General features: G+C 39.2%; 2 protein-coding genes and 1 non-coding gene across 5 annotated transcripts; 1 reads left to right on the plus strand and 2 right to left on the minus strand.

Annotated features, from left to right (window-relative positions):
• Positions 1 to 43,528: 43,528 nt before the first annotated feature.
• AQP4 (aquaporin 4) lies at positions 43,529 to 52,401 on the minus strand. Of its 2 annotated transcripts, XM_062200247.1 has the most exons (5): positions 52,361 to 52,401; positions 48,836 to 49,250; positions 47,807 to 47,971; positions 47,448 to 47,528; positions 43,529 to 43,807 (listed from the first exon to the last, which is right to left on the minus strand). In XM_062200247.1, exons 1-5 carry the CDS (start codon positions 52,390 to 52,392, stop codon positions 43,529 to 43,531), a joined length of 972 nt encoding a protein of 323 aa, XP_062056231.1. In that variant the 5' UTR covers positions 52,393 to 52,401. The 2 variants fall into 2 exon arrangements, with proteins under 2 accessions (XP_062056231.1, XP_062056230.1); XM_062200246.1 differs by lacking the exon at positions 47,448 to 47,528 and having other exon boundaries at positions 52,361 to 52,392.
• Positions 52,402 to 120,033: 67,632 nt separating this feature from the next.
• Positions 120,034 to 370,581, minus strand: CHST9 (carbohydrate sulfotransferase 9). 2 transcript variants are annotated; one of them, XM_062200249.1, is made up of 5 exons: positions 370,461 to 370,581; positions 276,644 to 276,682; positions 239,590 to 239,631; positions 148,368 to 148,405; positions 120,034 to 121,122 (listed from the first exon to the last, which is right to left on the minus strand). In XM_062200249.1, exons 1-5 carry the CDS (start codon positions 370,579 to 370,581, stop codon positions 120,034 to 120,036), a joined length of 1,329 nt encoding a protein of 442 aa, XP_062056233.1. The 2 variants fall into 2 exon arrangements, with proteins under 2 accessions (XP_062056233.1, XP_062056232.1); XM_062200248.1 differs by having other exon boundaries at positions 120,034 to 121,125.
• A 129,782-nt stretch (positions 370,582 to 500,363) lies between these two features.
• Positions 500,364 to 500,492, plus strand: LOC133767377 (small nucleolar RNA SNORA18). The gene has a single exon (XR_009866861.1). It is a non-coding gene; the product is annotated as a small nucleolar RNA SNORA18 (small nucleolar RNA).
• Positions 500,493 to 576,716: the final 76,224 nt, after the last annotated feature.

Consider the following 576,716-nt stretch of genomic DNA (forward strand, 5'->3'; position numbering starts at 1 on the left):
TTGGAATGGACATTAAGGGAACATGGCTTAAGTGGGACCTGACTTTAGGATTAGGAGTTTCCATGAGGATGTGATATTGGAGTTATATTTGTGCAAACTGATCGGAGACTGCAAATTCAAGGAACAAAGTTAAGGCCAGGTCATCACCAAGTTGAAATTATGGTTCATTTTTTCCATCTTTCATTTGTAGAGAGATGACCCACCAGCACTTCCAGATCTTCTCGTATTCTGTGATTACAGCCACCTCTGGTGGGAAATAGAGAGGTTGACATAGAGAGAACATAACAAGCAAATGCATACTGCTCTTAGTGTCCTTTTCTCTTAGTTCATCTTTTTAGTCTCTTTTTACCACTATGTGAATAAGCTGTGAGAGATTGAAGTATTTGGAATCAGGGCCATTAGTCCCTATGTTCACATCAGAGATAAGATTAATTGCTAGAATCAGAAATCAGAGTGGGATACCACCTCTCGTGGACTTATCCAAGAAAGTAGGAGAGTATATGGTTAAGGATGGGATGTATAAATTGCTATTTCTCTCAGGAGGCTATGTCAGAGTCCAGCAGACAAATATCAGGTTTCAGAACATGCTAAGTCAGGGGTTGGGAACAAGCAGATGATAGGGGGTTCTCCTCTTTGTCTCAATACACCTTGAACCTTCAGTTCTGTTCATATCCATTCTCTCAGTGGCCACTAGTCTTCATGAAATAATATTCTGCGGCGGTTCAGAAACCAGCACTGGACAATTTAAAAGTTTATTTTATTTTATTTGTGCTGCCTTGATGATCCTCTGATGGGGTAATCCTTCATGTGACTGCTGATGCTATTGACTTGCTGTCTGTAGAAGGCACCTTGAGTTGTATTTATTGTAGTGATGATGAATTAGCTTGGATTAGTGAAACTCTCTCACCAGTCTCCCCTGTGAATATGGCTTTGAATTTGTGGAAAAATCATAAGAGTTTCTTGGAAGTCTTTTTATTTATTGGAGGAGGGAGATGAGATCAAGATGGACCATGAATAGGATGCCAACTTCTCTTCATGCAAAGCAAACTGTTTCTTTTCTTTTTCTTTTTAAAATCAGGTCTAAAGCCTAGCCATTCTTCATTAACACCATTACATGCTCATTTTGCTTATAGACAAAATATTTTGCTACCAGTTCAGCTACCACTGGACTGAGTATATGGGGATTATACAGATGAGTTAGAGTCCAAAATCTGGGGCTCAATATCCACAGGAGAGATAAATAGGAATGATTTTACCACTTTTATGAAATCCATTCATACTTTTAAGGAAAACAAAGAAGAGGAGGTTACTTGCAACTAGGAAGATGTTTAGGGGAAGAAGGAACTTGAATCAGGTCTTGGAAGAGATGTAGAATCAAAATGGGCACAGATCAATGGAAGGGCATTTCAGGATGTGGGAATGGTCTCTGCATACTGAGACTGAAGGGTGCAGATGCTGCTCCAGGGCAAGGAATAGTCTACTGAGGCTGAAGTCAGGTGAGATGAGCTGGGTGAAGGTAACTTTGGAGATGGAGATTCAGGTTTGATCCTGAATGGCCATAACTGCCAGAGTAAAGGATAGTGGGAGGCCAATCAATGTTTTTTTGGGGAAAAAGGAATTTATGTAAATTTAAGGTTTTAGAAGGATAATTCTTGGGCTAGACAGAGAATGGGTAGCATGAGGGAGGCTGTGGGCAAGGCAGACTGGAGCTGCAGTATCTATTTCAGAAGCTTCTGCAATCATTCAGATGAGAGCTGAGAAGATCACAGCCTGGGAAAGTGACATCAGGAAGAAAGAGGATACCACGGAGTCGGGCATGCTAGAGCTCCTGGGAAAGGAGAAACAAATGACTGATGCCAAAGGAAATTGAGAACCTAAAAGATTTGAGGAAGGAGAATAAGGTGTTTTTTTTTTTAAATAAGGAAACAAAGATCTTTTTCTGAGTGTGTTAAATTTTCCATGTGTACATGGTCATGGGGTGAGCTGAACTTGTTCCTTGAGGACTAGGATATGTCTCATTTACCTGTGTAGCCTGAGCACACAGAAAAGTGTTTATTTAGTTATTTGTCTATGTATTTACTAATTCAACCAATATTGATGAAGTGTTCACTTTGTAACCAGGTACAGGACCTGGTATAAGATGGGAACTCAATTCTTGTTGTTTAAAATAAACTAAGTGCTATGGTCTAGATATAGTTTGAGTGTCCCCCCACAGTTTCCTATGTTGAAACTTAGTCCCCATTGTGAGGAGTGAAGAAGGTAGAAACTTCATCAGACTGTGGTGTTTAAAGGTGGGGTTTCTGAGTGGTGATTACTTTTAGATAAAGCCATCAGAGAGGAGACACTGCAGTTGAGTTCTGGTGGCTTTATAAGAAGAGAGACCAGATGGATGCACACACACACACACACACAGAGTCTCTTGCCATATGATGCTCTATATCACTTTGAGACTCGGCCAATAAGGAAGTGGCCCCTTGACTTTGGGCTTCCAGAAACTATGATCCAAAAATAAATTTACTTTGTTTATAAACTCTGCCTCAAGTTTCTTTTCTTTTTTGTTATAGCAACAACAACAAAAAAGGACTAATACACTAACTTATGGGTTCCCACCTAGTTAAATTGTCATAATATTGAGAACTTCTGATTGGTATATTTCAGTAAGACCACTATTAGTTTATGGGGAAGAGCTGACGGTGTGGTGACATAATAAGAACTGTTCCCTGGAAGGGAAGCTAATAATTGTCTGCAAGGATCAACTCATGGAGGGTACAATGGGGATCCACTCTGCCTTCTGCCATGTTCCTCAGCATGTAAGTGGACAATGAACATGGAAGCCTTGGAAACCTTACATAGGACAATATTCAGAAGCATAAACCAGGAGAATGGAACTCACTATGATTCTTCCATGTGAATGAAAAGGATCCAAGTACTTGGATCATCACCTGCTGCCTCACAGGGTGTGTACCATCAGGAAGCTGGAATCAGAAGCAGAGGCAGCACCTGAACCCAGGCCCTCATGATATGAGATGTGAGTGTCCCAAATCATGTCCTAACTACTGTGCTTGCATTGTTCTTTTCTGCAGCCCATGTTCTAGGTACCTGGTTACCTTGGAGGTAATGCAAAGGCAAAGGAAGTAGGGAGAGTAGGGAGAATGAATGTGGAAGTAGGAAGAGAATAAGGCGGAAATGTGTTCCTGAAAGCCAATATAGGAAGGAGTTTCATGAGGATGGCAACAGGGCTGCATACTGAGGAGAGATACAAGAAGGGAGATCCAAGGTCATTGACTTTGATACTTAGGAGTATATTGGTGCCTTAGGGAGCCCTAATACCATTGGGTAGTGGCAAAGAAATCTGATAATCAGTGATTAGAGGGTTAAAGACATGTAAGGATGTGATGATAGTGAGTTACAATTACTCTTCCTGGAAGTCTGGCAAAGAAGTGGAGCAGCTTGAGGATTTATCTTGATGACAAAAGGGGCTCAAGGGAAGAGTTGCATTTTTAAACCAATGAAGGAAGATGCCAAGGAGAGGGAGAGATGATGGAAGTGGAGAGAGACAAGAGTCCATAGATAGACTAAGTACCTGAGGGCCAACAGGTTAGCTTTAGAGGACACTGATGGTTGAATGTGGATACAAGGGGGAAACAATGAGAAATAGGGAATTTTGATGCTTAAGGGAGGGTCATTGAGGAAGTTTCATTTGAAGCAATCTATCCTCTCAGTGAGGTAATTACCCAGGCAATCTGGGCTTTAGATTTATAAGGATTTGAGAAAGAACAGAATTGGAAGAGCTATAAAGGGAAACTCAATAGAAGTCATTAGAGGCAATGATCAAGATTTCTCAGTAGAGTGAGAGGAGGTGGAATTATATGTCTAGGGTCTGTTGCAGATTCAATCAACACAGGCAAGTGACTCCAATCCCCCCCTCCCCATTCCATAATGCTCAGCATTCAAAATGGGGATAAAAATCAAAATGACTGCTTGCAATAATATGAGGTTAAATTACAAATTGCAAGAGAGGGTGTGGAGGTGGCTAAATGGGTTCTACAAAACCAAGAGCCTGATGAAAGCATGGTTGAGAAAATGAACTAGCATAGCAGGAGTTCAGTGAGAAGGTAGAGATCAAGGGATTGAAATGCTTGAAGACAAGGACCAGATACAGCAGCAGTGAGAGGATGGGCGAGGAGGAAAGTTAGGTGTGTTTGTCTGTACTGGTCATTTTTTTTAAACAATGTGGAAATAATGAAGTTGGAAGTTTATAGATTAACCCAATAGATAGCACTCATTTTACATTTTTTTGGCATACAGGATCCATGTTTGTGGTGGCCATTGCGGGGTGAACCAACGGAAAAGGAAGATCTTTCTCTCTCTCCCTCTCACACTGTCCACTCTGCCTGTCAAAAAATTTATTTATTTTAAATATACAATTACACAGAGAGAGGAGGAGTGGAGGGGAGAGAGAGAGAGAGAGAGAGAGAGAGAGAGAGAGAGTATCTTCCATCTGTTGGTTCACTCCCAAGATGGCCACACTGACCAGGTTTTAGCCAAGCTGAAGCCAGGAGCCAGAAGCTTCATGTGGGTGTCCCATGGGTGCAGGGGCACAAACACTTGGGCAATCTTCTGTTGCTTTCCCAGGCCATTAGTAGGGAGCTGGATTAGAAGTGGAGCAGCTGGGACATGATCTGGTGCCCATGTAGGGTGCTGGCATTGCAAGTGGCAGCTTTACTGATTATGTTATAATGCTGGCCCCAATAAATAAATCTTGTTTAGAGGAGAGAGAGCTGAAGAAAGCATTTCCCTCACATCTGTGCTTAACAATGAAAAAGAAGAGACACCATCACTCATCTCAACCATCACATTCTTTGAAGTTAATCTTCGGAAAGGGAATCTCAGCCTGAATTTCACTCAAAGTTCTTCTTTAGACATGTGCTAAGTTAAGGCAAGGTGCATTCTAAGAAGTTCTATTTCCTCTTTCCTTGACTGCAACAAAATTAACAGAGATACCTTTGGTAGAGCAGAAGATTCTGGCTTCTCAATTGCGGTGCCCTGAAGCTATTAGCTTTGGGTAGTTGAAGTCGTTACCATTAATTCTAAATTAGCCTTACATTGTCCAGTCACATTGGTATCAGCATTTAAGGATGTGGTGCAGGTAATGTGCCTCTTTTGAGCCTGATAAGAAATAATAGTGCCATTGTCTATTCTGCCTCTGTATCTAATACTCATTTATGAAAAAGGGAAATAACAGCCCACACTTTCAAGGTCAGAGATACAGGTTTTGTCCAGCAGCCATTAGGTGGTGCTGCCTAACCAACATTCCCTCATCTGTTAGGCCACCTAGAGTCCTGTAGCCTTTAATTTGGGTGCAGTGCAAACTATTATATGATCTTCATATAAAAGATCAAAGTGGCTAAGATTTCTCTATCACCTCTGTGAAACTTACCTGATTCTTTTCTTGCTCAGAAACTGCTGCAAGGAGGCAGTAGACTGGGAAATGGCTGCTGAGACTGGAAAAGCCACTGATATTTGAATAGTACTTTGCACCTTACACAGAATTTTCATATGTCAGGGTTTCTGGACTGTGTTAGGGAAGCTACCAACATTTTTTGATTGAATAAATGAAGTATTGTATGTAGAGAAAATTTCATATTAACTAGATAATGTAGAAATTACATCAAAGTTAGTTTATGAAAAAAGATCACTATCTCTGTAAGACAACATTCACAGCTATTGGTAGGTATGATACATAATCACATTCATTGTACTCATCCTTATTGTCCTGCAGGGACATTATTGAAATTAGTTTATTAGCAGAAAATTGCAAAACAACTCCAAGAAGTTTTTATTAAGAACATATCCTCAAAATCTTTTGTTTCTAAATGACCCCTTCATTGATGATTGAAGAATTTGTTCTCCATTCTCTATTGCTAATAAAGTATGCAAGTGTTCCCCTTTCTCCACATCCTCAATGACACTTGTTGCCTTTAGCCTTTTTGAGATAATAGCCATTCTAACAGGTAGGTAGGTGGTTATATCTCATTGAGCTTTTCGTTTGCATTTCCCTGATAACTAGTTGAGTACTTTCTCATATACTTGTTGGCCATTGGTAAATGTCTGATTTGCAAATAATTTCTCCTATTGTGTAGGCTGTTTTTCACTCTGTTTTTAAAAAATGACTTTTTTTTAAAAAAAAGATTTTATTTATTTATTTGAAAAGCAGAGAGAGAGAGAGAGAGAGAGAGAGAGAGAGAGAGAAAGAGAGAGAGAGAATGAATCTGGTGATTCACTTCCCAAATAGCTGCAATTGCTGGGACTGGTCCAGGACAAAGCCAGGATCCCAGAGCTTCAAAAGGGACTCCTATGTGGGTAGCAGGGGTATGAGCTCTTGAACCATCTTCCTCTGTTTCCCCTGTTTACCCAGGTACATTAACAGGGAGCAGAATCATAAGTAGAGAAGCTGGGACTTGAACCACTGCTCCAGCATCACAGGTGGCAGCTTAGCCTGCTGTACCACAGCACCAGCCCCTCACTCTGTCTTTCTTTAGGTTGATTGTTTCCTTGACTAAGCAGAAACTTTTTTGCTTAATGTGGTATCATGTATCTGTTTTTACTTTTGGGAATAATATTTTTTAAAAAACCTGTTTTTCACAATGTTTTTTCCTAGTTGATTTTCAACTTCTGGTATTAAATTTGCCTTTAATCCATTTTGAACTGAATTTTGTATGGTGTGAGATAAGCATCCAATTTCATTCTTCCACATTTAGATATCCAGTTTTCCTAACACTATTATTAAAGACTGTACATTCCTCATTGTGTAATCTTGGTATTTTTGTTGAAAAATAGTTGACAATAAATATTTGGCTTTATTTCTAGGCTCTTATGTTATATCTATACATCTGTTTTAATGTCAGTGGTTGCTATAGCTTTGTGGTGTGTTTTGAAGTTAGGCAGTGTGATGTCTCTATATGTGTGATGTGTTTGTGGTGTGTTTTGAAGTTAGGCAGTGTGATGGCTCAATATTATTTGGCTATTTGTGGTTCCATATTAATTTTAGTATCATTTTTTCTATTTTTGTGAAAAATGTCATTGGAATTTTGATAGAATCTTAGATTGCTTTAGATTATATGAACATTTTAATAATATTAATTCTCTGAAAATGAATCTTGATGTGAATGGAAGGGGAGAGGCAGCGGGATAGGGGAAGGTTGCAGATGGGAGGGAAGTTATGAGGGGGGGAAGCCATTGTAATCCATAAACTATACTTTGGAAATTTATATTCATTAAATAAAAGTTAAAAAATAATATTAATTCTCTCAATCCATGAAAATGTGATAACTTTCAATTTATTTTTGTTGTCTTCATTTTTTATTGCTGTACAAATAAATTTATTACTAAGTAGTTTATTTTTTTGGTAGGTATTATAAATGAGACTATCTCCTTGATTTCTTTTACAGGTAGTATGTAGAAAATGATACTGATTTTTGTATGTTGATTTTGTATTTTGCACCTTTACTGAATTTGTTTATTAGTCTGTTTTGGTGAAGTCTTTAAGTTTCCTATATGTAAAATCAAGTCATCTGCAAAGCAATCTAAGTTCTTCCTTCCAACTTTGATGCCTTTTATTTCTTTCCTTTGTCCAATTTCTCTAGCTAGGATTTCTGGTACTAAATTGAAGAAAAGTGATAACAATAGGTGTTTTTGTTATGTTAGAGGAAAAGCTTTCAACTTTTTGCCATTTACTATGTTAGTAGTGGGTTTTTCCGTTATGAGCTTCAGGTGCACTCACAAATCCTTGTATCCCCTTGTGCTGAGGCTTATTGACTCTATAAATGGAATCCCTGTTGTGTCTTAGATTCTTCAAATTCCATCCTAAAAACCCTTAGAATGGCGGACATTGTGGTTCCTACCCAGCATACGCTTGTGAGTTATTTGACACAAATTATCTTTGGCATTTGAAAAAAAAATACTGAAGTATCACACACAAAAAAGTATACAATTCTATACATTCTATGTTCTTTTTTTTTTTAATTTTTTTTTTTTTGGACAGGCAGAGTGGACAGTGAGAGAGAGAGACAGAGAGAAAGGTCTTCCTTTTGCCGTTGGTTCACCCTCCAATGGCCGCCGCAGTAGCGCGCTGCGGCCGGCGCACCGCGGTGATCCGATGGCAGGAGCCAGGTGCTTCTCCTGGTCTCCCATGGGGTGCAGGGCCCAAGCACTTGGGCCATCCTCCACTGCACTCCCTGGCCACAGCAGAGAGCTGGCCTGGAAGAGGGGCAGCCGGGACAGGATCGGTGCCCCGACCGGGACTAGAACCCGGTGTGCTGGCGCCGCAAGGTTTTTTTTAAAATTTGACAGATAGAGTTAGACAGTGAGAGAGAGACAGAGAGAAAGGTCTTCCTTCCATTGGTTCACCCCCCAAATGGCCACTGCGGCCAGAGCTACGCCGATCTGAAGCCAGGAGCCAGATGCTTCTTCCTGGTCTCCCACGCGGATGCAGGCGCCCAAGCATTTGGGCCATCCTCCACTGCCTTCCCGGCCACAGCAGAGAGCTAGACTGGAAGAGGAGCAGCTGGAACTAGAACCCAGTGCCCATATGGGATGCTGGCACCACAGGTGGAGGATTAACCATGTGAGCCACAGAGCCAGCCCCTACATTCTATGTTCTACAAATAAAATGTAAAAAGCATTCCTCATCCATTCTCCTGATTTCATTCTGTATCAGAAGTATGGTATCACTTCCAATTCGGTGCTATATTACTACCATTTTCTAAGGTTCCATAAATCTCTGCTTCTTTTTCTTTGCAGATGTAGTGCACACACACAATTTGCTTTCTTCTTCTTCTTCTTCTTCTTCTTTTTTTTTTTTTTTTTGGACAGGCACAGTGGACAGTGAGAGAGAGAGACAGAGAGAAAGGTCTTCCTTGCCGTTGGTTCACCCTCCAACGGTCTCTGCGGCCAGCACACTGCGCTGATCTGAAGCCAGGAGCCAGGTGCTTCACCTGGTCTCCCATGGGGGTGCAGGGCCCAAGGACTTGGGCCATCCTCCACTGCACTCCTGGGCCACAGCAGAGAGCTGGCCTGGAAGAGGAGCAACCGGGACAGAATCCGATGCCCCGAGTGGGATTAGAACCTGGTGTGCTGGCGCCACAGGCGGAAGATTAGCCTATTGAGCTGCGGTGCCGGCCTGCTTTCTTTTCTAAAAAAAAAAAAATTAAAAAGGGTCATATAGTATTCCGTTGTATGGAAACATCACAATTTATTTCACTTGTTTTCTACTGATGATCATTTTTTCAATGTTCAATTTATATTTTGTCTAAGTTTTGCTGCAATTAACATCCAAATGCATTTATTTTTGCACTTTGGACTTTTGAGATTGGTGATGGTGTGTATGAGGAAGGTAGTGTGGGATAGTACTTAACATTTAAGCCTACCCGTCCTTTAAATATTTATCTATAAATGTGCCAGGGGATTCCAATACAATCCCATCAAGGTGGCATGTACCAATGCCATCTCACTAGTCCAAGTGATCAATTTCAGTTCACAATTGATCACACTGATAAGTCTAAGAGTCAAAGGGATCACACAAACAAGACTAGTGTCTGCTAATACTAACTGATAGAATCAAAAAGAGAGAGAACAATCCATCATGGGAAGTGGGATACACAGCAGACTCATAGAATGGCAGATGTCCTAAATAGCACTCTGGCCTCAGAATCAGCCCTTATGGTATTCGGATCTGGCTGAAGAGCCCATGAGAGTATTTTAGGCATGGAAAGCCAAGACACTCTGGAAAAAAAAAAAAGAAGACCTAAATGAAAGGTCTCTGCGAGTGAGATCCCAGTAAAAGAACGGGGCCATCAAAGAAGGAGGTACCTTTCTCTGAGGGAGGAGAGAACTTACACTTTGACTATGACCCTATTGGAATAAGATCAAAGTTGGCAAACCCTAAAGGCTTCCATAGCCTCAGAAACTCATGACTAGAGCCTAGGGAGATTACTGACGCCATAAACAAGAGTGTCAAATTGTTAAGTCAACAACAGGAGTCACTGTGTACTTACTTCTCATGTGGGATCTGTCCTTAATGGGTTGTCCAATGTGAAGTAATGCTATAACTAGTACTGAAAGAGTATTTTACACTTTGTGTTTCTGTGTGGGTGCAAACTGCTGAAATTTTTACTTAGTATATACTAAATCGATCTTCTGTATATAAAGATAATTGAAAATGAATCTTGATGTGAATGGAATGGGAGAGGGAGTGGGAGATGGGGGGGTGCGGGTGGGAGGGAAATTATGGGGGGGAAGCCATTGTAATCCATAAACTGTACTTTGGAAATTTATATTTACTAAATAAAAATAAATAAATAAATAAATAAATAAATAAATGATATCAGAAAGAAAATAAATATTTATCTATATTGCATTGTAAATCATCCAGTTGTTTTGAGCAGGTATTAGAGGATGACCAATGCTCTGGCCTAGGCTCTAGCTGAATATGTTCTAAAACCTTTTTAAAGTGCAACGTGGTGCATAGTCATGGATAGTCCATAACTCCTTGCTCTGTTGCATTCTTCTGCATCTCTCTCTCTCTTTTTTTTTTTAAAGACTAGGAAAAGCCTTCTGTTTTCAAGCATTTTTTTTCATTTGACAGGCAGAGTTAGACAGTAAGAGAGAGAGACAGAGAGAAAGGTCTTCCTTCTATTGGTTCACCCCGCAAATGGCTGCCATGGCCAGCGCACTGCACCAATCCAAAGCCAGGAGCCAGATGCTTCCTCCTGGTCTCCCATGGGGGTGCGGGGCCCAAGCACTTGGGCCATCCTCCACTGTACTCCTGAGCCACAGCGGAGAGCTGGACTGGAAGAGGAGCAACAGGGACTAGAACCCAGTGCCCATATGGGATGCCGGCACCACAGGTGGAGGATTAACCAAGTGAGCCATGGCGCTGGCCCCTCTTCTGCATCTCTTAAGAGTTTTTCTATATGAATGCTATGTAGTCATTATATCAAGAAAGCTATAGCAATTCTGACAGTATCTTTTCTTCATAGTTACCTTTAAAAGATAGTTAATTTCTTTATGGAAATGACAAATTCGCTTTTCTTCTGACTTACTTAGCTTCTCTCCTCCTTCCCTCCCCTCTTTTTTCCATTTCTTTTCCTTTCTTGCCTTCTTTATACATTGTGAAAGCACAACATCTTTTTAAATCAAACTTCCCATTTGGAATTCTTCCATTGGAATTATATTTTATTAACAAAACATCAAGTTTAAAATCTTAAGAAGTAAGTGGTGGCTGGCGCCGCAGCTCAATAGGCAATCCTCTGCCTGTGGCGCCGGCACACCAGGTTCTAGTCTTGGTTGGGGCGCTGGATTCTGTCCCGGTTGCCCCTCTTCCAGGCCAGCTCTCTGCTGTGGCCCAGGAGTGCAATGGAGGATGGCCCAAGTGCTTGGGCCCTGCACCCCATGGGAGACCAGGATAAGCACCTGGCTCCTGGCTTTGGATCAATGCGGTGCGTTGGCCGCAGCACGCCGGCCACAGCGGCCATTGGAGGGTGAACCAATGGAAAAGGAAGACCTTTCTCTCTGTCTCTCTCTCTCACTGTCCACTCTGCCTGTCAAAAAAAAAAAAGAATATATATATATAAATAATATATATAAATATAAATAATATATACAATATATATAATTTATATATTATATAATATATAATACATATTTATATATGTTTAAATATATATATGTTTTAATATATATATTTATATATATTATATATTATATATTTTTGTATATATAATATATACTTATATTTATATATATTATATATAATATATATTTATTTTAATTATATATTATACTATATGTATTATATTATATAATAAAATATAAATATATATAAATATAAAGTATATATATAAAGAATATATATATATATATAAAGAAGTAAGTGGCCAATATGCTATTTCTCTGACATCTCTATGATAGTATCAGTCAGGCTTCGTGGAGTCCAAGGGGGTTACCAGCTTTCATCAGTGAACCTTAGTACAACTACATTCTAAGATTTAACAGATTTTGAGACATACTACAGGGTAATTATAATCAGAACAGCCTGGTATTGGCAGGAAAATAGACATGTAGACCAATGGAACAGTTTAGAAACTCCAGAAATCAATCCACATGTCTACAACTAAGAAATCTTTGATGATGGAGCTAAAATCAGTCCCTAGAGAAAGGACAGTCTCTTCAATAAATGGTGCTGTGAAAATTGGATATCTGTGTGCAGATATATGAGATAAGACCATATACTTTTTTACAAAAATCAACTCAAAATGTATCAAGGATCTAACTCTATGACTTGATACCTTCAAATTACTAGAGAAGAATATTGAGGAAACTCTGCAAAATATTGGCATAAGGAAAGACTCCTTGAAGCATAGGCAGTAAAAGCAAAAATAGCCAAATGGGATTACATCAATATGAGAAGCTTCTGCATTGCAAAGGAAATACTCAGCAAAGTGAAGAGGCAACCAACAGAATGAGAGAAAATATTTGCATACTATGAAATTGATAGAGGCTTCATATAGCAACTATAAAGAGCTCAAGAAATTCAACAGCAACAAAGCAAACAATCAAGTTAAGAAATAGGCAATAGACTTGAACAGTTATTTTTCAAAAAAGCAAATTGAAAGAATGGCTAACAGACACATGAAAAAATTCTCAGGATCACTAGCCATCCAGGAAATGCAAATCAAAACCACAATGAGATTTCACTTCACCCCAATTAGAACAGCTTTCATACAGAAATCCACAAACAATAAATGCTGGTGAAGATGTTGGGGGAAAAGGTACTGTAATCCACTTTTGTTGGCAATGTAAACTAGTACAGCCATTGTGGAAGACAGTATGGAGATATCTCAGAAAGCTGAAATTAGATATACCATATGACCTAGCAATCCCACTCCTGGGAATTTACCCAAATGAAATTAAATCAGCATATAAGATTTACCTGTACTCCCATGTTTGTTGCAGCTCAATTCATAATAGCTAAGATATGGAATCAACCCAGATGTCCATCAATTGATGACTGTATAAAGAAATTATGGTATATATCTCTATCTATACATATACATTTTTAGATATAAATGCATAGCATATCTCTATATACATATGCATATATAGTATAGATATAGGTATATATGTATGTATATATACCTATATCTATAGTATATAAATATAGTAACGAATACTACTCAGCTATGAAAAAGAATGAAATTCCGTCTTTTGCAACAAAATAATGCAACTGGAAACTACTATACTTAGTGAAATAAGCCAGTCCCCTAAATACAAATACCATATGTTTTCTCTGATCTGTGGCAACTAAGAGAATATAAAAAATGTAATGTATAGGGGGAAATTAACAACTTAAGGTTCAATGATTGTTTACAGTCCTTAACTCTAGTGTTGAGGAACAGTGATTTTTTTCTTCTATTTGTTGAACTCTTTAATTAGTGTAGGGTTAGCCTTATGAGTATAAAGTTAACTGAAGGTAGATCATTGTAAAAATTAAGAGGTGGCATAGGAGAGGAAGGAGGAGGAAAGGTGGGAACATGAACAGGAGGGAGGGTAGGGTGTTAAATATCACCATGTTCCTAAATCTGTATATATGAATTACTAGAAATTTGTTTACCTTAAAAAAACTTTAAAAAAATAACCTCCACTAAGAGAAATATGATTGTGGCTGAGGGAGGAAGCCGTCTTCATGGGAATTACCATCCTAATGGTATTGTTTCAAGGTGGCTCACCCTCACCTCTCATTGTGGGTTACTTTAGAATTTAGAGTACAGTAAGTATTGCTTATTAAAAAGAACTAGAGGGATGATCAGTGAATAAGAAGGGATGAGTCGAGTTAAAGGCAAGAAAAAGTAAGGTTGTATTATAGAATTCTTATTTTGTCAGGTGTTTGCAAGGACATGGTTTAACTTAGATATTTCCTAATTTGGTTATATTAAGCCACATCATTACAGAATTTCATTATATTTATAGGAAAATTAAATTTAGAAAATTAATTAAATTAATTAATTTATGATTAACTACTTAACAAAATTTTGCTAATGTGTCACTAGCACATTTAACCTGACATTTATCTGACAAAGGCACATCTGAGTAAACTGATCAGATCCTATATGGCTATCCTGCTCTAGTTACCTTAACTATAAAGTTAAAAGATTTGGCTCAGTTGTTTAGTCATAAATTATGACCCACTAGGACTGGCTGCTTGTGGATCAATTTCTGGCCATTGTAACACCTAGGTCACAGAAGAACAATCACCCTAACACTGATGAACACAGAAAACGAAGCATGTTGTTGTGTTTCCTTTTCCAAAATCAAAGATCTAACAGATCACAGCAAAAGAATAATCAGTGTTTCTGATCCTGACTGTGATTTGCCTTCATTGTTCTCCAAGCAGAGACCCCATACATGCATAACCATGTGCTTTGTTGCTTCTGAGTTATGTTTCCTCTGGGGAACAGTTTCAGCTCCCATGCCTCAACATTTATTTTATTATGACTCCAATGTTAAAAGAGCATATTCTGTCTTATTTTAAAAATTATTTATTTATTTGAAAGGCTAAGAAATAGAGAGGGAAAGAGAAAGAAAGAGAGACATAGAGAGAGGAGAGGAGAGGAGAGCAGAGGAGAGGAGAGGAGAGCAGAGGAGAGGAGAGGAGAGCAGAGGAGAGGAGAGGAGAGCAGAGGAGAGGAGAGGAGAATCTTCATTCCAAGTTGGAAGCTGGGAACTCAATCTGGATGTCCTTTGTGGGTGACAGGAACACAGACACTTGAGCCATCACCTCCCAGGATGTGTGTTAGCAGGAAGCTGGAATCAGAAGCAGAGCTGGGGCTGGAACTCAGGCACTCTTTTATGGGATGTGGATATCCTAACTAGCATCTTAAATGCTTCATCAAATTCCCACTACTCCTTCTTATTTTTCTTTTGTCTTTTGGGGGATGTATGAAAACAACAATCCTTAGCCAGAAGGGAATTGTATGCTTTCTGACCTAGAAACAGATGCTAATGTCAACTGATGGGAAGACCACAAGGAAGGATGTACACTATGTTTCTGTATCTTTTAAAGTGAGAATGTCCCTGTTGATAACAGAAAGGAGAAATTACCTAATATAATCTCAAATGCCAATCTTATGTAATACATTCAAATTTCTCTTTTTTCATCAAAATAGAGCCCTTAGTTGATCTCTCAGTGATGGAAGTCCAAGTAGAGAATCATATAAAGAGCTTCTATAAGTCTTACAGATTACTTAAACCTGAAACTCATAATTAGACACTAAATTGCCAGCCTTGTGAAGTAGGTTAAGATCTTGTCCTTGAGTTTGGACCTGCTGATTAATGTTCGTCATTGGCTTTTTCACATAAGTGACACCTACACAGCATCATTTGCAATGTTCGGGTGCAGGTTATTAAGCAAAGGGAGAATTTTAGAAACTTACATAGTCATCTAAACAGTTTCCTCTAGATTTTGATGATTATTTCCTACATCAATCCTTTACAGTTGTTGTGCTCACTTAATATGACAATGTATTTTATTTTTTTTAGATTTATTTATTTATTTGAATGGCAGACTTACAGAAGCAGAGAGAAAGAGAGAGAGAGAGAGAGAGAGAGAGAGAGAGGTCTTCCATTCACTCTTTCACTCTTTCACAACAGCTGGAACTGGACTGATCCGAAGCCAGGAGCCTGGACTTCCTCCAGGTCTCCCACACTAGTGCAGGAACCCAAGGACTTAAATTTTCTACTGTTTTCCCAGGCCATAGGAGAGAGCTGGATCAGAAGTGGAGCAGCCAGGACTTAAACCAGTGCCCATATAGGATGCTGCAGGTGGTGGCTTTACCTGCTACGCCAACAGCACCAGTCCTGACAACATTTTTGAAAATGACCTGTCTTTTTAAACCATTTAAAATGCTTTTGATATGTTTTTATAGAGACAATAGATCTTTTGCTTTTTATATTCATATTTTTTTTTTACCAAAGAAACCTTTTATTTAAGGAATATAGACTTCATGCATTTCATAAGTACAACTTAATGAATATAGTGACTCTTCCCACTATATCCGCCCTCCCATCCACTCTCCCAGCTCTCCACCTCCTCCCTCTCCCATTCCCAGTCCCATTCTCCACTAATATCCATTTTTGATGAACTTTATACACAGAAGATCAACTCTATACTAAGTAAAAGAGTTCAACAATTTGCATGGTAAAAAAAAACCAAAAACCAAAAACCAAAACCAAACCAAACAAAAAAATCTGTTTCTCAATAGTCGACACAAAGATTGTTCAAAGTCATTGCATCTTGAAGTTAATTTCACTTTTTTTTTTTAGAAAATTAATTTTAACAAAGCATCCAAGAATGATATATCTTTTGTAAGCACTTAGATATAATTATAATGCAATTCTTTGAGGACAGAGGTCCGGCATGGGAAGTTAGTGCACAGTGACTCTTGTTGTTAATTAACAATTAACACTCTTAGGTATGACGTCAGTGATCACCTGAGACTCTTGACATGAGCTGCCAAGGCTATGGAAGCCTTTTGTATCCACAAACTCTGTCAGTATTTAGACAAGGCCATCAGCAAAATGAAAGTTCTCTCCTCCCTTCAGAAAAAAGTACTTCCTTTTTTGATGACCATTTCTTTCACTGGGGTCTCACCTGCTGAAGTCCTTCATGTAGGACTTTTTTTTTGCCACAGTACCTTGGCTTTGCGTGCTTGAAATGCTCTTGTGGACTTTTCAGCCACACCAGAATGCCTTAAGGGCTGATTCTGAGGTCAGAGTGCTATGTAAAGCAATTGTCATTCTATGAGTATGCTGTGTGGACTGCCCTCCTTTTTAATCCTATCTATTATTATTACTAGATCCTTAATTCTACCCTTATAGTCACTTTAGCACTTAAGATGGTATTTTTACCACCCAGCTTAAGGGAATTTGGGATCCCATGGCAAGTTTTTAAACTGTACCCTTTCTAGTAAGTCCGTAGGAACATATGCAGAACTATAGAGCTTTACAGTTATAAATATCATACACTTCATAATTACAACTTTAGGAACATTCTTCCCACCGTGCCTACTCTCCCACCCATACTCCCAATTCCTCTTTCTCCCCCTCTCTTATTCCCACTTCTATTTTTTACTGAAATCTATTTTCAGTTGACTTTATACACATATGTTTAACTCTATGTTAAGAGTTCAACAAATAGTATATTAAAAAAAAAACCCTGTTCCTTAACAGTCAAGACAAGCACTGTTCAAGTCGTTGCTTCTCAAACTGTCAATTTCACTTCTACAGGTTGCCTTTTAGGTGCTCTATTAGTTATCACAAGTCAGGGAGATAATTTGATGGTGTCGGGTAGTAGCTTTAGATCTTTAATCCATGCTGAGTGGATTTTTTGTAAGGTGTAAGGTAGGGGTTTTGCTTCATACTTCTGCATGTGGAAATCCAGTTTTCCCAGAACCATTTGCCAAAAAGACTGTCCTTGCTCAGGGATTGATTTTAGCTACTTTGTCAAATATAAGTTAGTTTTAGATGCTTGGATTGTTTTCTGGCATTTCTATTCTGTTCCAATGGTCTATATATCTGTTTTTTGTACCAGTACCATGCTGTTTTGATTATAACTGCCCTGTAATATGTTTTGAAATCTGTTATTGAGATGCCTTTGGCTTTGTTTTTGTTGTATAAGACTGCTTTAGCTATTCGGGGTCTCCTGTGTTTGTTTCCATATGAATTTCAACAGCATTTTTTCTATACTGAGGAGAATGTCCCTCTGATTTGCATGGTGTTTCCTCTGCCATTTTCTCCATAACTCTTCCCTGAGCCTGCAGTCTTTCCACTTTTTAAAAATTATCTTTTTCTAGTCTAGAGAAGTAAGGTCCTTCCCTATTCTGTCATCTTAATCCAATCTTGAATAATATTTAATGAAATTCTATAGTTATAGTAACAAGTGCAGCCAGCTGGCATCACTGGGTTTGGATAAAGTATCTCCTATCAGTTGTCAAGCACACAGGGCAGGGGCTAGAGCAGCATTTTATGGATGTCCTAGAGTGGCCTCAAGAAAAGAGAATTTGACAAGCATAAATATATGTTTTACGGAGGGCAGTGAGAACCCCAGTTAACCTTTCCTAGTTTAGTGGAGGTTGATTAAGTGAGAGTTGCTGAATCATAACCGTCAAATGGGCAGGCCTTTGGTAGGTCAATGAGTAATTCTTCCCTATTCCTTGATTGCATCAACATAGAATGGTGGTCCTTTGATAATGCCTCTTTTCTTTATCTTTTTAAAAGATGTATATATTTATTTGAAAGTCAGAGTTACACAAAGAGAGGAGAGGCAGAGAGAGAGAGAGAGGGAGAGAAGGAGAGAGAGAGAGAGAGAGAGAGAGAGAGAAAGAGGGAGAGAGAGGTCTTCCATCCGATGGTTCACTCCCCAGTTGGCCACAACAGCCTGAGCTGTGCCAATCCGAAGGCAGGAGCTTCCTCTGGGTCTCCCATGTGGATGCAGGGGCCCAAGGACTTGGGCCATCTTCTACTGCTTTTCCAGGCCATAGCAGAGAGCTGGGTTGGAACTGGAGCAGCTGGATCTAGAACTTGTACCCATATGAGATGCCAGCACTTCAGGCCAGGGCATTAACCTGCTGTGCCACAATGCCAGCCCCAATACCTCTTTTCTTTAAAACACAGGCAATTTAAAGTCCTTTATTAAAAAAAAAATTAAAAAGATCCATTTATTTGAAAGGCAGTTGGTGGGTGGTGGGGAATATCTGCCATCTGCTGGTTCACTCCTCAAATGGCCATAACGGTTACAAACACTGGGCTGGGCCAAGCTGGATCAGGAGTGGAGCAGCAGGGACTTAAATCAGCCCTCTGAATAAGGGATGCCAGCATTGCATGTGGCACTTTAACCCACTGTGCAACAACACTGGATGCGATTTAAAGTTCTTTAAGAGCTAGTCTTGTCTTAGTGATTCAACGAGTCTATTCGGGCAATAGAAATGTATAAATCAATGAAATCTTCTTATTAAAATACTTTAAAGTGCAAAATATTTCAAAGTAGTTAGTCTCTTCAAATTCTTCCCTTTCTTTTTTCCTAAAAGAGATATGCATTACAAAGCATTGGAAATATCTATATTCAACAACAATAGCAAAAATGCCCCCTGAGTGTAATTTAGTGTTGGGAATCAATGCTGTATGTCCCTGAGTGAATGGAGAAGTGGAATGAAGTCTTTTATTGCCTCAGGTGCGCTGGAGAGTGTTGGTGCTTGCAAGCCTGCAGTCAGTCAGTGACTATCCAGTCACTCTGTGTTTTTGTTGCTCCTAATATTTTACACCTTGAGGCTACTGCCTGTTCTGCCTAATGAAAGGGCCAACCTTGACCGGGAGCCCTCTGAACCTTCCCCAGGGGCCCCTCTGTGCTTGCTCACCCCTTGACATTAACCTTCAGGGTATACGAAAAAGAAATCTTAATGAAAGAATGGAGGGTTGAGATTTCACTTTGTGTTCAACTGGCTCCACTCCTAATATTTCATGATTATATTTGATTTTTAAGTCAGACTGAATGCTGTGTGCAGCTCTGCTCCCTTTTATCTTTCCTTGGCATCACAACCTTTTACTATAAAGCTTATTTCAAGGGAAAACCTCTTAGAATTCAAATCACTTGCTCCTGCTTCTTGCTAGCCTGCTTGTTTGGGATACCAGCTTATAAGTTGTCCTTCGAATGATTGCCTTTAGTAAAATCAAAGTGACTTGAGGACCAAAAGCTTTGATAACTAAGTATGTGTTTTATGGCACTTCAGGAGTTCCTTTTGTGACTGGATGGATAAGGGTGAAAATGGAATCATTAGAGATGAAGACTCAGGTCTTTGTTCTGCATTGTTTGCAGAATTCTAATTACCACCAGGAAGGTACTCAACAGAAGTGGCTGCTTTGTGGCCAGGTCAGTGACTGAAGAACGCTTCCAAATGGGGATCATGTCTGTTCTTCATTGTTGGTCTCAGATGCCTGAGGCTGCCATACATGAGAGTAGCTTCTGGTCATTAGAGAGTTTTATTTCTTACTTTTTGGCCAACTCTTTAAAATTTTTTAAAAATTATTTATTTATTTATTTGAAAGGCAAAGTTAAACAGAAAGAGGAAGAGATAGACAGAGATCTTCCATCCTTTGGTTCACTCCCCAAATGGTCAGGCTGAAGCCATGAGCCATGAGCCTCATCCAATTCTCCCATGTATGTGCAGGGGTCAAAGTACTTGGGCCGTCTTCCATTGCTTTTCCCAGGTGCGGTAGCAGGGAGCTGGATTGGAAGTGGAGCAGTTGGAACTCTATATAGGATACTGCCATCACCAGCGGTGGCTTAACCTGCTATCCACAATGCTGGTCCTGTTGACTCCTGAAGTAGGATGTCTTTTTAGGGATTTCCAGGGATTATTCTAGGAAGGATAGAAGATCTCTTCCCTCCATGTTTGGTTGGCTCTAGGGAGGTAACCTATTTTGTTCATCTGCAAATTCTGCAGAGCTGGTGTTCTGGCTTTCATGAAAATGACTCCTCTTGGTTAGGCCAGACTTTTCAGCATAGAGCTGTAGAATGATGTTGTCTTACTCTTATTTTTATTAGAGTAAACAAATGTCACACAATGGCTTACAGTAGCAAAATTTTCCAGGTATCCACTTGTCACCTATAATAAAACACTGAGCATTTAGAATAAACAAGGCATGGCACGTATTTGTATATGCTTTCCTTCAATTCTCCCTAGCTCTATTGCCTTGTCATCATCCCTACTCTGTGAAGGAGGGAAATGAGGTTTAGACAAAAAGTTTGCACAGCTGGTAACTGAAGGTGGAACTTAAACACAGTTCTGTCTGGCTTCACACTTTGTTTTTGCTTTTAAAATATTTTTGGGGAATTGGCGCCGTGGCTCGCTTGGTTAATCCTCTGCCTCCGGTGCTGGCATCCCATATGGACACCGGGTTATAGTCCTGGTTGCTCCTCTTCCAGTCCAGCTAGCTGCTGTGGCCCAGGAAGGCAGTGGAGGATGGCCCAGGTACTTGGGCCCCTGCATTTGCATGGGAGACCAGGAGGAAGCACCTGACTCCTGGCTTCGGATTGGTGCAGCGCGTTGGCCGTAACAGCCATTTGGGGAGTGAACCAATGGAAGGAAGACCTTTCTCTCTGTCTCTCTATCTCTCACTGTCTAACTCTGCCTGTCAAATTAAAAAAAAATCTTTTTGGGGACTGGCATTGAAGCATAGTGGATTAAGCTGCTGCCTGTAGCACCAGCATTTTATATGGGCACTTGTTTGAGAACTGGCTGCTCCACTTCCTATCCAACTCCCTGCTAGTGGCCTGCAAAAAGTAGTGGAGCATGGCCCGGGGAATTGAATCCCTGCACCTATGTGGGAAATCCAGAGGAAACTCTGTGTTCCTGGCTTTGCCATTTGGGGAGTGAATTAGAGGATGGAAGGTTCTCTCTCTATCTGCCTTTCAAATAAATAATAAATCAATCTTTAAAAAAAACTTTAAAAATTTATTTACTTATTTATTTGAAAGGTAGAAAAGAGAGAGAGAGAGAGAGAGAGAGAGAGAGAGAGAGAGAGAGATTAAGAAAGAAATATCTTCCAATCTCTGGTTCACACCCCAGATGGCCATAAATGCCAGGGCTAGGCTAAACTGAAGCCAGGAGCCAGGAATTTCATCCGAGTCTTCTGTTTGGGTTGTGGGAGCCCAAACACTTTGAGTCATCTTCCACTGCTGTTCCCAGGCAATTAGCAGGGAGCTGGATCAGAAGTGGAGCAGCTGGGACATGAACTGGTGCCCATATGGGATGCTGGCATCACAGGTGGCAGCTTTACCTGCTACACCACAATGCCAGCCCCATCCCTGTAAAATTTTTATTTATTTATTTTCAGTTTATTTGAAAGGTAGAGAGAGAGGGAGGAAAAGGAGGAGGGTGCATGGGTGGGGGAAAGAAAGAGGGAGAATTTTCTATCTTCTGGTTTACTCCCCAAATGTCCAAAATGAGCCAGGTCAGAACTAGGAGTCCAGAACCCAACCTGGATCTCCCACATGGTTAGGCAGGGACCCACGGACTTGATCAATCATCTTCTGTCTTCCAGGAGGTACATTAACAAGAAGCTAGATCAGAAGCAGAGGAGCTGGGGCTTGAACCATGCACTCTGATGTGGGATGTAGACAGCCCAAGTAGTATTTTAACCATTGCACCAAAAGCCTGTCTCCCAAACTGAAGAATCAGGAGATATCTATTAATAATATAGTAATATAGCATTATTCAGTATTACTTGCTTCGGGTTAGTGAAATGTAGGAACACAAGAGTCCTTTTAACTTCTTAACTTCCTAAGGAAAGGGAGAATGGAAAGACAGACCCTTAATTAGTTTATTATTAGCAGATTAGTTGGCATTCTTTTGAACAGATATCCGATCTCTATCATCTCAAAATAATTTGTTCAGAAAAAAGAAGAGAAATTAGCAGTTATTATCTCGCATATAGGAAGGAGAATGGAGAATACTCTGCAGTAACATGAAGTATAGCCTGTGAGAAGGGAACACTGTTCTTGTTTGTAAGGAAACTGCCAGCTCACTGGTTATTTCAGATGCCAATGTCTCGGTGCTTACAAGGAGCTGTGCTTGGTGGAGCTGGTCTAGCCAGTGGGGATGTTTTCTGGTCACTCTGGAAGTGGGCACCCTGGCTGGCACGCAATGGTACACCTTTGGTGGCCCAAAGTCTCCAGGGTTTGCTCTCTGCAGCAGTCTCACGGCCCACATTCAGCAAGGCTAGCCATTAGCGGATTTTTAAAGAAAATTTATTTACTTATTTATTTATAACTGAAAGGCAGAGTGACAAAGAGAAACAGTGAGTGTGGGGTAGGGGGAGGCCCATTATAGTGAAGGCTGGGCCAGGCCAAAGCCAGGAGCTACGAACTCCATTCTGGTCTCCCACATGGTGGCAGAGGACCAAGCACTTGAGCCATCATCTGCTGTCTTTCCAGGTGCAGTAGCAGGAAGCTGGATCAGAAGCAAAATAGCTGCTACTTGTACTGACATCCTGATATGGGATGCTGTTAGTAGCTTAACTTGCTGAATTCAAGTGATTTCTTTGTTTTTTTTTTTTTTTCCTCCCTCCCTCCCCCCATCTCTCTCTCTCTCTTTCTTTCTTCTTTTGCAAGTGTTTCCCACAGTGTAGCCTAATACAAAATATCATTTCATATTTAATTTTATAACACTATGATAAATGTTTTCAAATAAAAAGTACCCCCAGAGATAGAATTGCCAAGTTCAGAAGCGATCCAGATGGATTTTCTGACCTCTTTTAGCACCACCATTTGCCTTATGCTCTGGGGAAATTGTTGCAGAGATTTTTGTATTCATTCACATTTCAATCCCAGGATCTAGAAAGTTTCTATATTGTGCCTTAAAGAGCCAAGTGTGCCACTGTGAAACTTGAACTGCTCTGGACAGCTTTAAAATGTAAAAGAAAGACTCTTCTTGGAACATTTTCGTTTTGTTGTATGCATTCCTTACAGAACAGCTGGCTTGAATTCTCTCTAAAAAGATGTTAGACAGCTGTTTCTCTGAGGCAGAGCCTGAAGGCAGAATTCCTAACCCATCACCCCTGCACACGCTTTGTGATCCTGGCAAGCCCTTCTTTTGTCCTAAACTCTGTTGTGCATAACACAAAGAATTGCCATTTAGCGGACTCTTCTTTCCTAAGCAATGTAGGAGCTCATTTTCAGAAGTTCCAGGATCACAGAATTCCATTGCGAAAGGTTTTCTCTATCTCCCACCCTCCCTCATTTTCGCAGTTTCCATGGCAACATTTCGCTCTGATGGCACCTCCAGGATCGTCATTATCATCCAGTTATTTCTTCTGATTACTATTGTTGCTTATTGTCACCAACATCGTTTTGACTGCCAGTTAGTCCTCTCCTGATCCCAAATACCTGGCCTCTGGGGAGTGTCTTCTCAAAACAATTGAAAAGTAAAAAAAATTAGAAAGTGATTCTCAGGAGATTACCAGTGGTGCAGGGGTCCTGCAGCAGCTTTATTATTTTTCTCCTTCCCCTCTTTTCTTATTTTCTCACCAAGTTATTGTAATCTTTCAGAATGTAGGTGGATATATTTGTCATGATATCAAGATATATATGGTTGTTGCACTGTTGTTTTTTTTTTTAGAGAAGAAATTGTGTGTGTGTGTGTGTGTTGATGGGTCAGGAGGAGATTATAAGATTATATATTCAAAGCTTTCCAATACAGGCATTACTAGTAGAAGTTTTTTGTAAAAATTTGGAAACCAGCTGTTCAGACTGAGTTTCAGTAGAATCTACTGACTTTATCATACCTGCTGCCAACCCTGGGAGCCACATCAAGGCTGAAGGGTCTTAGGCTTCCTTTGGGGTGACATGGTAGTTTAGTTATTTTATTAGTAACAGATAAGTTTATGTTCTGCTGAACAGATATCCTGTCACTGCAAAATATGTATTCAGAAAAAAGAAGAGAAATTAGCAGTTATTGTCTCACATGTAGGAAAGAGAATGAAAGATACTTTGTAATGTTATAAAATATCAGCCTGTGAGAATGGAAGACTGTTCTTGTTTGCCAGCTTTCTGGTTATTCCAGATGTCAGTGTCCTAGTGGACATGCTGCTTAAACCTGGCTTGCAACAGCTCCTCCCAGGCCTCGGGAGTCCAGACATTTAGATCCCTGCATGTCCCCACAGCTGCCTTTATTTTATGTGTACCTTTCTATCTCCTGTGTTGATGCTGGCTGCTCCTCCTGGGTTTAGTTAATCCCTAAATGCAGAATTGGCCTCTTCAGCAATTTGTGAAAGAAGCTCTCTTACATCAAGCTACCCTGCCCTTTCACACTCCCTGCCTCTCTCACTCCTCATTTCCTCTTCCTTCCCTCCTTATCTCCTCCCTCCCTCCACTCTTCCCTCCCTTTCTCCCTCTTTTACTCTTGTCTTCCTTTCTCTTTTGCAGGAAACTGAAGATTTGGCCGATCACCAGGAGGAGAGGAGTCACGCCATCAGGGAAAACCTTGCTGTTACCAGTCAACTAATCCCACCCTTTCACTCCATTTTTTTTTTTTTAAACTTTCTTCCCATTTCTCTTCTTGGGACACTTTTAAGAATTCTTCTTGTCTTAAGGGGCAGCAATTCCTGAAAGTGATTCAGCTTTTTCCACTTGGGTTCCATGGGCACTTGTATTTGCAGCACTGAAAATCCATTGCAAAAATTCTCTCTCGTGGGAGATAAGGAAAAACTCAACATTAACTCTCCTTTCTGGTGACACCAGAATTTGCTGAAGGTCGTGGCTGAAGCCGTGCCTCAGTGCTTCATAGTCATGGGCAGCACAATCTCCAACGCCTCTGGGAACCAGGGGAGGGCCACATATGGGTCAAGGAGATCTGGTGGAAGAGCTAATGTGGAGTGGGGCACAGCGTTCATATCCAGAGACACCGTCATCCAAACGGAGCAGAAGCTACTTAGCTGTAGCCCAAGTCTGCTTGTGAGGATGGGGGTCTGATGTAGCTCAATCTCCCAATTTTTAAGGATTTAGAGATCCGAATTTTGATATGAAATTTCCCCAGATTTAAATGTCAGCAGCTATTATTCCCAAAAATAAACTTCTCTAGACGATGTTGTGTTGGTGAATGACGGGAGCAGGAGAGCCAGAGCTAGCCTGCAGCTCTTGGGTGGCCTCTTCCACCCTGGATGTTGGGCAGGAAGTTTCCTTTGCCAGTTCCTGTCCTTCCCTCCCAGGGGAGACGTCCTCCCCATTCAAGCCCAGCCAGGTGCGGGAGTCCTCTGCATTACAAGATGCTTCTGGGTGATTCTAACTCAGTGTCGTCAGGCTTTGAGGGCAAATCAAAAGCAGACATCCCCAGGCTAGAATTTCATTGGGTTCTCTCTACTCTTAGGACCAGGACCCACACGTTGCCAGCTCTGTCTACCAGTTGCTAGAAAACATTGTAGCCTTTGCTCCAGGTCTTGGTTAGTTGTGAAGAGAAAGAATAAAGTGTTTATTAGCGCTTTTTTCTCTGTTTAGATGACAGGGTAGCTCAACCTCCTGTATTTTTTAGGATGTGGATCTCCTTAAGCATAACGTTCATCACAAGTGCCTGTTGCTGCAAATTCCAAAATGTCTGCCCCAGATAGCGCTTATCCATTTCTTGCACCGACCCCTCCTGCAGTGCAGTCTGGGAAGAGCTGTGGATGGGGTGAGGGTGCAGCGCCTTCCCGCACAGGAGGTGTGTTGGTAGATACAGCCTGTGTGCCTTCACACCAGAGGCCTAGGAATGGGCAGACAATTCCTTTAAACATTGGAATCTTTTCTGGATGGGAAAAGGAAACTCATTGCCAATTTGTCTAGTGTGGTCAGATTCTCTGTCTGGCCCAGGTGAAGATAATGAATCCCATGAGTAAATAGTTCATGATTTTACATATATTTTCATTCACCAGTTCATAATTTAGTGAAGACCACTGTCTTCCAGGCATTGGGAAGACAGATCTGTAACCACAGCACTGCTGGTGTCCTTGAAGAAGGCAAGGTCTAGAATGGGAACAAATGTATCACCCAGCAAGGTTATGCAGCCTTCTGAAGGCTCAACATGACCCACAGAGTAGAGCCTCAAGGCATCTGCTTGGCTGGAGGTGGTGAAGAGACCACCCAGGTAAGGGCCACAAAGTCCTCACCAGGGCATGCAGGTGGGAAGGACCATGTTTGTTCAGGAAATATGGCTATGATTAGAGAGAAAGCTGCAGAGTATCCATCCAGAACCCTCAAAACCCTGGCTCTGCTGACATGTGACTCTCACCAGGAGGCTGCTGGGAGTGTGATTGAAATAGTGGAAATGCTGGGTGATATGGTTCTACTTTTAAATACATGTTTCTTTTTCAGATTTTAGTGCCAATGCATGCAGGCAAATGTGTGGATCTTTTCCAAACAGCCATGGAAAACCCAGAGCATGTACTTCAGGGGCTCTCCAAGATCTCAGTTTTGGGCTGATTGCCATTTAGCTCTTAAAGAGTATTTATTTTTATTTTTTATTTATTTGAGGGACAGAGTTACAGACAGAGCAAGGAAGAGACAGAGAGAAAGGTCTTTCATGGCTGGTTCACTTCCCAAATGGCCACAATGGCAGGAGCTGAGCTGATCAGAAGCCAGGAGCCGGGAAGCTTCTTTTAGTTCCCCCACAAGGGATCAGGGGCCCAAGCACTTGGGCCATCTTCCACTGCTTTCCCAGGTCATAAGCATAGAGATGGATAGGAAGAGGAGCAGCTGAGACTTGAACCAGCACCCATATGGGATTCTGGTGCTTTAGGAAGAGGTTTAGCCTACTCTACCTCAGAACTGGCCCCTCAAAGAGTATTTAAGAGAAACATTGTAATATAGGGTGTTGGAAGCCTTATAATATATGGTTAATAGCATGACTTGCATAGGACTGTCACTTTGATGTGAATCCAGGCTCTCTTCTAGTAGTTCTTGACACTTGGGCAGATGTGGGAATGTAGGTGTGAATCCACACACATGTAGGAATACAGAAAAGGGTGGGAATGGGTGGGATTGTGAGTATGAGTGTGTGAGGGTGTTTGTGATCTTGAGGGCAATTGAATGTGTGATAGTATGTGAATAAGTGTGTATGCAACTGAGTATAGCTCTGTGTGTGCATGTGTGTGTGTAGATTATATGGGTGTGTATACAAGTGGGTATTACTCTCTCTGGGTTTTCTCCTGCTTCCTCACACTCTGGAGTGTTTTCCCCATCCCCTTTAACCTATTTAACTCCTACACAACTCCTACACAACCTTGGAATCTCATGTCATATGCTCCTTCTGCAGGAAATCCTCCCAGGCTTGGTCCAGCCTCCTTGTAAATGATGTCATAACAGGTTCCATAATGCATTTTCTTTGGAGCATTAATATTTGTAGTGATGTGTTTATTTGTGGTTATTTATTTCATATATGCCTCCAGCACTACTCTGTTTTGTTCAACTTGATCCAATGTCTATAACAGTATTTGTCTCATAAGAGGGATGTGATCAGCATTTTTAATAGATAAATAAATGCTCCTTTTGTAAGACTGATCAAAGACTAATTATATCACGCATCTAAGTTACCTGGCACAGTTCCTGTTATACAGCAAGTATTCATATATATGTTGAGTTCTCAGCGAGTATGATCCCAGTGGAAAGAATGGGGCCATCAAGGTAGTAGGTACCTTTCTCTGAAGGGAGGAGAGAACTTCCACTTTGATTATGTCCCTGTTGGAATAAGATCGAAGTCGGCGAACCCTAAAGGCTTCCATAGCCTTGGCAACTCATGACTAGAGCCTAGGGAGATTGCTGACGCCATAAACAAGAGTGCTAAATTGTTAAATCAACATCAAGAGTCACTGTGTACTTACGTCCCATGTGGGATCTGTCCTTAATGGGTTGTCCAATGTGAAGTAATGATATAGCTAGTACTGAAACAGTATTTTTACACTTTGTGTTTCTGTGTGGGTGCAAACTGATGAAATCTTTACTTAGTATATACTGAATCGATCTTCTGTATATAAAGATAATTGAAAATGAAAAAAAAACTTGGTGTTAAATTGGAAATTACATAGAAAATTAATCAATTCTTAAAAAAATATCATGTAGGATCTCTGTCATTAATGTGCTGTACACTGTTATTTAATGCTATAACTAGTACTCCAACAGTATTTTTTCACTTTGTGTTGCTATGTGGGGGCAAACTGTTGAAATCTTTACTTAATATATACTAAACTGATCTTCTGTATATAAAGAGAATTGAAAATGAATCTTGATGGGAATGGAAGGGGAGAGGGAGCGGGAAAGGGGAGGGTTGCGGGTGGGAGGCAAGTTATGGGGGGGGAAGCCATTGTAATCCATAAGCTGTACTTTGGAAATTTATATTCATTAAATAAAAGATAAAAAAACAAATATATGTTGAGTTCTAATAATTATTTTTATTCCTGTAGGTTTGCTATTCTCTACTCCTATAGTGTGCTGAGTAATGTATAACTTGCGTGTCTTTAGCTGTGTCCTAGTAGTTCCATTAGCTAAGTTTTAATACTGGAAATGCTTTGATTAAATTCAATATTATGCTCTTGGCTTTGATTGAGTGCTGATTTAAGACACGGAGCCCTTCTAGGTCATCCGTGGAGCTGTCATTGAAGATTTTGAGCACAGTGGGGCAGTCAGAATCAGGGGTTGGAAGTAGACTGCCTGTGTCTAGATAGCTGCTTCTTTTTAGCTGTAACCACAGGCAACTTGTCTCCCAGTGCCTTTATTTTCAAACCTGTAGAGAAGGGATCATAATCTATCATTCAGTGCTGTTGTGGGGATTAAATTATTGATACAAATAAAGAGCTTAGGAGAGCGCCTGGCGTGTAATACACATTTAATATATGTTAGCTGTTATTGTATAAAGACTCAAGACAAATTATTCCTGGAATTTAGTGTAAAAACTAAAATAGTGACTCTTGAAAAGCTGGTATTTTTTCTTTATTTCACATCAGATTTAATATAGGCCATTACATTCCCTCCTTTGACTTGGTATCAGAAATTTAGAAGATAAATTTAGTGTTTAAGGCAGCAAGTACCTCATTCATTGCTGGCTCAATATGTACAATCCTTATTCTGTCTCTATCCTTTATTATTTCTTATGCTTGTCCTGGGTACCTGGATATAGTTTCAAAATTGAAATCTGCCTCAAATTCTTTTGAGTAGCAGGTGGGGATACACATGATAAATTCATGCATTCCATAACAGGTCAGAGAGAAAACACATTTTAGACAGATATTTACTTTAGGTAAATTGCATGTAACCCAAAGTCTTCTTCATAGCACATATAAACTGTTTTCCTCATTTTTGAATAACTAAAAGCAAATTCAGTACTACTGTGGGAATGATTCAGCATGAAAATTCTATTATAATATATTCCAGATGCTTATAAGTAGAAATTGCAAAATTATTGCTAGGAGTATTTGAAAAGTCCAAACTATTTTCTATTATACATATCACAGGATCATAGAACTTTAGAATAATGATATAATTTGTTTACTTTTCTTGTTACACTTGATCTGAACAACAAAAAGAGACCTGCCCAAATTTTTGTGTGTGTTAATGTAATTTCAATTCCTTAGAAATGAGACAAAGTCATTATATTTTCGTGGTGTTGGAATATAGCTCCAGTTGTATATTTCACCTAACTCCCTATCTAGGGCAACACTACTTAAAAGAGAAGGAAAAGGGGCCCACTGTATCAGTCTGGGTTTTCGTGTGTGTTACTGTAATGAAATACCTGAGGCTGGGCAACTTATAAACAAAAGAGGTTTATTTTGGCTCATGGCTCAGAGGTCCAAGGTTGAGGAGCTGCATGTGGCAATGGCCTTCTTTCTGGCAGAGTGAAAAATAATGGGAGCTCATGGAAAGAGAGAGAGAGATGGGGTGAGAGGCATAGAAGAGAATTGGAAGATAAATGGCTTCAGATTTCTCATCAACTAGAAGCCAAAGTCCTTCAAAATATTTATAATCAGAAAAACTACAATCAGTGGTTGGGATAAAGGAAAAAAAAGGAAGATGGCAAATACGAGAAATGCAAGACAGAAGTAAACAGAATGCCCCAGGTAATGGTGAGTAGGGATCCTAGAATGACAGGTGCCAGGTGAGGAGCTCTTCCAGAGTGGAGGAGGAGGGCAAGAAGAAAGAATGCTTTCTATTCCTAAACATATTAAGAGGACATGTAGACAACTGATGAAAAATTTGAAAGTTGAACTAGTAAGTATGCAAAGCATAAGGAAAACAAAAACTAATATTATTAACTTTAGAGAAAACAAAAGCTCATACAGAGAAAGCAAGAAATCACAGTTAAGTGCATGGCTTGGCATATATGTATATGTCTGTGTGTTGGAAATGGGAACGGAAAGATAATAAATCTTCCTTAATAGTGTCAAGTCAATAGATAAATGCCTAACACCAGGAGCTAACACAATTACCAAGTGGCACACAAATCTGTTATTTAGAAACATAGAGGTAATTACCAAAATGTTTAGTGAAAATAGGTAGAAGTGATTGCTTTTATGGCAGGAAGGGAAAATGGGTGGAGAAAGTTGGGTAAAGTTTGTTTTATTATTGGTGGGGCAAAGTTTGTAGAATATTAAAATAAAATACACATAAAATAGTCACATTCAAAAAAGGTGAAAATTGTGGTGAAATAGTTGTGGTTAATATCCTGAGCTCTGGACAGAAGGAATGGGGCATGTCAAGGCCCATGGTAGGGGTTGGGGAGGAAGAGAAGAGAAAGAAAGCATTGCTCACTTGAGAAACTGAAAGAAATCCAAGATGAGTGTGATGGCCAGAGGACTGGGAGGGATGGGGGTGGCAGCATTGAGATATAAATTTATAGGATGAGAAGGGAGCAGGTTATGAATGGGCTTTAATTTAATCCTAAGGATAAGGGGAATCCATTGAAGGACCATTTTATCTTGAGGTAAGAGAAAGCTCAAATAGGAATAGCTTAACCAATATGGAATTTTGCTATGCTTTGTCACATAAAGGGAAGTCTAGAGATGCAGTGGTTAATTCAGCAACTCAGTGATAGCATGAGAGGTCAGCCTTGCGGCTTCTTCCTGCTCTGTTCTCCTCTAGGCATGTTTTCCTTTTTTAAGGGTAGGGAACACTTTGTCAAATGACAGTCAGTAAATTATTATCAAGCCTTTCCTATATCAGGAGGGCAACGAAATGACAGTTGCCTTCTGTGTCCAGGGTTTCCACATCTGTGGATTCATCCAACCATTGGTCAAAAATATTAAAAAAAAGAAGTGGACATTCACAGACCTTCTTGCTTGTCATTATTTCCAAATCAATACAGAATTACAACTACTTATACTGTAGTAGGTATTATTAGTGATCTAGGGATGATTTTCAAATATATGGAGGGGGGCCTGCACTGTGGCAAGCGGGTAAAGCTGCCACCTCTGATGCTGGCATCCCATATGGGTGCTGGTTCAAGTCCTGTCTGCTCCAACTCCCATCCAACTTCCTGCTAATGGCCTGGGGAAGCAGTGGAAGATAGCTGAAGTTTTTGGGCCCCTGCACCCATGTGGGAGATCTTGAAGAAGTTTCTAGTTCCTGGCTTTGGCCTGGCCCAGCCCTGGCCACTGCGGAGATCTGGGGAGTGAATTAACAGATGTAAGATCTTTCTCTGTCTCTCTGTAACTCTTTTAAATAATTTTCTTAAAGATTTATTTATTATTTATTTGAAAGTCAGAGTTTCATAGGAGAGGCAGAGAGCTGGATCAGAAGTGGAGCAGCTGGGACATGAACTGGTGCCCATAGGGGATGCCAGCACTGTAGGCGGTGGCTTTACCCACTATGCCACAGTGCCGGCCCCTTAAATAATTTTTTAATTAAAATTTAATAATATATATTTAAAATACTGATTACAGATCCTGCGAACATGTACCCTGGGAGGCAGCAGGCAATGGCTCAGATAGTCGGGACCCTACCACCCAGGTGGGAGATTTGGATTGAGTTCTCAGATCCTAGCTTCAGCCTGGTCAAGCCCTTGCTGTTGCAATTGGGGGATTGCATCACCTGGGGAGTGAATCGGTTGATGGGAGATCTTTGTCTGTCATCTCTGCTTCTCTGCTTCTCAAATAAACAAAAGTTTAAACGATATATGGAGGGATGTGTATAGGTATATGGGCAAAGACTACACCATTTTCCACTAGGGACTTGAACATTCACAAATTTGGATATCTGCAAGGGTCCTGGAACCAATGACCCCAGGACAAGAAGAGATGACTGTACTCTTATGGGTGAGTCTAACAAAGGTTGACTCCCTGGAACTGAGTACCATGCTTCTCTGTAGCAAAATAGTTTTAGTTGCAAAGTATGAGCCTAGTGTTTAGATAGAAAAACAAACTACTTCCCAGATTTCACTAAAGGATGTGCTTCCATTTTAAAAGAGGTCTTGGGTGCAGTGTGGAGATGGATTAGAGGGAAGCAAGAATGAAGGTAGAGGCTGGCGCTGCGGCTCAATAGGCTAATCCTCCGCCTACAGTGCTGGCACCCCGGGTTCTAGTCCCGGTCGGGGCGCTGGATTCTGTTCCGGCTGCCCCTCTTCTGCCCCTCTTCCAGGCCAGCTCTCTGCTGTGGCCTAGGAGGGCAGTGGAGGATGGCCCAAGTGCTTGGGCCCTACACCCGCATGGGAGACCAGGACAAGCACCTGGCTCCTGCCTTCGGATCAGCGCGGTGCGCCGGTCGCAGCGCGCCAGCCGCGGCGGCCATTGGAGGGTGAACCAAAGGCAAAGGAAGACCTTTCTCTCTGTCTCTCTCTCTCTCATTGTCCACTCTGCCTGTAAAAAAAAAAAAAAAAAAAAAAAGAAGGTAGGTAGACTAGTGGGATCACAGCACTGCTGACTTTTTTCTAATTTTTGCTGACTTTTTTCTAATTTCTGACTAATTCTCTTTGTGGGGCAGGGGGGAACGCACAGGGCTGCCCTTTGCGTTGCAGAATGTTTAGAAATATCTTTGCCATTTACCCATTAGATGCCTGTTTACCCTTAGCTTTAACAAATGAAAATGACTCCAGACTTTACCAGATATCCCCTGGCAGGCACAGTCAGTTCTGCTTGACAGGCCAACACCATTACTGTTACATTGGCCTGAGCCAAGCTAGAGGAAGCAGGGAGGGGGGTGAGAAGAATGTAAGAGAACTTAAAGAGTTGGCAAATGATTAGATGGAAGACTGTTGGAGACTTACATACAATTCTGAATGTCAAGTCTGTCTGAAAAACAGAAGATCAGGGCTCACTTGACCCTAAGGCCTCGGGTGGCAAAGACCCACAGGGCTGAGTGTGCCCCAGTTTGCCCCAGTCTCCCATGCCTTCTTGACTCATTTCCTTTGTTTGCCTGCCCACCCTGTAAGGTTTTCAGTTTAAGACACATGCTTAGGGACCTTTCTGATCTTCACATTTGCTGGTGTCTCCTCTTGGTTATATATTTGTAGCAGACCTCTTAGGACTTTTCAAATATGCCATTCATTTCTCTCTCTTCTGATGCTGAAAGTAATGCATGTCCCTTTCGGAAAGCAAGAAAATAATCCACAATATTATTCCCAATCCTATCATCCTCTTGGATTTTGTTGCTAGCTTTCCATCTATCTTTGGAAGCAGTGATCAGTTCTCACTTGCCATCCTCAAGGAGCCTACACACTGTATCTCAACTCAGGTAAACTTGCCCCCACGTCTCAGTCCCAGTTCCAGGATGCTTCAGGACTGAAGCCTTTTCCCAGGATTTCAGTGGAAGAACATTGAGCAAGCTTCCATTTCCCTCTTTGCTTTTGTGCATTTAAATTCCATCATTTGGGAGGTTGCTTTCATTTTTTGAAACAGTCAAGATTTCAGGCAATTAAGTGGTTTTCCAACATCAAACAATTCAATAGTTAGAATTTATTACCACTTATGCCTCTCAGTGGTTCAAGAAAACAGTTTTCCATTCATATTAATTTGTTATCTCAAATGCTTTCTAAAATGAGCCTTAAGTGTCCTATTTGTAAGTAGGTGACAAAGTTCTTTTGAAACTGCTTGAATAATAGAAAAAATGGCATGCTTCTTAGAGAACAAAATGGACTATAATAAAGTGAGGGAGCATATGTAAAAATGGATGTAATGGTTAGAATTAAAATGACGTCTGGCAATTACTTTCAATTTGAACTGAGGTGAAGAGAATCAGAATTACAATACTCTTGTGATTAAACTTTGATGAGATGAAAATGTCATCATTGTTTGATGAGCATTTTTTATTAGAGTTCAAAGAATATGAATGATTTAACCACAATGTACCAACACCACAGGGCTGAATAATCTCTATCAGTATTTCTCGACTCTTCCTTACTGCAGGTCACTAGAGAAATCTCAGCTTTTCTCATGCTTCAGCTCTAGTTTCCATAACATCAACCTTTGGAACAACAAGATAAAACTCAAGTCCTCTGTGATAAGTTTTGACATTGAAATCCTCGAGTAGTTTAATATGGGGAGTTATTTTCCAGGAGCCATGTGCTAAGACCTAGGCCCCTAATTTCTCTCTTAAGGAATAAATTTTAGAAACTAGATTTCTTGAGAGAAAGGAGAAGATCTCGCTTTTATTCTGTACTCATTGCTGAAAATCAAGATTCGGGGGGGGGGGTCCTTTGATTTTACAGCAAGAATCTATTTCCCTTTAGCCTGACATTTTGACAGTTAAAATAATGATAAGTGCTTAAGTTTGTCAAAGATACTGCGTAGTCCGATTCTCTTAGGAGCACTAGTTATAACGTGGGATGACAGAAACACACACACTTAGCAGAGACTTTTCTCTGTGCAGGAGCATCTGCTGTCTTAATAGTTCCTGTACTGGGGGTGGGGGTGGGGCAGGAGTGCTGGGAGCCCTTCTCTACTTTGCTGCTGCTAAGGAATTAGTGCCCTTCCTCCCTTCTTCCCTCTTCCTCCCTTTTCCGTTCTTTCTCCTCTGGGAGCCACCAGATTTAAGCAATGTTTTCCATAATCATTGGCAGTGCCTTTCTGAAGATTGCTTTCATTTTCTTTTCTGAGATTTGGCACCAGGATTTTTTGATGATCCAGGCTACCATCCTGTAGTTTGAAAGCAAATTAGTAAAAGCTGTGTTTATTTGTTTTGTAAGTGCAAATCTTTCTTGTCTCTCTGAAGGAGAGAGACAGTTCTGATCATGGTCATTATATCCAATTATTTCCCAAGACTGCTGCCAGTGTGGCAACATTACAATTTGGACCATTCAAAAATACCTTTAGGGGTAAGATTTTGGCACAGGGATTAAGTCACTTCTTGGGATAACTACATCCCACATTAGAGTACCTGATTCAAGTCCTGACCACTCTGCTTTCAATCCAGCTTCCTGCTAACGTGCACCCTGATAGGCAGCAGATGATGGCTCAAGTACTTGAATCCCTCCCCAGATTGAGTTCTGAGCTTCTGGCTTTGGCCTGGACCAGTCCTGGCAGTTGTGGATGTTTGGGGAGTAAACCAGCCGCTAGAAGATCTGTCCCTGTCTATCTTTCTGTCTGTCTATATTTATTCCTTTAAAATAAAATGAAAATAAATAAATAAAAATTGGACAACCTTTATTTTGTCTTTTAAAAAGCAGTCTTTTAAACTCTCTAGGCTGATCTATATTAAGTGACCTGCTCATACACTATATCAGATTATTGTGAATACCATCCCACTGATTCCCTTACTGAAATTTTAGTTCAATAAGATCAACAGACACAAAGTAGATGCTCAAGTATATATGGATTGGATGATTAATAGGTAAATAAGAAATAAAATACTTACTGGCAATTAAAACCAAGATGAGAGCTTAAGCCTCAATGAAGAGTGAATAGAAATGGTCGAACCAGGCAAATTAAAGATCTGCTAGGAAATTTGAGCTGAAAAGTGAACAGTATATTGGACAAGAGGTTTCTGTAATACCTCTGTTCACTAAAGAGTTTTCTTGGACACTCAAAGTCCTTTTCAAAAATACTTTGTTGGTTTAGCTGATTTATCTTTGTGGCATTTGCACTTAAGTGTTTTAATCTTCCTTCAAAAATGGTTGAGGTGATAATCAGAGATAAAGTCAGGAACAACTGACTGGTTCCAATGCATTCCAATCTCTATTGATATGAAAAATCAAAGGCTTGGAAAAAGCAGATAGCGAAAGTTGGGAAATGATTGGAACCTAAAGCAGCATAGGCAAGAGGCAACACAGACTAGAAATGGAAAGCTGGGCACAAATTGCCTGGTTCAAATGCAGCTTCTATCCCTCAGTAGTTGTGTGACTTTGAACAAGGGACTTAGACTTGTTTCCTCACTGGTAAAATGGGAATAAAGGCAGTTCTGACCTCATAAGTGTGCTGTGGGTGAATTGTATAAAGCATATATGTGGTGCAGAGTAAGTGCTGAACAAGTGAAAGTTTTTGCTATTATTGTTATTGAAACATGGAAGACCTTACCAGAAACTTTGCAAATGCATCCTCAACTCTCTTTTCTGGGGCAATTAAAAAATGTTTTAAATAAGGGTACTGATTTTTTTCCCCATGGGGGAAAAAACAACTAAAATTTACTTACTCTAGTTTGATAGTACTCAATTTATTGCCCCTTGATGGTATGGTACATGAAGATCCCGCTAGTATGATAAGAGAATATCTTTTGTTTGATACTTAGAGGATACTGAGTGATGGGGGATTCAGTTAATTGCAATATGGGTAACAATTTTGCTTTACCAGTAGGCTTGATTTTGAGTAGTTTACTTAATCCCCTGGACACTTGGTTTCCTCATTTTTGGAAATGGAACAAGAGCAATGCTTACCCGATAATCATCCTTGAAGTTGAAATGATGAGAATAGTGTTTACAAATTCTAAAGCTCTGTATATTCTCAGAAAATTATTCTAGGCCATTAATTTCTCTTTTTTCCTTCTTATTATTGGCTAATGCTTTCATAAATCTGTAGCTATTATATGAAAAAAAAAAAAAAAAGGACCTTGAAAGGGAAGAAGGAAGACAAGCAGTGATATCCATTTGCTCACAGTTTAACTTATAGCCCCAGATTGGAGTATTCCATCCATCCATTTTGTATTTATTAGACACCAGCTATGTGCCATCATTGTAGTATAAAAAATGTTAAAATGTGAGTGGCATAGTTTCTCAGATTTATGAATATGTGGAATTTTAAAACTCATCTCAGCCTTTTAGGGGCTTCCACATGTTCCTAAACCTAAACAATGAAGAAGTGGAAAAACTAAACGATAGTGAGCATTAATTCAGGTGACATATTGTTTTGGACATTTTCCAAGTAGGATAATTATCTAAAACAGGCTGACATTTATATCTCTAGCTTTCCATGATTGTTAAAAAGACTTTTCCTGCTGAAATACTCGTGGAGCTAAATTTCATCTAACATCTGGCCATTGTATAAATATAGCAATGAAAACATGTCTTATTGCCTACACATTAGGTATAAATTTAAAAAATTTAATTAGTGTTTCATTCTTTGTGTGCACTTTTCTTTTTCTTTAGTCTTTTGAGCTAATTCCAGGTTCCTGCCTGGAACTAAAAGAATTCAAATATTTAGCACACATCTATGCAGCATAAAACTAACTAGATTAAAGAACAGCATTTCCAAATGATTTGTAAGGTACTAATTGATTTCTTTATCCATGCAAAAAATATTTATGGAGTAAAACGTCCAGCTAGTCTCAGTTCCTGGGGGAGGGAGAAGATACAGAATAAAGAAGACATAGTCTTAGCCCTTAAGTAGTTTAGAATCTTGTGGAGGAGGCAAAGACCTACACATAATTTCACTACAATGTGACAAATGTTATGAAAGGTACATACTCACCTGGCTCCTAAGGCAACTCACTGTTCATCTGATGGCTACATTCTACATAAATGATTGTCCTGAATCCTCCACTGAGGATCTATAACTTCTCAAAATTGAGAAGGTCCTCAAATAAAGAACACAAGGGGTCAAACCAGTACTCACTGAGCCTATATTATCCGTCTGGGTAGGCAGGATCTGCCAAACGTCCCAAGCATGGATCATCTATTTAGCAAGGCCAGTCATAGTGGTTTGATTCTTCAGTTTTAGATTGGCCATAATTATAGTTCGTATCCAGTGGTCTGTTTTGCATACATGTGAACATTTTGAATTAAACTTGTAAATATACAACTTTCACAGCTTATATCAAGACCTACTACAGTGTATACTCTGAAGGCTTTCGAAAGATTACATTTGGGGCTGGTGCCGTGGCTCACTTGGTTAATCCTCCGCCTGCAGTGCCGGCATCCCATTTGGGCGCCAGGTTCTAGTCCTGGTTGCTCCTCTTCCAGTCCAGCTCTCTGCTGTGGCCTGGGAAGGCAGTGGAGGATGGCCCAGGTGCTGGGCCCCTGCACCCGCTTGGGAGACCAGGAAGAAGCACCTGGCTCCTGGCTTTGGATCAGCGCAGCTCCGGCCATTGAGGCCATTTGGGGAGTGAACCAATGGAAGGAAGACCTTTCTCTCTGTCTCTCTCTCTCACTGTCTATAACTCTGCCTGTCAAATAATAAATAAATAAATAAATAAAAAGAAAGATTACATTTAATTTCATGAATTCTACCATCATTTATCTGGTATTGACTGTATTCAAGTATCTAAACCTCCTGGTCATTCTAAATGATTCTCATATGATCTAACTTGCAAAAAATCCAAATAAATTTTTGAATATCATCAAACGCAATGCTTATCTAGGAAGTTTATTTGCACAAGTTTGATAGTATGAGATACAACATTATTCATGGAAATCAACCACAATGCTAATACTTGAATAGGTTATCCCAAATATTAGACATTATAGTTTAAATCTTTTTAACATTAGCTCTAATGTTGAGATAACATTTCAGTTAATAAATAATTCTGAATAAAACCATATGTTCAGTTTATTCTCCCTAGTTGAACTACACTTTTCATGAACTACAATTTTACTGTGATTTGGGTCATAAAAGTAATAAATAATTGTTTATATGTTTTTATTAACTGAATTATATTTAATGAATCTTGAAGATAATCTAGAAATGCATTCCAATAGGTTAGATAAATTAAATGTAGTTTTTAGTGCTTTGATTTTCAACATGCATGGGTAACACAGTAATTGCTTTTAAATTTAGTGTCCATTGCATGTGTCATATAACATTTACTTGATTTTTCACAGACTATGGTAGTAGTTATGTGCAAATGTAAGTGCCTCAATTTTTGATCTCTGAATTAAACACCTTTTATTTATTTCAGAGAATTATGGGTTTCAAAAGTTCTGGCTGTTTTGGGTTGATCTGCAAAATACTAAGACACAAATGTGAACTCACAAGACTATAAGTAAAGAAACTGAATTTTGTTACACTGCACTTTCCAGTTATGAACTGCATCTTCCCAATCATTTTCAAGCCATAAACACATTAGGAAAGACAGCATTACTCTCAGGTATAAAATGTTTTGAATTCACACATCCCATACTGCTTATGCTGGGAATTTATACTGGCATTTGCATTTTTGATAATATGTCTACTCAGCTCCCGCTCTCATCTCCAGTTGTCACAAAGGCAATTTTTCTGTCAAATGTTCATAACGTGTGGGGTTGGCATCCATCTGCTACAACCAAGGGCCTCCTTGTTGCGATTTATTTTAGCCTTTGTATTTACTACTCTGTTTTGGAGTATTCCTGTCATTATCAAGTTTAAACCAGGGCATGTGTTCCATGGTTTCATGGCCTGCACAGAATATTTGGTCCTGTTTGGACTCAGATCCCCAATAAATAAGATAGCCAAATTCCATCTTATGTGTTCTCTCAGCATTCCTAATCTCTTTATCAAATCTTCAACTCTGAGCGGCAGCTCTAGCTATCTCCTGCGTGCATTAGGACAAGGCACAGATGATAGAAAGACAGTGAGCATTTCTGAAAAATGTCAAGCAGCAGAAATAAAATGTAGGCACCTTAAATTTAAACAAATATTTAGGTTCTGGAAAATACTTTCTTCCAGTGTAAAAAGTGAGGACTCTTAAGAAAATGTCACTTTCTATGATGGGAACATACATTCTAAATCTGTTCCTGAAGTTTTGAAGAAAGGCCTGAAAATTAAAAAAAATGATGCTTTCCCTTTTTCATTCTCGACAAACCATATGCACTTTGTGTAAGGACCACCTTATAATTTTGGGAGGCTTTTGGTATCCTTTCTTAGGGAAAAGACAGTTGGCATTGTTCCATGGCTGGGTATAATTCATTTATGTCTTCCCAGTTTTTCCTCTCTGATCTCTCCTCTGTGTATCTGTCAGCTGCAGCCTCTTGGGAGCAGCACTATGCACTTCATTAATAAGAAGGGATTAAAGGAAAAAGCCCGACTCTCCTAATACACTTGGATAATTTGGTGCCATCCATAAGGCGATAGACCCCTGCTGCATAGATGTCATTATAAAGGTACAATTTCATTACTTTTTACTGGCAGAGCCTTGAGTGAAATACAAAATATGTTGTCTCATATGCAGGGAAAAAAATGCTAAAGCTTTCTTCACTTCATGCCCCTAAACATAATAGAATGCAAAAATATATTTTATGCCTTTCACATTTATATTTCCTTCCTTTAGTAATCCTTAAAATCACATATATCCTTCCTTTAGTAATCCTTAAAATCACAAAATATTAAACACCAACAAAAATAAAGATTAAAACAAATATTATTTGTATTATTATATCTCAAGTGAAGTTTGCATATTTTATTAACTAGCACACTTAATTTGAATACCTACTGTGTACCAGGCATTCTGCTTGATGCTGAAAAACAAACTAGAAAACTGTATGTCATCTTTTTTGTAAAACCCTAACTTATTGAATGCTGTAATTGGAAATAAGTGCAAAAGTGATTGTACATGAAATAAACCATATGGCAGAACAAAAATGACTATAAGCTGGATATATTATAAGCATATTCAGAAAATCTGCTTAGTTCTTCCTTTCTAACTGAACTTATTTTTGAACTAACATGTCTGCTGATGGTTGATGTTGCTCTTTGAACTGAACCACCCCCTGACTCTAAGCCCTTATGGTGCAAACATTCGAAATGAGAGGCACAGATCATCCTTGGAGGATTTGCACCCTAGTTTCTGTAGGAGACGCCCAGCCAGGAAGTAGCCATGCATCAGTGGTGCAGGTGTAGTGTGTGGTGTGGACGTGCCCCTGGGACTTGGGCATCTGCTGTAAAAGGCTCCAGTGGTATTCCCCTGGCATGACACTGGTTGATGACTCTGGGAGCCACACATGTCACTCTTCCCCATCACTGAAGAGAATCACATTTAATAGTGGTCCATTATCTCACCACCACAGACACATTATTGCTATTAACACTCAAGAGAGGCACACCGTTGGGATAGTGCTTGGGAGAGGAAAGCCCCTGATTATAAGCTATTTACAAGCCAGTCCTTGTAGTTATAGATTTTGCTTTCCTACAACTGTCTTTGTTCGGTGAAATTGACATTTGCAGTTCTTTGTCTAAGATCAAGGCTAGACTAGATGGTTAAGATGATAGAAACCAGGGTTTCCAAAGAACATTAAACTGACAAAAGGTAAGCAGTGTAATAAAAGCAAAATAGTCTGACAAATGAATCAGTAATGAAAATACTTTAAGAACATGTTGGGTTATGCACAATAACTCTACACATGAAAGATTGGTCACCTAGTCAGTAAGACGACAGAATGTTCAAATGTTCTTACCTTTCTTTTCTGCAGCCTTGTTGATCCTGGTCTGTCATGCATGTTAATACACTCAAATCTCATTGAGTTGCAGTTCAGATTATCAATAGATGTTGTGAGAAATAAGGGAGCAACAGAGATTGGGACTCTGCAGGATCAGTTAAGACCTTCCACAATGAGCAGAGCTTAGTAATCAATAGAAAGTCCAGACTCAACTAGTTAAGTCCTTGTTATGAAAAATATGACTCAGCTAATGTTTAAATAAAGATAACAAAAGTCACAAAATCCCCAGTTTTGTTCATAAATTTAAAAAATAAGCAAAGTAGTTAAAAGCTTAAACTGTTAACTGTGTGTGGTGTGTTTGAAGATGTGCACTGAAAACAGATGAAACATTTGATTTATATTATGGATTCCCTTTTCCTTGTAATTTTTTTTTATATGAGGATAACTTTTTCTCCTCCCTCATAAGATTTTACAACTTCCACCTGTTCTGAATCTAGTAGTGTCACGATTTGATGTCATAAATATATGGGGTTTCTGAAAACTCTTTTCAAATTTCTAGGCTTTAGTCCATGTTACTTTCAGCTTTGAGGAGGAGGGAGGAACATTATGAATTGAAGTTGGGGTTGAAAGTAAGGTATTTGCAATATAAATGAAAGTAATAGATTAGCAATGACCCTTGTTAATATTCTTTTGCAGAAGTAGTATAAAAATACTAGATTGCAAATAAGATATCTTGTTATAGTTCCTCCCTTGAATCTGTGGCATACTGTATTTCGCCATTGTTAAACTCAACTTAACAGGGTAAAAAATATTCAAGCAAGAATTGACAATACCAATTTTCTGGTAGAAGGGGAATAAGCTGATAGGTGTGTCCATAAGTTCCATAAGAAAAGACTTAGCCAAATCTTGATACACATTTTAAATTGCTTACTAATAAACCAGATAAACTAGAAATATATTTACTTTGGGGATACTTTGGAAAGATTTCTCCCTTATATTTGAAATCCACAGTAGGTTTCTTCCCTTCCTCCTTGGTATATAATAAAATATTGTGCTTAGACAGTGTAAAATGACATGAAACAACAAACCTGTACATGCCTAATTTATAACAAATCTGTTTCCTTAATGGGTGGAAGGAAATCTGAGGACTCTTCTACAGGGTCTTGTCTGCCTTCAGTGCTTTCTTCTAGTCATACGGAAGACAACACCTCCCCAGATGGGTCTTTCCCCTTCTTCTCCTCTCCTCGGTCAATGTCAATCACATGCATCACTCCCGGTTTTAGAATCAGGTCTTCAGTCTCCACCTGACTCCTGTTGTCCTCCACCTCCATGTAGCTCCCTTTTGTTTGCTGGGCAGCTTTGCTGAAGGCTTCTTTAAAACGACGCTTGAGTTCAACATCTGGACAGAAGACGTACTCATAAAGGCCACCGGCCAGGACAGCGCCTATTATTGGTCCAACCCAATATATCTGGAGGAAAGATGAAAGAGGATAGAGTGAAAGTAGAGAAAAGCAATTCCACTGAACAACTCATGAATATAGAATTCAACTTGTTTAGGACAGCAATTGTGTCATGTATTAAAAAAAAAAAATCAGGGTAAATGAAAGGAAATAAGAAAATACACCAAATCCATTGAATAACATATGAGCAGAAAACAAGAAAAAATTACTTCTTTTTTCACTAATTTTACATTTTCTGATAATTCTTAAATTAAAGGTAGCTCTTATTTGGCAGTGCTAAAAATTAAGCAGACACTAGAAGTTCTTCAACCAAATTAAAAGAATTTCTGGAGAGTACTTCTCTTATCTATTGAATATTGCCATTTTACATTGGTTTTCTGTATGATCACAATCATAGCACACTTTCATCATTTCATCATCAAAGTTATTTCATCGATAACTTTAGTTATTCAGTGCAGAAAGATAAATGGAACCCCATCAATTAGCAATTTTGTGAGTGTTCACATCAGTTATTTTACTTTCTAAACCTTAATTTTCTCATCTGCACAGTGGGGATTATAGTGTTACATATTCCATGGAGTATAAAGATTAAATGAAATAATACCTGTAAGGTACTTAATAGTTCCTAGCTTATAGGAACTTGCTCCTTACTACACTTTCTAGACAATTCAAAAATGTATGTGATTAGGCTGGCTGTGAGTTACTATTTCCTTATGTCATATGCTTTTCCTCTCTAAAATTTGGTTTTTGATTTAGTCAGCTATCCTATGCCATTATTGGAAAGAGTTTTCATGTTTATTGGTCTTACAATGGAGGCTTTGTGGAAAGGCTGAATTTAAGTTGAAAAGTAGTGATTCTATGGGATTTCAACAAGTGGACGTTTTTATTATACCTCTTATGAACTAGAATAAACTAAGCTTTAAGCTTGAATGAAATGCAACATTTGCTTTAGAGCACTTGTGTGCTGCATAGCATTAGATGTTCATTTAGTAGAATCACTTGGGCAGCAGAAACCTTGCTTATAAAGTATCCTTTCTATGTCAATTGTACCTACAACTTTTCTTAAATTATGTCATCTAATTCTTAAAATTACCTTTGAAATAGATATTTTTATTGTCTTCAATATATGAATAAGAAAACTGATACTCTTCATAAGGTATAAAATCTATGGTTTCATGCTTAGTGATTTATGGGAGATTTTAGAACTAGGTGACTGCTACCTCTGTTTTAACCCACTATATTGTTTTCTACACTTTCCTTGCTTGCAAAAAAATACAATGAATTTCTTGCTCAAAACACCCTCTGGAAATTCATCAGTCATCTCATTTGGTATATCATTAGAAAACCTAAAGAAAATTCAAACTTCAATCTGAAGCTGAACACATATCCTGGATAGGAAAACTATGGGCAGAGTGGCTGGAAGAACCAAGTTGCTTATCTTGAACATGAAAGAAATCATGAGAGTTTATTTTCTCTATGCCCTTTTGAAGGAGAAGTGAGAGCGCTCCTCTAAATGCCTTTACCCTTTGTTCCTTTGGAAAGATCTCATTAGAAAGGTACTATTCCACAGGCTACAAGTCCTACAAGGAGAAAAAGCTGCTAATTACTGCTCTTCCCCCAAACACCTATGAAGATGATGTTTAACTTCACGTTCTCAAAAAATAAACAAATCTCAGCCTCAAGTTGCTGTTTCAAAGTGTACTTTAACTTTTAAAATTTTATAAAAGAGAATTTTTATTGATAAAAATATAAAAATACATGAAATTATGAAGAAAAAAATAAAAACATTAAACTATATAAAATCACAATGTTTTGGTATTATCTATCTATTTGCAAATATGTATGTTTTCAAAAAGTTTATTTTCATCTACCTGAAAGGCAGAATGACAGAAGGAGAGAGAGAGAGAGAAACAGAGAGAGGTCTTTTCATTTGTTTGTTGGCTTCCCAAATTCTCACAACCAGGGCTGGGTCAGGCTAAAGCAAGGACCCAAAACCCCATAGGAGGTAAGGGCTCAAGCACTTGAGCCATCAGCTGCTACCTCCCAGGATGCATTAGTAGGAACTTGATGGGAAGTGGAGTAGTGCGTTCTCAAATGAGCACTCTGATATGGGATGTGGGTGTTGTAAGCAGAAGCTTAACCACCTGTGCCACAATGCTTACTTGTGATTTACAAATGTATTTTAAATTAGCTCTTAATTTTCTACAACCATTGTTACAAAATGATCTTTCATGTGTAATAGGATTGTTCGTTATAAAACAAGGGAAAACATTTGAGTCAATCAACAAGCCAAGAATTTTTCTGCTATTTAAATTCAATTGTTTAACACAAGTAACAAGTAATTAACAAAACATATTTTCATCAACATTTTCAGATCCTCATAAATTAAACTAAAAGTTGTTAATTACAAATTAGTTTGAATTTAGTAAGTTGAATTAAAGTCATACTTTTGTCAAAGGATCTATATACTGCCCTTTAAAACTTTCCATTTCTGTGAATGCCGCAAATTTCTTGAGACATAAATGGAACTCTCAGTGGCACAAAGACCAATCTCATGTGTTGTATGATTGGGCAACCTTTGCATGGCTATATCTAAAATCTTGCTTTTGAACACTGGTGCTCATACTATTTAATAGTATAAGTTACTTGAAAAGACACAGCACACTTTTTTAGGAAGTGAACACATATAACAGTTGTGTAATTTCTTCTCATTTGCAGTATGAACCATAGTTAAGTGGGTGGGACTGGATCAATAACCACCATATGCTTAATATCAAAACACACTTGACATATTCTGTTTTAGTTACAATTTTAAAAAGTTGTGAAGTAACATTCACAATGTATAAATGACAATAAAAGTCTTGGTGGCTTACATACGTCTCATAATTTTATTATTTATTTTAGTGTGTAAATAGCCTTCACAACTACTGTATTGTTCATTTAAAAGACTTAAATTCCTTTGCTTTAGAAAACAATTGAAAGAAAATTGATTACGATATTTAAAAATGGATATCCCTATTTTCTGGAAGCACTGCCATGACATTAATAATTAGCTTAGGCTTGAGACTGAAAAGTGTGCCTTTTCTGAGAGTCATTTAATTTTTCAGCTATAGTTATGGTGAAGATAACAAATATTTACACCATTTATTCTATGTGTAATAGGATTTATTCTGTACCATCTACAGTTCAAATGCTTCTAATTAACATGCTATTAACTGGGTTATGCTTTTGTAAACAAAAACAGGTAAATACTTTTGAGTTGAGAAGTGCTTTTCAGCCTTTTTTAAAAAAATATCTTTGCAACTTAAAGTTATGGGAACAATTTCCTTTCAATTATTTAGACATGATATTCACTACACCATCCTGAATTTGACTTTCTCCACATAGACAATCTCCAAGCACAATGTACTCTAGTGCAATCTGTCAGATACATCGTCCAGGGAAGTGATTTAAAAGAAAAAAATGCTCATTACTAAAGACCCAGAACAAATATAAGATGTTTTATAATGGAACTGTTCTAATCTTCCCCTAATCTTTATGAAATATGTAACAAAGTGGGGCTCAATGTTGGGGGAATGTAAGAAAAATAAGCACTATGGGTAATTTTCTTCCACTGTAAGGAGATAGGAATTATTAACAAGATGGTTACCCAATGGTTTTCCCAATTTCCCATGATAACAGCAGGTCCAAAGGATCGAGCAGGATTCATGCTGGCACCAGTATAATTGATCTGTAAAAAAAAAGCAGTTTCAGACATTGCTGAATGGAGACTGACAGGTATCATTCATTACAAGTTGCTATTATATTTGTCAGGGCAGTTAGAGGAACCTCAAGATGTTAGCAGCCAAATCAACATTCTCATCACTTGGTTAGCAAAGCGATCATCTAAAATGGACAGGCATGCTAGATACTAAAGAGCTACAGCTGTAAAACATAACATCTTCAGGCCAGCTCCAGGGTGAGGATAAATGAGATAGATCAATTATTTAAATAGCCTGGGAAACTTACTGCAAATAAATGTCCAATTGCAACAGAAATTCCAATTGCTAGAGCTATTGAACCAGTGACATCAGTCCGTTTGGAATCACAGCTGGCAAAAATAGTGAACACCAACTGAAATGTGATTATCAACTCCACCAGGAGACCATGGCCAGCACTAAGATTTCCATGAACCTAAAATGAAAGAGAGAGAGAGAGAGAAACCTCCATTGGAATTGAAGCAGTACATTTTCTATGACAAATTTGTCATTGTGAAAGGCATATTTAATTCTTTTTTAAAAGTATGGTTGATTTGCATGTTCTACTCCACCTTCAGCTCAGAACTCTCTTCCCTCCTCCGCCTTTGAAAAAGAAAGAATAAATTTACACTTATTTTGGACTATTATTATGATCATCAGGCGTGACTCTGTATTGAAAGCCCTTTCCCACAAAGGAAGCAAAATATGCCACTACTGTGCTTAGCTTAGAGCTTCTTGAAAGTATTATAATTACATAAGGTAGTGATTCAATCTGTTAATTAGATTTAAGTTAATAAATATTCCAATTAAAATTTACACCATGTGTTTTCAATCAACCCTAGTGCTGAGCCAACAACTGATATTCATAATTGGTGAGGAACAAAACTAGGATCAACCATCACTCAATTTTTTTAAGTGTGACCCTTTCTGTAGATCATTTAAAAGCTCGTGAACATGACAAGAAGCACAACCATTTCTCCTGCTGGTGAACAGATAAACGTAATAAAAATGGCTTAAGCTAATATGTAGTCAGCATAGTAACTGGGATGGAGACAGAGAGGGGGAGAAACTAACATCATTTTTGTACCTAGGCTTAGCTGTTTTTAGAGTTACTCAAAAGCAAGCAATGATTTCAAACGGATACAGTGAATAATGGCAGAATCAATTTTCATCCCATCAAGAATCATCAAACACTCCCTGGCAATAAATTAGCAGTTTAGGAATGTCTCTCAGGCCACCAGGGGGCTATATAGCAAAGTCTGCAAGAAGCCTGGAGTCTTATTTTGAAAAGAAAGGCTACCGTGGTGACTCCCAGGCCTCCCACCACGCCGGGTGGTGTGACCAGGTAGAGAATCCCGGCTCCGATGATGGCCCCCAGGCACTGGGCTGCGATGTAGAAGACAGACTTGGCGATGCTGATCTTCCTGGTGCACACCATGGCCACAGTGACAGCAGGGTTGATGTGACCGCCGCTGATGTGGCCAAAGCACTGCACCATGGTGGCAATGCTGAGTCCGAAGCAAAGGGAGATGAGAACCATGTCCACTGGTAGGGGCTTTTCTGTTCCACCCCAGTTGATGGTGGATCCCAGGCCGAGGAGAACAAAAATAAGCATGGCCAGAAATTCTGCTGTGACTGCTTTCCAGAAAGCTTGAGTCCAGACTCCTTTGAAAGCCACCATGATGTCCTCTCTTCTACACAACGGTCCGCACTTACTGAAAAGACAAGAAATCGGCATCAGAGGCCACGCAACCTCCTTTTCAGCAGGAAAAGCTTAGGAATTTAGGTGAGGGAAGCCTGGACTGCAATCTTGCCAGCTCCTGTGGTGAGGGAGGGCCAAATGCTATTTGCAGACCAAGCAAAGCCACTTTGGAACACATCCTGAATTAATAGTCAAGAGATCATTATTCCAGTCTCCCTTGATTTAATATTCAACGATCATTCAGTTTCATTGGAAGCTTATCTCAGCTGTCCCTAGAAAGGAAAAGGCTGAAATCAAATTCCTCTAAGAGATGAAGCATAAACCATATTTACCTTGTGGTTAATTCCCTTATAGCTAGTTTTTAAGGTTTCAATTCACTTTGTATATATCATTTATATTTTGAACATACAGCACTTAAAAACGCAGGGATCTTTTTCAGTATTGTACTTTATTGCTTCCAAGTGGCATCCTGAAAGCGAATTTGGAGAGCAACACCCCCCGCCCCAGAAGAGACTCTGGATGAAGGGGTGGCCTGCCAGGAAGCCAGCACTCCGACGACGAGGCGGAGTGGGCAGCTCCCCGGGGACTGGCAATGCCGGTGGGAACTGGCAACAACGGCGGCGACAGAGTCCGAGCGGGGACGGCGACACTCTCACTGCCCTGGTTCCTGTGCCAGGAGGGAGCGCGCCGCCAGCAGGAGGAGCCCGGGATCCGAGCCCGCCCAGAGAACAGCGCGTGTTGTCCAGATCTGGGCGCGCGGCGGCGCGGGGACGCGTCGACCCCAGATCCCCGGGAGCCTGGAGCTGCTCGCCGAGGGCTGGCCAGCGGCCGTTCCCGGCAGCGGCCAGGTGAACAAGCAGAAGCCGCCGGTGCCCGTGCGTCCTCGGCGTCCTGACATCCTGGTGGCCGGGGCGGGGGATGCTTTTTGATGTTATAAGGGAGCAAGGACAGCCTGTTTTGGTGCCAGACCCTCTCTTAACCCTTGCCGGCCCTCCCTAGTTAACACTCTCCCCCGCGAAGGGATCCCGGAGGTTGGGGTGTACAAGCAGGGTCCCCGGTCTCCACCCCCCTCCCCAGCAGGCAGAGCTCGGCAGGGCGCGCTAGGAAAGGCGGGTGTGGCACCCGGAACTGGTCCTCAGATCGCTACTTTTCCGGAAAGCTGGTTTCCCCCTAGGGTCTTCTGGATGGCCTTGGCTCTAGGAGCAGAACGCCTCCTTTTGGGGAGTTTGGGAGTAGAGTGCTGGAAGGGGTCGGGGGCTAAGGGCTGGGGGCTGGTGGTGAGAAGCAAGGCAGCCATTGCCAGGGAAAACACTTTTCTCCCAACAATCCATTTCCCTCTTACTCTTTGGATCTGAGGAGTGGGGTTTGAGGAATTTTAGGGCTGGCTGTTCATTTGGCTAGGATTCTCTTTTGGGGGGCAGTTGCCCATTACCCCATTATCTAAGGTATTTGTCCTTGTCCTTTGTCTATGGTGGTCATGAACGCAGAGATGTTTGGAGAGCATTTAGCAGAAAATCTAATCACAAACGACTGTGTAAAGGGTTAGGTAAGAAAGCCAAGTCCTTTAAGAGATTAGAATTACTGCAGCGTCCTCTTCCACACACTGTGGGGCCCTGCTTTCCCCCACATCACGCGGGACCCAGGAGCTGTGTTCTGCATGGGCAGTGCAAAAATGCCTGTGCTCCAAAGGGCTGGGAGAAGACTCTCCCTTGACCTGTAGGATCCCTGCTCAGCCTTTGCTTTGATCTGGGGTTTGGCTTCAGAATGGGGAGGAGAAACCCATTTTCTGCCCAAGCTGGGGTGGCAGGAGAAAGGCAGAGCTGACTCCTGGGGGGGAACAGCCATGTCCCAAGCGTGCCCTACCCACTGACCTCCTCTAAGTGAATCGTGTAATTAGGAAAAACCCCAGCTGGGATTACAATGACATCATCTCCCTGGAGGAAGAGAACATAAAGAGACAAAAACAGCACATGGAACAGGGCAGGCAGGGCCCCCCCAGGGAGAGGCACTAAAATATTCCCAAGCGGGAGAAGGCTCAGAGAACTCAGGAACTGAAAAGGAAGTTATGAGAGTCACGGCTGAACTCACCAGCAGGTCAGGGCTGTAGCCGGGATGGCATAGGGGCAAGGTGCTATGACAGGTGTTGTCGTCTGCAGCCAGATTTAGTGGGGAAAATAAAGACAAAGCGGGAAGCCAAGAAAACTGGGTGTGCAGGAAGCAGTCTCCTTTCAGCAGTGCAGGAGAGCACCGGGAGAGGCGGACCGAGAAAGGGCCAGCCTCCCAAGCGGCACCCCTCACCCCTCGCTTCTGCCCGTCCCCAGCGCATTCTGTCATGCACCTGTCTACCTCTCCAGAGACCTAATCGAAGAAACTCAGTTGCTTTTCAGCTTCAACTTTTCATCAGCTAGAGAAACTCAAAACAAAGCACAGAACACCAAAATCAACCAAACAAATGTACTCAACAGTGCTTTTTTTTTTTTTTTTTTTTTTTTTTTCCTTCTTTCCCCCACTAAAGCCACAGGATAGGATCTCTTTCCAGGGTAGAGTGAGCAGTTGCACTGGGCTGTGAACCCCAAAGTGTGTTGGCAGCACGCTGCCTGGCTTTGCAAGGGCTCAGCCCAGAGTCACTCATAGCCCCCTTGTAGCACCCTCAGTGTTTCCTAAGTGTTCACATGCACTGGAAATGGATCAATGCAATTGGCTTGGCTTCCTTTGCCCCAGAGCAAAGAGGGGCTGTGGATGTGACCGAGTCGACCGAGAAGGCACGGGACGCGTTTCTTTCTAGCTGCACTCTCACTACCCTCCACTCCTCAACAGCTGAGGCTCCGGGCAAGCACCTTTTCTGATGAAAAACACTGCAGATAAATTTGCTTCCACAGGGTGATTTCCCCATGTCTTCCTAGAGGTCTCAACTACATGGAGAATGCTGCTGAAAAGTATCTTTTTACTGCTACCTTCTCCATGTCTCTCTTTATGAGCCCGGTACTCACACCTAAAACAACCATCCACCTGCCCGAGAGCTGCCTTTGAGATTCTGCTTGAGAAGTCACAGAAATCTGTAATAAAAGAGATAGAGTTCTGTTTGCCCTGAGCATTGTTCCCTTAAGGCAAAGAAGGACTTACCCCCACCGCCTTGCTGCGGGTCTGTCACTCATGCCTTCCCTGGCCAGAGTGCAGCTCTCATTGCCTGCCCTGCAGCTCCCAGTGTGCTGGGAGTCAGATTACGGCCACTTGTCTGATTGGGTTTTTGGAGTGTAGGGGTGGAAAGATTCTGCACCATGTGGCAATTGCTAGGTTATATTTGAACTTGAAATAACTTCTTTGTACCTGATCACTATAGACACAAGGCATTTCAGGAACACAGAATGTTTACTTGCTTTATGTTTCTCTAGCCAGCAATCTTTGAAAATGAAGATTTTCCCCGATCTTTTTTTGACTTCTTCCCACCTCAAAGAAGTGTTGAGAATTTGCTTTGCTTGGTTATGTGTTACAGTTGATATTGGGCAACTATTAGAAAACAGATTTTAATATCAAGCAGTTGGGATCTAGGCTTCAGTGCATTTGTTTTTGAGTGGGAAAAGAGCCAGTGAGTTCTATTTGAAGTCTCTGAACCAAGAAGACGCATTATGACCATGATATTTAACTGCAGCTACATTATAGCCTAAGAAGCACTGATTTGGACAATAAAAAGTAAAGGCAAATAGAGAATATGACAAATATGATTGCTTCATGGGCTGATTGGATTGTTATGTTAATCATAATTTTTGAGTAAGAAGTAGCAAATTAAAAAAAGTACTGATAGTGGAGTAAAAATTATTGGGAATAATAGGTAGATTTAATATCTGGAAAACCAACTATATAATTTGCCAGTACCAATGCCAACTCCTTACTAAAAAATTATTAAGGATTTCAAGATTGTGACAGCAGGCCATTAAGCAGAGTGGGGGTCTCCTCTAAACATAGGATTCTTACAGCTGCAGAGTTGCTGGTTTGTGAAGATGGAGACTTTGATGAAGAACCCTGGAGGGGCTAAGAACCAGCTGCCCACATCATCATCTCATTAAATATTTTTTTTCATTCAATTGACCTCAGGTGTATAGAATTGGAATAATCATAGTCCCTGGTTTATGATACCGCATCATCACTGGGGTGTATATACGGCCCTCTTATTTTTGAGTAGTTAACTACTGATCTTTTAATAACATAATAAACTTACATAAACATAATAGAACTTACCACCCAACCCAGCCTGAGGACCATGGTAATAACTCATTATCTGCCTATAGTCTACTCTCTCCACTCAGCATCTCATTTCACATTGGGTATGTTTTCAGAACGAAAGGTGGCAAGAAGGAAACACAGAATAAAGAAGATATATTTTTAAATCACAGATGCAACTTTTGTTGTCTCATTTGGGTATTTGAGACATGGGAACTGGTGGAAAGTTCTCAGAAGAAAGAGGAATTAAAGTTTTGAGTGTGAATTTCAGAGATGCACTGTTTCAAGCACTCTCAGATAACACAGATTGAATTTGCATTCTTAAGGATATGTTTGTGCACTGATTATTGTACATCAGTGATTTCACCCTTTGAAAATACTCCCCCAAAAAGTTGGAGATAAGAGGGGAAGGGGGATTAATGTGAATCCACAAAGAACATTTAGAATGACCCATACTGATTCTTTTTTTTTTTTTTAATATTTTATTTATTTGAAAGGCTGAGTTAAAGAGAGAGAGAGAATCTTCCATTTGCTGGTTCACTCCCCAGATGGCTACAGCAGTCAGGGCTGGGCCAGGCTGAAGCCAGGAGCCAGGAGCTTCCTCCAGGTCTCCCACATGGGTGCAGGGGTCCAAGAACTTGGGTCATTGTCTGCTGCTTTTACAGTCACATTAGCAGGGAGATGGATGGAAGTGGAGCAGTCGGACATAAACCGCTGTCCATATGCAAGGCTGGCATTGAAGCTGGAAGCTTAACTCGTTACAGCGCAACGTCAGCCCCTCCATACTGATTCTTCGATCTGCTTATCATTTTGAATCTAGATGAGATTAAAGAAAAGGCAGAAAATAATCTTATACAAAGTTGAGAGCTTTGACTTTTTTAGGCAAATGTGCCAGATGTGATTTCTTTGAACCCAAGACAAATGGAGTCAGAAGTGTTTGCGAGGTCTGTGAGTGCAGCAAACAACACTGCCCTGTTTAGGTGCTTCTAGGGGATGAAGCTTATAGTCAGCTTTGCAGGAATCCTCAAATAATGCTCATGGCTACTGGTCTGTGTGGGCCACTTTTCAGGTCCACCCTTTGCAAGTTGCCCTAAGCTCATTAGCATTCTCTGTGAGGCCTGGGCAGTTCCAGTCACCGTTTTACCCAGTGCCAGCAAAACTTGGTTACCACAGTTTCTCAGACTCTTTCTTTTTTTCTGGCAGGCTGATGTGTTGACAGTCTTGTCCCCAAGGGATGACTGTTCCCATCAAGAGAAGGGCCACCCTAATTGGCACCAACTCCTACACTTATTAGTAATCTCAGCAGAGTGGCTTAAAATTGATCAGAGATTAACTCTTTGTCTCCCGGAAATAGTCTTTTCTATGTGGAGTTGCTGATTATCATTTTTATACTTGAGATGACATAACTGGTTTATTAGCACTGGGCCACAATCAGCTACTTGCCTGGTTTTTCTCTGGACAAGGGACAGACATTTCCAGTTAGCTTGTCTATGGCAACGTAAGCAGAATATGGTGACAGAAGAAAGCAGTTACAATTTCTGTAGGAGAATATGAGGAATACCTTCTAAACTGAATTGTTTGGATCTGAACCTAGATCCAAAAGAGTGAAATATATTGTTTCTCTTGTTGGTAATCTTGAAAGAATTCAATTCGTTTTAAAATAGAGTAACTGTTTCTAAACGTGTAGCTCTGTGATCTATTGGGGAGGAGAGTAACCTGGCATATTGATTTACAATTAGTGCCCTACACCAGACAACCTTGCAAAATGTTAGTTGAAGAGTCTTGTGAAGTTCTTGTTCAGTAATACATGAAGAAGATGATAGGGGATTAAATGAAATTTACAGGGGCTGGTGCTATGGTGCAGCAGGTTAACGCCCTGGCCTGAAGCAATGGTTCAAGACCCGGCTGCTCCATTTCTGATTCAGCTCTCTGCTGTGGCCTGGGAAAGCAGTAGAAGATGGCCCAAGTCCTTGGGCCCCTGCACCCACGTGGGAGACCCGGAAGAGGTTCCTGGCTCCTGGCTTCGGATTGGAGCAGCTCTAGATGTTGCGGCCAACTGTGGAGTGAACCATTGGATGGAAGACCTCTCTCTCTCTTTCTGCCTCTCCTCCCTCTCTGACTTTCAAGTAAATAAATGAATCTTTTTATTTTTAAAAGAAGATTAAATTAAATTTACAAGAGTACCTTGTAAACACTAACTCATGAATATACTTTGCCTCTGAATTTTTTTAGAAGTAAATTTTCTGTGCCACTTTTTAAAAAGAATTATTTATTTGAAAGGCAGAGTGACAGAGACAGAGAGAGAGAAAAAGATCTGTCCCCTGGTTCATTCCCTCAAATGGCCATAACTGCTCGTCCTGGCCAGACTGAAACCAGGAACCCAGAACTCCATGTGGATCTCCCCTATGTACTTAGGCCATAGCTCTGCTTTCCTAAGGAGCATTAGAAGGGAGTTGGATCAGAAGTGGAGCTGCTGGGACTTGAAACAGCACTATGATATTGGATGCTGGTATCAAAAGCAGTAGCTTAACCTGTCATGCCACAACATTGGATCCACTTCAGGATTTTTCAAAATAAATAAATTCATTTATTTATATAAAGTGCACTTCTGGATTTTTAACCTATGATGTCATATTGCTTTCTCTTGGCGCTCATGTGTAGCTGTGGGGTTTGTGGACTTCTCTCTCCCACTCTTGTCCCCAGAACTTTTCATCTTTCTTCATGTGTTCAGAGATTGCCAACCAAAACAAAGCACTCAGAATGCCAACAACACAAAGTGTCTCCAGGCTGATACAGGCAGATTCAATCCCAACTTGTATTATTCTGCTCTTTATGAATCTCAGCATTATGGATTTCCCCCAGAGCACTTATCTATTACTGTGTTCACAAAAAACAGACAAACAGCACAACTCAACACAACACCAGCAGGGGCAGCAACCACAGCCACCACCACAATGGCTTCAGGCAGCTTCGCTCCACTGTGAACAAGGCATTACCTTATGGTGACCATTCAGGATGGGTTCTTGAACTATCCACCACCAGACAGTGACATAAAAACAATGATCAAACAACAGGGAGGAAACAAAATGTTTGATTTAATCTCCTGTTCCTTAGTGGGGTGAATTTGAGATCATCTGTTTTTCCAATGGATCTTGAATTTTTCACAAATAAATCTCTTGCCCACTCTCACGCTGCATGGATGCAGGTTTTTTTCCCAATTGGTAGAACAGGCACATTTTCCTTGACTCATATCCAGGTGGACTTGGAGTTGGCTGGCGAGTTGTACTCTTCTGACATTTAAGGCAGGAATTCCCTGGGAAAATAGTCAACAGATTCTTTCGGTGCTGCTGGCAGGATTCCAAATGGTTTAGGGTTCCCCTCTCTAGGCAAATAGGGAGAAAGAAAGGGAGGGGAGGAAAGAGAAACTGAAGGACGTTATTGAGTGACTGTATTTCATCTGAAGCTTGTACAAAACCCCAGAAATGTGGTGGATAACTGGATACTCTTCCTACCCCTTATCTCTTACCCAGCTAATATGACAGTTCAGAATTTGGCTGGGCAGTTTTAAAGGCAGCTCAGACAACCACAGCAGAAAATCAGATCTGTTGGAGGAAACGAACTTTGAGATCTAATGGGGTACACCAAAATGTGTGAAATGGCAATAATCTAAGTCCAGTCTGTAGCCGCAATTGTTACAAAATTGAAATTAAATGTGAACATTTTAAGAGCTAAACCAACATTTTGATGATCACTATCACCTTTTCTAACCACTACAGAGAGGCTCAGACTGTTCAGTTTTTAACTGAAAACAAAACATTCCCAACATCAAGACTAGAAAAAGGAGTTCAATTTTCTGTGTACAGCAGAAGTAAACCAAAATGTAAGCAGCTAAAAAAATGATTTTAGAATAATGCAGGAGGCCGGTGCCGCACGGCTCAATAGGCTAATCCTCCACCTGCTGTGCCGGCACCCCAGGTTCTAGTTCCAGTTGGGGTGCCAGATTCTGTCCTGGTTGCTCCTCTTCCAGTCCAGCTCTCTGCTGTGGCCTGGGAGTGCAGTGGAAGATGGCCCAAGTGCTTGGGCCCTGCACCCGCATGGGAGACCAGGAGAAGCACCTGGCTCCTGGCTTCGGATCAGCACAGTGTGCCGGCCGCAGAGTGCCGGCCACACTGGCCATTGGGGGTGAACCAACAGTGAAAAGGAAGACTTTTCTCTCTGTCTCTCTCTCTCACTCTCCACTCTGCCGGTCAAAAAAAAAAAAAAAAAAAAAAAAAGAATAATGCAGGAAACAGAACATGTTCTAAGGAGCAGAAGTCGCTATAATCAGTAATCACAAAAAAAAAATGACTGAAAAAAATCAAATTCTTCAAGAATGTGCTCAGATCATCCTTCTTATAATTCAGACAAAACTTTTTACTTTTTTTCCTAAATGATTATACAAAGGTACTTTGAAATGTTCATGGAAAATGGAATTAAGGGGGCCAGTGTTGTGGTCTGTGATGACAGCATCGCATATCAGAGCATCAGTTTGAGTCCCAACAGCTCTGCTTCAGATCCAGCTCCTTGTTAATGTGCCTGGGAAAGCAACAGATGATGGCTCAAGACCTTGGCCCTTACCACCCACATAGGAGGCTCCAGTGGAGTTCCTGGCTCCTGACTTTGGCTTGGCACAAACCTGGGCCATTGTGCTTATTTGGAGAGTGAAGCAGTGGATGGACGATCTCTTTCTCTGTCTCTCCCTCCCCGTCACCCTGCCTTTCAAATAAATTAAATAAATCTTTTAAAATGGAGTTAAAATGTTTATTTTCATGCAAAAATTTGAAATCTATGCATAGATTTTTTGTGATGCACATTTTTCCATGAGCTTTTAGAAATCTCATTTGCACACAGATTTCCAAAAGTTTTTGCACTAAAATAGCCTTATCTTCTAATTCTATTTTCCATGAACTTTTTTGAAGTAATCTCATATTCTCTTGAACTCCATATTTCCTCTTTTTATATGCATACAATAAAAAAGGCATATCTGAAGAAACTCACAGGGCTTTTGAGTGTCAAGTCTCATTATTATTGGTTTCACCTTACCTAAATGTCCTTATTTCCTGCTTCACTTTGGCTGTCTCTCTGCTATAGGGACCATAGTGTAGCCACTGCTTGTCACTTCTTGCCTTGGAGACAACAAAAGTGATCCTTTTATCTTCAATCACTTTCTCTTTTCTGTGTAACATGAGTCTCCAATTCTTTTTATTTTAATATTTATTTTATTTGAGAGGTAGAGTTACAAACAGAGAGAGGGAGAGACAGAGAGAGAGGTCTTCCATCCACTGGTTCACTCCCCAAATGATCGCAATGGCCATAGCCAGGCTGATCCAAAGCCAAAGAGCTTCTGGGTCTTCTACATAGGTGCAGGGGCCCAAACACTTGGGTCATCTTCTACTACTTTCCCAGGCCATCAGCAGGGAGCTGGATTGGAAGTGGAGCAGCTGGGACTTGAATTGGCTCCCAAATGGAATGCCAGTGCCTCAGGCAGATGCTTAACTTACTACTGCACAGCTTCTGTCCCTCTGATTTTTCTTTAAACATTTCTCAATGTTTATCTTCTGTGAATCCTGTTTATTGCAAGCTTGCTTGGCTCTTGTCACTTAAAAAAGCCATAATAAACTTTAAATGTAGAAGATACTGTACAGTTATGACTGGGTAATATGTTTGTGTCATTCACTGGCTGTTGATAGCTGTTTAATCTGGTTTTTTTTTAGATGTAAACTGAAGTATATATATCATCCTATTATATTTCTTACAGTGATGATGACGATGATGTGACAATAATGATTCTGGAGATGACACCATCTTACAGTGGAAAACAAAAGGTAAGAGTGCTATTCCATCATTTACCTATTGCTGGCTGCAGACCACTTGCTCCCTCTGAGCCCTGTTTTCTTCATCTGTGAAATGATGTAATTCTCCAATTATTTTGATTCCAAGATCTCTTCACAGAATTGTCCTCAGCATGCTAGAATCACTTGCTTACTTGTCTAACTCCATCACTAGTCTGTAATAATAATGAAAGCAGGGAAGACTCTTAGTAATCTAGCTAATGAATTAGTCTTATTAATTGCTGTATCCCCAACTCCTAGTATCGATCCAAGATACATTGTAAAGAGCAACAAGCATTGTGGAATAAATAAACAAGTGAATGTGGCTCAAGTAAGGTAATATTAGTAGATGTGCTTTGCAAACAGAATTAGTAAATATAAGAAATAATGATGCTAATGCTTGTGATAAAAGGGCATTTGATTGTAAGAAACCCATGCCAAACCTTAAGAAAACTAGGTATTCTTAATCTCATTCTCCCATTTACAGAAGGAAATGATTAATCTTTCCTATCTTAGGTGAGGACCTAGAAACAATAATTTGGTGATGTCTGTATAGTGCTTTGACAAAATAAGGAGCAAGTAATGTTAATAGTAATGCTAGTGGGCCGGCGCCATGGCTTAACAGGCTAATCCTCCACCTTGCGGCACCGGCACACCGAGTTCTAGTCCCGGTTGGGGTGCCGGATTCCATCCCGGTTGCCCCTCTTCCAGGCCAGCTCTCTGCTATGGCCCGGGAAGGCAGTGGAGGATGGCCCAAGTCCTTGGGCCCTACACCCGCATGGGAGACCAGGAGAAGCACCTGGCTCCTGGCTTCGGATCAGCGAGATGCGCCGGCCGCATTGGAGGGTGAACCAATGGCAAAAAGGAAGACCTTTCTCTCTGTCTCTCTCTCTCTCACTATCCACTCTGCCTGTCCAAAAAAAAAAAAAAAAATAGTAATGCTAGCGATAAAATCTTATACACTTCAAATGGATATAGATAATTCCAAGGTCACATTTCAAAGTTTAAGGCAGAAGTAATATTTTAAAAACTACTTTATGGTTAAGTAAAAAATGTCTGGTAGGGACAGGAGTTTGGCATAGTGGTTAAGTTAGTTGGGATGGCCCCATCTCATATTGGAGTGCTTGGGTTTGAATCTTGGAATCAGCTACTCCTGATTCCAGCTTCCTCATAATGCAAACCTAGGGAGGCAATGGTGATGGTCCTGCCATGCATGTGGAAGACCTGGATTGAGTTCCCACTCCTGACTTTTGCAGGCATTTGAGGAATGAGCCAGTAAATGGGAACTCTCTTTCAGTTTCTGTCTGCCTGCCTTTCTCTGGCTGTCTTTCTATCTCTCTCTGCCTCTCGATTAAAATTAATGAGTAAAAATGCAAAAAATCTTGCAAATTTTGTTTATGAATTATAAATAAATTATATGTTATCTCCTCATTGGTTCTAAACTATATGAGGGCTGGCACTGTGGCATAGCAGATAAGGCCACTGCCTGCAATGCTGGCATCTTATATGGGTGCTGGTCTGAGTCCTGGCTGCTCCACTTCCAATCCAGCTCTCTGCTGTGGCCTGGAAAAGCAATAGAAGATGGCCCAAGTCCTTGTGTCCTTGCACCTATGTGGGAGACTCGGAAGAAGCTCCTGGCTCCTGCCTCCTGGCTTCAGATCGGTACAGCTCTGGACGTTGTGGCCATCTGGGGAGTGAACCAGCGGATGGAAGACTTCTCTCTCTCTCTCTCTCTCTGTCTCTGCCTCTCTGTAACTCTGCCTTAAAAATAAATCTATTTTTTTAAACTTTTATTTAATGAATATAAATTTCCAAAGTACAGCTTATGGATTACAATGGCTTCCACCCTCCCATAACTTCCCTCCCACCCACAACCCTCCCCTTTCCCGCCCTCTCCCCTTCCATTCACATCAATATTCATTTTCAATTCTCTTTATATACAGAAGATCAGTTTAGTATATATTAAGTAAAGATTTCAACAGTTTGCCCTCACATAGCAACACCAAGTGAAAAATACTGTTGGAGTACTAGTTATAGCATTAAATCACAATGTACAGCACGTTAAAGACAGAGATCCTACATGATATTTTTTTAAAAATTAATTAATTTTCTATGCCATTTCCAATTTAACACCAGGTTTTTTTTTTCATTTTCAATTATCTTTATATACAGAAGATCGATTCAGTATATACTAAGTAAAGATTTCATCAGTTTGCACCCACACAGAAACACAAGGTGTAAAAATACTGTTTCAGTACTAGTTATAGCATTACTTCACATTGGACAACACATTAAGGACAGATCCCACATGAGAAGTAAGTACACAGTGACTCCTGTTGTTGATTTAACAATTTTACACTCTTGTTTATGGCGTCAGTAATCTTCCTAGGCTCTAGTCATGAGTTTCTGAGGCTATGGAAGCCTTTAGGGTTCGCCAACTTTGATCTTATTCCGATAGGGTCATAGTCAAAGTGGAAGTTCTCTCCTCCCTTCAGAGAAAGGTACCTCCTTCTTTGATGGCCCCGTTCTTTCCACTGGGATCTCACTCACAGAGATCTTTCATTTAGGTCTTTTTTTTTTTTTTTTCCATGGTATCTTGGCTTTCCATGCCTACAATACTCTCATGGGCTCTTCAGCCAGATCCGAATGCCTTAAGGGCTGATTCTGAGGCCAGAGTGCTATTTAGGACATCTGCCATTCTATGAGTCTGCTGTGTATCCCACTTCCCATGTTGGATCGTTCTCTCCCTGTTTGGTTCTATCAGTTAGTATTAGCAGACACTTGTCTTGTTTGTGTGATCCCTTTGACTCTTAGACCTATCAGAGTGATCAATTGTGAACTGAAATTGATCACTTGGACTAGTGAGATGGCATTGGTACATGCCACCTTGATGGGATTGTATTGGAATCCCCTGGCACGTTTCTAACTCCACCATTTGGGGAAGTCATGCCCCAAATTGTACATCTCCTCCCTCTCTTTTTCCCACTCTTATATTTAACAGGGATCACTTTTCAGTTAAAATTTAAACACCTAAGAATAATTGTGTGTTAATTACAGAGTTCAACCACTAGTACTAGAACAAAAAAAAAATACTAAAATGGATAACGATTTACATTGTACATCAACAGTCAGGACAAGAGTATTTTTTAAAAAATAAATTCTATGGATGATAATTAATGACATTTGACTGGCCCTTACGTTTCCATTCAAGTCACTGAGAACTGCTGGGAAAAATGGCACCATGAAATATCAATAGGTTTACTACCTTATTGTTTCTGAAGTAAACCTGCTTCTCAGTGTCGCCCAGCAACCCTGACAGGTCACAGTAATCCTTCAACCCCATCCTCCAGTCATGACTCTAGTGGGGACAGAAAATGACTCTCACTTCCCTAAGGAAAGGAGATGTTACTGAAAGGATACTGAAGATCGAAAAACTGAGGGGAGGCTGCAGAGCCGGTTTGCAAGCAGCCATACTCCAGGCAGCTCTGGAAGATGCAGACAGCACCTGCACCCCAGCTGCTGTGCCTTCTTCCTCCTCTGGCATCCTTGCCTCAAGATGTGCAGCCCCAGGAGGGAGCCTTGAACACTGGGTCAGGGAGAGATGGCTTCCAGAGTGGGAGATTCATCAGGAGTGATCTTCCTCTCAAGGTCACACTCTGAGAGTGTAGGCAAAAACAACAGCAGCTATATCTTTGGCATGACTTCATTGAATCCTTACAGCACTTTGATGGAAATAGCACATTGTCCCCATTTACAGGAAAGAAGATTGACACACAGAAAAATGATGGGCTCCGTCTGAAGTCACACTGTTAGTGTAGGGTACTGCCAGAGTCCAACCCTGACAGTCAGAGAAGAGTCCTTGCCTTCTTATCTATCATTCTTCTCCCTGTTTTCCCTTCATCCCCATTCAACACACAGCACATGCTTCATTCTTCACTGTGAAAACAGAGGCCCTCCATCAAACATTGTCTGCATTGCTCTCCCTTTTGTCTACAAACACGGTCTCTAAAATGTATATATTCACAATGAAATTTCCTATTTTTCCCCTCCAAATCATATGCCATCTCCATTCACCTAGCTGCCCATAACAGAAACTGGGAAGTCATCTCTGACTTCTTGCAATTCTGCAATCCCAATCAATCATGCAAATCTATCCCTCCAACTTTGTAATCAGCTCTTGCATCCATCTCATATATATATATATATATATATATATATTTTTTTTTTTTTTGCCTAATTTCCACCTACATAGAACCTCAATGATGAACTCCTGGATTATAAGCCTTGCAGAGAGTCTCTCTTCCCAGCTGCAGACCCCTTCAAACCACCGGTGCTCAGGAGTAAGCTTTCCAGTGCCCTCACCTGAAGCCCATCTGGTGACTAGCTGCAGATCCTTCAAATGCTCTGCTTGTTTTCCCAGTGGAATTCATACTACTGACCCTCATGGAGCCACTGTGATTGACAGCAAGGTCTCTCTGCAGGTTAGTGTCCCCTCTTGCCTAAAATCCACTTTTTTTCCAGTCACACAGGACTATACTAGACAGCTCATGCTACTAAAACAAAAAACTGCAGGCTGCATGACTTTGACAATAGAAATTCATTTTCTAATAGTTCTAGAAGCTGGAAGTCCAAGATGAAGGTACTGGTGATTTTGGTTTGTCCTGATACCTCTCTCCTTGCTTGTAGATGATGCCTTCTTGCCTGGTGTCTGTGTCCTCTTACTAACATTTGAGATGACACAAAAAATTCCATGCATGGCAGGGACCTTGCCAACAGAGGTTCTGGGGTACCTGGAACACTTTTTCTCCTATTATCTGCCTAGATAACACATACTTTGTCCTTTAAAGTTTAATTTAAATTTCACATTCTCCGTAAAACATTCCTTGTTTCTCTAATTGTATCTAGATACTATTTTTCCTTTTTCCTCCACTACATCCATTGAAAATAACTTCACACTTTTCCAATTTCTAAACATGTAAATATAAATCCCGTTATATTTTTTTCCCCAAAAGATATGGGTTGCTCCAATAAGGAGGAATGAGAGTCAAAAGCTTTTATAATCGGTAATTGACAACATAAGGAATTGCACATAGGGTTTCCAAATAGGATTGCATTGCTTATGATTGCTAACTTCCATAATTAATGGTTTATTTCTTTATCTCTAACTCATTCCTTAGGGCAGAGATTTTTCAGTTAGTTGTTAATGAAATCCTAGAAAAAGAAGATGAGTCAATACATTTGGGTTGGTTGAATGAATAAATGAAAGAATGAGGAATTTACAAGGTAGTTTCACATGTTTCTCCATATATGTATGACATAAGCGAAGTATTATTTTTCTGGTTTAGATCTGAGTTAATGGAGTACTTAAGTGACTTGGAAGGTCAGAGGTGAATCATACTTTGGTACTTGTATGTTTTCTGTGTACTATGCAATTTTTACTACTGCTTTATTTAAAAAAGATTTATTTATTTGAAAGACAAAGTTGCAGAGATAGATAAATAAATAGAGAGATGCTGCTGCCTTTTTAAGCACATTAATTCTTTCAGGGTATAAATGTACCTTTGCACATATTATCCCATTTATCTAAGAGACTCATAGAGGAAAGTTTTCATTTTGATCTTCTTTTGATAATAGACTGTAGGAAAACTGGCTAATTGCAGCATCCTTTGGTAAGGCCTTTTTTATTTTTTATTTTTTTATTTATTTGACAGATAAAGTTAGACAGTGAGAGAGAGAGAGAGAGAGAGAGAGAAAGGTCTTCCTGCCATTGGTTCACTCCCCAAAGGCCGCTACAGCCGGAGCTACGCCGATCCGAAGCCAGGAACCAGGTGCTTCTTCCTGGTCTTCTATGTGGGTGCAGGGCCCAAGCACTTGGGCCATCCTCCACTGCCCTCCCAGGCCATAGCAGAGAGCTGGACTGGAAGAGGAGCAACCGGGACAGAACCCAGGGCCTATACGGGATGCCAACGCTGCAGGTGGAGGATTGGCCAAGTGAGCCACGGCACTGGCCCTGGTAAGGCCTTTTAATAAACAATGAATCTTAAACTTATACTTGTTAACTGATTCAACTATAATTTAAAAAATGTGTGGTGTTTCCACTTTTAATGGAAGAAATTCTTTAAAAATAGTTTAGTGAGTCTGTATTGTACTGACATAATGAACTAAGATTTGAATGATAGCTGAGAGTATTTGATATAACGGAACATCATAGCAAGATCTAAACAGTTTTACAGATACGCAGTATATATTTTATGTTTTTGTTGTAATAAATTTTGCTTCATAAGTCTTTGTTCACACCAAATGGGGTTTAAGAAAATAAGTTTATAAACTTTCAGGAGCAAAATTTTTATCATTATTGCTAATAGTTATATTTTTAAAAAGATTTTATTTATTTATATGAAAGTCAGAAATACAGAGGAGAGAGAGATGAAAAAAAAAATTTCCATCCTCTGGTTTACTCCCCAAATGGCTACAACAGCCATGGCTGGGCCAGGCAGAAGCCAGGAGCCAGGAGATTGTCCCAGGTCTCCCATACTGGTGCAGGAGCCCAAGTACTTGGGCCATCTTCTGCTGCTTTCCCAGACACATTTGCAGGGAGCTAGATTAGAAGTGGAGCAGCTGGAACTTGAACCGGCAACAATATGGGATTTCAGCATGACAGGCAAAGGCTTAACCTTCCCTGCCACAGCACTGGCCCTCAGTAGTTCTATTTTTCAAATGAGGGATTATTATGTGGAATAAATGAAAGAACTCTATAGTGTGTTCATAATACCAACATTGCACCCTTTAATAACATATTACACTGCAGATCTCACAGAGATCACGTGACCCTTTTCATTTGTGCACAATGTTTTGATTAGAAATAGTGCTGCTTCAAGCGGTGTGTGGTTTGCGCGACGTTAAAAGGGCAGACAGAGGTTGAATCGGATCTCAGAAATGTCTCAAACCAAGGCTGCAGCCGAGATCAGCAGGCCCTGCTGCAATTCAGCTTGGGGCTACAGCTCCTCAGACACTTCCAAGTGCTGTGTCATCCTTGGGACCTTTAGTTTTAGTGAAAGGAGAACAAGTACTTCCATGACTGGCGAGGCTGAAGTTCTAATGATTAGTTATCTGGCAAAGTTGCACGGCAGGGGATGTGAACCAGTCCTGGAGTTTGGGTTCTGACGATTTAGCTTTAGCTGCTGGAATTTGTTCACATCAGAGAGGAAGCTGAACTTCAATTTTTTTTTTTTTCCAGCAACATTCTCTCACTGTGTAACTGTAATATGGACATTCAGTCAACAGTCCTTATTATATCCTTTAAAACAGAAAATGAAAACAAAATTATTTAACCATTTTCCCCAGTAAAATTATGGTCTGCTCTGTGAAGCTAAACTCAGATGATGACATTGTCATGTGTTCAATCTTATAGTTAGATTTCTAGTTCAACAGCTGAAGCAGGATTTAAAGACTGCATATTCATGAAATCAGAATATAAAGAATGCACTAAGTAACTAGTAAAGCAGTTTAGGATATTTTAGAGTATCCAGAAACAAATTAGTTTAAATGCTTAGTCTGTGTTACCTATGGTTAAGACATTAAAATTATTAAAAAGTTGGTAGTGGACAGACATATGTTGAAGATAGTCTATTTCTTTGTGACTGAAATGTTAAATAAATAATAAGTATTTTTTGAATGATATATTTTTCTTTCTTTTTTGAAATATTTATTTATTTATTTGAAAGTCAGAGTTACACAGAGAGAGAAGGAGAGGCAGAGAGAGAGAGAGAGAGAGAGAGAGAGAGGTCTTCCATCCGCTAATTCTCTCCCCAATTGTCTGCAATGGCTGGAGCTGTGCCGATCCAAAGCCAGGAGCCAGGAGCTTCTTCTGGGTCTCCCATGCAGGTGCAGGGGCCCAAGGACTTGGGGCCATATTCTACTGCTTTCCCAGTCACAGCAGAGAGCTTGATTGGAAGTGGAGCAGCCATGACTAGAACTGGATGCCGGAACTGCAGGCGGCAGCGTAACCCGCTACACCACAGCGCCAGCCCCATGATATATTTTCCAATGTTCTTGCTAAGCTGCATTGATAGGGTAATGAGCATAGGTTTACTCCTGGTTCAGCAATACAGTAGACTCCCCATATTCATGGTTTTGCTTTCCCTGGTCTCAGTTACCTGTGGTCCACCATGTTCTGAAAATATTAAGTGGAAAATTCCAGAAATAAACAATTCACAAGTTTTAAATTGTACATTGTTTTGAGTAGTGTGACGAATCCTGCACTATCCTGCTATGTCCCATCTGGAACATGAATCATCCATTTGTCCAGTGTATTGTTTGAGGACAAGCTTATATTCAATCACTGAGTGTCTGTCTTGGTTATCAGATAACTGTCTAGGAATTGCAGTACTTGTTCAAGTAACTTTTACATAGTAGCCTAACACTGCAACAAAATGCCTACCTCATTCACCTCACTTCATCTTTTCATGCTAGCATTGCATCGCTTCATATCATTACCAGAGAGAGAGTATGGAACAAGAAAATATTGAGAGAGAGAACTCTGGGTTCTGGGTCCCCACTCCCTGACTCTAATGCCATCTTCCAATCCAGTCATCTTCAGATCCTCACACTTCTGATCCCAGGAGTCCTTCACATTTGAAAGTTACTGGACACTCCAATGAGCTTTTTGTTTAGATTAACTGAATGCGTTGATACCAAACTAGGAGCTGAAATGAAGAACTTTAAAAAATAAATTCACTCAAAATAGCAATAATAAATCCAGTACATGGTAACTAAATTGCACTTTTAAAAATTTATTTGATAGAGAGAGAGAGAGAGAGAGAGAGAGAGAGAGAAAGGTCTTCCTTCTATTGGTTCACTCCCCAATTGGCCCCAATAGCCGGAGCTGTGCCCATCCGAAGCCAGGAGCCAGGAGCTTCTTCCTGGTCTCCCATGCGGGTGCAGAGGCCCAAGGACTTGGACCATCTTCCACTGCTTTCCTGGGCCACAGCAGAGAGCTGGACTGGAAGAAGAGCAACTGAGACTAGAACTGGCGCCCATATGGGATGCTGGTGCTGCAGGCGGAGGATTAGCCAAGTGAGCCATGGCGCCAGCCCAAAATTGCACTTTCTTGAAGAAGAAATATAGAGTCTGACATTGTGGCACAGTAGGTTAAGCCACCATCTCTGAAGCTGGCATCCTATATGGTGCCAGTTCAGGTCCCCGCTGCTCCACTTCTGATCCAGCTCCCTGCCAACGCACCCAGGAAAGTAGAGGAAGATGACTGAAGTTATTGGGTCCCTGTTACCCACAAGGGAGACTCAGATGAAGCCCTGGCTAATAGCTTTGGCCTAGCCCAGTTCCAGCCATTGTGGCCATTTGAAGAGTGAACCAGCAGATACAAGATCTCTCTCTCTCTCTCTCTCTGTGAGTGTGTTTGTGTGTGTCCTTTTCTCTGTGTAGCTCTGCCTTTCAATAAATAAATAAATAAATAAATAAATCTTAAAAAGGAAATATATCTTCCAAAACAAAAGCAATGAGTGGGAGTAGGCAGAGGGCCTTTTTTTTTTTTTTTTACAGTTTTGCAAATTTCTTTCAGTTTTGATTAACAGAAGACAGCTGGATTCTTGTATCTGCTTCTGCACACAATCTGCTGTGAAATGGGTATTTTCTGAGGTGTGGGAAGAAAATCCTGTCTCATACTCATATGTAGCTGGAAAAGGAAGAACTACTTTGACAATCTGTTTAGATAATTGCAGACATTTTTCCTTGATACAACATCAAAACTCAACAAGTGGTAGTTTCTTAAAGGCTAGCAGCAATGTGGAATCTGAAGGTGTATTAACAATGTTTTCATTTCTTCTTTACTACTCATTTATCTGTTTTGCACTTTGAACTAATCTTTTACTTTGACATTATTTAAAAAAAATACTTATTCATTTATTTGAATCAGGGAGAGAGAGAGAGAGAGACAGAGAGAGAAGGGAGAGATCTTCCATCTGCTAGTTCATGCCCTAGATGTCTGCAATGGCCATCACCGGTCCAGGCTGAAGCCAGGAGCCAGAATCTTCATCTGGATCTCTCATATGGGTGGCAGGAGCCCAAACATTTGGGCCATCTTCCACTGTTTTCCCAGGAATTAACAGGGAGATGGATTGGAAATGGAACAGCTGGGACATGAACTGGTGCCCAAATGGAATGCTGGCATCACAGGCAGCAGCTTTACCTGCTATACCACAATTCAGACCCATTGACATTATTTTTAACATATGTATAGTCAGTTGGAAAATATGCATTCACTGAGTTTTACAGATCTTCTGAATATTGAAACATTTTATAACTTCAAAATATCATACTCATTAATATCCTCATTAATCACAGAAGGAAAGCATTTAAGTATTGAGAGCTGCCAAAATCATGAAGGCAGATAGACTTTTCCAAAATTATAATTTTTGCTGAAAAGCTCAAATGTTATGATTGAAAACAAATGCTGTTAGTGTTTCTGGGGTGACAGGCTCATTTTGTTCATTTCCAAGAAGATGTCTCCACACATTCATTGTGAACAGACGTAGTTTGTCAACGATCTTTACAGTAACAATGGTGTTCCACGTAAAAGGGGGCAAGTTTGGTGCACAGTGTGATGTGAACAAAGCCGTAGCTCTTGGTACACAGCAGAAGTGCTTTATGTTATTTCTTGTTTTGCCACACAGAATATTAAAAAGACATGGATTAATGGGCCATGATTTAATAAAATCAATACTTTCTTTTGCTTCATCAAGGACTTTGCTAAGTGAAACTGGCATGGACGTTACAGTGTGTGATGGTGAAGGGAACAATGACTACTGTGACACTTTGGTGCCCCTGCCATGGTTCATGCAGAGGAATTTTATCCAACATTGTGTTTGCACTGACAATTCGTAATTTGTACAATGAAAAAGGGTAAGTTCCTGCTTATAATGATTAGGGAAATAGATCTGATCCCTTAGGCTGCCCCAAAAAGGTCTCAGGGACTTCCAGGGATGTACAGACCACACTTCGAGATCCATTGACCTGATTATCCCCTTGTATGTATCTTAATTCTCTACTTCATAAAAGGGATTTTTGCAAAGTTCGTAGAAAATGCATGTTATGGAAAAAATATACATGAATTTCAATGTTTTTTGCACCAAAAAAGGTACAGTTACAGATAAAGAGAGAGAGAGAGAGACAGAGAGAAAGGTCTTCTTTTTCCTGGTTAACTCCTCAAATGGCTGCAATGGCCAGAGCTGGGCTGATTCGAAGCCAGGAGCCAGGAACTCCCACGCGGGTGCAAGGGCCCAAGCACTTGGGCCATCTTTCACTGCTTTCCCAGGCCATTAGCTGAGAGCTGGATTAGAAGAGGAGCATCCAGGACTCGAACCGGCACTGATATGGATGCCAGCACTGCAGGTGGAGGCTTAACCCACCACACCACAACACTGGCCCCCAAAATAAAAATCTTTTAATTCCACTTTCCATTAACCTTCTGAAGTCCACTTGTGTTGTTTCTATTTGTTTTTAAGCATTAAGTAGCTTCCATGTTGAAGAAAAATCTTTAGCTCCATGTTATTCACAGAGATCACTAAATCTAGTTCCCTCTTTACAGCCAAATACCCTGAAGGATCACCTTCATTTATTATCTCTGCTGTCTCATGTTTTGTCATTTCTCACCCATTACAATCTTGTGTCTTTCCTCAACTCTTCCTGTAAATCACTCTTTGTAGGCTCCTGTTGTGTGACTCAGGGGCCACACCCCAGTCCTTACCTTTCTTTACTCTCTGCAACACCTGATCCCACTGGCCACTTTGTCCCTTATAATCTGTGCCAATGTTTGCTGTGCTGAAGGCTTTACATGAGATAGCTTATTTATCCCCATGGTAACCCAACAATGGGGCTCTGATTGTTATTACAGCTCATAATGTAGGAAACCAAGGAAACTGCCCAAGGTCATACAGCTCAGAAGAAGTGCAGTCTCAAAGTCAAGTTTCCATGACCCCAAAGCCAGAGATCTTAACCCTAATGTGCTCTCTTCTTGAAACACTTCCCTTTATTACATCATCCTTCTGGTTTGTGGTCTTACCTCCCTGTCTCCTTCCTCTCAAATTCTTCTTGTGTGAAAAAAAATACATGTCCCATTTTATTGCTTTGCTCACAATTCAAGGTCCTGGGAAAGATCATTTAATTGGACATGCCCAAGTCATGTGTCCCCCTACCCCCGGCTCTTCCATGCTGGAGGATGAGACTTGCATGCTTTTGTTTCTGGAAAGTACCCCCATGTCTGTACCCAAGAGGCTTTTTTAAGGCAGAGAGTGCTGATAAAAAGAGGGGATGGGTGCTAGTTCATCTAGGATTGATACATGATCAGTGTATCTTATACTTCTTTTACTTTCTTTCTTTACTGACTTCTACTCATATTTAGGACTCAAGTCAAATACTACTCCTTCCAGGAAACTTTTACCTCTCAAATCTGGATGGGCTGGGTCACTTATTACACTGAGAGCCCCATGGAATGATACATTGCTGCTGTTGTTTGTTTTTAGTGCTGTACCGTTGTTGCTGGTTTACACTTTTCAATTAAACTACAGGCTCTGGGAGGGTGAGACGATGCTTAGCTTTTGTATCCCCAGAATCTAGTACACTGGCTGGCACATGGCTGTCTCTTAATACATGAATATGCTGGATGGGAGGAAATAATGGAACATTCCTAAGGAGGTGTGTATCTGCAAGTGGTTCACGAGGAATGATATGCTGTTCACAGGAATGCTTTAAAGATTTTAGAGTCATTTTCACAGAAATAGTGTTCATAGTTACTGGAACAGATAGTACCAAGGACAGTGCCCTAGGGAATGGAGAAATAAGAGCCAGTGCAGAACACTCAGACAAACGAGTTGGAGTGCAATTACTGTAGCTGCAGTGCCATGGAGAAAGCAAAAGGGAGGATTTCATGAAATAAGGATACCCTGGGGTCCAACTGTTGTGGACATATTAAAGGGAAGAGAGATTAAGAAATGCCATGCAATTTTGCAATCATGAAGTCATTTGGTGGTTTTTTGAAAGAACTGTTGCAGTTGAATAATAAGGATAAAGATCAGAGATGGGGGTGGAAAAGTGATGGTAAAGAAATGGAGAGCACGGGTGAAGGCGGGATTACAGATCCATGGTTCTCCACCAGGGGTGCACATCAGCTTCACCTGCACAGACATAGAAACTCCAGCTAACTGGGTACCATCCTCAAAGTTTTCTGGTTTAGGGGATCTAGAGTGGGGTTTAGGTTCCATAATTGTAAAAAGTGTTATGAATTATATGCTTCCACTTGAAAATCATTAGTGTGCATCTAACACTTCAATGGTTTTGGCTGGTGCAGTAGTGAAGAAAATGATTAGAGATCCTACATAAAAAAAAATATTATGTAGGATCTCTGTCTTTAATGTGCTGTACACTCTTATTTAATGCTATAACTAGTACTCCAACAGTATTTTTTTTCACTTTGTGTTGCTATATGGGGGCAAACTGTTGAAATCGTTACCTAATATATACTAAACTGATCTTCTGTATATAAAGAGAATTGAAAATGAATCATGATGTGATTGGAAGGGGAGAGGGAGCGGGAAAGGGGAGGGTTGTGGGTGGGAGGGAAGTTATGGGAGGGGGAAGCCATTGTAACCCATAAGCTGTACTTTGGAAATTTATATTCATTAAATAAAAGTTTAATTAAAAAAAAGAAAATAAGATTAGGGTATTATGGACTAAATTTTGTACTTCCCCTCCTCAATTCATATGTTGAATCCTCAATAGGACTGTCTTTAGCGATATGACCTTTAAAGAGATAGCTAAGGTTAACTGATGTCATAAATGTGGGACCCAACCTGAAAAGGTTAGTGTCTATGAAAGAAGAGGAGACACTGAGGTTCCCCCACTTCTCCTCTCTCTTTCTCTCTTTCTCTCTCTCTCTCTGTCTCCATTCTCTCCTCTCTCTCTCTCTCTGTACTTGTTCAGAGGAAAGCCCATGTGAGGGCATAGTGAGAGGGCAGCTGTCTGCCGACCAAGAGGAGAAGCCTCACCAGAAACCACCCCTGCTGTCAACTTGATCTTGGGTTGTAGCCCCACAGAGTGGTGAGAAATAACTAAATAAATAAACTATAGCTTTTCTATGTATTTCTTAATTTGACATTCCTAGCACTTCTGTGAGATAGATGGATGAGAAAACTGATTTTATAGGGTGATAGGTGTGTACAGAAGTGGACGACCTAGCCTGTGATAGTTTGCAACGGCAGTCTACACTGACAAGAACAAGGTAGAGGACGTTATTTTTAAGATACTGGAATCTGACAGAGGAAGAGAATGAGCCAATAGCAGTGGGTGGGACAGAACAGTAATTGCTGGAAAGAAAGACAAAGCTGAGGAAGCTGGAACCTGGAAAATGTGAAGACTGAGATCACAGGGAGGAGCCAGGTTGCAGAGAGCCACATCATTGCTTTCCTATGTATTTCTCTATTTGACCTTCCTAATGCCACTGTGAGAGAGTGAAAACTGATTTTATAGGGCTTAGATTTGTACAGAAGTGGAAGACTTAACATGAGGAAAGCACAGCTTTTCCTAATGAGTGCTCCCATGCACAGCATTCTCAGATGTAATTTCTGAGCCACCATTGCCATTTTCATCAGTTCTATACTATTGTTTTACACACGCACACACACACAGAGACTTTATGGAAAATGGATTTCAAGGATATGCTTATCTTGATGCAAAAATTGTTTGAAACCTATGCATAGTTTTTTCATTATATATTTACCATGAAGTTTTTGGGTAGTTCCTGTGTGTATGTGTGTGTGTGTGTGTACATTCACACACATATATTTAACTCAGATTTTTTTTTTCTTTTTTTTTACAGGCAGACTGGACAGTAGAGGGAGACAGAGAGAAAGGTCTTCCTTTTTGCCGTTGGTTCACCCTCCAATGGCTGCTGCGGCCGGCGCATCGCACTGATCCGAAGCCAGGAGCCAGGTGCTTCTCCTGGTCTCCCATGGGGTACAGGGCCCAAGCACTTGGGCCATCCTCCACTGCACTCCCTGGCCACAGCAGAGAGCTGGCCTGGAAGAGGGGCAACCAGGACAGAATCTGGCTCCCCGACCGGGACTAGAACCTGGTGTGCCGGCGCCGCAAGGCGGAGGATTAGCCTACTGAGCCGCGGCACCGGCCTTTAACTCAGATTTTTATACTGCAACAGTATCATGGGTTTGATATGCTAGTTACATGTTTATAATGCATATTAAATTCAACATGTAACTTTCAGAAGCTCCATTCCATGCACCACCATAGCCAATCTGGCAGAGAATCAGTAGCCCCTGTGCTGCCTCCATGATGGGGAGAGGGGAAGAGAGTGAGAAGGTTCAGGAGGAAACGCTTTACATCAAGATGAAGATGAAGATGAGTGTGCACCTCATTTGAAGGTGGTTAAAGATGATTAGCCTCTCAGGCTAGCCAGATCAAGGGATATTTGTCAGGGCATCACAGGATTAGTTATTTTTGAGTCACAGTTTTGCACTTCTTTTTTTTTTTTTTGACAGGCAGAGTGGACAGTGAGAGAGAGAGACAGAGAGAAAGGTCTTCCTTTTTGCCATTGGTTCACCCTCCAATGGCCATCGCGGCCAGTGCGCTGCGGCCGGTGCACCACGCTGATCCGAAGGCAGGAGCCAGGTGCTTATCCTGGTCTCCCATGGGGTGCAGGGCCCAAGCACTTGGGCCATCCTCCACTGCACTCCCGGGCCACAGCAGAGAGCTGGACTGGAAGAGGGGCAACCCGGACAGAATCTGGCGCCCCAACCGGGACTAGAACCCGGTGTGCTTGCGCCGCAAGGTGGAGGATTAGCCTGTTGAGCCATGGCACCGGCCAAGTTTTGCACTTCTTATGTGAAGGTTTGGGCTCTGCTATTGATCTGGATAATACCCATGATACCCATCATGCAGTTCTTCATAGGATGACAGTAGCAGCAGTATTGCCCCTAGATCCAGAAAATGGAGGCTCCTGCCTTGGGTTATTACTTTAGAAAACTCTGCTCCTCTTCTGGTGCCTCTCTTTGTCCTTGGAGATACCCTTGAGATCACACTCCCTATAAGTGGGACTCTGGGGTCTGTGCTCTCAGGGCTTGGGCTTGCCTCTTTATTTTGAACCCTCTTCATCTGGACTACATTACTAATGTCTGAAACCTTAGGTCCTAGTAAGGACCAATGAACAGTTGTTAGCAGGTGTGTGTGTATGGACCTGGACTAAGGTGTCCACACACATGCATGCAAGGCTGCTGTGGTGCAGAGTGGAGAATTGAGTGGGAAGAAAAGGGATGTACCTTACTGTGCAAATGTTAGGAGTGACCTCGATTACCCAAGAATCAGCGAATAGGGGGAAAGAGAGAGAGGGAGGGAACAGGAGAAAAAGTTGAAGAAAGTATGCATTGCAAGTACCATTATCTGCATATATTTATCATTTCCTGATAGTAAGAGAATTAGCCAAAGCAAATCTGTAGCAAGAAGAACAAAGCTGGAAGCATCATACTATCTGACTTCAAAATATAACACAAATCTATAGTAATCAAAACAGCATGATACAGGCACAAAAATAGATGCACAGATCAGTGGAACTGAATTGAGAGCCCAGAAATAAATATACACATTTACAACCAATTTTTTTATGTCTAATACACATAATAGGGAAAGGATAGCTTCTTCAATAAATGATGTTGGAAAAAGTGGGTATCCACATACAGAAGAATGAAATTGGACCCTGAGATCATACACAAAAGCAATTCAAAATGGATTTAAAAATGTAAGACTTGACACAGTGAAACCCTGAGATGAAAATATGACAAAAAATTTCATGATACTGGTTTGGGCAATAAGTTTTGGATATGATCAAGACTGGCATTGGGCATAGTGGGTAAAGCTGCTGCCTGCAACAACAGCTTCCCATAAGGGCACCGGTTTGTGTCCCAGGCGCTCCACTTCTCACCCAGCTCCTTGTTAATGTGCCCAGGAAAGCAGCAGATGACAGCCCAAGTGATTGGGCCCCTGCACCCACTTGGGAGATGTGAAGGAAGCTCCCAGTTCCAGGCTTCAGCCTGGCCCAGCCCTGACTGTTGCAGCCATCTGGGGAGTGAACCAGCAGATGAAAGAGTCTTTCATTCTCTCTCTCTCTCTCTCTTTCTCTCTCTCTCTGTGTGTGTGTATGTGTGTGTGTTCTCTCTCTGTAACTCTGCATTTCAAATAAATAATTAAATATTAAAAAAAGTTTTGGATATGATCTGAAGAACACAGGCAACAAACGAAAATGGACAAATAGGATCGCATCAAATTTAAAAATCTTCTTCATAGCCCAGGAAATAATCAACAGAGTGATTATCCCTACAGAAGGGAAGAACATATTTGCAACTCATCTATCTGATAAGGGCTTATTAGCAACATATATAAGGAGTTAAAACAAAACATTAGCAGAAAATAAAATAAAATTAAAACAAAACAAAACAAAACAACAAAGGATCCAATGAAAGAATGGGCAAAGGAGCTGAATAGATATTTTTCTGAAAGAAGACAGACAAGTGGCCAACAAATATAGGAAAAAATGATCAACATTGCTAATCACCAGGGAAATGCAAGATTAAAACTATTATATTACTTCACATCTATTAGAATTGCTATTATCAAAATGATGAAAGATAATTATTGGTGAGAATGTGGAGAAAGGGAACCCTTGTATACTGTTTGAGGGAATTTAAATTAGTGGAAAACTGCATGGAGGCGCTTCAAACAATTAAAACTAGAACTACCCTATATATGCTCCAACAATCCACTACTGTGTATATACCCAAAGGCAATGGCATCAGAATGTTAAAGAAATAACTGCACTACCATGTTCATTTTAGTATCATTTACATAACTTTGAGACATGGAATCAACTCAGTGTCTATCAATGAATGAATGGACACAGAAAATGTAAATTCACAATGGAATACTATTTGTCCTTACAAAAAGAGGAAATTTTGTAATTTATGATAACATGGATGCATACCTGGAGGACATGAATTAAGTTAGGCACAGAAAGACAAATATCAAAGGATCTCATTTTTCTGTGCAATCTACAAAAGTTTAACTCATAGAAACAGAGTGATGGTTAACAGAAAGACTGGGGGCTGAGAGGATAGAGGGGATGTTGGTCAAAAGGCACAAAATTTCAGTTAGGAGAAATAGTTTCAAGAAATGTATTGTGTATCAAGGTGACTAAAGTAAATAATGTATTGTACATTTCAAAAATGCTGAGGGAATAGATTTTCCATGTTTCCAGCATAAAAATAATATACATATGTTAGGTAATGCCCGTATTAGTCATACATATATCAAAACATCATGCTGTAATCATAAAAGTCTATATTGTTATTTCACAAAAAAAAACCAAGTAAATTTTTTTTTGACAGGCAGAGTGGACAGTGAGAGAAAGAGAGACAGAGAGAAAGGTCTTACTTTTGCCGTTGGTTCACCCTCCAATGGCCGCTGCGGCTGGCACTCTGTGGCTGGCACACCGTGCTGATCTGAAGGCAGGAGCCAGGTGCTTCTTCCTGGTCTCCCATGGGGTGCAGGGCCCAAGCACTTGGGCCATCCTCCACTGCACTCCTGGGCCACAGCAGAGAGCTGGCCTGGAAGAGGGGCAACCGGGACAGAATCTGGCACGCCGACCGGGACTAGAACCCGGGGTGCTGGCGCCGCAAGGCGGAGGATTAGCCTATTGAGCTGTGGTGCCGGCCTAAATTTTAAAAAATCTAACAAAATATTTGATGATCCCAGGATAAAAAAACTGAGGTAGCATATAGAGATTTTTCTCAATGTCATTGCAAGTTATTGGGGTATTTTGACTGGGAGTATTTTAAATGTGTCTTTGTTTGGAAGCTGGATTATAAACAAGATAATCATCCAAAGTCCCATCCTCTCTTTAGCAATGTTAAATCATGTTTAAAATTTTGTTTGGTTTTGAGCTGAGATTCTACTCTTGGGGGAGGAGTAGAGACAGAGACAGAGAGAGAGAGAGAGAGAGAGAGGTCTCATTATTTAGAATAGAAAAGATGGACTTTTTCAAGCAAAATTATGTGTCTAACTGTACTTTGGGGAGGTGTTTACATGTGTCTGTGGCACAGTTTTGTTTATCAATGAAAAAAGATTCACCCAACCTGGGACAAACCTTCCATTTTGTTAAGATTTGGCAACGTGGCTATATGAAGGAAGCAACTTGCTATCATTTCCTGACGACCTGATTTGGCATTTATAATAACTAACTTTCAGACTTATTTTTAAAGGCATCTGGAAAAAGAAATGCAGACTTTAACCCACCTGCCTTGTTTGTGGGTGTAGAAAAATCTTAATTCAGATATCCTGGAAGTCAGTGGGCCATGTGGGCAGAATCTTTGGTGAAGCTGATTGTTCATGCACAGTGAAACCCTCTTTCAATTACTGAAATCAATTTTTTCCAATGCCTGAAAGCAGGGATCATTGTAAGGCCTTTGAAAGCAATTTTTCATTTTATTTCTTTGCAAACTGACACATTGCTATGTTTACTTTGTAACAGAAGAGCTGATTTAAAGCACTTTGCTGCTAAGCTAATTCTTGCCTCCCTTTCTCTCTCTGCTTCTTCTTCCTTGGATCCTGTGACCATAAACTAAAGCCCCAACATGGCTTTTAAAACAAAGAGTTGTGTGACAAAAATTGGGTGAACTTATTATTTGAGCAGGTTCTTGCCCTAATGTTGGTACTGAAGTAATTTTACTGATTTGTCAATGTGCTTGCTTGGACAGTTCCATGAATTAAGTGAATTGTTTTCAAAGAATCTACATATGTAAGTCAATGTCTTATCTCTCAGTTTAAATAATTTTCTAGCTGATATGTTATACTTCTCTCAGTAATCTTTCAACTGTAACAAAAATGCCTGTTTTTCTTCCAGTGATAAATATTAAATTCACTGCATTTTCAGAACAGAAACATTGATAATTGATAGCCTTTATGCATCTCTCCGGTCCTCCTGTCTGCATTATTAGTTTTGTATGGAAAGATTGTGTGTGGATGTATGTATAATAATAGGGAAGTCCATCCTGTTATTGTGGCTGGTGTCTAAATGAGTTTTGTCTTTGAATGGTTTTAAAGTATGTTGGATTCTTAATCTCATTATCATTTAAAATCCATATTAAGGAATATGGTGTAATACTAAAATTTAGTTATAGCCTCAAGCTTGAATCCAAATAAACCAATGTCCCAGTGCCTGGTAAAGCATATAAAAGATTCTGAGAAAATTAATTATTGGAGGTACCTTTCTCTGAAGGGAGGAGAGAACTTCCACTTTGACTATGACCTTGTCTAAATAAGATCGGAGTTGGTGAACTCAAAGGGCTTCCATAGCCTTGGCAGCTCATGACAAGAGCCTCAGGTGATTACTGACACCATAAATAAGAGTGTCAATTGTTAAATCAACAACAGGAATCACTGTGTACTTACTCCCCATGTAGGATCTCTGTTCTGAATGTGTTGTACATTGTGAATTAATGGTATAACTAGTACTCAAACAGTACTTTATACTTTGTGTTCTGTGTGGGTGCAAACTGTTGAAATATTTACTTAGTATATATTAAATTGATCTACTGTATATAAAGATAATTGAAAATGAATCTTGATGTGAATGGGATGGGAGAGGGAGCGGGAAAGGGGAGGGTTGTGGGTGGGAGGAAGGTTAAGGGGGGAAAAAGCCACTGTAATCCAAAAGCTGTACATTGGAAATTTATATTTATTAAATAAAAGTTTAAAAAAAGAAAATTAATTCTTGGCCAAACTTGGAATGGAATAGGTCATTGGGAGAAGAGATGTACGAGAGGGGACCTTGATCACAAGGGCAAAGTCAATGTGGCTCATATAGGTGATGTCATGGATTTCATCATTGCTATAGTACCCAACAATGTGCTTGCTGATAAGCAGTTTTCTTTCTTTCTTTTTTTTTTTTTAAGATTTATTTATTTGAAAGTCAGAGTTACACAGAGAGAGGAGAGGCAGAGAGGGAAAGAGGTCTTCCATCTGATGGTTCACTCCCCAACTGGCTGTAACAGCCGGAGCTGCGCCGATCCGAAGCCAGGAGCCAAGATCTTCCTCTGGGTCTCCCACTTGGGTGCAGAGGCCTAAGAACTTGCGCCATCTTCCACTGCTTTCCCAGGCCACAGCAGAAAGCTGGATCAGAAATGGAGCAGCCAGGTCTCAAACTGGCGCCCATATGGGATGCTGGTGCTTCAGGCCAGGGCATTAACCCACTGTGCCACAGTGCTGACTCGGATCAGCAGTTTTCTCAAACTGCTACCAAGGCTCTCAGGGAATGCTGTGAGATATATTCACACAACTCTGGAGTAAAATTCCTTAAATTATACTGTGTGCTCAGTGCTGTTCCTGAAACCTCATGGTGTCTAGGTGTGAACTGTAGATACAGACTAATGGCTCAAAGTTGTTATGTATTTTAACTTTTTCTGCTATTTTCTCAAAAGTTCATCTTTTCAGAAGTTCATTTTTTCAAAAGATCACTATTATCTGTATATGTAAATTTCATTTAAAGCATCAGTACAAATCTTTTGACTTTATTTTGAGTCATAGCTTTAGCTATAGCAATAATGAAATAGCACTGTGACTCAGTTGGTTAAAACCCCATGAATTTTCCTTCCAATACATTGGGAGCTGATAGATAAGTGTCTTCCTTAAGCCATAGTCATTAAATAAGTAGCCACTGAGCTTAATGTTTGAGCCACAAAAGAAAAACCAGATGAATCCTATCCATAAGATGACTGTATGTGAAACAGTGAGGAATACATGTTTATAATTACTCTTGTATGTGATGGAATCATCGGAGCAAGGTTATGTGTATAGACAATAAGAAAGGAAAACATACCTGATTTGATTCCATCTAAGATTAGAATCTATGTGTTAATTCAACACTTGGTGATTGCTTTCTTGTTTTGCCCATTCAGATTACTTAGTCCACTGAGGAAATAAAGCTAGAAAAAGCTGGTGGCTTCATTTTGCAGAAAGCATGGGCTATATGAAAAAATAACAAATGCAAATGGACAATCTTTAGACCTGTTAGGATTGCTACATTATGCAATTTAAGACAATGTCTGTCATTATCTTTTTTTTTTTTTTTTAATTTTACAGGTAGAGTTATAGACAGTGAGAGAGACAGAAAGGTCTTCCTTCCATTGGTTCACTCCCCAAATGGCCACAATGGCCAGCGCTGGGCCGATATGAAGCCAGGAGCCAGGTACTTCTCCTGGTCTCCCATGCGGGTGCTGGGGCCTAAGCACTTGGGCCATCCGCTACTGCCTTCCTGGGCCACAGCAGAGAGCTGGACTGGAAGAGGAGCAACCGGGAATAGAGCCCGGTGCCCATTTTGATGCCAGAGCCACAGGCGGAGGATTAACCAAGTGAGCCACGGTGCCACTCCCCCCCCCCCTTTTTTTTTTTAAGAGTTATCTATTTGAAAGGTAGAATTACACACAGAGAGAGACAGAGAGAGGGCGAGACAGAGATCTTCCATTCATTGGTTCATTCCCCAAATGGAAGCAATGGCTAGGGCTGGGCCAGTTGAAGCCAGGAGCCAAGAGCTTCATCCAGGTTTCCTGCCTGGGTGCAGGGCCCCAAGCACTTGGGATATCTGCTGCTGCTTTCCTAGGCCATTATCAGGGAGCTGGATTGAAAGTGGAACTGCCAGGACTCAAACCCGTGCCCACATGGGATGCCGGCATCAAAAACAGTAGCTTAATCCCCACAACAATGTCATTATCTTTATTTATTTATTCAAGAGAGCTTTGTTCAGGTGTGCATGTAGCTTGTCACCCCGTAAGCTGCTCATTCACTAACAGGGTCCAGAAGGGCATGCGTTAAAAAGTTAAATCACACTTAGAGAGAAGATAAAATAAAGGCATGGTTCAGAGGTTCACTGATCCCAGTTATATATTTGTACTGAAAAATTACTCTGTGGTTTAGCATTCACGCTGGGAGTTGGCCCTGCAAGAGACAGTCAACTGCTGACTCTACTTGAATGTACTTGGACAAGGGAAAACTTAAACTAGCCATGAACAGGAGAAGACTGCCAGGTTTCCTGGAAACATCACCAAAACCCAACAATTTCTCAGAATTTTCAGAGGCGCCAGAGGAGTGTTTGCATTTCAATGGATAAAGTTCTGAAAGCTCTGGAAACTATTCTCAGTTTTGCTTTCTCATTGAAAAGCAAAAACCATTGCTGTGAATAAGAGACTGAAGCACTGGCTATGGCTTTGTTAAGAGCTAAGAAAAGGGACCACTGGGAAATTTTAATTGTCCAGTCCTTTACCCCAGAGCCAAGACAGAGAGGGTCAGGTCATAGTGGCAAAGAGAAAATAAAAGTACTGTTAGCTCTAATACAACTCTACCCAATGTCTGGAGCCACTTTCCACAGGCCTGGTTTCGAAAGAATTTTCTAGGTTTAAAGACATTTAGTTGCAACAGTCTTGCAATAACATTATGATAGTTCTCATATACTCATCATAGATATTTAATCTTTTCACAAACTATAAATACTTTGTTAGGTGGCTTGGAGATAATGGTACTTTGGAGAGACAATCTTCAGGAAGAAGACTAAAACTCTTCCCATATGAAATTTGGAAAGATTTTGAGTAGATCTGTAGTAACAGTCCAAAGTAGAAAATCCTAGGTATAGGAAACAAAATTTTAGATCTAATTCTACCACAAGTTTGTAGGCATCATTGTTCAAGAGAAATATTGTTAGGTGTTAGGATTTTAGAGTTCAAAGAAAAAGAAGAGACGGCTAGTTAAAGTAGAGAAGACTTGACTTTAGAGGGGACAGAACGGGGGCGGGTAAAGAGAGAGTGGGCTTGAGCCTGCCTGGAGAGAGGGCAGGGGCTTAGAAACCAGGTTTGATTCCATTTGAGCAGCTGGCAGAGTACATTCTTAAGAGGAGCACATGGACACAGACACTGATGAGGTGGGTGGAGGATGTGAGACGGCTTCTTGAGGTTTGCAGTGCGTTTTCTTAGTAGTTTGGAATGTCCCACGTAGGGAGTTTCCAGAGCAATAAGTAATCTACTAGCCTTTCCAGTATCTATCTGCTCCCAGCAGGGAGAGAGGGGCAGGCTGGAGAAGGGGGGGAGAGGCAGTTGCTGTCTCTTCTGAGGGGCAAGGGGGTGGGGAGAAAAGCCCCTTGCTGACTCAAGAGGTTTATGTTCCTGGGCCTCTGAGGACAAGAACAGGAGAAGTGAGAGGGGGCTCCAGGCCTTTATTCTGCCTGAGGGGGACCTGGACCGAGGAAAGTTGGCCTTGGAGGAGAAAAAGGCATGGATGTACGGAACTTCTGAGCATCCGTCATTTCTCTGTGTGAAGTCATGAAGATCACAGAGAAGTTGGTCAAACGTGCCCGACTCTGGCTTCTTGGAATTACTGTCCAACGTACTCTGTGGCCAGACTTCAGTGCAAGCAAGATTAGTCATTCTGACTTTACCTTTCCTTTGAGGCCCAACCTGTGCATTTTTTTTTTTGACAGGCAGAGTGGACAGTGAGAGAGAGAGAGAGAGAGACAGAAAGGTCTTCCTTTGCCGTTGGTTCACCCTCCAATGGCCGCCACGGCCAGCTTGCTGTGGCTGGCGCACCGTGCTGATCTGAAGCCAGGAGCCAGGCACTTCTCCTGGTCTCCCATGGGGTGCAGGGCCCAAGGACTTGGGCCATCCTCCACTGCACTCCCGGGCCACAGCAGAGAGCTGGCCTGGAAGAAGGGCAACCGGGACAGAATCCAGCGCCCTGACTGGGACTAGAACCCGGGGTGCCGGCGCCACAGACGGAGGATTAGCCTATTGAGCCATGGCGCTGTCCTTTGTGCAGGTTTTTTAAGACAGACCAGAGGGGACTTAGGTGGCATCAAGAAATTTTGGAGCCCATAGCGCAGGTAGAATGGACCCAGACATTGGAGAGTCACTCACTTAGGGTGTCTCCCAAGGAACCTTATGCAACCAGTCTTTTCCAGGAAAAGTAAGAGCGGTCCTGGCTTAAAAACAAGCCTCTTTGCCCAAAACTGGGACAAGCCCCTCCCCACGTTCGACCTCTCTCCTCTTGTTCTTGGGACCAAAGTTTACCCTTGACCTCCCAGAGGCAGGGGACAATGGCCGGTCTGCCCCAGTGTGCTTTGGAGAGACAATTGCCATTCTCTTACCAATGATCTGATGGGATGAAAATCAGATCCCACGTTGCATGTAGAGGAGAGATCTGACAGAAAGTTTCTGTAAATTTGTAATTAAAATTTCTTATTTATTTTTTAAAAGATTTTGTTTATTGAAAGTCACAGTTAAAGAGAGCAGAGAGAGAGAGAGAGAGAGAGAAGAGAGAGAGAGTCTTCCATCTGCTGGTTCACTCCCTAGATGGCTGCAACGACCAGACCTGAGCTGACCCGAAGCCAGGAGCCATGAGCTTCCTCCGGGTCTCCCTTGTGGGTGCAGGGGCCCAAAATGGACTTGGGCCATCTTCTACTGCTTGCCCAGACCATAGAAGAGAGCTGGATTGGAAGTGGAGCAGCCAGGACTTGGATTGCGCACATATGGGATGCCGGCATTGCAGGAGGCAGCTTTACCTGTTAAATCATAGCGTTGGCCCCAATTAAAGTTTCATAGTTGCTGGATTAAAAAAGCAAAAACAAAGAAGTAAAATTAATTTTAATACTATTTTTATGTAATCCAGTATATCTAAAGTATTCATTTTAATATTAATCAATATAAATAGAAGTGAAACACTTCACTTTTTTTCTTATTGTCTGAAATTTGTATTTTATACTCTCCATTTGGAGAGTAAATTCTACTTGATTTTTATTCAGATGCCATAAAATTTTCAGTTTGGAAAAGTAAATTCACAAATGTGCTTAAAAATTTCTAATAACTGAACTGAGTAACAATTTAAAATTTTAAACTCATTAAAATTAAACAAAATTGCAAATTCAGTTTCTCAGTTTCATTAGCCCCATCTCAGGCACTCAACAGCCATAAATGGTTAAGTGATACTGTGCAGAATATTGCAGCCCCAAGAAATTGCTAAATATTTTTATTATGCTATAATTTTCTTGTTTCAAATATTAGCTACACAAGTGAGCCTTTGAAAGTGACTAATTACCTACTTTTTATGCAAAGATATTTTAAGAGGAATACAAATTGTGATATGAATTTTGACCAGTTCTTTTCCCCATTTAAGGTCAGGTGGGCATATCTTGTTAGAACTCCTTAAAATGCTAAGCAGTCTTGGCTTGAGGGTGCCAGAAACAGTGAGTCACTTGGAGGTGGGGTTCAAAGGGTAGGAGAACAAGATGAGGAGGTAAAGCAGGGTTAGAAGGAGCATTTCCCAGCAAGGCTCAGGAATGTGAACCCTACTTTTTCAGGTCATCTGACATCACTGCATATTTCTGATGATTAAAATGATTTGTAGGGTGGGCATTGTGGTGCAATGGGTTAAGCTGCATTTTGGGCCACCAACATCTTCTATGAGAGTATGAGTTCTAGTCCCAGCTACTCCACTTCTGATCTATCTCCGTACTGATGTGCTTGGGGCAATGATGTTCAAGTACTTGAGTTACTGCCACCCATGTGGGAGACCCAGATAGACTTCCTAGCTCTTGGTTTCAGCCTGCTGCTGACCCAGCTGTTGTAGCTTGTTTGGGTGTGAACCAGCAAATGGGACATTTTTCTCTGTCACTCACACTTACTCTACCTCTCAAAGAAATAAAATAAGTAAATTTTAAAAACTTGATTCTTTATTACAACAAATAAATGACATCCAGAAAATCCTGACAAGAATAATAGAAATCATCCATAATTTCAGCACCCAAAGATAATCACTGGTTACACTGAGTGTATTTTTGTTTTTTAACTCTTGTAAACTTACCCAGTGACTGCTTTCTATAGCACATGTTTTCTTTTTGGATTTTTTTTTTATATAGTAGATTCTGTTGTCCTTTAGGAGCTCCAGGCTGATGTCCAGTAGAGAACATTATCTCAGTCTTAAAAAATGCTTTCTGTTTCAATATTCAATCTTTTCAAAGTTAAACCCTCTATTGTGTCTGGTTTAAATAGCTTCTTTTGGATGATGCAGAATGTAGTTCAATGTTCAGTCTTTCAGATTTCTGTTTCTTTTAATGTCTTCTTTCCAAGACGACAACTGGGTGTCCAAAGCAAGGTATGTGCCCTCCTGTCAGCACTGACCTCTAGCCAGAGGGGTTGCTTCTGCCTGCTTCCTGAGCCAGGCTGCAAGATCTCTTGGTATATCCAGTCTTCTGAGGTTATGTATTGGTACCCTTTGGTGGAGTTCATTGTCCTTGTCATTTGCTTCTACCTTAGTCCATTTTCTATTTGCTATAACAGAATACTTGAGACTGGATAATGTGTAAGGAACAGAAGTTTATTCAGTTCATGGTTTTGGAGGCTGAGAGTCCAAGATCAAGTGTCTGCATTTTCTCAGCTTCTGATTAGGGCCATGTGCTGCTCTAAACATGCGGGCACACGGGAAAGACTGTGAGGGAACACAGGTGTTGCCTTGCTTTTTTTTTGACAGGCAGAGTTAGTGAGAGAGACAGAGAGAAAGGTCTTCCTTCCATTGGTTCACTCCCCAAATGGCTGTTATGGCCGGCGCGCTGCGCGGATCCGAAGCCAGGAGCCAGGAGCTTCCTCTTGATCTCCCATGCAGGTGCAGGGCCCAAGCACTTGGGCCATCCTCCACTAACAACGTATTTCTGTTTCATTTTAAAAAATTTGCAAAATATCTTTATGAAGTCTGTTAGAATATTAAAATCTCAGTGTCCTCCTGAAATTTGTTAAGTTTTCTTGACATAAGTGTTTTAAATTCTTCATCTGAGCATTTGACAATGTCAAATCCTAAATGGTTGGTTTTCGGTGCTTTAGTTTGTTCGTTTGCTGATGACATGCTTCCTGGAGAGTTTTTGACACTTGTTGGCATACAATATTGTTAGTGTATTGAAAGGTTAGTTATTTTTTCCAATCTTTGTAATCTGGCTTTTTTGTGGCTATTTTTCCTGAAACTCTAAATAAGCTGGTGGATGCCTCTGCCACTTCAGTACTAGGTGGCTCCCTATGTGGAGGTTTAATGCAAGTCTACTGCCAGTGTATTCTCATTGCCTCAGTGATTACCCTGAGCTGATTGGTCTCAAATTTGTATTTGGCTATGCTGCTCAGAAAGGATTAGAGAGGCATCTAAAAAGTGGGTAGTTTGTCTCCAGCGCCTTTCCCTGGGGCTAGAGTAGGCTCAGATATCCAGTACTGTGGCCACCAATGCCATAATGCTACATAGTCTATCCACACTAGCACAGTGCAGGGATAAGAACAAAGTCCACCCTGTTATGGTCTGTCTACTGCTGAGATGGACTCATAGCCCAAAGCTGCTGCAACAAGCCACAAATAACGCTAGTTGGAACGTAAGTCCAACCATCTGGGGCCAGGGGACGCCACTTGGCACCAGGGAAGGTCCAGAGGCTCTGGCTTGGATCTACCCAATGCTGGATTTTACCAGCCCAGCAAAGACAGTCCCAAGATGCAGTTCTGTGGTTCTGTCTTCCCAAAGAGAGGGGGAAGAGTGATGAAGGCAGCCTCTGGTCCCCCAGGCTGGCATTAAGCTGTGCTATACCCATGTCTCGCAGTCTCCAGTCACTTCATAGTCTTGGGGTGTGGGCTACACCCACTCCTGGCTGGTTGTGATACATGTTAAAACAAGTCTGTCCCTCCAGGGTACAGATGTCTGATACCAGGACAACTCTAGAGGTTTCTCTGCTCACTTTTACCTACATTTCCTTCTTGAATTCCTTCTTTCATGGAGACAAAAATTTGGACAAAGACTAGCCAAGCACCACCCAACAATGTGGTCACTGGCAATAATGAGGAACATAGAGCTTAGGACTGGCATTTCAGCTATTTATGATAGAATATCTCCAAAATTTTTCTCAATGACAACATTTCAGTAATCTGAAATTGACTTTAATTTTAAATATTTATTTTCCAGAAAAAATAATTTCAGATTAAAATATTTAAAAATGTGTTTTAAACTTTTAAGAGTATAATTATTTCATATGTAATTGACATAAGGATTATTAGTAGCACCTTTAGTTTACTATTATCAAAAGACAAAATTATAATTTAGCTTATGGATCTTATTTGACTTTTAAAAACAATTCTAGAGTCCAGCCACACTTCATTACATAAAACAGATTAAACATCCTGATGGTCTGAGCAGAGGAGGTTGGTTTTACAGAGTAAGGCTGAAAAGGGCAGAAGGGAAAAAACAAAAAACAAACTGGTCATTTTGAAGCTACTGTCCTTTGAAGATGGGGACAAGGAGACAGAGCAATAGAAAAAACCTGATTAGTTAACACCAAGTTATTTCAGATCACTTCTTCTGTGTAAGGATTAAAGCAGAGGGAACTTCATTATCAGGTCAATTGAGACTGTGTGGGTTGGGAAACTTGGCTGTAACCTCTCTAATCCTGATTTATCAGGCCAGATAAACAGCTTAATTTCAATTTGGAAATGTGGAACTCCAGCACGAGTGACTCCATTTTGATTTTTTAATCTGACCTGTTGAGAGTTTGTGCAGAAGCTTAGTCCAAACTAGTGGCCTCTTGTAATTTTTATTTCACACTATAAAAACCCAGTTGCTTAAAAAGTCAATTTATGAATTTATTGTTTCATGTATTCATTCATTCACACATTCATTCTTCAAATGTTCAATAATTTGATTTCTAAGTTATATTTAAGATTCTGGGGCTGGCATTGTGGTTTGGTGGGTTAAATTGCCAACCATGATGCTGTCATCCATTTTGGAGTGCCAGGTCAATTCCTGGCTGCTCAGCTTCCAATCCAGTTTCCTGCTAATGTGCCTGGGAAAGCAATGGAAAATGGCCAAATATTCAGGCCCTGCCACCATGTGGGAGACCCAGATGGAGTTCCAAGGCTCTTGGCTTTGGCCTGGCCCAATGCTGGCCATTGTAGCCATTTGTGGAATGAGCCAGTGGGTAGAAGATCTCTTTATGCCAATCTACCTTTCAAATAAATATTTAAAAAAAGACTCTGAACTAAACATTTACTATCCAAAAAAAAAATAGTATTTTCCCTTCATTCATGATTTCATTTAAATTGTACATTGATCCATATGGCATTGCCATTACAAGGCTTTAAATCATCGATTATCTTTATATCAATAAAGAATAAGAAAAAAAATTATTTTACTTTTGTTTTTTACTTCCCCAGCGCTCTCCCTATCTTTATAAACATCGAGGCTTCTGTCCATGTCACTTTCTTCGAGCCTGAGAGCTTCATTTAGCATTCTGGAGAGCAGTCTGCTGGTGCTAAGTTCCTCAGTTTCTGTTTGTTTGAGGAAGTCTTTCCTTCACTTTTGGAGAACAGAGAGTAATTTCACTGGATATAGAATTCTAGGTTGAAAGAGCTTTTTTCTTTTATCATCTGAAATACTCCATTTTCTTTTTGTTTGCAAGGTTTCCAATAAATCCACTGTAATTTTTTCTTTGATCCTTTTTATAGATATGATTTTTCCCCTCCTCTGATTTCTTTCAAAATTTTTCTTTATCTTGGTTTTATGCAGTTTGAGTATAATATGATATATCTAAGTGTAATTTTTTTTATTTAACCTGCATATGTACTCTGATCTTTCTGAATTTGTGGATTAGTGTCTGTCATTAATTTTGGAAGGATCTTGACCATTATCATTTCAAATACTTATTCTGATATATTCGTTCTTCTGGTATTCCAATTACAGGTATTTCATACCTTTAAAAATTCTACTTATTGTTTGTTCATTTAATTTAATGAGAAAGAGAGAGAGAGCTGGGCCAGACTGAAGCCAGGAATCTGGAACACCACCCAGGTCTCCCAGGTGGGTGACAGGGGCCAAACTTCTTGAGCCATCCTCTGCTGCCTCCCAGGATGCACATTAGCAGAAAACTGGAGTTGGAACTTGAACCCAGGCACTTTGATATGAGATGTGGGCATTCCAAATGCTGTCTTAATAATTACGCCAAATTCTCCCCCACTTACTCCTTTTGCAATTGTCTAACAGTTCTTGGTTATAATTATGTTCTGTTTTACTTTTTGTATTTCAGTTTGGGAAGTTTCTATGGACCTAGGCATGTAACTTGAAGATAGATTACACATTTTTTCCTTGGCTGTATTTGAGTCTACTATTGAATCCACCAGAGGCATTGTTCATTTTTGTTATAGTGTTGCAGTGTTTTTGATTTTGAGCACTTCCTGTTAATTCTTTGAGTTTTCATCTCTACGCTTTCCTGAGTCATCTGTTTCTGCATGTTGTCTATTTTTTCCATTAGGACCCTTAATGTATTAATCATGATTATTTTATATTCCTTATCTGATAATTCCAATACGTTTGTCATATCTGAGACTGATTTGATGGTTGCATTGTTTCTACAGAGCATAATTTTCCTCACCCTTTGGCATGCTTTTTAATTGTTTTTTAAAGCCAAGTACATTGTATCAAGCATTAGGAACTGCGTTCTCTCTCTCCTTCTTCACCTCTCTCCCTCTGTTAACTCTGCCTTTTAAATAAATAAATAGATCTTTTAAAAAGAATGATAATGAGACTGAAATTGTGGCATAGTGGGTTAAACCAATCCCTGTGATGCTGCTGGTTTCCCAGCTGCTCTACTTCCAATCCAGCTCCCTGATAATGTACCTGGAAAGGCACAGGATGATGCCCAAGTGACTGGGCCTCTGTCAGCCACGTGGGGGATCCAGATGGAGTTCCAGGCTCCTGGCTTCAGCCTGGCCCAGCCCTGGCCTTTGCGGTCATTTGGGGAGAGGACTAGCAGATGGAAGATCTTTCTTTCTCTTGCTCTCTCTCTGTAACTGCCTTTCAAATAGATAAATAAATCTTTCTAAAAAAGCAATAGGAACTGAGGTAACAGGTCTTTAGTGTGGGGATTTATGTTCACCTGGCTAGCAATTAGGCTGTGTTTAGTGTTTTCCATGGCTATAGGGCCAGAGGGTTCAAATTTCTCTAGTGTGCTTGTATTTGTCTCCGCTGTTAACTTTGGTCTTCACCAGAATTGTGTCCTGCAGCTCCTTCTACTGTCATCTGCTATTATTATAGGATGTGTGGTCATGTATGAGAGAGGGGAAGCATCAGTAACTAAATCTTGGGTTTCTAGTGGGCCTGCATTTGGGCTTATGACCTTCACTCGTGTTTTCTGGTGTAAATATTTCTTCTCACTCCATCTCTCTCCTGCTTCCTTCCCTGGTTGCAGCACATCCAGTCTAGGTCCTTGAAGCCCTGGCCCCTATTGTCTGTGTCCTCACCTTTTCTCCCCCCTTGGCTGGCACAGGAAGGTAAGAAGGAGCTGGATGGGAAGAATGAACCTCCTTAGTGGGGATAAGGGATCGGCAAAGACTTTTCTTCTCAAGGGTAGACGTTTGTCATGGAGAAGTCTTAGCGTAATTCATAACGAGTCCTCTTCTCCTCCTCCTGCCAGAGCCTCCAGTGCATCCTCTCCATGAAAGTTTAAGAGGTTCGTGGGGGTGAAGCTCACAAAAGGACAGAGTGCCCCGAAGTCTGTGGCCTCCAAGGAGTTCCTTGCACTCAGGTAGTCTGCTCTCAGCTTCCAGCAATTTGCAAACTTGCCATGTTACGGCTTTAGTGACTTCTGCTTCAGGTAACCAGAGCTGACAATCTGCATGTGGCTGTCTCCCCAGACTCCAGGCTTGCAGTCTACTCTGCCACCCCAGGTCCAACAGAGTTGTTGATTTTCCATGTGTGTAGCTCTTTCTTGTGGTAAGAGTAGGGAGTGACAACTTTCAAGCTCTTCATAGGTTGGAACTGAAACCCGAAATGTGGTCTATTTTCTTGAATATCTATTCTGCAATTGCATGGCATAGTGTTTCAGTAAATATCACTCAGGCCAAAGTGGGAGATAATATTGTTCAGATCCCCTATTTTTATTGACTTTGTCTGGATTAAGTGTTCTGAAAATTCCTGAGACAAGAGTGTTAAAAATTTCCAAATGTGATTGTGGAATTGGCTCCTTTTAATCATGCCAATTTTGCTTCAAGTCCCACCATTTACTGGTTATTTCACATGGGAAAAGCCCCCTTCATTTCCCGAGACTTGGCTTCCTCATTTGGAATACATGAATAATAATATTCACCCCTAGATTTTTTTACAGGTACCAGCAAATTTTAATATTGTCTCCAATTTTTCTGTGAGATTTATTCCATGAAATAAAATTACTTAAATAGTTACATGCAATAATACAATATAATTCTGTTTACCAATCATCCATTATAGAAAAGAAATATTGTATATAGAGTTCAAGGTTCTTTTATCCCTTTTTCTCCTCTATGCTGGTACACTTTTCTGAGTTCACATGAATTTTCTTATAAATATTCTTCTTTTTACATTGATCTTTAGACACTAATGATAATTTTACGTATGTGTTGTTTTTTATAAATAAATTTTTCTATTTTGCTACTTATAGATATTACCTTTTTTGGTATTCAGAATTTCCTGAATATTTATTGAATAAATTAACAGATGAGTAATACAGTTTTGAATAAAATTAGAGAAGTACAGAGATTGGGCACAAAACGAAAAGATATCATAAAACTTAACTCTGGAAAAGACTGTGAGATGAAGGGTTGAGTAAAAAAAGAACTTGCATTTTTTTTCTGCTTTATGTGCTTACTTCTTACAAAGTAATGTTCCTGTTGCATGGGAAATACAAGTGCATGATATGAGAATTACCGGAGCTGGGCTCTCATCCCACATCAGATTCCTAACTAACTGAACACCAAATAACCCACTTAGCTGGTCTCTGCCTCAATGTCCTCATCTGTAAAATCAAAGGACTGGCAAAACTAGGTGCCCTTTTCAGATGTTTACTGCTTTAAAATTAAACTATTTTACAGATGGAGCAAATTAATAAATTTCAGATATTGTCTTTTTACATTTGTTAATTGCTTGATGAATTTACTTCTGCAGATTCAATGTGATGTAGGCACCTATGTATTGTATTTATCTGTTTTGAGTTTTGCTATACCTCCCAAATTTATCATATTTACATTTATTTGAAAAAAAACTAACATTATATCTTGAACATTACCTCTCTCACATTCTTGTTTTTATAAATGACAGTAAAATTGTACAAATTTATTGGGTACCTTGTAATGTTTATATAGATATACATTGTGTATTATCCAAATCAATTTAAACATACCTATTTAAATATTTATCATTCTTTATGATGAAAACACTCAATATCATTACAGATTTGTTCATTTTTAAAATTTTAAAAGAATATTTATTCTTTGAAGGTCAGAGTTTCAGAGAGAGAGAGAGAGAGGAAGAGAGAGAGAGAGAGAGAGAGAGATGGCTTTCATCTGCTGGCTCTCTCCCAAGATGGCCACAACAGCCAGAGCTGGGCCTAGCCAAAGCCAGGAGCCAAGGGCTTCACCCAGGTCTCCCACCAAGGGTAGCAGGGGTCCAAGCACCCCTTCTATTTTTTTTCCCAGGCCATTAGCAGGGAGTTGGATCCAAACTGGAGAAGATGGAACATGAACTGGGGCCCATATAGGATATGGGTGTTGCAGGCAGTGGCTTAAGCTGCTATATCACAATGCTGGCCACCAGATATTTTAGAAAAATATACAGAACATTATTATTACCTCTAGTTACCCTCCTGTGTAATAGAGCTTACTCCTCTCTAACCATAATTTGATATCAATCAACTTTCTCCCACCTTCCTGCCCTCCCCGGCTTCTAGTAACCACCATTATACACCCTTAAGGAATCTTATTTATATCAACTTATAAAGGTAGTTTCAAAAGTTCAGGGAACAATGGAATAATAAAGTTAAATTTATTGTAATGCCAAAAAAATTGAAATCCACGCATAGTTTTTATAATACACATTTTCCATGACATTTTGGAAATATTTGCAAAGTCTTTCATGTAAATTAAATTTGTTTTTAAATTCTTTTCTAGCTCTACTTTTGTATGGTAGTAATTTTATGTTTCACCCTGACCATGCTGTTTTGAGTCCCAGATGTTTGGTCAAACACTTTAGGTATGTCTGTGTGGGTGGCTTTGGATGAAATTAATGTTTGAATTGTTAGACTGAGTAAAAACACACTGATCTCTCTATTGTGAGTGGGTCTTATACAATAAAATTGACGATCTGAATAGGACATAATTACTTGGTAAGAGGAAATTTCACCTGCGTGTGTGAGCTGGATGGGACACCTCTTGATCTTTTGACATGTCTGATTTCATTTTATTGAAGTCTTTTGAAAGCCCTTGATCAAAAGTAAATTCCAAGGAAAATATTAGGCACCATTATGAAGGAAGCAGGTTTTGGGGGTTATCTCAGCGACTTACATGATGCTTATTCAACAACATATATCATATGGATAGCATTTCCCCAAATCTCACCACCTGAGGGTGCAGGCCTCTCATTTAAAGCAGACCCACCTTGTAAAGTTCATCACCCTGTTAATTCATACACCTGCCTTCCCAGCCTAGGGCACAAACACAGAAGCAACATCGCACCACAGATTAGAGTCAATGAGAAGTACAGTGCCCAGATTTTGTTGAGCACTCCATCTGCCAATCAGCTGGCCTGAGCACTTTCTTCTTACTTTGTTTCTTGGCAATTCCAATGCTCTGTGCTGCATTTCTCTCCACTATCAGCTTTCTAGTTTCTAAAATAATAGATCAACCACTTACCACTACATTTCTTTGAATTCAAACAGTCCTTCCTTCTAGCAGTCCATAAAAGATTCCTATGCTAATGAAAACTAATCGAGGCTAATTTTTTCCCTTGCTTTCTGGATCATAATTTCCTTCTGCCTACTCTCGGAACTTACTCCAGCCATTACCTTTACCTCCTTGATTTTCCATCTCTTCATTATTGCTGGTTGTTTGTCCTTAACATATACATGTACTGAAGTGATTCCCATCCTACAATGAAACAAAACCTTTTCACTATCATCTTATGTTTTCTTCTTTATAACCAAAGTTCTTGAAAGAATATTCTACACTTTCTAAGTTCCTTAACTCTATTTTACTTCTTTTTTTAAAAAAAGATTTATTTGAAAGACAGAGTTATAGAGAGAGGTAGAGACAGAGAGAGAGGTCTTCCATCTGCTGGTTCACTCCCCAGATGACCACAATGGCCGGAGCTGCGTCGATCCAAAGCCAGGAGCCAGGAGCTTCTTCTGGGTCTCCCATGTAGGTGCAGTGGCCCAAGAGCTTGGGCCATCTTCTACTGCTTTCCCAGGCCGTAGCAGAGAGCTGGATGGGAAGAGGAGCAGCTGGGACTAGAACTGGCTCCCATGTGGGATGCCAGTACTGCAGGCCAGGGCTTTCACCCGCTGTGCCACAGCGTCATTTTACTTCTTTAAGGAACTCAGTGCAACTCCCACAAGCCACACAAAGCATACAAACATGGTACTTTCTGTAGTTTCTTTTCTTTCTTTTTTTTTAAAGAGAGGGAGGTATAAGGGAACACTTCCTCTAGATCATAGTCGTATGTATCCCAACCACCCCTTTATTTATTTTTAAAGATTTATTTATTTATTTGAAAGGCACAGTTACAGAGAGGCAGAGGCAGAGGCAGAGGCAGAGGCAGAGTGAGAGAGCTAGAGAGATGTCTTTCATCTCCTGGTCCACTCCCTAAATGGCTGCAATGGCTGGAGCTGGGCCGATCCAAAGCCAGGAACCAGAAGCTTTTTCTGGGACTCCAACACGGGTGCAGGGGCACAAGAACTTGGACCATCTTCTACTGCTTTCCCAGGCCATAGCAGAGAGCTGGATAGGAAGTGGAGCAGCCAGGACTTGAGCCGGTGTCCATATGGGATGCTGGCACTGTAGGCAGCAGTTGTACAGTGCCAGCCCCCTGTAAATTCTATAAGACATTTTAATTGCTTATCTATCAATTTAAGTCAATTTAGTCATTAAAAATTTTCTCAGTATTTCATAGGTAGTCTTGCAATAGGATTTGTCTTTTCTCACCTTCATTTCCAAGGTGACCTTGAACTTCTGGACAGCTTAAATAGCATCGTGACATCTGGAAGGAAGTGCCTGCTCCATTTTGACTCTGGTTGTTCTATCTTTATTCTGGCACCGTGAGATAACTTATCACATCACAAGGTCACAAGTTTAGAGTCGTTCTCTCTCCACTGCTCCCTTTGGGTCTGCTACCTGCTGTCTGTCTTTTCAAGGTGCTCTGGGGGACAGGCATCACAGGGAATTGCAGCAACTTGGCTGCCATTCCCCGGAGATTGAGAGCTATCTTGGGCTCTCTTTCTCAGATCTGTCTGCTTGTCTACATCTTGGCTTTTTTTATAACTCCAGAAAGTACCTAATAATTGTTCAAGACTGTAATTTGTAGATAAGGAGAGGCATTTTTGCTGCTAAACTTGCTTGCTAATTTCTTCAAGGAGATAACATGAGATTAATTTGGACTGCTATTTGATAAAAGACTTCCCATGTGATTACAGAATATTATAAGGAAATATACTCTTTTTAACCACATCTTCAATTTCACAATGGTAAAGTGAGTCACAGTTGGAAGATTCATTTATGTTAAGGTTTTGTTTTTTTGTAAAATCTCTTGCTTTTGGACTTTCTTTCCTTTTTAGAGGTGAGAGGGAATGATAGGAAAACAGCCCCCAAGATGGTTTCTTTCATAGGAGAAAACTGAGGTTTGGGGGTGGTGGGGAGTGACCTTGCTCAAAATAAGATATGACCAGGTCTCCCAACTCCCAGTCTATAACTTTTTCTAATTCCTATAGTCCTTCCTGGTTTCCAGTTCTTCAATTGATTTTGCATACCATTGTCCAAGGTCTTCCTGTGCTTGAATATGGTTTGAATATGTCACTTTCCTATTCCAATATCTCATTTCTGTATGTAGTGTCCCTATGGGCTACTAAATAAAGCACCAACACCTATGCCTAGCAATAAGTGCCCTAATCTATTCTCCCAACCTCCCTTCTCCTCTAAATCTTTCTCACAATCCAGCCAATTTGGAACATTCTCTATTATCAGAAGCTACTTTGTGCTTTTAAATATACTGTTGCCTAAATTGTTTTCTCCCTGTCTTTGAAGATTTTCTCTGCCTTCTCATCTGTTTTAGTAGGGACCCAATTCAAGCTTTAAGATGTAGCTTAAATGCCATTTCGTTAATAAATTATTCTTGGATTTCTCTACCCATAGATGTAATTCTTATTCCTTTAAAATAGTTTAAGATTTTCTTTCATGCTATTCTATAAAATTTATCACACTCTGCATTTTTCAATTTGTATTTTTCCTTCTAAATGATTTTTGATATAGGATTTTATTCATAGGCTTATTTTCTATAGGGTTTGCAGGAACAAAGGGGGAACCAAGTAAACCTTTTAAAATTAAATTAAATATAATGGAAAAATACAAAAAATTATCAGCATGCACAAAGGCAGAATAATGTATATCACACTTAAGAGAGTTCAGTAACTTTATTTCCTCTGTGTTTAGGTAACTAAATTATTCAGAGAAAGCATACTTCATTTTTGAGAAATATCTTAAATTAAATTTTAGCTTGCAAATTTAGAGAATGTGAAAAGGATTTCAATTCTAGCTATGAAAAATGAAAAGTAGATAGCTATCTTTTATAGGATAATTTTTGCTTAGTCTGGTTTATACAGAAGAAGACAGACCAGATTTTTTATAAGATTTATTTATTTATTTGAAAGGCAGAGTTAGAGAGAGGCAGAAGCAGAGAGAGAGAGAGAGAGGTCTTCCATTTGCTGGTTCACTCCCCAGGTGGCTGCAATGGCCAGAGTTGGGCTAACTGAAGCCAAGAGCTTCTGCCAGGTTTCCCACACAGGTGCAAGTGTCCAAGGACTTGGACCATCTTCTACTGCTTTCTCAGGCCATAGCAGAGAGCTGGATAGAAAGTGGAGTAGTCAGGACTTGAACCAGAGCCCATATGGGATGCTGGCATTGCAGGCAGTGGCTTTACCCACTATGCCACAGGGCCAGCCCCCAAGACCAGATGTCTTCTATCTCATCTGTCAGCTTCTCTGATTCCTGACCCAAGTATAACTCCAGGAGAAGGATCCTAGCTTCTCATGAGGTCAGTTATAATAGCAAAGTTGGAGGCTTGGAGGCAGTTGGAAATGGGTGCAAGCTGAACTTTGTTCTGGTCTTCTTCCATTTCACATCTATCTTTCTTTCCTGACTGCCTAACCTGCTTACTTCTGGACCATTCCAGACACAAAAGCAGGAGCTACATCATAGATGGTTTAAGGAACTCTCACAGTGGTGTATTGTCAAATTCCTTCAAGATATCTTTATTGTATTTCAGTCTCAATGATCTATTCCCTTATCAAGCCCTGACTGATGGTGTAAGTGTTGTGGGGCAGCAGGTTGAGTTGTTGCTTGGGATGCCCACATTCCAGACTGAAGTGCCCTTCTTTCTTTCTCTCTCTCTCTTTTTTTTTTGATAGGCAGAATGGACAGTGAGAGAGAGAGAGAGAGAGAGAGAGAGAGAGAAAGGTCTTCCTTTTCTGTTGGTTCACCCCCCAATGGCCGCTGTGGCCGACACGCTGTGGTCAGTGCATCGCACTGATCCGAAGCCAAGAGCCAGGTGCTTCCTCCTGGTCTCCCATGCGGGTGCAGGGCCCAAGGACTTGGGCCATCCTCCACTGCCTTCCTGGGCCAGAGCAGTGAGCTGGACTGGAAGAGGAGCAACTGGGACAGAATCCAGCGCCCCAACCGGGACTAGAACCCGGAGTGCCAGCGCCGCAGGTAGAGGATTAGCCTATTGAGCTGCGGCGCCGGCTGAAGTGCCTTTCTATCTCTGTTTCTGATCCAACTTCCTGTTAGTGCACACCCTCAGAGGCGGTATATGATGGTTCAATACTCAAGTAGATGATGACTCTCCCTTATGTGGAAGACTCAGATGGAGTTCCCAGCCCAGCCGTCCCTGTTTTGGGCATTTGGGGAGTAAACCAGTAGATGGAAGGTGTTCTCATTCTCTCTCTCTCTCTCTCTCTCTCTCTCTCTCTCTCTCTCTCTCTCTCTTTCTCTCTCTCTCCTTCCTCTGCCACTTTTCAATTAAAAAAGGAGATAAAAAATAGGAATGGAGAAACACAGGCATATTCTTAGGATATTGGGGATCTTGAATCTGTAAATTCTACTGAGGCACTTCTGTTTGTAGGTGCAGTCCTTCTATCTTGCCTGAGAGGTTATTTTTTTTCCCCAACTCATATCTCCAGACACCTGTGTAACATATATGGGAATAGACTCTAGAGTGTAGGATCAGAATGGAAGAATATGAACTTAGGTCAGACTGAGAAAGTTCAACAGTAGATGACTAGGCTCAGTCATGACAAGGTCACTGCCCCTTCCATAATTGGACTGATCCTGTGGAATCCAGTGGCAGGCAGAGGTTGCTGGGGAATGGCGATGGTGCCACATGGCAGCAGGGGTCAGGGTGGGAGTGAGGTGGGATGTTTCCTACTGTTTGCAGGTTCTGCATACAGAAGATATACCTTAGTGATCTTGAGACCATATATAATTTCTATCTCTGCCTCTGTGCCATTTTTCTCATAACCTCATTGAGCTAGCAGCCGGTTAGCAGCAACTCCAGTCTCCATAAAATGTTCTCTACCAGCCATGTCACTTCTGACTTTCACAGGTCATCTACATCATGGAAGTCAGAGACTTTACAGTGGCAATAGAAGCACACATGTGCCAGTTTATCCTGTGGTTATAACTGATTTGTCATTTCTCTCACCCATTTCATGCATACTTTTACTTTCCAATGGTCTACCCTGGCTAGCACCAGACACATAAGCAACAGCTATTCTTATGTTCTTTGAGCTTCAGTCTATTTTATGAAGCCTAATTCCTATAAAAATTCTTCATGTATTCCACTTTTAGAGGATCTTCTTTTTCAGATCAAACCCTACTTGATACAGTGCAGGGGATCCATCCAAAAGAGCAAGGGTGAGGGACAAGAAGAGTGAAATGGAAGCAGAGGGAGAGAGAAGACTTAGCTATTCATTATCTACCTGGCTGCCATGAAAGCAGCTTAATTGCCTGATACTAAGGAACCATCAGAGCAGTTGCAAAAAAACCTAACAGCATCTGAGGAAAAGGAAAAAACTGATCTGCCAGCCTCTGTTTTCTTATAACATTCCCACAAGCAGTTCACAAGGAAGCCCTGGGGAAATACCCAAATGGTATGCACTGCATGCATGCAGTAAGGTGCTTTCATGTAGTAATGTGTACAGGGCTAGCTGGAGCCTGTACAAAGTTGCTGCTGCAGTAGCAACTGAAAATAGGAGGCAGGTAAGGCTGAGAAGATCTGAAGTGGTGCCTGTAAGGTGTTTGATGCTGTCCACTCCTGGTAGTTCTCGGATCTACTTTTGCCCTTCACTATACTTGGTATCCTCCCATACAATGGGGCCTCTGTTTTTGAGAAAAATATGCATTTGATTTCTCTTCAAGGGGAAGTTATTAATTCAATCAATCACAGAGTCTTCTTCACAATTAAACTTTCTAAAAGAGTAAGACAAGAAATCTCACCTATGCTGCAGCTTGTTCCAAGGTTATAATAAATATTTACCATTTCCTTTCTCTGCCACCCATTCTAGATGTTCTGGTCTTCAGGCAACACTTCTGTTCATCTGGATTACTTGTCTGGTGCTGTGATACAGATTATTACCTTTCAAGGGGTTTGAGACATTTAGCTGTTTTGTGTGTTCTAGGTTGCGGCTGCTGTAATTGTTTATTTACTGTACTCACTGAGCATAAAAGTACCATCAGAGATCTGTGGAATTCTCTGGGTTGTAGACTTTCTCCTTCCTGTCCCTATTGGGCAGCATCTTTAGTTCTTTGTGATGATCAGAGTCAAATGTTTTTGTCAGTTGCCTTGGTCTGGGTTCCTCAGAGGAACTGGCTTATACAGTTATGGAGGTCAAGTTGCACAATCAGGTCTCTGCCATTTGGAGACCCAGGAAATGCAGTGATTGAGATTCAGTCTAAGTAGAAAGGTGGTCCAAATCTGAAGGCTTGAGAACCAGAGGGCCAAAGGTGTAAGTCTTGTCTTCATTCGAGGGCAGGAAAAGATGTTTCCCAGCTCAAGCAGTCAGGCAGAGTGAAGTCTCCCTTCCTTTTTTATTCTATTTAGTCCCTCAATGGATGGGGTGATGCTCACCCCCATTGGAGAAGTCAATCTGTTTTACTCAGTCTAATTATTAAAATGTGATTTTCTGGAAACATCCTCACATACATACCCACAAATAATGTTTAACTATGTATCTGGGTACTATGTAGACTGGTCTAGTTGATACACAAAATTAACCACATACAAGGTTAATAGCTCTTTTATTTGCCTTTCCTCCATGCCCTCTTCCCCCAGATTTGAGGAGTTCAAGGTGTCCAGAAATATACTGGGAATTTATAGTATCTCCTAGATAAACATTTCCTTTCCATGAACCAGGAAATCAAACAGCAGGCGCCGAGTTTTCAGGAGTGGAAAACACAAATTCTGCCAGTTATTCATTTTGAGTAATGAATACAGGGAAGAGGGCTTCTTCTGTCTAGAACCTTATGTTCCAGTTATTGGGGACACAAAGCAACCATTCAATGTATATACTAAATCTGAAGGATGGTGCCTCAAATGATAAAAGTGTTGTTCTTAAGCTAATGACTTACCTGAGTCTCTAATAGACCATTGCATCCTTTGTAAAGTGCTCTTGTATAAAGCAATAATCAGTCCAGAAGATTTCATGGTTATATGCACATTGTTAGAACTCATTTGCCAAACAATGACTCCCTGGATCAGAGTGCATGTTGAGTGGGACACATGATGGTAGGTCAGGCATTTTGATTTTCAGATAGTGGTACTGAATGTAGCATCAAAGGCAAACCTGGATTTGGAATGAATATAGATTCTTGTAGGACAAATTGCTACTCCTTCCAGAGTGATAAAAGTCCAATGCAATTGACTGATACCAAGTAGCTGTCTGGTCCTTGCTGCAAGCAGGTAGATTATTCACCAGTGGAAATAGGTGGACCTGTTCTGGTAAGAGGAGTTCAGGGTGTTAGACTTCTGCATTGCCTACATCTGTGCTGTCATGGCCTTTCTACTCATGGGTGCATTGCACTAGCACTTGGGAAGCAGAGCGCAGAGGAGAGGAGATTTGCCAGCCATCCTATTTGTGTGGTTGTTGAGCATTTCCCTTGAGGTGAACGCTCTTGAGCCATAAAGATATCCATCTTTTGTGGCCATTGCCATTGATCTATTCACAAACCACAGATCTTCTTTTTCTTGATCTTCCAACCTCATTTTTACAGGCCTTTTCTTGAACCAAGTCAAACCATTGGTTTCTGCCCAGTGTCCCTTGCACAGTCACTTCTTAGGCTACTTCTTCCTTGCAGTGGATGTCTAGACTTATTCTCTCCAGCTTTGAGTTGCAAGAAACTCTCTTTATCACTTTTCTTTATAGCTACTCCTGAGGGGCTCTAGTGAGACCACTGTATGTTTTTTATCTGAAACTAACAAATCACATTAACCCATCCGTGAACCAGGTCAGATTATTTTCTCCATCAGTTTTCCTACGGTGTGAGTTGATGGAGAGACATTTAAGCAGTTGACATAGGAATATGGATCATTTGTTAATTACCAATTCATATGAGTTACAAATTCTGGAATAGCCAAATCTGACTCTAAATACAACATTTTCATTGTGTGATGGACAGCTGTGGTACATGTCTGATCTCATGATTTGGTGAATCTGATAATATGCCATTCTTAAAGGAAAGCTTCACTGTCAGAGGTACTTTGTATCCTATAGTTAGAAATAATTTCTACTGGGTACACATAACTGCTTTTCAAATGGACAGTAGACCAATACTGTTGAAGGCATGGGTTTGCCTACAGAACTAGAGAAGCATGTACTGTATCTGTCCTATTGGGACTTGCCAGCAAATCTACTCAGTGTCTTTATCCATGAAAGACATCTGGTAACATCCGACATGCTAGGACAGATGACCAAATGACAAAGCAGCTTATACCCAATGTGGACTTGATGCTGAGCCCTCTCTTGGTCTGAGCTCCAAATGAACCAGTAATTAACATAGGTTAGACTACTACACCCAGGTATAGTATTTGCTCTCTCCAAAATTCAGAGAGGCTCTCAAAGAACTGAGTCTCTGTCTTGGCTGTGGAAAATGTGAGGTACCTCAACTTATTATTCACCATGAGGAGAACGTCACTTTTCTCCCAGATTGTGGATACCTAAAATCTTCACTGATGTGTCCATTTCCAAAATTTTGCTGAGGTTTATCTTACTCTGCTGCAAACATGTGTCTTCACAGGATATCTGGGGAATTTGTCATTTCCTACTTAACAGATCAATTTAACCTAATGCTATCGATATAATGAGCCATTATGATGACTTGCAGCATGTCAAGATGATCAAGGTTCCTTTGGGCCATACTACAGGAAAAGGTAACAGAATTTACATAGCCTCAGAGTAAAGCAGTGAATATTCTGTTTGTTCTCTGTGAAGGTGATCTGTGTTTGATCTTTCCTATTGAAAGAGAACAATGCTTTCATCATACCAATATCCATAAATCAGATATCAGAGACTGTGTTGATTTATTGTAGCCCGTTAATAGGAATGTGATGGGGGCAGGAGCATCATTAGTCTTTGAGCACTATCTAAAACTACTCCTGAGGTATGGTACTACTTCTGATGTAATGCCTTGGTCAGGAATGGAGACAATATCACAGGATTATACCTTTCTTTTCCTATCCTGATGGCCCTAATGTCACTGCTAAGGGCCAATGTGAAGAGTGCCACAGCTATGTTAACCTATCTCAACAAGCTCAGAGACAGAGGATTTTAAAACACAGGGTAGATCTGTTAGCCCATGGAGTCACTGAAAAAACAGATACAGGTGGGAACTTCTTATTTGTCACTAGGTCTCCATAAACTTCCATTCTAACTGGCAGATTATGATGGTGTTTTTTTGTGCCTAGATATAACTGTCAGTTCATATTCTATATATTATAGAAAAGGTTATTTCTCCAATGAGCAGTTATCTTAATGAACGATAGGAAGTCTCCACTTTGGAAGTATGGGCGAATAGTTACCTATACCAGTAGTTTTGCAAGATTCTTCCTCAAGAAGCTATGATTCTCTAACCCAGGGTCTTTTCTTATAAACCTACTCAAGTAAAGAACAATACAAAAACAACAACAAAAAAAGAAAGGTAGAAATGCCAGTGTGTGTCAGTATTGCTGCAAATATAGTTTTGTAAAACTTTGTTTTGTACTTTTGTCAAATTGATGATTAAGATTGTTATCCTAGTACAATTTTAATGAGCTGTGATTACTTTAAAATTTACTGTATACAGGTGAAATGGTCACTTTTCCATTAAATTATTGTTTATGGCTGTTATCTATATTCCCATTAAACAAGGGTCTTTTTTCTTTTTAATAGCTAAACTTCTTATTTGGTAAAGCATTAAGCCTCTTTAATATCATGTAAATTTAAAAGATGTTATCTCAAAAACTGAAAAAAAGGAAGAGAAGGAGAGGGAGGGAGGAGGAAGGAAAGAAGGAGAAAGGGAATATTATTATGTTCTTAGAATTGTATCTATGAAAAATATAGAATTATTATAAATTAATTAAAATTAAAATTTAAAAATTTAGAAAAAAACATTGCTATGTGAACACCCATGATTTTCCACTGAGGCAGATAGTGTCATCCACTATTATTTGCTCTCATCTTTCTGATGAACAAAAACAGTTGATGAGTTTATCTTATTAGTGGAAATGATCTTTAGCTATTGGCACAGACCTTTGCAGGTCAAGCCCCTTGATTACAACTCCAGCCTTTTTTCCTATTGTGGTAATCACATCCACCTTGTCAAGAAAGCCAAAGGTACATCTGGCTTCTGCCATTCCAGAATCATATAATCCCAGAAATATTATAGAGCCCTGTTAAGTTATAACATCTCTAGCTGTTAATCATGCCCTGTACGAAAATCTGTTGAGTTAAAAAAAATGCTGCTCTCTACTCATCAGTTATTCTACATTGCTTTAGAGAAAGGAGTATTCTGTGGAGCATCTTGGTTATCATGGTATGGTGTTAGGTTCAAGAGTTTTATAGAGTTAAATGCATTTTAACATTTGCACACACAGAGACTCTTGTGCTCTTCCTCAGGACTGCGTCAAAAATTCCAGCATCTCTATTTCTTTTCTTTCTTTTTTTTTTTGACAGGCAGAGTGGACAGTGAGAGAGAGAGACAGAGAGAAAGGTCTTCCTTTGCCATTGGTTCACCCTCCAATGGCTGTTGTGGTCGGCGCGCTGTGGCCGGCGTACCGCGCTGATCCAAAGCCAGGAGCCAGGTGCTTCTCCTGGTCTCCCATGTGGGTGCAGGGCCCAAGTCCTTGGGCCATCCTCCACTGCACTCCCGGGCCATAGCAGCGAGCTGGACTGGAAGAGAGGCAACCAGGACAGAATCCGGCGCCCCAGCCAGGACTAGAACCTGGGGTGCCGGGGCCGCAGGCGGAGGATTAGCCTATTGAGTCATGACGCTGGCCTCTATTTCATTTTTTTGCAGCCTGCCATTATATTCAAGATTCAAGGAACAATCCTAACCAAATACTAGGATTGCTTCAAGCATGGATAAATTTCATCATGTCAGTAGATTGTATCCAATCCTACTTCATATTTTATCTTAACCCCACTTATTGAACATCCTAAAAATTCTTCCTCACATATGTTCCACTGATACCTGCTGATACATCTTGGTGATATCCCACAGTGATATTGGCATGCATGCCATTTTATCCTAGAACCTCTCCTTTCAGGTTGTGCTAATCCTGGTTATCAATCTAGAGGTAATGAGAGAAAATACTGAGGAAACCATTGCCTTATAAAGTACCTGTATTAGCTATGTTTTTGTGTTGTCTCCATATACGGTGAGACTGTTCTTCTCTGATAAGAGGAATACAATTCCTTTTGCTAGGCTGAATTTTGAGATCCTCAGACATTTATATATAAAAGTCTTCATCCAAAGTCTCAATGTTCTACTTTCTTCTGACATGTTCTACCTTGACATACAGGAACTATTGAAACTGGGCATTCAGTTCTGCCATCCTTACAGTTGGATCCTGGGTCTCAAATATGGGAGAACAAATACACAATTTACTTTAGGAGTTGAGAGTTACTTGAAATCTGTTTTATAAGGCTTACTGACTTTAACCTTGACTTGGAAGTAGATCACTCTAGCCTAGGAAATGCAGCCTACAAATGTTCTTTGATGCAGAGCAAGGTAAAGTGAGAAATGAGCCTGAGAGCCAGCTGGCCAGGGAAAGGCACATGCATAACAGGACTAGGGAAGGTGCAGTATTGACGTCTGAGAATCTGTCCTTATTGTGGCCAAGATATCTTCATGCAATGGATGATGCACTGACTCTGCCTTTGTGTCTCTCTGGGCTGAGGGCTTCCTGACTAGCAGACAGATCCTTATGACCAATCTTCTTCATCTCTCAAAGCTTCCCTGAGCAGGGTACCTAGGGAAGGTCTAATTAAGAGACTGAATTGAGTGCATGCATCTGTGTGCATAGAAATACACAAATTAAATGGTAGTAGGTAATTATGTTTGGTAAGTAATAATTGGAAAGTAAGAAGGTAAAGGCTATGTTATAGACTTAATAAAATCACTTATATTTGTGCAGGAGAGTAGATTTGTTTATTGCCATGAATATGAAGTTTAGTTATATTGAGCCTCATCAAGTGTTGAAGGGAGCAGCATACTGAGGTTTGGCAGATTACATGGATAAAGATGAATGGGAAAGCCACTACAGATAAGAACTGCCTATACGGCTACCAAAAATGTGAATAATACCTGTTGTATGAACTCCACACCAGCAAAATACAGTTACGGATTCAGATGAACCACTGACCAACTGCATACATTGATAATGTTGTTCTTAGGTTCTTCCCTTTCCCATTCCAACTTTCGGAAAAGTCATGCAACCATGTCATTCCCAAGTTAAATTAAACCAGTTAGCACTTTGGGCCAACATAGAGGACACCTTTTAATTTTCTAGTCTTTTCTGTCATAGAATAAATCTGCAACTCTATCTTGGCTTCTGTTGCCTGTAATACCATCTGTAAGAATCTAGTCTTAAATTCTGTCAGGGAAATTCCTGTAAAATTCTCTTCAGTCTAGCATCTGCCAAAGTTTCATGAAAGAGGAAGACTGAAACTTAGATCTCCATTCAGTCAGTGCTAGTTTACTGATTGTCAAATACATGTTTGGTGCTGAGGACAAAATAAATAACATAGATTTTCCCTGACAAAAAGAGATCTAGATGCTTTCCACAGTGAGCAGTAACTTTGGGAAAGCAACTGTGAATGACTTAGAGTGGTCCAGGGATCAAAAAGATTTTTCTGAAGACAAATGAAGTATCAGATTGGCCAACAGAGTTTCAGGCTCAGGATCAAGGTTGTAAAAAGTCCCTGGGGCATGAAAAGGCATGATTTATTTGAGGAGATGAAAGTTCAGCCTGATGAGGACATAGAACTGATGGCAAGAAAGGAGCTGATGATGAACGAGGTAGTGTAATTTACTTACTTATATGTTTCTATGGTTATAGCATATGCAGTTTTAAGACATAATTTTATTTAAAAAAGAATCAACACGAGTCTCAACTTCAAAGAGATGTATGTTTATTAAGACATAGTTCCTGCCTTCAAGTAACTTAGAAGGTAACATAAAAGATAAGACACATTTTCACAATATTAAAATACAAGCCAGAATGAGTCAAAAGGGAAGGGTACAGTGCTATGTGAACACGGGGTAGATATGTGGTATTTGTTCCTGAATTCATTTTTTTTCAATAAGTATTAATAAGTGTCTTCTCTGGGGTTACAAGGAATAAGACATTTTGCTTTCAAGTAATTCAGTGTAGCAGGGGAGCAAGATACATACATACAGGCCATTATGGGATAATAACAATATTTATAATTTTTCAGCACTTATTAAAATCTTTACATGCATTTCCCATACATCTTTTATGAGGTAGATATTGCTAGCCTCACTTTGGTGATGAGAAAATTAGCACTCAGAAAAGTTAAATCGGTTGCAGAGGTGCCAAAGTTTGAAAGTTGAAGATATGGAATTCATGCACAGTTCTTACTGATGAGAAGACCCAGGCTCTTGATTGCCACAGGACGCTACTTCTCAGTAAGATGTGAATACACAGGGAAGGCCACCCTTTGAAGCAAGGAAAAGAGGAGGGATGCCTCCCTGTGTTGAGTTTAGGGGAAAAGAAGTTTTGGGGAGATAAAAAGGGCTATGTGTGTCCTCCAGTAGAGGGGATGGCATGAATAAGCCCAGGAGGCAGAGGTTCACCCACTGCCAGGCAATTTTGGCCATGTTCGTTACTGGAGAGTAAGCTGGGAGACAATTGGCAGGAAATATGCCTGGAGAAGGATTGAAATCATTCAGGATGCTGCATGTTTGTTCAGACATAGATTGGATAATGGGAGCCATGAAAGAGCTTCACATGAAGAAATGCTGGGCTCAGGCATGCATTTTAGTGTGGTTACAGTGGCAGCTGGGGTGCTGTTGAGAGGAGCATGAACATGAGAAATAGACATTATGATCATGTTGCAAGAGAGCAGGAGATGGTGAATCTGAGCTAGGGTATTAGCAGGATGGGAGGGAGGAGCAGACATGCTTGAGGAAAGCCTAGGTGATGAAGTTAGTCGGCCTTCCTAATTCTTTTATTGTGGGCAATCAGTTCAGGGGGAAGTCTGGATTGACTCCCAGCTTCCTCTTTGGGCAAAGTAATGGGGTAGTATTACCTTCAAATAAAGGGAGAAGACAGGTTTCAGGATGAGGTGATGAATTCAGCTTTGGTCACATAGAATTGAAAGTGCCAATGGGGCATTCAGGGGAAGCAAGCAACTGGATAGCTGAGTCAAAAACCACAACAGACACATGCTTTGGAAAGACAGATTTGGGAGCCATCTGCTGAAGGGTGGAGTTAAAGCAAGGAGAATGGAAGAGATTCTCCAAGTAGAATGGGTGAAGCAAGCTAAGGGAGGTCCCTGGGGGTGGGAGTTGCATCATATGGGAGGAGATAAGGGAAAAAGTTCATAAAGAGAGAGGGGAAATGGATGCTTCAGGCCATGCAAGTAGTATTCATAAAATAGAGGGAAAGGTAAGGAGTGTTTTCAGAGAACAGAACAATTCATCTGGGTATATAATAGTGGGTTTGATGCAGGTGCTGAATGAATAAGCTGGGAAGGGGTAATATGTTTGAACCTGTTAAGGCCAGACAATAAAAAGCTTTGCAGCAGGGCTATTGTGGAAGCTGAATGATGCTGTGGGATATTTCATTCCTTTCTTTTTTTTTTTAAAGATTTATTATTTATTTTAAAGGCAGAGTTAGAGAAAAGGAGAAATACACACACACACACACACAGAGAGAGAGAGAGAGAGAGAGAGAGAGAGAGATCTTCCATTTGCTGGTTCACTCTCTAAATGGCTGCCAGGACTGGAGCTGGGCTGATCCAAAGCCAGGAGCCAGGAGCCAGGAGCCAGGAGCTTCTTCTGAGTCTCCCACAAGAGTTCAGGGGCCCAAGCAGTTAGGCTATCCTCTGCCATTTTCCCAGGCCCATTAACAGGGAGCTGGATTGGAACTGGAGCAGCCAGGACTCAGGAACTGGCACCCATATGAGATGCTGGTGCTGCAGGTGGTGGCTTTATCCACTATGCGACAGTGCTGGCCCCAGGATGTTTACTTTTAAAATGTATAGAGTGGATTGAAGGGAGAGGTTATAGATCTAATGGAGTATTCTTCGGTCTTAGAAAAGAAAGAAATGCTGAGACATGCTGCAACACGGATGAACCTTGAGGATATTATGCTGAGTGAAATAAGCCAGCTGCAAACATGCTGTAGAATTCCAGTTAGATGAGGGACTTAGAGAACTCAAGTTCATAGAGCCTGAAAGTGGAATGGTGGTTGCTAGAGGCTTGGAAAGGGGAAAGAGTGGAGAGTTTCAGTTCAAGATGGAAAAATAATTCTGTGAATGGATGATGGTGATGGTTGCACAACAATGTGAATGTGCTCAATGTCACGGAACCGTGCATTTAAACATGATAAAATGGTAAATTCTATATTATGTGTAATGTTCTACAACTTAAAAAAAGAAAAGAAAACAAAAAAGAGATTTGAAACAGAAGAAAATGCAGGGCTTGTTTTCAGACTGTATTCAATAGTCCAGGTGAGAGCTAATGTGGTGATAATTGGGTGAGTAGCAATGGAACTATTAACAGAATCATAGGGCTGTGTTTTGCACGTCAGAGCTGGTCAAATGTTGGCAGTGTCATACAGTTCAACCTTCTAGAAAGGCAAAGGGAGACAAATTTTTTAATGAAGTCCAAGAAAATGTACATTCTTACCATTTAAGTTAAATTGCAAAATATTTCCTGGGGCACTTGCTCTCAGACTAATAACCCAAATAGCAAATATTTTCCATTTTCAATCATCTTAGGTCAATTTGAAAACAGCCTTTTATTTTTTATTGGTGAAATTCATATTGTCTTCACTTTGTTCAGTGTGAAGTTGACTTGCCAAAATTGCCTTCAATCCACATTTGCCTTTTGTGTTTCAAACAGGGGAAAGTTTCCATTTCCCCATCTTATCCTGAAAGCTTTCAAAAAGTTTGGGCAGTGCCCAGAGCTGTCCCCATAACTCACTTCATCATTTCAGCTCTAGTTCTTGCACTTGGCAGACTTCAGACGCCAACTTTCTGTTTCAACGCTGGGCAAAATCCCACAGAGGACTTTGGTACCAATACCCACTGAGAGTCTTTAACTTTTCAACAAAGTGGCAGAATAAAAAGAGCAAGCTTTATTTATCACCTATAATCCACCAGGATGTTATAAAAATCACACACATGTAAGTGATGCCTCGACTTTGATCTATATAAGAGGCACTCCAAGAGATCATTAAAAAGGACATTTCCAAGTGGATTTCACATAGATTTGGATTCAGTATATCTTTAATGGGATCCAGGAACTTTTTTTAAAAAATTAGGATAACTCTGCTATGGGGGGTCCAAGCAATAATTTTTGAGGAATTGAAGGTTAGAGCAGAGTTTATTATCTTTTTCCTAAGGATAGTTACAGTGATCTTAACAATACTGTCATTTAAAGCTAGTAGATCCTGTAGTGTTCTCATTACATTTCTGCTTATAGTATTTCTGAAGAACATTTTTCTCAACCATAGAAATATTTCAATAAATGAAATGAGGTAGTAAGTATTTTGACACAGGTTTTTCTGCAATTTGGGGGGCAAAAGTAATGTTTATCCCTTCCATGAGCTGTGTCTCTGTTTCTTTCTGTTCTCTAATGGTTTAAGTGGATGGAGCAGGAGGTTAGCACACTGTGAAGCAAAGACAGAGGAGTGTCACTGAAATGCTAAAGTCAGCTGGGTAACAGCAGTCATTGGAGAAAAGAGGAATATTATGAGCCAAATAGAAGAAAGCTCAGAAGCAGTGAATTTTCAGTTGAGGAGTGGTGGGGCCACCCTTGAAAAAGGGCAGACTTTTAAAGGAAGGTTTCAGAATAGCAGTCTAGAGGCAGCAGTGGGAGCCAGTGTCTGTCCCTCTACACTGAGGTTCCAAGGCCGTGGGAGAATGGCTCATCTCTGTTTACAATGGTGGGAAGAATGTCATTGCCAAGGGGAGCCAGTGGCTAGGACAGAATCATGCCAAAGAAACATACTGGATTTCTCCCAACATCTTGGTTGTTGGTCAAGAGATTTCCTCAAACAATGAAATATGGTGTGGAAATCCCACTGGATATAGGACAGAATGTCAAGCAGCTTCTTGAGTGAGGATAAAGAACCCTACAAATGAGACACCTGTGAGCCAAACCAAATATTATCTGTGGCCAGATCTGGCCTATGTGCAGCAAGTAAGTGGTCTCTGCATTGGAGCCAGAGAGACTTTTGGCTCAGTTCTGGTTCTGGAATTAGGCATTAAACCTCTCTGACCTTAAATTTTCTCATTCATAGGATGGTGGATTGAATAAGACCTAACTTTCATTTTCACAGAAAGGATTAGACATACTTTTCATGTCACTAAGTGAATATATGGAAAGCTATTTTTCCAGTGTCTGCTACCCGGTAGGTGTTCAGTAGAAGGCTCTTATATTGACTAGACTCATGCATTTAAAACATGTCTCTTCAAAGACTAAAGAAGCAAACACTTTGTCTCAGAAATGTACAAGACTACTTTGTCAACAATTATTCTGTTAGGTAAGGTGTGGCTTTTAGTGCAGAAGAGGCACTTGGCTTAGATCCCTATTCTCATGGTGCTTTCTCTTTAAGTCCTCTGGTCTTATAGATGCCTGAATGTTATAAGGCAGAAATGTACACTTTATACATGCAGAGAAGCTGTCAAAGACGTCTTAATCTACATACAATATCCAAAGCACTTGCTAAAGTAGCTCGTCCCCTTCAGAGTTTTGCTAGAAATTGTACAAAGTGACTTAAACAGTTTCTTTCCTCTTGGGAGAGCCAAGGTATATTTCAATGACAATAATGGAGATTTGTATCAATATAAAATGGAATGAATAACAGATGAAAAAATAGTGAATAGAATAAAAGTAAGGGAAGGAAAGCTCACATTGGCTGGTAGGAAAAGAAGAGTCTGAAGCATAATTCTGCTTCTTTCCACCGATCAGAGAGCTCAGGAAGAGATGAGATGTCAAAATTCCGTAATCTGGAGATTTCTTGGCGAGTTAACTCGAAATGAATGTCCCAATTCACAGAGAGGAGAGCGTTCCAAATACGGTGTGAGACTTGGGTAAAGGTCTAGAGATGCGAAAAGATGATTGCTCACATGGATTGGAATAAGTCTTCCTGGAAAGCTATGGCCTTGAAGAATTAAGATGGGGGTAAATAGACCATTCTAGGAACTGAGTGATGTGAGACAATATTCAGTTGGTCTCTAGACCTGGCCTGCCATGGACAGGCCTAGGGTAATTCTGCTATCTTCCAGTTGAGTGCTTATTTATCTGGACCTGTTTTCAGCTGATTTAAGGTCATTTGTTCCTCTATTCTTTTTAAAAATATTTATTTTACTTATTTGAAAGGCAAAGTGAGAGAGAGGGAGGAAGAGAGAGAGGGAGAGAGAGAGAGAGAGAGAGAGAGAGAGAGAGAGACCTTCCATTTATTAATTTACTCTCAATGGCCACAATGGCTGGGACTGGGCCAGGCCAGTCTGGGTGCTACTTGTGGTTGGCAGGGACCCAAGTACTTGAGCTATCTTCTGCTGCTTTTCCAGGTGCATGAGCAGGCAGCTGGCTCAGAACTGGAGCAGCCAGGACAGAATTGGCACACTGATATGAAATACTGGTTGTTGCAGGGGGTGGCATAACCCAGCATATCACAAAGGACAGCCCTTCCTCTATTCTTTATTTAAAGTAATCTATTTATTTTAATTTTGAGACACACCCACATAGACACCCACACCCACACCCACACCCACATACACATACACACACACACACACAGAGGAGAAAGAGAGAGAGAGATTTTGCATCTACTAGTTACTCCCCAGCATCCGAAACAGTCAGGGCTTGGCCAAGCTGAAGCCAGGAGCTGGGAACTCAATCTAGGTCTCCCACATGGGCAGCAGGGATCCAAGTAGATGAGGCATCACCTGCTGCCTCCCAGGGTATGCATTAGCAGGAGGCTGGAATTCGGAGTGGAGCCAGGACTCATACTCAGGCACTCCAATATGGGATAGCAGTGTCCCAAGCTGTGTCTTAACAGATATGCCAAATGCCTACCTCTCCTTCATTGTTTTCTATAATCTTCTGGGGTCAGGTTAGTGTTACTTGGCTATTAAATTGGTCCTGGAAAAGAAAAATCAAGAAAGAAGGCAAAGCACATTTCTAAGTCTATCAAGAGGCATAGATGCTTGGTTGTGACTCAGTTGATGAGCTGTGACCACCTTCAGTAGCTGTTGAGGGCTAACATGTGGAAAGTTGACCCGCACTTACTTTCTTCCTCCTTGATTATATTACTCTTGACCTTGACTATGCTTGAAGTTGTCCAGAATTCCTTGTCAAAATGATATTTTGGTTTTTGTTAGGCTAAATTTGTTCCAGGAACTCTCTCTCTCTCTCTCTCTCTCTCTCTCTCTCTCTCTCTTTGACAGGAAGAGTGGATAGTGAGAGAGAGAGAGAGACAGAGAGAAAGGTCTTCCTTTTTGCTGTTGGTTCACCCTCCAATGGCTGCTGCGGCCGGCGCGCTGCAGCCGGCGCATTGCGCTGATCTGAAGCCAGGAGCCAGGTGCTTCTCCTGGTCTCCAATGCGGGTGCAGGGCCCAAGGACTTGGGCCATCCTCCACTGCCTTCCCGGGCCATAGCAGAGAGCTGGCCTGGAAGAGGGGCAACCGGGATAGAATCCAGCGCCCCGACCGGGACTAGAACCCTGTGTGCTTGCGCCACAAGGTGGAGGATTAGCCTGTTGAGCCACGGCGCCGGCCCTTTTTATCTCTTTTTAAAAATATTGTATTTCATAATAAATTAGGCAGAGGGTCTTGGTTTCTTCCAAAATGTTTAAAACTATCAGTTTAACTCAGCAGGAATAAAGCAATAAGCTGATATGAAATGCACTAATTAATAAGCTAAATAGACAAATACACATCCATATATAAATCTAAAATATTTTAAGATTCACATATATTTAATCTTTAGCTATTTCGAATATGGAAATGAGAAAGAAAGGAATACGTTTATAATATTCTAAGAAAAAGATTTAATAGTGGTGTTTGAAACTTGGGTTCATTCTGACTCCATGTCTATTTGCCAGTTGTGTCTGTTTCAGAAAGTTGCTCAACCATATTCTGCAATAGTTTCCTTTAATATATATGGGTAAGAAAGAAGTGACTTATATTAGCATCTAAGTCAGATTGGTTAAGAAGGTTAAACAAGTTAATGTATGTAAAATACTTAAAGAGTTCCTAATACACAGTGAGTATTGGAGACATGTTACCTTTTGATTTGTATGAATGTAATAATAATTACAATTGCAAGTATGATCCTAACAGTAGGATTAGACCAAGTTATCCTTGGTCTATAGGTCTCATGAGGTTGAGCTACCACTAAACACCTCTGGCCAACCTTTCTTCAAATACTAGAACACATTGGTGATGTTAGCCATGAGCAAGTTTTGCTTCTCCATGCCTCTTAAAGGCCTAGAGGCAGAAGATGCCCCAAGAGGCCAAAGGAAAACTCAGAGCAGGGAGATGTTTCCTACAGCTCAAGCCTACTAACTGAAAGTTCTGCTAATTTAGCAAGCAATCTTTTCAAAGGGAACTCCCATATCCCAAATTCTCTGAATCTGCTTACATATTTCTCTCTGTTAAACACTACAATTTTTAGCAGATAACAGCTTTTAGAAAAATAATTTTTCATGCATAAGATGCAAAAGTCTTTTCTTTCTATTTATAATTGGCATCCAAGCAGGTTTTGAATTGCTAGAGGATATTTTATAGACCAGGAAACTAAAGACTTGAGCAAGTATTCTCACATTTTCATTGGCTTAATGGATATTTCCAAACACATTTGAAGAACTCAGAAAATCGGGTGTTCTGTACAAATGTATCAGCTGAAATTTGTGAAACTTCTAGGTACCATCACATGCATGTCTATAGGTAGTTCAACAGGTTAGGTAACTGTGGTTTTGGACTTAATTGCAAACTTGATACTTTAATAGTAATTCCAGGCAGAGGAATCACAGTGTGAAGGGACTGCCCATGATGTTACCGCTGCCTATAAAAAACAAATAGGATCCTTAGGGTTTAATTAGAGGACTTACAATTACACCTAAAGTATGCTAGTGTTAAAATGGAATCACTGGACATCTGGAGGATAAGTCTGGATTTGGTCTCTTGCCTTTAGGAAACTAAATTCACCAAATTGTTGGGTGTCCAAATGAACAGTGATGATCCCACCTGGATTTCTACAGTGGCAGAAATGACAAAGGTAAATGTGAGCTGACCTGCAAAGCAGGATAATTCAGGGCATATTTGAGGAGTAGGTATTTAAAATCACAAGGAATCTAGGATGAAGACTGCATTCTTTGGCACTAACTTGAAAATAAATCATCTAGGGGCCAGTGCTGTGGTGTAGTAGGCTAAGCCTCTGCCTGCAGCATTGGAATCCCATATGGGCACTGGTTCGAGTCCCAGCTGCTCCTGTTCCCATCCAGCTCTCTGCTTATGGCCTGAGAAAGCAGTGGAAGATTGCCCAATCACAGCATGTGTGTTACTTGAACACAATCACTGCAACACCATGACGGTTGATCTGATAACTGAAATTGTTAAGTGACTAATGGGTGGGTAGTGCATTAGGTTTGGATACATTGGACCAAGGGATGATTCAAATCCAGGTGGGATGGTATGGGACAGTGTCATATTTCATTTTTCTACTCAAAATAGTATGCAATTTAAAAACTGATACATTACTTATTTCTGGAACTTCCCAGTTAGTACTTTCAGCCTGTGGATAATCATGAGTGACTGAAATATGGAAAATTAAATTGAATAGTAAAAGTTAACAGAATAATTAACATAATAACTTTAAAACAATTTTTTAATTATTTGGGAGAGAGAGGATATAAAGGAGAGAGAGAGAGAGAGAGAGAGAGAGAGAGAGAGAGAACACAAAAGCTCTCATTTGCTGGATCACTCCTCAAATGTCTGCAATGATTGGAACTAGACCAGGCTGAAGTCAAGAGATAGGAACTTCATCCAAGTATTCCATGTGGGTGGTGGGAAACAAGTTACTTAAACCATCACCACTCTTCCCAGAGTCTGCATCGACAGGAAGCTGGAAACAGGCACCAGAACCAAGAACTGAACCCAGGCACTCTGACGTGGGTTACAAAAATCTTAACTAGTGTCTTAACTGCTAGGACAAAAACCTGCACCAGAATAAGTTGTTTTTTTTTTTTTTTTTGACAGGCAGAGTTAGACAGTGAGAAAGAGAGAGAGAGAGAGAGAGAGAGAGAGAGAGAGAGAGAGAGAGAAAGGTCTTCCTTTTCCATTGGTTCACTCCCCAAATGGCCGCTACAGCTGGCGCGCTGCGCTGATCCGAAGCCAGGAGCCAGGTGCATCCTCCTAGTCTCCCATGCGGGTGCAGGGCCCAAGGACCTGGGCCATCCTCCACTGCCTTCCTGGGCCACAGCAGAGAGCTGGACTGGAAGAGGAGCAACTGGGACAGAATCCAGCACCCCAACTGGTTCTAGAACTTGGGGTGCCAGCGCCACAGGCCGAGGATTAGTGCCGGCCCCAGAATAAGTTTTGAAGGAGAGCATTGTTTATCATTTTATTCCTCTCACTCATCCTCTTCATCATCAAAATCAAACCATCATATACATATATATATATGTATATATATATATATATATATAGAGAGAGAGAGAGTGATATACATATATACACACATATGCATATATATGTATATATATTCTATTTTCCCCAATGTATTAGAAATGCTAATAAGAGAGGCAGGATCCTTGTTTCTATTTTTTTCTTTCTAAAGCTATGAAAAGAGAAACATTTTTGTTTGTTCCTTATATGGCTTTAGAAATACCTTTGAGACAAAATTGTGTTTTTAGCAGATTCCATCTAAAACTAGTTTTTTTTTTTTTTTAGTTTAGGAATAAAATTTAAGGCTTCTTGGAATATTTTATATTCTCTCACTTCACAAAAGGATAATTTCAATGTGTCTAAGTTACTAAGAATCCATTCTACATGGTATAGCAAAAGTTTAAATTATGTAATTTAAATTACTCTAGGATAAAACTCCTCAGAAACAGAGAGCACAGCTTCAGTATATGGTCTAGAGGCAAGAGTAAATGGAGTGGAAAGTAGTAAAAGGTTGGTTTAGAAGGTTTAATACTTAAGATCTCTCAGTCCGCTGCAGTTTACTCACTCCTTAGGAGACACAGATGGGACGGGGCAGGGGTGTGTAAAGACTGAAGCAATTCTTGAATACTCAGCCATGAAATGGAAAATCAAAATAAAATAAAATAACTGTAACTACCTTGGTCTATTAATATTCAAATACTAATACCTACTTTTCTTTCAGAGAAGTTTTACTGAACACTTACTGATAAAAAAATAGCTTAGGAAGAAGACTATGTTCAAGCAAAGCATTTAAACAGGGGTCGAATGGCATGTGGTTTGCTTAACAGAGGTTTGCTTAACAGAGTAATAGTCAATCAATAAAAAGAAGCTTCCCATCCAAATGCATCTTCTAACTTAGGCCTCCTTGGAAAAAATGCATTACAACTTTTCATAGGGGTGACACATGGTCCTATTTTCCAGAGACTTTGATTTAATATTTGAGTGCAATGGTATTTGACTTTGTTAGTATAGAATATTTAAACTTAAAAAGAAAATACCTTAATTTGCTTATACATAAGCCTATTAAAAACATTTCTAGAGGCTCTTATTATGTTTACCCTTTAGAACATAACCTATCTTTGAAGTTGTATATTAGTTTTTAAAAAGTCATTCCCAAGCTGAATAATTACACTAAAAACAAAAGCTATTCTTAGAGTGTGTTCCACATATAAACTGATGCACATGATGCTTTGATTCAAATAATATTCTTATAAAACTTTGTTATTGTTTGAGGTCTATATTCAGAATGGCAACTTTTGTTTTTGATGATTATTCCATCCTGAAACAATTTCCCACTGCCAAATTAAAGCAGAATTAGGAGCACATTTTTATCTGATGAGGTTTAAACTTCTCAACTGCCTGCTTCTGATGAAGCAGAAATGAAGACCTTTAGCAGTTGTGTTCATTTTGTCTCTGTGGAGGGCTCAAAATAAAACAGAATCAATTCCCTTAAGTGTTTTGGATGAGGATGGTTGCCTTTGCTGCTTTGATCTTGGTAGGTTGTACATTTTTTATTGGTTGTTGTTTTCTGCTATATTATCTTATTGTAAATCACATAATATCTTCCAACCTAAAGCAAACTGTCCAAGTCCAAAATATAATTTCAAAATGGATTTATCATTACAAGTGATAGAAAGATTTCCAAGTATAAGAAAAATTATGTAATCACTTGATTAATATACTACAGACTGCTAAAAAGTATATTCATGCACTTTAGAGAATGAATTCCAGGATATGGGTATACATTCGTGCTATTTTAGACCCCTTTTCCTATCATTGCAAGAGGTTGTTTTAGTTAATGTAATAGCTGGCTAAGTTATTGCTTCACCAATATAATCCATAATGCAAAAGCAGCTTTTCCCAAACATTTTAGAGCACTTCAAATTGTTCACATGTCTTTGTTAAGTGATTTTCCTATAGCTTTGTGCCAAGTGTTGTCATACTATTTGATAAAAATCTTCATTAAATCAAGAAAATTGTACTTAGTTAAGTTTCCTTCATACAGAGAAATATAGGAAAATTATAGTAGCTGTGGTGAGGCCATCATCATTAAGTAAATACAGGGTTTTAGAAATGGTAGCAAGCTATAAAAATGGAGTTGTATAATTAAACATCAAATAGTCCAAGTAATAAAAGTCATGGATTAACTGTCTCTCAGTTCTGGTTAGATCCTTTAAATATTGTCTCACAACTTGAGCATTGGTTCTTTCATCAGAAGAGTGCCTATCTTTAAAGTTTGGAAATTTCAGATCTTTTGGAGCACCAATCAATTGCAAAAAATAATTGGCATCTTCTTCCAAAGTTTCAAATTTTCCTACAAAATCATACTTGATCAAACATGGATAACAGAGTTTGCTGACCTTTTCCCAGTGAATGTCCATTCCCACTGGACGGTGGGAATCCAGTAAATAGTGGATGAACTCTATGAATTTGACTCCAGAGCCATTAATTAATGCTTCTTCACAAACATTTGGTCGGTATTTTTTTATAATTGCCTTTCCGAATACTGGATGGTAATAACTATTGGGATGTTCAAATTTGTCCCTAAACGCTGACACTAATCTTTCCATGGGATCACGAACAAAAACAGCTTTGGTGTAGGTATTTAGGCGAGTGTATATCCCTTTTAAGTCAAAACTATCTAGCTTTTTCAAGTGCTTCCCATAGTGAACAGCATCATGGGAGATGTTGTATGCAGAAGAGGCCAATCCATTTAGGACCATCATAATTCTTTTCCAGTTGGAACATCCAGCTTTTGGTACTTCACAGTACAAGATCTTGTGTTTGTCTTCTACATAGATCCTGGATACCATATGAAAAACATGTGATTGAGGATGACTCACTCCACCATATTTCTTGCAAAATTCCTGTAGGAAAGACCTGCGTTTTTCTTGGGTCACACCAGTTTTCTTCCATTTGTCATCTTTGACTAAACTTTTATTTAAAGGGCGGATATCCAAGGGCCAATTCAGCTCACTGAACTTCTTGAAAAGAGTCTTAGTTCCTTGATGTTTTTCAATCAACTTATTTGTTGGTGACTCCATGATTTTATTCAAAGTTTGATCTCCTCCCTGTGAGTGACTGGTCTTTGTTAAGACCCTAGCAAACCTTTCAGAATTGAGTAGCTTTTCCTTTTTCTCCTTCAGATTCTCAGGCATGTGGAACTCGGTTTTCTGCTAAAATAGAGAAGGAGAAATGTTGAAAACACATTCAGAAGTGTGGGTATATTAGATAAGGAATTTAACATATTTGTTTTAAAATACGATTGAGGAAAGCATATTTTATGTAAGCTGCCATAACAACTTGGCGAGGCATGCTAAATATACATTAAGTAAGCTTCTTCGCAGAAACTACCATGATGAGAAATGGGATTCACAGGATGGTGAGCAAAGGGATTTTTGTTCTGCCTGTAATGCAATGGAATATAACTTCAACACTTCGTGTGTCACTTATTCTTGAGTTATTTGGTATTTTCAAGTACTAATGAAGTTAATACATCTGAATCCAGACACAAAATGTAGCTGTATCTGCATAAAATATTTGAATTTTGGGGGTATACTCTGTAACGCACAGAAGAGTTCCAAGCCACAAATTTAGACCTAAAATTGAAATAATGCTAATTATAAAGTCCTGATGACTACTTTGGTTTCCTAAGCACTCGCAAAAAGTGACTTTTCCCCTGGCAATATTTTATTTTTCTAAATTCATTTATCACAATAGTTTAAGAACTATAATGATAATATTCATGTAGGAGGGCTTCCCTCTTTCCCAAGTGAGGAATGATTAAAGAATCCATAAAAATCCACTTGATATTCTGCTATATAAAATCATATCAAAAGTAGAATGAGATTTTAGTTCTCTTGCTTGAGGACTGAATCAGATCATTTACCATGTCCTCTTCATCTGACTACAGGCTTTCTACAACTCTTGCATTGGCTGGGTAAAAGAAGATGTGGAAGTTGGGATCTTCATGGTGGCATCCTCTGATAGGGACAAAACTTGTAGAATTTGGGCTTTTACTATGGGTTATCAGGGGGCCTTTAGGGGCCCTTGAACAGAGAAGTTACCTGATCTCATTTAAACTTTGTTTTTTAAGGGATTTTCTTTCTTTCTTTTTTTTAAAAAAGTTTACTTATTTATTTGAAAGGCAGAGGCACAGAGAGGCAGAGGCAGAGGCAGAGGCAGAGAGAGAGGTCTCCCATCCACTGGTTCACTCCCCAGGTGGTTGCAACAGGGGAGCTGTGCCAATCCGAAGTCAGGAACTAGGAGCTTCCTCCAGGTCTCCCATGCAGGCACAAGAGCCCAAGGACTTGGGCCATCTTCTACTGCTTTTCCAGGTCATAGCGGAGAACTGGATTGGAAGTGGAGTAACCAGGACTTGAATCACCATACATACGGGATGCTAGCACTGCAAACAGCAGCCTTACCTGCCATGCCACAGTGCCAGCCCCTCCTTTAAACTTGAAAAGAATGATTGTGGAGAAGATTGGAGATAAATTTACAGGACTGACAACATATTATTGGGTAAGTGAAAAATCAATCATACGGTGTGGGAGTGTCACAGTGCTAGAGGTGGAGGAATTGATGAGGGAAAGTTTCCTGTGTTTACCACCATGTCCCCTGTATCTAGAGAGCTCTAATACCTGTAGTAGTTGCAATCAAACACTTGTTGAATGAGTGATGGATTTAGGTCTTGAAGGATGATTATGAATTTTCTAGAAAATTGAACAAGAGAATAGAGGAATGAAGGAATGAAGCACTAGGTGGAGCCAACTCCAGGCACCACTGTGGTCCCTGCACCAGTTGAGTGTGAAGGAACCTTCTTTCTAATGCAAGGACTGACTGAATAACTCCCTGTTCTTCATATACCAACTTGAACAGTCTTGAAATAGCCAAAGCAAATTTTCCCTGTTATTCAGGTTTCAACTTCAAAACCATTTGTTGTCTTCTCCTGCCAGGATGACTTTGAAGCCCCATATACTTCTCTACTCTGATAAATGATTTGCAGCCAAGAAAGTTGTCACCAATAACAAAAACTGACTTTAGGTTTGCAAAATTACTGGGTTACTGGTAGACATACATGGTAAGAGAGGAGTTAGTATGAGCTTCAAATAAAACTAGTACTACATTTCCACAGCTTCTTTTGCTAATGCAACTAAAAACAATAACTTTGTTATTGTTGTTTGAGTAGTAGAAATAACAGTACTTTATTCCAGTGACCTAGAAAACTTCAAATATTCCCAATTGTACATTAATATTCAGAATGCAATTTGTGTCTCCACATATACTCTAATCAGTTCTCTCCTTTGCTCCACACACATAAAAAATCATAAATAAAATCAGCCTTCTACTGTGCCTTCTAGACCTTCTGCTCAGAGGTCACAAATTTGCCATTAGCCTCCAGGGTCTTTTGCAATGTTTTGTCCCATGTCTTTCTCTCAATGAAACTCAATGGCTCCCAAAGCTCTGCTTCCCTCGACTTTCTCAAGTAGATGAAACTTCACTTCCTGGAGCCATGTCACTCAGGCCAGAAACTAGGGGGCTACTTTCTTGCAGCTCATTCTGGCATCCAATAAACTCTCAGCTCCTTGATCATCCCATCATTCCATACTATTTTATTATTATTTTATTTATTTGAATTGGAGGAGAGAGACAGAGAGAGAGAGAGAGAGAGAGAGAGAGAGAGAGATGCTATCTACTGGTTCACTCTCCCCAAAGCCCACTTATGGTTAGAGGACTGAAGCCAGCACTTGTGATACAATCCAGATCCCTCACATGGTGGTGAGGAGCCCAGTTACCTGAGCCATCACCTTTCCTTCCCAGGGTCTGCATTAGCAGGAAGCTGGAGTCAGTAGTTGGAAATGAATATTGAACCCAGACACTCAGATATGGGATGTGGATATCCTAACCAGTATCTTAACTGCTAGACCATATGCCAAAAAACTTTGATCATCTATCTTTCAACAGAAGATTTCTCCATTTTACATAAACCCTGGCTACTACCATGACCTGTCCCACCTTCATCATTTCTCTAATCACCATCATCTAATCATCCAACTCACTATTTTGCAATTTCAATACTTTCACTATGGGATCCAGGCTCTTAGCAGCCAGCATGACTGGCTCTTTAGCTCTCGGTCAGAGGGCCCTATCTAAAGAGGCTTTCCTTGTACATCTTGTCTAAGCCATGTTTTCCCAAGGTTCTCTTCCACAGCACTGAACTTATTTTGTTAATAGAACTAAGCACAATGGGAAATAACTATTCATTTAGTTCTGTGTTGATTTTATTTTACCCACTGCACCTTCATTGCAGAACCGCAGAGGTTTTATCCTTCTTGTTTTATGTACCTGGCACATAGAAGATGGACAATTGTTGAATGAGTAAATGGGATTATAATTTAATGGGGACTTCCGCACAATTATTTTATGACTTTGTTGAAGAATAATAGTATTCACTGAAGGGTCAAGGTTAACTTAGATAAACAACTGACCAATTCTTGTTAAGGTGATGAAAATCTGTGTTTCACAAATTTTTGGCAGAGGAGAAAACAAACAAAATAGGCACATGTGGAGCTGCTCATGCTACAGTGAGTGTGTAGGCTTATAGCCTTCCTTGTCTGCCAAATCAGGTTGGTTCAAAGTAACTCAATGCTCTCTCAGTACCCCTGGAGGGCTTGCCAGCAATTCCCAAGCCTTACAATGACACTTGGAACCCCAGAGTTCATAGTGAGGCTCTGGACTCTCATTTATATCAGCTCACTGCCCCATGTGGGGACCAGAGAACTGGAATGCAACAAAGAAAATGAAAGCAAGACAAAACAAAGCAAAAAAAAAAAAAAAAAAAAAAAACTCTGAAGACTTCCTCCTATCCTCTCCAGAAGAGGAACCCAGAAAATATGGTGGATTTGAGTATTTCAGTAAGAAGAGTTAGAACTTGGATAAAGAGTGATGATGCATCAACCTTTGCAAACATCAGATGAAATGCCTTTCCTGTTTGTCCACTTCTCTTTGCTGGAAGACTATGTTCACAAAGCAAATTTCTAATGCATGGGGGCCAGGTTCATCACTCAGTATAAATTAGATGTTAGTCTCCTGTTATTCAGTGCTAAGCAGCTTCCTTTACTTTGATCATAATCGAGACATTGGAAAAAGGTTAATTCTCTAAAGTAATGACACTGACACCTAATAACCCCTCTTGGATGGTCACCAGACCTTCTCTTAGACCCCCTCCTCTTGCTGTTACTCATCTTATAAAAGCTGTTATTAGGAAATGGTTAACTCCTCCCCCCATACTTACTCTAATTCCACTTCCCTTCCAATCATGGAAAAGGTTTTCTAGGACTGACAGGTTTGGATTACTAAAATCAAATTTAATAACACTTTAAGTTTGAAGCTTGTACCTATGAATTTCCATCACCATAATCATAATGAGAAAAATAATAACTATAACATAATAGAAAGAATAAATCTTATGTTTACATTTTCCTTGGGGTCTATTCTGATTGTCTATAAAGCAAACACTTACAAAGCCCTCCATGAGTGGCTCCTCTTGAGCACTTTTTTTTTTTTATTTCTGAAATGGTCCATGACTTTCTGGTTACCCACTCTTAAAAATCAGAAAGTAAATTGGTTACTTTACATATCATAATGCTTCTTTATTTTATCTTTTAAGATGTATTATCTTCTAATTGGATATTCTTTCATATCCTCCTAATTAACCTCTCTGCAAATTATTATGAAATCAGTCTGCTCTAAATATTTTATTTTCCACCCCTTAACATTTTGGATTGGTTCCACTAGATAGCAACCAAGTTCTAGTTCCTTGACTGGCACTCAGCCTGGCGCTGCCATGCCCCTTCTCACTTTGTCCTCTGCCTATCTCTAGACACATATTCTGACCTTCACTTGCTGTCTGGGTGTCAACACCCTTACTCATATAACCTCTCCCCTTTCTTGGAACTTTCAAAATCTTCTAAGTCAATATAAAAATTAGACATTCTCCAAGAAAAACATCCATGTCTCTAGTACATGATTCTGCTCCTTTCAAACCAACTTCAGTACTTATTCTGTACCACCTGAGTGGCAAGTAATTTTACTCCAGTTTCCATTGTTATCTGATTTTCCTGTTGTGAAGCCCTTTTAACCACAGCTAAATTGAAAGCTATAGCAGAAAGCTATAGTTCTCCACAAATACCTTTAAAGAGAGGATATTCCACAGTTAGTTGAAAGAAATATAACTACAAATGAAAATAAAATGATGTTCAAAGCAGCCTAATGGAAAATATGTGGAGTATGCCTTAACTCTGCATTACATTTGAAAACCTCATTCTAGTATCAAATATTCCTCTTCCATAAAATCTTCTCTGATTCTTGACATGGAAATGAATTGCCTTTTCTTTCTCCATACAAGTCCTTGGGAGTTTGATGCATATCAGCTGAGTAATATGCCAGGGATGGTGTTGGAGAGAAGATAAGTGTGGTCCTCACTCACATGCCCTCATAATAAAAAGTGGAAAATGGAAATTAATGAAAAGTGGACAAATGGAATTAAAAGATAAATTTATTTTGGTGCAAAAATCAAAATACATGCAAAGATTTTTTTTCATAATATGCATTTTTCTATGAACTTTATGGAAGACCTCTCAAATGCATGGATTTCAAAATTATTTTGCACCAAAGTAAACTAATCTTTTAATTACATTTCCATGAACTTTTTGAAGTATCTTTGTATATTAATTAAATAATTGCACAATGAGTTACTCTATGACCAAAGTGGCAAAGACTCCAGAAGTGTGCTAGGAGAGCAGAAATGGGGCATAGGATGTAAAGATAAGACTAGCTCAGTTTGAGTGTTAAGCCCTCTGTTGAGCACTTTTTATGTTAACAGCTGTTGCTGTAGTTGTGTAGGTAACTGTCTCTCCAATTTATCCTAACTCTATTAAATATCACCATGAAGTTTTATAGATCTGTATTGCTCTCACTAGCATCAGAAACAGTATTTGGCATGAATAACATATATTTGAATGTGTTTGAAGTAAAGAATCAATATCATTGTGATACTGCTCATTAATCAGGCAACTAACACGTAATGGTTTTATGTTGTCGACTAGTGTTATACTTCTCTAAGACTTTATCTGCCAGTGTAGCAATGATGGAAACTATGACTTGAAGAGTTTGATCACTTATTCTTTCAACACACATATATTGAAATACTACTCTATGCTATGTTATGCCAACAAGGATGAAATATGTGTGAAAACAAGGATTTGACAGATATTTGTGGCCTCTTGAGGAAACCAAAGTTTAACTGGGTTGATAAATATAGACAGTTTTATGGAAAAAAAAACTCTGATGATTGTCATAAAGAATGGATGCATTGGGTATCTGGGGAACAAAGAAAAGAGCGCTTATTGTTCTGAAGAGATTATTGGGAACAAATTTCCTAAAGAGGTGAAGCCTGAGAAAATTATGGGAGAATGAATGGCCATCTGGGAGATAGGTGAGCCAGGCATTGAAAGGACTGTGTCTGCTGACATGTAGTGCACTGGGAGGCCAGATATAGACTAGTGGCAAAGGCAAGTAGGGCTAGGAGTCATTCTGGGAGGACCAGGACCCATGTAAGAGTCTGCATGTCACCTTTTGGAGGCAGATTCATGACACAGAATGAACATTCCAACAAACAGTGGAAGTTGATCTTTGGGGAAGGAGGATCACCTGGAAGACACTTGGGATTGTCCATCAGGAATTCTTAGAAGAGTAACAAAGACAAAGTGGTCAGAATGAAGCTGAAGGGAATTTCTTGAGACCAGCTTAGGACACTGATCAAATTGGAAGAGTGAGGATGAAGGAAAAATAAAGAATGGCTCCCCATTCTCAGAGATAAGAAATGGAGTAGCAGGTACAATGGGAGGTTGGGAGGCTATGGGAGTGGGTGTGAGTCCTCACTGTCTTCCATTTCAGACCTCTTGAGTTTGAAGTCCTTTGAGAGAGTTGGGGGTACACCTCAGCACTCAAAAGCTGGGTTTCCAGAGTTGGAAGCTGAGAGAAAGTGTGTGGGACTCAAAGGCACTACTTTAAGGCAACAGCAATGATGACGACAAATGCCTGCTGTTTACTGAGTGCCTGCTATGTGCTGAACACAGCACACACTGCCACCTACTGCCATGTTCATCTTCCATTTTCATTTACTGATGAAAAAACAAGAGTCTCAAAAATATTAAGTAACTGTTTAAGATACGCAACTTGAAAAAGGGACAATTCATGAGCTCAAAGTGTTGTTCTCTCATTTTACCGTATAGAGGAGAGGGGAATCCAGGCAGGAATTGGAGGACTGGGAGAATATTCACCACTGGAAGAATAAGAAAGCAGAGTAGGGGCCTGGGAAAGGGACCACAGATGCCTGGGTTGATGTGCAAATAAGTGTTCTCTTCTGAGTTCTTATTTTAAAATGTAATTTAATTTATTTTTTATTTCCTCAGGATTTTTATATATTTTTGATTAACATGTAATAACTATACATATTTATGGGGCACAGTGTGATATTTCAAGAATTTATATAGCACACACTGATTAAATCATGATTCTTTGCATTTCTATCTTACTGTTTCTTTATAATTGTAGGCAATTGTAAAGTTCTAGTTCTTCAAATATAGAATAGTTTATTGTGAACTTCAGTCACCCCGTTGTGCTGTGGGACACTAGAGCATACTCGTTCTCTTTAACTGTGTTTTGATATCCTTTCTGCCCCAACCCTGCCCAATCTCTAGCAATCACTATTATACTTTTAGAGCAACTTTTCTCTCATTAAGTTCCACACGTGAGAGAGAATGTGTGGTTATCTTTCTGTGCCTGATTTGTCCCACTTAACCTAATGATTTCCAGATCTAGCTCTGCCACTTCTGGGCATGTATCCAAAGGAAATGAAATCAGCCTATCAAAGAGATACCTGCACTCCCATGTTTACTGGAGCATATTTCACAATAGACAAGCTTTGGAATCAACCTAGGTGCCCACTGAAAGAAGAATATATAAAAAAATTGAGTATACATCCCACCCCACACATGCACACCCACACCCACACCCACACCCACACACAAAGGGTGCTTCAAAAGTTTGTGAAACAATGGAATTAATTTTAAAAATAGGGGACTGGCATTGTGGAGTTGCCAGTAAAGCCATGGTCTGCGACACCAGCATCTCATATGGGCGTTGGTTTGTGTTCCAGCTGCTCTACTTTTGATCCAGCTCCCTGCTAATGGCCTGGAAAAGCAGTGGCCTGGTCCAGCCCTGGCCATTGTTGCCATCTGCAGATTGAAACAGCAGATGGAAGATCTCTCTGTCTCTCTCTCTTTGTAACTCTGACTTTAAAATAAATACATAAATAAATATTTTAAAAAGTTTATTTGGTTCAAAAATTTTGAAATCCATTAATACAAGAAGTCATGAAGTATCCTTGTATTATTCAGTCATAAAGAAGAAGAAAATTCTGTTATTTGCAACCAAATGGGTGGGAAAGGAGGCCACTGTGGTTTGAATTCTTTAAAGGCTGAGCATTCTGTCTTTTTGCATGTACAGGACAAGTCAGGTGGTCCTATAATTCTACTCTGCCTCAGAGATACAATAGGAAAAATTATGGATAAGACCCAAAATCTCTGACTCAAAATCCAATGGTCATGAAAATGTGACAGCTCCACTAGCAGTTGGAGAGCTTGATGGGGATTTAAATTTGAGTTGTAAGAACAAGTTTAAATTTCTAGTTTCTCCTGAAAATGACAGATATTCTATGAAAAGCAGGGTGCAGCCCCTGGCATGTGACTGTGGGTAGATTTCTCAGCCTCACAGAGACTCAATTACTTTATCAGAAAAGTGGGGATAACAGTAATCAGTATCTCAAAATGGGTCAGATTAAATGAGTTAGCATAAGCAAAATACTTATCAAAGCATCTGGCACATAATAAGTGATGGGATTTTGATCAACTTTCAGGAGCACTTTATTTGCTTTCAGCTGGAAGAACCATTTGGTTTTACAAACTTGAAACCTGGTACTTGGGCAATTATGTGTGTTGTCTATGTGTCTTTCATGCTGACTACAGATTTGTGTTGATGGCATCTTTTCTGAGAGTGTCCTAAACATTGCAGAATGTATCTGTCCTAGAGGGCTATGGTGGGTAATTAACAAATTTGACAAGGATAGTATTAGCGATTAAATTGTGCTTTTCTTCCCTTCATATCTTTTAGTTTTGACATCTTGCTATTTAAATTTTATAACATTACTTTTAATAGTGTCTTTTGTGACTTATATTGAATTGAGACAAGAGTACCATCATGAAGACTAAACCTCTAGTAGTTAATAGGATTAATGGTGAATGTTGGTGGGATGCTGGTGACTCAATACTCTCTAGTACTATAAGTTAGTGCCTGGTCTGTCTAGGCCATGGCTATTCCTCTCACATCCTAATTCAAGGGCTTCAGAAGCTGACTGCAGAGTTATGGAGGGGCTCCATTCCCAACAGACACTGGGGACAATTGGGAAGCATATGAGTATAGACGCCTAATATCCCATGCCGTCTACCCCCATCTCTCTATATTCTCATCCTCTACTCTTCTACCTTCAGTTATTCATTGAACAAATGTTTCCTGAAGATTAACTGTGGGCCGGTGCAGCGGCTCACTAGGCTAATCCTCCGTCTTGCGGCGCCGGCACACGGGGTTCTAGTCCCGGTCGGGGCACCGATCCTGTCCCGGTTGTCCCTCTTCCAGGCCAGCTCTCTGCCTATGGCCTGGGAAAGCAGTGGAAGGTGACCCAAGTCCTTGGGCCCTGCACCCGCATGGGAGACCAGAAGAAGCACCTGGCTCCTGCCATCGGATCAGCGCGGTGCGCCGGCTGCAGTGCGCCTACCGCGGCGGCCATTGGAGGGTGAACCAACGGCAAAAAGGAAGACCTTTCTCTCTGTCTCTCTCTCACTGTCTACTCTGCCTGTCAAAAATAAATAAATAAATAGAAAGAAAGAAAGAAAGAAAGAAAGAAAGAAAGAAAGAAAGAAAAAGAAAAAAAAAAGAAAAAAAAGGTTAACTGTGTGCCAGGCACTGGGTTGATGTTGGAGGTGTAGGTAACAAGACAGACTAGGTCTCTTAGTCCCTTGGTCTCTGATCTTAGGAAGCAGACTCAAGTGTCAGGGGAGAGGAGGAAGAAACACACAAGAAAACCAAGTTTCACCACACTTACAGTAGGTGTTAGGACAGAAGAAGGATGAGATGCTAAGGGAGTGTAGAAGAGGGGTGTCTAATACTGGCTCAGAGGTGAAGGAGAAAGGGTGTGCCACACAAAATCAATTCCATTACCCTCCTCTGGGACTTATTTCCTCTCCCTTGAGTGTTCATGTTCATTTTATATGCCTAGATAAAAGGCTGGGGGCATAGAGCAAACTGATATAATCACCACATCAACCCAAACATGAGATAAAGATATGCTCATTTTATAGAAGAAAAGTCTCAAGGCCAGACAATTAAAATAATTTGCCCAAATTAACACCATTATTGCTAGAGCTGTGCTTAAAACCTCTGTCTCAGTTGTGGCTGGCTTATTTAGCTTCATTGTACATCAAGCAACCTGTTCCTTGCTTAATGCCCATTAAATGCACTGATGCAGAGAAAACACCAGGCTTATGCTTGTCACAAGAAAGAATGGTAGTCAATAATCTGGATTTTTTTAATAACCTGGATTTTTGAATCACAGAATTGGTGTTGTGCTCCTAGTCTACTAGACTTGATTAACTTATTTTGTTTTTCTAAGCTTTAATTTCCTTGTCTTTGCAATGGAGATAACAATAACATCTACCTCTTAGAGTGATTAAATTACAGGAGATGAATGTAGTGATTGCTTAACACAAAGTATGTTCTCAATAAATATTAGGTACTTTTATTGATTTAGTCAATGACTATTTACTGAGCAACTCCTATGTAACAAGAAATTTCTAGGTAAATATTAGTGTTTTTCCTCTGCTATTTTCATTTCTTCTTCCTCTTTCTTCTTTTGACACTTAGCAAGGAGTGTATTTAGAGTCCATGATAAATACTCAGTAGCAACAAAGATGAGCAGAAGAAGGAAGGATGAAGACAACAGAATCAGAAATGCAAAAGGAAAAAAAAAATCAACTCAAATGGAGGCAAAAGCAAAGAAAGAAATCAGAAGGCAGAACAATTACGGGTAGTGGAAAAGAATAGTGAACTCTATAGGGTAAAGAGAGAAACTAAAGAATTGTAGCCCTCTTCAAGCCATGACCTCTAAAATATTTAAACTGTTTAAACACAAAACAGTTGTTATGTAGTAAGGCTATTCAAGTGGTCTAGCAAGCTAATTTCTATGGTTACCTTAGAGGCAAGGATTGAAATTATGGTTTTATTTGCTAGTTCTTTCAATTTTGTATTTCATTTCATTCTTTTTTCTTGAAGCCAAACAAGCTTAAAATATGAGGGTTGGAGTTGTAACATATTATGAATATCAAGGGGAAATTTCTATTTAAAATAGTGCTGTTTTCCGATTTGGCAAGATCATCAGAAACTGAAAACAGACATAACTTTACTGTATATAAGCAGATAAAGTCTCTACCTAAGGGGTTCAATATGCTTTTAAAATTTTTCAATTTATTTTTATTTTGACAGAGTTATAGACAGTGAGAGAAAGACAGAGAGAAAGGTCTTCCTTCCGTTGGTTCTCTTCCCCAAATGGCCGCTATGGCTGGCTCTGCACCAGCCCGAAGCCAGGAGCCAGGTGCTTCTTCCTGGTCTCCCATGCGGGTGCAGGGGCCCAAGCACCCTGACCACCCTCCACTGTCCTCCTAGGCCACAGGAGAGAGCTGGACTGGAAGAGGAGCAACCTGGACTAGAACCTGGTGCCCATATGGGATGCCAGCACTGCAGGCAGAGGATTAGCCAAGTGAGCCATGGTGCCAGCCCCTCAATATGCTTTTAAAGATGCATCATTCAATCTTCTAAGTTTTATAGGAAAAGGAAAGCCATTCTTTCATTTTCAAATTTACAGATGAGGAGAGGGATCTGTGTTTTGATACAGTGGGTTAAACCACTACTTGCAATACTAGTATCCCATTTCAGATCACCGGTCTGAGTCCTAGCTGCTCTGCTTCTGATCCAACTTCCTGCTAATGTGCCTAGGAAGGCAGCTGATGATGGCCCAATTCCTTGGGCCCCTGTCACCCATATGGAAGACCCAGATGGAATCGCTAGCCCAGTTCTTGCTATTGTGGCCATTTGTGAAGTACACCATGGATGGAAGATCTCTCCCTCACTTTCTGTATCTCCATCTCTGATGCTCTGCCTTTCAAATAAATAGATAAATAAATCCTTTGAAAAACAAATTTAGGGAGGCTTGTGTAATGACTTGTCCAACTTTGCTCTATCAAGCCAATGGGAGAAGTCAGGAATATTGTCAATTTCTCAAACCTGACTCAGTAAATTTTATTTAGCAGAATATCTGGATTCTAAAAGAAACTCAAAACTTTAATGAGGAGCTGAAACTTGATAAATGAAATACATTTAAAATATTTAGTCCTGACTATTTTATCTCTTGTGTTGTGTCTGTATAGTTAAGCATACATAGGCAAAATCCAATCACTTACATTTGACATAAAGGAAGTAAATTAAATTAAGTTTGATTATGAGGATTTTAATGTTTCACTGGAATTTTAGATATCTAGTGGATTTGGGATATGATTCTTAATATCTCCAGTGTTTAGTTGTTTTTTTAAAGATTTATTTATTTATTTATTTGAAAGGCAGAGTTACAGAGAGGCAGAGTCAGAGAGAGAGAGAGAGGTCTTCCATCCACTGATTCACTCCCAATTGGCCACAGCAGCCAGAACTGTGCTGATCTGAAGCCAGAAGCCAGGAGCCAGGAGCTTCTTCCAGGTCTCCCACGTGGGTGCAAGGGCCCAAGCACTTGGACCATCTTCTACTGCTTTCCGAGGCATAGCAGAGAGTGGATGGGAAGTGGAGCAGCCAGGACTTGAACCGGCACCCATATGGGATGCCAGCACAGCCGGTGGCAGCTTTACCCACTATGACACAGCACCAGCTCCCAGTGTTTAGTTTTCTAAAATTAGTAATACTTGGCCAGTTTCTTCTCTCCTTGTGTTTAATATGTACACCAAAAATAATGTGCATATCTGAGTGGGTTCTGGACAGCAAGTGGAGGAGGCCCTTTTCTCTGACACTTTGTTCTATAGTGTATCTGTTAGACAAAGTTCCTGTTCTTGTTTTCAGGGGTATGGTAGGGAGGAAGAAATCTGTTTTCCTGAGTTGCAATGCCTAACTGTAAAGTTTTATTTTGGGGGGAAGAAGTGCTCACGGGGCATTGCTTTATCAAACACAAGCTTTTCATAGGCAAGGAGATTGAGACCCTGAGGTGACACTGCAATTGAGGGCTGACAAGAGTTCACATGGGCAAGAGACATGAATCAGCTCTGGGGGAAGGAGCTGGGGTGTTCCTAGGGGATGGAGAGTGGAAGTGCAAGAGAAAAGGAACTGTAAGGTCAGGTGGCTGGGCAGATTAGCAAAATATAAAAACAGTGAATTTAGGGCCAGATCAATGAGGTCCTATACCTATTAGTTGGGTGATTTTAGGACAGTGTCTTCATTTGTTTTTCCCTAGAAGCAGATCCCTAGTCAAGTGGTTTGAGTGTAAGTGGTTAATTTGGTGTTGAAGCCAGTAAACTCTGTAGGAGAGGAGGGGTGATAGAGAGGAAAGGGAAGGAAGAGACTAATAGGGTGAGTTATCAAGCAAGTTAGCATAATGGGAACAGGAGCTGAAACCTGTGGAGGAACTCTCAGTATCGACACAGTACACTTGCCCTAGAGGTACTTCAGTGAATCCCATCAGCTGCTGTTGAAATCTTCTGGGGAGAGATTCTAGCCTGCTCTGCAGGCAGGTTGGGTGGGCTTGTTAAGGCAGTCACAGGCTCAAGCAGTCAGCTGGATGTCTGGCCAGAGTGCAAGGAGATATTAGGAGATGAAGGCCTATGGGGAAGACAGAGCTGGTGCTATGCAGGAAATCAGTTCATATTACTGATTCATAGCTTTCTTATGTTTAACATGAGAGTTTTAATAAACATTCTGGTTAATGCTACTCTTAGGGTCATTGGTTACTATTCTCACCCTGTCTTTTATACTACAGTGTCTAAGTGTTTAAAGCAGGTTATAGTGCAACAAATGAAGGCCTTCAGCAACCAGGTGGTCAACCAAATGCTGCTATGGGAATATACTCCCCAACCAGAAGACAGCGGCTTGAGACATCGCCCCATGTCAGCAGGAAGTAGCTCTAAAGACAGATCATCGTCCCTCTACCCATCCTGGACTTTTGGAACTAATGTAATCCCATACAAACCCTGCTTTATAAAAAAAAAGGGGGGGTGGGAAATGTTAGGAAACTGGGGCAGTTTTAGCCAGGTGGCTGCATTGCCCAATCACCTGAGCCAGGCTCCACCCCATCCTAATAGGATTCGCTGCTCCTGCTTCCCTGCCCCACCCTCAGGCGAAGTTTTAAAAGGGCCTGTTTCTGAACACTTGCTCTCTTGGTTCTTCTCTCCTGTGCTCTCTCCTCTCTTGGCTCATCTCTCTATCTTCTCTCCTCTGTCTCTCTCTCTCTTATACTCTTTCTCTCTTTCCTTCGCTGCCCCTTCACTCGGGTCTGTAGGGTATTCCCCAATAAACCCTTTCCCTTAAAAAAAAAAAAAATTCTGGGACATGTTGGTATGGAAGCAATGACATTTGTTGAGATCTAAGATCTCAATCTATCTTACCCTGGTAAGAAATCCCAATTGAAAGTGTCCATGTTGGGTATCTATACACACAAAATAAGGTTGAGAAAAGGAATACCTTATAACCTTGTATAATCCTAGTCCTCTGAGCTGACCTAGCCTGTGTAGATTTATAAGAATTCTCTTGCTCAGAAAATGCAGTTCTGTGACCTAGCACTGACTTTGGACAGGAGGCCTCCAGACCATTTTACCAAGGGCTATGCTGAAATTTCCACCTTCCCATTCTGAAATTCTGATGGTAGCGCAGAGGAGTCTTTTTGAAAATTAATTAGATAAATAAAAGTATAAGTTTCTAGCACAATGCCTGATATATTGTGCCTGACATTTATGAGTAGTAGTTTTTTTTTTTCCCAAAATGTTGATATATGCTGTGTCTGTCTGTCTGCTCTGATTTTCTCTCAATACAGGTCTATCATCTGTAATGCTGCCTTTTCAACCACAGGGCAACAGGCACTGTGTACATAGTGATAGAGTGGATACTAATTCAATTAGGAGTGAACAACTGACCCAAAAGCAGCTTCTCCATAGGCAAGATGGTAAACTGGGAAGGTGCCTGGGGCAAGAGACACTACCCAAGTTGGTGGAGAGTAACTTATAATCAGTTAGTACATCTCTCCCATAGGATCTAGAGTGGGGAATATGGAGAGGCTTGGCCAGTTACTGAGAGCGAGAATGAGAGTGAGAGAGAGTGAAAAGCTTAGCAGAATAAATGTCCAAGAGAATATCTAAGTAAAGAATCATAGTGGAACTGGGATTTTAGCATGAGTAGGAACCCAGTCCCAGGGCTTGTTTTTTCCCCACCCATTGCCTACTAGACTAAAGCCACGTAAGCCCTATGAGCAGCAGTGCCAGGTATGAGAGCCACAGGACTCTGGCAGAAAGACACACCATTGCTCTCATTTGGTTAAGCCTTTGCTAGCCAGAGATCAGATTTGCCTGTGTCAGCACCTTTGAGTGACACACACACCCTTCTGGTTTATGTCGTCTGCATATTTGACAACTTAGCTTCAACCAAGGCAGCCTCCCCAGAGTCTGCCTAAACCCTCGGTCAAGAGCAAGCAGTCCACACTTTGGTATTTCCCTAGGATGCCTGGGCTGTAAGCCAGGAAGGAAAGTTTGCCTGTGACACTGGATCATGCTTTGGAGAGCCAAGGCTATGCTGAGAGGGGCTTCTTTACAGCATTTCTGTTTGAGGAATAACACAAAGGAAGAATAGGAGACATAGAGCAGCAGCAAAGCATGATAGAGGCTTCAGGGGCACAGAGTAGGTTGTGCCATGAAGGGTTAGGGTAAACAGAGCTCTAATGAAACAAAATGATGGGCAAATGGATATTTGCAAGGGCTTATCTATTCATACATTCAGATACATTTTCATAATTTTATTAGTATTCTTTCATTAATTCTAAATTTTTAAGATTTTGGAGGCTTCCAAAATGGGTTGTCTCTTCTGGAGACTTGTACTTGATTTGTCAGTGAAATGGCTACTAGAAGTAGCCATGGCCATGACCAGGGCCTCTGTTTTTGTTTCTTTTTTTCTTGCAAGGGCAGGAATGAGCTGCACTGATCCTGGCCTCGGTGGTGGTCGTGGTGGGGCCAAGGGGAACAGTGAAGAATCTTCAGTGTCTGGCCAATGTCATTCCCCAGAGTCCTTGTGGACAAGGGAGGATCACAGAGGGTGCCTGCCACCTGCAGCCCACAGCCAGTAAGTGCAATCCTGCAACTGCCAAAGAAGAGGGGAGCTTGGGGGCACTCTAGTCCTTTCTGTTACTTCCTTTAGCCAGAGCTCCTTAAACCCTAGGACAGCAATGCCAACTGTCAGAACTGCAAAAGATTGTCAGGGGTTTGTGTTGACATTCAACCTCAATGATTTGTATGTGTGTGTGTGTGTGTGTAAAGATTTATTTATTTATTTGAAAGTCAGAGTTACAGAGAGGAAGAGAGAAGCAGAGATGGAGATCTTCATCTGCTGGCTCATGCCCCAGATGGCTGCAAAAGCCAGGGGCTGAGCCAGGGTGAAACCAGGAACCAGGGGCTTCATCTGGGTGGCTGGTGCTGAAACACCTGGGCCATCTTTTCACTGCTTTCCCCAGGCCATTAGCAGGGAGGTGGATTAGAAGTGGACCATTCAGGACTCGAACCAGCATCCTTATGGGATGCTGGCATCACAGGCAGCAGCTTTCCCTGTGACACCACAATGCTGGCCCCTATCTTTTATATTGAGGCACTGATAGACAGGATTCCACCTGATCTGATTTTTACAGACACAGATATATAAAGAAGCAAGAATAATTCTCTTAAAGTCCAGAAAACACTGTATCATCACCTCCCTTTCTTGCTATAATTCTGTAATCTGCTTCTTGGAAGGAACAAACACATCTTGGCATTTCTTGATAAAAAGTCACATTACAGTTTATTAATCCACCTGGTCCTCATACAAGGGAAAATGGATGGTTCACAGCAGTGGGAGATAATAAGTAAACAAATGGATGAACAAGGAACATTTAGATGGTTCTGAGTGTGATGCCAACGTTATTAAACAAAGTGACATGGAAGAGTATAAGTGTCAGAGGACAAGTAGGGGAGGTACATTAAAAAGATGTCCATGGACAGGGATAGATCTTGCCTATCCATGGAGGAACTAATTAAGCTAAAGTCCAAATGCAAGAAGGAAACCAAGATCTGAGAGTGCAGCTTGTCAGGCATGGAGAAGGGGTGCAAAAGAGTCTTGCATGGCCATGAGCCTGGACAGGTAGAAGGACAGAGAACAGAAAAGGTTTGGTTGTTGCATGAGTGGGAAGGGCGGGGACACAAAATGAAGTCAAAGAGGAGGATAGGTTTACTTCCTAGGAATATCATGTCATGTTAAGAACTGTACATTTTATCAGAAATGTAATATAAACTCCTAGGGGTTTTAAACAGGAGGGTCACATGGTGTGACTTATATTTGATAAAACTCACTCTGCCAGCCAAGTGGAAAATGGACTCAATGCTGGTACGAATGGAAGCAGGAGAAAAATCAGAAGAGCCCCAAGAGACATTGAAAGCTGGCACCAGAGAAGGGGCAGCAAACAGGATCCCTTAGCTTCAAGAAAAATTCTGTGCTCATTTTCCAAACTTTTTTTGTGTTTTCATATTATATTTCTCGCTGACTCAAACTGGAATAGCATTGGTTTTCAAAGTCCTCCAGGATCCTTTTCTAGTTTTCATTGATTGTCAGCTTCTCCAAACTCCCACACTATCTGTAGTGTGTAGTTACTTAGTAAGCAAGGATTAACATGCTCCTTGTGATTCTGTGCACTGTGTCAGGTATGTCAGTCTTGTCTGTCAAGATTAAGCACCCTTTTGGCATAGGCATGGTGCTGGAGTTTTCTTCTGTATCCTCCACAGCACTTAGCACAGCTCTGAACATAGGAAACATGCTGAAATTGCTTATTGATTGATGCAAAGCATACAGCACTGGCATTTATCTCTTCACTGTTTCTCTTGCATGAAGAAGGGTGATTATCTGTCAATATTCATTGCATCATTGAACCAATAGCAATGCATTCATCATCTCTGAGATAACCAGATGAGACTTGATTGTAATCTCTTTCTATTTTGCTGAGATAATTTCACTTGCTTTGGAGTTTATGAGGCCGTAAGTGGCTTCCATCTGTTGATGAACATATTTCTAAGAATCATTTAGTTTCAAGTATAGAATACTTGAGGGGAAGTTAAATTGTAACTTTTATATTAAGTGTCATCATTGTAACAGAACCAAAATTGGAAGCATGTGTTTAATTTTGGTCTTTCATTTTCAAAGCTTTAAGTCAGGCAAAGAATTAATTTCATTTGTTTACAAAGTAGATTATGCCTAATAAAATCTATTTTGTTTATGGTCATATTTTAGTTAATCCATTGCCTTAGAAAATGAGGGAAATCTGATTGGCTAATCATTCAACATAGTAAATTGCATTATTCTGCATCCACAGAACATTGGCCTAATTGAATTACCCAGTAAAAGAATGATGGAAATATTCCCTTTTAATACATTTTGAGTACAGCACATACCAGTGATGAAACAGTGAAGAGTCCTGTTTATTCCATCCTCTTTTGAGGATCGACCCCAGAATGCAACATAACACTTCTGTGGATAATAACTTTTTCCACATTAAGGATAATAAAGACGAGGGAGCTTTCACTGGATTCTTACTGGTACTCCACATTTTCCCTATTTATATTTCTATTCCTCCCCATAAAATTGCTTTCTGATAAAGCTATTTTATTATTTTTAAAGATATATTTATTTATTTGAAAGGCAGAGTTAGAAGAGAGAGAGAGAGAGACAGAAATCTTCCATCTGGTGGTTCACTCCCCAAATGATCACAATGGCCAGAGTGGGCTGGTCTGAAGTCAGGAGCCAGGAGCTTCCTCCAGCTTTCCCACATGGGTCATTCCCCGCTGCTTTCCCAGGTGCATTAGCAGGGAGCTAGATCAGAAGTGGAGCAGCCGGGACTCAAACTGGCACCCATATGGGATTCTGCTGCTGCAGGTAGCAGTTTTACTCACTATGCCACAGTGCCAGACCCTGATAAAGCTACTTTAAAAAATAAAGTTTAAATAAAATTGATTTCAATTTATGCATAATGGAAGGGATAACTGTGATCACTTTTTCTTCTCTAGTGAGAGGTGGAAAACTCTCTGGGGGCATTTCCCCTAACTCTGTTAACTCTGTTTTTTTTTTTTTTTTTTTAGATTTATTTATTTATTTACTTGAAAGGCAGAGTGACAGAGCAAGAGAGAAAAAGGCAGAGAGAGAAAGAGGACTTTCATCTGCTGCTTCATTCCCCACATGCCTGGATGGACCCTGTGTGAATCTTCCCTGAGTCATATAACTGACCTAGTATTAATGATCATGACTTCTTAAAACACAATTAAAATATAAATAAGCAACTTTTATCCAAAATGATAGTCCCTCTTTCACACAATTCCAGAAAATACTGAATTTTCTCCTAAGTCTTTCATTCAGTATAATAGTTTAAAGGTATACAAAGTAAATGCTGTTTTTTAGAATGCATATTCAAACATGATGACAAATTGGTTCTAACCCCAAAATGTCTGTGGCTTTAACTAAATAAGTTTCCATATGGAGGTGTTACTTGAGTTGTTGAATGCTGAAGAATCTATTATGCTCTTGACTACTGAGATTCATTGCTATGTGTTAAGAGAAAAATCCCAAATGATGGCAGTAGTAAAACTTGCTAAGCTGAAAAACTTGAGCTACTGAGCTCATCTTCAGGGACAGATGCTAGCAAGGAGAGGGAAATATGATTAGAAAAACTCAAAAGAGAGTAAAAAATGAAGAGAAACAGATTGACTAGAAAATTATTCATAGAATAGAGTCCATCAGCCTACTGAATGACAGCATTTTACATAATGTGGTTCTTTTGTTTGATGGTAAATTAACTATTTAAAAAATCTTTTTAGTAAATGCTACATTTTCAGTTCAGAGTTTTAGTATTCCATATTTTCACACATGGGTACATATACAATGATACTATTATTACTAGCAATGAAGAATGTTTGAGAGGTTTCAGAAACGAGGTGCTTTTCTGGAAAACACAAGGAGAACAGGAGAACATTTTACAGTGGGTGAGAATAAGGGCTGTACTTCAATTCTCAGTTTATATCCATGATATTTCTGGCTGCGCTCTGCCGAGGAAAGTTGCCAACAGGCAATAGATGATCCTAATGTACATTTTCCTCCAGTTTCTAATCTCTTTTCAGGGGACATAGTTTCCTCTTAGATTACCTTCACTTTATTTTTCACTTATTTAATTAAAAAAAGTAATTTAATGCTCAACAGGGACCCCAGACTCCGATGTATGCTCATCTTGATTGTTAAAATGCTTTGGGAAAAAACAAGCTACACCATAAATACCTGTATTCTGGAGCTTCACAGCTGCTTCAGTGTTGGTATCAACATTGGGGTGCTGATGAGGGTGCTCATTTAATGAATGAAACAACTTCCAGAGAAAGCAGTACTGCAGCATAGTGGTGAGAGGACAGGATTTCAGAATGAGCCTCTCCTGGATTCAGATTTGAGCTCTGCCATCCAGAAGCTGTGTGCCTTTAAATAAAGTTACTTAAAGTCACCAAGAATAATGGCTGGTGCTCCCACTCTCTAGTTGATTGCCTGATCTTGGGCAACATATTTAACCTCTTGAATCCCTTATCCTGTACCTATTTCTCAGTGACACTGCTGCGGGGCTTAAATGAGACAACTTAATGTAAAATTTAGCCTAATGCCTATATCAGAAAGTTCATGAAGTGTATAATAATAATTTGGACTATTAATTACTATTATGAATTTAGTGCAAAGCATGGCAGAACCTGGAAAATTACTAAACCTCACTTTAATCCTAAGTTTTCACGGGTATAAGGTGTACTTTAAACTGCTAATCCTCTTAACGTTGCTGTGGCAAACAAACAAGATATAGAGAATTGAATGACTAGTGCAATTATTCAGAAGCATTCTGGGTGCCTGAGTGGGAACTATCTGAATATTCTATAGTGAATATTTTTTGCAGTGTTTACCGCACCCATTATTTTCTTCTTGCTGTTCATACATTTTAAACATCCAAGGACCATTTTCTCATTCTCGCTTTGTCCTGTCACTCTACATACCTTCCCACATATATCCTTACACAGTATTTTAGCTTTTGTGTCTTCCAGTTAAAGGCCCCAACCCTTTGACATTCATATCTAAGTATTTTCTAGGTATGAAGCCATTGGCCTTTAGGAAAGACCATCCTTTATGAAAATTTCTTGGTTCAGCACCATGAATGCCATCACTTTTTGATCCATTCTTGAACTTCAAGTATTTCTTATGAGCAAAACAAATTGGATAGCTTTTAAGAGGTGCAACTTCCAACTCTAGAATGTGGTCTTAGAAAAGAGAATGAGAGGAGTGGGATCTTTACTAGTTCCATTGGTGCTGAATTTGCAAAGTGAAATTATTTGTAAGTCAAAACAGTCTCCTCCAGTACGTGGCCATTTTGATAAGAATAGTGCATGGTAATGCAATCCCACTTCAAATTTAGAAGTTCTAAAGTTCACGCTACACTAAAAAAGCAACAGTGAATGGCATCATCTTGTTTACCATTGAGAAAAAAATCAAGTGTCCAACTCTTGGCTCAGCCAAAGTACTTAGCATTCTGCCGGCGATGTGGAATGTGAGCATAAAAGTAAAGCAAGGATCTGAATCTCCTTGCACTTTCTTTCTTTTTTTTAAAAGACTTATTTTTATTTAATTGAAACAAGGGAGGGAGGAAGAAAGAGAGAGTCTCCCATTTGCTGATTCATTTCCCAAATAGCCACAATGGCTAGGGCTGGACCAGGCCAAAGCCAGGAGCCAGGATTTTCTTCCAGGTCTTCCATGTGAGTGCAGGAGCCCAAGCACTTGGGTCATCCTCCACTGTATTCTCAGGTGCATTAGTAAGGAGTTGGACCAGAAATGGAGCAGCTGTGACTGGAACTGGTGCCCATATGGGATGCTGGCACTGCAGGCAGTGGCTTAACCCACTGCACTGCAACAATGACCCCTCTCCTTGAATGTTTATTCTTTCCTCCCTCTGACTGTGTGATCACTATTGCTATGACCACAAGCAGTCTTGACTTGTCCTTCTGCTTTTGGTTTGGATTCCTTACCTAGAATACAATACCAGGTAACTCTCTTACAAGAATCAATGACACATCAGGTTTGAACATTTCAGTGTACAGGAATGTGTAAAACTCTCAAATTTAGCAATCTCTCTAGCAGCTAGGATAATAATGCAGTAGGTTTAAGAGCTTACTTTTAACCAGCAATAAGTAGCGTTCTTATGACCTGCAAGGCCTAAGACTGGATACAAAGATGAACCAAATATAACATCACCCTTTTTATGATAGTCATAACTATATTCTAGTCATAACTATCATATCGGGATATAAATGATTAGATTATAGAGTAGAAAAAGTAAAAGTCTAAAGCAAAAGAGCAGACAAAATAGAACAAGATCATAGGAGAGGGAGAAATTATTTTTATCTGTGTGAAAGGAAAACATTGTGTAAATTTTGCACATGCAGAGAAGGAGGTTGGTATGTTGGTGGAATTGTTTCATAAAGGACACAGAAGTTTTATATAAAAGAGTAGAGTGGGAATTAAGTCTAGGATGGTGGGGAGTATCTTCACCAATGGAGCACAGAATCATGTGGCCTTGGATTTCATGATGTTAGGAATTTACTCTGTAGACAGCAGGCATGTCTTTGTTAAATCTTAAATCACTAGAATCATATATTGAGTTTTTAATGTTGTAGATGTCCAGTGGGATTGCCCCCAGTATTGGTGGGGCCTAGAACAGGAATATAAATGGATGTGCAAATACTTCAGTGTTAAAGGGGGCTATACCCAAGACTTGGTCCTTGTTCCCACCCAGGTCTGTGGCCTGCTTCATTGCTCTGAAAGGCCTCTCTTCTTGAAAGCCATTCTGCCAACTAGATTCCCTAGGTGGTCCCATATATCTTCAAGGAGAGGGCAGGGTGGAAGCTGGAACCAGGCTGGGGACTCCTGGGAAGTGACCATCCCTACCCCCATCAAGGCTGGGGAATGCCTCAATCAGGTCTCTGGGTGACTAGAGAGCGGGTTCTCTTATTTCATGCCTCAGTTTTCTGACTACAGATTGCCAGGAGGTTCTAAGCCCCACCCAGAACTATATATATCCATTCCACTCACCCCCCCCCCCCCAGCAGAAGCCTGGAGTACAACTTCCTGGGGAACACGATCTGTCCACCTATCCCCTCATTTTGGGAAGCCAGAGCAGCCTCTTTCTCTGGATCCGCCAAGCACAAGCTGTGCTTTTTATGTCCCAGTCCAATCCTACCCTGTCTAAACACAGGGCCCAATTCAGCAGCTATGTCTTTCTTCCAGATTTCCTGTGTGCTCAATTGGATATAAAACTATTAAACATGAGACCTAGAAGGAAAAAACATACTCACATCTCTGCATTGCTGGGTTTGTGATGTCTGGAGCCATGTAAAGAACATGACTGTCCTGGTCTGGTCTAATGGATGTGCTCTGTCTGGACCCAACTCTACAATTATCCATCTAGAACTGCTTGGGCTTGGAGTTGGGGCTGGGGTTTTGTGATCTATGCTTATAAATTTAAAATGAGATTGCATTGCACAAGCAAGGTTAATAACTGCTGTTAAACGTGGGGGAGATTTTTCTAATTTGTTTTCAATGGAGAAGGGATACAAGGTTGTTATTTAGAAAGCAAACCTCAGCAGAATGAAAGATGAACAGAAATGTGGTGAGACTGACAGGAGAGCCTTGGGCAGCCACTAAGCAACGGAAGTGGAACCTGGACTGAAGCAGGGGCCATGATGAGGAGCTGCTGGACTGGAGAGGTATGCAAATATCACACCAAAAGTGCTCAGTAGTCAAAAGGATGGATGGAGTGTAGATGTCTGAGGTTTCCGGTTTGTTATGGTTGAATTGTGTCCCCCAAACAAATGTGTTGAATTCTTAGTCCAATATCCATGAATGTAATCTTATTTGGAAATGGGGTCTTTATAGAGTCATCATGTTATGAGTGTGGGCCCTAAGCCAACATGGCTGGAGTCTGTCCAGGAAAAGGAGGGATATGCTGGGAGAGGGGGGCAGCCATGTGATGGCATAGGCAGAGATTGGAGTGATGAGGCTACAAGCCAAGGAATGCCAGGGATTTTTGGCAACCACCAGAAGCAAAGAAGAGGCAAGGAAGGATTCTTCCATAAAGGTTTCAGTAGGAACCTGGCCCTGGTGACAGCTTGATTGTGGACTTCTGGACTTGAGAACTGTGAGTCAATACTTTTTGTGGTTTTAAGCCACACAGTTTGATCGTTAGTTCTGATAGTCCTACAAAACAAACTTTTAGCTATATTGGCATGCTGGTGATGATAAGGTAATAAACAAAGACAAAGTTTTCTCAGAGTGGGCATTGAATTGTGAATATTCTCCACAATATGAACATGAAATAGCCCCACATATTTAGTGTTCCTCTTTGTCACCTAATTGCACAATCACCAGGCATTTTCTTCACTCTGAGTTTCAAGGATCTACTATAGGAAAAGACACAAACAGAAGGTATTAATTTACTCTAAGTTTCAATGGTTAACAAAGTAGTTTCCAAAAGTTAAATTAAAACTTTTTTACATTCAGTTTTCCCATTATCATGCTGACCATATTTTAATTTCATTGTGAAAGAATTTTTTGGTAGTGTTGTAAGGAATTATCTTTAATCTACCATTTCAAAAATTATTCCCCAAACCTAAAGATTTCATTGCTTACAAGGAACAATTTTTTTTCAGATAGAAAATTACTATAGCATTGACTTGCCAAAGAGACAGCTGAAAAAAAAAATGGGTCATGCATTCATCCCAGAATGGGACATGAGCTGCCACACAGTTCACTGCACGTTTTTGTCCTCTTCTTGTAAACAAGCTGCATTAACAAGTTACTTTTAAAAAGCATACTAATTTCCCCAGTGAATCACACAGGAAAGCATCCCAGCATTTCCTCCAGAGGGCTCAAATAGTTGTTCTCAGAGCTCAGGTGTGGCAAAATAGCTGTGGTCTAAAAACACACACTGGATATTGGCCAGCAGGCTAGAGCTTCCCCTCCACTCCAACCCTGGTTCTCACACTGGTGCACAGCTCATAGCCTGACTAATGGAAACAAAAGAAGGACTTGATTTTCAATTTCAGTGTAATTACACAGTCTCTGGTGCCTAGTGGGAAGGATTTAGAGGCAAGATTAGCACTCAGCAGTGCTCCATTTTACATTCTTTTCAGAGAAAGAATACCACATTGATTATCCAAAGTGAGTTTTTGAAAATGTTTTTCAAGAGCCAGATTGTTTTGGTGCCAGTGTTGTAAAAAAAGGCGATGACTCTTTGCAGAATTTAGAGAAGTTAAAGGTGTAAGATGCCTCTTTGAATTGTATTGCCAGTGCGGTCTTCAGTGTGGGAGTACCTTCTTACTTGGTAGAATGAATAGAAATTCCATTATAGGATTAGAAACATAAGCTGGCAGACAACGATTGTATAATATAACTATCTGTTCTGGAAATGACTGTATAAACAAAATATTAAGACTCTTTCCTCATATGTTAAAGTCCAAAGAATTTCACCTGGTTATTGGGAATGGAAACTATTATGCTTTTATCTGGCATCGAATCAATGTGTAAGATTTTCAGTACATATTTGCTGTTCTGTCTTGGTGTCTGTATGTTCTATTAGTTTAGCCAAATGCAAAAGGAAGGAAGACATGGAAACGAAAATTTGCCCATAAGAAGTAGTCTTAATATATTTTTGACCAACTGCTTTTACATGTTACATTAATGTGATAAATAGGTATTTTTATAAGGAAATATATCCCCTATGTGACTTAAATAAATAAAAATGACACCAATAAACTCAACTGCAGTTATGAAACCACCTTGAGTACATACCAGTACAAATAGTTGAAAACACAATGATAAAGAAACTAAATTCAGAAGGCAAATAAACTATTTGAAAGGCCAACTGATTTTGCTATTACACAATGATGACAATTTCAAGTATAAAAGTGGGTGTTCCTATAAGTAAACATTTACAATTAAATTCAAAAGCCAAATGATACCTGAGAGACTTCCAATTCTGCCCACTAAATCTGTGGTATATTATATTAGTCAAGTGAGTTAACCATGTTCAAAGCTTGATGATTTACAGGATATCTGGTAGAACCTAACCTAAACTTTGGGTGCATTAACAGAGGGATCTAGAATTATAAATTCTCTTGGAGTACACTAGAAAAATGAACCTTCGCTTGGGTAAAAGTAGATTTACCATTCTTCTCCTTGGCAAGGACGAGTTATAATTTATGCCAGAGGAGGAAGAAAACAGACATCCAGATTTGTATCTGTGAGTGAAATCTGAACATATTTTGCTCCAGGCCAGTGTCTGCATTCTTAGAATCTAGTGCACAGGCAGCATGTGCAGAAATAGCAGCTACAGTGGCCTATGGACAGAGAAGGTGGAATGGGGTAAGGCAGGCTTCCAGTGAAGGTCAATCTTGGTTTTTATGTGTGATCATGGGTCCAAGACTCTGTCTACCAGAAATATAAAAAGTAAGAAGGTAGTGAAGTAGACAGGAGGGTGTTGGCTAACTGTGAGTAGAAATGAAAGATGTCAATGGAAAGTCAACTGGGGGTACATTTCCACTGATAGGGGTTCAGTTTTTAGCTGTTTGGGAGCAAGCTGCAGAGTAGTCACAGATGGAAGTCTCTGTTTGCTGCCATGATAGTATCAATACAGAGGCAACAATATGATCAGGAGAACACAAGTTAGAATTGGAAGATTCTGTTTGTATATTTTTTTCCATTTTTTTGGGTAGATTGGGGTGGAGGGAGACAAAGAAAGTGTGTGTTCATCCACATGTGACTGGTTTATTCTCATATCCAATAATACCCTTTTGTTTTACATTTACAAATGTTTAATTAGTAAAAATTAAAACAAAAGTCTATATTACATTTTATGATAAGAAAATACCTGCTTGGTGGTATGTTCTTGGGTTTTTTCTGTAGTCACTGAAAGAGAAAGCAGAAAGAAAGTTTACATGAAAGCATGAAAATGAATAAAATGCTGAGCTGAGCCTGCTCTCTCCTTAGTCAAAACTCATAGGGATACAGTGGTTAAGTCACTTCTTGGAATACTTGCATTTCCTATCTGAGTGTCTGGTGCAAGTCCTGGCTCCTCTGCTTTGGATCCAGCTTCCTATTAATGTGCACACTGAGAAGCAGCAGATGATGGCTCAAATATGGGGGTATCTGCCACTCATGTGGGAGACACAGATTGTGTCTTGGCTCCTGGCTTTTGCCTGGTGCAGCCCTGGCTGCTGGAGGCTTTGGGAAGTGAACCAGATCTCTGGCTGTCTCTCTGCCTTTCAAATAAAGTGAAAATAAAATGAAATAAGCCTCCCATAGCAGGCATGTGTTCTCTGATCAGGGATTTACATCACAATGTAGACACTTAAAATTATTCCAGTAAATGGGAAAAAAATTCAAAACATAAACTGCATTAGGCAAAGATAACAAAAAATAAAGTGGGAATCCAATGAGGGTGATACCAGCAGAATGTATTAAACTTTGGCAGAGAAATGATGGCAAGATGAAAAGGACCAAAGATAAATTTGATCAACAGCCAATCATCAAAGGTTTCTGAACAATGGCCACTTGTTGAAGTACAATACTAACACTGAGCTCATGAACCTTGAGAACCAGACAAGGATATTTGAGGTGGCAGGGAGCAGAGTGCTACCTTTAAGAACTCTCCTTCTATGTGTGAAATGATGAAGATACTATTCTACTTTGTTGTTACAGAACTGCCAGAGATTGAAGTACAAACCAGTAGTTCTATAAGTGGTATCTTGGTCATGATAGAAAAAATTCAGAACTATGTATAAAAGGCCACAGAGGGACTTACAGAATAAGGATTCTAAAACAACAAATGGCACCAATTGTGAAAATAGCCTCAAAATGATCAATATCATGTCCATTAGAAGTAGAAGGAAATAAAATCCTTAGTAATAATAAATACAGGGGCTGGCGCTGTGGCATAGTGAGTAAAGCTGCCGCCTGTACCAATTCAAGTCCCGGCTGCCCCACTTCTGATCCAACTCTCTGCTATGGCCTGGGAAAGCAGTACAAGATGGCCCCTGCATCCACGTGGAAGACCCGCAAGAAGCTCCTGGCTCCCGGCTTCAGATTGGCACAGCTCCAGCCATTGCAGAACCAGTGGATGGAAGACCTCTCTCTCTGCCTCTGCCTCTCTGTAACTCTGACTTTCAAATAAATAAATAAATCTTTAAAAAAAAATACAGAAATAACAACAAAACCATCAGAGAAAAAAGGAAAGAAGAAATTTTGTGGCACCATAGGTATATGTGTTTGTGAACACCTCAGTGTGTTGCATATACTTTATTGAATGTGTCCATTTAAAAAAAACTTTAATTGACATAATTGTTGATAATATATAGTTGTAAGAAATACTACAGAGAGATTTCTCATATATTTTACACATCTTCCCCACTGGTAACATCTTAAAAATCTATAGCACAATATTATAACCAAGATATTGACATTGATACAGTCAAGGAAGGAGTATTGTAATTACCTCCCTGTTGTCCTTTTATTGCCACATCATCTCTTTCTCACCTCCATCCCCTCCTCAAGCTTCTGTTCTCCATTTCTGACATTTTATTATTTCAAAGATATTGTACATATGAAATCATATAGTATATATCAATGAAGTGGATATACCCCAGAGTATTTAGACATTTACTTGATAAAGGATATCTAGGTAGTTTCTAGATTTTAGCCATTATGAATAAAGCTGCCATAAACATTCTGTACAGGTTTTAGGTGAACATAAATTTCCAGTTCCCTGGAATAAATGCCTAGAAGTACAATTACTGGATTGAATGGTATCTGTACATTCAGTTGTGTAAGAAACTACCAACCTGTTTCCTAAAAAATATGCAATAAGTGAAACTTGTCCATCAATTAATCATCTGATAGTGAGTATACTTTAAAACTTTACTAAGGGGGCCACCATTGTTGTACAGTGGATTAAGTTGCATCCTGTGATGCCTGCATTCCATATGAGCACCAGCTTGAGTCCTGGCTGCTCCTCTTTCAGTCCAGCTCCCTGCTAGTGTGCCTGTGCCTGTGAAGCCAGCAGAAGATGGCCCTAGTACCTGGGCACCTGCCACCCTGATGATTGTGGTCATTTTGGGGGTGAACCAGTGGTGAAAGATCTCTGTCTCTCTGTCTCTCTCTCTCTCTCTGCCATTGAAATAAATAAAATGAATCTTTTAAACAAAAACTTTAGTAAGTTTGAGTGCCAAGCTAGGTGCCATACAGGATACAGCAGAAGTCTAAGGAATACAGGAAATGGGACAGCAGAATTAAGGGTGGGCTTTTGGAAAGAGTATTTGTGGGTTATCCATCTCCTATGGATAGCACTTTGGTCTTTCAAAACCACACACTCACTCATTATCCAGCCATTTCACCATATTTATTGAACTGAAGGTAGGAACGTAATAGAGTATTGTTTCATCCTAAAAAATACAATATGTTCACTATGTCAGATACCTCCTAAAAGCTGGGTATGCAAAGATAACTACAGCAGGAAACCTGCCTTCAAGAAGGTCAGGCTCAAGCATGAGTGAGGTAAGCAGAAAAAAACTGCAATTACTCCCTGAAGTGCTTTAATAGAGTTATCAGTGACCTGCTAAGGGCATACAGAGGAGGAACCACTGATGTGATTGGTCTTAGGGAACAAATAAGTTTCCAGGACATGTGCTGCCATTAGACACTTTCATACTCCCTTGAGCTTGTGCAGAAATATGTGAGGAACAACTCAGATTACATTTTAAATTGATTTATTATTAGCCTTTTACTTAAGGGATTTAAAGAACATCATTTGGATGTAGGCATGTATGAGCAAATGCTTAAAGAAATGATGAATACAAGAACTTTAAAATATAGTAGTCCTCTCTTTATCCACAGTTTTGCTTTCCGTGTTAAAAAAGATATATTTATTTATTTGAGAGGCAGAGTTATAGACAGAGGGAGAGACAGAGAGAGAGGCCTTACATCCTGCATCTTCTAAGCTTTCCCAGGTCATAAGCAGAGAGCTGGATTGGAAGAGGAGCAGCTGGGACACAAACTGGATGCCTGTGCTGCAGGTGGAGGCTTAATCTACTATACCACAGAGCTGGCCCCCAGTTTTTAGGTTTCAGTTACTTGTGGTCAACCATGCTCTGAAAATATTAAATGGAAAATTCTAAAAATAAACAGTTCACAAGTTTTAAATAACTTTTATTATAGCATGTTTTTGTATTTTATTATTGTATTTATTATTAATCTCTTATTGATCCTAACATATATTAAACCTTATCATAGTATGTATGTATAGGAGAAAAACATAGCATATATAGTTTTGGTACTATCCATGGTTTCAGGCATTGTCTGAGCGTCTTGGAACAACATATCCCTGTGTGAATGACGAGGGACTACTGCAAGTTTGGTTACAGGATCAATCCTTGGGATGTATGCATTAGAATCACGAGAAGGTAGAACATCAATCAGACCTTCAAAAATGTATAGAATGTGAAGAGAATCATGAAATGATTAGAGGAGAGGAGTGTAGTATCACACAGGCAGGTTTGGGAGATCTGAGAAGAAGCCACTTGCCTTATGTTTGCAGCAGTAGATAATTTGGGGGCAATAATGTTTTCTTCATCAAGGGCGTGATATGAAGGAGAATTAAACTGGTGAATACATGGGACAGAGTAGGCAGGGAAATTGGAGAAGCAGCAGGGGACTTTTGTGTGGTGGATAAACTAGGTGATGGATTGGCACCTAGACCAGCGAGGTAGAAATGAAGTGGGTTATAGAGGAAAAATAAACAGATTATGTTGAAGAAATATTATAAAGAAATAAGTAACCAATGGAGGCATGGAGGTAGGGAATAAAGATCAGAAAGAGTTGGCTTTGGCTATATTTATTCCCTTCCTCAACAAATACTATTTGATCAGCTACCATGTGTCATCTGTGGGTACTGAGCCCAGGGACTCAATGTGAACAAGACACTTCCTTCCAAACTGCTTGTTCCCTGCTCCCAAAGAGCTTGTTGGCTCTATTCCTACCTTTTCCATGGTAGTGTCTACTTCTGCACTATAGCCTGCTTTAGCTTTGAAGCACCTTTGAAGGTGCTGCATGTGAAGTGTTGGAATAGAAGAAGGGCAAGGAGGTGAGACTATGAACCTAGTCCTTTTTCCTGGGGTACAAATATGTTTATTATCCATCTGTACATGCAGAGTGATTTGATACTGTGCAACTGTGGAATTCTGTAATAATACATCCCCCACTTCCCCATCAAGAGTATTTAAAGAAAGAAGATGAGGATTTTGGGAAGTGGACAAATACAATGATCTGAAATGGGGCAGATCTGGTAATTTGGTGAACAGAGGCTTCATCATTGCCTTGCAAAGGAGCACACAGCTGCAGTCACTAGTTATGCAAAGGCACAGGGACCAGAAAACAGCTCAATAGCAGCCAATGACATTGTGTGTGTGTGTGGGGGGGGGCAGACAAGTCCATGGGCAAAAGAAATATACCTGCATCTTTAGAATATATCTACAATTCATGCTGTTCTGTCCAGAGCCGCTACCTTGTTCAGCACATCAATGCCTTGACCCTGAGTTGTGACTTTACCCTTCTAGGGTCTCCCTACTTCCACTTTGGCTCTTTCCACATTCCTTACTATATCTCACATGCCCTGTACTATTTGACTTGCTCACCTCTTCAGCCTCACCTTGTTTTCTTTTTTTACTTCATTTCTTTGAAATGCAGGGTTATACAGAAAGAAGGAGACAGAGAGACAGCAAGACGTGGAGAGAGAGAGAGAGAGAGAGAGAGAGAGAGAGAGAGAGAGAGAGAGAGAGAGAGAGAATCTTCCATCTGCTGGTTCACTCCCCAAAAGCCTTGGCCAGGTCAATGTTAGGAGCCAGGAGCTTCTTTTGGATTTTTCACGTGGAACCAGGGGCCCAAGGACTTGGGTCATCTGCTGCTTTCCCAGATGCATTAGCAGAGAGCCAGATCAGAAGTGGAGCAGCTGGGACACAAACCTGCACCCATATGGGATGCTGGTGCTGCAGGTGATGGCTTAACCTGCTAGGCCACAATACTGGCCCTCATACCTTGTTGTTTCGTTTTCCTTCCTATCCTCTAACAACTTTGGTCTCAAGTTTATTTCTGGTCCTTTGTACATGTTACTTCTCCAACTTAGGAGGGCTGGCTCTTTCATGTTTTTTAAAGAGTCAGTTTATTGTTAATAACCCAGGGATTCATCCCTGGTCATCCATTTTTTGGGATTCTTGACCTCAGTTCATTATTTGCTTCTTTCACAGCACTTACACAGCTTGCAACTATCTTATTTGTATATTTGCTTACTACTTGGCCATGTTTTATTCTATAATGTAAGCTCCTTCATTTCAAAGACTTGTTTATTGTTGTATCTCTAGGACATTGCTCAGCGCTGATACCCCTCCCCCCCCCCCCCAGGTTTTGAATACATATTTATGGAATCATTGACAAGAAGTTCAGTGGATGGATTACTTTTTAAAAAAATATTTTATTTATTTATTTGAGAGGTAGAATTACAGACAGTGAGAGGGAGAGACAGGGCCATTTTCTACTGCTTTCCCAGGCCATAGCAGAGAGCTGGATTGGAAGAGGGGCAGCCGGAACTCGAACCGGTGCCCATATGGGATGCTGACGCCACAGACGGAGGATTAACCTACTGCGCCACGCAGCCAGCCCAAAGATTCTTTTTTTTTAACAGTCTTTTAACAGTCTTTTTTTTTTTAAACAGTATTTATTTGAAAGACAGAGAGAGAGAGAGAGAAGGAGAGAGGGAGAGATTGATATTCCATGTGCTGGTTCACTCCCCAAATGCCTGCAATTGCCAGGGCTGGGCTAGGCAAAAGCCAGGAGCTTGAAACTCCATCTCAGTCTTCAAATGGGGAGCAGAATTCAAGTACTTGAGCCATAATCTACTGCTTCTCAGGATGTGCATTAGCAAGAAGCTGAATTGAGAACAGAGCAGGGACTCAAACCCAGGCACTTTTATTTGGCATAAGGGTGTCTTAATCCCTAAGCCAAACTCCTGCCTTGGGTGGAGTCTTGACTAGTTCCAACATGTTGAAGGCAGTTGCTCCTGTTCTTGGCTCCACTGTAAAATGAAAGGTTTATGAGTTAAAAATTATTAGATGGGGGGTGGGCTTTTGGAGCAGTGGTTAAGATGCTGCTTGGGAACCCACATCCCATATAAGAATGTTTTGGATTCCAGTTCTGGCTTCATTTCTAATTCCAGCTTCCTGCTAATGTGCACCCTAGGAGGCAGAAATGTGATGGCTCAACTAGTTGAGTTCCTGATACCCATGTGGGGGACTCAGATTTTGTTTCTGGCTCCTGGCTCTGGCCTGGTCCACGCTCAGGTGTTATGAGCATTTGGGGAGTGCCCAACAGACAGGAGATTCCTCTCTCTCTGTCTCTCTCACTCTCTGCCTCTACAACCATAAAATAAAATAAAATAAAATAAAATAAAATAAAATAAAATAAAATAATTAAATAAACTATATTGGGACCTGTAGTTGACTGCTGATAACTTCAGGACTATGCCAAATACTTTTTTTTTTGGTGATAGTGGCACTTTTTGTGTTAGTAACCAAGTGGTTTTCCAAGAATTTTTATATATCTTAATAACAGGAATCATGCCATATTTTATGTATCACCTAGAGTACTCTAGTTCTGCATGAGGCATACAATAACTGTTCCAAATTATGGAAATTAAAGGACTGAGTTAACTTTAGATTATTTAAAGATCATGATTTGTGGGCTGGCGCCCTGCCTCACTTGGCTAATCCTCCGCCTGCAGCGCTGGCACCCTGGGTTCTAGTCCCGGTTGGGGAGCCAGATTCTGTCCCCGGTTGTTCCTCTTCCATTCCAGCTCTCTGCTATGGCCCCGGAAGGCAGTGGAGGATGGTCTAAGTGCTTGGGTCCTGCACCCGCATGGGAGACTGGGAAGAAGTACCCGGCTCCTGGCTTCGGATTGGCACAGCGCACCAGCCGTAGCAGCCATTTGGGGGGTGAACCAATGGAAGGAAGACCTTTCTCTCTGTATCTCTCTCTCACTGTCTAACTCTGCCTGTCAAAAAAAAATTATTTGTAGTTTCCTGAAGATCAACAACATTATAATTGTCCTTTTAGTTGAGATTCACCCAACTCATATTTAGTAAAATGATGTTTATAGCACAGTTATAGCAAGTATGTAGGACTCTTTTTAATTGCATTGTGTAGTGTGTATCACTGGGTAGCCTCAGATGGTGAGAAGCTCATTAGCACCAACACAGGCTGAATCTGAATCTGGGCAGGAACCTAAGGAAAAAAAAACTGGGCTGTGTCTTGTGCTCTCAGGATAGGCTGGGTACAAGTTTCCTTGGCAACAGGTCAGAGTGAGCCTAGCATCCACAGCATCTGTACGCATACAGAAGTGGCAGGTGACTGCAGGTGATATAAGTGGCAGTAAATGCACCTATGCTTTAGAGGGACTTGGGTACCAGGTATGGTTCTACACAGACCACAAGGTAGGAACCCAGTTGCTGGCAGATGGAACAGTAAAGAAAGGGTTGATCTGGGAGGTAAGAATGCACCTTCCTTTAACTGAGGTCAGACAATTAAGGATTAAGGGGATATGAGAGCCAGATAGGTCATTTCTGTGAGTTGTAACTTTTTAAATATAAGAAAAATGATCTCTTCTTTCTGGCCATTAAAACTGTAATAAATTGGAATACACAATGATGTGATTATTTTGTGACCCTAGAGACTATGAGTGCCGCTAATGATAATGTTTTTCTCTTCTTGTGGATGGCTTCAGCCTGGTGGAGACATAAATGTTCTCTGGCTTATGCAAGAAACAAAGCAGGGAATCCCACTTAAGGGGAACCTAAGTCCTTCCCAAATTTATTCACATCATATTTGAAAAAGAGGAATGGAATTTAGGGGATACATCTTAACTGTATGAGCCTTTGCTAATAAAAGATTAAGGAGTGTGTGGTTTAGCATCTTTTAATTATTTTTCCTGGCATCTTGAATATACAATGTTTGAAATCTCTGGTTGGATCAACATTATTTTGCTCAGAGGTTTGTGGACTTTGCATACTGATTCTTTCCTGTTTCCAAGTGCATTTGCTTTTAGGCTATTTTTATTCGCTTTAAAGGAATTTTAATAACTTTCTGTTGACAGCATGGACAGCTGGTCTTGAGAATTAAAGAAAATTCACTTGCTGACTGAGGAAGGAAGTGACATCAATGAGCTTCTAAAGTCAGCCCAGAGGGGGAAATGGGCTTGTGAGAGAGTAGCCTTTCATTGCACTGTATTTATCGAGCGATGCCTTGAGATGCAAATTGCTGTATCAATCAAACCTATGGTGCCTACCTCCAACCAACTCAGTGCAAACTGAAGGAACAATGCCCTGAAACACTGAGAAGAAAAAGGATGAGGAGTGCAGGAAGCCAGGGGCAAAGTGAATTACGGGAGCTCAGGATGCCCTCCCGGTGATGATACTTCATTCCCTGTCAAGCCTCAGTTTCTTTGTCTAGAAAATGAGTTTGATGTAAACTGTTGGTGGAAGTCAGTCTGTTTCTGTGACAGATGGCCAAGAAGACCATGTACTAATATATATAGTGTAGACATGTTATCTCTCCACTTTTGTCCTAAAGAGAGCTATCAATTGCTTTTTATTCCCTACTGAGAGCTATCTAGAAAACAGGGTTTTTTTAGGTGTCATTTGTAGCTCCTGCCTTGATCTCTTATTTTTAAAATCTGTATTCATTGTTTGCAATTCTTCTGCAGAAAAAGCCAGCCACCAAATCTGGACTTTAAATGATAATGGAAATAGTAATAACAATGACCAACATCATAATAATGAATGACTTAATTCTCATCACCATCAGAGAATTTTGCTCTGAAGATGCAGTTATCCATTTTTCGAAGACAGCTGTGATGCAATTAGATTGTGTGTATGTGTGGATTGTGTTATGTGGTATGCATGTATGTGTGTAAATACGCACACATGTGTGAAAGAGAGGCAGTAAAGTTTCTTGGCACACTTTATGTCTGTGAGGTGAAAAAGTAAGTTGTTGATTATTATTCCTTATTTCATTGCAAAAAGTATGTGAAGTGGCTACAGTGATGGCTCAATAACCATAAATAGTTTCAGTTAATGATCTAGAATCACAGGAATTAATTCAGCCCAAGACAGATGCATTAATGCTGTCTTCTTTTCCTTGTCTATAAATATACTTGAGCATTCAATTCAATTTTGCATTTGTGAAGGATAATAAGTGACTCAAAGAGATTGAAGAGTAGTATCTTAGCACGTATATGATCGGCCAATATCATGGAGGCCTCCAAATACTTAAGGAAATATTTGCTCTTTCTGGGAAGGGAGTCCTTGATGACTTCTAAGCCAGGGGGTGATCCAGATGGTGTTTTAGGAGGAACTATCTAACAGTGGTGTGGCTTGAGTGAGGATGTGGGGCACTAGTAAGGAGATGGAAGATTATAGATGAATGTGAGACACATGGTATGACTAGAGTGGACTGGACTTCAGGTCAGGGGGATAGTGAAATGGGAATGAGAGGGGTCGAAGGCAACTGAGATTTGAAGCTTGGGTTCTTGGAAAAAGATGCTTTTAATGCAAAGGTGGAAGTAAGGTCAGTTAAAAGAAATGTTTGATGATTATGGAGAAGATGTAATTATAATCTCACTTTTGTATTTGTTTAGTTTCAAATACCGGGAAGACATCCTGGGGAAGCAAAGGTAGAGCTCAGAAAAGGTTAGAGGTCAAGATCAGGCAATCTTCCACAGAGTGGTAAAAGAGCCTACAGGATGGAAGACTCTCAAAATATAAAGAAAGAACTAAGTCCCAAGATGAGGATTTTGGAAAACAGTTGTGTTTTATTGATATTTGAACAATTAGGTGATGAATAGAAACTTTACATCATCCACAGTTAATAAGAAGAGACCCTTTCTCTATATTACCACAAGGATTTACTGTTGGGAACTAGAACTTTGATTTGGGAGTTTAAGTTCTTACTGACTGTGGAGCTAAAAGGAAATCATGTTAGCAGAAGAAAATTGGGCTGATTTTTCTATCTGTACACTGAGGCTGGTGAAAGTTTGGAACTGTCTCAGGAGCCCAACCATCATAGCAGCAGAACTGAATGTAGAACTCAGATTTCCATGAAGGTAAAGAATGGGAACCAGGTAACTCGATTGTCTGGGTTTGAATCCCAATTTCTGTATTCCGTGTCTGAACATCCTCATCCGTAAAATAAGACTAAAAGGGGTTAGCATTGTCTTATAGCAGGTTAAGCCCCTGCCTGTGAGGCCAGCATCTCATAGTAGAGCACCAGTCAGAGTCTTGGCTGCTCCACTTCAAGCCAGGTCCCTGCTACTGTGCCTGGGAAAGTAGTGGAAAATGGCCCAAGTAGCTCAACCCCTTTCACCCATGTGGGAGACTCAGATGGAGTTCCTGATTCCTGCCTTACCTCTGGCCCAGTCTGACCATTATGGTTGTTTGGGGAGTGGACCAGTAGGTGGAAGGTCTGTGTCTCTCCCTCTCTCTTTCTCACTCTCTCTTTCTGCCTGTCACTCTTTTTAGATAAATAAAATTATTAAAAAGGCTAGCAAATATCCTTACAGGATCATTTTTGATAATGTATAAAGCTTTACCTGGCATCAGTAATGACTCTTAGTTTAGTTCTCTTTCCCTCACATCACAGGGTGCCCCAGCTAAGGATGAAAAAACCACATTGTTTAAATCCAGATGGGAACTGTTTTTAAATGTGGTTAAGAAGAAGAAGAACAAATTTTAAGATAACAAATTATTGTATTCTGGAATGACCAAGGACCATGGGCAAGAATTAGAAATGATACATACACACACACCCACCCACCCACCCACACCCACACACACACACACTTTAATGTCAAAAATAATCAAAAATGAAAAAAATTTGTCAAATTTAAATAATTAGCAACTACCCAAGAACTTTAGCTTAGCCAAATAAATGCAACAAAGTTGCTCAGGAACCTGTATTTACTTTAAGCTATAGATGTGCAGACTTTAATCCAAATTCTACTCTTGGCCTCCATTCTGTAGACTGCCACCCTGCACAGGAGAAAGAAGCCTGCTGCTTTCAGTTCTGTGGGGAGGCTGGTTGCCACAGGCAGCAGGAACTTCAAGAGTACTGGGAGCTCTGGGGGGCTGGTGCCTCTCTAGGAGCCAGTTCTGACTGTCATGCAAAACATGCCTTGGGAAGGAACATGTGCACCTTTCTGATGTACCTTTTATGGTTCTTGGGGTGAATTTTAATCTGGCATCTAATATTTTAAAATCGAATTCATTTTCTTTCTTTTACATCCACTGATCTTTCTAAAACTACTGAACTTTACTAATTTCTTGCTAAATTTACAAATCCCAAGTGCTCTCAGTTTCTAAATCTCTCTGATGACCTCTCAATGCCTTAGAACTACCCAGCAAATGAAACGAAACCACATAAGCAATCAATGGTAGACATTGGGTCTCATGATCTCTTAGAGCAGAATCCATTTTCTTATTAAAAGTAAGTGTTCTCCTTCTGTTTCACTTTAGAAGTGTTGAGAAGTTCCAGTTTTTTTTTTTTTTAAGAAAAATCAAATTGATAGAAATGGGATGTCATTTTCTTTCTCTGTAAATTTAAGCAAGAATTTTTTTTTCCTAGAAAGCAAAATCAAACAACACTACCAAGAAATCAACATCTCCCCCTCCAGAAAAAGAAGAAAAAAATAAACCCCTCAAGCCAATATCCAAATGGGGCAGTTGATTTTTCTTCTATATTAACTTCACCCAGATGGGACAGCTTGTCTTTCTTCTCAGCTAGCTTTTAGAGTTCCAGGAACTATAGACAATAAATGTAGATTTTTCAGTGATCTGTTCTGTATATCAACAGTTACTTAAGGCTAGAACTATCTGGGAGGACTGTTCATTTTTGTGATTGTTAGTCAGTCTCTCAGTTCTTCTAACACAAGCATGACATTAATTTACCTCCAGAGAGTTTGTACGCTCAGATTCTATAGACAGAAATTGCAAGTTATGCCATTTTCAATGGCCTCTGTTTATGAGGATACTTCAAAAAGTTTATGGAAAAATTAAATTAAAGATACATTTTGCCACAAGTAGATTTTTGTGTAGATTTTTTTGCATAATATGCAGTTTCTATGAGTTTTTGAAGACCCCCTCATGTGATCAGTGAGTGACCCAATGGCATTGCAGAGATCACATATAAGGAGGTAGTTTGTTGGGCACAGGTTGTTGGGCCCTTGCACTCACGTGGGAGACCCAGAAGAAACTCTTGGCTCCTGACTTCAGATTGGCCCAGCCCTAACCATTGCATCCATTTGGGGAGTGAGCCAGCAGATGGAAGACTTTTCTGTCTCTCTGTCTCCACCTCTCTATATAACTCTATCTTTCCAATAAATAAAACAAATCTAAAAAAAAAAAAGAGGTAGCTGGTGGGTGGCATCATTTTCTGAGTAATAACCTACTAGATATTTTCCTGTATAATCCCAACAGTGGAGACTAGATCTATGGTTCTTATACTTTTGCATAATCTCCCTTTCTTTTTTGTATATTTTTTGGCATTTGGGCTCTTTTTCCATTTGTTTACTTGTTTTACATTTCAGAAGTCCCAATTCTAATTCTAATTCCCTTTGGAGATGGGTCTGCTTTTGGGGGGGTAGAATCATAAAATTGATTGAATGGTGGGAAACTATTAATTTTTCATCTCTTATTTTTTAAAACACCCAATAAAGAGTTTAAATGACAAAGTTGAATGTGATCCATGATTGTACCATAGAGAATTCTCTAATCAGATTCTTACTTATTTTACATCACTGAAATTTAATTGGGGGAATTATTTAATATTCACTAGAGTCAGAATTGAATCATAGCTTCTTGTTTTTTGTAAAAAAATGACTTGCTTTTTGAAGCTTGTGTGTGTGTGTTTTTAATTTAGCAGTAAATGTGTTGATTATTTTATTTCAGACTGATGACTGGATTATTTTCTTTTCTTCTACCTGGAAAACTTATACCCATATACCTCTGGTCAGATTTGATTGTTGCTATGCCAGTAATAACTTGAACAAGTAACTTAAACCCTAAGCCATTTTATACATGAGTTGCTATGTGATTTTCTATTTTAAAATATCCTGTTCTTTTTTTTTTCCTTCAAAAGAACAGAGAACATAAATCTTTCCAGTCTTCTTATGCAGGAAAACAATATTTACTTGTTATAGTGTTATAATGAATACCTACTTCCCTGTAGTTTTCCTTATATTTAAACATACACACAAGTGGTATAAATAAGAACTTAAGAAGGTAATTTATCTCCTCTCACTGTCTCATTCAATCCATCTTTTTCTGTTTATCAAGTTAGGGTCAATAATATTTCAATAGTTTGAACCTCTAATCACAAACTTATACAAGGAGAGAATCCTTTCTCTGTGACTTTGATTGAATTCACTGCTTACAGTTAGGAAATAGTTGCTATATAAAAAAACAATTAAGCTAGAGTGATGCTGGTTCTTGTTTAAATAGCCAGATATGTTATGCTGTCTTTGTCACAGTCCAGACCCCAGCAAGGGTCCATTTCAGAAGGCAGCCTGTGAACACCACTTCTCATTTCAAATTGCCACTTATGGTTTCTTTCACACACACCAGAGCTTGCATGAAATTTAGATCAATTTTATTGATAAGCTATTCAGTAGTGATTATAAACAGTAAATTCAATGCTCTTCACAGTAAGCAGTGTAGAACTTTGAAATCTCTACAGAAATCTCACTGTAGCTGTTGAATCGTGATGACTTCCAGAACAACTAGGGTGGAGGCAGAGGACAAGATAGAAGACCACTGAAGGAGAGGTGAGGAGGACCTAGAGAAGGCAAGGTGTCCAGATGCAGAAGAGGTACTCTTTCCAGAAATGTGCAGGAGGCAAAACTGGCAGCTTACTGGGTAAGAAAAAGGGAAAAACCTGGACAACTTGTGGGTTGGATGTTTGATGTCTGCTCAGATGGTGGTGCCATTTAAGGAGCAGTTTTAGAGGACCATGAAGTGAGTTCCACTTTGTCCATGGTTTCAATATCTACATCTAAAGACATATATGGAAATGTTGAGCAGGCTGATGAATATATGACCATACGTGAGTATTAATATGGAAAATATTATGAGTTCATGATGGATCTCTGAAGATCCAGGGAGCTGCGTGAACTACAAGTGTAGGTGTGGAAGTCATGAGAACATGAGTATTTATTGAGATGGACAGTGGACGACACTACTTAGGGAGGATGGATATGGTGAAACAAAATAGGGCTGAAGCGTGATCACAGGAAGAGGAGCTCAGAAAGACAAACAGTGGCCAGAAAGGTACAAGAAATTGAAGAAGGGTGTGGTTTCAATAGGGAGGGACTCACTCTTACATTGCACACACCTTAGGAAGATAATTTGTCAGTGTCTAATATGACAAAATATGAATTTTTCTATGGATTCCTATTGACTTATACTTCTATTTTACCCTGAAAATACATCTCCAAAAATATGAAAAAGGCACATGGTTATTCATTATAGCATTACATTAAGAGCAAAAGACTAGAAACAATTTATGAGAAATAAGCACCAGTACACTCATTCAATGGAGGACTACTTAGTTATTTTAAAAATATATAACATATACCTCTCTGAGCTAAGGATATATATATGTCTCTATGGTTGTACAGGTTGCATTTCCCTTTTTTTTTTTTTTTTTTGACAGGCAGAGTGGATAGTGAGAGAGAGACAGAGAGAAAGGTCTTCCTTTTTGCCGTTGGTTCACCCTCCAATGGCCGGTGCGGCCAGCGCATCTCGCTGATCCGAAGCCAGGAGCCAGGTGCTTCTCCTGGTCTCCCATGCGGGTGCAGGGCCCAAGCACTTGGGCCATCCTCCACTGCCTTCCTGGGCCATAGCAGAGAGCTGGCCTGGAAGAGGGGCAACCGGGATAGAATCCAGCTCCCCAACCGGGACTAGAACCCGGTGTGCCAGCGCCGCAAGGTGGAGGATTAGCCTGTTAAGCCACAGTGCCGGCGCATTTCCCTTTTTCAAAATGCTTGGGACCAGAAGTGTTTTTGAATTTTAGACTTTGGAGTAATTACATATACATAATGAGATATCTTGGATATGAACCCAATTGAAATATGAAATTCATTTAAGTTTCATATAGACTTTCTATGCACAGTCTGAAGTTAATTTTCTAAAATTTACTGACTTATTTATTTTAAAATAAGAAATCTATTTGAGAGACAGAGCTAGATAGATGGATAGATAGGTAGATAGATACAGTGAGTCAGCCTTATCTGCTGGTTCACTTCTCAGAGGCCTGTAATAGCTGAACTGGGCTGAGGCAAAAGCTGGGAATGAGGAGCTAGGAACACAATCCAGGTCTCCCAACTGGATGTTAGAAACTCAATCATGTGAATCATCACAGCTGCCTTTCAAGGTATGCATTAGCGAGAAGCCAGAGTGTGGAGCTAGAGCTTGAACTTGAAACCAGGGACGCCAATGTGAGACATAAACATCCTTTTTAAAAAAACAAAACATTTATTTATTTATTTGAAAGGGGGAGAGTGAGGGAGAGGAAGAGAGGGGGAGAAAAAGGAGGAGGACGAGAGAGAGAGAGAATCTTCAATTCCCCTGGTTCCCAACTGGCCACAATGGGCAGGGCTGGATCAGCCCAAAGCCAGGAGCTGGTAACTCCATCCAGGATTCTCACAGGGTTGCAGGGAGCCCTTCTGATGTCCTTCCAGGCACATCAGCAGGGAGCTAGATGGGAAACAGAACAGCCAGGACTCCAACCAGTACTCTGATATGGGATGTTTAACTTGCTATGCCACAATGCTGACCCCAGGGTATAGACATGTTAACCAACAGGCCAAACATCCACCTCGTTTTATACACTATTTTAAAAGAATTCTGTGCATAAAACAAAGCTTATGACATGGAATTTTCACTTGTGACGTGTTGGTGCTTTAAAAGCTTCAGATTTTGCAGCTTTGCAGAGTTCAGATTTTTGTATGAGGAATGCTCAGCCTAAGCTCACATTTGCAAACAGAAACAGAAAGAATGAGCCAGAGACTAATGAAATGATTCTATGGGGAAGGATATAAATGGACTAAGTAGACAGGATGCATTTTGGAGTGAGATGTCTTGGAGGATCTCTTTCTATAGAAATGCAACTTTTAAATCATGTAAATATTCACATATCTAAAATATATAAAAATTAAATGAAAAGGTAAACCCTAATATTGAACAGAAACAGAAACAAATGAATCTATCAAATTAATTTTTAAAAAAAGCATACAGAAAAAATGACTTAAAATCACTGTTATATTCCAAGAACAAAATATACCATAAAGGAATTGTATCACAGAATTAAAATTTTTAGTGTAAGAAAAAAAGAGAGGTGACCAAAATAGAGGGATTCTAAATTTCAGCTGGAAATAGTAGAAGTCAACACTTAGGAAAACAAATACCCAACTAGTAATGAGCATACCCAGCACTCAGATCTGATTCCTGAGGCTGAGATTTCCAAAGTCTAAAGTGAAGAATCTGCTGAAAATGGAAAGAATGAGGATTTAAAGAGGGCAGCAAAGGGTTGAATCACTCTTAATGGGAGCAGGACCATCAGAATACCAGGTGGTGTCTCAGCCCTATAATGGAGAACATGATCTCAAAATGGCATCCATCAGTGGTGGTGTAGTTTCTACATTTCCCTAGGCAGGTGATGTGAACATAGACACATGCAAGGGCCTCGGTGATCCTGGAGAAAGAGAGCCCCCCTGTTGGCCTGTAAATATCCAGGCCAGACTGAGAAGGGAGAAAATGCAGACATGGCTGGATAAAAGGCCCAGAGCCACCTATGAGGTCAAAGAATGGTTAGGTGGATGAGAAGTGCCTAGAGTATAATAACAGCAAGATGTGGGCAAAGCCAGGATCTAGGAGTTTCAGATTTTCAAAGCAGAGTAATTCCAGGTGCAAATCAAGTCATGGCTGAAATGGAGCAGAGGGCTTGTGGATGTGATATGTTTCCCCAGAACCACAAGTCTCTAGAATTATTTCATGAGCACAGCCTGAACTCAACTTCTATCAGAAGTTGGAAGACATTTCTATCAATGAAGGCTCCAATTTTGGTTTACTGCCATTTCCATTTTTAAAATTTGCCTTCTCAAATTTTAATTGACGTGGTCAATTTCTTTTCATCCATCTAAGAGGCTTGAGAAAGAGTCAAAAGTGAAACACGGATTGCCCTTTTAGGATTTATTCTCAGGAAACCTTGAGGGATGCATGCAAAGGTGGGCTGCATGTGGGCGCCAGGAAGGGAAAGTACAAGGTAGAGAATAAGTGAAGAGGCAACAGGGAGAGGAGCAATCAGAGAAGAAAAATCTCTTATGTAGCTTGTGGAAAATGATAATAGGGAACATAGTTAATGGAAAAAAATAAGTTATAAAACAGCATGTACATCAGGAACATATTTTTTACATTGCAGTTTTATTTTTAAATTTAAAATTTGAGGGACAGGGAGAGACAGAGAAAGAGAGAGACAGACACAAGGAGAGTTTCTAACCTTTGGTTCACTCCATGAATGTCTGCAATGTCTGGGGCAGGGCTGGAAGCGGGGAGAAAGATCCAAGTCTCCCATGTAGGTAGCAGGAACCCAACTAGTTGAGCCATCACCATTGTTTCCCAGGGTCTCTATTAGCAGGAAGCTGGAGTCAGAAACTAGAGCCAGAAATTGAACCCATGCACGTTGATATGGGACGCCAATGTCTTAACTGCTAGATTAAATGCCCACTCCACTGTATGTCATTTTAAGGAAAACAGGAATTTTTGAGTGATGAATTCATGGGTGATTTTTTTTCTTTTGTTTCTTGGAACATTATAATTTTCTACAGTGAGTTGGGCTACCTGTGTAATGGAGTTTTTCTTTTCTTTCTTTCTTTTTTTTTTTTTTTTGACAGGCAGAGTTAGACAGTGAGAGAGAGAGAGAGAGACAGAGAGAAAGGTCTTCCTTTTCCATTGGTTCACCCCTCCCCCCCCCCCCCCCAAATGGCTGCTACGGCCGCTGCGCTGCAGCTGGTGCACCGCGCTGATCCGAAGCCAGGAGCCAGGTGCTTCCTCCTGGTCTCCCATGCGGGTGCAGGGCCCAATCACTTGGGCCATCCTCCACTGCCTTCCTGGGCCACAGCAGAGAGCTGGACTGGAAGAGGAGCAACCGGGACAGAATCCAATGCCCCAACCGGGACTAGAACCTGGGATGCAGGCGGAGGATTAGCCTAGTGAGCCGCAGCGCCGGCCGTAATGGAGTTTTAATTTAAAAAAAAACTGGAAATGCAACATAAATGCACCCCTAGCACAGCTGTGTTAAAAATCTTTCTTACTTCTCATTATTAAATCAATGCTTATTAGTTGTGAAGGACAGAGAAATCACAGAAGAAAACAAAAACAACTGCCTGTGACCTAACTTTCACAGACAAGGCCTTTTGACATTAGTGGAGTACCTTTTTGGAGGTTTTACTTTCACTTTTCAAAAGTGGTATTATCTAACTCATGCAGCTTTTAACTCTTTTTTTCACAAGAATAATGATTATATGTCATTAAATATTCTTACTCCAGTTTTGAATGGCTAGTGAGTTTTAAAAATAAATATATATGAAAGTTTCTATAATTCCCTTTTAGAAATCTGTTACTGTACTTTTTGGGGGAGAAGGGAGCCCTATTATTTCATTTTCCCACACTTTTGGAAGGGCCTTGTATACCTTTAAGCATGTCCATAATTCTTCCCTGGCACGAATTCCTGAAAGTGGAATTGATAGACTATACAGTTGAGCTAAATGTTTGTTATGAATACCAAGAATATTACTAAATGCTTATTTTCCAACATATCTTTCAACATTGATTTTTTTTTAGAGTGTCAGTTTTTTGGGAAACATGTTTTTATGCAATTGTACTGTTTTGACTTTTTAAAAAAATTTTTTAGAGAGGTTAACATTTTTATATGTTCATAGCATATTGGTAATTTTCTCTTTGGATACCTGGCTCCTTTATATAATAGTGCTTTTTCCTTTCTCTCAGTAATGTTAATTTTAGCCTATCAAATATTTTATGAATGTTTTTCCTAATATTTTCATCATTGGCTTTTACTTGTTTATACAATTTATGTAAGAAAAGGATGAGATAATGGTAGCAAAGCAAGTAATTACTGAGCACTTACAACATACACGTGCCACACTAAGCCTCTCAAATACAAACTCTTGCAGTGCTTCCAACACTCTGATGAAGCCTGAGGTTAGTGAAGTTAGTGAAACACCTGAGATCACATGCTGGCAAGCAGAAAGCCCAGCTGCCCCACTTCTGAGCCCGCAACATTTATTTTCTGGTTTCTGCCTTCATTGTGGTGCTTGGAAAGCTCTAACTCTGGTAATTACTACAAATTCAAGGTCAGCTGTGTAGGTCATGCTATAGAACAATATCTGCATTGTGTTCTCAAAACTCCTATGTTTTAGAAATACATGTAATTATATGTAAATAAGTCAGAGGAGATACGCTTGAACATGTTGTTACATAAGTATGTAGGGCCTGATGAGTCGAGTGTGACTCACTTTTAATTTACGGACATCTGTGTTTTTAAAGATTTAAAAGGAATGATATTTTTATTTTGGATAAGAAGATGTAGACAGTGTGAAGTGGTGGGTTTGAATCCAGGCTGCTCTATTTTGAAGTCCACATCCCAAGTAATGTACCTGGGAGACAGCTGGTGATGTTTCAAGTACTTCAGTTCTTGCCACCCACATGTGAAACCCAGATGGCATTTCTCATTCCTGGCTTGGGCCTGGCCCATTCCTGGTTGTTTGCAGGCATTTGGGGAGTAAACCAGTGGATGGAAGATCTCTCTCTCTGTCTCTCTGCCTTCCAAATAAAACAAAAATAAATAAATATTTTTAAAGACCCAAAGAATTGTATACCACAGAGTAAATTTTACTACATACAAATTAAAATTTAAAAAAATGAATTCTTTAACCATCACTAGATTTAAGGTCACCTCTAAAATATAATTAACACAAAGGTGTGGATTTCTGTAATGTTCATCACAGCTGTTCTTGTTTTGATGGTAGTGGGATTAGGAAGAGATGTTAACGGAATGAGGAGGAAGCAGCTCCAAATATTTACCAGTACTTTAGTTTTGTTGAGGTTCCACATCAGGGCAACCTCTGCTCCAGCTGAACAGCAAGATGGAGTTGGACCAAGGATATGGGACACGTGATTTGGAATCCACTGAGGAGGCAGCATGATTGAAGCTTTGAATATGCCTTTTCCTCATTGCACGTTAGAACAGGCAAACATTCATCCATCCATCCATCCATCCGTCCATTTGTGGAACCATTCAAGATATATTGTTTGAAAGTCTACTTTGTGATGACCTTGGGCTGGATACCAGGAACACAAAGAGGAAAAGGCATAGTCAGTTCCTCCGTACAGTCTAGCAGGGACAGACAGAAAAACTCCAGTGGGGTAGGTGCCATAAGTAAAAGGCACAGGGCAGTAAGGTTACAGGGGCGGGAGGACCAGACATCAGGAAACACTTCTCGAAGGCACTAGTCTTTAGACTGAGATCTCCCTTTCCCCTTTCTGTAACTGCTCATACCCCTGTCTCTTCCAGCCTGGGGTGATGACAATTTTATTACTAACCCAGGGCTACCTGTTCTCCTGGTCTGCTCCCTTCACTCCTACTCCACTTTTGTGAAACAAATATTCCTTTTCTAAATTATCCCTTTTTAACTTATCTCAAACTCAGTATGGCCTAGGCTTACTTTTTATTGACAGATGGTGACTCTGGCTTGGGTGCAGCTGCAAAGCAGCAGGGCATGGACAGAATTCAAGGATGGTAGCATGACATGAGTTGGTTTCCATAGGCCTGGGTGTTGAGACCCAAAGCCACTCACTGCAGGAAACGTATCTACAGACACATGGTGTAAACAGGGAGAAAATGGTCAGATGAGTTCAGGAGAAAAGGGGCACTGAGTTCAGTAGTCAGGACCAACACTGAAGATTTCTAGAAATCATTCATGATACAATATGGCGCTAGAGAAACATAGTGGTTTATAAGAGGTTTTGTTTGTTAAAAACCCTAAAGCTGTTTCTGAGAAACACTCATTACTCACACTGGAAAAATTGAGGCTTCAATAGGTTTTTAATTTGACTATTAATTCATGGAATATTGAGGGTACACCACATACCAGGCACCATACCGGGAACAATGAGTAAATGAAAGAAGCAAAAGTTCCTTTGTGCCTTCATGGGATGAGATTGGAACCTGAGTTTGTCTGCCTCCAAATAAAGTGCTCTTTCCACTGTGTCAACCTGCCTCCCATTGAGTATTCTGTATAATCTCATCTTGTCAAAACAGCACTTGAAAGATTCTCACCTCTACCTCTTCCTGGGATGCCACAGAGCATGGACTACCTTTGAATCTTCCAGACACACACTTTTGCTTAAGCTCAGCACTCTCTCCAAACATCTGGAACTCTGTGTCCTGCTAAGTCGCCACCAGGACTAGTCACAGAAGCTAACACTGGTGCTTAGTATTGAGCGGTTGAGCCTATTTTTAAGAACACAGAGAATGAAAAGATTAGCTGCGTGCAAGCTCCCCCATCTGTTCGAATGAAAAACTTCACAGAGTCTTGTAATGCGGGACAGCCCAGAGTCAAGCTTAGATTCTTAAAGAGGATTAGAAAGTATGGAAGAATTCCTTACGTGTGTCTCCAAATGTGAACATCTACTGCAACTGAAAGCAGTAGAATGCAGTGATTTAGAGCACAGGCTGGATGTCAGACAGACAGGGGTTCCAGGATCAGCTCTTCTGTTGACTAGCCATGGGTTTCCAGGCTACTTACTTAGCATCTCTAACACATGAAGCCTTCCTCTAAAATGGTAATGATCAGAATAATCCCTACTCCATGAGGTTTTCATAAGAGCTAAATGAGGTAATGCAGGCATCATACTCAGCATGGTGACTGGCATATAGTAAGTCTTTAATAAATAGAGTCACTCTTATTACCCACAGTTATCTTACTTTCCATACCCTCAGGGAAGAAGGGAAAAGTGATTGTGTAACCTAAACATTTGGGCAGCAAAGTCCTAATTTTTAAAAAAGAACATTTTAGACAAACTTAGAAAGAAACCAAAACACTTCATCTAACCTAAGAAAGTGGAATCAAAACAGATTCTGATGTAGCCAACACAAGTTACATAATATTTACTGAAGTTATAAAGCTTTGTAAAAATTAGAGAACAAACCAAAATCCATATTATTCACTGTTCTCTACTGCTCACAGTTAACTTTACCACAAAGAAATAGTTTTGCAATCATTTATGGGTGTTTTCAGAAACAACTCTTCTTCTAAGTCACAACTGTATTAAGGTCTTGGTTACATAAATTGTACACTTGTTCTCAACCATCCATCTGAATATGGGACTGGTGCCCAGACAAGGACATACTGCTTCTGATTGAGTCTGTTTGCACCTGTGCCCCCTGAAATGTCTTTTCCTCATGCAGTATTTAATGCACATTTCCTATATGCCCTGCATTTGTACACGACTAGGTTAATTACAGTAGTAGAGACGATAATTTTCTCTATGCCACAGATTCTTGGGCAGTGGACTGGGCAGGAAGCAATGTGCAGTGCCTGTGGTGTTCCTAGTCTATGGTTCTCCCTATGGACTATGTCCTAGTTCATGGTTCTCCCACCTCTGCCACCTTGTCTGCCTCCTGTGTCAGCCACCCACACAAACACCAACATTTTCTATGTGTGCCATCATGTGGAAAACTGTGTTGGAGGAGAGGCTTTGAGCTGCGCTCTTTCAAAACAAGGCAATAGAAATGGGCAAGATGGATCCAGGGTTTCACAGCAGAGCGTTAGAAGGGTGTGCACAGTAGCTCAGATGAGAAAAGGGTGATACGACACAAACGCACAAGTGAGGGAGTCTGGGAGCCTCATTGACGAGTGGCCAGAAGGAAAGCCAGGCCAAGAGGGCAGGAGCCTGAGCCTAAAACATGAGATGCTTTCTTCTTTTCTTATGCTCAAATTGTCAGCTAACAGCTTCCTGCTATTGGGATCCTTGGAGGCAGCAGGTGATGGTTTAAGTGGCTGAGTCCCTGCCACTCAAGCAGGAGACCTGGATGGAGCTCCTGGTTCCTGGCTGCAGCCTGACCTGAGCGCTGTTGTGTGCTTGGAAGTTGTGTGTTGGGGAGTGAAGAACTGGATGAGATTCTCTTTCTCTCTCTCGCTCGCTCTCTCTCTCTCTCTCTTGCTTTGCCTTTCAAATAAATAAAAATAAACTAAATTTAAAAACTAAATTTAAAAAACAACAACAGCAGTGAACTATTGCTTTTCACCTTGGTCAGTTGTTTTTTGAGCTTAGGATTTTAGTTCACTGTGACTTCACGATGAACCTCAGGTGATTGCCACTTGGTTTCTGGGTCATGGCCTGACACTGCACTGTGTTACCGGCAGCACCTTTCACAAAAAATATTCACCTGAGGTGGCAGGTACTGGTGTTGCTGGTAGTTTTACTTCCTCTTACAGCAGCACTGGGGTAGAGTTAGCAAACCAATCAATTTACAACTACGTGAAAATTTATGTGGGGAAACCTGAGTGAATTGGCAACCTATTCTTCATTTACTCCAGTGATACCCTGTGCTTTTTATAGATTGGCACCCCCAGGCAGTGGGCCATCTGCTTGCCCTTTGGGTTGACCCTGGCCTGCAGCATGGGCTTGGGTATCCACAGTCCTGAGTTCAAGTTTGTGCTCTGCCATTCAACAGCTGTGAAACATTTAACATCTCTGAGCCACCGACTGCAAATTATAGATGTGGCTAATAATAGAAATTATTTCATGGTGTTGCTGTGAAGGTTAAATGAATAATGGGTCCCAAGTGCCTGGAGGAGCTTAGTACACATTTATGCTCCTCTATGCCGACAACAGAAGTAAAAGGTGAGATCTTATGCAGTCATGCAGGGGAAATTGGTTTCAGGACCCCTGCAGATATCCAAATCTGTGGATGCTCAAGTCTCTTACACAAAATGGCACTGTGTGTTTGCATATAACTATGCACATCTTCCTGCATATTTTAAATCATCTCTGAATTACTTATGGTAACACATACAACGTAAATGCTGTGTGAACAGTTATACCGTCTTGTTTAGGTAATGACAAGAAAAAATTCTGCATATATTTAATACAGGTACAATTTTTTGCTCTTCAAATATTTTCAGTTTATGGTTGGTTGAATCTAGGGATGCAGAGCCCATGGAATTGGATGGCCAACAAGTAATATATATGCCATCAGATGTGAACACAAACACAGGAATCAGAGAGTTCTGTGGTCACCTGATAGGCCCGGTGAGAGGCCCAGGAAGGAAACACTTCAAAGTAGGACAAGAAATTTTGAGAAAGTGCACATAGAGGAACAACCTGTCTGGAATCCTGATTACCATGCAGTGAGATAAGAATGGCAACTGAAGCAGAACAGACTTGTATATGGTCTACCTAAGTTCATATGCCTAAAATGATATGGTTTGGCAAAAATATATACCTTTTTCATAATCTTCTTTAATTATTTTTGCTTCTATCTAAAGTCTTGGGCATTCCCAATTGACAAATCCAATTCATCATATAGGATGGGAAGAGTAAGTATTGTTAATAATGGTCAATCATTTTAAAAGGTGGAACATTTTTATATTAAAACTATGATTTATATGGTAGCTTCTATAAAAACTCAAAGGAAAATTATAATTGATAGGACACTTTCAGTTTCCTAAAGAAATCTCTCCTAACTTCTTGGACAAAATCAGTCACAGCAAAAGTGATTCCTAGGGTTTGTGTTGTCTTAAGATTCTAAAGCAGAAATATATGTACATTTTAAATTTCAAGAACAGTAATCTAGTACTTTGGGGATTTTTAAAATTTCATATATTTTCCTTAAATTCTTTTGAAACAAGGCAGAAATATAAATAACTCATACAGTACTTTTTATTTCAACAAAATCCTTGGTGAAATGTAGACAGTGGTTCAGAATCTTGCATTCTCACCACATCCATGTTCAAGCATATCTGTACACGTGCTGGTGTGTCAGCTGATTGAAAGCATCAGGCCTCCAACGAATTAACCCTACCTCTTCCTGTCATGGCCCTCTCCTGTCAGTGGTCTTCAGTTTTCTAGTTCCCTTAACAATGTCTGGAAGAATCCCGAGTTGCTATCAACTGAGAAAGTAAAGGACAGTTGTCCATTTTGAGGTAAATGAATTATTTTAGCATTTCAGGTTGTCCCTGGCTAAGTTTTGATGATTATTGGCGATATGAAAACGAGACTTTAACTGTTCCTCTCCAGTAAAAGTTTGCAGAGGATCCTGTGCAGGTTCAGATGACTTTCTGAAGTTGCAGGTAGCGATGTCTGGGACTAGCCTGAGGACTTGTCATTTTAGCCTCAGGAATAATCAAGCAAATATCTTTTGGGTGATGGGTCAACTCTTGAGGGCTTTCTTCTCCCTTAATACAATTCTAAAGGAGTCATGTTTTGTGTAAAAAAATTTCCAATATTGAGAGTATAAAGTGAAAATCAAAAGGATTGCCTCACCCCCAGTCATACTCCCATGTGTCACCCCAGTGACTAGCTTTTTATATAGCATTCTGAAAGTTTCTGCTGTACATTGAAGGCTTTTGTATTTTTCCTTTGGGGACTATGCTGTTTATATGATCAGCTACTTCTTGCTTTTTCTTTTATTTGACAGTATATTATAAACAGCTCTCTATCAGTCCACTCTCTATCAATCCACATAGATCTATCTTATTATTTCAAATAATTGCATTGTATTCTAGAATGCATGTAATTTATTTGCAGGTAACTACGGTTTGTGTTTAGAAATTTCTTACTCCAAACAATTTATCAAAGAACTTTCTTGTATCCTTATGTACTCATATAAGTAGTTCTGTAGGTTAAATTCTCAGAACTTCAATTACTTGGCCAAAGGGCATGTAATTTTAAATGTTGATTGTTATTGCCAAATGAGCATAAAAAAAGTTATACAAATTTACACTCTCACTACCAATGTGTGAGACTATGTTGTTTTACCCACATGCCCTGGCCTTTAGTGTTCATTATCAAGCTTTGAAGTGGTTGCCACTGTTATCTCATGGTTTTAACTGGCTCTTAAATAATTTTGAGTGAAGGTATTTCTTTTATGTTTCCTAATCATTTGTGTTTATTTTTCTGCAAGTTGCTCATTTTTCATACATCTACATTCTAATAATTTTGTTAGATAAAAAAAATTAGAGATTAAAAAAATTAGAGATTAAAAAATTGTGTCAAATTAAAAAAAATTAGAGATTAAAAAATTGTGTCAAATTCTAGACAATTTTTCACTATTTTGACTTGGATCATGGAAAACTGTGTGTGTATGTGTGTGTGTGTGTGTGTGTTATGTGAGAGAGAGAAATTGCTTTTAATGTTTGTGAGGTCAAATGTAAAAGTTTATTTACTTATTTGAGATGCTGAAAGACAGAGGCAGAGAGAGAGAGAGAGAGAGAGAGAGAGCAAGCAAGCTCTCATCTGCTGGCTTAGTCTCTAAATTCCCATAATGGTGCTTGGTCAGGACTAGGCTAGGATCAAAGCTGAGAGCTGGGAACTCAATCCAGGTCTTCCATATGGGTTCCAGGAATCCAATTACTTGAGCTATCATTGCTGCCTCCCAGAGTCTGCATTAGCAAGAAGTTGGGAGACAGGAGCAGGAGCTGGTAATTGAACCCATGCACTCTGATAAGAGATGCCAGCATCTTAAACACTACCTTTGAGAGGTAAATTTACTAAATATTCTACTATGATGCATGTATTTTATGCCATTTACAGAAAAACTTTTCTGAATCCATGCTGCTTTCTAAAAATATGAGTTATTTTCTCCCAGGATTTTGATAAACTTTTAAAATTTTCCAATGATTTCTTATCTTCTGCACAAAAATTTGATGTGCTTACTTTGGTGGTAAGGCTTAAGAAAAGTGTTCTAGATATGTTTTCTTTCAGATGGCCAGCTTTTCTCATTGTTGATTGAAACATGAGGATGCTTCAAAAAATTGTGGAAAAATGAAATTAAAAGGTGAATTTATTTTGTTGCAAAAAAATTTAAAACCATAGTTTCTTTCATAATATGAATTTTTATGGACTTTAAAAAACTCTCATATGCATGGATTTTGACTATTTTTGTAGCAAAATAAGCTCAGTTAATTCTACTTTTTGTGAACTTTTTAAATATCTTGTATATCTTTACTGGTTGCCACCTTTACTTATACAAAATCCTCATATGGGTTCAAGTGTAGTATCAGCTCTGTTCCATTGATTCCTCTGTCTGTTCTAATTTGAATTTATGCAGCTCTGTGTTCTAACATGCTACAGAAACTAATATTCCTTCCTCTCCCCCCCTTTCCTTCCCTTCCTCCTCCTCTGCATCTTCCTCATCCTTCTTCTTCACCCTCTTCCCCTCCTTCTTCTCCTTCTTTTTTGTTAAGTCCTACTAAAAGGCTGGAAGTTCTTACATAGGATGAGGTAAACTTTGGCTGTTAGTATGACGTTTAGGTGGTAGTTATGCTCCCAGATACAAATGTATTTATTCCACAAAATAGTCCTTGAGAGCTGACAGGGCCAGGCACCATTCTGGGCTCTGAGGATATAGCAGTGAGTAAGAAAGAAAGGATCCCTGTTCTTTCTTTTTTTTTTTTTTGCTCTTTTTTTTGACAGGCAGAGTTAGACAGTGAGAGACAGAGAGAAAGGTCTTCCTTCCATTGGTTCACCCCCAAAATGGCTGCTAAGGCCGGTGCACTGCGCCAATCCAAAGCCAGGAGCCAGGTGCTTCCTCCTGGTCTCCCCTGAGGATGCAGGGCCCAAGCACTTGGGCCATCCTCTACTGCCTTCCTGGGCCACAGCAGAGAGCTGGATTCGAAGAGGAGCAACTGGGACAGAATCCGGTGCCCCAACCAGGGCTAGACACTTGGGGTGCTGGCGCTGCAGGTGGAGGATTAGCCTAGTGAGCTGCAGCGCCGGCCAGGATCCCTGTTATTACCGAACTTATGTCAGGAGTCAGGTGGAGGGGAACAAACAAACAAATACATACATCATACTGTGTCATGAAGTGGAAGGAAGAAGCTAAATTAAGGTGCTGGGGGGAGGTGGGAAGAATTTCAGATAAGCTGTTTGGGGCAGGTTTTCTGAGTGACATTTGAGCATTGCTGTTGAGTAATTAAGCTTCAGTGTATCATATCGAATTTCCTTCTCAATAGCTTGACCTTGATACTTCAGTGTCTAAAATAGAATTTATCATCTTTCCCTCTGGTCTTCACCATTTTGGTCAGTGTTATTGCTTATCTCTAAGTCATCTGTATAGATCCAGAAACTTCTGTGTCAATTTTGCTATTTTCTTTCTCAGGTGACCAGTGGGTGGGACAGGGGTACATTGTCTTGGATGTATCCATGTCCCTTCTTTGGCTATTATTGTGGTATGTCCTTAAAATTTCTCAAGTAAGATAAACACATCTGCCTAGAAACCAGCCGCTCTGCCTGCAAGGTCTCCTACTTTCAGCCCATACTCACTCTTCTCAGACATAGGTTTCTGATCAAAACCAATGAGCTGCCAGCAGAAAATATTTTTGCCTGTAGAATGAAACCATAGACTGCTTTAGATTCAAGATCTTGCAAAATCTGAGCTTTGCCCAATTCTCAACTCTGCAAATGAACATTTACTGTCTTTCAGGCACTATTCTAAATGTTGTATAATTCATTTAACTCTTACAACATGCCTTGAGTGGATACTATCATGATTGTCATTTATAAATGAGGAAAATTAGGTGCAGGGAAGTTAATCGGTTGTCTACAGTCACAGGACCAGCAGCTAGATAGGCGGCATTTCAGTTGAGGAAAGTCTAGTTTTGCAGTCTGGTCTTGAATCAGAGTGGCATAAATTTCTTTCTAGAAGTTTGAGGTCCATCCCATCTGGTGTGGAATTGAAGATTGTTTCTCTTGGCAGGAATGCTCTCTCCTTAGCTCCATTTCTGCTTAAATCCTTAAGGCCCAGCCCTAGGTTAGGTAGCCTCCAATGCCTTTCTCTAACCAATCTAGTCCTCACCCCTAGTTCCCACCTCTGAGCTCTCGGTCAGCTTTAGGATGTGTCTCTCACCGCTATACAGTGGTGCTTATGATTATATGTTTGTGTTCTTTCGCAACTTGTCTGAAAACTACTTTAATGTAGATATAGTAGCTTTTCTTCTGAGGCCCTAAGAAAGTCCCAGAAAGACCTAGTGGGTACTCAAAACTGATGACTGATTAGGTCAGTCATAGGACACTTAATAGAATAAAGTCTGTATCTGGATATTGGTGATGGCTTTTCTACATTTAAATTGAACTTGTCATAACATTTTTTAATAATAAAGAAAGAGAAATTCACTCCACAAACATATGTTGTACACCTGGCATTGTTATAAGTGCCTATGAAGCATCATTCCACAGATGAAACTTAGAATAAGCCAGGTTATGCTGCCATAATAAGCAATCACCAAGTCACAGTCAGTCACAGTGGAAGTTTATTCACTATATGCCCTTTGATGGCTGCTAGTAGCATTTTGCTCAAAATCATCACTCGGGCCTGAACTCAATCTCTATCTTGAAAGGTGCAGGATGCTGTGTCCACAGAAGGAGAGAATGTGGAAGAGTGACTTTGGCTGTGAAAGGCACTGCCTACAAAGACACTTACCCTCTCTGGTCACCTTGGCCAAAGAGTCATACAGCCTTGTTCAAATTCAAGAGTCAGAGAAACATACCCCACATCAGATCTTGAGGGATAGAGATCCAAAATGTGGACAGCTCTTATGACTCCCCAAAAGATTTCTGCTTTCTGAGGATTATTCCACACTCAAGAAGAAACACAGACAATAAGTAATAGATATATTAGGAAAATAAGTTATAGATTGTGTTAGGAGGTGATTTGTGCTATAGGAAAAGAAAAAGCAGAGCAGGCAAGGGGGGTGGCAGTGTCTGGGCTGTGATGTGGAAGGCATCAGGCATGCAGAGGAAACTGGGGTATTCATTGAGGTGACGGCATTGATGGAGGCCTTGAAGGAGGTGAAGGAGTTGGTCATGGGGCTGTCCTGGAGAAGAGGGGTCTAGGCAGAGAGGGCAGCAATGCAAAAGCCCTGGGGGGAGGGTACCTCTGTGTGTTTGAGGGCCAGCATGGAAGCTAGTGCGACAGCACAGATGGGGATGGGTGGGGTACTGGGAGCTGAGCCAGACCATATGGGGCCTTGGCAGGCTGTGGAAGGATCTGGCTTTAGCTCTCAATGACACAGGGAGCCATGGCAGGGCTTGGGGCAGAACAGTACATGATTTCACTCAACTTTAAAAAGAGTCTGTGCTGAGGGTGAACTTGCGGAGGTTAAAGATGGCAGCAGGGAGGCGGCAGGAGGGAGACTGCAGTCTTCCAGGTGAGGGCTGGTGGTGGCTCATGAGGGAAGATGGCACTTTCTTTGCCATGGGCTCTGATTTCAGATTTCCTTTCAACTGTGTGCGTGCATTCTAAAATAAGGTTTTAGTTTCAAACACTGCAGAGAACTGACACTGAAATCCAGCTTCTTCCCACGACCTCCACTATGGCCTCTGCCTTCCTCCAACCTCACCCTTTCACACACTGCTCCTTGTCCACTTGCACCACCAACCTGGGCCTCCTTTAGGTGACTTGATTACATTGAATTCTTCCCGGCCTTGTGGATATTTCCATTACCCAGAATATACTCTCTTTTTCCATGTCACAGCTCAAATGGCTCATTTTTTCACATCTTTTTTTTTTTTAATTTAAGAGAAAGAAATAGAAAGAGGGGGAGAGAAACAGGGAGAAACACACACACACACTCACATACACACACAGAGGCAGTAGGAGAGACCTCCCATTTACTTATTCACTCCCTAAATACCTAAAATAGCCTGGTTTGGGCTGGGTCCAGAGCTGGGAGCTGGGGACTCAACCTAGGTATGCCATATGGGTGGAAGGATCCCAGTTGCTTGAGCCACCACTGCTGCCTCCCAGGGTCTGTATCAGAAGGAAGACAGAATTAGGAGCCAGAGCTGGATATTGAGTCCAGACATTCTAATATGGGACATGGACATATGAACCAACATCCTAACCATTAGGCCAAATGCCTGCCCCTCAAATGTCTCATATATGAGCAACCTTCCCTGACCAGCTGGCAGAAACAGGCCCCTTGGTCACACTGCTTTGTGTATTTCCTTCATGGAAGTTACACTATTTGCAATTCCATCACTTTCTTAATTCCTTGCTAATTTTCCATTTTTTTTACCACTAGCATATAAACTCTACAACCAGACAGCTGGGTGTGAGTCTCTCTGGTTCTACATGGAGTTCTCAGTGCCTAGAACAGTACTTGGCAGAATTAGGTATATGGCAAACGTGTACATGAACAAGCTACAATACACCCCCTCATCCATGGTTTTTTTCCTGCAGTTTCAAGTATCTGCAGTCAACTGTGGTTTGAAAATATTAAATGGAAAATTCTAGAAATCAGTAAGTTTAAAATTGCATGCTATTCTAAGTAGCATGATGAAATCTTGTGCCATCCTGCTTTGCCCTGCCTAGAATGTAAATCATTCCTTTGTCCTGCTTATCCATGCTATATACACTGCCCACACTCACATGTTTGTATAGGCAGCATTTGGTCCTATGTGTGATTTCAGGCATCCTCTGGGGAATGTGGAATGTATCCCCTGCAGAAAATGGGGATGGCTGCAAAGAATCAGGAGTCCCAGAGGACAAGTAGGCATCAAAGAGGCAAACAGGCGAGTGTCTAGAAGTCCCCAGGGGAAGTTACAGAGATTTCCAGCGATCTCATAAATACTTCAGGGGTATTTATGAATTTGGTAAAATGTTTTTGAATGCAAGACTGGACACGATTGTTGTGAGGATGCCAGCACTTATTCTATTCTATTGTGATGATCTGTTTGTATATCTCTTTGCTCACCAGGGGTTATATGATATTATTCCTTTTATCCCTGATGCCTAAGTACTCGACAAATACTTATTATACCAAACTGTTCTCACTGTTCATGTCTTTGAACACTCATGCTGAGCTCTCTAATTAGATCCTTATTAAAAGTAAAATCTTATCATGAATCTTGTAAGGTTTACATGGAAAAAAATTCTGCATGCATGCTGTGGTCTTTCAGACACACTGAGATATTCCTGATCAAGTCACCATCTGGGCCACAGGTTCTAGTTCCTTTATTTGATTGTGTTCCAGCAGTTCAGGACAACCATGTGCAACCCAAAGTATAGGACTTGAACTGTCATCTCTGACAACTCAGGAAGATGGCTATCTCCTTTCCAAAGTTTTAAGACTCAATATAATCTGAAATGAAAGAAATATGAGACTAATAAAATTAGGAAGCAGAATTTGTGTTTGGGGAGTGGAAAGGCAAAGTCCTCTAGTTGGGTGTGAGTATGAGTAACTGAGATGAAGACACAAATGCAGCACTTTATCTACTTACTCTTGGAATACAGATGGACTATGTAAGAGAATAGGCTTTCAGAGGAAAGAAGTCTAAAGAATGTGGGGGAGAAAGTGGTGGGAAGAGAACAAGATGGCAAGTGTATTATCATTAAATTTTTATTTATTTTATTTCTCTGAAAAGCAGAGAAATTCATATATATGGATATAAATTCATCTATCTATCTATCTATCTATCTATCTATCTATCTATCTATAAAACCTCCCATATACTGGTTCACTCCCCCAATGCTCACAATAGTCAGTGTTGTTCAAGGCTGAAGCCAGGAGCCTGGAAGTCCACTAAGAGTGGTAGGGACTCCTCTACCTCAGTGTTCATCTGCTGCCTCCCAGGGTTCACATTAGCAGGAAGCTAGTATCAGAAGTGGACCTGGGCCTCAAATCCAGATACTTCAATGTGGGATACAGGCATCCCAACTGGCACCTTAACTGCTATGCCAAATGCCTGTCCCAATTTTCTGGATCTTATGACTGCTGTTGAGTAGGTGTCCTTTAAAAAAAAAACTATTAATGATTTTGGTTTTAGGTAAAAATTTTGTTTCTACTTAAAAATTAGCTTCTTTGTGTTTGTATGGTACATGCACTTTTCCAACACTTCCACCTTCCATGATCTTGTCTGATCCTCCCAACAACCATCAGTCTGCAAAGTGGGTGTAATCATTTTCATTTTACAGAGGAGGAAAGGGAGTCTCTGAGTTATGAGTCCTTGTTCCAGGCCATGGAGCTGCTAAAGTAGCTGAGCTGCAAACTTGGGTCTTTCAACAACATACCTTCTATGTCCTGTCTGTTAACTTTTGTTTGTTTGTTTTGTTTTAATCTGTTTAATTAGAAGCGGTTCTCCTGGCTGACTTTTCAGATATAAGTGATGTAAACAAGCACTTCCCAGGGAAGCCAGGAAGGGCCAGGGAAAGCCAGATAAGGGAGGGAAAAGAGCCCAGACTCAACCTGATTTTGAGGGAGAAGTCCCTGTAGAGAATCAGTTATGTTTCAGAATTTTATTCACCTTGAGGCAAAGGAGCTGGTCTTTGGTATTCCCACATGCTTTCATCACTATCCAGTCAGCAAAGGCTTGCCCCCTACCACCTACCACATTATACTAGCAAGGAGGACCCAGTGCCCCAGAGCAATCCTACAGATGGATGGTTGGATTGCCAGCTTGTTAGCAGCAAGTCATATCCGGAGGGGCTCCAGCAGGGTACCCTGAATCTATGCTAATCAGGAGGCCTAAATGAGATACTGGAGGTGGGATAAGTGAAAGCAACTTAGAATTTTTCAAATGCTGCATGAATATAAGAAATCATTTTATTGTGGTGCATTCTTAGGGCAGGTGGAGTCATGCAGGCACATTCTTTGAAATCAGAACCAGATAGAATTGCAGTAATCTGATTCTGTTCTCAAGGAAGCTGATCCCAAGACACTCATTTAGAAAGAGGGGTTGTGGTCAAGGCTGGACGTTGTTTCACTGGATATACAGAAGTTAATTCTATTCATTCATTTGGTTCAGACAAAAGATCAAGCCTAGAGGGCAAACGGATTAGTCCTAAGCCCTGTAACGTAAATAGCAGAACAAGATTTCTTGATCCTCAGTTCATGGTCCTTTCAGGTCCCCACATGCCACGCAGTAGGAAGCAACTTTGCTTTCAAGCTGGGCAAGGTTGACACATATATCCAAGAGGGGAGAGGTCAGGGTTGTGCTCCTTTCCTGACAACCAGCATTTCTAGGGCCCACTTAAATATATAGAGAGAGTGGACGTCTAGAAATCTTTGGAATTCCTTCTCTGCGATGGACTGAACAGGAAGAAGAGCACCCCTGCCACTCACTTATAGAGGCTGCATGGTGTGGCAAAGTTTGTGAATGTGGTAAGTTACCAGGCTACATGAAGGTAGGAAGCTGGCAATGATCCTGAGATAGCCATCCCAGGAGCAGTTGTGATCCGAAGGTCCTCACTGTTTAGGCAGGGGGGGAGATCCATCTCGTTGCATTCTCCTTCATGCAGCCATTTGGAATGTTTACACATAGCTGCCTGGGTTGAAGATCTTGTTTTGCTCTTTCCTTCCCCCTCTATAAGGAATGGTGCTATTTGGAAGGAAGAATGACTAGGAGATGGTGGTGCGGGGCAGCACAGGGTGCCTGGCCAGGCCTTTCAGGAACTGGGAACATTCCCAGGGTAAAAGTCACAGAAGCATCTTATGAGAAGCTCGGCATGCACACCCTGTTCTATTGTCTTACATTTCTCAGGAGAACGTGCATCTCACAAGGAAAAAAAAAATGTTACTTGCTAACAAATAAAGCCAGTTAATTTGTACTGAAGTTAAAAGAAGAAGTTTAAATAAAACCCAGATGGGAGCTGTCTAAATGCTTGGGTTAGAAAAAAGATTGGGTCAAATACAGTAGTGAGTCCTAAAGCAATAGCCTGCTACAGGGAGTACAAATCTATCCACATTTAGTCTAAATGTAGAGTGACCTTTCACTACCAGGCCCTGAGCTTAAAGTCGGCTGCAGTTATTGGAAATCATTTCCAAAGGTCATTTTTTTAAAAAAGGAATATGGATTTAAAGATACCTCTCCCTATGCAGAGCCAAGGATATCATGCCAGTCAAAAGTAATATGAAGAAATCATTGTTGCAGTGATGAGTTTTAGAAACAATCTAAAAGGTCTAAGGCCACACAGATATCAGTTTAATTTTCCTTTCTTATCCATTGGTAGAACTGTTCCCATGTGTTTTGCTAAGCTATTTACCAACCTCATATGAATAGCAGAAGCAAAGAATATGCACTATTACACGTAGGAGGGGGTTACTGAAAGCCATTTGCTTTCATTAGCTCAGGGATAATATTACACTGAAGCCAAGCAAAGAACATTCCCATGAGCAAAAATCTGACTCTTATTCCAAGTGGTGACATTTATATGCAGGGTGTCCAACATGTCATTAGAGATTTTTCAAAGAGCATATATAGCTGAAGTCACTAGGGCATGATTGTGTGTGCTACCTTAATAAGTTTAAAAAAAAACTTTACAGGTTCAGCAGGAGTACAGAAATATTCTTACATTCATCAGTGAATGCTAAATAAGTCTTCTTTTTAGATGCAGGCAGGAGAGCAGGTATGTGCACGTGTAAGAAATAAGACATGCTTGCTGGTTCTCAGAGACAATCTCCTTCTGTCCTTTTGTTCTCAGTATAAAATGAGGCTTAATATGGAAAACTGATTTTTCTCGAAATAAAACAGAAATTACTAATATTCTATTTTATGTAATTAATAATCTCTTTGTGTCAAAGAGCTTTTTCCTTCTTCCTAACTAACCTTTTTCCTCTTTTCTGATTTTTTTGCTAATATCATCATTATTCTCTTCAGAGCAGGTTCCTTTAGGACAATGATGGCATCTATTTAGATGAATTATTTAGGACCTGTATGTTGATAAAGTATTAAATCAGAGTATGAATAACCCTTTTGATCATTCCTTCAAAACATGGATGGAGCATCTATGGGGGTGCTAGGATTCTCCTAGGCAGTGGGGTGCCTATAGATGAAAAACAAGATGCTTCCTCTGCTCTCCCAAATGTTGGTGCGCTTTTTACAAGCCCAGGAGACAGGTGCCTACCATTTGGTATTTGTGATGCAGAGGAACAAACATTATGTTCAGAAAGAAATCTGGGTTCCAGTGTTGCTTCTAACACTCAACAGCCTTGTAACCAGAGGCAAGAAACTTCATCTAAGACTTAGTTTCTTCAACTGTAAAATGAGAAAAATAAAATTGCTTCTGCCTCTCTTACAGGGCTATGGAGAAAATCAAATAAAAATAAAAACTTTGTAAAAATGCTTCATAAATTTCAAAGTGCTATGCAAATTGAAGGAACTAATGCATTGAATGAATGAGCTTCAGAATCTGGCTCAGGCCTGGACAAAGTGGGTTCTCTATAAAGGGGTGGACTCATGACAGGGTCACAACCTGTCTTGAACAAGAATTTTCTAGGTGATTTACCTGACATGCCTGCTACCTGTGATTTTTGTTTTTTAAGGATTGGGACCATTATTTTGGGAAATGTCCTTGGGAATACCGCCTTATGCTATCGCCTCTTGGAACTGTGCCTCACCTCTTTTGTTATGAGAGTGTGGCCATGAGTAGTTCTCCTATAAGACATGTATACTTTGTGCCTCTGAGCTTCCTGCTGACTACCATTCGCATCTTTCTTTCTTTATAAAAGCAATACATGTTTGGAATATGAAGGTATCCCTAAGATACATGGAAAATGGAATTGAAAGATAAGTTTATCTTGGTGCAAAAGAACTTTGAAATTCCTGCATGACTTTTTCATAATACATAAACTCTTTAAAGACCCCTCATATGTGCGCATAGATTTCAATTTTTTTTGGTACCAAGATGAACTTATCTTTTAATTGCATTTTCCACAAACTTTTTGAAGTACCTTAGAATATTTAGGAAAAGTCACAAGGAAAAATGAGAAAAATATCACCTACAAGACCACCATTAAATGCTTTAGTTTACTTCTTTCTTCTTTTCAAAAATTTTCCTATGCATACTTATTATTATCAATGTTGTTATTTTGGTTGGCTGATTTTATACAGTTATGGTCAAACTATGTATTTAATGTTTTGGTCTGCTTTTACTTCTCACATGTTATAAAACAAGAAATTTTCTTCAATATTTCATTTTCTTTCTTATTTATTTATTTTTAACATACATTTTAAAATCTATGTATTTGAGAGGTAGAGAGATAAAAGGGAGGGAGAGAATGCCCATCCATTGGTTCACTCCCCAAAATCCCAAAATGGCCAGGGCTGGGACAGGCTAGAGACAGGAGCCAGGAACTCAATCCAGATCTCCTGCATGGATGGCAGGAATCCAGTCTCTACTACCTTGGAAGGTCTCATTAGCAGAAAACCGGAGTTAAAAGAAGCTGGAGCTGGGTGTTGAACCCTGTTACTCTGATATGAGACAAAGGCATCTTAATTGTTGTCATCTATTGGAGTGCCTGGATTCCATCCCTGGCTCTGGTTTCAGACTCCAGCTTCTGGCTAATGTAGATTCTGGGAAGCAGTGGTGATGGCTCAAATTATTGGGCTCTTGTTAACTCCATAAAAGGACTGAATTGAGGTCCTGGCTTCTGGTTCAGCCTGTGGTCCATGCTTGGTCACTGCAGGCTCTTGGAGGAGTGAACCAGTAGATGGGAATTCTCAGTCTCTCTGCTTTTTAAGTAAATAAGAAAAAATGCTTAATCAATGTCTTAGCCACTAGGCTAAATGCCTGCCCCTCCACACCATGTCATTAAAACTCAGATGCTGCTCCATTTCCTTTTGGTAGATCCACTTGCCTTGCTAATTTGATGTACAAGGTTCTTTCCCTGCAGCCTGCCCCCCATAGTCTAATGACATGTTCTTGTACCAGTGGAATCCATCTCTCCACCTCTTTTATGTTATTGGAATTATTTATATCACCCATTTCATCATAAGTCCCTTCAAGGAGGAACCATGTCTCTTTGAATTTGTGAATGCAAATCCTAGATCTGTGCCTGGCATGAATTGCTCAATAAATACTTGTAAAATGAACAACTGAATGCTGTGATAAATTCTTGGCAAGAATCATATTTGTCAGCCCTATACTCCATTGATTTGATAACTTGAAATCTCTGTATTCTTAGTTTTTGTATTGTTACTAAGAATAACTATGCAAATAACATTCTTAAAGAGTTTTTTTCTGTTTCAGATTTTTTTTTTTTTTTGACAGGCAGAGTGGACAGTGTGAGAGAGAGAGACAGAGAGAAAGGTCTTCCTTTTGCCGTTGGTTCACCCTCCAATGGCCGCCGCGGTAGGCGCGCTGCTGCCGGCGCACCGCGCTGATCCGATGGCAGGAGCCAGGTGCTTCTCCTGGTCTCCCATGGGGTGCAGGGCCCAAGAACTTGGGCCATCCTCCACTGCACTCCCTGGCCACCGCAGAGAGCTGGCCTGGAAGAGGGGCAAGCGGGACAGGATCGGTGCCCCGACCGGGACTAGAACCCGGTGTGCCAGCGCCGCAAGGCGGAGGATTAGCCTATTGAGCCGCGGCGCCGGCCCTGTTTCAGATTTTTTTATTGCTATTATTATTTTATTGTTCTAAAATTATTTTAATTTTTAGTTTTTAATGGATCCAATGTGATTTGTAAATACAATTCTTTATTTATTTATTTATTTGACAGGTAGATTTATAGACAGTGAGAGAGACAGAGAGAAAGGTTTTCCTTCTGCTGGTTCACCCCATAAATGGCTGCTACAGCCAGCACTGAGTCGATCCGAAGCCAGGAGCCAGGCGCCTCCTCCTGGTCTCCCATGCAGGTGCAGGGGCCCAAGCACTTGGGCCATCTTCCACTGCCTTCCCAGGCCACAGCAGAGAGCTGGATTCGAAGAGGAGCAACCAGGCTAGAACCCTGCGCCCATATGGGATACTGGTGCAGCAGGTGGAGGATTAACCAACTGAGCCACAGCGCCAGCCCTGTAAATACAGATTTAAGAACATGATTTTCCTTTCCTCCCTCCCCCTCTCACCCTCCTACCTTTCTTTCTGCTCCCTTTCTGTCTTTTTCTTTTTCAGTTTTTGAGATAACCTGTTTTAAATTTATATTATAGTAAAGAGGCTTAATACTTCACTGAATAAGAAGTTTAACAAGTAAAAAGCATTCAAAGAAGAAAATTGTAGGTCTCAACATTCTGTATGACTTTTGACATGTGTTGTCCAATTACCTTTAAAAATGTTGCATCTATTTTCACCACTTCCAGACTGAATCTCAGAATTCATCAAGACTGCTTTAGGATGCTTCTTCCTAAAGGACGCCTCCTCTTATTTCCTACCAGTCACTCAGGTGTGCCTCCTCTGTGCTTCTAAGGAACCCTTCACCAGAGGTTTCTGATGTATTATTAAAGTTATATATTTAATTGTCTTTATCCCAGACAAGCCTAAAAGCTCTTCTAGGACAAGACGGAAGTGTCTTTGAATTTTATATTTTGCAGTGCATAGAAATATAGGAGATTCCCAGTGGTACATTGTTGTTGACTGAAAGGAGCTAGTACTTGATCCAACAACAACACAAAAATTCTGACTTATGAATAAGGACAGTTATAACCATGCTTATTATGGACCAAATATAAGTTGGAGGTCACAGAGGTTGAGTACTGGTTTAGTGGAAATCTTGACAGAATTAAATGTTCAATACAAGTTATAATGTTCAAATATTCAGTAATTCACACTCTGGAGTCAACTAGTTCTGATGTGAGTAGGGAGGTAGGTGGGGCTGAGGACTGCCACTATTGTGCTGCAAACCTGTGGATACCATTCTGTGCAAACTGCAGCTGCTGGGGTTTTGGTGCTTAAGAGCTGGTGCTGCTGGCTATAAGCATCCAACATGGCAGCAGTCTCAGCACACTCACTTCCATCATGCACCACTGGCATGCCCACCCGCATCATGCAACAAATGCCATGATACTTCCTAGATTTCCAAGAAAGAGGCACAGAAGTGGGTGGCCCTCAAGACCTGCCTCCAACTCTGCCCCATTTTTTTTTAACTTTTACTTAATGAATATAAATTTCCAAAGTACAGCTTATGGATTACAATGGCTTCCCCCCCACCCATAACTTCCCTCCCACCCACAACCCTCCCCTTTCCCGCTCCCTCTCCCTTTCCATCCACATCAAGATTCATTTTCAATTCTCTTTATATACAGAAGATCAGTTTAGTATATGTTAAGTAAAGATTTCAACAGTTTGCCCCCACATAGCAACACACAGTGAAAAAATACTGTTGGAGTACTAGTTATAGCATTAAATAACAGTGTACAGCACATTAAAGACAGAGATCCTACATGATATTTTTTAAAAAATTAATTAATTTTCTAGGCAATTTCCAATTTAACACCAGGTTTTTTTTTTTTTCATTTTCAGTTCTTTATATACAGAAGATCGATTCAGTATATACTAAGTAAAGATTTCATCAGTTTGCACCCACACAGAAACACAAAGTGTAAAAATACTGTTTGAGTACTAGTTATAGCATCACTTCACATTGGACAACATTAAGGACAGATCCCACATGAGACATAAGTACACAGTGTCTCCTGTTGTTGACTTAACAATTTGACACTCTTGTTTATGGCGTCAGTAATCTCCCTAGGCTCTTGTCATGAGTTGCCAAGGCTATGGAAGCCTTTAGGGTTCGCCAACTTTGATCTTATTCCGATAGGGTCATAGTCAAAGTGGAAGTTCTCTCCTCCCTTCAGAGAAAGGTACCTCCTTCTTTCATGGCCCCGTTCTTTCCACTGGGATCTCACTCACAGAGATCTTTCATTTAGGTCTTCTTCTTTTTTTTTTTTTTTTCCAGAGTGTCTTGGCTTTCCATGCCTAAAATACTCTCATGTCTGCCCCATTTCAATATTCAATTAAGTGTCACCCCAGGCACCATCCCCATATATATTAAAGAATGACCCTGAACTTTGTTAGTTGTATAGTTGTAACTTTCCCTCATGAGGTTGTGGCACTTCTGACTGAGTGTGGTCTTGCCCTTTGCCTTTAAATCAATCTTGCTTTCCTATTATTAAAGTATATGTCTCTTCCTTGAATGCTTTCACTCCTGGAGACAAGAACCTGGACCAAGTGTAGCTGGGGGGATCCCCTGACAAGAGTTTCACAACCCTGACTTTTCCCATCCCCATCAGCTGGCCTTTACTTCATTTTCACATGGGGGTTTTTCCTCTAAAAATTTCTACAGTCTACTCCTTCAGCAAACAGATTCAATTACTGGGAGTGTTGCTTAAGGTGAACTGTCCTATCAGTGCTGAGCCTGCTTAAAACAAAATGTCCACACTTTTCCTGGGAAAAAAAGATTTTCTATTATAACAGTGAATGAGGAATATTTTACCAAGGGTAGAAAATGGGCTATGTGGTATGAAAGAAGCTATGGGGCTGTTCTGTTGCAACTTGCTCATCAAAACAGAAGCCTGAATATAGTGTGTCCTAAAAGGATACAAAAAAGAAGTGGCTTTAAAGAATGTATGTACTGCCTTTTACTTCCTTAGTCTTTCTTCAAAATGTTAACCAACAGTCATCTCACAGAAATGATCCTTCTCCCTATAAGTTTTAATGTTGATGGGGAGGGACTGAGCCCACAGGAATCTCCCTCTTTCTCATTTTTATCTAATTGGAGACTTGGAATATGGTACTTTTTTTCCTAGTTTTCCAAGTTTAGAAATAGACTGGGAAATTACAATTGGTTACAGATTGAATTTTATATGTTAAATAAAGGCTTAAAAACTCATAAATGTGGGTAAAAAGCAGCTAAATGTTCATTTTTACAGGGCCAAAAACACAAACGTGCATAAGCAGGCAAAGTTTTTCACACCTAAATAACAAGTTGTAAGAAAAATCTTTCTCATGACCTGTGCAGCCACGAGGCTTATTCTTCACAGAAACGTACTTATCTTCATTCCATTCACAAAACAAATAAAAATAGCCACTCATGTCTGGCATCAATCAGTGTGTGAATTCCTGACGTACTTAGCTGCAGCAAGTATTTGCTAAGTGGCATGTTTAGAATAGAGCAATATCAATCATTCAAGTGTTACTAATTTCCATTGTAATGAGCACTTGAGAATGAACAGTAAGCTCATTGTTCAAGAATACATGTGCAATCCTGCTGTTGATCACCAATAAACATGAACTCATTTTCAGACTCCCAGTACTTGCCTCTGGCACATGGACTTTGGAGGTATGATTTCTGTGGGTAATTATCCCACTGTGGATATGTACAGTGCTTTGTAGTTAACACAGACTTTCATTACATAACCTTACAGATTCAGTAGAAGTGGAGGCCTGACAATTTAATTATTACTATTAAATTTAAAGGCAACTCTAACCATTTCTGACAAGTTCCCTATCTTTGTCAGCAAGTTCTGTGGGTTCAGTCAACTCACTACATATCTGTTGACTCCATTTCCTGCCTCCTGCATCCTGTCAGAGTCCTGGTTCAGGTTCTTATCCACTCTGCTGATAAGTTTTAACATTTTCTTAACTGGTCTTCTCTGCTCTAGCCTCCGTCCTCCCCCTTCCCACTGCACAATCAATCCTCTACCCAGCAGTCAGGATGACCTTTACAAAAGAAATCTATTATGCTATTTTCTCTCCTTAACATCACTCAATGGCTTACAGCTGCCTTTAAGACAAAATACAAATCCCTACACAGAGTAAACAAGACCCACTGGCTCTTCACAACCTGGCCTTTGCTCAGGGGCAGGGTTCAGAGTCTCTAAACCTTGAAAAAATTATGGTGACCCACTTCCTAGTCCATTCACCCATGTGTAATTAAGCAAAAGATAGGAAGACACTGAAAAACAAAAATGTATATTGTAGTTAAAATAGTTACTTAAAATATGAGTATAAAATTATGGTTAAATTTGTCAGAGCTAGCCTTCTATCACTATTTCTTCTTTGGCTTCTGCTTTACAGGTGCCTCTAAGACTATGCATGCTAACTATGCCAACGGGGGTGATCTAGAACTGTAGTTGTTTCTCCAGGAAAAATTATCAAGCAATAAAACAGTAGCAACAAACAAGATCTATGTGTGCTGTTAAGTAAATTTTGATTGATTTCTTTCATGTATAGTAATTGATTGTGTGCCAGGCTCTTATTGGAGACCGGAGACACACATTGAATGGGATACTCTCACTGGTTTCAAGGAGCTCACAATTCAGAAAGAGATATGAGGAAGGGGCTACAGAGCCTTTGAAGATTCTGGTCTTTTCCCGAACATATCTTGTGACATATTTCAGTGATCCTTGACTCTTTGAAGTCTCTACTCATTGTCTTTTGTTCTATGATTCTTTTTCCACATAAGAACCCTTCGAGTGTTTATTCATTTACTCAATGTAATTCCCTTTCCACATGAGAGTCCTTCAAGAATTTCAAGAATAAAATGGAATAAAATTCACTTACTCAAAAAATTATATTGAGCACCTACTATTTGCCACACTCTCTTGCCTTAAGCTCCTTGTAGGCTAGTGACAGCAACAGAACAGTAAACAGACATTCACAAAGCAGTATGACAAGAAGTGTGACTAGAAGACCAAATCTAGATCTCTCTATGTGTGCATATATGCAGGGAGAGGCAGGAGCTGACCCCATGTTCAGGTATTAGCAGGACTAAGAACCATGATGAGAATGAAGGCAGAGTCACCATGGCAGATTACAGAAGCCCCTCTGTAGCAGGATACTACTAGGACAAGTCCAGGCCCTGGACTAGTGTGTTTCAAATTTTGTAGACCTTAGAATAACTTGCAGAACCTGTTACAACAGAATTTTCTACTACCATCTCCAGAATTTCTGATTTAGTTCATCTTTGGTGGAGCCCAATAATTTATATTTGTAACAAGTTCTCAGTGAGGTTGATGTTACTGATCAGGGCAAACACATTTTGAAAAACACTACCATTGACAGTCATTGCAAGGAATAGATCACAAAGGATTTTGTGTGTGTGTGTGTGTGTGTATATATATATATATATATACATATTCAACAAATGTCAATAGCAAGCTTTGTAGCTATTTGAAAATGGACATTTTTTGCAATTGAGCAAATCCTTACTGGATCTTGCTATGTGCAAAGCACTATCCAAGGTCCTGTTCTCTTCCGAGGTTAACTGATTCCTCACACTCCCAGTGATTTCCAACTTCTTCACCATCTTGGTTTTACTAGCAAATTTAATTACCTCTTTGATGACATTGACTTATGATTACCTTAGGTAAGTCTCTGGGGTGACGACCTGAGCTCAATCCTCAGAATTTTACCCCACTAGATATGAATACTTGGGAATTATAAATAACTCATATACTTGTAACTTCTCTCATTTATAGGATGAGGAAACACCTATCTTACAGAAATTTTGTCAGGATAAAATGAAGCATCAACTTGCCTAGTGCCTGGTGCATAATCAGTTCTCAAAAAGTGCTAGTTAATCTGGCCTCACAATCAGCCCCTAAGGCATTCGGATCTGGCTGAAGAGCCCATGAGAGCATTTTAGGCATGGAAAGCCAAGAAACTCTGGCAAAAAACAAACAAAAACAAACAAACAAACAAAAAGACCTATATGAAGGATCTCTGCGAGTGAGATCCCAGTGGAAAGAATGGGTCATCAAAGAAGGAGGTACCTTTCTCTGAAGGGAGGAAAGAACTTTCACTTTGACTATGACCTTGTCTAAATAAGATCAGAGTCGGCGAACTCAAAAGACTTCCATAGCCTTGGCAACTCATGACAAGAGCCTAGGGTGATTACTGATGCCATAAACAAGAGTGTCAATTTGTTAAGTCAACAACAGGAGTCACTGTGCACTTACTCCCATGTAGGATCTCTGTCCTTAAAGTGTTGTACATTGTGATTTAATGCTGTAACTAGTACTCAAACAGTACTTTACACTTTGTGTTTCTGTGTGGGTGCAAACTGTTAAAATCTTTACTTAATATATGCTAAATTGATCTTCTGTATATAAAGAGAATTGAAAATGAATCTTGATGTCAATGGAAGGGGAAAGGGAGCGGGAGATGGGAGGGTTGCAGGTGGGAGGGAAATTATGGGGGGGGGGGGGGAAGCCATTGTAATCCATAAGCTGTACTTTGGAAATTTATATTTATTAAATAAAAGTTTTTAAAAAGTGCTAGCTAGAATGGATGGTCTTTTTAATTAATCATAATATGGCAACTGATTATTCCTATCTTGACCTGCAATTCACACTCCAAACAGAAACTTTTTCTAGACAAGATGTAGAACTATCCAAAAAGGTAATCAGTAAAGCTTTTGGAAAAAGACACATAGGGCAGTATCTTTACAAAACTAGAGAGGCAACGCTTTCTTACATGGGGCACAAAGGGTCTGTCTGCTCTTTGCCTTTCAACTACAACATGTAAACAAATAAAAAATAAAAAGGAAAATCACAGAAATTGTATAGAATTTAAACTTTAAATTTTATTCTTTGGGGAAAATTCAGGACTTATAGGCCTAGAATGAAGGCAGACGTAGAATACTGCTAGTGAACCTATAAAGCATAATGAAAGAATCCAATCAATGTTCTTTATCTCTGAGTTTTTATTCTATCAGCACAGTACCAAGATTCCTATCAAGCCACAAATACTGCTACTGAGCCACTGCAAAGCAGTTTGATATTATCTTAGTAAAATGAAGCAAAGCAAAATGAGGAGGCACAATGATAAATGAAGAAAAGGAGAAACATTAAAGAGAAGTAGGAAGATAAAGACTAAATTCAATCTAATTGTGTTCTTCAAATATTGAAAACAATTCTGAAAACATTAGGCTTAGAACTGTGTCTAGAGGAAGTAAAACAAGGCAAAAGCAGAATATTTACTTTTTCTGTAAAGACAGCTTGGAAACTAGATTGAGAATGTACATGAAGACATTTCTGTTATAGTTAATTGCATTAATTTACTAGGGCTGGGGTTGGCGCTGTAGCATAGTGAGTTAAGCCTCTGCCTGTACCGCCAGCATCTCATAGGGCACCTATTAGTGTCCCAGCTGCTTCTTTTCTGATCCAGCTCTCTGCCTATGGCCTGGGAAAGCAGTGGAAGGTGACCCAAGTGCTTGGGCCTGGCACCCACATGGGAGTCCTGTAAGAAGCTCCTGGCTCCTGGCTTCAGAACAGCCCAGCTTTGGCCATTGAGGCTATTTGGGGTATGAACCAATGGATTGGATGGAAGACCTTTTTCTCTGTCTCATATGAGCTTCCATCCAATGGTTCACTCTCCAACTGGCCTCAACGGCTGGAGCTGCGCTGATCCAAAGCCAGGAGCCAGGAGCTTCCTCCAGGTCTCCCACATGGGCACAGAGGCCCAAGCACTCGGGCCATCCTCTACTGCCCTCCCAGGCCACAGCAGAGAGCTGGATTGGAAGTGGAGCAGTCGGGTCTCAAACCCAAATGGGATGCCGGTGCCTCAGGCCAGGGCATTAACCCACCGCATCACAGCGCCGGCCTCAATAAGTCTTTAAAAAAAATAAATTCATGGACAAAATATAATTAAAAGAAATGTGCATTTTCCACGAACTTTTTGAAGCCCCTTTGTGTAGTCTTAGATATAAAACCAGAATGTTCCCATGTTATCTATTATAAAGAACAGCAATTACAATTAATCAATTAAATACAAACCATCTGTGTTTGGTTACTTATTAGTATACAATCTTATTTAAATAGACTCTATGGCATGTATTTAGAGGGACCACTATATTATGGTGACATTGTTCTGCACAATGGAAGGTTTCCACCTAAGCTCCGTGGAAATAGATTGTCCTCTGGACTGGCATCATCGGATTTGAGCTGTGATTCCCTGGGAAAGAGTCTTGGCAAACTGAATTGGAAACTTTTCTTGAGGAAGCTGTATCCTAGAGCCTGCTGGCTATTCTAGTTTGCTAGTCATACCAATACCACTCAAAATTAATCTCTATGTGCTAATCACTTTCCCTTTATATTAGCACAGTACCACCTTACTATGCTGCTTACCAAGAAACTTCAGAAAATACCACTTTCGGCGCCAGTATTGTGTAATGAGTTAAGCTGCCCCCTGCAATGCCAATACCCCATATGGATCCTGGTTTGAGTCCTGGCTGCTCCACTTCTGATCCAGCTCCCTGCTAATGTGCCTGGGAAAGCTGCAGAAGATGGCCCAAGTCCTTGGACCCCTACACCCACATGGGAGACCTGGATAAAGCTCCTGGCTCCTGGCTTTGGTCTGGACCAACACCAGTCATTGCAACCATTTGGAGAGTGAATCGGCAGATAGAAGGTATCCCTCTGTCTTGTCTCGTCTCTATCTCTATCTCTGCCTTTCAAATAAATAAAATAAAATTTTTAAAAGAAAATATCACTCTCAGGTAGGTCAGTCATCATTTTTCTAGTCTAATACAAATTGTGTTGCAGGGCTTGCAAAGATCCACCTAGGTATCCTCTGGGCATTAATTTCCCTCACAGAGTGCACAATTCTTTATCATGGAATAGAAGCTTGAATTAGGAAAAAAACATTCCTTTTCTTTAAACTTTCCATTCTACATTGCTGACTCTTTTCTAACAGTCACAGGCAGCTAATGATCAAGGGCATAGTACCAGGTCAGAGCTGAGGGACAGCTTTTCATCCTCCAAGGGCAGGGTGGGTGATCTGCATGAAGCCCCTCCTCACTCGAAGCTGGACTCCCTCTCTCATTCTAGTGCCTTCAGGGCACCTTGCTCTTCTTTTAGGCTCTGACACCCCGAGTCTCACCTATAGGTTTGCCCCCTGATATCCTTATCTCTGCAACCTCAGGATCTGGCACAAAAGCATATTAAAAAATGTTTTATTACAATGCGTCGTGGTGAGGATCTCTTTTGGTCATGTTTATTAGGGGTTCTATAAGCTTCCTGTATTAAGATGCCTCTGTCCTTCTCCAAACCTGGGAAATTTTCTGCTAGTATCTCACTGAAAATGCCTTCTAATCCTTTCTCCCTCTCCATGCCTTCAGGAACTCCTAGAACCCGAATGTTAGGTTTTTTAATAGTATCCTGTAGATTCCCGACAATATTTTTTAGATTTCTAATTTCTTCTTCTTTTCTTTGGTTTGCCTGTTTCCTTTCCTGCTCTCTGTCTTCTAAGTCTGATATTCTCTCTTCTGCTTTGCCCATTCTGTTTTTAAGGCTCTCTAATATGTTTGTCATTTGATCTATTGAGTTCTTCATTTCATTGTGGTTTTTTGTGACTATCACAGTTTCATGTTCTACTAGTTGTTTCATTTCATTTTGATTCCTCCTTAATATCTCATTTTCACGAGAGAGATTTTCTATCTTGTCCATGAAGGATTTCTGTAGTTCAAGAATTTGTTTTTGAGAACTTCTTAATGTTCTTATCAATTTTTTGAGGTCTGCTTCTTGGATTTCTTCTATCTCATCATCTTCATAATCTTGAATTGGGGTGTCTTTTTCATTTGGGGGCGTCATAGTGTCTTCCTTGTTCTTGTTACCTCGGTTTTTGCGTTTGTTGTATGGCATGTTGGAGATATTTGACACATTGTAATCAAACTCACCACAGTGAAACATAAAGAAAAGATTCTAAAAGGTGCAAGAGAGAAACGTCAGATTACTCTCAGAGGATCTCCAATTAGACTCACAGCAGATTTCTCATCAGAAACCCTACAAGCTAGAAGGGAATGGCGAGATATAGCCCAGGTACTAAGAGAGAAAAACTGCCAGCCCAGAATATTATATCCTGCAAAGCTCTCATTTGTGAATGAAGGTGAAATTAAGACTTTTCATAGCAAACAGAAACTGAAAGAATTTGTTGCCACTCATCCTGCCCTGCAAAAGATGCTTAAAGAAGTGTTACACACAGAAACACAGAAACATGATCACCAATATGAAAGAAGGTAAAGGAAGGAAACCTCACAGCAAAAGATCACAGGAAGCTCAATTTCTCTTTGACATAGAATTAAACTCTGATGCTCTGTTAAAGCAATGTGTTAAAGTAATCTAAAAACAAAAAGCAATTCAAATCAATTGGCAATCTACAAAAAGAGTTAAAGATCTTAAAAGCTATTATTAAAATTGCTATATTGGTCTATTATGCTATGTTATATGTGTGTACATATTGTATGTCCACATAGGAAATTTTATTAAGAGTTTTATTTTAAATGGCTTATAGATAAGATTGTCCATAAATTTAAGCTGCTAAAATCAATCAAAGATACATTTTAATTTGTGTGACCTGAATCTGTGTATCATATGTTTTAAACTTGTTGGTAGAAAGAAACTAAAAACATTTTATATGGTTGTGCTTAAGTTTACTGGTTAACAAACTACACCATGTTAGATATTTAAGAGGTGTTTTCAAATACATGATTCTTAAAATTTATAGAAGGCATTGGACCTTCTGGTAAATGTTTTCTTAAGTTGTTATCTAATGGTTGAAACTGTTTGCTAAGTATTCATGTAAAATTGCTATTGTCAGCAAGCGATCTAGGACTTGCTCCCTCATTTCTCTATTCTAAGCCCAACTTGTTCTTTCATTTCTCTATTCTCTTCAAGGTAGGAAACTAATTCTATTATGAAGGAATCTGTAGGACGCACAATTTAATCTTTAGACCTTAGAAAAGAGATGGCTAACATTTTTCTGGAATAGCATAGCCAAAATAAGAACTTAAATAATAATCTCATAGCTAGATTCACTTCGCCATCAGCGAAGTATACAGTAAGTAGAAAAAAACCTCCCTTTCAGACCAAAGGGAAAGAAAGTTTTAAAGTGAGAATATAATTTTCCTCATGGGCATTGTCTACCTTAGAAAAACTACTACAGAACAAGCCTGTGACTATAGACTTGTAGTTCAGGCCACCGAAGATTAGAGATGGGACTTGGGCACTCCCTTGACTTGCATCCTCTGGTCTGCTTTAACACAAACCAGGAGGAAAAGAAAGCTAGGCATCAGAAGCAATGGGTGGCAGGCCTATTAATGGCTGATCTGTACAGTGATCTGCCCTCAAGGAGACCCAACAGGCCAGTCCACTGCAGTGGCTTTCAAAGTGGTAAGCCTGGGCTTCAGCAGAAGTCAGCTTGTGAAGAGCCCTGGCAGCTCTGCCAAGAGTTGGATCACTGGAAATGGACCTGCCCTGGAGTCGAAGGATGCCCAGGTCAGAGCCACAGATCTTATTGGCTCTAAGCTGAAAAGCCCTTCACTCAGCCCAACTTCCAAAGTGACCACTGCAGCTGAGGGTATGGTCAAGTAGGGTCAGCAACATTGCAGGCAGAACTGTAAATTGCTTGTTAGAGATGTCCCCTGCCTTTACCTGGCCAGCTCTCCTCCCAGGCCAGCCAAGTAATGAAAGTCAACAGAGTGCCTTCCCCTAGGAGGTTCACACCTCCCTTAGGATATACCCCATGTGAAGAGATAGATAGGTCTGGGCCTCTTAACTTACAAGGCCTAAAGCCCAACAGATTATTATCAAGCCCCTTCTATCAGGTTCTATTTGCCTCTCAATCAGAAAACTTAATTGTAGCTTAGACAGCACCTTTCTTAGCTCCTCTAATAATGACTCTGTCCTTTGTTCTAGACCCTGTCTAGCACACTTGGGCCTCATTCCTTTGTAATCATAACCTCTACTCTACCACCAATGGCTCTACTCCCAACCTGTGTGTACTGATGGTCCTCTTCCCCACTTAATGCTGTATAATTGTTCAAACCTGGTAAATGCCACTCTTAGGATCATTGGTTACTATCCTCACTCTATCTTTTATGACCTTGTCTAAATATGATCAGAGTCGGCAAACTTGGAAGGCTTCCATAGCCTTGGCAACTCATGACGAGAGCCTAGGGTGGTTACTGGCGCCATAAACTAGAGTGTCAATTTGTTGGGTCAACAACAGGAGCCACTGTGTACTTGCTCCTCATGTGGGATCTCTGTCCTTAATGTGCTGTACATTTTGATTTAATGCTATAACTAGTACTCAAACAGTATGTTTCACTTTGTGTTTCTATGTGGGTGCAAACTGTTGAAATCTTTATACTAAATTGATCTTCTGTATATAAAGAGAATTGAAAATGAATCTTGATGTGAATGGAAGGGGAGAGGGAGCGGGAGAGGGGAGGGTTGTGGGTGGGAGGGAAGTTATGGGAGGGGGAAGCCATTGTAATCCATAAGCTGTACACTGGAAATTTATATTCATTAAATAAAAGTTAAAAAAAAATGTTTTATGACTTGTGAATGGACAAGGAGAATAAATAAAATAAAAGATGCAAATAAAGAAATGAGTGTATACAGAATTTCAGAAAGACTGTCATGTCTCAGTCTTCTTTTTTTTTTCCCCACATCAAGCAGGAAAGGGTTTCCTATAATTGCTGGAAATCTGACTATCACATGAGAGTGTACCAGAAAGGCCTCTGAGGCCAGGTTCTTTCCTTAAAGGCACAATAAGGTACTCTGCCTACAGCGCCACTGGGTTTTTCCCTGGGTAGCTGGAGGTTCTTGCCGTTTCTTAGCTCCCCCATAAGTCATTCTGGTTGTCATTCCATTTGAAGGAATTGGAGCTACTTTTCACTTGGTAGAACATAATAAAAATCAGTTCTTCAGTGCTAAATTAGGATGGACAACCTTTCTCTTGGGAAGAAAAGCAATAACTGATCACAATAATGAGATTGTGCAGCAAGCTTTGAAAATGCTTATACCACATGTATACACAATAGTATTTGCTTACACTTCAGATATGGTTGTCGATTTATGGTTCAGAGCCAACGAGTAGGTAATAAATATGAATATAACAATTTACTGAAACCATTTTTATTACTTTTTCTTAAAATAAAAATATTATTTGCTGTTCAATTCATATCAAACTGTAGTATCCAAAATAATCAACTGTGGATTTTCAGAATCTCATAACACAATAATTCATTTTCCAAAGTAAAAACTGGCACTTATGCAGTATGTTCTAAAAACTTCTATTCCAAGTGATATTAGAAAATTAGAAAAGAGTTCACATCTTTCAAACTTTGTTTTCCAAAAATGCATTTCCAAAAGCAATTAATTGTTTTATAAGATCAAATTCAATATTTAATTTTAAGTTTGGATAGAGCAAACACAAATTTTAATGTTTTCATAGAGAAAACATTGGAAGTTGGAAAAATAAAAGGATTTCATTAAATCTTTTTGAGAGAACTGTATTTTTCTCTTTAACTTCCTAGATTGTAGCCAATAATATAAAAATTACCTACCTTTCAGGGATTTTAAAAGTTATAAAGTATAAACTATCACAGAATTAGTATGTAGTAAAATTACTGCTTTGCAAATTTTGGGTAAGTCTATTGATAAGATATATATAACTAATTCAGATAGATAACTGAATGTTGAGTGAGGACAGCATGTAGTGATACAAAGCTAATTATTTGGTGGCTGATTACAAAATGCAGTGGTTAAGATGGGAGAATAAAAACCTTAAATACAAGAGAAAACATAATGAAACAAATCAGGAAACAAGATTAATGATAGACTTACTTATTTAACTCAATCACAGTTTGGTGGCATGTGTAGACACCTAGGCTATCTGTTCATCTTTGGGGGCAAATTCAGAATGATGAATCTTTCAAGAAAAACAAGATGAGTTGAATAGCAGAGGTGTTCATTTGTGAAGGGCTTTTCAAAATTTTAGTCTAGAAGTTCTTTGTTTGCAGAGAACTCAAATGCAGAGAATTTAAAATAATCTATATTTTATTAAAAATGTTTATATGTTTATTTATTTGAAAGACAATAACAGAGATACAAAAGGAAAGAGAGAGAGAGAGACCTTCTATCCACTAGTTCTCTCCCCAAATGGCCACAACAACCAGGTCTAGGCCAGGCTGAAGCTAGGAGCCAAGAATTCGATCCTGATCTACCATGTTCTTCTGCCTTCTCATGCACATTAGCAGGAAGATGAACCAGAAATGGAACAGCCAGAACTCCATCTGATATGGGATGCAGGCCTCATAAGTGGTGGTTTAACATGATGTTCTATATTCTTTTAAAATTGATTTATTGGGTGAGTAATATTTGACCTGGTTATCCAGAGATGAAGTCTCCTAGCCTAGGAATCCACAGCCCAGAGAAACAATTTTGGGCTCTTGTTCATTGTGCAGCACTCAGTTCTCGCCAATATTTGTTTGTTTTGTCTACCTATCTGTATCTCCATCTAGCTATCATCTATTTATCTCTATCATCTTTCTTCCCTCCCTCCCCCTCCCTGTGTCCATCCATCCATCCATCCATCTATCTACCTACCTATTGTATACTACTGTGATAAGATATTTTGATTTCATACAACTTTCCTTCATCCCAAAATAGAGATTTAAAAAGATAGACGAGGGGCCAGACTATGGCACAGTGAGTTAAGTTGCCACCAGTAATGCTTTCATCCCATACTGTAGTGCCAGTCCTGGCTGCTTCAGTTCTGGTCCAGCTTACTGCTATTGTGCTTGGGAAGGCAGCAGAGGGTGGCCTAAGAAGAAAACTTTTTCTGTTTATATATAATTGGGCAACAATATTTAAAATTATTCATTTTATACACAAAGGATTTCTTTGACTTATACTGAGCAACATTTGTTACTGTCTTTTCCTGCATCTTCTGCTCATTTTTAAACTCCCATTGATTTTCAAAAGCTCTCACCTTTTTTCCATCAAATATGTTGGAAGTCCTATTTTTCCTTATTTATCATTTATTTTTATATGACTAAGGGATTACATAAGTTAGAGGAGTTTCGATAAGCCAGTTTTTATTTTTAACTTTTAAATCTGTGCATATGTGTGTGTGTGTTTATATTCTGTTTGGATTCACAGGAACAACAGCATGGATTGGAGAAGGGGTGGGAGAAGTATGGCTAGATTTTTTTTTTTTTTTAATTTTTGACAGGCAGAGTGGACAGTAGAGGGAGACAGAGAGAAAGGTCTTCCTTTGCTGTTGGTTCACCCTCCAATGGCCGACGCGGTTGGCGCACCGCGCTGATCCGATGGCAGGAGCCAGGTGCTTCTCCTGGTCTCCCATGGGGTGCAGGGCCCAAGCACTTGGGCCATCCTCCACTGTACTCCCTGGCCACAGCAGAGAGTTGGCCTGGAAGAGGGGCAACCGGGACAGGATCGGTGCCCTGACCGGGACTAGAACCCGGTGTGCCGGCGCCGCAAGGCGGAGGATTAGCCTAGTGAGCCGCGGCGCCGGCTCAGTATGGCTAGATTTTTTAGTATGTTTATTGATCTTCTTTGAGGGGAATACATGGATAAAAATCGTGATTGGGGGCCAGCGCCACGGCTCACTAGGCTAATCCTCTGCCATGCGGCGCCGGCACACCAGGTTCTAGTCCCGGTCAGGGCACCGATCCTGTCCCGGCTGCCCCTCTTCCAGGCCAGCTCTCTGCTGTGGCCCGGGAAGGCAGTGGAGGATGGCCCAAGTGCTTGGGCCCTGCACCCCATGGGAGACCAGGAGAAGCACCTGGCTCCTGCCATCGGATCAGCGCGGTGCGCCAACCGCGGCGGCCATTGGAGGGTGAACCAACGGCAAAGGAAGACCTTTCTCTATGTCTCTCTCTCACTATCCACTCTGCCTGTCAAAAAAAAAAAAAATTTAAAAAAAATCGTGATTGGTCTCAGAACTGGATCTTAGGCTTGATAAATTATGAGGAAGAAGAGGGAGAATTCTACTTCTGAGAGAAAGGAGTTCCTTGCTTGGCTGCTCACACTCCACACCCATGGAGAAGGAGGGCTCCAATCCTACAATGAGTCCAAGAATGGTGTTTGATAACAAGCAGGAAAGGTAGGAAGAAGTTTGCTTTGCAAATGATTTTCTTATTGCTTTCCTTGGAGAACTTTTACTTTCAGACTATTAAGGCAAGCTGAGGTTTGGACGCAGAACTAGTTGGGAGAGGAAAAAAGATTCCATGGTTTAATTGGGTTGGAAGCCAATTGGCCTGCCTCTAACTTTGGCTTGTAGAAAGTTTATGGGTTTGGCATAAAATTATTATAAAACTGAAGAATACTTTGACGATGCTGGCATTGTAGCATAAAGTGAGTAAAGCCTCCGCCTGCAACACCAGCATTCCATATGGGTGCTGGTTCGTGTTCCAGCTGCTCCACTTCTGATCCAGCTCTCTGATAATGGCCTGTGAAAAGCACTGGAAAATGGCCCAATTGCTTGGGCCCGGCCACCCATGTTGAAGACCCAGATGAAGATCCTGGTTCCTGGCTTTGGGTTGACCTAGCTTTGGTTGTTTCAGCCACCTAGGGAATGAACCAGTGGATGGAAGAGCTCCCTCTCTCAATCTCTGGCTCTCCTGGTCTCCTCCTTTAACTCTAACTTTCAAACAAATAAAATATTAAAAAAAAATAATACCTTTGCCTAAATCTGTTTGCTGTGCACACCCTGGAGGGAGGGTAGCAGAAGTGTTGGTAGCCTGGACAGGATGGAACTGGGTTAGGCAGACTCCCATTTCAGGCAAGCCCTTCTGGTGATTAAAGTTTGGATTGGGTAAAACATCAAGGCAAGGGGAGGATGGACTGGAATTCTCTCCTGCCAAGGTGGTAAATGGCATAAAATCAGCAACATCTGGGGAACAGGTAATCTTAAGGATCCTCTTGAAAGGCAAGAAAATCTTTGCCAGAAAAATAAGGGGGAAAGGTTGTTCCAGGCAGAGGGAACAGTGTAAGCAAAGGTATAGAATAATGACATAGTAAACCAGCCTTGGTCTCAGGGCCAACTATACACAAGAGCCTTCCTTTTGCAAATTGCAAAATAAATACTGCCCCTGTGGAAAGACAGAATTCTTAAAAAACAATATCCTCTCATAATTGACACAGTAAAGCAAAAGCACATGCTTTGGGAGGATGATTTACAAAAAGTTTTTCCTTTCTTTAGGCTAATTCAATCCTAGGCCAGTAGCCTAGAGTTTGGGAAACAGTGTAAGTGAGCTTTCAGCTCCCATTCACTGCTCAGTGCACAAACATCAGGGTCCCACTAAGAAGCCTGCAGCATATTTAATTTTGTTATAATCCATCCCTCACTTGGAAAACTCCAATAGTCTTGCTATTTTCTTATTTCCATCCATGTTCCTTGTAATCTACCTTCTTTGTGGCTGCTGGATGAAGTTTCTAAGTACAAATTTCATCGTATTTCCATTTCCCTGTTTCTTTTTTGACAATTGTTGACTATTATTTATCAATTAGATCCAACATACCCTTGTTACAACAAATGTTTGCAATCAGTTGTTTGTAAAAAGTGCAGCAATTGTTTCCTTTCCTGTACACACACACCATTGTAATGTGACTTTACAGCTCCTCCAAGAGATGGGGCTTACTTTCTATCCTTGGAATCAAAGAGACTGACTTGTTTTAACCAAAGGAACGAACGTGTGACTGTTATGAGTTTAGGCTTGCATGATTGAGATCCCTGCCTCTGCCAGGTGAACAAGCCTTAGTGAGCCTATTGAAGTATAAGAGGCACATGGGCCAGGGGTGAGTCAGCCTGGGTGTCTCAATGGAAGCCCTAGAGAATTGAGAAAGTCCAGTCACTATCAGACTGTACATCTGCACCTGTTTGCAAAATCATGAGAAATTCCAGCCTAATTCACCAACCCATAGAATTGTGAACAAAATAAATGAAGGTTATTTTAAATTAGAGATTTGAGGCTGTGTCTTACTCAGCAATGGTTAACATATACACCTATCTTGGCATGAAATACATAGCTGTTAAAATACATGGACAAATCATTTTACAAAGTCAATAAAATGTCCTAATTATAATAAGAGAGAATCAGACAACAATCACTTATGATATAAGAATATGAGCTAAGTTCTCAAGTACATCTAGCAAAAAGGTAGCATAAAATGGTAAGGAGACTGAACCTACACTAGAACACTATGAATATGAATCTATCAGCAGGAACAATTCAGATTGATATAAGATACTGGAGTGTCAAGCACCTAGATCAGCAGTGAGCCTTATAATTTTCAAGAGGAATAATTCTGGGCCATGTTTCCCTTGGTTTATGTAGTAATTACTTTACTGGAAACTTTAGTGTCTCTCTTTCTCTTTTTGTTTTTTTAAAGGTTTTATTTATTTACTTGAAAGAGTTACAGAGAGGCAAAGGCAGAGAAAGAGAGAGCAAGCAAGAAAGAGAGAGAGAGGTCTTCCATCCACTGGTTCACTCCCCAAATGGCCCAAACAGCTTGAACTGGGCCAATCCGAAGTCAGGAACCAGGAGCTCCCTCTGGGTTTCCCACGTGGGTGCAGGGGCCCAAGCACTTGGGCCATCTTCTACTGCTTTCCCAGGCCATAGCAGAGAGCTGGATCAGAAGTGGAGCAGCCAGGACTCGAACTGGCACCCATACGGGATGCTGGTACTGCAGGTGGTGGCTTTACCGGCTATGCCACTGCGCCAGCTCCAGTTTAGTGTCTCTTAGGATCACAATTTCTTTGTGTTTATATCTCAAATAGAGTAGGAGTTGAGGATCACCGAATTACAAACATCTTGTTTAGCTGCCAGAATTTTTGGATCCTAGAAAGCCATATGTAACCAGGTCAGTTTTTTGCTGAGAACTGCTCTGTGTGCATTGAAGGATGTCTGATCCTATTCGCTCACATCCAGTGAATGTCAGTGACTTCCAATTTCTGTGCCAACAAAAATCTTTCTTCACAAACTCTTTCAAAATCATTTAGCTCTGGATAAAAGTACTACTCAATTAAAGAAAGTGCTAGAACTTGCTGCTGTGGCTATACAGTAGCACTTGACAGTGCCCTGCCCTTAGGATGGTCTGTTCACAGACTCTTGCTACAAAAACTGAGCTCTTGGCATTCATGAGCCAGCCTGGTATTCCTAGAAGCCAGGAAGTGAATCCAATATGGAAATTCAGTACAAATGTTCATTGATTTACCATGGGGGTCACATCCTGATAAACTTACCATAAATTGAAATATCATAAGTCAAAAGTGCATTCAGTACATCTATCCTACCAAACATTGTAGCTCAGTCACACAGCACACTGTAGAGCATTAGCTGTGTACTTACAAAAACTTTTTTTCTCCTTAAAAATGTATTTACTTATTTTTTTTTTAAAGACAGAAAGACACACAGGTACTCTGACAAGGAGAAATCTCCTATAGTTAGTTCACTCCCCAAATGCTCACAACAGCCAGGGCTGGGCCAGGTTGAAGCCAGGAGCTAGGAATTCTACTCAAGACTTCCACGTGGTTGGTGAAGACTGAACAACTTGCGTCATCATGGGCTGCCTCTCAGAGTGTACATTTGCAGGAACCTGGAGCAGGAGCAGAGCCAGGACTTGAACTCGGGCACTCCAATTCAGGATGCAGGAATTCCTAGTGGTGTCCTACCTACATCCTACCTTCTATGTTAAATCCACTAAAGAAATCTGATTGCTTATTCTTGTGAGCATGTGGCTGACAGGAAGCTGTGTTCACTGCTGCTGCTCAGCGTTGTGTGAGAGAATCATATCATATATGCAAGACCGGAAAAAGATCAAGATTCAAAATTTTAGGTTTCTACTGAATGCATATGGCTTTTACAACATTGTAAAGCTAAAAAATTTCCAAGTAGAACTATTATAAGTTGAGGCCACTTGTATATTACAGTTCACAAGAAAAGTAAATATTCTACCTTTTTGGGAGAAGTATTAAGAAATTATATGATTATTAAAAATAATGCTTATGTAAGTAAATATAGAAATTGTAAAGTTGGGTCAATGGAATAGGTCCAACTGAGAGGAAAAGTCAATGGGAAAATGTGGAAAACAGAAAGATTTTTAATAAATAAAAACTGTCATTAAAATTAATCTATCCATTTATTATAATTGGACTATGTGGGCTAACAAACTGGAATGACACATTATGATTTGATTTAGCTTGAAATAAGTAAGGAAAAAAAGGAATAGTATCTAAAAGTCTTTTGTGAAAACTGGCATCCAAAGTAACATTTGTTATTTGTGTGAATAAAAAGTTTATGTAAAGGTTGAGGGCAGAGTAGGGTGCTAAGAATGGCTTATTGAAATCAAAGCTCTTGAGTAATCTGCATAATAATTATCCTAATCATTTTCCTACTAGAAAAACTGATGATGTGTAGACTTTCTCATGACCACATGGTGAGTCAAGGGAACAAGGAATCAAATTTATGATTCCCATTCCCAGACCACCACTTCATTATTCAAGAAGACCCAGATCTACCACTCATGGGAGGTTAGCCCAAAGCTCACAAACTAGGTCGCTGGGTGAAGTGCAGTGAAGCTTTCTTTGTTTCAATTTACAGGATGAAATGATGGGCATGGACCTGGTAAATTGTGCTTGCAATTATTTTCTTAATTATAACTGCAGGGTAATTTCCTCAGATAGGGTGCATAACACAGGAAGATTTTTTCCCCCTTCACATTAAGGAGTAGGGCAATTGAAGGTCTCCCATCTTTGATACGACATGTTGCTGAGATATCTGATCTCTTCTAAATATAGCACTTGGTGATTTTATGTCATTTGAAACTTCCTATGACAGCCAAAAGAAATGGTAGATTTGATGAAGAAAATCAATTAAACTGGTTGTTGAGTATCACATGGACAAAAACAACCTTTTTGGCTACACCTTCTACTTTCCAATCTGTGGTTTCAGTCTTGTTTACGTACCATGAAATGTTTTGCTGCTTGTTTGTCTCCTAGAAGAGGCTATAATGTAAGAATCTGCTATTTGCTCCCATTTTTCTCCCCACTTACTTGATCAGTGTGAGAAACTATTCCGCGCTGGCCTATGCTAACACGTTGCCTGTTACCATCGCATTTAGAGAAAACAGAGCCTGCAAACACTCTCCATTGATTTCTTATGGAAATAGGGATATGAGAGTCCAAAAAGGAAGGAAAACTCCGCAGGAAACAGGAATAAGAACCCAATCCAGAGCTCGTGCTTGCAGCTAAGAAAATCAAAGATCAATAAAGCAGGAGAACAAAATTAGGCACAACGGGGGGAGAGTGAAATGAAAGATTGGCTTGTAAAAACAGGACAGAATGACCATGAGTTACTGAATGGGAGGGGAGTGTGCAGACCGATGTCCTGGGGGAAGGTTAGGGAGGGACCAGGCCAGAGAGAGCAGGGCCAGGAGAAGGCAATGAAAGGACGAAAGGACGGGTGAGGGGAAGGCTTTTGTCTCACTGCTCTTCTCCCCCTTTTTTTTTTTTTTGAATTATGGTTTATGTTTCTTTCTTTCTGTTTCCCTGTATACACTTGGGTTTCCAATGGTAAAAGGAAGAAAGGAGAAGACAGGGCTTCTGACTACAAAATTGTGCCCACTTTAAATGACCCTCGTTTAACCAACTTGATACCTGAAAGAGTACATCAGGAGAAGCCTGGAATTTGTAGGCTAATAAATCAACATTGTTTTCTTCCCTTGAAAAGATACATGCCACTAATTGTTTTATTTCAGAAAGTTCTTTTGGCAATGCTGATTTTATATCCCCTAAGTGCCCCCTAGTGACAAGGTTCAATTTCAAAATTTCTTTCACAGTCATTTTGTTCTGTTTCCTTTTCCCTGTACCAATGTGGCTCTCAGGGATTGATTATAAATCATAATTAATATATTGTCATTAGGCAGACAGGAAAGTTTCTTGAGTACATTTAAGACGTCATCACTGTGAGTTACTTTTTTTTATTTACAAATGAATTTATAGCTAGAAAACATCTATAGTCCCCTATTATAAGAGCAGTATTCTCCTGTTACACTGTACAAAATAAATTCTTTGGGAATGTAATTATTCACGTCCCTTCATCTCCTCTGTTAAGCTGTATTAAGACTCAGATTCTGGACATCATTTATTCCCACTCATCTTGGGAAACAATCACATAGCACAGATATGAGGAATGCCTCGTTGCTCTACCACTCCTTTCCAGCTGTGATTTCTTCTGATCACTCTGATACACTACTGAACTTGGCATAGCAGCAGAGAGGAAAGACATTGCAATGACAAATACCTAGGCTTTAATTCTTACTGAGTAATTTGTGTGACAGGGCAACTGCTTCAACTGTTCAATGGAAATAATAATAAAAATAAAAAAAAGATTGTTATGAGGATTAAATAAGATATTACCGGTGAAGATTTTAGCAACCTATCTGTACTTTTAAGAGCTTAACAAATGATAGTAACTAAGACACACAGCTCAATAATTGGTATAGTATAATCTCATGTCTTTTCTTCTCTCTTTAAAAATGCTTCATAGAAACAATTTTAATACTGGGATGCACAGTCACACTGACCTTTAAATAGACTGTGGACCATGTTTACTTTTAAGTGATGCTATTTTTAGATTCTCTTTAGACTCTAAATGTTCAAGAGCCTAACTAGAATATTTCCCAATCCAATTCTGTTGTATTACTTTCAGTAAATTGTCCATGAATAAAAATGAAAATGGAAGTCACAGTGAATTGACTTCATATATCCTTGTAAAGATGAAAAGCTTCTTGAATGTATCATTCTCACTTACTGGTGAGGAAACTAAGGCACAGAGGGCTTAGATCAGTTGGTGGCGATGGGGAAAGGTTGGCCCTCTGCAGGGGGCGGGAGGAAGGCCCTTCTTCTAGATACACACCTCCACACTCCTCCAGGGGCAAGAAGCTTAAGAACCAACTATTTGTGCCCTTCAGCCCCAAGTCACTGATACTGATGAAAGTGTGTTGAATCCCATCCCTTAGCTGCTAGTGGGATGTAAACAGTCAGTGACCTTGAGTGAGAACCAAAGTCTAGGGCCAGAGCTATGGCACAGTGGGTTAACGCCCTAGCCTGAAGCCCCGGCATCTCCACTTCGAGACCCGACTGCTCCACTTCCGATCCAGCTCTCTGCTATGGCCTGGGATAGCAGTAGAAGATGGCCCAAGTCCTTGGGCCCCTGCACCCACCTGGGAGACCCGGAAGAAGCTCCTGGCTCCTGGCTTTGGATAGGCGCAGCTCCGGCCATTGTGGCCATCCGTGGAGTGAACTAGCAGATGGAAGACCTCCCTCTTTCTCTCTCTGCCTCTCCTTCTTTCTGTGTGTAACTCTGACTTTCAAGTAAATAAATCTTTAAAAAAAAAATCTGGTCTGTCCTCTTCTCCTCTTCTGTATAAACCAAACTAAGCTTTGGCTTCGGATCAGCACAGCTCTGGCCGTTGCGGCCAACTGGGGAGTGAACCATTGGGTGGAAGACCTCTCTCTCTCTGTCTCTCTACCTCTCCTCTCCCTGTGTAACTCTGACTTGCAAATAAATAAATAAATCTTTAAAACAAACAAACAAAAAAGAACCAAAGTTTATTATGTTTTCTTTTAGTTATATTTCTGTAGCTGCATAAGATGAATTGCCTCTATTTCCTTTTTCAGAATGTTTAGCTTCATAGTTCAAGTTTTCTTTATTTCCACTTCCATGCTTCAGTTGTCCTATTTCCATCACCCATATACAGACCTAGTTAACAGGAAAACTGATCAGCATGAAGTTTAAAGGATTAGTATGCAATTGGAATTTTCTCTCTGACATAATCAGAATTGAAAGATCCCAGCCAGGGTATCCTAGGAGACAGAGGTTTACTTATTTTTCTTATTTATTTATTTGGTTAGGATCAAATGCTCATTGATGAATCTATTTTCAGAGATCTTTAAAATTTATGCTCCTGGTGTTGGTGCTGTGGTGCAAGAGGGTTAAGCTGCTGCTTGTGACCCCAGCGTCTCGTATCAAAGTGCCAGGTCAAGTTCTGGCTGCTCTGCTTCTGATCCAGTTCCCTGCTAATGTGCCTGGGAAGGCGGTGGATGGCTCAAGTGCTTGGGCCGTGCCACCCAGGTGGGAGACATGGATGGCTTCAGACTGGACCAGCCCTGGTTATTGCTGCCATTTGGAGAGTGAACCAGCAGATGGAAGATTTCTCTCTCCCTCTCTCTCTCTCTCTCTTTCTCTCTGACTCTTCTCTTTGTACTTCTTCCTTTCAAATAAATAAATAAGTCTTAAAAATAAAAATTATAGGCCAGCGCCATGGCTTAACAGGCTAATCCTCCGCCTTGCGGTGCAAGCACACCGGGTTCTAGTCCCGGTCAGGGCGCCGGATTCTGTCCCGGTTGTCCCTCTTCCAGGCCAGCTCTCTGCTATGGCCCGGGAAGGCAGTGGAGGATGGCCCAAGTGCTTGGGTCCTGCACCCGCATGGGAGACCAGGAGAAGCACCTGGCTCCTGGCTTCGGATCAGCGAGATGCACTGGCCGCAGCGGCCATTGGAGGGTGAACCAATGCCAAAAAGGAAGACCTTTCTCTCTGTCTCTCTCTCTCACTGTCCACTCTGCCTGTCAAAATAAAAAAATTAATAAATAAAATAAAATTTTAAAAAATTAAAAATTAAAAAAATAAAAATTATACTCCAGGTATATTGAGTATATTTGATATTCATGTAAGTTCACCAATTTTGATGAACTTGATGCACGGAAGTACTTTCATTGTTCTGAAAACCTCTAGCAATGTGTAGGCCATGAAATGAGTTTACAACAGTTTCTCTGTCATATGAATTTTAGTTGTAATACTGCTTGGCCAGTTTAATTACTTTTCATTCGCTTAATGTCACGTGTGCTGGAGATCTCTGGGGATCTCTAGCTCTTATCCTCATAGCATCATGTGTGTCACATACATGGTTCTAGTTTTACTTCTAAAACCCATTTCCCACCTCTGGTTGTAGTTCTTTCTTTTGCCACCAAGTAAACACCAAGTGGTGTTTACCACCACCACTACCCCCATTCCAAGTTCAATTGATTGACGTGATCGGTTTTCAGTCTTCCTGAGATTGCTGCAATTGTCAGAGCTATCATTGCTCAGCCTGTAATGTAAAGACTACATAGAATGGTCTAATCTCACTTATCTGATTACATGAGAGCCAGCAAAGCCAAGTGGATGGGCAGGTCTGTTCTTGGAAACAGCACAGCATGGTGGTGAATGGGCAGAGCTGGTAACCTAGTCATGACAATATCAAGTATAATCCAGAAGTAGAAAGAGGGCACAGTGTTCTTTCTTTTTTTTTTTTTTTTACAAACAAATCAACAAACAAAAAAACCCACTGTTTATCTGCCTTTCATAAAAGAAAAATTATTTGAGATCAGATATAAGAAGCAAATCATTAAAAAAAAAATCCCCTCACAACAATCCTCTCAACCTCCCATGATGTAAATGCACATACTTTATCTCATTAAATCCTCAAAGCCTTCTGTGTTATGGATACTTAAAAAAGAACAGATTTCATATAGTTCATAGAAACAATTTTTGTTTTGTTTTGTTTTGTTTTTTGACAGGCAGAGTGGATAGTGAGAGAGAGAGAGAGAGACAGAGAGAAAGGTCTTCCTTTGCCATTGGTTCACCCTCCAATGGCCGCTGCGTCCGGCGCACTGCGTCCGGCGCATCGTGCTGATCCGAAGCCAGGAGCCAGGTGCTTCTCCTGGTCTCCCATGCGGGTGCAGGACCCAAGGACTTGGGCCATCCTCCACTGCCTTCCCGGGCCATAGCAGAGAGCTGGCCTGGAAGAGGGACAACCGGGATAGAATCCGGCACCCCGACCGGGACTAGAACCCGGTGTGCTGGCGCCGCAAGGCGGAGGATTAGCCTGTTAAGCCACGGCGCTGGCCATAGAAACAATTTTAAGAATATGATATTTCTTTTCCTCTCTCTCTTCTTCCTCCTTCCTTTCTTTCGTTTTTAGTTTTTGTGATAACATATGTTTAATTTACTTTATAACTGCAAGCTTAATGCTCCACCAAATAAAGAGTTCAACAAATCAAAAGTAGAAAGATGACTGTTCATCAGGAATACAGATAAGGGTTATAAACAAAAATCAAGTCCCACAATGTCAACTTCACTCATATACATTAAGTTTTTGTTTTTTGCTCCATATATTAGCTACCACAAATCAGAGAAAACCCCAAAAAAGCAAATATCACAGTATTCTTTAAACACCCCAGTCCCTGCTGTGTGTGTATATGCATTCCATGGAGTTTATCTCAACCTCTGAAATCTGAAATCCAATATGTACAATCTTTACTCTGGTATCAATATTTCCTTGGTGGAGAAACTCATCAAATTGTGGATTCATAGAAATATGAACTGTTGACAGTATGTTACTACTGTATGATTTTGTTCTGTTTAAGCATTCTCTTCAATTGTGTAATGAAATGGGGGTCTCCTTTTGGAGGAAATATATTGGTGAATGTGGGAGTGTTTTCAAAAAGAAGGCAGAGATCTCCTCCATTTATGTGTGAGCTTGTCCATGAGAAGTGATGGAACTTTGGCAGGTTCAAATTATTTTTGGACATTTCTCTGCAACAGTTGATTATTCCTATGATTCAATCATACAATTATACTGCACTTGACTCACCCAAAGAAATAAGAAAATTATTTATCTATATTTTTGTCAATTACATGCTCAGTGCCTGCCATGTAGTTGGCATTCCATGATCATGGCTCTATGAAGAAATGGATGGATGATGCTTTGGCTACATGCTATCAATTGTATGTATATATTTTTGTGTGTAGCACAGTAATCCAGTTTAGATTGTGTTTCCATGCAGACCAGTTTTCCATGCTGTATTCTAGAATTGGCTGTACTTACAACCATGCTGCTAACACATGTCAACTACAGAAAGGCTCATACAAAAGGGTGTGGACATACGAGAAAATCCACCAACCTTATTGCAAAACCTAAATCAGGATAAATCGTTACATCTATCTATTTGGGAATCACTAATCCCCCAAATCCAGGAGAAATACAAGGAGAAATATCACAGTTGATCTGCTGTGGAGTCAGCTAGATTGTTGAGATGCACTGTTTGCTAAACTTGTATTAAAATTGACTATACAAATGCAATCTTTTCATACCTGTTGAAGTGTAAATAGAATCAAGAGATCATAGGGATAAAACACTCAGGTCACAAGTACCTGCTCCAAGAACTTTCTCAAAAGCCAATCCCAACAAAATGGTCTTCTATGACTTTAAAATGATTTTAAGATCAGTTTTACAGGAAGCAGGTATTTAACTTAGTGGCTAAGCTGCCCAAGTCCTGTATAAGAATACTTAGGTTTGATTCTCAGATCCAGCTCCTGACTCCTGCATCCTGCCAGTGAAACCCTGTGAGGTATCCATGGTGGCTTAAATAACTGATTTCCTGCCATCCACATTGGGAGGTTTCTGTCATGTTTCCCCCAGGGCTATTACAGGCATTTAGGGAATGAACCAATAGATGGAGGCTATCTGTCTTTCTCTGCCTTTAAGTAATAATAATAATGAGCAAGGAAAGTGTATCAATAAGTGCAATTATTATTTTAAAAAGTTGTTTTACCTAATAATGTATGATGAAAGTGCCTGACAAGATTTTAACACTGTCTTTGCTTAACAACTGCCACTACTCCCCAGCTGGAGTCCACTAGCTCTTGCAAAGCTTCACAAGTGCCTTTAAGCTTCATTTCAAAACCACTTATATAGTCTTTCTTTTTCCCAATAAAACTCCTAGCCTTTCTTTAGTTTTGGGATATACCAGAGACCATCCTGGTGTGTGTGTGTGTGTGTGTGTATAGACTGCAATCCTAATTATTTTATTCCTCTAATAAAATTTTTTATACTTGGAGATTTATCTCTATTTTTATTTTACTTTGACACTAGAATTTAAAACATGTTGAAAATAGAACTGAGAAAATTTATGAGGTCAAAGTTCACATTGATAATAATGAACATAAACTTCTTAATCTTTACCAGTTCTGTCAAAAGGAAAACGAAGACCAGCAGAACTCATAAAAATCACCCACTGTGGAGAGGCAACCTGATTAAGTGTGGGTAATAAGATCTGGTACTAACTCATGTGAATCCTTGATGATTCAAACAAATGGATGCAGAGCCCTTCAATTTCTGCTGTGGGAATCAAACAAAAATATTAATGATTTTAAATTCTACATATGTATTCAGTCCCTCTTGAATAATTTAGAAAAAAGCAGAGCACAAAGAGGTTCAAAGACAATAGGTTAAGATTCTGTTTTGAACTAGAACAGAATCCAAATTATCTTTACTTTTCATTCATATTTCCCCTTAAAAGATAGGCAACCTATATATGGGAAATTTGAAGTGTTTGGAAAGATTTTAGAGATAAGGAGAAAAGAGAAGGCCTACTCAGCAAGAATCTTTGAGTTTTACTATATATCAGGACATATGCTGACTGATGGAGGTTCAGGGAAGAATATGTCCTGGTTGAGAAGATATGTCAAACAAAATTACCCAAATGACTATATAATTACAATGTGGTCAGTGATAATTAAGGTATCAAAGAGCTGGGAGAACTCCTTCTTGGTCAAGAGGAGCTGGAAATTTGCCAGAATTTCCCAGAGGAAGGGATGTTTAACCTGAACCCTGAAGCAAAGCCTGGAGGTGGGAGGGAGAGATGGAGTGAGGAGGGGGGACAATTTTAAGGATAAATAAGCCCACAAGACCAAGAAGGATCCTTCATGATCAAGCTGCTGAGTGAAGCTCAGAGCAACAGAAGGGTGAGTGGGTCTGACAGGAGTAATAGGAAGCAGGCAGGACAGATCTCATTGGATAAACTAAAGGAATCTGTGTGTACTTGCAAGGATAGTGGGAAGCCTATGAAACATTTGAGTTGCGGAGTGGCACGATAAGGTCCGCATTTGCTAACATCCATTTTGGCTGTGATATGGGCAGTGGATGCAGGCAAAGCATTTAGGAGGCTTTTTTCCAAAGCCCATGAGAGAGATGTTAGCTTGTATGGAAGGACAGTAGGAGATAGAATGATATATATTTTGGAGATAAAATTTGAAGGAATTTACCATTAAAAATGTGAACTAAAGAGGAGAGAAAATGTCACATTCCATATTTTCAGCAGGAGCAATTAGGTGACGTTATTGAGTTGAGGGATGCCGGAAGAAGGGCAGGTATGAGGGGAGTGACAATCATGATGTATCAGTAGGAAGCTGTTAATGGCTCACATGTTAATGGCTCAAATGGAGAAGGGACACTGACGTATATGGTGGATGAAACCACTAGGGAAAAAGAAAGAAGATCCAAAAGCAGAGTAGACCTACAGCCAAAACAAGAACTTACTGTGTAAAGTTCAGACAGAAGGAGATTGCTCTTTGAAGGGATGAAGATGGACTCTAGTCATAGGCGGAGGAGGAAATTCAAATTTTCAAGGAGAAAGTAATGACATGAAGATAGGTCTTTTTAAAAAATGTATCTGTGAAAGTGGTAGAAGGACAGAGATAGAGAGAGGAGAGAGAATAAAATTGAACTTGCAAATGAGCAAGAGAGTAGTTCCCATCTTCTGGTTTACTCCTCAAGTATCTACAATAGCTAGGGCTAGGCCAGGCCAAAGCCTGGAGCCAGGAGCTCAATCAAGGTCTTGCATGTGGGTGGCAGGAATCCAATTACTTGAGCTAACATCACTCCCAGGATGTGCATTATCAGGGAGCTGGAATTGGAAGCAGAGGCAGAATTCAAATGCAGGCATTTCCATGTAGAATATAGGTCTTAATCACTAAGTCAAGACGCCCACCCCATGAAGTGTCTTTTGAATTCAACAACAGGGAGATCATCAACAAGAGCAAGCCAGTGGAGTGGTTAGGGCTGAAACCAGACTGGAGTGGTCCAGGGTAAATGGGAGTCAGGGGAGAGGAATGGATGTAGACAACTCTTTTGATATGCCTGACCAAAGGAAAAATCTATATCTGGAAGGGACACAGGATTCAGGGAGGCAATTATTTATTTAGTTTTAAGGAACAAAATAGGATGTGCAAATACTGACAGAAAACAGCCCGCGGAGAAGAGCTTGGGCATCCAGGAAGAAGAGGAACTCATTTGGGGAAAGATAGACAGAGGTAGGGCCCAGAGCATAGGTAGAACAGCTCGTCATTGTGGGAGTGGGTCCCCTTCCTTGATGGTAACAAGATGGAAGGAGGGGGGAATGGGAGATGAAGCAAACTGGCTTAGAGAGTCAATGGGAGTACTGGAGAAACCGCTCAGCAGATGCCTTTTATCAACTCAAAACATGTAGCAAGGCAGTAGAGGAGGAAGTAGAGAGGAAGATGGGGATGGGGGGATTAAATGCAAAACTAGAGGGGTTATGAAGCAGTTATTTCAGGGAATGATCTAATTCAGGATATGATTTGGAATGGTCAAATGGTCTTTTAAGGGTTGACAACAGCAATCAATTACAAGATCTCAGATACATGTCCTTAAAGCATTATCAATTTATATGTGGTCCTCTTAAGCATGCAATATTAAAACCAATCATTTGAAATAGGGTGGTCTGATTAATCTGTAGTTGTCTACAACTTAATAGGTGTTTTGGCTTTGAGTAGTCCTCTCATAATGGAAAACATTTAACTGGAAAAGGGGAAATTTTTTGTAAGGAAAAAAATTGCTAAATGAGTTCCTTGCTAGGCTAAGAAGCAAGCCTTCTCCCCAAATTGTTCTCTTGTGCTTCTTTCTTTCCCCTACCTTCTTTGTTGCTTTTTTTTTTTTTTTTTAAGATATCTGTTAGCACTTACCATTGCTGGGCTTTTAAGAGGTATTTCACAATACTGTCATTTCTAATTGCATCTCTTCTGCCACCATGAAGAGAACTGAGTCTTCAATGGCCCTTCAATATTGAGACATTTCTCAAATGTGTTTTCTTTGTCAAAAACACTGAAACTCCAAACTGGAAATCAAAAGAACCACTTGTAAGAGCTTGCTTCCTCTCTTACTGTGCTCTGCTCTCCCACACATACAGAAATATATCTATCTATTTTAGGTAGGTTTTTGCTCTACACACTAAAGACTTAATAGAAGAAAGCAGATCCTGTTGGATTGTACTTGACATTGTGTTGCAACTTGTGTACATGTATATCTGATTCAGTCAAGGAACTTCGACTGTAATGCTGAAAAGGATGTTAGAGACCATTTCATCTCCCCTCCAGCCTGGACCACACTCTAGTTTTTGGATGAGAAAGTTCAAAATGGTTAATTGTATGGCCAGAGGAGTCCATTCTGTGAATTGGTGACCTCAGAGCTCTATGAACATGGAACATAACTAATTCCTGGGTAGAGGAAGAGTTCACATGTCCATTTTTCTAACATGGTATTCTCCACATATTATTGTTATTGAATCCTGGATAATTTGAATTTGTTTTTCAGAATCCTTTGGTAAAAAAAATGAGCATAGATCTTTGGATTAGTGGAGACTGCCAAGTCATCATCAGACTAAGATGATTTAGTTTTAGGATAATTTCCTTTTGTTCAGTTTAGAATTAAAATTTTATAGCAATATGGGTGAAGTAATGCCAGAAAGAATGACAATAAACTTCTGACATGTGGCATGCAATCTGTGAGGGCACTCCTTCACATGGTTCTGTACTTTGGCAAGTAATGCAGTAGAAAATTAAATTAGGTGAGCTTTTAGTCTTCTGTGGTTCTGTTAAAAACTATCATCAAATATTTTTTTAAAATATGTCTTCTGAAATAAACCTCTGAAGTTCTTTCATATTATTGAATTGTGAAAAAGACTTATTCTCATCCTGCGTCTGTTTTCCTTTTCCTATTCTTTTGCCTTTGGTAGAGTCAAATCCATGCTAACTTACTTTGGGTTTCAGATATATACACTTAGTACCATAAGCCTTGGAGGTGAAATCTGAAAGTATAGCTTCTAAATTTAACCAGCAAAAGTAATAAAGTAGTACTTTTATTGTTTTCACTTATATTGCCCTTTACTGTCAGTTTTCTGTGATTTAGACATTGTAGATATTTTTAAGAATACTAGATTCTCACTTAAATATAATTTTATCATACTCAGTAATCACTCTCATATATAACATGTACTGGGTATATATTTTCATACAAAGTAAATTTTTCTCAGCACACAAAATGATCCTCAGCAGCTGAAAGCACAAACAAATGTCCTTGGCTTTTGGTCCCAAAGATTTAAGTGATGTCACTTCTCACAGTCTATAGTCTTTTTCCTCACTCCAACTGCTCTCTTTTTGACTTATAATTTTACTGACACATAAAGAACCCCCCCCCCCCCCCGGCTATGTTCTTTCGTTAGGGAAGTTATTGACCATGTCTGAATGCTACATGCTTGAAGTACGTGTTGGGGTAATTAAGACAGAGGTTATCTACGATCACATGGAGTGATCTGATGAACCAATAGGATAGAGACTGGGGAGGGGGTGGAATGGGAGGGATGTGAGGTTTGGATCTCATAATAGCCTTCGGTTTGTGACTGAACTGTACACCTATTATATATAGGAGTGTGGACACGAAACATAATTGCTTTGAACCTCACATTTCTTTTTCTCCACATGAAGGAAATAATACCTGCTCTGAAGAGTTGATTTGAGGAATGAATGAGAGTTTCTGACTGTGGTGGATCCTCAAGAACCAGTATCCGTCACTGCCGTGTATTTTGATTCAGCGGAAATGTCTCAAAGGGCTTGAAGATTCCCCTTTTCCATGTCTGACCGGGCATTTCCTGACTGAGACTGTTCCAGGACGCCAGCTGCAGAAGCTGTAGTCACTGGCAGGAATTATGGCCAGGAGCTGTTGAGAGAGTAGACAGATGGAGAAAGGGAAGAGCAGCCAGCAGCGTGTGGGCGGTGATAGAGGGTGACAGTCTGCTGAGTTGAAGGCTCTCAGGGTGGGGCCTAGGTGTTCACGGCTTGTAAAGACCCCAGACAGTTTTTAATATGTAGGTAAGTTTGAATGCTCCTGAAGTGGAGTGAAGTAGACAATTAGTGAGTCTCAAAGCCACAGTTAGATTTGTCCCTAGGCCTTTTGGGGATTTAGTATCAAGAGATGTGGGCTGTACAATGTAGTTAACAAAGTAATATAATAATAAAATAACAAGCATATATTTACATGCATTAATTTATTTAAATCCTTACAACAAAACAACTCAGTATTTTATAGAGGAACTAAGGCTTAATGAGGCTAACAACTTGCCCAAGGTCATATAATGGACCAGGGATTGAGCCTTGTTTTTTTTTGTCCTAATTCCAGAATTCAGGGCTTATAATGCCAAGGAGGGAGGTTGATGGTGGCAGAGTAGGGAATAGAGTTAAATGTTGTCTATCTTTCACTCAGGTTTGTTTCTCCATAATCATTACCATTAACCCAGAAATAGGTGGTTACAAAGCACATTGTGTGGGAAGAGCAAAGGATGACAAAACAAAAAGAGCACTCATGGGTGCAACACAGTCATGCTTCCAAACACTCAGAGTTTGGCATGTCGAGTTTCTCATGCCTGCCAGGCCATGAGAAGTTTAGTGTGAGTAGCAGGGATGGAGCCCAGGCAGAACCGGAGAGGCAGGGCCAGAAGATGAAAACTTGGAGAGTTGTTCTCAGGCCAAGACAGAGTAGGAAAAGAGCACTGTATGTCTCATTCGTGTGAGAGTATAAGCTGGGGTTAGTGGAGTGAAGGTTGATGGAACTGGAGGTAGGAAGTGGAAACAGAAAAGTGGAGATTCTCATAAGACAATAGAAGTGGATGTGGGATGACTTTTAACTCATATCGTATGCATTTCTTTTATTTAAAAGTTTCCCAATTTTCAGTAATGAGAAGGCTGGAAGGTTTGATGGAATGGCTCCCAGGTCTCTCTGTGTTGCCAGGTGATGAATTCCCTTAAGCTTTTTCCTCTCCAGTATCTACTCATCAGGAGAGGTAGTGGCTCAAGGAGCCAAATTCTCACAAGGCCAGCAGGTGCCAGCCACTGGCATTTCTTGACAATCCTCTGTACACTGGATCCTGACTTTGTATTGTTTGGCTTCTACTGGCAATTCCACAGTCTCTTTTGCATTTTATAAGGGGCAGTGTTGCAAAGAGGAGTGAGGATCCACCTCTCAGTGTGCAGGCCCACAAGCACGTTGTGTCATGGCTCAACCAATCCTTTCTAAGCAACACTTGGAGAAGGGGCCTCACAGATCCACCCAGCTTCCGAGGCTGTTGATATGACCCCAAGTCCATGAACTAATAAATAGATAAATACATTTCTCTTTGTTAATTATAATTTATGTAGGTATTCATTTTTCACAGAGCAATTTAACATGCAATAGAAAAAATAAGAAATATGAAAACAAAAACAAAACTCCAGAACTCAAGGAAGTAAACCAAAAAGAAGTACTGATAAATAAATTTTTCCCTCAATAGTTTTGAACTTGGGGCTAAAAATCATAGCTAATGGGTACTGCCAAAGAATTGCAAACCATGAAACTAGATATTAAATTAGATCACAAGGGGCAAGCATTGTGGCCCAGTAGGTAAGCCACCACTTGGGGACCCCTCATCTCATATTGGAGTCCTTGGGTTTGAGTCCTGACCCTACTTCCTGCTAATATATACCCTAGGAGGCAGCAGTGATGGCTCAAACACTGAGTCCCTGCCACTCACATGGAACACCCAGATGGAATTCGTGGCTCCTGGCTTCAATGTGGCCCAGCCTTGGCTGTTGTGGGTATTTGGTGAATGTACCAATAGATGGAAGATCTCATTCTGTCTCTCTCTCTTTTGTCATTCTGCACTTACTCCCCATGTAGGATTTCTGTCCTTAATGTGTTGTACTATGTGAATTAATGGCATAACTAGTACTCAGAGAGTACGTTATACTTTGTGTGTCTGTGTGGGTGCAAACTGTTGAAATCTTTACTTAGTATATACTAAATTGATCTTCTGTGTATAAAGATAATTGAAAATGAATCTTGATGTGAATGGGATGGGAGAGGGAGTGGGAGATGGGAGGGTTGCAGGTGGGAGGGAGGTTATGGGGGGAAAAAGCCGCTATAATTCAAAAGTTGTACTTCGGAAATTTATATTTATTAAATAAAAGTTTTTAAAAGTTTCTAAAAATATAGAAAAAAGAAATAAAGGATTGTATGATTTCAAGTAGAAAGAATTATCATGACACATGCAGTGTATCGAATAGCAAAAAATAAAGAGGTGTTCATAATTTCTTATTGCCTAAATTTGTTTAGTGCGTAACATTTTATGTGTCTGTATATGTTATGATAACAAATAATTTTCAGAGTATGCTATGCAAGTTGAATATACTATTCATTTCAAGGTTCTCTAACATACTATATTTGACAATTCATTAAATCATCCATGCATCTAATATTCAGCTAACAGCTGTTAATTTAAATTATATATATAGATATATAATAACAGCTAACAGCTGTTAATTTAAATATCCACATAATTTGGTTATTTGGTAGGAAAAATTGAACAAAAATAAAAGAACATGAAAGCCACAGCTTGAGTCTAAGGCTCAAAAATATGACACGAAATTTGAACACATTTATGAGTAGTTGAGAGTATTTTGCTTCTAGTAATCACTAGAGATTTACCTCAAGAAAGGACTCCTTGGTTTCAAAAAATTAGCAAGAAATATTACTCAAAGTATTGTGAAATTAATATTTGGAATTTTCCTACTTGCTTCTGTCTTGCATATATTAGCAGCAAGCGTTGTTTGGTATTTGATGTATTATGTAAATTTTTTTATTATCGCTGAAAACCAACAGCTTCATTTTTTTTTTTTTTTTGACAGGCAGAGTGGACAGTGAGAGAGAGAGAGACAGAGAGAAAGGTATTCCTTTTCCGTTGGTTCATCCCCAATGGCTGCTGCGGCTGGCATGCTGTGGCTGGCGCACCGTGCTGATCTGAAGCCAGGAGCCAGGTGCTTCTCCTGGTCTCCCATGCGGGTGCAGGGCCCAAGGACTTGGGCCATCCTCCACTACACTTCTGGGCCGCAGCAGAGAGCTGGACTGGAAGAGGAGTAATGGGGACAGAATCCGGCGCCCCGACCAGGACTAGAACCTAGGGTGCCAGCGCCGCAGGTGGAGGATTAGCCTATTGAGCTGTGGCGCCAGCCCAAAAGCTTCATTTTAAAGTTCAAATTATCTAAAAGTACCTGTATGATCTGTTAATTTTTTGGAAATTAACCTCTTTGCACAGTGCCTTTCAAATAATAGTCATATAGAAAATGTTAGCTAATTTGAATTTAATAAATTGCTTGTCAATTCATCTATTTAAAATTGTAAAAATAGTTTGAGAACACCCTTGGTAATGTCAATTCCTTGGAAAGTTGATGAAAAAAATTCTAAGTTCAATTGTGTCCATAAAATTAAAGAGTTATGATTGTGGTATTATCATAAATAAAATATGTGAATGCAGCAAATATTAAATAGTAAGATTCAGGAACTTTGCAATGAGGCCGTCATTCACAAGCCTGTAAGAACATGTGCACTTCATTAAAGTCAATGGAGTGTACCAGTTCATCTTGGCATTATTCATAATGGAAATATTTCAATTTTAGTTAACACACACACAAAAAAATCTAATTTAAAAGTCAAATGAGGAAATTAGTTCTATGCTCCTATGGTCCAATTCCATAGTGATATCAACTAGCCAAATTTAGCCTCAGGAGGTATGACAAAAAAACAATCTAATACATTGAATGGAAAACCCTTTAAAGAATCACAGATCTGTTAAAACTAATGTTTTTGCAACCAACTCAACAAAAAAATATTTTATGTCATAAAGGAGTTCCTCAAACAGCTTTATTAGTTTATCTACAGATTTATTTCCAGATTTTGAAAGCATCAAATCAAAAACTAGAGGATCATGTAAGAACTATAGTCCATTTCCTGAAAAAAATGTTTTAATTGAACAATGATTGCTTGAAAACCATTCCCTGCATAACATTATAAAGATCAAGGAGAAATTTTTCCTGGTTTGCATCTCTTAAATTCTTCAATTGCAGTGAATACTATTAAAATATATTTAAAACATTCTCTTGACTTTATTTCTGAGGTACACTTCTTTTTTTCTTTTTAAAGATTTATTTATTTATTTATTAGAAAGGCAGAGTTACAGAGAGGTAGGGAGAGAGAGAGAAAGATAGAGGGGAAGAGAGAGATAGAAGGAGGGAGAGAGAGAGAGAGAGGTCTTCCACCTGCTGGTTGACTCCCCAAATGACCACAACAGCTGGAGCTGGGCTGATCCGAAGCCAGGAGCCAGGAGCCTCTTCCGAGTTTCCAACTTGGGTGTAGGGGCCCAAGGACTTGGGCTACCCTCCAATGCTTTCCCAGGCCATAGCAGAGAGCTGGATCGGAAATGGAGCAGCTGGGACTCAAATGGGCTCTCATATGGGATGCTGGCACTGCAGGCAGTGGCTTTACTTGCTACACCACAGTGCTGGCCCCATGAGGTACACTTCTTTCTTGCTTTTCAGGTTATTGCCATTCTTGTTGTATCTCTCTCTTTTCCATTTGTATTTTTAAAACTTTTTGTATCACTCGCCACTATGGGGGTCATACTTGTTTATCTCTACATCTAGTTGTTTGCCATCTATGCAATTAATTTTTCATGAATATTGGTTTCCAACTGAGTTTCTTCCTAAAGATTTATTTGTTTATTTATTTTTAAATTTATTTATTTTATTTATTTTAAAGGTAGAGTTACAGAGAGGCAGAGGTAGAGTGAGAAAGGCCTTTCATCTGCTGGTTCACTCCGGCCAGAGCTGGGCCAATCTGAAGCCAGGAGCCAGGAGCTTCTTCTGAGTCTCCCACATGGATGCAGGTGCCCAAGGACTTGGGCCATCTTCTGCTGCTTTCCCAGGCCATAGCAGAGAGCTGGATCGGAAGTAGAGCAGCCAGAATTCGAACCGGCTCCCATATGGGATGCGGCACTGCAGGTGGCGGCTTTACCTGCTACACCACAGTGCCGGCCCCTATTTATTTATTTATTTATTTGAGAGGCAGAGTTATAGACAGAGGAGGGAAAGACAGAGAGAAAGGTCTTCTATTTGCTGTTTCACTGTTCAAATGGTTGCAATGGGCGGAGCTGGGCCAATCTGAAGCCCGGAGCCTGAAGCTTCTTCTGGGTCAACCATGCAGGTGCAGGGGTCCAAGCACTTGGGTCATTTTCCACCACTCCGTCCTCTCTACCCCAGGCCATAGCAGAGAGATGGGTTGGGAGAGGAGCAGCTGGGACTTGAACCAGTGCCCATAGGGGATGCCAGCACCACAGGCAGCGGCTTTACCTGCTATACCATAGTGCTAGCCCTCTAAAACTAGTTTTTAATGTATTTTCATTTGCAGATATCTGAACACTCAAAAGAAGGTATTAAAATTCTCTGAATTTCCTGCTAATCGGGGACTTGTCACCTTTGCATTCTGGCTCTGCTGTAAGCTCAGCGCCAGTGACTGTTTGTCCCATGTTTAGCAGTCCTGATATATTTCTGTCTATGGGCCCTAGTCTTTTAGTTTTAAAAAATTATTTACTTATTTTGTTTGAAAGGTGGGGGAGGTAAGAGGGGAAAATAGAGAGAGAGAAAGAGGGAGAGAGAGAGTCTTCCTGGTTTACTCCCCAAGTGTCTTTAACAGCCTACAAATTGCCTGAATTTAACCCAGGCCTCCCATGTCACTTGAAGCATCACCACTGCTTCCCAGGGTGTGCATTAGCAGGAAGCTGGAGTCAGAAGCAGAGCTGAGACTCCAACTCAGGCACTCTGATAGTGGTGCAGGCATTCCAAGTGATGTCTTAGTCACTGCACCAATGCCTGCCCCCTCAAGTCTTTTCAGTGTGAAGGAACACACTTTTCTTTTTCCTGAGTCTGAATGATCCCTAGAGAGGGAGTTGTGCACATGCCTGTGCAGGCCTGAACTTTATATGAGAACAGGAGGAGTGAGTGCTGCCTGGTCAGTGTAGGCGCACATGATCAGGTAGGGGATATTGACTGTGAGTCCTGCATCTGGCCCATGCATCTGCTGAATCTTGTTGGGAACTTCCAGTCACACCTCAGTATCTCTTGGAGTCTTTCTGGAGGAGGAATACAAGTTATCATATTTCACCCATACTTCCTAATGGCTTTAAGTAATAATGACTTAGATAATTCAAGGCACAGAGAGCATGATGTAGGGTCTTCAATACTGATCTTGAAAATCAGTTTACAGGGGTCAACGGTGCTGCTGCCTACAGTGCCGGCATTGCATATGGGTGCCCATCTGAGTCCTGGCTGTTCCACTTCTAATCCAGCTCCCTGCTAATGCATCTGGGAGAGCAGTGGAGGATGGCCCAAGTGCTTGGCTCCTGCACCCATGTGGGAGAACTAGATGAAACTCTTGGCTCCTGGCTTCAGCCTGGCCCAGCCTTGGCCCTTGTGGCCACTTGGAGAGTGAATCAGCAGATGGAAGACCTTTTTCTCTCTCTCTGCCTCTGCCTCTCTCTGTAACTCTGACTTTCAAATAAATAAGTAAAACTTAAAAAAAAAAAAAAGAAAATCAGTTAACAAGCCTAATCAATTATTCTTGATACCATGTCTTCCTTTCCTTTGTTAGTCTCAATAATTCCTATGAATTCTTTTAAACCCTTTTTATAGAATTCCCTGCTCCAGTTTCTCTGCAGCCCACATTACCTGCCTTAGGATGATGTATAGGAACTGGCACTGTGGCAAAGTGTCTAAAGCTACCATCTGTGGCACCAGCATCCCACGATTGTTTGAGTCCTGGCTGCTACACTTCCAAGACAGCTCCCTTCTAATGGCCTGGGAAAGCAGTGGAGGATGGCCCAAGTGCTTGGGTCCTTGGCTCCTGGCTTTACCTGGCCCACCTCCAGTCATTGTGGACATCTGGTGAGAGAACCAGAGGATGAAATATATCTCTCTGTAACTGTGCTTTTCTTTCTTTCATTTTATTATTTATTTATTTGAAAGTGTTACACAGAGAGAGAATGAGAGGCAGAGAGAGAGAGAGAGAGAGAGAGAGAGAGAGAAAGTCTTTCATCAGCTGGTTCACTCCCTAGTTGGCCGCAATGGTTGGAGCTGCGCTGATCCGAAGCCAGGAGCCAGGAGCTTCTTCTGGGTCTCACACGTGGGTGCAGGGGCGCAAGGACCTGGGCCATCTTCTACTGCTTTCCCAGGCCACAGCAGAGAGCTGGATCAGAAGTGGAGCAGCCGGCACTGTAGGCAGCAGCTTTACCCGCTATGACACAGCACCAACCCCTGTAACTTTCAAATTAAATAGATGAATCTTTAAAAAAAGATCAATTTCTGTTCACAATTGATGACTCTGATAGGTCTAAGAGTCAAAGGGATCACACAAACAAGACTAGTGTCTGCTAACACTAACTGATAGAATCAAAAAGGGAAAGAACGATCCAACATGGGAAGCAGGATACAAAGCAGACTCATAGAATGGCAGATGTCCTAAATAGCACTCTGGCCTCAGAATCAGCCCTTAAGGCATTTGGATCTGGCTGAAGAGCCCATGAGAGTATTGTAGGCATGGAAAGCCAAGACACTCTGGGAAAAAAAAAAAAGAAGACCTAAATGAAAGATCTCTGCGAGTGAGATCCCAGTGGAAAGAATGGGGCCATCAAAGAAGGAGGTACCTTTCTCTGAAGGGAGGAGAGAACTTCCACTTTGACTATGACCCTATCGGAATAAGATCAAAGTTGGCGAACCCTAAAGGCTTCCATAGCCTTGGCAACTCATGACTAGAGCCTAGGGAGATTACTGACGCCATAAACAAGAGTGTCAAATTGTTAAGTCAACAACAGGAGTCACTGTGTACTTACATCCCATGTGGGATCTGTCCTTAATGTGTTGTCCAATGTGAAGTGATGCTATAACTAGTACTAAAACAGTATTTTTACACTTTGTGTTTCTGTGTGGGTGCAAACTGATGAAATCTTTACTTAGTATATACTGAATCGATCTTCTGTATATAAAGATAATTGAAAATGAAAAAAAAACTGGTGTTAAATTGGAAATTGCATAGAAAATTAATTAATTTCTAAAAAAATATCATGTAGGATCTCTGTCTTTAATGTGCTGTACACTGTTATTTAATGCTATAACTAGTACTCCAACAGTATTTTTTCACTTTGTGTTGCTATGTGGGGGCAAACTGTTGAAATCTTTACTTAACATATACTAAACTGAACTTCTGTATATAAAGAGAATTGAAAATGAATCTTGATGTGAATGGAAGGGGAGCGGGAAAGGGGCGGGTTGTGGGTGGGAGGGAAGTTATGGGTGGGGGGGAAGCCATTGTAATCCATAAGCTGTACTTTGGAAATTTATATTCATTAAATATAGCATAAAGGATGATATATAATTCGCTGGTATATGTGAGATTTGGTGTCCCCCACATTTTATCATTCTAAGTTTTGGACATTCTTTTAAGACTTTGCCTCAACATAACCCTTGGTCTCCTCTGAGCTTCTTCAGAATATGCATGTATATGCCCTTCATACTCCTTATGTGAACTGTAAATCCAAACCCAACCGGCCAGCATCACCCTCTGCCTCACAATTCTATGGACCTCTTGTCTTAAGAATTCTGTTCAATGAATACCAGTAGGTGACACTGGTCATTCATTCCAGGCCACATGTTATCAGTCAGTACTCACCATCATTTGGGCTTACCTTCTCTTTTGCTCACCACACCAAACACCTTGACCTGGACCATACTGGCTCTTACCTGCCCAAGGATCTCACTGTTACCACTCCTTCATATAACAGCCTTCTTTACTTGTTACGTGGCTGGTCCCTCTCAACCCATATCTCTGCTAGATACCACATAGGTAGGCTTCCATCAAGAAGGTCTTCCCTGTTACTGACTCTGCAACACCCTGGAATATCCCTGCAAAGCATCTGCCAAAGTCCAAAACAATACTTTTGTTACTTGACTCTTTCTTCAGACATTAAACTCCTAGATGTCAGGTACATGGGCATTTGTTCACCACTGTATATCCAGTGCCTAGTACCTAGTGTGGGTCAATAAATATTAATCAAAGGAATGAATATTATTAGAGTTTTTATGATCTCTAAGTGAAATTACAGCATAATCTTAGAAAAGATGATGAGAATTTATGTATCTCCTTCTGCATCTCCATCTGCATCACTCTATAGAAAGAGATAGGTAGATATTTACAGAGTAAACATCCTCAAGGCATTATATATTTCACATCCTTGAATCAATATATGAAATAAATGAATTAGTAGAGAGGTTTCATAATCTGCTATTATCCTTTCACAGCAAAGGTGATGACAAAGAAACAGCACAGGCCGGTGCCACGGCTCACTAGGCTAATCCTCTACCTGCGGCGCCGGCACCCTGGGTTCTAGTCCCGGTTGGGGCGCCAGATACTGTCCCGGTTGCTCCTCTTCCAGTCCAGCTCTCTGTTGTGGCCCGGGAGTGCAGTGGAGGATGGCCCAGGTCCTTGGGCCCTGCACCCACATGGGAGACCAGGAGGAAGCACCTGGCTCCTGGCTTCGGATCGGCGTGCAACGCGCCGGCCATAGCGGCCACGGGGTGTGTGTGTGTGTGTGTGTGTGAACCAACAGAAAAAGGAAGACCTTTCTCTCTGTCTCTCTCACTGTCTAACTCTGCCTGTCAAAAAAAAACCCAAAAAACAAAAAACAAACAAACAGAAAAACAAAATGAAAAGAAACAGCATGGATTTGCCCCCTCCTCCCCCTCCCCGGAATTGAAATCACTCCTCAAGGACAATGAATAGTGCAATAGAAATCACTTGCAATTTAAAGATCATTATCTAAAGTCATTATTTATAGGACATTCAAATCTCACATTGGTCTTTCCCACCTTTAGTCCTTCAAACCTGATAATTCTCAAAATACCCAAATTTCTATTGCTACTTTATATTTCTCAGAAAAGGGGTAGACGCACGAAGGACACATTTGAACATTAACAAGTAATCACAAATTTTATAAAAACCAGACAACCCTGTGTTTTAAGCATTGTAAATCTGCTTTTTTATCTGCCTACAAACTATCCTCATTATTATTCCTAATTTAAAAAGCTGCTGTCAGCACTGCTTTTAATCATAACAGAATAGCTTTACCACCTTGGAGTAATGGTATTCTGCAGGTAAGTTCTTAGCTGGATACATGCATTCTAAATATTTTCAGTGTCTGGTTTGCCTATTCATTTTATGAAAATTATTTTTTGATGAACAGAAATTTTTGATTTTTTAAAACATTCATTTACTTATTTGAAAGGCAGAGATACAAAGAGAAGGAAAGAGAGAGAGATAGATATCTTCCATCTGCTGGTTCACTCTCCAAATTGCTGCAATGGCCAGGGCTCGGGCAGGCCAAAGTCAGGAACCTAGAGTTTCTTCTGGGTCTCTCACATGGGTGCAAGGGTCCAAGTACTTAGGCCATCTTCTGTCATTTTTCCAGATGCATTAGCAGAGATCTGGACCAGAAGTCGAGCAGCTGGGACTTGAACCAATGCCCATATGGGATGCTAGCCCTGCATAGAGTGGCTTAACCTTCTATGCCACAGTGTTGGCCAGAAATTTTTCATTTTGATCAGAAGAAGTTAATTTTTTTTTCCTTTTTGATTAATGCTTTTTAGTGTCCAATGAGATCATTATAAAGAGCCTCTACAATCAGTGGTAGACACATGATCCAATAAAACTAGAAAAGACTTAGACATTCCACCAGATATATACATGAGCAATGAGCCCAAAAAAGATGAGCAACAGCACTGTCCAGCAGAGACATGCAAATTTAAACTACAGTGAATGCCATTTCACACCCACTGTTGGTGTGAATGAGGAATAGCTTGAACCTTTGACATTGCTAGTGAACTGTTTAGCAATTTCTCATAAAGTTAAATTTTCTTTGTGATGTATTAATTCCACTTCTTGTTATTTACCCAACAGGAATGAATATATATATTAACAAAAAATATATAGATTGTACAAAAATGTGCATAATTGTTTTATTCATAATTTCCCCAAATGTCAAAAACAGGATAATACATAATTACTGTGTAGTACTACCATGCAATTGAATAACACTCACCAATAAAAATGAGTGAACTGTTAATATATACAACAATCTCAAGAATATAGCATGTAAAAGAGATTTTTTGAAGTATATGCTATATGATGGCCTGTGCCATGGCTCAACAGGTTAATCCTCTGCCTAGCGGCACCGGTACACCGGGTTCTAGTCCCAGTCGGGGCGCCAGATTCTGTCCCGGTTGCCCCTCTTCCAGGCCAGCTCTCTGCTATGGCCCGGGAGTGCAGTGGAGGATGGCCCAAGTGCTTGGGCCCTGTACCCCATGGGAGACCAGGAGAAGCACCTGGCTCCCGCCTTCGGATCAGCGTGGTGCGCCGGCCGCGGTGCGCCGGCTGCAGCGGCCATTGGAGGGTGAACCAACGGCAAAGGAAGACCTTTCTCTCTGTCTCTCTCTCACTATCCACTCTGCCTGTCAAAAATAAAAATAAAAATAAAAATAAAAATAAATAAATGAAGTATATGCTATATGATTACATTTAAAATATCCATTTATTTAACTTCTTTGATGAGCAGAGACAGAAACATACACACAAAGAAGGATAGAGAGACTTCTCCTATCTGCTGGTTTACTCCCCAAATGCCCTCAACAGACAAGGCTGAGCAATGACAAAGCCAGGAGCTGGGAACTCAATCCAGATATCCCATGTAGGTGGCAGGGACCCAACCACTTGAGCCCTCATCTTCTGCTTCCCAAGGTGCACATTAGCAGGAAATTGGACTGGGAAGTAGAGCTGGGACTCACACTCAGGAGCTCTGATAAGGATACAGTCATCCCAAGCATGTCTTAAACACTAGGCCAAACACTGTCCATACTTGATTCCATTTATATGAGGTCCAAGAATAGATCAAACCACATCGTAGCACTAGAAGTGAAAAATGTGAGTGCCTGTGCAGTGAGGAGGAGTAGAGGGAAAGCATGTGAGGTCTTGGATTAGAATTGACTGGAGGGGCCAGTGCTGTGGCACAGTGGACCAAGCCTCAGCCTACGGTGCTGGCATTCCATTTGGGCACCGGTTCGAGTCCCATCTGCTCCACTTCCAATCCAGCTCTCTTCTATGGCCTGGAAAAGCAGTAGAAGATGGCCCAAGTGCTTAGGCCCCTGCACCCATGTGTGAGACCCAGAAGAAGCTCCTGGCTCCTGACTCAGATCTGCTCAGCGCCAGCCATTACAACAATTTGGGGAGTGAACCAGCAGATGGAAGACTTCTCTCTCTGCCTCTGGCTCTGTGTAACTCTGCCTTTCAAATAAATAAATAAATAATTTTTTTAAAAAAAGAATTGACTGGAAATGCAACTGAGATAACTGTTTAGGGTGTGAGATCCAACATCTTATTTTGGTAGCTGTTGTACTGATGCATACAAATATCAAAATTCAATGGACTGAACACTTCAGATTTGTATATTTTATTGTGTATAAATTGTACTTCAACTTTAAAAATTAGATATTCTATTATTTAAAAAAGATTTTATCACTAAACACCATTTAGAATATTTACCTACTTTCTAAGCATGAGAAACATTTAAAAAATTCTTGTACAATATTCCAGAAACCTAGCTGATCTTATTTACAGAGTATAATGACATGAATGTGTCTCATTTCATTAGACTAAGCCTCAATTTATTATGAAGTTCAAAAAAAAATAAAGATAAAGACTTATCAAAAAATAAAAACAAAATCCCTGGATCAAGTTAAATTTTCAAAGATGAATGTCATTGCCATTTTATACCAGCAAGGGGAGTAGTTACACTTTGAGAAGAATTCCATCTCCATCCCACTGAATTATTCTATAGGTCACTTTAACAAGACTAAAAAAATTGACTTTGGGGTGTAGCCACAATGGAAATGACAGATCATTTTAATGCAAGAGGAAAAGATTGGAAACCTTGACCCTCTAGATTACTTCAAACCTCAATGAGAAGGAGAAAAACACTTTCAAATCTGCTTATTAAAATAGCATGTTCTTGTAATTCAAACACTGGGAAAATATTTAACAGAACAGCTAAATTAACTGTGGGATGCCACTTTTCTTTGTTAATTATTTCTATACAAAAATAATAATGTACAACTCCTTCCCCTACAAAAGAGAAAGAATCCACTAACTGCAGTTTCTTTTTACGGCCACAAGAAGGACAGCATCAGAGTACGCAGAATTTCTAAGTTGTTTGAATATCTGGAGTTCTAAAAGTAGGTAAGATTGGCAAAGAGCATTTTCATTTTCCCTACAGGAAAAGAGTTTTTCAGCTGAGATTGTTAGGCCACAAATCTAAAAGTTTATGCTGCATTTTTTTTTTAAACAAGAAATATCATCAGGTTCATCAATTCTTTTAAGATTTGTAAGGCTTCATTCTCACATAAGCTCAGGAAGGTTGTAGGAAAGTCTCTAACCCTTCTTACCAGCCTTGGTAATCCTGGATTTACAGAAAAGAATGTTCAGGCTGACAATGGGTAGCCTGCCCTTAGGCATGGGAGGCAAGTGTAGGGCTGCCAATCTCAACCTTGATATTAACACAGCAGCACTTCCTTTTTCAAAAAATTTTTAAAGGTGAACAAATCTCATGTATTCATATATACAGATCTAGGAGCATAGTAATCCTTTCTACCCTACCTCTTTCCCCTCCATGCTCCCACCCTTCCTCCTACTTCCCTTCCCATCCCTCCCTTTAATTTTTACCATTATCTACTCTCAGTATATTTTATACTCATAAGGTTAAACATACACTAAGTAAAAAATTCAACAAATAGTAGGAAGAGAAAAAAGCACCACATTCTTAATTTGCCACATTCACCAGAGAAGCTGAGCACAACAGGAATCAGCAGTGTGTACCCAAGAATGTATCCCAAAGCATGTCTTGTATGGGATGTGGGTCCCCACTCAAGTCTGGGAGCCCCATCTCTCCAGTCTGCTGTGCTGGTGAATGTGAGATGTGCCTGCCTCCACTGGAGCCCAATGAGACTGCACCTATGGAATGCAAAGCTCTAGGGAGTGACCAGGTATGCAGACTCAACTCGAGGTAGCACCTGCAGTGGTCGGCTGGGAGCAACTCTTCAAAAATCCCACTCCACTGCAGCTTGTGCACAAAAGCAGCCCCCCACTCTGGAGAGGTGTGTCTTCAACATGTAAAAACGTTTTACCCCTGACTATATGTGTCCTATTCTGGTACATAAACCCTGCCCAAAGGTTTTCTTCGTGAATTCCAAGGAATATTTTTCAGCTCAAAAACACTGAGAAATGACATTGAACTCACAGAATAGAAGGAAAGTAGTTTCTTTTGTCTCCATACATGGAGGCTTTGAGAAGTATAGGAGGTAGAGTTCAGGAGATTTGAGGTGAATGTCTGATCCAGCTCCCTATGTCTGAGCTGTTACAGTCTGGGCTGTATTCTCACTGTCATACTCACAGGATTGACTCAAATTGACCATTGATTCACTGTACAGTAAAGGATTTTTAAGTAACTGAGAAAAACATGTAAACTAAATGCTACTGCACACACATTCCTAATTTTGAGTTTACCACTAAATGGACGTGAGTCTTTTGTTCTTCAAACTAAGTGGGAAATAGACCAAAAGACTCTATCTCAACAGCTACTAAGATTTTAAGATATGAGCTATTATGATTGTGAGATATGTAAAGACTAGAACAGAGAAAAGAAGAAATTATACAAATAACCCAGAAAGAGGAGAAATGCTATTTAAAGAAAGAAATGGAAGGAAGGTGTAGCTGGAGCCAAAGAAATGAAATGGATAGATGTTTATCTCTGCATTTTGTCTTCAATGAGAGGTGAGATTCTCCCTCTGGCAGATGTAGGATGAAAGCTGTACATGAACTAGGTAGGAATAAAATGGTAGCTGCAGAGGCCATTGGAGTCTGGCTGGTATGGTACAGGTGACTGAATCACATGCAGGACAGGACTGATGTGCATGTGTGGTTTGGAGGGAGAAATCCCCATCGGAAACAGAATCAGAAGCAGTTTTTGGTTCCTCCTACCAGGCGGAAGGCAGGGCTGCCTTTCAGCATGGATTGTGCTGTGTAGGGAAGTCCCACATGTGGGGAGTGGGGATGCAGTGGTATCCTGGGACAATCTACACATTGGTAGATGACCACAGCTGAGTGAAAGTAACATACAGAAAAACAAGGTACTTGGTGGTGCGTTTTACCTGATTGATGTTGATATTCACAGAGGAGGGAGAAGAAAAAGCTCTGTGACTGTTCAACCCCTAATGAATCTCCAGAGTTGTATTTTCATGGGAACCTAGGATTTTCTCTGAATTTCCCTAATATTTAAGATATTACTCATGGACAATTCCTATATTCTTGAATATAGATCTTGAATAGTTACTAGCACCTTGCATTTAGTATATCCTTGATGGATAATCACTGAGTGAGTGAATCAACCGTGTTCCCAAATGAGAAATGTGTCTTCCATTAATTAAAATAGGAGTTAATAATGTGCAAGAAATTGCCTATATTTTCTTTATTACTGCCATTTGGCAAATTGAAGACTAGAGCTCTAGCAATTCGAATTTCCCTCTGAGGTGAGTTTAGTAACTATCAGGATAGATTTGGCAGCTCTCTTTTGGAACCTCCAAGGCTCATTAAGCATTTTAAGAGGACACTGGACCTTCTCTTGGTAACTGATGCTATAACCCGCTTCCAAGTGTGCACAGAAGTGCAGTCTGCCTATGGCAACTGCAAATTCTGTGCTTAGGTTTAGAACTGGTTCTATTGGCACAAAGGATAGGTAGCGAGCAGTCTTGCTCCTTTATCCATGGCTCAAATTCTACTTTTCTGTTCCAGAGGAGATGGGAAACATTTTTGCTGTCTCTTGTGGTAGGAAACAACAAAAACCAAGGTGGGAGAGGTGGCTGGGAACAGGCTGAGCAGTGCTGTCAGCCAAGGGTGGAAGGTGAGAGAACAGGAGGGACAGTTAGACACCTGGCTGACCACTGTCCTACTCAGAGCAGTAACCCTCAAACTGAAGTGCAGCTGATGGTGAGGGCATCTGGTACTAAGCCACTTGGGTAGGTCACTTAAATGACAATGACAAAAGCCTTACAATCCCTTACAGTCAGGCTGCTGACTCTGAACAGGAAAGGCACTATTCAGCCAACAAGTATTAAGGCTGGAGAAGATCTCTAAACTTCTGAGATCTACACTGATCAACAGTTCCAATTGTACGCACAATGGCACTGGCCCTCAGCCTCTAGTGTACCTGCTTGTGTCTTCCTAGATCACCACATCATCATTTTGGCTGTTGTGAAGGGCGTAAATATGGCTGTACCTGCAAAGTCCTATTTCCAGACGAGTTCTTAATTATGCTTGAAAATGCTTTTACATGCCTCTTTCTTGTTTTCATTCCCCGTTGCAATTTCTCTTCTCTCTCCCCAGAGGCAAGTTCTCATTCACAGAGGAATAACAACCTAGTAGCTCCTGCTCACAGAGCACCTTTTATGTGCATACATGGCACATACTGGTGTTTCATGATTTCAGTAACCTGCGTAAGCTGCACAGTCGCATCCCTGTTTTATATATAAGAACCCAGTGAGGGCGCTCCTTATATGCATTCTGGCCACTGTATTAGGCTGTTTCTCATGATAGAATATTTTATAGTTTATAAAATGCTGTCACCTTATACATTTCTTTTTTTTTTTTTTTTTGACAGGCTGAGTGGACAGTGAGAGAGAGACAGAGCGAAAGGTCTTCCTTTTGCCATTGGTTCACCCTCCAATGGCCGCCGCAGTAGTGCGCTGCGGCCGGCGCACCGCGCTGATCCAATGGCAGGAGCCAGGTGCTTAACCTGGTCTCCCATGGAGTGCAGGGCCCAAGGACTTGGGCCATCCTCCACTGCACTCCCTGGCCACAGCAGAGAGCTGGCCTGGAAGAGGGGCAACCGGGACAGGATCGGTGCCCCGACCAGGACTAGAACCCGGTGTGCCGGCGCCGCAAGGCGGAGGATTAGCCTAGTGAGCCGCGGCGCCGGCCCTTATACATTTCTCACACCTATGAATTCACTATTATTGTTCCCATGTTACAGGTAGTAAAACTGAAATTTAGAGAGGCACATTCTATTATTCATGGAGGGTGAATTGGAATTCAAACTTGTGGTCTCCTATTCTATATCTCAATGGTATAGTGGGAAAAAAATGGAAGCTCTGAGACATAAACCCCCCTAGATTTCTTTATATCCACATTCAAACATAAATATATATATAAACATATATATGTATTTATAAATACATAATCTGTGTATTTTATACCCATCTTTTCCTCCTGTCTCAGGGAGAAGCTGATTCTATTCTGTGTTTACAAGTTTTCTCCTTTGTCCCTGAGTGGTCTTGTTTATTACCATGTCTTCACATTTCAACCCTTTGAGTTGAGCTCCAGTTATTATTTTTACAACCAGTTAAAGGGTGTCTGCTATTGGTCACATATGTTTCTAAACATCAAACACTGCTCCTCACTCACTAGGCACTCCACAATCCTAAGCTTGCTGTTTCTCTCCAGCAATCCATGTACTTCTAGATCTCCATGCTTTTGTGCTTTTTAAATGTGTTCTCTTGAAACACCATCCTTTCCTCTACTTATCGGAATTCTATTCCTTCTTTAAGAATCAGCTCAGAGGTTATAGCTGCTATGATTATTTCTCCTACTCCTCTGGTGAGATTTAATGATGTATTCTTCATGTTCCCAGAACACTTTGCTTATTGGGAAATACATCACTTATTACATGAGGAAATTATTACTAATGAAACTGTCTCCATTTCAGTCTGAACTGATGGGCTGCTAGCACGATGAAACAAGAAGAGAATTATATTTATTGCTATATCCCTTGATGTACTAGGCACAGCCCTTGGCTAAATGATTGCTGAATGAATAAAAGAATAAACAAATGAATTGTGACTCAGTTTCTATTCCAATTTTTCCAAATGCCCCAAGAAAGACGTGGTCTAATTTGATCTTTTTTTCTTACCTCAAACCTTTGCTTTATGCTGGGAATTTGTCTTGTTTACTTTGTAAAAATACTGAGTTTCAAATGAAAAGATAAATGAAAAAGGAAAGGAAATGATTCATCATTTTCCTTGTGAAAGTAAATACACTGCTCTCATCCAGGTGATCAATGCTATGAATAAGCATTCAAACATAAAATTTTACATTTGCAATTTGTAAATGTAACTTAATAGGAATTGATCTTCTCCCATTAATAAATTCTTATGTTCACATATTACACAGTAGGAAACTTCATTTGATTGGAATAATGAGTTTGGAAAGGTGGGGAGAAAAAGCCAGCCTGAAATGTGGAAGTCAGAATTTATTGAAGGCATTGCAATTTTATTTCTTTCAATACAACAATCTGCCAATAAAGCTTGTCTAAGGAAACAACCACTTGATAAAATGGATCCTTGTTTTACAGCTGAATCTTTTTTGTCTAAAGCCCACTTATGCTAAAGCTGTGAAAACAATGTGTTCATTTAACATGGGTTACAGTGGTCCCTATATTTTGATTATCAAATCCATTCCTTACAGACAAATCAAAGGCAAATTTCAGCTTAGTCTTGACCAAATGATCAAAAACTGTGAATCAGCAGTATCTGAGTTAACACATTTTTACTGCATTTATAGAAGAAGACATTTTGAAAAATAAATATCCTAAGGAAAACCTTAAAAACAAAAGTAGAAAAATGCAAACTTTTTCAACTAAGATAAACATTAATTACTCATCAAGTTAGATATAACTGAAATTGATCTTGGAAACTTTTGATTTTTTTTTTTTTTTGTAAATTCCTGGAGGGCAAAGATTCTGGTCTGTGTTTCTCTCCTGACCCTCCAAGATTTTATACAATCTAATAGTGCCATCTAGCCTGTGCTTTCTAGTGATGGTTTTTGTTACTGAACAGGTGCTTAAAAGAAACACTGTAAGGTTTTCATCTATTCCAGTTGTTGGTTTGCTTATATATAGAATACCTGAGACTCAAACATTATGAGAAGGCTACTCACTGATTCTTGGTACAGGTTGCAGATAACTCACAGGCCCCCATCCTGAAAAGAACAGAAAGAAAATTCACATTTGTGGAAAGCCAGCATATCCAAAGACATCTGCAAAACTCTGTATACAAAGATGAGTTTAAAGTTCTCATATTTTATTTGAAACAAGGGAAATTGTGGGAGAAATACATTATGTCATCCTCTATGTCTCTGGGCTAAAAACACAGAGATGACAGGCTTGGGGTCACCTAGTAGGAAATCTGGTATTACTTTCAATCTGGACACCAAGACAACTAGGCTTTGTGTCTGTGCTTTGAATGGAGCTGAAAAGAAAAGGGTGAGTGCAGTTGGAAAACAGTCATTGCAAGGAAGATGATTTTCCTTGATTCTTCATGTTCTACTCCATAACACACCAGTGTGTTAATATTGTTAAATTTTCCACTTAGAATATTCATGTAAAATTGAATACCTAGAATATATATCTTTGGGTAAAATTGGTTCTCAAGATAGAAATATCATGTGCATCTCCTGCATGGAGGATCATTGGTCTACTATTAGATACTTTAGATTGGGAAGCTCAGAAAAGTGAAAGAACTGAAATTGAATGTAAAAGAAGAAGAGTCTGAGGGAAACAATATCATGAATATCTAAATTATCCTGAAATTAATTGTAATTTATTCTGTAATGAGAATTGTAATAAAGAAATCTTAGAATTTTCCTTGAACTGGTGATTTCCCAGCCTGATATGCAGGAAGAGCTTATTTCTGGCAGATGAAGTAAGCCAGATGTAATATAGTTTAGTCTTTTTTTTTTTTTAAGATTTATTTATTTGAGAGGCAGAGTTACAGAGAGAGAGAGAGAGAGAGAGAGAGAGAGAGAGAGAGAGAGAGAGAGAGAAACAGTATATTTCTACTTATACAGCTATTCTACTTGTTCAGCTGCTGGGAAGAGGCCAACTTCCATCTATCCTAGGAATCTGCAAGAGGTAATTACATGACTCTGTCTCTGTAGCTTTTGGCTTTTTGGGTTACACAGTTCAAATTCTTCCCTTAAGTAACATATTCTGAATAAAATATATATTATACTATGCCACATTATTTTTAATATATACTATACAACTGTAATATAATATATACTATAAAATATGGCATATTATTATTGGCCATTGTAGTCTATATTTTATACATATATATGTAATATTTTGCTCTCTATGTGCTTTTCATTTAAATAATTGTTGATAAAAACTTGAGGGGCTGGTGTTGTGGCATAATGGGTAAAGCTGCTGCCCACGACACAGTCATCCCATACAGGCGCCTATTTGTGTCCTGGCTGCTCTGCTTCCCATCTATCTCCCTGCTAGTGCACCTGGGAAAGCAGTGCAGATGGCCCAAGTACTTGGGTCCCTGCAAGCACTTGGGTGATCAGAAAGAAGCTCCTGGTTTCAGTCTGGCCCAGCCCTGGCTGATGTGGCCATTTGGGGAGTGAACCTGTGGATGGAAGATCTCTCTCTCACTGTCTCCTCTCTATATATATAACTCTCCCTTTCAAATAAATAAAATAAATCTTAAGGAAAAAAAAAAAACTTGAGCAAGTAGTGAATTATTCAGCGCAGCAGTTAAGATGCCACTTAGGACATCTGCATCCCATATTAGAGTGCCTGGGTTTGAGTCACAGCTCTGCTCCCAATTCCAGCTTCCTGCTGGCTCAAGTCACTGCCATTCATGTGGGAAAGCTGGTTTGTTTCCAGCTCCTATCTTTGGCCTAATCCAGCTCTGGCTGTTGTGGTCACTTGGGGAGTGAACCTGGGGTGGGAATTCTGTCTGTCTCTTTCTCTGTCTCTTTGCCTCTCAAATAAGTTTCAAAAGCATAAAAAAATCTTACATTGAGGTGGTATGGCTGAAGCAGTGGCAACATTAATTCTCTGTTTTCTCTTGCTCCATCTAAATAATCCACTCTCACTGTGATTCATTTAAAATATTGTCTTTTTAAAATCCCAATTAGGATAAAAATCTTATTGGTTCCTTGCCCAAAGACATTTGTCCTAAGCACTTAATTTTACACAAAGATTCTCAGTGAAAAATATAACTGTAAATTAACATAATCTTTCACCAAATTTTATTCACTCTAAAATATACTAGTTTATACCTGCATCAAAGAAATATTATTCTATCTTTTAAATGATTCTAAGTACACAGCCATGGGCTTTTTGAATAGTGTTGTTATGAATTTCCTAGTATAAAGTATCAGCAGTCTTCTTGATTTAGTAATTTCTGCATTTTGGATGAAGGTATTTATAAGTCATTTATATAGCTCATCAATATGTAATAGGTCCTTCAGTATATCTGATTCCCATGGGTTGGAACCTGATATGTAACCCACTGCTGCAACCCACTTTAATGTAATTGCAACTCTATATTTACCTGTTCACCCATGTAACAGTAGTATGATTATGGTCACACTTTCATGGCTTAGTGAAAAGAATATCATTTAGGCTAGAATCCAAAATCTTCCCCCATACAAAATTGATTTTATCTAGCATATCATCATTATGTAGTCTGCCCATTAATCATGGAAGTAAATTAAATTGGTATAGAAAAATAGCTATTCAAAAAGTCAAGTGCAGCTGCTTCCTTATCTCTTAATCTAGATAGTTGCTTATTGATTGTATGAGTGATTGTTTTAATCAGGTATTGCTTTTAAGGTCTCTGGCTTATAATATCAAGGCATTTCCTTAGAAAATGTGGACATGGTAGGCTCTTTCACTCATCTCCATGCTGGTTCAAACGTAAAAGCTGTGCAACGTAATCTGCCAATTTCTAATGGGTCCTTGGAAACCTGGCAAAAGAACATATTAATGAGAGTATACTCAGGTATTGGATACTCTTCCCTGGTCTGCTTTGGCTGTGCATCCAGAACAGACTGAAGTATATTCATCAAATGCATGTTTCCCATGCTATATAGTAAACCTATTGAACACAGGTTTATAACTGTAGCTTCCCCAAACCTAGCTTAGTGCCATGCAGAAGTAAAATATGTATCACATTTAACTTTTGAAATATATTTGTTAAAGGATCTGATAAAAAGATAAGAAAAGTAAATGAAATTTTTGATTTTATGTATCATCTCCTAAGGAAACATGTATCTTTCCACCTTCATAGTGTTATCTGTAAAGTGTATACTTCTTTACACATTTTGATCTTCGAAATCATTGCTACTACATTAATATTTTAATGTACTGACTGTCCAGGATGATTGTGTGACTCAGTCCACACACTCAGTGTAGACTAACTGATTAGCTATGTGGTCGTATATTAAATAACTATGACTGTTTCTCCATCATCAACTATAAACATGAATTTAAATGTCAGCAGTGGGGTTTTGCCTCGCATCACAGAAAGCACTTTGGCTTGGCCAGAACCACTGAAATTAGCCAAAGTTTGAATTACATATCTAGTACATATATTCTTAAATTTAATATAGAATTAAGACTTAATTTAGTGGCATAGGCATTCTAATCCAAGGGAATCTCTCCTCTTTATTCCTTTACTTTATTCTGAGCCATTTTTTGTTGTCTGTGGTGAAGCATGCTTCATCCATGGAAACTTGGCATAAACACCATAATAAATGAATAGGAGTAGAACTTTGATGGAAAATTCATTTTTAAAAACATTAGCATGTCGTTGAGCCCTATTATAAAGGTTGGAAAGCCTCATGAAGCATGAATAACACAATGGGCCAGGTGAGAGAATACAATATGACCAGCGTGTACCTTTCCCAAAAGAACTCAAAGTAATTCTTGATACCTGGTAAATTAATTAAGCTATTTATCATAATCCTTACCTAACAGGAAATATAATGACAGGGAGAGGTTGGGTAGCATCTAAGGCCATATGGCAATTTCAATTACATTTGAATGGCCAAAAACCTTGTTTTCAATGATCAGGTGTTTCCTCTTCTGATCTAACTTTATAGAAATGAGATAATAAATACTTTCTTAATTTTATGCCTATATATTTGTATACAAAAAGTTAAAAATCATGAACTTCAAATCTTTTGCTATCTAATATTTGTTGGATTTAAAATTTATCCCAATACTTTCTTTTAAAATATTGATTTGGTCTAACCTTTATCATTTTCTCCTTTCTTGAAAAATTGCCTGGATGTACAATTATTAAATCAATAATAACCACAAGGAGAACTAACATGTGCTGAATGCTTATTAAATACCAGATATATTGTGGAGTGCTTTATGTGAACCTTATCTAATTTAATATGTAAGAACTCCATGAGACTACTAACAACTGCATATGAAATGTAGCTACATGCTTCGTTTCTTAAATAAATCACACCAATAATCATCAATTATATTTGCCAATTACAGTTCTATTAATAAAAAAAAGTTACAAAACAGAATCCTTCCAGATTTGTTTTTCTCTAATATTTTACCATTATCTCATTCCCATCCAATCCTATATCATTTCTTTTTAGTAAATGAACTTTTCTGTCTTTTGGAAACATTTTTGAGAAACAGCCATTCTCATTTATACACCCATGACACTGATTTACATAATAGATTATTTAATAGAATAATTGTATGAACAATTACAATTGACACAGAAGGTCTGGGAATGAATGCAACTAACTCTTGGTCCATACACATCTCTACAAGTGGAGGCAGGCTAGAGGACACCTGGTGTTGAGCTGGCTATGAGCATCAGTCAGTAGGTTATGTTGAGGGCAGAGAGACTTGCTCAATCAGGAAAATCATCTAAGAGGAGGCCAGTGATAACAAATAGTAATTCAAATGAAGAAAGTTGAATCTCACCATCCATTTCCTTCTGAACCTTGGGGTTTTGCAGGTTCAATTTTTTTTCAAGTCTTTCTTTGGCTAAGGCTAAGCATCAGTTTCATCACATTTCCTAAGTCTCCTAGATGGGATGATTTTATAGTAGTCCTTTAAAATGTCTCTGAATATATATGTTTTCCCATTAAGTATTAATGATTTCGTTTATGTTAAGTGCTTTCTATTTTTTTCCTCGGCATTTTCCAATCTATCACCTTCTAGAAGAAAATTAGGAACATATGATTTCTGTACCTTAAGAAGGAATTCATAAAATGGTTAAGATCTCAAATGGTGGGGCCAGTACTGTGGTGTAGTGGGTAAAACTGCCACCTGCAGTGCCAGTGTCCCATATGGGCATCAGTTTGAGTCCCAGCTGCTCAAGTCTGATCCAGCTATATGCTATGGCCTGGAAAAGCAATAGAAAGTCCTTGGACCCCTGCACCCATATGGGAGACCCAGAAGAAGCTCTTGGGTCCTGGCTCCTGGCTTTGGACAGGCCCAGCCCTGGCCATTGCAGCCATTTGGGGAGTGAATCAGTGGATAGAAGACACCCCCCACCCCCACCTCTGCTTCTCTGCAACCCTGCCTTTCAAATAAATAAATAAATCTTTAAAAAATAAAATTAAAAAAAGATCTCAATGTTATGTCATGATTTTAAGGAATCTTATTTCAACCAGATATTTTGGATTTTGAGCCTTCTTGGCATTCTTGACAGGCATTCAAAAAAATCAAAGTTCCAAACAATCTGGACTCTAAAATTTCCAGTAAATCATGGACTTTGGTTTTTCCAGTTTGGGCCCAACTGAAAAAATCGAAGGACCTAGTCTCTCATCTTATAGAGACACCAACTAATCAGGCTATTTGGATTATATTAGAAGTAATGCCAAGATGTGACGTGGTACTAAATTTTAAGTTTCTATAATGGAAAATGCTATTAATACAAAGGTTTGAGAATTAAAAAGTCTAATGATCTTGTGTTACTAGACATGATAGTTATCTTAATGAGAAAGCCCCAGAGGCCTAAAGGGTTAAATACTTGTAAAATCCTACAGGTGCTTTCAAAAATAATGTGAAGTAAGCAAGTGCCTCTTGTTGGCTGATGAGTTTATAATTTTAAACATGGCAACTTAAAGTCTTTTGTCATCCACAGTTATATATGATTTGCTATCTAATGGTTGAAACTGTTTACTAAGTATTCATGTAATATTGCTATTGTCAGCAAGCGATCTAGGACTTGCTCCCTCATTTCTCTATTCTAAGCCCAACTTGTTCTTTCATTTCTCTATTCTCCTCAAGGTAGGAAACTAATTCTATTATGAAGGAATCTGTAGGATGCACAATTTAATCTTTAGAGCTTATAAAATAGATGGCTAACATTTTTCTGTAATAGTATAGCCAAAATAAGAGCTTAAATAATAATCTCATAGCTAGATTTACTTCGCCATCAGCGAAGTAAACAGTAAGTAGAAAAAACCTCCCTTTCAGACCAAAGGGAAAGAAAGTTTTTAAGTGAGAATATAATTATCCTCATGGGCATTGTCTACGTTAGAAAAACTACTACAGAACATGCCTGTGACTATAGACTTGTAGTTCAGGCCACCGAAGATTAGAGATGGGACGTGGGCACTCCCTTGACTTGCATCCTCTGGTCTGCTTTAACACAAACCAGGAGGAAAAGAAAACTAGGCATCAGAAGTAATGGGTGGCAGGCCTATTAATGGCTCATCTGTACAGTGATCTGCCCTCAAGGAGACCCAACAGCCCAGTCCACTGCAGTGGCTTTCAATGTGGTAAGCCTGGGCTTCAGCAGAAGTCAACTTGTGAAGAGCCCTGGCAGCTCTGCCAAGAGTTGGATCACTGGAAACGGACCTGCCCTGGAGTCGAAGGATGCCCAGGTCAGAGCCACAGATCTTATTGGCTCTAAGCTGAAAAGCCCTTCACTCAGCCCAACTTCCAAAGTGACCACTGCACCTGAGGGGATGGCCAAGTAGGGTCAGCAACATTGCAGGCAGAACTGTAAATTTCTTGTCAGAGATGCCCCATGCCTTTACCTGGCCAGCTCTCCTCCCAGGCCAGCTAAGTAATGAAAGTCAACAGAGTGCCTTCCCCTAGGAGGTTCACACCTCCCTTAGGATATACCCCATGTGAAGAGATAGATAGGTCTGGGCCTCTTAAAAGGCCTAAAGCCCAACAGATTATTATCAAGCCCCTTCTGTCAGGTTCTATTTGCCTTTCAATCAGAAAACTTAATTGTAGCTTAGATAGCACCTTTCTTAGCTCCTCTAATAATGACTCTGTCCTTTGATCTAGACCCTGTCTAGTGCACTTGGGCCTCATTCCTTCGTAATCATAACCTCTACTCTACCTCCAATGGCTCTACTCCCAACCTGTGTGTACTGATGGTCCTCTTCCCTACTTAATGCTGTATAATTGTTCAGACCTGGTTAATGCCACTCTTAGGATCATTGGTTACTATCCTCACCCTGTCTTTTATGACCTTGTCTAAATATGATCAGAGTTGGTGAACTTGGTAGGCTTCCATAGCCTTGGCAACTTATGACGAGAGCCTAGGGTGGTTACTGGCACCATAAACTAGAGTGTCAATTTGTTGGGTCAACAACAGGAGTCACTGTGCACTTGCTCCTCATGTGGAATCTCTGTCCTTAATGTGCTGTTCATTGTGATTTAATGCTATAACTAGTACTCTAACAGTATGTTGCACTTTGTGTTTCTATGTGGGTGCAAACTGTTGAAATCTTTACTTAATATATGCTAAATTGATCTGTATATAAAGAAAATTGAAAATTAATCTTGATGTGAATGGAAGGGGAGAGGGAGCGGGAGAGGGGAGGGTTGTGGGTGAGAGGGGAGTTATGGGAGGGGGAAGCCATTGTAATCCATAAGCTGTACATTGGAAATTTGTATTCATTAAATAAAAGTTAAAAAAAATTTTAAAAAAAATTCAAAATGCTTGCATATGGGACCTCATTTTTCTGCACCTTCAAAAATAGCTGTTTTGCTTTTAACTGATCTGGTTTTCAAATAATTTCAGTTATTTCAATCCTATGATTATATATGTTTTTTGAGTTGATTTTTTAAAAAATATTTATTTATTCATTGTTTGAAAAGCAGAGAGAGAGAGAGAGAGAGAGAGAAATGTATCTTCCATCTGCTAGTTCATTCCCCCAGTGGCCAAGATGTCCAGGGCTGGACCATGACAAAGTAAGGAATCCTGAATTCTGTCTGGTCTCACATATGGGTGGCACCACATGGGTAGCACCATGTGAGTGGCAGGAGCCCATGTACTCGGGTCATCGTCCACTGTTTCCGCAGGCACATTAGCAGTGAGTTGGATCAGAAGTGATGCAAACAGGATCTGAACCCTTGTTCATATGGGAAGCCAGCATCAAAGTGGCGCCTTATCCCATTGCACCACAATGCTGGTCCCATGTGTTGAGTTTTAAAGTGTTCTTTGTATCACAGAGTATCTTATTTCAATATCTTTTTGGAAGGGGATTATAAACAATGGATAAATTATTTACTTTACATGAACCCATAGGTAAAAAGTTTATGGCTTAGTTCATTTTATAAACATTGTAAACTCAGTTAATTAATGAAAAGGAAATGCAGCTTAAGAAAGAGAAGTAGGGGGAGATCCAATGCTAGCATTTGTGTTGAGTGCTTCTTTTGAAGGTATCTTGCATAAAGATGAGACTTACTTGAGGGAGGCAACTTCCTGTGCCCTAGTAGCTGCTAGATTTACTGATACTAGTGCCAGTCTTGTGTGTGAGAGCATCTAGAACTTTATAACCAGCTTTTTATAGAGTAAAAATAAAATCATATCCTGGGAGAGTCTGAGATACACAACTAGCCCAAGACGCAGTCCGTAAAGTGAGAACAGTGAAAAGAGGCAGGACGTTGGAGTTCCAGGCCTGCTCCTCAGCTATCTCATGGGAAACCCATTCACTCAGATTTTCTAGGCCCTAATTCCCTTATACACAAAATGTCTGAATCTCCATTTCACATTTGAGAGTGTAGGAAACAAGGAAAAAAATAAAATGGGTCTTCATTATTATACAGTCACCATGTTTTACATATTTATGTGTATTTAATTCCCAGGGCCCCAAAGTGGTTTCCTATGTTACCTTTTGCAGTCCTCAGAGAAGTTCCTTAAATTTTATGGGTTTAGTGGCTAGAATGCTAGCCTGCCTTCATCCCACTGTGTCATCTCATCAGAAATCTTGCTCTCTAAATTCTTTCACTCTCACCTACGCTTCATTCAGTTCCAAATATATGTATACTCTTAGCTTTGACCTCTCTTGAACTTTGATTTTGCTTCTCCAAATTCCAGCTCCCACATATATGTCCTATTATTGGATCAAATGCAGGTAGACTTGAACTAAACTCACAATCCTTTTCCCCAAACCACCCATCTCTGAACTTGCATACATGTATCTATTATACAGCATTCTTCCAGCCATTCAGGTGTGTAGCTTTGACATCCTGGGGCCATAGCCTCCCTGCATTGGCTTCCAGACAGTCACCTTTTGATCCTTTCTTTCTCTCTCTCATACTCATTCTTTCTTCTTCTTCTTCTTCTTTTTTTTTTTAACACCTCAGCATTCCAGCCAAGATCCTTAGCACGTCAAAGTCTAGACTACTGCAACAGTCTCCAAACTGGTATTCCTGATTTCAGTTTCCACCCTTATCTTAATTTGTCAAATAAGTTTAAAACACTGCTTGCCCATCCTAATCTCTTTCTCAAAAATGTCCATTTGCTTCTCCCTGTTACAAGATCCAAATAACTCTGCATTCAACACTTACTAAAATATATATGATCCCTGCTTACATGTGGAATTCAGAAATCTCCTGAGCCAATTCTGGAAGTCCCCCAAATAGACAACATTATTTTCTATACCCACGCCCAAAATAGCGAACTAACTCTCTTACTTCTGCTCGAGGAAGTCTTATTCCTTCTCCAAGATTTAAAATTGAGGCTTTCATCTATTAATGTCCAGAGCAGTCATACCCTGAAAAACAGTAGTTACGCTTCATTTCAGAGATAGCTAACAGCATAGGAGTGAAGAACATGGCTGGCCAGCCCTTTAATGTATTACATCATTTGTTTATTAACCGTATCAGGTGAGCCTTATCACCATCCCTCCTTTTAGGTGAGAGTGTGGCTCAGAGTGCTTACTTGTCTAGATTGGAAAGCTGCCAGGTGCTGGATTTAAACTCAGGTGATGTCATAATGTCCACGTCTCTACCCTTTATACGACATAGTGGATCACAACTTCTGTTGCTTTAAGAGTGCTTCTGTGTCAAATATCATTACCACATGGAAGTTTGTTAAGGAACAGCTCTTTGTCTCTGTCTCCTCCATAGCCTGTGATTAGAGACATCCTTTATGTGCAGCTTAAGCCATCCAGGAATGAAGTTTAGCATTAGCAAGAACAATAGCAAGTCCCTAAGAGTGTGCGCTTAAAGCACACACAGCCATACCCTCCTTCCTAATCTTCCTTATACTCTGATGAAAGTGTTGCATGTTTACAGATCAGAAAAGGAGCAAACAATACAAATATCTGATACAGTTCTGTATTTCAGAATGTGGGCCAGACACTGAAGAAAGGTCTTTCAATATTAGAGTCTCCTTCCCTCCCTCTCTCCCTTTTCTTCTTCTTTTGTCATTCACTTAACAATATTTGCTTTATGCACACTCCACATCAGCACAACAACCCCCCCCCCCCGGGTTTGGTATGAACATTTCCATCCCATGCTAAAAGGTAAAGGCAAATGGTATCAAGCAATTACCAAAATCAGTAAAAGAGATTGCTAAAATTTACTGTAAATATACCATGAGCTAGCCATTAGGCCAAGGTTTTGGCAAGTATCATCTCAGTTAGTGTTTATGATGACTCTATGAGATGAAATATTGTTATTTGCGATTTATGTATAAGGTAAGTAAGTTGAAAGATGTTAAGGCCATATTACTTACATGGGGCCCAGCAAAGATCGCTCTGCTCGCATTTTCAGACTAGAGACTGAACTCTTCTATTTTTACTTTAACGTCATTTGAAATGGAGGGTGAGAAGATAACAGAGTAAGAGGGAGCAAGAGAAAGAGGAGAGAGAGAGAAAGAGAGAGAGAGGGAGAGACAGCGAGCGAGCTTCTATCAGTTGGTTCACTCCCCAAATGACTGGACCAGGTGAAACCAGGATCCTGGAATTGCCTCTGGGTCTCCCATATGAGTGGCAAAGATCCAAATCCTTGTGCTGCCTCCCAGAGTGTACATTAGCAGGAAACTGGATCAGAGTGGAGGTAGGGCTTGAACCAGGCACTCTGATATGGGATGTGGATGTCCCAAGTGGTATATTAACCACTGTGTCAAATGCCCACCCCTGAACCTGTCCTGTTAACTTTTATACTTGACTCCAGGAGTAGATATGGCTTCCCAACATACAGAAAGCATAAGCAAAATGAGCTGCATTTCCCTTGAAAAGCACACTGTAAATAGTATCAGGACACAGAAGGGATGCTTCCAATATCATCACAGACTTTACCTGAAAGCAGGTGTGTGATCTTTAACAAATTAACCTCACAGGGTTTTATTCAATTCATTTGTAAAAGGAAAAACTAGCACCAAACAACCTCCAGAATTCCTCCCAGGCACAGACCTTCTACTATTCTGGAGGCAGCTGTGGATCAGTGAGCCAACACTGATTTTGAAGTCTGAAGAATCCAGTTCCTTTGAATAGCCCAATACCCTTGTCGCCAGTTCCTGCCCCAGTGGTTTGCTTCTATCACTTCTGGGTTGTTGTTTGTTGTCCCTCAGTTATCTGAAAGACACTCACCCAACCTAAGCAATGATCTTTCTTTTTGCCACGGTTTTTCACAATATGCAAGTACTCAAAATAAAAAGTTACAATTTCTGAAATATTGATTGTACCCCTCAGTGGCTGTGGATTTTGCTCTCTGGATATGAGATTTGCACTCGTGTCTAATATTGCCTGTTGAAGATTCTGGCTGAGAGGCGCTGTGATGTACCTGATTTGGAAGAGCATTTGCATTATTCCTTCCTTTCTCTGCATTTTTGGAGCTGCTTTGCTAACCAGCATTGTTCACAGAAAGCCTTTTTTTAAAATTTATTTTTTATTTTTTTGACAAGCAGAGTTAGACAGAGAGAGAGAGAGAGAGAGAGAGAGAGAGAGAGAGAGATCTTCCTTCCATTGGTTCACCCCCCGAATGGCTGCTACGGCCGGCGCTGTCAATCCAAAGCCAGGAGCCAGGTGCTTCTCCTGGTCTCCCATGTGGGTGCAGGGCCCAAGCACTTGGGCCATCCTCCACTGCCTTCCCGGGCCACAGCAGAGAGCTGGACTGGAAGAGGAGCAACCGGGACAGAATCTGGCACCCTGACCAGGACTAGAACATGGGGTGCCGGCACAGCAGGCGGAGAATTAGCCTATTGAGCCGTGGCTCCGGCCCACGTGAAGCCTTTATTTTGATCTTGTTTTTGCACTATGGGCTCTTTCAAGGTAATCTAATTTATTCTAGTGAGGACTACATTAGCCTTAGAGATACCCAAATCTGAACTGTGTCCTCTGATGACCTTCAGTCTCAAGTAAAAACATGCTCAGTGCACATGGCCTTAGTTTTTCCATAAGCACCCTTAGAGCCTGTCTAATGATGAAGTCCTCCTCTTTTCTTCCAAACATGATCCTGTTTCAGGGCTGCCCCTCAGGGAAGGCATCACTCAGTCACTCAAGTCAAAGACTTCAGAATTTCTCTTGTGTTCTCTCAGCACTCACATGGCACCAATAACCAAGTCCTGCTTACTGTTCTTCCTTCAAACATTTCTCAGATCCACTCACTTTCCCCATTCCCCACTGATACCATTCTGGTTTATTCCACCATCATTGCTGAGTCTGGACAACTGTAAGAGATATTTAAGAAGCATCCTCCCTTGCATAAATAATCGTTATTTCAAATTAAAGATGTATAAGATAGAAATCCCCTTTTATCCTCGGCACCTTCTCTTCCCCAAATTGGTTCCCTCCTGTTCTGCTACATCTGAGCTAACAGTATTATTCAGCAACTTGCTCCAGCCCAAACCTACAGTTATCCTTTCTCTGCCTTTTCTTATCCTCCCACATCTAATCTATCACTATGTGCTGTCAGTTCTACTTCAGAAATACATCCTAAACATGACAGCCTCTCATTATTTCTGCTGAAACCATACCAGTCTAGGCCACTTCATTTTTCTCCTGGTTTACAATAACAGCTTTCCTAAATGGTCTTCCTATAGCCACTGCTTTTTTCTTTCTCTAGAATGCCTTCAAAGTCACAGTGCTTACAAAAACCATCTAATTCCCATGCTTGAAATTCTCCAGTTAATTTACACTGAAATTATTATAAAATCCAAACTCTTATACATAGTCTGTAGGGCCCCACCTAAGCTGTATGTTGCCTGCACACCCACTGTTGCCTGGTACACTCCAGCCACGCTCACTTTCATTCTTGTTCCTTCAGTGCATCAGCACCTCATGCCTCAGGGCTTTGTGCTTGCCACTCATTCAGCTCCTGGATCTGCTCAAGGTTCCTTATCTTCCAGGATTCAGTTCAAATGCTGCTCCCCAGAGACATCATCCTCTTTCCACTCTAGTTATCATGGAACCTCATCTACAGCTACACAAATTCAGTTTTATCTCTTCTAATGGGATAATGGCTAACGGAAAACAGAAAAAAAAACATTGCCTACTGAAGCAAGTTGTCTAAAATTAGAAAAGAAGTGTAAATATTTTAAGTATCTTTTTGAGATATTAATGTCAATCTAAAGAGATCTAGCAATCTCAATGTCAATCTAAAGAGATTGCTAGATCACAAAGCAGTTCTGTTTTTAATTTTTTTGAGGAACTACTACTGCTTTGAATAATGGCTATATCAATTCACATTCCCACCAACAGTGTACAGGGCTCCCTTTTCTCTACATCTCTTCTAACACTTATTATCGTTTGTCTTTATTTATATTAGTCTAACAGGTGTGAGTGATATCTCATTGTGAGTTTTATTTTTATTTCCCTGATGATTAGTGATATTGCACTTCTTTTTATGTACTTTTTGGCCATTTGTATGCATTTCTTTGAGAAATGTCTATTCAATTTTATGACCATTTTTCTGTTGGGTTGTTTAATTTTTTGCTATTGAGTTGTTCAGTTGCTTATATAATTGCAGCATTATTCACAAAAGTCAATATATGAAAATAACCTAAATACCTGTCAACAGATGGTTGGATAAAGAAAATGTGATCTCTCTATCTCTTTCCATAACATATAATATTCAGTCTTAAAAAAATAAGGGGACAAATGTGGTGTAACAGGTTAAGCTGCTGTTCAGGACACCAACATTCCATATGAGTGCCTGGGATCAACTTTTATCTCCATTTCTGATCCGGCTTCCTGATAACGCAGCTGGTAGGAAGCAGATTAGAGCCCATGTGTTTGGATTCTTGCCATGCACATAAGCAACCTGCATAGAGTTAGTGGCTCCTGGCTTCAGCCGGGCCTGGACCCAGTTGTTGTGGGCATTTGGGGTAGTGAACCAGTGGATAGAAGATTCTTTCTCTCTCTTTTTCTGTTCTGCCTCTCAAGTAAATACAAATGAATAAATGCACATTTTTTAAAAAGAAGAAAATTATGCCATTTTGCACTTGAAGGACATGCTAAGTGAAACAAAGCAAACACAGAGACAAATACTATATGATGACATTTACATATTGAATTTAAGAAAGTCAAACTCAGAGAAGTAGAAATTAGAGTGGCAGTTGCCAGAGGACAGAGGAAATGGGAGATGTTAGTCACAGGTATAATGTTTTGGTTATGAAATATAAATTCTACAAAGAAGTATAATGGTAACAGTAGTCAATAATATAGTATTGAATGCTTGAAATTTGCTAAGAAGGTAGACATTAAGTGTTCTCATTATACATACACACACACACAAAAGGTAACTATGTGAAGTGATGGATATGTTAATTAGCTTAAAATGGTGATTCTCTAACAATGTACAAACATGTCAAAACATCAAGTTGTATTCCTTAAATATATACACTTATTATTTGCTAATCATACCTCAATGAAACTGAAAACAAGTTTAAAATAAAAACTCTTCAGGTTACATATTATATCTAAATTCATGTGCAGAATTCAAAAGTGCATGCATTTCACAGTGCAACAGTGTCTATGATATTTTGAATACACATTGGATACAGACAGTGTATGATTAAAATAGATGTAAACAGAAGCATTTGAAGGGACCTAGAAGAGGTATGAGTCCTGCTATTCAGGTAAGTTCCTAAATTTCAAGGTGATCCACTGACTTCCATTCCTCCTTTGTTTCCAGTTCAGGAGGGCAAAAGAAAGATATTTGCCTGAAGTCCAGAAGACACAGTCTGATTCCCATGGAGATATAATGTAATCTGGAGTTGCTCTGTAGGGTTTCTATAGAAGAAAAAGCAAAAGTAAACTTGCTTTTCTTCTTAGCTTTCCAACAGTTTATTATGAAAATCTTCAAACATACAGAAAAGTTGAAAAGCTTCATTTCTTAAGATCATGTTTCTCTCTACTCCAGATCGTGCCAAGGGGTCTCAAAACTTCCTACTATCTCCTACTAACCAGGACTGATATATTCTAAGTTTCACATTGCCTAGAGAAAGGTCTGGACCATAGAATGAGCAGTTTTAACATCTGATCACCTTGTTACTATAATTATACCTGTAATTAGTCAACCTCTCCTGGTAGATTAGAACTTGACTGTTTATGATCATTCAAAACTTTTTTACTTTAGTGTAATAATAGCACTTAAGATGAGACCTACCCTTTCAAAAAATGTTAGATTATATAATAAATGGTGGGGCCGGTGCTGTGGCACAGCAGGCTAAAGCCGTGACCTGAAGCGCCGGCATCCCATATGGGTGCTGATTCTAGTCCTGGCTGCTCCTCTTCCAATCCAGCTCTCTGCTATGGCCTGGGAAAGCAGTAGAAGATGGCCCAAGTCCTTGGGCCCCTGCACCCATGTGGGAGACCTGGAAGAAGCTCCTGGCTCCTGGCTTCGGATTGGCGCAGCTCCGGCTGTTGCGGCCATCTGGGGAGTGAACCAGTGGATTGAAGACCTCTCTCTGTGTCTCTACCTCCCTCTGTAACTCTGTCTTTCAAATAAATAAAAATAAATCTTTAAAAAAAAGTATATAATAAATGCACTGAAATTTATCACTGTAAGTGCAATGTTGTACAGATCTCTCAAACTTACTAGGGGCTGGGAGAAGGAGAAATGGGGAGTTGGGAAAAGTTATTGTGCTTTTGCTTGTTTCTAAAGCTCTGAACTGTTTTGTCTGTAATCTTCACACCCTGCTGCTCTGAACATCTACAAGCTTAGGGGATACTGTTGTTAAGAAAGCTCCTTCATCAAAGAGTTCTCATTATAGTATCATTTCCAGAATGAAACTACGCTGTATTGTACCATTTATGTAAGTTCTGAAATTGGCCTTCTGGTCAAGACTTCAGTTAAGGCACTCAGCCCTGGCCACTGAGGGCATCTGGGGAACAAACAAGCAGATGTCTCCTTAATTGTCTGCCTCTCTTTCTCTCTCTGTCTCTCTAATAAATATATTTTTTAAAAAAATCCCATTTGAGGGCCGGCGCTGCGGCTCACTAGGCTAATCCTCTGCCTTGCGGCGCCGGCACACCGGGTTCTAGTCCCGGTCGGGGCGCCGGTTCTGTCCCGGATGCCCCTCTTCCAGGCCAGCTCTCTGCTGTGGCCAGGGAGTGCAGTGGAGGATGGCCCAAGTGCTTGGGCCCTGCACCCGCATGGGAGACCAGGATAGGCACCTGGCTCCTGCCATCGGATCAGCGCGGTGTGCTGGCCGCAGCACGCCAGCCACGGCGGCCATTGGAGGGTGAACCAACGGCAAAAAGGAAGACCTTTCTCTCTGTCTCTCTCTCTCACTGTCCACTCTGCCTGTCAAAAAAAAAAAAAAAATCCCATTTTCCCATTTGATTACTTACATTTTGGCATTGCTGTTTATATTTCTATCAGAAAATACGATAGCAATATTTGCCATCTAAAATGCAAACCTTGGTTATTATTTTTTTGTTTTACCCAGAACAAGAATCTTCCTTTGACATTTTCTCACAAATGACAATAATAAATATGATAATTTTCTGTTAGAAAGAGTATGATGCCTAGCTTATACCATACTGTATTCTATAGCATTTTTACTGTACACAACGTGGTGGTCTTTGAAAAGCTAAAACAATTCAAAATGAAATGAAGCATCTATTTGCTTTATTTATTTCTACCACCCATTATTATATATTATTTTAAAACAAGAGATAATGAATTCACCTTTCAGGTCATCCAGGTTTTGATTTTTACAATCTCTCAAAGATGCAAGTCATTTAGACATTGATGATACTGCAAAGCATTTATGTTCAATGCTCCCTGAGAAGTTCAATGAAATGCAAACACTCTATAACTATAATTATTGTTCCAAGAATAGGATATTACAGAATACTTTACTTCAATGTGAAACGAGGATATAGGCCACATGTGTTGGGAAGTTGTTATTTAAAGATTTTGGTTACAGAGTTAAAAAATCTAATTGATGATCTCTCTCAATTCTCTTCTCGTGTAGATGATGAAAATAATTTTTCCATGTAGATAAACACTACATAAATTACTTAAATTCTAGAAATTATTTACCTTTAAAAATATTCTCTATATTTGCATGGGACTAAATAAAGAAGAAAATTATAGCTTTCTAATATATTCAGCAATAAAAATATCCTATCAAATTACATAGTCATAACGCATCATGTGTTGAGTATTTAGACCAAAAATTATTTTGGCTAACCCATTATAGTAATTTTTAATGTTGCCATTTAAAATTAATGTGAAAAACAACCACAGTTTCATAATGAATTAAATATGAATTACGTAGTTTTGAGTATGAGGCTCTTTTGAAACTTTATTGCAATGATTCTACAAACATTCTGTTTAAGGACACTGTGAATGCTACCCCTTGATATCTTACAGATTCTCTTATAATTCCCAGGAAGTTGACACACAGCTGTGCCTCTGGCACATGATGACCACTGCTGTTCAGGACAGTAGAGGAGGCCTGGCTGTCTGCAAACACTAGGAAGGCATACAAACACTTGTTATCCTCACTTGGCAATGAAAAAGAATGAAATATTCATTGACAAAGATACCCTGTTATTTTCTAAAATTCAGTGGTCCCTATATTAATGGCAAATCAGTTACTGATACATGTGCTTGGTGGCAATTAAAAGAGATGCAACAAAGAATTGTATTAAAGGTGTGAGGCAAATGTTAATGGAAATCTAGTCTCTTCGATCCAAACCTCCAATTTACTTCTGAATTCAGATTCCTATTTTTCAGCTGCACATTGGAAGTTAGGAGAGAAACTCTGTATGAAGATAATATTATTTCCTGTATTTACACACAATATTTTTAAAAACGATAGCAGAATATTGCAAACTAAGAAGTTCAATAAAGACAGAAAGATCAAAGAAACACACAGATTTTTCTTCTTTGATTTTAATGTTGAAGTGATGCTTAGAAGGCAATATTCATTATCTCTTAAAAAATAGATTCATTTCAGGACAAAAAAGATCATCAATCACAGATCTTAAGGCACAATTCAGTTAACACCATCCCATCTTCCATTTCTCTGAACAAATGAAAAAATTTATATATATGTATATATATTTGAAATTTTTCTTTACCTCATATATAACTTAAGTGCATTGCTCTTGAAAGGAAGTCAGTAGGTCAGGTAGAAAAATGGCCAAAAAAAAAAAACAAAACAGAAAATACATTAAATAAATAAATCAGGATTTTTAAAAACATTTTTCTCATTAATATTTTAATTTACTTTGATTTTTATACTGTTTTAGCAGTGTATTCTCACCTATAGATAATTTTATTTTTAAATTTTTATTAGTACAGAACATGCCTGTGACTATAGACTTGAGTTCAGGCCACCGAAGATTAGAGATGGGAAACGGGCACTCCCTTGACTTGCATCCTCTGGTCTGCTTTAACACAAACCAGGAGGAAAAGAAAGCTCGGCATCAGAAGCAATGGGTGGCAGGCCTATTAATGGCTGATCTGTACAGTGATCTGCCCTCAAGGAGACCCAACAGCCCAGTCCACTGCAGTGGCTTTCAATGTGGTAAGCCTGGGCTTCAGCAGAAGTCAGCTTGTGAAGAGCCCTGGCAGCTCTGCCAAGAGTTGGATCACTGGAAATGGACCTGCCCTGGAGTCGAAGGATGCCCAGGTCAGAGCCACAGATCTTATTGGCTCTAAGCTGAAAAGCCCTTCACTCAGCCCAACTTCCAAAGTGACCACTGCACCTGAGGGGATGGCCAAGTAGGGTCAGCAACATTGCAGGCAGAACTGTAAATTTCTTGTTAGAGATGCCACCTGCCTTTACCTGGCCAGCTCTCCTCCCAGGCCAGCCAAGTAATGAAAGTCAACAGAGTGCCTTCCCCTAGGAGGTTCACACCTCCCTTAGGATATACCCCGTGTGAAGAGATAGATAGGTCTGGGCCTCTGAATTTACAAGGCCTAAAGCCCACCAGATTATTATCAAGCCCCTTCTATCAGGTTCTATTTGCCTCTCAATCAGAAAACTTAATTGTAGCTTAGACAGCACCTTTCTTAGCTCCTCTAATAATGACTCTGTCCTTTGTTCTAGGCCCTGTCTAGTGCACTTGGGCCTCATTCCTTTGTAATCATAACCTCTACTCTACCACCAATGGCTCTACTCCCAACCTGTGTGTACTGATGGTCCTCTTCCCCACTTAATGCTGTATAATTGTTCAAACCTGGTAAATGCCACTCTTAGGATCATTGGTTACTATCCTCACTCTGTCTTTTATGACCTTGTCTAAATATGATCAGAGTCGGCAAACTTGGAAGGCTTCCATAGCCTTGGCAACTCATGACGACAGCCTAGGATGGTTACTGGCGCCATAAACTTGAGTGTCAATTTGTTGGGTCAACAACAGGAGCCACTGTGCACTTGCTCCTCATGTGGGATCTCTGTCCTTAATGTGCTGTACATTGTGATTTAATGCTATAACTAGTACTCAAACAGTATGTTTCACTTTGTGTTTCTATGTGGGTGCAAACTGTTGAAATCTTTATACTAAATTGATCTTCTGTATATAAAGAGAATTGAAAATGAATCTTGATGCAAATGGAAGGGGAGAGGGAGCGGGAGAGGGGAGGGTTGCGGGTGGGAGGGAAGTTATGGGGGGGGGGGAAGCCATTGTAATCCATAAGCTGTACACTGGAAATTTATATTCATTAAATAAAAGTTTAAAAAAATTTTTATTAGTATGAAGAAAACGGATTTCATAGGTACAGTTCTACGATGATATAGTCAAAAGCTCATAGGCCCTACTAAATAAAAAGTTTAACCTATAAAAATTAAAAAGACCACAGTCTAGCAGGAAAATAGGCAAGAGCTATACACAATAATCAAAAGAAAAGATGTTCAACCTCACTCATATCGAGTACATTTTAAAATAGTCACAAATCATTAATACTATAGTAATATATAATTCCTACCAATTATTTGACAAATATTTAAAACAAAGTTTGACAAATAAATTATTTTTGCAGTCAAACTGATACACATGGGCATTTGTAAAGTTTTTATTCATATAGTGGAATAGAATATTACTCAGCTAAAAATATCAAATTCTTTCATTTGCAGCTAAATGGTTGGAACTGGAGTACACCATGCTTTTTTTTATTTTAAAAATTTATTTACTTATTTGCAAGTCAGAGTTACATAGAGAGAGGAGAGAGAGAGAGAGAGAGAGAGAGAGAGAGAGAGAGGTCTTCCATCCGCTGGTTCACTCCCCAGATGGCCGCAAAGGCCAGAGCTGCACCAATCCGAAGCCAGGAGCCACGAGCTTCTTCTGGGTCTCCCACGTGGGTGCAGGGGCCCAAGGACTTGGGCAATCTTCTACTGCTTTCCCAGGCCATAGCGGAGAGCTGGACTGGAAGTGGAGCAGCCGGATCTCGAACCAGTGCCCATATGGGATGCTGGCACTGCAGGCCAGGGTGTTAACCGAGTGGGCCACAGCACCAGCCCCTGGAGTACACCATGTTGAGTGAAATAAGCAGACACAGAAAGGCAAATACTGCTTTTTCTCCCTCCTATATGGCAGCTAAAATTAAAAATCAGGTTTTGAATGTGATGGTTTGTCTCTTTAGACATGAGTAGAACAGGAAGCTGTATTTTTCAGAGAAGTCTTGGGTAAAATTGCATTTCCAGGACATTTTTGAGGTGAAAAATATCATATTTGACTGAGAAATGCAGGTTGCTTTTGTAGAATGAGAATGCATTATAGATTTACAGTCACAGGAGTAACTGGGGCATTGAAAAGATGTACAAGCAAATGTAGGCAAGCAAGGGTAGACAGTACTCAAGAGACATTCTTCAAGGACTCAAACAATGGGAAGATATTCAGACAAAGGCAAGGTCCATGGTCAAGATCATTCTCTCAACAGAGGAGAGGATAGCAAAGATTTTTGGGGTAGTAATCAGAGTGTGCTCAGGAGACAAAAAAGCCTCATTTATTTGTACACTTATGTGCATTTCTTCTATGTATACTGTATTACAATAAAATGTCTTTTAGAAAAGATCCTTCTTTTCCATAAAAATGATTGAAATGGAAGCCAAGACACTGATGACTGCACCTAAGAAATTTAGATGTGACTTCTATGATCAATAATGTAGCAATCCATGACCACAAGTATGAATTACTCAGGTTACTCAACTGCTTTTTAAAGAGATCCTTGGTTCTGATGTTCCCAAAATGGGGATCATTCCTTGTGGATCTTTCTCCTTCTTCCATCAAGGCTCAGCCTCTTTCAGAATTCCTCCAACTGCCACTCAAGTCATAACCTCACTTCTGGGGTAAGCAGACTACAGGGGTTTCATGTTTCCATAGAGTTTCATGGCTGCTCTGCTTTCCTACAAATCACCTTATCTGGGGATTTTTCAGTGAAACAATAGAACAACTTATATGGTTGATTACTGTATTGCTCAGCTCAAGTGACATACATTAGCTTTAGGAGGTTTAAATTACACCATGTACAAGTGTATCATTTACCCTTGATTAAAATGTTTGTGGTCATTTCTACTTTAAACAGAAATTTGGGCATTTGTTCCTTGGTTAGAAATACAATCTTATTTTTTACCCTCTGGGAAAATCAGGTACGACTTAAGACTCCTTTCACAAGAAATTCAAAGGATCACTGATATTCTATTCCTGTGTGCTCTTTTAATCCTTTGTTTGTGTAAGTGGCACTTTTAACTAGTCAAAATATGTATTTACCTAGAATGCTCCATTCCTAGGTCATGTCAGACAAAAGTGTATTTACTGTCCTTATTGTAGGGGCATTTCAAAAAGTCCATGAGAAAATGGAATTAAAAGACAAGTATATTTGGTTACAAATAATTTTGGAATAATATATAAGGAGTCTTCAAAAAGTTCATGTAAAATGCATTATTTAAAAGATGCATGGAATTCAAAATGTTTTGCTACAAAATAAATGAATCTGTTATTCTCTTACTTGAATACTTAAAAACTACTTATTTGAGAGGAAGAGAGAATTTCCATCTGATGGTTCACTCCTCAAATGCTCAAAATGGTTGGGGCTTCCAGACAAAAGTTGGGAGCTAGGAACACAATCTAGGTCTCTCACATATGTGGCAAAAACCCAATTACTTAAGATATTACCTATTGCTTCCCAAGGTCTGCATCCGCAGGAAGCTGAAGTAAGGAGTCAAGCCAAGTACTGAAGCCAGGCTCTCCAATATGGATGGGACATTTTAACTGCACCCTAAATGTTAGGCAAAGACCTACCCCCACCCCATGTCTTTTAATTTAATTTTCATGAGCCTTTTGAAGTACTCTCATATAATGACTGATAACACAGATTCGCACACATAAGGACATCCTTTGATTCAACTTCCACAGTGCATTCTAAATAACCCAGCCTAATTTTGTTGAGCACAGCTTGGTCCTGTGCCATCTTAATAAGATTATCTAGCTCTTAAAATGCATTTTTATTTGAATTACTTTCCATTTTAATTGGGAATTCCTTGTGGCTTTTTAAGAAACAAAACAAAAAACAAAAACTGAATGCTTTACTTAAGATGAAAGCCTTAAGTAATACTTGGCTAACAAATTATAAAACCATCCTTCATTTTCTCTTCTGGGTGCATGAACACATATGTGTTGTACAGGAATCAACAGAGGTAAAAATTTCTCCTTCTCAGTCATAAAATGAAGAACACTGATTTGAGGAGAAATCTACTGTGATGCAGTTAAAGATAGTGTTTCTCCTCTATCACCCAAAGAAAACATGTTTCAATGCTCAACTGTTACAAATAAATCCTGTTCCATGCACTGTAATAGCAATCCAAATTAAACATTCAACTTGTGGAGGAACTTCAGGATGATGTTTTCGTATCTGCACTTTGACTATGCAGTATGAGATGGCAATTTCCCTTACATTAACTACTTATCTTTTCAGATTTGTTTAGTTTGTATAAACACGTTCTTTTAAATGCAATAGTATACAATGAAATATAAGGTATTTTCAAAATAATGTGACACAGCTGTGTTGTTATAAATTCCCTTTCATCAATTTGACTGTCAGAAAATGAAGTTTGTTTAAAAATAGGCTCCTTTAACAAACAATCCAAGTGTAAGGCTTCCATTTTTGTGGATGGAAAAATGCAGCTAAGAGACTTTATCCCACTCAACAATAAATGTTGTTCGGAAACCATAAACCCAAAGAAAATTGGTTATTTTTTAATGGAATTCATTAGCATAGTTCAGAGAGCCAGTTCTTTAGGAAAGCTGCTTAAAAAAGCAGACACGTTGGGGATGGATTGCTTGGGAAGCCGAAGCAGAAAATTGGTAGCTTAGAACTAGCAATGATAAATAAGAGACTTTGTTTATACCAACTTGGGCCATTTGGGCTTAGGATATGAGGAAATAATAATTCATCTCAACAAAGTCTGTACTAAGAAAGATGTGGATCACAGGTCTGGGTTCATATCTCAGCTCTGCCATCTGTTAGATAACCAAGTGACCTTGACCATGTCACAGTCGCAGGCAGTAGGAAATGCCTTGGCTTTGCTAACACATAGATGTAGACTAGGTGGTGAACTGGTCAGTGCTCAAAGCTGAACGAACCCTCATTTGTAATATTTGCCAATTTCTGCGATGTGAACACTCCCACCGTGGCCAATTTGAAGCCACCTACATGACTTTGCTGAATGCAGAGTTGGGAAGAGTGAGCACAATCATCTCTCTGCAGGTATCTTTCCAAATATAACAAGCCCAAATTGGCTCTGGGAAACACTGCCTAGGTACTGTTTCTGCTTCCTCGAGCTACTATATGGAACCTAAGCAAATTGATTAACTTCTTGGCATCTCAGTTTTCTGGTTTGAAAAATGTTGAGCAAAAACAAACCCTGCAAGTTCATTTTTAAGGATAAAATAGAAGGCACTGAGCATACTGCAATAACAAGCCCTCAATAAGCATAGTCCTCTGACTTAATGGCTCTCTCTGCCTCTCTGTCTGTCTTCCCACTCTTTCCCACTTCACAACATCTTTAAAGGAACAAGTCAACATTTTTTCACTTGCTCCACCCATTACCATCTTGTTTCCTCTTACAGAACTGACAAATAATCTCTACCTGGTGAGGGGTAGATATTCCCTAATTCCAACTGCTATTTTTCAGTGCTTATTTTATTTGCTCCCTTTGGACCAGTGGACATTCTTGGTCATTTCTTCTTTCTTCAAAATTTCTTTCTTGAATTCAGAGACAAAGAATACTGCTGACTCTCAAAGGACAATTTGTTCCTAAAAAATTTCTGGAACTCTATTTGTCTTCCATGAGGTGGCAGGCACTAAAGTAACTGAGCCATTGCTTACCACTTCCCTGGATGCACACTAACAGGAAGCTGGATCTTCTGGGTAGCCAGGACTTGAACCAGTAACTCCCATGTGGATGTGGGCATCACAGTTGGCATTTTAGTGGGCTGCAGCAAAATGTTTGCCCCTGGAAGCACAGCTTTGATAGAGCTTTCTTTGGCTCTGTGTCTCTGCTTTCCCTAATGGGTTCTTAGGTAATATTTGTAATTTCCTAAGGATTCATCTCTTCTTTTCTCACATCTCTGACTCCCTTGAGGCTAGGTCATTCATAACCAGGGTCTTAAATCTTATCCAGATAATGATAACTTAATAGGCAAACTTGCAACCCAGGCATCTCTCTGAGTCCATGTTGTGTTGCTTATATTGCCAAATGCTTATTTGACATTCTTGATAACTCTGTCTCCATATCTCAAAATGCTACATTGTAACCAATGTATGTAATCAAGGTATGACTCAATTTATTATTTTCCCTACCAAACTACTTCCTCCTCCTCTGTTCCCTACATAGGTTGCCTTATTCATCCCATCTCTTAGCCAGGGAACCTGAGAGTCACCCTCTTCTACTATATCAGCCAGTTTAATCAATTCTGGTTTGTAAATTTATCTACATTCTATTTCCTTCACTTCTTCTCTAATGTCACTATGTTATCTCAGATCTTCATCTTTTCATTCTCATATAATCAAAATAATATTGTAACTAATTTCCCTGCTTTCTCAATTCTTTTCAACCCTATTCCACTATTCCACTTCCTCTTGGGGTGTATTTATTTGTTAATTTATTTATTTGAGAGAAAGAGAAAGAGAGAAAGGAAGAGTCAGAGGAGACAGAAAGACAGGCACACACAAACACACACACACACACACAGAGAGAGAGAGAGAGAGAGAGAGAGAGAGAGAGAGAAATAGAGAGAGAGAGAGAGGGAATTTCTTATCCACTTCCCAAATGCTTGCAATAATTGGTGCAGGACCAGGCTGAAGCCAGGAGCTGAGAACTCAACCCAGGTCTCCTACATGGATGGCAGAGACCCAAGAACTTGGGCCATCGTTTGCATGATGGCAGGAAGCTGGAATTGAGAGAGGAGCCAGGACTTGAACTCAGGCACTCCATTATGGGATGTGGATATACACAGTAGCATCTTTATTGCTGGGCTAAATGCCTGCTCCTGGGGGTACTTTCAGAAAGTACAAATGGATACTGTATTTCCTTATACTTCTTTAGCTTTCAGTACATTTTTTGATACTGCAGAAAGTCCAAACTCCATGAAATGGCATGGATGGTCCTGGTTAGTAATGGCTCATACCTACTTTGGTAGACATAGCTCCTGGCTCTTGTCTGTTTATGACTATGCTCCAGTCCTGTTAAATCATTTACCTTTCCCCCAGTAGGCCATGCTCTTTCCTGTCTTTATCTCTCTATACAGTCAGCCCTTTTAGTTTTTCTACCTGTGAAACTACTCCAATACTTTCTTCAAGAATCAACTCAAGTTTCACCTCTTCCAGAAAGCCTTCATTAAACTCCTCATAACACCTGTACACAATTCTCTAAAAGGCACCCTTCACACTGTGTTATAATCTTCTGTGCTGGTGCTTCTCCCTGAGCTGAAACTGAATTAATTGAGGACATTTATCCCATTTTGTATTCACTTTTGCACAAGGCCCAGTCCATGAAAACATTTTATCAACCAAATGCCCTCAGATTCCTTCTCTGCCACATCTGTAGAGCCAAATGATTTGGTGTTAAGCGAATAGCTTTTATAAGCTATAAACAAGTTATGATGATAAGCATTTTCAAACTTGACTCTAATTGGATTAATGTTTCCCAAAGTGAGAACAAAACACATAGAGTATTGCAAAATGTCAAAAAAGTTATGGGTTTTTCAAGAATGATAGCTCACTTAAATGTATCTTTGGCAGTGTGTTCTACTTGCTAACTTCATATGTTTATTGTTGGCCACTAGTATTTAAAATGATAGAATACTGTTTGTTGAGTTTTTTGATATAGAAACTATGGCACAAAAATCATGAAGTAGGAATAGCATAGAGAAAATGGTGCTAAATATACATCTACTTGAAAATTTGCATTCAATAAATAGCATATGAAAGTGAACATATTACTCAAACATAGATGGGAAATTTTATTCAGTATCTATTTAAATTTTTTTTAATCCTGAGTGACTGCATGTTTAATGTGTGTTAAAAAGTTTCAAAATGGAGGTGCTATTGCAGTTTTAGAACATTTCCAAGAAGCAAAAAGCCCAGTTGAAAAGTGAGCACTAAGGGACTGAGCTTGCAAAGCAGATGTTAGACCATTTGCTAAATTTCTAATAAGTGTCACCTTTTGAGTTGAGAAAAAATAACATTGTTCTTCCCTACCAGTAACTTTGTCAAATTATGCAAATGAACAAACCATCTCTAATGTTAAGGATGCTCTAATGTCATAAATGAAAAGTGTGCAACTTCATTTCAGAATCCTCATTATCATTTCTATTGATAACTCTATTCTTTGTCCATTAGAGCTCTTCTTCACTTAATACTTAACTAAATTTGAAAGAGCTCTCTTCAGAAAAATTGGAACAATGTATTTTTAACAGATGGTGTCTCTGCAGTCTACCACTGTAAGTCTTTAAACAGCTTTTTCTCAACAGCAATCTATGAAGCACTCTTCTTTTTTCCCCAAAGAAACTGTTTATTTAATAAGTACAAATTTCATAAGTACAACTTGAGGAGTATAGTGATTCTTCCCAACATACCTGCCCTCCCACACCCTTCCCTCTTCTCCCATTCTCAGTACCCATCGACATTAAGAAAAAAACCAAACCAAACCAAAACAAAAAAACTGTTCCTCCACAGTCAAGATCAGGAGTGTTCAAGTCATTGTTTCTCAAAGTGTCAATTTCACTTCTACAGATTTCCTTTTATACTATATATATATATATATATATATAGTATTTTATGCTGTGCTGCTTTTCAATGTCAAAAGTTCCATGATCTCAAAACAAATCTTTCTCCTGAGAAAATAAAAATACATCAAATTCAATACAGTTTCTATGTAAAATCTATCTAACATAGCTGATTTTTACACTATTTTTGTATGAAGAATATGCATAATTGAGAACATCGAGGTCAAATAGATAATGATATCAGGTTCTTGCTTCTTGACATTTTGTCCACTTATCATTACATCATTATATAATTAAAAACTTTTAAAAATATTTCTTTATTTAAAAGGTAAAGTAAGAGAGAGAGAGAGAGAGAGAGAGAGAGAGAAGGGAGAGAGAGGGATTGTCCATCTGCTAGTTCATTCTCCAAATGGCCACGCTGAAGCTAAGTCTGGGTCTCTCATGTGGGTGCAGAGACCCAAGGACTTGAGCCATCTTCCACTTGTTTCTCAGGGACATTGGCAAGGAGCTGGATTGCAAGTGGAACAGCCAGGACTCAAACCTGTGCCCATATGGGATACTAATGTCACAAGTGGCAGCTGAACTCATTGCACCACAATGCTGGCTCCAGTTTGAAAATTCTTTACCTGGCCAAATAGCCAAATTTAGCTTCGATTTTTTCCTGGCCATGTTGCGTGAATATGACATGAGTTTCCAAGCTTCAAGTCAAGGGGCATATGCTTTGAATTGTTGTTCAAAAAGTGGCAATGAGTGATATCACATTAAGAATGCTCTCTTGTGAGTTATTCTGGGCTTTTGGATAATAACATCATATATGAAACTATAGCAAGTGTTGCAATAAAAATGCAGAGTGACTCTAAATGGAAGCTGCTAAATAGACTATAGGACAATTGTATTTTATAGTCTTAGACCCTTCAGCTAAATGTTCTATGAGTAACACAGTCCAAACTAAATTAGCTTAAGTTTTGGACTATGAGTCACTCAGTTATATGATGAAATGACAGTCTTTCTGTGTGTGTTGATCCATACACACAGAGTAGAGCCATTTCAGTTAGGTAATAATTGTAACTTGAATCACAGACAAAAAAATGGAAAGATCTTAGAAATAATCCAACCAAACTCTTCATGAATCTGTTGTTAACATTCCTTACAGGGATGCCCAACCTCTGTATACCTTTATCAGAATAATATAATTCTTTCCAGTCCTGGAGAGATTTCCTTGTTAGGAAATTATTATTATTTTTTATCTTGTGCAAAAATTTACCTCTGTGTAACCTTCATCTTAGTGCAAGAATCTTTAAACAAAGAATTAACCAAGATTAACCAAGCAAATTATGGAGTCTTTGTGGGTCCCTATTTTAGTAGCGGGATATTTGTCTGTGATAGTTTATTCTAAATTCTTTGATGTCAGTCAAAATTAATACAACATCAACATAGCAGACTCATAGAATGACAATCAGTTTAAATAGCACTCTGACCTCAGAATTAGCCCTTAAGGCATTCTAGTATGGCTGAAAAGCCCATGAGAGCATTTCATGAATGGAAAATCAAGACACTGTGGCAAAACATGTCCTATATGAAGGACCTTGGTGGGTGAGACCTCAGTGGAAAGAAGCAGTCATCAAAGAAAGAGGTACTTTTCTCTGAAGGGAGGAGAGAACTTCCATTTTGCTGATGGCTTTGTCTAAATATTGTCAGAGTTTGTGGATTCAAAAGGCTTCCATAGCCTAGGCAGCTCATGTCAAGAGCCTTGGGTGATCACTGACATCATACATAAGAGTGTTAATTGTTAAATTAACAACAAGTTTCATTGCACTAACTTCCCATGAAGGACCTCTGTACTCAGACTTGTATTATAATTATGTCTAAATGCTTGCAAAAGATATATCATCCTTGGGTGCTTCTTTAAAGTTAATTAAGTTTCTAAAAAAAAAAAGAAGTGAAATTAACTTCAAGATGCAATGACTGGGGCTGGCACTGTGGCATAGCAGATAAAGCTGCAACCTGCAGTGCCAGCATCCCATATGGGCACTGGTTAGAGACCTAGCTGGTCCACTTCCAAACCAACTCTCTGCTATGGCCTGGGAAAGCAGTACAAGATAGCTCATGTCCTTGGGACATGAGCACCTGCATGGGAAGACCTGGAGGAAGCTCCTGGCTCCTGACTTCGAATTGCTGCAGCTCCTGCTGTTGTGGCCAATTGGGGAGTGGACCAACTGATGGAAGACCTCTCTCTATTTCTCTCTGCCTCTCCTTCTCTCTCTGTGTAACTCTGACTTTCAAATAAATAAAATAAATCTTTAAAAAAATGATGCAATGACTTTGAACACCACTTGTCTTACTGTTGAGGAACAGTTTTGTTTTTGTTTTTTCCTTGTAAATTGTTGAACTCTTTACTTAGTACAGAGTTGTTCTTTTGTGTATAAAGTTCATTGGAAATTGATCTTAGTGGAGAATGGGACTGGGAATGGGAGAGGGAGGAGAAGGAAAGGTAGGAGAGTGAGGGTGGGTATGGTGAGAAGAATCACTGTATTCCTAAAGTTGTACTTATGAAATGCATGAAGCCTGTATTCCTTAAGTAAAAGGTTTCTTTGGGGGCAAAATAAAGAAGTGGAACAGCTGTGACATGAACAAGCACTCATATAGGATTCTGGCCCTCTAGGTAGTGACTTTATCCATTACATCACAGAGCCGGTGCCTACATTTTTTACTTCTATGTGTCCCCCTCCCCAATAATTTAGCTAAAACACTCGTATCGATGTCATTTTGGCTGTTATTTATTTACTTTATAGGCACATGTAATTTTTATATGAATTCAAGCAGGGTTATACATATTTTTGTATTGTCATCGATTTTGGCTTTTTCTGGGAGGGCTGGCTCCTCTCACCTCACTTTCTCTTGAGACCCATGTTGATAATGTAAGATGTACCCTTCCAAGTTGTTCAGTTGAATTGTATATAATCACATATTAATACATTTATGTTTATATATATATATCCATAAAAATTAATGCAACCAGATGGAGTGGACTGAAAGAGTCCATGTTCTAGTACTGAATTTCTTTAGCTAAGGGCAGACATCACTGAAAACAGGAAGATGTGGCATGTATCACATAATCCAGCAAGTAGGACACAGAATGAGCAACAAATAATAGAAGTCTAGGCACCAATTCAGAAACAGGAATGACTGTGATGTTCTTCTTGGTATCTTAGGCAGATGCCCTATCTAAAGATGCTGACATTCAGGCCAGCATCTCAGACCAACTGTGGCAATATTTATGGCTATATTGGCAAACACTGTATTCCAGTCTTCATAATTTAGAATATATTTACAAATGCTGATTTCCCAATGCAATGTTCGTGTCCTTTGAAATGATGAAGAACCCATTTTTCCCAGATAATGTAGGCTCTCTCCATTAGATGCCCATGACTTCATTTTCTTATAGAACTCAGACCCATTGGGAAAGCTATGAATCAGATGGGGTAAATCAGCTCTGTTAGTAAAGGGAGTTCCCTCATAACCCTAGCAACTAGAGTGGCCTGTAAAAGATACGTGTTGCCTTCAAAAGATTTTCCCATTTTTGAAACATATTTTATTAATCAAGAAACTGAATAAAATATTAAAGTGATCACATTTTGTTCTGAAAGGAAAGGTGAGGCTGGTGGAATACTGGAAAGAAGTGAAGAATCCTGAATTAGAATAGGTTCTTCTGAGAAGACTAGAACATACATATTTCTTTTTTTTTCTTTTTTTTTATTATTATTAAACTTTTATTTAATGAATATAAATTTCCAAAGTATAGCTTATGGGTTACAATGGCTTCCCCCCTCCCATAACTTCCCTCCCGCCCGCAACCCTCCCCTTTCCCGCTCCCTTTCCCCTTCCATTCATGTAAAGATTCATTTTCAATTCTCTTTGTATACAGAAGATCAGTTTAGTATATATTAGGTAAAGATTTCAACATTTTGCCCATATAGCAACATAAAGTGAAAAAACTACCATTGGATTACTAATTATAGCATTAAATAGCAATGTACAGCACATTAAAGACAGAGATCCTACATAATTTTTTTTTAATTAATTAATTTTCTATGCCATTTCCATTTTAACACCAGGTTGTTTTTTTTTTTTTTTTCATTTCCAATTCTCTTTATATACAGAAGATCACTTCAGTATATAATTAGTAAAGACCTCATCAGTTTGTGCCCACACAGAAACGCAAAGTATAAAAATACTGTTTCAGTACTAGTTATAGCATCACTTCGCTTTAGACGACACATTAGGGACAGATCCCACATGGGGTGTAGAACATACATATTTCAATGTATTTTGAAGAAGTGTGAAATTATGTCCTGCCTTTATCTCTAAACTTTTGTGCTACTTTCATCACACAGTATTATCTCAACAGATGCACAGGAAACATTCAATAAAATACAACTTCCCTTCATAATGAAAATCTTAAGCAAATTGGTTATAGAAGGAACATTGCTCAAGACAATCAAGGCAATCATCACAAACCTACAGCCAGCACCTTACTGAATGGGAAAAAGTTGGAAGCATTGTCACTAAGATCCAGAAACAGACAAGGATGCCCACTTTCACATCTGCTATTCAATACAGTCCTGGTTTTGGACAGAATCATTAGGCAAGAAAAAGAAATCAAAGGGATATAAATTGGAAAGGAGAAGCCAAATTATCCCTATTTGAGGATGACACAATTTTTATTTATAGGGGATCCAAAAGACTTTACTAAGAGACTACTGGGACTCATAAAAGAGTTTGGTAAAGTGGCAGGATATAAAATTAACACACAGGGGTCGGTGCTGTGGCATAGTGGGCTAAGCCTCCATCTGTAGTGCCAGCATCCCATATGAGCATTGGTTCGAGTCCCAGCTGCTCCACTTCCAATCCAGCTCTCTGCTATGGTCTGTGAAAGCAGTGGAACATTGCCCAAGTGTTTGGATTCCTGCATCAGCGCGGGAGACCCAGAAGAAACTCCTGGCTCCTGGCTTTGGATTGACCCAGCTCTGGCCATGGCGGACATTTGGGGAGTGAATCAGCAGATGGAAGACTTCTCTCTCTGTCTCTCCCTCTCTCTGTCTGTAACTCTACCTCTTAAATAAATAAACCTAATAAAAATTCTAAATTATAAGACAAAAATATTAAAAAATAAAATTAACACACAAAAATCAAAAGCCGTTTTATACATAGACAATGCCATGGCTGAGAAAGAGCTTCCTTTTTTTTCAACTTTTATTTTATAAATATAAATTTCCAAAGTACAACTTTTGAATTATAGCGGCTTTTCCCCCCATAACCTCCCTCCCACCCGCAACCATCCCATCTCCCACTCCCTCTCCCATTCCATTCTTCATTAAGATTCATTTTCAATTATCCCAACTTAGTATATACTAAGTAAAGATTTCAACAGACTGCACCCACACAGACACACAAAGTATGGAGTACTGTTTGAGTAGCAGTTTTACCATTAATTTGCATAGTACAACACATTAAGGACAGAGATCCTACATGGGGAGTAGGTGCAACAGTGACTCCCATTATATCCATACTACTGAACGCAATTTATAGATTTAATGCAACCCCAATTAAAATACCAAAGACATTCTTCTCAGATATAGAAAAAGATGATGCTAAAATTCATCTTGAAACACAAGAGTCCCTGAACAGCCAGATCAATCTTATACAACAAAAACAAAGCTGGAAGCATCACAATACCAGATTTCAAGACATACTGTAAGGCAGTTATAATCAAAACAGCCTGGTACTGGTACTACAACAGATGTGTAGATCAATGGAATAGAATAGAAACTCCAGAACAGAAACTCCAGAAATCAACTGATGCATTTACAATCAATTTATCTTGGACAAAGGAGCTAAAATCAATCCCTGGAGCAAGGACGGTCCCTTCAACAAATGGTGGTAGGAAAACTGGATCTCTGCATGCAGAAATATGAAACAAGATCCCTACCTTACACCTTACACAATAATCCACTCAAAATGGATCAAAGACCTAAATTTATGGCCCAATACCATCGAATTTCTGGAGAACATTGGGGAAACTGCAAGACATTAGTATAGGCAAAGACTTCTTGGAAAAGACCCCAGAAGTGCAGGCAATCAAAGCCAAAATTGACAAATGGGGTTACATCAAGCTGAGAAGCTTCGGTACTGCAAAGAAACAATCAGCAAAGTGAAGAGACAATCACAGAGTGGGAAAAATAGTCACAACCTATGAAATTGATAAAGGATTAATATCTAGAATCTATAAAGAGCTCAAGAAACTAAATGGCAACAAAACAATCCAGTTAAGAAATGTGCAAAGGACTTGATCTGGCATTTTTCAAAAGGGGAAATTGAAATGGCCAATACACACATGGAAAAAAGTTTGGGTTCACTATCCACTAGAGAAATGCAAATCAAAACCACAATGAAGTTTCACATCATCCTGGTTAGAATGGCTCTCATACAGAAATCAACAAACCACAAATGCTGGTGAGGATGTGCGGAAAACAGTACCCTGATCCACTGTTGGTGGGGATAAAAACTGGGACAGTCTCTGTGGAAGATAGTGTGGTGATACCTCAGAAATCTGAAAATTGATCTACCATATGAACCAGCCATCCCATTCCTAGGAATTTTCTCAAACGAAATCAGCATATGAAAGAGTAATCTGTACTCCCATGTTTATTGTAGATCAGTTCACAATAGCTAAGATATGGAACAAACTCATATGTCCATCAACTAAAGATTGGATAAAGAAATCATTGTGTATATATATATATATATATATATATATATATATATATATATAAAGGAATACTACACAGCGGTACAAACTAATGAAATCCTGTCATTTGCAACAAAATGGATGCATCTCAAAACTGTTGTACTTAGTGTAATAAGACAGTCCCTAACAGACAAATACCATATGTTCTCCATGATCTGTGGTAACTAATAAAGTACCTAAAAGTTAATATACAGGAGTGAAATTGACAGTTTGAGATGTGATGATGTTTAACATCTCTTGTCTCTACTGTTGTGGAACAGTTTTTTTCTTCATACTATTTGTTGAACTCTTCACTTAGTGTAGAGGTTTTTTTTTTGTTGTTTTTTTTTTGTTTGTTTGTTTTTTTTTTTTTTTTGACAGGCAGAGTGGACAGTGAGAGAGAGAGACAGAGAGAAAGGTCTTCCTTTGCCGTTGGTTCACCCTCCAATGGCCGCCGCGGCCGGCATGCTGCGGCCAGCGTGCTGCGACCAGCGCACCGCGCTGATCCGATGGCAGGAGCCAGGTGCTTCTCCTGGTCTCCCATGGGGTGCAGGGCCCAAGTACTTGGGCCATCCTCCACTGCACTCCCTGGCCACAGCAGAGAGCTGGCCTGGAAGGGGGGCAACCGGGACAGAATCCGTTGCCCCGACCAGGACTAGAACCCGGTGTGCCAGTGCCGCAAGGCAGAGGATTAGCCTATTGAGCCACGGCGCCGGCCTTAGTGTAGAGTTAATCTTATGAATATAAAGTTAACTAAAAATAGATCTTTGTAAAAAATAATGAGAACAGCTGAGTGTTGAGGAAGAAGTGGGAGATTTGGCAGGAGGGAGAGTAGGGTTGGAAGTATCACTATGTTCCTGAATCTGTATATATGAAATACATGAAATTTGTATACCTTAAACAAATTTAAAAAAAAATCCATAACTCCAGAGGGAACAGAAGGAGGTACCCAAAGTATCAAATTTCTTTAATTAAGAAGCCAGTACCTACAGTGTCACAACAATAGCATTTAGGAGACAGCAAAAATAATTTCCCTACAAGGAGCAATGACAGAGATAATTGCATCTGTGAAGAGATCAGATACTTTTCGTCTTCAAAAAAATGTTTTGTATTCTTGATCAGGGTTTAAAAGATCGACAAAGAGAACACAAACAATAAGATTTAACTGAAGAATTGTATGGGTCCTAAGATGCCCACTTACCTGATGTTAGTGTTAGGAAGGGGAAGAAACAGGTACTTACGCTACTGATACAGTTTTGTATTAAGGTAGATCTTTGCCTTTTACTCACTATATTGGCTGTTTGGAAATACCTATAATACTTCATTGACCAGACAAATATTGAAGTGAAAGAAGACAGTGTTGAGAGTGATGTATCTTTATCTTGGCAGCTCCCATATATCATATTATTAGTGGATTGATGGGGGTTTGGAAGGGTGTAGGTACGTCCACCAAATCAAATTGCTGTGTGATTATGAGCAACTTTGCACAGTGTGTGCTGGAAGATTGCTTCATGCAAAGATGTACTTGGTAAAGGAAAAGTTATCTTAATGATTTTAAATCCAAAGCCAATAAAGGAAAACATGTGAGTGTAAAAGATTATTTATTGTTAGCAAATACTGACCCCTCCCATGTGCAACAGCACAGCATTGTGCCAAAGCGTTGTTTACTTCTGGATACACAGAAAACTTAGAAATGTAACCATTATTAAAATTCCCTGAAAACATAAGGATTCTTCTAAGTTAAATCATTAATGGTGCCTGAAAAATATCAATTACATACAGTTTTTTTTTTAAAGATTTTATTTATTTATTCGACAGGCAGAGTTACAGACAGTGTGAGAGAGACAAAGAGAAAGGACTTCCCTCCATTGGTTCACTCCCCAAGTAGCTGCAATGGCTGGAGCTGCGCCGATTTGAAGCCAGGAGCTAGGTGCTTCCTCCCAGTCTCCCATGCGGGTGCAGGGGCCTAAGCACTTGGGCCATCCTCCACTGCTTTTCCAGACCATAGCAGAGAGCTGGATTGGAAGAGGAGCAACCGGGACAGAATCCAGTGCCCATATGGGATGCCGGGGCCGCAGGTGGAGGATTAACCTAGTGCACCACAGCGCTGGCCTCCAATTCCATAAAGTTTTAAGAAAAATAATTGAGATACTTAGACATTTATAAACATAAACTGGTTGTCAACAATTTTGATGTCCATATTTCAAAATTGGTGGTTGCAAAGCTTACCTTTTAACAGATAGGTATGAAAAACTTAACAACATTTCATCTTTTTCCTTTGGAAAAGACCATAGAATGGAAAGGACATACTAGATTTATGAAAGTGAAAAAAACATTTATCAATTTATCTTAACTAATATTTATCAATTAAAGGAATCATAAATGATTTTTTGTAAATTTTTGAATGATAAGCTTATAAATACTCATTTTTAAAAGGTGAAATAAAATCAGGTTATAAAGCCAGTACTGATTGGACAAAAATCTTACCTGAAGTTGCTTTTCTTTCTCTTGTCTTCTCTATGCTCCCTGAAATGAGAAGTGACAGTAAGTTACAGTGTAGGGCCATGAAACTATGTCATAACTATGATGAAAACCAGTGTATGGCACTTCCCAAAGACAACTACAATCTCAGTCATGTTCAACCAGGTTCAGACATGGCTGAGGACAGTTGTCAGGGATGAAAAATGTTCTCAAACCAATTATGAAAGTCAAAATAAATAAGTAGCCATTAAAAATGCTGTTGGGTTTAAAAATCTTCTTAATAACTTAGAGTCTTTTACTCAACAATAAACCTACAATGTGTATATTCCCACAGAAAGCACTATTGGGAAAAACCTACTTGAGAAGATTATAAAAATAGACAATATAACAAAAAATGAGATGTAACTCAAAAGGTGCAGAAGTTTAAAGACATGGGAGGACAAAGCAAATATTTTAGGAATGCAAAGGTTGTTCATAAAGTTATAGAAAAAGTGGTGTTTGATTTGGAACTTGAGATATATATGGGATTTGGGGAATTTGGAATAGGGAAAGGGTTGACTCCTGGCAAAGAAAATAGTATGGGCTATGGTACAGGGGACTTTGGTCAATAAGGTATGTTTATTTGTTTATTTATTTATTTATTTTATTTATTTATTTTTTTGACAGGCAGAGTGGATAGTGAGAGAGAGAGACAGAGAGAAAGGTCTTCCTTTTGCCGTTGGTTCACCCTCCAATGGCCGCTGCAGCTGGTGCATCGTGCTGATCCGAAGCCAGGAGCCAGGTGCTTCTCCTGGTCTCCCATGTGGGTGCAGGGCCCAAGGCCTTGGGCCATCCTCCACTGCCTTCCCGGGCCATAGCAGAGAGCTGGCCTGGAAGAGGAGCAACCGGGATAGAATTCGGCACCCCAACCGGGACTAGAACCCGGTATGCCAGCGCTGCAAGGCAGAGGATTAGCCTGTTAAGCCACGGCGCCGGCCTATTTATTTTTTGACAGGCAGAGTTAGAGAGAGAGAGACAGAGAGAAAGGTCTTCCTATTCCATTGGTTCACCCCCTAAATGACTGCTACGGCCAGCGCGCTGCGCCAATCCAAAGCCAGGAGCCAGGTGCTTCTTCCTGGTCTCCCATGCGGGTGCAGGGCCCAAGCTATTATTACCTCCATGCTATTATTACCTCTTCCCTCTCATCCAGGATAATCTTCTTCCTGAGCACTGCTCTGATGTTCAACATTCCAAACAAACTCTAAAAATACACCACGGCTCACTAGCTTAATCCTCTGCCTGCGGCACCGGCACCCCAGGTTCTAGTCCTGGTTGGGGCGCCGGATTCTGTCCCGGTTGCTCCTCTTCCAGTCCAGCTCTCTGCTGTGCCCCGGGAGTGCAGTGGAGGATGGCCCAAGTGCTTGGGCCCTGCACCCGCATGGGAGACCAGGAGGAAGCACCTGGCTCCTGGCTTCGAATGGGCGCAGCATGTGGGTAGCAACGCACCAGCCGAAGCGGCCACTTGTGGGGTGAACCAACGGAAAAAGGAAGACCTTTTTCTCTGTCTCTCTCTCTCTCTAACTGCCTGTCAAAAAAAAAAAAAAAAAGAAAGAAAGAAAGAAAAAAGAAAAGAAAAGAAAGAAAGAAAAAGAAAAAAGAAAGAAATGTCTCTCTTGAGGGGACAGCTGAAGTCAAGGGGATGAATGGGGGGATAAAGGCACAGAGGAATGGGCTGAGGACACCAACCAAGACCAGCAAGACACAGCTTCTATGTTGTGAGATGGGACCATACGAAGACAAGAAGCCGAATTCCAGGGAGATCAACAGAGTGCAGAGACATACAACACAAAGTTTTAGGGAATAGGGGTCAGGATTGCAGTCCACACAGTTGTCACTAGATTGTGAGAGAGCAGTTTTAGCAGAGGTCGGGTGGGAAACACATGACAGCCTGTGACAACCTGAGGAGTAAGCATTGATGAGGAAGAGGAGGCTGAGGATATGGCTCCTTGTTCATGAAATATGGCAGCATCCACGTGAGCTGGGTAGGGCAATAGCAAAATTAAGGTTCTGTTAAGCATTGGACACTTAAGTAGGGTTTAAGACTTAGATAACAAACTTTGTACCAGAGCAGTGGTGTGTTTAAATAATGCTACTGAGGTGAGAGAATTGGTTTGGCATGAGTAAGTGAGGGCCACCCTTCCAGCTGTCACTTTTCTTGCTGTCTGTAAACTCACAACTGGAGCTAGTTACTGTGAGACTATGGAACACATTGAAGCTACCCTAACACTTATCTAAGTTTTTCTGCCAGTACTTCACATCCATTAAGCCCCTAAAATGTAAGATGGAAAATATACAATCTTCCCTCATGCAGTTGCCAAAAGTGTAGAATTCACTTAACTGGCACCCTGATTAATGGCCCATTTTATTCATTTGGGTGATTTCCAGAGGACTTGTTTGATGCAATTTGTTTCAATGGTTCAAACAGACAAATGGCATGAGTAGTCCATTTAAAGGCCTCATTCATTACCAAGTATGACGGGGCACCTCTTCATTTAAGTTTTCTATGAGCAAGCTTCTGTTTACAATTTGGTTACACATTTAGAAGTAGTAGAGGCTTCAAACATTTTCATGAATTTTAAAAAACAGCCTTGAATTATAAAATGTTTGATGAAAACACTTCTTTAGAGAGTCTCTAACTCATATTAAAATGAGGCATAAATCCTGAAAGTTGAATGTACCTGGGATGTGTAATATGCTGCGCTAATCACAGTGTCCCCAGTGATTCCATCTTCCCTTCTGCTGACAGTCATATCCTTGTAGTGCCTAGATATACTGAATTTAGACAGACTTGCAGAAACCAGTAGGAGCTTGCAGAGGTGATAGAGGATGATTTTTCCAGTTGGGCCTTAAACATTTTTGGCTGTCTTTTTTTTAACTTTTATTTAATAAATATAAATTTCCAAAGTACAGCTTTTGGATTACAGTGTCTTTCCCCCCTCCCCCATAAATTCCCTCCCACCTGCAACCCTCCCATCTTTCACTCCCTCTCCCATTCCATTCACACCAAGATTCATTTTCAATTATCTTTATATACAGAAGATCAATTTATCATATATTAAGTAAAGATTTCAACAGTTTGCACCCACACAGAACATAAAGTGTAAAGTACTGTTTGAGTACTAGTCATAGCATTAATTCACATAGTACAACACATTATGGACAGAGATCCTACATGAAGTGTAAGTGCAGTGACTCCTGTTGTTGACTTAACAAACTGGCACTCTTGTTTATGGCGTCAGTAATCTCCCTAGGCTCTAGTCATGAGTTGCCAAGGCTATGGAAGCCTTTTGAGTTCGCTGACTCTGATCTTATTTAGACAAGGTCATAGTCAAAGTGGAAGTTCTCGCCTCCCTTCAGAGAAAGGTACCTCCTTCTTTGATGGCCCGTTCTTTCCACTGGGATCTCACTTGTAGAGATCTTTCATTTAGGTCTTTAAAAAAAGATCCCAGTGGAAAGAACGGGCCATTTTTGGCTTTCATTTTGCTCTCCACTTGCTATCTCTTTGGAAAAGGTCAGATAATAGGATGAAGCCACTCAAGCAACTCCATCCAGAGGTAGATGTAGCATGGAACTGAGGCTGCCAGGCAATAGCTAATGAGGAACAGGGGCTGCCGGTCAGCAGCCAGCAGCCAGCAGCCAGAATGAACTTGAAAAGTATATGAGCAACCTAGTCATTAGCCCTAGTACAGCTTTCAGTGGACTGCAATTGACTGCAATTCCATGGGAGACCCAGATCCAGAACGATCTAGAAAGCCACTCCAGAGTTCTTCACATAAACTGTGTGAGACAATAAAATGTACCATTATTCTAAGCTTCTAAGTTCTGGGAAAATTGTTAATTGTGTTATAAATGCATACATTAATTCATGACTTAATGGAGCATGCCTAGCATGATGCTTAACTGAAGGCAATGACTCATTCCCCCAACTTTCTTATCTGTAAAGTGAGAATGGGAACCCACTTATCTGGAGTATTTTGAGGGCTACATAATTCCATATGGCTAGCTAGCATGAAATTCATGTAAAACGTGGGGCCCAAGGTTTCAGAAGTAAGGCTGGAAGTCAAGGTTGGTAAGGTGTCACAGCACCTCAAACAGTATTCAGCCTCAGTGTTAAATGAAAGGATTTTGTAAACTGTGGAGTGCTACGTAAGTGTAACTTTAGTTTTATGTGCTGCTATTTCTGTTGTTGGGATTACTTAGATTTTTATGCTTAGTTGTAGATACATTAAATTTTAAAGTATAAAAACAAAAATAGATACATAAAACAGTATTGCACTGATGAAGGTACATAGAGATTGCACTACTTAAACGCAGATGACCTTTTAGGTTTTGTTTGGGTTTCTTTATCTTGCTGTTTGCATGGTCTTATTGCTCATCTTCACAATGTGTACTTCCACAGAAAGTGATGATTCTGAGACCTACATCTCTATCTGGGCTTTAGATGTATTGGAAATCTCTACTTGTACCCTCTACTTCATTTCAACACATGTCCTTACCTTAGCTGATTATATTCCCATAGAAAACTTTTCATCCTCAGCATTGTCTCCTCAGGCACTCAAACATGAAGTCAAAGTACCACGGGCTCCTCCCTCTCACTAACCTCCTCATCTTACCTGTTCTTTGGTCCATTACACTCTCAATCTATAAGGGATTGCAGATCTGTCCTCTCCATTTTCACTGCCATTGCCATGGTTCATGAACTTAATTATTTTCTCCTAGGATCAGCTACTTTTTAAAATAGGCTCCTAACTGTTTTCCTTGATTTTTGTGTCCTTTCATCCTTATCTCTCCTAAAGCTCAAAAGCCACCTTTCCTTAATATGAAGTTTATAACCCTGCATGATTTGACTAAACACTGGTGCAATCCCTCGATCAGCATAAAGAATATTTATCCATTACACCAGAACTGATCCTCCCCCTCAACTCTCCACTAATGTTGTTTCGTCTTTCTTGTAATGTCTTGACATGTTAACCCAATTCTTCCTTTAGAGCTTAGCTCAAATGCCAGAGCTTCTGTGAAGTTTTTTCCTTTAGTCCAGCTTCCCCAGCTCCCTGTACCCTGCAGAATATAGCAAACTACTAACTTCTTCTTTCTTCTTTCTTCTTCTTTCTTTCTTCTTTCACCTTTCTCCTGTCTCTGCTTCCTCCTCCTCTTCTTTTTCTTCTTCTTCTTCCTCCTCCTCCTCCTTCTCCCCTCTCCTGTCCTCCTCCTCCTGCTTCAAGATTTGCTTATTTGAAAGAGAAAATTACAAAAAGAGGGAGACAGAAAGAGAGAGAGAGAAAGATCTCCCATCTGCTGGGTTCATGCCCCAGATGGTCACAACTGAAACTAGGAGCCTGGGATTTCATCTGGATCTCCTGCATGGGTAGCAGGGGTGTAAGCGCTTGGGCTATCTTCTGCTGCCCTCTGGGGCATTAGCACAGAGCTGGATCAGAAATGGATCAATCAGGACCTGAACCAGTGCTCTAATGACATGCCAGGTCAGCCTATTGTGCTGTGCCATGTTGGCCCCAGAAACCTTTTTCTGCTCTTCTTTAGCCCTTCATTTTTACCTTTACCATAGTTCTAACTCTATTGCTTGGCTCACAATTAGGTGGGGGTTGGTTTCCCCAATTGGGTTGTAGCCTTCCAAAGGGAAAGCAGTAAGTCCTACTACGTCTTTTTCTCTCCAGATGCCAAATGCCAAATACCTGCCTTGAACACAAATTCTTGAGATGGAGCTGACACAGGGACATTGTGTCACACTCCAACCCAGCCTGAAACTTTGGAAAGCATGAAGTAAATTTCAGTATTGCTAAAATTTAGTGAAAGTATAACCAAGAACAGAGCTTTTAGTAGGTATTTATATTACAACTGACAATCTAGAAAGCTATTATATTAGAAAAGTGAGCAATAAAATAACAGAGAAGCTTTTAGAATAATGAACATGCATTCTGTCCTAGTTGTGCTTTATTTTATCACAGATTCTAGTTTAAAAGCAAAGCATTAAAGTATGGCTTGCATCTTATTTCTGTTTAAACTGGATGTGACACTCCACCTGCTATGAATAAAAATAGACTGTAATCTCATAAAATTGAATTTCCAGGATAAAACAACTCTTTCTTGTCTACAAAAATGTATTTAATTGAACACAAAAATTTCATACATCATGACTATTTATTTGTATAAACTGAGAGTCTTGATATTTTAAAAAACTATTTTAGAGTTGAGGTTATTGATGCTATTCCATGGAGAAACATTAAATAAATGTACTTTTGCAGTACATTTCAGTAATTCAGTATGGAAGTAGTCTCTTAATCACAGTGATTGTTTTTGATCTTTTAAAACAACAGGTACATAAATGGCAAATCGATGATGTATCATCAGTATTGAGTAGAGGCATTTGTACTGAACTCAGAATCTCTTGTAAGTTTAAGGAAAAGAAAATTATGTGTGTGTGTGCATACACACATGCATATATTTTTGCTACATATATGTATATGTGCACACACACATATAGAATTTTCATGATCAAATATAGTATACCCCCATTAAAACAGAATCTCTCCTCTATTTGCTTCCATCTTTGTAAAGTCTGTCATGGAATCTTATCAAGCTTCCCTCCCTGCACCACCAATTTCTCAGTAGCCAATTCTGAGTTTGAATTCACTCTCAGGCATTTTATCTGCCTGGCTCTGAGAGGTATTATTAATCACATCCTGTTGCTAGGATACCTGAGAATGTTCATTTATGTCCGATGTTTCTCTGGCAAACTGCACGATGAAGAAGGCATAGAATCATGAAAAGGAAAATTACTGTGCATATCTACTTATTTCTTTTTTTAAAAGGAGGTGATAATACAACCACAGATAATATAATGCTAACGCTCATAAATTTTTTGATGTAGTTTTGTTTCACCTAGATTTTAATGGAAAAACACTGGCAATATATTTGAATAATGAGAATCGCTAGAACTTCTGTATTTCTGGGTTAACTATGAAAACTGGAAGGAGGTAGGGTTTTAATTCTGTATTTTTAGAGGGACTTAGAGAAGGAGTGGATTTAAGACATACTTGCTTCAAATGTTTCAATTCGCAGACAGAGTTAACTAGGTTGTAGTGCTAGTTAATTTAAAGTCAGACCTAAATCTCAGGTCACCACTATTGTCACATCTGGCTATTTTAATGAAAGATTTATGAGCAACTAATCTTTAGAATGTGTATTTGGGTGATAAAAGTAAAAAAGCCTTTATCAATAGTTTAAAATAATTTCAGTATTATTACTGTTTTGGGTACTTTCCATCCATACCAAAGATTTTCCTGCTTATGGGTAGTAATGAGAGAGAATATGAATTCATAAAATCCAACTAAATCCAAGATTTGCTTGGTTAATCTCTTCTTATAGGAAACATCACTATATAGCAAAACACACACACACACACACACATACACACACATGGATTTGGGGTTAGATGGACTGACTTTTCATCTTAAACTGGGAACATGTGAGCAATGCAACACTGAGAATGAAACATAGTGTCTTCTTATTACATAGTCCTTCTTGTCCTCCCCTCCCTTCCCCTTTCGTCCCCTCCCCTCCCCTCCCCTCTCCTCTCCTCTCCTCTCCTCTCCTCTCCTCTCCTCTCCTCTCCTCCCTTTTTCTTTCTCTTGTATGTGTGTGTATACACAAGACACACACACAAGGTCTACCTATTTATCTCTCCATCCAATATCCTCTGATATTTCCATTGCTAACAAATAAAACTAATTTGTTTTACTTCTACTTTTGCTTCCAATTGATAATAGCAGAGTACTGTTATCATGCTAATAATAGTAGCTAATGATTACTAAACAAAGTTTATGTGTCTGTCATTGTTGCCAGCACATTATATGGGATTAATTCATTTATTTTTACTGTATCATGAGGCTTTACAAAATTATATCCATTTTTCAGTAACAAAATTGAGTCATATAGTTAAATAATTTTGTGAAATCATCCAAATACTAAGTAACAAATGAGTAGTGGGAAATAAAACATTTGGAGTGACAAGGAAAGGGATAAGTAGGGTTGGGATTATCCCTAAGCCACATAAAATCAGCTTGTACTTTTTAAGAGCTATCCAAATACTTTTTTTTTTTTTTACTTCTTGACAGGCAGAGTGGACAGTGAGAGAGAGAGACAGAGAGAAAGGTCTTCCTTTTGCCATTGGTTCACCCTCCAATGGCCGCCGCAGTAGGCGCGCTGCGGCCGGCGCACCACGCTGATCCGATGGCAGGAGCCAGGTGCTTCTCCTGGTCTCCCATGGGGTGCAGGGCCCAAGGACTTGGGCCATCCTCCACTGCACTCCCTGGCCACAGCAGAGAGCTGGCCTGGAAGAGGGGCAACTGGGACAGGATCGGTGCCCCGACCGGGACTAGAACCCGGTGTGCCGGCGCCGCAAGGCGGAGGATTAGCCTGTTAAGCCATGGCGCCGGCCACAAATACATTATTTTGTTAAAAATGTTTCTGCAGATTATTTTAATAGCCACTTACTGTTTATCAAATTATTTGAGTAACTCAGCTGCTTATTTTAACTGCTAAATATCTAATCGCAGTGTTTCAGGAGGACAATATCATAGAAGAACTGTAGATTTTGAATTTTTTAGTAGTTTAGTATTTATTTAGTACCTGCTATGAACTGGGAACTCTACTGACACTTAAATATTATTTCTGGTGAAGTAGATGATAACCTTTTCTATTTGCCAGTGGTGAAAGCAAGCTCAGATTTTTTTTAACACATAAAACTCCAGTTAGTGAATAGGAAGACTGAATATGAACACAGAGATTTTTACCTTTTCTGAACTTGTTGGTTATGGTGGTTAAGGGAAATTTTTGTAGAGCAGCAAAGAGCTCTTAGTCACCATGGATTGCTGCACACTTAATCTCTCTAAGTCAAATTGGGGTTACTTAGAAGAAGGGGTAATAAACATAAATAAGTACTGAAAAGAGGGCTAATGTCAGTATCTATATAACATTTAAATAAAATAAAGCATTTAATAATCATCCCTCCATGTTCTGAGAGTACAATACAATAATGCTTACAATACTCTCACCCTGGTGCTTGGGACATAGAAAAAGTGTATTGCTGAGTGCTTCTCTATAGGAGTATTCCGTGTTAGGTGGTAAGTAGCAATGCTACAGTTCTTAATATCCTCAAAATCACAGGCTTCATCTACTACAGATATTTAAAAGCTCAGTCTTTGAGAATTTCTTGATATCTGTATCATCACTTCTCTCTCTTGCTCTCCCTCATTTCCCAAAGGAGAAATGGTTTTCCAATTTAGCGAATTCCTTTACTCTCCTTCTCATGTGCTAACCCTCTCAAATACCAATTGGTTTGATGGAACACAAACTGACATGCCAAGATTCTTCCCTGTTATGAGCTAGGATCACATAAGTTTAGATCCAGAGTTTATGGTTCAAATGCTTATCCACATTTTGGATTTGCCAGCAGTTACTGACCTGCTGTCAGTAGTCTGGAGGGTCTAAACAGAAAGGAAGACCTGAGCAGGAGATTCAGGAGGTCTCCCTGCCTCGCTGTTTAAAAGAAAGGACAGGATTTTGAGCCAAGCAACTTTTTTACAATTTCAGTGGTCTCTTCATTTAAATAGACAAATGCTATCTTTACTTCCAAAAGAAACAGTGCAGACAGGGATGTGAGAGGATTTAAAGGGACATATTATAAGGCAGGAACAGAGAAGCTTATCTGGGCCAATTTAAAGCCTAACTGGTCTAAAAGGTCTACATAAGACTATGGATACTGCATAGCTTTTGTTTGGTTAATAGTATAAACAGGTCAAGGAGTTTATTTTATTATTTTTGCCTAGATTCATACTTATATTGATTTATCATGGCCTCAGCAGACACTGAGGAGGAGTCTCTTACAAAGTTGTGGAAACTGATGGCTCTCCTGCAGGTTTAGATAAACTCCACTTGCTCCTCTGTCTGTTTCTATTTGGTTAGTTGATATGTTGCTAGGATGCCTAGGCAAAGAGAGCCATTCTGAGAACACTGAGTACTGTGGGCTGCCACAGTGAGTACTGAGATGCAAACACTGGCCCTTCAGAAACATATCGATACAGATAGATCTGGGCCTATGAGGTTGACCATCTGCCTTGGCAGAGTCGACTCTCCATCTGCACTCCACAGCCCTGGGGGCTACCATCCGTCATAGCATGTAGAAAAGAATTGAACGCTCAAAAATTTTTCATGGGCTGATCCCTCTGCAAAGAAATAGCAAAATCATTATGAGGAACAATTGCTTTAGGTTGTCTTGGAAATTCTCAAGTGCAGAATTTCTTCCCACTTAGATCCATCTGACAAGTGCATAATTAATGTGACAAGAAACAGTCCCTTTCAGATTCCCAACACTGGCCTGGGTGAATTAAATCGTAGAGTAATGCGTTTGATATTCAGGATCTCATTCTGAGGCAGTCATTTCTTGGCAGAGAAGATTTTTGGAAGACCTTTAGATGTTGAAGTCAGATTGGCAAAAGTAAATGCCCATTTATTGCCAAGTCTTAAATAGCTGTGCAAAACAGGAACACTAATTTTAATAACATTAACTTCAGCTACTGACTAGACCTGGGACGTGTTCATTTGTACTTTCCTTTGTGCAATAAACATGTTTCTAGTTAGTTAGGAGTGAACAATCACTTGTAAAGACCCTCATTTATAAATGTCTTTGGAGTATTCATTATAAAAGAGAAACTGCAAGGAATTGTTTTGGAAACTAAAGAATCTCTTCATAGTATGCTTATTCACTCCTGTATTACATACAATAAAGAAGACCAGACATGAAAAGACTTGAGTCTTACGTCTTTTCCCTATCTAGGACTAGTTACTGCTTAACCAACAGAATATGGTAAAAGTAATACTTGGAAATTTCTCAGATGGGCCTTGAGAACCAGGCAGCGTCTACTTCCTGAGTCTTTGAAAATTTGCTTGGAAGAAGCTGGGCACAGTGTAAGAAGTCAGACTACCCCAGACCACTATGCTGTGAGGAAGCTCAGGTTAACTGCAAGCGGAGGCCACTTGGAACAGAGCTGCCTGAGCAGTCCCTGGCCAGTTTCCAGCTGGTCCAGCCATTCCAACCCAGGGGCTGGATGTGTGACTCAAGGAATCATCCTGGAAGTGGATTCTCCAGCTCCAGTCACCTCAGCAGATGCCAAGTGGATTCTGGACAAACTCTCCAGTAGCACTTTTCCAAATTCTTAGCCACAAATCACAAGCAAGACAATCTTTTCTTCTTAATGCCACCAAGATCTGAAATTGTTATGCAGCAATACAAAGTCAAAATAATATTTTTTTGGTTTTACTTTACCTTTCAAATTTTTTAAATTTTATTTATTTATTTATGTATTACATTTTATTTATTTATTACATTTATTTAATAAATGTAAATTTACAAAGTACAACTTTTGCATTGTTGTGGCTTTTTCCCCCATAACCTCCCTCCCACCCACAGCCATCCCATCTTCCACTCCCTCTCCCATCCCACTCTTCAACAAGATTCATTTTCAATTATCTTTATATACAGAAGATCAACTTAGTATATACTAAGCAAATTTTTAAAAAATTTTAAAAAAATTTTTAACTGACAATGAAAATTTATGGTATCCCATGAGGTTTCAGTACATGTACACAATGTATAATGTTCGAATCAGGGTAAATACCTATTTTGTTAAATGTTTATCATTTCTTTGTGGGTAAAACAAAAAATTCTTTCTAGATTTATTTATTCTTTAAAAAGATATATTTCTGGGGCTGGCGCTGTGGCGCAACGGGTTAATGCCCTGGCCTGAAGCACCGGCATCCCATATTGGTTCGAGACCTGGCTGCTCCACTTTTGATCCAGCTCTCTGCTATGGCCTGGAAAAGCAGTAGAAGATGGCCCAAGTCCTTGGGCCCCTGCACCCACGTGGGAGACCTGGAAGAAGATCCTGGCTCCTGGCTTCGGATCGGCACAGTTCTGGCTGTTGCGGCTCTCTGGGGAGTGAACCAGCGGATGGAAGGCCTCTCTCTCTCTCTCTCTCTCTCCCTTTCCTGTCTGTGTAAATCTGACTTTCAAATAAATAAATAAATCTTTAAAAAATAAAAAGATTTATTTCTTCTAGATTAAAAATATATAGAGAGTACATTATAATCTATAATTACCCCCACTGTGCAATAGAACACCATACTTCTTCTACTTGACTATAACTTAGTACCCATCAGTCAAATTTTCTCTATCTTTTTCTGTTTTTATAATTACAATATTTATTGGTATATGTATCAATCTAGGACTCACCTAGATTCCTTCAATGTGTTCTATTATCCAGCATTTTAACGTTAAACTATTCTTTTTCAAGAAAAAACAATAAAGCTATTATTATTGGAGTGTAGGTGAAGTATCATCCATGTAGATTAATGTAAATCTTGGTTTTATAAAAGCACTTGAACATTTCCTTGTGTCCAGATTATTAGTCAAAAGCAAAGTGGAAATATGCCAGTGATTTAATGCTTTCGAAGTTATAAACCATCAACTAGGGTCCCCACGGAAAACAACAATATTCATCTAAGCTTCAAAAACTTTACCATTTATGGGTCAAATTACATAGAAATCCTCTGAACTGGAACACTCCAAAGATTCAACAGCCATTTTTGCTTAATAATTAAAAATAATCTCATGTTCCCTGGGTAGATTTACTTTTGAAGGATAAATTAGGAGAATCCATATTGAATTAAGAGTTTTAATATTATTTACAGTTAATTTTCTGTCTGAAGGCAACGAGGGGAAACATTTCATTAAGAAAGGTAATGACATGAGTGCAATCAGTATCCAGGCTTGTGAAGTCTGACTTTGTTCACTTTAAATAGCAATTTATTTGGCTAGCGGACATATAATCCTGCCCGGCTTTTCATCTGGAAGAAACAAGGGCATTTCATTGCTCTTTCCCCCCTGCTCTTAATCATCCCCTCATTAACTTCTGGAGAAAGCGAGTGGAGGCCAGAGGTGATCCTAATTGTGTTCTTTGAAACGTCAGCACTGTTTTTATTCCTGCTAGCCCCATTTTTCCTTTTCAATGTTAAAAAATCCTCATCTCACTCATCTTTTTCCTCATGTTGACCCACATCAAAGATGTGGCTCTTAGACATTCAGGGAGGCTCATGTTTCATAGACTAAAAGAAAAAAATTAGGAAAGTGGGCTTAGATCAGTGGATATTGATTTATTGCTTTCAGGTGTTAGAGGGCGCGTTGTAATCTTGTAAAAACTATTCTCGTAAACTCTGCTGACTATCTGAATTTATTGGGAAAACTGTTAATTGTCTGGTGCATATGATCTGTAGGAGAAATGGCTTGATAACACTTGGACCTTAAGATAAAGCAAAAAAGAGCAAAGATTGTTGAGTGTCTATCACATGGGAGATAGAAGGATGGGCATTACATGTCTGCAATGCCACTGTAAAAAGCAAACAAGAAATTCACAGCCCGGGGTTTGTGGAGGGGCCACAGAGAAGAGTCTGTAGAGCAGCTCAACAGATAGGACTTCCAGCAAGGGTTGGGAGTGGATCTTCCCCTAATAAGACACACAGTGAAATACAATCTGAATGCCTAAGGCAATAAGGTGTTTTCTAGCAACATCTTTAATTGATTGGTGTTCTGAGTGAGGTGCTGACTTCAGGAAATGCAAGCCAGGCACTGACACTGTACAGGGGGCAGCTCTTTTCAATGCAGCCCAGCAGAGAGGTAGAAAGCAAAGTACCCCAAGGGGTGAGTGCACATGGGCACCAATACAGGAGTAGGAACATTGCAAAAGATATCCCAGTTAAGGGGTGGCCGTTGGGATGCCTGTATCCCATACTGAAGTACTGGCTTCAGTCTTGGCTGCTCTGGTTCCAATCCAGGTTCCCACTAAAGCACCTGGGAAGGCAGTAGGAGATGGCCCAAGTACTTGGGTTCCTGCCACCCACATCATGAGGCCCAGATGCAGTTCTAATCTCTTGGCTTCAGCTTGGCCTAGCCCTGGCTGTTGTAGCCATCTGGTAGTGAACCAGCAGATGGAAGCTCTCTGTGTCTCTCCCTTTCTCTCTCTCTCTTTTTTTTTTTTTTTTTTTGACAGGCAGAGTGGACAGTGAGAGAGAGAGAGAGACAGAGAAAGGTCTTCCTTTTGCCATTGGTTCACCCTCCAATGGCTGCCACGGCCGGTGTGCTGCGGCTGGCGCATCGCGCTGATCTGAAGCCAGGAGCCAGGTGCTTCTCCTGGTCTCCCATGCATGTGCAGGGCCCAAGGATTTGGGCCATCCTCCACTGCACACTCCCGGGCCATAGCAGAGAGCTGGCCTGGAAGAGGGGCAACCGGGACGGAATCCAGTGCCCCGACTGGGACTAGAACCCGGTGTGCCGGCGCCGCAGGCGGAGGATTAGCCTATTGAGCCATGGCGCTGGCCTCTCCCTTTCTCTTTATAGCTCTGTTTTCAACTAAACCAAAACTAATCATCTTTGAAAAACAAAACAGAACAGCCCAGTTATGTTCAGCCACTGGAAACTCATAGATTTGCTCAAGACTAAGAATATGACATCCTCAGTAAACTTGCAGCTTTATCTCCCATGAAAAACGTAGTTAAGTGCCTACTCACAGTTATTTCTCTTTTTCCGCACTGGTACTCAACCCTCTTTTCATGCAAGATGTGTAAAACATGTAAACTTATCCTTATGGGTCCTCCTCCTTGGTTTCAGTGGTCATTTGACAATTCTGACCAATGGCATATGAGACAAATTCTGTTCAGAAACTTCATTAAAAAGTTCCCTTGTCAACAAAAATGACATATAGGAGAAATCTTTTTTTTTTTTTTTTTTTGCCAGTGGATATTTTCATATTAGGGTGTGACACCAGAGATATGAGGGCAAAACCAACTCACTCCAAGATTGAACAAAGGGAAGACACCCTAAGGGTAATGACACTGAGCCTCTGAATTAATGCATCACAGGACCACATTGCCTCAGGAAGCCCTGCTATGGGTTAAAGTTTTTTTGGGTTAGGTTAGAGAATTTAGTTATTGGCAGCCGAAAGCATCCTATATTATATAACAGTTGACTATGAGGGAAAGAATATTGCCTTTAAGTTAGTCCCAGAAACTATGTAGGGGGTCAAGCCAGGGACAGTGTTTTCATTTGAAGGAGAGAAAGGGGAAAGAGAGAGAGAGAGAGGGAGAGAGAGAGAGAGATGAACAAGACAGAGGCACTAGTTCACTCTTGAAATACTTGCAACGAACAGCTGAGGCTTGCCAGGCCAAGGCTCAGAACTGGGAACTCAATCAAGTGCTCCCACGTGGGTGGTAGGTACCCAATCACTTGAGCCCTAACATGCTGCCTCCTGGGTACAGAGTAGCAGGAAGGTAGAATTTGGAGAGGAGCAGGGATTCTGATATGGTATGTAGATGTTCCTATGCCAAACTGTGATCAAACTTTGCCCAGATCAGATCTCTGGAGGACGGGCCCACACGGCATCACTGCTGGTGGGCCCCAAAGACCCTAGAAGTGTTCAAAGGATGCCTGGGGCGTGGGTGTGTGGGCAGATTTGTCCAGTTCATGCATATGTGGACTCTCACAATGCTGGAGGGATTGAGAAGGGAGGGGGAAGAAGAGGGAGATTTTGTTGGTTCTTTTGCCCCAGGCTCATCAATTGCAGGCACAGGTGTGCCATGACACAAACACCAAAGGTTGTTCCTGGAAGAATACACATAAAAGATGTGAGAACACACTAAAGTCTCATGCCAGTCCCAGGGAAAGGTGGAGGCAGTGTGTTCACAGTTTGTAATTGAGGACATAGAGACTCAGAGAAGTGAACTTACCCCTGACAACCCAGTAAGCATTAGTTCCTGGATTTGCATCTGAGACTTCCAAAAAAAAATCACACTGTTTACCACACAATCCCTCAGAATTTTGTAACACTGAGCTGATTTCTGTAAAAAATTGAGAGACCCAGATGGACCTAAATGATCCTTTTTATTTGTACAGCCCCCAGTTGACTCTCTTAAAAATGCATAGTAATGCTTACACTAAGGAGGCATAATATGAATAAATTAAATACAGTAACAATTTCTTTATAAATGCTTGATTATGAAATTTATTGTATATTTAAACATTGAAAGTAAATTTTTAAAGAATAGTATACTGATATAAAGTCAATCAAGTAGGACAGAAACAGTTTCTTTTGAGCATGACATTATAGGATGTAGATTCACTGTCATTTGTGTACATATTCTCTAAAGTCTTATAGAAATGGGTCAATTCTATTTTTTCCTTTGTTGTGCAAAATATGTAGCATTTTTTTCTTAAAAATATCTGAACTATCTGCTTATATAGCCCCAATCTGTCAGCTAGATTTTAAACTCCCCAATTCACTGTTTGCTACAGATTTTTAAATGATGATGTTATTTGAATATTAAAAAAAATGTTTCATATGTGGGTGAGGGTGATGGGGATTGGAGTCCAGGAGGGTGCAGATTCTCACAATGCTGTTTTCCAACTCTGTGGGGGACAGCCTTGGAAGGAAGAGATGACAATCCAATTACATTCCCATGGTTTCATAAGAGATTTTTCCTAGAACCCTGAATATCTATGGATATACCTGAAAAAATGTACTTTGAACTTCTGTGACACTGATAAATATTTAAGGAAAAAAATCAGGTCTGAGTATGACTAGGAAGGCTGATCTCAGCCCTTGACATGCTGGGTGGTACTTCTGGGAAAGTGATAATAGACAAACACAGAAAAGAATAATTCCAAAGAGTGAAGAAAAATGTTACAAAATGCAGATCACACATTTACAAACATTTAATATCAAAGCCTTACAGGGGCAAAAAATTCAGGCAGGTTCTGAGCTCTGCCAACATTTAATGGAGCCAGCATGAGAGGAACCAAGCTGCTGTGTTTGGTTTCCAACAATATCCATCCATGCAGATACCACCACAATTGACCCAGGCGGAGCACTCTGATCTGTGCAGTTGACAGCAATTCCATTTTTGTACTGGAAAATACTATTTGGGTTAAAAACAAAAGTGGCAAGGCTAACTTCAAGATAGCTTAAAAACTACCCAATTGTTATAGGTATTCAAATGATGTTCCCATGGATGGGTAAACTTTTCATCTAAAGAAATGTGGTGGGCGTATTTTTTTTTTCGCATTTAAGAAATATTGGACAGAATTCCATATGACACCATAAACATCTAGATGAAATGTGGAGTGTGGAGGATGTTTCTGTTAGCTTCTCATGCCTCTGGTGATGATTTGCACTTTTGTTCTCTGGCTAGTTCCCAGAGACTTCCGCTTAATCTCATATTCAATAGGACACTGCTTGGGGTGAGGTTGGCAACTCCTAGTCCATGCTTCACCCTACAATGCACACACAATTTAAAACAGATCACCAGCAGTTCATGGCAGGAGGGGAAGAGGCCAGACCTGCCGGGCTATTTGTCATCTCAAACATTTCAAGTCCCACATGACATCTCTTTAGTAGGGCACATGGAACATATATCCCCAGGCAAGATATTTAGTTTGGGTGCATAACAATAAGTGCTCTAATATATAAACTTGAGGGGACAGAAATAACAGTCACTGCTTAGAGCCTCTCTTTTGGTGTTTAAGTGACAGAAATATCAACATACATCTTAATATTGCATCACTAAGACTGAATAATGTCATGGGTGGAATTACAATACATCCATATTAAGAAAGTTTTCTGAGTGAACAAGAACTCACAACCAGCTGCATGTAACTTAATTTTGATCTGTTTAGAGATGAATGCAATGGTCCTTGGGTTATACATTTTTTTTCCCCCAATCCTGGCAAGTCAAGAATTTCCAGCCTTACTTTTGTCATGCTAGGATCTTTTACAACCGCTGTGTGAAATAGATATGCATGAAAAACACTAATGGAACACAAAAGTATGCTATCAAAACAAAATAAATGGCAGTCATCTTCTGCCTTCTAGGGAAGTGAAAATGGTGGTTCCAGGGAAAAAGGTTCAGGAAAATTCTCTGATGCCTTCAAATCTATTGTGCTTATGAAAAGGAGACTCCTGGGGCCACCGGTGCTGTGACATAACAGGTGCCGGCCCCCATATGGGCACCAGTTCAAGTCCCAGCTGCTCAACTTCCAATCCAGCTCTCTGGCCTGGGAAAGCAGTGGAAAACGGCCAAATCCTTGGGCCCCTGCACCAGCATGAGAGACCTGGAAGAAGCACCAGGCTCCTGGCTTTGGATCAGCCCAGCTCCAGCTATTTGGAAAGTGAACATACTTTGAGTATTAACTGCTAGGAGTTAGCAAGCTGAATCAGGAGATGAGTCAGTTATGTGAGTATGGTCAGTTGCTGTTCCCTCAAAACTTGTACCTACTCATGTTCAAAGTGGAAGCAAGAACACTAACGTGGCAAGTTCACATAAACATTTTAAAAATGCTCTCAATAAAGGGTGAATCTAAATTCACAACTTTCAAACCACAGTGAAATAAAAATTGGTGTGATTTTGTTAGGATGACACCAACACTCCAAATGCCTGAATCTACATGCCTCCTACATAAATACCAATGATACTTTACCTGCAATTTTATGCAAACCTAGTTATCTTTTTTCATTAATTACATTTCACCAGATATTCCAAATTATTTTAATTTCTCACATGCATTCATTTGGGTATTAAAAAAGATAATTAAAGTCATTCCTAAAAAGATGAACTAAATTGGTCTCATTAAACTTCTGTAAATATCATGACTTTCATGAAGTGACCATGTTCAGTAAACATCTTCAAATCTTGCTAATTATTTTTCTTAGAGCCTTACATTTCTGTAGTGGTGTCTGTTTCATCTAATTACTTCACTGGGTCTTGATCCTGATGATCATTTAATTGTCTTTATTCAAAATAATATATTCAAGGAGTGTGACTCAATTTTTAGTAGCCTTCTTGAAAATAAAATGGTGTCATTAATCATTGTACCACCCAATCGCTGTTTTCTTAGTTAAGCCTAAGTTTGAGGTTCACCTACTTGCCAATGGGAATGTCTCTAGTTGGTTTTCTGGCTGGTAAGCTGGACTGACACTTTACCACCACAGAATTTTTGTGAAATCCATTCAGTTCAATTTTGTTTAGAAGATTAAGCATCTCTTTGGAGAGCAAAACACCTAGATCAAAACTGACATTGCATTAAATTTACAGGGAGATGCTTTCTGGCTTGGTAGTTATGCTTTAATAATATTTTGTGGCAGGAACAACACTCGACTGTCTGACATTTTCGTTCTCTTTGGAAAAATGAAAAGAAGAAAGGAAAGAACGAAAAGTGAAAGAAAATAAAGAGCTTTTCTGTAACAGGGTCAGAGGATTCAACCACCACCTCTAGTCCGTCAGTTTTAATGGAGGGATAGTATCTATGGTATTTGTTTTTCATTTATCTATTTTTATGGGACAGTGGCTTGTGTGGGGGCATTTTTAGTCCTGCTCCCTTATCCTCACTTTTATATAGCTCCTATGAGCTTGTTGGTAAAGTTGGATTTAAAAAGAATAGTTACTGTGAGTTTTGGAATATTAAATTTTGTATATTCAGACTGACAGATTTCCTGATTATTCTGGGAATGCCCAATCCATTCTAATATATGAAAGCCCTCTTCCCTTCAATCATTTTATTGCAGCAACAGTAGAGTATAGTCTGAGGAAAGGGTACCAAAACTCAAAGTGAGTGGTTTTTTATAATCTGTGAGAAAACAATGAAGTTATAACTATTACTATTATAACAATTACTTGAAGTTATAACTATTATGATATTATGTTTTGGAATCTTTTTGTATGATTTGGTTTCTCCTTTTCCAAGCATAGATTATTCTCATAAATATTCCTTCCCCCAACTTTCACTGTCTTCCTCTATCTCCCAGCTCCATTCATGCTCCTACAAGGGAAACCATCACAGTTATTTTCCTTATTTTGATAAGAGCCTATATGTAATACAACATGCAAGTGGGACTATATCAGTAGAAAATAAGCAGAATAAACAGAAGCAGATGTAACATTTTTGATGAAATTACAGGCCAATTATTTACTCCCAGAACTGGGTCTTGGCATTGAACAAAGTTACTCTGGTGACATCACATGAGTACAGCGTGTTATTTTCTCCTATCAAAAGTGAAAAAATGGAATCATGTGTTTGGTCTAGCAGTTAAGATATCTCTTGGAACTCCTACACTTCACATCAGAGTGCATGAGTTTAAGTCCTGATTCCAGTCTCCTGCCAAAGTGCACCCTGGGAGGCAGCAGGTGATGACACAAGTACTTGGTTCTCTGTTTCTCATGTGAGAAACCCAGATTGACTTCCCAGCTCTGAGCTTCAGCCTGGCCCAGAACCAGGTGTTGCAGTTATATGGGGAGTGAACCAACAGAGAGATCTCTGTTTGTCTCTGTCTCTCTGCTTTTAAAACCAGTGAAAAATAGGTAAAAAATCTTTTAAAAATAAAGACATCTCAAATGAAGGTGTTACAGCAGAAATTTTTTGACAAGATGAGCAAAATTTTTAAAACTTGGTTCAAATATATTCTGCTTTTTTAGATTGATAACTGAATATACTGTAAATGTAGATCAGTGCCAGTTCTCCAACAAACTCTCTCATAACCTCAATGTTCTTGTTCTCTTGTTTTTCTGTTTAACTTTCTGGCAAAATCATATTCTGGAATCAGTTCAACTCTCTTTCTTTTCATTTAATTAACAAATGAAGATGCAATAAAATACTCAATTGCACACATTTCCCAGATAACATACATACTTTCGTATGTACATGACCCAAAATTCATAGCTTCCAACACCAAATAGGTTTTCAGGGTGTATAAAAGACAGTTCTGTTTCCTTAGTTAGTTCTCCTTCTTATCCTTTATTAAAGATATTTCATACCTGCTCCATTCTGCCCAGACTTCCTGTTTCATCATCTACTGGTTCATTATATCACCCTGTTTCTTATTTCGCAGGTTAAAATAGGCACCTTTAAATGGGCTTCCCTTTCAAAGTTCTGTCAACACATCTGCAGCCACAGAATGCTTCCTGCATTTGGTTCACCACAGAGGAAGGGGTATCCTTTCTTTTTCAAGGCTGCTCTGGATCCCAGAACCCCCAGACTGCCCAGATTATTTCCTTTCTCTCTTTTTCATTCTACTTCTGTGCTTAAAAATGACATATCTGCTTTATAATAACAAAACAAAGCAAAGCCTCCATCTCCCCTGCCTTGCATTCCAGCTGCTGCCTTCCTCGGGCATCTCATTTGCAGACAAGATTTGGAAGAGGACCCCATGTTCGCTGGCTCCACCTGCTCACTTCTCACTCCATCCTAACCTCACCATGACTACCTACTGTTCCTGGTGTTCCAATGACAATCTTTTTGTCTGGATCATTGACGATCCCCTCTGAGGTCAATCCAGGGAAGAATTTTCAGTTTTTGTTTCATTTCTGACATCTCTAACACTTACCACTAATGACCTCTGCAATTCCTTCTGCTCATATTATACCACTTTCTTTTGAATTTTCTTTTACTATCACAAGAAATCTCATTCAGTCTTCCCTTGTGTTCTTTTGTTCATACCTTACATGTTGAGTCACCCAGGGTTCTTTAATTTTCACTTTAAATGTACTTTCTGGACAGCCATATCCACGCCCATATCTTTAAGCATTCTTTAAAAGTCAAATATCTCGGCCAGTGCCATGGCTCCCTAGGCTAATCCTCCGCCTGTGGCGCTGGCACCTTGGGTTCTAGTCCCGGTCGGGGTGCCGGATTCTGTCCCGGTTGCTTCTCTTCCAGTCCAGCTTTCTGCTGTGGCCCAGGAGTGCAGTGGAGGATGGCCCAAGTGCTTGGGCCCTGCACCCGCATGGGAGACCAGGAGGAAGCACCTGGCTCCTGGCTTCGGATCAGTGCAAAGCGCTGGCCGTAGCGGCCATTTGGGGGGTGAACCAATGGAAGGAAGACCTTTCCCTCTGTCTCTGTCTCTCACTGTCTAACTCTGTCAAAAAAAAAAAAGTCAAATATCTCTTAAATGTATGTTTCCAGAAAAAAATATTACCAATTAATTATCTGTCAAACATCTCCAATCATGTGTTCTAAAGTCTCTGAAGTATCTAAGTACAGTACTCTTATTGTACTCCCCATCTCAGGAATAATAAAAGTATTCCCTGACTTGCCTAGAGCAGAAAGGTGGGAGTCATGTTTAGTCTCAGTCTTCCATTAAGAAGCTTTTTAGACTCCCTCAGTCTTTGTATGCTGTAAATGTATTTATTTTTTCCTGATTTTAAAATGGTAGTTTAGCTAGTGAATTCCAGATTGACAGTTTTTTTCATTTTTTTTTTTTTTTTTATTAGGGAGGAAGAGAGACAGAGACAGAGACAGACAGAGGAAGCAAGCTCAAAACTTTTGATTCACTCCACACGTGCTCTACAATGGCTGAGGGGCAGAAGCCAGTAGCCAGCAATTCAATTCAGTTTTCTCACGTCAGTTGTAGGAACCCAACTAATTGAGCCATCATTACTTCCTCCCAAGGTCTCATCAGCAGGAAATTAGCATCAAGAGTCAGAGCCACTAGTCAAACCCAGGCACTTTGCTATGGGATACAGGTATCCTATGCAGCATCCTAACCACTAGGCCAAATGTCCTCCTCTGACATCTATTTTTTCATTTAAAATTTTTTTAGCTCATTTTTATTTATTTGGAATATAGAAAGAAAGAGAGCCAGAAAGACAAAGAGAGATCTCCCACCTGCTGTTCCACTCTCCAAATTCCCACAACAGCTAGGATTGGGTCAGGTCAAAGCCAGGAACTAGGAACTCAGTCTGAGTCTCCCACATGGCTTGCAGGGATCCAAGTCCTTGAGCCACATTTGCTGCCTCCCAGAGTTCACATTAGCAGGCAGCTGGATCAGAATCAGAGATGGAACTCGAAATAAGCACTCCAGTATGGGATGTAGGTGTCCCAAGCAGCAATTTAACCACTATGTTAAATACCTGCCCCACATTTCTTTCTTTTTTTTTTTTTTTTTTTTATTTGAAAGGCAGAGTTACAGAGAGGGAGTCTTCCTCACTCCCCAGATGGCTGCAAAGGCTGGAGCTGCACAGATCTGAAGACAGGAACCAGTAGCTTCCTCCAGGTCTCCCACAGGGTGCAGGGGCCCAAGGACTTGGGCCATCTTCTACTGCTTTCCCAGGCCATAGTAGAGAGCTGCATTGGAAGTAGAGCAGCTGGGGCTCGAACAGATGCCCATATGGGAAGCCAGCATTGTAGGCAGCTGCTTTATCCTCTACATCACAGTGCCGGCCCTATCCCACCCTATATTTCTTATTTTTAATTTGTTTTTGTTTTCCTAGTACAAGGAGGTTTTCCATTGTTGTTTAGAGCTTGTGTTTAGAGTCAGGGAGGAAACTCTTTCACATTAGCTCAGGTTGAGCTAATTCAATTGAGTGGAAATCCTTGCTGACTTTACTTTTCTCCTGCAGTAGACTCTAAACTCTTCATATTTAGAAACAGCCTTAATGTGCAGTGCTATAAGAGCTAAATAAATATTTATGGAATGGAATGGATAAATGAATGGTTACAAATGAATTAATTTATGGAATTGATACTTTTACTTTTTGCTAGCTTTTTGGCCATTAGTTTTTCTCATCATCCTATAAGTAAGGCGAGTTTTTGCTCTCTTGTGTACCTTACATTTCTCTAATGTGTCTTTTCAGTTTTAGAAAACAGTGATGCCACATGTGTCACAATCTTTTATCTCCCTATCTCTGATTTGATGTGACTGTAAGACAGGTGCAAGTACTTCTAAGAATTTCTTTTATAATTTTTTTTTTTTTGACAGGCAGAGTGGACAGTGAGAGAGAGAAAGAGACAGAGAGAAAGGTCTTTCTTTGCCATTGGCTCACCCTCCAATGGCCGCCGTGGCCGGCGCACTGTGGCCTGCGTACCGCGCTGATCTGAAGCCAGGAGCCAGGTGCTTCTCCTGGTCTCCCATGCATGTGCAGGGCCCAAGGACTTGGACCATCCTCCTCTGCACTCCTGGGCCACAGCAGAGAGCTGGCCTGGAAGAGGGGCAACTGGGACAGAATCCGGCGCCCTGACTGGGACTAGAACCCGGTGTGCTGGCACCTCAAGGTGGAGGATTAGCCTGTTGAGCCACGGCGCCGGCCCTATAAATCTTCAATATGAAAAAATGAGAAACTATGTGACTTAAAAAATCAGAATAGAAAAAAAATTTCAAAAAGTCTGTTTTTTTCTACATTCATATTAAATATAAAACAATACTCCTTCTTCACAAGGATGTTTTGATAGACAACAGATGTGAACCATTATACAGACAGCACAGTAACCTCTAGAACACTTGTGGAAATCATAGGAGTTATCTTCAATATGGCTACAGTTTACAAATTCCTGGTATATTATCCATTATGATTTTTTGGGGGAGAAATAAGCCTGTATTGCATTGCTATAAAGTGAAGATTAAGTAAATACATAAAGAAGAGCTTTGGGGACTACCTAATTGAGGTTAACACCACCAGAAACAAATTATAAAAACAAAAGAATACTCTCCTACCTTGAATAGTTCTATGTCACATTAGTAACTAAAACAGCAATTTTGACCCAGAAAGAGGTTCACTATAAATTATTTTTTAAAAAATAATTAAATAAGGTATGAACATACAAATCAACATTTAAGCAACAGTGTCTTTAGTATGCTACATGATGTCAACACCAATTACCTCACAGGATGATACTTTTCTCTAAAGCGCCATGTCTGCCCAGGTTTGGCACATAAAGAGTTAATTCCAGAAATCATAAGGGTAATATTTATTCAAGAATAAACTAAATAAGGGTAGTTGTCTTAAACTGTACTTATAAGTCTTTCATAGCTACTCTCTGCCTTAAGTTTGACAGTTAATATTGAACCTAATAATTTTATTTTTCAGAAGTAAGTAATATAATGCATGGAGTATGGGTCATCTTCAGAACCCTATACCTTGCTCTTTCTTCTATTGCTATCTTGAAATTCTCAATTATGTTTGAATAAGGAACGCGATCTCTTTAGTTTACACTAAGCCCTACATACTTGACTTAATGTATCATACTGACTGGACAAAATACACTAAGACTTGTATATTGGTATACATGTATATGTATATGTATATATATGTATATGAAGTATAATTTTGATCATGTTTCCAGGCATAAAGGTCATTAGTGGTTTTACATTGCCTACCCTGTAAATGTCAAACTTAATCTGTAGCTGAAGAACTTCTGTGTTGTAGACCCTGTTTGACTCCATTTTTAAATTACATAACTTTATTCATGTCTTCATTTATTCATTTATTTAACATGGATTTATTTACTGAGATTCACCAAATGTCAGGTACTCTGCTTGGCCCTCCAAACTGGGAAGAAAGGAAGAATGAACTTGTCCTAACTTACCCTATGATAGCGGTAAACTGAGGTACTTGTTATTTCCCAAACATCCCTTGTTTCTGCCAACCCAGCTTTTGCAAATCATGATGGCCCATTGCCTGCTTATTCTCATTTATTTATTCATATTTATTCATATTTTTATCCTGCTTTGCTTTGTGCTGCTGGAAACTGAATTTCACAGATTTCCATTTCCTTATACTCCTTGGTCTATGGTAGGTATTGATGGAAATCTGGGGGACATGGGAAGAGGGTAACCAGACTATCTGCCACTGCCCACTCCCTCCACCCTGAAGGGTTCTGTGGCAACTCCATGGATCCAGTTCCCACATGTCAGCCCCTGCTGCGAGTCTCTGCCAATCACCCTAGCTACTGGGCTCCGTAACTATTTCCTCCCATAGTCCTTCCAGCTCTGATGGTGGTAGTGGCCTCACTCTTGCTAACCTTGGGGTGGCTCACCACTCACTGCTAGATCCTTGAGCTCTCCAGCACCTGTGTTAAGTAGAGTGGTTTCTCTTGTTCTTACTGGATCCTGCTCTTCTGAAATATGCCTCCTTTTTATCTAGTGTCCATCATTGATACATGTCAGTATTTCCTTCATGCTTCAGGGCACAAGTCCAACTCACCTTGTAAAGATTTCTCAGGCTTCTTCACCAGCTCTGAGGTGTAAAATTGGAAATGATATTGACTTAACATTTGAAACTCCCTAATATTTTGCCCATTGTTCTCATTATACTTGGAATGTTCTGATTGATTTGATGATTATTTAGATAGTCATGGTCACAGGTACACACTCTACAATAACTGAGTATCACACCTACGATGTGAGATTTAACCCAAGATAACATCCTAATCAAACCAGGAACTCAATAAATATATGCTTGTATTCTTTTAACTATTCAAAATCTTTAAGTTATTGGTGTTTGTATATCATTGAAATATATGCACTATCCTTATAAATACAGTATTATAAAATTAATTGCAGGGACAAAATAGACTGATTTATTCATATAAAAATGACATCATTAGTAGCAGGCACATAACAAAAGTCCTGGGAGGAACTTCTATAGACATCTTCACTATGAGTTGGTATAAATTGTCTCTTACCTTCCTCTTTTCACTTCCAGACATACATCTCTATGCCATATTTCATTAGGAGTTGACTTTTCACATACTTGCCACCTCTTATACTTGAAGGTGACACTTCCTGCTTACCATTATGCATAAGTGTGGCTGTTAGGATGAATGTTGCCTCAGTAGCTATGTCTATACTGTCCAGTGTGAAGATTGTTATTTGATTGGGCTACCACTGGGCTTGTGAGAGACTGTGACTGTAACTCTAGTTCCGAAACTAATAGCAACCTTGTGAAGTCTTCATTTAGGAAAAAAAAAAAAAAAACTAGCAAAAACCTCTCCTATGTTAGACTGCTGTTTGCCAGCCTCATCTCTGTGTGTTTGCTGCTTTCCAGCAATTTACATGAAACTTAGTTGTTGGAAGCCAGGCTGTAGGACATCCTTAAATCCTTTCCTTTTGTCATAACTGTTGAAGATCACTCACTCTGGGATGCTGTACAACCAGAGTTGTCATCAACAATTTCATGATTTGCTTATTCCAAAGGACTTAATAATGATCATTGAAGGCAGACCGTGTCAAAGCCAAAGGACTTTTTAGCAATCTCATGGCAATATTTATATTACTGATGAAATGTTTTAAGCTATTATGGAACCATATGGTGTGCCAGAGGTTGAAGCTGTCGACCTGAGTGTCCACAGGTGTGACCTGTAACCAAGATGACACACTACGTCAACAATAGACAGTCTGTCTGCTTGGCCAGTTGACTCTCTTTGAATTTGTGAGTTCAGCCTCACTTTGACTCAACTCAAAGTGATGAGATCTAGGAAGTTAGGTTGGCTCTTCCTGGCAGAGGTGACAGTCAGTGGATTACATGAAAATACACATATTTTACAAGCATACATATATTTCATGCATAACATTCTGGTACTCTATGTTGAGTGATTTCAATATATGCAATAAATGAATTACATATGTTAAATATCTGTTTTTCTTTTATGATGGTAATGGTCTAACCTTGCTTTTAGTTTTGATTTTACTAGGTCAGCTTAGTTAGTCATAGGTAGTTTCTTCAGAATTTTGTTTGAGATAGAGCTAGAGTAGTATTCCACTCTGTATGTCTATCACTTTCTTTATCCAGTCACCATGAACTTAACTTTTAATTCCATTCCTCCATGATCTTCTTGAAGTACCCTCATGTTTGTGGATTCAGCTCCATATACCTTTATTTTTGAAAGGATATGTTTATTTGAAAGACAGAGTTACAGAGAGAGGGAGAGAGTGACAGAGTAAGAGAGAGAACACAGAGCTGAGCCAGACCTAAGCCAGGAGCCTGTAACTCCATCCAGGTCTCCCAAGTAGGTGGCCAGGGCCCAAATAGTTGGGCCATTTTCTGCTGCCTGCCCAGGTGTATTAGCAAGGAGCTGGATCAGATGTGGAACAGGTAGGACTTGAACTGGTATTTATATGGGATGCCGCATTGCAAATGGTGGTTTCACTATTATGCCACAATGCTGTTCCCTCAATATACCATGAAACAGTGTTTTATTCAAGTTTGTGTCTAAGTGAATATTTTTTTTCATGGGCACAGAACAGTCCATTGCATTTTCTGTTTCTGTAGGTTCACATTTTTTAGCTCATCTTCTCTTACGTTTTGTAATGTTGGTTGTTCCCCCTACAACTCTACATGAAGGTTTAAGTATCATTCACTTTTGATAAGTAGCAATGGAGCTATAACTGTAACACAGAATGACTTTTCTCACCTAAGGTAGCATATTTGGTGACAATGTTAAGAAAATGGACCACAGATATTCACATGTTATCCTAGCACTTTCGAACACCACACCTAGCTGTTTACACACACTTCAAATGTGTGAAACTTTACAAGACTAGCAAGTATTTTGAAAATTGTAATTTATTTTGGCTAGCTCAGCATAAAAATTTTTTCCTCTCAAATTCATTTTCTTTTCTTCTTTATTACTTATCTTACATATCAGAATCCACATGCATACTGTTTATTACGTAACTGAGAAGGTTCTTTAATGACTGCTGTGTGTTTATAAACAGATAAAACTATAAAAATACTTTCAAGTTAAGAAGAGTGACATAACATAATTACCAATTAAAAATAGCCTGGCAATAAAAGCTTTTTGTGTTCTTTGCAGAGTTGAATAAAATGTTATCCACCATTGTTATTTTTTCTACATCTGGAAAATTTTGACTTCCTCTGGAAGATGATAATAACAAAGTTCCCACCCTACTGACTCCAATCCCAGTATTCTAACACTTGACATTGACATAGTGTTCTCAGCCTGTCCAAGTTAACAGGGTTGGGTGGTTTGTGTCTTGATACTGTTATTCTGCTTGTACAAAACACAGACATTTTCTGTTCCTAGCTTTGCATAAACAACAGTGATTATACTTTCTTTTATCATTTTGTGTAGGTTACAGGCGAGTATACTAACAGATAAAATTTTACATATATTAAATCATGCCAGCGCTGCGGCTCACTAGGCTAATCCTCCGCCTGCGGCGCCAGCACACCGGGTTCTAGTGCCGGTCGGGGCGCCGGATTCTGTCCCGGTTGCCCCTCTTCCAGGCCAGCTCTCTGCTATGGCCCGGGAGTGCAGTGGAGGATGGCCCAAGTTCTTGGGCCCTGCAACGCAAGGGAAACCAGGAGAAGCACCTGGCTCCTGCCTTCGAATCAGCACGGTACACCGGCCGCAAAGCGCCGGCCGCGGCAGCCATTGAAGAGTGAACCAATGGCAAAGGAAGACCTTTCTCTCTGTCTCTCTCTCTCTCACTGTCCACTCTGCCTTCAAAAAAAAAAAATATATGAAATCATAAAAGATAAGTAATAGTAATCTATAATACATAATTTATATATCATTATAAAATATATACTATGTACAATTAGATATTACATGAAATATATATTTAATAGATTTAAGTAATATAAGTATATATCTAAAGAAGAACAATATATAAGATTTAGTATCCATTATATAGCCATGAAATGAGTAACAACTAAAATGCTTCAAGAAAATATTCTCTCACCTCATTGTTCTTTTCCTTTTAATTTCTAAGAGCTAAGAAGTATAGACTATAGACAACTGATAAAGAAAAATAAATTGCTCTGAAATTGGTGGAGCCATAGCATTTGACTAGCATATATTAAAGGGAGGGAGTTTTGTGAGTTTTTGCTACAAATTATTTGTAAGGAGCTGCACTAGAGGATTAATGCTTGTCATATTCAGTTTACAAACTTGTCTGACCAGATTAAAAACATACTAAATTTTCACTGATTATGAAAGCAAAATACTCAACTCAAACACACACATGCGCACACACACACGCACACACACAAAGATAAAGCTTTACTTTCAAAAAAGATTCCAAAGAAGAAAAGATAAAATAAACTTTGGCTTCTAACTGGTGTTTTCCACAAGTATCGTTCTTTCTTACTTGGGCTAAGAGTCAAGATTGAGAAAAATGCATACTGGCTCCAAATAGTCTGGCATTCTTGTAAAATTTCTCTTTCTTATCTATTTGTTGTTAAAATTCATGTGAACACAGCTTACTGAGTCATGATTACATGTAAAATTAGACTATACCAGAAACAAAACTTCAAAATCTCATTTGCCTGAGATCAGTTACCTACAATGTGATATCTTTTCCTCACACATACACCCAGAAGCACAAAACTTCTTAGGTCCATTAGAGGTGGAGAATCCCCAATCCCATTAAATATACAGTGTGAGAATTTCTAAAATTGAGTAAAAGAACACCTAAACATTTAAGAATCTGGCCAGATATAGAAGCTTTTTTAAAACATACCTAAAGATTGTCATGGATGTCAGGATCCAAGGAGAAAATTGTTAAATTCAAGGAGATCAAATGTTTTTAACACATCTGTGATCGCCATGCCCCTTTGACCTGGATCCTGATAAAGATGTGAAGTACACTGAGTGGAAACCTGAGTAGTCCTGGTGCTGTCATGCCATGGCAACATAATTTACCGTGTCATTACCATTGTTATCGCGTCCTCAACTTCAAAGCTCACAGCACCCAGGTGATAAATTATTGAATCTGACATTTCTCAACATTCATGAAGTACTTTGGAAACAGAACTCAGCTTTCTTATCTAAATGTGCAATTTCCAGACAATAGGCTGTATTTGAAGAGGATTAAACTCCCGAGAGTTTAGTTAAAATGAGACATAATTAGAAATTTTAGGCTCCTTCTGATATGGAACCATTCCAGAAGCTTGTAGCAGTAACTCTATACTGTTTAATTTAATTTAAAAGACTGACTTATTTTTTTAAAATTATTTATTGAAAGGCAGAGAGAGAGAGAGGGAGAGAGAGAGAGAGAGGGAGAGAGAGAGAGATTGTTCCTTTTTATTCATTCCTCATATGTCTGCAAAGGCTGGGCTGGACCAAAGCCAGGCACTGATAACTCCATATGGGTTTCCCATGTGGGTAGCAGGGACTCAAATACTTGAGCCATCACTTTTGCCACCCAAGAACCAAACTGGAATTAGCAGGAAGCTCAGTTGGAAGTGGAAGAGCCATGGCTTGGATTTGGTATTCTAATGATACAGGCATCCCAAGTGGGGCTTAACTGCTGTGCCACAAGGCCCACCTCAAAAGACTAACTTATTACTAACGAGTGTGTGTGACTGTGTGTGTCTGTAATACTGATCTGCTTCAGAAGGCTCAGCATTTTTATTTTACCTGTAAATTTGCTTTTAAAACTTGTTTTCAAAAGCAGGTGCTCTAAGATGTTTTAGAACACATAAGTACTTGGGGCCGGTGCTGTGGTGCAGTGGGTTAATGCCCTGGCCTGAAGTGCCCGCATCCCATATGGGCGCCGGTTTGAGACCCGGCTGCTCCACTTCCCGTCCAGCTCTCTGGTATGGCCCGGGAAAGCAGTAGAAGATGGCCCAAGTCCTTGGTTCCCTGCACCCACGTGGGAGACTGGGAAGAGCTTCCTGGCTCCTGGCTTCGGATCAGCACAGCTCTGGCCATTGCGGCCATCTGGGGAGTGAACGATTGGATGGAAGACCACTCTCTCTCTCTCTCTCTCTCTCTCTCTGTCTCTCTCTCTCTGCCTCTCCTCTCTCTGTGTAACTCTTTCAAATAAATAAATAAATCTTTTTTAAAAAAAAAAAAAGAACACATAGTATACACTAGGACAAGTGTGGGCCCATGTGGCAACTGAGAGTCAAACTTCAAGGAGTCAAAAATGAACAGATACAGTCCCCAAGTCTTCATTCCAATACCAACTCCTTATTTAAAACCAATTAGGTTTCTGTTGTGTTTATCAGAACAGTCCTAGAACAGAATCCTGTAGGGAACTCCATACTTTGCTGTCCATGACTTTGGGGGTTTTACAAATTCTAATTCTATCCAGGATTTGAATCCTTTGTGGAAGCTATGACTCCTTTGCATCTCTTCTTTATCCAAAATCAAGCCAACAAAGTGACAAAGAAACAGCCCAAAAGTTGCTCCACATTTTCACCGCATGATGGGAAGAAGAGTGTCACCTGCCCAATGTGGGGAATAGAGTTGATCTGGAAGCATAGCCAAACATTTAACCAGACGTTAGCTCTCTGGAGGAATAATCTGTCAAATGGATGTGAGCAGATTTACTACACAACGTAACTGTAAAAATGGATCAGGTAGCTCTCACTCTACTAGAAAGGCAGTCCTATGTTTTATACCGAGTTCTTATAAGGGGCATACAATTCTGAATTTATAGCTTCATATGGCTCATTTAACTCACCAAGCTAGAGTTTATTGACTCTGTACGGAAACTTCAGAACAATTTTTGTTATAGTCATTGGTGAGACCAGTCATTTTTTTTCCCTTATCATTGTATAGAATCAATCACATTAATAAAAGAGACAGAAATGAGTGTAATTTTAATTAGAACGTGAATGAAAATCAAAGAAAATTAGAACATGAATGAAAATCAAATAAAATTCCAAAGGGCTAACATGATGATTTGAAGACTCCCAATTCTTGTGGAATGTTTTAAGTCCATTACTCAATACAAAGATTCCAATGTACTTGCATATACTGGTTATATAGTTTTCCCTTTCTTTTCTGTATGTTCACATAGTTTCCCTCAAAGTGGTATTATTGTGTTGGTGAGAAGGAACAGTATCCTACATGTCTGAATATTCTGTAGCACTCCATGGCGATGCTTAATAACACCTGGTTCATGACAATTTTTAAAAATCCATATCATAATAGAAAAATCTTTCATGTGTGTGAGGACTTGGTATGGACATTTTTACAAATAAGGAATAGACTTTGTGGAAAATGGGGAAGTGATAAAGTGATTGTATTTCTAAACTTCTTTATATTTTTTAATCTATATTTTAATCTAAAATGTAATGCTGAGAAAAAGCTGTAAAATAAACAATTAATGTATAAATAAATAAAAATTAAAAAATAATGTATCTTGCTCATGTGAAGACATAAAAATATACAACATGGTAGAATTAATTTATTATTTCAACCATTTTTGTTTCAAAAGTAGTAAAACAAAGTAGTAGAATATAGCATACAGCCATCCCAATCACTAACAAATGAGTTCAGCCCATTTGCTTCCAATTGATTGTCATTTTTAGCATTTTCTAAGTATTTATGCCTAGCTCTTGTCACTCTATAAAATACTTTAAATTGAAATATACAGTTGCTTTTTGTAATCTATGGCATATTTGTTCTACAAACTCCCTATAGACACTGAACTATTGCTTCTATGGGAAACATACACATACATGTGTGTGTATGTGTGTGTTTGTGTGTTATATAATCTTAAATCCTAAACACAACACTTCCTGGTAGATTCTATTTTTTTATTTCACAATAGAAAGTGACGTTCAATGGTATTAAGTGACTTGCCTAAGGCTGCCCCTTTAACACATGTCAGGGATGGGACTCAAACTATGCAACTGACCTCAAAGCAGAGCTTCTTGCACTACATCAGACTGTTCCTATCATGACTATCTTGGTTATCTCTGAAAACTGAAACAAGAAGACAGAATGTGTTCTGGCGTAGCCTCACCTGAGAAGGTAAATGGTAGTTGACACAATTTATTTTTACCACTCTGTGCATGTCTGTCTATGATTTTCAAAGTGCTACAAATATTGATTTTGGGATTACAAATGAAATTACCCAGTAGGCAAATTTGCAAACACAGAATCCATCAACAAGGATTAACTTTGTAAATTTTTCCTCAACAAAAGTAATTTAAGGTTGGGACAAAATTTTAAGTGGCTCAGTTTCTAGACCCATGTCCTGTAAAGGCTCAGGATCCCCCAAATCTCTTTATACCACCTGCTAGTGGCGATAACTGGGTGTACACTAAGGCCAACTTGTTCTGATGATGGTATGCATGTTGTAATCTACACCACTCTATTTTCATGGTCTACCAACAACTTTCAAAAGCAGTTATGGGTTTTCTCCTTTGAAAACACAGGGAAGCTTGAAATGTATGTGAATTACTGTCATACTGTCAAATACTGAAATATTGTTTCTGCTCTCTAAACTATAGAGTGAAAGATACATGTACTTGGTATTTTGTGGATGGAACTCTACAAGAAATTCAAAGATTCTAATTATTATCCTCAAAGAGATTTTTTTCTTCGAATTGTATTCCAAAGTAAAGGACAACATTAGTTGAAGAGCGGCTTTATCACAGTATCTGGAACTTCTCATCAGCTATCTTTTAATCCCCTTTGATGAGTAAAGCTTGAGTGATGAATGTTTTCTACATGCTTTACTTTATCAAATGAGCACAATCTGACATTTAGGATTTCTTATACAAAATGAAAAGTCATTCTACACTTTACAATGCAAATATAGAAAAGTATTAAAAATCATGCCTTAAGCCTATATAACATGTATGAATATCAAAGATTGTATTTGATTCCTATTATACCTGCAAAAAATATCACGAATCTAGTGGCTTAAACAACAGAATACTTTGACTTCACATTTCTGAGGTCAGAAATGTGCCCAGACAGGGTTGTATTGTTCTGGAAGTTCTCAGGCAGAATCCATCCACTGCTGGCTCTTTTGCTGCTTCTAGAGACTGCCTTCATTCCTTGCTTCATGAGCCCCTTTCATCTTCAAAGCCAGCTGTCATAACCATTGCTCTTTTGCTTCTGTCCTCACATCTCCTCTTAACTCTGATCCTTCTGCTTCCCTCCTTTGGATATCCCTGTGATTACACTGAATGCCCCTGGATAATCCAGAAGAATCTTCCCATCTGACAGACTTAACTTCATTACACATGCGAAGTCCCTTTGGTCATGCCAAGTAACCCAGTCACGGGTTTTGGAATTTTAAGATCTGGACATTTTTGGGAGTCATAATTTAGCCTACCCCAAATGTATAATGGGTACTAGTTTTTTGTTGTTGTTGTTGTTGTTGTTGTTTTTTGACAGGCAGAGTGGACAGTGAGAGAGAGAGACAGAAAGAAAGGTTTTCCTTTGCCATTGGTTCACCCTCTAATGGCCAACGCAGCCGGCGTGCCGCAGCCAGCACACTGAGCTGATCCAAAGCCAGGAGCCAGGTGCTTCGTCTGGTCCTTCATGCAGGTGCAGGGCCCAAGCACTTGGGCCATCCTCCACTGCACTCCCGGGGCACAGCAGAGAGCTGGACTGGCAGAGGAGCAACCGGGACAGAATCCGGCGCCCCGACCAGGACTAGAACCCGGTGCCGCAGGCGGAGGATTAGCCTATTGAGCCATGGGTACTAGTTTTATAGCAAGTTCAAAGAAAACTGGTGCATGGTCCTTGGCCAGAAAACTACAACACAGGCAGGATCTGGGAAATATTATGCTAACCATGAAACAAGGCAGAGCGGCTTTCAAGTCCCATGGGAGTTCAGAGAAAGAAGAGATGAGTCACTGACAGAAACACTTCAGTCTCATGTCTCCACAAGGCAGTGTATGTCTGTCATGATTTGTCCCTCCATCTGGAAATGCCACTTCCTGCTCTTCTACTTGATTAACTCTTTTTTATCCTTTAGAAGTAAAAAGTCACTTCTCTTGGGACATTTTTTCTGTTGCCCAGAGATGACCCTCATGTCACACTGTTTTTGTAATTTAGCTGCGTCTCTCATTAGAAAGAGTTCTTGGCTTCTAAGGGACTCTTCCAGTTCTTCTTTCTTTCATTTAAAAAAATAATGCTCAACATCTCATGGTGATTTGCATATAACAGGCAGGTAATATGGGATGAATGAATTAATGTGGATAGGATTGGTACCTAGAAGGCGTTCATGCCTAACTAGGTAATGTTAGGCAGTGAGCATTTCCTGTAGACTGGAAAATGAGAAAGTAGCCATAACCAGACCTGAGGTCAAGTGGATCTTTTCTATCTTTTTTTTTTTTTTTTATTTGACAGGTAGAGTTATGGACAGTGAGAGAGAGAGAGACAGAGAGAAAGATCTTCCTTCCGTTGGTTCACTCCCCAAATGGCCACTACGGCTGGAGCTACACTGATCTGAAGCCAGGAGCCAGGTGCTTCCTCCTGGTCTCCCATGCGGGTGCAGAGACCCAAGCACTTGGGCCATCCTCCAGTGCCTTTCCGGGCCTTAGCAGAAAGCTGGACTGGAAGAGGAGCAGCCGGGACTAGAACTGGCACCCATATGGGATGCCAGTGCCACAGGCAGAGGACTAACCAACTGAGCCACGGCACCAGCCCAACCAAGTGGGTCTTTTCAACTAACTACATGTTGGGAGAGAGCCGGGGAGAAGTGAGGAGAGGAGTCCAGAGATGACCAGGATGAAGCTCACCTGCCAGACCTGGGTGATCAGGCAAACAGTCATGGCTATAACAGGAACAACATGTAAGCTATAGGTTTGTTTTCATATCACTTTAAGTTTCATGAAGCTGAAGAGGAATAAGGCAAAAACTAAGCAGACCAGGAAATAAATAACTGGGATTTAGGAGGAAAATCATGGTAGCTTTTGTGTACTAGTCTGTTTTCCATTACTATAATGAATCTCTGAGGCTAAAGAAATCTCTTTTAGAAGATTTACTTAGCTCACAATGCTGCAGATTCAAGGGCAAGACACTGGCAAAAGGTTAGCCCCGGTGAAGATCTCACAGCAGATGGCACCCTGATGGGAGCACAAGTGAGAGGGAGCGATAATATAGCAAAAACGGAAGCCAGAATGGACACTCGGGACTACTGGGGTTCCCCAAGAGCCATGTTAATCCCTTATGAAGTGGTGCCACAATGACACCGAAACATCCCACCAGGCCTCATCTCCAAAAGGTCCCACCACCTGTTAACACAGCCACACTGAGGACCAAGCTTTCAACACAGAAACCCCTGTGGGATAAAACACATCCAAACCACAGCAGTTTGGGATTAGTTTCCTGAGGAGGGTCAGCAGCAGCACAGGGTGCCTCAAGGGGACAGACTGTTAGGAAGAACAAAAGAAAACAATCACAGACACTTAAAATTACAAAGCAACACCCCACCCCCCACCCCACCCCCCCACCCCGCCAAAAAAAACAACTCAACCTGAACACACAGTATTGATTACTACAAGTTGGGAAGGGTGGGAGGGCTAAAAGTAATTTGTATTTAAAGAAATAGGGGAAGCTGAGTGTGGTTCATTAATTGTGACAAGGACACTAATATGAGATGTTAATAACAGGGGAAGTAGAATGAGCGATAAATGGGCCTCTCTGTATTACCACCTCACAGTTTTTGTTTTGTAAATTTAAAGCAATTCTAAAATAAAATATTTAAGTAAAAAGACTTATAGGCAGAATTTTGGTGAATACCTTCAAAAGGACTCAGCTGAAAGAGCGTGTTTAAAAAATCAAATCAACATCAGGTGAAGAATGGAACAATTGTGTTCTGAGGACTGATTCTCTGATCTGAGAACAGCCAGTGACTGCTTCCTTCTCTGAGCTGCCAAATAGCACACTGTAGGAGGAGGCAGTTCCAAAAAGTTTGTGGAAAATGTATTTTACATGAGGCATTCAAAAATTTTTTTGCACCAAAATAAACTTATCTTTTAATTCCATTTCCGCAGACTAATACATCTACTTGGCACTCCTATTATTTCAGTGGAGTGTTTGTGGTCTCCCTGTCTGGCCCCGGTTGATACACTTCATGAGGGCAGGCGCTTGATCTTTTCACCTTTGTGTCTCCTGGGTGCTGACCCCACCTCTTTATATTTCATATATTAATTGGTAGAGAAATAAATTAACGAGATTCAGATGCTGTAGTATTTCTTTTCTTCATATTACTGTATATCCAGTTTCTCCTAGAGTTTGCCTAAGGTTCTGGAATGAAAAAATAATTCTATTAAGGAGCTTAAAAATGCTTTGCACAGGCCAGAGGCTAAAAGCACACCTTGTGTTAGTTCTCTGTCTTGTTTGCAGAGTGGAACTGCATGAAAACAGTAGTAAGCTGCTCAAGTGAAACTTCCTGCTACATGATACTTTTCAGGTTCATGTAGAGGACAGAATCCTCCACTTAATTAAAATATGAACAGGAACTTTCTGTCTCCAAGATGAGACTTTATCCTAAAGTCACCTGCAACAAATCTATCAGTCCAGTCTGATCGAATGATGCCCCTCTGGGAATCAGTACTTGTTATGAGAAATGCAGTTCTAGCAAAAGATCTACCCAGCTATTTTTTTTTTTTTTTCTGACAGGCAGTTAGACAGTGAGAGAGAGAAAGAGAGACAGAGAGAAAGGTCTTCCTTTTTCCATTGGTTCACCCCCCAAATGGCTGCCATGGCTGGCGCGCTGTGGCCGGCATGCTGCCGATCTGAAGCCAGGAGCCAGGTGCTTCCTCCTGGTCTCCCTTGTGGGTGTAGGGTCCAAGCACTTGGGCCATCCTCCACTGCCTTCCCAGGCCACAGTAGAGAGCTGGACTGGAAGAGGAGCAACTGGGACAGAATCTGGCACCCCAACGGGGACCAGAACATGGGGTGCTGGCGCCGCAGGCAGAGGATTAGCCAAGTGAGCTGGGCCCTGGCCCTTACCAAGCTATTCTAAAAGTGTATCAGAGAAAGTACATTAAGTACAAGTGTGTCTCAGAAAACAGGCTTTGAAAAGACTCAAGATAAAGGATATTCACATAGATGAGGTTATAAACAAGGCAAATTTGTTTTTTTAAAAAATATAGTCCAAACAACAGACATTTGGGAAATTTGTCAAAATGCTCATATTTTACATTTAAATATGAATAAATGATAATAATATGTTAACTGCATTGAGTTTTCCTATTATCAGATCATTCTCAGATTTGGCATTGACTTACATAAAGGGTGATAATGCACGGTGTAACATTAATACAATGTACAGATGTATACCCAGGAAAGTTCAAACTCCTTCATAACCATGCATCCTGTTTCCAAGTGAGTTCTGTGGCAATGATCATCCAATTGGGCCATGAACCCTTTTTAGCTTATTCTCCCATTCTAAGGTAGCACTCACTAGGCCTCGTGACTGGTAATGGCACTAATACTGGAAAATAAAATTAATTGGTGGCTGACACTATTCAGGAACTGGGACTAATTTCAAAGCAAGCCAATTTCTAAGTAAAATTTCTGGGCAAAAATTTCAAAAGCTTTCCACAGCTGTTCCCCACTGTCATTTAGTTGAAGTTTTATCAATATCCAGAGCAAAGACAACCTCAGGCATCTTTCTGCCTGAGGGAGCAAGATGACAGCATAAGAAGAACACACTTAGGCTTTGATATGTCCAGTTCAAAGGGCATTCGAGCACTGAAAAACTTGATCTAAATGCTTATTTTATGTGCTATGTGCAATTTCTTCAGTTTAAATTACTACAGAGACCAAGAGAGTCATACCCATTTTTTAAGGAAATGGGATATTTTTCAGGGTGAGACAACCTCATGCTTCTTCGGTAGGTATGTTGGAGCCTACGTGAGGTTATTAAACCATATGGCATTATTCATTTCAACCCAAATGATGAAAGATTCATAAAGAAATGTGGAGTCTGAAGAGACAGCAATGGAGAAAGGTAATAAAGTTACTTTGAAAAATGACAACTATGTCTGCTCATCAACTCCCATGTAATTTGCTTAGCTCGATCCTGGAAACAGGTAAGGCAATGCAACTTTCTTTCTAGTCAACATTTGCCTTTATATCTAGAATTGTGAAAGGCTTGATGTGAACCATGAAAATTTAATATCAAGTACAATCAATTTTGTCATGAATTGTTCATAGTGCACTTTGAGGGAGCTCTATACCCATGAAAACTTTGAGCAAGATGAAAAATTTACTTTTAACAAATTTTTAACAAGGTTAATGTCCAGTGACAGATGATTTGATCACCTTTGAACATGCATTTTATAAGATAAATTAAAAATATTAATTCTTACTTGTTATAAACATAGGCCTCATAAAAGCACAAGCCAATTTGCAAAAATCTAATTTACACAAAGCCAATTCACTCAAAATCAACCTGTCAAATAACCAATTTGCCACTTCATTCAGGAATTTTTTTAGTGTTAATTTCACTATATTTTTTTCCTTTCTCCTTTCCCACTTATTTGTCATTTGAGTTTGGGTGAATGTTCATTTGGGATTTTTCAAAATTCCCATGCCTCAATCTTTTGGAACTTGTACCTCTGGTTTTTCAAGTGTTCCCACCCCATCTCTGGGTTTCCATCTGCCCTCATTCTGCTGCAGCGCCTGCCTCTGATTACAGCAACCTGACCCAAATCTGGCCTAAAATATTGCATACAGTTTGAAGCAAATTTTTCTACAGAGGTACTGCCACTCAGGGCTCTGAAAATTTGGTGAACTGGCCCTTGCCACTGAGCCTGTGGTAAATGTTTTTCGGCAAATTTACCTGGAATGTCCTAAAAGTAGTTAGGAAAATCTAGTAACAATAGCTGTTCTTTACTGAGTGCTTCCTTTGTGCCTGGTATTTTAAAAGTATTATCTCATTGAGTTCTAGCAGCAATCAAAAGACTTTTAAACAAAGGAGACTGAAAAATAAAATGATACATAACTTGTCCAACTTCAAAGAGATATTAGTAGCAGAACTGGGATTTGAACTCAGTGTAGAATATAAAGCTGGTATGTTTAGTATTAAACAACGCCACAATCTAAAACAAAGTGTTTTTTAATAAAACTAATGATTACTCCACACACACACACACACATACACCACCAACAACAATTAATACCTTGTTTTTGATTAATCCTTCAAGAAGCCTAAATTGAATAAAGGACATGTACTTAAGTAATGTTAGTTTCAGATGCTTAAAAGCTTTATGAAGGCTGGAGCCGTGGCTTAACAGGCTAATCCTCCGCCTTGCGGCGCCGGCACACCAGGTTCTAGTCCCGGTTGGGGCGCCAGATTCTATCCTGGTTGCCCCTCTTCCAGGCCAGCTCTCTGTTGTGGCCCGGGAAGGCAGTGGAGGAAGGCCCAGGTCCTTGTGCCCTGCACCCGCATGGGAGACCAGGAGAGGTGCCTGGCTCCTGGCTTCGGATCAGCGCGATGTGCCTGCCGCAGCGGCCATTGGAGGGTGAACCAATGGCAAAGGAAGACCTTTCCTTCTGTGTCTCTCTCTCTCACTATCCACTCTGCCTGTCAAAAAAAAAAAAAAAAAAAAAAGCTTTATGAATACTCAGGTGAATAAGATTCTAAGAAGATTCTGTAAGGGTCTCTATAAAAAAAGGAAAAGTGTCAGAAAATGATGTGGGGATAATCTTGTTTAACCAAAACACGGCATCTCTTAAATGAGTTGTCTTCTTACACTTTCTAAATAAATTTAAATGAAACAGAAAGCAGTCCCCTAAGGCATGATCCACATATAGCAGAATGACTTTTATGTGTAGAGACAGGAAGCAAAAGTCGAAGTGTGTTTCACTGTCTGGAAAGTTAATCCATAAAGAATGCAGGGAACCTCTAATGCTTTCTACTGTATGAATATAATCATATAATAATAAAATTGCAGAAAAATCATTGGGATATCTGAAAGTTAGCTTTCCTAGATTAGCCTCTATTCTCTTCCCTAGAGTCCGTTCTAAAAATTTATGGTTATTGACATCAGAAATGTCAGCGTGGAATCAGAAGGAAAAGAGAAAAAAAAATACTTGAAAAGGTGTCAAGAAGCTTGCTTCTGTCTTATCAACCCTGTTGACAGAATGTGTCACTTTCAGGGCTTATCTGGACCCAACATTGACAGAAACACTTGCAAAATCATTTTTCTAATTGAGCTTCTTTGCCTTTCTGTTGAGTCTCTGCCCTTCTGGTTGGGCTGCAGCAGCAGGTTGCAGCGAGTCATGCCATCATTCATTCTCCATAATATGTATCAAGCACCATCTTTTCCTAAGGAGAGTGTTCTGAGCATATTTCAATTCAATATTTTCAGTAGATTCTACTTTATAAATTTATAAGAATTAGAAATGTACAGAACCATGTAACTATATCTTCATACATACCTGCCCCCCAAGACTGAACTAAACTGCAGGGACATTATCCCATAATGACTTCTGTGATTAAGCCATGAGTATTCAGTAGTCTTATTAGCTAACAACCACTAATCTGATAACTTACCAGTAGCCTCTCTCTCTAAGGAAACTAATGTACCGCACTAGTCCTTTAGGGGATGACATTTGGGAAAGGGTGTCTACAGGTGAAATGGAATCCTGTCTCTGCCTTTGTTGATTACAGACACAGTCCACAGTAATTTGTGTGTTGATAAGTAATCTCCAGACACAGGAGTTACAGGACAATTATATTAGGGATTCTTTACCTCTTCAATTCCTCCTACTTGGCTGACTCTCCAAAAGGGCAAATGATCAATTTTCAAAGACTTGGGAAGATTTTGGAAGCTTACTCGTGTCCTTTAAGTATAATATTACATTATAGGATCCCACTTTATAATACCGTTGATTCTCCCATCATCCTAGAATATGTGAGACCCAAGATTTTGCAGAATACTAGGTAATAGTTGCAGATTCTACAGTAAATCAAAGCAGGAAGAATTTTATATGATCATAGGAGAACCATATTAACAATTGAGAGGTTGGAAAGGAAGGCCTACCTGGCAAAGCTATATGGCATAGGACCACTAAAAAAAGTTTCCTACACGGTCCAGTTGCATGTTCCCAAAATTCACATCTTTGCACCCTACTCATTCAATTTCCTATGTTGCTAATGTAAGTACTGAGTTACAGGCATCTGCATGGCATTTGCAGCTATTTTCACTTTTGAAAAAATTCCTACGTGCTGGGAACTCCTTAGGAAGCTAACCTCAGGAGGTTATTTTTGCAAGCTGCTAGTACATTCAATGCCAATGTGCAGGTTTTGGGATGCACTATAGACAGGAGTGGCAGGCAGAGTTTCACAGAGCAGAACCGACTTTAGAAGCTTCCTGCAGAACGCACAGTTCGATGAGCTGGCAGCTACACAAGTCCACCCCTTGAGAAGCTCCACACACTGTTCCATAGAAGAGGCTACTCCTTAGTCACTGTAATAAAATGCAATTATTTTATTTGATATTAAAACCTATAAATGAAGAACCTAACATTCTATATTGTCAACTTCATGATACTTACAACACTTATACAATATTTCATGTATTATCAATGCAGACTCTTTTTTTTCCCTTTCATCTCTTTCTTTTGCTTTTTTTTTTTTTTTTTATCAGTGGGGCTGAGAGATGATTGAATAATGCCCTTTTAAAAAAGGTTAAGGTCCTTACTTTTCATCTTCATTTAAAGTCAGAATCAATCTACTTGGAGCAAGTAGATTTTGGTTAGACATATGAAAAAGAGTTATTTTTTCACTGGGACAGACCTAGACACCTTGTCACAATCCCTGTGGAGGTATGGAATAGGGGACAGAGCAATTGTAAACAGCTGATAAACAAAATAAAAAATCTTACTCAAGAAAAATGTAATCTCATTCAGTCTTGTTAGTGTCTTGTATACTAAATAGAAACTATTCTTTTATTTCAAAATTCAGAATAAATATTAACATTAGAAAATTTAGGTATAGCAGGTTCAGTTACCTCTTGGGACAGCTGCATCCCATATTAGGGTGTTGGTACAAATCTTGACTACTCTGCTTCTGATCCAGCTCCCTGCTAATGTGCCTGGGAAGCAACAGATGATGGCTCAAGTACGTGAGTTCCTGACACCCACATAGGAGACCTGGAATGCAGTTCTTGCCTCCTGGCTTAAGCCTGACCTTGCCTTGGATGTTGAGGCCATCTGGGGAACAAGCAGTTGATATTTCTCTCTCCCTCCCTCCCTCCCTCCCTCTTTCCCTCTCTTTCTCTCTCTCTGTCACTCCCTGTCTCTCTGACACTTTGCTTTTCAAGTAAATAAATAAATACTTAAAAGAAAAAAACATTGGGAACCTTTTCCATCAGGTGATAGCATTGAAGTGAAATGTCTATGACTGAATTCTCAGTTTCCATTACAAAAATGATGCCATTTGGGGCAACATGTTAAGTAGGTTTAGCAATCTACTCTTATGTATAATTTCTTTCATGTTGATGTTGATGTGTATTTACATGGAATGTTAGTAATGGACATTACAGATGATACTTCATTTAAAATAAACCAGATATGGATTTCAGGAACTTAGATATAAAGAAATGAACAGAAGGGATTTATCAAGTCTTATGTTCATACTACTGAGCAAAACACAATGCTTGGAACTTTTCTTTGTAAAGAAACCTGATGAAGCCCAAATTACAATTAAAAAAAAAAAAAAAACCAGAAAACCAAAATGAGGTTCAACAGATTAGCTGACTCACTGAGGGTCACAAAGTTGGCAAGTGCCTAAGATAGGACTCACACCTTTGTCTGATTTCAAGTCCTATGATGCTCTTATACACCATGCTGTCCTCTTTTATAGATGAGATAATTGCATTCTAGTAAGACCAAGTGACTGGTACAATTTTCATAACACAATAAAATCACACACTTCTTGTTTCCGGGATATACAATCTATGCACTACATTAATAGGTAGAGTTCATCCACATTACAAAACACTCTTGTTGGTAGAGATTCCTTTTAAAATGAGGTATTATATTATAAATAAGTTCATTAACAAAGTTTTCAGGCTTATATAAAATGTGCAAATCCTTGTTTCCCTGGACATATGAAATGTGCAAATCATGACTAGAATGTGGAATAAATATCAGATAATTAGCACTATGAGAGGATTTGGAACAGTGTACCACATATTTACAGTCAGGAAACAAGAGCTACTCTGAAGGAAAATCAATATATATTATATATTTCCTCATTGTTCTCAAATCTGGCAACAAGAGAACAGAGTTTTTTTTTTTTTTTAACTAAAATTAAGTTGAAAAGAGTTCAATCCTGAGTGGAATTTCTCATGTGTATATTCTATGGGTAACAAATATGAAATCTAGTCATGATAAGGAAATCAATATAGTGGCTTCAAATATCTTTGCCAGATAAACAGGAAGACACCATATAGTTCAGACTCAAGCCACGGGACCTTAACAGCAACCAACACACACAAACCCTCGAAATAGCCCAGATTCACTCTAATTGATTTTAGTGTTTCCCATTGCTTAGTACAGAGGACACAGTTGTAGCCAAGTCATCTGACTTCCTATCCATCAGTGAAGTACACTGCTTGCTTTATTTCTCTTCTATTAGAAATAAACGGTTCAAAGATTTGTTAGAACTATAGAAAACTTGGGTCCCCAACCATTGATACCTTCTTGCTCTACATGCCCTAAACTCTGGTGATTTTCTGGTGTAGGAACATAAATCTCTGAAAAGCCAAAATAGAATTGATTTCATTTGCTTTCAAGTAATTAGAATAATAATCTCCAAGTTGTTGCTAAATCCAAAGTATATAAGAGTATAAAATGTTACCCATCTTACACAGTTTGGACTACAGAGTTGGTCCTTTGTAACTATTTATTGACTAAATTACAAACCACTATTAATTCCAAATGGCATCATGAGGAAAATTTAATTTGCTGAGAGGCACAGATAATGAATTAGGCATCATCTTCATTAACTGAAGAATTTAACCTCCCACATCATATTTTGTGTCTGTGTGTATGCATGGAACCCAGTGGAGGAGCCAGTGTTTCCCAAAGTCTGGTACCCAAGATACTGCTACTGCTAGATACACAGAACAAGTTTTATTTGGATAGACTTGTCAATTTAAAAAATTAAACAACATAAACAGCATGTTAAAATTTTATACTAATTTATAGATATCTTTATTTAGGGTGCATCTAAGTAAACAGTTTTGAAATCGATTTAAGGAATAGTATTAGTAATTTTCATACCAGATTGCACATGATTTTGGCAAAACTTCTGAAGCTGTTGTGATGACTAAAGCTTGAGAAGCAATGGCTCTATTTTTCACTATCTTGGGATCCATCCACTTTTCTCCAGTGGAACATATTATTAGGAATGGACTATCTTCAACCATGAAAGGAGTATAAGATCATATAGCCATGTTTATGCCCTCCTAAACCAATGGAATGTTTCAACAGATACGTAGCATTCTCTGTTGATAAAGTATAGAATGTTGTTCAACTCATAATATTTAACAACTTTTTGGACAACCATACTATCACATAAATCTTTGATATGAAGCTTTGGGCAAATTTATTCACCTGTTTTGTACCTTTGGATGAAATTAGCTTCCCCTGGGACACCTCTCATGGCACCCTCAACTCTTCCTTCAGAAGAGGGTCTCAACTATAGTATTTATTTGATTATCTTTTTAATGATTTCATCCTCTACAAAATTCAAAGCCTCATTGAGGGCAGGAACCATGTCTGTTTTAACTAAAGCTCTGTTCGTGTGCCAACACAGCACCTGATATATAACTGAGAACCAATATTTTAAACGATTTTTGATGCACAACCTTGTGCTGCATAATAGTAGTTTGATCAACAGTGGACCACATACACAACAGAGACATCTAAGATTGTATCATTTAGTGATAATGTAACCAACTTAGTTTGTGTAAGTACACTCTTAGTTTGTGTAAGTACACTCTGATGGTCAAGCAATCAAAAATCAGTTAATGATTCATTTCTTAGGATGTATCTATAATGTTAAGCAACAAATGGCTATACTAGATTTTAAAGTATTGTTTGTTATTATTGCCAAAGTAATGAGGTAAAGTATAGCAACTATCAGCTTGTATGTTGAATTAGTATTTGTCTTTCTTTGAATAAGAGTTTCATTAGTATGCTAGTATTGTAGTAAATGTATTCTTATTTTTGCCCAAACCTTCAACTGAGTATGCACAGACACAGGTGAATAAAATAGAAAAATGGCCACATGAATGATGAACAGAATCCCCAAATTATCCAACTTCAATGGACCTTAGAGATATCTTCTCTAATTTCCCTTTATTGGAAAGATGAGTAAATCAAGTCATAGAAGGGTGAATGATTACTCAAGTTACTATAACAGGATAGTGCCAACAGAGCCAGTGCCTGAACTGTGGTCTCAGCATTCTGAGACTCTTAGTTGTTCTCATCCTTTGCTGTTTCTCTGTCCTTACTCCTGCTGTTTAAATGCCCCATCTGGTCAGTATTTGCTAATTGCTGCCTCTTGGAACAGGTGGCAATACTCTTCTTTGATGATGCAGGAACATAAGGTTAAAGGCTTAGTCCCAGTCCCTCTCCACAAACTCCTAAAATCTAACCAAGGTGAATGGTAATCCAAGTTGCAAATAAAGCTGAGTGGCACTGAGATGGTGACCACAAATGCATAATATCAAATGAGAAACCCTTTAAGAGGAGTTTACTAGAATTGAATCCATCCTTTGACATGATCTTTTATAGTCAGTAACAATTGTTGAAAATTCTTTTAAAATTTTTTTAACTTTTATTTAATAAATATAAATTTCCAAAGTACAATTTTTGGATTATAGTGGCTTTCTCCCCCATAACATTCCTCCCACCTGCAGTCGTCCCATCTCCCACTCCCTCTCCCATCCCATTCACATCAAGATTCATTTCTTTTTTTTTTTCATTTTCAATTCTGTTTATATACAGAAGATCAGTTTGGTATATATTAAGTAAAGATTTCAACAGTTTGCACCCATACAGAAACACAAAGTGAAAAATACTGTTTGAGTACTAGTTATAGAATTAAATCACAATGTACAGCACATTAAGGACAGAGATCCTACATGAGGAGTAAGTGCACAGTGACTCCTGTTGTTGACAATTCTTGAACTAACTTCCTGGGAACATATAGATACCCTTAGTGAATTAAACACACTGGACTTTTCTATTATAGATTTTTGTACTTCATCAACTGCTAGTCATTAACAGACTCCAAGGCAATTAATTGTAACCAGCAACCACATTACTGGAATGAATGTTTTTGTTACTTTCACATGGTTGTTTGTTGGTTCTATTAGAGTAAAGAGAAGTCAGAGGCTTATTGCCTGAACTCTTTGAATATTACATGATTTCTAGGATCTACTAGTATGCTACAACTCAATACTAATTGATTCAGGGTATGGTAATTAAGTTTTTTAAAATAAATCTTGCCTGAATACTATGTGAAGTGCCTATGTGACATTTATAATTTTCTATCAGGCTATTATTTTTATCAGAATAACTATTATCATTTTAAAAAGAAAATAACCATTACCTTAGCATTGCACCTGTCACCAAAACCACTGTGCCTTGTACACCTAGTAGGAGCCAGGGACTGTACTGAGGGTCCAACAGCAATATTTCTTATGTTATGTAAGCAAATTCCTCATTCTTCCAAGATGGTCTTTAAAACCACAGAAGCTTGATTGAATAAACTCAAGTATGTATTAGGGGCAATGAATATAATTCTTCCCAGTGTCTGAACTGGGGTTGTGTATCTGACTGATACTTGGTTGCAAAATTTCCAGTGCTCTACCAACCTACGGGCAAGGGATGTTTGCCAGTACTTTCTGTGGGTAGAAATTTATATTAGAAGATACTCCTTTAGTATTCCGTGATTAGTAACAAATCAGTGTTAATACATAGCTTTTCATTAGGCTGTCAGAAAAGCCAATTTTTTGAGGCAAAAGATGCTATTGAGAAGCATGAACTCAGCATACAAATGGTGATTCTTGGAACGTGTCATTCAGATATTCCCCAAACTACACTGGTTACTGACTTAAGTGGTTCCTCTCCACACCATGAACAGCATCTATATCTAAGCCATTGATTTTGATTGCTTATTCAGGCTTTGAAAGATGATTGATGGTGCTATTGAGACATGCACCTTCTATAAACTTTCAAATCAAATTTCATAAATTAAGGTGAAGCAAGGGTCTAGAGTGACCACAGTAGGATAAATAATCATATTCCATTGGTTATAATATACCATTTTATAATATGGCAGCCTTCTTTTCCATGCTTTTCATTTGTTTTTTTGAAGAAAAATGAAATGTGTTCAGTATTTGAATTTGAAAAAGTAAGGTGCCTACCTAGTACCTGGTCCATGGTAGACAATAAAAAAATAGTTGTTAAATAAATAAGAAAAGCAAACATGAATCATTTAAAGCATAGGAAGTGTTCTGTAGAAATGAGGTTTCATTACTTGTTTCCATTGTTCTCCCTCTCTCCCTACTTTCCTCCTTTACTCTTGCTTATTTTCTTAATGTCATCAGAAAAGGAGACATCATTTGAGGTCTTAGCAAAATAAATGAATAGTTTAAGGAGAATAAGAATGTATGAATATGCAAAAAAGCATGAGCTAACACTGAGCTCACCAAAGTTAGCATAACAAAAATGAATATATTATTAATTTTTAATTATTTCAGTACCTTTTTCCATTTCTTTTCTTAAAACCACTCTACTTGCTTTAAAGAAAAGAGAAAGAGAAAGAAGAAGGGAAGGGAAGGAAAGAGAAGGGGAGGGGAAGGGAGGAGAGAGGAGGTGGAGAGGGGAGGGGAGGAGAGGGCACGGAAGGGGAGGGGAGAGGAGGGAAGTAAGTGGGGGGGAGGGGAGGAGAGGGGAGGGCAGGAGAGGGAGGGGAGGGGAGGGGAGGAGAGGGCAGGAAAGGGGAGGGGAGGAGAGGGCAGGGGAGGGAGGGGAGGGGAGGAGAGGGCAGGAGAGGGGAGGAGAGGGGAGGAGAGGACAGGGGAGGCAAGGGGAGGGGAGGGGAGGGAAGGAAATGGGAGGGAAGGGGAGGGGAGGGGAGGGCCAGAGAGAGAAAGAAAGAGTCTTTAATTTAAAAATCAGTTGCTTTCTCTGACTTCTTTCTAAAAGGAGTTCATTTTCTTTGCTGACCAATTTGAAGACTCTGTCATTCAGAATCTGGAGAATCATCAGTCCTAAAATAAAACAAAAAGCAAGAGGAAGGAAAGTGACCTGCAGAAAAGTTATGCATGTTGTTTTCTGAGAGAAAGTATGGGACGTTTGGTAGTTGAAAAACTCTGAAGGTACAGAAGTGAAGGGAGGCAAAGGAGTAGAAAAGAAATTTATAAGAAGTACCCGCATGTGAGATGAATGTCACCTCTCTAATGTTCTTTAGGAGACCCCACTCAACACTGAAGTCATGCTATTCTTTGGATAATGTGCTATGAAAAACCAGGCTCACATGCACGTCGACATGCAGCTATGGAAACTTTTTAGTAAGACTGATTATTTGGACCAGAAATGTACTCTTTAGTCCAACCTTTCACATATACAATAACCTGTTTTTCCAGATTTAAGTTGTTAGTCAACATGGATAATTTTAAATTAGAATGAGATTTCAAGTTATTAAGGATGAAAGATTTTTTAGATGTAGGATGGCTGCAAAACAATCATTGATATGAGTTATCAAAGATACATCTCCAGTTTTCAGCATTCAAATTTCTTTTGTAAACTTCCTACTTCTGAAGAAGCAGGTTCTTTACTCATGAAACTAAAAAATAAATAAAGCTGAATGCTTACAGGAAAAATGCAGTTTATATTGCTAGAAATCTACATAAAGATGCACCATTGCATTAACAGTATATAAGCTCAGTCAGACACCACTCCAGATATTGACTGAGTGAACTGTCCTTTCTTTCAACTGGTTCTGCTTGCCTCTGAGAAAATAAAGACAGTCCCACAACAGGTGTGGGATTAGTTGAGCCTAAACCTTGAACAAAATCATTAAGAATCATCCGTCTTAGTTCCCCATCTTAACTATTAGCTCCATTTGAAAACTAGCCCACTAATTTTGCTAATGCTGTTTTAGGAGGTGGATAAATTCACCTACTAGCAGAAGCAATTTGTTACCATTTTGTTGTAACTGATGTCTCGGCAACAGTTCCTTACTTCTGGATACCCTGCATATGACCTTACACCTTAATGACTTATATACTGAAACGTTTCCCATTTTAGACTTTTCACAATCATGTATTCTCAACAATGCTGAAAATGACAATTTATTTAATATTTGTAGTTGGGTTTCTGGTTAATGGCAAAAAATATATATAGCCAAGAAACTCTGGCCAAAAAAAAAAAAAAAAAAAAGATGACCTAAATGAAAGATCTCTGCGAGTGAGATCCCAGTAGAAAGAACAGGCCATCAAAGAAGGAGGTACCTTTCTCTGAAGGGAGGAGTGAACCTCCACTTTGACTATGACCTTGTCTAAAAAAGATCGAAGTCAGCAAACTCAAGAGGCTTCCATAGCTTTGGAAACTCATGTCTAGAGCCTAGGGAGATTTCTGACACCATAAACAAGAGTGTCAAATTGTTAAGTCAACAACAGGAGTCACTGTGTACTTACTCCTCATGTGGGATCTCTGTCCTTAATGCCCACTTTGAATTAATGCTATAACTAGTACTCAAACAGTATTTTACACTTTATGTTCTGTGTGGGTGCAAACTGATGAAATCTTTTCTTAATATATACTAAATCGATCTTCTGTATATAAAGAGAATTGAAAATGAATCTTGATGTGAATGGAATGGGAGAGGGAGTGGGAGATGGAAGGGGTGCAGGTGGGAGGGAAGTTATGGGGGGCAAAAGCCATTATAATCCATAAGCTGTACTTTGGAAATTTATATTTACTAAATAAAAGTTTAAAAATATAGGAACAAAGCTTAAACTGAAACATTGTTATTGACATAATATCTGCTTTTACCATGAAAAGCTATGTAAAGAAACAGAAATGATATAAGAACTCTTTTTTAATTTTGATAAACTTCATGCCCAATAATTGTAAACTATCTACAGCTGTTTATGAGCTAGCCTGCCTGGTCACTACTCTATCCCTATAAAACAAAATTTATGTAGCTGTTCTGCATAATTCAGAAGGAAAAATTAAATGCTAGGACTTTGGTTATACTTAAATATTTCACTGGGTTATGTATGTGCATATTTGTGAGTATGTATATTTGAAGCCACTGAGGGACACTGAAGGATAAAGAGTATTTTCATAGTTGGGAAAGGCCTTTGAAAAGAAAAAGTAGAGAAGTGGGAGTTTGTGGAGTGGCCAGAGAAAGTGAGGAACTGTGGGGGAATTAAGTATATGATTATGTAGAACAGTGTGGTAATTTTGAAAGGTTAATAGTGACTCTACTTCAAGTTGTATTAAAGATGTACTTGCCCATGGAGTTACAGTTTTATTCTATATGCAAGGGAGAATTATTGGATTTTTAACAAATGGAATGATGGGGACTTATTTGGGGAAGACAATTTTCTAAATAGTACCAAAAGTGGACTAGGAAGGAACAAATCAGTTGAGAATTTGCTCAATTAAGGTTGCCTATTTCAGTTCAATATATAGCACTGATATTTGGATATCTTGTTCCATGATTCTTACTAATAGTGGAGAATATTCATGTTGAGAATTTTCCTTTTATTTTATTTTATTTTATTTTATTCCCCCCCCAAAGAAACCTTTATTTAAGGAATACAAACATCATGTATTTCATAAGTACAACTTTAGAAACATAGTGATTCTTCCCACCATACCTGCCCTCCCACTGACACTTCCACCCATCCTCCTCCTCCCTCTCCTATTCCCAGTCCCATTCTCCACTAAGATCCATTTTCAAATAACTTTATACACAGAAGAACAACTCTATACTAAGTAGAGTTCAACAATTTACACGAAAACAGAAGAAAACAAAATTGTTCCTCAACAGTCAAGGCAAGGACTGCTCAAAGTCATTGCATCTTGAAGTTAATTTCACTTCTTTTTTAAAAAAAAAACTTAATTAACTTCAAAGAAGCACCCAAGAATGATACATCTTTTGTGAACACTTAGACATGATTATAATACAACTCTTTTGAGGACAGAGTTCCTGCATGGGAAGTTAGTGCACAGTAACTCCTGTTCTTAATTTAACAATTAACACTCTCATTGTCAGTGATCACCCAAGCCTCTTGACATGAGTTGCCGAGGCTATGGAAACCTTGTTTATGGGGCAATTCTGTCAATTTAATGATCTCTGTAATTGCACAGATGCTGAAAGACTAGGACTGGCATGCGGGATTGTATAATAACCTGAAGCAAGGATCAAAAAGTGGAACAATTTCATATTCACAGTGTGCCTGCTATCTAAAGGTCTGTTACAGCTCTGGAGTATGGCTAGCCCTTGGTCCACATTCTCAGATTGCTAGTGAAGATGAAAGATGGCTCCTAAATCAACATAAAGGATATTCCACACAGACAACCATGGCTTCTCTGCTGTCATTTCAGTATAAATTTAGCAAGGATATATAAATGTATACAGAACTCTAATGTAATGGCATGTTGCCCCCTCAAATGATTAGGGGATAAGTGGGTGAGGGGCAACTGTGGGCCTGAACAAAGCAGACTTTGTTGATTCTTTAGCAATTACATTTCTGTTTTGTGTGCTATTACATTCAAATCACACGTCCATATTATTATCTGGGATTGTATCCATCTTGGTCTTCTGCTCATTTCTCACAGCCTAGAGTCTTCCATTGCCTTTAGCTGCTCTCTGAAATTTCTTTTTTTTCTTTTTGACAGGCAGAGTTAGATAGTGAGAGATAAAGGTTTTCCTTTCCGTTCGTTCACCCCCTAAATGGCCACTACAGCTGGCATGCTACGGCCAGCGCACTGTGGCCTGCGCGCTGCACTGATCGGAAGCCAGGAGCCAGGTGCTTCCTCCTGGTCTCCCATGCAGGTGCAGGGCCCAAGCACTTGGGCCATCCTCCACTGCCTTTCCGGGCCACAGCAGAGAGCTGGACTGGAAGAGGAGCAACCGGAACAGAATCTGGCGCCCCAACCAGGACTAGAACCAGGGTACAGGCGCCGCAGGCAGAGGATTAGCCAAGTGAGCTGCAGCGCTGGCGTGAAATTTCTAATGTTAACCAACTACCCACCTAGACACTTAAATGTTGCATATTCTCAGAATCACTGTTGGTCTACTCGTTTTCTGGGAAAGGCACCAATTATTCCTTACTAAAGCAATTCTTCCACCTGCCTCTGTAGATGTATCTGATCAGCTACAGCTGAAGCTACTTCCATATACATGTCCCTTCTTGGATGTTGTATTGAGTGCCAAGAGGTTTGGTTATTTTTTAAAATCACCAGTCAAGTCACAGATTTTGAGGATTTTTGTATATGAAGGCACTTCCAAAAGTTTGTCGAAAATGGAATTAAAGATATGAGTTTATTTTGGAACAAAACAATTTTTGGTGGAAAAAATGTTTTTATAATATATGGAAAATGCATACCATAAAAACTATGCATGGATTTTAAAATTATGGAATCAACCCAGATGTCCATCAGCTGATGACTGTATAAAGACATTATAGTATATATACACTATGGAATACTTCTCAGCAGTTAAAAAAAAAAAGCAATCCTGTCTTTTGCAAAAAAATGAGTGCAACTGGAAACCATTATACTTAGTAAAATAAGCCAGTTCCAAAAAGATAGATACTATGTGTGTTCCCTGATCTGTGGTAACTGATTAGAGTACCTGAAATGTGATATATTAGAATGAAATTGACATTTTGAGATTCCAGCATTGTTTATAGCTCTTGTCTCTACTGTTGAGGAACAGTGTTATTTTCTTGGTACCATTTGTTGAACTCTTTACTTGGTGTAGGATTAATCTTATCAGTATACAGTAAACTGAAAATAGATCATTGTAAAGATTAAGAGAGGGAATAGGGGTGTGAAGAGGAAGAAAGGTGGGAGTGTGGGCATGAGGGAGGGTAGGGTAGGAAGTATCACTCTGTTCCTAAATCTGTATATAGGAAATGCATGAAAATTTTTTTCCTTAAAAATGTTATAAAATAAATAAAAATTTAAAAATTATGATATAAGGTTATTGTATGTATTAATGTGTTTCACACATTAATTCACTCATAAAGCACTCTTTTTTCAATTTTCTTATATGGGCAGGTTTGGGTGAAAAAAATTTATTTTTCCCAGAAATTTTAAACAAAAAATATATTATTAAATTTGCTTTGGTGAAATTACATGACTACTATTCTGCTTCTCTATCTACAGTCTTTGAAGGACTGTAGCATCATGTATTTATTGACACTCCAAAAAAATCATGTCAATTCTTTCTTAAGAAATATTTTTAAAAGATTTGTTTATGTAGGAAGGAGGGACAGAGAAGAGAGAGAAGGACAAAGAAAGATCCCATTCACTGGTTCACTCCCCAAATGCCCACAATGGCCACATCCGGAAGGTAGGAACTCAATCCACATCTCCCATGAGTGACAGGAACCCAATCACCTGGGCCATCATCACTGCCTCCCAGATAACATATCATCAGTAGGAAGCAGGCATCAAGAGCCAGAGCTGGGAATTGAACACAGGCACTCCGATGTGTGATGCGGGCTTCTTATTCTCTAAGCTAAACTTCTACCCATCATGTGACAAATCTTAAGGGATTATTATACACTGAAGAGGTAAGAAATCTTGAGTTATATCTAAAATTAGATGTCAGTAGTGTTTCTAACAAATCCTACTGCACAGCAAGATCTATGTATAAAACAGTGAAAGCAGATAATACTACAATATCAAGAATTCACATTCACACCTGAGACGGCTTCCAGCCTCTTGGGAACTGCATTCCATTGATAAGTCCCCTATTTTCCCCTGCAAAGCCATGGGACACAATCTGCTGGTTCTTGAGATTTGCTGTCCTAATCTCACTCAAAAGTGGCATTTTCACCATAGCCTGAAAGAACTTGGGTTTTGGTTGCTCATTTTTGCTTAGGGGTTAGATAATAAAATACTGAGTGATATATCTGCTGTCTTGAATCTAGATAGAAACAGGCATTTGGCCACAGCCAAGATGATACAAAATCTTTGACTAATCCAGCTGAGATCTGTATTGCATATAATCGTCCAGTCCCAGTGTAGCCACAACGGCTTGTTTATTCCAAGGGAGGACATGGCTGTGGTGCATGCTGACTCCTCTATTGCCGGATATAATTGAAGCTGATGCCAGCTGCTTGACTCCCATCACACTCTATGTGAATCAGTTCATCACCACCACTTCATTTGTCTGACAGTGGCTCCCAGTGAATTTTAAAATTGATTCTGACAATTTGTTTTTTAACCTCAAGGCTATGTCCCAGTTACCTAGGTGAGTCTGACAATTTGATGTTTCTCTTCATAATCAGGGTTGGTTCAGGGCAATCGGCCTCTGAGCTGTTGGCACCTTGGAGAGAAGTTAGGTCTCTGAGTCTTATCCATTAACAGAAGGGAAGCTCCCGGCTGAGCAGAGAAATGGGAAATTCCAATTTTCTTTATTTAGGTATAAGCATAGTTGAGTCATTTATTACCACGGTTGTATGGGAAGGCAGAGGGAGCAAGGGCTTTTGCCTCAGGGTTTAAATACATTGAAATGAAATCTACTGTAAAACTGTAAATGTTCAATGTAGAGTTCCTCAACGTGTTTTTTAGCCTAGTTTTTTGTTTGGATTGTTTCTGTCACTTGGAAAAAGTCTGCTTGGCAAAACTTTCAAATAGCCTTAGCTTCACTGCATCCTGACCAATCACTTAAGGCTCTGCCCCTTCCTCTGTTTCACACTATATATCTACTATTTCCTCTGGTTGCCTGTTTCTTCATAGTTTTTTTTTTTTTTTTTTGACAGACAGAGTGGACAGTGAGAGAGAGAGACAGAGAGAAAGGTCTTCCTTTGCCTTTGGTTCACCCTCCAATGGCCGCCACGGCCGGCGCGCTGCAGCCGGCGCACCGCGCTCATCCGATGGCAGGAGCCAGGTGCTTCTCCTGGTCTCCCATGGGGTGCAGGGCCCAAGTACTTGGGCCATTCTCCACTGTACTCCCTGGCCACAGCAGAGAGCTGGCCTGGAAGAGGGGCAACCGGGACAGAATCCGGAGCCCCGACCGGGACTAGAACCCAGTGTGCCGGCGCCACAAGGCGGAGGATTAGCCTGTTGAGCCATGGCGCCGGCCTGTTTCTTTATAGTTTTAAGGTTCCCCAAATTTCTGTATGAATTAGGATACTCTGGAATACAAGAATCAGAAATTTCAAATTGAAGCTAAAACAACAAAGATTTATTTCTCACAGAACAGGAAGCATGGGCCTTATGTCATTTACTATCATGGCCAAATGTTACCATAGATATAAATTCCAGTTGTGTACTCTGGCTGTCACAGCCAGGGTCATGATAAGGCTTGCTCCTTCCTGGTCCACAGGATGTTCTCCAGGAGGCCACGGCTGCTTCTAAGGTGCACATGCAGACTGGGGGAAAGACTGGGGAGCAGAGGTGAGCCATGTCTCTCGGAAGAGGATGCTTCATATTTCAGGGGCCACATTTAGATCATATGCCCATTGATTCACCAGTGCACAGGGAGGGCAGTGTTTACCTGAGACTGATGGGACTTAGCCAGCATCATCACCATCACGTGGGAACTTGTTAGAAATACAAATTCTCAGGTCCCACCCAATTCCTAGGGGTTTAGAAACTGGACCCAGCAATGTGTTCTTTAACAAACCCTCTAGTGATTTTGATTCAAATTCAAGTTTGATTTCCAATAACCACCTGAGTAGAATGGATTTAAGGGAGTAAATGATCTCTTGGATATCTCTTGTAGGAGAAGATCTTATGAAGTGAAAAACTCTACAAATAGAGTTCCCTGTTTTCCATGAGAGAAAAAGCCATGCTTATGGGTTTCTTCTTTAAATATGCAAATGAACCTTGTAGAGATACCCATGGGGCTCTCATCTGCTTGATCTACCAGGAACATCAGAAATCACTTCAAGTCCTCCTTTCTAAAATACCATGAATTAGAGGAAACACCATCAACTTAATAACTGCTTTTCAGATATTAAGTATATACATTGACTGTAGGATTTCATAAATGTGGATAATCTGGAAGTTACTAAGAAAGTGAATTTGCAATAGTTTGCTCTTCTGTGGTAGAAGTGTGAGTTGGGTCATGAAGTAATGGATCCCAGATGAGTTGGGGGGACAGATTTGGAGGAGTACTTCCTTGCTTCCTGGATAGTCTTTTGGGTAACATAGAGATACACTAGGGCACTTGGCACTTAAGAATTTGTTATTTATAGGCTTAGAATAATTCAGGATCACTTGCATACATACATTGAATTGCTATCTGTGATTTTGAATTTTATGTGTCACCTTGCCTGGACCATGGATGCTTGACAACTAGCTAAACACTTGCAACAAATAGGATATTGGTTTGGTTGTTCCCCAAAGGTTCATTGGCATTAAAGTCTTGGTCCCCATAGCAGAACTATTGGGAGGTGGGGAAACCTTTAGGAGGTGGGGCCTCATTAGAGATCCTTATACGTGTATGCTCTCAGAAGGTAGTTCTTTTGATTTTTTAAAAAAGATTTATTTCTTTCTTTGAAAGGCAGAATTACAGAAAGAGAAGGATACAATCACACATGCACACACTGGGGGAGGGGGAGAGAGAGAGAGGGAGGGAGGGAGGGAGGGAGGGAGAGAGGAAGAGATCTTCCATCTACTGATGCACTTCCCAAATGGCTGCAATGGCCAGGGCTGAAGCCAGGAGCCAGAAGCTTCAACCAGGTCTTCCATGTAGGTAAAGGGACATAAGTACTTGGGCCATGTTACATTGCTTTCCCAGGTGCATTAGCAGGTAGCTGGATTGGAAGTGGAGCAGCAAAGACTCAAAACTGGTGCCCATGTGAGATGCCAGAGTCATAGGCAGTGGCTTATCCAGCTATGCCATAATGCCAGCCCCCAGAAACTAGTTCTTATGCAACTTCCTGGTAATTTATGAAAGAACATTGCCATAAAAAGCCTGAATTTGGTGTCATCCACATGATCATTCACACTGACACATATTTCCACCATTGTCACCAGCCACTCACCATGTGGTTTCCACCTGAACTCAGCTGATGTAGGTGCCAATGCCTTCAAATCTCCAAAACTGTGAGTCATTTCTCTTTATAGATCTAGTTGCCTCAGGAATTTTGTTGTAGTAATGCAAACTGACTAATACAACATTATTTCTAGGTATGTCTGAGAGGGTTTCTAGAAGATGTGGTATTTGAATTGGTAAAATCTGTAAAACAGATGACCTTCCCCAAAGTGGGAGGGCATCATTCAATCCATTGAGGGATGGAATAGAACAAAAAGGAGATGAAGGTAGCATTTGCTCTCAGGATTTGATATCATGTGCTCAATTCCTGGTTCTCAGGTCTTCAGACTTGGACTAGAATCTACACCATAGGTGGCTCTCTGGCTCTCATACCTTGATACTACACCAGAGGCCTTCCCAGTTCTGTAGTGTGCAGATGGCAGGTAACAGGATTTCTCTGCCTCCAGCTAGCAGTCTAAACTATGTCTCTTCATGCATTTATTTAAAATGAATCTCTTTAAGGGGTGGGCTTTAAGGGCTGTATAAGGTCTGAAAAATCATTTAGTCTGGCCTGCCAAGGCAATGGCAGACAGGACTCAAAATTCAATAAATTTATGGCAGGCTAATTTTTAAGTTGATCATTTTGTATGAACCATGAATGATGTTATAAATATACAAAAGGTCCTTGGCAGAGAAAAGGTTCCTACCCCTATTCTATTCCTTCCTGATTGGAAATAAGGTATTGGTTCACACGATTATGGAGACTGAGAAATTTCACGATTTGCCATCTGCAAACTGTAGGTCCAGGATATGCGTGGTATGTTTGTGTGTGTACATGCACACAAAAGTAAAAAAATTAAATTTCTGTATAATATATGTGTGCATTATATATTCCATGCTGCTGGCTTCAGCCAGGCCAGCCCCAGCCATTGTGACTATCTGGGGAGTGAATCAGTGGATGGAAGATCTCTTTATCTCTCTGTCTTTCTATCAATCTGCCTTTTAAATAAACAAAATAAATCTTAAAAAACAATTTGTCAAAAATGGAATGAATAGATACATCTATTTTGGTGCAAAAAGTTTGAAATCCATGCATAGTTTTTCAGAGTGCATTTTCATGAAAATTTGAAACTCATGTGCATGTATTTCAAAACTTTTCTACCAAAATTAATTTTTCTTTTACTTCTATTTTCCATGAGATTTTAAAGTACATACTTATATACTTCCTAGTGTTTCTGTTTACACTCCAAGTGAGTCTTGAAATAAAAACACCTACATTTTATCACTTGTCCAGTCAAGAAATAAAAACAAATAAATAAAATGCTTAGACCACAATGGTGATTCATTTTTAAAACAATCAAATATTTCTCCTATTAGCTCATTCCCTGTGATTATATCCTATCTTCTTTGTGGCAATTTGCTGACTGCCTCTTTTTAAAAATCAGTTGATGGTGCCAATCAGTGCTATCACTTAACCTATTATATTCTCAGTAATAAAAGTACTTTAAATAATTTATTTCAGTCAAATAGCTTCCAGTCATTTTACTCACTCACTCAATGTCACATACAACTCAAGTATTTTACTTTTTTTTATTTTTTAGTATATGTTTTTCTACTTTAAAGCCATATATAAATTGGTAATGAATTTTTTTTGGTAGCTGAATATCATTCTATCAGATAGAATGCCACATTCTACATTATATGTGGAATATTACATTTTATTTATTTAGTTATCAACTGATGGAGATTAGGTTTGTTTCCAATGTACAGAAATTCTGAATATTGTGATATGATGTACATATTCACATCAAGTTTTTGTGTGGACATAGATTTTCATGTCTGTTAAATATATACCTGGAGTAGAAAGGCTGGGTTATAAAATTTTATGTTTAACTTTTTGAGGAACCAACAGACTGTCTTCCAAAGTGACCAAAGCATTTTACAATCCCACTAGTAATTTATGGGGATTACATTTTTTCCATATTTCTGTCAATAGTTGTTGTCTGTTTCATTGTAGACATCCCTAGGGGTATGAAGTGATATCTCATTGTGGTTTGTTTCTGTATTTTATTATTTGAGAAGTGATGGAGAGGGAGAGGGAGAGGGAGAGGGAGAGGGAGGGGGGGAGAGGGAGAGGGAGGGGGGAGGGGGAGGGGGGAGGGGGAGGGGGAGGGGGAGAGGGAGAGTCCCTCCTGTTGATTAAGGAATTTTTGAATAATTCAGTGTCATAAGAGTATATACCTACAGGTTCTCTTAAGAATTTTATAGTTTTAGGCATTACACTGAGATCTGTGGAATAGATCATAAAATCTATTCTTCCAGTCTAACTGAATCTTTGTACCCTTTGATCAGTAAGTTCCCTTTTCCTGTCCCTCCTTCTGCCTCTTTTCCCTCCCCTCTCCTGCCTGGCCCTGGTCTCTGCTAACCACTTTTCCTCTCTGTTTTTATGAGACTGCTTATAACTGAAGAATGTGGCTCACACTCAAATAATATAAAAAATGGTATATTTAAATTACTTGAATATTTGGATAGGAAAAAAAAATATATACACACATATATATAATTATACACACACACACACACACATACACACACAATGTTGGACCTTGTGCTAGGTGGTTGCTATGTTATGTTTTTGATTAATAAACATTTTTGTTTATTTTTAAGTTCACAGTAAATTTGAGCAGAGAGTATGAGCCCCCATGTATCCTCATCCCCACACATGCTGGGCCTCCTCCACTTTCAACATCTGGCACCACAGTAGATCATTGTAACGGAATGAACCGACATTGTCACATCACTATCATCCAAAGTAAGCTCACAGTTTCCATTAGGGTGCAGGTTTGGTGTTGTACTTGCTATGGGTTTGGATAAATATATAATAATATGTACCTATCGTATAGCAGCGAGCACAATCCGTTCACAGCCTTAAAAATCCTCTGTGGGTCTATTTACCCATCCCTCTCTCTTAAACCATGGCATTCACTGTTCTTTTTACTGTCTCCTTAGTTTTGTCTTGTACTATAAAGGAATTATATAGTATGTAGCATTTTCTGATTAGCTTCTTTCATATAGTAATGTGCATTTAAGTGCCCTCCATGTCTTTTCACAGCTTGACAGCTCATTTTTAAGTAATGTTAGATTGATGCGTAAGAGAATTTACGTTATTTGTCAAAGGACATTTCAGTTGCTTCCAAGTTTTGGCAGTTATGTATTTGTGTAGATGTGAGTTTTCAATTCATTTGATATTCACCAAGAAGCATGATCACTAGTTCATAAGCTAAGGGAGTTTATGGTTTTGTGGAAAAAAAACCTGCCAAACTTCAGTGGTTATACCATTTTACATTCCTACCAACGACTGAAAAGTTCTGTTGCTCTACATCCTTATCAGCCTTTGGTGTTGTCAGTGGTTTAGACTTTGATTGTTCTAAAATGTGTGTAGTGGTATCTCATTGTTTTTCTAATTTTCAATTCCTTAGTGGCATATGATGCTGATCATCTTTGTACACTTCCATACATCTTTCATATACTCATTTCTGTCTGTATATTTTCTTTGCTGAGCTTTCTGTGAGATCTTTGCCTAATTTTTATTTTCTTTCTTTTTAAAGATTTATTAATTTATTTGAAAGACAGAGTTTACAGAGATATAGGGAGAGACAGAGAAAGAGAGAGAGAGAGAGAGAGAGAGAGAGAGAGAGAGAGAGAGAGAATGGCCCATCTGCTGATTCACTCTCCAGATGGCTGCAACAGCCAGGGTAAGGCCAGTCTCCTATGTGGGTGCAGGGCACCAAGGACTTGGATTATCTTCCACTGCTTTCCCAGGTGCATTAGCAGGGAGTTGGATTGGAAGTGGAGCATCTGGGACATGAACCAGGGCCCATAGGGAATGCTGGCATCACAGGAGGTGGCTTAACCTTCTGCATTACAAAGCCAGCCTCAGAGCTGTTATTTTCTTATTGTTAAGTTTTAAGAGTTATTTATATATTTTGGATACACAACCTTTATCAAGTAGGACTCTTGCAGCATTGGTGTTGTGGCACAATGGGTCAGGCCACGGCTTGTAACACCAGCATGCCATACTGCAGAACTGGTTGGAATCCCAGCTATTTTGGTTCTGATCCAGTTTCTTGCTAATATGCCTGGGAAGACAGCAGACGATGGTGCAATTACTTGGGCTTCTGCCAACCATGTGAGAAATGAGGATGGAGTTCCTGGCTACTGATTTTGGCCTGGCCCAGACTTGGCTGTTGCAGCCAGTAGGTGAGTGAATCAACACATAGGAAATATCTCTCTCTGCCTATCAAATAAATAAATCAATTGTAAAAAAAAAAAAAAGTGTCCTTTGTAAATATCCTCTTCCCGTCTCTGACTTGTCTTGTCACTCTCTGGACACTGCAGAATAATTTTTAACTTTAATGAAGTCTCATTTACCAAGACTTTCTTCACCCTACATTATTTGATAGGTGTACATAACAGGTTTGAAAACAAATATCAGCAGTCCATGTTACAGAAGAGAATGCAGGGGCTCAGAGAGCTCAACAGCAGGGAGTTAGAAGCCCACAGACTGACCCAGGCTCTGAAAAGCCAGATTTAAGGTATATAGAGAAATATTTTTGAAAGAGATTTTTAGTAAATTTAAAATAACGCCAACAAGCAACAACCTTTGGGTGTGCCACTGGCTCTGGGGAATGCATCCCACAGTGACTGAGCCCCTGTGGCCACACATACCAGGCCCTAAATGCCACTGCCTAGAAGCATCTCTGCCATTGGATTGCTCAAGTGACTTCCCCCACTTTCTGCAACAGGAGCAGAGGCCAATACTATTCCTTTCTTGTCGGAATGGCCACAATTCCTCTCGTCCTTTTCTTCCTCCATATTTCTGTCTACCCATCTCAAAATCTCTCGCCTGGGACTGGCATGAGGTACAGTGGGTTAAGCAGTCATTTGTGCTACTGGTGCTACGTATCAGAATGCCAGTTTAAGGCCCAGATGCTCAGTTTCCAACCTAGCTCCCTGCTAATGCCCCTGGGAAAGCCAGAGATGATGGCTGAAGTACTTGAGCCCCTGCCACTTACGTGGGAGACCCAGATGGAGTTCCTGGCTCCTGATTTCAACCTGGCCATTGTGGCCATGTGGAGGGTGAATCAGCAAATGTTAGATTCTTTCTTTCTCTCTCTCTCTTTCTCTCTCTCTCTTTCACCCTGCCTTACCTTTCTTTTTTTTTTTTAAGATTTATTTATTTTATTTAAAAGTCAGAGTTACACAGAGAGAGGAGATGCAGAGAGAGAGAGAGAGAGAGAGAGAGAAAGAGAGGTCTTCCCTCTGTTGGTCCACTCCCCAATTGGCCGCAAAGACCAGAGCAGCACCAATTTGAAGCCAGGTACCAGGAGCTTCTTCTGCGTCTCCCACGTAGGTGCAGGGGCCCAAGGACTTGGGCCATCTTCTACTGCTTTCCCAAGCCATAGCAGAGAGCTGGATTGGAAGAGGAGCAGCTGGGTCTTGAACCAGCACCCATAAGGGATGCCAGCGCTTCAGGCCAGGGCATTAACCCACTGTGCCACAATGCTGGCCCCCACCCTGCCTTTCTAATTAACAAACAAACAAAAAAATCTCCTGGATGAACAATTGTATAGCTTGCAAATGTAATGAAAACATCAGTGATTTCTATTGAACACTTAATAATGTTTTGTCACACTTAAGTTGGCATGTATTAATTTTGATTTAATAGTTTTTTTCTTTGTGTGTCAAAAAATACACCTTTCAGCAGACAAATTTTTCATATATCCACAAATCATAGACTCTGGGGTAGATTAGAGTTGCCTTTGGAAAAGAAATCAACTTCACTTTCTCTCCCCTTTGATCCAATATTTTTCAATGACTGACCCACTAAACTAACTGCAGTTATCTTTTCATGTTAATTTATAATGTGCACTCATAACCTCTCAGGGCTGATATGATTGGAAGCAAATGTTTTCTGTGAAGTCAATCATTCACGCATAGAGGAAGTGGCAATATTCAGTGAATTTCACAAATACTGAAAGTAGCCTAATTAGCACCCAAGTCTGAGCATCTGGAATATCGGGTCTCAGTTTGGGGTCTACTGGATAACAGGTATGGAAAGCCCTTTTTAGTTGAAACATTTTGTGAAAAAGAAACAAAAACAAAATACTCGCAAGAACATTGTCTCTGCTTCAGCAATTAGCTCTTGTTTCTCTAGCTAACTGACTGATTACTTGCCCCTTTCCATGTGTGCCTGGCTATTTTCACAGCTTAGGGCTCTGTTTGTAGCTATACTTAGATTGCAGGTGATAATTGCCTTTTTAACAGATTCTTTCCTACTTGCTCTCTAAATATTTTCTAGATTTATCTTAGATTATCTTCCACTCTTTTCACTTTTGAGTGATTGAAATTCCATCTAGAAGATTGGTGTCTCCTAAAGTACTTATTCTAGGTATTAATGCTTTCTAAAAGGAATCTATCTTTTCATTAATTCAACAGAGAATTATCAAATATTTAGTGTGTGCCAGAATAGTACAGCATGCTGAGCATATAGCAATAAATAATCAAGTACCATCACTAATTTACAGTGCAGTGTGGGAGATCAGTGCAGGCTGGGTATCCCTTCTCTGAAATGCTTGGAATCGGGTGTGTAACACATTTTACATTTCTTCAGGTTTTGAAATATTTGAAAAGATTTTACATATTGAACATTCCTACTACAAAAATCCTGTGTTCAAAAATGTTCCATAATCCAAAACTTTTTAAGCATCAGGTAAGCATCAGAAACATTCTGATTTTGAATCACTTAGGATTTCAAATTTTTGGATTAGAGATGCTCAACCTGTACTAGACTGTCATCAGACAAGGAAGTTAATAACTGCAAATTTAACTGCTATGGAGGAAAGGCAGAAGGTGCTATGAAGAGACTATTTCTGTGGAACCCAACAGAGATGGATAGATCATGGAAGACCCTGTGGAGGTGATGACATTGAAACTGAGAGCTGAAGTGTAAGTAGGAGTTAGAGGAGAGGGGCTAGCCTATTTGAAGTAGAAGAAATAGAATTTAGAGTGAATTTAGCCTAATTTTTACATTTCACACTAGTGAGAATGTTAACCAAAGATAAATCATGTTCTCATCACTATTGATGACAGTGGACACAGTTGGATATCTTTAGATTGCTATATTGAGAGTAAAAGGTTGATTCACGTAAAGAAAGCAGTAATTGGAAAAGGCATCAGAGTATGCTACAATTTCCTTTCCCCAGAATGCTCTTTTCCTGATAAAACAGTACCAGAGTTTCCTGACCAGGTTTCCACAAACAATGTCAAATAAATGGCTTGTTTTCTTGTCTTTTACTATTGCTCATCCCATAACTAAAACCTTAGGCACCTGTTCATTCTGTTTACCTCTTGTTCTCAAGATCAGTGGCTTTTGGGTCTCCTTACTCATTAGAGTAACTCCAGACATCTTGCAAATTGTAGGATGCCCCAAACAATTCCAGAACTGAATTGGAAAGTTCCAGGGTGAGACCCAAGTAAGCCAAATTAAAGCAAACCAAAGTTTCCTCCAGGTGATTATAATCTGAAAGAAGTATTGGTAAACCTAGCTGCATTAGCAGCTGCATACTTGTAAAATCACTCATGTGTGACTCAGTTTCCTCAGACTAAAATGGGAATCAGAATGGCATCCACCTTATGTGGTTGTTGTCAGTATAGAAAGAGGTAGACAGGGGCCAGCGCTGTGGTGCAGTGAGTTAAAGCCCTGGCCTGAAGCGCTGGCATCCCATATGGGCGCCAGTTCTAGTCCTGGCTGCTCCTCTTCCAATCCAGCTCTCTGCTATGGCCTGGGAAATAAGTGGAAGATGGCCCAAGTCCTTGGGCCCCTGCACCCACGTGGGAGACCTGGAAGAAGCTCCTGGCTCCTGGCTTCGGATCGGCGCAGTTCTGGCCATTGCGGTCATCTGGGGAGTGAACCATCGGATGGAAGACCCCTGTCACTGTCTCTACCTCTCTCTGAAACTCTGTCTTTCAAATAAATAAAATAAATCTTAAAAAAAGAAAGAGGTAGATAATCCTGACTTCATGTAACACACTTGGACAGCAAACACAACCACTGAACAAACCGCCAGTTGTAGGACTTCAGAAACCCAAGCTGGTCCTAAGGGGAGGAGGACTCCCATTGGTCACTGCTGGTTCTGATTACTGATATCTCTGTGAGCTCCCTTAGCATACAGGCAAGCTTGTCTTTGCAGAGTTGAATGTGATAGCATGGAAATCAGCTGAATATGGATTACATTTTTGTTTACTTGAGAGGCAGAGAGACAGAATCTCCATCCTCTGGTTTACTCCCCACATTCTTCAATGGCTGGTGCAGGGAGAGGGCCAGTGATGGGAACTGGGAACACAATACAGGTCTCCCACATAGGTGGCAGGAATTCAAACACTTGAGCCACTGCAAATGCTTCTCAGGGTGCATATTAGTAGGAAGTTGAAGTCAGGAAGTGTTGGAAGTGTTGTAGTAGGGAATTGAATCCAGTACTCCAGTATGGAGTAACTGCTAAGCCAAATGCCTAGTCCAGGCTACAATTTTAAAACCTGCCCTCATGCCTTTTTAAAATTAATTTATTTGAAAAACATTTAGGTCTTTTTTTTTTTTTCCATGATATCTTGGCTTTCCATGCCTGCTATATTCTCATGGGCTCTTCCGCCAGATCCGAATGCCTTGAGGGCTGATTCTGAGGCCAGAGTGTTGTTTAGGACATCTGCCATTCTATGAGTCTGCTGTGTATCCCGGTTCCCATGTTGGATCTTTCTCTCCCTTTTTGAAAAACAGAGCAATATACAGATTTATCTGCTGGTTCACTCCCAAATACAAAAACTGGGGCTTGCCAATCTAAAGCCACAGCATCTGGGAACTTAATCCAGGTCTCCCATGTGGGTAACAAGAATTTAACATCACCTGTTGCTTCCTAGGGTATGCATTAGCAGTAAGCTGGAACGGAAGTGGAGGCAGAACTCAAACTCAGGCACCCTGATATGGGATGCAGGCATGACAAATAATATCTTAACTGTTGCACCAAATGCCTACCTCTCATACCTGCTTTTGATGTACTGCCTCCATCTGGGACACCTTGATTAGCACAGTCCATCAATTCTCTGATCATTATTTCTTTGCAAGAGAGACTCTATAACTCATATTGGCCAATCAGAATATTTATTTCCAGGGGCACGTTAACTGGTGTACATGTTAGCAGAAGACTCTGGGAGTCTTTTTCTGTAATTCAGAGTCCATTTTCTGTAACTGAAATGGGCACCAGTGGAGAAAGGGCCTATTCCTTGCAACTGTAGTCAGTAAAGATGATAAAAGGCTGGACTTCCCATGGTATCTTTCTCAAATGCAGGAAGATGACATATATGGAGAAAAGCAAAGAGCAAGAAGAAGCCAGAAATGGAGAAAGTTCTGATGATGACACTGTTGGAATTCTGGAGTTGTGGACTTCTTAGAGGCTATCTGAGAATGTCTCTTACTGAAGGTATCTATGTTTGTTTCTTTGTATCTATTTAACTATTGGTTTAATCTACTTGGAAATGGTTTCCTGCCACTTGAAATCTCGAGTTTTACAAAACACATTTGGGTTTTTTTTTTTTTTTTCTGACAATTTTGTGGCCAATATGGCTTGTTCCAGGGTGCTGTGAAACTGCCTGGAGCTCAAGGAAAGAGGCTGAGTTTGTGACCCTTCAACAACACAGAGCACTAAGAATAGATGTGTAGACAAGACATGGAGATAGTATTGTCACTGCGACGGCTCTTTTTGTATTACAATTATGGAAAAACAAACGTGTCAATATATTTAAAATGAAGAAATCAGAGAAATTTATCATAAAGAATTTACAATTGATTTACTATCTGAACTGCTGAAAAATTTTGCTATTGCCCAGATATGATCCGACAGTTGTTTGGGCCTCATCCTGCCATTAAATGAAATGACCTTAATAAAAACACTGTTCCCATAACTTCAGTAAGAGCTTTTGTCTTATATCAAGGCTTTCCAATATTGCATTATTGTGAAACAAACTCTATTCAAAGCTACAGTGAATATAAACTGGAAAAGGGTTATAAGCAGCATTAAAAGTTAATGAAAAATCAGCCTTGTATATGCAGAACAACAATAACAAAAGTCAACAGAGAAAAAGTAATTATGTTATGCTAGTTTCAGTTAAGACTTAGGTAATTATTCTGTATTTGAAATTTAGATCATCCCCACCCCCTGCCCTTCATGTAATTATCCAACAGACTTTGTAATGTACATTTTTCATGTCAAACTAGTAAGAACTCCAAAATGAAGAGGTGGAGCTGAAAGAGAGAAGGGGAAAAAGGCAAATTTGATGCACATGGAAGCAAAAGAGTGTAAGAAAGCTTCAGCTTTTATTGTACAATCTATTACAGAAAATGTGCAGGAGTGCAAGGTCATCTTTATTTGGCTACAAGACAAAAAATAGATATGAACCCAATATATCTCCAGTTTGATTGCTCAAAGAAAAAATGCTGAAACAAACACATTGAAAGTGAATGAAAGATCAGAATTTTAGAGTTGGAAGGAAAGTTGCTCAACTCCATCATAATCTCTTTTTTTAAATTTTTTTTTTTTTTTGACAGGCAGAGTGGACAGTGAGAGAGAGAGAGAGAGAGAGAGAGAGAGAGAGAAAGGTCTTCCTTTGCCGTTGGTTCACCCTCCAATGGCCGCCATGGCTGGCGCGCTGCGGCCAGCGCACCGTGCTGATCCGAAGTCAGGAGCCAGGTGCTTCTCCTGGTCTCCCATGGGGTGCAGGGCCCAAGCACTTGGGCCATCGCCCACTGCACTCCCTGGCCACAGCAGAGAGCTGGCCTGGAAGAGGGGCAACCGGGACAGAATCCGGTGCCCCGACCGGGACTAGAACCTGGTGTGCCGGCGCCGCAAGGCAGAGGATTAGCCTGTTGAGCCACGGCGCTGGCCCATCATAATCTCTTTATACTTTAGGTCATCAGACAAATGTAGCAGGGTTTAGCATACTGGTCCAGGCAACACAGCTACCTAGTGAGAGTCCTTGAGTGCTATGCAAGGATTTATTTTTCTCTCTCTCTAAAATATATATACATATCTTATATATATATATAGTGTATATATATATAGTATATATATATATATATATTAGGAAATATCACACACATCAGGCAAAATTCTTACATAAAACATAGTCTCAGAACCCCCAGTATGAGGACTCTTTCAATTGCTGAGTATGTCTGTCCCATTTATGCATCTGGAACCTGGGAAATAATCCCAGTGGGGGGCAGTTAGGGACCCAGAGAACCCACTAGGAGATGGACCTGCACTAAAAGTTTATCAATCACCTAATCTCCATAAACCTTGTTGGGTAAACCATATTCCATGAGTGGTGCTTTGACACATGGCATGGAAGCAGCAGGCTCAGAATCAAGGCTTCTTGAACCTAAACCTTCCCTATTTCTCCTCCAAGTACAAGAAGGTGCTCTCTCAGAGGTTTCCTTACCCAAAAAGGAAAACTTCTCCCAAAGGAAATGTAATTATCTTAAAATCCCTCTCTTGGAATCTCATCAAATAACCTGGAGAGATTAAATACTAGCAAATGAGGAGACTTGTTACCACACCCAGACAGGCTTGTCACCTGTTTCTCTGAAGGTAGCTCTCAGACTACCTTGTTCATAGCAGTTTCGCCCCTCATCTTCCTTTACAATGTGGCTGCCTTCCCCACTTTCTTCTTCCTCCTAAAGAACGATATTGAAGCTTCAATCATCTGGATACTTCATTGGGTTTCACATTTTCTGTGACTCCAATACTTATGCATCTTCATAAATTTGTTATGCTTTTCTCTCATTAATCAGTCTTTTTTGTTATAGGAGTGTTGATCTTTTATGTTGGTTAACAAAAGATAACCCCTTTACCACCCCTATGGTCCCTCCTCTGACAGTGATATTTTGGGTGTCCTGATCTTCATGTATAGTCAGAGCAAGTGTCCAGTAATCCCCCAAAAGTCCGATTATATCCCTTTCACCAATGCATCAATGCAATGGTATGAGTAGGAGAATAATGAATCTTTTGAAGCTAAGTATGTTTTAAAAAGACAGAAATCTGCACTTGTATAAATAAATAGTTCCTAAATTCCATAGGAGCAGAGCAAAAGAGGGGAGAAGACTGGGAGGGCTGACGGGCATTGGGGAGAAATGTCAAAAACAAGAAAAGATTTACTCATTTTCCCAGGACACCTTGTTAGTTCTCAGAATTGCTGGTGAGCAGTTTGTTCCAAAGCAGGTGTAAACATTGTGGCACTGCAAGAGACAGTTTTTATGCAGTGACATCAAAAAGTAGTCTGCTAGAATCTGAAGAGATGGCCAGAGATCGACCACGAGATTATTCTGCAAACTACCACCACCACCAAAAAGCCTTGATCTGGACAGTTCAGAAGGGACTGGAAAGGTGAAATACTACCCTGTTGCATTTTACACACCCCGTCTCTCTTGTCTCTCAGGAATTCTTTCTCCTCTCTGCAGTCCTTGGCCATCAATGACTCTCATGAATATTCAGAGAACACGAATGCACAAAGATGTATGCCTTTATGAAGTTATATAAGCCTTACAAGGTGGCTGCCTGGTAGAGAATGCAGCACAATTATTTGAAGTTAATATAATGATTCATATAGTAGTGCTATTCACAGTACACAAAAAAAGTTACTATCCAAAGGGTCCCTAAAGTCAAAACTGAATAAATGAATATTGAAGAATTCCAGATACTAAAAATACACCTGAGATCTCATTTTCTTCTTCATCAGAAATTGCTTCAGGGAAGAAGACTCTTTGCCTTCTGAAATTCAACATCAGCCAAGTTAACTTGGCATCTTGGCAGAAATCAAGGATAATCTGACTCTTGCCAATTGTAAACGGAGAGCATGAAATTTAAATACAAGAGACAGAGAAGCAAAGTTGCCTACCTGTTGCTGTGAATTTAAGAGTTCTGCTATTTAAATTTTGATGTATAATGCCACAGTAGAAACTGAGTTTGTTTGCATTTTTTAAAATGTGTACGTGCCACTATAGGCTCAATATAATTGATGCAAAATACTTCAGGAGAATAAGAAATAGAATTAAAATCTATTAAATTTTCCAATGTCATTAGTTTTCCATTTAAGTGTGTCACCATTTCCTCACCGATTCTGCATTCTCCAGAACTCTTGACATCTCTTTCAAAAACAATAGCATTTTGCTTTTTGGCTATGGGATTTCATACTGTAATTATATTTTTCCTTTAGCTTTAAATTACTGGACATATATACAAAGCAAACCAGAGGTCTCTACCTAATTTTCTGCTTCTGGGTTAGTGAATAGACTCGTGATTTCTGTTGATTATTGAATTGCTTCTGGGATAGATCTCAAATGCCGGCATTGACCCTTAATGTCAATCATAAAATTCTGAGTCCAAAATTCTAAGGCAATTTTATTGTTTCCAGTGTATTTTTGGCAGCATGATAATAAGCATCCTGACTGCTTTATGGATTTGTCTCTCTCCTGAGCAAACTTAAAAGAAGGCTTAGTAAAACCTACATTGGTTTATTGAGTGTATAAAAGCTGGCTCCTACTCTTGTTTTCTCACTTTACCAGATGTTCTTTGGCTTTATACATCTGAGCAGAGTTTTCAAATTGAGGACTTTTCTTGGTGTTACTAAGTATGTCTTCCTTAGTTAATTATAATGTTATGGGTCTGTGGAAGCCAACGAGAATATCTTAGGATAAAAATCATTTATATCTAAGTTTATTTCATATTATGAGAAATATAAAATTGTGTGAGCCTAATTTATACAAATTAATGGCTCACAATAAATGTAATTTGAAAGCTGTTCACAGGGCCATGAAATAATAAGTATTTATGTCTTATTGTTTTTCATTTGCAAATAACTATTAATTGCAACTTAGCTCACATAGTAACTGCTGAGCACTCTGGAATTCTACAATTATCACTGTGATGTTTTTATTAGGGGTACACTTAGGCATTTTCTACAAGCACTGAGCTCAGGGCACAGCCACAATATGGGAAAATGGGATTTCCCTCTGCACTGCTTCCTTTCTGAATAAATCTGAACCATTTTTATATTAGTTTCTAGTGTTCTCAATTTTTTGAAAAATTAATCTGGGAAATTCTCTCTCCATTAATATTCTTTAGTAAATATGTAGCCAGTAGCTACCCACATAACAGCTAAATTTCATTTGAACAGAAGAAAATGGCATCTGCACTGGATATATTTTATTCTCTCCCCTAGATGGGTCCAAACAAACAGGACGCCTCTTGAGAAGATTGATGTCAATGTCCTTGTTGGTAACTCAGCCCCTACATTCTTCTTTACTGGCTTTTTAAAAAATTACAAATATTTTAGACAGTAATTTTATACTGTGAGTCACAAACATGAGCTACCCACCTGGGTCTAAATATTCTTGAAGCAAAGACATTTTAGAAGAGTAACATTTAGAAAACAGGTAAGGACTCTGCATAGCAGCTTTGAAGTTTTAGCTGTAATTTTTATTGCATAAAAAAGCTACAACATTACATTCTACTAAAATTTAACTACATAGCCACTAAAATATTGCATGAGAAAGAAGTTTTACAAAAGTATGTAATGATGATAGACCAGAATCATGTTTTTCCTCTGCATGAAATGAGATGGTGACTCTCATGGACTCTGATACAAAGCATCACTTTGAGTATGAAGGCTGGGAAGGTGATAAACTTGCATCTGACTATGAAAGAAGACATGACTGTGTATCTGTCTCCGATTTCTGACTTTACATTTTCAAGTTGAGTCAATGGAATCCTACCTGTCATGTGCAAGGGAAACAAATGTCAGGCACAGGAGATGCAGTGGTGAAATATATCCACAGTGCCACTACAACAGGTTTCATGAGCTAGTGAGTTGACAGTGGTGCAGATGATATTAAAAATCACCCCTGAAGTGGATATTTAGCCTAGTGGTCAAGACGTCCAGTGTCAGGGTTGGCACTGTAGCACAGCAGCTAGAGCTGATGGCTGCAGTGTTGGCATCCCATGCAGCACCAGTTCGAGTCCCGGCTGCTCCACTTCCAATCCAGCTCCTTGTTTGTGTGCCTGGTATAGCAGTGGAAGATGGCCTGAGTCCTTGGGCCCCTGCATCCACCTGTGAGAGCTAGAGGAAGCTCCAGGCTCCTGGCTTCGGATTGGCCCTGCTCTAGCAGATGCAGCCATTTGGGAAGTGAACCAGAGGATGGAAGATTCTCTGTGTGTGTGTGTTTCTGTCTGTCTCTGTCTCTCTCTCTCCCTCTCTGCCTCTGCCTCTCTGAACTCTGCCTTTCAAATAAATAAATCTTTTTTAAAAGACATACAGTGTCCCACTTCAGAGTTCCTGGGTTAAATATCTAGCTCTGGCTCCTGACTCCAGCTTCCTGCTAATGCAGACTTTCTGAAGCAGCAGTGATGACTCAACTACTTTGGGTCCCTGCCACCCATGTGGGAGACCTGGATTGTATTCTGGCTCCAGCGTGCCCATCCTTGGCAGTTGCAGGCATCTGGGGGAGTGAATTAGCTAATAGGAGCTCACTCTCTCTCAAATAAATAAATAAATATGAAAACCACTCCAAATCTACCACCATGAGTGCTTTAATGGGGAAGCACAAGGAGTACAGAAGGGGTGCAAATTAAACATTTGCAAAATAAGAAATATTTGGAAGCATCTGCAAAGGCAGAGTTGAGAGATCTGATGGTGAATTCAAGAAACTGGGAGAAGCTTAGTACAGCTGGAGGCTTAGTGCAAAGTGAGCAATGTGGGCAGAAAGATCCTGAAGTTAGGTAGAGTCCACACCACAAAGGGACTTGTCAGTTAAACCATGGAGCTGTGTTTGTCCTGAGAGCCACTTGGAGACCATGAAGAGTTTTAAGCAGGGCAATCAGAGGTACCTCAATGTGAGGACAATGGGATGGGGGCAGGGTAGGGTCACCCGGGAAAGACTAATTTAGGGGCTGCTGAGCAATCCTAAAAATAATAATTGTGACATGGATTAGGGCTGTATAATGAGATGGATAAGAATGGACACACATGAGAGTGGCTAAAAATTTTTGTCTGGATAATATTTAGTTGAGAATAGCAGAGAGGGGAGAGGAAAGTGTAGGTATCACCAGTGACAACAAAGTCTTTAGGTGTGGCAATTGCATCAATAGTGAAATGGAATATTCTGGAGGAAGAACATTCCTTGGAGAAAAATGATGAGTTTGTTTTGTGGTTACTGAATTCATAGGGCCTGCAGGGCAATCAAGCCCAGACACCCAGACAGCAAATGGTGCTAAAGAGATTTGTGAGGGATCACACATTGAGGGAGACAAAAAGAGGGCTGTGGGAAGAACTGTGGGGAACTTCAACTCATCTAAGGGATGAGTAATCTGAAGAGGAAACTGAGAATGCAGCCAGAGAGTAGTAAGAAAACTGGGAGCTGCTTTCATGAACGTCAGCAGAAGATGGGATTTTAGAGGTATCTAATGCAGTATCTAACACTTTAAGATGTTCAGTAACATGGGAGCTGGGAAAGATTCATTTGTGTGTGTGCATGGTGGGGGATGCTGGGGAAAACAGGACCAAAAGTGGAGGGGGCAGGTGTTAAGATGAGGGTGAGTAGAAAGTAATAAAGTGGAGATGGAATCATTCAAAACTCTTAAGAAGTTAAAGAAGATGGAAGGTATGGATTAGGAAATTGGAAAAATGTAGTTGAAGGGACTGGATATTTGAGTCATGCTTTATTTATAGATGAGAAGACTGAACCATGCTGAAATATAGACAAGGAAGCAATAGAGGAAAACATTAAGACACAGAAGATAATAAATAAAAGATGGAGAAAATCACAGAGATAGGTGTCCTTGGATGCCAGAATGTGAGTGGAAGGATAAGGAGAAAGAGCAGGAAAAGGAAAAGGAAAAGAAAGAGCAGGAATAAGGCAAAGAAGAGGAATGATGATTAGAGGAGGAGGAGGAGAAGAAAAAGGAAGAATAGGAGGAGCAAGAGGAGGAAGCTGAAAGAAGAGCGAGGAATGGGGTGGAATTTGACGAGTTTGTATCTTGGTAGCAGGAAACTCCACTGGTTTTCTCTGCTGCTAACCATCTCTTTCCAGTGAAGTGGAAGGAGAGGCCATTTGCAGAGAGACACAGGGAGATTGCTTGGAGCACCAAGGAGAATGCAACATATCAGCAATTGTCTCTCTGGCAACCAGGAGAGAAAAAAAAAAAAAAAAAACTCAATGAGGAATATAGGATTACCAGGTAGCATAAACGGCTCATCAGAATAAATGGTGCCAATATGTCATGTGCAATTTTCTATTATAGTCTACGGTTGCCAGATAAAAAAAAACAGCAGGACTGACCTTGGGGGATGACACCATGAAATATATACATGAAAGTGTTTATTTGATTCTTCATGATCTTAGCAAATATTCCTGTAAGAGTATTCCAATCACTTAGTGACTCCAAAAAGAGTCTTTTGCCCCCCCAACATTTTGTAATTAGGGAAGTGGGGGAAGACTGGCTTGTGCAGATAGCTATTTTTGCCACTGGAAAGATACTGCTGCATTAATATGGAAATCATTAATTTAATGGTTTCTGCATTATACATTAATGCCTAGGTGGGTTTTGGTATGATAAGAGACTCAGAAGTTGTTTAATTCTTGGGAACCGGAAAAATGAAATATCTAGCATTGCAAAGGTCACAAACAGATCTAGAAGGTGGTGACTATAACAAAGATGTGATTTGTTTTGTGTCCAGGGTAGACCATTGACTACTCTCACTTTCTGGAATCTCTCCTCCATTTCTTTGTTTGGAACCCTCTGTTGGGGTCTACCGTGGTACTGACGCTCAGAGGCCCTGCAAGAAGGGAAGTAGGTAAGTATGAAAGCAAATGTTTACAACCCAGGCTGAATCATGCAATAAGAGATGGTGCTAAAAGATTGAGAAATAGTAGTCAGGAGACTAGTGATTGATTCTGTCTGTGGAACTGTTAGGTAGGAAGTCAGATATGAGCTTATATGTGTGTGGCAAAGGCCTAAAGAGATGACATCTAGGTCCAGCATATGCATCTCAAAGTCATCCCAATAACCTTCCAGGGGCAGCCCAGTATTTGCTTCCTGCCCTGCCCCTTCTACCGGATAACCTGCCAGGCGGGGGTCCCCATCACTTCTGCCTGATAATCTTCCAGGTGCAGCCCAGTATCTGCATTTCAAATATCCTGCTCCAGATCCTGATCTTCCAGGGGGTCTTGCCTATCCTTCCTCTAACCCTCTAACAGGGCAGCTCCAGCCAGGCTTCCCCCTGTCTGATAACTTGGGGGGGGGGGAGACTCAGATAGGAATTTTTCATATTTACATCCAAAAAGTCCTTTGTTCCAAGAGGAGCAGAGGTGGGGAGGCAAGACCTATCCCCTTAACAACCCCCCCCCCCGCCCCCGCCTCAACCGGACTTCGTGCTCAGCCCTCTGCCTCACTGCTGAGCAGCCCACCTGGCCTGCCCAAGTGTACTCTCCCCACTATGTTCCTGCCCTAATAAACTTTGTTATTTTACTTTCCACTACTCTGTGTCTCACGCCTGAATTCTTTCTTGCGCAAAGACAAGGATCTTGCCATTCCTTGGTAACAGAACCAGCACAGAAAAATGAACTTGAAACCCCACATGCAAAACACAATAACATTTCTAATGTTGTGACTTGGAGAAAAACAATGGTATATTTAATGGAACCTAAAGTCCTTCTCTTATTTAAGAATGATCCATGTTGTCTTTTCAGGTTTAATAGTTTAATCTGTGATGAACTAAATATCACACAACTTCTTAACAAACCTCTTAGCTGCTCCATTTATTCTTGAAAGATCTGTTTGAAAAGAAAGCCACAGAGTAAGCTGCTCCCAGAGATATTGGTTCTGTACTTTGAACACTGGAAGTAAGGGCTGTTCCAACACTAAGCTCTCCTCTGAGCAGATTTGCAACTAGAGAACAGAAGCCATGTTCTTGCTCCTGGTGACATATCTGTTTGCTAAACTTCTTAGCCAGACGATGGTTTTATCCAGTTGTTTTGGGAAATGAACCAATTATCTCCATGTCTTGAGCCCTTTTGGGTCTTAAGGGGAAAGAGAGAATAGGAGGAGGAAAGGGGAGGAGTATTTTGTGGAAACGTAGTTACCAGGAATCATAGTTTAGTGTCAGTTTTGTAATGGACTTCATGAATTTAATCCTTTCAGTTGTTTTTCTATAAGGGAGAAGGCTGAGACTAGATGATTCTTCAGCATTTGAAAAAGTTTCTTTTAGTTGGAAAATTATAGAGTTTGGACTAGCATATCCAATCAATACTTTCTAACAGAACTTAACTTTAGTATTGCCATGAATTATTTAGTGAGTGAGGTCCTTCCCCTCACATTCAAAATTCACACTAATGACCTGGAAATTATTTCAATTGATTTTCAATGAACTGTTAACTACTATGTTGGCATACTAATAAAATAAGAAATACCATGAGAACAGATTTTTGTGCCTTATACTATTTTGCTCTAATTCTTAGTGGAAATCAGTGTATATAAATAGATATTTATGTGCGTGTTTCACTAGAATAATCATTGAACAATTGTAGTGTTTTGTGAAGTTCTGATTTGGATTTTCAGGAACAGAGGAAAAGATATTAGACCACAGAATTTTGAAGCAGATGGAACATTGGAGAATGTAAAATTCAGCTGCATACAGAAATTCTTAAACATGTGAACACAGTGATGGTATAATGATATTCTTAGCAGAATGATATATGGCAGCAGAAATGATAAAACAAGTTTAATATGTATCAGTTGCAGAATGGATTTATTAAGTAATTGCAGCATATTCATATAATGAAATATTATCTAGAAGTCAAGCGAATGGATTATAACTACAAATATCAACATAAATAAATCTCAAAAATACTATTGAGTAGAAAAGTGAATTGTAAAAGGTTATATACAGATAGACACCTTTTGTATATGGCTGCAATGTGAAAGAGGGTATACAATCATGTGTTACTTAAAGATGGCTACATATTCTGCAGAATATATCCTTAGCTGATTTTGTCATTGTATGTACATTCTAGAGAGTACTTGCACACAGTAAGTGTACTCTACTTAGCATACTGTGATTAAGACTAGCTATAAAGTCACCAGTTCATATAATCATATAGGACCTCAATTGTATATCTTGTGTGTTGTTGATGAAAACATTACTTTGCAGCACAGAACCGTACATGCATGAGTTTAAAAGAGTATACAGACATTCACAGATAGGAATGTGATGATAAACATCAAATTTAGGATGCGGTTACCACAAGAAGCAAAGAAAGAAGGTATGGAAATGGGAGAAGAAAACAAACCAAACTCTGTGGAGATTAACTTGTCCAGAAACACAAACATGTTAGAAATTAGTAGCTGAAGGTCAGTACTTTGCACACAAAACCTTGCCTTCAATATGGAGGGCTTCTGAAACTTTCATTTGTTAAATCTTTTTAAACATAAACGATAGTCACATGCATTTTAAAATTGCAAGACCTCAGAAGGTCATCCTGATGACCTTATTGATTCCTCATTCAAGTTTTGACTTTTCCTTATAACATGTTTGCTAAATGATAATCTAGCCTTTGTTAAAGACAAACCAAGGTACATGTTTAAATGCAAATGGTTTATTAGTCTGTTTCCTTTCCCAGCCTGAGACCCTGGTCCCCTACATTTGCTTAACACCCTAGCAAAACATGGCTACTAGGCATGAGGGGGTGAGAGGGCATAGCTGGTCCACTAGAGAGTTAATTATTTAACCCTTATCCTCACCTCTGGGGAGAGAAAACAAGCTCCAGAGAGGATAAGGGCCATGTAGCAAATTCTTACTTCTACAAACTTCAGGCAGTCCCAGTATTTTCCTAACAGGTTACAGATTCCTAGATACAGGGAAATAGCAGTTTCTAAATCAGGCTCTCAACAGGGAGCCAAAGCAGAGCCCCCTCCTTGGGGAAAAACAAACAAAGAAAGCACAGCTTTCATCCATTGAAAAGCTGCCATGACCAGAGCTCTCACAAAAGAATTGCTAATTCAGTCCTTCAAAACAGGCAGGCCCTAGACCTGCTACCTGCTGCCCAAGAAAATGCCCTGTGCTAGGGTCAAACTAGATGGGTACAAAATCATGTTCATGCTTTCTTGGACAAGACCAGACAACTCCAGGACCAGGTCAGACAAGGCTAAAATATGTGGCCTAACCTCACATCTGGTCATGGAAATCCTGGTCATTGCCTCTCTTCGGCGACCTAGTGTCCACATTCTTTCTGCTTCTCTGTAGACTATTGTGCTTTAACATCCTTGTTTGTTCTGTCTCTAACAGAAGACAAGCCATCCAGCTCCAGGTGCTTCTAAGACAGGGCTTCCAGGCTACCTCATCAGACAACATGATCAACCCTCTGGACCAAGCAGGACAATGCTTCCTGAGGCAACTCTCAAACACCATAGGACAGATAGCAAGAGAAAAAATACCCATATCCATCTCTACACCCATTTGTCAGATTCCACATTAGCTACAGAAAATGGACCTTTGGCCATTTATCCCCATTAGATTATGGATATTTTCTCTTGATGGGGGGAAACGTTAGATAAGAAGTTAAAAATTAGCCTATTTGTGTGAGAAGGGCCTGAAGATACCAGCATCAGCTTTGGAAGTCCCAGAAGTGCATTTTGAACTTCAATGTCCTGCTCAGACCCTGATAACCTTCTAGGTGGTCCCAGTCCTTCACCCAAGGAAAGCTCCCAGGAGAATTCTCTCTCCTCAGGACCAAATGGGTTACCTGACCTGATAACATGGGGCAATAAAACTTTCACAGATGCCTAAGGGAAGCCCCTCTGCTCTGCCAGTTGCCAGCAAATCTGGGGAGGAATTTGCTAATTTTTACCCAACAAACCCTTTTGCCACGGCTCCCCATCCTTTGTCCTTGAGAAGTGGGAGAGGGTAAAGAGACTCCCTTAAAAATCCGGTGTCCAAAGACTGCACACTCAGCTCTCTGCTTTCTTATGAGCTGTCTGTTTGGCCTGCCCAGGTGTATTCTTTCCATTCAACCATGTAACCTTGCTTTCCCCTAATCTGATTGATTGGGTACTCTCTATCCCTTCCATTCTGACAGATGCCCTGTTCCCAATAAAACCTTATTACTTTGCAAACAAATATACAAACAAACAAACAAAACATAGTGAAAGGAAAAGTTAATGTGTGCAGGTAACACCTTTCTGGCATCAAGGAAGACACTGCACCCTAGAGAAAATCTCCATTATGTTGAAGTTTTGAAAGTTGCTCATACCAAATTAAAATCAAGCTTGCTAGATCCAGACAAAACTGAAGCTTGAAATCATATATAGAAGTAGGGCTTTTGCCTGCCTGAGAAAAAGTAGTGTCCCAAAGCTAGAAAACTTTCTGGCAGCCCCACTAGAAATCCCTTTGCGTTTTACACATACCTCATGATGTGCATGCCGCACACTTAGGCACACATTTCAGTGAAAGTGTTTAACACTCTTTAAATTGGCAGCAAGTCAGACAAGACACTCTCAACAGAAAACTTGCCTAACAACAGTACCTCCACAACGAGGTATCACCTTATTCCCTGTCAGAATGGCTAAAATCAGAAACAGAGTAACAAAAGCTGGCAAGGATGTGGACAACAAGTATACACTGTTGGTGGGAATGTAAATTAGTGCAGCCACTGTGGAAAGCAGTGTGGAGATTTCTTAATAGACTTGCCATATGATCCAGTGATCCAACTACTGAGCATATACCCAAAAGACTTGAACAGAATGTACTACAGAATACCTGCACCACCATGTTATAGAAGCACTGTTCACAACAGTCAAAATTTGAACCAACCAAGGTGTCCATCATCAGCAGTATGGATAAAGAAAATGTGATATATATAACCAATGGGATATTATTCAGCTATAAAAACGAGTGAATTTTTAGCATTTGTAGCAAAATGTACATAACTAGAGAACACCATATTGAGTGAAATAAGTTGGACCCAGAAAGACAAGTACTGCATGTTTTCCTTTATATGTGGAAGCTAAAATATAGGAAACAAAAAAAGAAAGAAATATCTGTGTGTTTCAGTATTGCTGAAAATATAGTTTTACAATACAGCATTTTATAACTGTCAAACCTATGGTTAAGAATGTTATACTACTATAGTTTTAATGATCTATGATTAAAATTTACTGTATATCGGTGAAATGGTCATTTTTCCATTCAATTATTATTGATAGCCATTGCCTCTATTCCCATTAAACTATGTCTTTTTGCTTTTTACTTGTTAAGCTTATTATTTGGTGAGATACTAGGCCTTTTTAATGTAATGTAATTTTAAAATAAGTTATCTCAAAACTAAAAAAAAGAAGAAAGGAAGAAAAAGAGGATGGGAGGGAGAAAGGGGGAGAGAGAAAGGGAGGGAGGAAAAGAAGAAGGGAATATTATGATATTCTACAAATTTTATCTACAAATTATTTTGAATCTGTTAAGAATTAAAAATTAAAATATAAAAAAAGGATCTCCACCAATGAACTGACATCAATTCTTGCCTCTAGTCTCCAAGACCTATGAAGCAGCTTCTATTAGTGTTTCCCTTTTAGCAAGTAAATAAAGCTTGCCCTTGACCCAGCCTCCCTGAATGTACACATATTTTACTATGGCATATGTATTCCCCTGGCAATGCTGTTCCCAAAGGAATCATCTGAGCAGCTCTACATGTTATTTGGTTTGACAAAGGGATCAACTGTGATACAAACTTGGCTGTTGACTGTTGTTTAGTTTCCAAAAATTGTAAGTAACAATATCATTTATTACTCCTTCACTCTGAGGCATGAGGAAAAGCAGGGGACAACACTGGAGACTTGGACAAGCTTGAGCAGAGAGTTACGACAGCGAGGGACAACCAAGTCATAGGTAGATGGATGAGTGAAAATAAGAACTGAATTTGAGTGGTGCTGGGGGTGTCTGAAGAAACCAGTAATGAAATCAGCACCTGCAGAATGGGCATTGTGGTGCAGTGGGTTAAACTTCTGTTTGGAATGCCCACATCCCATAAAAGGAATGCCTGAGACAGCCCCATCTCTTCTGATCCAGCTTCCTGCTAGTGTGCCTGGAGGCAGCAGAAGACAGCCCATGTGCTTGGGTTCCAGTCGCCTACATGAAAAAACTGGATAAAGTTCCTGGTTTCCAGCTGACCTAGCCCTGGCTGTTGTAGGCATTTGAGGAGTGAAACAGTTGATGGAAGATTCTCTCTCTCTCTCTCTTTCTCTCTCTCTCCCTCTCTCTGGCTTCCAAATAAATAAATAAATAAACTTTTTAAAGAGGCTGGTATTGTGATGCTGTAGGGAAAGCCATCGCCTGTGACACTGGCATCCCATATGGGTGCCAGTTCAAGTTCCAGCTGCTCCAATTTCTGTCCAGTTCTTTTCTAATGTACCTAGGAAAGCAGTGGAAGATGGTTGAAATGCTTAGGCCCCTGAACCCATGTGGGAGACCCAGAAGAAGCTCCTGGCTTCAGTCTGGCCCCGCCTTGGCAAATATGGCCATTTGAGGAATGAGTCAGCACATGGAAGGTACCCCCCGCACTGTGTGTGTGTATGTGTATGTGTAACTCTGCCTTTCAAATAGTTAAAATAAAGAAATCAGCACCTGTAAGGAAGGGGCAACTGCAGGTACAGTGGTGACCAATATACAAGTTCCCCATCCTCTCGAAACTCATGTCTAACTGGAGAGGTAGACCACATGTAAGTAAGCAAAAACAAAGACACAGATGGGATAAGCACCACAAAGTAAACTTTAGAGACTGAGAGAGCAGGTGTTGTGAAAAAAAAAATATCAGGGGCTAGACACCTTATGTAGGATGTTCGGGGAAGGTGACATTTAAGTCTGTGCCCTAAAGGATTGGGAGAGGCCAGCAATGGAGACAGTCAAGGAAATGAGTTCCAGAAGAAGGAACAGCTAGCACAAATGCCTTGACATGGGGACAATCAGGTAAAAATGGGTGTGTGGTGGTATCCAGAGGTGGGCAGCAAGAGCATGCATTCATTTGATTAAAAAATGTTTGCCATGTTCATTGAAATCTGAGGAAGCAATTCAAAGGAGTGACTTTTAAAGAAGAGCAATTTTATTTTCCCGATTATATAATTGACAGTAAACATAAAATCCTCCCATGTTAAAAGTGGTTTTGTTGTAGTTCAGGTAGGCAAAGTTATTCGCAGAGGAAGTACATTATCATGACAGCCACATCACCATTGGTACCTATAGCCTGATTTTAGAAGAGAACAGTCTACCAACAGAGAGGCTCAGGAGACAAGAACTAAGCAAATCCAGTCTGCAAGCACAGCTTTGCATGTGGAAAAATTGCTCCCGTGTACAGAAAGAAAGAATACTTAGTTTGGAAAAACAAAACAAAAACAAGGAACACAAAACAAGATGAAGCTTTCTTAGAAACTTCAGACCACTTTGCCTGTGAAACCAGAATCCATTACCTGAGAAAAAAGTATATGGTGGTTTCACTTTATCTGGAGTGGAATGTAGTTACCACCTTACACTTTCATACAAACACAAGAGGGTTAAAATAAAACCAAAACTTTTGATAACTTGTGTTTTTATAAAAGAAAAAAATCAAAGTAGCACCTCTTTTCATTATTTTTCCAGTGATAGTAGCATAAAGGGTTTGAATCTTGGTCTATAGCAAGTTTACATCACTGAACAAAAAGAATATACTTCCCAGGCAAAATGTGCATGAGACCAGAGTCCTACATAACCTAGATTGGTTATAATGAGTTATGGATAGATAGGACTACAGATCTCCAATTCTTTAGTAGGCTGTTGATGGCAACTCACTGCTAAATAATGGACCCCAGATGTTAATGCTGAATCTTTAGCTAAGTTATCAGAATTTACTTGGTATAAGTCAGACAGAAACTGGCAGAAAACAGAAAAATGTCTAATTAGAGGTAGGAATGAAGTTAAAAAGTTGCTGAATAAAGAAAATATACAAAAATGTCATCAGTAAATAGCTAAGACTTGTTCTTAAATAAAAATGATTAGAAGCTTTGCAGATAGGTTTTTATAATCTAGGACACCTCCAGGGAACTATTTCAGTTCTGAATGGTTGAGAATAAACTTGAAAACTAGAAAATATCAGGAAAAGATAAAAACAGAAACTGTTAGATGGGATCTGTATTGAGTTTTACAGCCTTATATTTTAAAAACTGTGTATGTAAGTTTTCACAAGTAATATACATGAACAGTATACATCATGTTTTAAAAGAAATATATGGGGCCAGCATTGTGGTGCACATGGGTTAAGCTGCTGACCTCAAGACACCGACATACCATATCCTAGTGCCAGTTCGAGTCCTGGCTGCTCAGCTACTAGTCCAGCTTCCTGCTAATGGCACTGGGAAATCAGTGGATGATGGCCAAAGTACTTTTGGCAGCTGCCATTCATGTGGGAGATCTGGATGGAGCTCCAGACTCCTTGTTTCTGTGGTCATTTGAGGAATGAACCAGCAGATAGAAGGTTTCTTCCTCTCTCCCTCTTTTTGCCTCTGCCCTCTGTGTGTGTGTGTGTGTCTATCTCTGTATCACTATCTCTGTGTCATTATGCCTTTCAAATAAATGAGTAAATCTTAGAAAAGTAAAGAAAAACAGAGTGACTTTTATGGTTTAAACAAGAGTGACCTGAACTGTTGTTTTCTTGAAATGGTTAAAAATTTGGAATTTTATTCTTCATGAAATGATCAGTCTATGCTTTGGAACAAGGGGGAACCCCATGAAGTCTCAGGAATACAGTTAGAGTAAGTAGAATTTCAGAATACTACTGTTTTGATTAATATGATTAATATTTGGAGCTTTCTGAGTAGGTTGCTGAAAAATCAAGGAGATGTCTTGGGGAGCAGAGAATTCATTGTCCCCCATAACATTCTAACCCAGTCTACATGCTCATTTAGCTAGGATGTTGGAAAACCAACTGCAGCAATGTTTATCTCCCCTCCAACCCCACAGCAATGCTGCTGAGTGACCTAGCACACATTAGGGTCAATGCTAGGGAAAGGAGACACTGGGACAAGTCAGGAAAACAAGGAAACAAGGTCTCTGTCATATAGAGCTCATTAAATAGAGAGGAAGGTAGGTAATAAGTAAGCCAAAAGTAATGACACAGGCCAATTGCTGATTGTGATCATTTCTCTTATGGAGGGAGAGTGAGAAACTGGCTAAGGGGATGATTCAAGGAGGTGGGACCTGAGCCAAGCCCTAGCAGGTGAGAAGTGGGTGAAGAGCACCCAGGCTCCAGTTTGGTAGAGGAAGAGAGAGGGCACTGGGATAAATCGCAAGTGCAGGAAGGATGAGACTGTCCAAGCAGGCAGATGCTTCAGTTTACATCATTTTGTGGGCAAGAGGTGAAGTACCAGACAACCTCAAAAAGTTCATGGAAAATGGAATTAAAAGATAACTTAATTTTCATACAATAAATTTATAAATCCATGAACATTTTTCTCATGCTATGCATGTTTCCTGAACACACTGAAGACCTCTTGTGTTTGTTAAAGTGATGAGCTAACATTGAAAAGTTTTCAACAGGGGGGTGATGTCATTGAATTTATATTAAAAAAAAAAAAGTCAATGACTCACTCTGCTTTCTGTTGCTCTGTGTGAATATCCAAACTGAGTAACTAATAAGGAAAAGAAGTTGATTTGGCTCATAACTATATAGACTGGGAAGTTTAAGATCAGGCAGCTGTATCTGGCAACATCCTTTTTGCTAATGGTGACTCCGCAGTTTCCTGAGCTGAGACAGAGCATCACGTGGCCAGGAGCATCGAGTATCTTCTCTCCTCGTAGGTCTCTCCTTGTAGAAAGCTACAGTCCCACTGGGTTAGGGGCCCATCTTTATCTCCTTATTTAACATTAATTGCCTCCCAAAGATCCCCCCTCAAACTACCGTGTATTAAATTTCTGATACCTTCCAATAGGAATTAAAATTCAACATGAATTTTGGAGGTGATACTCAAACCATAGCTCATCATGTACAAGAGGATATTTAAATTCCTTTCCAAAGCTGGGATCTTCTCTGTCTTATTACACATACTAAAGGGTTACACACCATGCCTTTTGGTATTTATTCTATTGGGCAGTCAGAGTCTACCTAGAGAAAGAACACTGAATTGCACATTGGAACAGTAACTGGGGTGGAAAAGTGAGCCATTGTGATTTATCCTGAACCAGGCATCATTATTACTACCTCTTTCCTATAGTTCTCTGTTCTGGCTCTCTGGTGCCTGCTAATCCTCCCTACCACCTGACTCCACTCCTGCTAGTGCTTCTATTTGGTCAGCAGTTCTCTCACGGGACAATGAGTGGGCTCTTGTCTGCTGCTTCCAACTCATTATTTTGCTTGTAATGAAGGACTTGTCTTCTTTCTTTCACAATGGACGTTCCTTTTGTACCAACACCTTGGCCTGGACTCAGGACGTTGTCTTCCTTACAATTCACTTGACTATAATTTCTTTGAGAAAACAGATTATTTCTGTCTCACTGTTGTATTCCTGTATTCATCACACTGCTTGGCACCTGCAATTGTCTTCAAGGAGTACTGTTGAATGTACCAATACACTGACCTTGGAGACAGCTTGTGCTGACCCAGGATGCACCCACTGACGAGGCCTCTCTCTGCACTGATTCTCACCATTCTCCTTCCAACTTCTATATCAGGAGCCAGCATGGCTCTATACCAGATAGATTCTCCCAACTAAAACTGGAACTGAGTTTTGTTCTTTTACTTTAAAAAATTTTTTTTTCCACAATCAGTTAAGGCACAAGCTTGGGCACAATGCAGAAAAGCTGAATTGTGGCTGAATCATCATTATGAAAACTCAGAAAAGGCCAGTCTGCAGATGCTCTGCATATGTTCAGGGTAATAACAGCAGCTCACATTCACTGCACCACTGCTTGCCAGGCACCGCACTGTAAGTACTGTCCCCTTTAATCTCATCTGCCAGCCTTTGTGGGAATTACTGTTATTATTATCTTCATGTCACAGATGAGGAAACTAAGTCTGAGAGAGGCTAAGAAGTTTGCACATGGTTCCAAAACTAACACCTGAGAAATCTGAGATGTTTATCCTCCTTCTAAATAGAAGAGTTGTATTCTTAACAACTCAAAAAATCCCAAAGAAATGGATAATTAATTAATGGATATTAACTGATGATAATGAAGTGGATGGTGCTATGGTATTCTCTGTTGTGTAAATGGATAGGTTTAATTTCTCTGTCATACATTTTTCCTCTTCACATCCATAAAAAACCTCTTTTTACATTATCCTTTACTGGTATATCAGAGCATATTTAAGATTTATTTTGGAATTCTAAGGAATCTTTTTTAAATATTTATTTGAAAAGTAGAGTTACATAGAGTGGAGAGAAAAAGAGAGAGATAGATTGTCCATCTGCTGGTTCACTCCCCAAATGGCCAGGCCAAAGCCAGGAGCCAAGAGCTTCCTCCTGTCCCCTCCATGAGTGCAGGAGCCCAAGGATCAGGGACATCTTTCACTGACTCCTCCTGCCACAAACACATACACCATCAGGCACTTCAGTAGGGAGCTGGGTTGAAAGTGGAGCAGCTGGGACTCAAACTAGTGCCCATATGGGATGCTGGCACAGCAGATGATGGCTTAACCTGCCTTCCCACAGTGCCAGTTCCAGAAATTTTATTTTTAATAGAATAAACATGAGGAAAACAAGGATGCTTAGAACATAGTTGATAACTTAGGTTTTCAAGCCCTTAAATAAAAGATATGGAGAGAAATTAGAGTTCTCAAATACTTGCAGAACTGGAATGTATAAGAGAACAAAAGCACTCAGATTTTAAAAACACACATTAGTTACTGAAAATCCAAGGAACCAAGAGCATTTCATCTTCCAAAATTGTGCCAGTTGTAAAGTTTCCAAGAGACATATTTCCCAATTTTTATTCTAACATCAAAGCACATATCCAGATGTTTATGATTTATAAAAAAGTTTGCCTTTAAAAATGTCTGATGTCCCCAATATTATTTGAAATACATTTAAATACAAAGGTACCTGTGTACCTAGGACACTGTACAATGACAACACAAAGCACTAACCTAAAAGAAGGTGGAAATCCAGAGGGAAGTCTTGTTGAAAAATGATGCAACTTTTCTTCAGTGAACTAATTGTCTAAAGAAATTAATTTATGCTTACTGTCATGAGTAGTTTGTAAAGTATATTCTTTATTTAAAATAAATAAAGCACTTTTAGCAAATTACAAATAACTTTTAAGAGAATAAATGCTAAATGTTTTGCCAGCCAATATTAACAGAGAAAAATAATTTTCCTAGACTTGGGAAAATGATTAACCCAAATTAAGATTTCAATGTGCTGAAGAGACTATATACCTATGAACTTATTTGTTGCTTAATTTATCAGTTTCAATGGTTTTAAAATATCACTACTAATGCTATCACATTTATTGTATATCTATCTTGTCTACTATTTTGGCTACAAGATCCTTTTAGGGTTCATAAGGTGAACAGCAAAACCTGTATATTGGTCATACTTCAAAAATTCTTAGCTTTGTACCTATGGACATGCCACTTAAATTTCATCCATTGCTTTATATGTACTTCTCTAGTAGTCACCTTTTCCAATCACAGAGACAATACACAAGAGTAGAGACAAGTACCCTGCAGCAACATAACTTGTGTTGACTTGCGATTTTCCTCTGCACCAACTGCTATGCATGTGAGGCTATGGATAAGTCCCGTATCCCCCTTGAGTCTTAGCATTCTCATCTGTAAACTTAAAATATCTTCATTTTAGTAAGATATTGGGATTAGAGAAAATACATATGAACATTTGGTGGTTATTAAGCTCTCAATAAATGGCAGCTATTGATGCCTGTGGAAATAATTTGCAAAACGCATTTTCTATATAGTGCATTGTTTAATAACTTGATGGTTTTCTTGGGCATTAGGTAGCTTCTTACTGATAGACTAAACCATATTTCTCCTTTGCAACAGTCTGTATGTATGAATGTATTTTCCTATGTGGATTAGAGTTCCATAATATTTTTCTTGTGAAATAACAGTACTAGCAAACCTGATAATGTAACATTTTTGATCTTTCCTCTTTTGCTACATTCCATTCTATTATCTGCAGTGACTTTTCAATCCATTCATTATGTTAATCATTCACTGAACATGCAACTACTGAAAGTTTTCTATGTGACAAGATTTGCCAACCATGCTTTATAATAATAGCATTAATAATTTCTATATCAATTTTGAGCATCAACACAAAACTTAACAGGAATTAAATAGTTTCCTATACATTTAGTTTCTTCCAGTCTTGTATCTGATGCTTGGTTGACCAAAGGAGGATGAATGCTACTCATTTGTAGTTTGCAACCCATTCATTCTTTTAGTCAATCAATCAACCACTAAACATATTGAAGACTTCCTATGTGACAGGATCTATTTCTGCAATGAGCTTTTAAACTTGTAATTCTTCTTTTATTCATATATTCAATATGAACTTACTGAAGGCTTCCTATGAGGCAAGATCCATGTCAGGAACTTTATTTCAAGGCGAAATTAGTCTATATATTTTATGACAGGTAGTTTCACAAAATATGATGTTAGTTTGAGAGATTATTTCAGTGACATAGAACATTTAGCATAATATTGTAGTTAATGTAAATGTAATGGGAGTTAAGAATGTTTTGACAACACATTATACGTTCTCCAGAAAATAATTAAATTCAATCTCTCTTCAGAAGGGTTACTACTTAAATTAAATTATATAAATCTGAAGTGCCTATCATAATAAATCAAAGAAAGGACTTAAAAATGGAAACAACTATTAAAATTATATTTCTGACAGTACTGAATTGTGTTTCAAAATAGATTCTTTTTTTTTTTTTTTTGACAGGTAGAGTTATAGGCAGTGAGAGAGAGAGACAGAGAGAAAGGTCTTCCTTCCGTTAGTTCACTCTCCAAATGGCCGCAACGGCCGGCGCTGCGCCGGCCCGAAGCCAGGAGCCAGGTGCTTCCTCCTGGTCTCCCATGCTGGTGCAGGGGCCCAAGCACTTGGGCCATCCTCCACTGCCCTCCTGGGCCACAGCAGAGAGCTGGTCTGGAAGAGGAGCCACCGGGACAGAATCTGGCACCCCAACCAGGACTAGAACCAGGCACCCATTCAGAACAGATTCTTAAAGATTTTATATCTAGAATAGTTTAAGTAGTCCACAATTTGAGACAATTAAGAAATTGTTCTTCTCTTGGGTTTGGTGTTGTGGCATAGCAGGCAAAGCTGCCACCTGTGACGCCGGCATCCATATGGGTGCCAGTTCGAGTCCTGGCTGCTCTTCTTCCTATCCAACTCAATGTGTCTGAAAAGAAATGGAATATGGCCCATGTACTTGGGTCCTGCATCTACACAGGAGACCCACAAGAAGCTTCTTGCTCCTGGCTTTGGCCTGGCCCAACCCCAGCCATTGAGCTATAGGGGGAGTGAGCCAGCAGATAGAAGACATCTCTCTTTGTCCCTCTCTCTCTGTGATTCTTTCAAATAAATTTTTAAAAATTAAAAAAAAAAGAAATTGTTCTTCTCAGGGTTTGACATTTAGCCTAGTGGTTGGCACACTGGTTAGATACATATAACCTGTATCAGAGTACCTGTGCTTGATCTCTGGCTCTTGTTCATTACTCCTGCTTACTGCTAAAACAGATCCTGGGAAGCAGTGGTGATGACCACATAACTGAATGGTTGTGCCACCATGGGAGACTTGGATTATTATCAGTTTTGACCCTGACACAAGCCTGGCAATTGCAACATTTGGGAAGTGAAACAGCAGATGGGATCTCTCTCTCTTTCTCTCTCTCTGTCTCTGTCTCTCTCTCTATTTGTATGCCTGCCTCTCAAATAAATAAATATTGAAAAAAGAATTTTTCCTTTTTTTACTTTATGTTCCTTAAAAATCATAAGCCATAATCTATCTGTCAATGGTAAAAAACTGTATTTGACGATAGCTGTATGAATAAATTTCTGTGATGTTCTAGTCATTTGGTTTAACAATACTACTATCAGGGCCGGCACTGTGGCATAGAGGGTAAAGCCACCACCTGCAGTGCTGGCATCCCATATAGGTTCCAGTTCCAGTCTTGGTTGCTCCACTTCCAATCATGCTCTCTGCTATGGCCTGCAAAAGCAGTAGAAGATGGCCCAAGTCCTTGGGTCCCTGCACCCACATGGGAGACCTAGAAGAAGCTCCTGGCTCCTGGCTTCGGATTGGCATAGCTCTGGCAGTTGTGGCTATTTGAGGCATGAAACAGCAGACAGAAGACCTCTCTGCCTCTTCCTATCTGTAATTCTCTTTGCAATAAATAAATAAATCTTCTTCAAAAAAATAATGCTACTATCATTATAAATATAAACTTTTTTTTATTTGACAGGTAGAGTTATAGACAGTGAGAGAGAGAGAGACAGAGAGAAAGGTCTTCCTTCCATTGGTTCACTCCCCAAATGGCCGCTACAGCCGGCTTGCTGCATTGATCCGAAGCCAGGAGCCAGGTGCTTCCTCCTGGTCTCCCATGCTGGTGCAGGGGCCCAAGCACTTGGGCCATCCTCCACTGCCCTCCTGGGCCACAGCAGAGAGCTGGACTGGAAGAGGAGCAACTAGGACTAGAATCCGGCACTCATATGGGATGCTGGCACCGCAGGTGGAGGATTAACCAAGTGAGCCACGGCGTCAGCTCTCCATTTTAACAATCATTGAGTGCATTTAATGTGCAGGAATTGCAAACTGAATGATGAAAATACCAGATGAATATAGCAGAAATCAGTAAACTCTTGCCTGCCTGTGGACCAACTCCAGCTCACCATTTGTTCTTGTTTTTGTTTTTTTTAAAGATTTATTTATTTGAAAGTCAGAGTTACACATAGAGAGAAGGAAAGGCAGAAAGAGAGAGAGGTCTTCCATCTGCTGGTTCACTCCCCAACTGGCTACAACGCCAGAGCTGTGCCAAACCAAAGCCAGGAGCCAGGAGCTTCTTCCGGGTCTTTCACATGCAGAGTTCAGAGAGGCCCAAGGAATTGGGCCATCTTCTACTGCTTTCCCAGGCCATAGCAGGGAGCTGGATCAGAAGTGGAGCATCTGGGACTTGAACTGGTGCCCATATGGGATGCCAGCGCTGCAGGCAGTGGCTTTACCAGCTATGCCACAGCACCGACCCCACCGTTTGCTATTATAAACAAATTTTTATTGAAACAAAGCTTGTTCAACTCATTTACATATTTCTATGGATGATTTTTGTCTATAACTGACAGAGTTGATTAGCAGTTGTGAAAGTGAATGTATGGATTGCAAAGCCTAAAATATTTAGCATCTAGCCCTTTACAAAAAACATTTAACCCTTGCTTTATAGGGAAGGCATTGGGAATTTCCACACTGAATACCAACCAAAAAATTAAGAGGAATTAAATAGCTTTCTGCATATTTAGCTCTTTTTAACCTTGTTCTGATGCTTACTGAACAGAAGTAAGATAAACATTACTCATTTGTAGACAAATTCTCTACAAGCAGTTCTTGTTGGGTCAATGTGGCCTGGTTGCTCCCTACTGAGACAAAAAAAGTTCCAAGTGCTAAGCTGCCAAGCAAATGTCCACCAGAGCTGTACAAACTTCCCTTCTTTTAGAATCTGGGAATTTTGGTTTGTGACTCAATTTTTTATTGTTGGAAATACTTTTACTTTATATCTATAAACATCACAGCTTGTTTAATTAAAAATAGCCACTATAATTACAATTTTTTACCTGTATGTCGTTCTTCAATCCAGACTTGAAGATACATGAAGAGGAGTAGCCCCGCTACTCCAAATATCAGCACGGAGAGGAAGACCTGTTTGGGGTTCATGACCATTTCAGATGGCTGCATTTCTCCTCATTTCTGAATCAGAAGACCACACAACTTGTTTTTCCATAAAGCTTCGATCTTTTCTCGTCTTCTCATTCCATAAATTAACCTAGAATTAAAAAAAATCCATATTGTCTGTGTCTGATGACAGTTATTCCTGAATATGGTATAAATTTGCAGTGTATCAGCAACACTGAAGATTTACATGCACTGTAATGTTTTAAGACAGAAGACTGCAGCAGATGTCTCTAGAATGGCAATTTTCCCTTGCAAACTTTTATCTTATCTGAGGAATGGATTATCCTACAGTTAATATGTAACACCTTACCATTTAATTATGTGAATTTTGGTCAGATTTCTATATTGTAAAGAGTAAAGTGAAGTTTGGGTTACCTTAAAATGATTCCAAGAGAGAAGACTAACAAAATGGATTGCTGAAGTATGAGTTTTGAAAAACAGGTTTACCATTTCTTTAAAAAAACACTCATCCCTTGGTATCCTTGTGGGACTGGTTCCAGGACACCCCATCCCACAGGATGCCAAACTCAGGATGTTCAATTCCTGTGTATAAAACACCATAGTATTTGCACCTAAACTATAAAATCCTCTCAAATAGTTTAAATCATTTCTAGCTTACTTATAATACCCAATGCAATGTCAGTGCTATGGAAATAATTGTTATAATATTCTGCATTTCCTCTATACCCACTTCCCTTTCCCCAGCACTCCCCCCCCCCCCAAGTATCCCAGTATTTCCTATTCACAGTTGGTTAAATTTGCAGAAGTGGAATCCTGGATAAGGAAGGCTAACTGTGTAAAAACTACAAAAATGGGTGTTTTAACTTAATCTTTCTGTCTCATGTAGAAGTAACAGATTTCTCCAACAGAGGACAAATATGAAAGGTCAGAGTTCAGGGACTCCTCCCACAATAACATGGTATTCATGAAATCTACATCAGATTACAGAAATCTATCCCAGTAATTACAGTGTTTCATTTAAAAAATAAACACTAAAATCACTTTCTTTTAGAATGATCTCCTTTAGTGTAATCTCAACCTTTCTGCCATACCTGCTTTTGAGAATCATGAAAATGCAAACCCTCTCCTTAGAAAAATATGAATATGCTCAAAAGATTGCATAAAGTGCCAACATGTTCGTGTACCTTTGCTGAAACCCCAGTGAAGAATCACTGCTCCCTGGACCTGCAGTAACCTGTTGTGGTAGGTCACCTGGTTAACAGCTCTGCTAATGGGACCAAGATCACAAATTGTGTACCTTCCTGGCCATAGTCCTTGGCTCTGTTCTTTGACCACCATCTACACCTCCTCTGCATGAGCTGAAAAAGTGGTTCTACAGTGTGAAGACTTCATGTATATTACTATGTCTAAAAATCCTCTTTTATTCCAAATATGCCTCAAAATTTTTGAGGGGAGCCTTTGAGGAAAATATTGATTTAAGTGGTTAGTGGAGTGCCAGTTAAAAGTTAAAAATCACCACAGGAAATTGCTAGGCTGTTTAAAGGATCATGTATAGTCATTCTTGACAAAAGCAGTTTTCACACCAACACTGTGTGCTTCGAAGATAGTGTAAGAGGTCAGAATTAGAAGTGAATGTATTCAACAAATAGTTAAATTTTTATGTAAAATAACAAAAAATCAAGCAATAAATGCTTATTTTTATGTCATAAATATTCCCTAGAAAAAGTCAGCATAAGAGCTGTATTATCAGCATCACTTGAGACACTTTCTCAAACTCATATCACGGAGTCCTCGGAGGAAAGGTACAACTTGTTAACTTTATCACTCATGCTTTTAAGGATTCCAAACTTCTTTTTAAAACTTTTAGTAATAAAGTTTTAAAATAAGTAGAACAACAAGTATTACCATACAGTTTATTTGGTGGGTGATAATTTGCTGTTAAGCTGAATCAAGAGTAAAATATTATGAGCTTCCTAGACAAATGCAACAAAAAAGCTCCTAATGGGGAGCTGCAGTCTGAGGTGCTCCAGGGCTGAACCCCCAAAGGCAGCCAAGACAAGAAGCCAGCTTTTTCTTCCCTGGATACCACTGTTGAACAGCAATCAGACATAATTCCTGGGTTTGTAAGACTTGGCTAGGAAAAAAAAAAAAAAAAAACAAAAACCACCAGTGAAACAAAATCTATACTATCAGAGAAATAGTTTACAAGACAAAAGATTTTACAACCTGTCTACATAATTAAACTATCTCTAGGAGAAAGGATAGAAGAAAACGCATAAATCAGACCAGAGCCACAGACCTATGGAAATGATGGGTCTGAGAAGAAAAAAAAAAAAAAAGTACTCCTTACAGGTTTGCAGAGGGAAATTATAACCTACGATGCTGGAAACAAGATGAAGAGTTTGCCCTTCTTTCCTGGGGAGGTGCTGCTGTCCCCTGGCACAGCCTCCTGGGTGATAAGGCATAAAAAAGCCATAATTGTTCTTATGGCAGATGTGAGGAGGATTGAGTGATTAAAGCCACAGGCAGAAAGGCAATCTGGTGTAAAATGGAAAGATATGTTTGATTTTCTCCCATCTTAGCCTATTAACCCAAAGATGGCATTGGGAAATGGCTCTCATTAAACAAAGATGAGACTGTAGAAGCCACATTATTGCTTTAAGCAAACCTGAAGGTCAGTTCTGATGGGAAAACACACCTATTTTGAGATCAAATATCTACATCCAAGCCTTCAGAAAAAGGACTACCAGAGATTGAAATTACTTGGAATAATCCTGTTTTGTGTTACAAGCATTAAACATTTCTATTGTCAAGGGCTTCCAGTATCTCACCCAATTCCCTTCTCTCCCCAGTCATAACCACAAGTCCTTGAACCTACAGGCATTTAACAACTCGTTGCATGGAACTGAATTTGGAGAGCCAACAATAAAGTACAAATAATTGATGAATGAATTTTGCAGTTATATTCGTAAATCCATAGTTCTAATCTCCAAATAGAGAAATACAGACTTAAAATAACTTAAAATAATAACGGAGTCTCCATTTCTCTGTGAAAAACACGCATTTATTTTTATTTCCATATCCTTGTGATTTACCTCTTAGCAATCATGAGGGGCAAGTGTTGTGGCACAGTGGATTAAGCAGCTGCTTGAGACTCCCACATCCCATATGGGCATGCCCACTGGAGTCCTAGCTATTCTGCGTCTGACCCAGCTCCTTGTTAATACATCTGGGAAGCAGCAGATGATGGCTCAAGTACTTGAGTTCCTGCCACCCAAATGGAGTCCCCAGGTCCTGGCGTCTGGCTGGCCTGGGCCTGGTTATTGCAGCCATTTGGTGAGTGAAACAAGGATAGAAGATTCTCTCTCTCTTTCTCTGCCCTCTCTCCCTTTCAAATAACTGTTTTATTTGCTAAAAATATTTATGTAAGGAAACATAATTATTTCACACTATTGTCTCTTTTCCCATACTTCAAAATTTATTAGTTAAATGATCATGGCTACATACAGAAGTATTTTGATATCTAAGTTTTATGATGAATTACTTGTCAGAGATAATTTACATAAAAGGAAATTGTAATATTTGGTGGAAGTTTATGATTTTCAGGAGGGAGTGGTGGGATTTTGGGGAAGATCAGTCTGTACCAAATGATGTAGGACTGCTTGTCTCCAGTCCCGGCCTTCAAGTGGACAACAGTCAGGTCCTTTTCTGCTTGTCCACTGCAGCTGCACTACTTCCCACCTCTTTTATATTCTCCAAGCAAATGGAGACAATTATGAGCTCTGTGAAATTACTACCTGCCACTTACAAGCTTCCTATTCTGTGTCATCATCCATAAGCTTTTCCTGTGTCTCTGAAGTACAAGAATCCTCACTCTTGCCTCCATGCTTCTCAGGCTCCTGTAAAATGCAGCTCTATCAATACCTGCCCAGCCAGGGCCTCATCCTCAACTCCTTCAACCACTGATGCCTTCCTTTGTAAACTCCTGCGGCAAGAACCCTGTTGCTACCATTCCTAGGCAAGCTTCAAGACAGGTCAGGTACTGGTCCTGGTGGTCTCAGGTACCTCATCACCCATCCATTGCTCAATGCACAGCTGCCCAGGGGGTAGGAGAAAGTGTAATGAGGATCAGAAGTTGTGCATGAATTGAAAATTTGGAGTTCCATGTTTTATTTTTATTATTTTTTGTTTTGATTTGTTTTTTGCTATTCTGGCTTCACTTTTATGAAGTTCCTATTTATACATGGGTACTTCAAACAGTACATAGAAAATGTATAATATTTTAACATTTCATTTTCCTATGAATTTGAAGTACCCTTATATCTCTTCCTCATTTTTCCAGTTGATTTACAGTTCTCTGGTTTTCAGATAGCAAGTCTTTGTTTGCATAAACATAACAAAAAAAAAACAACCTTTCTGTCTGTGACTTTTTCTTTCCTTTCTTCACCCCTTTACTCCTTCAATTGTCCCTCCCATCCCTTCCTCCTAGGGTGCAGTTTCACTTGGTGGTGTTGACCTGCAAGAATGTTGGTTGCATTGCAGAACAAAAAGTCAATCTGGAGATGGTCTGGTTTTCCAGTGCATGATCTGTGTGCCTGTCTGCTTCCCTGAATCTAGCACATTCTACAGGCTACAGCTCCAGGTGGATATCACCATTTGTTCCATCAGTTATCTTTCTTGTCGTGGGCTATGTTGCCACTTTAGTCCTTATCCCTATTTCCAGTCAGCTTGGCTTCTGATTAAGTCCCCAGGAATATGTGGATCCTAACGGACTTAAAATTTCATCCCATTACACCATTTTTTTGTTGTTTGCTTCTGTTTCTGATTTTGAGTGTGGTTTTGGGTTTTTGGCTTTCTCTTTGTAGATTTCATCTGTCACTAGCTTGTTTGGGGAGCACACGACAGCACCAATATGTGTTCCCCGTCTCCTGACCAGAACCCATTGTGTAACTTCCCAGCTCTAATTTACTTATGTATAAAAACAGGACAATAAAATTTTCCTATGTCCCTGATAGCTTTAGAAAATAGTAAGTAAAACAGAATGGAATGGTCTTTTGGAAAAGTTGGAAAATGTGAAATCTATTATGAACCAGTAATTTGGTTTAAAGAGTTTAGATTTTTCTCTGATAGTCATGGTAGACACATAAACATTTATAAAAATACATTATTTCTATCAACCATATGAGGTTAAATTAATATCTAGGCCGGCGCCGCGGCTCAACAGGCTAATCCTCCGTCTAGCGGCGCCGGCACACCAGGTTCTAGTCCCGGTCGGGGCACCGATCCCATCCCGGTTGCCCCTCTTCCAGGCCAGCTCTCTGCTGTGGCCAGGGAGTACAGTGGAGGATGGCCCAAAAGCTTGGGCCCTGCACCCCATGGGAGACCAGGAGAAGCACCTGGCTCCTGCCATCGGATCAGCGTGGTGCGCCGGCTGCAGCACGCCTATCGCGGCGGCCATTGGAGGGTGAACCAACGGCAAAAAGGAAGACCTTTCTCTCTGTCTCTCTCTCTCACTGTCCACTCTGCCTGTCAAAAAAAATTTTTTTTTTAAAATTGATATCTAGTCTAATGATATTTGGTCAATTATGGACAGCATTTTATTTATTTAAAAAAAAAAGATTTTTTTTGTTCATTTATTTGAGAGGTAGAGTTACAGAGAGAGGGAGAGACAGAGAGAATGGTCTTCTATCCACTGATTCACTCCCTAAATGGCAGCAACAGCTGGAGCTGAGATGCTCCAAAGCCAAGAGCCAGGAGCTCCCTCCAGGTCTCCCCTGTGGGTGCAGTGGCCCAATCCACTTGAGCCATCTCCTACTGCTTTCCCAGGCCATAGCAGAGAGCTGGGTTGGAAGAGGAGCAGCTGGGGATGTGGTGGAATGAGAGGGCCATGCCAAGATGGCCGCTGGCAAGCAAGCGTCAGTTACTCAGGAATGGCTTTAAAACCCACCTGACAATGGAGCCTGCCTGGCAACAGGCTGTGATTGGATGGCTTTGGAAACCACATGGCAAATGGAGCCTGCCTGGCAACAGGCTGTGATTGGTTAGGGCATAAACTGCCCCTTCACTGGATTGGCTGCCTTGGCTATATAAGCTGTTGTACCAACTGAAATAAACGAGTCTGTGGGCTGCTCCCCTCTAGCCTGCTTTCACCCGACTCCTGGGGTCTGTGTGGTGACTCCATGCCTCTTGCCCCCACCATGCTCTACCTCTCAGAACAAATCAACCTCAACATGGGGATCCCAGCGCTGCAGGGGGAGTCTGTAGCCCCCTGTGTTGCAATGTATGTCCCTAGGACAGTATTTTATTTATTTACTTATTTATTTGTTTTCATTTTCAAATATTTTATTTATTTATCTGAGAGATAGAGCTACAGACAGTAGGAGGGCGAGACAGAGAGAAAGGTCTTCCTTCCACTGGTTCACTCCCCAAATGGCCACAATGGCCAGAGCTGCAACGATCCAAAGCCAGGAGCCAGGAGCTTCCTCTGGGTCTTCCATGCAAGTGCAGGGGCCCAAGCACTTGGGCCATCCTCCACTGCCTTCCCAGGCCACAGCAGAGAGCTGGACTGGAAGAGGAGCAGCCAGGACCAGAACCGGCATCCACATGGGATGCCGGTGCGGCAGGTGGAGGATTAACCAAGTGAGCCACAGCGCCTGCCCCAGGACAGTATTTTATTTAAAGGGAAAGAAGTTGAGATGATAGTCATCTTACTTAGCATCAAAAAATATATTAACAACATAAGCCTTAACTGAATTATTACAAATTGAATGAGAATGTGACTTTATTATCTATTTGTCTACTATTTTAGAAGTTAAATACACCTGTTTTAATCAATTTTATTACTGTGGAGTTCCTGAGGATCTGTGAACTTCTATATTTTCATCCACTCCTACTCTCAAAAAGTATTCTCTAAACATTTTTATTTTAAAACCGTTAAAAATTATATTTATTTGAAAGGAAGAGAAAGAGAGAGAAACACATAGAAAAAGAGGTGGACAGAGACAGAGATCTCCCATCTATTTGTTCACTTCCCAAATACCTATAGCAGTGAGGAATGAGCCAGGGCAAAGCTGAGAGCACCATCCATGTATCTCATGTGGCTGGCAGGGACCCAACTACTTGATCCATCAGCACTGCCTCTCAGGGTACATGTTAAGAAGCTGGAATTGGGAGTGGTGCTGGGTCTTCAACCCAGGTGCTCCCATGTGGGTTGAAGGAGTCCCATGCACACCAACACTTGTCTAAACTGTTAATTTGAAATTCTTTTAGACTGTCGCAGAAAGAAACTTGTAAAAACTCTTGAGTCCCTGTGCACTCTGTACCCAGCCTCCTCTGCTGATAACATATTAGCAAAGTACAATGGTCAAGACTAGGAACTCAACAATGGTATAAGTGGCAAGGCAAATAATCCATGCCCCCAGCCCACTCACCCCCCAAAAAAAAAAAAAAAACAAAAACAAAAACAACTCATCTCTTAATCATTGAAGCCTATGAAGAACCTTACATGACAATGGGAAATTAAGGTTGCAGATGGGATGAAACCTGCTAATCAGTTTATTTAACATAGGAAGATTATTCTGGATTATGGGAGAGGAGGAATGTAATCTTCCAGGGTCCTCTTGGAAGAGGGAAGCAGCAGAGAAGATTAGCGTCCCATGATCTGAAAAGTACTCCATGCACCTGTGTTAGCTTTGGAGATTCAGGAAGCTAAGTAACCCAGGTGACTCCTAGAAACTACGAGCAATGCCTAGATCCCACCTAGAGCCATGGAGAGAAATGCAGCCCTGCTGACATCTTGATTTTAGCCCATTTCACACTTCTGACTACAGAACTTCAAGACAATACACTTGTGTTGTTCTAAGTCACTGAATTTATGATAATTTATTAAAGCAGCCAAGAAAACTAATATAGTACAATACTACTACAACGTATAGTTTTGAAAGAAGATAGTTGGTGAAATTGCTATGATTGGTTGGAATAATGCAGATATTTTCAAATGGCTTCTCTGGTTTAGTGATCCATAGTCTATTCCTATAATAGCTCCACTGTTCAATGTGCTTTGTCTTTACAAAGAACAGAAACATATTCCTTTAGTAGACACTAATTTGTAGGTGCTTCCTTATACATCTTGCTGCTTCAATTTTCTTTGTAATTTATTTAACAAGTACCTTCTTCTTTTAGCTGTTATAGTTAAGATTTAATTATAATTAAACATTTTATACAGAGATCTGCCCTTATAGTCTTTGTGCAAAAAAGTTTTAAATTCATATTTGACATTCTAGTATTCAACATGGAGCTCTCCTTTGTATTTAGCAATAAGCCATCTTTAAACTGCATAAAATTTAAACCAAAGACCCTTGCAAACACTTGCTTTTATTAGATGGGCAGAATTACCACTAAAGTGTTCATTCTTTCTCTAAATTTTGCTTTTTCCCATTTTAGAAATTTCAAAGTTATAAATATTTAAAATGTTAACTGTGAGTGAAACAAGTTTGTTGTATTTTACATTTGTTTATGTGTAATCACAAAATATGTAGCATGTATTTATATACTGGTTAGGAGTCCTCTGGGTAGCATTATGTAACATGTGAAATATATGGATAGCCCTGAAATTCTGTTTTATTAAAGAGGCACAGACACAGCCCTAAAAAAAGTTTTCAAGGTACTGGAATTTGGCTATGGTGGTACAAGATAATGTCTATTTGGGTAGTTGGACCTATGATTATATGAAGGAGTTGTTTACCAGTGAGGGATATGTCAGATGAGCTAAGAATATTAGACATAATAAAAGAGTTAGTCAAGTGAAATGACCAAGTTTTAGTTATTGTTATAGTTAATTATGTAACCCAATACATGCTGAAAAAGTTCAAAGAGAGAGAAGAACAGTGGGAGTGCGGGCAGGAGATATGGTAAGGTGGGAAGAATCACTATGTTCCAAAATTTGTATATATGAAATGCATGAAGTTTGTATACCTTAAATAAAATTAAAAACAAAAAATAGTTCATAGCGCATGATTGTGTTCCATTGTGGTACAATCAGTAAAAAAGGATAGCTTACAAGTAGGAAGTGGAATTAGAGGATACAGACATGGCTGCTGTGTTGCCCCCTAATATCCATTCTGCTCCCCTGTGTGGAAGTTCTATGATGTGGACTGTTCCTACTTCCAGCTCCAGAAATGAGCCTGGTATAGTATGACCTGACAGTGTAAGCCTATACTCCTGTCAAAATAACTTGTTCAGGAATGGCCATTTAACATGAGTTTTCTGTGACTGCCATAACAAATTACCAAGTCTGGTGACTTAAACAATAGACATCTATTGTCTCTAAATTCTGGAAGCCAGAGGTCTGGAACCAAGGTGCAATGAGAGCCATGTTTCCCTGGGAGGCCAGAGGCATCTTGGGGGTTCCAGGAACTCCAGGTGTGTTATTCTATAAGTTCTCTGCCTCCAGCTTCATAGGGCCTGTTCCTCTATGTGTGCCACCCCTGCTGTCTTTTATGTATGTATATATTTATATATAAAGAGAACAGATTTCATGTATTTCATATATACAATTTTAAGCCCAAAATGATACTTCCCACGCTCCCTCTCTCCTATGTCCTTCCTTTTTAATTTTTTTTTTAACAATAACATACTTTGAATATACCTTAGAGACACAGGCTTAATCTTCCACTAAATAAAGAATTCAACAACTAGAAAGTAGAAAGCACTCTGTTCAACAGGAGTATAGGCAAGGACTCCAAACAATAGTTCAAACTCAAGGTGACAATTTCACTCATGCCCATTACATTATTTTGTACTCTACCTATTACCTACCATAAGAAAACATATGTCTGTAATTTGGGGACTGAGTTATTTCACTAAGCATAATGGCCTCCAGTCACATTCATTTTGTTGTGAAAGACAAGATTTCACTCTTTTTTATGGCTGAGTAGTATTCCATCATGTATATGTGCCACATTTTCCTTATCCAGTCATCAGTTGATGGACACTTAAGTTGATTCCATATCTTAGCTATTGTGAATTGAGCTGCCTAAAACATGAAGGTACAGAAAACTCTTTCATATGCTGATTTCACTTCCTTTGGGTAAATTCCCAGGAGTCAGATAGCTGGGTATTATGGTAGTCAATTTTCAGATTTTTGCAGAATCTCCATATTGTCTTCCATAATGGTTACATTCCCCTCAACAGTATATTAGGGTACCATTTTCTCTCTTGCTCACAATTGTTAGTTTTTGAGTTTTGGATAATCTTACTGTCTTTTTTATTTTTAAGGATTCTTTCTTTATTTAAAGATTTTTTTTTATAATTTATTTGAGAGATAGTTACAGACAGAGGGAGGGAGAGAAAGAGAGAAAGGTCTTCCATTCACTGGATCACTCCCCAAATGGATGAAACAGCTGGAAATGGGCTGATCCAAAACCAAGAGCCAGGATCTTTCACATGGGAGCAGGGGCCCAAGCACTTGGGCCATCTTCTGCTGCTTTCCCAGGCCATAGCAGAGAGTTGGATCAGAAGAAGAGCAGCCAGGATACAAACCAGAACCCATATAGGATTCTGGCACCACAGGCAGAGGCTTATCCCACTAAGCCACAGTGCCAGGCCCACTTGCTATCTCTTTTAAAGATACTTGTCACAGGGCCAGCACTGTGGTGCAGCAGGTTAAAGCCTCAGCCTGCAGTGCCGACATGCCATAGGGTCACCAGTTGGAGTTCCGGCTGTTTCACTTCCAACACAGCTCTCTGCTATGGCCTGGGACCCCTGCACCCACATGGTATACCCAAAAGAAGTACCTGGCTCCTGGCTTTGGATCAGCTCAGCTCTGGACATTTTGGTCATTTCAAGAGTGAACCAGCAAATGGAAGACTTCTCTCTCTCTGGCTCTGCCTCTCTCTGTAACTCTATCTTTCACATAAATAAAATCAATCTTAAAAAAATAAAAACAAGACACTATGGAAGAAGAAAGAGAAGGAGAAGGAGGAAGGGGAGGAGGAGGAGGAGGAGGAGGAGGAGGAGGAGGAGGAGGAGGAGAAGGAGAAGGAGGAGGAGAAGGAGGAGAAGAAGGAGGAGAAGGAGAAGAAGGAGGAGAAGGAGGAGAAGGAGAAGGAGAAGGAGAAGGAGAAGGAGACGGAGACGAAGAAGAAGACGACGACGACGAAGAAGAAGACCTAAATGAAAGATCTCTGTGAGTCACATCCCAGCAGTAAGAACGGGCCATCAAAGAAGGAGGTACTTTTCTCTGAAGAAAGGAGAGAATTTCCACTTTGACTACGACCTTATCTAAATAAGATTGGAGTTGGCAAACTCAAAAGACTTCCATAGCCTTGGCAACTCATGACAAGAGCCTAGGGTGATTACTGATTCCATAAACAAGAGTGTCAATTGTTAAATCAACAACAGGAGTCACTGTGCACTTACTCCCCATGTAGGATCTCTGTCCTAATGTGTTGTACTATGTGAATTAATGCTATAACTAGTACTCAAACGGTACTTTACACTTTGTGTTTCTGTGTGGGTGCAAACTGTTGAAATCTTTACTTAATATATACAAAATTGATCTTCTGTATATAAAGATAATTGAAAATGAATCTTGATGTGAATGGGATAGGAGAGGGAGCGGGAGAGGGGAGGGTTGCAGGTAAGAGGGAAGTTATAGGGGGGAAAAAGCCATTGTAATCCAAAAGCTGTACTTTGGAAATTTATATTTATTAAATAAAAGTTTAAAAAAAACAAATAAATAAAGACTCTTGTCACTATAGCCAGGGCAAACCAGATAACCCAGGACTATCTCATCTCCAGATTCTTAGCTTAATTACACAGCAAAAGACCCTTTTTCCAAATAAAGTCATAAGTTCTGGGGGTTACATTGTGGGCATATCTTTTTTGGGATCATCACTCCATCCAGTATATCAAGTGAACCAAGGTTTCCCTGGCCCCAAGGATTGTATCATAGATGATCCACTCATAAAGAAGCTCAGAGCTTCAGCTTGGTAGTTTGAGGAAGTGGTATTTTCTGTATCAATTAGATGTGAATGAGAGACCTCCTGCATCCTGCTGGTGCCTGATGCCCTGTGGCTGTCTTGATTCGTGAAGCAAGCCTAAAAACTAGCTTGTGGGGAGGGACACAAAAACTGAGCAATCTACAGAGAAACAGGAAAATCCCTGACTGGAACCTGCCTGCACCCATGTTGCTTCTGATCTAGTTAATTAGGCAGTTCCTTTAATATTGATTCTTATGGACTAGTTATAAGTTTATACAATGAACTAAAAAACATGTTATATTTTGGGTACAGCAATTTTTGCAGGATAATCAGAAATGGAAAAAGAATGCTAATATTTTTGAGAAGCTATTATAGTCTAGGCACTCTTCTAAGAATTTTTATTCATTGTTAAATTTAATTTTCACAACAACCCTATTTCCTCCCTCAGGCAAGAAATTCTTCCAACAAATGCATTTAACCCCATAATCTGATTTAGGGTTCAGTGAGAGAGGAAGTGAGAGGTGCAGGTGGAGACATGGCAGGGGGCCTTAGCACCTAGATCTTGCTGATTAAATTTGTCCTGTGGACAAAAGGGAATCAATGAAAGGTCTGAAGGGAATGGAATAGTTGGCCTTGAATTTGGGGAAGCACACTGGGAGGCAGTGTGCAGATCAGACCAGGACTAAGGAGGAGCACAAGTATTCGGGCAGAGACAGGACTGTCATTGGAAATCCCAAGAGAGGGGATGGAATAGATTGCATTCCAATTCCCCAAACCCTGTGTGCATCACTTTGCCTTTGTTTGCTGAAGGAAGTTTACTGACATAGTTACAAGGGATGCAGAGGCTGGAGCCTGATTGCTTGGCTTTAAGTCATGTGTGATCTTTCGTTAGTTTTGTGAAACAGCTCATTGAGTAACATTGAGGCCTCAGGTTCCTTTTGTCTCAATTGAGGATAATAAAATAACCTACCACATGAATTTGTTATGAAATAATCAATGGAAATATTTAGAAGAATGCCTTGACTTTTATAATGTTGGGATGTTAATACCTTTATATTTCAGATGCCTAGTGGAGGGGTGGCTGCATTATAGGTGATCAATAGTATTTGTTGAAAGATTGACTTTTTTTACTTCAAAAAGCATTCTATTTTTACTGTGAGAGAGGATTATTCTTTCAATTCTTGCCAATTCAATTCAATCAATAAACATCCGTTTGGCCCAAATATAACTAAGACCCTATGCTGGACACTGTAGACAACCCCAGATAAAGTAAAATTTTATCCCTGATCTTCATTAGGGAAAATTTCAACCTATCTCTTCCTAACATGCACAAGTTTGGTCTGGTAGAGCTAACTCGACAACTCATAATAAATCTGTTCCTTCCTTTACAGGACAGATTTTCCAATTATTGAAAACAATTATCCTGTCTACCCTCAATCTTTTTTACTCCAGGATAAACAATAAATATACACAATTCCTTCAGCCATTCCTTATGGGACGTGGTTTAGAAGCATTCAATCAATTTAATCATCCTCTCCAGACACATTTGAGTTTGTTAATGTTTTTCTTTAAATGCAGGGCTCTGAAGTAGATACAATAATCCAAGCATGATTGAATGGACTAATAGTGTTATGAAAAACAGCACCATAAACACAATGGCTAAACTTGAGTGCATCCATAGATAAAACAGGAGAATAAAATTGGTTATGGGTTACAGCCTTAGGAATTTCCTTCAATCCAAATAATAGAAAAATTAAAAAGAAAGTAAACAGAGTTCAAAGGAAATGATTATGAAATAATAAATATATTATAAAGAACCTGAGATTAAGAAACCAAGATAGGATATTATCACATGGCATGCATTAAACAAACATGTAATATACATTAATAAATAAGGAAATAATTTAAGAACTTGTAGGAGTGAAGGATAACTGGAATATGACTAAAAGGGAGAAAAAGTTGAGATCAGAAAAGATGCCTTGATCAAGGTGGGAAATACGAGAGAACATTAGAAAACAAAATAAAACAAAACATAGGATTTTGAAGAGAAGAACTGAAAGGCAGGAATTTACTATCACTATCACTAGTTTGAAGTGTCAGCAAGAAAATGTGAATGTGCTTTACCTTAGTGTATAGTCAGGAAAGATGGTTGTTTTATATATAAATACATGCATATATGCTATAGACATACTCTTTAGTAATAATAAGGTACTTTAGATACTATGTAGATAATAATAGTTAAAATTTTCAATGATAGCAAGATATGAGTTTTCCATCTCACTTAAATAGAATGCATTGTCTTTTAGGAAGATATAGTACAATATATAAAATCTAGTGAATTTGGTAGGGTGTTATGGAAAGGAAAAAGTCAGGTATTCAAAAATTAAGATAACACAGGAGAGTCACAGAACTTTGAAATCTTTATAGCAATATAAATATCTCAATGGGCTGGTGCTGTGGTGCAGCGGGTTAACGCCCTGGCCTGAAGAGCCGGCATCCCATATGGGCGCCATTTCAAGACCCGGCTGTTCCTTTTCCCAACCAGCTCTCTGCTATAGCCTGGAAAAGCAGTGGAAGATGGCCCATGTCCTTGGGCCCCTGCACCTCCGTGGGAGATCCGGAAGGGGCCTGGCTTCTGGCTTTGGATCGGCGCAGCTCTGTCTGTTGTGGCCAACTGGGGAGTGAACCAGCGGATAGAAGACCTCTCTCTCTCTCTCCGCTTCGTCTCTCTCTGTGTAACTCTGACTTTCAAATAAAATAAATAAATCTTTAACAAAAAGAGATAAGTATCTCAAAAAACAAGTAAACAAAACCCAGCAGCATTTAAGAGGCAATAGGTAATAGAATGTTAGGCAATAGTTTTGATCTTTCCACTTACTTTTTATGAGTAAACAGTAGTTCATAGTAGAATGTTAACTACAAAATAAAATAGAATGGGTTTTGTAATGCCAATGTTTACAGTAAAATTGCAACATCAGTTGATGTAAAATAGTTATGGCTAATTCTTATACGACAAATTTTTTTTTTTTTTTTGGACAGGCAGAGTTAGACAGTGAGAGAGAGACAGAAAGACAGAGAGAAAGGTCTTCCTTCCGTTGGTTCACCCCGCAATGGCCACTACTGCCAGGCGCGGCGCCGATCTGAAGCCAGGAGCCAGGTGCTTCCTCCTGGTCTCCCATGCGGGTGCAGGGGCCCAAGGACTTGGGCCATCCTCCACTACCTTCCCGGGCCACAGCAGAGAGCTGGACTAGAAGAGGAGCAACAGGACAGAACCGGTGCCCTAAGTGGGACTAGAACCTGAGGTGCCGAGGCTGCAGGCGGAGGATTAGCCTAGTGAGCCACGGTGCCGGCCACAACAAATGCTTTTGATAAAGAATTCTGACAAACAAGTTGGCATTGATATATGTTCAAATAATTATCTATGTATGTTTTCAAATACAATTTTTTTCATGGTGAGAATAAAACATATGTAAATACTATTGTTACGGGCTGTCAGCCACATAAAATGTATTTTTTATCTTGTCATCTATGTATTACATTATTTCTAAATTCCCCTGCTGCTCATCATAGTAATGATAAAAATCTTTGCAGAGATACTACACTTGTAGAGATCCTATTTCCTGAAGCCAGATATGTTGAGCAGTTATTTTTGTTAATGATTAGCCAGACAATCAATACCTATTTGGAAGATGGATTTTTCCTTTATTATTTATTATCTAGACATCTGATGTGTTGTTATTGTATAATGTCTTTTATAGAAAGAATAATACTGCTTTCCACTCAATAGTAAAATTCTATGGCTAGTGTAAAACTATAAAATACTAGAAGTGTTTGTGTATTCTAACATGAATATGATTTGTTTCTTATAGATATTAAAGTTTGTGTGCCAAACAGTCATTGCTAGCTCCAAGCTACCACATGCAAATATTCATTAAGTTGTACTATGTGCTCCCTCTCTTTCCTTTTCTATCACATTCCAGCCCATATGTGGTTAGCCTGCAACCATAATAGAGAAATAGCATGAGTTCAAACAGAAAAGTTGCTAATCTAGAAATCTTGGTTTAAAAAAGAAAAATTAAATCTGCAAAAGCATCTGCTGACAACAATCACAGTGTAAGCTCTTGAGGTACTTTCAAAGGACACATCACAAAACAGAGCTCATTAAAATTTCAAAGTAACTGCCTAAGGTAGTTATTGAAATAACTAGATCCCAACAAATCAAAGCAAAATGGTTTATAACTATGAGAATGAATATTGCAGGAAATGTATACAACAAGATATGTATAGAAGGATTGACTTTAGCTAATTTAGTTAACTAGCCAAATAAGAGGATTTTTTAGTTAAATGGGGACAGATTTAACACACATATTGATTCCCACTCTACCCTCAAATTTCTCTAAAATAAATTAGAAAAAAGATATAGTGGGGTAGACATTGTGATGCAGTGGGTTAAGCCACTAGTTGGGATGCCTGTATCCCATATCAGAGTACCTGGCTCCAGTCTTAGCTATTCTGCTTCTAATCCAACTTCCTATTAATTTGCAACTTGAGAGGCTTCAGGTGATGGCTCAAGTAGCTGGGACCCTGCCATCCACATGGGAGACTTGGATGAAGTTCCTGGATTCTGGTTTAAGTCCTGTCCAGTTCTGGCTGTTGTAAGCATTTCAGGAGTAAACCACAGGTAGAAGGTCTCTCTCTCTCTCTTTGACTTTTAAACAAACAAAAATAAATAAATACATTTTAAAAAATCTGAAATCATAGAAAAACCAAGAAGAAACAGTGTGAAATAGAATGTCTCAAAAATATTAGATTTCCTTTTAAAAATGGAAATACAAGTACAAAGATATACAAGAATATTTTTAAAAGTTGGTTGGAAATGGAAATAAATGTTTATTTTACCATAAAAAGTAAAATCCATGCCTATTTTCTCCATAATATGAATTTCCGTTAACTCCTTAAAGACCCTTCATAGGCATATGTTTCAATTGTTCTTTGCACCAAAATAAACTAATCTTTCAATTCCATTTTCAACAAACCTTATGAAGCACTCCTGTTGATTAGGAAAGATGACATGGTTACAGGAGAGAGGTAATCATAAAATTTTAGAATATGGAACGCTGACAGAGGAGTGATAACTAATTTGAAAGATCATAAAAGCAGACATCAAAATGTTTCAGGCCATCAGTGATATAACTCAAAAAGTTTTCAAGAATTGAATGAAGGACATGAGTTTCAGCACCTAAAGAGATCACTCTGAGCACTTTGAACAATCGATATGAAATAAACACATTAAGGAACACCGTCTTGACATTTTGTAACACCAGTAATAAAGAAAACATTCTGTACATTATAAGAGAAAAACATCACATTGAGAGGACCAAGAATCAGAATGGTGTCAACAGACACACTGGAATCTATAATAAGGCAATGGAGGAAGAATGCTTTCAAAACTATCAAGGAAAATAATTTTCCACTAAGATTCTATTAAATGCTACACAATTCCACCAAAGTTTAAACCAAAAGTGTAGAATGAATGTTTTTAGACAAGTTCTCGAAAAACTAACTGCCCTGAAAGCTACAGGTTATAAGATAAAAGCAGAAGAAAGAAACAGAGACAGAAAACAATAGGTCTGAAAAATGAGTGAGAGAAATCAGATATTTTTGGTTGGTACAAAAAGATAAAAGCTGGATAACAGGTATACAGAGGGAGAACAGAGGCTTGGGGGAACTGCTTTAGAAGATAAAACTGGTGGACAAACTGATTTGTCAGAGCATCATCTAGACAATGATGAAGAGTATGTTTGAATCTATGATAAAATTTAGAACTTTAAGTAATGAACAAGCAAAACACTTCAGAGAAAATTAAAAATGCAGGAAAGAAAAAATTAGATTAAATTACAGTTATAAATAAATTTATATAGTCATGATAACAGAAGCTTTGAATGAGTAAGTAAACAAAGTTATATGACTCTATTGGGAGGACAGGGCATTGGAAAAAACAAGACACATATGCGAGGTCAGAAGAGAAAGGAAAATAGACTAAATCCTCCTCTACTATGGTGAGAAGTCAATAGAGAAAACTTAAAACTAAAATGTCAACTTCTAATAAGTAGATATCGTTTAGACACAGGAGCAAGTACCCAAACATGGAAATTCACTTCACCCAGAAGTGGAAGAGCAGAACTCAAACTCAGGTTTTTCAGTCTCAAAATTATACTCTTCCTTCTAATCTTGAATCCCTCATTAATAAAACACACAGAGTGATGCCAAAATTATGAAATTTATGAAAATTTGCTCTAAATGGCCTACCTTGCTTTTTAATTGGTTATAAAAAGCCAGAGATAACTAAGTAAACTGATAGCATACATAAGATATAAGGGACTATTTTCTTGAGGAAACTTTGTATTTTCTAAAACTGACACATAATTTCATGTAATTTACCTCTATCTAAAAGTGAACATCCATACTGAAATACCCACCTAGATGTCAGCTGGTCATCCAGACAATCACATAGCATTTCATTTCTGAAAATTTATTTATTTGCTTATTTATTTTTATTTTAAAGGCAGAGAAAGAGAGAGAGAGAGAGAGAGAGAGAGAGAGAGAGAGAGCTTCTGTCCAATGATTCACTTCTCAAAATGCCTGCAACAACCAGTGCTGAACCAGGCCAAAACTAGGAGCCAGGAACTCAATCTGAGTCTCCTATATGGGTGGCAGGGAGATATGTATTTGAGCTACTACCTACTGCCTTTGAGAGTACTCAATAGCAGGTGCAGAGCCAGGACTTGAATCCAGGCACCCTGATAAGATGCTGGTGTCCCAAAGTATCTTTTCTGGGCATGTGACCATTCTCTCCTTATTTTAAAGTCCTCTACCACTGTCAAACTGCTCCCTGTTCTGGTCTTTGAGGTGATGTTCATGGAATCTTCCATGCCAAGCACAGTGCCTTAGGCACAGTGAGAAGAATAGAAACATTTCTTGTATTAATGAACAGAAAGAGTCCTGAGTAGGTGACCTATCCCTGGATAGTCTCTTCAGTTCAACACAAATAATGCCACCTCATTAATGATTCTTAAATATTGCCTTTCAAATGCCTTTCCTTGCTCTATTTAGGGGAAAGAAAGTTTTATTACTTTTTAGGTTATTTTAAGGTTATTTTTTCAGTTGGGCCTCACACTTAAATTGAAATAAGACTGATCAACAGAAGACACATAAATTTACTTTAATACAATCTTTATGTGCTGTAGGAGCCTTCATAAACAAATAAAGACCTAAACATGCAGTTTGGGATGGAAACTTATACAGTGGAGCAGATAGAGTAGCAAATTATAAAAATATGATAAGGCAAAGGGGTTTGGGCTAGGGTAGATAATTGAAGGTACAGGTGTCTTTATAAGATTCATTTGTGTAGATTTCCCTGGGCCTCAATTTCTCATCTCTGATGATGAGAGCTAAAAATTAGGGGATTAGGTAGACAACATTGGGTGGAGGTTCAGGAGACTTTTTCTTTTTTGGGAAGGGGAGGCATACTGATTAGCGAAAGTACCTATGAGGACATTGGGTAAGACTTGAAGAGGAAAATGATCTAATCTTCTAATCTAATCTTGTACAAAGTTGTAGTGACGGGAGAATTTTACACAGAGTGAATCATGAGTAAAAAATGTTCTGAATGAGAAAAGAACTATATGCTAGCAACTGAAAGGCGACAGTATGGCTGGAACTTAATGAATGCAAGAAATATTCTAAGTGAGTTGGGAAATATAGGAAAGGTGTATCAGATCCTTGTGGGCAATTCTAATGGGCAAACACAGAGCCATTGAATAGTTATAATCAAAGAGAGAAAATATTAGATATATGTTTTAAGAACACTCTTGTTCTACACAAATAATGAACTGATAAATGAAGAATTAAATGGGTTTGGAGGCTGTTGTAATCTACAGATACAGATAATGCTGATGACTTGGATGAGAGTAGCACCAGTTGAGATAACAAAGGCACTCTAATATGGAACACAAGCATCTTGACCACTAAGATAAATGTCTGTTCCCAAGCTTAGTTTTGATAATATTGCATTTTAGATATTTATGAGGAAATCAAATAGAGGCATCAGGTAGGGAATTGAATATGCAAGACAAGATCTCTGTGGTAGCCAGAATTCTAAGATAAACCCCAACAGGCCTCTCCACCACACAATCTCCACCAGTTGAGTGTGTACAAGACTTGTAATTTGTTTCTAATGAATAGCGTATGAAAATGTTGCAGAATTATTTAATGTTCCTAATAGGTTGACTCTGAGTTAATGAAAAGAGCTGGGTGGGACTGTTTTAATCAGTCAATCCCTTTAAAAGAGTGTCTAGGGTTTTTTGAAGTTAGAATTGCTCTCTTAGTGGCCTTGGAGAGCATAAGGCTAGGGTGTGAACTTCTATGAAGCATGGTGACCTCTGGAAGCTGAGGCTCTCAATCCCATACCCTTTAAAGATGAATTCAGGTGATTTATGCAGTGTCTTAACCACTGTACCAAACATCTACCCCATATGTCATTTAAAATTGTTAAGTTTGCAGTAACTTATTACATAGCAATAGAAAACTAAAGGAGAGGTCTATGCTTTAAATGCAAATTTAAAAGTCAACAACATGTAGATAGTCTTCAAGGCATGCAAATAGACAAAGATCTGGCAGGAAGAGAATGTACACAGAAAAAAAAAATGACCTAAGACTAGTTCAAAGAAATATCAGCATTTAGAAGTTTAAGGATGGATTCGATTTTGCCCATTTATTGGCTTAATTAATTAATTTATTAATTAGCTATTCTCTAGGAACTCAACATGTTAATGCCCTGGCATACTATATGTATTCCAGAAATATTTATTGGATGAATGAGTAAATAAAAAATCAAGCCATTAGCAATAAGAGTTACCAGAAATGATAAGGCCAAGAGTCACACATCCAATGGCACATTTAGGTTATCACACACAGAATGCAAAATAACTATGATGAATATGTTTACAGTTATGAGATGTGTGAAGTACAACCAATGTGAAAGAAACAATTAAAATTGATCAGATTTTTAAATAAGACAAATAGAATTTCTAAAAATTAAAAAAGTGAATATAATAAATCAATGAATGAGATAAACAGCAAAAAGAGAAAGAAAAATAGTGCACTAGTAAATCTGAAGACATAGCCTTAATGTGTAGCATGGAGACAAATGTGGAAATCTTGCATAAAATGTTGAGTGATGAAAATGAGATTCTAGCATATGTTTAATCAGAGTTCCAGAAAGAGTAATCAGAGATCATGGAATGAAGTGGTCTTTAAGAAATAATGGCTGAAAGTTTTCCAAACCTCATGAAAAGTTCAATCCTCAAGTTTAGAAAACTCCAGACTCACAAGTAGCACAAAATAAACCTAGATGCAGCTGCATCAGAGTGAAATTTCAGAGCATTCAGAATGAATAGAGGATTAAAAAAAAAAAACAGTCCACAAAGAAAGGACATGTTAGCTACAAAGGAATGACAATCAGACTAATAGCTAACTTCTCTGTAGGGGCAACTGAGGACACACACAGTGAAATAATACTTGCAAGACGATGAAACAAAAATAACAGTATCTAGATTTCCATACCTCACTAGCAAAGCTACCTTTTAAGATTTAGAATGAAAGAGATGGATAAAAGGATGCTGAGCAATGAAAATGACAAATAAAGGGGAATCTAAATAGTTATTATTAAATAGTCTAAAAGTCAGAATATAGTGATCAACATGAAAGTATACCAACAGTATTTCATCAGTTGGGAAGAACACATATAAAATGTCCTATGGTTACCACAAAGGATAGAAAAGGTAGAAAAATTAAGAAATATAAAAAAGCAGAATATAAAATATCAAAAGGATGGAAGAAATTAACTCAGATTTCTAACCACAATAAAAGTGAAAAGACACAATCTTTTAAGTAATAAATTTTATCAGATTGCATTTTTCTTTTCAAGATTTATTTATTTGAAAGGCAGAGTTACACAAAGAGATAGAGACTAACAGAGACTTTCCGTCCACTGTTTCACTCCCAAAATGGACACAAGGGACTGGGCCAGGATGAAGCCAAGAGCATGGAACTCCAACCAGGTCTCTCACATGGGTGCAGCAGCTCAAGGACTTGGGTCATCTTCTGCTGTTTTCTCAAGTGCATTATCAGGGAACTGTATGGGAAGTGGAGTAGCCAGGACCCGAATTATTGTCCATATGGGATGCTGGCATTGCCAAGTGGTGGCCTGCTGTGCCAGTGCCACAACACTGCCCTCTACACCCAGATAGGATTTTTTTTTTTGAAAAATCAGCCATATAACATGTATAAAAGACAACCCTAAAATATAAAAGACATATTTGAAGTTAAACGGATTGAGAATGATATAATGTTAATCGGGTAAACACAAATAACTGAAAGATGGTATAGCTATGCAAAGGTCAAACAGATAAATGCAATATACAAATAGAGTCAACACACTGATAAAACATATAATTCACCAGAAATACATTATAATTCCTCACTTTTTGGGATCTGGGATCGGCACTGTGGCGTAGCCAGTAAAGCTACCGCCTGCCGTGCTGGCATCCTGTATGGGTGCTGGTTTGAGTCCTGGTTGTTCCACTTCTGATCCAGCTCTCTGCTATGGCCTGGGAAAGCAGTAGAAGCTGGCCCAAGTCCTTGGGCCCCTGCCACCTGCATGGGAGACCCAGAAGAAGTTCCTGGCTCCTGGCTTCAGATCAGCCCAGCTCTGGTTATTGCAGCTAATTGGAGAGTGAACCAGCAGATGGAAGACCTCTCTCTCTCTTTCTTTGCCTCTCCTTCTCTAGCTGTGTAACTCTGACTTTCAAATAAATAAATAAATATATCTAAAAAATAATTCCCCATGTTTTTGCACTAAATAGCTTCAAAATATATGGCAAAATTGATAGAACTACAATTAACATAAAACTATCACATTGGCATATTTTTTGAACTTTTATTTAATGAATATAAATTTCCAAAGTACAGCTTTTGGATTACAATGGCTTCCCCCCATAATTTCCCTTCCACCCACAACCCTCCCCTCTCCTGCTCTCTCTTTCCTTCCATTCACATCAAGATTCATTTTCAATTATCTTTATACACAGAAGATCAATTTAGCATATATTAAGTAAAGATTTCAACAGTTTGCACCCACACAGAAACACAAAGTGTAAAATACTGCTTGAGTACTAGTTATAACATTAAATCACAATGTACCTCACATTTAGGACAGAGATCCTACATTAGGAGTAAGTGCACAGTGACTCTTGTTGATTTAACAATTGACACTCTTGTTTATGGTGTCAGTAACCACCCTAGGTTCTTGTCATGAGTTGCCAAGGCTATGGAGATGGTGGAATAAGGAAAGGGCATACTCTATAGGCTAGGGGTAAATATTGAAAAAAAAAAAAAAAAGGAAGAAGTACATTCTTAGGGGAGAGTTAGAGATAAAACTACAGTGGAAATTCTATGGAAAGAGGGAGAATGCCATGGGGAGGTGTGGAAGGTACAGACACACAGCACAAGCAAGGACACAATACATGGAGCCAAGAGCTGGAGAAAGCGTCAGCTTTGGAGAGTTGGTGAGATCAGACTGCAGCAGCCTGTGCTACTGGTGATACAGCCGGAAGGAGATCTTGGTGTGAGTCTACCCTGGAGCCCTAAGGGGCACAGGGTATCAATTGACCCAGTGAAAAACAGGAGGGGCACATTTCTCTCTCCCCATCTCCCCCCGCAACAATGGCACCCAGCAGCCAGCTGAGAGAAGGCAAGAACCATTTTGGCCATAAGCAGTAGCTATGGAAACTTGTCTGCATTTTAAGCAACTGGTTGAGACAAGATGTCATTTTGTCAGTTGTATCGGCAGCGGCAGCTTGGCTGTGAGCACCAGGCAACGGATGGGGAGAAGGCAACATTGTGAAACAAGTATGGACTGTGGCCAGCAGCTCTTGTGCACGTGTGATTCAGAGATTCTGCCAGAGGGAAAAAATTCATGTTCCCTACTGACTTTGAGTCTGGCTGGGAGGATTGACAGGGGGTTGGGCACCCACGTAGGACTGTGAGATGCTCACAGCCTCCCAACTTATCACAGGCTCTAGGGCTCAAACTAGGTGGAGTAACCACAGGCAGCTGGCTCTGGGAATGTCTCTGGCCCTCTGTGGACAAGACAGGTTAGTGGGGTGGAGTGGATCCTCTGCACCTCGTAACTGTGGGAGTCTTATGTGCTGAGACTGTGGAAACTGTGACTATACAAGAGGCATCAGGGTATAGCTATGTCTCTGGGTAATGAATGGGAGTGGCTCCATACACACAGAGTTCCCTGATTGCCTGGAGTGGGTCATTGCAATGGGATTGTGCTCATCCTTTATGTGATTCATACAGCAACAGATGGGTATTGTATCCACTGTGGGCTAATACCCTGGCATTGACTACCTTGGAAGAGAGGAGGTGAGGGTGTGATTACATCAATGGAAGTGACCAAACCCTCATTTCAGCTAAAAAGAGGAATTCTACCATGCCCAACTTGGGCATCAGCCTGGATATTCACGCCACCCTGAAGCACTGAGCAGAGTCCCCTGGTTACACCCAGCACATATCTCTAGGTAGTCACTGAAACAACAGACATTCCAGTAAGCCACAGGGGGGTAGTTCAAAGATAAAAGCCATCAGAGAAGAAAACCAACAAGTATTTCCACAAATGCCTAAAACTAAATGTAGAAATTCAAGAAACAAGAATGAGGAAGACAACATGAGTCCCCCTCCCCAAAGGAACACAACAAAACTTCAATATTAGAATGTGGAGATGAAGAGATTGATGAAATGCCTCAAATGGAATTCAAAAGATTTACCATAGGATTACTTAGAAGTAATGAGTGGCAAATTTGTGAATGAAATAAATCCATACATGACATAAATAAAAAATTTTCCCATGAAATTGAGATTTTGAAGATAAATAAAAATGAAATTTTAGAAATGAAGAATTCAATGTGTCAAATAAAAAAATGAAAAGTTTTAATAATAGGCTAGATGAAGCATAAAAATAGTATTAGAATATAAGACAAATCTTTGGAAATTTTCAGCCAAAAACAAAAAAATTAGAAAAATGAAAAATAATAGTGGAGATGTATGAGATACTATCAAACAACTGAACATACCAGTCGTAGGAGTTCCTGAGGTACGAAAAGAGAGAATAGATTAGAAGGCCTATTCAGTGAAATAATTACAGGAAATTTTACTAATTTGGAGAAAGAAAGGGACATTCATGTACAGGAAACACATAGGACTGTACATAGATATGAGCAGAAATGATCTTCACCATGACACATTGTAGTCAAACTTTCAACAATAAAACATAAAAAATCCTAAAATGTGCATGTTAGAAATGCCAGATTACTTTCAGATGATCTCCAGTTAGACTCACAGCTGACTTCAAATCAGAAACCCTACAGGCTAGGAGAGAACAGAGAGATATAGTCTAAGTCTTAAGAGAAAAAAAAAAAAGTCAACCCAGAATACTATACCCTGCAAAGCTCTAATTTATGAATGAAGGTAAAATAAAGACCTTCCATAACAAACAGAAATTGAAAGAATTTGTCAGCACCTCATCCAGGCTTACAAAAGAGGCTTAAGGATGTGCTACACATAGAAAAAAAGAAAGCCATCATTATGAAAGAATGTGAAGGCAGAAAATCTCCCAGTAAATGTACAAAGAAAACCCAATGCAAATAACAGGAATATTTACAGAAAAATGGCAGGACCAAGCAGATATTTATCAATAGTAAACTTGAATATAAATGGTCTAAACTCTCCAATTAAAAAAAATACAGGCTAGGAGAATGAACTAAAACAAACAAACAAACAAAAAGACCCATCTATTTGATGTCTATAAGTAACATACCTCATCAACAAAAATATATGCAGACAATGTGAAAGGATGGAAAAATATTCTATGCTGATGGAAAGCAGAAACAAGTAGGTATAGCCATCCTAATATCAGACAAAATAGACTTTAACACAAAAACTGTTTAAAAAGACAAAGAAGGGTACTGGTAATAATTAAAGAATCAATTCAACAGTAAGATGTGACTATAATAAATGTATACACATCCAATCCAGGAGTGCCTTGCTTTTTAAAAGCAATGTTTATGGATCTAAAGGAGACATAGACTCCAGTACAACAGTAATGGAGGACATAAACATTCCACTTTCATCAGTGGACAGATTAACTAGACATAAAATAAACAAAGAAACAACAGAACTAATCAACACTATGGACCAAGTGGATCTGTTATCTACATTACCTTTCATCCCACAGTTGCAGAATACACATTCTTCTCATCAGTGCATGGAATGTTCTCTAGTATAGACCATATGCTAAGCCATAAAGCAAATCTCAGCAAATTAAAAAAAAATGAAACCATACCATGCATCTTCTTTAACCACAATGGAATGAAGCTGGAAATTAACTCAAGAAACTCAAGAACATATGAAAATACATGGAGAATGAACAATATGATCCAAATGAACAGTAGGACACAGAAGAAATCAAAAGAGAAATAAAAAATTTTCTAGAAATTAAGATAACAATACAACATATCATAACTTACGAGATACAGCAAAAGCAGTGGTAAGAGGGAATTTTACAGCAACTGGTGCTTACATCAAGGAATTGAAAAAGTACCAAATAAGTGAGGCATCAATGCATCTCAAGGAAAAGTAGCCAGAGGGAAGAAATAATTAAAATTAGCGAAGGAATAAAACTGTTACAAAGAAAAAATACAAAATTCAGTGAAATGAAAAGCTGTTTTTTAAAAAAATAAACAAAATAGATATACCATTGGTCCAACTAATATAAAAAGAGAGAGAATATATAACTAAAAAATCAGAGATGAAAAATGAAATGTAACAGATACCACAGGTATAAAAAATCATCAGGAATTACTAAAAACAGCTATTTGCCAACAAATCATAAATTTCTAGAAAAAATGGGTAGCTTTCTAGACGCATACAATCTACCAAATTTGAGTCATGAAGACATAGAAAACTTAAACAGACCAATAACCAAGATGGAGATTGAGAAAGTTATAAAGACCTTTCCAACAAAGAAAAGTCCAGGACCGAATGGCTTCACTGATGAATTCTACCAGATATTTAGAAAAGAACTAATTCCAATATTTCTCAAGCTATTCAAAACAATTGGGGGGGGGGGAGGAATCTTCCAAACTCCTCTTATGAAGCCAGGATCACACTAATTCTTAAACGAGAAAAAGAAACAACAGAGAAAGAGAACTGTAGACCAATATCCTTGATGCACATAGATGCAAAAATCCTCAACAAAATACTAATCGAATCCAACAACACATCAGAAAGTTCATTCATCCAGACTATGTGGGATATATCCCTGGTATAAAGGGATGGTTCAACATTTGCTATTCAATATATGTGATGCATCATATCAACAAACTGAAGAACAAAACAACTTGATTATTTCAACAGATTCAGAGAAAGAATTTGATAAAATACAATATCCTTTCATGATGAAAACCTTAAGCAAATTGGGTATAGAAGGAACATTACTTAACACACTCAAATCAATTTGTGACAAACTCACAGACAGCATCTTATTGAATGGGAAAAAGTTGGAAGCATTCCCACTAAGATCTAGAAACAGAGACGGATGGCCCCACTCACCATTGATATTCAAGATAGTCCTGTAAGTTTTAGCTAGAGCCATTAGACAATAAATAAATAAATAAATAAATAGGAAGAAGGAAAGAAGGAAAGGAAGGAAAGGAAGGAAAGGAAGGAAGGAAGGAAGGAAGGAAGGAGTCAAGGTGATACAAATTATAAATAAGATGTCAAACTATCCCTATTTACAGATCACATTTTATATATAGGGGAACCAAATGACTCCATTAAGAGACAACTGGGACTCATAAAAGAGTTTGGTAAAGTGTCATGCTATAAAATTGACACACAAAATTAAAAATCTTTTGTATACATAGACAATGCCATAGCTGAGAAAATTCGGAAGATCTGTCCCATGCACAATAGCTAGAAAAAATTAAATACCTTGGAATAAATTCAACCAAGAAAGTCAAACTCCTGAATAAAATTACAAAACACTAGAGAAAGAAAAAGAATAAGACATGAAAAATGGAAAAATCATCCATGTTTGTGGCCTGGAAGAATTAATATAATCAAAATGTCCATACTACTGAAAGCAATTTACAGATTTGATGCAATCCCAATAAAAATATCAACATTATTCTCAGATCTAGAAAAAAAATGATGCTAAAATTCTTATGGAAACACAAGAGACCCTGAATAGTTAAAGCAATCTTATACTCTAGAAACAAAGCTGGAGGCATCACAATACCAGATTTTGAGGCTTACTACAGGACAGTTATAACCAAAACAACCTGCTACTGATGAAAACGAACAAACAAAAAAGCAGATGTGTAGACCAATTGAACAGAATAAAAACTCCAGAACCAAAACATGCTCCTATAAGCAACTTGTCTTTGACAAAGAATCTAAAATAAATTCCTAGAACAAGGACAATCTCTACAACAATTGGTGCTGGGAAAACTGGATCACCATGTGCAGAGGTAGGGAACTGGACCTCTACCTTATACCTTACACAAAAATCCAGGACCTAAATCCATGACCTAATAACATCAAATTACTAGAGAAGCTTGGGGAAACTCTACAAGACATTGGCATAGGCAAAGACTTCTTGGAAAAGACCCCAGAGGTACATGCAATTAAAGCCAAAATTGATGAATGTGATTACATCAAGTTGAGAAGCTTCTGCATTGGAAAAGAAACACTCAGCAAACTGAAGAGGCAACCAAAATAATGCAAGAAAATATTTGCAAACTATGCAACTGATAAAGAATTAATACCAACAATCTGTAAAGATCTCAAAAAACTCAACAACAACAAAACAAATAATCCAGCTAAGAAATGTGCAAAGGACTTGAGCAGGCATTTTCAAAAGAGGTAACACAAACGGCCAACAGACACATGAAAATATGCTCAGGATCACTAGCTACAAGGGAAATGCAAATCAAAATTTCAATGAGGGTTCACCTCATCCCAGTTAAAATGGCTTTCATACAGAAATCAACAAACAATAAATGCTGGAGAGGATGTGGGGAAAAAGGTACCCTAACCCAGTGTTGGTGGGGATGTAAACTGGTGCAGCCATTATGAAAGACAGTAAGGAGACACCTCAGAAAGCTGAACATAGATCTACCATATGACCAGCAACCCCTGCCTCAGAATTTACCTGATCCCTAAAAGCATCCTACAAAATCTTCCACAAGATCTCTGTATTCTTTCATTTGCTGAGCAAGCAATGGAGGACTTTAAGGCAATAAAAACTTGTAGAACTGCTGAGTGGAAGTAACCTTGATTCTCAAATGACTACTTTGAGCAGAATATCTCTAGTGATTCTAATTGAACTGTGATTTGAATCTGAAAAATATCATTACTAAGTACAGATACACTGGGTTGCTCACAGCAGTTAATCTCTACTACAAAATCATGACACTTCAAAGATACTGAAAATTCTTTCTCTGTAGCTCAGTAGTGATACACAGGTGTTTATATTTATTATTATTTAAATTCTAAACATATATAATTTTATTAAATTGACACTTTAAAATATTGAGCTGCATGCATACTTTTACACAAATAATATCATAGTCCCAAAAAGCTATTCAGGAAATCTTATATTTGAACAGGGATTTCAAGAGCATAAGCGTATGTGTCCCTACTGAAATTCTGAATGACTGGGGATGTGACACTAAAAAAATTATGCTCACATACCATTTTTATCAGTCATGGAGTGGTCTCTGTTGAGTATATTGTGGGGAAAAAAATGGAAGGAAAGCCACAGCCAGTAAATTGCAAACCAAAGTTAGGGGTTTCTTTCTTTTTTTTTTTCTTTTTTTTTTTTAAACTTATTTGACAGGTAGAGTTAGACAGTGAGAGAGAGAGAGAGACAGAGAGAAAGGTCTTCCTTCCGTTGGTTCACCCCCCAAATGGCCACCATGGCTGGCGCGCTGTGGCCGGCATGCTGCTGATCTGAAGCCAGGAGCCAGGTGGTCTCCCACGCGGGTGCAGGCGCCCAAGCACTTCGGCCATCCTCTACTGCCCTCCTGGGCCACAGCAGAGATCTGGACTGGAAGAGGAGCAGCTGGGACTAGAACCCAATGCCCATATGGGATGCCGGCGCCGCAGGCAGAGGATTAGCCAAGTGAGCCACAGCGCCGGCCCCAGTTAGGGGTTTCAAAAGGTTCCAACCTGAGAGCAAATTAAATGGACTTTGTAAGAGAGGGTTTTCTAGACAAAGCCTATCATAGAGGACATGCAGCCCTAGCATGCCAGCCCCTATCAATCCACGTGGCTGGCCCCCTTCAAAAGTGGAAAACCGTCAGAAAGGGGCTGATGGATTAGATACACAGATAGCGGGTAAGAGGGATGGGTGTTGGTGGGGATAAACACCAGGCACAGAAGATTGCGGAAGTATGGTTTACATGAGTCCTCCTAGAATGAACTCTTGATAATGAAATTTAGCTATCCACAAAATAAATGAAGATAATTTTGGGAGGTTAATAGCAGTGAGAAGACTGGTATTGAGCAGAGATTTCATTTCAGGTGAAAATATAAAATATGACATAATAATAAAAGTATAACCAAAATCTGAAATGAGGAAGGGGACTGGGAGAATCCTACATTTTATTTTTTATTTTGTTAACATACTAATATTGGCTTTGGAGAGGCACATAGTTTCCTAAAGAATTATAGGTATGGGGACATAGAGAGAAATTAACTTTTCTATATTTTATTTTACATCAAAGTTTTTCTAAACAGGTCACTACACACTAAGAAAGCAATAACCAGTTAATTAGTGATTCCTGTATGCAGGATAGGAATATTTCTTTGATAACAGTTAGGTATTCATTTATTTCTAATAACTATGATTTAAGTGTAGGTTAGTCCACTTCTGGTGACAATTTTCAGAGTTCTACCTTGCAATTTCCTTTGTGGTTGCAATGTTTTGACACATATACAAATAGAACAACTGCATTTTCCATTGTTTTACATGTCCTTTATGTAAAATGACCTGTTTAGAGTCATGAATGAAAAATAGGTACATATTTGATCCAGAGGACTGCATTATGTTTGCAGGGAATTCAAATACACTCTTAACATTAGAATTATCCCCCATGGCACAATCTTTTACATGGATTTATTATCAAAAGTTTCCATTTGTGCAAAGTCTTATTATCATATGTGTATATGCAATAAACTTAGAGTACAAATAGCTTCCAGCTAATAATTACCCACACAAATTGCTTGCATAGCTGTTTTCTTTTAATGTCAAACTCTGTATGAAAGTTCACCTTTCTTATTGCTATAAATTCAAACTTTTAACTTATGTTATTCAAGGTCTTAAAATTTTCTTAAAAATATTAAAAATTTATATGAAATAAAATGCATTAACAATTCAATAAGATCTTAAATTCAACTTTGCCTATTTCTCTCAGGTCTTAAAATTATTTCAATTGTACTACATTAGTACTCTCCGTCTTACTATCGATGTAAACATGAGTAGCATGTGTTGGATGGGAGAGCACTGGGGCTGTAAGAACAAAGATGTAAGTATATTTGACAATATTTAACATTTTTAAAGAACAAGCTAATTCCCCATAAGAATTTATTATTTTCCCCTTACTATATATAGTAACTATATATACATATAGTAACTATATATGCTATATATATATATACTATATATATAATTCAATATATATATAGTTCAATAATGATCAGTTCAAACTGATCACTGCTAATATGTGTCTTAGCATGAACTAAAGATGAACTATATACAATATTGTTAGTACAGAGATCCTAGCATAGTAAACTTTAGTCTTAGGATAATGTAGTAGGCAGGCTCTACTAAGAAACTCTTTCTTTTAAATATTTTGTAAATTCTAACTTCTTTTTTTTGCTACTATTGACAATATTTTATGAGCTATGATATGAAATATGAAGGGAAATGAAAATAGGAAATATGAAAATATGAAATATGAAGGAAAATAACGATCAATATTCTTATCTTTCATTTATTATATTATACATTAAGATATGAGCTATATTATATATTGAGATTTAGGAAAATCTACAAGTTCCTTTTTTGTTATTATCTATCAGAAAGTACCACTCCACATACTCCAATTATGTGGAGATACATATTCTCTGGAGACCTGAATGGTATCCTTGCACCAGGCAAAGCATTTGTCTAAGCACCTGAGTAGAAATACTATATATCACATACTTAAGTAATAGAAGGAATATTTTAAATACTTACCTTAAGTTAAATTCTTTCAGATGAAATAGATTTTTACATACTAGTTTCATGAATATTTTCACTTAACATAATTTTGGACTTCACATAGACTGGCCTGCAATATTTTCTTTTAACTAAACAGAAAGCTTTGCTGTTTCATATTTGTAAATCTGTGTGTGCTATTGGATTTCAAGTATCTGGCTACTAGTATGTAAGCATTAATAGGACTTCCCAGCTTTCCCAATGATGTGTACGTGAGACTCTCACTGGATCTTAACTCCTAGTAGAGCAATGGCAAGATTTATTCTACACGGAACCCTGCATTCTGCTGGGCTATAGGTATTTCAGTGAAAATCATCAGTAATCTTAACATTTGCTTTGTAGGCAAGCACTTATGCTTAGGAAGCTGTGGAAAAGAAAAAAAATAACAATTTCTTACAGATGCTTAACTTCACTTTCAACGTTGTCATGTTGAAAAATTCTCATAAGCCCGCGCCGCGGCTCACTAGGCTAATCCTCCGCCTTGCGGCGCCGGCACACCGGGTTCTAGTCCCGGTCGGGGCACCGATCCTGTCCCGGTTGCCCCTCTTCCAGGCCAGCTCTCTGCTGTGGCCAAGGAGTGCAGTGGAGGATGGCCCAAGTGCTTGGGCCCTGCACCCCATGGGAGACCAGGATAAGCCCCTGAATCCTGCCATCGGATCGGCGCGGTGCGCAGGCCGCAGCGCGCCTACTGCGGCGGCCATTGGAGGGTGAACCAACGGCAAAAGGAAGACCTTTCTCTCTGTCTCTCACTGTCCACTCAGCCTGTCAAAAATAAAAAAAAAATAAAAAAAAGGAAAAATTCTCATATATAACTGAAAAATAGAAAACTATTATTTTAATGTTTATTAATACAATCACATCAAGTATTGTTTCCTTTATTACCTGGAACACTCTTTGAATGTTCACTTTTTCTTCAGTTTAAATATAAATTATAAAATTTATTTTAATATAAATTTTAAAATTATTATAGAATGCTGAATGAAGATACTTAGGACATTTTAGAGAGGATGCGTTACTAACTGACTAATTAAATAACTTGTGGACATAGAAGCTCACTTCAGCACTGGAAAATTATCTCATCCTTTGTATAATTGGCTTAAATTCATAGACTATTTCCCCTAATCTTCATTTTGAAAAATTTCTGTTATATAAAACTAGTCATATAATGAATATTATACACTCTTTATCTAAACAGTTGTAAAATTTTGCTATATTTACTCATTTCTTTATTTCTGAAAATTAAATTATTTTTTAAAAATTTTATTTATTTATTTATTTGAGGGCAAAGTGTTTTTTTTAAAAGCTTTTATTTAATGAATATAAATTTCCAAAGTACAGCTTATGGATTACAATGGCTCCCCCCCCCATAACTTCCCTCCCACCCGCAACCCTCCCCTTTCCCGCTCTCTCTCCCCTTCCATTCACATCAAGATTCATTTTCAATTCTCTTTATATACAGAAGATCAGTTTAGTATATATAAACTAAAGATTTCAACACTTTGCCCTCACATAGCAACACAAAGTGAAAAATACTGTTGGAGTACTAGTTATAGCATTAAATAACAGTGTATAGCACATTAATGACAGAGATCCTACATGATATTTTTTTAAAAAATTGATTAATTTTCTATGTAATTTCCAATTTAACACCAAGTTTTTTTTTTTTTTCCATTTTCAATTATCTTTATATACAGGAGATCGATTCAGTATATACTAAGTAAAGATTTCATCAGTTTGCACCCACACAGAAACACAAAGTGTAAAAATACTGTTTCAGTACTAGTTTTAGCATTACTTCACATTGGACAACCCATTAAGGACAGATCCCACATGGGGCGTAAGTACACAGTGACTCTTGATGTTGATTTAACAATTTAACACTCTTGTTTATGGCGTCAGAAGAAAGGCAAAGTTTCAGAGAGAGATTGATCTTCCATCTGCTAGTTCACTCCCCAAATGGCTACAACAGCCACAGTGGGGCCAGGCTGAAGCCACGAACCAGGAGCTTCTTTCTGGTCTCCCAAGTGGGTTCAGGGCCCCAAGAACTTGGGCCATCTTCTGCTGCTTTCCCGGGCACATTAGTAGGGGAGCTGGATCTGAAGTGGACCAGTCAGGACAGGAGCTGGTGCTGATATGCGATGTCAGCATCAGAGGCTGTTGCTTAATGTTCTTTGCCATAATGTTGGCCCCCAATTTCTTTTTCTTTGCTTGTTTTTGCTAAATCATTCGAAAGCAAGTTGCAGAAATCCTCCTCTTATATAACCTGATGTGATAATCATGAAATTTAATGTATGCGATATTGTTACATGTTTATAGGCCAAATTCACATTGTTTCAATTGTCAATTGTCCCAAACTATCCCTATGGATTTTTTTTTAACCATCCAGAGTCTAATTAAGAAGAATGCCTTGGGGCAGACATTGTGACATAGCAAGTCAAGTCACTGTCTGGGATTTTGACATCCTATACCGACCCCAGTATGTGTCCTGGCTGCTCTACTTCCAATCCAGCTCCTTGCTAACAGCCTGAGAAAAGCAGATGAAAATGGCGAAAGTGTTTGGGCCCCTGCCACTCACGTGGGAAACCAAGATGAAGTTCCTGGCACCTACCTTTAGCCTGGCCCAGGCTGGCTGTAGCAGTCATCTGGGGAATGAACCAGTGGTTGGAAGTACTCACGCTCGCTCGCTCGCTCTCTAACTCTGACTTTCAAGGTAAATCAATAGATCTTAAATAAAAAAAAGAAGAAGAATGATTCCTTGCAACTAGTTGCTGGTCTCTTTTAATCCTGAACAACTGTCTAGGCTTTATTTGTTAAATGACTCAAAGGTTTGGAGTGCCCAGGCTGATTGTATTGAAGAATACCCTCCAATATGGATTTGCCCGATTGTGTCCTCATGATTAGAATCAGGTGAAACAACCTTGGCAGAGCTGGAGAGGAAGTCTGAATATTGTCTTCCTATGAACCATTCATCTGATGGTGGCTCATCCTTTGATGATTCTTGCAATCGTGTTTGCAGAAGGCTGACTTTACAACGCCATCATTTCTTCTAATCATTATCTTGTATTCTTTATGAAACACAGCTTTTCCTTCTATGCATTTCCACCTGCTTATTCCATGTTCTCTTATCCGATGAATCTAGTAACACTTTCTAGATTCCAGAGATTCTAAGTTTGGTCAGGCCGAGTCCCTTAAACCTGATCTCTATGGCTTTCTTATGTGTTCTTTACTTTCTGACACAAAAGTTTCATCTAAACTAGTTGAAGTAAGAAGCCATTAAACAAAAAGGAGGCTAAGTCAGTTCAGTTTTAATTCAGCATTTGAATCAATTTGAAGTTAGGCACAGATATTAGGATAGGACCTAGAACACAAGAAGTGCCAGTCAGTATAGATCTTTTTCTTAACTTTATTGGATTTAGTTTGAAGGCTTTGTGCAATTATTTAAAATATGAACCTTTAATTCACAACACAGACTTTCCTATTACTTTCAGTTTTACTTATTCATTCTAATTTTAATTTTTGTTCTCTTTCTCCTTCATATGGGGGTCATACAGATAGGGAAACTCTGGATTTTCTTCTGTTTTTCTCCAATATGGTGAAATCTTAGTTCATTTCTTAATGACAAGATCTCCACACACAGCACAGTGTAAAATCCCATAAAGCCTTTTAAGACTCCTGAAATTATTAAGGGATTTTACATGTCAGAGGAAATAATATAAAGGCATGCCTGGACATTTATTTATTTTCAGATTGGCAAGAAATTCAATAGACCAGTCTCACTGACTACATAGATACAGCATTGCCTAAGTCACCTGTGACTCACTGAAAGGGAAGGGAGGTAGAAGAATGAGTAGTATGTTATTTAGGGGGGTCACAAAGCAGCAAGTGAGCTCTCATAGCCTGTAAGCTTTTATTTATTATTTATTTATTTTTTATTGGAATGTGAAATTGTTTGAGTGTGTTTCTGTGTAATATATGTGCACATGCAGGGTTACATAAAGGGTTGTTTAGTCAACATTTACTCATCAAATATATTTTATTCCCACTTTCAGGAAGGCACTGTAATATTTGCTAGATATATGAGGACCATCAAAACTAGATGAATCCCTATCTTCATGCTAACTAGATTCTTAGACAAGTATATGTGAATTTACAACTCTAATCAGTGAAATAAAGGAAACATGAATATGCATACTTTTATCATATCAATACATATAAGGAATTACATAAGGGCATTAGAATCATGGTAGGGAGAAGAGATGGGTCATTTGAGGAAGTGACATTTGAGTTGTTATTTTAAAAGTGTTACCTGAGAGTTAACTAGGCAATGCTTGGGTATGCGTGGATATGGGATGTGAGGATAGGAGAAAGCCTGTTATAGTAAGGCCATCAGCTGGGGCTAGGGAGAAGTGGCAGTGCCAAAAGGGATGAGACTAGAGGAACCTGGCCTCACTGGACTCTGAAACACCAGGTGCACAATTTTGATTTTTCCCTTTACCAAAGCAATGTTAATTTATGTAGTGGTGTGTATATTCAAAGGAGTGACAGTCAATATATTTGCATTTCTGAATTGCTCTTCTTGGGGGGACCAGCACTGTGGCATAGGACATAAAGCCTCCAACTGCAACACTGGCATCCCGAATGGGTGCTGGTTTGAGTCCTGTCTGCTCTACTTTCAATCCAGTTTCCTGCTAATGGCGTGGGAAAAGCAGTGGAAAATGGCCCAAGTGCTTGGGTACCTGCTACTCATGTGGGAGACCTAGAAGAAGCTTCTGGCTCCTGGTTTCGGCCTGACCCGGCCCTGGCCAATGCGGCATCTTGGCAGTGAACCAGCAGATGGCAGATCTCTCTCCCTCTCCCTCTCTCTCTCTCTCTCTAGCTCTGGTTTTCAAATAAATAATTAAATCTTTAAAAAAAAAAAAAAGATTTTCTGGTACCTTATTGAAGGATGGATTTGGAGAGAGATTAATGCCAGGAGCTCACTTACAAAGTCATAGCAGTTATTCACACAAAGGACCGTAAGATTAGACTTGGGTGATGGCAGAGGCACATTTGTGATGCATTTTGGAGGTGATAAACAATAAGTCAGTAGAAGCCTTAGTATGGGGTTGAAGGAGAAGGAATATCATGACTAAAGCCCAGATAGGGCTCAGGGAACTCTGGAAGTCTGGTTGATGTGAGCAGAAACCACCAGTTTGATTTCGACTCCTTTCAACTGATGCTTCCTTAAGACAGACAAGCAGAAATGTGATATACACGAGTAGGAAACTTAGAGGGACTCTTTGAGCTACAATTATGCTTCCTGGAGTGTTCTGCATTAAATACATGCTAATAATTTCAAGAGATTTTTATGGTATATTGCTTTGTGTATGCAGGTTGGGAAAATCCAGGGTGAATCCAAGTTCTGAGATTCTGGACAGAGAATCTCTGTTACTTGGGAGTTCAGTGGTTTGCAGATTCATTTCTACTTTAAATGCTCTTCTGACTCCCTGATCTGCAAAATCTGACAAATGACTTTGCTAAACATTTTAATCAGTGGTATACATATGTAGGCTGAGTCACAAAAGTGATAGTGTAAGTACAGGATTAATATAGAAAATATTTAATAAGCAGTACAATCTGGGCTCCAGCTACAAATAACCATACTCGTGTATTCAACTGAATGTTGGCCCTACTGGAGTAGTAGAATCTCATTCTCTGATAATAAAAATTCCTAAGTGAATGAGTGCAAATGGTAGAAAGTAAAAGAGTGTTGTAAGTTACTGCTTTTAGGACAAAAATGCCACTAACATCTAAGGACATTTTTAAAAACATACTGAGAAATTGATCTTTTTGGGGGAAATCAATTACTCACATTCTAATCTAATGTTCAAAGCATGCTGTCAAAATTTATTTAGAGATATGCTTCTAAAATATTGTATCTACATTTTAATTTTGAAATTTATTTTTAAAGTTCATAGTTAACACCATTTTATCTAAATCTTCATGGATTATATTTGCTAAAAGCAATCTGTCATGGCTTTAATTCCCTGGGTGAATTTTTTAAAAAGAGAAAAACAGAAATGACTATAAAGCTAAGTCGAATTTTGGGCTTTTTGCTTCTGAAACTAATGGGAAAAAGTAAGCACAAATATTACATTGACAGTATTGTTTGATTTGGTTTTTCCCATGTTCACATATGTCTATTACAGGCTTTGGAAAGTTCTCTCACCACAGTAGCTGGGTGTATTTTTCCTTTTCTTGACTACATTTTTCAGTGTTTCAGATTTCAGTATAGGGAAGTTTGAAGTAGCTTAGTAAGAGGAGGCATTATAGTAAGTGCAATATGTAATATCTGTTTATTCTGACAAAGAAGATTTCCTCTTGCATAGCAGTGTTAACAGGGCTAAAAGGAAGGAGTGCTGTACTTTCACAATCTTTGCCTCTATTCCACACAAGAATAAAAACAGAACAAAAAAGGCAGATATTCCAATAAAATTCCACTGCCTATATAGATCTTTGTGCTGCTCAAATGAAAGAAGCTCCCTATTTTCCTTATCACCTCCACCATCCAAACCTCAATTTCATCTTCTCTCAATTCCCACTGCACCACTATACTCCTTTTAGAAATTGTAACAAAAGTAGATCAAATAAAGTTAGGGGTCAGTCTGAGGTTGAATGTTGGGACATTCAATTGACCAAGAAGCTTCAGTAGGAATGAACAATATACAAGAAAGCAATCATGGATCAAACTGTGCTCTGTATAGTTGTTGCATCCACTCTGAAGGAAAAGCTGTATCTCTTGATTGGATAAAACATGCCCCTCTATGTAGAGAATCTCATGGTGGTGTCAAAATATTGCTCGCTTTCTCTCTCTCTCTTTCTCTCTCTCTCTCACACACACACACACACATACATAATGACTTCAATCTCAAGTGTTAACAATTTATACAAAAAGCTGCATCCTTAAAAAAATAAGATATGTAATGTCAATGTCCTAAATGAATGTAATATGGACCCTGAATAAGAAGTAATCTAATATTTTAGTTTGTGAAGTTCAAGATGCTAGCTGTAGTTGATGTTGAAGTGACATTTCATTTTAATTCCTCCTTTATTCTAAACAGGAGGTCATATATTATGGCCTAGTAGGCAGAACATTACAAGGAAGGAAATTTGAATTTCACTTTCAATTCCTTCATTGCTTTTGGGATGAAGATACGCTCTCCTGTATGTTGTATATGCAAATAATCCACAAAGCTCTCTGATCTCTCTGCAAATATTATGTTTTTAAAGAAAAGATATGCCACTGTGTTATCAGCACAGAGATTAAATTCCTCTAAGACAACAACAAAATTGTGTACCTTTCCCTTGAAACAAATATACTAGATAGGATATATTTATTGCAAACAATATAATAAAATTATAACTTTTTGGAGGTTGGTAATAGATTTTGCCTTCCGCTATAAGGATACTTCATAGCACTGTTCTTTGGTATAACTTACAATATTAGATTAGTGCAATTCTTTGTTTCCATGAGCATGTTCCAAGGGCATTAAAAGTGAAATTCTTAATAACAGCTCTTATCTTGATTTTCTTAGTTCCTACAATTAAGTGTTTATATATATATGGACACATATATGGTATATTATGCATATCTGTATATAATATATACATCTGTATATTATAAATACATACTCATATAAAATACCTACATATATAATATATATGTATGAATATATATAATGTCTCATTCTTATACAAAATTTTGAATGCTTCCTGGAAATAAAAATTTAAACTAAGTTAAAACCTAGGAGAAACAAAGTATTAACCAGTTTGTACATTAGTTTGTCACCACTCAAATTCATCCACAAACAATAGATTCCTGAGGGAAATATTATAAAGACTACATTGACATAAAACATCAGAACATGAGTGGTAGGCATGTGGCCTAGTGCTTAAGACACCACTTGGGTGACCTGCATCGCATATTTAAGAGCTTGGGTGTGAGTCCTGGCTCCACTCCCAATTCCAGCTTTATGTTAGTGCACACCCTAGGAGAGTAGTTTTGGAATCTTGGTGGAAGTACATTAATAGTATTACTCTCTTATTTACCAGATTACTTCCCCATTTTCTCTACTTGTACAATCTATAATTTGAAATGGTAACTTTTCCTCTAACAGATACCCTTATTTCTCTTTTTCTGTTGCTACATACAAATCTAGTTTGTAATTATCATTACATTATGTTTAGTCTATCCCTATTCTTTGATTTTCCTATGCCTCTTGTACGGAATGTTGTTTGATGCTTCTGTCTTAAATTCAAATTTATTCTTTTTCTCTCTCTACATAAACATATTCATGTGATCTCTGACATCTTTATTACACATTATCATAAAAATACTGTTACTTAACTGCTTTTAATTTTTATTTTTCAGTAATTTTATTATTACTAATTACATTTTAATATACTATGGGTATAACACAAAATATTTGTTATTATAATAGGAAGCAGAATCCAAGAGCTTCAAGGGACACAGTATGGTCCATGGTGGCTTTTCAGTGCACAACAGAAGGCAGCAAATTGTATCTTTGGATTGACTTCTATCACTTAATTTCATGACTATCTTGTACTCCTTGATATCATGATGGCCAGAAAGAGTTAACTCTCCTATTTAACTTACTAGAAGGTAGCTGGATGTGGACTCAGGAGATCAGTTTTCTATTTTCTATTGTGCAACTAACTACCAGCGTGACCTTTAGTAGTTCCCTATGATCACTGTGGCTCTCTACCATTTCCTTAACTGTGAAACAAGGGCATTGTAATAAATTACTTTTAAAGTCCCTTCCAGCTCTATAAAAATATGCATAATTTTGACTCAACTACTTAGGTACTGACCAGAAGAAACTGATTCCTTTAATAAATGTATATAAAATACATCCCATGGGCCTCAATTGTATTTCCAACCACAATATTTCTTTTAAAATACTCAGTCTATCTCAGTCTTTAAAAAATGCCATGCCATATAAAAAATGAAAATTTCTCCTCCAACAAAAACTCTCCACACACTTGAAGCAGTGAGCACATTTATTATGAGAACATGATCTCCATTCTGGACAGCACATCTACTTTTCTGCTACCATTCTCTTCACTTCTATAAGAGTTACAGTTTTGCTGTGAATTCTTGAAATAAAAATGATGTTATCTGCTTTCCAATCATATATTTTGGCAGTTCTAACCTCCTACACAGAAGTTTTCTAAATTCCAAGAGTCCACAGAACTAATAATTCAACAAAATCTATCTACAGCTAAACACTGACTATAAACAAGATGTTTAACAGCAACTGCTATGGTGTGAATCAGCTTCTTGTTCAAGTAACTATTTCATCCACAACCAATTTTGCCCTAAATCTTTTGAAAAACACAATAGAAATCTGTTAAATTGGCAGTCTTGCTGAATGTCAACTATTTTATCTTAGCAGGTCTGCAGTCACAATAGATACTTGAGAGCTTCTCTGTGATGAAATGTGTTTTTGATTTGGACACGGGTACAGAGATCAGAGATCAAATGGACTAACTCCCTTATTCAGATGGTTTCTTGCTGTTGCTCCTTTTAGGAAACACACCTGCAAGGCTTCAGAAATCACTCAACATCATACACATGTGTGTGCTTCCGGAAAACACTCAACAATTCAATTTACTAAGATTTATAAATTAACATTTCTATTTTGTTTTCAGGAGTACCTAACTAGCATTTTAAAAAACATATTGTGTCTCTTACAGGTAAAGTGGGATTAAAGTTCTAAAATCTTGACCAAAGGGCTTTTATTTTCTTCTAGAGATGTATATACCTCTTAGCACATTTTCATTCAGCAGATACACAATCAAGTCTTGATTATCTTTCTGTGAAGTGCATATAATCTATTGCAAAGCTTTCATATAAGGTTTGCTTAATTCTGTCACCCAACTCATTTCTGGGCAGGCTGCCCATCTGTCCCACCTCCCCATAAATTGGTTTTGGTGTTTGAAGTATATGAGCTTATTTAAAAATTAACCTAAATAAAACTAAATAATTAGAGAGGCAAGTTGCCCACAATAACAATGAAAATTGTTTTCAAACCCAACATGTAATACATTCCAAAGAGAAACACAAATGACTTTTTAAATAACCATGATTTTAGATTATCTTTGCCTCTATTCTTCTCGTTAGCATGAATAATTCAGTGCTTACTATAGATGGTGAAACTGTTTCCCCTCAATAATTCATTTTTAGTATACAGAAAATCAAATGCAACACATTCTTATGTCATATCCAAGCATTTAAATGAGACCATATTTTTAAAGGCAACTTTTCTTCCGAAATTATCTATTGTTTGGGTTCATTCTCTTCAAACATGCACTATGAGTTAGGAGAATTTTAATACTATCAAGGGTAGAGTAATACAAAGCAGCATAGCAAGTAATAAGGTAACTTCTGTCTTTGCTTCTTGACCTTCTTCAAGTACATATCAATTATTTGCAAGAGGTCAACAAGATCATCATTACGTTCTCCTCAAAAATATGAAAGTACTTTGGAACTCTGTGCCCAGATTACAGTAAAATTAACATTACTAATATTCTAGACACACTGAGGAACAACATATTTATTATGCAGCTTGATTTTGACAAGTGAAAGTATCTTCACATTAAAATATTATAGTTAGAGCAAACATCCCTAAAAAAGGGATGGCCACAAAACCTTAGATCTCAAAAACAAAAAACAAAATAAATAAATAATAAAACAAGCAAACAAACAAAAACCCTAAAATTTCACTTTAATGACCTGGGCCAAACAAAGGCTGTGAGTTTTCTTGCTGATTAACATACAAATTCATCCAGATTCCTAAACAAAAGTATAAGGGTATTTCAAAAAATTCATGGAAAATGGAATTAAAAGATGTTATTTCAATGCAAAATAATTGAAAACCATGCGTACATGGAGTCTTTGAAAAGTTTATGGAAAATGTATATTATGAAAAAAATTATGCATGATTTCAATTTTTTTGCACCAAGATAAATGTACTTTTTAAAAAAATAAATACTTGATTTACCTGATGGCCAAGGGGGGGGGGGGGCTGAGACATCATGAGCTCACATCTGCTGGATCACTCCCCAGATGTCTACAGCATCTGAGGCTGGGTGGGGCCAAAGCCATGAGCTGAAAACTTAATCCAGATCTTTCACGTGGATGAAGGGAATTCCTTCACTGAAGCCATCACCACTACTTCCCAGGGTCTACATTAGCAGGAAGCTAGAACCAGGAGCTGGAGCTGGGATTCAAACTCGGGCACTCAGAAATGGGGATTATGGGACATGCACATTTTAACTGGTGCTCTAACTGCCAGGTCAACTGTGCTCCTTTAAAGATCTTTTAATCCTATTTTTCCAGGAAGTTTTTGAAGTGCTCCTACACAAACAATACTGTATGGATAGTTTTTTTATTCACATTCTACATAATGTTCTATATTATTCATATTCAACATTTTCGTGGGAAACAATGTGTGTTTCTTAGATGTATTTAATTTGGAGTTTGGATATTAAGTTGGTTTCCCATTTTGTCAATTCTTCCTGGAAAGATGTCATATGCCCATGGAAGCCACCCAGCTTTCTTAAGTCAGGGGGTGTTTAATACTCTGCTTCAGAACATCAGCTGCTACCCTTGTGAGCAAGAAGAAAGTGAGAGAATGTCACCAGGAGAGTTCTCCAGCTGCACTAAGTTTCAGCTTCTCTGGTAACAAAAAGGTAGGGAGGTGAGGATGCAATCAGATTTCACTAGAATACACGCAAGCTTTAGCTAAATACTTTAAAACTTTTTGATTTCTCCTTTCATAGAAAATAAAATGAAAGTTGCTTATTGTGTAATGAAAGCAAAACAACAGTTGCCAAACTTGGGTCAACATTAGATGCTATTACAGCTTTCAGGATATTCATGGGAATGTATGAAATGAGTAAGTACATTTTGATACCTGTGAAAATAAAACACTGTGCTTTAAGTGAGTGGGAAAGAACAGATGGTTGGTAATGATTTAAAACATTTATGTTTTGGACTGTCACCAACTTCTGTATTACAAAATATGGTGTTTAGTTAGCACATACCAACATCTAGATGCGAGAGGTGCTCATTTTTTGGAGGATGCCATTATAATGAAGGAGAAAAAAAAACTAAATGAAATAAGGAAAATTCTTGTTTTTTTCCCAAGGTTTTCAATACTTTTTCTTATTGACTATATTCAATTAAAATGCTTTCAATGTGATGTGAAGATGATCATTTTTCCTCAACTAGTAGTCTACTCTAAGTACCCAGGTGTTGTATGTTGTCTGAACACATCAGGAGGAATTGTGATTTTTGTCCTGTATCATATTTAATTCAGCCTGACTGAAGCTCTTCAAAGCCCTTTGAGCAATAATAAAATCTGGTAGTCAATGTACTTCTGCCCACGAAAAACAATAACATTTCCCTTCTCCTCAATTTGGTAGACAGGCATATGGTGTTATGATCATGTACTGGAAATGGCAGGTGTCAGGCCACTGAATCAGGAAGAGAGAAATATTAAATATGGTCACGCAGTGTTTTGGTGTGTATATAAAAGAATGTTATGTCCTTTAAATTCAAGCCGTATAGTAACTAAATTGTGCAGAGATGGATGAAAGTAATGTTTGAGGTTAAAGAGGAAAATAAACATTGATAAATTGTACTCTTAATTATCTGAAAAATTGCTAAAAGGGAGTCCTTAATAAATGTTTAATAACATCCACAGTGTTATGATTTGGATCTAACTGCAAAATGGGGGGGAGGGGCTTACATAAACACATATTCTATATTATTTACATGTCATGTCTTTCAAATCCCTGGGAATGGCCAGGGCACAGCTTGCTGGTAGGAAGGAGTTGAGGGTGGACCTGCAGGGAAGGAAGACAGGAGAAGCAGCAACTCTAGCCTTGGCACCTGCGCACCTAGTTGGAAACAACTCCCGAAAGGCATCAAACACCGCACCTTGCAGCCTTTCGCAGAAACATGCTTATAGGCAGGATGTTCAGAGGGGCAGAGAAGCGAGCGGCTCACCGTGCGAAAAGTAACAGCAGCAGCACAATCCAGACCACCGCGCAATTCCTCCCCCCTCAGCCCGCCTCAAACCCCGTCCTCCTATCAGCTTCCCCGAGCCCTGGCACCTGGGCCATCTGGGCACCTGGGCTCCCGGACGTCCTTACTCCCCGCCCACCTGCCCGCAGCGTTGCGGAGGTCGCGGAGTTTGGTGTGGACGCAAAGCAGACAGGAGGCAGAGATGCACCTCTTTCTGCCAAACATGCCGGAGACCGGATAAAGCCGCGTCAGAAACTCAGGCCGGTGCTTTCTGGTGGCCTCTTCCCAACCTCCACACGCCCCCAGCCGGGGCGGGCACCGCACTGCGAAGTCCAGGGAGCCGCGCCTGGGCCCAGGAGTCCCGCACAGGTAGCTTTCAAGTTGGGCCACGGTCCTGCTACGCCGCCCCTCTCAAAGTTTTGGGGTCCTCCTTATCTTCTACCCCCTTGGCCTCTTCCCACCCCAGCACGTCCCCAAAGTGAGTGGAAGTAGGGGGTAGAAAGGAAAAGAAAAATGCTTCCCGCATCCCGCCTGGAAAGGTGAGGCTGCACTTTCCCGCCCACCCGGAGCGCGCCCCACGGTGGGTGCCCGGCCGCACCCCGCAGCCGCGGCCCCTGCGGCGCCCGGACCCTCAGCCGCCAAATCCCCGCGCTGGTACCTCAGAAGCGGCCGCCGCTGGACGCCTGCAGGTAGCGCTTTGGCAGGAGCCGGACTCCAGGAGGAAACTTGCCCGCACTCTGCAGGACCTGTCCGCGCCGCGGGCCGTTAGGTGGCTGCGAGCGGAGCGAGTGCGGAGAGCAGGGGCAGCGCGGAGCCGGGCGCTCGCCCTCGCCCGGCCGGCCGGCTGGGGCTGCGGCGCCGCCTCCGCGCCCGCCCGCCCGCCCGCCCGCCCGCCCGGGCGGCTCCGCCTCCCTCTTTTTTATCTCCCTGCTTTCCTTCGCTCCTTTGTAGTTCTGTGGTCCCCTCTGGCCTCTGACTTTCCGCGCCGGCGACGCGTGCTCCCTCCGAGCCAGGGCACTGTCCTCCGAATCAAGTCCCACCCGACCTCTTCCTTCTCCCTTCTCCCCGGCCTGCCCCTCACATTCCTTCCTGGTGTTTCCCGCTGAGAGTCCTGAGAGACTAATCAATAGGTTCACAGGCTATCAGGAAATACTGCCTCCAAAGCCGTACCGTGTCTGGGGCTTCGCGTACCACAGGTGTTTTTGTTGATTTGTTCATTTGTGTGAGACATTGATTATCACAGTTCAGTAAAGTGCTTGCCGGAAGTAGGGCCAGTGCGCGGGTGCGCTCAGGAGAGGTTTGTGTAAGGCCCTGAATTCCTAATAATGAGCCAAGTGGTCACTTAGAATATTCCAGGCCTGCTGAGTCTCTCAGGCCATGCAATTCAAAACCCGACAAAGTGAAGTTGGCAGTTTGTAAAGAGCCTTGCAAAGACCAAGAGTAGGATACATTCTTGTAATCATTAGAGAAAGCAGTTAATTGAGATTTAAAAATTAGTTCTGGAACAGTATGCTAACAAGAATTCGATCAAACTAGGCCAAATAAAATTAAGTGAACCCTTGATCGCTGATTTTCTATTCAGGTCATTTCTATGAATTAGCAAAGAAAAACTAAACTTTTCAAAAGCATAAAGTAGACAAACTCACCTTATTACTGCATTAGAACTTGGTTATTGTTCAAGCCTTTTGCATTTTCAGTAGGTCTTATTCTTACTAATGTTTTAGGAATGACACATCTGGCGCTGGGAAACTGGTTCATTAAAGAAACGCAATTATAGGACTTGGTGAATGATTCTGATTTCTTTTAAACAGAACCTGATTTTTTTTTTTCTTTAGTGACAGGACTTTTAAAATGCATCTTACAAATGTAAAAAACACATAACATGAAATTTAGCATCTTAACCATCTTGGAGATTTAAGGGCAAAATTCAATACAATTACATAACATTCACGTTGTTTTAAAACAAATCTCAGAACTTGTTCATCTTAACAAAACTGAGAATCTGTCCCTCAAACCATTCCCTTTTCCCTGTTCTCCAACACTTAGTAACTACCACTGTACTTTCTGCTTCTATGAATTTGACTATTTTAGACCTCTGAGAGGATTAATATCCCAAATATACAAAGAGCGCCTACAATTCAACAACAGTAAAAGTGAAATAACGTGAGTATACAATGGGACAAGTGTTTGAATAGACATAAAGGTTTAATTTTGGATTTCTATGCCTGCTGGTTTATTATTAACACTCAGGCTCTGCCTGTCTTTCATAAAAGGAAAGTCCTCATTTACCACCAGAATGAACTTTTCCTGAGTTGTATTTGTAAAGATACGAGCTAGTGCTCCCTCAGCTGCACTAACCTGGTGTGTGCCTGGATGGCAATTGATGAATGCTCCTTGAATGGATTAAACAGTTTAACTTACTTCATCTTGGTTTGGTCTCCTATGTGTCACTCTGTGTACTATGAATCCTTGGAGTTGTAACTATCAATCAATCCAGAGCAGTGAGGATATCTGGGCCAATAAGGCCTAGACTCAGTTTCTTAGTTGCTGCAAGCCATTCAGCTTTTGTGGCTTGTGTTGTCTTATTTGTGAAATAAGAGAGTTGAGTAAGAATATCATTTCATTATTTCTAAGCTTAAAACATTTTCGTAGCCAACGTAGGGAACTTCTGATTGAATTTGCCTGATAGACTACTAGGCATTGTTAGGATGTTTTCAGTCTTTACAATGTATTTCATTCATATATCTACCAGCATAAATTAAGTACTCAGAATTATACAGTCTACCATTCCTAGACCTCTGTCCAAAGTCATTAAATGTATTTTTAAAGTTAAGGAAATTGAATTTTATTAATATCAAAGGTCGATGACTAAAGGATCAAAGAATTACCTACAAGGGAGACCAGGCATTGCTCTCACATGTGTCTTCTCATGACATTTGATTTGGGTTACATTAAGTGACAAATACCACCTTGTAATTTTGTAAACTAACTTGATTTATGCATAATGGATTATTTCTAAAACATTGGTTCACAGCATGTTTCCAAAGTCTCCAGTCTATTAATTTTATTTGTTTATTTGAATTTCTTAGAATGTTTAACTATTGACAGTTTCTGGGAAAGTAGGAAGCTTGTGGATCAAAAAAGGAGGGTTCTGCATGAAGTCTCAAAATCTTAAGATACATTTGATAGCCAGAGTGCCTTCCTGGAAAGAAGACTTCATTATTCTCAGATTTATTTGGGAAAAATACAATGAAGATGTCATTAGGGTAAACGTAAGAAATATAGTCGGGGGCCAGCGCCGTGGCTCACTTGGTTAATCCTCCACCTGTGGCACCAGCATCTCATTTGGGCACCAGGTTCTAGTCCCGGTTGCTCCTCTTCCAGTTCAGCTCTCTGCTGCAGCCCTGGGAGGGCAGTGGAGGATGGCCCAAGTGCTTGGGCTCCTGCACCCGCATGGGAGACCACTTGGAAGAAGCACCTGGCTTCTGGCTTCAGGCCAGTGCAGCCATTTAGGGGGTGAACCAACGGAAGGAAGGAAGACCTTTCTCTCTGTCTCTCTTTCTCTCTAACTCTGCTTGTCCAAAAAAAAAAAAAAAAAGAAAAGAAATACAGTCAAACTTACTTATAAAAATGTAACTAATAGTGTGAGAATGAGCCAAGGGAGCTGCTCCCAGAGTGAAAGATGTGGGTAAGGGGGATAGGAGTAGAGAAAATGAAGAAGTAGGGAAACATATTTTCTTGGCATCCTTATGTAAAACAAAAGCCAATTTAAGATATGGATACAGTACTGGTTTGGGATAGTTCTTGCTATTTTTGAGTTTGTGCTTTGCTTTAATCATGCAGATGTTAACGATGACTTGGCTTAATGAATGGCCAAAATAAAAATTCAGCAGAAATTCATTTAGCACAATATGTCAGGTCATGTGGGTGTTGCAAATACTTCTAAACCATCTTATTTATGACTCCAACTGTTTTGCTGAGGAAAAAGCAGAGATATATTTACCTGGAAAGAGATATTTTTATAAAAGTCAATAGAGAATAGCTTAGTAGCTACAGTAACTTTATCTTATCTTGCTTTTATTTTGCAGTGCAAGAGTAAAACTAGAAAAATATGATAGATTGTGATCTATGCTGATTTACCATCAAGAAACCATGGTTGTACCACCAAAAAGAATGGCACAACATTGAAATAGAAGCTGGAAGCCACCATATCCAGGTATTTCAAGGTAGAAAATAAAAATAAATAACACTTACAGAAAGGCAGATTTGAATGATTTTTGCAAGATTCCAGCAGTTATAGAAGATGGAGAGAGGCCTGAAGAGTTGAATTTGGCCACATGAAGTTGAGCAAGTCTTCTCTCCTTAGGCTCAGATCATCATCTATAGCAACCAGGAAGTCCTTGAACTGGTGGGCTCTAAGGATATTCACAACTTCAAAATTCCTGTGATGCAGTTCTTCCAGTTATTTTCACATTTACATATTGACTTATCTGCACATTGACATCCAAAGTGAATACTAATCAGGAATTCTAAGTTTAGTGTAGAGTTTTCTTCAGTAGAAGAAATTCAAAGCGCAAAAAATTGTGAGCACAATAGAATACAGGACTGATGATCACAAGTCAATCCACAGAATGTGGAAGATGGTATTGTATGAAATGGAACTTTTCTGAAATTAACTAAGAAAGCCTTTCTTTTTTTTATTTCATAAATGTGAATTTACAAAGTGCAAATTTTGTATTGTTGTGGCTTCCCCCCACCAACCTCCCTCCCCTCCCATGGCCCTCCCCTCTCCCTCTCCCATCCCGCCCTTTATCGAGTTTCATTTTCAATTACCTTCATATACTGAAGATCAACTTAGTATATACTAAGCAAGGATTTCAACAGGCTGCACTCACACAACCGCACAAGGTATAGGGTATTGTTCGACTAGTAGTGTTTTTAAGTTTCATAGTAAAACACATTAAGGACAGAGATCCTACGTGGGGAGCATGTACCCAGTGACTCCCGTTGTTGATTTAACAATTGGCACTCTTATTTATGACGTCAGCAATCACCCGAGACTCTTGCTATGAGCTGTCTAGACTATGGAAGCTCCTTGAGTTCACCAACTCTGAACTTGTTTAGTCAAGGCTGTGTCACAGTGGAGGTTCCTTCCTCCCTTCAGAGAAAGGCGCCTCTCTCCTTGATGGTCTGTTCCTTCTGCTGGGGTCTTGTTCACCAGGGTCTTTCATTTAGATTGTTTTTTGCCACCGTGTCATGGCTTTCCATGCCTGTGAGACTCTCATGGACCTTTTAGCCAGATCCGAATGTCCCAAGGGTTGATTCTGAGGCTGGAGTGCTGTTTTGGGCATTTGCCATTCTATGAGTCTGCTGTGTGTCCTGCTTCCCCTAAGAAAACCTTTTGATATGTTAGCATGAGAAACAAATACAGCAAAGATCAAAGCATTCAGTCTTTCCAGTCAAGGAAGAATGTGGGCACGTTAGAATTCACCTCTTGCCCATCAAGCATTCCATAGGGAGTTTTATAATTTGGGGGCCATCAAAATTATTGTATGATGGAGAAATAAAGGAAAAATTGTCTCTAAACTTAACTCCTTTTTAAATAGCATGTTCTTCTCTTGAAAATTAAGAAAAAATTAAGGACCAGATAGATATAACTAAAGCACAAATTAAGTATTCAGAATGTTGGAAAAAGAGGATTTGGAAGGGGCAAACATGTTAGAGAAATAACATCGGCTTAGTTATAAATCAAGAAGAACCATGAGACTTAAATTTTTTTAAGTTCTTTTTTTAGGGCTGGTATTGTGACTCAGCAGTTTAAGCTGCCACCTGTGATACCAGCATCCCATATGGGCACCAATTCAGATCCTGCGCTCTACTAATGCACCTTGGAAAGCAGCAGGAAATGGCTCAAGTGCTTGGGCTCCTAGCAGCCAAGTGGGAGATCTGGATGAAGCTCCTGACTCCTGGCTTCTGTCTGGCCCAGCCCTAGCCATTGTGTCCATTTAGGGAGTGAACCAGAGGACTGAAACTCTCTCTTTCTCTCTGTATGTCCCTCCTTTTCTTTCTGTAAGTCTATCTGTAAAATCAAACATAAATCTTTTTTAAAAAATATTTTAAAAATAGTCTTGGATGGCCGGCACCGCGGCTCACTAGGCTAATCCTCCGCCTTGTGGCGCCAGCACCCCGGGTTCTAGTCCCGGTCGGGGCACCGATCCTGTCCCGGTTGCCCCTCTTCCAGGCCAGCTCTCTGCTGTGGCCAGGGAGTGCAGTGGAGGATGGCCCAAGTGCTTGGGCCCTGCACCCTGTGGGAGACCAGGAGAAGCACCTGGCTCCTGCCATCGGATCAGCACGGTGCGCCGGCTGCAGCGTGCCTACCGTGGCGGCCATTGGAGGGTGAACCAACGGTAAAAGGAAGACCTTTCTCTCTCACTGTCCACTCTGCCTGTCAAAAAATAAAAATAAAAAAAGAAAAATAAAAAAAAGTCTTGAAAACTATTTCAAATTTTATTTTATTTTCTTGAAATACTGAGCAGAGAGAGATATTCCATTCATGGATTCACTTCCCAATTGCTTACAGCAGCTGGGGCTGGGACAGGATGAAGCCAGGAGTCAGGAACTTAATCCCTATCTCCCATGTGGGTGGCAAGACCCAAGTACTTGAGCCATCACTGCTGCCTCCAAGGATACACATTAGCAGGAAGCTGGACTAGAGAGCAAACTTCAAATTATATCAAAAATAACACTGGCCACATAGTAAAACTAAAAGATAAGTAAATAAAAATGAAACAAGATGGGCTGCCATTATTTTTATATATCTGTTGCCTGAATAAAACAATAATTGAAGGTCAAATAACTTAGAATAGTCAGCACATAATAATATCTTGGTAAATAGAGCAGGTCAATACATATATATTGATTGGTTTATTGAATAAGAACTGCTTGCAGCTATTTTAGGAAAATCAGTCATTTGGGAAGTTACATATGTAATTTTTACACTGAGAAAGTACAAATTTCCTTAAAACCTTCCCAAATAGTCATCTTTAAGTCTTAAGCAATGCAACCTTATAATATTTTTATGAGATAGTTTTTATGTATAGCAAAACCTAAACTGAAAATAGAAACATTGTGGAAACAAAAATGTGTCTTTATACAATGAAATTATATTTTATATCTTTGATGGCTTTTAATCAGTGGTTAAATAGGGAAAATTCTATGTGAACATTTTAGGAAAAAATGTAACACTATTCTATAAACGAATATGTGGATACTTAAATACTTATTTTCTTTTTTTTTAAACTTTTATTTAATGAATATGAATTTCTGAAGTACAGCTTATGGATTACAATGGTTTTCCCCCCCATAACTTCCCTCTCACCCTCAACCCTCCCCTTTCCCACTCCCTCTCCCCTTCCATTCACATCAAGATTCATTTTCAATTCTCTTTATATACAGAAGATCAGTTTAGTATACATTGAGTAAAGATTTCAACAGTTTGCACCCACATAGAAACACAAAGTGAAACATACTGTTTGAGTACTAGTTATAGCATTAAATCAAAATGTACAGCACATTAAGGACAGAGATCCTACATGAGGAGTAAGTGCACAGTGACTTCTGTTGTTGACTTAACAAATTGACACCCTTGTTTATGGCATCAGTAATCACCCTAGGCTCTTGTCATGAGTTGCCAAAGCTATGGAATCCTTTTGAGTTCACCGACTCTTATCATATTTAGACAAGGTCATAGTCAAAGTGGAAGTTCTCTCCTCCCTTCAGAGGAAGGTAAAAACTTATTTTCTAAAGTGGGTTTAGAACTTTTTATATGGCCAGAGACAGTGGCTAATGACTTTAAGACCCTAAGCCTAAGTCAAAATAAAGTTAATTTGAAGTGGTCTGAATTGATGAGTACCCTTCCATACTCTAAGTCTCAACATTGCCATGTCAAAGGATGAACTAATGACATACCTTTTCTTGTAAAATATTTTATTAATAATTCACCAAGCCTGGCCTGTCTAAACAGTATGGGCATTATCTGTTAGTGCTTTTGATACAAAAATTAATGTACTGATGTCTAATTCATATGTCATTAAATTTAGATTTATGTTTATATGAAAAAAGAAGGGTTTATTAGTAATGAAAAAAATAGAAAAATAATTTTGTGATTGCTATCAATGGTGTGTAATTGTGTGTGTGTGTGTGTGTGTTCTTTTAAAAGAAAGAGAGAGAGACAAATAAAGCAAGCTGGAGGAATTTGATGAAATCAAGACAGTATGTCAATGATGTTTCCTAAGATAAAATACAGCATCAGAGGGCACAGAGTAATTCTAAGTCCACCCCTCCTATGCAATGACATATTTCCTTGTCCAGCACGGGGAGTCTTGTGATATACAGTTCACCTCACCAAATCTAATAGTATTTCAACCCAGAGGGACACAGACCATGGTGACTGTCCTAGCCTTTTAGAGGAAGGGATTCCACTGATTGTGATTCAAAGTGTGTTATTCTTAATGAGAAGACTTCTTTTTTAATGGAACTAGATAATGATTTTCCAAAACTGATGTATAAGATGAAAAAATTAGAGTGATATTAAATACCTTATACTTAGTAGGCTCATAAAAATACTATAAATTATCAGCAATGTGTTACAAGCAGTATTTCTAACCTTGACACTGAAAATGAGATGAACACAGAATCAATTCAGCTAAATATCACTAAACTGTTATTTATTTATTTATATGTGCATGTATGTCAACATACAGTTAACCTTTAGACAACTTGGGTGTTTGGTTTATTTAAAAGTAATATTTTCCCTCTTGTAATAAAAAAATCAATTTTTAGAAATCCTCCTAATATTTAGAAAAGAGGAAAGAAAGAAGTTAATATCCATTATATATTTACCTTCCTGCTTTTGTACTTGTGAGAGTTAATGATAATGGGATTTAAAATTGAAAGGACTGCCTTATTTTAGGGAAAAAGAAGGATGCTATTTCCAGCTTATAATTGTGGATGTAACCTGAATCTCCTGCAATAAGGTAAATGTAAACACATTTGGAATATGATCTCTTGCTAAAGTCTAGTTCAACACACTTCTTAACACATAAGATAACACCCAAGAAAAGAACTTAAAAGGAAAATGTGCTACCTTATTATATTTAAGGCTATGGGAGAATTATAGATTTAAGCATTTGTGGATTAATTTTTAAAATATTAAAATATCTTTGTAGGATATCACTATTACTTTAATTTTTTTCACCTTTTCTCTCCTGTTATTTCCTGTTCTCTGCAGTAGCCACTACACTGAGCATATCAACTCTTTGAAAAATGTATTTTATTTATCTGAGAGACACAGAGATACAGATAGATAGAAGGACAGGGTGAAATCTCCCATCCTTTGGCTCACTTGCCAAATGCCTGAAGTAGTCAGGACTGGGCCAGGTGAAAGCCAGGAGCTTGGAACACCATTCTGAGTCTTCTACATGGATGGCAGATCCTAACTTCTTGTCCATCACCTGATGCCTCTCTGGGTTCAAGTTCCCAGGAAGCTGGAATTGGGAGAGGTGCCATGACTGAAATCCAGGGATTCTGATATGAAATGAGGGTATGCTAAGGAGCTTCTTAGACCATTAGGGCAAATGCTTGTTGCATTAGCATATTAAATTTTTATAAGATGTATTTACTTGAAAGGAAGATGGGGTGGGGAAAGAGATTGAAAGGGAGAGAGGGGAGAGAAAGAAAGAGATATCTTTAATTATCCAGTTCATTTCTCAAATGGCCTCAACATTTGGGTCTGGGACAGCCCAAAGCCAGGAGCCAGGAACCACATACTGGTCTCCCACATGGGCAACAGGGGCCCAAGAATCTAAGCCATTATCTGCTTTCTTCAGAGGTATATTAGCAGGAAATCGAATTGGAAGCAGAGCAGCAGGGACTTGAACCAGCACACTGAACGTGGGATGCTATCATGACCCTGGCTCTAACACTTCAATTCTTAATTTCAAAATACCAATCCTATTTTGTAAAAATCTCTATGCCCAGAAATGCTTGTACCATAGATAAATACAGATTCAATGCAATTTTTGATGTTGGCTCAAATATTTTATAAGCTTTTGCAACATTGTAGCTGATACATCTTTCAAGTTTTCTTTTTCACTTTGATGGGAGGCACTGTTTAACAAAGCTGCTCATGGATGTTGAGTCTCCATTTTTCAGACACATTTGACTGCACTTCATGGAGTACTAAATCACTTCTACATTATGCACATGTCCAGAAACTGTAGAACTCTCCTGCTATTTTTTTTCTCTGAACCATTCTTGAAAGCAGAAGAGTAGAATACTGGTACTGTTCATGCCTCTAAGTTAGGTGTGCAAATTTCTTCCCCAGGCCAGGAGTGTGCCCATGTCTGTCAGAGAGCTGACTGAAGACTTCAGTAGGAGTGAAAAATGAGGTAGGTTTCAGTATGAAAAATCAGCAGGAAAGAAACTGAAGGCCTCAAAAATGAAACAAGAAACAAATTCATAACTTCATTATAAATATGGTAAATACCAGGAATTAAAGCATGAAAATGGAATGTTCAGCAGGCATTTCCCAGCCATGAATAAAATTCTAATTCACCTCTCAGATTAAATGCAATAAAATGGCATTACTTTTAACCATAGCAAATTGTCGTAGGTGCTGAACATATGAGGATGAGACAGCAGCAAAGAGGTGATCTTAACAAGCACTGGAAAAGCATCAAGTTAGGGAGGCTAAGGAAAAACTTGGTGCTTGTTATTTCTTCCTACTTCACATGAATATTTTGATAGCATGTCTGTTGGTGAAAAGAACTGGCAAATATTTATAAATACTATTGCCTACCTTAGGTAGCCTGTCACTTTAGTAGAATAAACATGGGCTTTCCTAAACATTTGTTGTTAAATTTAAATTGTATCTGCATGAGAAAAATTATTTTTTCTCAAACCATCTTTTTCTACTATGTATTTCTTGTCTACAGGAAAATAAAATAGAGGACTAAGTAACATGTGGCATAATAATTCATGACTTTTATCTACTGTCTAAATGTAGGAACATAAATGAATGAAAAAAGAACACAGCACCAACAGAATTAGAGATGTGTAGATTGGGTATTAACTATCTTTAATCTGCATATGAAGGCACTGAGATATGTGAATTCTAGGAAGATTCTTGTCACTTACTCTGCTAAGTTACTTTTGAGGTCTACAGCCTCAAAAAACTATGGAAAATGGAAAAAGAAGTTTAAGAAAAAAAAGTGTAGGTCAAATCAAGTCCTAGCTTAGTGCCTGGCATACACAGAAGCAAGCAATGAGTTATTCATTGATAGAATTCAAATTAGTATAATATTTGTGGAGTTGGCACTGTGGCATAGAGGGTTGGGCCACTGCCTGCAGTGCAAGCATCCCATGTGGGTGCCAGTTCAAGTCTCAGGATGCTCTACTTCCAATCCAGCTTCCTTCTAATGTGCCTGGGAAAGCAGCAGAGGATGGGGAGACTAGTATGAAACTTCTAGCTCCTGGCTTCAGCCAGGCCCACATCTGACCCATGCAGTCATTTTGGAAATGAACCAGCAAGTGGAAGAGTTATCTCTCTCTCTCTGTTTCTGCATTTCCCTCACTATAGCTCTGCTTTTCAAATAAATAAATAAATCTTTAAAATGTTATATTTTTGGAAAAGATCAAATAATAAAATATTATTTGAACTACGGTTACAGTTAGAAAGATGAAGATATTTTAGAGAGTATGAACTTTGTTGGAAGCATCGATGGTCACAAACTATTATATTCATGTATGTGAAACTATTTCCTTTGTTCATTAATTTAACGAATATTTGGTGGCCAGCGCCGTGGCTCACTTGGTTAATCCTCTGCCTGAGGTGCTGGCATTCCCATATGGGCGCCAGATTCTGTCCCAGTTGCTCCTCTTCCAGTCCAGCTCTCTGCTGTGGCCCAGAAGGGCAGTGGAGGATGGCCCAGGTGCTTGGGCCCCTCATGGCCAGGTGCATGGGAGACCAGGAGGAAGCACCTAGCTCCTGACTTCATATCAGCATAGCTCCGACCGTAGCGGCCATTTTGGGGATGAGCCAACGGAAGGAAGACCTTTCTCTCTGTCTCTCTCTCTCACTATCTAACTTTGCCTGTCAAATAAAAACAAAACAAACAAACAAAAAAAAATAAAACAACAACAACAAAAAAAACACAAGGGTCTCTTCCCACCACAGAGATCATCCAGAATACCTGCAAGTCCATCTTATTTAAATATATATATATATATTTGTTGAGTGTCTCCCATTCCCACAGTGGGCTCTGGGATTGCCAGGGAACTGAGCAAAGCAAATGAGGTTCTGCTGTCATGGTGCTTGTACGCTAGTGGGAATACTCTAGCATGCAAATAAAAAAGACTGAAACTTTCTGCTGGAGAAATAATGACAGTTAAATAATAGTTAATGAGGAAAGGGGGAACTGAGTGGTAATTGTTCAGCAGAGGAGATGATGTTTACATTGAGTTCCAAATGGTTAGGGCACAGTGTTTCAGGCAGAAGGATCAGCTGTGCAGAGTACAAAGATGACAAAGTTTGCTGTGTTTAGAAAAAGGAAAGGAAATCAAATGGGGTGTGGCAAGGTGATGCATCATGAAGTAGGAGACACATAAAGAAGTAGGAGAGTCCAACTCATGGAGGGCTTGTGGGATATGAGGAGGCATTTGTACTTTATTCAGTACACAAGGGAAGCTTCCAGGGAGTTTTATGCAGAGTCAAGTCTGTATTTCTTGGTAATGAATATAAATAAACAAAAATTTGAGTTAATATAAAAGTTGCGTTATTTTTCCATGGATTGGAAAATCTTCTAAAATAGAAAAAAAAAAACCTCTTTCAGGAATACTCCAGATTTGGGATTACCTCTAGGAGTATGGAAGTAGTTTATTACTTAAACATGAGGACCCTGCATTATTCACACATCTGTGCAAACTCAAATAATATAGTATGTTAGTTATTTTTATTTCTATCATACATCTTTAATGAAAATCGTAAGTCACCCTACTGGTATACCATGAAATTCAGAATCATCCCTATAATTAATTCTGGTGAGCTTTTGTATATGGTAACTCACGGATCTTTCATTTGACTAAAAAATGCTCTGTAGATTGAAAGTTTTTCAGTGTTTCAATTTTTATCAGTAGTATTTCCACCAAAATCATGGACCTCTAGACTTTCATGTCTTGAAACAACAGGAAGCTCAGGGGCTTGGCTGGCTTTCTGAATTGTTAAGTTGCAGTTTGAACAGCACACCCATGAGGTGGACCCCACAGACTGTTTTCTGTGATGGGAAGCAGCAGGTCCTTATCTCATTGCCCTGTGAATGTTGACTGTGTTCCCTGGTGTTTGGAATTTTTTTCCCCACTATTTTGCTGCCACTGTTTTAATCATGTTGTAAAACTATAAACTTTCCAAATCCCTTAGAGGCAAGATAATTTGGGGAAGAAAATGCATCTTAGAGTTATGTCAGAAATTGTAGGCTTAACTTTGCAAGAGATATGATCATGGGTAAGAAATGTGAAAATTTAAACAAAAGCAAATATATGTAAAACTTATTTCTGCAGATTTAACCTGAGACCAACCTACCCTTGATTCTTGCAATTTTCATGTGTTCCAAACAGAATCCTATTATCTACCCCTTTTAAACTACCTACTCAAACATCTCTAGTTTTTCTTATTAATTTCAATAAATTTTGCAGTATCTACAGACATCCTTTTATCCAAAATCTAAGGGCATAGCAATGGTTTTAAGGAAGGAAACATTAAAGGTCATGGAACACCATTATCACACATGATGTCCAGATTAGAAATGATGATATTGGGAATGGAAGAAATGAAGTACATGAACAAGGGAAATTTTAACTATTTCATTAGATCAGATTTAATTTCATTAAAACAGATTATAAGACTTGTATCCATATGGATATATGACACATTTCTTTCTACTTACTCAAAATTTTCCCCACAATTTATTGTCTTGGTGTACTGTTTAAAAAAAGTTACAGTTTTCCAATTCTTAAAATATTAGCTCTCTGTGGTAGATTTTCTCTTCTAGCCCCTTCACATTAAAATGCAACCATCCCTGTGTTGGAGACCTGTATGGACTTTATCCACAGATGGCCTTGCCTTTTGGCTTCCAGTTGTGTTCCCAACAGGGATAGTGGAATACGACAGCAAGAAGGGAAATAGAGAAGATCATTATTCCCTTGACTCCCTCTTTTCCAAGTTGCCTGGGAGGGGACTTCCCAAAGTCTCAAATGTCACTCTCAACACCCCCCAACACACATACCTGCTCTGGGCTGCAGAATCACTCCTTTTCCTCTCAACCCTAACAATATTAACTGTGTACCTCCTCAGTCCTTTTTTATACAGTCCTGGAGTTCTACATTAGTCCTCCATAATTTCCTTAATACTGATCCATATCCTTGAGAAAAATTTATTTATTAAACTTTTCTCAAGTTATGCAGTGTTATTATGCCTTCTTGTTGGGACTGGTCTATCTGCTGCATAGAAATCATAAATATGGACTTTACAGACTAAAGAATATATTTATCTCCAGCTTAGTCACATCATTTAATTGTTAGGCCAGAGATCCAGCCTTATTAATTTACTAAATCGTTCACTTATCACTCATTACACATATTTCTTGGATGTCTACCTTGTTTCAGTTGTTAGGTTGGCACCAGGGGTGTAAATATAGCAAGTCTCAAGGTGCTGAGCATCTCTTGGAGAAGAGCAGAGATGTGTTTTATGAAGAAGTGCCTGTGAGAGGACCTCAGGCTGCTCTGCCTGGGGTAGCAGTTAAGGAGACTCAAGAAGAGTTTCTAGAATTAGCAATGAAATTCAGAATTGAAGAATGGGGAATAGTGGTCAAAGATGAGGAATGACAAGGAAGGGGATTTTTGGTCAGGAGGAAAAATACCTGCGTGAGTTCTGGGTGAGAGAGAGAGCATGGTGAATCAGAAGAACAGAAAGCAGCTAAGTACAGTTGGAGCAGATAGCAGGAGGAATACGTAAAGGAAGTCACACGTGTTAGCAGTGGTCTTGTATGTGTTTCTAAGGATGTGAACTTGATTCCAAAAGCAATGAAGAGAATGAGGTTATAAGCAAGGGAATACTCCAGAAAGCTCACACTGTCTGCAGTGTGGAAAATGTGCAAGGCTGGAGGCAGGGAAATGAGTGAGGGCTTTTATATTAATCTGTCCAGGAGGTGACAGTAGCCTGAACTAATGTCTTAGCTGTAGGAATGGGGGGAAAGTGGCAAGAATGAAGAGGTTTTATCTGCAGGAAAGTTACTGCTGGCAATTCAGGTACTACTGCTGTACCAAACTGAACTTCAGAATATGCATGACTCTGCTTAGCAATGTTGATTTGAAATTTAAACTTGTCATAGCCTTTCAAAAGTTGCATCCAAGCGTTTTCATTATTGCTGAAGCGGCCATTGTTAATAGATTTTATGGAATACTGATGCTGTGGTCATTATAATAACCTGAATTGAAACCATCAATATAGTTTGCCCACAATAAATATTTGCAGTCTTTTTTGGTTTAAAAAAAATCCCATGTTTATAATATACCTTAGTGATAACAGATTCCTGTTATACGCCTTGTAATTTCATTTTGTCTTTTCAGGTTAAAAAGAACTAGTCTTAAACATGAATAAAATAAAATAATTTAGTATTTTAAAAAATTTATAACTTCCCCTTGCAGTGGAATGGTATTCCAATAATAAATTTAAAATGCAACTCCAGAATTGCTCTTTGTGAAAAATAAAAGATTCCTGTAAATGCCATCTTTATGATTCTTAGAATCTACTTTTTGGCAGTCTGACACATATAAACATTGAGTAAGGTATTATATTATCTTTTGGTCATTAAAATGTTATGCTTAGCACAAAGAAATATATATATATATATATATATATTTTAAGGATTTGTGTATTAGAAGGAGAGTTAGAGAGTTCGAGAGAGAGCTCCCATCCACTGGTTTACTCCCCAAATGTCTACAATAACTGAGGCTTGGCTAAGTCACAGGAAGAAATAAGGAACTCCAGCCGGGTCTCCCACATGAGTGGAGTATACTTGAGACATCATCTGATGTCTCTCAAATTTATTACCAGGAAACTGGATAGGAAGCATAGGTGAGACACAATGTCAAGCATTCCTATATGGGATGCAGTAGTCCCAAGTGGCAGCTTAACCCACTGTACCTTAATGCACACACCCAAAGAAATATATTATCCTTTTTCATAGAGGGATATAAACTTCTAAATTAACAAGTGTTTAAATTGATTATCATCTTGATGACTTGCCAAAAAATTGTTATAGTGTTTATATATGCCCAAAATAGAGTTACCACAAACTCAAATGATGATCAAGAATAGATTTTATATAGAAAGGAGGTAGAGAAATGCACATTTTAAAAGTGCTTAAGATGTGACAGCAATAAAAACCTTAAAAACAAAATGTTTACATTTGACTAAGTTCATGAATTTATTTTGATTAAATGAATCTATATTATTGAGTTATTAATCTTTCCTAACCCCAAAGAAAATAGATGACCTACTGAGGACTTTTATGTAAGATTAAGCTAAACTGACCCTTAATAAATTCCAGCTATCACTTTAGTTGTAGCTGGTGAGGAATTATATATAGTCCTATTTCCAGTTTAATGCACAAATGCTTGTGGAAGATTATCGTGTTTTCATCCACATTTTCTCTTTTTTTCACAATTATTCTGGGTATTCCATGTGTGTTTCTGAGTCCTCAAAGTGTAATTAGTGGATCACATGTTATATTCCTGATGACATTCATCTCCCTGTATTTTACTATCACAATGCAGAGCTGAGACTTTTTTTTAATGTATTAGAAGAGAAATTCATTTATTTTTCTTGACTTTTTTTCAATTTTACTTTTTCAGTGAATGTGTATGCCTTAAACAAACTTGGGATTCTGACTTATTATTCTATGGAATGTTGGAAAATTGGTTTATATTTTGTATCTGCACAATAGGCAAAGCCATGGTTTGTCTTTCCTTAAAATGAAGTTTTTTAAGGGTCCTAAGACCACTAATGGTAACACTGCGCACTCAGATATACTCTTCACTTCCTCATCCTACTGCTCTCTTCTGTATATAGAATTAGGCTTCAAATTTCTGCCCATAATTTTAAAAATAAACTGGAAGGCAAACTCCATAATACCTATATGATAAATAGATAGACAGGAAGTAGAATAGTGTTCTATTGTTTAGTAACAAATTACCACAAATTTAGCAGCTTCCTGAAACACCAATTTATTAGCTAAAAGCATCAGAAGTCTGAGCATTGCATGGTTAGCGTCTCTGCTCAGTATATCTTGGGCCAAAATCCAAGTGTTGGTGAGGCCCCATTATTGTCTGAAGCTCAGTGGCCATTTCCACAGTCAGAATTCAGTTTCCTATGGTTGTAAGACTGAAATTTCCTGTATTTTCCTGACTGTCACCTGGAGGAAACTTTCAATTCCGAGAGACCAAATACAATCTTTGTCAACAGGATCTCTCACTGTCCAAAGCCAGCATCAGGGAATCTCCCCCACAGGATTCCTTATCACCCTAAAAATTCTCTTATTTTTCTCTTGTCTCTGATCTCGGATTTAAAAAGTATTGATGACTGTGATAGGTCTAAGAGTCAAAGGGATCACACAAACAAGACTAGTGTCTGCTAATACTAACTGATAGAATCAAAAAGGGAGAGAACGATCCAACATGGGAAGCAGGATACACAGCAGACTCATAGAATGGCAGATGTCCTAAACAGCACTCTGGCCTCAGAATCAGCCCTAAAGGCATTCGGATCTGGCTGAAGAGCCCATAAGAGTATTGTAGGCATGGAAAGCCAAGATACCATGGAAAAGAAAAAAAAAAAAAGAAGACCTAAAGGAAAGATCTCTGGGAGTGAGATCCCAGTGGAAAGAACGGGGCCATCAAAGATGGAGGTACCTTTCTCCGAAGGGAGGAGAGAACTTCCACTTTGACTATGACCCTATCGGAATAAGATCAAAGTCGGTGAACTCTAAAGGCTTCCATAGCCCTGGCAACTCATGACTAGAGCCTAGGGAGATTACTGACACCATAAACAAGAGTGTCAAATTGTTAAATCAACAACAGGAGTCACTGTGTACTTACACCCCATGTGGGATCTGTCCTTAATGTGTTGTCTAATGTGAAGTGATGCTATAACTAGTACTAAAACAGTATTTTTACACTTTGTGTTTCTGTGTAGGTGCAAACTGATGAAATCTTTACTAAGTATATGCAGAATCGATCTTCTGTATATAAAGATAATTGGAAATGAAAAAAAAAATACCTGGTGTTAAATTGGTAATGGCATAGAAAATTAATTAATTTTTAAAAAATATCATGTAGGATCTCTGTCTTTAATGTGCTGTACACTGTTATTTAATGCTATAACTAGTATTCCAACAGTATTTTTTCACTTTGTGTTGCTATGTGGGGGCAAACTGTTGAAATCTTTAGTTTATATATACTAAACTGATCTTGTGTATATAAAGAGAATTGAAAATGAATCTTGATGTGAATGGAAGGGAAGAGGGAGAGGGAAAGGGGAGGGTTGCGGGTGGGAGGGAAGTTATGGGAGGGGGGAAGCCAATGTAATTCATAAGCTGTACTTTGGAAATTTATATTCATTAAATAAATGTTTTTTTAAAAAAGTATGAAAAATAAAATAGTGAAAAAATAAAAGGGTCATGTGATTAGGGCATGCCTTCCCAGGTATCTCCTTATTTGGAAGTCAAAGGATTTTGCTGATCATTAAGTCTGCAAAATTCCATTCCTGGCAGAACCTTTTTTTGTTGAATAACTAGAGACAGATGTATGTGTGTAAGTGAGTGAGAACCTTGTGAGATGTCTTAGAATTCTGCCCCTACAAACAACAAGTGGACTGAAAAATTGAGCACCCAGTGTCTATGTAAGAACTATTTCAGTAGCAAAGGTGATTGATTGCTCTTTTCATCCCAAGTCCAACCAAAGTGATTATATTTTGAGAGGTGTGACAATACCAAAAGAGTCACTAGGAAACAAAGAACTTCGAAGCAATAGAGAAAATTGGCAATTAAAACAGTAAACCTGGAAGATAATTCTTTCTCTGCCAAGACTCAGGAAGCTCAGGGTAGTTTACAAAGTTCTAGAGTGCTACAGGGAGTTTGTTGGAGGGCCATGGATATTCTATGCAGCATAATTTTGGAGATGTGCTGCACAAGTAGAAGGCCCAAAGTTTGAAGTAGGAAACACCACCAGAGAATGTCAGAGTCTATAGGAATACACACAATAAAAGTGTGGGACCTCACAGTCCAAATTCTGAGCACTTCAGGCCAAGGATGAGAATATTGAACAATTGCTATTGTCAATTTGATAATAAGCAGTAAGAAAAGCCATTTGGAGTGACAGATCATCAGGGACATGGGCCGGTGACTGACATATTGAACAATCAAATGCCTATTATTCAATAACAAACATGAAACTGTGTAGAATATCTGCAGAGAGGCAATCCTAATCTTGTTGTGAGTGGGGTTTTAAATTATTAGTGTCACACAAATTATCAGACTTTACATAATCAGCCTAGATTTTATAAGGTTTTTGGCTTTAACCACTTCTATGAGTCATTCTTTGGTATTGTATCTGACAATAGCAATGTGGATCTAACTTGTAATATATGAAATTTTCCAGCTTGAGATAAGCACATCAATGTTTTATTCTCAATGTTCAGGGTGTTTAGTTGGTACATTAAGATCCTTATATATTTTGGTAGACTTTGGAAAACTGGAAAATTGGGCCTTTCTGAGAGCTTGCTGTTGTCTATTCCCATTGGAAGTGTAGTGGAGCCACGTTTTCCCCAGTCAGGCTCCAGCTACAGAAAGAGGAGTCCAGCTTTCTCTCAGGTACATGAATGCATGTTCTCTGCTGATACCCAGGGAAATAAAACAGTGGCAAGAGGACTATTTCTGACTGTGCTTTTTCCGCTTGTTGTTTAATTTGAAAAGGAAGTAGCCCTGCTATGCAATGTGGTGGTAAGCCTAAACTGCTGATCTTGGGTAACCTCAGTATACAAGCATTTTCCCTTGGGGCACAGGGGATACTGACTTTTTCTTTCTTCCAGACAAGCAGCCCTTAAATCAGGTGGCAGGCGCCAGGGCTCATTTGGTTAATCCACCGCCTGCGGCGCCGGCACCCCAGGTTCTAGTCCTGCTTGGGGCACCGGATTCTGTCCTGGTTGCTCCTCTTCCAGGCCAGCTCTCTGCTGTGGCCCGGGAAGGCAGTGGAGGATGGCCCAAGTGCTTGGGCCCCTCACCTGCATGAGAGACCAGGAGGAAGCACCCGGCTTCTGGCTTCGGATCGGCGTAGAGCGCTGGCTGTAGCGCTGGCTGTAGCAGCCATTTGGGGGTTAAACCAACGGAAAAAGGAAGGCCTTTCTCACTGTCTAACTGCCTGTCAAAAAAAAAATCAGCAAACATGAGACTATATCTCTGACCTAGCAGTTTTCTCACTCTGCATCAGACACTCAGGTCGTCTCTTGTGTGTCTCCTCTTTTTGTACTACTTGGTTCAGTATTTTACTAAAGTCCCTTTGAACCTTACGTTGAGCCTAAATCATTGATTTGGCCTAGCTTTTATTCAAAGAGGGTTTTGGTGGACTGTAGCAGAATGTATGATTGAAAGGCTATGAGCCAAGTACTAAGTCCCCAGAAGATTAGGAGAAGGCAATGATGATGAGGTATGAAGGGAGCTATAGATTGATAATATTCTATGAGCTTTGGCTTACGTGAAGGACAATATTACTCTGAAAATTATATCTGAAGGTATTTCAAAAAGTTCACGTAGGGCTGAGTTTTGCTCAGAGGTTAAGATACCCAAGCTCTGGCTCCTGACTTCAGCTGCCTGCTAATGCACACCCTAGGAGGCATTGGTGCTGGCTCAAGTACTTGTGTCCTTGCCATCTGTGTGGGCAATGTAGGCGGAGTCGGCTTTGCCCCAGCTCAGTCTCAGCTGTTGCAAGCATTTAGGCAGTGAACCAAGAGGTGGGAGCTTTTTTGTCTGTCTGCCAATGTTTCTGCCTCTAAAATAAATAAGTAAACAAAATTTGGGAAAAGAAAGCTCATGGAAAGATGGAATTTAAAAAGATAAGCTTATTTTGGTATGAAAATTAAAGTCTATGCGTAATTTTTACATAATTACACTTTCCAGGAACTTTCTGAATTTCAAGCATTTTTTGAACCAAAATAAATTTATCTTTTATTCCTTTTCCACAAACTTTTTGTAGTTTCTTCTTATATATATATATACTGTATATACTTTAAAGACCAAGTATATAAAATCAGATAGCACCTCTCAGAATGGCACAGTTTGAAATAGCCTTCACAAGTGTGATGCTAGTTCTGAAATTGCACCAGAAATTTTATTTTCTTTAGTGTAGAGTTGATAACAGAGCATGCTTGTAAAAACTAGAATGTAGCTGTATTTATTTCAACATGAAATATAGCTACCAGGACAGAGTGGGAAAGAAAGCTAGGAAAGATACAAGGTGATTCATGTTATTTTCAGAGAGTTGTTTAGTAAATATGGGAAGAAGCAAAGGAATATATTTACATACTAACTCTCCCTGTGGCTATGGTACACCATGCTGGGAGAAGCAGTGTATCCATCTGTAACACAAAGACATCAACCTGACAAATTATCTGAATGCCAGGCTTGAGTTTATCTGGATGCCCTCTTTCCTGGGCCCTTATTGAAGACCTGAATATAGACTTTTATATTTTGTCTCTTCCTTTTCCTTTCATTGACCTCTACTATAATTGTGCCCTGGAATCTAGGCATACCACCTTCTTTCATGGACTTACTCTTTTTTCTCTATCGATCAACATCACTTGGTTAAGCTCTAGCAACCTCTTTTACCAATTGCTCCAGTCATGACTGATAGACACTGACAGATCCTAGATAAGTTGATTCACATATCTCCATCTCCTTAGTGACACATTTGTGACCTATCCCCAGGTTCTTGAGCATTGTTTTATTATTATTTTCTCTGCTCTGGCCCTGATATTATGTTTGTTTAGCTTGGCTGGAGAGTAGAATACAAGCCAAATTTCTAACAATATTTTTAATTGTATTCATAAACCATCAAGCACTTATCTCTTACAAGAAAATGTTCTTTGACCTCGGAAAGCTGAACCATCACTTGAGTTAGAGACACAGCTTCTCTAAGATGATGGATTTCTAAGTGCCCCCCAGGCATATTGGTATCTAACCAAGGCCTCTTCTTTGGGTCTGTCTCATTGTGCTATTTTTTGCTCTACCCCTCTGCAAATACTGAAGTGTCTTCCTTGTTTAGAAAGCATCATGGTATAGTAGAAAGAGTGAAATTAGATACATCCTTAGCTTTGCACTCTGAACATTAGAACTTTGCTGCCTATCCAAGAGGGATCTATTCTAGAAGTTAACATGGAAAAGGTTGCATATTTGGCACAATAGTTAAGTCCTTGCTTGGGGTGCCTGTATCCTATGGTGGAGTGCCTGGTTTGAATCTTGTCTCCTCTGTTTTGGATCCGGCTTCCTGCTAATGCATATCCAAGAGGGAGCAAATGATTGCTCATGTCGTTGGGTCCCTGCCACCCAAATGAGAGACCACGGTGGAGTTCTGCTCCTGACTTCAGTGTGGCCTAACCCTGGCCATTGTGGACATTTTGAGGGCGACCCAGAAAACGGAAGGTCTCTCCCTCTCTCTCTCTCTCTCTCTCTCTGTGTGTCTGTCTGCCTTTCAATCAAAGTGAGAATAGATTTTTTTAAAAAAGAAATTAATGTCCATGATCTTGACATTCTACTAAAATCTTCAGGCTTATTAAAGCCTAGGCATACCCTACAAAATAGCTTTATAACTTTTAAGAAGTGGAATATTATCTCCTTGGATAGTATGCAAGAAGTCCCAAACTTCTAAAATTATAGGAGTGAATCATTTGTTTCTTTAAGAAACTCAATTCTTTTATGCTGTGAATATTAAATGGAAGTTTTGAGGCCATTGCAAAGGAAAAAATTGTTTAGATTATTTATTTTATAAGCTTATTCACCACAATCAAGCTTTTTTTGGAGATAAAAACATTTTAAAGGTAAGAAAACCTGTAAATACAATACAAAAAAACCCACTTAACTCAATAGTTTACACACTGTTTTAAATGATTTATCCTTATATCAAAATTCAGAGCTAGATTGCATATTCCCCATCTAGAATCTTTGAAAATCTCTCTCTCCCTACTTAAAGCAGGGCTGCAGCACATTAAGACAAGTCATAGGAGTGCCAGGTGCCCTATGCTAATGAAACAGTTGAGAGCAGAGGGAGGATAAGGGGGGGACATCTGGTTACAAAACAAAGAAAAATTTTAATAAAGGAGGCAATGAAACAAAGTGAACCAAGATTTTATTCTTGCTCTTTCTCTCTTTTTTCATTGTAATCATATATTGAAAAAGTTGGTGACTGAAAAAGACTGGCATGTATGTAAAATGTAGGAACAAATGCCCAGAATTTTGATAATCCATTGAATGGTATTGATCACTCTTCAGGCATTCACAGATCGTTTTGCTTTGAATAAATAAGCTGAAATCTTTTTAACTCTTTATCTTCCAATTTACACAATGCAATGCATTTGATATAGAATTTTTCTTCTCCTTTTGGAAGGGAATAAGAGATTTTGTACACTGATAAAAACAATGCTCTAATTGTGGCATATTCTGCATTCTAAATCAATTTATTTGTCTTATATTGATATTTTGTTACAGTTATGTAGGATAAGCAATTATTAAATTATTGCAATATTTTAGTTTTATGTTCTAATTTTTCATAATTTCACTTAGACAAAGTTGTTTTTCTTATATTTTTCTTATTTTTGTTTTATTTTAAAGATTTATTCTATTTAAAAGGCAGAATTATAGAGAGGAAGAGACAGAAAGAGAGAGAGAGAGATCTTCCATCCACTGGTTCACTTCCCAAATGGTTGCACAGTCAGTGCTGGGTCAGGCAGAAGCCAAGAGTCTGGAGCTTTACCTGGGTCTCCCACATGGGTACAGAGACACAAGAACTTGGGCCATCTTCCACTGCTTTTCCCCAGTGCACTAGTTGGGAGATGGATGGGAAGTGGAGCAGCCCGGACTTGAACTAGTGCCCCTATGAATGCTGGCAGCACAGACAGCAGTTTAACAGTCCACAGCACTAGCCCCTATTTTTGTTCTTGTTATTGATTTTCTGGATCCACCCCATACTGATTTTCTGATGTAAAAGAAGAAATAAAAGTGAAATTCATAGTGGTGTCTTTTCCAATCTAAGTGATAAAAGAGTGACTAATTCAGAATCAAAGAGTAAAGGTCAGTTAGAAGTTATCTGTGGTAGTATGGAGTTAGTCAATTATCAAAAGAAAATATGCTGGCCGGCACCGCGGCTCAATAGGCTAATCCTCTGCCTGCAGCGCCGGCACACCTGGTTCTAGTCCTGGTCAGGGCGCTGGATTCTGTCCCAGTTGCTCCTCTTCCAGTCCAGCTCTCTGCTGTGGCCCGGGAAGGCAGTGGAGGATGGCCCAAGTGCTTGGGCCCTGCACCCAATGGGAGACCAGGAGAAGCACCTGGCTCCTGGCTTTGGATCAGCATGGTGCGCCGACTGCAGCGTGCCGGCCACAGCGGCCATTGGAGGGTGACCAACGGCAAAGGAAGACCTTTCTGTCTCTCTCTCTCTCTCTCACTGTCCACTCTGCCTGTCAAAAAAAAAAAAAAAAAAAAAAGAAAGAAAGAAAAAGAAAAGAAAAGAAAATATGCCAGAAATATGCTCTAAGTTATCCACTGTAGAGTTAGAATTGCTACTAAATCACAGTCATCACCGAAAGATCCGTGACTATCATATCAAGTATTTCACTTTTTGCTTTCACGTTAGCTATTGAGTGCAATGACACAGAATGCTAGGTATATCCCATAGGTTGGTTAAGATTTGCTAATCATAAAGTTATGTGATGGATGAAACAAAGGAACTGTCCATCTGTACATAGGTTCTAGAAAAAACTAAATTTGTTGAAAAGGATGTGCCTTCTAACCCAGGCTAGGCTTTCTACACTTCTCATTAATCTGAGTAACAGTCTTTGTTAGTGTGGCTATAACAAAATACCTTGGCCTGGGTAATTCATAAAGAACACAAGCTTATTTAGTATAGCCCTGGAGGCTGGGGAGTCCATAGTCAAGCTATGATGAGTGTTCCTTTCTGCTTCCAAGACATTGCCTTGTTGGTGTGCCCTCACATGGCAGAAAGTGGAACGCTCCCTACCACGTTGAGTCCTTTTATATGGTTCTAATCCCAGAGCACCTCATGACTTAATCATCTCCTAAAATCCTTGCTTTTTAATACTGTAGCATTGGTGATTAAATTTCAATCTGAGTTATTAGAGAGGCCATCATCCCTCAAACCACAGCAGTAACTTAACATGGAATTAAGTCCTAGTTATCAAACTGGGAGAATTTTAACCAGGTAGATAGCATAAATCAAAATATCAAAAGGAAAAGCAGATTGAAAGAAGCTATTGGTATCTACAAATTCTTTGGTATAGTTTCCACTTTTATTTCATTGCACTTCCTGGAGTCAGTACAGAGAATTTCTTTTACTTTTGGACATCTTCTAGGAGTCCTAAAAGCCAAATGATGGGCATTTTGTTTTGTGCACTAGTAGTGATTATAGTTTACAAAAATCCAAAAATTGCAGATGATCAAGGAACTATGTGTCCAGTTTCCCAGTTTCCTCTTCATGAATGTTTACTGCCCAGTCAAGGGAGATATGAAGAAAAGTCAGAGGACTGGTTTGAGAACTGAACTCTTGGACCCTGAATTTATGTGTTTATGCTTTAGCCTGGTTTCTCCCTGAAGTATGGGGAAATGTAGAAAACAAATTTCCAACAGAACAAGGTGTTTCCCTATGGAACTAGCAGACTGAACTAGACCTGACCAAATTTACCTAGGAAAGTGAAATCAGAAACAGGACACAGCTATACCACCTGCTCTAAATATATAAAATATCAACAAAGTTGCTCTGGCAAATGTGCTTATATTGAGTCTCAACTGGTTTTGAGACTTGTTATAGAATTAGAGGAACACTGGAAGACCTCTATCTTAACATTTTCATTTTACACAAGAGTAAATTTCATGTAGTTTATATGTCTACTTCTTCAGAGTGCTTACAATTTACAACAATGAGTTATCTTTTCAATAATACTCATTTATGTAGTGACTTTCACAAAAATGATCAAGAAGAGCTTTGCTTTTCTATTCAATTTGTACAATTGTTTGCCACATTATTGTTCTGTTTCAATAACTTGAAAGAAATAGTTTATATTAGAGTTAAAGCTGTTGTTAATTCACTGCTCACTAAAGTTCATACTCAGAACTTTGAGAATGAAAGATTTGTTTCTTGAAGTGCCATTGACCTTCTATTAAATGTGTGTGCATCATTAGAAGGGAAATTTATTTCTTCAAATTTAAAAGATAATGTCTATAATGTTATTGTAACTTATTCTCTCAGGTGGATCCAGGAAGAAGTTTGGTTACATCAGCAATAAAAATAAGAATTTGCCATAAAATGACTATTGAGAGAAATGCCTTCTGTGTTATCTATAGAGATAAACATGTTGCCACTTGCTGCCCTACTGCTCTCTTGAAAGCCTCTTTAAGGAATTCATTAATAATGAAGATTAGACATTTTCCCAATTTAATTAGAGAAACATTTAAATACTCATTAACTATCATTGAATAGTAAGTGTTGAGAAAATGCAAACAACATTTTCAGCAAATAGGTTTCAAATCTTTCACAAAACAATTAAAATCAGCATTTTCAAGAAAATTTCTGGTACCTTGGGCCTCCCCTATAAGAAAAAAATGCATGCGTGCCTTTCTTCTTTGGGACTCTTTAAGTTAAGAAATAAAATTTTGTAAATGGTAGTTAGGAGTTAACATATGCAGGTAGACTAATATCTTTACCTTTTCTTCCATATTGAAAGAGGCAGAGACTTCTGGGCTTTTACAATACTACACGCTGTAAATTTTTATCAGACATGTACCTATTAACAGTAGCACAAATATTATTTGATTTGAATGCTCTTGTTTGTGTAACTGAAGTTTTATTATAACTGAATAATAAAAGAATTTTGGGATTCTGTTTTGAATCTCTCACTACTTAAATTAAAAGCTAGTTGAAAAAGGAGATATAAGATCTTACCCATGCTTTGAAACTTTAATTCAATGCTAAAGGTTGCATTGCATTACTTATCCAGGAGAAAACATTGCTATAATTTCAGAAAAAAATAAATAAAAATTATACATTACTATGATTTGTTGCAGGCCTATTTTAGAAAATAATTTTTTATTTTGACAATCAGAACAAGGCTGAAGTTACACTACTATTACCATTTTGATGTTATTAATATTTCAATTAACCAGTACAACAGCAAAATACTTATAAAAATGGTCAGGATGTTGTAATAAGAAAAGAAGCAGGTAGATGCTTTGAAGCCTCGCTGAATTGGTACGAATTATTCTGCCATCGTATGCCTGCCAGCTCTGCTACTACAAATAGCTAGTGTGGCCAAGCATAAAGATGTCCATCAAAAAGAGGCTAATTATTTAATGAAAAGAAGAAGCTTTACATGACTGCACCACTAACTCGATGCTAGTTAAGTTAAACACAACTCCTGATACTTTTGTGTTTGTTGGTTGTATTTGATTTTCATGTGTTTGTTCATTGCCATACTTAGCATTATTGGATGCTATAGTCAAAAAGATAAAAATCCTTTAATACTCTATTTAGAACTACAGAAGATGAAGCTTGATCAATACTTTTTATGAATCTGTAAACTATTACAGCACAGTATGTTCCCATAGACTTTTCCCTGGTGACATAGCTATATTATTTTGGGGCCAGAGGCCCAAGCAATATTGAAATCCTGCTTGAATTCATCTTCTATAGACCATAAAAGTGACAAGATCCCCAAAGATTTACTTTTTTTGTGCTATAGATTAATCAATCTTGCAGGTGGAAAGGGAAGGATTTTGGTGTATGGGCTATAGACTATCTTTTCAGCTGGAGGAAAGCATAAGAAATTAATTTCTTGTTTCCAACAGAACAGAATAGTGAGGGCAACTTGTCTAAATCACAGAAAATGCAGTTCAAATTTCTTTTTTGCCACATGCTTTTTGATAGATTCTGAGAGTGATGTCAATGGTGTCATAAAGAAAACCCTCTAGAATGTGTAAGTTTATAGAAAAACTTAATCTCTGGCAAGAGCAAAGTATCAGATTTTTTTTGTTGCTGTTGTTTTAAAACTCATATTCAAATACTGATTAAGAAATAGGTCTTCTCTTGATTTTTATCAGTTGCAGTATCTATTTCTTGTATTGTTCAAAATGTGAGGATTCACAAAGGTGATTTTATCCCACATAACTATTAACTGATTTTTTAGAATAGATATTCCAAAATGGGATTCCTTTGTCTTTTTTTTTTAAAAAGCTGTCAAGCTTTTCCATATTCATCCTCTAAAAATAGAATTGTTTTTTCTCTAAGGACCTTATCAATTATTTATGCACAGTAGCAACTAAATCATTTTAATCTTAGCTTTAGACAGTTTTGTAGCATAAAAATACCACTGACAATTTCAAAATGTCATTGAATGTTTCAAAGAGTAAGTATATTTTCTAAAAGTGTTAACTAACCTGTTCTAACAATTTAAATAAGCTAAGATTCCCTTACAAAGAGGAAGGATAATAGAAAATTCACTAACTAACTCTAGCTACCTTTAATTCACAAAAACATTCAGCAACACAGTTGGGTGATATCCCTCCAAATTAAAAATACAAACAGCATTTAACACATATATTCCACTTCTTGAAATTTATCTTACAGATATACTCATACATATAGATGTAGCTTTACATATGTGAAAAAGTTTGTCTTTAACTATAGAAGAATCTTTGTAATAATGAATGCTAGAAAGTTATATAAATGCCCATCTTCAGAAAACTCCTTAAACACATTATGTTTCGTCTATATTGTATGTTATTATGCAACTGATATGGAAAGATAATCAAGATATTGTTGGGTAGAAAAAACATGACAGAGGCTCACTAAGCTAGTTCTCTGCCTGCGGCGCCGGCACACTGGGTTTTAGTCCCAGTTGGGGCGCCGGATTCTGTCCCAGTTGCTCCTCTTCCAGTCCCGCTCTCTGCTGTGGCCTGGGAAGGCAGTGGAGGATGGCCCAAGTGCTTGGGCCCTGCACCCCATGGGAGACCAGGAAAAACACCTGGCTCCTGGCTTCAGATAGGTGCGGTGCACCGGCGGCGGCCATTGTGGGGTGAACCAACGGAAAAGGAAGACCTTTCTCTCTGTCTCTCTCACTCTCTCACTGTCTAACTCTGCCTGTCAAAAAAAAATAATAAAAAATAAATAAATAAATAAAAAGAAAAACATGACAGAGAATGATGTGAATTGTATATTATCAATTATGTATGAAGAAAAGGAGAGAAAATATATTTGTATTTAATACAACATCAGGAAGATCTCTTTGAAACAATGAAACCAATAACAGTGGCTATCAGTGAGGAGTAAGGTGGAATATAAGTGTCAGATGAGAAAAAGGGGAGGGGGTATTTCTCTTGTCCTCACTTCCAACATTTTTTTTTTTTTTTGACAGGCAGAGTGGACAGTGAGAGAGAGAGAGAGAGAGAGAGAGAGAGAGAGAAAGGTCTTCCTTTGCCGTTGGTTCACCCTCTAATGGCCGCCGCGGTAGCGCGCTGCGGCCGGCGCACTGCGCTGTTCCGATGGCAGGAGCCAGGTGCTTATCCTGGTCTCCCATGGGGTGCAGAGCCCATACACTTGGGCCATCCTCCACTGCACTCCCTGGCCACAGCAGAGAGCTGGCCTGGAAGAGGGGCAACCGGGACAGGATCGGTGCCCCGACCGGGACTAGAACCCGGTGTGCCGGCGCCGCAAGGCGGAGGATTAGCCTGTTGAGCCACGGCGCCGGCCCACTTCCAACATTTTATGCTTATATTTGAGCCATGTGAATATGTTTGGTTTTCATGATTTAAATAAATAGCTTCTAAAATAAAAGTAAAAATTTTATATATATAATAAAACCTCTAAGGGATGAGGATTTTTTGGGACACGTCAGGTTCTTGACAATTCTGCTGCATTTTAGGGAAGATGCTGTCCCTGCCCGCTTCAGTCTTCTTTGTCTTTACCACTGTAGCGTGAGGCCCCACATTTCTACCCTCGACCATCGGCCTGTCTCTGCTCCGCATCATCATGGGACAGGTCAGAAGTGCGGAGAGAATGAATGCTTACCTTGCCTCAGGATCTGCTCTTAGCCCATCACTGCAGAGGGAAGTGGAATTCAAACATGCACTCGCTATGATGGGATCCAACTTCGAGGGGACAAACTGGGCCTGGGAAATATCCTTCTGATTTGGAAAAATAAAAGGACAGTGAAAATTACACAGATTGTGGAGTTAGTTGATTGTTGTTAAGTTTGCATGAAGTGCTGCAGGGAGTCATAGATAAGCAATGTCTCAAAGCATAGTGAAATCCAGAAAGCCTTTGGGGCAGTATTTAGAGAGATTTTCCTCTGGAATCTGGGATATCTTGCGCTGAAAAATCAGGCCAGGATCTGATGTAAAAGATGGTTGTATTACACAGAAGGCTCAATTCATGGCTTTCTACAGTAAAATAAGAACTTTGATAAGGAAGGACTGTGACTTTAAGACTTGAGATGGAGAAATTTAAAGGATGTGTTAGAAAATCATGAATTCCAGATTCCCTGAATCCTCTGGGCTGGGAGAATAGCACACAAGAGCCTCACCATACATAGATAACTCAGATTTTGCCTTCACCGCCCCTTTTTACTGAACTGTTAGCTAGGACTACATCACAGCGTGACTTCCTATGGGAGAAAAAAATATTATTTACTTAAAGAGTTATAGTATCTGGGTAAAATATACCAGGAGAGCATGTTTAAGTGGAGATTGGGTAGAGGGCACTATGCTGAGGTGTGGGATAGACTGAAAGGCTAGATAAGAGAGTCCATTACCACAGAGGCAACAAAATCTCAGGACTAAGAGTTTAACATCCTGGGATTCACTGAACTTTTCTATTCATGACATCAACCACAGACAACGGGCCAGAGAGAAAATCCGAGTGGCCTGTTCAAGCTGCTACCTCCCCTTCTCCACTTTACTTGCCTACTTCCTTTATGTCCTTAGTCACCTCCCAGATAATTTATTCACACTGGACTCCTCCAGTCAGGGCTTGCTTCTGGAGGAACCAAACTAAATCACGTATGTGATAACTGCATGGGTTCTTGTCAATTTGTCAACATCAATTATTTCTCTTCTAATTATGCCTGCATTGTTCTACTCCATTTACTGGGCTGGGAGAGCACAGGCATTTTTCTGCAACCAGCCTGCATCACATATTTTCATAGACACCAATTCTTATAAGCAGGATGCAGAATTTGTTGAATTTATGTTAGACTCTGAACTTGACTTTCATGGGGTCTAGCCTGATTTATTTTTAGTGCCTTGAGCCTATATTTACTTCTATGAGGGAAGAGCACGTTGTAGTAAATTAGGCAGGTTTTATGAGGGACACAGATAGTCTTGGGTTTGAATCTTACTAACTTGCTTTATGGTAATGTGGAGTATCGTAAACTCTGAACCAAATTTCATTCTCCATACTCTGAGAAGATGATATGTATTTTTCAATCATTTTGGAAAGGTGTGTAAAGCAAGCCATTCCATGCCTAGCATGTAATGAATCCCTAACAAGAGCTAATTTCCCCCTCACTCTCCACTCTAGCCCTGTGTGTAAATTCCCTGTTCTAGTGTTCAACCACTTATAGTAGAGAATAGAAATAACGTCTATGAAGATCAAAGGAGGTGAAGTAACTGGAGTACTTGATATACAGTAAGTGCTCAATAAATGCTCATCCCTTTTCCATATAGTACTATTTCTATCTGCTTTAAATTGCTAAGCTTTCAAACAACAACTTAATCTAGTCGCTACTAGAGAAAATTCAGGCATATGAGTGGGTTCCGAAAAAGTTCATGGGAATGTGCATTTGAAGAAGCTATGCATGGATTTCAAATTTTTCCCATCAAAATAAACACCTTTTAACTCTTTTTTCCCATGAGGCCTTTTAGAAATTTTATTTATTTACTTATTTATTTATTTTAAAAGCCAAATAAACAAAGACCAAGGAAAGATCTCTTATCTACCGGTTTACTTCTCAAGTGCTTCAAACAGCCAGAGCTGGGCCAGACCAAAGTCAGTGGGGAGGGGAGCATCTCAATCCAGGTCTCTCGTGTGTGGCAGGGACCCAGCTATGCTGCCACTCAGGGTGGCATCAGGGCTTGAACCCAGGCACTGCAGCATGGGATGTGAAAGTCTCAAGTGTCTTCTCAGCTGAGGCACTGAGTGCTGGCCCTTCCAAAACCTCTTTGAAGATACCTCACAGAAGTATGGGATGGGAGGGCAGTGTGTGCAAATATACTACAAATGCTTCCAAACTCATGACAGGTTAGGTCCAGATAAACCCATCATAGTTTGGATATACCCTAAGTTAAAAGGCATTGACACCAAGCATCACAAGTTAGCAACACAGCACTGTGTACCCTGTAGGTATGCAAGGGGCTGACTTCAGGCTGCACTGGTGCTGCCCAAGATCACAAGAGAGTATGGTACCACATATTGTTAGCCTGGGGAAAGATCAACATTTGAAGTATGATTTCTATTGAATACTTATCACTTTTGCTCCACTGTAAAGTTAAAGGTATATCAATCATCATAAGTCAAGAATGGTCTACGAAGGAGAATTGAAGCTTCACTGACCCTTGTTCCTCTCCCACCTTGGCATTAACACGTCCCTTATATCACATCATTTACTCTTTGGGTGTTAACGTTAGACTTAAACCATAGGATTCTTTGTCTTTCTTTCTTTCTGTCTGTCTGTCTTTTTTTTTGACGGGTGTGTCAGGAACACAAGAGGACTTCAAAGAGTTCATGGAAAAACAAATTTAAAAGATAAATGTATCTCAGTACAAAAGAATTTTGCACTTTTGGAAGACCCCTCATACAGCCATGTTCCTGTGACATAGATCTGTTGATGACTCACTTAAAAAAATCTTGTAAACTGAAAGACACATTTGGCTTTTAGAGAGAAGGGTAATGGCAGATACTAAAACAAACTTGACTTGGCTTTTTTGTCCGTTCCAGCAATTGTCTGACTTTCACTCCTGCCTTCTTCCTGTTTCCTTGGTATTTGCTGGTCATCTGAAATGTTTTACTGGGTCAGCTCATTGCCATACTCCAGGACTCAACTGTAGTCACCAACAATAGATTGTGTACTTCAAAATAGTCTAAAGAAACTTTGAATGTTCTCACTACAAAGGAATGATACATGTGTAAGGGGATGAATATGCCAATTATTCTAATTTGATTATCATACAATGTATACATGTATCACAATATCATACAGAGGGGGCTGGCACTGTGGCTCACTTGGTTAATCCTCCACCTGCGGCACCGGCATCCCATATGGGCACTGGGTTGTAGTTCCAGTTGCTCCTCTTCCAGTCCAGCTCTCTGCTGTGGCCCAGGAGGGCAGTGGAGGATGGCCCAAGTACTTGGGCTCTGCACCCGTGTGGGAGACCAGGAGGAAACACCTGGCTCCTGGCTTCAGATTGGTGTAGCTCTGGCGAGGTGGCCATTTTGGGGGTGAACCAACGGAAGGAAGACCTTTCTCTCTGTCTCTCTCTCTCTCACTGTCTAACTCTATCTGTCAAATAAAAAAAATATATCATATGGAATATGTACAATTACTCTGCATGACTCAAAAATTAATAAATACGGGGCTGACATTTTGGTGTAGCATTCAAAACTGCCACCTAAGATGCTGGCATCCCAAATGGGCACTGGTTCATGTCCCAGCTGCTCCACTCCCAATCCAGCTTTCCCTAGGGGCCTAGGAAAAGCAATGGAAGATGGATCAAGTGTTTGGGCCCTTGCCACTCACATGACTTCAGCCTGGCCCAGTGCTGGCCATTGTGGCCATCTGGCCAGCAGGTCAAAGAGCTCTCTCTCTCTTTCTCTGTCTGTCTCTCTCTGACTTTCAAATAAATAAATAAATTTTCTTAAAAAATAATAAAGAAAAGTCTTTTAAAAGTCTGAAATTCCTGTGAATAAAATTCTCCATTGTCTGTTTATCTTCAGGAAGAGCTCACATAAACACGTTGAAATTTGCATCTTAGTTGTTTTTAAGAGAGTTGTGAATATTGTAAAATAGGTTTTGGTACAACAGGGGAAAGCAAACATTATTACAAACTATCTAGGCAATTTACTTCATTTGCTTTCTCTGTTATTGAATATATTTATAATTCAATAAGCACAAAAGTCCTTTCACAGCCGCTCTTGTACATTCCTACAGAGAATTCTGAATGCCATAGTAGTGATCAAGATATTACAAATTCACAAACAGCATAATGGCTTTCCTTCATGAACAAATAATAACCAAATTTCAATGGTAGTATTGAATCCAATTTTTAAGAAATTCTGCTTAGGAATATTGAAAAAAACAAAGCTTAGAAAGTAAAAGAAGTTGAAAAATCATTTATTTTGTGATTATAGTGTTAATATTAATATAATTATTAATAAAAATAGTTGGAATTGAGTCATTGGGAAACCTTGTTCTTATAAATTCCATCCTTTAAAAGTACTTATATACTTTTCACAAACTACAATGTTTACAATGTAGTAAAATTATTATAGTATAAAAATAAAAAATTTAAAAATATACTGCAACTCTAGCAAATAACATTTTCCCATATTTGCAATCTAGCAGGGGTGCATAGTATGGTGATTAAATGTCTACATTATAGTCTGCTGTCCTTGGGTCTGTTCCCTTTTTTTTTTTTAACTAAATGAGTTCTTTGCTATGTAACCTTAAGCAAGTTATATAGTTTCTCTATGCTTCAATTTCCCAGATGTACAATTATAATAATGTCTCATAGAGTTTCTATTAGGTCCAAATATATTAATACCTGGAATGAGATTAGGGGAGTGGCTGACATTTGATAAAATACTAATTACATATTAGGTGTTGTTTTTTGGTAATATAATTTCCTTGAGATTAAAAGCTGATAAAATTTGGGGTAAGATTGGAGCTGCCTATATGCCCCCACCCTACTCTCTATTTCCCCAAATTTATTATCATTGTGAATTTATGTTTATCTTTCTTAGATATGCTTTAATGTATGCTTAGGAAATCATATCCAGTGATCATTTATTTATATGTTTCAAATGTCATGTAAATAATATTATAGGTACATATTATGTGATTTCTTCACTATTGAGATTTAGACATGCTTTTGTGAATTTATTTAACAACTACTTTATTGTGTAAGGAGTTCACAATTTATTCTCTACTTGGTGGTACATATAAATGTTGGCTTCCAAAATTTTTCTTTGAGCATCATTCTGTGAGCATAACCTATGGATCACTTAATTTAATTTTCCATTAGTTTTTGGAAGTGCCTTGGAATATTATTTCTTTTTCATCACTTGTTTCATTATCTCATAAATATATTACAATGTTTAATAGAACTGAATAAAAGAGAAACCTTTGTCTTCTTGACTCTCACTAGAATACTTCTGAAGTTTAACTATGAAGTGGTATGTTTGTGATAGATCATTATTTTATTAAATAGCCTTCCTCTATACTAGTTTACTAATTACTTTTATTATGAGTGAGTCTTGCATTTTGTTTCTGTTTTGTATCTAGTCCTTAGTAGTGTTTATCTTACTTTTGATAAGATCATGTATATTGCCTTCTTTTTGTATTTTATTTCACTTTTATGTGTTTTGGTCACACACATTTGTGAAATTATGAAATTGTTATACTATCTTGCTTTGTAGTTTCATAATTACATTTTAAAAAAGAAAAAAGTAGTCACCAAATAATGTATGTGAGATATTAGGAAGTGGCTTTCAGAAGACTCAAATCTAATAAAGTAATTGCATCTTTCCATGGGCTATTCTGTTTCTATAGCATTACAGTGGACTAGATAAAAATTTGTTTTGGTGATATATTTTTCTGAAGGTACAACTTCTATTGTTTCTTTCATAATAGAAAAATAACTTGAAGAGTTACTAAAGAACTTTCATCCTTCTCTCTCTCTCTCTTTTTTTTTTTTTTTTTGTATTTAAAAACAACATTTATTTAAGTCTGAAACCTCCAGCCAGAGAAGAAAAAACCTGAAGGGGTTAGTGGTACTGAGATTTTTAAGCACAATTTGGGGGAAGAAAAACCTTGACAAGCAGGCTGACATTCAGTTACACGACAAGGTCAAAACCCACCGAAAGACCTGGTCTGTCATGCTATTTGCCAAGGAGTGGGATAGCTAATTTATTTTTACAGTAAACTGAACTCAGGAGGATGGAATTGCCATACCCTTGCTAGTCTCTTGATAAAACTGAAAATTCCTAAGAAATAGGGCAAGTACTTTTGAACTTACTAAAGGTAACTTTTGGGGAAAGCAAGCATTTTGCACCCTAAATTTCCACCAGCACCACTCTGACTGCTTATTAAGCCATCTGACTCCTCACATTTCCTTCCCTAGAAGAATGGACCCTAACTTCTGTTAGGAGTATGGTACAATGACTAAAAATATTTAAGTCATTGGCATGTTTATGCTTGGGTTTGCTGGTCAAACAAGTTACACTTGTGTTAGATATTAAGCGATGTTTACAAATACATGGTACTCTTAAAATTTATAGAAAGCAGTATTTTACACTTTGTGTTTGTGGGGGCAAACTGATGAAATCTTTACTTAATATATACTAAATCGATCTTCTGTATATAAAGATAATTAAAAATGAATCTTGATGTGAATGGAATGGGAGAGGGAGCGGGAGATGGGAGGGGTACGGGTGGAAGGGAAGTTATGGGGGGAAGCCATTGTAATCCATAAACTGTACTTTGGAAATTTATATTTACTAAAAAAAAAAAAAAAAAAAGAAAAGAAAAGAAATACTCAAACATAAAAAAAAATTATAGAAGGCATTGGACCTTTTGGTAAATGTTTTTGTAAGTTTTTTAAAAATTATTTTATTGATTTCAAAGACATAGTTACAGAGAAAGGTAGAGCCAGAGAGAGAGAGAGAAAGAGAGAGAGAGAGAGGTCTTCCATTTCGCTGGTTCGGTCCCCAAATGACTACAATGGCCAGAGCTGAGCTGATCCAAAGCCAGGAGCCAGGGAGCTTCCTCCAGGTCTCCCATGGAAGTGCAGGGGCTCAAGGACTTGGGCCATCTTCTACTGCTTTCCCAGGCCATAGCGGAGAGCTGGACCCGAAGAGGAGCATCCAGGACTTGAACCGGCACCCACATGGGGTGCCAGTGCCACAGGCTGGGGGCTTTAACCCACTGTGCCATAGCACCAGCCCCTTATAAGTTTTTTTATTTATTTATTTATTTATTTATTTATTGACTGGCAGAGTGGACAGTGAGAAAGACAGAGAGAAAGGTCTTCCTTTTCCGTTGGTTCACCCCACAATGGCCGCTGCCGCAGGTACACCGCACCTATCTGAAGCCATGAGCCAGGTGTTTCTCCTGGTCTCCCATGCGGGTGCAGGGCCCAAGCACTTGGGCCATCCTCCACTGCCTTCCCAGGCCACAGCAGAGAGCTGGACTGGAAGAGGAGCAACTGGGACAGAATCCGGTGCCCTGACTGGGATTAGAACCTGGGGTGCCTGCGCCACAGGCGGAGGATTAGCTTATTGAGCCGCGGTGCTGGCCTAGTTATTTTTTAACAGTTAGTTAGATCATCTTAGGCTGAAGTTAGCAAGCTACGACCTGTGGATCAGATCTAGGTGATGCCTCTGGACCGGAACATTGCCATACCCATTCGATTGTGCATTGTCTGTGGCTGTGCTGGCACTGAGATTTGAGAAATTGTGACAAAGGCCATATGGTCACAATGCTAAAATTATCTATTATTTGGCCTTTTACAGAAAAAAATTGGCCAGCTGCTACTGTAGATGATTAAAACGTCCATGATTTGAAAGTTCTTTAGGGAGTATGGGATGATGGCCTATCTGGCTTCTTCAAGATGAGTAGGGGTGAAGTAGGGAACAGCGGTCAAGACAGGGTTCTAGCAGGTGGCCTCTCGAGGCGGATGCAGTGCCAGCTTGCAGAAACTGCTTCCATCCAAGGTTTCATGTGCATGGCCATCTAGAATTTCACTGTTTCAAGTCTGGAGGAAACTAATCTAACAAATAGATAGACTCACATGATCTAAAACAAAGGACAGAGTCATTATTACAGGACCTAAGGAAGCTGCTGTCTAAACCACAGGGAAGTTTTCCAATTGAGAGGGAAATAGAGACTGACAGGAGGGGCTTAATAATAATCAAGTGGGATTTAAGGCCTGCCAGGGTCGAGGCCCAGACTGACCTATCTCTTCACATGGGATGCTAGAATAGGAGTCCTAAGGAAGGTGTGAACCTCCTTAGGGAAGGCACCCAGCTGGCCTGAATAGAAGACAAGTGGCATCTCTAAAAGAAAATTTACTGTTCTTCCTGCAATATTAGTGATCCTACTTGGCCATCCCCCAACAGTGGTGGTTACTTTGGAAGCTGGGCAGAGTGTAGGGCCTTTTCAGCTTAGAGCCAACAGGGTGTGTGGCTCTGACTAAGGAGCCCTTAGATGTTGTGGCAGCAGGTTAAGCCACCCCTTAGGACAATGGCATCCTATATTGGAGTCCCTGGGATTGCATCCTGGCTATACTGCATTTGATCCAGCTCCTACCTAATGTGCCTGAGAAGCAACAGATGATAGCTCATGTACTTGGGTCCCTGTCACTCATGTGGTTCTGGGTTCCTGGCTTTGTCCTGGCCCACCCCTTGCTGTTGTGGCCATTTGAGGAATGAACCAGAAGATGGAATATATCTTTCTTTCTCTCCCTTACCCGCCTCCCCCACCATGGGTGTCACTCCATCTTTTAAATAAATTAAATAAATAAATAAACTTGGTTTTAAAAAGAACCCAAATACTACCAAAACATTGCTTGAGTTTTTATAATTGATTATAAGGTGATAAGTATAAAAATCAAAATAAAATTTTGATGAAAAAGTGGTTCACATGCTATTAATACTGTTTCAGAATGATAGATTTAAAATGAATAAGGCATATACTCAGATAATTAAATGGATACTTCTAAAACTTTTATGCTGTTGAGATTTAATAATTGTTAATTATATCTTATAGCATTAGCAATAGTTACAGTAATTGATATATTAAGATTTATAGATTATAGTATGTCTTTGGGGCATACTTATGTTAGAACCCAGTGTAAAATGATCTTTTTTTATTTTTTATTTTTTAATTTTTTTGACAGGCAGAGTTAGACAGAGAGAGAGAGACAGAAAGAAAGGTCTTCCTTTTTTCCATTGGTTCACCCCCCAAATAGCCGCTATGGCTGGCACTGTGCCGATCCGAAGCCAGGAGCCAGATGCTTCCTCCTGGTCTCCCATGCAGGTGAGGGGCCCTAGCACTTGGGCCATCCTCCACTGCCTTCCCGGGCCACAGCAGAGAGCTGGACTGGAAGAGGAGCAACCAGGACAGAATCTGGCGCCCCAACTGGGACTAGAACCCAGAGTGCTGGCGCCGCAGGCAGAGGGTTAGCCAAGTGAGCTATGGCACTGGCTGTAAAATGATCTTTTGCCTTTGACATCTAAATTATTTAAGGCTGTATGTTGCACTCCTAGGGATGACATTAGTAATAAACAGCATGTTACAAAAAGCAAGATGGCCCTTAAATTACGACAGAACATAGATAGTCCAGTATCAAAGCCTTTCTACAGGTTCTTTTTTTTTTAGCTGTTATTTAAGAAATATAAATTTTCAAAGTGCAGTTTATGGATTACAATGGCTTTTTCCGCCCCCTTAACTTCCCTCCCACCCGCAACCCTCCCATCTCCCGCTCCCTCTCCCATTCTATTCACATCAAGATTCATTTTAAATTATCTTTATATACAGAGGATCAGTTTAGTATAAATTAAGTAAAGATTTCAACAGTTTGCACCCACACCGAAACACAAAGTTCTACAGGTTTTTTTAAAATTTTTTTTTATTTTTGACAGGCAGAGTAGACAGTGAGAGAGAGAGACAGAGAGAAAGATCTTCCTTTGCCGTTGGTTCAACCTCCAACGGCCGCTGCGGCCTGCGCACTACACTGATCCGAAGCCAGGAGCCAGGTACTTCTCCTTGTCTCCCATGGGGTGCAGGGCCCAAGCACTTGGGTCATCCTCCACTGCACTGCCAGGCTACAGCAGAGAGCTGGACTGGAAGAGGGCCACCAGGACAGAATCCAGCACCCCGACTGGGACTAGAACCCGGTGTGCCGGCACCACTAGGCGGAGGATAAGCCTGTTGAGCCACAGCGCCGGCCTCTACAGGTTCTTAAGAATTTTCTACCAAAGAGGGGAATAAAGATTTCAAATAGGTAGAATAGAAAGCTATATGACAAAAAAACTTTAAAAAGGGGGGGGGGGGCTGGCCCCTTGGAGCAGTAGGTTAATCCTCCGCTTGAGGTGCCGGCATCCCATATGGGCACTGGTTCTAGTCCCGGCTGCCTCTCTTCCAATCCAGCTTTCTGCTACGGCCTAGGAAAGCAGTGGAAGACGGCCCAAGTGCTTGGGCCCCTGCACCCATGTGGGAGACCGGAAAGAAGCATCTGGCTCCTGGCTTTGGATCGGCGCAGCTCCGGCTGTTGCGGCCATCTGGGCAGTGAACCAATGGAAGGAAGACCTTTCTCTCCGTCTCTCCCTCTCATTGTCTGGAACCCTACCTCTGAAATAAATAAATAAATAAACTTAAAAAAAAGAAAGCAATATGACAAGTACTGATCTTTTTAGGGTAAGCAAAGGTAGAAGGACTGTAAGCAAAAACAAGAAGCAAAATGTGAATTAAATCCTCTATTTCCCCTTTGCCCATATAATGCTAGTTTTTCTGAAGTAATATGTGTTCTATGCTCTTACACCTTCTCTTTATTAAAATCTACCTATAAAATGACATGTAATTTTTGTGATATTTATAATTCTTTATAAGAACATTTATTGTGCACTGATAAAACACTTGTCATTTGCTACAAGGCTTTTGAGACCTCATTGAAGAAGTTGGGCAGTGAGGGGTAGAGAAAAGAGTTTCTTGCCAATAGGGGTCTGATCCTCTTGGGGCCCCTGAAAGCACAGCTTTTAGATTAACGGTACTGTGCACCAGGCCAGTCCTGATGGAGAAAGTGTATGTGGTAAATACCAAAATGGACAAAATGTAGAACGTAAACAAAAGTAAAGAATATAAGAAATCACAGTGTACTTGATCACATCATTCCTGTAATTTCAACTTCATCAGTGGAATATTTCCTTCTAGGGAGGAACAGAATCAGGGTACACAGTGGTTTAGAAATGTATATCACAAAAAGACACTCAGCTTTAAGAAGCACGCAGGAACTGAGAGAAGATTCAAAGGTAAATCACACATGAATTCTAAGTTGAGCTAGTTTAAGAGATTTGGGGTAGTAAAAGAAGCCTGTATGAAGGATCATAGCACAAGCCTCAGAGATTTGAAATATTTGAGGCACTACTGTGTTTTGGAATGGTCAGCATAAGTCTGAGTAAAGATCTGTCAAAAATCAGTAAAAGAAACATAATGTTAAATTACTCCATTGATAAAACTTGTCCCTTCTGATTCATAGGACAATATTTCTGGCATAAGGAAGGACTCTACTAAAAATGGGGAGGACTGAATGTTGAAGGCAGGAATGTGTTGTTCTCAATGAAAAAGTGGCCAGGCTTGCATTGAACAATTTGTGTAGGAGAACATTTGTGCAAGAGACATCTCCCTTGAAAGATCATCACATTGCTTTCTCTGTTGACTTATAATTTGAGAAATGAGAGGTATGGCAAAGAGAAACCATGCTATTGTTTTCAGAGGCCAAATGAAATGATTCAGTTTGGGGCACTTCAAAATAAAAATAAAAGTAGCAAATGTAATTTAGTACAGAACATTCCTGAAGTAATTTAATTATGTATTTCTTTAAGGTAGACAACCACCTGGAAGCGGTCATAACAGCAGCAACAGCAAATCAATTTTGGTGAGCAAACTAAGTTAAATATTAAGATCTAATAATACACTGTCTTGGAAGCAGCTGTGAGTTTATTTATTTCCTTTTTAGAACTGAGCTAATAGTTTATAAATGTAGCATGCATCTATTATCTCATCCTCACGGAAAAAAAGAATCATTGATTTCTACTAAAAAATATAAATGAGAATGTTTCTCTAGGGTTTATTGGAGTTATATTGTGATTCTATAAAATATATTACTGAGAACCATCTTTGAATTTTTTTTTCCTGGAAAATTTTCCAATATTTCAAAATAACATAAGTAGAAACATCAAAAAAATCTAACGTATATCTGAGTCTTTCTGTGTTTTTCTCAAAAATCTTGGTTATCCAGGCAGGTATATGAGCTGAAATTAATATAAATGGTTATTTGATTCTAATTAGTATCTCCCAAGGTCATTGTTAAAAACAAAATATAGTTGGATTAAGCTTTTAGTAACCTATCTTTCAGAGATACAGAGAATGGGCAGAGCAGGTGAACTGAATTTTAGTCTTCACACAAAAGCAGCTACTTGTTATGTTTTGAGATGTTTACCTACTCACTTTTAAGTCAATTCAATATTTTTTAAATATAAAATAAACAGTATTGTATTTTCTGTTGCTATTAATGTAGACCTATACAATTGTATGCATTGTAGTTTAACATTATCTGCTGAGAGTATCTAGTAAAACAAATAAACAAACAGAAAGAACATGGTCCCTATGTTATAATTCTAGACTGTAAGCTTCTGTTTCCAAGGAATGAAAAGCCTAATTTTCCAATACAACATAAACAGGGTGAAGATGAGGAGTTGCTGTGTGATTGCATCAGGTTTCTCAGTTCTGTCTGAAACTGGGGAGATGTTAGGAAAAGGCAATGGATATAAAAACACATTCTGTGATGTTCAATTATTAAAAACAGCCCAGCAGTAATTAACCTCTAAGATTTCTGAAACAAATCTATCTTAATTATCAACTAATTAATGATTTTCTAGAACCCAGAATTCTGCTAATATTCGCTCAGTTCTAAAACAAATACCTTCAGTAGAATTCATTTATGTCAGGAATAACATATGTGAAAAAGAAAAGAAGATATTTTACATTCTTCTCAGAGATGAAAGACCAATAATTGAAAATGAGCCTTGTATCATGAAAGTTTCAGTAGAGATCCCACAGTATGTATGTACGTATGTATGTATGTGTGTGTATGTAAGTGTGTGTGTGTGTGTGTGTGTGTGTGTGTGTGGGTATCTCACATTTCCAATTATATAGATCCAGGCTAATAAAGTCTAATCACTTAACTAATGGAATATGACATTTTCTTCTTAAAACTAGGTAGAAATTTATAAATTTAGGATTTTTTTCTGCAGAAAAGATCAATTTTTCCTTCTTATGACAATGTGTGGCATGTTAATAGGTGCAGCATTTTGGTGCCTGGAACACAATGAGTCAGAGTGATGCCCTCTTCAACACCTGCTGATCATTCAATGACAGGAATTTCTGGAGAGCTTCTGGTCCTTGCTTTCCTCCAAAGCCATAATAAACTAGAGCTTGCCTTTTTCAAATCTGCTGTTGATATTATTTCAGGGGCAATAGCATTAAAATGCATTTGTTCAAGATAAATGAATTAAAGCTAACAAAGCTGAGAAGTTAAAAATAAAGCCCTCTAGTTCTAGAATATTCTTTTCCTTAGATTTAAGACTAGCTGACTTCAGTTTGCCCCATTCACTGCTTGAGGCAAATTGGTCAAACAGCATTTGACTAACATTATGAGATGGCAAGCTCTCTTTTAATGAATCTGATTAGGTATTCACTAACCATGTGCATGTCCTACTTAATAGGTCTACAGACTACATGTGTAAGGTATAATCACACATTGCAGAGTGCACCCATTTCTCTCTATTTTTTTATTGACTTTTGTTTCTTCCCTATAGATATTTTTACTTATTTTGACATGTGTAATCAAGTCAAAAAAGAAGTGATGAATGGCCAATGGCTAGTTGTTATGTAAACCAGATGTGTCAGGTATTGATATAATCAAGAATGAGTTTGTAGGCTGTAAATTTTCAAAATGGCATCAGAAAAACCATTTGGAGCAAATAGATTTGGTTAAGCCTAATTATTTTCTCCTACAAAGGAGCACTGACAAGCCAAATCCTATCAAATCCAACTTTGTTTTATTGGGATACTGTAATTGCTTTTCATATCAAGTAGAGTAGGAGGTTCCTCAAATATAACTAGAAATTAAGAGCTTCCAGCATCTAGAATCATATTCTTTCACTTTCAAGAAACATATTGTGATGTGTGAATAATAAAAGTCACTAACTTGAGGCAAGTAGGCAACTGTATCATCCATGGAATCCAGGTGAAAATAACGTTATAGTAAGTTAGGCTGTGACACATACATCTCAAACACTGCTTCCCTGAAAAACAAGCTGCTTGTCCAAATGATATCAAGTTTCACATGATTTATTCTTACTGTTTTAGAATGAGTTTTTGGGAGCATTTATGAAATGTTAGAAACTCTTAAACCCTGAAAGAAATGTACTTACCTAGATTTATTTGAAAAATATTGTAGCATTACTATGAGAGCATGAAAAAACTTTCAAGGAAAATGCATGTTTTAAAAAATATGCATGGGCTTCAAAATTTTGCACAAAACAAACATGTTTTCATTCCATTTTCCTAGAACGTTTGAAATACCCTGGTAAAATTGAAAACCAAAATTGGAAAAAATTCAATGAAAGCAGATATTGTATTGGATCTAATTAACTGGATATTACTGCTCTTGAAGACTGCTCTCTTGTTTCAAAGGTGGATTAGCGTGGTTGAGTCCTACTATAGCACCAAAACTGAAGCTTTCCCCTAGGCAGTAATGGAAGGATTGAAAAGGGAGTGGAAGTCTCATTAACTAGGTCAGTGATATGCTATATCCATCTGATATGCTATATTCATGTATTACCCAAAATAATTTCATGACTTGCTAATGGATCGCTTATCACCAATAATGTATGTTTCACATTTTGAGACACTCAAAGGTGATAATCCAAGTCTGTTCTGGTGCAGGAGGCCCCTAGGTAAAGCCCTTGCCCCATGCAAGTTTAGTCCAAGACAGTTTCTCATGGTCAGACATTTTGTGATTGACTCAAGCAGCTCATTCTTTAAATCAGTTTTTTTTTTTAAGATTTATTTATTTATTTGAAAGTCAAGTCAGAGTTATGCAGCGAGAGGAGAAAGAGAGAGAGAAAGAGAGAGAGAGAGAGAGAGGTCCTCCATCTGCTGGTTCACTCCTCAATTGGCCACAACGGCCAGAGCTGTGCTGATCCAAAGCCAGGAGCCAGGAGTTTGTTCCAGGTCTCCCACACAGGTGCAGGGGCCCAAGGACTTAGGTCATCTTCCACTGCTTTCCCAGGCCACAGCAGAGAGCTGGATTGGAAGTGGAGCAGCCAGGTCTCGAACCAGTGCCCATATGGGATGCTGGCACTTCAGGCCAGGGCATTAACCCGCTGTGCCACAGCGCTGGCCCCTTTAAATCAGTTTTGAAATGAATAATCACCTATGGTGATTTATTTGGAGATGGCTCTTTCTTTTAGGAATTTCTACCCATTTGTCTTAGCTCCACACTCAGCAACAATGCCGAACAAATCACTCAGACAGAGTTTGAAACAAAGCAAAAGTCACAACTCTGCCACTCCACTAATGGAGTATTCTGGAAAAAGTCCATATTTTTTCAGAATGAAAAATGGGGAATACTTTAATGATATTAATACCAATCACCACAGAATCTTCATAATGATAGAATGCACTAATGATGTGAAATATAGAGAGCCAGCATTTATCCTAGTGGTTAAGATGTCCACGTTCTGGCTCCTACCAATGCAGCTGCTGTGAAGTCATGGTCATGGCTCTATAATTGAGTTCCTGCTACCCACGCGGGCCCGCTGGATCATGATTCTGGCTCCTGGCTCTGACCTTGGCCTAAACCTAGCCAATATGTGGCATCCTGGGAGTGAACTTTCTCCATCTCTGTCTTTCTTGTCTACCTCTCAAATAAAAGAAGGAATAACTTCTAATAATCTCTAGTATGATAGGATAACTACGGTTGGCAAGAACTAAATATATATTTCAAAATAGCCAGTAGAGGGACTTTGAATATTCCTAACAGAAAGAAATTATGAGAATAACAATTACCTTGATTTGATAATTACCCCTTGTTTACATGCATTGAAATATCACTCTGCATCATATAAATACCTATAATTGTTATGTGGCATTTAAAAATTTTAAAAATTCAGTCATTGGTGTTTTAAGTGGGAAATCTTCTACATTTGAAGTCAAGTGATATTCTTACCTCTGTTTTTGTTTTGCTTTTAGCCTAATAGGTTCATTTTTTTCAAACATTTCAAATTTGATGTTTCTAGGACTCACTCCCTTTTCTGGTCACATCCTTTTCATGGAGGTGAACTCTTTTGAACAGTTTTCTGAGAGTCAGCACAGCATCGAATACCTAGGCTCAAATTTTCAGCTCCCAACACCTATTGGCTTGGACACATTTTTTTAAATCTTCTTGTATCTCAGCACTCTCATTTTCTCCCTCACAGGGTGGTAATGAAGATTAATGAGTCAATATCTATCTCTAGAGGACTTTGTCTCTGCCTGGCACAGATAGACATGAAGTGTTAAATAGAACAAATAAATGAGGTTAGTGGAACTGACAATACTTGAAACCTCAAATTAAAGTTTTTATGTGTGCCAACACTAGACCCTAGAGAGAAAGCAGTAAACAATAAAAGTATATTTCCTGCCCTCAGGGAGCTTACAAGCCAGCAGAGAGAGTAGGTGTTAAGCAAGCACTTGTACAAATGAATGAGCTGCAGGTATGACTATTGCTGTAAAAGAGAGAAGCAAGGGGCAGTGTTTCACTTCATCTGTGGGCCTGGTTTCCAACCAATGCAGACTACAGGAGGACAATTATGTTGCCTGTGCTAGCACCTGAAACAGATTAATGAAAGTGAGAACTCATTAGATCCTAAAAACCATGTTGCACAATGAGCTCATGTTGAGTGTCATTAACACTCTCGGGTTTTTCTGCACATGAGTTATTGTCAAGACTGACCCCTTGCAAGATAACTCTAAGTTATTAAAAAAATGTGGAAATTTCAAATCTACTTTTAATAAAATTAGTCTTGAAATAAGACTTATTTATTTGGAAGGCAGAGTGACAGTGATAGAGAAATCTTCCATCTGCTTTCACTACCCAAATGGCTATAAATAGCTGGACCAGCAAAAACCATGAGACAGGAAGTCCATTCAGGTCTCCCATGTGGGTGATGTGGACTCAAGCACTTAAACCATCTTCTGCTCACTTTTAGGCACATTAACCAGAACCTGGGTTTGGAAGCAGAGTAGCCAGGACTCAAATCAGGTACTCCAGTATAGAATGTAGGCATCCCAGGAAGCTACCTAACTTGCTCTACCACAAAGTCCACTTGTAATAAAGTTAACCTTAATGTATTTAGCCCTTGTTCTGGTCTGTCAAAAATAATTTCTTTTCTTAATAATTTTTAAAAATTTTTTTATTTATTTGACAGGTAGAGTTATAGACAGTGAGAGAGAGAGACAGAGAGAGGGGTCTTCCTTCCATTGATTCATCCCCAAATGGCTGCCACGGCCGGTGCTGCACCGATCTGAAGCCAAGAGCCAGGTGCCTCCTCCTGGTCTCCCATGTGGGTGCAGGGGCCCAAGGACTTGGCCATCCTCCACTGCCCTCCCGGGCCACAGCAGAGAGCTGGACTGGAAGAGGAGCAACCGGGACTAGAACCCAGTGCCCATATGGGATGCCGGCACCGCAGGCAGAGGATTAACCAAGTAAGCCACGGTGCCGGCCCCCCAAAATAATTTCTTAACTGCTATGATATGGGATCTGGGATTGTCAGTTGTTGTCTTAACTGCTGTACCAAATGCCTGACCTAGAGTCATTTCATCATTTCTGATTTTGATTCTTCATAATGCCACGTTAACTGTTCCATCTTTTAAAAATAAACAATTAATTTACTATTTATTTGAAAGGCAGAGTTACAGAGAGAGAAGGAGAGACACACAGAAAGAAATTTTCCATCTGTTGGTTCACTTTCCAAATGGCCACAGTGGCTTAGACTGGGCCAGGCTGAAACTAGTAGCTTAGAACTCCACCTGGATCTCCACATGGGTGCATGGGTGACAAGGGCTTAAGTACTTGGGCTTTCTTCAGTTGCTTTCTCTGGTGAAGCAGCAGGGAGCTGAATTGGAAGTGAAGCCACCAGGAATCAAACTGGCATTTGTGTGGATTGTGCACATTCTATGTGGCAACTTAACTCACTATAGCATGGCACTGGCCCCATACTGTTCTTTTAAAATTAGGTAATTTTTACATAGATAAACATTCTCTCTATGTCTTATTGAAAGCACTTGTAAGAGTTCTGGTTTCTAAAACTTTTCAGTTTATTTATTTTAATAGCTTTTTTTTAAACTTCAGTAGACATTTGTAGTAAGAAAAGGTAAGAACATTCTATAAAAAATTAAGACTATCACACTTCCATCATATAAGTCCTATCAACATTTTTATGGACTACCACTGAGCTATTTTGTAACCTAAGAAAAATACATTTAAGAATCAGTAGGATATATCAGTAGGATATAAAGTACATAAAATGTTTGTGGGACAAGGGAATTAAAAGATAACTTTATTTTGATGCGAAAACATTTGAAACCCAAACATAGTTTTTTCATAATACTCACTTTTCTATGACTTGTCACATGTTTTCGTAACTATGGGTGAAGCACATACATGCCCATAGCATTAAATTTTCTTCCATGACACAATATTTAAAAGTTGGGCAATTCTTTTTCCTGCACTGATTTTATTTACCTAATTCTTCAGTTGGGTCTTATGCTATTTCCGTTTTTTTGTTTTTTGCAATCACAAAATATAGCAATGATAAATATACTTGTAAATAAAACTCTGAATACTTCAAAAACCAAGGATTTTTACATCTTTCTGAGAGAGGATTGTTCCCCATGTTGTAAAACAATGATTGCTGAAGTGATTTGCTCCAGGAACATCCCATTGCCTCACCATCTGGTTTTAAATTCCTGACACCCACTTCCTCATTTACAGCAGCTCCTTATCGCATTTCTTTGCTTCATATTCCCCAGAGCACTTATCACATGTAATGCATTAGGTAATTTTCTGTTTATTTGCTTATGGTCTCTCTCCTCTTCTCTAGAATGCAAGCTCCAGGGGGCAGAATTTTTTGCTTTTCTCATCACTATATTGCCAGTGCCCAGGACCATGCCTGGAACTTAGAAGTAAGTGCTCAATAGGTCTCTGTTGAAAGACTACAAGGAGATCTAGATTCTTAGGGTTCTGCAAGCTACCAGAGCAACTCTGAGTACCCCTCAGTTCTCTGCTGATGGCTTGCAGCATTCTTTTTTCTGCAATTATGCTAATGGGCACTCCCCAAAGACTCCCCTTTTCCTCTCTGGGTGCATCAGAAGGGCATGGGACTGCATTAAAGCTTGATGTATGTTATCCATGCCATATGTTATTCTAATCTTTCAAGCAATCACACTGTTAGGATTTACTCATTATACCAATGAGGGCACATGGGTTTAGGGAGGTTGGAAAATTAGCTGGAGGTCACTTAGTTGGGGATAAAATGTTCCTAATAAGCTATGACCTACTGTCTCCTACTGACCAGCTGAATGACTCTGGGTAGATTTGTTAATCTCCGATTCTGCCTCCTTATTGCTAGGATGAAAGAGTTCTATCTGATTTCTGAACCTGACACTTTAAAATTATTTTGTGAGCACTATGATCCATGTATTTCTTAAAGGATTATTAATCGTGTTTTGACAAGGGACCATCCTACTAAACCCTCTATTAAATAAAGGATAAATTTCTGCAGGACCCTTTTATTTTTTGAATTCTAAAATCTGCAGAAAGAAATAACCTGTCACATATTACACTGTACAATATCAAATGAAGGAGTTACATTGTAAAACTAGTGTAAAATACCAACCAAATATTACCCAAAGTATCATAACATAAAATATATTTCTAGATATTATATATAAATTAAATGTTCCAGTCATTCTAGTCTATAAAATAATATTGAATTATTTCTGTAGGATAATGACAATCATTAAGCATTTATTTTCTAGTCACATGTTTCTAAACTGTTTAATGTAATAATCATGTAATCTCTCCAAAAATGCTATGAGGCTTGTATTATTATTACCACTTTATAGCTAAAGAAATTCACGTACAGACAGTTTTGTGGAAATTGTCCAAAGTCACATAGATTAAATGGCAGAATCAGGATTTGGTCCCAAACTATGTAATTTCAAAGTCGACACTCCTAGAGGCAACATTATATTACCCAGTGCTTAGAGACTGTGTTTTGGGATATTCTTTATTTCAGACTGGGAAAGAGAGATTTGTTCTATGTCATAGAACAAATAGAGAAAAGCTTATGACATATTATGAAACCCAGTTATATGAATTAGAATTATAATAAGATACATGCATTCTATATAACAAAATAGAATTCTATATAGTTTAATGGAATAGAATTCTGTAATGATATTATTTTCTCAGAACTGTTCCTCTTTGTTAAAAATGTTTTTAACTGTTAATTGTTTTGCCAGTCTTATCTATTGAAATTTATTCTCTTTCTGCTTTATTTCCAAGCTGTGGTGCTATGTAGCCATAGTTATAAAGGTGCTGTTTTAAGGAATCAGTAATAATGTGTTTAACATTTTACTTTACCATATTTCTCTTTGGTGACTCATAGCATAAATGTGTCAAGAAAAGTGTGATTCTGTTTCTACTGATAATTAGCTTCTCTTAGAGCTACATCAATTTTAAATAACTTTACTTCTATAATTTGTGATTCCATTCTTGTTTTTGGCAAATTGGTAGTCTTCTTTAGTGTATAGTTTCTGACTATTCAAATTTGATGACTGTTCTTTGAGTTAATTTTCTACTTTGTGTCCTGGATAAGATCAGCAGTGGTTGGTCAAAGAAAATTTAAGAAGTTATTGTTGTCCACATTACTGCTAAGAACAAAAGCTACCTAGAGGGAGAATAAAACACAGCAAGAAAAATCAGCATGTCTAAATAGTATCCATGGATTTAATAAATATCCATTCAAATGCATTCTGCAAGGGAAAGTGACATGGCTTTTGCCTTCAATAAGCTTTGAGTCTTAATTCCCAAGCATCAACCTACTTTGTAGTCCAGTGATGCAATTACTTTAGTTGTTTTGCCGTTATCCATGAGTAAATCATGGATTATGAGTCAGGATTATGATAGAGCTCATTTAATCTTTACTCTCTTTAAGAGAAACCAATTTTTAATGGAACTAACTCAAATGCTGCAGAATAAAACTTTTCCTATGTTTTACACACTGACAAATTGATGGATGGATCACTAAATAGTAACTTGTATATTAAAGTAAAAAGTTAATCGTAAGAGGATCATCAAAAAGTTAATGAAAAAATTTCATGGATATATATATATATATATATATATATATACCTGGATTTAAAAATTTTTTGCACCAAAGTAAATTTTCATTCCATTTTCTACAACCTTTTTTCAAGTATCTTCATATTATTACAATGACTTAAAACAATTCTATAATTATAGCCTTACATTCCTCAGTTATTTGTTAAGTGGTAAAATAAAAACTCTTGATATGGAATTGCCAGAAGGCTAGATCCATGGAATTTGCACAAATAAATATGTCCTTTAGTTCAAATACATACCATATAAGGAACAAAATTCCTTAAAATATGCTTAATAAGGAGATATTTAATATCTGCAAGTAATTCTTATTTTGGAAATGCATATATGATGTGCCTTGTTAATTGTTTTCTATATCTGATCTTGTTGAAACAAATACTACTTCATTCATTATAGTCTTATTATTTATAACAGGGTTGTTATACTTTTTTATATAAGCAAAATGTGTTTCAAATTAGAGTGTGTTTTTTCAGTCAGGTTAATGGCTGTCACTTGTGTTACAGAGTTTTGATATAGTTTCCACTCTGACAAGGCAAACTTGACAAAACTAAATATTGGCACAGACTGTCAGGTCAAAAATGAACTGCTAATATGACAACTGAGTGAACTGCTACAAAACCTGGCTGTCAAAACAGGAGTTATGGCTTTGTAATGTAAATATAGTTTAAAAGTACAAGTTTCTCAGGCCTGCATCTGTCAAGAGACAGGACGTGATACGTCTTGTGGCACTTGGTATGTGGCTCACTCTTCAGTGTAGGGTCTAGAAAACTTGGGCTAAAAGCCTCTAAAAGAAGACATAGGTATCAATTGTACCTACAGATTTTACTGTTTTATGTTTTCCATGTTCCTTAGGATGGCAATCTATTATTTGTATTTTAATAAAAACTCCTTTAAATGGAAATGACAAGATTGTATTGTAAAGCATGATTTAAAATATTTTTTTAAGGAGCAGACATTTAGCCTATCAGTTTAAGAAGTCTGCATCCCACATTGGAGTGCCAATGCAGATCCCAAGAAGCAGTACATGTGGCTCAAGTAGGTGGATTCCTGCCTCCCAGGTGGGAGGCTGAATTGTGTTCTCAGCTCCTGGCTTCTGGCCCCAGCCCAGACCCTGTCATTGCAGTCATTTAGAGAGTGAACTGGCAGATGGGCGTGCTCTCTTCCTTGCTGTTTCTGTCCCTCTCTGTCTCACTGACTTTCAGACAGATAGAATGTTTAAAAATATAATATTTTTATCATAAGAAGAACTTTGTACAATATTCTTAAGAGAAAGAATCAATCATTTCCTGGCTCCTTCAAGGTAAAAAGATAATTTCAGCACTATCCCTGGCATGGCATTGAACTAGGCAGTGGGGATCAATGCCTGCAAAATAGATGTCCATGGCTTACTGCCACGGGCTGTTTCAGGGAAGGTTCAGAAAGGGTGATGGTGATTAACATCCCTAGACTCAAAATATAGCCGGAATTATACATTGTCAACATTTATGACATAACAAAGAAAAGAAATAATTGGGGAATCAGCCTTTATAAAACCTGACTTTTAAATTTAAGCAAATGACAAAGCACACATGTTTCGCCACTTGCTATCATCAATGGAACATCTATTATGTATTAAGCACAAATATACTCAACATATGCCATTTAATTGAATTACACAAATGCAGAAAGGGTTGCCAGGGGAGAGGATAATCAATCCAGGGAGGAAGCATTCATTAAAGAGATTTCTAAGGAAGTGAAATGTTTTCCACAACAAAAGGAACCAGCCCAAACTGCATCTCACACTAGTTGTCAAAGGTGTTTGGGGAGGAGCCCAGAGGTTTTTTTCATGAACTTTGGTCCATAAAAACAAGCACATTAACTACCTTCTCCCTTTCTATTTAGGGCACCATTTTTTAAAGCTGACAACCTCCTGCAGGGATGTTCTGAAAGACAGAGACATCTTGTCAGAATTATAAATGTCCTTGGTGAATGAGGCAGAAAGAGATGACTGTGTAGGACATTGCTGACAAGTCCTCCGGTTTTGAAATGGTAACCATTTTTATGGGAAAAGTTTCAAAAAAAATTTTGGGGATAAGGGAAGATGTTTTAAAAATAAGTAAAAGACTGAATTTTTAAACTGAGCTACCTGTGGTCATGTGTGTAGAGGTATGCATATAATCGAGCGCATAGTAGGTGTTCAATATGTATTTATTTCAACTATTCACTTTCCCTGTGCCCCATCACTGCTGACAAGTTCTGAATGAAGGGTGAATTGCTGTCTCTTAGGGTTGCTGGAAGGCTCATGTAGGGCTCCTCAATCACCAGACCACTAGTCCGTGCCTTCTCTCCTTTTGCTTAATATAAGCCATGTTCTGCCATAAAATGTGTGTGTGTATCTGTGGACATTTCAAAAGGTCTGTGGACCAAAAGAATTAAAAGTATGAGTTTATTTTAGTGTACATAAATTTTGAATCCCTGTATATTTTTTCATAATACACATTTTTCACATAGTATGAAAAATATATTATTTTGCGACAAAAGCATTTGCCCCAAAATAAACTCATACTTTCAATTGCATTTTCCACAAACTTTTTGAAATATCTTGATATAGGCAAAGACACATGTGTATATATGCACACATTTATGAGCATATTTCAAAAAGTTCACAGACGAATTGAAAAATAAATATTTTGGTGCCAAAAGCTTTTGAAATTTATGCATAGTTTTTTCATAATATATATTTTCATAAACTTTCTGAGGATTGCTGGTATATATAGATTTCAAAATATTTTGGCACTAAAACAAACTTATCTTTAATTCTATTTCCATGAACTTTCTGACGTACATTCACATATATGTATGTGTAGAGGTTTGCATTTGGTGTATGTGTCTGTCAGCTCATAATTTTTCTTCTGAAAACAGTTGTCTCTACTTACTCCAAATTACTATTAATTTAGCCTTAACAAGTGCAGAAAAATATGAATCTTAAATGTTGCCAGGTTCTGTTACCAGAGAAGCTAGAGTTCTTGTCTTTGCGCAAGAAAGAATTCAGGCGTGAGACAGAGAGTAGCGGAAAGCAAAATAGCAAGGTTTATTAGGGTAGGGACATCTGTAAGAACGGATGGGCACCTCTCCAGACAGAGCCTGAGAGAGAGTGCCCAGTTCCCAGTCACTTAGACTGGGGGAGAGTGAGGTTACATGGTTGAGTGGAGAGAGTACACCTGGGCAGGCCAGGCGGGTGACTCAGCAGAGAGGCAGAGGGCTGAGCCAGCAGTCTGGTTGAGGCCAGGGGTGGGGGTGGGGTGAAGGAGATGGGTCTTTGTCTTCCCACATCTTCTCCTCCTGGAACAAAGGACTGTAAATACTAAAAATTCCTTTCTGAGTTTTCCCTCTGAAGTTATCAGACAGGAGGAAGCCTGGCTGGCATCGCCCCGGTTAGAGGAAGGATGGACAGGATGTTTGAAGTGCAGATACTGGGCTGCACCTGGAAGGGTTATCAGGTAGAAGGGGTGGGACCCCCATCTGGAAAGTTATCGGGTATAAGGGGCAGGGCAGGAGGTTTCAAGTGCAGATACTGGCCTGCACCTGGAAGGTTATCCGGATGACTTTGAGATGCATATGCTGGACCCGGATGTCAACTCTTTAGGCCTTTGTAACATACACATAAGCTAATATCTGACTTCCTACCTAACAGTTCCAGAGGTATATGTGTCTAAATTGTTACAAACTGTCTGGAGCCTATAGCTGGAATGACAACCTATCCTATCACGGTCAAAATATAACTCCTGCCGTTCCTCTACCAGCCTGTGCTTCTTACCCCCTACAACCTACCCTATCACCTAGATTTCCCTTCTGGGTACATGGTTTGTCACCCCACCATGTTGCTTACCTGGGGTTATCCTCCTTCTTTTCTCACACTTAATGTATCACCAAGCTCTCATAGTCCCAACATTCAAATATTTTCCAAACCCATACACTTCTCTTCACTTCCATTGCTATTATCTAGCCCAGGCCATTAATATCTTTTATGTAGATTAAGGCAAGGGCTACCAAATTGTTATCTCGAATTTTACTTTCTCCTCATCCTGTTACCTACAGTAGTTTTCTAGTTCACTTAGAACAATTCTCATAAGGTCATATGTTTTATGGCTTCTTATCAGACTGATCTCCCAATATGGCCTCAGTTCACTGTGTTCTTTTTGTTCTTTAGACATGTCAAATACATCTCCTCAACTGAAGATTGCTGTTTCCTCTATGTAAAATCACAGGCTCTTGAGACTATGAGACTGAATCCTGTTCAACCACGCTGAATTTGAATATCACTTCCTTCATTATATACAACAATTCTCCCCACACATTTCATTACCTTTCTTTTTTATTTCTTTGCTGATGCTTACCACTACCTAAAACTGATTTGTTCATACATCACTATTATTTTTTATTTATTTTTATTTTTTCCTCCCAGAAACCTTTTATTTAAGGAATACAAACTTCATGCATTTCATAAATACAACTTTAGAAACATAGTGATTCTTCCCACAGTACCCACCCTCCCACCCACATTCCCATCCTTCTTTCTCCTGCATCTCCTATTCACACTCTTATTTTTTACTGTTCTATTTACAATTAACTTCATACACATACCACTAATTCTATATTAAGTAAAGAGTTCCACTAATGCTATGAAAAAAAAAAAAAAACTATTCCTTAACAGTAGACAAGGGCTATTCAAAGCCATTGCATCTCAAAGGGTCAATTTCACTTCTATAGATTACAATTTAGGTGCTCTATTAGTTATCACAGATCAAGGAGAACATAGGGTATTTGTCCTTTTAGAACTGGCTTATTTCACTAAGTATAATGGTTTCCAGTTGCATCCATTTTGTTGCAAATGACAGGTGTACATATCTCATATTTTCTTTATCCATTCTTTAGTTGATGGACATTTGGCTTGATTCCATATGTTAGCTACTGTGCTTTGAACTGAAATAAGCATGGTGGTACAGATCATATTTACTCGTTTTCAGAAGTGTTTTGATTTCTCTTTTGATTTATTCGGAAGTATGTCATTCAGTCTCCATGTGTTTGCATGTTCTGGAAATTCTTGAGTTGTTGATTTCCAGCTTTATTCCATTGTGGTCAGAGAAGATGTATGGTATGCTTTTGATTTTTTTGAACTGCTGAGTCTTGCTTTATGGCTTAGCATATGGTCTACCCTAGAGAAAGTTCCATGTACTGGTGAGAAGAATGTATATTCTGCAACTATAGGATGAAAAGTTCTGTAGATATAAGGTAGGTCCATATGGTCTATAGTATTGATTAACTCAGTTGTTTCCTTGCTGATTCTCTATTGGCTAATCTTTCTATTGATGAAAGTGGAGCATTGAAGGCTCCCATCACTATTTTATTGGAGTCTGTGTCTCCCTTTAGATCCATTAACAATTCTATTAAATAGCCAGGTGCCCAGTAATCAGGTGCATATATGTTTATTATAGTCACATCTTCCTGTTGAATTATTCCCTTAATTATTTACTTCTTTGAACAGTTTTTATGTTAAAGTCTATTTTGTCTAATATTAGGATGTCTACACCAGCTGTTTTTTGTTTTTTGTTAGCATGGAATATCTTTTTCCATCTTTTCACTTTCAGTCTGTGTGTGTTTTTGTTGGTGAAATGTGCTTCTTGTATGCAGTAAATATATGGATTTTTTTTTTAATCCATCTAGCTAGTCTGTATGTTTTAACTGAAGAGTTGAGGCCAGTTACTTTCAAGGTGACTATTAATAAGGAAAGACTTGGCCCTGCCATTTTTCTGTAAGTATTCCTATTATTTACTTTGGATTTCCTTTGTACTTTTACTGGGATGTTTCCTGCCTTTACCTTCTTTCATAGTGATGACCATGTTTCTGTGTTTCTGTGTGCAGCACATCCTTAAGCATCTTTTGCAAGACTGGACTGGTGGTAACAAACTCTTTCAATTTCTGTTTGTTATTGAAGGTCTTTATTTCTCCTTCATTCATAAATATGAGCTTTTCAGGGTACAGTATTCTGAGTTGATAGTTTTTTTCTCTTAAGACTTGAAATGTGTCTCCCCATTCTCTCCTAGCCTATAGGGTTTCTGATGAGAAGTCAGCCATGGATTTAATTGGAGATTCTCTTAAAGTAATCTGGTGTTTCTCTCATGCACATTTGAGAACCTTTTCTTTATGTTTTACTGTGGAGAATTTGAATACAATGTGTCATGGTAAAGATCTTTTCTGGTCATATCTATTAAAAGTTCTATGTGCTTCCCATAGTTGGATGTCCCTTTCTCCAAAGTAGGGAATTTTTCTGTAATTATTTCACTAAAAAGGCTTTCTAATCCATTCTCTCTTTCCATGCTTTCAGGAATTCCTAAGACCAGTATGTTGTGTCATTTAATAATATTCCATAGCTCTCCAACATTGTTTTTGGTTTCCTAATTTCTTTTTTGTCATCTGACTACAAAATTTCCAGAGATTTGTCTTCTAACTCAGATATTCTTTTTCTGCTTCTCCATGTCTGTAGTTAAGGCTTTCCACAGAATTTTTAATAGATTTATTAAATTGTTCATTTTCAATATTTCATTTTGATTTCTCTTTAAAATCTCAATTTCATGGGAAAAATTATCATTCATGTCATGTATGGATTTCTTTAATTCATGGATTTGCTTCTGATTACTTCTAACTAATTCTATGATCAATTTTTTGAATTCTGTCTGGCATTTCTTCATTATCTTCATCTTCACATTTTAGTACTGAAGTGTTCTTGTGTTCTTTTGGGGCATCATGTTGTCTTCCACATTCTTATTTCTTGAATTGCTGCATTTATTTTTAGGCATTTCTGTTAATACTTGTCCCCCACCCCCACCCCCCAAATTGCTTTTGTCTTTGGACTATGCCTCTGTGGCTTAGTGGAGTGTCTGCTCTTTCAGTGAATATCTGGAGGCATGTGCTGGCTATGGCCAGAGAGCTCTGTTCAGTACTCCAGGGTAAAGGGAGTGTCCAAGGTGACACTCAAGTTGGGTGGGGTAATTGCTTCTTTTTTAATCAGAAGAGAGGTTTAATCAGCCCTGTTGGCATAGTCTCATGCTTACCTCCTCTCCCCAAGGAGAACAATGCCTGGGCACTATCCCCAGTATGTACAATATTCATCTATGCTGACACAAGAATCATACAAAGGATCTACTTAGTCCTTGGTGTGAGCATAGATCCTGCAGCAATGTCCCTCACCAGAGAATCAGGGAACCCTGAGTGTGTGGAGCTGCCCATAGTGACTGCCCAAAGACCCAGCCATATCCCCTTTGCCCTCACACGTAGTCACAGTGTTTTCACAGTCCCAGCACCCAGCCCCTGTCAATTCTCCCAGCCAGTCTCAGGTGTCACCTCACAGCTGGTTGCTGGGCACACAGACACAAGATGGCACAGCTGTTATGTATGTCCAAAATGGTGCCACCTTCTCTCATGGCTAGTTACAAGACACTGGTCCCTGGTGGTTGGTGAGAGAGACACATGTCCCCTTTTCCCCCCTCTACATTTGCAGGTATACTGTCCACAAAAGGACTCCAAGCCAGACTCATGCCAGGTTCTTACCGCAGCTTTACCACCAGTGGCTTTGGCTGCTGAGTCAGATCTCACTTCACTCTCCAAAGCAAGTGCTGAGGCTCTTGGCAGTTAGGGTCCTGAGTTGTATGCATCCACACCCTCTATATAGATCCACAGCATCCCTCTAATTTGTATGGAATTTCCTCTGCAGTTTTCTTCCTAACTCTTCCCTGAGAGTATACGCTCTCCATTTTTGTTTTTTTAACTATCTTCCCTTAGACTAGAGCAATAAGGTCACTCCCTATTCTACCATCTTGACATTGCCCCTTGTTCATGTGTTATTTTGCTTGTTTACTGCTTCTTTTCTCCCACTAGGATGAGAACTCTATGAAAGCATAGATTTACCTATATGGTTCATCACAGGCACCCAGCATTTCAAACAGTGTTTTTTTGTATGGTAAAAGCATGAACCAAAGTAATAATGAGCAAATCAGTGTACTTTTCCCAAATGTTTAACCTAAAACTAAGAAAATTTAATTTAGCCTCTAATGGTTGAATCCTAGATATAAAACTCAAAGACCATTAGTGTCCATGTTTTCTGCTACTGTGCAAAAGCTGTGAGATTAATGAACACTACAGGTTACAAAAAGCAGAGAGAAGAGCTATAGAGGGTTTTATTGGTTTTCTATCCTCTTTCTAGCAGAATTTTAGGGTGATTTCTTCCCTTCCTGTAGCATGATTATTCAATTAGTCAAGAGTTATCTCAACATAATCTCAACAAATTCTTCTGTTTCCTTATGTAAATTTGTTTGAACTTGGTTGATGAGACTTATAATTAAAGTATTCCAAACTATTCTGCCTCTGCTGGTCTGTCTTGCTCGCTCTTCTGCTACTCTCCCTCCCATCAGACTGAAAGCTCTGGCCATAATGCACTGCTTTCTTCACTCTCTGTCTCTCCCTCTCTGTCTTTCTCTCTATGTTTTCCTTTCCCTCTCTACTTTTCATATGTTTTTCTATGTGATTGGGCTATTCTTTCATGATTTTCCTTCAACAAAACTTTCTTAACACCCCAAATCGAGGACTTGACTTCTATAATAGGGTATCACATCTTATATTTGTTCCCAAATGTGACAATAACAACCAGTGCTTCATCTCTACTTCCTATTTCACTATTGTGTTTTTTAGTGTTTACTCCTGCCTATGTAGTACCTAACCCATGAATCTTTGGTGATTGAAAGACTAAATGAACATGGGGAGTCAGAATCAGATAACAGATTGAATCTAAGTTATTTTTTATTATTATTATTTTTTTATTTAATAAATGTGAATTTACAAAGTTCAACTTTTGTATTATTGTGGCTTCCCCCCCCCCCAACCTCCCTCCCTCCCGCAGCCCTCCCCTCTCCCACTCCCTCTCCCATCCCGCTCTTCATCGAGTTTCATTTTCAATTACCTTCATATACAGAAGATCAACTTAGTATATACTAAGCAAGGATTTCAACAGGCTGCACTCACACAACCGCACAAGGTATAGGGTATTGTTTGACTAGTGGTGTTGTTTTTAAGTTTCATAGTCAAACACATTTAAGACAGAGATCCTATGTGGGGAGCATGTACCCAGTGACTCCCGTTGTTGATTTAACAATTGGCACTCTTATTTATGACGTCAGCAATCACCCGAGGCTCTTGCCATGAGCTGTCTAGACCATGGAAGCCCCTTGAATTCACCGACTCTGAACTTGTTTAGTCAAGGCTGTGTCACAGTGGAGTTTCCTTCCTCCCTTCAGAGAAAGGTGCCTCTCTCCTTGATGGCCTGTTCCTTCTGCTGGGGTCTTGTTCACCAGGATCTTTCATTTAGGTTGTTTTTGCCACCATGTCGTGGCTTTCCATGCCTGTGAGACTCTCATGGACCTTTTAGCCAGATCCGAATGCCCCATGGGTTGATTCTGAGGCTGGAGTGTTGTTTGGGGTGTTTGCCATTCTATGAGTCTGCTGTGTGTCCTGCTTCCCCCGCAGGATCATTCTCTCCCTTTTAATACTATCCTTCATTATTTGCTTACATTGGTCTTATTTGTGAAATCTCTTCGACACTTACCCTATCTTTTTGATCGGTTATGTACTTATACTTATCACTTTACCAAGTGCGCTGGCATTGGTACATGCCTCCTTGATAAGATTGTGTTGAAATCCCCTGGCACATTTCTAGTTCCACCATTGGAGGTAAGTCGAGTGAGCATGTGCCGACCTATATATCTCCTCCCTCTCTTATTCCCACTCCTATTTTTAACAGAGATCACTTTTCTGTTAATTTTAAATGCCTAAGAGTGATTGTGTATTGATTACAGAGTTCAACCAGTGGTATTAAGTAGAACAAACAGAGCAACAACAACAACAACAACAACAAAAACAAAATCTGAGTGTTAATAAGCTGCTCTACCTCGAACTTTTTCTGACTGATATTCACTTTAAAGTTTTGAAATGATTTTTTTTTTCACATGTACTTTACCTTGGGCTTAGGCAGATTTATACTGATTTTTTAGTTCTTTTTTTCCCCCTGAATATCATTTTTTTTTTTTTGCTCATGTTCCCCTTTTGTGCTTACAGGGCTTTATTTATTTGAGAACTGTCTTCCTTAGTATGGGAATCTTGAGGTTCCCACTTATTGATGCCATTTGTTTTGCCACTTTGTCAAACATTGGCAGCATGCCAAGCCACTAGACATCCTGTTTAAAATAGTTTCTTGTGGACATTACAAAATAATACATACCACCAAGATCATCTTCTGACTGTTATATTCTATTGGGTAATCTTTTAAAAAATCTTCTCAAAAGTCAGAATTGTTGGCCGGCGCCGTGGGTCACTTGACTAATCCTCCACCTGCAGCGCTGGCACCCTGGGTTCTAGTCCCGGTTGGGGCGCTGGACTCTGTCCCGGTTGCTCCTCTTCCAGTTCAGCTCTCTGGTGTGGCCCGGGAAGGCAGTGGAGGATGGCCCAAGTGCTTGGGCCCTGCACCTGCATGGGAGACCAGGAGGAAGCCCCTGGCTCCTGGCTTTGGATCGGCACAGGGCACCGGCTGCAGTGGCCATTTGGGGGATGAACCAACAGAAAGGAAGACCTTTCTCTCTGTCTCTCTCTCTCTCACTGTTTAGCTCTGCCTGTCTAAAAAAAAAAAAAAAAAAAAAAAAAAAGTCAGCATTGCTATAAAATCTCCAAATTTTCTTGTTATTCTTAGTCCTTAGTGAAGCAAAATATCCAGTATTCTTCAAATTCATTTAATAGCTGGGAAAAATAGCACGTTCAATTTATGTTATGTGAGGTTGTTCCCAAGGGAAGAGGATATTTCAACTGACCGTGACTGACTCATTATTGCACTCGTACTCCACAAGTGCTACTCAGTGTTTTGCTGGACTTGGTGCAATGATTTCCAACCCCTTACACTCCATGAAACTTTTAACTTCAGTGACACTAAATGAAGGCATTTGACTTGTTTTGCTGGCAGTCTCTCTGTGATATTTGTACCATTACTGAATGCATTTGCAACATTACATGCATACTGTCAAAGAAATCAGCTATGAGATGCAGATATCATAACTGGTGTCCTAACTGGTGCACTAGGTACCCACATTCATGTCTGGTTTTGAAGTTTACTTTAAGTATTTCCCACAAGTTCTCATATGCAATGTTTGCATTTATATTGACTTCAAATCTTTAAAAATTTCCATTATTATTAATTTGTTGACTACCGCTATATAAGAATATGTTCAAAAATATAAAAAAGAGCTTTCTTTAAAGATTTTTTTTATTATTGCTGCTATTTAAAATATCAATGATGGTGAATTCTAATTTCTCTGTTACCAAAAATTATGATTTGTATGATATGTAAATTGTAGTATGTCTGGAAGATTGTCAATTTTCAGAAAAACTCTGCATGTGCTAAGGAAGACACACAGCTTTTAGAGTTCTAAATATATCTGTTATACCAAAAAAAAAAAAAATGGGATTCTTGACAGCAACATAAAAACAAAGTAATTGTAAAATATCTTATGAGAGTAGGAATTACAAAAAGACATCTCTAATTTGAAATGCATTGTCAAATACTTATTATTTCTATTATGATCTATCATATGAGATTTTTCCTGCTTCCTAAGGGATGGGGATGAAGCAAATGGGTAGCAGAGCATGAAGTAGACAAACATACAGGTTAAAATTGATTAGGTTAGTGAGCTGGAAGACCACACCTTCACCACATCCCTATGTGACCTCATGCCCCTAACTGGCCACACTTGAGCGCCCACCGGCCAATCAGGTTAATTAGCCACTCCCCTTTGAGAGTGGATTAAAAGCCTGGGACAGGGTGTGTCCCATCCTTTCCTTCTTTCTCCTTGCCCTGGCCTCTTGCCAGTAGGGTGCTGGCTGTAGCCCTGCTCCTCCAGGGTGCGTGGCCTTCGGGCCACCCGCCCTATGCTTCTGGGCCTAGATGCTCTTCCAGGTGGCTGGTTCCTGGTACTTGGTATAAACCCAGATCTACCTCTCTCCTATAGATAAAGCCCTCACTCTCCTATGCATCTCTCACACTGAATAAAAGCTTAAAATGTACCATGCTGCCTCGTTCATTTATGCCGGTATTAGAATTCTTCTCTAAATATTAGGCAAGAACCCACGTGGGTTTATTAATATTGGAGATTTATTAATAAGCATATGGTGGGCTGGCGCCGCAGCTCACTTGGCTTATCCTCTGCCTGCGGTGCCGGCACACCAGGTTCTAGTCCCAGTTGGGGTGCTGGATTCTGTCCCGGTTGCTCCTCTTCCAGTCCAGCTCTCTGCTGTGGCCTAGGAAGGCAGTGGAGGATGGCCCAAGTGCTTGGGCCCTGCACCCTCATGGGAGACCAGGAGGAAGCACCTGGCTCTGTTAGGTAGGAAGTCAGTTATGAGCTTATGTGTGTGTGACAGGCCTAAACAGAAGACATCTATATGCATCTGCATCTCAAAGTCATCCTAACAATGTTTCAGGGGAAGCCCAGATTTCGCATCCTGCCTGCCCTGCCCCCTTCTACCTGATAACCTGCCAGGTGGAGGCCCTCACCCCTCCTGCTTCCTGCCTGATAAATCTTCCACAATCTCCCAGGTGCAGCCCAGCATCTGCATCTCAAACACCCTGCTCCCTTCCTCAGGTCTGATAACATTTGCATCCATAAAGTCCTTTGTTTCAGACCTTCAAGAGAAGTTTTTCTATTTACATCCAAAAAGCCCTTTGTTCCAAGAGGAGCAGAGGTGGGGAAGCAAGACCCATCTCCTTAAAACCCCCAGCCTCAACTGGACACCGCGCTCAGCTCTCTGCATCTTTGTTGAGTTGCCCACCTGGCCTGGCCTGGCCTGGCCAGGCCAGGTGTACTCTCCACTCACCCATGCAGCCCCCCCCCTCCCCCAGTCTGAGGGACTGGGCACTCTCTCTCAGGTCCTGTCTGGAGAGGTGCCCATCCATCCTTACAGATGTTCCTTCTTAATAAACCTTGCTATTTTACCTCCCACTACTCTCTGTCTCACGCCTGAATTCTTTCTTGCGCGAAGACAAGAACCCTGCAATTTCTCCGGTAACAGCTCCTGGCTTCGGATCAGCACAGCGTGCTGCCATAGTGGCCATTTAGGGGGTGAACCAACGGAAGGAAGACCTTTCTCTCTCTCTCTCACTGTCTAACTCTACCTGTCAAAAAAAAAAAAAAAAGCATATGGTGATATTGTATGGTACCCCAAATTCTGATAACATATGTGGCACCCAGATGGGACTTCTGGGGAACTTTAAGGAGCCACATTCTGATATAATTTTAAGGGGTCAAATTCCGATATCAGGGCAGAAATATTGAACTCTGATTCTCAAAATATTGGAGGTAATATTAGAAGTAAATGCTATTGTCAAAATTAGAGTAGCTACAAAGGCATGAGACTCACTTAGTATTTTTCATTTAGTTTTAGCCTGAGAAAGAGTGAGGAGTGGTTAAAGTATTTGTTTAAAATTTTCCGAACACTCCTGAAACCTGATTATGATTGCATTTGGAACATATGTGAGATACTCTTTCACACAGGTTCTGCAAGCAGAATTGATAATTTCAGCAACAAATGGGAGTCATTCAGTGTTATCAAATATATTCATAGTTTAGAGACTACTATTCAAAACTAACATCAAAAGTGATTGATGGAATCTATGTACTCTTCCACAGTACAACTAATCTAAATAATGTGAAATGCAGAAAATCTTGAATGGTGTTTTCATTGGAGGTCACAGATTTTTTTTTTAAATGTGTTTATTTATTTGAGAGACAGAGAGATATTAGAGAGACAGATAGACAGACAGAACTCCCATCCACTAATTTACCCCTCAGTGTTTCGAATGGTCAGGATTGGCACAGGCTGAAGCCTAGAGCTGGGAACTCAGTCTGTATCTCCCACAATGATGGCAGAAACCCATCACCTCTGAGTCCCAGGGTTTGTGTCACCGGAGGAAAGGCTGTGGAACCCGTGGAGTTCTTGTCTTCACTCAAGAAAGAATTCAGGCATGAGACAGAGAGCAGAGTGTTAAGGCTTTATGGGGATAGGGCATCCGTTAGAATGGAAGGGACAGAGAGAGTGCCCAGTTACTTGGACTGGGGGATAGGGAGGTTACATGGTTGAATGGAGAGAATATACCTGCAGGCAGCTCAGCAGAGAGGCAGAGGGCTGCGCTCAGGGTCTGTTTGGACTCCCCAGGTTTTTAAGGAAGTCTGTTTACCCTCTTCCCCTTTTCCTCCAGGACAAAGGATGGGGAGTCCCAGCAGAAGGGTTTGTTGGGTGAAAATTAGCAAATTCCTCCCCAGATTTGCTGGTGAAGGGCAGAGCAGAGGGGCTTCTCTTAGGGCGTCTGTGAAGGTTTTATTGCCCCATGTTATCAGGTAACCCATTTGGTCCTGAGGAGGGAATTCTCTTGGGAGTCTTCCTTGGGGGAAGGGCTGGGACCACCTGGGAGGTTGTCAGGGTCTGAGCAGGACTTTGAAGTGCAAGATGCTGGGCTTCTGGAGCTTCAGTAGGTGCTGGTCTTCAGGCCTGTCCCCACACACACATAGGCTAAATTTCTGACTTCCTACCTAACATTTGCATTGGCAGGAAGGTGGAGTTAGGAACCATAGCTGGGAAGCAAACCAAGGTACTCCAATGTAAGAGATGGGAATATTAACTGGCAGTTTAAATGCCTATGCCTGGGGATCACAGATTTAGAGAGATGCTGTATTAATTACTGTCAGTCCAATTACAGATTATGTATCAAAACTTTATTAGGGAAACAGATATTTTTAAGGAAGAATACTATTTCTCCCAATAAAAGAAAATGTCAAGACATAAATTCTTAGGAAATTCCTCAGAAAAACTTGTGTAATTTATAATTTAAATGTAAATTCAGAGTGATACTACACTAATGAAGTGCCCAAATATTAGATTCTGGGTGCAGGAGGGGGAAAAAGATGTAATTAATCTCCCTTTCTAGTCTCAGCAAAGTGAAAAAAAAAAAAAAAAAAAAGGTGAATTTTCCGTAGCATCTTGTGACTGTTCAACTTAGCTCCCAAACTCTTTTGGGAAACTCTCCTCTAACTTCTAGTATGTAATACTTTCTTGATGTCCTGAGGCACATCAAGCGTCCCCTGAAGTACTAACTCAAAATTCAGTAAGGGTAAACACTAGAAAAGAAATCATTCTGATTAATCCAATTCACGGTAAGGTATGAATGAAAGCTAGTGCACACTTTGGGCCTATGGAGAAAACTCAGTGAAATTCTGCAATTTGTCTGGAATTGTGTTAAACTTGTCTATTATTTCACATCTCAACAAAAATTTATTTTACATAGCATGCTGGAGTTAAAAAAATTTAAAGTTCTTGCCCAAAGAATTTGCTTTCTAGTCAATAATTATAGGGCTAGGAGATACTTGTTGGTCCTAATCAAATAATATGGTTTCAGGATCAGGCGTTGGGATAAGGGAGAGGCTGGTAAAAATGTCAAAATTATGAGGCAAAATAAGTAAGGGTTGGTGGTTCTGACTAGGTATTTATTTTCTTAGACCAATTTTACCAAGTAAAACATGTTTTGCATATTTTCTTTCCCATTCTGTCATCCTTCACTTTCCACATAAACCATTCTTTACAATCTAAAAGTTCCAAATTGTTTATAATTCTAACTCAATTCCTTATTATTCACTCAAATTATTATGACTTTTGAGTAGAGAACAGGTCACACTTTAATATCTTCACGTCTCACTAAATGTTTAGGAAGTTTTTTAAATGTTCGTTGGTGAGGGTTTAGAAAGTCTTAAAGCCAGCAGGGAAAGGAAGACATATTTTTCTTATTTGAGAGACACAGGGACAGGGAAGAAGAGAAGGAAAGGAAGAGAGAAAAATTCCCATCTGCTGATTCACTCCCCAAATGCTCAAAATGGTCAGAGCTGGGCTTGGCCAAAGCTGGGGCCTATAAATACAGTCCAAGTACCCGACGATTTGAGCCATCACTTGTCGTCTCCCAGGGTACATGTCAGCAGTAAGCTAGAATGGGAATTGTAGCTGGGACCTGAACCCAGGCACTCTGATATGAGATGCAGGTGTTTTAATTGGTGTATTAACTGCTAGATCAAACGTTAATGATGGGAACTGCACTGTCCCATAGCAATAACTCCAAGGAATGTGTAATAAGATTGGGCAAAGGAAGAAAGGAGGATGAACAAGAAATTTGGGAATACTATAGACAGGTTTAAGTTGGCTATTCTAAAATGTATTTTTATCTGAAATCAAGCTTTTCCCTATACAGTAGGTTTAGGTGTGAGGATACTTTACAGAGTTCATAGAAAACTGAATTGAAAAACAGTTTATTTTGGTGTAAAAATGAAATCTATGCAGTTTTTTCATAATGCGTATTTTGCATGATCTTTTGAAGACCCGTATATTGCATCAATGTTTGTTCTCATAAGTTCATGAGGTAGCTTATGGACTGTTTTCTAGCAAGAAAATCTGGAAAAATCACTATTTCTAAAAAAAAAAATCTTCAACAAACTAAATTGATCTTACAATTGGGGAACCTCTCAGAAATCTGAAAAAATTACTATATTACCCAGTCATCCCACTCCTGGGGATTTACCCAAAGGACATTAAATCAACATATGAAAGAATTATCTGTACCCCTATGTTTATAGCAGCTCAATTCACAACAGCTAAGATATGGAATCAAGACACATATCCATCAACTGGTGACTAAATAAAGAAAATGTGGTATGGGGGCCAGCACCATGGCTCACTTGGTTAATCCTCCGCCTGCAGCACCGGCATTCCATATGGGCACTGGGTTCTAGTCCCGGTTGTTCCTCTTCCAGTTCAGCTCTCTGCTGTGGCCCGGGAAGGCAGTGGAGGATGACCCAAATGCTTGGGCCCTGCACCTGGGAGACAAGGAGGAGGCACCTGGCTCCTGGCTTTGGATTGGCACAGTGTGCTGGCCACAGTGGCCATTTGAGGGGTGAACCAACGGAGGGAAGACCTTTCTCTCTGTCTCTTTCTCTCTCAATAACTCTGTCAAAAAAAAAAAAAAAAGAAAAGAAAGAAAATGTGGTATACATTCACTATGGAATACTACTCAGCCATAAAAAGGATGAAGTTCTGTCTTTTGCAACAAAATAGATGGAGCCATTATACTTAATAAAATAAGCCAGTCCCCAAGAGGCAAATATCATGTTTTCTCTGATTCATGGTGATATATTCAGTACCACCGATCCTGTCCCGGTTGCCCTTCTTCAAGGCCAGCTCTCTGCTGTGGCCCGAGAGTGCAGTGGAGGATGGCCCAAGTGCTTGGGCCCTGCACCCCATGGGAGACCAGGAGAAGCATCTGGCTCCTGGCTTCGGAACAGCATGGTGCGCCGGCCGCAGCGCACTACAGCGGCGGCCATTGGAGGGTGAACCAACGGCAAAAGGAAGACCTTTCTCTCTGTCTCTCTCTCACTGTCCACTCTGCCTGTCCAAAAAAAAAATTTCTGCTTTATAATACCTCATAATTTGTATATAATGCTAAAAATAGGCAAAAAAAAATCATAAGCCAGTGTCAAAAAATCATCATCAACATCAACAAAATATTCTTTTATCTGAAGAAGTTATATCTCTTGGTGGCATTTCAATTAAAACAAAAGCTACCTAGGATAGTATGATAAAGTTTCCTGGCCTCTCTTTGTTTTTAAAATGGATAGATAAAACACAAATCCTCACTAAAGCAAAACTCTAATATGTGATTCTTTAAGGAAAATGAATATATTCATCAACTTCAAAACACCTATGTAGCTCAGAGCTAATTCCCATAGAACTTATTTTTCATAGTTTATAATTCACTTGATTCTCATTCAACTGCCAGAGGATTTATGCACAATGCATATTGTTTTCAAGTTCCTATTAAAATAATTAAGTAAAGGAGGTTGTAATATCCGATGTTAGCACTTTTACTACTGCTTGTTTACTTGTATTTTCCATTGCAAGAGGCATTTGAAAGCAGTTTCCCATATTATCTTCCTTCTATTCCTCAAAATAGAAGCTAATACTAAATGTCAAACTCCCTTTCCTCCCTTGAGAACTGGAGAGTATAGGAGCTCTCCTATAGGAATTCAGAAACACCCTCCTGCCTGAGGACATATCATCTGATACTGGGAAGTGGGGCTCTAAACATTTAATGAATTTTTTGTGTGAATCGAGTCATAAAATGGAAACTGGTAGTCTTTTACACACCTCAGAACCCCTCCAGCGAAAAAGAAGCAGCTCTTCTCAGAGGAGGTCTATAAATATCTTCGGTACCTTTTAACTTGAAAGAGAGACTAGTGCCTTGGTTGAGAACATGGTCTTAGAGTCATACAAACTGGATTAAAATGGTGGCTCTGCCGATTTGAGGCTGTAACTTTGAGCAACTCATACCTCTAGGAGGTTTTTCTCCTATTTGCAAAGCAGAGTACGTCAGGATTAACAATGTCTAGCTCTTACTCTAAAGATGAAAGTAAATGAAATTTGAAAAACTGCAGTTAAGTGCTGATACCCAATAGGCATTAAATAAGTGATTGGTCTGGTCCTAGGAAGCAGAACTTGGAGTAGAGATTCTCGGTTGATACAGTTACTCATTGAGTGCTGTTTGAGGAGAGGAATCAGGTTAGCAGAGTGTGGTCTCAGCAAGCAACTAGCATTGGCCTGGTTTAATGGGGAGCTTTGCTTCTCAGTTGCCTTTAGTGTTCTGGGAAAACAGCAGTGGAGAAATTATAGTTACCTCGGTTGTTTGTCTCACATGGAAGAAGAATTTCCAAGCAGACAGCAAAGAGATTTAAAAGTATTTATTAGAGTCAAAGGCCTCCAGCAGGAGCAGTGTGGAGGGGGGCTTCCAAGAGAGGAAAGAACCCCAAAAGCCTGTTAGCATTCAGGTTTTTAAGTACAATTCAGAAGGGGAAAAAAAAAAAAAAAAAAAAAACAAAACAAAAAAACAACTTGATGATGAGATTGTTATTCAGTTTCCAGGTAGGGATAAAAACTCATCAAAATGCCTGATTTACAATTCTCCATTCTGTCTGCCTGCTAAAACAAAAAAACCATACAGAAGGGTAGGATAGGTAACTTGCTTTCTTTTCTTTTTTAAAGATTTGTTTATTTATTTGAAAATCAGAGTTAAACAGAGAGTGGAGAGGCAGAGAGAGAGGTCTTTCATTCGATAGTTCACTTCCCAATTGGCCACAACGGCTGGAGCTGCGCCAATCTGAAGCCAGGAGCCAGGAACTTCTTCTGGGTCTCCCACGCGGGTGCAGGGGCCCAAGGACTTGGGCCATCTTCCACTGCTATCCCAGGCTATAGAAGAGAGCTGGATCAGAAGAGGAGCAGCCAGGACTAGAACCAGCGCCCATATGGGATGCCAGCACTTCAGGCCAAGGCGTTAACTGGCTGCAGTGCCAGCCCCACCCCTGGTAACTTGTTTTCACAATTAGCTGTGAGCTCAGGAAGTACTCCCTTGCTATTCTCATGGTAAATTTGGAGATTCTGAAGGAAGGAAGGAGGACTACCTGTGTGTTCTTGCTAAAGATAACATTTTGGGGAAGGAAGCATATATTTTACACCCCAAATTCCATTGGGATCCCCAACTACCTATTAAACCATCTGACTCCTCACATTAGCATCAGTCCCACTTAGAGGGGGCTGGGATATGGGGATATGATCTCTTCACCACAGAAACTCTTATTTAGCAGAAGGCAGTTCTCAAGAGAAGAGTACAACTTCCAGTTGTTATACAGCACTAGCAGCAAATGGTAGGGGATGTGCACCTGTTGGTTGATGTGGTTGGGATGAGAGTCTACTATTGGAATTACTCCAATTCACTTGCTCCTGCAGAGCTTCTCCTGACTCTAGTTGTCACACATTTTGGGAAAACTTAAAAGAGAGGAGGGTTACCAACAAACTAGAACCTCTACTGCTACCATCATTCTTGTTGTCCACAGTCAGATGCTCAGTTTCTACCATGGCTTAATATGTCAAGAGTTAGTTGGTCCTGGTTTTGTTTGTTTCAACAGCTTTATTAAAATATAATTAACATTCCATAATTCACCATTTTGAAGCATACAGTTCAGTGATTTTTATTTTATTCATGGAGTTATGCAACCATCAAAATGTCAATCTAGAAATTAAGTTGAGGCACAACGAATGTAAAAATAAAGAAGTTCATTTCAGCCAAAGTGAGATGGTCACCCCAAAAACATGATTCCAGTAACCCAGAATAAATACTCTCAAATGATTCTCAGGAGGGTTTATCTTTACAGGCTAAAAGAAGGAATGAAGTGGTGTTTATAGCATAGATTGTTATAGTTACATTGACTAATAAGATGACTATAGACTATTGATTGTTTTCTGCTTACTTTATGCAGTATATTTCAGAGAGAAAATTATGATTTACAGCAACAATCTCTACTTGAGTTATTTATTACTTGAATGCTGTCAGCTAGTCCGCAAGAAAATCTGGTTGAGATTAAACAAGTTTGGAATCTTGATATACATGAGTAGGGCTCCATAGTTTATGTCTCTCTGGGCTGAGTTTAGTGAACTTCAATCTTATCTGAGTTCAAGTTGCTTTTTTAAAAGCCATGTGCTTTTAGAAGATATTCATCATCACCAAATAAAACCCCATACCTATTAGCTGTTAACTTCCTTTATCCCCTACTCCTCCAATCCAGGGTGACTACTAATTTACTTTCAATTTCCATGAATTCACCTCCTCTGGAAATTTTATGTAAGTTAAGTCATATCATATATGGACTTGTGTCTTTTCACTTAGCATAAAGTTTGCAATGTTCATACATTTGTAGCATGTATTGGTGCTTCATTCATTTTTATTTACAAATAATATTTCATTGTATAAATTTACATAATGCCATTTATCTATTCATGGATTGAGAGACATTTGAGGTATTTCTACTTTTTTGGCTCTATTAATACTGCAATGAACACTTGTATCCAAAGTTTTGTGTGGATGTATGCATCCCACATACCTAGAAGTAGAATTGCTGGGTCATATGATAAATCTGTGTTGTATTGCACCATTGTACAATCTCATCAAGAATGTGTGAAGGTTCCAGTTTCATTGCATCAACAGCACTTGTTATTTACCTTTTAGATTTTTAACAGTTCTAGGGGGTGTTGTTTGGTTTTTGCTTTCATTTTGGTTTTGATTTTCTTTCCCTAATAATCAATGATGCTGACCATCTTTTCATGATTTACTCAATGACCATTTGTTTATCTTTTCTAAAGAAATATCTACTCAAATCATTTGCCAACTGTTCAGTGGGTTTCTTTTTGTTTCGGAGTTGTTAAAAGGACTTCTTTCCTTCATCAGATTGTCTTGACAGTGTTGTCAAAATCATTTGACCACAAATACTAGGGTTTCTGGGCTGCCAATTCGATCCCATTGTTCTGAATGTTTGTCCTTAGGCCAGAATGACATTCTTTTGATTACAGCAGCTTTGAAGTGAGTTTTGAAATTAGAAAGCATGAATCCTCTAATTTTTTTATTCTTTAAGATTGTTTTCACTATCCTGGATCTCTTGCGTACCCAAATGAATGCTGATTTGGTAGTCTGAGTCAGGGTCACTAATGTAAAGGTCTAAGGTAAGGGACCATTCACTGAGTAAAACCAAGCTGTTGTGTAGCATCTGCAGTGCAAAGATTATGCCTAACCACTTCGGTTTGCCATGACATTAGAATATGACCACACGTCTACCATCAGGCACTGGAGCTCTACGTGTGATACAGAAGATACCACTACCTGCTACATTGGTGATTATTGCCAATAGGTGGCTTGTCTCAAGATGCATGGTAACACACTGGAAGGGTTGCTGACCCTGCCTGCTCTTGGCGATGGACTACATCTGGCTTTTAATCTTCTTTGCACCTTTTAGGGCTACCCGTCATCCAGAGTATCCAGAGTACATTTGACATTTGTTAGTTTTTCAGGTTATGGTACTGTGATTTGGTGCATTAACTCTTGGATCATTTATGTCACATTTTTTTTTTGCTTTCTGGATCATTTGTGCTTAATATTGCTCTTTTTGTCACAAAGACCAATAAGCAGTGAACCAATGGTCAAAGTACTGGATGGACATTGTATATATTCTACAACCTATAGATTTTGGGTATCATTGAACATTATAAAGATTTCTAATTCTACCCCTCTCACTTTCTGCTGGTCCATGCAATGAGCTTATGTTCAGAAAGCAATAATTTCTTAGCTACTCCTAAGGTAATGATTAAGGAAAAATTGTAAGTATGAATAGATGACAACTGGAAAAACAGTTATTAGAACTTGGGTTGGTGTACCAATTTAGGGGTAGTAGAGAGAGAACAAAACATTTCGCACCCAGGAAGGGGACAAGTTAGATCCCGGAAGGTATGGGGTGTAGGAGAGGATGGATTCTCTTTGTTGGATACACTGGGCTGCTTGATTCAAGTGGAATCTGCCTCCGATACTGTAAATTGCTGCTGAATTTTTCATCTTTTTCACATGCTGCAAAAGCAGAAAAGCCTAGGCGAACACGAGAGTTCATGATTTAGTCTACTGTGCCCCATACCATCAATGGTAGCTCTGAGATATGAACACATACAAATATAACCTTGTTTCTATCTGACTCATCATATACTTCTGATGCCTCATGCCTTGTTATGCCATGTGTGGTGACAAAGTTGTAGTTTCTCAGCAGCCCATGAATAAAACCAGTGTAATCAGGGCTGGCTTGAGGCATGGTGGCTGTCACTTGCGACCCCAGCATCCCATATTGGACAGGCAGTTCAAGTCCTGGCTGCTCCATTTCTGATGAAGCTTCCTGCTAATGTGCCTGGGAAGGCAGCAGAAGATAACTCAAATACTGGGGCCCCTGCCACCTATGAAGGAGACCAGGATGGAGTTCCTCACTGCTGGCTTCAGCCTGGGCCAACCCTGGCTGTTGCAAACATTTGGGGACTGAAGCAGTGGATGGGAAATCTCCCTGTCCCGCGTCTCTCTTCTCTCTCTCACTGTAACTTTCAAATAAATAACTAAATCTTTTTTAATTTAAATAGTCTAATGCTGATTCAAATGAACTTAACAATGAATTTGAACTGGAGTGATTAAATAATGACTTTAAGTCATATGTTTCCATTTGGGGAGAACAAGCCAGATAATGTCTCTCCATGGGGGTTGGCAGTTGATTTTGTCCCTTGTAAATACTGGAAGTTTCTTACTATCCTTTCCATCACAGTCCTTTGACTGTGATTTTTACAAGTTCATACATATTCCAGGGTCACTGTTACTGTAAGAGATAAGTAAGGCATGAAATATGCATAGATGCAGTCATCATTGGAATATAAACTCTGCTATAAATTGTTATTTCATGTGTATATATATATATATATTTATACATATATATTTGTTTGAAAAGTAGAGATACAGAAATAGAGAAGGAGTGACACAGAGAGATCTTCTATCCTCTGGTTCACTCCCTGAATGGCCATAACAGTCATGACTGGGCCAGGACGAAGTCAAGAGCCAGGGACTTCTTCTGGGTCTGCCACATGGGTGCAGGGCCCCAAGGACTTTAACCATCTTCCACTGTTTTCCCAGGCACATTAACAGGGAACTTGATTGGAAGTGGAGCAGCTGAGACTTGAATTGATGCACATATGGGACCTGCTGCACCACAGTTGTGGCCCCCATATTATTATGCTGATATTTTAATTTTCACATCTACTGAAATAACTTTCAATGATTGCTCCATGTCAAACTATGAAGAAACTACTGGAGGCCAGCACCGTGGCGCACTAGGTTAATCCTCCACCTGTGGGGCTGGTATCCCATATGGGTGCTGAGTTCTATTCCTGGTTGCTCCTCTTCCAGTCCAGCTCCCTGCTGTGGTCTGGGAGGGCAGTGGAGGATGGCCCCAAATGCTTGGGCCCCTGCACCCGCATGGGAGACCAGGAGGGGGCACCAGGCTCCTGGCTTCGGATCGGCGTAGCTCTGGCCATTGCGGCCATTTGGGGGGTGAACCAACGGAGGGAAAACCTTTCTCTCTGTCTCTCTCTCTCACTGTCTGTAACTCTACCTGTCAAATAAATAAATAAAAATCTTTAAAAACATAAAAGAAACCACTTATTGTAAATCTAATTGTATTGAAATATTGTGGTACTATTTATTCATATCTTCTAAATCACTTCATTATTGCAAGCAATCTTGGTGTTGGTTGAATTAAATATTTTCATTATTAAGTTCTACCTGTTGGAATATACATGCTATCTGAAAGGTATTATGTTTTGTTCTTGGATAACAAATGTTCGTTAAATGAACTTTATTTTATTTTATTATTATTATTTTTTTATTTTTGGACAGGCAGAGTGGACAGTGAGAGACAGAGAGACAGAGAGAAAGGTCTTCCTTTACCATTGGTTCACCCTCCAATGGCCGCTGCGGCCAGCGCACTGCGGGGCGTACTATGCTGATCCAAAGGCAGGAGCCAGGTGCTTCTCCTGGTCTCCCATGCGGGTGTAGGGCCCAAGCACTTGGGCCATCCTCCACTACCTTCCCAGGCCATAGCAGAGAGCTGGACTGGAAGAGGGGCAACCCAGACAGAATCCGACGCCCCGACTGGGACTAGAACCTGGTGTGCTGGCAATCGCAGGCGGAGGATTAGCCTATTGAGCCAAGGAGCTGGCCCCATTAAATGAACTTTTAAAAAATTTATTTTATTTATTTGAAATACATAATAATATTTATAGAGAGAGTGATAAAGAGAGAAAGAGATGTTCCATCTGCAGTTTCACTCCCTAAATAAGGGCAATTGGCAGGGGTTCTGTCAGGTTAGAAGCCAGAAGCCAGGGACTTTGTTCAGATCTCTCATGTGGATGATAGGAGCCCAACCATTTGAGATGTCTACCACTGCTTTTCCCAGGTACATTAGCAGGAAACTGGATAGGAAATAGAGTAACCTGTACTCGAAATGGAACTGATATGGGATACCCTCCATTGTAAGCAATGACTGAATTTGCTGCATCAAAATGTCAGCCCCTGTTGAATGAATTTTAGAATTTTACTTAGGTCAGCTTTCCCTAAGTAGTTGATAGGGAAAACACATATGGTGAGATGAAGTAATGAGAGTAGGTTACAAAGGCCAATAAAAGTTGCTTTTTTTTTTTTTCCAAAGGAGACAGAGGCATACCCATCACCACCAAGTTTTAGATCATTAGACTCAGCAGAAAAGATTCTGTTCTTCAAGATTTTTTTTTTTTTCTGCTTTGGCATCATTATGTTGACCAATTGTGTTATTTGCTCTGATCTACTACAGTTGTGAAAGACAAACTATCTTTTTTTTTTTTTAATTTGACAGATTTAATGAGAAAGAGAAAGACAGAGAGAAAGGTCTTCCTTCTGTTGGTTCACCCCCCAAATGGCCACTACAGCCGGCACTGCACCGATCTGAAGCCAGGAGCCAGGTGCTTCCTCCTGGTCTCCCATGAGGGTGCAGGCGCCCAAGCACTTGGGGCTATCCTCCACTGCTTTCCCGGGTGACAGCAGAGAGCTGGACTGGAAGAGGAGCAGCTGGGACTAGAACCCAGTGCCCATATGGGGTGCCGGCACCGCAGGCGGAGGATTAGCCAAGTGAGCCATGGCGCCAGCCTCTGAGACAAACTATCTTAATTAAAGAAAAGATTGTAGTTGAATTAAGACAGTTATCTTAAGTAAAAATACTTCATGAATTGAGTTACTGTTTGTGATAGTAGTTGTAATTCTCACAGTTTTAGTACTAGCTCAGATTTTTTTAAAAAAATTATTGTATGCCAAGCTATTTCCTAAATATTCACTTTAAAATACACTTTGTGTTAGCATGAGACAAAATGTTCCCTATTTTTCTCTCAGTAGTTAGAATAAAGGTTAGAGTGTCATAGTAATCCTTCTTGCTGATCTGCTTTATGGGGAACCTTGCGGTCCCAGGCCAACCATCTATTCTTTACTGGCTTCAGTGCACTTGTGAGTTTTCATCTGCTAAGCTGACAGCTTTCATCCTGTGTTTCCTCTATTTGGTATTCACTGTCTAATGTCCTGTACTTGGGTATTAATTACAGAGTACATTCTGTAAAAGACAACACTTTATTGTTTTTTGAACCAAACATAAATAACAAAAGCAATTTTTGTGCTCATTTGTTTGAAAATATGTTTTTTATCCTCTTGTTTGCACCCAAGAGACAGCATTCAAACAATGCAATAAAATAAAATTAAAAACTGAAAAACAGAAAGCACAGTAGGAAGTAATGAGCAGTCCAGAAAGTAGAATGCAGAGAAAATAAGACCTTTGGTTTGGGTTTCTGGTGGTTCAAAGAAAAGGAACTGTAGGCATTCATATCTGATTTCCATGAAGAAAACACATTAACCTTTCAGGGGCATCAGGTTATTTCCTTACAGTAATATTTAAAATAGATTTCTATCACAGTATCTTATGAGGACCCTGAGCAAATCAATGAGCTATATCCTTAACCACAAACCTCCGCACACCTAGTAGAGGTTTTTAAATTAGTTTTTCTTATGTGTTCCTTGTACATCGCTTAATTAAGGTAAACTTACAACACTGAAAACAAGTCAGATGGAACTAAGATGGAATTTGTCTTAAGAGTGTTGTAAAAACAAAGATTTCTACACTGGTACTATAGATTCAAGTCCATTAATATATGAAACTATTTACTGATATTTTTAAAGAAATGAAATGCTGATTAGAAATGTCTTATAAAGAGGAGTTGTTAAAAAATGCATGTATGACCCAAGGATTAGACTGTCATATGGGTGTGTATTCTCTTTGGAGACCTGAGGTGTTGGTAAAATCAATAACTGAAATACTTGTTAAATAGGAAAAAGGTTAATTTCCATTTCCAGTTCCATTTCCCTTCAAAATACAACTTATTTTGGGAGGAATATTGATAAATCAATTCCCATGACAAACAAAAATACATAGTTTTTCCTAATGTGGCAATGGCTTTTTTTGGTAATAAACTTGTTTGTTAAAATAGAACATAGACAGTGAAAAGTGCACACATCCTGAACATTCATTAGAATAAACACTGAGGCAGTCATTTAATTAATTTGATTAACACACAAGTTGGAATGTGTTCATCGCATACCAGAGTGTCTGGGTTCAAGTCCTGCCTCTTCTCCCAGTTTCAACTTTCGGCTGATGTTCACCTTTGAAGGCAGCAGTGTCGGTGCAAGTAGCTGGGTCTCTACATGGGAGACGTGGACTGAGTTCCTGGTTCTCAACTATGGCATCATCCTAGCCCCAGCCATCACAGGATTTCTTTCTATTTTTCTCTCTCTGTCAAATAAACACAAAACTAAATAATTTTTTAAAATAAGGACATTGAAGCTTAGCATCAGTTGTCCTTCTGCTAAAAAGCATTCACACAGGATTAAAATCCAAGTATGCCATGGCATAGACCAAATATGTATCATTTTATTGTACTTTCTTAAAAGGGTTCCTGTTAGTACACTGCATGCAAGTGAGAGTCTTACTGTCTGTACAAATGTCCTAAATGCAAAATCTCCAATTCCATGAGAAAGAAATCAAGTGAATGAAATAAAAATAAAAGGCAACATTCGGTGGAACATCAGAAGCAGCACATCAATAAAATATAAAAGTATAAAGGGATAAAAATGATGCACTGGGAACTCAGTAAAGAAGAAAATGGATCAAAAGGATTAACAACAATAGAGGCTGACAAATGAAATCATTAATGTGCTGCTTCAATCTGCAAAGCATTGTTGAAAAGCAAGCAAAAAAGAAAAAGAGCAGGGGAAATTGATGAAGGTCAGGGACATAAATAATTCTGAGTGTTATCACTTTAGAGGTTAGGTTTTTAAGTTCACAGACAAGGGACTTCTTATTTCCTTGTTATTATATTTTGTTTTCTCTCAGGTAAGCTCTCACCTAGAGAGGGGAGATGATTCAGTTTTCGTTATAACTGTCAACATTACAAAATGGAAATGTATTTTATCCTACTGGTGAAGTCAATATTGCTTTCTATTAAATGATTTCTCTAAAGCAAGCCTATATTTAAATGGGAATACATCTGTGGAATGGATAGCTCTAAAGATAGGAAAGTATGAATACAACATAATTTAATAATTCTCCCATTAATTTTTTAATATTCAGGAGTTATTGTTTTGATTTGCTGAAACCTATAATATTCCATCAACTTGGGAAAATTCAGGTAGCAGAAATAGATAACATGTTCATTTCTTCAAGAAGTCTCAAATATTTCTAATTTTTAACATGATTGCTGTGTTTTGAAAAACAAGGAAATATTCCTCCCTTCAAAGGGTGTCCAAGGGGAAATTCATGATGATTTACAGCTACTCTTCCACCCATTTGTTATTTTCTTATGATAAGTTTGAAATCCCCTCAACTCTGGGTAGCTGTATGCTGTTATTCTTGCAAAAATAGTGTTTTTTCATGAAATATTTTGTTAATACTTCAGTGTTCAAAATTCATAGTTGAAGCCTATATTCCTTTAGTACAATCTAACCTCTCAAACAAAGCTTTCAAAGTTTTAAAGTAGTAAACTGAAATTGTCTTGCCTCAGCTTTAATGCTATTTACTTGATTTGATAATGATGATCCTAGAGAGGATACTGAAATTGTGAAGGCACTTAAAGACCTTATAAATTTGTTATAAAATATTATAAAACATTATAAATATAAACAAAAATATTATAACTACCCAAAATATTTAAGAAATATCATACTCCACTATATGGTTTTAAAAATATTTTAATTGTGCATTTTTATGGAATATTATAATTCATTACCCATATTCAATGTGTGTTGATCAAATCAGGTTAGTTAGCATTTCCTTCTCCGTAAACATGTTTGTGTAAACTCATTATATAATATTAATTAAGGGAACATTTTATGAGAGTTTTACATAGTGTGTGAAAAAATAATTTGTAGACTAATAATTTTAATATTTCTTCACTTATTGAAAGTCAGAGTTACATACTACTCCACTACTACTCCACAATGCCAGGACCCTGATAAATATTCTTTAAAAACTTTATTTAAAGACAAAGAGATGGAGAGAGTTCTCATCCACTAACTCATTATCCAAATGATTTTTTAAATGTTTGTTTTGACAGGTAGAGTTATAGACAGTGAGAGAGAGACAGAGAGAAAGGTCTTCCTTCTATTGGTTCACTCCCCAAATGGCCAGGAGCCAGGTGCTTCTTCCTGGTCTCCCATGCAGGTGCAGGGACCCAAGCACTTGGGCCATCCTCCACTGCCCTCCCAGCCCACAGCAGAGAGCTAGACTGGAAGAAGAACAACCAGGACTAAAACCGGTGCCCATATGGGATGCTGGCGCCGCAGGCAGGGGATTAGTCAAGTGAGCCGGGGCGCCGGCTCCCCAAATGATTTCAACAGCTAGGGCTGGGCCACCGTCTAAGTGGGATCCAGGAACCAAATGCATGTTTCGCACTTGAGTTGCAGGGACTCAAGTATTTGTCATTACCTGCTACCTCCTAGGGTGCACATTAGCAGGACCACGGGACTGGAAATGAACTGGGACACAAACCCAGGTACTCTGATATGGGATGCAAGTATCTCAAGCTGCCTCTTAAGTGTTACATCAAATATCTACCCCTGCCAAATGTCTTTGACTGCTAGGCCAAATGTCTGTACCAGAGGATACATTTCTATGAGGATATTTGATATGAAAAATGAGCACTTTCAGGTGAACTTCTTTTTCCTCAGACTCTGACCTGGAGATCTAAAGAGAATCTCTGTAACCCATAACTCATCTCTTGACCAAGGTGGTGAGCCTGTGTGGGAAGATGTGTGAGGAAGAGTAAAAGGATGAAGGCACCACTATCTTGCTCAGAGCAGACAGGGAGATGTCTTCAATCTGCTGGCTTACTCCCCAGATGCCTGCAATGGCCGGAGCTGTGCCAATCCAAAGCCAGGAGCCAGGAGCTTATTCTTTAGGGGGCTGGCTTATTTTACTAAGTGTAATGGTTTCCAGTTGCATCCACTTTTGTTCCTGACCATGTGCCTTTTTATACCTGAGTAGTATTCCATAGTGTATATATATCACATTTTTTTTAAATCCAGTCATCAGTAGATGGACATCTGGGTTGATTCCATATCTTAGCTATTGTGAATTGAGCTGCAATAAACATGGGGGGGTGTATTGATAACTCTTTCATATGCTGATTTCATTTCTTTGGATAAATTCCCAGGAGTGGAGGTCTGGGTCATATGATAGATCTATTTTCAGATTTCTGAGGAATCTTCATATTGTCTTACATAATAGTTTATAATAGTTGTATAAAGCTTACATTCTCACCAACAGTGTTCTAGGCAACCTTTTTACCCATTTACTCATGAGCTTTTATTATTTTTTTGGATGATAGCCATTCTAACTGGGCTGACGTGAAACCTCATTGTGGCTTTTATTTGCATTTCTCTGATAGCTAGCAATTCTGAGCTTTCTTTCATGTGTCTGTTAGGCATTTGAATTTCATTCTTTGAAAAATGTCTATTCAAGTCATTTGCCCATTTCTTGACTGGATTGTTTGTCTTGTTGTTGTAGAATTTCTTAAATTCTTTATATATTCTGGATATTAATGCTTTATCAGTTGCATAGTTTGCAAATATTTTCTCTCATTCTCTCAGTTCCTATTTACTTTGTTGAGTGTTTCTTTTGCAATGTAGAAGCTTCTCAACTTGATATAACCCCTTTTGTCAATTCTGGCTCTTATTGCCTATGCTTCTGGGATCTTTTACAAGAAATCTTTGCCTATGCCAATGTCTTGCAGAGTTTTCCTCTAGTAAACTGATTGAATCAGGTTGTAGGCTTAAATTCTTGGTTCATTTATGGTTGATTTTAGTATAAGGTATAAGATAGGGGTCTTGTTTCATACTTCTGAAGGCAGGGATCCAGTTTTCCCAGCATCATTTGTTGAAGAGACTATCTTTTCTTCAGGGATTGATGAGTGCATGGGACTTTCTCTAAGAAGGGCCATATACACCATAAAACATATTTCAACAAATAAAAATATTTAAATTATGCCATATGTCTTTTATGACCACAATGGGATAAAGCTGGAAAACTCTAGAAAATATGCAGATGCATAGTGACTGAACAACATGCTCTTGAATGAACAATTTGTCATAGACAAAGTCAAATGGGAAATCAAAACATTCCTGGAAATGAATTATGACAACATAACATATCAAAACTTATGGAGGACAGCAAAAAGTAGTGCTAAGAGGGAAGTTTATAGTAATCAGTGCCAACAGGAAGACACTGGAAAGACATCAAATAAACAATCTAACAATGCATCATAAGGACCTAGAAAAGCAAGAATAAACCAAACACAAAATTAATAAGAGGAGAGAAACTATAAACGTTAAAGAAGAAATAAAAAATTGAAGATAAAAATGATACAGAAGTCAGTGAAATGAAGAACTGTTTTTTTTTTTTCAAAAAAATAAACAAAATTGATACTCCATTGGCCCAACTAACCAAAAATAAGGGAGAAGACCCAAATTAATAAAATCAGATATGAAAAAAGAGATGTTACAATGGGTACCACAGAAATAAAGAATCACCAGGAATTACTACAAACACGTATATATCAATGAATTGGAAAATGTAGAAGAAATAGATAGATTTCTGGACAAGGTGAGGCCAGCATTACCTTAATTCCTAAACCAAAAAAACAGATACAACAAAGAAAGGCAGCTGTAGATCAATATCCCTTTTGAACATAGATGCAAAAATCCTCAACAAAATACTAACCAACTGAATCCAACAACACATCAGAAAGATCATTCACTCAGACCAAGTGGGATATTTATCCCTGGTATGTTGGAATGTTTCAACACATATGCAAATCAATAAATGTGGTACATCAGATTAACAAACTAAAGAACAAAAATCATATGGTTATCTTAATAATTGCAGAGAAAGCATTTGATAAAATACAAATCCTTTTATGATGAAAACCTGAAGCAAATTGGGTGTAGGAGGAACATTCCCTAAAACAATCAAGGTAGTAGAGCCCGTTCCTGTCAGCGGTTGCTTCCTCTGCCTGGCTGCACCGTCCACTGTCTTTGCTGCAGAACCTTGAGAATGTACCAAAGGTGGTGACCATTCAGCGGCTTACACAGAGGCAATGACAATCGTGAAGTGAGGATAAATGTTGGCGATGCTCGCGAGGAGGTCAGGGGCCAGCCGGGACAGGTGACTCTTGGAGAACTCACAGGGCGGGAAGATCTGCAGCATGTAGGTGGGCTGATTGGAGCCAGGGCTGTTGAGGTCTATCCTGATGAGGCTTTTTCTATATCCACTCATTGGAAACGCCTCATAGAGCAACTATGTGGTTTTGCTTTGCTCATAGGACTAATTCTTAAGTCTGTGGGAAGGAACTATAAGACAGTTCATTAGAAAAGAGGGGCTGGCACTGTGGCATAGCTGGTAAAGCAGCTGCCTGCAGTGCCAGCATCCCATATGGGCACTGGTTTGAGACCAGCCTGCTCCACAATCAAGGCAATATATGACAAACCCACTCCCAGCTTCTTAATGAATGGAAAAAAGTTGGAAGCATTTCTACTAAGATCCACAACCAGACACAGATACCCACTTTCACCATTGTTATTCAGTATAGTCCTGGAAGTTTTAGCTAGAGCCATTAAGTAAGAAAAATAAATCAAAGTGTTACAAATTAGAAAGGAGCTGAAGTCAAATTATTCCTGTTGGCAGATGAAATGATCCTATATATAGGGGAACCAAAAGACTCCATTAAGAGACTGCTAGAACTCATAAAAGAGTTTGGTAAGGTGGCAGGACATAAAATTATCACAATCAATCAACTTCTTTTTTTTTTGACAGGTAGAGTTAAACAGCAAGAGAGACAGAGAGAAAGGTCTTCCTTCTGTTGGTTCACTCCCAAAATGGCCGCTACAGCTGGAGCTACGCCGATCCAAAGCCAGGAGCCAGGTGCTTCCTCCTGGTCTCCCATGTGGGTGCAGGGCCCAAGCACTTGGCCCATACTCCACTGCCTTCCTGGGCCACAGTAGAGAACTGGATTGGAAGAGGAGCAACCAGGACTAGTACCCGGTTCCCATATGGGATGCCAGGCAGAGGATTAACTAAGTGAGCCACAGTGCTGGCCCATCAATCAACTTTTAATACACATACAATGCCATGGTTGAGGAAGAACTTGTAAGATCAGTACCATTCACAATAACTACAAAACATTTAAATATCTTGGAATAAATTTAACCAAGAATGTCAAAAATTTCTACAATGAACATTCCAAAACATTATAGAAAGAAGTAAAAAAAGACACAAAAAATGGAAAAATCTTTCATGTTCATGGATTGGAAGAACCAATATCATCAAAATGTCCATACTACTGAAAGCAATTTACAGACTCAGTGTGATCCCAATCAAAATACCAATGACATTCTTCTCAGATCTAAAAAAAATGATGCTAACATTCATATGGAAACATAAGAGACTCTGAATAGCTATAACTATCTTAAACATCAAAAACAAAGCTAGAGGTATCACAATAAGAGATTTCAAAACATATTACAGGGGCCAGCACTGTGACATAGTGGGTAAGGCCCGCCACATGCTGTGCCAGCACCACCCCCCCCCCCCCCCCCCGCCATGGGTACCAGTTTGAGTCCCAGCTGCTCCACTTCTGATACAGCTCTCTGCTATGACCTAGGAAGGCAGTAGAGGATTAACCAAGTCCCTGGGCCCGTGCATCCATGTGGGAGATCCGGAGGAAGCTCCTGGCTTCAGATGGGCGTAGCTCCGGACATTATGGCCATCTGGAGAGTGGACCAGTGGATGGAAGACTTCTCTCTCTGTCTCTCTGCCTCTGCCTCTCTGTAACTCTGCCTTTTAAACAAATAAATAAATCTTAAAAAAAACATATTATAGGCCAGTTATAATCAAAACAGCCTGGTACTAGCACAAAAACAGACATGTAGACCAGTTTGAAGGTTATATAGAGAAGTTACCCAACAGCTGCCAAAATAAAAGGATCTAAAAGGTAGAAGGAAAACATGACAGGAAAGACAATGAAGGAAAAGGTTATTTCAAAGAGGTGTGGCAAGTTGTCACAGAAAATTTTGGTCTAAGGACTGAAAACTATGAATTTGGTAGCTAGGTAGATAACAGTAACCTTGGCAAAGACAATTGTAGTGAAGTGGTGACAGTGAAGCCAGACTGTGTTGACAGGAGATAAAAATCAAGACAGTGGAGTCTGAGAAACATACTTGCCCGACTTGGCTATGATGGACTGGAAAAAAGTGATGGTGATCAGAGAAAGATAGGGTGGCCATTGTGGTGCAGCAGGTTAAGCTAAAGCCTTGCTTGGGATTCCTGAACCTCATTTCAGAGAGCTGCTCTGGGTCTCTGCTGCTCTGCTTCTGATCTAGCTACTTGCTAATGTGCCTGAGGTAGCAATGAATAATGGCCCCAATACTTGGGTCCTGACAACCCATGTGGGAGACCCAGATGGAGTCCCTCCTCTAGCCATGAATATTAAAGCTATTTGGGAAGGGAACCAGTGGATTGAAGATCTCTGTATATGTCTCTGTTATTCTGCCTTTCAAATAAATAAATAAATAAATAAATAAATAAATATTTTTAAAAAGAGAAGTTAGAAATGGCATTGTGGTGTAGCAGATAAAGCCTCTGCCTGCAACACCAGCAGCCCATATGAGCACCTGTTTGGGTTTGGCTGCTCCACTTTCAATCCAGCTCCCTGTTAATGCCCGGGAAAAGCAGCAGAAAATGGCCAAAATGCTTGGACCCCTGCAATCCATGTGGGGGACCTGGAAGATGCTCCTGGCTTCTGGCTTCAGCCTGGCCCAGCACTGGCCATTATGGCCATCTGTTGGTAAACAGGTAGATAGAAGAGGGCTCCCCCTCTCCCCTCCTCCTCCCTCTCCGCTTCTCTCTGTGTATCTCTGATTTTCAAATAAAATAAATAAACCTTTAATAAAAAGGATTTCAGGAAGTTTGTTGTTTGCTTATTGTTTGTTTTCTAATGAAGAGTCTAGTGCAAGTTCACAATCCTGAGAGAGAGGTCACGGAGAGAGGGTTGCCCAAGAGGTTTGAACCACAGGGGCTGCTCACTGATCTCTAACAGGAACTAAGGGGATGGACCTCAAGTACATTGTGGCAGATGAGGGCTCATCAGACACACCTCATCATCTGAGGCAGGAGGGGTGAGATGATGCGGGCAGGTGCTGCTCCTCCTGGTGATGAACACGTTAGCCAGTAGGTATTGGATCGATGTGTGCCAGACCCTGTGCTAAGCTCTGCACCTGTGTTACCACTTTTGACTCACAACAACCCATGAGGGAGGAAGTCAGAACATAAAGGTTAAGTGACCTGCCAATGACCACATCGCTGGCAAGTAGCAGAACTGGCACATGGAACCACAGATGTCTGCTTTCAAAGTTGTCCATCTTGTTTATCCACATCCTTTTGTTGCAAAGAGCAGACTGATGGGACATTGTGAGCATCTTGTCTGAAAGCCTCACTGGCCTCTCTTAAATTCACTGGTTGTGGTACAGGGAGGTGACACCCTCAAAGAAAGGATGGAAATCTGGAGTACATGCTGTGGGGACAGAGAAGGGAGTTGCTCAATGTCTCTGAGCCATGGATCATATTGCATACAAGTGTCCAAGTGCAATACACTTGTAGTTTACTTAGATGTCAATGTCATATTTAGCTTGGTTTAAGGGTTTCTTTGGCTCAGGACAATGTACGGAGACAATCCAGATGGGTGTTTTTGGCAGAGCTCTCTGTGCCTTCCTCCTGTCCATGGAGACATGCTGGTTGTCATGGCTCATTTGAGGAGTCTGAGCAGGCCAAAAGCTCTAAATACTCCCTGCTGTGAAATTCTGTCACATGCGCCTTCCTGCTATGGGAGGCTCAGAACTACTCTAACAAGTCCTTCAGAAGGCAGGATGCACCCTCAAATTAACAATACTCTCTTCCAGCCTATATTTCCAATTTCTTTATTCTTCTGGATTTCTGCTCTAGTGATGTTAGTGACATTCTAGGTTTCCCAGTACATGAGGTCCACCTCTTCCAAGGACACACAGAAATAGTGGTGAGTAGCAGTGATCACAGGAGTAACAACTACCTGAAGAATTAATACTCTGCTACCAAAACATCAACCATAAGGAAGTGGAGTTAGAGAATTCGGGATAAAGAGTAGCTTAGCATAAGAATGAGAAAGAATGTGAATGTTAAAAAGATGATCCTAACAGTTAATCTTACAAAGAATGTTAACTCTAGTGACTTGAAGCTCATGTATTCTAATCTTCTGAAGATGAAAGACAACAGAAGGATGTAGAAAGGTCCTGGAGAGCATCAGTGCAGGCAGCAACAGCACTTTCATCCCCAACATGGTTTTTCCAGTCAGCACTTCTGTATCTCCGGATTAACAGTTGGGTGGTGTCTTCAACATCAACCCCTTGAAAATACAGCTAGAAATGCTTCTCACGTTTCTCCAGGCAGAATATTCTCATATTCTCCTTTATTTTTATTTTGTCTTGCTTGAACTGTCTTACACAGTTCATATTCTGCATCAGTATAAGAAAAATAGATGAGGGCCGGCGCCGCGGCTCACTAGGCTAATCCTCCGCCTTGCGGCGCCGGCACACCGGGTTCTAGTCCCGGTTGGGGCACCGATCCTGTCCCGGTTGCCCCTCTTCCAGGCCAGCTCTCTGCTGTGGCCAGGGAGTGCAGTGGAGGATGGCCCAGGCCCTTGGGCCCTGCACCCCATGGGAGACCAGGATAAGCACCTGGCTCCTGCCATCGGATCGGCGCGGTACGCTGGCCGCAGCGTGCCTACCGCGGCGGCCATTGGAGGGTGAACCAATGGCAAAAAAGGAAGACCTTTCTCTCTGTCTCTCTCTCTCACTGTCCACTCTGCCTGTCAAAAAAAAAAAAAAAAAAAAAAAAAAAGAATAGATAAGAAAACAAGCCCAGGAAAATAAATCTATGGCTAAGTGTATGTGTGAATAGAGAATGGGAGAAAGATAAACTTTGAGATTGATAAATACTTTTAAAAGCATTTTTTGTCTTTGATTTTGATTCAATTTAAACCTCCCCTCCAAAGAATATCACAATAAAAAAAGCAAGTGTTTTAGCTTGACAAAAATGCAAAATTCTGTTTGTACTAGCAGAGAAAGTGGTGAAAAGCTTCTCTTGAGAAAAGCCAATGGACAAATAAAGATTTCTCATCCCAGACTAAAGAAAATAATCCAGGAAGGGAGCCAAAAAAAAAAAAAAAAAAAAGATTCCAAGGAGAGAAATGGAAAGTAATGCCAAGAGGCAAACACTTAAAAAAGATTTAGGGATCTGACTAATTAAAACTTTAAGAGCTTTGCTTGTCAAAAAAAAAATACCATAAACAACCCAGATTTTCTAAGAGGACATATTGAAGCACCCTAACTGTATTTGCTGCATAGGTGGGGATTTGATTAGGCAGAGTGGGCTTTATCTGGTAAGGTTAAGCACCCAGTTAAAGGTGACCCAGCTATTAACTACTGGAACCACAAAGTGAGCTGCATGTCACTGGCCAGTAATACATGTTCCTACCCAAAGTTTCTTTTTTTTTTTTTTTTAATATTCCATGCCTTAATGTTTGCACCAGAATTGGAAAGTGTATAAAATAGAGGAGGTTTTTCAAAGCCTTGTTCGGTCCATTCATAAGAAGGCTGTTAGTGATTTTCTACTGAAAAGGCTACTAATATATTTTTATGTTAGTTTTGTTTAAAAATGCTACCTTTTTAATGTGATTTTTCTCATCCTTTTAAGCTACATCCTTTTACTGTTGGTTTTGTGATACTTCTTAAAAATAGGTGTTGAATTTTGTTGACTGGATTTTCACCATGTGTCCTGTGGTGGTTTCTTTTTATTGGGGGTGGGGGGAGGGTGGCAGTTGTTGAAGTAAATCTTCATATCATCGAAAGTCTTGTTGTTAATCATTTGTTGCATTTCTAGTTGTTATAAATATTATATAGTATATCAGATAATGCCATTGTAATAGTTTGTACTTTGCCTAGAAATTACCTGAAAAAAATGGGTTCTATGGCAGCACTACTGGAAATTCTGGCTCAGAATGTATGCAGAGGCTGGAAACTGGAATTTTTAGACTAGTCCATTCTGTCACCATGATTCTAACAAATGTAAAACAATACAACTTTGAGAAAATAGTTCAAATAAACCATCAAATTATAATATGCATTTTTGTTAAAGTTGCAGTAATATAAAAGTGAAATTATTCTAATTTAAGCATTCTCATTTGTTTTTATTTTAATGAGGCATACATATCTTTGTTCTCTGGTTTTGCTAGCTTCATTAAGTAAGTGGCTGTATTTTAAAAAATTATTTGTTAAATGTTCATAACACATTAGACTTTTCTCATATTCTTTAAAATTTTGAGAGAACTAGTAGGTAAAATCATTTAATCCTGAGGTCTTGACTGTTTGAAGTGATTCTTACAGTGCTTAGTTTTCAGTTTTTCCCATGGTTATTGATCTCACAAAAATTGCAAATTGAGTACAGTGATGAAAGAGTAGCCATTAGGCCTGCACGTAGCATACCCAAGAGTGTGCTAGTGAAATATAGTACTTGACAATTCATATGAGACTGGATGGTGAGGGGTCTAGACTAGGTATAGAGTAAATATCTTGCAAATCATTTGTGTGTACAATATGTCTTTTTTATCTTTACAATAGCCTCCATCATCATTTTATAAATGAGTAAGCCAAGAAGCAGAATCTAGAAACAGTGCATTGATTAGGAATACAGAGCCAAGTGTCAATAAGAAAGGACATCTGTAGGGAGCAAATAAGATATGAGAATGGATTGTCCACAGTGCTTGGAGTCAGATGAGATGTGAAGGAGCTTTGCAGGGCCTCATTATTGATTTCATCTGGCTAACCTCACAACCTGGGTTTGCCATCTTGGAGCAGTTTTTGATTTTTGTAAATTTTTATCCAGTTATTTTTACACCTAATTAGAAGCTCATAGACGTGTTGTGAGGCTTACAGCTTATACAATTTTAGAGGTTATTTTTAAGTAAAATAATTTTTAAAATATTTATTTATTTATTTGAAATTTAGAGTTACAGAGAGAGATGGACAGAGAGAATGCAATCTTCAATCTGTTGGTTCACTCCCCAAATGGTCACAACTGCTGGGGTTGGGCCAGGCCAAAGTCAGAGGCCGAGAAATCCATCTGAGTCTCTCACGTCAGTGACAATAGGCCAATCACTTGGCCATCTTCTGCTGCTTTTCTAGGCACATTGTCAGTGAGCTAAAACAGAAATGGAGCAGCTGGGACTAACATCAGCGTTTATATGGGATGCTAGCATCACAGATGGTGGCTTAACCAGCTGTGCCACAACATCGGCCCTCAAGTAAAATTTTTAATAGTATAATTTTTGTAAATTTCACAAAAATAGAAGGACACATTAATGCATTACAAAGACTCCTCCTTGTAACCCAAGCAAATGAGGAGCCATTTAGCGACATAATCTTTAGCTTCATAGTCACTGTTCTCTAACACTGGGAAAGTACTTAAATCCTAACAGGAAGTTTCAAGATGTAGTAACTAATGTACTGATGGAGATAGAACTTCATAAACTCATTATAACACTGTGGACCTCAAGTTCTGCCAGTGAAGAAGTCATGAATGCTCACATAGGGATCAGTTGTCCCCATAAATTCCAGGGTCATTGGTGAAGACTGTATATTGTATCATTGTTATAGCTGTCATGATCACTGGGTGTTTCCATTTTCTTCCTTGCTAAACTATAGGCATATATTTCTATATGTATATATATGTTTCCTATTAATGTATGGGTGAAGTCATATAAAATTGGGTATGAAGATGTTGTGATTTGCTGTGGAATTCTCAGGGAATTTTCTGATAATTTTCCAAATGCCTCCATGTATGTAAGATAAAACATCTTTTTGTTTTTTTTTAAAAATCTATTCATCTACCCTACTGCCATTGACTGAGCTTTATATTTTCAAAATTTATATGCTGAAGTCCTAACTCTCAATATGATTATATTTGGAGATAGAGCCTTGACAATTAGAATTAGATGATGTTATCGTATTGGGGCCTCAGGATTAGATTAGTGACCCTATTAGAAGAAACATAGGAAACCTTTCACTTATGCTCATTCTGTCTTTCAACTATGGAAGAACGCATCAAGAATCTGACCACCTGCAAGCCAGGAAAGACACCCTCACCAGGAACCTTGTGGAACCATGATCCTGAATTTTCTGGCTTTCAGAATGCTGAGAAAAATTAATTTCTGTTGTTTAAGTCATACAATCTGTGATAATATTTTATGACAAGTTGGGCAGACTTCCACCATATAGGAACTTTTTGTAAGGGAATGTGCAAATATATTTGAGAGGCATCATGTGAGACATAAATGTTAAAATAAAAAACCTATTTTTAGAAATTTCAGTCACTTATCAACTGTACTGAGTCAATTCTAATTTGGATTTTATTTGTAATGATGTAACAGGTTTCAAATTAACTTCCTATATGTAAGCTCTCTTATATTTTATTATACTACATAGTTCATTTTCCTTAAAAATTACACTTAACTTTTATTCATTTATTATTCAGTCATTCAGCTTTTTCATTCATTCATTCATTCTTTTTGGATAATCAGTTACGATGAAGTCATTGTGAAGGATTGGCAATCTTGTGCATATTCACAATCTAAGTAGATGATGTGCTAGGTAGTTTGTAGTCCAGAGAGGAAATACTTTCCTTTTGGTTGGAGGGAGGCATTTGAATTTGAGCTGGATTTTGGCATCAGTGTAGGATTTTAACAGATGGAAATGAAGAAAAGGGCAATTCAGAGATGAGATAATTAAATTCAAGGGAATATGGAAGAAAATTGTGCATTCGTTAAGGACAACTACATTTAGCTTGATTTCATTAGTTTAACACATATTATGGAAGATAGAACTGATAAGCTTTTAAAACATAAACTCTCTAAAAAGTCTAAACAATAAAACTTAGAAAGAAAATTTAAGCTATATTGTGAATGATATTTTTCATCATAGACTAAGATTCCTAGGTTTGTTTCTACAAAAAGAATTTTGTCAGTATTATGCCAAATAGCAGCAATAATAAGTGAGATAGGCAATAGAGTCTGAGTTTTGTTTTTAAACTGGCACTGGAAGCTCATAGTTCATCAGGTAGTTGAGTCACTAGGACTGAAAGAGACATCAAGGCTGTGAACACTCTCACAAGGTAAAATGAGAATAGATAAAATCGTCTCAGTAAAAAGACTCAAAAACTGAGACCAAAGCTATAAAAGGGTTGGAGAGAGGGAAGAAAGGAGGAAGAACTATTAAGAGAACAATAATTAAACAAAGTCAGGATACTAAAGGAAGAGAGTGTCAAAAAGAGGGATTTTAGTCCTGACTTGAATTATATTTTACGTTTCTTGCATTTATCTTTATTTGCTTTCAAATTAAACTATATTTCTATATCTTGAAAGCAGGAGCTATTACTTTTACTCTGACAATGTTCTCTACCACATCTACTAGCCTGCTAAAGCTGTTATTACACATTTAATAATACTTATTCTTTGATTGATTTTTACAACTTTAAAATGATGAAACATAAACATAGCTAACACTTATTAAATAATAATGAGCAGTTCAGGTATCTTATGTGGATTATTGATTTATTTTCACAACTATCAAAGGATGTGATGTGGATATGCCAGATCACAGTAGAATAACAACTTAAGAGTATATGCTTCACCCTGACAAATCTTGAAATTCACCACAATTTTAAAATTCTGAGAAGTTAAAGCATTTTCTATTATTTATTTAGAAATTATTTTTCAGGCACATACTTGGTGAAAAGCACCATGTTAGGTATTTTGTGGGAGAGGAGTGTGATAGGGCTTGCCTATTTCCCATATTGTTGGACTTTTTCCTTTAGAGAGGAAAAAACTCATATTTCACTCCCAACATCTCTACTAGACAGATCATTAGCAAAGTCATAATTGAAAATTAGAAACTTTAGATTTAAGATTGTTATTTAAAATCGGTCTTTTTTTCTTTAAGAAAATTGCAAGTGTTTATATAGAAGAATTGGATCCTTGCATAACCTTGCTATTTGTGGGAATGTGGGAATGTAATATAGAGCAGCCAGCTGTGGAAAACAGTAGGGATTTTCTCAAATAGTAAAAAATGAATTAATATGTGATCTAGCAATTCTAGTTATGGGTATATACCCACAATAACAGAAAGTAGAGACTCAAAGTAATGTCTATTCTTCCGAGTCTATAGCCACATTATTCAAAACAGCCAAAAAAAAAAAAAAAAAAAAAAAAACCACATCCCAAGTGTCTATGGATGAAAGAACAAAAGATGGTATATACATACTGATAAAACTTGACTATAGCTTGAGTGTTCCCCAAAATTGAAATTTAATCCCCATTGTGAGTTACTAAGAGGGTGGAAACTTACTCTGAGTATGGTGTTTGGAGGTAGAGTCTTTGGGAACTGATTAGGATTAGATAAGGTCATTAGAGTGGAGTTCCCATGAGTGAATTTTGATGGTTTTATAAACAGAGGGAGAGAGACACATACATAGACACCTGTACCCTTTGTCTTTTGCCATGCACTGTCTTGGGACTCTGCCAGTAAGGTCATCACCAGATGAGCCCCCTACACCTTGCACTTCCATTATTATGAGGTAAAATAAACTTCATTTCTCTATAATGTAGCTTACCGCTGGTATTTTATTATAGCAATGAAAAACTGACTAATAAGTACAAAAGAGAACCAGAAGAGCATTCTGACATGTGGAACAGCATGGCTGAATCTTGACACCATGATGCTAAGTGAAAGAAACCAAGTCACCAAGGTAACAAATACTGCATTATTTTAGTTAAATGGGATATCTAGAATAGTTAAATTCATAGAGACAGAAAGTAGATTGGTTATTTCTAGGTCCTGCAAAAGCTGAAATTGAGGAGTTGTTGTTTAATGGAAAACAGTTCCAGAGATTGGCTGCACTATAACATGGATGAACTTAATACTACTGAATTGTACACTTAAAAATTCTTGGTAAATTTTATGTTCGGGATGTTTTATCAAAGTTTTAACAGGAATTAAAAACCTCTCAATTCATTTATTCTTATATGAAGTACAAACCTATTTTGTGATCACTTTCCCATGCACCATGTGAACAATGTAGCTTCCCAATATACAGAAAACTCCCTTTATGTTACATGTTGTTGTGGTGTGGTGCATACATGGATTCAAAACTGAAAGAATAGAAACCTGTCAGGAACAAAAGATAACATGAAGAAATACTTACCTTCAACCACTAATAATGGGCTTAATTATTCAAAATGGGAACTTTTTGGAGTGCTTTAACTTTTCTGATAAAGAGCCTATTTTTGACTTGAAATGAAGAACAATTAATTCTACTATAGGCCTCAGTAGTGATGATAATACAGGGACCTGATTATACTTTATAATGATACCAGATAGGGCAATTTTTTAAATGTTTTATTGAATCCATGAAGGGATCATTGTGTGACTTGCATTTAGAAAATCTACTCTCCAGAGAATTATCTGTAGTTAGGATATTATTGTTAGGTCAAGTTATGTGCTTGAAGTTGATTAATCCCTTTCTTGTGGTGATTGTCATAACTTGTACTGTTTACAATTAATCCCTTCTGTTTTCTGGTCCTGATTTATTTCTATGTGGAATCTAAGAATCCATGCAATATTCATTTCCCTTATATAGACACATTATGGTGGGCAATAGTCTTGCCATTATCTATGGATTAATTCAGATATGATAGAATTATCTCTCTCCAGAGATAGATTATGAAAGACTTTTAAAGGAACAGATTTCCATACTAACTTTGAACTTAATCAGCTATTTCATAATTATTCCAGGTCTGCTACAAGGAATCCCACGGCTTCTTATTATTCATGGCAGCAAGACAAAATGTATGCAACCTTTCTTCATTTTAGGAGGTGGCAAAAGGTCTTAGAGATTATCCTTCACATGCTAATATTTCAGAAATCTATTATTTTGGTGTAGTGGTAAAAAGGAAAGTAACTTTCAAGATTCTTCAGGGTTCTTCTCATCCTCAGATGCATCTTTTGTGTAACTATAATTCTTTTAGTTCTTGCGAAGTTATTAAAAGGGTTTTATTCATAATGCTTCAGTTGGAAAAATATTCTGTTTTTGCCATCTGAAGTAGCAATACAGAACAGTTTACCCCTTCAACTGTTGTTTTGTTCCCTCAACTTCAGCTAATAAATAGACTCCACAAAAACTTTACAAGTCCTCACCAGTTGGTTTCAAAGCACACCAAAGACCATATTTTCTGTTTACCACCCCCCCCATTTTGATTTTATTTTCTATTTGCTACATAATGTCTTTTTCTTTTTCTTTCTTTCCCTTCCTTCCTTCCTTCCTTCCTTCCTTCCTTCCTTCCTTCCTTCCTTCCTTTCTTTTTTGACAGGCAGAGTGGACAGTGAGAGAGAGAGACAGAGAGAAAGGTCTTCCTTTGCTGTTGGTTCACCCTCCAATGGCCACTGCGGCTAGCGCACTGCGCTGATCTGAAGCCAGGAGCCAGGTGCTTCTCCTGGTCTCCCATGGGGTGCAGGGCCCAAGCACTTGGGTCATCCTCCACTGCCCTCCCTGGCCACAACAGAGAGCTGGACTGGCAGAGGGGCAACCGGGACAGAATCCGGCGCCCCAACCGGGACTAGAACCCGGTGTGCCGGCGCCGCAGGCGGAGGATTAGCCTATTGAGCTGCGGCGACAGCCTACATAATGTCTTTTAAGATCCAAAACTTTGGGGACCGGCTCTGTGGTTCACTAGGTTAATCCTCCTCCAGCGGCACTGGCATCCTAAATGGGCACCGGTTCTAGTCCTGGTTGCCCCTCTTCCAATCCAGCTCTCTGCTATGGCCTGGGAAAGCAGTAGAAGTTGTCCCAAGTCCTTGGGCCCCTGCACCGGAATGGGAAACCCAGAAGAAGCACCTGGCTCCTGGCTTCGGATTAGTGCAGCTCCGGCCATTGTGCCATTTGGGGAGTGAACCAACGGAAGGAAGACCTTTCTCTCTGTCTCTCTTTCTCTCACTGTCTGTAATTCTACCTGTCAAATAAATAAATAAAATCTTAAAAAATAAATCCATTAAAAAAAAGATCCAAAACTTTTAGTTACAACATATATATTCTCCCTACCCCCTAAATTTTTATCAAAATAATTGTTGCACTGCTGCCTGAGGTAAGTAACATAGATACGGATGACTTTAATTAGAAATGTATTCAAATCTTTAGAGCGTGTACGATCTGAATGTGTCCTCTAGTTCATATATTAAAACTTAATTACCCAAGTGATATCATTCAGAGGTGGTGTCTTTAGGAGGTAGTTAGCTCTTGAGTATTCCAGCCTCATGGAGTTAATGGAATAAAAGAGACTTCATGTGGTAGTAAAGCCTTTTGGCTATTCCCCCTTCCACCATGTGAGGCTGCTGCTGTGAAAAAACCCCATCTATTGAACAGGCCCTTCTCAGACACCTACCTGCTGCTTCCCTGTCAGATATGTGGACTGCACAGCTGTGAGAAATAAAGTTCTGTTCTTTTATTTTCATCTTAATATTTATCATTTTTTGAGATAACATTTTAATTAACATGTTCAACTTCATTCATATAAACTAAATTTTAAAATAGTCACAAAATCATTGAAATTATGGTAGTAGGTAATTTCTGTCCTTTATAAACTAACAGTCTCGGGTATTTTGTTAAAGCAGCACCAATAGACTAAGATAAAGTGGTTGGCTAACTAATGAAGACACAAGAAAATATTTTGTGCTTCTGGTTGTGCATTATAAGCTTATATAGCTGCCTCTCAGTTCTGTAGCTTAAGGACATCAGAGATCATCTTTCCCTATTTTGTTAAAACTCCACGGCTTATTCAGATGTGCAAACTACCCTAAGAACCCTTGCATTGGAAATACATTTTGACAATGCTCCCCTGGAGAAGAAAAGTATATGATAGTGATGTCCAATGGCAGGATTCTTGTTCATTCATAGCAAGAAGTGCTAATTAACTGTGGGGTTTCTCCAGACTAGCCTTCAGCATTCATCTCTAAGAAGCTACAGAATTGGTACAAAAGATGGAATCTATTTGCTATGCTAAAACCTTCTGCATTTTTGCACAGTAATTTTGTAATCTATAAATTATGTTGGACAAATCTGTTCTTTGTATGAGTATTGTTACAGACCAACTTCAAGTGATATTGTGGTATTTCAACACATTCATTTTTCTATTACTGGAAATAATCAAAATTAATACCTTTTTCCTTTCTTGAAATTATTTTCTTTTTACTGTCAGTTATGCTGACTCACACTCAGAACATGCTCTGTGATTTAAATTTGATAATATTTTGTTTTGGTCTCTCTACCTACACAGCCTAATATAAGCCTAATGATTAAGCACACAAGCTCTCATCAAGCCCAGGCTCTTCCACATACTCTGTGACCTTAGAAAGATTACAGAATCTTTTTGCTGGTTTCCCCATTAGTAAATGGTTATAGGAGAATTGTGAGACATAATGCATGAGAAAAATTAATATATACTGGGGGGTGGTATTCATGGTAGAATTTAGAAATGTTTGTGTGGCCTTTCTTCAAAGTAATCTTTATAGTCAGTAAAAACTTCAGAAATTTCTCACTTGTTTCAGATACAGTATGTTAAGCACTTTGGGAACTATTTATTGGTGTTTACCTATATTTGAAGGTAAACATAAAAAGATATTAATTAAATAAAAATAAAAAGATATTAATTATTCAATAATAAAAAGATATTAATTATTTGGTTCTAAAACATATACTGTATCTCTGGATGATTTTATTTTTATTCATCCGTCTGTCTATTATACTTCCTTCTTCACCTCCCTCCCTTTCTCCATCCAACAAATATTTAATGAGTGCCTTCTGCACCCTGCACTGGTGAAATAAAAGTGAACAAGACTCATCATCTCCATTTGTTGATATCTTGTTCTCTGGGAGGACCAGAGAAAGACTGAGAGGTAATTACAATACCGAGGGTTAAGTACTGTGACGTGACTATGCCTGGGGTACTATATGAAAAAGCATAGAGCGTGAGCCTCAGTGCCTCCAGGATCAGTGAAGGAATTCTCTTTTTCTGGTATTGACAAAAGTAATTAAAAGGCATTTTTTTAGTTGACTTTAGACAAAAATATACTTTAGATAAATACATTTATAGCCTTAGAGAAAACTCTTAGGGCAAACCTGGCTTGCAAACCTCATGGCTATTTTACTTTAGGGAACAGAACACACTGGTTATGGCTATTTGCTGCATCTCAGTCCTGTTTGGAAAAGGGTGTTGGTGTATTTTATGTAACTGTGCTGAATAAATCCCAATACTCACCTCTGTAATTTACTGCATGTGAAGCTGTCCTATCCCCTGGATCACAAAAGAAATGCACTAGCGAAAAATTTTTATCTCATTTTTATATTTAAGAAATAAATCATTCTTTCAGCACAAAACACATAAAAAGCTATAAAATTTAGTTCAAGCATTTACAATTATTTTTAAGTCTGATAAGCCCTAGGTTACTTAATAGTATGGCTATAGGGATTCTTTTTCTTTCTTTTCTCTTTTTGTATATCTTTTGTTTTTATCTTGTAAAACAAGTCATCACTTACATAGAATCTTTATAGTTTTGAATTTCAGAAGCTATGTATTTTTACAATGTTAGTTTGCTTGAAAATGCAAAATGTTAAGATACCTGTGCTCTAAATTTTTTTTTATTCAACATCCCTAGAAACAAAAAAATGTTATCTCATCTTATTTTTGGGAATTTACTATGCCCAATTGAAAAGAAAGAAAAAAAAATAGATGAAGCCACTGTAAAACTGCTGAATATCTTGCTCCTGGAACATTCAGCCTTGACATTAAATTTAGTACTGATGTGGACGTTGTCATGGGCACAAACATACTCCAACTGTATGAGTTAATGATGATAAGGCTTGCCACGTTTTACACACACACACACACACACACTCAACCCTCGTCAGAAATATTCTTGGACCACTTAAATTAGGAAACTAACCAACACATGAACTAGAAACCATAAGATCAAATATGCTTTGGGAATATAGTCATTGAAGCACACAAAACATGGCAAGTTGAATAGAAGTATTGTTTTGTACAGGACAATTAAAATCCCTTCAATATTTTTGAAGGCCACCAATAAAGCCTCCTAAGAAAAGCCTTTTCCAAATCTTCCATGACTATGACTAGTCTTGAAACAAAAGTGAAAGCAGAAGGCAAAGTGCTCCATCTAGAGTACAAAGGAATCAAGTTTAAAAAAATTGGGAGGGATCCTTAAGAAATGGCCCTCTGAATACAGGCTACAACTTGAAACTCTGCTTTCATTACTTGCAACCAACATTTCTTCTTAACTTGTTTTGTTTCTCAGATTCATGAAGCCAATCATAACAGTGAGATAATCCATCCAGTGCCCTGTGAATCAAGGCACTACACAAGTTACCTGAAAATACTGAAATAGTGACAGGAACATCCTTTTGTTAATTATGGGTTAGCATGGCCTTTTTTGAAGATCGCTCATATGTATGGGTTTAAAAAAATTTTTGGTTCTATTTATTTCATGTACTTTTTGAAGTTCTTTTATATTTAAATATGTTCTTTTTTTTAAATTTTATTTAACGAATACAAACTTCATGCATTTCATATACAAAGTTAGGAAAATAGTGATTCTTTTCACCTTAGCTTACCTCCCGCTCACACTCCCACCTTTCTTCCTCCTCTCTCTCCTATTACCATTCTTATTTTTTATAAAGATCTATTTTCAGTTAATCTTATGCTCATAAGATTATCTTTCCACTAAGTAAAGCATTCAACAAATAGTATGAAGACAACAAACAAAAAGCAAACACACAACAAAAACCCACTGTTCATCAACAGTCAAGACAAAGGCTATTCAAAATCATTGCATCTCAAAGTGTCAGTTGCACTCATACAGATTACCTTTTAGTTATTGTATTAGTTACCACTGATCAGAGAGGACATATGGTGTTTGTCTTTTTGGGACTGGCTTATTTCACTAAGTATAATGGTTTCCAGTTGCATCAATTTTGTTGCAAATGATAGGATTTCATTTTTTTTTTACTTCTGTGTATTATTTCACAGTGTATATGTATACTATAATTTTTTTCCCAGTCTTCAGTTGATGAACATCTGGGTTGATTACATATCTTGGTTATTGTGAACTGAGCTGCAATAAATATGAGTGTAGAGTTTTACCTTCCTTTATTCATTTAGAATTGATTGTATTTCAAAGAGTGAATGTCCTCCAGAAGGCCACACTCTTAGTAAATTGTTTGATTTTATTGATAATAATATGTTTTTCCTTCCTCCATCCTGGGCAATAATCATAGAATTAGCATTTACCAACAAGCTAATGAAGTCCAGCTTTAGGAGCCTTCATTCCCAAATTTCTTTGTTGTAACTATGGACATTTATGGAGTCTTATTAAATAAAAGTGGAATTGAGGCTACATTTTGATTGACTTGTGAAACATACAGTGTTGACTTTTATGAGATATACAGAGTACTTCAAAAATTCACGGGAAGTACATATTCTAAAAATAAACCACGCTTGGATTTCAAAATGTTTTGCACTAAAATAAGCATATATTTAATTCTATTCTCCATGAACTTGCTGATATATTTTCATATTTATGTAGTTCATAGGCTCTTTTGTTTGTAATTAAGCTAATGTTAGCTGTACTACTATAGGAATAACTTGTAGTAAATACTTCTTCCCTCCAATATGCCAGTATCCTGCAACACATGTATTTTAAAAATAAAAGAAAAGTTTCAAAATGAGTGGTAGCAGAAGTTTATAGAATTTTCTTCCAAATTATATAGCAGATTATTAGTTGTCCTAAATTTAGTGTCAGAAGAATTTACATTAAAAGCACCCAAATAGTTTGAAGCTGCAAGAAATATTTCTAGATGCTAAATAATGAAAATGAAATATTCCTCACATGTGTTGGAAGAAAAACCAAATTAACCTATTAACATATCATTGTGCCATGAAGAGGTGATCAAATACTACTTACTAAGAAATACGTTAAAAAGAACTATGCTATAAAGGTATATTAGATCACTAATAAAATAGGTGTTATTTTTGTTATTATTTATTGGAAAACTTTCACAAATGTATATTTTTCTTGGTTCAATGTAATATTCACTTTGTATCTAATTTCATATTGTTTTTCTTAAAGAGAGCACCCCAGCCATCTACTCCTATCAGTAATTCTTACAGTATCAGAACATTTAGTTTATAGTAAGTGTAATAATCATGCTTGTAGTTCATTCCCCACCTTTTTTAACTGGAGCTCATTTTTAGCCATTTCATTGTTCACCATATTGTGTTCTATCTGAAGACTAGATTTCAAACTCCCCACAAGTCAAACTAGTCACTGTGAATGAGTATGTTAAGAGAAACCATGAAGACAAAAGTCTTCTAAACTTGTTCACTCAAATTTCTTCCTCTCTTTAAGTAAAGAGCAATGATTCCTTTTCTTTAAAACTGGTTCAGGATTCTGGGAGTATGACTTCTATCAGGATTGAAGCATATCTGACAATCTGAGTTTCTGATTAAAGACAAATGTAATCCTGAGTCATTCATTATAGATTGGTAAGCAGCTATAAAATGGCCTGGAATCTTGAATTCGTAGTCTATATCATGAGAGATTGATGTTGCCAGAGACTTTTTAAATGTATGAAATCATATTCAGAGAACAAGAATGATATTGATAGATTGAATTACTTTGTAGGAAAAAAATGGATTGAGAATGTTTAATTAAAAAACCCTCTAAAATATTACCGACAAGTCAAACCTATGAGCTCTAATTTTTCTTTGTGCAATAGCTGAGAACCATGTTCAACTTGGAATCCTAGAAGGGTACTGTTAAGTGCCATGTTTCATCAACATAAATAATTAACTGGAAAAAACATGTAATATTCATTGCTGGAAATTATTAACATAGATTGCAAAGAGAAAAAATTCAAAAATTAAATAAAACTGATTAATTTAGCTAACATTTGGTTTTTGGCAGATCCTTTATTTATATAACTAACTTTTTGAAATGCCTTTTCCTTTTAGTACAGATACAAAAGGTGGAGATGCTTGGCTGCAGCAAAATTGAATCATATTTGATGCATGGTTTGAAATTGTAAGAGATTTCAAGGATTCCAGTGTATTCTTGCAGGAGTTATACTTCAAGGGCAGGGGAAATGGGAGTTTGTGTCATGTTTTTACATTTTAAGTCCATTCCAATATAAGACAACTATTATTTTGAGAGTAGGAGCAATTGTTCAATTACATGTTACAACTTGCAAATGATTCACGTTATTGGAGGGTTTTCACTTTTGTGAGAAGGTATTAGGGTGATAGGTTCTAGAAAACCTATTGAATAAATATATTTCCCGGCAGATGTTGCTTTTCTGCCCCCAGCCAATACAAATTGCAAAGCACAGAGCTTAGAGGTTGCCTGTAGTGATATTAATTAATGCCATGAAGCTTCATCTATGAGTGTCAGTGGTGTGATAAACTACTATTTATGTGATGCAAAGTGGTGGAAAATGGGTCAAAAGAACAATACTTCTGTGACACCATTTCTCTTGTCAGAACTCAGCTGCTATTCCCAGATGTTCTTATTTGTATGAGGGGAAAACAAAGGATTTTTTACCCCCTGCCTCTGAAAATCTGGTTGGTAGAAGACCCTGAGAGCAGTAGTCCTTCAGAAAGCAGAAGATGGATTTCTTTGAAGTCCAGCAGCTCCATTAGGATGAAAACTAGTTTGATGTGAGACTGAACTCAACCTACCAGGTGTAGAATTTTAGTGCTAATTAAACTGTTCTTCTTGGCTTGATTACAGAGCAAGCTGAAAAATACTTCATTGTTCAATGTATGGCTCCAAGAATGATGATGTACAAATTAGTGGCATCCAATCACTAAGAAAAGCTTATCATCATACCAGGCTTTCTGACATTACTTCTCCTGAACCTTTTCCTTTTAGGTTAGAAAGTAAAATAAGATTGAGGCCCACAAAGAGAAGTTTGGTGGATGTGAAACCAATTTCTCAAAAGGAAAATAAAAAGGGGGTTATTTTTCAATAGGAAAAATATTGTATTTAAAACATGTTTGCAGCCGGCGCTGTGGCTCACTTGGTTAATTCTCCGCCTTGTGGTGCTGGCATCCCATATGGGCTTCAGGTTCTGGTCCCGGTTGCTCCTCTTTCAGTCCAGCTCTCTGCTGTGGCCCAGGAGGGCAGTGGAGGATGGCTCAGGTCCTTGGGCCCTGCACCCGCATGGGAGACCAGGAAGAAGCTCCTGGCTCCTGGCTTTGGATCGGCACAGCATCAGCCCTGGCGGCCATTTGGGGAGTGAACCAATGGAAGGAAGATCTTTCTCTCTGTCTCTCCCTCTCACTGTCTGTAACTCTACCTCTCAAAAAATAAATAAAATCTTAAAAAAAAAAAAACATTTTTTCTAATACTTTCTCCCATTCTGTTGGTTGCCTCATCACTTTGCTGAGTGTTTCCTTTGCAGTACAGAAGCTTCTCAGTTTGATATAATCCCATTGCCAATTTTGGCTTTGATTGCCTGTGCTTCTGGGATCTTTCCCAAGAAGTCTCTGCCTGTGCCAATGTCTTGCAGAGTTTTCCCAATGTTCTGTAATAATTTGATGGTATTGGATCATAGATTTAGGTATTTGGTCCATTTAGAGTGAGTACCTGAAATGTAATGTTTTGCAGTGAAATAGACATTTTGAGATTTGATGATGTTTAGGGGCTTATCTCTTCCATTGAGGAACAGTGTTTTTATTTTTTTCTTCATACTATTTGTTGAACTCTTTTACTTAGTGTAGGGTTAACTGTGTGATCATTAAGTAAACTGAAAGTAGATCTTTATAAAAATTAATGTGTGAATGTGAGAGGGAGGAGGAGTAAGGGTTGGAGCATGGGTAGGAGGAAAGGTAGGGGAGGAAGTGTCACTGTGTTCCTAAATCTGTATATACGAAATACATGAAACTTGTATAACTTAAATAAAATTTAAAAGAATACATTTGCTATATGAGTATGTACAAGTTATACTTTAAAGCTTTTAAAAATAGCTAGTTTAACTCTCACAAAATACCTTGACATTTGTATTGGGTTAGTTATCTCTTTACCATAAGGCACAATAACATCTTTAACCTTCAATTAAATATGATACTCTACCCCCAAATGGAATTTAGAATAGTGTACATGCAATGAACAATCTAGGGAACAATTTTAGAATTATTGGAAATGGCATTAACTTTTAGTCACATGCAATGCTGAATGTGTTGAACCTGCATGCTATTAGATTAACATCTTGTGTATTAGAATCAGTTGACCCAGTAGAGTATTTTGGCCAGGTTTTGCCACTATATTTCCAAAGTGTCTCACGCTTCCAAAATACCTCTAAAATTTCAAGCCAGGATTTTCATTTGAGAGTCAAATTTTTAAAAAAATCTATATAATAACAAAGGTTAAATAACTGTAAAAATAATCTATCTTAATTGATAATCTGTGAAGATCCAGTTTCTCCACATGCTTGTCAAAATTTGGATTTAGCACTCTTATATTTAAGTCTTCTAATAGCTGTACAGTGATACCTCTTCATGTTTTTGCTATTTCTGTAATGGCTAATGCTTCACTGCCATCTATATATCCTCTTCAGTGAAATGTCTCATGGCTTTGCCCACTTCTAATTCGATTATTTATTATTTTTTGTTTTCTCATTATTAATTTTGCAAATGCTTTATGTATTTTAGATACTGGTTATTTATCAAATACAAGGTTTTCTGTATTTTCTCCATGTCTGTAGCTTGTGTTTCTAATCTCTTCAAAATATTTTTACAGTTTAAAATTTTAATTAAACTTAATTTATGATATTTTCTTCTTATGCTTCATGCTTTTGGTGTCAAGTCCAAGAACATTTTGCCTATTCTGAGCCCAAAACATTTTATTCTGTATTTTTTGAGAGTTAGTTTACTCTTACATCTTAAATTTAAACTGATGATCCCATGCTGAGTAAAGTTGTGCCTGGTGATGTCTACTTGCACCAGCAACACTTGTTGAGGAGGTAGGTCATTCTTCCTCTATTGAATTCCTTTTGTATCATTGTCAAAATCACTTAAGCATATTCCTCTATACCTTTTGCAGGGCTCTTTATTCTGTCCTAATGATGTATGTGTCTATTCTCAAATACTGAACCATGTTGTTTACTATATCTGCATAATAAGCCAGGAAATCAATTAGATTGATTCATTCTACTATATTCTTTGTTAAAATAGGCATATCTTTTTAGGTGTTATGCCTTTCCATACAAATATTAGAATCAGCTTGTCTATTTTTGAAAGACATTAATATATTAATAAGAATTATAATAATCTTATAGATCTGTTTGGATAGCATTGGTATTTTTACAATATTGAAGCTTCCAATCCATGAACACGGTATGTCATTCCTAAATAGGTCTTCCTGATTTTCTTTTATCAGCATCATGTAGTTTTCATGATAAAGATCCTACATATATTTTGTTAGATTTTTGCTAGTATTTCATTTTATTTGGGGCAATTATAATTTGTACAGTGTTTTCAATTTCTCTTTCTACATTTTTAATATAGAGAAATGTGATTTTTTATATCTGTGTGTGCATGTATGTGTGTGTTAGTCTTGTTTCCTATAGCATTTCTGAACTCACATAAGTTTTAAGAGGTTTTTTGTACATTAGTTAGAATTTTCTACATAGGCAAATGAGGGCACTTTTATTTTTCTGTTCCAATGTGTATGTTTTCATTTTCTTCTATTGACTTATTGTGCTGAATAGAACTTCTAGTGTTATGTTAGGTAAGAGTGGTGAGAATGGACATTATTACCTTGTTCCCAATCTTAGGAGAGAAGGAATCAATCTTTCTTACTTTCCATTAGGTATGGTGTTATCTGTTTACTTTTTAAAAATATTTATTTATTTATTTGAAAGTCAGATGTACAGAGAGGTAGAGAGAGAGAGAGAGAAAGAGAGAGAGGTCTTCTATCTGCTGGTTCACTCCCCAAATGGCCACAACTGCAGGAGCTGGGCCAATTTGAAGCCACGAGCCAGAAGCTGCTTCTGGGTCTTCCATGTGGGTGCAGGGGTCTAAGCACTTGGGCCATCTTCTACTCTTTTCCAGGCCACAATAGAGAGCTGGATCAGAAGTGGAGCAGCTGGAACTCAAACCGGTGCGTATATGGGATGCCAGCACTGCAGGCAGCGGTTTTATCTGTTAGGCCACAACGACAGCCTGTCTGTTAATTTTTTGTAGATACTCTTTGTCAAACTGAGAAACTTCCAATACACTTATATTTGACTTAGAGATTTTTGTAGTGAATGAGTGTTGAATTTTGACCAATATTTTCTGCATTAGTGGATATGATCATATGATTTTTATTTTTTACTCTTTTGATGATACATTTTCAAATGTTTTGAATCTTATTCTACTTTTAAGAAGGGGACATGATGACATTTTCATTATTAGGTAAGTGTGTGTATCATCTCTTTTACCAGTACTCAGGTAGAAAAAGATTATTACTGTACAAAATATGAAATCAGAATAGTTACTTCCTTATGACACAGTCTTACAGAACAAATGTAGTAGACATCTGAGAGTATTGCGAAAAATTAAGACATTTAGCTATAAAAGTTATTTCTGCCATATGAGAATCATTCTAACAAAATTTTGAGAGCATATTTCCACCCTTATAAACTCGTTTATTAACACGAAATTTTTTGGGGGTTAGCCTAAGAATCATTACCTATTTTATGGCATATATGCAGCAAATAGAATTTTTCTATACTTTAAAACTCTCTTAAGTTAATATTTCTCCATTTAATATCTTTTATAATTTATAGTTGCTGTCTTATTAGAGGCTCTAATATATTTGAATAATGTTAAGTATGGAAAAGTTGAATCTTGATCCTGTGAAGAATATGCATAAGTATATGCATATAGACAAAGAATTCTGTATAAATACATCACCTTACATACACAAGTTAATGACTCAGATGCTCTGAGTATAAACAAATCAAGGAGCTAAGTAAATTAAATACTTTGGAAAATTGCACAATCATGTTTGGGCAAATAAATTCAATTTATGTGCTGAATTAGTGACTCAAAATTCAAACCTGACAGGAAGCAAAAAATCCAAGTGAGTCCACTTTCCCTGCACTCATGGGTTGCAATGAAAGAGGAAGGTAATCATAATTATTTAATATATTTTTTCAACCTTCTTTAAATTTCATGGATTCCCCCCACCATGATCAATACCATAGTCTGAGTAGCTTAAACACAGGCATATATTCTCTCACAGTTCTAGAGGCTAGAAGTGTGAAATCAAATTGTCAGCAGGGCCATGTTCTCTTTAAAGAATCTAAGGAAGAATGCTTTAATTGTTTTTGTTCTAGTTTTTGGTGATTTCCAGCAACCCTTGTCATTCTGTGGCCTATAAATGCATCACTTTAATCTCAGTGTCTGTTATCAAATGGACTTATTCCCTGACCATCATACGACATGCTCTGTCTCTCTTAAATCTTTATTTTTAAAAACTTTATTTAAATTATACAAGTTCATGTATTTTATATATACACATTTAGGAACATAGTGATACTTCTGTCCCAACTCTCCCTTCCACCCATGCACAACCCTTCTTACTTCTCCCTCTTTTATTCCCACTCTTACTCTTTTATGAGTTCCAATAGTATGTCAGTGGAGTCTTTTAGATCCCCTATATATATGATCATGTCGTCTGCAAATACAAGTAGTTTGACTTCCTCCTTTCCAACTTGTATCCTTTTGATTTCTTTTTCTTGCCTAATGGCTTTGGCTAAAACTTCCAGGACTATAATGAATAACAATGGTGAGAGTGAACATCTTTGTTAGGTTCTGAATCTTAGGGGAAATGCTTCCAGCTTTTCCACATTCAATAGGATGCTGCCTGTGGGTTTGTCATAAACTGCTTTGATTGAGGAATGTTCCTTCTCTACCCAATTTGCTTAGGGTTTTCATCATGAAATGATGTTGTATTTTATCAAATGCTTTCTCTATGTGTATTGAGAAAAATCATATGGTTTTTGTTCTTCAGTTTGTTAATGTGATATATCACATTTATTGATTTGCAAATGTTGAACCATCCCCGCATACCAGGGATAAATCCCACTTGGTCCTGGTGAATGATCTTGCTGATGTGTTGTTGGATTTGATTAGATTATATTTTCTTGAGGATTTTTGCATGTATGTTCAGCAGAGATATTGGTCTATAGTTCTCTTTCTCTGTTGTTATCTTTTTCTGGTTTAGGATTAAGGTGATGCATATTTCATAGGAGTTTGGGAGGACTCCCATGCTTTCAATTGTTTTTGAATAGCCTGATATTTAGAATTAGTTCTTTAAATGTCTGGTAGAATTCAGCAGTGAAACCATGTGATCCTGGGCTTTTCTTTGTTGGGAGGGTCTTCATTACAGATTCAAAATTTTTTTTTAAATTTTTTTAAGTTATACAAGTTCTTGTATTTCATATATATACAGATTTAAGAACATAGTGAGGGGTCGGTGCTGTGGTGCAGCAGGTTAAAGCCCTGGCCTGAAATGCCAGCATCCCATATGGGTGCTGGTTCTAGTCCTGGCTGCTCCTCTTCTGATCCAGCTCTCTGCCATGGCTGAGAGCAGTAAAAGATGGCCAAGTGCCTGGGCCCCTGCACCTGCATGGGAGTCCTGGAGGAAGCGCCTGGCTCCCAGCTTTGGATTGGCACAGCTCTGCCTGTTGTGGCCATCTGGGGAGTGAATCAGCGGATGGATGACTCTCTCTGTCTCTACCTCTCTCTGTAACTCTGTCTTTCAAATAAATAAAATAAAATCTTAAAAAAAAAAAGAACATAGTGATACTTCTCATCCACCCCTCCCTCATGCCCATACTCCAGCACTTCTTCCTCCTCCCTCTTTTATTCCCACTCTTAATTTTTTACAAAGACCTACTTTCATTTTACTTAATAATCATAAAGTTAACCCCACACTAAGTATAAGAGTTCAATAAATAGCATGAAGAAAACAAAAGCTGCTCCTCAACAGAAGAGACAAGGGCTATCATCAGTCATCCAATCTCAAAATGTCCATTTCACTCCAATACATTACATTTTATGTACTCAGTATTTAGTCAACCAAGGTCAGCGAAAATATATGATATCTGTCTTTTTGGGACTGGCTTATTTCACTAAGTTTAATGGTTTCCAATTGTATCCATTTTGTAAAAGAAAAGATTTTAAGGCCAGTGCTGTGGCTTAGCAGGTTAAACTGATGCCTGCAGTGCTGGGATCCTATGTGAACGCTGGTCTGAGTCCTGGCTGCTCCATTTTCAATCCAGCTCCGTGCTAAGGCCTGAGTCCTTGGGCACCTGCACCAATGTGGAAGACCCGGAGGAAGCTCCTGACTCCTGGCTTCAGATTGGCACTGCTCTGGATGTTGAGGCCAACTAGGGAGTGAACCTGCAGATGGAAACCCCACCCCCACCCCGCCTCTCCTTCTCTCTCTGTGTAACTCTGAATTTCAAATAAATAATAAATAAATCTTTAAAAGAAGAAAGAAAGAAAGAAAGAAAGAAGGAAAGAAGGGATTTTTTTATAGCTGAGTAGTACTGCATAGTGTATATATAGCATAATTTCTTTATCCAGTCAACAGTTGATGAGAATTTGGGTTGATTCTGTGTCAGCTTTTCTGAATTGTGGTGCATTTGGTCTTTTATGTTTTCATGACTCAATTTTGGAAGATTTTCCAGGAATCTATCCATTTCTTCTAGGTTTCCCAATTTGTTGGCATACAACTCTTTGTAGTAATTTCTGGTGATTCTTTTTATTTCTGTGGTATATGTTGTTACATTTCCTTTCCATCTCTGATTTTAATGATTTGGATATTCTATATCTTTTTTTGGTTACTTGGACCAATTTTGTTTATTTTTTTTTTCAAAAAACCAACTCTTCATTTCACTAATTTTTCGTATTTTTTGTTTCAATTTTGTTTATTTCTTCTCTAATTTTAATTATTTCTTTCCTTCTATTAATTTGGGGTTTGGTTTGTTGTTTTTCTAGATCCTTGAGCTGCATTGAAAGATCTTTTATTTGGTACTTTTTCAATTTTTCTAGGAAGGCACCAATTGCTATAAACTTCTCTCTTAACACTGTTTTCACTGTATCCTATATGTTTTGATATGATGTATTGTCATCTTCATTCATTTCCAGAATTTTTTTGATTTCTATTTTTATTTCTTCTATGACACACTGTTCATCCAGGAGTGTGTTGTTCAGCCTCCACGTGTTTGCATATGATCTAGAGATTCTTGAGTTGTTGATTTCCAGCTTCATTCCATTGTGGTCAAAGAAGATGCATGGTATGATTTAATTTTTTTTAACTTTGCTGAGACTTGCTTTATGACCTATTATGTGGTCCAACCTAGAGATAGTTCCAAGCTCTGGTGAGAAGAATGTGTATTCTGCAACCATGGGGTAAAAAGTTCTGCAGATATCAGTTAAGTCCATTTAGTACATATTGTCAATTAGCTCTGTTGTTTCTGTTTTGATTTTCTGTCTAGTTGATCTGTCCATTGTTTAAAGTGGGGTGTTGAAGTTCCCCATTACAATTGATTTGATGTCTATGTCTCCCTTTATATCCACTAACATATCTTTTAAATAGCCAGGTGCCCTGTGATTGGATGCATATACATTTATTGTTGTCACATCTTCCTGTAGAATTGATCCCTTAATCATTACATACTGCCCTTCTCTGTGTCTTTTAACAGTTTTTGTGTTAAAGTCTCTTTTGTCTGATATTAGGATGGCCATTCCTCCTCCTTTTTGCTTTTATTAGCATGAAATATCTTTTTTGATCCTTTCACTTTTAGTTTGTGTGTATCTTTGTTGGTGAGGTGTGTTTCTTGATTCATTCAGCAAGTTTATTTTTTAACTGGAGAGTTGAGGCCATTTATATTCAAGGTTACCATTGATAAATATTCACTTGACCCTGCCATTTTTCTATATATCCTCCTGTTGTTTACTTTGGATTTCCTTTGTACTTCTACTCCAAGATTTTCTGCCTTCACATTCTTTCATAATGATGATATCTTTCTGTGTTTCTGTGTATCACACATCCTCAAGCATCGTTTGTAAGGCTGAACGAGTGGTGACAAATTCTTTCAATTTCTGTTTGTAATGGAAGTTCTCCATTTTACTTAAATCTTTTTCTTACAAGGATACCAGACATTAAATTTAGGGTCCATCCTAATTTATTATGACATTGTCTGAGTTAATTATATTTGCAAAAAACTCTAATTTCAAATAATGTTACTACCTGATGTGTGAGTATAAATGAATTCAGGGATTTGGGAAGTTATTTTTACCCCAGTACCTATCCGCATATTGTTTTTGGATGAATTTACATTTAGTTTATTAGCTTACTACTACCTCCTTTTATACAGTGAGAACTTTACTGGTGAAGAAATTTGTAGGCAACATTTCACTTTGCAGTTGTTCCTTAGTATGAATCTTTATAGTGACACAGTTTTGAGTGTAAATTCCTTCTTTTTAGGAGACTCCCACTTTAGCTAAGAACCAAATTATTTCAAAAAATGGAGTGCATAATGTCTACAATTTTGTGCTATTAAGAGGTCATTTTATTTTACTCACCATTGGCTGCATATAAGAAACACAGAGGGTTGGGCCACTGCTTGGCATACCTGCATCCCATATTGGAGTGATGGTTGGAGTCTTCACTGCTCTGCTTCTAATTCAACTTACTGCTACTGTGCCTGGGAAAGATAGTGAATTATGGCCAAATTCTTAGGGCACCTGAAACCTAGTGGGAGACCTGGATAGAATCTTAGACTCCTGGCTTCTGTCTGACTGAGCCCATCTGTTGTGGGCACTTGAATAGAATCAGTAGATGAAGGAACTCTTCTCTTTTGCTGTCAAATAAATAAATAAATCTAAAAAATTAAAAATCGTGTCTCTAATAAGTCATAATTATTAAGTAATTAAAATTTTTATGCAATTATAGATTCCTTTTATTATAGTTTCTTTTTTTTTCTTTTTGGACAGGCAGAGTTAGACAGTGAGAAAGACAGAGAGAAAGATCTTCCTGCTGTTGTTTCACCCCCCAAAATGGACGCCATGGCTGGCGCGCTGTGCCTATCTGAAGCCAGGAGCCAGGCGGTTCCTCCTGGTCTCCCATGTGGGTGCAGAGCTGAAGCACCTGGGCCATCCTCCACTGCCTTCCCAGGCCACAGCAGAGAGCTGGACTGGAAGAGGAGCAACCGGGACAGAACTGGCACCCCAACCAGGACTAGAACCTGGAGTACCGGCGCCGCAGGTGGAGGATTAGCCTAGTGAGTCACGGTGCCAGCCTATAGTTTCTTATAAACAAGGAAATTTGACACAACCTAGCTGCCTTTTGCATTCATATACTTATGATTTTAGTTTGGTATTTTCAAATCCTGGAGGTAATCAACAGGGAATTAATTATTACTCTGTTGACTCCAATGTATGAATCACTTTTCTAATGAAAAATGATAAGCAGCATGACTTGTAAAAATGCTAGCTAAAATTTTCATGTTTTTGAACAGACAAGAATTCACTATAGCACAATATACCTCTTGTCATCTGTTCTTTTTCTTTTAAAAAAATTCATTCATTCATTCATTTGAAGGCAGAGTGACAGATACAAAAGTTGGAGGAGAGAGAGAGAGATCTTTTGTCTACTGGTTCACTCTCCAAATGGCCACAACACCCAGGCCTGGGCCAGCATGAGTATCCCTGTCTTTCACATGGAAGGGAGGTGTTCAAGCACTTGGGTCTCCTTTTGCTGTCTTCCCAAATGTATTGACAGGAAGCTAACTAACACTCAAACTGGCACTCAGATATGAGGTGATTGCATCAGAAGGGTGGGTTAGCCCACTGTGCCACTACCGTGGCTCCTCTTGTCATCTAGTGTTAAAGAACTTTATAGGTTTAAAGCACTTTATAGGTTTTGGCCTAGCAGTTGAGATGCCACATCACACATTGCAGGACCTGGGTTCTCCTCCCAACTCTGGCTCCTGATTCCAGTTTCTTGCCAGTGTGGACCCTGTGGAAGCAGCTGTTGATGATGAAGTAGTTGTGATTCTTGCCATCCACATGGGAGACATGATCGGAGTTCCTAGCTCCTGACTTTGTCTCGGGCTCAGCCCCAGATTTTGCAGGCATTTAGGGAGTTATCTAATGAATATGAGTTTCTCTCTGTCTCTGTCTCTCTCTCTGTCTCTCTCTCTCTGTCTCTCTTTGCCTTTTTTTTTTAAAGATTTATTTTATTTATTTGAAAGACAGAGTTACAGAGAGAGTAGAGACAGAGATAGGGTCTTCCTTCCGCTGGCTCATTCCCCAGATGGCCTCAAAGGCCGGAGCTGCACTGATCCAAAGCCAGGAGCCAGGAGCTTCCTCTGGGTCTCTCATGCAAGTGCAGGGGCCTAAGGACTTGGACCATCCTTCACTACTTTCCCAGGCCACAGCAGATAGCTGGATCAGAAGAGGAGAGAGGAGCAGCCAGGACTAGAACTGGTACCCACATGGGATGCCGGCACCTCAGGCCAGGGCTTTAACCCTCTGCGCCACAGTACCGGCCCCTCTCTCTACCTTTTAAATAAATACATTTTTTTTTAAAGTAGGGAAAGAATATTACAGTTAAGGACTACAGAGTTATAGCCACATGTTATGTAGTAATTTTGTCTGGAAAGTCTTTGTCTAGGTTTAGGATAGGAAGCTGGATGGGTGGGCAGAGAAAAGTTCAAGGAGCTCAAAACCTATCAGAGAAAGTAATAACAAACAATTATAAAATGCCATCTCTTTTAAAATTATAGTTAATAGTTTACATTTGTCTAGTCATATTACTTAAAATATTTTCTTACATGATTTTGATACATGATTTTTGAATGCCAACATTCAGGGTATAGAAGGCAGGTATGATTTTTCTATAGTTCCATAGATGAGAAAAAAGTAGTTTGTTGCAATTAAAGGACTCACCCCTTGGCCTGTTAGCACCTAGCAGAATTTAAATTCCAATCAACATCATTAACATTCACAGCCACTGTTCCTTCTTCTACTGCAGTTAACTCTGCTAATAGCAATTCCTAAAGCATTGTCTGTCACATTTTGAACACAGCTATGGGGTCAAAACAGGAGCAAAAAGCTAAAATTCAGAAAAATCTAGATTCTAATTTCAACAGTTGTCTGACCTTAGACATTTGTAAACTGATGTGATAATACTTGCCTTACTTCTCTCAAAAGTTGTGAGAATGAAGCAGACATAGAAATACAAAACAAAGATGAGACACCATGTGTGTGTGAAGAGGAGTGTGTACGAAATTCCTGCAGTGCACAGCTTACTTTCCTGAGACTTCCTTCCTCCTTTAATAATAAATCTCACCCCTTCTTAACTTTAAAAACTTTTGTGTTGCTGTTGTTGGCCCATGTGGTCAACATATCCTGTCCCATAGGGAAAATAGACATTAAGCAAATAATTTCACCCAAATATGATGAAATTGGGAACCACCAGAGATGAATACCCTGTTATGGTGCTATTCACCTATTCTTTAACATAATTTACTTCCAATCCACCCAAAATCAGGTTTCGACATGGAACATATTTGTGAGCAGGGGCTTCCTGTGACGTCAGATGGTTGGAGATGGATATTAAATAATATAGAACATGCTAACTCTTTTGCAATTTAGCTAAGTTGGAAGAGATATTTTGTTCTCTTGTCACTGATTCATTCCCCAATGTCTTTGCATATTTACTCTAGTCTCCTTATATATGTAGGATTACCTTTGATTTTTTCATGGAAAATATTTGGGAAAGTTAGAAATAAATCCTTTCTTTCAATTCTTTGGAAACCAGGGCCACCTCTTTAATTGTAAGAGGAAAGGAGAAGTAGTATGTACATACCACACTGGTATAAAGGAAAAACTCAATTAGACGATAACATTATTTTTTTTTATCATTAAACATGTTGTAAAGATGCCATTACTCTGGAATTTAGGCAAGCAGAAACAGAGTAGATGGATGAAACCCATCTGCACAAAAGGCAAAGGTTTTGAATCAAGGCTCCCTTGCTAGTAATAAAAAAATGACATTTTTACATGAGGCATAAAGCAACTAACAAATGAAGCTATAATCATGGGATTATTAGCAAATAAACTTGCTTGCATTTATAGAGTCAATCTATTGGGAAATGTTCACATGATAAGAAAAAAGAATCTATATAAATATATATAAAATTTCACAGTGTGATGAATGATTTATTATAACTTTATTTGTATTAACCCAGATGGTACTCAATTTGCATACATGACCCTGCACATGAGAAATGCCTCATAAATGCCACACATCTCTGTTATGCAGTGGTGCCCACGTGCCAGGACAACATTCCATTCCAGAAGGCCCAGGCCAACAGGACTAAAGAAGGGAAATGACTTTACTCACTGGAGCAAGTAAGTGCAAACAATTACAACAATCAAGCAACCAGAAAAGTGATTAAATAGGAAGAACTCATTGACTGACCATGGCAGACCTATAAAATATGACCATTACATCTCACCAGGCACAAAGAAACTTTGAAATGACCATCCTCAATGTTCCTACTTTACAAGTCTTTTTGCAACCATCTGTATATTTATTACCAGAAAATGCCAGAGTGATTCAGTCTCTTTGATGTTATTCTTACTGACTTTCAAATCAAGTGCAGGGAAACTATCTTGGAATATTTAGAATCAAATTCTTAAGGATAGAGCTACAACCTTGCAATGAATATAGGACTCATTTCTCTATGTTCTTAATAGTTTTTAAGTTCTTAACCTAGATCTTTAAGGTGCTTATCCATGAATGCATTTTAAAATATTTGTAAGTGTGTTTTTCTCCTGAGCATATCCAATAAGGGTCTCAGTGTCTCCTGGTAAAACATGAAACTATAAGTGTCGTCTGTTTTCTTAGGTTTTTGCATTGTTTCTATAATAGAGTTTTCCTATATTGGGAATTTTTCTGTTCTTATGAGATGTAGTTCTTTGAGTCAAAACATATTGGTAAAAGGCATAATCAAATTGCAGTTAAGATTTAGTTAATCAATCAAATATAAAATGATAATTTGCTAATTTAAACAGATGCCATCAATTAGCAAGCAAAAGAAAAACAAACTATGAAGGAACAGACATTTAGAGAATGACAGAATATTTATGTTCATATATGTTATATGAAATAAATCTTTTAATCTTGTTTGGGAAGATAAGTACGAAGAGAGAAACCTTGCTTGTAGGAAGCATGTCTGTCTCTGAGATATTGATTCATCCACTTACCTTGATTATTCTACCTTTCAACGAGGCTGGGCCATTTTTGCCAATAAAAAAAAATTAAGACAATTTGTTAAAGAAAATTCAAGTGAATTTAAAACAACCTTTCAGTAAAATTAAGATGGGAATAAAGTGAAAATTCTTATACAGTTTGGCCTTTATACATTCAGTGTAAAATAATTTATAAAAAGAATACTTAAAATTTTAAAAAATGTTATACATACACACGATTGTTAAAATAAAGTCAAATTATTTTCTAGTTCTTCTTTTAGGAATATGTTAGTTTCCTACAACAAATGATTACACATGTTGTGTCATCAAATAACAGAAATGCATTTCTTATAATTCTGGGGGCTGCAAGTCTGTGATAGGGGTTTCAACAGGCTCTTGGGAAGAATCTGCTCCTTGCCTCTTCTGGCTGGTGGTGATCCCTGATGTTCCTTGGTTTGTGGAAGCTTACTTCCAATATCTACCCACTTTTAAGTTCACATTACCCTTTTTCTTTTGTCTGTTTCTTTCTGCCTTCTATAAGAATGCACTTGTTGTGTTTAGGGCCCATCATAAACCAACATGATCTCATGTTGATGACTTCTGCAAAGACCCTATTCCCAAACAAGCCCACCTTCTCAAGTCCTGGAGGATCTGTCAATCTTTGATGGGTGGTATTCCACCATTACAATGGCCTTTCAATCATAATTCCTCTTCGAGCTAATAGAAGAATAAGAGGGGGAATGATATTGAAACTTTCATATCTCCAACTGGCTATTGAATTCATAGGCTACACTGCTTTGAGATATTAGACTGCTTTGAGATGTTGTTGTTGAAGGCTAAACTGTATGTTGGTTGACAATATTGTCTTGTCTGGCAGAAATTTCCTTTGCATGCTTGAAATACCACATGGGGCTATCCTGGTGGATCATCTTACTACACAAGACCTTTTGATCAGTTTCAGAAAAGCCAAGGATTTTCACAACTTAGCTTATAATTTTACAGGAAACTCCAAAGGTTTGAATTAAATTCACTTCCTATAATAAGAGAAATACTAGAAAACTTAAAAATTAGTTCTCAGGAAATACTTTTTGAAAAAGTCTTTTTTTAAATTTTAAAGTCAGAGCTACACAGAGAGAGCAAGAAACAGAAATAGAGATAGGGAGAGAGAGCAAGAGCACAAGAAAAACAGAGAGAGATAGCATTTTCATCTGCTAGTTCACTCCCCAATTGGCCACAAGGACCAGGACAGAGCCAGGTTGAAGCCAGGAGCTTCGTCTGGGTCTCCCACATGGGTGGCAGGGGCCCAAACACTTGGGACATTTTCCACTGCTTTCCTAGTCCATTAGCAGTGAGCTGGACCGGAAATGGAGCAGCCAGGACATGAAAAGGCACTCATAGGGCATGGCAGTATTGTAGGCAGCAGTTCTATCTGCTATGTTACAATGCTGGGGTCCTCACAGAAAATACTTTATTTTGGAGGGCTATTTTTTGGTAGGAACTTTCTAAAATGCAAAAAATAAGACTACTAAGAAAGCTCTGTTGATGAAATTAGTTACTATATGATTAAGAAACATTTTTCATTTATTTAAAAATGATAGTTGGCATATTCAAACTTCTGATAATATGGGGAAAAGCATACACAGAATCATAATTATTCCTATGGTTTTTACAGGCACTTCAACATATTTGATGTTTAAAGTCAAGTGTAGAATAGTGAAAAGTATCTCCAAGAGTGTATATGTACTTGTTCACGAATAAGAAAACATATTTAGAGAGTAATGTCAAGTGATGAAACTAATCAAAATCATATATTTTACTTAAAGAATGTCCTGAATAATATTATTCAATTTATTTTTTGTCAAACACAGCCCAATTAGTGTAGTGCCTAAATATAAGGTAAAGGCAGTGGGAAGAAAGCTTTTAGTAATATGAATATTTCTGCTTATTTCTGTTAAAAGCACATTCTGTCTATATGTAACCTTATTTCTAAGTACCTATAATATGGAGATTTTCCAAAGTGTTAGTATCCAAAATATATGAGAATTGCCTATAACTCAACAACAACAAACAGAAACTGATTTAAAATGGCAAAAGAGCTTGAAAATATATTTTTTTCTAAACGAGAAAAGGAAATAACTGTGAAGTACATGAAAAAGTGCTCAATATTTCCAACCATCAGAGAAATACAGATTGAAATCACAGAGACCTCTCATCTCACACCTGTTAGGAGTGATATTATTAAAACAAAATCAAAGCCAAAAAATCCAAAGGTAACAAGTTTGGGGAGAAATGTGGAGAAATTGAAACACTAGTGGTGAGAATGTGAAATGGTATAGCCACTGTGGAGAACAAGGAGGTAGTTTGAAATTCAAAATTAGGACTATCATATGATCCAGCAATTTCATTTTTGGATATAAGAATGGAAATCAAGGCCTTGAGGAGATGTGTGGGCTTGTCCTGCAAGGCCCACACTGTCAGGATGGTGGGGTGATGGCATTCTTCGATAAGAAGCACAGGAGACAAGTTTTGGTGGACATGTCTGTTTATTAAGAATCAGGCACAAGCTGTTAAAGGGAAGACAAAGAAGAGTAGCTAGTTCAGAGTAGCAACATTAATTCTATGGGATAAAGCCAATACTGGTGTCTCCATGCTTCTCTAATCAGCCTTCCAAGTGGTCTATATGTGTCTGGGCCACACTCTGGAGTGTTCACCTGGTTGAGAATTACAAGGCCCTTCTCAGGAAGTGGGGATGGGGGAAATGTGCCTGGAGTCCCTGCCACCTGCCAGCAGTCAGATCTTGTGTGGCTCTCAGTGTGCCTGAGCACCTGACTAGGGTCTTTCCCAGGAGGCATGGTGTGCCATGCCCTCTTAACCTCCTGCATGTGCTAGGCAGGCAGTCTCCCAGCCAGGTACAGGATCACCCACAGCGATGCACCCATAGTCATTGCAACATTATTCAGAATACTCTAAATATTAGAACTCAGGCAACTGATAAAACAGCTGAAGCAAGATCACTTTGACCTTCTTACCTTTCACTGTGAACTGGTTTCAAAGGAATTCTTTGACCTACCCCAAATAAAAGAAAGTCATAAGATCCTGTACCTGGGGGCCAAGAAGAATATGGACAGAACTTACTGGAGCCTGCCTACCCCATTCTGCACTGAACCTAACCTAAACATAAAAATACACAGTTCTTTCTAGGTCTTTGGGTCTTTATTTCTGAAGGCTCCCGTGACACATAAGACTTTGTTTAATACATTTATTATGCTTTCCTCTTGTTAATATGTCTGTTGGCATAACATTATCAGTCATGATCCTTGTTATGGGTGAGGGTAGGATATGTCTTTTTCTCTACTACAATACCCATGATATGGAAACAACCTAAACATTCATTGACAGATAAGTGGGTCAAGGAAATGCAGAATACACATACAATGGGGGTATTGATCAGCCTCCTGAAAGAGGCAAACCCTACCTTTGTGATAGCATGAATAATAGCAGTGGCCATTACGCTATATAAAATAAACCAGTCAAAGAAGAAAAAATATTGTATGATTCCACTTCTATGGGGTATCTAAACTATTCAAACTCATAGAATCAGATAATAGACTAGGAGGAAGAAAACTTCTGCAATTGTATAAGGTCATGCCATGTATGAGTTCCAGAGATATTCTGTAAAACATACTACCTGTAGTTAACAGACAGCATTAGGTGCTTTAAAATATTAAAAAGATTGATCTCTTAACAAATCAAATCAAAGTAAATCAAACACAAAAGACCATAAGGAAATTTTGAGCGGTTAGATATGGACAGTATCTTAGGTATTGTATCAATGAGTTCACATGCATGCATATATCTGAATTCATCCATACCTATACATTAAATGTGTTCATTTATTTGTGTATCAACTAGGCCTTGATAAAGCTCAAAGAGCATGATTAAATAAAGCTAAAAATGAGTGAACAAAGAATAATCAGAAATACAGGTTTTATTCATCTAGTTATTTTTATATAACCTCAGGGGAAGAGAGTAATTCAATGTAGGTGGATAAGTGACAATTTTGAGCTTTGCCATTAAATTAATCTCAAAGTCTAAAATTTTTTTCTTAAAATGTTTTTATACAAAATATAACACTGTTTCAATGTATTCTTAGTAAATTAATAGTGAATTTAATAATATCCATATCAAGAAGCCAAATTGGCTAATGAGATTGAATAGGATTGATATAACAATACTTCAATACATGAGGAAGACATAAGGGAGTTTAGAATAATATTCAGTGATCAAATTTCAATGACATGTAGATGAGTTTTAACATGTAAAAGACACTTTAGAGGTGGGCATTTTGCCTAGTAGTGAAGACTCTGGTTGGAATTCCCATGTTCCCCACTGGAATGGTTGAATTTGATGGGATTGGTACAGTCTCTACTCTTTATACAATTTTCTTGCTAATGCAGACCCTAGGAGACAACAGTGATGACTCCAGTAGTTGGATTCCCACCATTCAAATGGGAAATCTGGATCATGTTTGTGACTCCTGGTTTCGGCCTGGCCTGGCCCAGCCTTGGACATTGTGGACATTGGATTGTGAACCAGAAATGGCAGCCGTCTGTCTGTACATCTCTCTCTGTCCTCTCAAATTAATGAACAATTTTAAAAAGGATACTTTATAAAACATGAATAAATTCAGTTTTTCAATATTAAGGCAAGATTAACACCTTCATTTTAAATTATTACCTTTGCATTTCATAGATTCAAATCTGTCTTTCTTTACAACCTGCTGTAACCATTTTGATAGAATTTTGAAATCTCAGGGAAAAGGAACCTGTCAGATATTTTATAGCTCTACAAGTATTTTAAATTGATTATTTAGAGTAGTTTCTCCAACATCTTACTTGAAAATCAGCATTGATACCATCAAAAATATGAATCACACTAGTACTTTATGGTATATTATGGATATACTGTCCCAAGAAAATTACATAAATTTTTCAAAATAATTAGTCAGCTTTGCAAGGTCGTAAGATACAAATAAATATATACAAATGAATCATATTTCTGTATCTAAGTAATAAACAATTGGTAATTTAAATTTAACAGTACTACAGGTACTAAGCATCAAAAATCAAAATATAGGGGTAGGTGTTTGGTGTAGTGGTTAAGACAATACTTGGGACCAAAACTTTTTCCCACATTATAGTCCCTGGGTTAGAGTCTCAGCTCTTTTTTCAATTCCAGATTCCTGATAATATACACTCTGGGAGGCAGAAAGTGATATTTCCTTTATCAGGTGTATAATTTGAAAATATTTTCTCCCATTCTGTGGGTTGTCTCTACTTTGTTGAGTACTTTGCTGTACAGAAACTTCTTAGCTTGATGTAATCCCATTCGTCTATTTTTGCCTTTATTGCTTTTGCTTCTCAGGTCTTATCGTAGAAGTCTGCCTATGACAATGTCTTGCAGTGTTTCCCCTATGTATTCCTCTAGTAATTTGATGTTTTCAGGTCTTAGATTTAGGTCTCTGATCCACTGTGAGTTGATTTTAGTGTACAGTGTAAGGTAGTGGTCTTGTTTCATACTTCTGCACACAGAGATCCAATTTTCCCAACACCATTTGTTGAAGAGACTGTCCTTTCTACAAGGAGTGATTTTAGCTAGTTTGTTAAAGATAAGTTGATTTTGGATGTGTGGATTAATTTCTGGGATCTTTAGTCTGTTCCATTGGTTGACATGTTTATTCTTGTATCAGTACCAAGCCATTTTAATTACAAATGCCCTGTTATATATCTTGAAATCTGGTATTATGATGCCTCCAGGTCTGTTCTCATTATTTGGAATTGCTTCAGCTATTTGAGGTCTCTTGTGATTCCATATGAATTTTAGGGCCATCTTTTCCAGATCTGAGAAGAATATCTTTGGTAGTTTTATTGCGATCACATTGAATCTGTAAATTATTTTGGGTAGTATGGACATGAACATGGAAGAGTTATCCACTTTTTATGTCTTCTATTTCTTTTTTTAATGCTTTGCAATTTTCATTGTAGACAACTTTCACACCCTTGGTTAAATTTACCCCAAGGTTTCAAGAATTTTATTATAGCTATTGCGAATGGGACTGATATTACAAGTTCTTTCTCAGTCATGACATTATTTCTGTATATGAATGCTACAGATTTTTGTGTGTTGATTTTATATGCTGCAACTTTGACAAACTCTCTTATGAGTTCCAATAATTTACTTGTGGAGTCTTTTGGTTTCCTATGTATAGAATCATATTATCTGGAAACAGGGAGAATTTGATTTCTTTTCCCATTTTCCCTTTGGTTTCTTTTTCTTGTCTAAGGGCTCTGGCTAATCTTGCATATTGAATAATAATGGTAAGAGTGGTCATGTTTGTCTTGCTCTGGGTCTCAGTGGAGATGCTTCCAGCTTTTCCCCATTCAATATGATACTGGTTGTTGGTTTGTCATGTACTACCTTCACTGTGTTGAGCAATGTTCTTTCTATGCCCAATTTGCTTAAGGTTTTTTTTTATCCAGAAAAGATCGTATTTTACCAAATGCTTTCTCTGCATCTATTGAAATAATCATATGGTTTTATTCTTCAATTTGTTAGAATTAGATGGACAATAATCACTTCCATTGTACATTATCAAAGGCAAAATTTGACTCTAAATTATGTGCCATTCTCCACAATGAGAGGCAGTTATGAAAACTGCTGGTTAGAAGAATTATTTATGGTGCAAGGGTAGAATGCTCATCATTGGGAGTTTAACCATTGTCATTGCATCTTTGCTATGGCTTTTGAGATATTGTTACTTTGGTTTCTTTCCATGACACGACATTTACCTTTGAATCTCATTTGACTCATTTTTCCTGCAGATACTAAGGATGTATTGAAAGTATGAGATAAGTAAATCGATACAGTAGCTTTCAACTTAAGGAGAGAGAAAATTCTTCCCCACAAACACATTACATGAACTTTGAAAGATATTTGATGTATGGTTTGTTTTCGTTTTGCAAGCCCTATGTCAATCAAATATTGTTTTTCAGTTACACTTTTCATCATAACGTTGTAACAACTATCTCTCCCCATCATTGCTAGTATGTAATATCCAGTTCATGTTTATACCGTTTAGTTATATACATGTTATCCTAAATCAACCCTGACTTGGATGACTGGGGGTTACATTATACTTTTTCATTCTACCCAAACATTGATCTGACATATACCCTGATTCTCTGCGATATCACAGAATCAAGAGCATTGTTCAAACTTCTCAGTACATACACCAGGAACAGCAGAAGGTAATAGAACTTACGTTTGCTGTTAAATGTGGTTACAGCTATCTCAATACTCAAGTTCAGGTTCCTTTGTAGTGCACTACTATGCTCAGCTCCTAGAATGCATCCACAAATGGGTAACTTCTGGACATGTCTGCAACTCAGATACCAAGTCCAGTCCTGTGAATTCTCCCTCTAATTTAAGACCTCAATATGTGTTCATATTTGTAGTCTTCCCAGAGTGACTGTCAGTGCAATCGTGAAGTCTATTCAGGCAGATGAAAAGCTTCAGTTGTGGGGATGTCACTTTCTTTCCTGGCTTACTTTCCCTTACTATGACAATAACTGGAAGACACAATTCTTCAACATCAATTCATACCAACTACTCACATTTTCAATACACACGTAGAGTATCAACAAGCATTCTGAGTTAAATCTGACAAACTCTCATCAAGTTTCATTGTTTGATCCTTGTGGTAGTATAAAATGAAAGTCAGAATCTCCTGTCATCTTGTAGGTCTTGTGACTGCTATGAGCACTGAAACAAGAATACCCCTGTCTTCACATTCATAGAAAATAATTTTAGTTTTCTTCTAATTTAAATGCATAGTTTTAAAGAAAGAATATATATTTTTTTCTTCTCATGGAGAAATCCACAGGACTATCACCTTGCTGGTTCACTCTCAAATGTTTGCAACAGCCATAGTTAGGCCAAGCTTAAGTTAGGAGTCAGGAAATCAGTCTGAGTCTCCCATGTGGGTGGCTGGAACTGAACCACTTGAGAAATTACCTACTGCCTACCGGAATACATTATCAGGAAGCTAGAATCAGGAGTGGTGCTGGGACTAGAACCCATTAACTCCGATATGGGAAGCAGGTATCCCATTTGATGTTGTAACTGCTAGACCAAATGCCCACTCTAACACAATTATATTCCAAAGTGAAGAGCATGTTATATTTACAATCATATTCCCAGATTGCAACTCACTGTACAGAACAATGAATAAATGCTCCTGGAATAAGTGAATATCAAAGCATTTTATCTCACCATTGAGCCCTGCTACCACCTCTTTCTTTGATCTAACCATTACTACAGTATTGTTAAGTCCACTCTCTTTTTTGCAACTGATCCTGTCTTGTCCTATTAGCAGTCACTTTCCTTCATTCCCTCAGTGTGTGCCTGAACAACAACAAAACCCTCCGACCCACATTCTCAGCATCTACCCTCTTAAGGCTGTACTGCATTGCTCTGTAATCTCACACCAGTGGCAATTTGACCTTGTTACTCTGCTCTAAGAAAGCTTTCAAAATTTCCCCATAGCAAAAACAGTGATTGCAAACCATTTTATCCAGAAATATAGGAATTCAGAGTACTAATTTCAACATTCTACATTTGATGCAAATTGAATATTTAACTTTAAAACATTTATACTTGACTACTTTTAAAAAGTGAAACAAGAACCAGCTATTTGGGGCCGGCACTGAGGCATAGTAGGTTAAGACTCCTCCAGAAGTGGAGGAGCTGCGAGTTGAACCAGGCATTCTGATATGGGATGGAGGCTTCTTGGGAGGCAACTCAACCACAGAACCAAATGTCCACTACCCTCCTGGGTCTACTTTCTGTCTTGTACATGCACACCTGGAACAGAAAAAGCAGGAAATCTGGAAATGACTAAAAGACAAAGAATTCCCCAACAAAACCTGTTTTCTCTAACCACAGGATCAGTAAGGGGGCAGCCTAGATAGATGGATTTTTAGACCATAACAGATCTACTGTAGGAGATACCAAGAAAAAAAAATTATGGCCTTCCTGGTTTAGTCCAGCAAAGGCTGAATGGAGATCCTGACAGCAATCCTCATAAGGCTGTAAATGAGGCACCCTAAATACCTTACTAAGATCGGACAAACCTAACCTGGGATCTTACAACCATTGATAATGAGACCTCCTTCCTTGGTATCAGTAGAGTTCCCACAGAGTTTGTACTTCCATCTTCATTTGGGTATAATGATGATCTCTTCCCTCTCCAGCTGGGTAGTGGCAGAGGAGGCCTAGTTGAGAGTCAATGCTTTTACCATTGCCCGTCTGTAATGAGCCCATTCCCTTTTCCTATGGTGTTGGTGGAGAAATGTAGGGAGCCATAACAAAGCACCCTTGGGGCCAGCACTCCATCTGTGGTGCCAGCATCCCATATGGGCACCAGTTTGTGTCCTGGTTGGTCTTCTTCCAATACAGCTCTCTGCTAGGCTTAGGAAAGCAGTAGAAAAGGGCCCCAATGCTTGTGCCTCTGCACCGGCCTGGAAGACCTGGAAGAGGCTCCTGGCTCCCGGCTTCAGATTGGCTTAGCTCCAGCCATTGCAGACATTTGAGGAGTGAACCAGCAGATGAAGACCTTTCTCTCTGCCTCTCCCTCTCTCTGTCTATAATTTTGTTGCTCAAGTAAATAAATAAATAAAATATTTTTAAAAAATAACAAAGCACCCCTACCCCTCTCAGAGAGGGAACCATCAGTGGAGGCTCAGTGGGGAGCTAGAATTCCTATTTCTACTCAAGAATCCCTCAGCTCAAGAGGTGAATAAAGGTAAAATGGCATGGCAGCCATTCCTGTGTTTGGCTGTGTTTGAGCTAAAACACAAGAGTAAAATAAGAGACACATTCTCATTACATAAGATTCGAATATTCAGATTATAGTAGAAAATTACTTTTCACCACCTAAACCAGGAAGATCTCAAAATGATTGAAAAAAAAAAAAAAACCATATGGATAACATCAAGATGACAGAGAAGTTAGAATTAACTGACAAAATAGCCATTATAAGATTGCTTCAAGAACCAATTGCAAACATGCTTGCAACACATAAAAAATAAAGGTCTCAGCAAAATAATAGTGCCATAACGAACAAAATGGAGATTTTAGAACTGAAAATCCAACACCAAACAAGAAACTTGGTGGAAGTGCCTCAACAGCAGACTGAAGTAGACACAGGAAAGAACTATTTAACTTGCAGTTACAACAATAGAAACCCCATGATCTAAGCAAAGGAGAAATAGGCTGGGAAAATAGTGAGCAGAGGGCACAGGGGTGCATGAGATTACAACAAAATATCTAATATCTGTTACATCTGAGTCTCAAAAGAAAGAGGAGAATGGGCCTAAAAAAGTATACTTGGAAGTAATAGCTGAAAATTTCCCAAATTTGGTGAAATACATAAATTTACAGGGTCTAAAAGGTTAATTAACCCCAGACATTAAAAAACTGAAAGGAATCTACACCAAAACACATAATCTCAAATCTAAAGACATAGGAAAGAATCTCTTAAAAATGTTGAGAGAGATGACACCTTATCCACAGAGACAAAACAATCTCATGAACATGGATTTCTCTCTAGGAAGCACATTTTTCTAGTCCTGAAAGAAAGGAACTGTTAATCAAGATCCCTGTATGAAGCAAAAATATCTCTCAGGACTGAAGTAGAACTCAAGAGATTCTCAAATGAAGAAATATTAAGAGAATTTGTCATCAATAGACTTACCATGTAGTAATGGCCAAAGGATATTCCACAAACAGAAAGGAAAGAATAAATAAAGGAATGTTAGAACATCAAGAAGAAAGAATGAGAAAATGATAAGGAAAAAATATAGATAAGTACAACATTCTTTCCTTTTTCCCTGAGTTTTAGACAGGAAAGTTAAGGGAATACAAAGCAAGGTAAAGTGTCTACACCCCTGAAATGGTAAAATGATGATACTTATACACTGTGTACACACAGTATTACCTAGAGCAATCACTAAAAAACTTATATACAGAGTGAAAAATTCAAAAGTGCCATAGATAAATAGCAATGAGATTCTGTAAATGGTATAAGCAACTCTCAGGAAGTCAAGAAAATAATCAGAGATACTACGCACAGAAAAATATAAAACAAAATACAAGATGTCAGATTTAAGCCCTAACATATCAATAATTACAATAAATACAAATAGTCAGAATTAATCCATTGCAAAGGATTAAAAAGTGAATTAGAAAACGTAACCAACTACATATTGCTTATAAGAAACTCATTTGAAATGTAACAATATAGACAGACCAAAAGTTAAAAAATTGAAAAAGATATAGCATGTAAACTTTAATCAAAAGAAAGCAGGAATGGCTTTGTTAATAATAGAAGAGTAGACTGCAGAGCAAAAAGAATTACCAGAGACACAGAAAGACATTACATAGTGACATAAATATCAATCCATCAAGAAGACATGCAATCCTAAATGTGTACACAATGAACAATACAGCCACAAAATATATGAAACAAAAATTGACAGAACTGAAAGAACAAAAGATAAATCCACAAGTATATTTGGAAACTTCAGTCTTTCTTTCTTAATACTGTTAGAACAACTAGACAGAAAATTAGCAAAAATATAATAGAACTCAACATTACCATCACACAAGCAGATTTATCAAATCATCTACTGATGATTTACCGAATGTATGTTCTAATAGAACATTCCATACAATAAAAGCAGAACAAATATTATTTTCAAGCATTTAAAGAGACTATACCAAGATAGACCACAACCCAAGTTGTGGACATTAAAAATTAAAACAATTGAAATCATGCAATGTGTCTTCGCACCAAAATCAAACTAGAAATGTATAGTAGAAAAATAGTAGAGAAACATCCTAATAAATTAGAAATGCATAACATAAAAGTAACAGGAATATCTCTAAACACTTGGAAATATACACAAATAAACTATAAGTCAAAGAGAAACTCCAAGGGGAGATAGGAAATGCTTCTGACTAAATGAAAATGAAAGTAAAATATACAAAAAATTGTGGAACACTGAAAGCAGTGCTGAGAAGGAAATGTATAGCTTTAAAGTCATAGATTAGAAAAAAAGGAAAAAAAATTAAATCAATAAAATATCCTACCTCAAGAGCCTAATGAAAAGAAAAATTAATTCAAAACAAGCAAAGGAAAAGGAATAATAAAGTAGTAGAACACTTGAAATCATAAAGAAAAAGCAACAAGGAAAAACCACGTAGCAAAGAACAGGTTCTTTGAAAAGATTTGTAAAGTTGGCAAACCATTAATTAAATTGGCAAAGAAAAAGAGAGTAAAAATAAATTATTCAGTATCATAAGTAAAATGAGAGAGGCTGGCATTGTGACATAGCAGGGTAAGCCACTGCCTGCAGAGCGGGCATCACATATGTGTCCTGATTTGAGTTCCTGCTGCTCCATTTCTGATCCTGTTTCCTGCTAATGTGCCTGGGAAAGTAGTGGAGGATGCCCAAGTTCTTGGACTCCTGTACCCAAGTGGGAGACCCAGAATAAGTTCCTGGCTCCTATCTGGTATGGCCCAACCCCAGCCATTGTGGCTATTTGGGGAGTGAACTAGCAGATGGAAGATTTCTCTCTCTGTCTCTCCCTCTCTTTCTTTCTCTCTGTAACTCTGTCTTTCAAATAAATACAATAAATCTTTTCTTAATAAAATAAAATGAGAGATATCACTATAGACCTTACAGATTTCTAAAGAATAATAAAGGGATACTATGGACAACTGAAAATATGAATTTTATGACATAGATGAAATGGACTAATTTCTTAAAAACACAAGCTACTTCAACTCAGTAAGAAGCTATTTACATAAATATTCTTACACTATTTTGGAAATTGAATTTGTTATTTAAAAAAAATCCTTATAAAGAAATCCTCAAGCTCAGATGATCTCACTGAATTATACCAAGCTATCATGAATTCCCTACAATCCTAGCCAGAAAAAGTAAAAGGTAAGAGCACATCTCAATTCATTTTATGAAGCTAGAATTAACCTGGTACCAAAAGCAGACTAAGAAAAATTTTAAAAGAATAAAAAGAGATTAAAAGACAATATTACTCAGGAATATAGGCACTAATATCTTTAACAAAATATTAGCAAATCAGACTCAGCAAGAATAAGGCAGGAGAAATCAGTACTAATTTTTGAGGATACTTCAGAAAGGTTTTTGGGACAATGAAAGTAAAATGCAAGTCTATTTGGGTCCAAAAATGTCTGAAATCCATGCATTTTTTCGCAATATATATTTTCATTAATGTGTTAATGATCCCACATATACTTGGATTTCACAATTTTGGAACAAAAATAAATATATCTTTTAGTTCTACTTTTTTATTGGATTTTTGTAATATCTTTATAGTTCATCTTAAGCAGTGTAATATTGGTTGAGGTTCAAACACATTGATCAATAAAACAGAGAAAAGAACCCAGAAATCGACCCACCACAAAAACTGCCCTGATTTCTTTTAGCCATATTGTTTGTTTCATTATTGAGTTGTAAGAGCTCTTTACATATTTTACTCAAAATGAATCAGAGACTAAAAGTAAAATGTAAAATTATAACTTTTTTGGGAAAAATAATTGAAAATCTTCAGGAGCTGGGGTTAGTCAAGGAGTTCTTAGATTTGATACAAAAACCATGATCCCCAAGAGAAAAATACTGGTAAAGTGAACTTCATCAAAATTAAAATTCTTGCTCTGCAAAGGCTCCCATTAAGCAGATGAAATCACAAGCTATGGTTTGAGAGAAAGATAGCACAATTAATTTTTCAACACACTAGTATCTGTGATGCATGACAAAAGGCTCAGAATAGTAAACAAACAAAAATAAAAGCAAAAGCAATCTAATTAGAAAATGAGTGAAAGTCCTGTAGAGTCAGTTCATTGAGAAAATATTGAGTTGGTAATTAAATACATGCAAACTTACCAACATTATTACCTGATAGAGAAGAGCAAGTTCCTTTGTGTACCAGTCTTCCAAGTGCACACAGTGAAGTATACATCCATCAGAGCGTCTGATAACATCAAATGCTGCCTAAGAAGAGGAGACATAATTTCATCCACATGTTACTGATGGGAATGTGAGATGATACAACCACTCCGGAAAAGACTAGGACAATTTCTTACAAAAATGACATGCTTGTCACGCAGCCCAGCAATTGTACTTTTGGGCATTTCTTACCAAAAAAAAAAAAATCTATGTTCTCACAAACATTTACATTGGCAGCATTATTCAGACAAATCTAAACTGGAAATAAGCCACAGTAATGCAATGTGTTAAACAAGCTGTGGTGCATCCATGTCATGGAATACTCATCATCAATAAAAAGGACAAAATGTGGATATATTCAACAACCTGACTGGAGCTCAAAATTATGCCAGTAAGGCAGGGGAACAATCTTAAAAGAGATTCCATTAGTATATATCATCGAACTAGCAAAATTCTAGAAATGGTGAACAGTTGTGTTTGCTAAGGAATTTGGAGAAGATGAGGTGAGAGGGAGCTGAGTGTGTCCACGAAAGAGCAATATGAGGGATGCTGTGGTGATGGAAATATTTTATATCTTTTTGATAACAATGTCAACATCCTGGGTATGATATTGCATTGCAGTTTCTCAAGGTGCTATTTTGAAGAAAAAAGAGTAAAGTGTACCTAATACCTCTGTATTATTCTTACAGTAGCATGTAAATATATAATTATGTCAAAACAAGCATTTTAATTGAAAAAAAAAATTCATAGGAAAGCAGTTGACTCCAAACAACTCAAATACATCACATATCCCAGGTTAGTGTGTTTGAGATTGAGTCACTGCCTAGCTCTGACTGGTGATCTAAGTTCACAGGAAACTTGCTTCATGAAGAAACAGAAGAAAGTTAGCATCTCTCACATATTTGAATCTTTATAAATATGTCATTAACTATACATATTATGGTTCTGCATTGTTTTTATAATAAGCAAAATAATAAAAAGGACAAATACAGAAAACACTGATTTGTCAATATCTGTGAGTGTAAAATTGTGCAACTGAGACCTTGTCTACAGATTGAAGAATGCATAGTGTAGAATTAACTGAGTAGGTGAGCAACACCCACTTACATGTGTATGGTGTTGGCATGTATAGAGAATATTGGTTAGTATCACATCACAGATAGTGTCTCAGCATTTTTTTATGCTTCCATTTATGGCTTTGTTTTATGATAAGAAATGTTAATATAGTTATCAAAATGTTTAGTAACTGAAATCTAAAACAAACATTTATTTTCTTGTTCCTAGTTTAGAAAAATTTTAGCTGAATGATTTTCCCATATTGCAAGGTTATCATTGCATATAACACACCATAGTAGTAAAGACCTGAGCTAAATTTACATTATACCCAGGGAATAAGCTTGGGCTTCCCCATCTCAAATACTAATATAGCAAGTCAAGTCTTGTGCATGGCTTCAACCACAAAACCAAACGTTACTCTCTAATTCCATGTTTGTCTGTCAAGTTACTTTGGTTACTACTGTAGAAAGTAGTTAACTGTATGTATATGTTTTTATTTGGACATTGTGTTCCATTGATTTATTTTTCTATTGTATGCTAATAGAAAACCAACTGATTGCTACATATGTATAGTAAGCTTTAAAATAAGTTAATGGTGATTCTCCAACTTGAGGCTTTACAAGATTATTTTGGCTATCTTCGAACTGCATTTTGCTTTAAATATTAGAATCAAAATCTTAATTTCTACAAAATAGCTTGCTGGAGTTATGCTAAATTTCAATCCTCAGATCAATTTTTAAAATTGACAATCTTGAAAATACTGAGCCTTTTTATACAGGAACATGGTATGTCTCTCTCCTTTTATTCAGATCTTAAATAATTTTTCTCAGTTGTATTTTAATCTTTCACTCTAGAGGTCTTATATGTATTTGTTAAAATATTCTTGGGGCTGGAGCTATGGTGTAGTGGGTAAAGCCTCCACCTGCAGTGCAGGCATCCCATATGGGCACTGGTTCAAGTCCCGGCTGTTCCACTTCTGATACAGCTCTGCTATGGCCTGGGAAAGCAATAGAAGATGGCCCAAGTGCTTGGGCTCCTGCACCCACAGAGGAAGCTCCTGGCTCCTGGTTTCGGATCAGCCCAGTTCTGGCCATTGCGGCCAATTGGGGAGTGAACCAGAGGATGAAAGACCTCTCTCTCTCTCTCTCTCTTTCTGCCCCTCTGCTCTCTCTGTGTAACTCTTTCAAGTAAATAAATAAATCTTTAAAAAATAAAATAAAAGATTCTTAAACATTTGGTTTTATCATACTATTTTAAAGTGGCTTCGTTTGATTTTTAATTGCTTTCTTCTTTGCTGTAGAAATACAATTAATTTTTGTAAATTACATAAATCTCAGTTGTAGCACTGCTATCAATTTTTCCACACCTAAGTTTTCCTGCATATGAAATACAGATGATAATATCATCAAGCCTTTAAGTTTGTTTTTTTTTTTTTTTTGAGGTTAAATGAGTGGCTACGTAAAAATTATTGTGAGAACATGGTCTAAACCAAAGCAAATGGTCAATGAATACTGTTCGCTGTTGATTTTCTTCAGCTTCCAGAGTAAGTAATTCTAGTACAACATCTCATTTTCAGGAACAAGGATGGTTTGGGAGTCTCCAATCAGCTGTCACAGAAGAAAGTTCTTTATGGGGGCAGAAGTCTCTACTAGGCTAGGAGTAGCTGCAGGGTCACATCCTCTAAGCAGAGTGGAGTTCTCTTGGTCTGTTTCCTAATCAGGTCTGGATTGAAAGGATGATTCCAAACCACAAGTTCCTTTCCCCTCAGCACAGGTTCATTCCAGAAAGCTGATGGGCTTTCTTTGGAGGGTTCTAGGCATTGAGGAATGAATGCCAGTGTGCCCACAAGGTAACAGCATTATGAGATGGCAGTAAGGCATCTGTTGTTAAATGTATCTTCTACAGATATTCAAAACTTTGGAGAAGTAGAGAAGAGGTCCTGTTTCCTTTTTGATGTTTAAGTAAAGACCAAATCTGGGAACAGTTAATAAACAGAAGTATAATTTGAAAACCAATGGCAAGACTGAGGTGCAGTGACATGTTACAAAGTTACATTTGTTAGCAGATTTCAAATACAAAAATCATTTAAGTAACACAACTTCATCTTAACTTAAGATTTTCCAGAACCTGGTTCAGAATTTATAGTTTTGCTCAGAGTGAGTGTTTGGGGTGCCTAGAAAATTTGCTCTATTTTTAAGTGAGTTGAGCATCCTGGGCCATCCCAATATGAGAGTTAAAAGAAATCTTAAAAAGACTGAGTTATCACTCCATTCATAATACTCAGCTTTAACTCTTGCTGGAATATTCCCCTACCCAGGGTGCAGTAAAACCTCATATGCCAAAATTGCTACCTCTTCCTCAGAATCTCAGCATGGCTTTTTATTGATTTAAATATAACACGTATATTTTATGGAGATATGACATTTTGTTAACTGGATCTGGAAAGAACATTATTAAATATTGTTGTCTGATAAGACCAGAATCACATGCATGATTCATTATAAAGCCTCTTTTTCCAAGCCTAATATCAAAGCATAAATTCAATATTTAAAAAAGGGATTGTGATAGAAACATCAATAGGTCATTATACAAATTCACCAGTTCTCATTTTCTCTCTCTTTTTTTGACTATTTTTACCAGTAGATAAGAGAGAAGGGAGTGGAAAGATAAGTGATATCTGAAAGTATATTATGAGGTTGCATTTTTCTTTAATTTTAGGATACATTTTTTTATTAAAAACCATAATAACTCCTTAATGGAATTTGGAGAACAAAGAAAGCTATTAAGAAAAAAATAAAAATCAATTTTATTTTATTATCCAGAGAGAGAAGTTGTTGGGATGTTAGCAAATTTTTCTACATACACACACACACACACACATACACAGTATTTTATCCTGATTAGCTCATGCATTAATGTAGTCTGATTTAATCATGAAAAGTTTTCCATGACCTTGAAGTAGGCTTCAGCTGAATGAATTGAAATTAATGCATAATATTTTCACAAAGAAAACATTTTAATATAATCATTCTCACATAAGTATTATTTAGTTTAATATTCAAAGTTTCACTGTCCAGTAAATATCACTGTACATAATTTCCTAGAATAATACTTACTAGGTTGAAATTTTGACTTTTAATGGATTTTGGCTTCTAATTTGCTTTTTAGGTTTACCAATTTACACTAACACCAACCAAAAACATGACATTCACCAACATCAGCACTGAGAATTGTCATTATGGAAAGAAGAAGAAAATGCGAATCTTATATCTGAAAAAAAAAGTGATCTCTCATTCCTTTAAAACTAGGAAATTCTTATAACATTATTGAGATTAGACATTTGTTTTTAATGGGAATCAGCAACTTTTCAATTCCTATTTCTATGGCAATTTTATAAGTTTTTAATTCAAAATAATTCTAAAGTCTTCTTTATGAATAAATAGATAGTGTTCTTTGCCTATGATTTTACTGTTTTAATAATTTTCACAACAAATTGTAAGATCTCTTTACATGTTATGGAAATTAACCATTTGCCATATTTGCTAAAAATATTTGTCTCACTTTTTGCTTTATCATTTAATCTGGTATAAAATATATACATATACACACATCAGCCATCTACACACACATATGTTAACATGGTTATTTTTATTTGTTTCTTTTGTCTTTTTTTATTATTTTTTTTTTGACAGGCAGAGTGGATAGTGAGAGAGAGAGACAGAGAGAAAGGTCTTCCTTTTGGCCGTTGGTTCCCCCTCCAATGGCCGCTGCGGCTGGCGCATCTCGCTGATCTGAAGCCAGGAGCCAGGTGCTTCTCCTGGTCTCCCATGCGGGTGCAGGGCCCAAGCACTTGGGCCATCCTCCACTGCACTCCTGGGCCACAGCAGAGGGCTGGACTGGAAGAGGAGCAACCGGAACAGAACCCGGTGCCCCGACCGGGACTAGAACCCGGTGTGCTGGCGCCGCAGGTGCGCTGGCCATTTATTTATTTTATTGAGAAGTAGAGAAAGAGAGAAACAGAGAAAAAGAGAGTCATGATTCTCTAGTTCACTATCCAAATGCCCACAATTCAATCCAGGCCTCCCACATGAGTGACAGGGAGAGACTTGGTTATTTGAATGATCAGTACTACATCCCAGGGTCTGCATTAGCAGGAAACTGGAGCCAAGGGCCAGAGCTAGGAATCGAATCCAGATATACTGATATGGGACACAGATACTCCTAACAAAGATATTTTTACATTAACAAGGACACTGACATTTTACTTTCTTTGTGCCTGTCTGTGCTACTGTGTTTGAAGAAGCCTTTGATATGAATTAAATATTTTCTATTTTTAATTTTCAGGTTCTTTTATGGTTTCATCTTTTATATTTAACAAGAATTTACTTGCATTATACATGAGCTAGAAATTTCTTTCTTCTGAATGGTTAAGGAGTTATCTAGCATCATTTTCTGAATAATTGTTTATTTAATTACAGATTTATGAAATCACTTTTATCTTAAAATAACTTATATAGGCCAGCATAGAGTTCAGGGTTCTTTTGTCCTATTTTCTTTCTAGATACTCTTGGAATGGCATGCTCAGATTCTCAAAGTAATTGGATAGATAAAAATATAATTGTGTAATTTCAATAATAATTTATCATTGTATGTTTGATAATAAAAATATACTTGACTAAATGTTTGCTTAGTTGGAAATATAAAACATTGATATCAATAACCCACTACTCCTACCCCACCAGTTCAGAGTCCCAGATCCCCCAAGCCACTCCCCAGGTAGGTGTTGCTTACCTGTGTGGATCTCATACTTCAGTTCTCATTGAAACCACCTATGGATCTGGAAACTGCCTGACGACTTGATCCAGAAATTCAAAAAGTATATTGTCAAAGGGCAATTTCAAACTCATCATTTTCTTGTTGAATTTTAGTATCAGTTGATGCTAGTTTTATCAAATAAATTGCATAGGCTTTCCATTTTATCTTCTGGAACTTCTAGTGAGGCCTGAAAACTAAATGTTTCTATAATTGGCCCTGAAATCTTTCATACAGGTATTTATTTTATGACTGTTGAATTCACTCAATTGTATATGCATTCTTTATTTTACTTACTCATTCAACAAATAATTACTGAGGTCCTGTTATGTACCATACCTGATTCTGAAGACAAATGGTAAGAAGACTGGAAATATCTTTTGTCTTTTGAGGGTATAAGAGGTCTTCAAAAATTCACAGAAATGTATATTATGAGAATTTTTTACGTGGATTTAATTTTTTGCCCCAAAATGAATTTCTCTTTTGATTCTTGAAGAACCCTTGTATAATGTGGTGAGTAGATATATAATGATCTAACAATAATAAATATGTATGAAATTACAGCTCAGACAACATGGTGCTCAGGAGATCCAGGGCTATTGGAACTGTTGGTTACATCAGAGAATAATTACCTAACAGAGTAATATGTGAGCTGAAGGATAAATTATGAGGAGCTTATTAGGGAAGAGGAAGAGTAGGAACATTCAAACTGAGAAACAAGCATATACAAAAGTCCTGTGGTAGAAGAAACCAGGGGCATGGGGCACAGAGCCACTGAGAGGAAGCCAGTGTGCAGAGCAGATGGGGGCCAAATTCTCTAATGAACTTCTGTCTTTATTCTAAGAGCAAATATATGAAAAGATGTTAAGGGCAAAATTCAGTGTTATTATTTGGTTAGAATGCCTTCATTCCCTGTGGAGAAGATTGGGTTGGGAGATCGGTTTGCAAAGTAGATGGAAGTAACCTAGTTGGATGCTGGATATAATCTGGGGGAGTGATGTTAGTAAGCAGTACTGGATAGAAAATCTGCAGATTGTGCTCCCTCCCCCTTTGCTTTGTGAATCAGGTATTGTAGAAACCCCACCAAGCCATTCATTTATGTGTCTATGGCTGCTTTCCTGCTACAATAACTGAACAGTTGTACTAAAGACTGTGCGATGCACAGTGCCTACAATATTCACTACCTGGACCTTTGCAGAAATAGCCTCCCAACCCTGGACTAAAGGAAGAATGGAGAAAATCAACAGAGCCTGAGATGCTTATTAGATTAGTCAATAATTGTGCTTCTTAAGTCAGTTATAGTATTGTAATATTTTTCTAGGAAATTATACCAATGGTATTCTGCAGTTTAATGTTAAGTATTATTTTATTCTCCTATAATCAATTTCCTCAGAACTTGTGTTTACATAACTTTTTATGCTAATGTGCATTTTAGTTTTCTGGGTTTGATTGATGAGACTTGAAAGTATTGTCTCCACTTAATGAAATGTTTCAAAGGATTGGCACAGAAGCTACATTAACTTTATAGTTTCTCTGTTTTCTCATGAAATATTTTCAATCATTAATTTTCTTTGATCTTAGTGATATACTTTTCTAGCTTCTTTAGTGTAACCTTAGCTTATTTCTATTCCTTGTATTGTTAAATACTAAAATATGTTTAAAGCCATTTAATTATCTACTGCTTTGAGTAATATCAAATTATTATTCATAGTCTGTTTTATTTTAATAAGAAAAATCACTGCTTTACTTGGATTTCACTCTATATAAAGTGGCATGCGAGTGCTTTATCTCATTTACTTTTTGTGATATGGCTATGTCAAATTATCTGCTGTTTTACAGAACACAAAATCTAGAGAGGTTTGTATTTTATCCAAATTAACACTTCTTATAAACTATACATTTTCTTTCCTGTTGCAAAGGTCAAGTTCACTTTGAAGCAGGAGGATGATATTAAAATGCTCATATTCAAGATTTTGGAAAGGATGAGGATTTAGCAATGATATCATAAAAGAAGAGTATGATATTCTAGTAGTTATAATAAACTCAATGATTCATTGGCCCTTCTTCCTGCCTGGATTACTAACCCTAAGTAGAAAAGAAGGAAGCAGTCATACTATGTATAGGGACACTGGGGGAGACAGAGATGAAACAGGTCATGGAGAGGGGCACCCAGGAATGATTTTTTTGTGTACCTAAAGAGTTGCCATGTGGCACAGCTGTGTTCAATTCATGTAGTATCTCATTCCTCACCAGTGGATGTGAGTTGATCAAGAACAAATATGTATAATCTCTAACATTTATGGCTACTAAAATCCTGAAAATTTAGCATTAACTGTGGCATTTTAACTTTTTTTAAAAAATACTGGGTTTGGGCCGGCACTGTGGCTCAACAGGCTAATCCTCCACCTTGCGGCGCCAGCATACCAGGTTCTAGTCCCAGTAAGGGTGCCAGATTCTGTCCCGGTTGCCTCTCTTCCAGGCCAGCTCTCTGCTATGGCCCGGGAAAGCAGTGGAGGATGGCCAAGTCCTTGGGCCCTGCACCCTCATGGGAGACCAGGAGAAGCACCTGGCTCCTGGCTTCGGATCAGCGAGATGCGCCGGCCGTAGCGGCCATTGGGGGGTGAACCAACGGCAAAAAGGAAGACCTTTCTCTCTGTCTCTCTCTCTCTCACTATCCACTCTGCCTGTCCAAAAAAAAAAAAAAAAAAAAAAAAAAAAAAAAAAAATACTAGGTTTGGCAGAGGAAGAAGAGGTTCTGTCTTTTTTTGTCTTTTCAATGTACAAATCTTTCACCTCCTTGGTTAAATTTATTTTCAAGTATTTTAATATTGTAAATGGAATTGTTTTCCTGATTTCTCTTTTGAATTGCTTATTGTTAGCGTACAGAAATGCTACCGGTTTCTGTGTGTTGATTTTATATTTTGCAATTTGACTGAATTAGTTCTAATAGTCCTTTGGTGGAGTCTTTAGGATAGGATTTTCTATATATATACATATGTGTCTTCTGCAAATAGGGACAATTTAAACTTCTTCCTCTACGATTCAGATGCTTTCATTTCTTTCTCTTAACTGATTGCTTCCACCAGGACTAACTTCCTATATTTTGTTGAATAGAAGTGATTACAGTGGGCACCCTTGTCTGGTTCCTGATCTCGAGGAAAAGCTTTCAGTTTTTCACTTTTGAGTATGATCTTAGCTGTGAGCTTGTTATAGACAGCCTTTACTATTTTGAGGTACTTTCCTTATATAACTTACGTGTTTAGTTTCTCTTACAAAAGGATGACGAATTTTGCCAGATGTCTTTTTGGCATCCACTGAGATGCTCATGTTTGTTCCCCTTTGTTCTGTCTGGGTGGCTTGTCACATGTATGGATTTGTGTATGCTGAACCATCTTTACATCCCTGGGATAACTTCCATTTGATCATGGTGAGTGAATCTTTTTGAAATGCTGTTAGATGCAGTTGGCTATTATTTGGCCGAGGACTTTGACATGCATGTTTCTCAGGGATATGTGGTCTACAGGATCCTTTTCTCGTAGAATCCTTGTCTGACTGGGGAATCAAGATAATGCTGGTCTCATCCAATGAGTTTGGAAATAGTCCTTCCACCTCTGTTTTTGGAAGCATTTGAGAAGTGGTATTAATTCGTTTTTTTTAATGTTTGCTAGAATTCAACAGCAAAAGTATCAGGTACTGAATTTCACTTTTTTGATATACTTTTTAGTCGTGATTCAATCTCTTTTTCATTATTGGTTTGTTCAGAAATTCCATTGTTTTCATCAATGATAGAAACATTTACGTATCTATGACTTTATCCATTTCTTCTAGAATGAGATTCTGTCTATCTTATTTTAAAGAATAAAATTTGCTATGACAGAAAATAAGCATTAGCCAATGACTGATCTTCACAGTGGGAATTAATATACTTAGTATTAGATTCAGGAGGTAATTTTTACAATTCTTATTATCATCATCTCTTTTCCTCTGTGACTTTTTTCTCTCTCTACAGAATCAGTAGGGATTCTCCGGTGGTGATCAAGTTCCAGTGGAGACCACATGATGGTCTTTATGGACAGAGTCCTCAGACTCAGATGTGCCTCATTTTTATTTTTGTGTATATCACATATTTTACTCATCACATACCAAAAGTACATGATACAAATGAAGTACTGTAGAATATCTGAATGTCCAAAAATGGAGAAATGAATTAGATCTTAAGACCCTTTCATTTACTCTCCTTTAAAAATCATGACACTGGAGTTACAATGACAAACTTCCACAAGAGAGTTGGAACCATTTTTGTAATATGTGTTCTTGGGGAAGACATTATTATTTTTAATATCTACTGTTTTCTTGAGTGTCTTAGGGCTTTTAAACTGTGTCTTCTGCATGCCTTACAAAGGCCATTCCTAACCTAGAAGGACTGCTTCTCCACTTAACCTTTTAATCTAATGCACAAAGAATTAAGCTTTGTTCTCTCCTACCTGCATGGAGTTCACCTGATCAGACAGATGCGTCAAGACCATTCTTTGGTGGGAGAAAGCACAGAGAGAGAGAGCTGCCTCCACAAGACCACTGGTAGCCTGCATTTCTGAGCTGGAAGGGACAGATCTGTGGGCTGAGGTCTCTCTCTTGCTCATCTGCAGAGGTTAGACTCTGTTATTTAATGTCACCTTGTCAAGCAGGGCCTGCAAGTGCTGAGGAGGGAAGGGTAAATTCCAATAGGAGGAAGGAGAAGGGAGCCAGAAGGCTCATTGCTGCCTGTCCTAGAGGCAGCAGGCCTTGTTTGGAGGGCTGGAAAGGTCAAGATCTTCTAGAAAAGTGGTCCTAGGCCATCAGGGATGATTCAGAAAAATCCTTATGCTGAAAGTTCAGATTTAAGGCATTCAGGATAGAAGTTAGTTTGGTGATGAGTAACAAAAGAGGCTTCTTATAGGTTAAAGAAAAGAGAGTGAAACGATGAAAACAACCTTTTTGTGCTTCCCGGCTGTGCTGAGGGCCAGCTCAGGGTTAAAGGCAGGCTCCATCAATAGAAGAGAAGGTTACCTCTCACTCTGCTCTCTCATTGTTGCTTTGCAAACTTTTTCAGCTAGCTGTCTGTTACTGGATCATACCAATGGCCTCTTGGAAAAAACCCAGGAGGGCTTTTTGGGTCTTAACCTGGTAATAGGGCCTTTTCTGCTTTAGATCATTCTTAAAACAACTACATTTATAGGAACAAAAACAGGACAAAAATGGCAACAGCCAGTCAGAGGCCTATTCCTGATAGCGGCTTCCCCCTCTTCCTTAGCTGACCTCTCTGCCCCTGTTAGAGGAGACGCGAGTCTCCTTCACATTATATTCTTAAGGAGCCTATTTACCCTGCATACGAAATGAGATCATGACTGCCTAAAAAATTCTCCACTCGGAGCTAAGTTTAAAGAAGCAGCCTCTTCAGCTGTTTACTATTTAACCTTTTAGCTGATAAGAACCCTGTTGCTGCACACAGATGGCACTCGGTGAGGGTGTCATGATTAAAGAATCTCAGAGCTGTCTTACATATACTTTTAGAGAATATAAGGGTGCTTCCAAAAGTTCATGAAAAAAAGCAGAATGAAAGGTAAGTTTGTTATGGTGCGTAGCAGACACATATGCATGCATACGAGTGGTCTTCGAAATGTTCATGGAGGGGCTGGTGCTGTGGAGCAGCCGTTTAAGCCAGCACTCGCAATAAATACCAGTATCCCATATGAGTGCAGGTTGAAATCTGGCTGCCCCACTTCTGATCCATCTCCATACTAATGTGCCTGGGAAAGCACTGAAGATGGCCCAAGTGCTTGGGCCCCTACACCCAAGTTGGAGGCCCAGAAGGAGTTTCAGGCTCCTGGCTTCAGCCTGGCCAAGTTTTGGCTGATGTGGGCATTGGAGAGTGAACCAGCTGATGGAAGATTCTCTCTGTCTCTGTCTCTGTCTCTCTAACTCTGACTTTCAAATAAATAAATAAATCTTTAAAAATGTTGATGGAAATTGTATATTATGAAAAAATTATACGTGGATTTTATTTTTTGCACCAAAATAAACTAATATTTTAAAAATGTATATATTTGAAATTAGAGAGCAAGTGAGAGAGAAATCTTCCATCTGCTAGTTCACACCCAAATTCCTGCAACAGCCAGGGCTGGGCCAGGATGCAACCTGGGAAACAACTTAAATTGTGCCTCTCATTAAAGTCTGGGATTTCCCTAATACATCAAAGGGCTGGTCCAGCCTGCTCTTCATTGTTTCACTTTGAAAGATGAGGCAATTTCCATCCAGCAGAGAAAAGGTTCCATGATTGAAGACACACCCAAGGGAACTGATCACGTCAGCTGTCTCATTCTGCACAGTTGATTCCCAAGGAAGATGCATTTTAAAAGGGGAACCTTGAAAAGTAGCTTTAAAAATTAACCATCGAAGTCAAATGTTTCTCAGAAACCTGTTACTGAGAATAGTTAAGGAAAGAGAAATGAAATAGCTACAAATTTCACTAAAAAGTTTCTAATAGGAGTATGTGTGCACATTGCTATTAGGAAGACGTGAAAATATTTATTTCTCCACGCATAGATAAGACAATAGAATAAAAGGACAGTGATACAGAAACCCAGCTGCTTACTGAAGCTTTTCCTAACCATCAGACACCCCGTCTATCTCTTCCCTGGTGTCTCTGGTTTTCCTTTACGTTCTTACTCTCCCCTCCTTCTTCTCTGCCCCTGCCACGCTTGCATCCTAAGATCAGGTGTGAAGAGTTTGCTTTAGCCAAACCATCTTAGTTTATGAATTACTATTATCATCACCTGAGGTTCAGGGTCTCTGCTTCTAATAAGCTTGTGATTGTGCCCTTTGTCTGATTTTCTCATTCCTGTTCACTACACCCTCCCCTAGGCACCCATTAGTCTATTTAACATATATTCTTTCAAACCACCTGCTACATGTTTATGTAAGTAATTATATATACTTGAAAAATACACAGTGCTGTGTGAGCATTTAATTTTGCATAGGTGACATTGTACTCTGGGATCTCCCATTGTTTTTCTCCAACACATGTTTCTGTAATTTGCCTGTGTTTCTGTATGTAAAACCAACTCACTGTTTTTGACTGCTCTATAGCATATCACATAGGCCATAATATGCCTGTGTCATATTTTATGCTTCATTTTCCTACCATTGTGTACTGACATGGTCTGTTTTGTGTTGTCACAACAGAATGCCAGAGACTGGATAATTCATTGAGGAGAAGCAAAGTCATTGGGCTGTAAGATGCCCAATGTGGTAGATGCATTTCTGTGCCCATGAATTACCCTCCTCTCTCCCTCTTCCCCCACACACCATATTCACATCTTTAGCCATTTGACTTGGAATATCCTTCCAGGACAGGTAATATATAGTTTTTGTTTCCCTGCTGGTGAGCTGGGCAGAAGTGACACAGTGGTAGTTCTAGGCCTAGGCTTTAAGGACATTGAGTGTTGTGCTCACTCCATTGCATTGCTGCCTTTACCAGGAGAATAATGGACTATGGATAGTGTATTTGAGTTTCCATTACACTATAAGTGACATAAAAATCACCACAAACTCAGTGACTTAAAAAACACCAATTTACTCTTTACTATTCTACAGATCAGAATTCAAAAATGAATCTCACTGAACTAAAGTCAAGGTGTCAGCAGAAATGCATTCGTTCTGCAGGCTCCAGGGATAATCAGTCTCATTGGCTTTTCCTGCTTTGCTTCTTCTGTTGGGCACCCATGTCCCTTGCCTTGGGACCCCTCTTTCTGTCTCCAAGCCAGCAACAACTGGCTGAATTCTTCTCACCCTCTTCTTTCTCTGGTTCTCCCTCAGGTTCTTTATTATTATCATTATTATTATTAAATATTTATTTGAAAGGCAGAGCCACATGGAGAGAAAAGGAGAGGCAGAGAGAGAGAGAGAGAGAGAGAGAGAGAGAGAGAGAGAGAGAGGAAAGAGAAAGTCCTCCATCTGCTGGTTCACTCTCCAATTGGCCGCAATGGCAAGAGCTGTGTAAATCCAAAGCCAGGAGCCAGGAGCTTCCTCCAAGTCTCCCATGTGGGTGCAGGGGCCCAAGGACTTGGGCCATCTTCTACTGCTTTCCCAGGCACATTATCAGGGAGCTGGATCAGAAGTGGAGCAGCTGAGACTTGAACTGGTGTCCATATGGGATGCTGGCACTGCAAGCAGCAGCTTTACCCACTATGCCACAGTGCTGGCCCCCTCCCTCAGGTTCTTTATCTTTCTTGATTCTGAATTCTATTTCTGAAGACTCAGATTATAATGGGTCCTCCCACATAATCCAGGGTAATTCAAGATAATCTCATTTCAAGTTCACTTAATTAGCCACCTTACTTTTCTTCTGCATCTGGAATTCCTCTGTTCCAAGTAACCTGAGCTTTTCAGAGCTTCTGGGGAGTAGGGCACGGACATCTTTGGGAGGCCCTTATTTTATCTATTGCAGGTAGTTCCTAAAATGAGAGGTATGTGTAGAAATCTTTACTCTAAATATTAGCCTTGACCAAACCCAGCTGATATTAGGCGGAATGGTCCGAGCTGACCTGCGGACACACTAGAATGTGTGCTTTCACAGTTACTGAAATGCTGGAGTTGTTATTATTGTGGGAACAATTGACTGAATCATCAACAAATAGAATCAATGAAGAATTTTAATTTGCTTTCAGAAAAGACCAAAAATTTTGTAAAACTCTATCATAGCTTCTCTACCTTAGGCTAGACATGCAAATGATTGGATCCTGTCTTCAGAACAGTTTCATTTATAAAGTTGTGCAGGAATATTGTTAACACTGCATCACTACCATCTTTTTCTAGAGTGGGAATTATCTTGCCCAGAATCCTTTTCCTCACATGGCTCTGAAACAGAATCTGATGATGAAAAATAGTCTGGTAAGAACTGGAAGGTGGAAGAGAAGGAAGAACCATTCATCTCAGAAAGCACTTGCAGGCCAAGGGGAGGGCAAACAAGAGATTCCATGCAAAATCCTAGCCAGTCCTAAGAATCATCCTCTTCAATGCTTCTGGCTGAACACACAGGAAGAAATTTCCTGACCTACCTTCCCAGCTATTCTGAAATTTTAAAGTCCACATTGCCTACATTAATATCCTTTATGTCTGGGATGCATGGAATGGGCCTTGTCTTCCTCACCAAACCCTGATGGACACAGTGTCAACAGACATAAGTTGAGGAAGTGCTATGTGTCTATCAGTATAAACAGGGTTCTCAGGTTGGCCTTGTTCTCCATTCCTTTAAGGTTTTCCATTTTATCTGGATTCACACATTTGACCACACTCTTCCACATTTGTTCACAAAACATGCTCAATCCTCTATTTTTTTTTTAAAGATTTTATTTATTTATTTGAGAGGTAGAGTTACAGACAGTGAGAGGGAGAGACAGAGAGAGGTTTTCCCTCCATTGGTTCACTCCCCAGTGGCTGCAACATTTGGAGCTGCACCGATCCGAAGCCAGGAGCCAGGAGCTTCTTCCCGGTCTCCCATGCGGGTGCAGAGGCCCAAGCGTTTGGGCCACCTTCCACGGTTTCCCAGGCCACAGCAGAGAGCTGGAGCTCAATCCTCTTTCAATGACTGTGGGATCATTTCTATAAATTAATCATACTAATATATGTGGTAACAGGTTGACATGGGTCATTTTTTCTGCACACATGATTAGTTACTACTTCCATACCCTATATTCGTTTCTCAGATTCCATTATTTTTGCCTATACCAGCCTGCATTTGTTTATGTTTAATTTCACTGTGATATATTTGCTAATCAGTCTTTATTTGCTAATTCTGAAATTGTAATAATACTCCAATATAAGCTTTTCAGTTATACCATTAGCACATTGTAAACTTTTTAAGCAGGTAACCAATACAGTTATTGATTAAGAGAGTCAAAAAAAAAAAAAAAAAGAGAGTCCCTAGGATCAATCCCTGCCAAATACTACTCAATATATCCCCATAGGCTAAAACAAAAACCATTACAATGATCTTTGTGCAACTCTTTCAAGTTGTCTGAAAGATAACATGGCAAATAAATTTTCTAAATTTGTATTAATAATTACCTGTGAATTAGAACCACAGTTCTTAAAAATAACGATAAAATAAAAAATAAAATTTTAAAAATCTAAAAGGTACTACTAAATTCAATGAAATCAATTATACTACATTTATAAATATATAATACATTTTTTATTATTTTATATACAATTCTTGTGCACAATGCTGTTAACTCAAATTCTGGCTCTTCAAAATTAATTGGAATTTGTATTTGTTGACATTTGGCATTTATTAACATGCTGATATTTTGTCACCTGTCAGAAAGGATATATCTATGAGGGCATGCTTGGCCAATTCACAGATATTGATATTTCTATCATATAACCCTTTATTATTCTGTAAATGAAAAAGGTACAATTTGATCAGTTATTGTAAGTGATAATTCAAATAATGATTCAACCATCAAAAATAACCAGTCTTCTGCCTCCAACATCAGGTGAACATTTAGATAGTTTCTGCGTTGTTACATAAAATTAGTACCTTTGTTTTTGCTTCTTTTGCCCCCTCTTCAACTGAATGACCTCCTTATCAGCTGCAGCCCTTTGAATCTGGAGTAACTCCACCAGGGACATCGTCTGTCCCTGGCAGGTTTTCTTTTGGAAGTCAGTCATTGTTACAGCCAAACATTCGCTACAGGATCTATCTTATGAGTACATGTGACTGCACCCCAGCTTGTGTTCCTGCACCTTTGCTTCTGTGTACCTCTTCTTCTCCCCAACCTTGCCTTTTCTAGTGTGTGTACTTTCCAGGATCCTGGAATTTGATCAGTTGCCCTAATTTGTTTTGCAGTGGCCAAACTCTCCTAGTTCCTTACTGCCTGCTAGATTTGTTTAACGGCCTATTATGTTCCTGAGTAAGACCATTAAAATCCCCACAGTCTTGCTTTCTGTGTGGTGAATCTGACTCTTGTTTGAGATCCTTGCCTTATAGGGGACTGATGGCTTATTTTTTTTCTTTTGACAGGCAGAGTGGACAGTGAGAGAGAGAGAGAGAGAGACAGAGGTCTTCCTTTGCCGTTGGTTCACCCTCCAATGGCCGCTGCGGCCAGAGCGCTGTGGCCAGCGCACTGTGCTTATCCAAAGCCAGAAGCCAGGTGCTTCCTCCTGGTCTCCCATGTGGGTGCAGCACCCAAGGACTTGGGCCATCCTCCACTGCACTCCCGGGCCACAGCAGAGAGCTGGACTGGAAGAGGAGCAACCGGGATAGAACTGGGACTAGAACCTGGGGTGCCGGCGCCGCAGGCAGAGGATTAGCCTATTGAGCCACGGCTCTGGCCGATTGATGGCTTATTTAATGAAACTAATGCCCATACAATAAACTTTAGTGCTCACTCAGTCTTCAAACTTCAGTAGTACAGTTTGTTCCAGGACCACTTGAAGTTCTGAATTTAGTGTGCAGAAAAGTTTCCCCAAGTAAAAAGTATTTTTATGCCTCTGAATATTTTATGATTTTTCTTAAGTGGAAATGTATTCTATCTTCATTGGGGGGGTATATAGAATCAAATACCTGAAAAAATTATGGCATGTTTATATAGCAGCCTTTTCAGAATATGGCCTGTATGATATTCATTGATTCTAGATGAATAAAATGAAGATTGTGTTTGCAGAATTTTGGAAATCCTGGAGTTTATCAAAGTTAGATTTCTTTTATGTCGGCTTTATTCTGAACGTTTTATATGCTAATTGGATTTTGAATCTTTATGATAAGAGGTAAAGTTTGCAGAATATCCTGAGTAGTTTGACTGCAGATCCCTTTTATCTAGGAAATGCATTTTTATATCTCACTGAATACCAGGATTCTATGGAACATGATTTGGGAAATGCTGCAAGATAGGCTTTCAGGAAACGTTTTAATGATAAAGTGCACAGATCAAAACAGCTCCGTCTCACTAAGAGAAATCTGCCTCATTGCAGCCTGAGTTAATATTAATCTGTGAGCCTGGGACAGGAACTCAGCGGGATAGTTAGATACAGTCAAGAACTATCAAAGGTATGAGAACCAGTGGGGCATTGTGATTGCTCTCTGGTGGAAATGCCTATTACAGACACCTTTCCTGTTTCATTTCAAAAGCACAGTGCATCCAGAGTATAGAACTCTCTCTTCTTTTGCTGCTTTATTGTAACAAAAACCATGTGACAGAGCTAGTTCCGTCCAACTCTTTCTGACAGTTCACATGAGGATGTTTATAGGTTTGCAGTGTTACTGTTACTCCACGCTCCTTTTGAAGTAGAATCTGTTAAAAACTCAAAGCTAAACTGGGGAGATCTGTAACCTACAGATTTCTCTAAGCTTGAACTACAGAAACAGTGTCAAATTCTGATAATGGTTATGAAACAGAATGATATTTTTATGTATTAGCCATTGGATTTCCAGTCCTTGTATTTTTCTGTTTCCTGTGATCTTCAGGAAACCTTTCCATTCCATAATTCCATATCTTATGGCTACTGCATTAGGGAAAAGAACATAGAAGAAATTTTTAAAAAACGACAACAACAAGCTATCAAATTCTTGCCTTTTAGATACAGTGAGTAGGTGAGGACATAAGGGACAGACTTTGGATAGCTGAAGATCCTGGTTAGCCTGATCAGGACTCTTCTACATGGGGAGTCCAGAGGTAGAATATACAACACAGAAGGCCAAGTTGTGAGCACAGGTCAATGAGGAAGGGACCCTTTTGCCTGCCAAATGCCATTTAGATATTTATAACATTATTTGTGGGCTGTACAAAATCATCAATTTAAAAATAGCCTGCTATACATTTATTGAATTGAGTCCTGCCTGTAGTTGTGTGGTTGCCTTGACAGGACCAGATCAAATGATTTTGAGGGCCTTATACAACACATGGGCCAGACAATCCCTAAACTTTGTAGGACTAGAGAAAGAGATCTGAATGATCAAGTGACAGGAGGAGCATCAAAATCTGGCAACTGTCTCTCCTCCACCTGAGAAGCACAGTCCTCAACAGTTTGCCAAAGCTACACAGAAACCAACAAATCACCAAAAGTCATCACATTATATTCAAGACAGTTGAGTTCATTTTGTACAGGTTGTGCATCCCTAATTCAAAAATCTGCAATTGAAAATGAACCACAATCTGAGCACCAACATGGCACCACAAGTGCAAAATTCCACACTTGACCTCATGTGATTGACAGGTTGCAGTCAAAATACAAGTGCCCTAAAAATATTGTATAAAATTACTTCAGAATATGTGTATAAAGTGTTTGAAGAACTTCAAAAATTTCATGGAATATTGAATTAAAAAGGTAATTTGATGCAAAAAATAAAGTCTATACATGTAAATGTTCTTCAAAAGTTCATGGAGAATGCATATTATGAAAAAAAAACTATTCATAGATTTTATCTTTTGCACCTAAATAAACTTATCTTTTAATTCCATTTTTTTCACAAACTTTTTGAAGTACTCACATATGAAACAAATGAATTTCATGTTTAGACTTGGGTCCCAACCCCAAGATAGCTAACTTTGTATATGCAAATATTTCAAAACCTGAAAAAAAAAAATCTGTACCACTTTTAAAAAAATATTTATTTATTTAAAAGTCAGAGTTGCAGAGAGAAAAGAGACAAATAGAGAGGAAGAGAGAGACCGAGAGTGAGAGATCTTCCATCTACTCATTCACTCCCCCAGATAGCTACAATGGCAATGGTAGGGCCAGGCTGAAGCCCAGAGCCAGGAGCCAGGAGCCAAGAGCTTCACAGGTCTTCCATTTCGGTGGTTGGAGCCCAAGCACTTGGGCCATCTTTTGTTGCTTTTCCCAGGCCATTAGCAGGGAGCTGGACTGGAAACAGAGCAGACGGAACATAAACTGGTTCCCATGTGGGATGCTAGCATCACATACTTTACCCACTGCAGTACAATACCAGCCCCATGAAATCTGCAGCACTTTTGCTTCCAAGCATTTTGGATAAGGAAACCTCAACTGGTTACCAAAGTGCCAGGCTACAAGTAGCTTCCCTTGACATCAAAGGGGGAGTCCCCACTCGTCTTTGACAGCTTGACATCCAAGAAGTGATCCCTCTTTAAGGCTGAGAGTCTGTGTTTTGTTTTATCTTTTGTGAATAACACTCCATCTAGCAGCTCAGTACATTAACTATATCCTCAAGTGGTATAGTGGTGGCATTGAAGCAAAAGCTTCTGGGGTCTGCCCCTGTGTAGACTGAATAGAATCAGCTGTAAATTTCTGTGGGCCAGGTCAAAGCTGAAGCACCTAAGCTTACCCTGCCTGAAGCTATTCCTGCCTCTTGGCAAACTCAGTGTAATGTTTGGTCAGAGAAATGTACTTCTGAAATATATTAGTACATTCTTGACTGAAGGACTGCATGCATTTTACTCTTTAAAATTTATTTCCAATCAAATATACATTTCTAATCTCTAGCAATAGTGGTAAAATCTACCTCTCAGAGTGGTATTCCTGAGTGTTACTTCTTTGGAAGAGTTAGTGCACTAGACTGTAATAGAGAGGTGCCATTGCCTCCAAAGATGTTCTGGGAAACATCTTGTGTCTGCTGCCACTGGCTCCTCCTTTTAATGACTTGCGCCATGCATTGCCCACCATTCAGATAGCAGCATCTCTGTTCAGTAAAAAGCCACAGGGCTGACCTTCTAAAATTGTGAAAAATATGGAGTGCCTATGCTAGGTTTCAGAAGCGGTGAACGTGCTATTAGTCTTCTCAGGCTTAGGCTCCCATTCTTACCTCTAAAACTAAAATGCTTTGCATCTATAAAAACCTTGCAATGATCTAGCTAAGCATTTGCCTGGAATTATTTCCATTTTATTAGAACAAATGAAGTCCCCAGGATATTTGAAATGTTTAAACTTTCATCTGGCCTACTGGTTATAGTCTGTGTGCTGGATATTTCCATTTTTATTTATATGTTTACTTTTTCTCTATGATCATCTTTCATTGCTGCATTTTCTTTCATGTCACAAGTTTCTTTCCAAGAATAGTAGATGAAAAGCTGTGAATATACTATTGCATATTGCAATATGATATTTCTGGAAAGTATCTTTTTTTCTTTGTATTTAAATATTCTATTTTATAGAGTTGCATTTATGCATTGTTTGTCTGAATAGATTTAAGCACAATAAATATCTTTTTGTATATTTGAGGACTGGGCTATTGTTTTGAAGCTGAAAAAATTATGCTATAAAATGATTTTAAAAATAGCTCATAAGCACACCTTCCTTCTCTCACCATACTTATACCTTTTTGTCCCTTAGTTGATGTGTTAATTTGAAACAAATTTGCAGAATATCCCACAAAGTCTACTTTGAGTCCATCTGAACCGCCTATTAATTTAGTTCTGCTAGAGTCTTTCCTTTTCATTCATAGAAGAAACTCCCCGGTTTTGCTCTGAACAAACTAGGAACCACTAGGAAGCAGAATAATAAAGTGGTAAGTGCATTTATTTTTTATAGAGATCAAGAATTGAATCTTAAATCATTATGGCTGACTGCAATAAATTCAGGAAAACTTTCTGAGCATAGCTTTTTTTAAAGTCAGAGGCAGAGAAACAGAAAGAGGACAATGATAGAGAGACAGAGAGAGATAAAGAGGAAAGGGGATGGTAAACTGGGGGAGAGAGAGCTCCCATCTGTTGGTTCACTCCTCAAATGTCTGAAACACCCTAGAGCTGAGCCAGGCAGAAGCCTGGAATCAGGAACTGGAGCCCAGAACTCAATCCAGGTCTACCATGTGGATGCCTGAAAACCAATTACGTGAGCCATCACCATAGCCTCCTAGGGTCTGCATGAATGGGAAGCTGGAACTGGGTACCAGAGTTGGGATGCAAACCCAGGAACCCCCGTAGAGGATGGTAGTGTCCTAATAGTCAGGCCAAATGCACACGCACAATCTCAGCTTTTTAATCTTTAAAAAGAGCTTATTAAGGCCTGGCATACTCACTGTAGAAATTATAGCATAGTTCAACTGTGGTGACGTAGCATGAAAGAAAACATAGCAAAAAAAAAAATAGCTATCTATGGTCTAAGCAAAGAAAAATTGTGCTTGCAATCTCAGAGATCCTCAAAACAAACATGAATGGGGAGAGCATATTATTTCTTTTCTAGATGAATGAATTAGAGGCTAATTAAATTTAATTTACTTGCTCTAGTCTCTACTGTTTGTAAGTAGTGAATTTCTACATGGCAAACAACATAGGAATTCAGAGTACTGAAGACAAATAAGTAAAACTTTATAACACTAAACAACATGGAATAGAACTTATTATATTTTACAAAGCAGTAAGCAGATTTTAAAAATCATCTAACAAAAAATGCATAGGATATGGGTTAGAAGTTTGCAGAAAAAAATAATACAAGGTGAAGTGGATTTTTTTATATGTATATGTGTTTCAGATGGCACAAAATACTGTGTTGCCAATGATATATGAAAAAAATTCTCCATCCACTCATTATGATAACAATGTAAATTGTGACTCATTTCAGAATGCCTTTTGGTAATACATATTAAAATTTATGATATCTTACTCTCTGACCCAGCAATTCCACTTTTAGAACTTTACCCTGCAGGTGTTTATACAAACAATTTGTTTCAACCTTATTTATGGTAGAAAAAAATTAGAAACACTGTAAATGACTCCCAATAGGGAATTGGTTAAGTGAATTATAATCTAAGTGTATGGTAGGATACTCTGCAGTTATTAAAAGTAATCAGGCAAAATTGTATATATGATATGTGAAGATGACAAAAGTATATTTTAAAATGGAAAATGTTTTCAGATTCCAGAAAGTTCCTAAACCAAAACTTGAATTTGCCACACATTCTACATTACACTGAATCCATTCCAGTGAAGTCATGTGTGGACACACCATGCCATGTCCTCCTGCCAGCTCACAGCTCCCCAGATCCTCTGTAGCACTGTTGTTTGAGCCTTGTTCATTTGCTTCACATCTTGTTCCTGGACCATACACTGAGGCCTGCATCTTTACTGAATTACACTGGTATTCTTTTCTTGTCACTCTTCCCTAAACAATTCAATATAACAACTACTTACATAGCATTTAAGTTTTATTCCACATTAAAAGTCATCTAGAGATTGTTTAATGTATAAAGGAGTGGTAATTATTTGGTCTAGGAGTTATGATGCTGCTTAGGATGCCCATATCCCACATCCCAGATCACAATGTCTAGGTTCTTTTGAGTCTCTGCTCTGTTACCAAGTCAAGCTTCTTGCTAATGTGCATCCTGGGAGGTCCCTAGTGATGGCTCAAGCATTTGAGTCCTTGCTCCCCACCCCTCCATGTGGAGATCTGGATTGGGTTGCTGGCTCCTGGCTTGAGGCTGACCATCCCTTGCCATTGTGAACATTTAGGGAATGAACCAGTGGATAAGAACTCTCTTTGCCTGTCAATTAAATTAAATTTAAGAAATATGGTATACAGGAAGACATCTACAGGTTATGTGAAAATGCTTCATTCTTTTATGGAAGGAATTTGAGCACTGGCAGATTTTGATATTCACTGAAGTCTTGGAACCAACCACCCCCAGATAGTGAGGGTTGGCTGTGTAAACAGAGAAGAGACAGTGAAAACGCTAGCAGAGATAGGAAGTTGCTCTCGGCCCTCTCGGCCCTCATGCTGGAGAATCAGAGAGACACTTCAACCCTGGAACAGAGTTGCTGGTGTATCACAGCAGGAACTGGACCATGGAGGGAGAGGATACCAAGAGGAAAGCATTGGTGTTCACCCAAGAGTGCTTCAGAGCAGAGAGAAGGGGAAAACATCAACCTGATGTCCTTTCTCCTTCTCCAAATCTCCTTCCAGTAGCTTCTATTGGCACAGCCCACCTGCAGCACGGTGGCAGTAGCTCCTGTGAAGTGCTGGTTGCAGACTCAGACCTCTGAGACTGCAAACAGAGAGAGAAAAAGCTGGGACTGGATCCCAGTGAAACAGGCAAGTGCTGGGCACAAATGGCAAAGAGGGTAATGAAATGGGATTCGATAGTGCCCTGTTACCAAACAGATTCTACTACCAACAGATGAGCCCTGTGAAGGCAAAACATCATCAGACTGACATAGGAACACTTACACATAATAGTAGTTTCAATCTTTGTGCTTCATACAGTATTTTATTTTTTGGTTTTTATTTAATGAGTGCAATTTTCACATGTACAGTTTTGTTTTTGTTTTGTTTTGTTTTTGTTTTTTGTTTTCTTTTGACAGGCAGAGTTAGTGAGAGAGAGACAGACAGAGAGAAAGGTCTTCCTTCCGTTGGTTCACCCCCCAAATGGCCACTACGGCTGATGCGCTGCGCCAATCCGAAGCCAGGAGCCAGGTGCTTCCTCCTGGTCTCCCATGTAGGTGCAGGGCCCAAGCACTTGGGCCATCCTCCACTGCACTCCTGGGCCACAGCAGAGAGCTGTACTGGAAGAGGAGCAACCGGGACAGAATCTGGCACCCCAACCGGGACTAGAACCCGGGTTCTGGTGCTGCAGGCGGAGGATTAGCCAAGTGAGCTGTGGCACCGGCCACATGTACAGCTTTTAAGCATATAGTGTTTCTTCCTCCCATTCACTGTCCCACCTCCACTCCCATCACACCTCCTACTCCCTCTCTATTTTCCATTAAGATTCATTTTTAATTGAATTTATATGTAGAAGACCGACTCTATACTAAGTAGAGATTTTAACTATTTGCATCCACACAGACACACAAAGTATAAAGTACAGTTTGAAGACAAGTTTTACCATTAATTCTCATAGTATACTCATTAAGTATAGAGGTCCAACTTGAGGAGCAAGTGCAGAGTGTCTCCTGTTGTTGATTTACCAACTGACACTCTTATTTATGATGTCAGTGATCACCCAAGGCTCTTGACATGAGATGCCAAGGCTATGGAAGCCTTCTGAGTCCACAATTTCTTTCAGTTTTTAGCCGGGCCATATGCAAAGCAGAAGTTCTCTCCTCCCTTCAGAGAAAAGTACATCCTTCTTGGATGGCCTATTCTTTCCATTGGGGTCTCACTCACAGAGATCGTTCATGCAGAACTGTTTTCGCCTCTATGTCTTGGTTTCCCATCGCACTGTATTTCACAGGATGATGGAAACGAAACAAGCTTGGAAAGAAATAGCATTGGTGTGTAAATGACTTCAACATTAATGAGCTATAAACAGAGAGAGAATTTAGTGTTCTTTCCACTCCTTATCCCAAACATTCACTGTATTAGATTAGTGACAATCCTCTAGAACTGTTAGTGTATACATCAAATGTACAGTCATCCCTCAGTATTTGTAGAGGATTGTTTCCACAACCCCTGTGAATACCCACCACTATGAAGAGTCAACTCCTGTAATGAAATGGCATAGTATTTCCATATAGCCCTTCTACTACCTACCATATACTTCAAATCATCTCTAGACAATTTAGAATGCCTATCACAATATAAACACTATCTAAATGGTGTTTAAATTTAAATTTAATACTAAATTTAAATTCCCTAGTGTTAAATTTAAATTCCCTAAACACTATACTATTGGTTTTTTTTTTAATTTTTAAAATTTATTTATTTTTATTTTTTATTTTTTTGACAGGCAGAGTGGATAGTGAGGGAGAGAGAGACAGAGAGAAAGGTCTTCCTTTTTGCCGTTGGTTCACCCTCCAATGGCCGCTGCGGCTGGCACATCTCGCTGATCTGAAGCCAGGAGCCAGGTGCTTTTCCTGGTCTCCCATGCGGGTGCAGGGCCCAAGCACTTGGGCCATCCTCCACTGCCTTCCTGGGCCATAGCAGAGAGCTGGCCTGGAAGAGGGGCAACTGGGATAGAATCCGGTGCCCAAACCAGGACTAGAACCTGGTGTGCCGGCGCCGCAAGGTGGAGGATTAGCCTGTTAAGCCACGGCGCTGGCAACACTATACTATTGTTTAGGAAATAATGACAAGAAAAAAGTCTGTTCATGTTCAGTGCACAGGCACACATTTTCCCCCTTCCAGATATTTTCTGTCCAGGCTTGATCGAATCCACTAGTCTCCTGCCAGCAGAGTGTCTTTTTTTTTTTTTTTAATCACTCCAAATGTTTTTTGTTATGTTTTGTTTTTTAAAGATTTATCTACTTATTCATTTAAGAGGCAAAGTTACAGACGGAAGGAGAAATAGAGGGAGAAGTCTTCCATCTGCCAGTTAACTTCCCAAATGGCTACAACAGCTGGAGTTGGGCTGATCCAAAGCCAGGAGCCAGAAGCTTCTTCCCAGTATCCATGCGGGTGCAGGGGCCAAGCACTTAGGCCCATCTTCCACTGATTTCCCAGGCCATTAGCAGGGAGCTGGATCAAAAGTGGAGCAGCTAGAACTCGAACCAGTGCCCATATGGGAAGCTAGCACCACAGGCAGAGGCTTAACCTACTATTCCATGAAGCCAGCCTCCAGGATAGTATCTTCAATTTCTAATATTTACTACCCACTCTGCTATACACACACACACACACACACGAAGATATAATCCGTTGTGTTATTCTTTCTTTCTGTTAATTTGATAAGCAAGTTTGAGCTAAGCTGGTATTTGATGATAATTGCTCTCCACCAACGGAAAAGAATAAATTAGGAATTTTAACTCAAGCCTGTAGTAGTCTCACCAAAAACATGTGACTCATTCAACTTTTTGTTCCTGAAAATGTGCTGGTTGCTGGCTGCATAACATTGAGCAAGACAGATTGCAGCTTGGTAAGGAACAGAGTCATCAAGCAATTTTATTGAGTTCTGTGTAGGAGAAATGTTTTGTGGAAGCATATGAGAGGAAATTGTACTGTAGAGTCCAGAAATACTTCTCTAAGGAAACGAAATTTGTGTTGGCCATAAAGGAGGCATTAGATAAGGAAAGGCTGAGTAAGTAGGAGAGACAGAAAAATTATTTGACAGCATATATATGGGGCTTGGTACAAGAAAGAGAATGGCCCATCAGAGTAAATTTTTCTCAAGACCAATAATGCAGGAGTGAAGAGAGAAGAGCAAGCTAAGGCAGAAGAGGTAGAAGGCAGCCTGTTTATGCAGGCTTTCAAGGGACATATTAAAGATCATGGACTGTGTCTTTCATATCGTAAGAGAAATGGGAAATCACTGAAAACTATTTAACGAGAAGACATGACAAGCTCTTGTTCTCTAAAATGAAGCTACATTATGGACACTGAACTGGAAGAAGTTGATAATGGGTGAGGGTAAACAATTTAAGAGTGTCTTTGAGTGTGCTTAGTGTTGGATGATGGTGGATGGCACAAGGGATGTTGCAGGGAGATGGAGACAAGAGATGGGTTCTAGAGATATTTAGAAAGCAGAAGCCATGGGATTTGGGGAGCAAAAGGTAGGAAGGGTCAAGAATAATTCCAAGTCCTGGATCACGTGCTGAGATGCGGGAATATCAATCAAGAAAAAGTTTAGCACACAAATCATGGATTCGGTTGTTTTCACATGTTGAGTTTTTGGGGTCTTTGAGAAATCTAAGTGGAGATGCTGAGTACCCTTTTAAAGAACAGACAGGACATCAGGGCTGAAATGTAGATGATTGGCTTTGTTGATGCTTGGATGGTGATTGAAGCCCTGGGAGTAGTTATGATTACTTAAGGAGAGAAAATCAAGTAAAAGAGGGCTTAGGAGTGAATTTTGGAGAAAAAAAAAGGAAATTTCCAAACTCAAGAAGGAAGTGCAACTGTGAATAGGTTCATCAAAGTCCCAAAGACGTTTTATAGTCTGTGGGAGTTCAAAGATACAGTTTAATTCTAATGTTGGTAGGGACATATTCAAGAGGCAGGATTGTATTAGATAACAAGGAATATTTGCTAACACACACACATACATGCATCATTCTGAATGACTAAAATGTCACGTTTACATTTCCCTTTTCCTTTCTAGGATGGTTCTAGCTCTCACTCCAAAAAGATATTATAGATATGTTTCAGGAAAAACCAAGATATGTTCATTCTAATCTTTAAAGCTATTAACACAATCAGTGTTATGCTAACTTTAATCTTAACTATCAATTCCAGAACTTTGTTATAAATACACACAATTAAAAAAAAAACTCCTCTACCCATCCTGCTTTCTATTACCTGTAGGAGTGATTTTACTATCTTCTTAGTTTGTTTGTTTGTTTGTTTGTTTTGATAGCTTTCTCATTCCATAGAAACTAATGAAGCCAATGAACTGTTGGGAAGCTTTATGGTTACCAGTACATCAGTGCTAAATTCACTTTTGTTTTTGTCATTTTTTTTAATATTAATTTTATTTATTTGAAGGACGGAGTAACAGAGAGAGGTAAAGTTGGGGGGGTGGTCTTCCATCTGCTGGTTTACTCCCCAAGTGACTGCCATGGCCAGAGCTGAGCTGAGCTGAAGCCAGGAGCCAGGAACTTCTTTTGGGTGTCCCGCGCCATCTTCTGTTTTCCCAGGCCATAGCAGGGAGCTGGATCGGAAGTGGAACAAGCCAGGACTAGAACTGGAGCCCATATGGGAAGCCAACGCGGCAGGCTGGGCCTTTAACCTGCTGCGCCAGCACTGGCCCCTCTTTTTGTCATTCTCATTTGTTTGTTTTGACCCTACTTCAGAGCTGTGTGCTGAAAGGCTACAACTGCTCACCAATGTTGGAAGAGTAATGTTCCCAGAACTGCAGGGATTTTCATAACAAAGATTCTTTTGGATCAAAAATACTAAATCAACTTTAAATGACTTGTTGGAATTAGTAACATTTAATAAATCAATGAAAGGAAAACAAATGAGCAAGAGAGAATAAAAGTAAGACACTGAAAGTTGAATCAAGTCTCTGAGGGGATAGCCAGAGGTTCAAAGAGAACTGTTACGCTGGTGTTTAGAGGCAAGTCCAATGGGACATAAAGATAATTGTGTTGCATTTTGAGATGAGAGTGTTTATATGTCCCGTAATTTACTTAAAGCTATTTTAATGCCAAAACATCTTTTGTTCTAAAAAGAGTTTTATTAAAACATAATTCATGGTAACATTCACCC

The sequence above is a fragment of the Lepus europaeus genome, chromosome 9 (genome assembly GCF_033115175.1).
Source record: "Lepus europaeus isolate LE1 chromosome 9, mLepTim1.pri, whole genome shotgun sequence".
Taxonomy (NCBI): Eukaryota; Metazoa; Chordata; class Mammalia; order Lagomorpha; family Leporidae; genus Lepus; species Lepus europaeus.

What these genes read in the sequence shown, in the direction of transcription:
- CHST9 (XM_062200248.1), bottom strand. Translation starts at nt 370,581, where the DNA reads ATGCAGCCATCTGAAATGGTCATGAACCCCAAACAGGTCTTCCTCTCC. An exon ending in GCAACCTGTACCAAGAATCA is followed by an intron (nt 148,406 to 239,589) that starts GTGAGTAGCCTT and finishes TTTCTCTTTCAG; the next exon opens with TGACTACAGAAAAAACCCAA. An exon ending in AAGAACATACCACCAAGCAG is followed by an intron (nt 121,126 to 148,367) that starts GTATTTTCTTAT and finishes TCTCTATTTTAG; the next exon opens with CAGAAAACCGAGTTCCACAT.
- AQP4 (XM_062200247.1), bottom strand. Translation starts at nt 52,392, where the DNA reads ATGAGTGACAGACCCGCAGCAAGGCGGTGGGG. An exon ending in CAATTGGACATTTATTTGCA is followed by an intron (nt 47,529 to 47,806) that starts GTAAGTTTCCCA and finishes TTTTTTTTACAG; the next exon opens with ATCAATTATACTGGTGCCAG. An exon ending in GAAATTGGGAAAACCATTGG is followed by an intron (nt 43,808 to 47,447) that starts GTAACCATCTTG and finishes TCTTTCCTCCAG; the next exon opens with ATATATTGGGTTGGACCAAT.